The sequence below is a fragment of the Lepisma saccharinum genome, chromosome 23, assembly GCF_977018435.1.
Source record: "Lepisma saccharinum chromosome 23, izLepSacc3.1, whole genome shotgun sequence".
In the NCBI taxonomy this organism is placed as follows: Eukaryota; Metazoa; Arthropoda; class Insecta; order Zygentoma; family Lepismatidae; genus Lepisma; species Lepisma saccharinum.
The window spans coordinates 30,343,263-30,833,389 of NC_139251.1; the positions used below are offsets into that span (position 1 = coordinate 30,343,263).

The 490,127-nt window shown below is 39.1% G+C and overlaps 2 protein-coding genes across 4 annotated transcripts; both read left to right on the top strand.

Moving 5' to 3' along the window:
• The first annotated feature begins 21,840 nt into the window (after nt 1-21,840).
• Nca (neurocalcin homolog) lies at nt 21,841-486,967 on the top strand. 2 transcript variants are annotated; one of them, XM_083109930.1, is made up of 5 exons: nt 21,841-21,988; nt 469,396-469,514; nt 473,052-473,170; nt 474,230-474,418; nt 480,292-486,967. In XM_083109930.1, the coding sequence occupies exons 2-5, from the start codon at nt 469,445-469,447 to the stop codon at nt 480,487-480,489; spliced, it is 576 nt and encodes a 191-aa protein (XP_082966056.1). In that variant the 5' UTR covers nt 21,841-21,988; nt 469,396-469,444; the 3' UTR covers nt 480,490-486,967. The 2 variants fall into 2 exon arrangements, with proteins under 2 accessions (XP_082966056.1, XP_082966055.1); XM_083109929.1 differs by having other exon boundaries at nt 21,873-22,099.
• On the top strand, nt 311,391-469,341 carry LOC145977737 (neuronal calcium sensor 2). 2 transcript variants are annotated; one of them, XM_083109989.1, is made up of 5 exons: nt 311,391-311,482; nt 393,622-393,745; nt 407,693-407,836; nt 459,475-459,603; nt 463,466-469,341. In XM_083109989.1, exons 2-5 carry the CDS (start codon nt 393,635-393,637, stop codon nt 463,640-463,642), a joined length of 561 nt encoding a protein of 186 aa, XP_082966115.1. In that variant the 5' UTR covers nt 311,391-311,482; nt 393,622-393,634; the 3' UTR covers nt 463,643-469,341. The 2 variants fall into 2 exon arrangements, with proteins under 2 accessions (XP_082966115.1, XP_082966114.1); XM_083109988.1 differs by lacking the exon at nt 311,391-311,482 and adding an exon at nt 348,276-348,939.
• Nucleotides 486,968-490,127: the final 3,160 nt, after the last annotated feature.

The following is a 490,127-nucleotide window of genomic DNA, read 5'->3' on the forward strand; positions in this document are numbered from 1 at the left end:
AAGTCTGCTCTATACACCTCCAGCACAAATGTTGTCGTGTGGATATTCTCGATATTTCTCTTTCCGAGCTGATTGCGTACCCCCTTAAAGTCGTTCATGTACCCCTGGGGGTATGCGTATTGAGAACCACTGCTCTATAAGGAATTCTTAGCAGATGCAATTTTTCAGAATTTCGAAATGTCATAGCATTTTTTTCGAAAGAGAGAAAGTTTCGAAAAGACCAGTATAAGAACACCGTACGAGATCCTGCTTGCGTGCACTGATATCGATTCGCATCTTAATTGACGCTGGAAACGCTGAAACAAGTTTCTCAAATTATGCTCGCAACTTAAGCTCCTAAATCAAGATTTACGTTCAAGACGCACACACACGATCCACAGAGGTTCAGACCCAACTTGGAAGCAAATAAGTACAAGCCGAGACCTGAAATTTGAGCCCCTTCCCCTCCCTGCTCCTATGGTTTCTCGTGTAAAGATCTCGCCCTCGAGTTTCTCGGTTTACACGCTTTCTTTTGGGAACTAAGCAAATGCGAATACGGAGCCTCGGGCGACGAATAAATTAGTTAACTTTTCAGCTTCAGAGAGCGACGAGGCAAATGGAATGATCCTTCATCCACGAGACGAGATGGTTGGAGCCGTGCATAAGATATCTTCCTGTTCCCTTACCACAAATTGCACGCGCTTTTCGTGGGAGAATGTAGTGAGGACCGACTGACTCAGAAACAAGCTTTTCGCCTCGAGTTGCTTCCAAATTGAAGCACTTGCCGTAACCTTTAAGCCACGGATGGCTAAACCGCCGATCGTGCACCAATCTACAACATATGCTTTTTGGCAAAGGAACGGAAAATTTTAAAACTACAAGCTACGTTTACTATGTAGGGATGCTAACATTATGTAGTCAAAACCGTGAAATTCCAATTGTTTATGCTAACCTCCGTGGCGGAATGGTTAACACAGCGCGCTACGACGCAAAGTGTCCCGGATTCGAGTCACGGCCTGAGCATAGATGTTCCTTGTGAGTGCCCCTTCATAACTTTCATCGTAACAGCATCACTCCTCAGCTAGAAGTGGCAGAAAAGCGAAGTAAAATAAACCAAATTAATCCATCCAAACGTTTATAAATATTGTATGTGCGTGTACCAAAAAGAAAACTAGAAGTTCAAATTAAAGTCTTAAGTACCTTAATTTTCCTTGACTTACAATTTTTTTGTCTCAACCTTTCTTGAACAATTGTCCCACATTAACTGCCTCAATTATTATTCATTTATTTAATTACTTTTACACATAATTAGCTGTATACTTAGAACACAGATCACTTTCATAACTCCCTCTGCTACCACACGTAAACAAAACCCACTTTTTTGTGAAAAAGATGTGAAGGGTATCACCAAAAATTTTGAGGTTGTTAAGTGGCTAAATCACTGGTACTTACCACCATATGCTCTGACATATAATGTGTGACATAATACGTACAAATGTGCAGTTTCCCCCTGCATTTGAATTAATTATGGCAATTCGCAAGGAAAATAAAGAATTCAATGTTAAGGTTAAGTGGGCACTTTAATGAAAGTAAGTTACACAATGTTTCAAACTTCCCAACAACTTTTCCTGTAAAATGTACCTCATTATCAGAACACCTATCAAATGAAAAGCTATCCTCTGTATATTGCAACATGGCATGGAGTCATATTGGGGATGTGGAGGTAGGGCCATGGGCGTATCCGGCGGGGGGAGTGGTGGAAATGGGATTACACTTGCCTCCTGAGTGGTGAAATATTGCTTTCTGTTCATTGAGCTTTGTACGTGGATAAAATAGTCATTCAAAATATAGCACACTCTGCGATAGTGTTGTGTGCTCAGGGCTTCCCCAATGGCTTAGAGGTAACGTCGTCGACTTGTAATCAAGGGGTCCCGGGTTCGATATCCGGTGGAGGCACATGGCACAGTGGTTCGGATCCCACTTAAAACAACAAATCAATCAATCAAGCGTTGTGTGCTCCACCTGAAAAGAGATTTGTTTGTCCCGGAAAAAGTCTTGGTACGCCCATGGGTAAGACCCCACACGATCTTAGTCATTTGTGGAGGTTATGTGATCAGCACCACGCTCTGGCCGGCCGGAATTATCGCTTTCGGGTACTCCTATTGACTAGACCACCCGTTGCAAAAAAATCATGAATTCAATAGGTAGGCAGAGTTTTATATACTTTTTTCAATTGTGTCTTTACACAGTGCAGAATTATTTTGTTTCTATAATTGGTGAGGAGTAAGGGGTGACCTTTACATAAAGCGTCCAAATGTCAACCTCACTACCATGTAGTAACCAACTACAGTCTTGCAGGCCAACGAGGTTCTGGCGCCATTATAATCCTCTGAGGGACATGTGTCATATCGTCCGTATATGTTTGTGATTGTTCCATCGTCCTTTTCATCTTATCATCCCATCGTCGCGATCAGTCAAAAGTGGCAGAAATGCGAAGTTAAATAAACTAAATCAATCAATCTACAACTGGCTGTGGTGGGGTGGTGGGGGTACAGTTTATCATCTTTTCAGTCCGTGTCCGTGACTCAGCGTATTACGATCGAAGACCTTCATTATGCGAATACCTACATTCACGTCAGTTCCGTTGATGATGATGAACACGCGTTAGGTAAACCCCCTGCTCCCCCACCCTTTCCCTTTGAACCTTTTTCGGCCCTTGCGACCTCGACTCCTATCGGGACCACGCGCGGGTGAAGAGGGGTGGGGTAACATTTTAAACTCTTTTCTTTTCTTGTTTGTGTTTGTCTGAGTGTGACGTGTTGTTCGGGCCAGCACAAGATCAGATCAATACGAAGGGAGGGGGAGGGGGCATTTCTTGCCTGCTTGGTCGGAGGTGGGACGGACGGTTAAGGTTGGCCGACTCCCTTGGCGTTGTATTGGAGGACCCTCCAAAGGAAATAATCCGGATTAAGTCTTCTTGTTGGACATGGAGTCTCGATTACAGCCTCAACAGGTACACTCAGCAGCCCTTCATTCTTGGAAGAGCTCCATTAGAGCGATGTAGCATGAAGACAGACATTCCTGTACCTGCATGCACGTATCTTTATCCTCATTCATGATATATTTAGGATATAACGCATTTCTCTCATGCTACAAGATTTTTCTGCAGGTTAATCGCGACGATGAAGATAAACTGCTGCTGGCAGTGTGCAGCAGGGATGCTCGCACCGCACGGACCGCTCGCAAGTGCTCGAGCCGACCTCCGTGGCGGAGTGGTTAGTGCAAAGCATTATCACGCCAGGGGTTCGAATCTTGGTCTGGGGCATGGGTGTCCTTTGTGAATTTCCTCTTCATCTTCGCGATTAGCAAAAGTGGGAGAAAAGCGAAGTAAAATGAACCAAATCAATCATCAACAAGTGCTCGTGAGTTGCTGGAATATGGTATGCACCTTCCAAACCAGTATTTCCAACTCAGAGCGTTACAGTTTGCCAACTCTGCTACTCAAGAAGAGTCTATAATTGCACCCTTGTATGTAAAATACTAACTAACAAGTAACTAGCCCTGGCACAGTGTGCTGCGATACCAGGAGTCCCGGGTTCGAATCCCAGCCTGGGCATTGTACTTTGTGAGTGTCCCTTCATCAATTTCATCATATCATCACTCGTCCTGATCTTTGCGGCTGACCAAGAGTGGCAGAAAAGCGAAGTAGAATAAACCAAACCGAACAATCAATTTTAATATCCAATCAATAGTTTTGCTAGCTTGTTTCATATCAAACTCAAGCCTTCCGCTCTCAAAACTAATATTGGGGTGAGGTAAAGCCCCCAAAACCCCAATATCCAGTACGTTCCTGAATCAGTGTCAATGTTTGATCCGGTGTAACAGTCCCACTAAATTGACGCTAACAAACCCCCACTAATTTGAAGGCAATTTCGAAATCTATCTAATTTTAGTTCGCCGACCTCCGTTGCGGAGTGGTTAGCACAGCGCCCTACGACGCCAGGAGTCTCGGGTTCGAATCCCAGCCTGACCATGACTGATTTTGTACCTCACTTCACCAATGTCATCATATCACCAGTCATTCTCATCGCCCCTATCAGTCAAAAACGCAGAATAACGAAGATAGATAACAATTTCAAAAAGTAAATTTCGTTCGATAATTCCGTTCAACACAACTTAAATCCAATTCTCGACGTTTCAGTTAAATCTTCGTTGAGCGTTCATATGGAGAAGGTTGTCCAGGCCTTCGACCGCGGAAGTATCCATTTCCTGTGGATTCAGGAAGATCATTTTTTCTGCTGATTTTTCCTACAATCCTTGAAAGGGATCTTGGCTCTCGGAGATGAGTAGCTCTAATCTCCCGAGAGAGAAACGGGCGAGGGGAAGGAAATTGAAGCATTCTGATTGCCTTACTCTTTGTTCCTGCAGACGATACGGTCTGGCGTCTTGAAGAAAGGGAAAATATATCGTTCTTATTCGTGTCTGCAATAGATGTCACCGCTGGTGTGAGATTTGCAAAATAAAAGTATGCAGATGTAATCTTGTCATGAATTAGTTGTACTGTGAAGTATAAATGAAATTGATTGAGTTCTCATAGTAACTCAACCTGAACAGAATTTTATGAAACATTTTGAGAGAGTCGTAATCAGGAAACGGATTTTTATGTAGTAAAAATGTGATAAATATGTAAATATACATTTAGTTATTTTCACCAAAATCATAACAAAATTTTGATGTGTTAGAACATGAATGTCCATCCTTTAGATAGATTTATATTGACTAAAACTGCGTTCAATATCGCAAGAAGTCAAATTTGTCAATTATTCCCACGAAATTAACCCAACTCATTCGGTCACACAGGGACATGTAGGCTAGTTATTGCACGAATATGGAGTATATGTTGAGATATGTTCTGAAATATGGAAATAATATGTAAAAATAACATATATACTATATATAAAATATGAGCCAAAATCTAATATATGTAAAAATATGGAAAATAAGAACTGAATTTTTCGAGTCTACAAGCCATGATGCGCAAAGATAATACAAAATATAACTGATTTCAGCTTCATACATAAATATGTATTTACATATAAATCCCTGATCATAATTTTTAAATGTGGTTTATATACCGTTTGTTATATATTATTGTATAACTATTATTTTTCCAACACTAACCATCTTTAACATACATACTTGCATGCGCGCCGACTACGTGGGTGCTCCGGGGCTCGAGAACCCACATAAATAACCCACAAGATTTTTAGTTTGATAAAAAAATATATATATTTCTCACTTGCCATTATCAAAAAATAATAAGCAATTAAAACATTGAGATGGACGTTAATATTTCTAACCTCTAAAACATAAATGTTTCAAATGTGCAAAGCCAACAGACAAATATTTTTTTTTAAATAATTGATGTGCCTGTGGATTCGCTAAATCGTAGATTTCAAACAAAGGTTTTGGAACTTATTTCACAACTTGAAGCTTTTGCTATAGGTCAAATTGGTGCTGATTTAATTCTGCAGTTTTATGGGACAGACTTTGATAAAGACAAGCTAACATTGCACAGGGACATGTTTCTTGATGTGTGCAGAACGAAGAAAGAAAAAGTGGCCAACTTGTCAGACATTACAAATATTTTAAGTAGAGAAAACAGTGGTTCCATGCGTGAAATGCTCACAGAATTTGTGAAGTTTGTACGGGTGATCTTAACTATACCTGTTACTTCTTGTACCTCTGATGGCCGCGTGCACCAACGCCGATTATTTCGAAGTTCAGTTGAACGAGATCAATTTTAATCCACTCTGAATGAACTTGGTTTAAAGATTTGCATTGCACCAACGAAAAACGACGTTCACGAGATTCCGTTCAACTGATCCGAGATTAATTTGTAAGGCTATACCTGATTGGTTGGCTAAAACCAATGACAATCAAGAACCCCACCGAGTAGTGCGATGTGTTAAAGTATCAACGCGTAGGAGAAGAAAGTAATTCGGGCCGCAAACTTATCTGAATTTGATAAATGTACTGATCAACCTTGTCGACGAGTACAAAGATGTAGTAGGGTGTAAAGAAATAATAATCTTAAAAAAGAACTGACGGCACAAGACAAAAGGATAAGGAGAAAGCATGGAACCTTCTTCTACGGGACTTCAATGCCTTACGAAATGCATTCGCGAGAGAACATCGTACGCTAAACCTCACCCGCTCAATAAGATATTTTATTATTATTATTATTATTACTGTATTGTGGTAAGTATTTGAATTTTTCATTTGTTAATTCTTATATATTTATATTGTCATGTCGTGTAAATAGCCAGTAACATGTATTTTCGTAAATTTATACAATCATATTTCCAACACCATGTAGCAATATCGTAACATGGCTCTAATTTACCTTGCACTTGCACATGTTTTGTGTTCTGGGATAGAAAGTACAGTATTTAGAAACATTTCGACTTTGCACCACAGAACCACAAATTATTATTATTATTATTTTGGCAGTTTTTAGTTTACACATTTCTCGAATTATCAGTATTTTACATCCAACATCTCTAGCGTTTGCACGCCCTCGATATCACTTTCCGCTCTTTTTATATTAAAAAACAACTGCCTGCAGTCGAAGCGTCAGTATCGTAAACCAGGATCAGACACCAAAACGGTGGCGAATGGCCGATCAGAAGATAAACTCATTTTGATGTTCCTAGATCGCTATCAAGTGTTGAACCGTCTTCGTTCAATGGAATTTTCCAGTGATCCTTTCCCGATCCGAGTTTAAAATTTGATCTTCGTTCGTGCACACGGCCATGAGCGGTCATTTTCAGAACTTAGACGATTGAAAACGTTTTTGCGGTCAACAATGACCCAAAAAAGATTGAATTATTTTGCAATTTTGCAAGTTCATAAAGAAATGACTAAAAATATTGACATTACCAAAATTGCAAACAAATTCATAAGTGCAAATGACGTAAGAAGGAATGTGTTTTATATTGAAAGTTAACATGTCATGATGATGATTATTATTATTATTTGGTACATAAAGTTAGTCATTTTGTAGTTTCTGTTCACAACAAAATCCTTGCATAGTTCTTTCTGCAATACAATTAAAATTATTTGCATTTATGAAGATTTTTTTCATTTTAATTTGTATGAATGTGCAATAATCTAAGCAATTATAATAGAATAAAGTGAGAAGTTAACCGCACATTTAGAAGTAAAAAAGAGATTACTTGAAAAGCAAAATTAACGAAATTGAAACAAACAGCAAAAATAAAAATATCAGAGATTTATATAAAGGTGTAAATGCATTTAGAAAGGGGTGGCAACCTAAAGTAAACTTAATAAAAGATAAAGACGGTGATTTTCTAGCTGACCCAAGCGATATTCTAAATAGATGGAAGAACTACTTTAATGATCTTTTAAATGTCCATGTAGGAGATAAATCAGAAGTAAATGAAGTCCACACAGCAGAACCTTTCGTTCCAGAACCTAACTTGACTGAAGTTAAAGATGCTATTAAAAGGCTAAAGAATAACAAAGCACCTGGCATTGATTTAATACCAGCTGAGTTAATTAAATATGGTGGAAATTCATTAATATGTCAAATTCATAAATTAATTTGTTTAATATGGAATAAAGAAGAAATCCCTCAACAGTGGAAAGAATCCATAATTGTCCCTGTGTTTAAAAAAGGTGATAAAATGAACTTCAATAATTACCGTGGAATTTCTCTACTCTCAACAACATACAAAATATTGTCCAACATTCTTTTAACAAGACTAACCCCATATGCTAATGAAATTATAGGTGATTATCAATGTGGATTTAAACGTAACAGATCAACTACAGATCAAATTTTTCACATCAGACAGACACTTGAAAAAAAGTGGGAATATAATCAAAATGTCCATCAGCTATTCATTGTGATCAAAAAAGCATATGATTCGGTCAAAAGAGATAAATTATAATATATATTAGTAAAGTTTGGAATACCTAAGAAGCTTGTTAGTATGATAAAAATATGCACCAGTGAAACAGAAAGTAAAATTCGTGTGGGTAATAATATGTCTGACAAAATTTACAATTCATGATGGGTTAAAACAAGGAGATGCATTATCTCCATTGCTCTTTAATTTTGCTTTAGAATATGCTGTAAGGAAGGTAAAAGAAACTAAAGAAGGACTAAAATTAAATGGTGTGACTCAGTTGTTAGCATATGCAGATGATGTAGACTTACTGGGGGATGATGTGAATACAATTAAGAATAATGCTAAAATATTTTTCAAAACTGCTAAAGAGATAGGTTTGGAAGTTAACAAAGAGAAAACTAAATATATGCTTACAGGCCGAAACCAAGTGTTAGGTAATAATCAAAATCTAATTATTGATAACAACTCGTTTGAACCAGTTTCCAAATTCAAATACCTAGGAGTAATATTAACAAATGAAAATTATATTAAAGAGGAAATAAAAAGTAGGCTTAATTCAGGAAATGCATGTTACTTGTCTCTTCATAAACTTTTGTCTTCTCGTTTAATATCTAAGAAACTAAAAGTTAAAATATACAAAACAGTAATTTTGCCTGTAGTATTATATGGGTGTTAAACTTGGTCCCTTACATTGAAAGAGGAACATAAATTGAGAGTATTTGAAAATAAAATCCTTAGGAAAATCTTTGGACCTAAAAGGGATGAGGAGACAGGTGAGTGGAGAAGGTTACATAATTTAGAACTACATAATTTGTACTCATGTCCAGATATTATTAGAATAATTAAATCAAGAAGACTTAGGTGGGCAGGCCATGTGGCACGAATGGGAGAGGAAAGAGGAGTTTACAGGATTCTTGTTGGGAAACCTGATGGTAAGAGACCTGTAGGAAGACCAAGACGAAGATGGAGGGACAACGTTGAGATGGACCTAAAGGAAATCGGTAGGAATGGAAAGGAGTATATAGATCTTGCTCAAGATAGGGACAGATGGAAGGCCTGTGTTGCTGCAGCCATGAACCTTCGGGTTTAAGAAGGCTAGAGAGTTAGTTAGTTAGTTATGAATGTGGCATTTTCTTTTAGTAACGTGTTGATAATATCATTGCCTCTTGCAATCATTGTGCATGTAAGTTGTTTAAAGAATACAATACTTAATAATTACAGATCTAACCGCCATTGATATGCATGCACCCACAGAAATTTTGGAAAGTCGGCGCCCTTGCATACTTGTACATGTTTATAGAAATCTCAAATTCTACGCACTATTTCTCTCTGAACTGCTTATTTTGTCTAATGGAGTCAGAGAATAAAGAGAAAGAACGGATTTGTCTGACTTAACAAAACGCGTTTGGTTAAGATTTTTGATAATGTTAAAATTTGGTAACCTATACTAACGTTGAGATGGACCTAAAGGAAATCGGTAGGGATGGAAAAGAGTATATAGATCTTGCTCAGGATAGGGACAGATGGTAGGCCTGTGTTGCTGCAGCAATGAACCTTCGGGTTTAAGAAGGCTAGAGAGTTAGTTACTTATACTAAATTTGGTAATTTGACTTATTTGTTTACATTTAAAAAAAAACTCTTAAGCATTTGATTCTGGTGAACGATCATTTCTTAGCCGACTATTTAAAGAAATATTTTTGTTTACGAGAAAATATTTTGGTTATTCCAAATTTTTGTCTCCACATAGAAAGTTCAACAATGAATATCTATTTAAACTTTCATGTCCCGGAAACAAGTAAACCTACAAATATGCAAACTCAGTGGATGGAAACATCTTTAAATTATCACATCAAACGTTAATACGTATTCTTGATTGAATCCTCAGAGTAAACAATCGAGCCTTCCGGATAGTGTAGTGGCTTAAACTCCCGCATTGCAACGAAGGAGTCTCGGATTTCAAACCCAGTGGAGACACATTACACAGTTTACATCCTACTTCAAACTGTAGGGTTAGTCGATCTGAGTCTAAAGTGGAATCAAAACAAATTTTGAAATCAACAATCAACGAATCGATATGTGTGTTGATTGATCAGTAACTATGACAAATACTACAAAGACAATTTTTCTGCACAGACAGAGCTATCATACAGCCGATATCCGTGGCTGAGTAATAAGCACAAGCGCGCTGTGACGCCATGAATGCCGACCTGCGCATATGTGTTATATTGTAACTATCCCTTAATTGTTTGATCTTTTTTAAGTTCACTTTATATAGAGATAAGCTAATCGGAACTGGACCTACAGTTTAAAGTTGGATCCAACCACTATGCAATGTGAATTATTATAGGGTATCAAACCCGGGACCTCTTGATTACAAGGCGACGACGTTACCACTACGCCATCGGAAGAGTGTCTCTTCATCAGTTTATCATCAATAACCACACGTCGCGATTAGCCAAAAGTGACAGATAAGCGACGCTAAATAACAAAAATAAATAAAAATAAAATAAAATCAATGCGAGAACTATCATCTATAATTTAGTAAGTAGTTTTGCTGTTTGGGTAGTTCATTCAAGAACTCCAAGGAATATTGAAATGTCGATTTACCACTTTCTGATTAGTACCGAGGGAGCGTAAACACAGCTCCAACCTCTTTTTTATCCTGTTTCATGTCTGCTCTGTACTGGGTTTTACAGATCTGTTCCCGACCGGCGTTCGTTCTTTTTTTCTCCACATCGCTCGATCTCGCTGCTGGGTAGCGAGATGAAGGGATGATTGATGATGAGTGATGGTGCAGGGCAAGAAGGCTTTGCCAACTTCGTACGAGCCTCCAGTACGTGTCTCTCCGAGAACATTTGACCCAAAGAGGTCAGAGAAAGGTGGTTGTGTTTATAGGACGCTTGAGAGAGCGCCATCCCCCTCCCCAGTTAATTTTTACGCTAGGACCACTGCGTCGTGTCCCAAGGGAGAGAGTCTACATGGAAAGTGCGTTAGTCCTTGGTATAGTAAGAGGACCTGCATTTTGCCACCAGAGATTTCATTACAGTTCAGAACGTTTTCTGCTGACGACAATGTCTGTCCATACTAAACCGCAACCGGGGCCTCCCTGATGGCGTAACGGTAACGTCGTCTCCTTGTAATCAAGTGGTCCCAGGTTCGATCTCAGTGGAGGCACATATTGATTAGGACCCCACTTTATAACAGTAGGTCCAGTCCCGATTAACCAATATGACCACAACATCGACTTAAAGCAAACTTCGAATAGACCGGAACCATTGCATGAAAACCTTGACGAAATCAGAGTTATCATGATTTTTTGTTCTAATTTGTTTTGTTCTTGCTAAGGCTTGTCGTAGTAAGTTAAGCTGAAGATTAGATTTTCTTATATTTTCCAAATCATGTTCTGTTGTATTTTTACTTTACACAGCATTGCTTCTGTTTTAAGCCACTCGCGACGACGAAGAATGATGATTTCATGAAATTTATGAAGGGATATTCTTTTGTGGTGCAATAATATGAAACCAAAGCTCTGACAGCTTCAACTTTCACCTATTTATATTTCGTAGTGTCTGCAATTCATTAGGGAAAGTGCATGTACCAAGGACAAGAGACGGCGTTGCAGAAGACAACGACGTCATTGGTAGCCATAAGTATACATGATCATGTTCCTTAAATGTTACGAAATGGTTGAATAATTATAACAAATGAAGGAAAAGAGCAAAGGTCAACTGCTTTCTGACATTGTAAAATTCCTTATTCTTTAGCAGGACAAAATTCAGTTTAATGTCGGGATGAAACAGTTTAGAAAGTTAATAACTAAAGATACATAATACTTTTAGTCTCTTGTTTTCTTTTCTGGTATGTATCTATTTCTCTCTCTCTCTCTCTCTCTCTCTCTCTCTCTCTGTACATTTATAAACATTAAGAATATCATGGTTTTGACTATATAATCTTAGTAATCCTATTTAGTTAACGCAAAGGTTTAAACATAACCTATGTATTTACAATTTATCTCCTTGCTTGTTACAAATGTTAAGATTTGTTAAAATTTTCTGTTACATTTTTCCGCTTTATAAACATGGTTTTCAAGTACAATGATAATAAGATGGCTGGAAAAACATTTTTTTTACTAGAAAACCTCAAAATGTCAAAGAATTTCATTTCATAATGAAAAAATCGTAGCAACTGTGTAACTGAAAGAAACTCTTAACTAATGAATTCTATTAATAACAGTTTCTCTCAGTTTGATTGTTGTGTGCTTTATTACTACAGACCGGATTTTTATGTAATATCGAAGTACAAAATATGTACATAAATATGTAACAATAATTGATAAAATATGTACCTAAATATGTATTATCAAAAGGATATGTACCTAAATATGTAGTATCATAGAACATAGGCGTGCGCACGAAAGGCAAGGGGGGCCAAATGCCCCCCACCCCCATAATCATTGACGTCCGCAGATTTTATCCACTGAGCATATTACCGATAATAGTGTTGCCCCCTCAAAAAATAAAAACATCTTGAATTCGAAATTATCGCATTTTTGCATCACCATTATTATAATTAATGTAAATTATTATGACTGAAATCAAATTATGCCTGTGGAGATGTACTTTTAGGTTGACATTCGGTTTCTAAGGGGAGATGTGGCCAATCCTTGCCCCCCATCCAGTCGTTCATGCCCCTATATTATTATACGTATTTTGAAATTTAGGGTAGAGGAATCTTATCGCCGTTATTAAACGATATTATATTCTTAAAGAAAATTAAGTATTTTCAAGCCAATGAAAGTTTAAAGCAACTACGGGGGAAGAGGTGCAGTAGCGCAACCACAAAATACAATTTTAGGGGGGGGGGGCAAACATGGAAGTAAAGGAAAACAAGACTAGCAGAATCTAAGAGTAGCATTACAAGAGGATACTCAAGATGGAATTAGTTTCCTAATCACAGGGTCTGCACACGCATATGTCATAGAATATGTAGTATTAATAATAATCAAGTATCCAAGCAATTTCAAGAATTCTGCTAAATATTTATTTTATTTGAACAACTTCATCGAAATTTTAAAGACATAAGTTGTTCAAATGAAAATTCGTATCAAATTTATAAACTCAAAAAAGCACAGCAATGTGCACATATTTAAGAAACCATTTTTATCAACTATTAATTACACTTTTCACATCGTAAATTATTGTAGAATATGTAAATATGTACGAGAGCTCTTCGTAACTTTTGAAACAAATTGTAAAAAATGCATCCACAGAAAGAACAATCGAATGAAAATACATAGCTACTTTTGTACTTTTTTGTACAAGGGAACATATTGGTAACTATTTATGTACAGGAAAGTAGCTTTCTTGTCCACCGACGCCAAGCTTCTAGGTGTTTTGCCTGAAAAGGGGGGGGGGGAGAAACCCCAGCATCTTTCGATAAATCACAGTTTCAGTAATTTTTTTCCTTCAGCCTGTCTTTCGACTTAGCAGTCAATTTTAGGTGACCGTAAACACTATGCATCTCATTGATTACAAAATATGACATCACATGAGATACAAATTTTCTTCATCATGTTTCAGTGATCGAATATATTGGAAAAAGCATCAAGGTAGGATTTGATTTGATTGATTTTGATTGATTTTTTTATTTTACTTCGCGTTTTGTGCCTCTTGGCTAATTTGCGAAGATGGGGATGAGTGATGAAATGATGAAATTGATGAATGGACATTCACAAACAACCATGCCCGAGCGGGATTCGATCCCGGGGCCCCTGCCGTCGCAGCGCGATGTGCTAACCACTCAGCCACAGTCCAGTCCGGCTGGATCAAGGTAGGAAAAAATTTCCGAAATATGTTGTTTTATGTCAAGTAAATTAGCAAATATGTAAAATATGTAAAATCCTGGCAAAAATGTAAAAATATGTAACATAAAACTTATGCAAAATGATGTCAGTTACATAATTCGTTGACATTTTCGTGTTCAAGGTATGTATCTAGAAAGGAATAGAATATGTAATTAGATACAAATCCGAGCTCTATTTATTACAATCTATATTTCAGCTTTTGAAATAAAGACTTATGCCGGCTCGGTGGCCGATCGCGTTAAGTGGTCGATTTTCGATCTCGTCAGTGTACCCGGATTCGAGTCCCGGTCTGAACCTGGGAATTCTTTGTTAATGCCTCATCAATTTCATCTCATCAGAACTGGTCCTCATCGTCGCTGTTTGCCAAGAGGGTGTAGAATAGCGACGTAAAATAACAACAACATTTACAACTACAAATAAACACTTAACGAATATAACTTGAGTCCTGCTGAAACGTACCACCTCAAAAGTTAATCTGCCCGATTGCAAAACCGAATTTATAAAACATAAATCTTAAATAATGCAGGCAAACATACATATATATATAATAGGAACCTCTCTTACATATTTCTCTTACTTTGAATAGATCATCTTTAACGAGTTTTCGCAGGACAGACCTCACACTCTCTAATTACTTGACTCGTAATATATATAAGAGATGTATTTTGGTAAATTTTCCCGGAATTTGAGATTTAACAGGAAGCCTGGACTAGTGCATTTCCCGCGTAATTGTGTGCTATTATATGTACAACGAGTCTGAATAAGTGGAAATGTACTGGTTTGGAACAACTGGCAGAAAACAGAGACGCTGCAAAAGTTCTGCTTTTCGTTCGATCAAGTTATTTCCCTCGCAGTGGGAGAACTGTCAACTACCCCAGTTGCCATTTGTGGACTTCTCTCCCCGAATGGAAAGCAAGTTAATTTCTTATATTTTTTGTAAAGCTTAATTTGTTCGAAATAAAAGATTTAATTTGCAAACAAATGAAATCATTTTAACCTTAGATGGGTAAGGAACAATGGGATTAATGGGAATATTACGCTTTTCTGGATGGCAAATCTTGAAGTGACGTTCAGACTTTATTTCCCACATCCGGATTTAATACAGTATATTTTGGTCTGGTATAGTTAGGCTTCAATTTTCAGTGTTCTCTCATTGCATTTTGTTTATACAACAAATCAGAAAAATGAATTCGAAAATTCATATTTTCAGGCGTGATCTTTAATCGCGCACTCCAAGAAAATGTATTCGATAATAATATGTTTAGAGCTTACTGGAGTGTAACTCTTCAAAATGTCAGTGTGTTTTCTGTCCGTACGAATGCATTTGCCCCTGTTAACGCAAGAACCTCTTGAAAGATACTTTGAATATTAACCACGAGATGGCGTCGGCAGCGCGAACCAGGTTATTGACATGTATAGCCGCGACGACTCTACCTTGTTAACTGCTCATGTTCTGTAATTATAACATCAGATAAGCGAAATTATTGCCAAAGTTTTCTTCCTCCTACAATTGAGATTTTTCTTATTTCAGGCGACAAATACATTTAAATTCATAGTAATTCTTATACTTTGTCATAACTTTATCCCCGTTGAAAGCATCTCGAGCAAGAAAAAGTAATTTGCAATTTGCATGCTTCACGTTTCAAACAAAACATTAATACATTTGGATTTTGGATTTGGAAAACTGGAACGAAACAATATCCTCTTCCGAGTTTTGAGAGAAGGAAATTACTGTATTACATGAGGGAATATGAAAACTACAAGGGCCCAATGGCATGCCCAGGATTTTCGAAAAAGGGGGGGGGGGGTACGTGTACTTTTTTTCTTGGTAGTCAGTCCTCATTTTGCCACCATTTCCCGCCTTTAACGTTCTTTATTATTCTGGGCCAAAATAAGGCGTTATGAACCCCCCTAACCACCCCTTGGGCACGTCACTCCAAGGTCCAATCTGATAAATTTCTACTTATCGGGTTCGTATATCATAATCGGATAATCATAGATTCAAATCCCATTCTGAATGATATTTTCCCAACTATGCCAATTGTCAATTCTCAAAAGTTGAGATGGGATTAGACCAAACCACGTTGTCCCACATATTATGCTCCCGTTCAACTCGAAATAGACCTCCCCGATGGCGCAGTGGTAAAGTCGTCACCTTGTAATGAAGGTGTTCCGGGTTTGATACCTAATGTTATGTAAATAATTAGTCACATAGCACAGTGGTTCGGATCAAACTTTAAACTGTAGGTCCAGTCCTGATTAGACTATATGTGCACAAAGTGGACTTGAAGCAACAATTCAATTCAACTCGAAATAGACATGAAACCATGTGGATTCTGGTGCAATGCAGATTCGCTCCGCGAATTCCAGACTGCAATCAGCCGACCAACAGGTGTACATTCGTTATTGGACTATTGGGATTGATGCATCCGGCCATGTCATTGTTCTACAGGCAAGCCACAAGTGGCAGGTGCGGATGCAGACACTAAATTGATAGAGTTGACGCAACGGTGCAAAATTCAAGGCTTTGTTTGTTCCCTGTTTTCCATCCTACTGTATGTGCACCATATCGTGCTGAAGTACGTACCTAGTGGCAAATTTAGCAAACATTATTATTATATATAATTATAAGGTATGTAATATAAATTTTGAACCACGAAATTTTCTTAGCCCATTCAAATAGCCTGTATGAGAAATGTTAAGAATAATTTATTGCAGTGCAAGAGTTGCACAAAGTATTAAAGAGAGTTAAAGTAAGTGATTGATAGATGTAGGTAAGCAAAGGAGGGAAGAAAATATATAGAAGAGCTAGGGAAGAAATAAAGTAATAGGAAAGAAAGAGAACAAGATAGTAGGAGAATGAGAGAGAGAGAGAGAGAGAGAGAGAGAGAGAGAGAGAGAGAACCAGAAGAAAACAGAAAACTGGAAAAATAGAGAAACATGTTGAATACGTGCGAGTTAGGAACAGGGTGAAAGACAGGGAGAGAGATGCAACAAGGATGATAGAGAGAGAATTAAGAAAAAAGGCAGAAACAGGAAGAAAAGGAGAAGAAAGGAAAGAGAGAGAGAAAGAAACAGGAAGAAAGGGATAAATGAGGAAGAGAAAAGAAATATAGAAACAGGAAGAAAGAGACAAGAAGGGAAAGCAAGCGAGATAGAGGAATACATGAGGAAGAGATAAAGAGAAAAGAGCAAAGAGAGAGAGAGAGAGAGAGAGAGAAAACAGGAATGAAGATAAATAGGAGGAGAGTGTGAGGGAGAAAGTGCCAAGTAGAAGAGAAACAGAAGAGAGAATAAAGAGAAAGGGGGAAGGGAGAGACAAGAAAAGAGAGAGAAAATTAAGAGTAAAGAGAGATAAGCAGGAAGAAACAGATCGATCCAGAGAGAGGGAACGGGGATGACCACACCGAAGTAGAACCTATTTGAAAATATTTCATTCACTTGTGCTCACCGGAACGAAATTCTCTGGTGATGGCACATATACATGTATTACAAGCTTAAAAAATTCAATAAATTAGAACCCACAGTTGTTCGATTTACTGAATGAAAGCTGTTAGTTTTAGTCGTTTCTGGAGAGAGGTAGATGATGATGATGATATTAATAATAACGTTCATTTGTCTCCCCTCTAAAAGGGACTATATTTCCTGTTCATATTTTCCTTTCTCTGTGTGAACTGGAAGTGGAATTCCTAGGTGAGCTGTTTGCCTGAACCTTGAGTGTGTTTGTGTGTGTGTGTGTCTGGTAGGTATGGACGTCACCAGAAAATTCTGTATTGATAAAACTTGAATAGTAGGAGGGAGATAATAACAGTAATTATTATTATTATTATTATGAAATAATAACTATTGTAAACTAATAATAGACCCATTTAATTCTGATTTATTATTATTATTATTATTAGAGTCACTCGGGGGAATATGCCCATCGGGGTTAAATGCCCACCCAATCGTATCTCGCAACGTTAATGTTATGGCAACTCTGCGACTCTTGTTTGAAAGCGCCCTCCTTGGTGACAGGAGGCAGCAGGTTTGGAGCTTGTGAGAAGAATCTGAAGCCATTCAGGGTTAATTTCATGAGGTAAAAAGACAATTCTTGAGGTAATAATTTTTTGGACGTTGCTGTATTAACAGTGTGCAATAATATTCCCAAGAGAGAAAGAAACTGAATTATATTTGGTGTATAGATCAAGAGTGAGGGAAACATCTGCGGAGTGAAACTGCCGTATGGTCCTCAGAGTTTCCAACCCAGTGATTCAATTTTCTGCTTGTAGCTGTGGGGTGGCATGCAAACAGTAGTTAAGTACAATATGCCCATGGGCAATATTATGATAGGACTACAATCTGACTGGATCCAGTGTATTCGTTGTAGTATGTGGATGCATGAAATATGTGCCAAATTCACGTCCATGTGTCCAAAGTGCAATGCAATTCCTCACAAACGTAAACAGTAAAAGAGGCTATGGTAAATTCAAAATAAATGTTGTTAGAAACGCTATGCTTGTCTGTACAAATGATGTTCTGTTTACGAAACAAACGTTTTAATCTTCCAGTTAATGCTGTGTATTATTTTCCTTTAAATATGTCATGTCAAGTATTACAACAATTGTTTCTTGTATTGGGCATTTTATCCCTAATGGGTGAGCATTTTACCCTGAACACGGGGTGATTTGCCCACATTGACGTTCATCTGTTTATTTTTTCTATGGTTCTTTTGCTATAAGACTTACAGCAATAAAAATTGATAGGTAACAATAACAAAACATGTAACTTTCATTTGACATCCTTTTCATTGCGACACTCCTTCATTTAGCGAAGCTATAAACCGCCAAAAATAAAGTTGGGCGTATTCCCCCGAGTGACTCTTTTATTATTATTGTAACATTGTGGAGAAACTTCTACTCGAGCCACCACATGGTGTCCCCTTTTTTCAAGACACATAAATGTCAACCTCAGCATTCACGTAGTACACCCTGAATGCATTTTGCAGATTAACGAGGCTCTGGTCTCTGGACCCATGGCCATTACAATCCTCTATGGGACATGTGTTGTGTGCTGTCCATTTGCGTTCGTGATACCTCATCTATTTCTTCATATCACTATTCATCCTCATCTTCGCAATGAGCCAAAAGTGTCAGAAACGCGAAGTAAAGTAAAGCAATTAATTCATTCATTCGATCCACCACATGACTAATTGTGCAGCACAAATGTTTTCATTATTTTTTTACATTCCAAACAGTTAGTGTACTGAAATGCATATTTATTATATTTTGTTATTAACCTTTACATGCCTTGTCCATGAGAAAGTTTTAAAAGTAAGGGACAAAGTTTAGACATAAAGTTATGTTGTTTGACCTCTTAAACTCTCTTTTTGGAATTTTGAAAACTATGCAAACATCTATTCTTTAGAATAAATAGTAGAATATGAAAAATAACATAGCCTGGTTCCTGCATTTTGCACTATTTTCAGTCCAACTCAGTTCATACTTTCGTTATTTTGTTCGAATTAATTGAGCTGCATTTTTGTTATCAACAATAAAAAAAGTAACAAGCTTTGTTTTGTGAAACTTGTAATGAGCGATGCCAAATACCAGGGTAGGGTATCACTGGGCCGGTTCGACGCCCCCCTCCTCGACGTCCATGAGGGAAGGGGCGTTTCTATATTTAAGGCTCGGCTGCATATTTGGCCGATGTCAGGGCAGCTCCTTTCGGTAAATTGCTATGATATTCCAAAATGTGAAAAATTCCTTAGAATTCCTTCTAAAGCATTAACATGAATCTTCGTTGTTGTCTAGGTATTATCAATAGTCTAATAGACTTACTGTACGTAACCATGAAACTATTGAGAATATCTAGGCTGGAGCTGGAAAATGTTTTGCGTAAATTTTCCTATCTGGGGTTACTACTGTCCGTATCCCCTCTCAAGCGAGCCACTTGTCTGAGTAGACATGAATATGTTGCATAAAAGGCATTGTACTTTTTTTTAATAATAATAATAAAAAGAGGAAGAAGACTGTATTCATATTATTATCCAGCTTTTATCAAATTGCATCCCATGCGACATAATATACATAGGCGTGCGTGGGCACACCTTAATGTGGCCTAATATTATTTCAAATGTAGAAAAAAAAGTAAGGAAGTAATGTGCTCCCCTGTGCTTTTGCACCACGCCGTTAAGGCGTATTGGGGGGGGTGGGTGAAGTTAGGGCCCCACACTTTCTTGATCACGGTCGAAGGTGTAGAAATCACTAATGAAAATAATATCCTTGTTATAGTGGAACCACGAGCAAAACAACCTGCGCAGACCCGCGACTCCTGTGCACCGTACTCCCGCGAGTAGGGGAGGGGGAGGGTGGACCATGCTTCCTTATGGCCCGAGGTGGAGGGAAGAAGGGAAAGCTGCGCGGGGACTTTTCGTGTTTTTTTCCTTGTGGTTGATCTTATAAATAGGCAAGGAATTTTGCTTCATTTGAGATGCCTTTCTGTCCGTTGTGTAAGGAGTGACCTTGAACATAGTACACCAAATTGTCAACCTTACTTCCCACCCTGGACTGCTTTTTGCAGACTAACGGGGCTTTGGCGACTGGCCTTATGGCCAGTATAATTCCTTGTGTTGTCCTGTTTTTTGTCCTTATGTGTGATGGGTACTCCTTTACAGCCTCAGCTTTTAACCTAAGTCAGAATATTTTAAGATTTTAGTTATGCGATATTACAGTTATGTTATTTGTTATGGTAAGAGGCTGGACCCTGTATAACGTAACGGGTGCAAAATAGCTGACGGACCCAAAATGTAAAATTCAAATTCGTTTTCTCTCTCTCTCTGTCTCCGCCCCCTTTCTCTCCAAAACAATGTCATATTGTTTACAACAATAATCTATAATCACGTACAGTGGCGGCAATTAGGGGGGGCCGAGGGGGGCATTTGCCCTCTCCACTTTTCACCACTTTTGCCCTCGCACTATGCTAAACCTTATCTACAAAGGGAAATATACTATCTTTGCCCCCTCCCTTAGTTTTGGCATCTTGTCTCCCGGTTTTGGAGCCCAATCGCCGCCACTGATCACGTAGTAAATTATATATTTTTCACTTTATAAATCGCACAGAACTCGTCCATAAATCAGCCCGCACTTATCTCCCTCCCGAGTACAGCCTCGAATTGTAATGCAACCTTCTTCAACTCAAAAGCCTTATTTGTTTATTTACAGTTATACATAATGGGGAACATTGCAGTAGCAATGGAAACCGCACCCACAAGAAAAAGAAATGCAAACGTCAAATGCTCATTATGAGAAGTACTTTTTTTCGGGCAAGATGGACAAAAAAATGTTTTAACATTTATCTTGCAGTGAACCTAAAGTAAAAACAAACATTACGAGACTATAATGTTAAAATTTCATCGTCATGTTCCTAATCGTATCTGCGAAAAAAAGGAACATGTATTTACGACAATTAGCCTAACATTGTCCAGATAGGCAATTGATACTCCCCTTAAGGTATCCCCAAATAAATTAGTCCCTGCACACCTATAATTATAAACACAACAATATTGTAAGAAAATCAAGGTAAATACATTCTATATTATATGGTAAACTATAAGGAGCGTTTGACGTTTCAAAAGACGTGAGAAGGAATTCACAGCTCGAATTTTAGAAATTTACTAAATGGAGTCAAATAACAAGGACTAGATATGATGTGGCTGATGATATGACGAGATTGCTGTACTGTAATTGCTCATCCTTTTACCCTAAACATTCACGCTCGCAAAAATACCGGAGTGTAATAAAACAGAAGTTTTAAATCTTAGGTTGAGAACAGCGTTCTCTTTTTTCTACTCTTTATTTGGAACGTATGGCGTATTTTACCCAGGAGTAAGGCGCAGAGGGCTTAGTGTTTTGATAAAAACGCGACGCGATATTCTCTTGTTCTCTCGGGAAGCAGGAAAAAAAATACATGATAACCCTCATTCTGTAGCGAGCAGTGGTTGCTTTAACCAATAGGAGCACGTGTTGCTGTTCAACCTGCAAATGACGTATCACGTAACGTAAGATCTGGACTTGCTGCTCGCATTTACCAATGACAATGGGCGTTAGTACCTACTTTGCTACGACACACTATCCAATATGGAACCTGCGGTAGTGGGAGTGTAGTTAGCCGACGACTATGTTTTGAAAGCGTCGACCAATTTGTATCTTGTAACGGGTACTCCGATTAGGTTTGTAGCCTAAAACGTGTCAACAGCGTCTGGAAAAATTAGTTATTTTATTGGTATCAAGTGATATGCAGAAAATTAATATTTGTTGATGGTGTGAGTTGTGTATACATGGTTAGTGTTAACAGGAAAGTGAGGTTTAGAGGTTGTTTGTATGAATCATACATATGTGTTTAATTTTACCGAATTCTTCGTAGGTAGGAGGTGTTTATGGTTCTCAACACGTATGTGCACATGCTATGCTATATTTAATTCCCAGTGGTAGAAAAAGTAGTGTTTTGGTGTTTCTTTCCCAAGTGAAAAAAATATTAATGTGCATGCTAATGATCAACATACGTGTTGATTCGTGCCGTTTTGTCGCCGGGAATTGGTTTCAGAGGGAGAAGTACTGGAATTAGACAGACTGTGAGTATGGAAGAATCTATTTTAAGGCTTGATTCATGTGTTGCGGACAATTTTCACCAGCAAGTTGTGTTTTCTATCTCTTTTTACAAAGAAAAAGAAAGCAGTTGTACCGGAATAACGAGTGCTTATAATGACCGAAAAGAGTTTCCCAGGCATAATTAGATTTTTATTTACCATTTTCAAACGATTCCATCTTGAAAATTAAAAACAAGTTTTTCCTAATTCAGTCTGTTAGAAAAATTCACGCACACACGCCCTCAGATTCATTATGTAAAAGCTGACAGAAAGAACCTGTAATGAACTGTACCTCTTTACCTATTTTAGAATGTATCGCCTAATACAGGCGGAAGTTGCATCCCGGAAACTGCATTGTTGCAGGCTAACGAGGCGTTAACACCTGAGTCACAGCTAGGATAATTCTCTGTGTGATTGTATGTCCTGTCTTGTATTCGTATGAGGTCCCAGTCTTTTATCATAGCCATGGGGATTTTAGTTCATGTACTGTTTTTAGTCATGTTGGGTTCATTGTTCATCCCTACAATAAGTTTTCATAAAGACATTTGAAGGCTTTACCCCATCACATATAAATTGTGTAACTTCTGACACCCTCTTGAAATTGAATTCCCCTTGCACATGATTCTTCATGCAGTGTTAGTTTTCACACTACCATTTTTTTTGGTTTGAAAATATTTGTAATTTTATGAAGGATTGCAAGTATAAGTAGATATTGCCAGAATATCTCATGGTCATTTCCAGGAATGCTGGCAGTTAGGTTTTTCAGTAATACTTATAAATTATTTGGGAGCACAGAGATATATTTTCATTGTATGGTCTGTTTTGTGAGGCACATAATTTATGAAAGATTGATTCCTGCATGAGTCTCATGTAATTTTCTCCCTGTAGCCAAAGCTTCATGATTTCCATAGGTATGCTGGCTGCTCTTTTACATCATATGCATACATTTACACATTTATGATGCTTGCAGAATGCTTATGGTAGTTTTGTGTAAGTTTTCCATCCATATGTAGGCCTAGGTGTTTAATAGCAAATTCCCATTTTGTTATCATTGCTTTGGATACAGTTCTGGTTTGATTTTCGTGGATACATGCTGATCAAAAATTTATGCAGATATTCAAGCGCTTGTTCTTATTGTTTGTCAGAGGAGATGCAATGACATGGTGTAATGACTGAACCTTTTTAATACTTAACATTACAAGATGTTCAAGTTAATTTTTGATTCATTTACTTATACGCAATGTTTCTATTTTCAATTTGAAACTTAAGTGGAATTAATAGACATATTGATAAAAATTTACTATAGTTCAAACACCTATAATTTCTTCGTTTCGTCAATTTTTGACATTCGTGCTTACCTATCTGCTTCGCAGAACATTCCTTAACGTGTATTGACGTTTTTTTGATCAAAGTAATTGCATTGTTTCACAATACGAGTACTTCTTTCTCATAGCATTTTCGCTTGCTTCAGACACAATATGGCACATACACCTTCCTACATAATTGCACGTTGTGGTTGTCTTTTGTCGATTTTCATTCATTATGCAGTGTTTCAACCTTCGGAACCCAAGAAACACCCATGAACAAAGCTCATCTGATGTAATTTTTCTTAAAAAAACTTTTTCGCATTTTTTTACGAAGGAAATTGTAATGTTTTGTGGCGCTATTAGTGAATGGTTTTTGGGGCTATCTGTCCTGGAATCGGTGGGAAATTTAAAGTAAAAAATTATTTTCATTTGAAATTTTTGAGTCCAAATTTCCCACCGATTCCAGGCTCCGCCCCTGGGGTAATTGACCTACCGCGGCCCCACCTCCACTCCGGCTCCCCGGCTTTCTCTATAGAGTCCCTGTTAAAGGCATGTTAGAAATTGGCCAAAGTCACCTGCCCCCAAATGAGCCCCAAACTTTTAAATTAGAAGAAATCCGTTTCCAGGATACGGGAAACTTACCTGAATTTCACCACGCATCCACGACATGTCATATTAGGTATATACCCACAGCCCATTCCTTCTAACGAGTAGCTTACATTCACTGCCACATTTTCGACATTCCTTTCTTCATGATCCCGTATTCAATTAAATTAAAAAATCCACTGGATCTTCCATACCCGGTACGAATTTCACCACGCATCCACGACACGTCATGTTTCTAACTTTGGTTGCAAACACAGACAGTTTGAAACACTGGATACCCAATGAACATGATCAAAACACAATCACAACGCGTGATGATGTACGAAGGTGTACGCGCCAAAGGCTATTCTCCGTCGGAGCATGAATTTCCGCTATGATACATTCCCACATCACACAAAACACCTTCCAGATGTTAGACAATGCTACAGGAACTTATTACGGTAAATAGTTCCTTCTGTAAAATGAAGAAATCTATTTGAACTATAGTAAATTAGTACCGACATTTTGTGTCTATAAAGTAGAACTACCAACTTCCCATTGCTTTTGGTGCACATATAATTTTTTTATTTTTCTTTCCTCACTATGCTACTAATACACTTTTTCTTCATGTCCCAGTCCTAAACTAACATGGCACAGATTACTCATTTTTAGAAAATATGTTAATAGTGGGGCTATGTTATGCTGGTTGTATATGTTCTCAGAAATAGTGGCACCTGTGAATTGTTGAGGGGGAGAGGTATTATTTAGATTGCTCATGTTTGTTTCAAAGTTACTAATCATGTAGTCATATTCATATTATTTCTCTTGCAGTTTACAGTTCTTTCAAGCACATAAACACAATTTTCAATGTAACATTTTTGTGAGAACACATGCTCCCTTCATCAGACATTTATTCTTATACACATACCTGTATTGGCACTACTATTCATTAGCTTTCATCTTTCAGATCACATTTTTTTTAAGTAGCTCTCATTTGAATGTGTTTCCTCTGGAATACTCATCATTGAGAACAGCCCACACATGCTTCTTCTTGTTTTGTCACACTCATATATGGTTTAAATTAAAGATGCTGGATATTCACTTTACATTTCCCTGCAAAGTATGCATTGAAATTAAAAATTGACAAATAAGCTATGCTTATCCATGAATTTGCAGTCAAAACTATGAGTATTACAATCTGTGAAAAACTTCGAAGAAGTTTCATTGAAATGCATCAGAAAATGGATATCTGGAGGGCTATTTCTAATTTTCATGTGTTGGCGAGGAGAAACAAAGCTATTTTTTTCCCGGTAGGCTCAAGTTCTGTATGTTATATGCTCATTAGTTTGAATGATGCATCTGTTCCATATACCCGTTCACTACATATGAAGCTACACATGATACAAAATGAATTCTGATTGTATTTTGTTTGTCACGTGTGTGGTTTTCTAACAAGTGAGCGTTTAACTTGAATGTGGCTTGTTCCCCAGTTCATTAGCATATGCTTGACCAGATTTATTTGCCTTAACATTTTTTTGCATGTTTAGTGGCTTCTGTATATTTAAGTATACATGTTGATTCAAGAAAAACAAAAGGGTATTAGTATGTATCTTGGTTAAACTCAGGCTAGAACATTTGTTTAGTGCCCTTTGCACTTACTCATTGGTGTCCCTTATGTGCTTTTCTATCGTTAACATACATTGCATTGCATTCAGGCCCACTCTTTCCTCTTCTGTGACTTCTGTAACACTCTTCACCTTAATTTGTTGGTGAACAGATATTGCTTATTACAGTGTGTACATAAACTCCGGACTCGCTTTGAAAAAATTATTTGCAACAGCCTATGAAATTTATCACCATAAGGAATACAAAATATTGTAGAAAATACATGACAGTTGTTTTACATGCCAATTTGGTTACAAATGCTCTATGTGGGAACCGTGGGTGACCCGACAAATGTGTACATGGTAATCAAGCTCCTGCCCAACATGTCCTCTGTGGCTTGCTCAAATCTCTCCCTAAGTTCTTCAACATCACGTGCAAGAGGAGGGAAATAAACAAGGTTCTTCACATATCCCCATAAAAAATAGCAGGGGTTGATATCGGGGGACCTAGGGGGTCACTTCATCACTTTCACTCACGCCTGGCCTACCACCTCCTTTCTTCGCACACAAGCACCCAGTGTTAACAAATGTTCGATACCAATTGAGGATCGCCTTTCTGGTAGGAGGTATTTTCCCATACTTGGTACTAAATTTCCGTTGGACACCTGTAGCACTTTTTGATTTCTCAAATTGTAGCACTCAAAAGGCCTCAGGTTGAGAAAATGCCATGATGAATCTGGCACTCTCTAGCGGCAGAAAATGGAACTACTAGAAACACCTGCAATAAAAAAAATCAACTTTATTCTTTTCAAATAATCTACTTTGTTACTCGATAGTGCTAACATTTTGTCTACAATAAATTTTTCAAAGTGAGTCCGGAGTTTATGTACACACTGTATTACTTGGATCCCTAGTGTTCTGTGTTTTATCAGATGTAACTAATTAACTACAATACTGGAGAAATCATTTCTTGCAATTCCATGACATCAGCCTAGATGTCTACGTGTTTACTCAAAGTTAAAATGCGTGACTGATATTTTTTTCTCTTTTGACCATTTTCTATTTCCTCCTGTAATATATGGAACTGACTCTTTCCTTTTTGTTCTTGTCACTTAAAATGTGACCCATGAGGGGTCGTGTGGGGAAAGTTACCTGAGGGATTATGCAAGGTCATTTAGACCTAAAAATATAAGGAATAAGTACAAAATGAGATTTTTATTAAACAATACTGAGCTGCAATCTCATCTTCAAGTCTAAACTGGATGTAAGTGTTTTCATATTTCAAGAAACATGCTTTCACCAAATATTCTTGAACCAGATAAAGATCTGCATCTGTTTGTTTCTGACATTCATTTGCAAGAAAGGAAGGAACATACATGTGTAGATAATGGGTGTACTACATCACTGTGCAGTGAACTCATTTGATTGCTTTTCTTATTTCTGCTTCAAAACCAGTTGTGATGTAGCTTCTGGAATGTCCACACTCAGTGTTTTTTTTTTTTTTTGCACCTTTTGTTCATTATACTTTTTTTTATCCTTACAAATTGTTCATGTAGTCTCAGCCACACTTCTGTTAAAATCTAAGGACACACATATTACTAGGCACAGTTTTTTCTAGTGTCCCACTTATCGTAATTTTATGGGGAATGAAAGACAGCAGAAACTGCATCCAATAACAAACTACTGCAATTCTTGTATCAAAGTAATATTTTCTACAAGTAATTCTAATGTATTAAGTTAATATTGTGGTACATGTTATTTCACAGTTTCTGTTTCATTTATTCACTTTAAAACTTTGTCACTTTAAGAAGACGTAAGTGAGATACTAGAATATTTCCGCGAAACTTACTTGTAAATGTTTGATTAATTTCGGTGGCCTCTGCCACCATCCACTTGGGAACTCGTTGCCTCACTGTTGGGTTCACTTCTGGTTCCTTTTGTTTCCTCGCTTACTGCGGGTGTAGCCTGTTCGTCTGCTGATAGGTTTAAGTTGTTGCAGTAGCGTGAGCCAAGCATGATGTGCCTGACCACTGTCGATATTCAGATCGTGTGGAAAGTCCATAATTGCATGCATCTCTTTAATTTTGGTGGCAATCAGTGTGTGCGCTGTATGACTGAAACTTTTGGATCCTGTTTTTGTTAAACTTGAGGTGCTTTGCTAGTCCGGTAGTGGGTTGGGATTTTTTTTGCATCAGTTAAGTGCTGCTCTATACGTTCGTTGATGGATCTGCCAGTGTAAAGTGAGTTGCACTCACACTGGGCATCGTGTACTCCTGGGTTGTCAAGTGGTGAAAAGAAAGGTCTCTTGTGTTTGCTTAGGGCACTGGCTATTTTTTTCACTGGTTTGTGCAAGTTTGATGTCATACTGTTTCAGTGTCTTTGCCAGGTGGTTGGATGTTGTCTGGTGGTAAGGGAAGGCAATCCATTACGTTTTATTGCTGTTGGTTATGTTGTCGGGACATGCATTTCAGCATTTCTACACCATGTAGAAAGTTGATACACTGTGTACCCATTCTGAAGTCCTATGTCTGTAACCATGGTAACTTCTTCCTTCAGGTCCTTTTCGCTTGTGCACTGAGAGAAAGTTCCTCTGTAGATGTTAAGCCATACAGTGGCTTTATGTTTGGGAGGATGATCGAGAGGGAGTGGATATATTGGTTCCCTTCCCCTGGTTTTCTGTAGACTGTGGTGGTGAATTTGTTGCTACTTTTTTTGATAGTTAAGTGTAGAAAGTTGATGCTGCCTTGGTTTTCCAGTTCTTTTGTGAATTTCAGCCTGGGGTGCATGCATAAGTAGATCTATTTCCTCATCCCTTTTTTAAACAACAATGGTGTCATCTTAAGTACTGGAGTTCTGGTGAGTGAAGGATATCCTTCTAGGCGAAGTGCATCACAATATTGGCTATGGGTACATGTCAACTATATCGATACTAGCGAGTTTGGCATGGTTGGCTTGCACTATGGAGGTTATTAATTCTTTGGCGTCTGTGCTGTTGCGGTAAATGTACGTCAGTTTGTGGTTGTGTTCAGAGATTTTCTTTTTCAACCAGTTTATGAGGTGGACCATTGGTTAGTTGAATCCTGCGAGGATGAGGTGCATCGGAATCCCCTGTTTGTGTGTTTTTGGAATGCCATAGTCTATGGTGGAGGAACTTAATTATACACTTGCATTGTTTGCTTCCAGCCTTGGTTTGAAGTCAGCTGGTACTGACCTGATTTTTCTGTGGGTTGGATGGGATTTGGATGCCTTGTTTATTGCCAACTTCTGCAAAATGCCTGCTGCTGCTGTCAGAGTGTAGCGGGTTGGGTGCAAAACACACTGCTTTTCTGCTGTACATATGAGCTCTAGGGTGGGAGGTTCACTTGTTAGCACATTGAATTTCATACTACGTGCTAACTCCTTATCAGTCGTAGAACAAGGACTCAGAATTATCTCAGGGCTTGCTGTGTGTAAAGAAAGGTTAAAGCAGGTTTATATATATATATATATATATATATATATATATACACGGTGTATATATATATATATATATATATATATATATATTTATAATGTTTATTATAATCTCAACACAACGATGTCCGTTAGCACACTTACACACGTGTCTTTACCTGTAACCCTTACCACGCACCTGTATTTACGTGCGCCACTTTTGATCTCTAAGTGATAAAGGGGGGCAGGGATCATTCAAGTCATTCCTCGCAGTGAGGCGCCATTGGAAGTTTCGGGACCTAATTTTATTTAGGGCCTTTGGTTGCCGCTGACGTCACGGGTTCCCCTTTAAAAGAGAGTAGGTTGCTCGTAGTACCCCCAACCACAGCCGGAAATTGGCTGAAACCAATCGGTATCCCTGAATAGCGGATGCTGGGTAAAAGGATTATAGGATGCCGCAACACCCCCCTGCGTTAGCGGGGAATTGGCGAGCCAACCGGTGTCTCCTATGCAGGGACGGCAGGTTAGAAAGGAAGGTCCGGGTACTCCCAGTCAAGCTGGGCAGGTAGAACTTGAGCACCTATCAGCCGAAGCGATCGGATCAGGTAGGTAGGTTGCTGCTAGGCTCTTCTTCCTCCTTCCTTCTGGAATGGCCTCTAGTCTTCAGGCTGGGAGGCCGATTAACCCTGGAAGTTTGCCCATTGACTTCAGGGAGCAACTGAGCTCCGGGCCTTGCTGCGCTGGCTTTATACTCACGGTGGCGCATGGGTGGTGAAAATTTTAACTACAAGTACGCGTTGCTAACTCATTTTTTTACATATTGCAAACTTCTTACTGAGAATTAACAAGGTTTTGACATTGAGAAATCACTAGATGCACATGTCATAATAAACTAAAACTGTGTGCATTCAGACAATACAAATAATAATGAGCCACTCAGGACTTTGCAATACTAAACAAAGAGTTGAACAGAGTAAATGAGTATAATTGATAACGTTTACAGAATACAGGGACCACGCAGGATCTAATAATAATTGAAGCTAATAACCTTAGAGGTGAATCCGTTAACATTTACAGAATACATTTAAACTAAAAGCGTATGCCTCGCAGGGACATTCCGCTTAACTCTTTTATACGAAATTAAAAAGAATATAGCGACCACGCAAGGTCTAATAATAAGTGAATGGCGACCATGGAGTGTCGTTACAATCTTAGTGATTTGTTCGGTGTACTCCTTTCTGGGCCTGCCAATGTGTTGTTTTTATTTTATTCTGCCTTTGGTCACTGTTTTCATTATTTCTGTATATCTCAGTATATGGCCTACCATCCCACATCTTTAGATGTTCGATTTCCACATGCCTCTATTGCCAACCTCTTTGCTGTGTTCCTCTCATCACTCATCCTCATCGCTACGATTAGCCAAAAGTTGCATTAAAGTGACGTAAAATAATCTAATTCAATCAAACACATGCTTCTACCATAACAATATGATTGTGATATAAGTTTTTTGTTTATACAATGTATCCTATCATATGTGATATTTTCATGATGTATGAAATCAAGCAGCTAGACCAAACTCTGCTGGTGCCACATCTGTGAGAAAGAAATTATCGAAGGTCAAGAATTGGTGGTTTCCACACACTGTGAGGCAATATTTGCCCTGTGACATTGTTCTGTCCAACAAATATTGCAAACAATGTCATACACTGTCCAAAACCTCCAAAGAAATCCAGATGTGAGCACCAGCTCCAACGTGGCTGCAATAGTACAAACTCTGGTAGTGTCGGATTTTTATTTTAGAAGGTAAGCGGTTGAAAATTCAATTACACTTCATGCCAGTCTTAAAAGCCAACTCAAGTTCTGATGTAAAATGATTTTTTTACCAGTTGAAGATCATAAACCTCCTTACAGTGTGAACCCATCATGGGTGTTTTTTTGTGACTGACCTCATCAATTTCATCATATTAGTCATTGTCATTGTTGCTATTAGCCAAAAGTGGCAGGAAAGCGACATGAAGTAACCTAATTAATTCAGTACATCATTAACTAGGTCATTTAAGATTTTTGTATGACTGATAAGTCTCTGATACTTCCAGATTGTAATTTTTTCATTCACAGTCAACATTGCAGCCTATCTGCACTGTCCTCAGGCTTATTCAAGGAAACTACTTATAAGTAAAATTCATGTTCACTCCAAATGGTTGGTGATAGTTACACATAAAATGAAGAAATCTATCATATCAAGAAATTAATGCATATACCTGTCAATTGGGCTCTATAAAGGAGGTTGATAATGTATCAAGCTTATGCTTATCAATGTTAGGAAGTAATTTGCACAATTTATCTTCTCACTGACAAGTTCTATTGGACGGAATATGCAGTTTGTAATTGAAGAGCAGTTTCCAGAACTGTTAGCTGTAAAGTTTGAAATAATTTTTGAGATTATGGCAATTCGACATATAGATGGGTCATGTTTAAATAAGACAAACATAGAACACCAACTTATTTTTAACAATATATGAAGATAATAAATTTTTCATTGTCACATGAAAATGAATTTAAGTTAGCTCACAGGCGAATTGAAGTAAGATAAATCCTGCTCAACATGTGATATTTTTAAATTAATGTGTGTCATTGCTGTGATTTTCATCTTGCTTCTTTGTATCTGCCTTGATTTCTAAAACATAAAGATAACTTCAACAGACAGCACATAATATTAGCTAAATTTTACATCAGTATTCTTCAAGGATTTAACTATTATGCATTTTACATAGGAGAACATAAAAGACGTGCAGGAATTGTAGGACACAATTATATCTGGGCTTTAATAGCATTGTCCAGCAATAACTTACCAGCAGTTAAAAGAATTATGTGTATTATTTTGAGGATACTTCTTACTTTGTACTTGTATCATATCATATATATGTGCCAAAATAAATATTCTCTGCTCACAATTTCTAATCTTACTGCACGTATGCTTTGTTCGTACCCATTGTAGTACTATCATTCACAGGTCATGCACAGGGTGGTCTGAATGTCTTGTTACCCCCCTGCAGAACAATTTACAAAGTTTCTGATCCAGAAAGTCGGTATGACTTCCACAATTTTCTTGACACAAATAATTTGTCTGCATGTCCTCTTTTAGAGTATTGTCTGCCTCGCTTTGGCCTCGTTGTTAAATCTTGCACTTTCCTTATTGTTTTACTGGTCTGTAGACCTTCATGTGCCCATACACATGCTTGTCGTCGCCTTGTAATCAATAATCAAGGGATCCCGGGTTCGATACCCGGTGGAGGCACATGGCACAGTGGTTATGGTCCCACTTTAAACCGTAGGTCCAGTCCCGATTAGCCTTACTGTGCATTAAGTGGACTTAAAACCAGCCATCTGAACCCAGAGAACAAGTTTAATCAGTTCCATTGTGATAACCACCCGGGGGTAACAGGACATTCGGACAACCCTGAACATTGTATGGTGTGCACCAGTGTTTGAAACTTAACCTTGGTACCTGCGTGCAATTTGGCTTCTAATAAATTAAACGTAGTCTGATGTTGTGAACCATTAATGCCACCTCGATTTTCTTTTTGGTTCTATTGTTGAAATAGGTGGTCATTCGTTTAAATAGTGTCCATCATGGAGACATGAATTTTTAAGGGAGAGTTGACATATTTTCATGCAGACAAAAACACATCATGAATTTGGAATTGTAACATTTTCCAGCCCTTACAATTAATAACGCAAGCGTGAAATAAGTAATTTTCGCCTGTCATGCAATTTTCAGGGGGGCGTGGTCCCCTTTTTCCTAATCCCGGATGCCCGTGCATGGGAATATCCACAACCTCGAGTCGCAAGCAAACGAAGGACGAATATTGTATTCTTAATGGCAAACATGATGTAATCATTTTTGCGTTCCAGTTCCATTTCTTTTGTTAGCACATTTAGGCCCGATCGCGTTGCCAGCTGTACGGCAATACGTCATCGGGTGTTGGTCTGTCAACTCTATGACGCACGAAGTTTACCAGCATGCCGAGTAACGGCATTGTGGCGGCCTCCTAATGGATCCACAGGGAGGTAGTAGGTGTGTGTGTGTGTACCGCGAGGTTCGCGTGATTCCATACAGTTTCCCTGGCCATTGTTGCCAGTTTCTCTCTTTTGGAGCCAGGTCTAGTTCTTTTACAGCTATTTACTCCAAATCTAACCCTTTTAGTATTAAATTGTAATTTTTCCAAGCCAAATGATTTTTTCTTCCCATACACAGAAACCGTGTTTACCTCCACAAGAATCCGTCGGCAAGCATGATTGATTGATGTAAAACTACACTTGTTTACCATAGCTTTAATAAGCCGTACCGAGTCAACCAGCATCTCCTTTGGTCAATGTATCGATGGGTGACTGATAATCAATATATCATCTTAAAGATACATCAATGAATCATCTCCATCTAAATGTAGAGTAAGTAGATCGGGTCTACACCTGCGTATATTAGAGATTATCTTCTGTACGTGTTGCTTAATAACCTGCCCACGTATCACAGGGAAAAATTCCCTAATAACACGACCGTTGTGTGAAATGAGGGACTCGTCCAGACGATATATCGCAATATTGAAAAAATATCGTCCAGGCGATATTCAACTAGACGATATATCGTGACGATATTTTAGCGATATATTTCGTGACAGCTATATATCTCGATATCAAATTTCCGATATCGTCCATCCCTAGCTTTAGTACAATTCCAAATATAACACAATGAATGGATTGATTGAAAGTAGCGTCTGCAGTTTGGAGCAGGGTTGTTAAGGTCCAGGTATTTTAAATAAATTCAATTCCGGTCCAGGAGAGAAAATCAGCAAACGTGAATGGGTTCTGGACCGTAAAGAACCTTTTTATCTGTTAAGTATTTCAATTCGGTAAAGGAACCTTTTTACCAGATCAATTTAAATATGGCCCAGGAACCTTTTTTCAGGCTCAATTTAAATTCGATCCAGGTGCCTTTTTTCAATTAAACAAAACGCAACATTGATCTAATTTAGATTGTGCGAGAAAAAAGGTTCTCGTCCTGTTACGGAATCAAATAGAACCCATTAGAATGTATGGATTTATAGACCCTTAACAGTCCCAGAATTGTTAATTTACAGGAATTGTAAATAAATTCAATTCCTGTCCGGAAGAGAAAATCAACAAGTGTAAATGAGTTCTAGGCCGTAAAGAACCTTTTTATGTATAAAGTATTTCAATTCGATCCAGGAACCTTTTTTTCTGGATCAATTTAAATTCGGTTCAGGAACTTTTTTCAATGAAAAATACGCAACTTGGACCGAATTGAAATTGTGCTAGAAAAAAGGTTCCAGTCCTGCGGCGGAACCCAATAGAGCCCATTAGAATTTATGAGTTCCTAGACTTTTAACAACCCTGGTTTGGAGGATAAGCCCGTGTCGCATTGCAATGCAACTCTTCCCCTGCAAGCTTAACTGAAACGTAGTCTTGTCAATTTTAACCCGCAACTTAGCTCTTTTATGCCGATTGGGGTTGGCAACACTGCCCGTGGCGGTTGATCTGCATGCAAAAACGCAGGAGCAGCGCTCGGCACGGAACATCACCTCACATGTCGTGAGGGTCTTTTCTGCAAAGTGTGTCGTCCACGTCCTTGAGAATGAGTAATAAGTCGTAATTAATATGTTGTTAGTCCCTGGTTCAGGATGTTACACTGCGAGATTGATATGTTTTTTTTTAATGGGGGAGGGGGAAGGAAAACCCTGCTATATCATGTTGCGTGTACACGGTAGAATGGGAGATGTTTCGTTATTGAATTCTGTGGGAAAAGATGCTAATAATCGTCTCATCGAATTCGGAGAAATGGCGTTCTTAAGATTGTTGATACATATGTAACATCTAATCTTCTACCCATACTGTAAAAAACAATGTTCACAAATACTATTGTAGATAGATTCTTGCCCTCCACGGGTGATGCCCCCCCCCCCCCCCGGTTTTACCACACACAAATTATCGACATATCCATGGCGTTAGAAGTATTTATTTAATGTCTCTGTTCTTCCACTTTTGGCTAACAGCGACGATGGGTAATGATCAAGATGGAATTGATGATGAGAGACTAAAAAAACAACACCCACACCCAACCGACGTATAAAGTTATAGTGTATTCTTGGGTTTTAGTAGTATCGTGCGTCGTTTTTTCCCCAACATTTTAGGAGTTCATTTTCTCTATTTCAGACTGTACCATTATTTGCAAACAAATTTATGATGCTGGCACCTTAACGGTACGCCCCTGGCGCGGTAGCCCACACCCTCATAAATTTCCTAAGTTTAGCAAAATTTCAACTCATTCCGATTTTCATATGACAACCGTACGGTGACGCCGGTTACGCCGTTTGGAGTTTAACAGTACTTTAACTCGCAATGGAAAGAATAAAAAATATATACCAATAATAATAATTCCAACTTGTACAAACACCGAAATTAAATAGCCTAATTTGATGAAATTCGAAGTTTGGTCACTTGGCTTTTGGAACACCGTGTGCCTAATTTTAGTACACCAGGACAACCACAAACATTTCCTTGGAACCAATGTTTTTGTTCACTGAAAACCTTTTAGAAAAAACTGAGGTTTTAACAACAACAAAAATCCCCCTCCCATTTTTTTGTACTTCACAGTAATGCTGAATGACCCATGTACATGTTCATTGATTTTATCCCATACAGAGAAACATAATTGTTTATGAATCAATTTTCATTGGATATGTTACTAGTTTGAACCCCACAAAACATTCAATGCCCAATCGCAATTCAGTATGCACATGAAGGTCACCCTGCTGAAAAGGAATGTCTTAATTAGCATGCATATATGTTGTTATTACATGGTGGTTCGGATCCCACTTTAAACTGTAGGTCCAGTCCCGATTAGCGTTACTGTGCATAAAGTGGACTTAAATAACCAAATCAATCAGTTAATCATATATGTTGTTATTGACACAAAAGTGTTTATGAGCAAACAGCTGACATTATAACATATAACGTTAATTAAGCTTGCGTTTATTACAAGTAACGAAATGTTTACTCACAAAATTCTGTTCTGTAATCCTGAACTTTAATGATCATTCAAACTGTAGTGTGTAAAAAGAATTAAGAGAAAAATTAACAGTTGTTTAGTATGTAAGATCAGTATTTTCCAATATCCAAATTTTATACCATTCAGTCTGAACTAATTCGACGTTAGGTCCCATTCGCCTATAATATATTTTGATTAATTTCAAAATTAAACTTTTACATAAAATTTATATACGGATTATATTGTTGTTCCCAACAACCACATAAATTACATAAAATCTACAGAAACAACAACAATAATAAGTTGCTTTTCAAAATGATGAAACGACTGAAGCCCCTATCACACGGAACTGGATATCTAGTAGAAATGCCCTAGTTGGCGCTGAACTGACTTTCTAGGTAGAAATCATGACCGCCTGGCTGACTGCTTTACTGGTTTAGAGGAATAGGACATGTTCTAATTGCTACTAGCTTTCCTCGACTGGATTCTGTGGAACAGCCAATCAGAGCAAAGTTTGGCCATGTGAAGATAATCTGTGAGTTTGCAAAGGAGCGTTTTTTGATGTCTATGGTTTTTTGTCTGTGGTTTCAGAGTGCGGGCTGTTTGTTATAGTTTCTACGTTTCTCTCTATATATATAAAAAAGTAGAGAGATGATGTGCAGTGCCATCGTGTTCAGTTCATTAATATTTAGGCATTTATGCAAAGCGATGAGATGTGTACGTGACAAATATGATTAGCTGAAAATGAAAATCCTTATTATTACAATAAAAGTGTATTAATAAAGGTTTGACTTTTTTGTGAATGAATACTGGGAATCTCATGTATGAATAATGCAAACCCGAGTTAAAATGTTTTTTCAAGTCACTTAAGGAAATTTAGTTTCCATACCTTGTGTGGAATCAAACAAATTTCCCGTGAACTACAATATCTCTTGTCTTTCTTCATTCCATTTTCTACGGAAAGTTCTCCTCGATCACAGCACACAGCAATCGACAACTTGAATCTCGAATTGAACATCGGTGCAGGATCGATTCAAATTTCTTAAACACACGAATCAAGGAAACACTTGTTCTATTGTGTTTTCAAACTTAAATTATAAAGAACACTTGAATCTTTATTCCTGGAAATGCTTTTTAAACAAAGGCGTAGCATCAGCAGAACAACTTTCATGCAATGGTCTGCCGAACTATCCAATCACCGCGGACTCGCATCTGGCCGATTGTTTAAATTTAATCACAACCAAAGCAATGTTAATAAAGAAGTTGCAATACGAATACAACAATGATGCGTGTGATCAACAATCACTGTTAACGCATTCTTATGAACGATAATATAAAATATATTTATCAAACAATTTACTTTCATTCTGTTCCGGAAGAAATAAATCATCTAACGCAGTTGTGTTCTGCATGCTGGCACCATCTTTCGTGAATTCTACGAACCACTAAGTGCATTCATTAAATGGACGTTCTGCTCATCGTTATAGTGTTCTTGGGTTTTAGTACTATCGTGCGACTTTTTTTCTCTCAACATTTTAGGGGTCTTTTTCCCCATTTCTGCTGACTGCAGTAATGTTTGCAAACAAACACAGGTGGCACAGGAAAAATAATATTTAAAAAATCGCCCATTTTTTTAGTGAATCGATTTTAATTTAATTATTAGGGAACGGAACTTTATGTGCTAAAAAACACAGAAATATTTATTTTTTATGTGTCATAAATGTTGAAGATATGTGATAAAAACAGGAAAATATGTGACAAAAATAAAAACATTTGGTAACAAAAACAAACTATAACATGCATTTTAAACACCTGAAATTAGTTTCTAAATGATTACCTGTTAGCGAGCAATTTTTTGGAAGAGTTGCAGTGGATCACCATAGTTTTTTCCAAATTCTCCATTGTAAATCTGTGACGATTATCTCTAAAAAGCATCTTATATTGTGAGAAAGATCGCTCCACGTCACAAGAAACAATTCTTGCATATTTGAATCACGAAATGTCACTAACGCTTAAGTTTTCCAAAGCTTCCTCTTCCTCTACTTCACTTTCCAAAACACATGCAATTTGGCACAAAGTTTGAAAACCTTGTTTTTTCCCAAAAAATTCTGTACATTTAGACACTTAGATCCAGTGAGTTCTTGCAGTTTCGATTCTACTATACGGACTTTAACAATGGAAGCTGCCAAAGTGTTCGCGGACATTTCAAGCTTTCATATGGAATTAGAGAGAATGGACAGGTTTGTTGAGATGTATGCCAATTCGACTTTTACGGAGGGCTCCATCAACAGTTCTTGCAGAATTCTTCTTTGTCGAGATCATTTACAACAGATACAATTTTTTCAAAGTTCTGGGCGTAACATCTGCATCCAACCAAGTGCCCCATCGCGTAACTACAGGTGTAGGGGGAAGGGGAACCTTAGGACATTTTTGTTTAAAATTGTCTATTCTTCTAGCCAACTTGATAAAAACTTTCTTGCCATTTGAAACCAGTTTATCGACATTGGGATAAAGAGCTCTTATCTTTTCACATATTCTATGCAACGCATGGACCACACATTTAAGTGCACCATTTTGGGGTAGCTAACGGCAAGGCCTACTGCAGCTATTTTCATGTAAGCTGCAGCATCTGTCACGAGGAGAAGAACATTGTCAAATGTTATGCCTTCCGGCCACAATAGCTGCATTGCTTCATTAAAAAGCCTTGCTATCATTACTTGTAGCCAGCCCCAGCTACTACTTACAGCTATTTTCTCCCAATAGGATCATAGGCGAGGTGCCAGAAGTCTGCCAGCGAGGGTGTTCAAAGACAAAACAAACCTAGCACTCTCGATATGAAAGAGGTGCAGAGTAGCCTATAAACATTTTTCCTTCGAGGATTTCGAGGTGGATGAAGTCAATGAGCGATTTTATGTATTTAAAATGAAAATTCGCAAAATATGTATTTACATACGGAAAACTGGAAAATATGTGTTTTTATGTAAAATAAAATTTGCTGTGTTGACATATAAGGCTATAATCAGAATTTTGGCAAAAATGAGGGTCTGTATCTTATCGCAGAAAAAACATTTAATTACCTAAAGTTCCTTTCCCTATTAATTATCATACTGAAAGGATCAATAATACATTCATAAGAAATGTTTGATGCACTTCGCCTTGCCTTCAAGGTGCAACAACATATGCATTTCTTTAATTAAATAAAAACAAAACTCTATGCTTTGGATCAGAACCTACCACGATTCTTTCTACTGTGACACGAGGATGAGTAATTATCTGAGCCCTGTGGATTTTCCAAGCGGAGCACTATATTCACTGGCGTGTCCAAGTGGGGTTGGTGGGGATCATAACTCCCCCTTAACCCAGTATTCCTAAGAGAAGATCATGAAAGGCAGGGAAAGATAGCAGAATGAAGGTTTGCTATTAAAAAAAGTATACCCCCCTCTTTCGAAAATTCGGCGCACGCCACTGACTATATTGTAATATCTTCAACCTTCGCGTCAGCAAGTAATTCTTCAAAATTGAGACTTTTATCCTGAGACAACGTTACGCAGTATCAGGTCTTGAAATTTAGTGTTTCTTTGCATTTATGTAATCTTTCTTGATTTCATACATACTAACGACAATGGTATTATCAGTGCATCATCTTATTTGTCCTGAAATCGTTCATTACGATGGCAAGTTGTAACAGGGTACTTTCTCAGCAGTATAGATTAGACACTAACAAATCTGCGAATTGACGTCAACAGTGGGGCAATCTCCATTATTTGCCCTTAGTGTTATCATTCTTATCAGTAACTTTTGTCAATGGATGGAGATATTTTTGTCACGGAATTTGAAATTGATGGAACATTAGATGGATTTGAAGTTTAAAATTCCCTTTTTTTGTCCTTGGATATTTCTTACAGCTGAGCCTCGACCATACACGACCCAAGAGAGTGGCAGTGTTGCCAACTCACGATATCCCAAACTGGCCAAACTTGTGCATGGGAGTAGCTAGAAAATCTCGATTTGTTTTGATGGATTTGTTTCACTTACTTCACTTTTCTGTTACTTTTGTCTAATCGCGGCGATGAAGATGATTGGTTATATTGAAATTGATGGGGCTCCCCGATGGAGTAACGGTAGCGTCGTTGCCTTGTAATCAAGGGATCTCAGGTTCGATACCTTGTGGAGGCATATTGCACAGCGGTTCGGATCCCACTTTAAACTATAGGTCCAGGCCCAACTAGCCTTTCTGTACATAAAGTGGACTTAAGAAAACTCAAACTCGGAACGATTCCACTTCTTTTTCATAATGTTTATCGGGTTAATAGACATTCGCCAAATTTAGCGAATTGTCTCTAGAGTTGGCAATTTTGTGGCACGGTCTTTTGCCTGCTGGAATTTAGAAATTAATCATGCTAGTTTGGCACTGTGCCGCAGACACCCCCTTCCACATATAGGTAGAGACTTCTGTGGTAATTTCTTCATATATAACCGGAAACAGCTGTCTCCATCTGGTGACCTGGAATCCAAACGTAGTCTTCCTTATTTCCAAGATAAAAATAAGAATATTTCTTTTTAGGGAGTTGTATATTCTCCACGTGATTTCTGTTATTTTAACTATGATAATATAGAGGGAATGAATTAATTATTGAAATATAAAATTTATAACACTTGTAATTGACCAGCTGGAACTTCGTTGTTAGTACTGGTCATTTCAAAGCAGTGATCAAGAATATGGTTCGATACCCAGCGGAGGCAGACATTGGTTCGGATCCGACTTTAAACTGTAGGTCCAGACCCGATTAGCCCATGTGTGCATATATGTTGTAACTTATGGAATATGTACATAAATACGAGAACGAAATGTAGTTAAATATAGAAATTCCAATAAGATATTACTGCATATTCATTTAAGTTCCTAATGAAAAAGTGTTTTAGAAATACTAGGACGTTTTGATTACAATATTCTATATCTTGATAACGTAACTGCATTGGTAGTAACAAAACTACATATTACCGTTCGTTATTACCAACTGAAGATCACTATATTGAACAGCATTTGTTATGAAATATTTGCCCAACCCCTAATATTGCCCATATTAGAATCCTGGTTAAATAAGGACCTTTTATCCTATTTGTTCTTTCATTTAATCATTTTTAATTCTATTTGTCATTTTCCTGACACTGCACTAGTTCATGTGTAACATATTGCACAATACTTATTATTCTTAGGAGTATCATGCAGAAGCAATTGCAGTTATACATAAACAGAAGAATGAAAATACCGAAATATTTATCTTTCTAAAAATATTTAAAAGATATGAATACAGAAGGTTGTTCGGGATCTCTGGTGACGATTTTGAAAGCCGCTGGCGGCGCTGTTATCAACGTCAGTCCGTCCAAACGGTGCATGCTGAGTCACGTCAGTACCGAAAACGCGTGTGCAGAGTGTTTTGCCATTTACCTATACGATGCCGAAGAAAATTGAACCATACTGGGAGGGCTACATAACAGCCCTTTCCGGTGCTAAATATAGCTATTCGGCAATCAAAGGAATGTGCAAGAAGCGTGGTTTTGTGATATCGAAGAACGGGATCGGTGCGGTATTGAACAAAAAAGGCAAAGGCCGACTGGGCCTAATTCCACAGGGGAAGAAACAGGCAAATCCACGAGCAGCTACGAGTCGTACACCGGACATAGTGAGAAAAGTGAAGGCCCTTGTGTCAGGAGGTAACCCTGTCCCCCAAAGGAGTATCGCACGTAAGTTGGGAATGTCTGTGTCAACAGTGAACACCATAATCAAGAAGGACCTGCAACTAGAAATGCGGCATAAGCGGCGAGTTCACAAGCTGTTGCCTCGTCACATTGCGGAACGTCGCACGAACGCTAGAAAGCTCTATGAGACCTATCTTGCAGGGGAGAGATGGAAAAATGTGGTGACATTAGACGAAGCATATGTCTACCTTAGTGACTGTCACAAATCCCGCGCGATTTACTACCGCCCTCGCGACAAAAACAATTATCAAACATTGTATCGAGAATGCCAGGAAAGTTTTCCCCGGGGTTTCATGATCATCGCTGGATACTGCTATAATGGCAAGCTAGCAATTCGCCGTGTAGCTAATAATGTGAAGGTGAACTCCACGTACTATCAGGATGAGGTTTTAACACCCATGTATGACATAGATATCCCGGCACTGTATGGGGAGGCCAAATACCAGGTCTGGGTGCACCAAGATAAAGCATCCAGCCATACCTCCCGTTCGACTCGTCTGTTCTTACAGCGAATGGAGGTGGAAACTGGCATCCGTGCAATTCCTTACAGCGACATTCCGGTCAAGGCGCCAGATGGGTCACCCATGGACTTCTGTGCATTTGGACTCCTAAAACGGGCCTTAGGAAAGAGACGTCCACGCACTCTCAATGGCCTCTGGAAAGACTGTCAGGAGGAGTGAGAAAAGTTGGACATGATAACTCTTCGGAAAAGTCTGTTGCAATGGAAATTACGTTGTCGGGCTATAGCGCGGAATGCTTGTTTTCCAATTGAGCATGATCGTTGGTGGCGACATGGGTTTTCATGAACTTATCACCCTTCCAACATTGTCCTCAGAGATCCCGAACGACCTTCTGTATATAAAATGAGAAATTAATTAGTCAATATCATGAGTCGAAATTTATGGTTTTAGGATGGAATAAGATGTGGTTTTACACAAAAACCTAGGGTTAAGTTACGATGTTGGGTATATCGTGTGTATGTCTAGCTTTCTAGATGCTCAATTGTTCCTAGTTATTGAATTTGCACAGGAAAGTGTGCTTTCACATGCAGAATTGACCAGAAAGCTATTATAATGAGCTGTTACAGAATTAACGAAATCCACTTACTTTTCAGAATTTGCTCGTTGGGTTTACAGAAATCTGATTTTTACGCTTCAAGCTTCGAGGGGGATTCCATTAGTTTCACGCTGTCGTCCTGCTGTTAAGTTCCATGTTTTATGGCGTTCTATTTTGTTTAAGTTATTTGCACTTCCGTTATGATATATGTGCGAGAGCTGCTAGTTGGCGAATGCAGGCGGGCGGTGGGAGACCGTTACAAAGCACTCATCGCGTGTTAGCATTTGAGAAGCTGATGCATTGTAACATGTGTTTTTAATGGTCACCAACTACGAGGCAATTGCAGAGCAAAACGAGATACGTGTGTCCGGACTATTGAATCGAACAAATGAGCATCCGTTGAGGGATCGGGCGGGAACATGTTTAGTTACAATAGGCTTTTATTTCAATTAGGCGAATTATTATTCAGAAATCGTAATGGCGCATCGCTTACTTTGGATTGCTCCATTAAAATACGATCTCACCTCCAAAGGTTCCAGGTTCGATTCTCGGATTAGGTTTGCTTCACGGTATTTGTGCTTTCTTCCATATCATCATCATCGTTGAGATTACTTTCAACCAAACATACATACATTTATACTGTAACAGTTACTTATTTTATGCCACTGACTACTTGTAGTGGCCGTTTGATTTGATTCATTTCGCTTTTCTGCCACTTTTGGCTGATCGCGAATATGAAGATGATTGATGATAAGATGAAATGGTGAACGTCGAACAATATGAACGATACAACACAACCCCCACATGGGATTTTACTGGCCGAGAGTCCAAATGCCAGAGCCTCGCTTATCTGCAGAATGCAGTCCAGGGTGTACTGCGTGGAAGGAAGGTTGACATTTGGGTGTCCTCAAAAAGGACCACCCCTTACAGTGAGGCTTACACTCCTCAGTTTGATGCAATAGCATGCACATTAATACTTTTTCCCTCCCTGTAGCTGTAGTGTAAGCTTTTTGTGTAGTGCAAGTTAATATCGGCATGCCACTCAATAATAACTCAGTGTGTGAGAGAAATTGAGCAAGCGGATGGTTGTAAAGGGTCGATTTGGCTTCATGTAGTACGGAATTCTAAAAAAAAACTTTTCGTGTTTTATAATCCTTTAATTTCTCACGCACACTTATTATTTATACTAGTTTCTAAGGTAATTACAGTAATTTAAGTATCTCTATCACCTTAACACAAGATAATCATTCCACAGTCTGTGCAGAAATGTCGTACCTGTTCTGCATTCGATGTATGTCGTTTGCAGGACAGGACAATAATGATGTTTCTGCTAAGGCAGTTGTGTGAAAACATGCCTTTTTTTATCCTGGTACTTCTTAGGTTAGATGTACTGGTACTGTACTATTAAGCATGGTTTAAGATATGCCCATATGGTAGTAGTTTTGTTGACCAAGGTACTTCATTTAGGTATATGTGTTATTCCTGTTGAGTGTTTTTTTATTGATATGGAACCGGGACATGTGTGAAGTTGTGTACAGTGCTCGAGACAGAACTGTTTACATCGGCGGACACATCGGAAGACGTGTTTGTTGGAGTTATGTGCTAAAGAACACAGTGAATAAGTGTTCATATGTTTGTGTTGGAAGTTTGACAGTGATACCTCAAAGTGAGAACGCTTACTTGGATGGACGCCCAGGAGACGGAGGAGGCGGACGACGGTGCTGGAAAGGAGCAATTGATCGTTTCGGTAAGTTGCTAAAAGATTCTTAATTCCGCATGTATCACTCTTGAGTGGAAGCACCATTAAGGGCCCCTCGAGTGCTTGTTCAAGTGGCATTCCGTTTGTTGCTTTTCACTCCCTCCTTCCCGACGATTTCTCTGCATCCTCTCTCTATCCTGAGGGTTATATCACATCTGGAGGTCTTTCCTGTAATCATTGAACTGGTGGGATGAAAGGAGAGGAAGATCTTAATTTACACACACTCACACGAATTATTATATTAATGTGTATTAGTATATTCACTTCGTTCTGTAGTAAATAAAAAGACCTTTCTATTCTGTTCTATATTCATAACAACATATTAATGTTATCGTTGTCGTCGTGTAATGAAGTGGTCCCAGTTCGATACCCAGTGGAGGCACATAGTGGTTCGGATCCCAATTTAAACTGTAGGTACAATCCCGATTAGCCTATCACATTAAGTGTCGTAACAAAACTATCCTTCCGGAAATTTTTGGTGGGGAGATTTTTTAGGATAAGATTGTTAGTGGGGGAATCCTCAATCTCGCACAGAGATTGTTCTCCATAGTTTTACATGCTTCAATGTTGAACGTACATTAGTGTCTCGATCGTCTGATGTTCCGTATAATCCGCGTAAAAAAAAATATCTGTTAAGTGCTCAGATAAGTGGGTTTGTGAACGGAAAGATTGCAACTTCATGAGGCAGGCGAAAGTTGACAATTTCTTTTGAATGTCAGTTCGATACTGTTGAACTATTTTTTCCCCTAAATCAACATCATTGTTACTACTCGTCTGAGTGGGCCTCCCCGATGGTAGCGTCGTCACCTTGTAATCAAGGGGTCCCGGGTTCGATACCCGGGACCCCTTGATTACAAGGTGACGATACCCGGTGGAGGCACATAGTGGTTCGGATTCCACTTTAAACTAGGTCCAGTCCTGATTAACCTTACTGTGCATATAATGGACTTAAAAAAAACACCAACCACTACTCGTCTGAGTAATATGAGTACAAAATTCATGCAAATGAACAAACACAATACGCTACCACAGCTTATTTTTTTTCTCCGTGATGTTTCAGCACGTGTATTACAATTATTCCAGCACTATGGACAGCAATATAATTATCGTATTATTTAATTTGCATGTTTTATTCTAAATACATTGTATTGTGTACAGCGGTGTTCGGTAATCCTTAAGTGTTCAATCTTCTTCCACATTCGTGGTGACTGTTATTTTCCAAACCGGAACAATCGTGCATTGGTTGCTTCCCTCACAGACTCTTTCATCCCCGTTCTTCCAGCATTCAAGCAGCGATTCCAGAATCGCCACCCATAGCCGTGTTAGAGCCTTGTTTTTCGGACCAGAACAAGCCAATTGACTCCCCTGGGAAAGTGCCCCTCCCCCAACCCTCTGCAGAAGTAACTTTTTTGCCGCCGGGTGGTCGTGGCTATTTCAGAGATTCGTGCCAAAGACACCTGCAGTGTTTTCACCAACCTGTTGCGCACGTTTAGATAGGCGTAATGGGCGGAAGTATCACGCCTCTATATCAAGACCTATTTCCGGTTGCCGCAAAATGGCCACACTTGCGTGTAGCTGTTCTATATACGTTCACTTCACGAAGGGGACAAACCTCATTAGCATTTTCAAGTGCGGATGAGTAATCCTGCTGCATCTTCTTTCAGAGCTATCCTGTTTTATTCTTTCGTCTCTGCTGAACTACAGCTTTATTAAAGTGTGTGTCAGACTAACAAGGAAACATTACGTGGGTTATTTTAAGTGTTCGGCATATTCTTATCGTGTGTGCCGATTTCATTATCCTCTTAAAACTTTTTCCGTCCCTACTGTTTATCATCCATGTTCGGAGATGATGACAGTGTTTTAACCAATGTTTTTAGAACTTTGAGAACACATTTACACTGTACAGTAACCCCCTGACTTACGTAAATTTGCAGTTAAGTAATAACTGTACGTAGCTGTAACAAGACATTTTTTATATTTGAAAAGTGTGTTTTCATTGTTTTTATATTCTTTTGTATTTTTCATACTTTTATAGTTTATATCCGAGTAAATACTGCTGCATGATGTTTCATTTATTAAATAATACAGTGTAAGGAATACACCCACACATATACATATAATAAATGCCGGCCCCGTGGCGGAGTGGTTATCACATCGCGCTACGACGCCAGGGGTCGCGGGTTCGAATCCCGGCCTTCGCAAATTAGCCAAAAGTGGCACAATAAGCGAAGTAAAATAAATTAAATCAGTCAATCAATCAATCAATAATAATAATAAATATTGCAGTTTGTTACGAATTTACACTTAAGCAATTTACAAATTCGACTACGTAAAATTCAAGTTGCGTAAAGGTTTACGGAACGCATTACTTACGTAACTCGAGGGGGGGGGTGTTACTGTATCTGTAATGTGTTGCGCCTGTACATCTCTCTTTATAGCATTGATATTAACCATTGTCAAGAAGGGCTTTTTACGCTCCCCCTAACTTTTTTATGTGTTTAAGGTAAGGAGTTAGAATAAAAGGATTTTTATGTTCTGAAGGGTGCAAAATGGTCATGTGTGCCGATGACCAAAAATATTTTAACTACAAACCCTCCATTGACGCGACATGGGCATTGTTCTCGCTTGTATTTAAACAAACTACTCAGAGATCGTACAAAAAATACCTTGTATACAATACTTTTCTAACATCTCGAACGGAACACCCTGTATATAGAGTTGACCACAGTTTATTGTGTACATCGAAATAAATAATTAGCTTGATACTTGTGACACTAAGCAATTAACGACCGTAAATTCCCAGACAAGTAGACAACGTGAAGTAATTATTAGTAGTATGACTTTTCAGTTCTTCATGCCCCTATGGAAAAAAGAAAGAAAGAAAAAAAGGGAGTTCGCGTATTTATAGAATCACACACCATATATCACCCACCAACAATTGAACAATTGTGTAACTAGAAAAACAAACTCTCCATTGTGGTTATGACGCAACATATTACCATAGTTTTTTGTGCGAAATAAGGTTATGAGTAGGGCTCGGAAGTTGAGGAAAAATCCTTTTTTTTCCTAGTGTCCGAAGACGAGGCCCAACATCATATATGTTCATTTTGGGTCATTGTAGGCCAGAAAGAGGTGAGTTTTATTTGTCCTTTTTTGCCTTTTCTGGCGTTTTTTGGCTTATTGGTCCTTTTTAAGCAGTTTTTTAAGGTCTTAACGGTTTTTTTTTCTACTTCACCTTCTTTCGACTACGTTTTTACTGCCCATTCTCAATTGGAATCTTCATCAGTTCATCACCTCTTAAACATACTTTCTGTAGTAAAGAAATAATAAAAAAAAGAAAGAAATATATTTGAACCATCCCTAAAACGAGAGAAAAACATTTTTGGACGACTGAAGCAGGTACAGTACAAGGTCGTTTAACAGTAACTTGTCTGGAAGGTCGCTCTGTATGGCAACTTTATCTTGTTTTGAAGCTTTCATCACGTTGTATACGGCCAGACAGCACCCACCTGCAAAGAGCTCAAGTCAGATAAGGAGGTGCCGTGCATATTCATTAAATATGTAATTAAAACTGAAGTTAATAATTAATTTGGATCACATTTATACGTCTTTTTTTTCAGTTTTTAGGTCCTTTTATTGATATTTATAGGTCTTTTTTTTGGCAATTTAGGTCTTCGACTTACGAGCCCTAGTTATGAGGGTCACGTAAAGTGGTCATTTCTCGCAGTGCTTCCAACTTTGTGTACAACTGCATGATAGTGACTGGGTGATGCGTCGCTACAGACGGCCATACCCATCGTTTTGACACGTTCTCTTGCCCAAGAAAGGAGGATGGGAACGTATGCCAATTACACAATTTGTACCCCAAACGTAGCTCCTCCAACTCTATTTTTATTGTGGAAATTTGTTGTTAACGAACCTGAAGAAAGTATTAAGGAAGGGGAAGTTCTTGCCTTCACCGGCATTTTTGATTCGGTACGTAAATCAGAAATAATGACATTTCTCAGTAGGCTGGATATTGTAGGAGCTAAACACAAGCAGGTCACCCACTGGTCTGATAAACCTATAAAGTCAAGGAATCTACCATTACGTTACTACGTTAAAAAGTCACACTAAATTCAGAATATTAAATATGGTTCCTGTAACTGCAGTGAATATGGCTTTTTTCCCCCACACAATTGTAAACTGTAATTTGTTCAACAAGTGTTCGGAATTTCAAATAAATAGTTAAACTTAATGTGTGTGTCTTTACAAATTTTAGCCTCACTTTCATATTTCCACTCAAAAAGTACGCAGCAAAGAGTGAGTGAGTTTATTTGAAAATGCCTCGGAAACCTGGAAAGTCTTGGAATTTGTGTTGCAGTAGTCCTTAGAATGCCAAGACATTAAATTTTAAAAAGTTATTGTTAAAAAAGCACATGGCAGGGAAACATGGCAAAATATAGGTTTGACTTTAAAAAAAAAAAGACATAAGCCTCCTTACGTAGATCCTTGGTACGCCACTGGTATCTTGATCTTTTCTGGAAATATAGTATACTCTCGTTGAAAAACGGATTTGCAAAACTGGAGCACGTATTGATGTTGACTTTTCGAGTAAACTTTTTGTAAAGAAAACAAGTTTCATTTCAAAATCTCCGAATGGATAGTACTGTATAAGCAACATATCTAGCATGTGGCCGAACAAAGTTTCACATCTTATAGAGATCATTAAGGAAAACAGCTTTTCCTAATGAAATTATTTTTATTGATGCCTCATTTCCAGATGAAACCTTGAACAACAGAATTTATGCACATATTCATCACATTCGTCACTAACGCATTAACTTTCCAATTGCGATAAGCAACATTATAAATAGCCAGGTAGGTGTCTTCTTGGTATATCCGAATAACTAGCATAGAAAAGTATATTTTTTGTTAATCAAGTATAAATTATAGTTCACCTAAATCTTTGAAAGAGACAGTCTCCACAGTCTCGATTTTAAAGATCTGTACCGTCTCGACAATTCTCGAAAAATCTGGTCTCGTTCTTGCCTCGATTACGGGTGACCAAAATTTTCGAATTCGGGTTATTGAAAGAAAATGTCCGGATCCGATGAGAACCTGGTATCCGGATCTGGAAAAGAAGATAGCGTACCCGAATCCTGAATCGGAAATGGGGGTAAAAATCTTTTAGTCGCGATTAGCCAAAATTGTACGAAATATGCCGTTAAATAAACTAAATCAATAAATCGAAAATATTTTATCTGTGAATGGAAGTGTCGTTGAATTACGGTTCTTGGCTTATGTTTCGACGCTTCCCAGGCGTGCCGTCGAATTATCTTCGCTTCCACGGCGACTGGAATGGAATTCCCTTCATATTCCAATAATGGTAATCGGCAGTGAGGGTTTGGAAGGACGTTTTGACGTGCGATCATTCCATAGCGGAGTCTATGATGTCCTGCACTTGACATGGCGTAATCATTACCGGCGATGTCATATCTCAGTGACAGCCAGCCACTCGTGATTGGCGAATTTGCTCTGCACGTGACCGTAATAACTCGAATCAACCAAAAACTTGAAGAGTTCCCCGATGGCGTTGTGACAACAATGTCGCCTTGTAATCAAGTGGTACCGGATACGATTCCCGGTGAAGGCTCCTTGCACAGCTTATCGGAATCCATTTTAAGCTGTAGGCCCAGTCTCGATTGATTGATTGATTTGGTGTTTTAAGCCACTTATGCACAGTAAGGCTAATCAGGACTGGACCTACAGTTTAAAGTGAGATCCGAACCACTGTGCCATGTGTCTCCACCTGGTTTCGAACCCAGGACCCCTTGATTACAAGGCGGCGACGCTACCACTGCGCCATCGGGGAGACATTCGATTAATATATCTTAACTTAAGGTGGACTTAAGCAAACAAAGAAACCATAATATAATGACTTATATTGTTTATTACTGTATTATGTAGGTAATGTATCCTGGAAGACGTTAGGAAGATTTCACCCAATGAGCGCAGGCTTGTGTGGCCTGTCATGCATCTACGGTGTGAAACGTTGTTGATTGTCGCTTCGGTCTGAAATCTCCCTTACAATTACAGTGTCTCTCAGTGTACCGCTGACAGGTAAAGGACCTCCCAGATGGCGTAGTGGTAATATCATGGCCTTGTAATCAAGGGTCACGGGTTAGATACTCTGTGGAGACACATTGCACAGTGGTTCGGATCCCACTTTAAACTGTAGGTCCAGTCCCGATTAGCCTATCTGTGCATAAAGTGGACTTAGAAACAACAATTCAAAGTATCAACACAGGTAAAGATAGCTAAATCGAAAAACCAGGATTGGCTCGGTAGCTCAGTTGGTGAAGGAATGGCACGGTATGCCTGCATTTCCCCTTAACTTGCTACATGCTACAGTGCTGCTCAAATTATGTTGTAAGAATACCACACGATCCATAGGTAGGAAGATCGAGAGAGATTTGGGTCCTTGACAGGGTTTGAAAAAATAAGTTGTTTTTAAAAAAAAAAAAAAAAAAACACAAAGAAAAAACCTACCTGGGCCCAGGTTTTTCGGGTTTAATTGGGTTTTGTCGAGCTTTTATAAATAGCATGTGAATACATGTAATATAATTCACATTGGTAATTGCCGCTCAACCTACCCACTGCACTTCTCCGCCCAGCACACCAACTAGCAGACCACAACAAACTTCTAAACCATAGTAATATTTATTTTTTATCCTTTATGCTCTTACAATTTCTTGGTTACATCTGTGCCTCTGTGGATAGCAAGTTTGTATGTTTGTATTGATATTAGCAGATGTATCAATAATGGATACATTACGATATAAGATACATTACGACTTTTGTCAGAAGCATCAAGAGATCAATTGCAGGTGTGTACTATTATCCTCAGTCACAATCATAATAAAACAGCGATAGTATAGCCCTATACATAGTATTCTCCGATATTAGATCGAAAGAAACTGACTTCAGATCTGAGTTGGCTTTTATGTATTAGAATATATTTCATATGGCGACTGAAAGCAACATATTTTAATTTGCGTAGCTTTCTTCATGTAACAATTCACGCTAGCGCCTCAACGATAGTAGTTACAGAGAAACTGACTTCAGATCTGTGTTCAGTGACTTTTATTTACAGCTTGCATCTACAGCTTAATATAGGCCTATGTAATTTCTTAATAAAGATTAAACGTTTGTATTGGTGTACTGTGCTGTGATTTTTCGTTCTACTTCATATCAATATTACAAGTGTTGTGCATTTTAGATAGCAAAATTAATCTCTAGTCATAATGACAATCGTGATCGCATTCTAAGAATTTAAAATGCAAACTTCATTAGTATACACATCTATGACTTTCCTTCATTTCAGAAATCATTGAAATACTAAAGTTAATTAAAAAAAAACACTGGGTTTTAGAATGGGTTTTTCAAGTGGGTCCAACCCGAAGATACCGGGTTGGGCCCACCTTGGCGAATCCTGGTCCTTGCGATATATAAAATCTTGAAAACGGATCGAATTCGAGCAAGTCTGTGAATGATTTTTTCATGTCCGAAGAGTGTAATACATGGCCATGACGTAATAAACGACGGAAAATGCAAGAAAGCTTGGTGTTCAAGGGTTTCACAAGACCAGTACGGTACATTTGGAGCAGAAACAGAAAAAAAAGTGACTCAAATGTAGACCGGGTAAGTTGCCAGCTGCTGTCCTCGTTGTTTTTCCCCCTTGTCTGCCACAGTTGAAATCTTAAAGAAGGAACAAGTCAGATATGCTTCGGATAAGACTATATGCCAAGCTTTGTAGACGCACACTCGTTGTAGCGAAAACAAAGGCTACAGAATGTTTTACTACATGCAACTAAAAATGGGCTGTTTGCAGAAACAGATGGTGGTGAACCGAACTTCTCACAGGCCCAGTACTACGCGTACCCTACATATATTTTTTCTCTATCGTTCGCATGAAAACTGGCAAAATTGGTTTCCATCTATTGTCGTTATGTTTATATATATATATATATATATATATATATATATATATAAATTATATATTATGTCTGTCTTGAAAAATTTTAAAGTGTACTTCAACTTTGGTTGAAAGAAATGGTCTTCTACAAACTAGAAGAATTTGAAATTCATCCCAAAAATTATTTTATATTGTAGAATGTATTGTATTGTTTATTCCCTGTTTTATGTATTATTGTTATTATGTATATTGCCACTGCCATATTTATATTATTTCATCATCACTAATATTATAATTGTACTGTGTCTACATACTCTTATTTTATATACGCATATACTCTCATATTATCTACCTAGGTATATCATATTGTAGTTCCATGTAATCCCTCTCTATATATTTACATATATACAGTAGCAAATAATATGTAACCAATAACTGACATCTATTGCATTGTACAATGTCTAACGATGATTAAATCTATTGTATTCTATAGCGAATCTAGTAACTGTGGAATTGTACATCTTGAAACTCAAGTAAAAACAATTTGTTTTGTGCAGAATATATTGTCACTAGGGCTGGGAAGTTTATGAAAAGTTTTTTTTCTGGGTCTTGAAGACAATGTTAAGCCTGATAGTAGTCTGTTTCCCTTCAATTAGAACCAGGAAACATTGATTTTCGTTTGCATATTCCAGTTTTTCTTGGCTTTTAGCTCATTTTTTAGTATTTTTTCGCCTTTTTCGTTGCAATTTTTATCATTTTTATGCTACTTTTTGCTGCTTCCGTTTTATTCCGTGAATTTTACTTGCATTTGCTAACATAACTTACATATTTAAATTTAATAACATGGTCTTTTTAGAAAATTCGCTATTAATCGAAAATATTGTCAATGCAAAAGCACAATATTATTTTAACGGAAAGCTTTGCCCATTAATTGTGGCAAATTTTTCGCGTTAATCTGTGGTTTTCTTACAACCCCAAGAATTGTAATCTGATGGACGGGAAACACAACTGTATTTTAAGATGCTGACCGTCTAGTGTATCGGCAAGGCCCACTCTGAAAGAAAGTGAATGACACAGAAAAACCTTGCGATGTATTTTATGTAACCTTGAAGTTAAAAAATAAGAGAATTTAAACCACCAAACAACTAGTTTCATCGAAAAATTCAACTATTCTCCAGTACTTTATGAAAAAATCATTCATTTCAAGATCGAATATTTTTTTAAATATTTAGGTCATTTTTAAAATAATTTTAAGGTCCTTCTATAAGTCATTTTAGGTCATCAATTTCCGAACACAAATTATCACGTAAGTCGTCATTGTTTGACGCCTAATGGCTTATTAGCACCTATCGATCAGATCTGACAGCTGTGCTCTATTTTAGGCGAAAGGGGATATCCCGTTTCGCCTAATCCCATTTCGCCTAAACCGGTTGGAAGGAATATCTTGCAAGCGAGGGAAATTTGGGCTGCGATCAACGTAAACACCAAATAATTCGGAACATTTACCGATGCTAATTACGAACAGTCACATGAACCAAATAGACAGGTGTTGCTCCTAAAAAGGAGCATTGTCACACAATCCAGCAGCGTTTGTCTAATTTTCTATAAAGATAAAATAAAATATACACAAACTAACATATTTACAAGACGAGTGGTTAGGGCAGCAGCAATATAACAGTCAATACCCTTAGTTGTATGCTAGGCGATAATAAATTAAGTACACTGAAATAAAACACAGGAACTTACAAATCTACTAAATGAACACCACAGTGTGATGCGTCATGAACATAATCATATATGTATACCTATGACATCATTTCGTAGTCTATATTTTAGTAGGCAGAGACGATGGTTAACACATCTCCACATCAATCTCTTTTCTTTAGCCGGATTGCCAACTACAAGCAGCTTCATTGGCGCTCCATTTTCTGCTTGTTCTTGTTTGATCTAACCCAGTGGTTCCCAAACTTTTTCGGCGTCCAAGTAAGAACGTAGGTCTATCTAACACTTGCAGCGCTCATTGTGGTTAGGTTGCTTGCGTTAAGTTAAAAAATAAACTATACATTCAATTTCAGAAACATTTTGTGTGTAAAAAGTACTAAATAAACACATATTTAGAACAATTATATCTAAAGCCATGTCTAGACTTACAAGTAAGTGTCATTTCAGTGAAAATGTTGGAACATTTCGCGGCGCCCCTGTAAGCGAACCACGGCTCCCCAGGGCGCCGCGGCGCACACTTTGGGAACCACTGATCTAACCTAACAAGGTGTGTGACATCAAGGAGAGCTAAGGATGACTGACTGACTGTACCTTATGAATATTGACAATCTGCACATGAGTGCATAATTGTTTCTAAATGGTTTACACAGTGAAAAATGTAAGAACATTTTGGGAAGAGGGAGCACAATTCAGATATTGTCCTCCTTAAATACGATGCCGCGCGCGCGTGTGTGTGTTGGTGATGTTTTTATTTTTTCTTTCTATCTTTTTCAGCAATTTTTATTTAATCTGATGTAATCTTGCACTTGTGATCTTCGTCATTTAATTTCTCTTTATCTCTCTCTTTCTCTCTCTCTCTCTCTCTGTCTCTCTCTCTCACACACACACACCACCCACTCTACACACATACGTGCTGTTGTATGAAATGGTGGTCTACTGCTGCAAAGCTCTCAAAGAGACTGAATGATGACTCGAGCGTTGTAATCGGAATATTTGATATCCATTGGAGCTGATCGAATGCATAAGAATGGCTAAAGATAATTAACAACCTTGGAAAAAATGTGCACGTAACCACATTGCCTGATCATATTGTGTTCTTGACTTGCTTTCTTCACTTTTTTCTACATCATAAGGTTCACTTGAACTGTTGTGGATTTGAGAGAATTTTGTGTGACACGTGAGTCACCTTCAGAAGTGTTAACGTTTAAGAGGAGGTACAGTTGTACAAGATACAGATTTCTTTCATTATTGTCAAAATGCGCACGGCTGTTGGAGTATTAGAGACCACGAATTTCTAGTCTGGAAGACCTGGAAAAGTCAGCGAAATCAGTATCAATGTCCGGTAATTTCAATAACACACCCTAAAACTTGGAAATGTTTTTTTCTTGGAGTTGCTTCCTCTGAGAGATATACAACCTACATGAAATATATATTTATATTTTCTTTTTGTTTGTTAATTTTTAAATACTACAGAATAAACTTATTAGTGCAGTTTAATGCCTACTGTTTAGTTATAAGGACCACATAATTGTCTGAATGTTGGTTTTAAAATTTCCCTGGGAAAGTGAATTCTTGCCAAAATGAATTGGGACCGTGATATCTTCTAACGTTCCAACCATAATCGAAAATTTGAGTCGATTATTAAGCTTCGAACGATGTTGTAAACACGTCACCCACAAGTATTTTGAGGTTTCCTCCACATCAAACTACACGTTTTGACTAACCAGCATTATTTAGTTTCGAACGGCTCTTTCGTTCATGAACCTGATTTCTTTGGGTAGGTTTTGAAAAAGAGAGAGAGAGCTCTCGTGCGCATTTCTTTATATATAAAAAAACCCTCAGAAACTTGATACAAAACTAATTCAGCATCCATAGCGGAGAAGTCATACTTATAATGTTCAACCTTCATTGTAGCAGTTTCTGTGATTCAAGTTCTAATGCTGAATAAAGCATAGGACATGGAAGTTTCATAAATTCATCGTCGCCGCGATTAACCAATAGAGGGCAGAAAGTTATGTAAAAATAAAGAGTATAAAGCCCACTTTAGACGAAAGCATTTCCTTTAACATTTTTGCTAGTATAAATGCTAAGTAAATACTTCAAAAAATCTTATGGCAGACAGTACTTTACACGGAAGCATTTCATGTGAAATTTCGCTAAGGTTTTGCGATTACAATGTATAACATATACAGCACGAAAGACACGTCGAGTTACACCATCTATGCTGAGTGCACAATGTCTACAATTGAGGCAACTAAAATATTATTCCATACGTGCACAGTAAATGTTGTAAAGTATATATTTGTGGAACGCCATTGTTTTGTGCCTAATATTGTTTTATATGAAACGTTATTCCTCTCGGTTGGTTATCGGCTTTTAAAAATGTAAAGTGATACGTTGTTTACATCTCACGCGGCCGCCATTACACCTGCACTCGTGACCTGGAGGTCGCCTCTGATTGGTTATGCTACGAAAAATGCTACGGAAATAGGATCGATCCTATCCTTGAGAAATGCCATGGTATCTGGAAAGGCATAACATTTCTCACTTTACACGGTAGCATTTTGGTCATGGCGTAAATGTTAAGAAAAATGCTAAGGAAAATGCTTTCGTCTATATCGGGCTTAACGAAGGAAACTAGTAAACTGATACTCCGGGAACGTGTAGATGGGTCTTGATAATATTTACGCATCCCGCTGTACTATTTTCTTGTATGTTATGTTTTTTTTTTTTTTTTAAATAAGTGCTGATGCTGGATTCTAGAGGGTGGCATTTTGTTTTAATTCTTGAACATCGCTATGCGTCAACCGAAAGAAATTACCCAGAAAGGGACATTTTGCCTATTTAATATTTATCCACCGCACTGTACACCTTACTACACGTTCATATTTATGAATTTCTGTGTTTCGTACAACTTAATACGGTCTTAGAAGCAGGTAATCATAGCAAAAACATGCCTCTTTTAATCACAATCCTGCGAAATCCAGGTCGTGTTTGTACCAATAGCCACGTATTAGTCTGTCAATATCGCAGATGCACAAAAGAGCAAAGAACGTTCGTTCCGTGTACCAATAACGCTAGCGTAAACAAGGACAAGTGTAGGACACGTTGCCTCTGTCGCTGGATCAGGCACACGCATAATGTCAAAGGTCGCCCGCCTGCACTATCCACAGAACGCCAGCTGGTCTCTTCGTCAAACGCACAAACATATGGATTCATTGATTACCAGCAATTTTCAGCCGTTTTTCTCCCTGCTAATCTAGAAGTGGTAGTTGATAGCTACGTAACTAGTGCCCTTATCTATTTCTCGACTCGTGGGATCTGTGAGCTTGCTGAAAACATGATTTCTCTAGGGTTTCCACTCTACCAGCGAACGTATCCTACAATTGCTTATCCAACCCCCGTCAAGACCTTTGTTTACCGCCGATCTCACTTATCGCACCAAACTCAAACACCTTTTTGGTCAAGCTCCGTATTTCGTCTTCTGACGTCAGGCTAAATGCTTTCGTTGTTAGACTAAATGTAGTGTATTTATGCTAAGAATTTTTAACTTAACCGCGAAAGCATTCCGCGCTTACGTCAGAAGATGAAAATCGGCGATTGACCAAGGTGGTGTTTGAGTTTGGTGCGATGAGTCATATACCAGTTTACCGCACTGTGAAAAATTGACTGGAGAAATGACGACGACCCAAGACCATCAATTTTCGCTGCCATCCAACTATCGTAAAAAATATGATGACCGTTTTTATTCATGCTGTTCCCGATACAGCCGCCTTTAGGAAGGCCACTCCGGTGAAAGAATTAATTACTTTTAAGCCAATCTTGTATCAATTGATACATTAAATGTTTTCAGATCTGATTTCATAGCTTATCTTAGTTGGTTTCACGGCTTGCTTAACCCGTATTTCAAGAAAAGAAAGAAACTGGCTCCTCAGAATGACGGGCTCTACCCCTATATATACGTGCGCGCGCGTATGGGTTGGACATATACATGTGTGTGTGCTTCAAGTTCTGTATACTAATGTAATGATTAGCTCATTTTGTCAAATGCAATGGCTAGGATTATTCCCATCATCCACACAAAAGTTGTTCAACGTTTCAAATGAATATATTCGGTACTAACGTAAAAAAAAAAAAATCATCAATGGATGTGTGGGGCCCAATTTGTAAGTCCTGCATCATCATTCATCCTCATCAATTCGATTAGCTTAAGGAGACAGAAAAGCAATGTAGACATACAATAGGAAAATAGAAATTCAATTGCGTGTCAATGCATACTTGGGACATGCGGATCAAAATAGCCATTTGAAGAATTTTCCACATTTGTATCGCGTGTAAGTCTGACCTCTAGTCATTGTATAATAATTCTTAAGGTTCTGGTTCTTCAGCACAGTACGCCCCTTTTAAATACACCAGTGCTTACACGTGCGATATGAGGATGCATGTGATGGCTACAGACAATGCAACATGTCCCTGGGAATTCAGTTTACAACGGGGGTCATTAAAACATTTCCAAAGGCGTAAAATGATAATGATGTTTCACCGTTTAAGTCGTAATGTTCGAGTTGCGGAGACTTTCCCGCCTGGTCTCTCGGCGGGATTGTTGTAAATTGCGTTCGCAGCCGAGGAGGAGAAAAATATGAAAATTATGTCTTGCCGTAAAGACCGACCCAGAACTGTTTATGAAATAATTGTTGCGCTGATGTTATGCAAGGCGCCCAAGACCAGAACTCGGCCGTGGTCTTAATAGGCATGGTGGAATCACGAGACGAGCTTTGACGTGGTCTCGTCCTGAGTCTTGGGGTGCAAGGGGGGACCTTCTGGTAGGGCAACCAAAAGTAGATTGGACTTGAGGAAAACCATACTTTCAGCCTCCAGTTCAAGGGGGGAAAAGCGGTGTTGCTACCGACCACAAGGAAAAAACCCTTGGACGAAAAGTCCCCGCGCAGCTTTCCCTTCTTCTCTTCAGCTCGGGCCATAAGGAAGCATGGTCCACTCTACCTCGCTCCTCCTCGCGGGAGTACGGTGCACAGGAGTCGCGGGTCTGCGCAGGTTGTTTTGCTTGTGGTTCCACTACACACCAGTGTTGCCACATGAAGGGAAATTTCCCTTTTACAGGGAAATTCGGACAGAAATTTTAGCCAAAAGGGAAAAGGAAATTTCAATGAAAAATACCACAATTTCAGGGAAATTTTAAGGTCATCTGACTCTACATTACTACAGTTTATGCTAATTTCATATCCTCATTCTTATGTTATTTTATTTATTTATTTTGCTATTCCTACTTGTTTCTGCACCTTTAAGTTCATTGTACGTTGCTTTTATGCATCTTTGGATAAATAGTAACGATGAGGATTAACGATTTTTGAATGGATTCCTGACCAGGATTCAAACCTGGGACATCTGGCCAGGAAGGGAAAATGAAATGTGAATTTTTTTAAAAAAATATTTTCTATTCATCGAACATGGACCAACGGAATACTTAAGTACGTACTACTACTGCTTCCACCACCACCACCACTAATAATGCTGCTGCTACTACTATTACTAATTATTATTATATAATTTGCTTAGGTGAAGGGAAAATTGGTCCAAAAAGGGAAATTTTGCCCCTTGGAAATGGAAATTGTGCCCTCATATTGTGGCAACACTGCTACACACGCCTGATTTTTGTCCAGTCGTACAGGACACCTGCAGGACACCTCTTCCTGTCCACATGCCCCCTTCGCTCGCATTTCAGGGAGAGGCAGGTAATCGGAGACCTCTTCGCTTGCTCCGCTGCTGCAACCATTAGACACCGCTGTGCTTGTCCTTGTTGAGGCTGCCACCTGTTTGAAAACGACTCGAAACGAAAAAATTGGCAACGAGTCACCACGGTTCATGTGACCCTCTTTGACTTTCGACAGAAGGGGGAAAAAATAGAATTTCCAAGTCCATTCTCTAGCCGGTACAACTGTAGTCCCCACACCACCAACTGCAATGTTGGAGCCCAACGAGGCTCTGGCGTCTTGACCTACGGCCAGTATAATCCTCCGTAGGGTTGAGTTGTCCTGTGTACCGAGTGCCCCTTTACAGACTGGGATAGGTAACGATATTTTGCTCCTCAGAGACAGTATAGTTTTAGGTCGTGTTAAGCAATGAATTACTGTAAAACCTCGTTAATCCGGACCCCGATAAGCCGGACTTCCCTTAATCTGTACAGGCAAAAGAAAAAAAAGCAGAATGCAAGGTTTTAAATGTGGCTAGAAGTCAACAAGAGAACTTCCCAAAGAAAAGGCAGTCAACCAATAACGAAATTCTGTTTCCCGCAGACTTTATACTGTACTGTATAGTGTATTTAGGCCTATGCCTTTTAAATACACCATAATAAACGTGTTTTGTTGCTATACACGGAGTTTTAATGCACTTTCTACTGTACGTATTTAAATTAATTCAGACTTTCGTTAAACCGGTCAACTTATCCTCCCCATTAGTCCGGATTAACGAGGTTTTACTGTAGTTTTAAGAATTGAATATGGAAGTTTTTAACAGATGTTTTACCTGTCCTGACGGGCAAATAGCGTATGTCCTGAAGTGCCCTTAATATCAAAATCAATCAATCAATCGTCTTGAGTCTCGCATAAAGTTTCACATACAGTACTGAATTACTATTTTAGACTGAAACTGTAATATCAAAAAACAACAGCAGCTAAGAAAAACGATAAAAGATAGCACAGAAAAAAAAAACTTGAAAAGTTGCATACTTTCTTAACGATTCATTAAATTAGGCACACACAGGAGATGTACTACGTAGAAGTTTCAGCGAAAAATGCAGTCTCGACCATGACTCGAACCCAAGTCTCTGGCAGTTTGTACCATTGCTCTACCTCTGAGCTACCGAGCCGGCCTGGCCTCGCCTGATTTTTCACTGGTGCTGTTCTACCTGTGTGGAATCGTCTCTGCAAGTGCTACCGCAACTGGATCTGTTGCCTTTGAAACACTGTAGACGTCGACGTTGCCTGGTTCCTCCCAGCGTAGAGATGTCAATTCATTAAATTAGGCACACACAGGAGATGTAGCTCAGTGGTAGAGCAATGGTACGGATTGCCAGAGAAGCGGGTTCGAGTCCTGGTTGAGCTTGCATTTTTCGCTGAAAACATTCTTAACGATTGTCTGAAACTGATCTGGCTAGAAAATGTCAATATTTGGAGGAAGGTTATTATATAAGTGGCAAAACCTAGAGAAAAAAGCGTTGGAGAAATTGCCGAGTTTCTTAACTCTAATTGGTTGAATTTCAGTAACAGACGAAGTGGATCATACCTCAACATTGTTGCCCAAGTTCGTGCCAGGTTATTAAAGTTGTTAAAATACGATTTCATTCTGATATACAGTATGTTGAGAAAAAATAAAACTTTACAAAGTATACAAATCTTCATGTAATTTTCTAGGTAAAATAATCTGTTATACACTTACAAGCAAATATAAATGAAATATGTATTTACGAAAAACTAAATATGCTGACCAAGGCAGTAATTTATTTTATTAAAAACATAAACTAAACGTAACGTACAGCCTTGGGCAGCATATTTAGTTTTTCATAATCATGGAAACAAGGCTTAATGGTGTTATGTATTTACATATAAAAATCTGGAAAATATGTATTTTTATGTAAACAAAAATCGGTATTTGGGCTGTAATTACCATGATCAGCATTTAGAGAGAATGTATTTACACGCAGAATAAAATATTTACCTAAAAATCCGAGCCCATATGATTATGGGAGATTTCAGACCGAAGCAACACGTGTCGCTTGGAAACAAACCCTCAGTAATGCAACCTTCCGAACCAAAGCGACACTAAAACATGCACGTATCGCTCGGACGGGACATTTTCTCAATATCGTGCATCGTGTCGTCTCGGTCTGTTGGTAGCGCATGCACGGTGGATACCTGCTCATGGAGTGAAGGGGCTCGTGCCGCTTGTCGCTTCTCTTTCCGATGCGAAACACCCGTGTCGCTTCGGTCTGATATCTCCCTATCATTGTAATGTTTCCAGCAGGAAGGTAACGACACTTGTATCGCAATATGAAAAAAGCCTATGTGATATTTTTGAGAGCGATATCAGGGTTGCCAACTCAAACGGCATTGAAAATTCGTGGCTGATGTTGAAACTGAAAGCCAGCCGAACTGGAAATTGATTTCAGTTTGCTGATTTCATGTTAGGGATCGCATATATTTTCGTTCGTATGATGGATAAGTCTAGATTTCCATGCTGGCCTCCTATTTTTAAGGTTCTTTTCTTTCAGTTCTCTACACCAATCGATATAGCCTATATTTGATACTTAATTCTAATATTGATGGTATAAAAGACCCGGCTTTTGCCCAAGTTGGGTAGCGTGCAATGGAGACATATGGACGTTTAGAAGCAGTTACGTATGGCAGTGACGTCGCCAGATATTTCCGTTGGGCTGGGCCCAAGGGCGGACCGGACGAAACATTTTCATGCGAATTCTCCTTCTACGATCATATCTTAGATTCTGTCTCTCGCTCTTCATTTTCTATTTCTTTCTTTATCTCATTTTCTTTCTTCTGTTTTTCTCTAATTATCGCTTTTATTACTTTATCCCTCCTCGTCTCTTCTTTCACTTTCTATTTTATTTCTTCCTCTCTCTCTCTCTCTCTTTCTCTCGCGCTCTCTTTCTCACCATCTCTCTCTTTTGATCCCTGTATGTGTGATTGATTCTTACTCCACTATAAATATTTCTCTTGTGTATTTGCATAATCTAAACAAGTGTTGCCAACCCTGCATTGCGCGCGTGCCACTAGTGGCACACATAAAGTCGCCACATATAGGTTTAATAATATATTAAACGATGAGTGAAGTATATTGAGACAGAAATTAAATGTAAAAATTGCCATTCAGCCGGCATTCAATTTCCAGAGAGTTGTAGCTCTCCTCTGCTCCTTTCTGAACGACCATGGGCGCTCAAGACTTTCTGGATTGGCTAGAGCCTACCCTTCCCAAATCTGCGACGCCCATGACTCACCATTTTAAATTACTATTGTCTATTTTAACTCAGTTTAAATCGTGTTTGCTCCTCATAAGTGCAAGACTTTTTTCAAAGAATGTGGAACCTCTGTAATCGAACCCATGGCATTCTGTTTAAATCCTGGTGTATGGCGATGCCTTTGCGTTACCGCATATCTTCTCTGTCTATTTCATACAAAGCGGACTCTAATGGTTAGTGTACTCACTAGATGAAAGGATGCAGATTCGAACCCTTTCGGAAGTCATTGTTCTTTTGTACGCCCTATCATGATCGTCGATCATCGTCATCGGCAGGGACATTTTTTTTAATACATGTATGAGATTTAAATTTCAGCAGTGTTCTAATCAGTGTTGCACATGAAGAGAAATGTCATGAAACACACCAGAATTAGAGGAATTTGAAGATGTTCAGATCAGATGTTAGAGTCAAGCTGATTGAATTGTGGAATACATCCCCCCTCAAAACGAATCCAAATAAAAATGTAAAATTCAGCTCGGGAACTGAATTAATACCTTCCAGTTATCCTATTTTAATATTAAAATTATTGAAATAAGTCAATAACTATAAATCTAATTTTTGTGACAATTTTTTACATTTCGTATATTTTTCGCAGGGTAAAATTTGCTGCTGTCCTAATCAAGGTTAAGAGCCACTGGTCTTACGGGTTCCTATCATTTTTCTTAGCCTATGTCTATTTTTCCACTAGATTCAGGCTGTACAACACCCATGGGTAATTTTTTGTCTTTTTGTCATTTGTCTTTGAAGCAAATCAATCCGCCTTACCTGTTGTATTGTGACTGAAATGATGCACCACTAGATTCCAGAGAGAAACTTGAGTTATGGGCTCTTCAGTACGAGAAGTATGCAGGTGTATTGCCGCCTGAAGGATATGAGCAACTTGTTGCCTTGGAGCAAGGTTCCCAATGATCATAGCATCTGCCCGCTCTTTCAGGACCCCTTGACCTCTTATCTGCCGTGAAGGCCAACAGATGTGAAAGCCTGACGAGTTCCCAATGATGAACATGTCAGTAACATTCTTACCGTGTAAAGAAAGCTGGAATTCACGGTACTGATATACCGTAGGGGAGACCAGGGCACATTGTCACAAGGGGCGGGCACGTTGTTACAGTAGCAATTCTGAGAAAAGCCTAAACGTCAGCGAGCTGGTGCTGCTTTCTCTTTTACCTACTAGATATCACTTCCAACTGTACTCGTTTAGAGGTGTGCGGGAAACACGTGGCTGAGTCAGTTGAGCTTTGTCTGTTTTCAGTGCTTCAGTGTAAATTTTTTGAGTCCTGGAATTTTCGTACTGTGTGTTCCTGAAAGCGTGAGCGGGAAGTATTTTCGTGTGTGTTATGTAGGTTAGAAATAGATCTTCATAATGTGGTACTCTGAATGCGCTTAATCTTATTGCTTGGTACAGATATTTTTAAAAAAGAGGAACTACGACGCGTGGGGCAAGTTGTCACAAATAAGACGGGGCATGTTGTCACTGTGAAATGTGCCCCACTGTGTGTTAGTCATGATACAAGTGGTGTATTCCTCTTTTAATAAGTGGTTCAGTTGCTTCGCAGAAGGTGAAAATATACAAGAGAAAGACTTGAGAGGAATGCCCCGCCCATGGGAGAGCTACTGGCTGCAGCAAGAGCCGTGAAAAGAAACGACAACCCCGTATCAATACGTTAAGCTGCCAAAGAATTTCATGTCCACTACAGAACATTGGCGAGATTTTGTGCACGTGTTACAGATAGTGAACTACAGTCCGGGCAATGCTCATTCACATTGGGTTACTCAACATGTAACAGAGTATTTGCGGAACATGAGGAAGACTTACTAGTATCATACCTAAAACAAGCTTCGGACATATATATAGGAATATTTTTGCAATTTATTAACTCTAAAATCACAAGAAAGTTGAATGCCACTGGCAAATTTCGTGTGTTGGATGTGTAGGCCCTATCTTTTGCAAATGTTCTTACTGAAACAGTTTTCTGTAACCTTTAAGTTTGTAGTTTTGATTCATTAGCTACTCTGTAAGCTAGTCTTGTTTTCATGAAAGTTCTGGTTTACCTACAAAGATTGATGTAACAATATATGTATCTTTTGGGATGAAGAAAATATACAGGCCCACCTACTTTATTTCTTGTTTAACTAGCATAATTTACCTTTTAATTTAATTAGCTTTTAAGTATCTTTTACATGCTAAGTATTTAGTGCTAGTAACATTGCCAGTCTTTTTCTAGGAGTTGCATTAATAATATATATCTATTTAATGAAACTGCCACTAGAATAGCATGTGACAACTTGCCCCAGATATTGTGACGACTTACCCCGCATATGGGGTACATTGTCACAACTGTATTGATCATAAAGAAGAGTTAATAAGTCCAGTTCAGGATGAGTTACATTGTACAGAGGAACATATGTTGTGCACAAGATAACTAAGTATTTGCATGTAAAAAATTATAATTTTCGGCCTTACGTGAGAGCCACAAAAAAATAAAATGTGAAAATTGTGACAAAGTGCCCCGGTCTCCCCTACTGTATTATTTTTAAACCCAATCTGCTACTGTTACATTAGCCTCTTTGAATAATTTCATATTTTTTCGTGTTTTGTAATGTTTAGGATGATGTTACTATGTCATTCGATTTTTACGCCTTGTCTGCGTAGACCCAAGACAGTAAAATTATCATCATCATCATCATCAGGGGTAGAAATATACAAGACGCCCCGTCGCCATGGCGCCTGAAAATTTTCACATGGTGATTAAATTTTTAAATCCAGTTCTATTTTTTTTTAATATTTAAGAGTTCAATTACGGAAATTTCCATTATGTTTTTTTTATGTAACAAGTACAGCTTGTGTTTTTTAATGTTTGTGTGTTTTCTGTATCACGTGTATCATTAAATTAGAATTATAAACATACGGTTATAAATTTTTGCACTGTTACTAGTCGAATTTTAAAATCTCCAGCAATATTTTAGAGTCAGCCATATGTTATTAGCCAAAAGTGGCAGAAAAACGTCAGACAAAACCAAATCAATAGCCTTTTGCATGATAAAAGGGTGTTTTTAAAGGAAAAACTACTCGGTAATTAAATTCTAATAGTAAAAGTTGTAGTAACCTTTTCCGTAGTTGATTTCAAGGTGGTTTTTTTTTTTTTTTTTTTTTTTTTTTTAAAGTTTGTCCAGTTCCGTTTTTGAAACTTTTGTGGTTTGGAATAAGGAATTATAAAATTTTGAATTCGCGAACTTGTAGTATTTTCTACTTGCAGGTTTAACGCTCTGTAGTTACTAGTAAGTTTTTCTTGAGAGTAATAACACAGTTGCCAGATTCCGTAATTTTTCTTTTAATATCTACCTTCTGTGTATAATATTTGTAATTTCTTGTTCTTTGTGCCTATGCTGAACACAACACAGCTGAAATGACACTTATCTCTTTTCTATTGCAGGCGTTACATACAAATCGAGGATCTCATCTGATCTGGTGAGTTATTAAACCTATTATCTTACATAATTAGAACCAGTAAAATTGTTTTTGTATTTTTATGTAATTTCTGGCCTTTTTTATGGCTTTTAGGTCATTTTTTTTGCATATTTATAACTTTTTAGATTTGATTTTGCTCCTTCCTCGTTGTTTCGTGAATTTTACATGCATTTGCTAACATAACTTATGTATTTAACTTTCCTAACATGGTATGCCATTAATCGAAAATATTGTCAATGCAAAATCACAATATTATTTTAATTAGGGTGGCTACACACCGAGAATTAGTGGCTCCGGGAATTATGCGTGAATTCTGCTTGAATTTTTCTCCTTAGACTTGAAAAATTGCAACTTTTATTAATCCAAATCCCACTGAATTTATACAGGGTGATTCAGAATTCTTATTACACACTTCTAAGGGTAGAGGGGACTTAGTAGATCAAGTTTTGATAAGGAACCCATGTCCGGAAACGTACCGTTTTTGGTACTACACAGATGACAAGATCACTTAATTTCACATCTCCCGCTTCACGGTAGGCAACCCACATTGACGGAGGCCGACGTCTTCAGTCACCTGATGTCATGTGTGCTGCTTCCAACGTCCTCTGTTTACATAGCACATGTGGTTCTAACATGATGGCGCACCAGCACACTTTTCCCCTGACCTCCGACAACATCTCAATCAAACATACGGGACAGGTGGATAGGCCGCGGTGGACCAACTCCTTGGCCACCACGATCGCTGGATCTAACTCCTCTTGACTTTTCGTATGGGGCCCACATGAAGAGTCTTGTTTATGAGACTCGTGTAGTGTCTGCGGAAGACCTGGTTGTGACTTGCAGCAGACACGATTCAGCACACACCAGGTATTTTTCAGCGTGTGTATGCAAACATCCTTCGGAGGTACACTGTTTGCAATGAACTTCAAGGTCGCCACATCGAGCAGCTCTTGTAGTAACACAGGTAAAGCGGGAGATATGAAATTATTTGATCTTGTCATCTGTGTAGTACCAGAACGGTACGTTTCCGGACATGGGTTCCTTATCAAAACTTGAATCACCCTGTATCTATTTATTAGTACTCAGAGCCAAGTTTATCACAGTTTAGCTTTTATTTTAGCGAGGAAGGAAAAGAAAAGAAAGCTGCGTGGAAAATAAAACAGAATTATCTCAATCCGTTTAATTTGTTAGTGTCCTTTGCAGACATGCGGAAGATTATTACAAGATAAGATACCTTGAAAATGATTAGGTAAATTTGAAATTCTTATACAATTAACATTTTTACGTAGATTGCTACTCATATATCCCGTGACATTTGTGACTTGTGTTTCTAGATGTATTTCTAGTCTGAATGTGAAATTGCAAACGTAAAAATTGTGTGTGTGTGTGTGGGGGGGGGGGGGGGTGAGAGAAGCTTGAAATAAAAAAAGCATCTGCTTGTACCCTTGAATTTTTGGAAAGTTCGTCTTGAAAACCGGGAATTATACTTGAATTTTATCATGATCCTAAAGTGGCCACCCTGTTAAATTGAAAGATTTGGAAATTGTAAATTTATTTTGCCTCCAGCAAACTAATAATACTTTGAGTGAAGCCTGCTTTGAGGATTCCATGCTGGCCACTATTATCGCTTTAATCGGTGGTTTTAAAGTAAAATTAGCTCAACATAAAAAAAGTATAATCTGATGTACGCGAAACACAACAGTATTTTCAGATTCTGACCGACTACTGTACTGTGCAAGGCCCACTCTGAAAGGAGATGAATGACAACTTCAATCAACAACTCTTGTAATTGATTAAAAAAAATCACTTTCAAGATATGAACAATTACCTACTCTGAGATCATTTGTTTGAAATTTTAGGTCATTTTTTTTTAATAATTTTAATGTCATTTTGTGGATCATCTTTGAGATTTTTTAGGTCATCAACTTCCGATTCCTAATAATTTAAAAGCGAACTGAATCTCGAAATGTTTTACTGCAAGAATATCTCTGTCAAATTGATAAATGCCGAATATATAACACGTGTATAGCTGGAATGATACCTGTTTGCGTTACTTTTTACTTTTGATATCTCACTGTTTAAAGTTTATTCTAAATACCACCAGGACTTCCAAACTAAATTTCTAGATACTAATTAGTGTTAATTTTGCACGTACGCTAATTTTTCTCATGATATTACGTTTAAATTTTAGAGAACTGATAATCTTGTCGAGAATGCCTCTGTGGGATTACTATGAGTGGCTAGTCTCTGTATATATATGCACTTGTAGACTTCCAAAATAGAATGCTACCATATTTTTACCTTTGATAGCTTCAAGGAACGCTGGGGTGACTTCAGGTACAGTTTTGTTGTATTTGGCATGTAACCATAACAATCTTACATCTTCAGGATAAGGCACCTTCGTTTTAAGGCAATTTATTATCGATGCCATGGTTCCACTTTTCCCTGGCGATACAAAGTTCAACAGATTTCTGTGAAATGTAGAACATTCATCTTGGCGGGCCACAACAATATGTACACGGAATGTGTGTGTGAAATCACACGTGTGAGCATTTGGACCAATCAGGTCTGGGAGGGAGCGAGCGCGTGTATGCAGAACATCGATCGAGGAGTCTTGTAAATGTTGATATAGATTTATGTCCTTACGTGACCGTAGCTTCGGAATTGGCAGTTCTTGCTGACAGTACCAGTTCCGTGCATACACATATGCGAACCCTTCTTTTTTTTTTTTTTAGAAGACTTTAAGGCTGACAGCAACTCTATTTTCCCCATAACTTCCGTAATGATGTAAAAGATAATTTCCCACCGCGCTGTACGGTTGCTTTTGTTTTATATTCTAGCTGCACTAAATGAAACGTGAAAGTTATGTGTGGTACACACAATTCGAAATGCACCAATTCACACAGTTAAATGTGTAATTTTGTTATCTTTACTTATATTTTGTTCTCTTTGGGAAGATCGTGTCTGATCTTCCCAATAGATGCATTTTAGTGCATCACAGGGAACAGAATCTGATAAAAGTACCCTTTTATGCATTTCTGTGTGTATTTTGACACCAAAAAGTGCATCATTTGCATTTTAAGCACGTTAATGTGTTTTGGGAGCCAACATATATGCGACAATTGACACGTTTCGGATTCTGTGTATAGTCGAAGAGAATTACTATCGCATTAAAAATTATAGATACTCGAGTTTGAACTTTAATTAAAAATTAACCAGTATACCTACGTAAAAACAAGTTACATAAAAAAATAGCTGATTCAGCTCTGCGTTAAGCTATGGTAACCACATTTTTTCGAGCTAGCCTTCGATTTTTTATAGTCGTTCGAACAGAAAGTACCTTTTTGGTGTTTTCAAAAAGACCGCTCTCTTTGAAAGTGTATAAATAAATAAAAACTTGTGGTCGCCGGTTCGAATCCTCCCTTTATCAATTTCATCATATCAGACATCCTCATCTTCGCTCTTAGCCCAAAGTGGAAGAGAAGAGAAGTGAAACAAACCAAATCAATCGAACAGAGTTGTTTCTCATTCACAATCTCACTCGTGCATCTCTTTGGGATACATACATTGTGTATATTAAGACCCCGTATGCAAAGGATTGCCATCCTAAAAGAATAAGTAACGCCCGTTTGGATTGCTCTTTTTCAGCTGCTCAAACGCAAAGCAGTTATTGGAGATGCCCCACGCCTGGAGTTTTCGATTCGCAAGCCCACATACATGGACTTTCCTTGAATGCCCTGTTAACGCCCATAATTGTCACCTGCTTGATGATTTTTTTATTCTTTTTGATCACTGACACATTTTGCAGGCCATTGTTAAATAAGTTTAATTAACCGGCACATCTGCACACGATGAAGGAATTATGCATTTACTAGTCTGAGCGGTGCTTCTCCAAGTCTGTATATAGCTCCATCGTTAGTTTTTGTTGTCAAGTAAATTTGTCCTAAGCAATTCTTACCCTTGACTCAGAAACGCATGAATTCTGCAAGACGTTTCTTGTATTTGCTTATTTTTGCAACATTGAGCCACCTCGGCGCCTGAATATGTACAGGGTGTCCGAAAAGTCCCTCACCATAGGCAAAATCACAGCATTTGATCATTGTGTTCTCCGTTGAGTTCCACATATGTTTGTAGGCGGAATCGCAAATTTTTGAGCACACGGGGTACATAATCTGGCTTCCCACACGCCCTTGATTCTTGTGTGAAGATAAGCCATATCGTGCATCTTCACGCTGTACACCAGAGATTTAACATGCCCTCAGAATGCATAGTCCATCGGATTCAAATCCGGCGAGCGTGGAGCCCATTCGGCGGCTGCTCTGCGACCTATCCAGTGTTCCGGAAATCTGGTATCCAGCCACTCTCGTACAGCTTATGGTGCGGGACTTTTCGGACACCCTGTAGAGTGATCAATCCACGATTTCACCACCGGATGTTGCGGTGACCTGGATATGGGTGTTGCTTTGTTGGAGTCTATCAATATCATCGTAATCACCATTCATCGTTACCGTCACGATCAGCCTAGAGAGACAGGGAAGCTATGTATTCAGAAGGATGCTTATTTGACCTTGATCCGTTTCAATTAGTAAGTTTCCCAGACGTCCCTTTTAAAGTACCGTTGGGCATTACCGGCGATAACGTATCGAAAATGTGTTTTGTCTTGAAAAACCTCGCCAATGTTCAAACTTCCGAAATATTAGATTCAGGGAAACCGCCGTGTAAATCACAATAATTTGTGCTTTCATTTTCTGTTCTAAATAGGTTGGTTTTTTATTTTATATTCAGGGTGAGTCGAAAGTCAGGTTACATAGGTAATTATAGTATATTTTTAATGTGTGCACCTTGAACATTAATGCATTTGTGCACGCGGCGTTTCCAGTTCTCCAGAACCTTTTACAGAACGTCCGGCATAATCACATTTATACAATGCGTTCCTTCAGATGCTGGATGTTCTGAATCATAACTGAGCGCCTTTAAATGACCCCAAAGGAGAAAACATGTTCATTATTTTGACCCTTAATCATAAAGAATACTGAATCGGTGCTTATTATTACGAAAAAGAAACCTTTTAAAACTTCCTTTGTAACCCGACTTTCGACTGAATAATGATCCTTTACATTGCTCTTTAGTTAGTCTCGTATTCGAATTGATTTTCGAGTCTTATTTAGGGTCCTTTTTCTGTCACTTTTGGGTAATCGCAGTGATGAGTGATGATATGATCAAACTTATGAAGAGACACTCACAAAGAACACATGCCCAGGCGGGATTCGAATCCGCGCTCTATGCTAACCGCTCCCTTACGGAGGGGATTGAAAATGACAACTAGCTTGTTTTGATATAAACTTGCCTCCCCTACTCGTAAATGTACGTTCCAGTCAATGGATTAACTACAGATACTTTGTTTATCACGAAGGTAAGAAAACCAAGGGCCCACAAGCTTTCTCAGCAATGTATTTTTCTTCGAAAATGCATGCTAAAATCTGAAAAGTTCGTGTGGAACATTTCATGCACATAAGCTTGATTGTACAGGGTGGCCATAAAAAGTCCCTTTTCAAAGGCAAAACTAGTATAGACAAAGGCATGAAGCAGAGGAAGACCCAAGAAAGCTTGGAGTGAAGGGATAGAGGTGATGGGCAAGGAAGCAATGGTTGAAGGAAATAATAGAACCAACCATTTTGGGAACCACATGAATGTACACTCCTGTTCACATAAAGTGGCACACTTTATAGGGTTGACCAAATGAAGAATGTGCTACTTTATCTGAACAGGAGTGTACATAATGTGAGGGACAGATCCGTGTGGCGGTCCATCGTAGAGTAGGCGGAGGCCCAATAGGGCTGCATAGCACAAGGTTAGGAAAGGTAATGTCAGCGGAAATCTTGGAAGAAACTCATATTTTTGGGTTGGGGTTGTGGTGGATGTTGGAAAAACAAACCCTTAAATAGCGACTTATCTAGAAGAGTGATTGATTGCCGTGCACCGTAAGCCTCATTCTTCTCCTTGCCTTAGAGGGATGTTTTGATTTTAACAATGCTCGTTCTCATCCCATTGTTGTTACAAGCTCCCTGCCTGCTTCCTGAACTTGTACCGGTCCTTTGAGTTGCGACGAAGCCACAAGCTATTTAGCTATCCGAAGAGGCTGAGGGAAAATTATTTGCACGCCGTGCCTCTGGTGATGAGGTTGGAGATATTGATGCGAAGCCTTCATTAAACTTGTCCGCTCCGGTTCTCCTTTTGGGCAATTAGCAGCTCATTAATTAGTATCGCAAAACCTGGTAGCTCGGAATCATAATTGGATATTGTTCGGCGAAAACATCTTTGATATAGTCATTTTTTGTGCGTTCTTCGGAAACTTGCAGTTCTGTTAATTTCTCGGCCTCGTGTTTGCTTTTTCTACTTCCTGAATTTCCTGTTTCCTAGAGGAGGGTTGTTCAAGAAAACAATTCTTATCAAGAGAGTTATTGGAGAGAATGAACTGAAATATACTCTCGTAGAGCATGTACTGAGATGAGTTTTTCAGGGGATGCTTTCGAATTTATTTTGGAGCATTCTACATGAAAGTGTTTTGTTCATTCCTTCAGAACAATGTTGAATAAACCTGATTCTCTTGAATAACTAGTGTGATTTAACAATGCAAATTTGGGTATTTTCATGTTAAAAGACCACAGGCTGGTCTCGCAATTTATTTTAAAATTGTCTGGGGAAGTCCAGGAATGTGTTTTCCTAAAATGGGTGGGAACCCTGAAGCTGCTTACCTGTAAGTTTATCAGTACCCCCCTACTTTTTTGTAGATACCAGCAAGTGAATTGTAATCACCACGTTTTGTTCGCGCATTATTGCAGTTTCACAACCCGAGAAATATTTATCTTAAGCGGCTAAACAAATTATCCTCAACAATAATATTTTATTTAGTCATCCCGATACCTATTGCGTTGTTGCAATTGACACAGTTGTGTAAGGTAGGACCTGTTCTGGTTGCGGCGACGAAGATGATGACGATGGAAACATTTGAGTAGGATAAGAAAATGAGGATGAAGGAAGGGGTGGATTCCAGATTGGGTGGCGGTAATCACGATGATAACTTATGCGCACAATTACTCATAAGGTTCCAAGTTTCAACTGGCAGGCACCAAACCCTAACTTCGCCGAATCTTCCCTCATCGACTATCTCACTAAGCCGACTTAGGCATGAAATCATCCCTCACGCGGCGCCGTCAATGCAATAAAAGAAGAGAAACAAATGTGAAAAAGCGGTAGTGCCAAAGACGTCAACGCGTCAACATTTTTGAAAGGCAACCTTCCTTTTTCAAGTGCCACCAGTAATTATTCATTTCCCCTTTCAGGATGCGCCTCAATTTTCTCTCATTTTCCCATATAATATATTTTCCCTTTTAGGCCCCAAAAGCTAGCCGGTGGTTGAGCAGGTAGAGACTCTTTCTAGGTGGAATCTTCTGCGACATCTCAGGAACGGGCGATTGAAATACCATGTGTTCGGGCACGAACATGTATGCACAAGAGCATATAATTCCAAATTGGTAATGTTGTTTCACGAAAAACCTCAATGTAATAATGTTTGGACGAAAGCCAGATAGCGTCGAAATTGGCAAAATTCATCACTTTCATTACTTTTTGAACACACCTCTTTAAGCTTTAAAGATGCTATTTCTTTAAAAAGGCAAGACACATCAAACAACAATGGGTTGATTAAGGAAATGATAACAATGGTCACATATGTACGTATATTAAAGATAAGTGCATCTGCTTTTATTTCCATCTATCTTTCTTGCTGCGATAACAGTGATGCGTAACAATGCGCTTCCCATCTCATCGGGAGCGTGACAACAATGCAAGTCAAATTCACAGTTATCTGTTCCAAGATTAACATTATTTTCTTTAAAACAGTGCTTTGCATAATCTTTCAAAATAAAAGTCCAAATTACATATTGATCTCTATAAATGTTTGCATTACAAAATGTTCACTTTTCTCCTCGAGCTTTTAAAATTACTAAGGTTATTATTGAAATCAGATTTTAGCGTAGCTGGGGTGATCGTAGGTCGCGAGTTCGAATCTCGGAGTATGTTCTCAATTTTATGGCAAACAAACGGATAACTATACAAGCCCAAAAACAGGCATACACGTCGCCAATAAACAAGTAAAAATCTACTTAAAGAACACAGGTAATAATAAAAAGGAAGCAACGAAACAAAAGGCTATGTCTCCGTCACTGCAACACTAGTGGTAGTGTCTGGGTCGAACCCCGGAATGTAGAGTTGCACGGACCCGAAACTAACAAAACCACCGTTGCACGGAGAGAAAGGTACATAAGAGAATAGGAAAGTCATGAACTACAGACCACCAATTTGAAAGCACATTCACAGCTCTCCAACAGCAACACTATGGTCAAACAGCTCGGGCCCAACTTCGTCTGAAGTTAAAACAAAACCCACAGAGCGACCACGTTGCAGAGAACGATGTTAAGGAAAGGATAAATAATAATAAAAATACAAAGTTAAAAACTTCTAACGGCACATACACAGCTCTCTTCGGCAACACAGTGGCGAACGGGTCGGACCCAACTTCAAGTCGAAGCTAAACTAGGCCCACAGAGCAGCCACGTTGCGGAGAACGATGTGTCTTTACTATGTCATCAAATAATATAAGACAATAAACTAAAAATAAAAAAGAAATTCCAACATCACATACACTGTTTCCCCACGGCAACATCGATAACAACAGCTCGGGCCCAACCTCATCCTGAGGTTAATCGAGACCCACAGAACAGCCACGTTGCGGGGAATGATGTGAACCCTACTACATCTAATGAGCAACTGCCAAGATTGCGCTGCGCGCACGATATTTATAGCAGAGCGTACAGAAGGAATAGTGTGTGCACTCCCTGAGTTGCCGTGGTCCACCGCCTAGATGGCAGTGGTGACGTTTGAGACGGCGCGGAAGATGCTCGCGTTGCTTACATAACTAACTACATAAGAAACAAAAATGCATGTTACTTACGTTTGGAGAAGAGCTCAGCAGCTGGATAGTTTGGAGAATTTCCGAGATGATTTTGCTGTCTTCGAGGCACTTAATTCCTTTCTTATCTCCTTGGCGCGGAAGAAAAAAATCGACATTTCAGATAGTGAAATACGAGTTTAGGTAGCGTACGCAGCACATGATCTTCACAGCATCCTAATTGAGAAGTTTTTACAGCAATTATATTTAAATTGTCGAAACACTCAAAAATTATATCACCCCATAAACTATTAGCACATGATGATTTTTCTGCAACAACTTCTACCACTCGTAACAGCACATCATAAACGCTTGTCGATGCATAGGTAAGGTATTTATAGCCGTCGCCCGAACCAAAGTCTTGGACTTTTCACTTTTGAAATATACCGCACTATGTATACTGCCAAATGATACACCAAGTATTCTTTACCAACACTTTGTTCATTTAAGTTCGGTATGTTGTTTTCCCAGACATGTATTTGAATTTCATCTTCAACAATGGAAATTTTTTTCCCCTTACTTTATTTTCAGCTTGCTTCTTCACCGAAAGATTTTTATTTTCGGTTGCTCTTTCCAGAGTTCCCATTTGATTAACAAAAGACGCCAGAGGAGATTCAGTCCTGTATTCACAGTTTCCGCCCGAAAATAAAGCAAGTTTTGCTGGTACGTAAATTGATTGCAGCATATGTAAGTGCAGAAAATCCACAGTGGAGGGATGATCGTCACAAGTGAACGACCGCAATATACCAAAATGGCGTTCTAGGGGATCTTGATTAAATTTTCCTGTCAAAACGTACTTGTAATTGTTCTTCCACAAATATTCGGACACTTCTAAAGTACTTTCTAAAATCACTCTTAAGGACTCTAGCGTTTTTTTCTGAAGCGAAGGAATTTCGATTATCTCTAAGGGACAGCATTCCATTTTAATAAAGTTGTATGTGCTTCTGATCCTTTATATAGTGCCTGTGCAGGAGTGAATTAATTTAATGCGTCAACCAGGCAGTTCAGGTCCCTTGTGAAATTTTCCGTGTTTCACTGCCTTCTAACCCCTCTACATTAATACCCCGATAAAATTTTATTCCATTAGCCACAGATCTGCTGAACAGCTGCAGTGCGAGTCTTACATTCATTCGTTGGAATGAATTAGGATCCAAATGTGGTGCGTCTGAAAATGCCCAAAGCTTTCTACTAGAGTCAGCTGGATCAGAGCACTTAAGATTGTTTCTGTTTCCGGAAATTGATAAGCATTTTCGGAACTTTTTGTTAGATTGGCTACCGTCAGATGTAAAACCAATAATTCTGACCCCTGCTTTTTCCAAATGTATGATAACCTGGATAAGTATTTTTGTGAGAATGTCACCAGGGGTTGCATTCCTGCTAGCATATACTGCTATGGGTTGAATCCAATTATACAGAAAAGGAACAAACATAAAAACTAGAGCATGATTTGCTAATCGATTCTTGCTTTCGTCTGGAGTAAGATTTCCCAAATCAACAAAGCCGTCTATTTTTAAGGAATTCGAGTTAAACTGGATTACTTCCCTAAGTTTAACTTCATAAAAAATCAGCATTCCGCTACGCTCATTCTCATTCTTTTCACTAAAAAAATGTGTTATAACGTCGATGGCATGGCAAATCGTGATGCAAACAGTGTCTATACCCCAAACTAGTCACAACGGATCAATCACAAATCTAACGACACTAAACTCAATAACGTAACAACGTTGTAATTAATAAAAGTACAAAATGTTATTCTAGCACAACAAAACACAACGCTCTACATAAAGCGCGGCCGCACTGCAAGCAGAAGACGCTCGTCGCAAGCGAAGGTGCTGCCAGTGTTTCGGTGGGGCACCGCTCTGTTCACTTCGCTTACGGGAAGAAACCGAAGTGCGCACACTTTTTTATAGTGTGTGTTCGAGCCAGCTTTGTAGGTCAACCGAACATTTCCGAAGACACACGAAGTTAAAATAATCTCGTAACATGCTGATTGAACACAATTAAAAAATTAATATAATTCTAAATATACCAGAGGCGGACCAGCCGAATGGGACGTCTTACAATTGTATTGTCGAACTTTTCTTTTAATTTACGGTTATTACAGAAAAGTAAACACGTTTTTTGATGTATTGTTCTGGTAGAACACACGCACCCTTCATCTGACATTTATTTGTATTAGAGTTATACCAATAGGATAAACTTAACAAAAGAAGAAACAGTATGCAATGAATTTCGTCAATAATGGTTTGAAATAAATATAAGCTATCATTACATTATTGGAGCTCAACAACAGAATTAACAGTAAAATGATACACATTTTTTATAACTTATAAAAGTTCGAAGTTATCAGTTTAGAATCTTGGTAAACTTTGACGCGTTAATGTAATTGATAATTCCCCTTTATAACTTCTCAGTCAGCCTTGGTACCTGAAATAATGCATTTGCCTACCAAATGAATTCGGACAACAGTCGTGCCTTGTAATTTTTGCCCTTGAAACCCTTGCCCTAGTCGGTAACAACACATTCATTAGACATTTTTAATGGTGGTTTCGGCATTGTCGTTAAAGTATATTTATTTTCGATGGGACGTATTGATTTGTCGCTTTATGTGCTATTTAGCGACCTCTGGTTTTATGTCTAGTTTAAACGTTGTGTCGGGAACAGTAATGCCGTCGGAGACGGAAGGACGAACAGTAAATAACGTTTCCCTTTACGGAACTTGAACCACGCTAGCCAGCACACGTTGTCGTTTTCTATTTCTAATTAATTTTTTATGTCACTTTCACTCCACTCTAGGTTGACGGACAGGGTTAATGATGAAATAGGACATACATATTTTATTGTGTTGAGCATTTCGTGGTGAACTTAACTGTTGAAAGGTTGTGTTGATTTGTGGATTAAAGTTCGATGTCTACAGAATCATGGTTCCCAATGACCAGGCAAAGTCAAGGAAATCCAGAAAGGAAAAATCATGGAAAAGTCTGGGAATTTTTAAATTCATCCAGAATACGAGGTACGAGGGGTGATCGGAAAAAAAGGTTACAAAGCATATAACTTTTGTTTTATTCACTGTAACGTAACGAAAATTTATGTGTAAATTAATAACATGTTTGTCTTGTTGCGAGTTTGAGGACTTCGCATTCTGACCATGTATACCCGAGAAGCGGACATTTCGTCTAGAAAATTGGTTAAGAGTAGAAGTGAGGGCAGTGGTGCGGTTCCTGTGGGCCAAAAACACTACACCTGATGACATTCATAGGCAGATTGTGGAGGTGTATGGGGAGGGGACAATTTCAAGGCAACATGTAGCGAAGTGGTGTCGTGCCTTCAAAGAAGGACGGACCAGTATTGTTAATGACAACCCTGGACACAGCGGTAGGCCCAGTACCTCAACCACTGACGTGAACTGTGCTCTTGTGGATGAGTGTATTCGTGAGGACAGAAGAAGAACATTACGCTCAATATCAGCTGAGCTGGGACTACCATTTGGTTGGCTGGTCAGCATTATCTGACATGTGATGATGTCAAAAGAGCTGCCTCACGGTGGCTACGAGAACTTGACGCGGATTTCTGTGTAACCGGTATAGAAAACCTCATCTACCGTTGTGACAAGTGCTTGAACAAAAAAGGTGATTACATCGAGTACTAGTGTTGAGTGCCCTCCATCATCAGGATCTTCCAGCTATGTCTAACACATACGCCATAATAGGCTTTGTAACCTTTTTTTCGATCATCCCTCGTACATCCATAAAATAAGTTCCCATTAACCATATAATATGGTCTTGCGGTCTTTTAACACTCGATTAACATCTTTTGTTGGCAACTCATGTCCCATATTTTTAGTGTGTGTAAACTTTATTCTCTTGAATGGGAAATACAGTTGAATGTTGGCTATAAGCATGTTAAGCCCCATAGACTGGTGTGGAAATTTACTTTAAAATTGCCTGAATTTTTTTTGTCAAAATGATTGGGAACCTGGAGAGTATAACCCACATTCCTCTGGATTTGATTGATTGTTTTGGTTTATTTTATGATTGTTTTGGTTTATTTTACTTTGCATTTCTGAATTTTTTAGTTAATCGCGAAGATGAGTATGAGTGATGATATGATGAAATTGAAGGGCCACTCACAAAGAACACCCATGCCCAGGCTGGGATTCGAAGCCGGGACTCCTGGCGTCGTAGCGCGCTGTGCTAACCACTCCGCCACGGAGGCAGGCGACGTTATTAGTAAATGGACACAGCAATCTGTACCATAGTAGTCTTTCTCAGAGAAGGCAAGATCTCCGAACGAATTCGGTTTATGAATAATTTATGAATTATATCCGAGAACTTTTGTATTGGATGCTATTGACTGAAGGCACAATCTGAAGCACGGTTATTAGCAAGTCTTTGTAAAGAATTAATGGATCAGTTACTTGAAATAAAGGAACGTTAGGGTCTATGTACGAGCCTATATAGAATGATGTATGAGAGAGGAATGCATTGTTCTCTCCAGCGTGCGCCTGAGTGAGGACAATACCAATCTTGTTCTACAATTCGATTTTAATTTCATTATAAGAATAAGGAAGCTTAGAGTTTAATGATGTGTTCAGCAGTGAACACTGAAAAACCACTTGTATTGAGCGGTACAGCGGATGATATACGTAATAATGGACCAGTTTATCCACCGCTGTTTTAATTCTCTTTTACATTCTGTGCGTTTGTAAATCAACGATTTTTACGGACTCTGGAGCAGACTTAGCCCTGTACTTTATGGTCCTATTATTTCCATTGTGACTGTCAATGAAAAAATGACATCATTTTATTGTAATGACGACAAAAGGTTTGTCATTGACACTGTTATAAAAATGCAGTATTGGGAGATATGGCAAAGATATGGAACTCGTATATTGATACCTGGGTGTTTTATTTATCGAATTTATAGATTTTTAAAAGTTTTGTTGTTAACGTAAAGCCCAGGAGCAAAGCATTGCATACGACGGAGGAAATAAATATTTTGCCCACAGAAAAGACTGCTTCAGTTAACCAAAAACTTTGTTATTTTTTTGATAGCCTTTACTAAAGTCGGAAATTTTCAGTAACTTATGGGAAAGGAAACAAATTTTGCCTAGTAGCCTAATTTCGCCCACCAGAATTTTTCAGCTGGTCTGAGTTGTGAACAACTGCCGTAGGTCTTAACGTTAGAATTAGTGCGAAAGCAGTCAACTGGGAGATATTGAAGAGTGTAGATTGCATTGTGTGTGTTCCTTGGGCTTTTGAAGTTTTTTTCCCCACTGGAAGTTTTTTTTTTTAGAGGTTCCGACGTTTTTTAAAAGCTACAGGAAATGTTCGGTTGTGTACCGTTACCAATAAGTATGGTTAGTTAGTGAGAAATGTGCTGTAATATACAGTTTTCTTGTTGGCGAGTAAGAGTTGTGCTTGGCGATTACAAGTTGTGCTCTGACTTTGGGAGTCTCATTGCACTGTCTCAAGTAGACCTTAGTTTTGCTTACCCGACGGATCCAAATTTCGCCCCTCTGTTCCAAGTGGGTTGGATGTACACGAGCATTGTGTTTGTGACGCAGCAAAATATCAACTTTTCACCTGCAAAAATTGCTTCAACAGCTAGGCAGGAGTCTTAAAAGAACAATTACGTAGACTATTTTCATATTTCATGTTTTCAGCTCACAGTGAAGCCTAGTTTTTGCCTTTCCAGTTTTCTCTTGCAGTTAATTCCAAATGCTTATGGTGTCATGGATATCTAATTATTACATATTGCCTATTATTTGGTTTCATTATTTGTAACTGCAACCTGTATCTATGTAAACTACACTGTGGGCGAAATTTGGAGCATTATTTAAAAATGACTAGTTTCGTATTGTTTTTTCAACCTTCTAGGAAGGTCTTCTTCAGACTCTGTATCAAGTACAAATGTAACAAGATACAAAAACAGGGCATTATATATACACAAACATTACTCCCGCCAGACTATTAGAAAGTTGTTCTGGAACTTTCTAGCAGGTGGCTTTCCCTTGTCAACTGTACTTTCACCTAAAAGGCTAAACATATTTACTTCCGTATAGAATGTGGTTGGACTTTTTGTCTCAAGCTCTATTTCCTTCATTTTCTCCCTTCTCCTCTCCTCTTTCTCTCTTGTCCTTTCAACTCTTTCTAACACCTTCTTTCATTCTTTGTTTAAGTTCAGTCCTCCATTCCAGTTCTTCACCTTTCTTCTCTATTTCCTTGGTTTTCTCACTAGCATTGTCTTCTCCCTTCCTATCTGCTTAGCCTCATCCCACTCTTTCTAATAGTCTGGAGGGAGTAATGTTTGTGTATATATAATGCCCTGTTTTTGTATCTTGTTACATTTGTACTTAATACAGAGTCTGAAGAAGACCTTGCTAGAAGGTTGAAACGTTACGTTTAGTTTTTGTTTTTAATAAAATAAATTACTGCCTTGGTCAGCATATTTAGTTTTTTCATATCATGGAAACAAGGCTTAATGCTGTTATAATTTACTTGTCATGTGTACAGGGTGAGTCAAGAGTCCCTGACCACCCCTTATAATATGAAAGGGAGTGTAGATGGCAGCAATTGGTCATGGTAGTAATATGTTAGGCCTAGGGGGAAACTTTTTGGTGCATGTCATGACAACGTCCGCCATTTTGGTGACCGCCATCTTGGATCCAACTTCATTTCTATAAATGGGAAGGCGGGCATGTAGGGTATGGTTTTGGGCTAGAATTTCACCAGGAATTCAGTGGTGAAGTCAGATTTATGAAAACTTTAATGATAAGGAAGATATGGGCATATGGAAGTTACACAATGAAAGTTACACAAATTGTTCAATATGCTAACCTCCTTGTGCTATGCACATGTTGAGACGGTTCTTTCATGATCTGTGGACACGGAGCAATATCTCACATGTGATTTGTGAACAGACATCCAGTATCCGTTGCGCCAAGTGACCCACATCCCGAGTTTTTTTAGCATACACGATTGACTTCACATGACGCCACAGGTAAAAATCGAATGGGGTCAAATCTGGTGATCGGGGAGGCCATTCCACTGACCCACGTCGACCAGGGAAATGGAGGTCTAGATAGTGACGAACCTGTCGCCCATAATGAGGTGCCCCATACTGCTGAAAATATGAGGGGAAGCTGCCATCCTCCGTCTTGTAACAAATGCAAATAGCCCTCTGCATTTAAATTGTCATGAAGAATGGGCCAATGATACGTGTCCCCCAGATACCGGCCGACACCATAACCTTCGCAGCACCAACCATATTGCTCGGATATCTCCACAACGGGTTCTCGGAGGACCAATATCGCATGTTCTGTTTATTCACTTCCCCATTCACATTTAAATTTGCTTCATCAGAGTGCACAATATGCAGTGCAAAGTGTGGGTCCTAGCGAAGTTGCTTCACAGCCATTCACAAAACTGCATTCTCCTATCCAGGTGGTCCTTAGAGAGATGGTGCTGCAGCTTGTACAGGTGCCACTTAACCATCTTAACACCCTGCAAATGGAACTCTGGCTGACACCACATTGCACAGACATTCGACGTGTGCTGAACTGCGGAGACTTGGCAAGCGATGCTAGCTAGCACTGCCATAGCTGTTCCTTCGTCAGTGGCAGTTCTGGGCCTACCAGATCGTGACCTGTCCTGGACTGTACCGCTCTCTTCGAACGTGGTCAGCAATTGGGACACTGTAACGTGCGACACTGAGTTCCGTTGGGGGTTCCGTTCGTTGAAATCAAGAGCTACAGCACGGGCATTTCAGCCACCCCACCCCCTCCCACAGCTTGATGATCTGGATTCGTTCGGCCTTGGTCAATGGCATGGTTCAGTATCTGCAAATCATACGTAATTATCACTTTCATCTGCCCATAACTTCCTTATTATTAAAGTTTTCATAAATCTGACTTCACCACTGAGTTCCTGGTGAAATTCTAGCCCAAAACCATACCCCACATGCCCTCCATCCAAGATGGCGGTTACCAAGATGACGGACGTTGTCATGACATGCACCAAAAAGTTTCCCCCTAGGCCTAACATATTACTACCATGACCAATTGCTGCATTCTACACTCCCTTCCATTTTATAAGGGGTGGTCAGGTACTTTTGACTCACCCTGTACTGTAGTAGAGTTTCTGTGAAATAAAGAAAAAGTGGGCGAAATTAGGTACTTTCTCTACTTGGTAATTTTAGACAAATGTGGTCGAATTGCATTAGATCAGCCAGCGGTGATACAGTATAAACACGATTCCAAGATGGAAGTGGCTCGTCTGCGCACGACCCAATTAACATGACCATTAGCGAGCAAGGTATTTTTGCAGAAAACCGGACTACCTTAAAAGTAACTTTTATTTAGCTATGCAAATCTCAGTTCCGATAAATCTTTTCCTCGCCTTTTTTTCCCTTTTGTTGACTTTAGGAAAGAGAAGATTCTTTGCGATTAGACAAGCTGGAAAATTGCTCGTTACCAGGAGCAGGAAAAGAAACAAAAGGAGCCCCCGTGCTCGCACTCTAATTGGAAAAGTGAAAATAATTGATGCCGACAGGCCACGGAACGAGGAAGGAGACGTTGTTAGTGTGTGAAGAATCACGTGGGGGGCGTGAAAATGCCTGTGATGGGTCACTTTTGAGTCTCATTTTGTTCAACGTGATGAAAGGGTAGCTCGTCCATGTTATTTGCTTCAATTTCTTGCTCCGTTGAAGTGGAATAAGTGAAGTAGCATGGTACGTGGCATAATAGGATCTATTTTTGTAGGATGCGCGGGTTAATTAATGCACTCTGCATTGAGATTCGACAATGGGAAACGGAGTGCCGGAACGTAGGATAGGTTTTGATGAGTTGTCGCCAGGAAGTGACGTGGAGACCGTGGACCGCCACAGAAGATGTTCTGAAGGAGTCCCAGGCTCCAGCATCGAAGAATTGTCGCTTATTGATGTCTTGCTTACGGATCATCAAAGAGAAACGAAGGAGAGAAAGGAATTAGAGATAAAAAGACTGCGACTGAGAAAAAGGGAGAGTGAGAGAAGAGAATTGAGATATCTGAATGAAATGAGAATAAGAGGAGCGAAGCAGAGAGAGAAACGGGGCTTTAGTAGAATTGAGAGATATGCAGAAACAGAGAAGTAAACAATCGAGAGAGAGAGAGAGAGAGAGAGAGAGAGAGAGAGAGAGAGAGATAGAGAGAGAGAGAGAGAGAAAAGATTTGAGAGAGCTGATGAACATGAAAATCGAAGAAAGGTAAATTGAAAGAACTAAGAGAAGCGAAGCAGAGAGAGGGAGAACGGGACTTTTAGAGAGAGAGAAAAATAGGAGGAGAGAAATGAAACAATCGAGAAAGCGATAGAGAAGGAAAAGAACAGAGAAAGAGAAAAGAGAGGAAAAATCGGGTAAAAAGAGAGAATAGTGAAAATAGATTTTATTTCCCCATTCTATGAGAGAGAGAGAGAAGAAAAGACAAACCGAAACTGAAAGTGGATAGAATGTTTAGGAAAACAAAAAAGGGAGGGGATTAAGAGGAAATCTATTGAGAAAATAAACCGAAAAGCTAAAGATAAAAAGGGGATGGTGGAGTATAGTTCTGAAGTGCGAAATGCTTGAATTCTGTGCGTGTGGAAGGGAGATTTAAATATGATCTCTTTTCATTGAGCAATAGAGCTTTACTCATAGCTACTGTAAACAAAAGTAAATTGTTGGTAGTCATTGTTTCTTTCTTTAATGAATAATGTACTAAAGTGAATCTGATCCCAGTGGGCCGAACTAAGGCGTCTTTATGCGACAGGTAGAATTACTCTCTTTCGTAATGTTAGCACTTACAGAGTAATTGTTTATATTGTCCTTATTTACCCTTGTTTGAAGATGAAAGTGGAAAACTCAAGGTAGGAAGAAGTTACGGCGAAGTACTTACTCATTGTCCAAGCAAGGCGAAATGTAGAAAGTATTCATTAATTGAACCTCAATGATGAGATATAGTCAGCGTAGTCGTGATTTTTTCTCCCCTTCTCTCTTTCCAGTTTTCTATTTTTCTATTTCCATTTATTTACTTTCTACTGCATTCTCTCTATCCCTTCCTCCTTCTCCCAAATAGTTTTATTTCTGTTTCTCTCATTCCTAATTTTCCTCATTTTTCTATTTCTGTTTTACTATTATTTTTCAGTTCTTTCTCTCAATTCTTTTATTTTCCTGTTTCTATGTCCGTCGCTTTTATTTCTCAGTTCTTTCTCAATTATTTTATTTGTTTCTTTCTCTCTTCTCGCCTGTGTCTCACTTTAACGATATCTGTCTTGTCCGACATATATTCTATCACTTCTCTTTCCCCCCTCTCACTTCTTCTCTGTTTCTCTATCGCTCATGCTTTCTCCCTGCTTCACTTTCCTATTCCGAATATCTCTCTGTGTATAACCTTCCGCGTTGCTTTGTAATCAGGGGATCCCGGATTCGTACCGGGCGGTTCGGATCTCACTGTAAACTGTAGGTCCAGTTCCGATTAGCCTATATGTGCATAATGTGAAACTTTTGCTCTGTGCATTTTTATTTCTTTCCCGTATTATAAATATAATTCCTTTTCTCCTTAAAACGTCTCCCTCTTTTCATGGTCCGTAAACAAGACGTCAGTATATAAATCCAGTATTCACATTTCTTGTGAAGTTTTCGTAGACGGAAATGCAGTTCGCCCATGTATTCTCTAACCTAGAATACCCAGCATTTGCTTTGTGGAGCTCATAAATCTCACCCGTCCAGACTTCCGTGACCCGACTGACGTGGCCACGCAAGCGGTGTTCCGCGGATCAGGAAGAATTGCCCAATGCGTTCGAAAAGTCATTGATTTTTATTGTCCCGCCGGCTATCGATAGCTAAGGCCACGTTTACACGTTCGGTGTCTTGAGCATCGCTCGTTGTAGCGTCTCAGGTTAACTATAATCGCTTGAACCACTGCAGCATGTACGGTTGCTTCCACTGTATCGCGAATCGTCTTAGATAACTCGAGCACATGCAGGTGACTTGTCTATATACATTTTCCCATTTTCTGTGGGATAAATGCGAACTTGAGCACAGTTCTATGGTTTTGTTTTTGTGTGTATTAAATTGGTAATGGCGGTATTGAGACGAGCCTTGACACCGTCTCGTTGACTTGGACGCGTCTCGAAATGTATGATGTCATTAAAGCAAACTCCTTTTCCTAATACCTTTCCTTCACACCTCGTTTGGACGCAAGGAGCCCTCGAAAACAGCATTTTATCCCGAATATATATGCGACCACACAGCACAGGTTGTCGACTGCGACTGCTGTAATTAATATAAATAAAAGGGCCTCCCCGATGACGTAGTGGAAACGTCGTCGCCTTGTAATCAATGGGTCCCAGGTTCGATACCCGGTGAAGGCACATAGTGGTTCGGATTCCACTTTAAAGTGTATGTCCATTCCCGATTAGCCTTCTTGTGCATAAAATGAACTTAAAACCATACTCGAACATAAATAAAATGTAAGACTTTATACAGTATAATAAATAATTAACTAGATTTCCACTTGGTAAATATCTGAAGTTGCAAAGTAGAGAGAGAAGATTTTTAATATGCCAATGTCTCGACCTAAAATCTCGGATACTATTTTACTAAGTCTCGGTTTCGTCTGAACTCGAAGTTTGCATACATGCTAACTATCCCTATGTATTAGTAAGAATATATTTATTCTTTCGTTTCTTGTGGACTTAATATTTTAGCTTCGACACACCGACAAGCTTAATTAAGATACCTAAGCGTCAAAGTCCACTTTGCTTAGAATGCTTCTTGGAACTTAGCCCAGGATAAGTAACGTTTATATTATTTACTTCCGCGTTTCTTCTAGGGATCCGAACAATTACAGATAAGTGCTTATCGGCAAAGAATCCAAATATTTACAAAACAATATACAATGATTCTATTTCTTTTTAAATATGCGCAACGTGTAATGTAGAATCAGTTAATGCAATCTTCAGAATCTCCCCCGAACTGGATTTATTCATCTCCCACGATTGTGCACAGTTTCATTTGTGTAATGTTACATTTTTATTTTCAACTATGTTATCACTACACTGTACGCATGTTACTTGCATTGCAATATAACCCTCATGATCCTTAGGCTTATCTAGCTGACGTTATCGCAGAGATACAGAACAGAACTTTAATTAGGAAAACCCCAGTGTAAGTATTTATGTAAAATCACTAGAATATGTAGAATCGATTGAAGTATGCCCTATATTACCAGTCATGATAGTCAAGAAAAGGTAAAGAAATCAATAAAAAGTCAAAAAGTATATTGTGGTCAAGAATTTTTGCTGTCATAATGACTGATTGATTGATTTTAGTATATTTTAATTCACTTTTCTGCCTCTTTCCCTAATCGTGAAGATGGTTGGTAAGATGAATGAAGGGACAATCACACACATATATATAGGGACTACAACACGACCCCCCCCCCCCACATAAGACGCCAGTGCCTTGCTAGTCTGCTAAATGCATTCCAAGATGCATTAATAGGTAAAGCAAGATTTAATTCTCTTGTGAACTACAGCTTCAATTTTTATATTAACTGACCTTTAGGTACGGGTTTTTCATTAAATATTTTTTTTCTTATGCGCTAATTGCTAATTTCCAACTTTACCTAGTAGGGTCGTATAAAATAAATGTTAAGAAAAACGAAAAAAAAAAAGTCAAGAATTTTTGATTTGTTATTTTGGCAGACACCCTGTAGCATGAGTGTGCTGTTGTTTTTATGGGACTAAAATACGAGTATGTAATTGCACAAAAACCCTAATTGTGATACAAGTGAAATAATTCTCTCACAACACGTTTCAAGTATTCCAACAATGTATATGCGTAAATGACTTTTTTTCTTCTGCTGCAAAAGAATGTGGATGGAAGGAATTCATGAATGTAGCGACGAATAAAAGAGACGTGAAAAGTAACTTTGGCATGCGTCCAGCTCAGACATGCATTCACGTATTCAGAGATGCGGGCTACGAAGCATGAGCTAGCTATCCTTTGTAATTTTAACGTTTTTTTTAGACACACTGTTCTTTTTGATTAAGAAGCCTTCAAGACTTTAAATTTCATCTCCGCTGTTTTTTATTCTTCTGTTTTAATACGTATATAATGTACTGTGTAAGGCAGGGGTGCCCACAAGGGGGATTCATGACGCGCCTGCGTCATGGGATTTTTTTTGGGGCACAAAATTTTAGTTAACCTACCAATTCTACATATCTTCACACAAAAATGGGAGGGGATCGTTTCGTTTGATTGACTTGATTGATTGATTTTTGGTTATGGTTATTATGTACAATTTTTCTACCTACCTGTGGATGATCGCTGCGATGGGGTTTAAATGAAAGACCACCTCTTATGCCTTTAGAATCAGTTTGGAAGGGAGGGGGTGTTGCTGTTCGCATTAATACAAGGTTAGTCAAGCAGACAAACTGTAGTTAAGAATAAGGTTCAATATACTAGCAATGACGTGAGCCTGATGAAATTATCAAGTTTGCTGCAACGACTTTGCAACGTCAGTAGTTATTATCATTTATGTAAAGTTTTATTTCAATCAATGTCAAGGTAATATAAAACATACATGTTAATATCTACGTATATTCTAAACAATACCTAAAGTAATATGTCTGTATTATATTGTTCCGCAAATTTGGTCTGACCAAAATAATTTGAGTAAATAATTCAACGTAAAGGGGGGGGGGGTTCTACCTTTTGAGGGGGAGTGCGTCATAGACCTTGGCGGGGATGGGCACCCTTGGTATAAGGGGTGCATTTATTCCCTTGTAGTAAAAAACAAGTTTCTTAGCCCAATAAAACATTTCATAGCGAGATTATCACGAATCAACAGAACAACAAATATAACGTGTGGTGAACTTAAATACTTGCCAAATATTTCCTTAGTACTGTCCATCCGTGTAACTTCCAGCACGCACCAACAATCAATACCAAGTAGGCAAATTCATTTAGAATCTGTTTTGCGAATGCGTGTTTCTAAATGTAATTAATATTCTTTCATGTGTCAACAAATATTTCATAGCAGTTTATTTAATGTTTAGAACATATTAGTTCTGTAAACTCTTAAGGAGATTATACCCTAAAAAATAAATCGGTCTAATAACATAATTCAATAAATCAATCTTTTGTGAAGTGTCATTTCATCATACCATCGCGATTGCCCGAAAAAAGCAAAATTAGCTATGCAAGATAAGATAAGAATTAGTTACAAACCTTGATTTCTTTACGTAGACATTTTCAGCGAAAAATGCAGGCTCGACCAGGACTCGAACCTGCCAGTGATACCGCAACGAGATCTGTTGCCTTTGAAACACTGTAGACGTCGACGTTGCCTGGTTCCTCCCAGCGTAGAGATGTAGTACGTCTCCTATGTTTGCCTAATCTTGATTTCTTTGTATCTTGTGAAATAGAGTGAGTTTTTTCTCAATATATATATATATATATATATATATATATATATATATATATATATAGTGGCCGCGGTGGCTCAGTAGGTAACGCGTCTGACTACCATGCTGAAGGTCCCGGGTTCGATCCCCGGCCGGTTCAAATCCGGGAACTTTTCTAACGGTGGAAGCGGCCCCGGCGCCCACCCAGCGTCGAATAACATGGGTACCTGGGGGAAACCCTGGGGGGTAAAGGCGGTCAGGGGCGTGATGCTGATCACATCACCCCCACTCACGACTGGATCAAGAAAGTGTGGGGCGTTACCCCCACACCCCCTATACGCCTTCATGGCGTGGTGCTATGCACAGGGGAACACTTTACCTTTTTTTTACCTTTATCGTGCAAACTGAAAAAAGAACAAATATCTGTGTATACGTAAGTTTTTTGCGGTAACTGAAAGAAAACATACAAGAAAGGTAAGGTTTTTCTAAAGTGCATATTTATTTGCATATCATGCACATTTTTAGTGCATATTAGCATTCATATTTTAGGTATTTTAAGTGCATAACTATCTGGGCCCTGTTGATGAGGTAACCTTTTCTTTAGCAACGGTTCCGTCTAAAACAGATCTCCGTCAGGAGTCTGTAGGTACTGTTTGTTAATAAACCCACAGCTCGGGACGTACAATTGAACAGAAACAAAGTGTAAGCTGGCAAGCCCACATATGGGAACATCTGGTAGGCACAGATTATACGCTGCCACCCGCATGCCATCGGAAATGAAAAGTATGGTGCCGGGAGCAAAAGTCTGTGCGCTGTCGTTCATTTTCTCCCGTCCTACAAAGTCGACAAGAAGCGTCGTTACAGACTTCATAAAGATGCCTTGGGAGATTATTTTCCTTCGCGCACTCAAACCTTTGCAGTTTAGATCCCGCGTGGAACGACACACACAAAGGAAGTTCCGTTACGACAATAGGAAGGAGAAGAACGGAAGTTGCGTATGGATGATAATGGGTTATGTTCTCTGACGTCATATGCAGTATACGTTCCCTCAAAGTTCGCATCATCTTGCTCTCCTTGTGCAGGGTGGGTAGCGATCGTCACTCCTTGCGACGTCGAGTTGAATTTGCAGTATCGCTGTCGTTCCTAACCAGGGTTGGACAGTTAATGTATTGGATACATATTTTTACGTAAATTACTCGGGTGAACCAATGAAAAAGAGATGCCACTAACGAAGGAAGAACGGATTGACATCATTCTGTTGGCTGGGAGTGGTACCACCCGTCATGTAGCACGTACATTCAATGCAACCCACAAAACGCAGATAACGCATGACACCGTGGACAAACTTATCAAGAAATTCAGAAGGACAGGTTCCGTTGCTGTCTTTGGTCTTCCAGGTCTGCTTTGTCCTTCTGAATTTCTTGATAAGTTTGGCTACGGTCTCATTGGTTATCTGCGTTCTGTGGGTTGAATTGAATGTACGTGCTACATGACGGGTGGTACCACTCCCAGTCAACAGATTGATGTCAATCCGTTCTTCCTTCGTTGGTGGCATCTCTTTTTCATTGGTTCACCTGCCTGAAAAGGAAAAATAAACATTAGTCACTGTTTTCACCATTTGTATGGAGACTTATGACTCACCCTCTCTCTATATATATATACACGTGTGTGTGTGTGTGTAAAAATGTCAAAACATTCGGACGAACTGAAGGTGTAAGGGTGACCCTTTCTGAAAGCACCCAAATATGAACCTTTCTTCCACGTTGTACACAATGGACTCTAGTGTTGCAGTTTAACGAGGTTCTGGCGTTTGAACTCACAGCCTTCATAATCCTCTGTGGGATTTGTGTCGTGTCCTGTATGTTTGTGATTGTCATTTCATCTTAGTTCCTTTCATCCTCATCTTCACGGTTAGCCAAAAGTGGCAGAGAAGCGAAGTCAGATAAATCCAATCAAACACGCGCATAATTCAATGGCTTTCTGACGCCATATACACATACATTTTGTTGTGTGTTAAGTGCAATCGCTCATTGTATTACTTCCTGCTTCAATCAAAGATGTAATTTTTTTGTTCAGTTTGGATAAATCAATTTTCATCGTAGATTATTGTGTGCATTCAAGGTATCACTTCTACACTTAACTTAACCAAGGGATGCCTCATGCATTACAAGTATTACATATTTCATTTTAGTCAAGTGTGGGCTGTCAGTCTCCTAAGCTATTCTTTTGACATACTATAAGGAGGTAGATTCATATACATAGAAATAGGAAAATAAAATTTAACTAGGGATGCAAAGGGGTGACGTTTTGAGAAAGGACCGAGAAGTCAATCTCACTTCCACGTAGTTCATCCCGGTAACTGCAGTCTTGCAGACCAACAAGGTTCTGGCATCTGAATCTACGGCCAATGTAATCCTCTGATGGGTTGTGTGTTGTTTCCACATATGTGCTGAGTGTCCCTTTACAGCATCAGCTTTCAGCCTGGGTAAGGAGATTTAAGTTCTCAGAGAAGTGTTGATTTGATTCATGATAAGGGGGTTCGCACCATATAATGTGACGGGTGCAGATAGCCTGAGTGCTCACGCCCACACATTTTAAATTTCTATCAGTGAATCAAAATTTAACTAATTAGGTTTCAACTGATCGCAAATCCAAGATTCACAATCTGGAGAGCAGTAGGGATTTAAAATTACAGCGAAACATTATTGTGGATGTCTATCATTCACACAAATATCAGCTAAAATTCAAAGCGAACTTTAATGTTTGTGTAAATTTTATCCAAATTGTGCATTTATGAACATCAAAAAACACATATGCGCAATGTAATATTTGAAAAGCGATACAGACACTGAAATTGATTTATATCATTCAAATTGGACTCCATGAAGGTAAAGAAATATGCATTTTTGCAATAATCAATCCCTCAGTCATCAGATGTTCACTAAATATTTGTTCCCTATAAGTTATGAATTCCTACATTCTAATGCATTGGTTTTGTTTTGTTTTATCATGAGCACTTACAAGGTATTGTGGAGTGTACATAGGGCAAATATCACTTATCAGACCAGCTATAAGAAAATTCCTTAACCTAGCCCGAAAGAAATATTCCTAAGTACGCCACTACATCATCATCATCATGGTTGACCTGCTAAAGTGAATTATGATTATCATATGGACATGAATTGGCTACTAGTCCAATTAGTTAACTGAAAAAAGATATGCCTAACCAAGTGACAAGAAGGAGAACATGGTGGCAGAATGCCCAGAGAATTTTAAGCACAGGACTGGTCTACCAAATATAACTTTGCTTCAGGAACGAAAATAGTAATATCTTAATTAATTCGACGTGCTGAGTTTTCAAAAGAAAAAGAAAAAAAAGAAAGAAAATCGGATTACCCTACCCAGCATCTCCACCACGTAACATGCCCTTCGGTATGTGGGATCGAACTGGGTTGATGTAGCTCACTGATCATTCATCCTCGACAAATGGCGCAACTCGCTATTCATGGTAAGCTTGCTGGTAAGGTGCGAGACACACATGAATGGCAAAACACAACACTTGAGTTTTGAACCCCCAAAGACTGGATTGGATCAGCATGGCTAATGGAAAATACCTGTCTCTTGTAGCAGCCGGAGTTCTAAAGTTATGGTCGTGACTGTAAAAAGAGTCTGACTCGCTTCAACTCGTCCTTCCTCCAATCGTACTTCCTTCTCAATGTTCGTTCTAAAACTGGCTACTGACCCCCATCCTCCTAGACATTTATTCCAATCGAATTTACTCAATAATGCCGACTCAGTTACCTGTAGCATCTTCCTTGATTGCGATTGTTTACACCTGTTTGCAACGATGGCGATCAACGAAGCTCGACAATGTCTGACAAGTCATTCCTTAGATGTTTCCTGTCTGGAAAGGTGATGGCTAAATGTCTGGGATTTCGAGTTCTTTGAAACATTTCGGTTCAAATCCGGGAACTTTTCTAACGGTAGAAGCGGCCCCGGCGCCCACCCAGCGTCGAATAACATGGGTACCTGGGGGAAACCCTGGGGGGTAAAGGCGGTCAGGGGCGTGATGCTGATCACATCACCCCCACTCACGACCGGATCAAGAAAGTGTGGGGCGTTACCCCCACACCCCCTATACGCCTTCATGGCGTGGTGCTATGCACAGAGGAACACTTTACTTTTTCTTTTTTACTTTTTTATAGATTGTTACGATATATCTAGGGCACCAACAGTTTAAACGATGTATCACATCGAAGTGGAAGATGTATGTTTAGAAGCAACATATTGCATCGTTACATCGCAGTAGCTCATGTAAAGTGTGGTATATTCTAGTGTGTAACAAAGATATTAACCGTGCAACACTGCCCCCTAGGTTCACCGTCCATAATTCTTACAGGACCCTGTCAGTAAACATGCACCGTGCGCATGCGAACCTTGAACAAACGCCGTCGCTTTCTGTTGTCATAGCGACGTATTGACAACAACGTGAAATCTTCTCAACCGTATCGATTGATTGCTATGATACAGGCAATGCCTATAAATAGAATTACATTATTCCGGGCTGGCAGAAAATAATTAATAAGGTTTGTTCTGCGGAAGGCGCGACAAGTTGGTCAACTGTGAAAGTTTTCGCTGCGCGCTCGTGCATGTCAAAATGTGAAGTTACTTATTATTTTCGCGTTGTAATCTAGTGGTTAACGTTCTTGCCTCTGGTGCAAGCGGTCCAGGGTTCGATTCCGGTGGGAGTCGTATATTTCAGTGTTGATCCAATATCGTGAAGATGCTAGTTGAAAGCAATAGTAACGGACTCCGGTCTAGAAATTCATAGAAGCAGCAGCGATGAAACGTATTGCATTGATCAGTTTCGCCTAATGAGTAGCATTCGAAAGACTCAGTGTTTCTGAACCCCTGCGCCGCGTCCCGGTAACGGGCCCTGGGGTCGATTATACCGGATCGTGAGAGGTTCTCCTGGAAGTTTGCGACTTGGAGCCTTAGCTGACAACCACCTAGAAAGATTGATATTCGTTCAGGCTTCATCAGCGATAAAGAGGAAATTATTTCTCACCAGTGTTGGTGAGAAATCAAAGCCGCTGAGAAGGGACTGTCACCCGTGCAACCGCCAAATTTGAATTGCAAGCGTGGGGCCGTTCTCGAGTTAGGGCCGGAAGGTGAAACGGCTTGCAGTCTGAGCTGGCAACCACGTGGAAGCATAGCCTATCGTTCAGGTGTGCACTGGGATAACAGTGGAAACCCGAAAACAATTTCTTAAAAAAATTGGGAGATATTTACGAGTAATATTGTTGGGATCGGCGCATCGACTTTTCAGAAACTAACTTACGAGGGTCACTATTTATATTTTGAGCCTTGGCAACACTGATTGAAGTTAGGCGCGATTTGACGTTTGCACGGAATCGTCTGGCATTATTGACCGGCGCGATTTGACGTTTGCACGGAATCGTCTGGCATTATTGACCATAACGTACTTCAAATGTTTTGTCAATAGCTTCATTTGTGTTGTTTATGTTGCCTTGGAGATTGCGCGACAACAATAAAATGGAATTAACCCGTGAACATTTTCGTGCGATGATTTTTTACGATTTTCGACGTGGATTATCAAGACAAGAGTGCATCGATCAACTTCCTTCCACATTTGGCGATGAAGCCCCATCCTTTGCCACTGTGAAACGCTGGTATAACGAATTTAATCGTGGCCGCCATTCGCTCACCGACGAGATTCGCGAAGGTCGTCCAAAATCAGTTGTTGTTCAAGAAAACATTGATGCTGTGCAAAACCTAATACTGCAAGATCGTCATGTGACATACTGTGAGATTGAGGCAACCATAGGCATTAGTTCCACCAGCATATATAAAATATTACCTGATCATTTAGCTGTGAGAAAGGTATGTTCTCGTTGGATCCCACACAATTTGACAAAAACTCAAAAAGACGCTCGCGTCAATTGGTGCAAACAAATGCTCAATAAATACAATCGTGGTGCTTCAAAAGACGTATATAAGATTGTAACAGGTGACGAATCATGGATATATGCATATGAGCCGGAACGTAAACAGCAGTCGACTGTATGGGTGTTTCAAGATGAACCCAATCCAACAAAAGTTGTTCGCGCTCGAAGCACATCGAAACAAATGGTCGCCTGTTTTTTCGTGAAAACTGGTCATGTGGCAACTGTGCCTTTAAGAGGAACGTAGAATGGTCACTCTGAATGGTACACAACAATATGTTTGCCAGAGGTCTTCGGTCAAATACGGAAAACAAACAAACGCCGTCGGATCATTCTTCATCAAGACAATGCCAGCTGTCACACATCTCGTCTAACAACCGACTTTATGAACAGTCAAAGAATCGAATTGATGGGTCATCCGCCGTACAGTCCTGATTTGGCAACCAATGACATCTTCTTATTCCCGAATGTCAAGAATAAATTGCGTGGACAACGATTTTCGTCGGCGGAAGACGCCGTTGATGCGTTCAAAAACCATATTATGGAGGTGTCTCAAGAAGATTGGAAAAACTGCTTTGACAAATGGTTCGAACGAATGCAAAAGTGTATTGACCATAAAGGAGAATACTTCGAAAAACAATAAAGCAGTTTTCAATGCCAAATTCCTGTTTTTTCATTGTTAGGCTCAAAATGTAAATAGTGACCCTCGTACCGGCCGCGGGTTCACGAAGGTTGAGGACCAGTGCTCTTGAGAGCTTGACCAATGGACTCGTGAGTGCATCTACCAGCCTCTTGCGTCAGCGCGCACTTTGCCTTGCGAACTCGCTTTCTCCCCTTCTCTTCCGTTCAGAACGCCCTGGCTCCACAGCTGCCAGAGGCAGAGTATAGGAATTTTTTTGTAATTCATTTCAGATAACACCCCAAACTCGAGAACGAGACTCTCCGACACTAAGTCTCGTTCGTCTCTCGATTTTTGCAAGGCCGTCTTCATCTAGATTGTATTCCTACTATGATACTCTTTTTTCCGCCAATCTCCGTGGCGGACTGGTTAGACGTCAGGTGTCCCGGGTTCGAATTCCGACATGGGCGTTCTTTGTGAGTGTCCCTTCATCAATTTCATATCATTACTCATCCTCATCATTAGTCGAAAGTGGCATAAGGGCAACGTAAACCTAACGAATCTATATACACTATCTTTTCTAGTAATAGTGTTAAATTTCGTAGATTAGAAACGCTTGAAAGTTTCGTCATTGCAGATACAGCAGTCTTGGTAATTCAAGTTGGACGGGATCGAGACTACCTTGAATTAAAAGAAACTCTTGACTGTACGGAATAACGTAGGGAAAATCGGAAGAGGCGAAAGAAAACAAGATAAAAGAAATCAGTATGTAAAAAATGGAATACAAAGTATTGTTGTGAATATTGTACTTGCATTGGTCAGTACAGGTAAACAATATTGAACTTAAACTTCAAAGAAATTGTCTTGTGTCTTCTGCTTATGGACGGTGCATCATTTCCGTTGACAATCCCGCTTATATGAGCACTTAGCAGGTTTTTTTTTTGCCTCTGGTTGTACGGAACATGGGATTATCGAGAATACTGCATTTGTTTGCTTGCATGCAGAAATGGAAATTAAACTAAAATTCAAGGCTTGGTGTTATCAAGTGTTTTCGATTTCTACGAAATGTCACACTTATTATGAGAGCGGTACTTATATCATTTTGGTACCATGTGTACAATTGAAACGCGAGAAAGCTTACTCTCATTATTATTTTTTTTAGTTTTAAGTCCACTTTATGCACAGATAATATAATCGGGACTGTACTTACAGTTTAAAGCTAGATCCTCTACCGAGTATCGAATCCAGGACCTCTTGATTACAAGGCGACGACGCTACCCCTGTGCAATCGGGGAAGCCCTTCAATATATATATATACATATACATACACACAGGGTGTCATTTTAATACGCCCACGGACCACAGAAACGTATAGACGACACCAAAACAACCAACTTTTCTCCGTAACGTTTTTCTCGTTTGTGCGTCGTTTCGACGCTACAGTCGTCCAAAAAACCCGATTTGCTGCCTGAATGCTGGAAACCCAACATAACATTTGATCGCATTTGTGATGTCATTTCCTGTCGGCCTCCGGTGGAGACACATAGCGGTTCGGATCCCACTTTAAACTGTAGGTACAGTCCCGATTAGCCTTACTGTGCAGAAAGTGGACTTAAACATGAAATCAATCAATCAAATCATTTCCTGTCTTGAAGCGGTGCGTGCCGGGGACACACATGTTATCTGAAAAGTGATATAACTACACTCAGCCACATTTTGTACCGTAAAACAAAGCGAGAAAACGCGTTCAATAACTCAGCGGGAAGTAAATCATGTTATAAAACATTTTTCCGAAAGAAACCGAACAAATTCAGAAATCAAGAGTGGACAGATGTATCCTGGTTAAACGTTTACGAGTTCCGAATTCTGTACGCCATTCTTTTTACCTTGCTTCGTTTCGACTTTTAACGAAAGCTTAAACTTGAGGGGAACGACAGAGGGTATTCCATGCGTCAGGATTATTTTTCTTTCATTAAAGTTTGTATTCATGTAACTAACTGGAAACTTGAAATGTCGGAAGGATGAAAAGAACCTGTGGTTTCACTTTCATCAATCTTAATCCTTATTAAGATCAAGAATAACTGTTCCTCGCATACTTTGAGACTTTTTACTCTTATGAAAAATCCTGCAGTGTAGCTTTTTGCTAGTGTGCTTTTATCATTATATATAGTATTTGAAAATCTCTCGTGTAAGCTATTCGCAGGCTAAGATTTTTGCCAGTTTTCCAGGGCTCATTTCTTTACCATCGGTGGCCACGCTGTGAATATTTACAAGTTTTACAAGCTATTTTAGTAACAAGTGTATGCTTCAAGATAGGGATGTGACGAAGCTGAAAATTTACCGATGCCGATGTACTCGCCGATAATTTTTGGAACAGATACCGATATCTAACCGATTCCGATACATAAGATTATTAAACAGAAATTTGATGTTATTTTCAGCATGACAAAAATAAATTTGCTATGTACATTTCTATAGCATATCATATGTATATACATATATATTCTCAAGAGATGCGAATGTACATTTGCATCTACAAAAGGTGGTTATTTGAACCTTTAAGAAGAACATGGATTCTCAAGAGATTTTACAATTAGTACACAAGCAGTTCTTTGAAATGCAGAATGAATTCCTGAGATTTGGAAGCAATTCAGGAAGTAAGTAACCTACTTCTTCTCTTATCTCAAATCTGTTCAGCAACACTGAACACTCAATCACTGAATACTGATGCAGCAGGTATGTCTAAGTATTTTCTCAGGACTTGCTTCAGGTTTGAATATTCATTTTTTGAATTTCCAATACAACAGCAGATCCTGGTTCAGCAATGTACTGTTTTATTTCCGATTTATAGTTAGGTTGATCCTCTGAATGAGTTTGCAATAATTTTATTACAAAAACTCTACAATAATGACGAATCATAACCAAATTTTCAATAAATCTTACAAAACTAGAATATAAAACTTATTAGAAGGTAAAAACTCTAGTATAATCTGTACCGGTTTAAATATCGGATTTTTGGCGATTCCGATACCGATGCCGATGTGTCAATTTCAGCCGATTTTCATACATCTGTAATCGGCTTCGGCACATCCCTACTTCAAGATTGTAGTCGCCTGAATGTGTGATGATTGCAAGTGCCAAAAAGAAGTTGGCATATGTGTAAGGAAGTATACGTAACGTATAGAAACCAAAATTTAAATCATGTTTATATAAATAAGAACTGCATGCTTTTCTTTGTAGTTGTGCCCGATCTTTTAACACCCCTTCCCCTACCCACACACATATTAAGAAAATGCTGTGATTTTCTTTCTTGTATAGAAAACCGAGGACCTCTCCAATGGCGTAGCGGTAGCGTCGTTGTCTTGCGGGTTCGATACCCGGTGGAGCCACCTAGTGGTTCGGATCCCACTTTAAACTGTAGGTCCAGTCCCGATAAGTCTTACTGTGCATAAAGTGGACTTAAAACACCAACTCAAATCTACATAGAACACCCGACAGTTGGTTTTGTATTAACGATCTCTTTTTGTGCACCCTTTTAAACATATAGCTACAGCTTCTGTGGTGGAGTGGTGAGCATATCTCTTTGATGAAACTAGGTCAGTTTAGCATTGTTCCCCATCGTCGCGATTAACCTAGAGAGTAGAAAAACGATGTAAAAATAATTAAACAATACCGATATGGACGAAAATAGAAGTGCTAAGGAAGGTGTGAACGAAAAATATTTTGATGAAAATATGGAAACGGGAGGACAAAGAATTCCAAGAAACTATTGCAGGAAAGATTGTGAGAAAATAGAACGAAGAAGAGTGAGCGTGAAGGAAATAAAACATTTAGCGATTCATTCATTCATTGATGTAGGTCACAAAGGTTGGCTAACAGCACGCGAGCCCTGGTAGACGTCTGAAATATGGATGACCAGGATATGATCTCCTCTGTTCCGTGGAGACGAAGAATGACTTCTTTATACGATTGAAGAGGTGAATGAAGATGGATTGTCGAGGTCCTACGAGCGATGGCATCGAGGCGAGCTTCGGACAAGTCTCGGTCTAGTCTCGAATTGTAACCGCTCGTCTCGATTGTAAACACCTGTTCCGTCTCGTCTCGTAAGAATGCAAAACTCGCGAAATAGGGATTTCACATCGGAGCGACACGCGACACATGTCGCTTGGTGGGAGTAAGGGGTGACATTCTGGCAAGGCATAAAAGTCATCCGCACTTCCACGTAGTACACCTCGGTAACTGCTTCTTGCAGACTAACGAGGCTCTGGCGCCTGCGACTTACGTCCAGTATAATTCTCCGTAGGGCTGTGTTCGTCCATTTGTGTGCTGAGTGCCCCTTTACAGCCTTAGCTATCAAATTATACTTTGTCCCGGGAATCTCTGGAGCTAGCGAACGAAAGCAAGTGGTGACTGGATGGGGCTCGACCAATGAACACGGAGAGGGAACGGGATTGTGTGAAGAGGGGAAAGCGACTGCAATTACCAGCCTTTGCAACATCGTGTACTGCTTCACACTGCGTCTTCCCTCTTCTTAACTTTATCCGCTGCCTTGCTCCACCGATTCCCGAGAAGGGTATAGGTCAGGAGATTTTAGCCGTCGGAGAGAGTATAGTTTTATTTAGTTCTTGTTAAGTAATGAATGGGTGAATAACTTTCCAACTCTGAGGAAGAACATTTTTATTGTTGTTGTTGACTTGGTTTATTTCACTTCTGTTTTCTGGCACTTTTGGCCAATCGCGAAGATGAGGATGAGTGATAGTGTGATGCAATTAATGAAGGGACGCTCACAAAGAACATCCATGCCCAGGCCGGGATTCGAAACCTATGCCACGAGGGTCTGCAAGGAAGTTTTTAACAGACATATATTTTTCTTTGTGAGAGGCCTCCTCTCAATTTCCTTAAGGGGCTTATCCCGCATTGCATGATGGACATGTATAGTCTACGTGCTTAGGTGCCCATACAAATAATAATAACTTGGGCTAGGATTTTTATGACTTAAAAGTCACCAAAATATGCAATTATGACCTGAAATTGTACAAAATATGCACTATATTTTGAAAAGTATGCCCTTATAACTGGACTGTTTCAAACATTAATATCTAAATGCTGAGATGTTTTCACATACATACTATTTTTAGTTCATTTTATGGGCCCTGAGTTGCAATCCACAATCAATACTTTCTGTAACTTTTCAAGTGAAATTGAAGATTTTGCTGGAGTGAAAAGAAATAACCTCGAGTGAACCTGGGAGTAAGAATGAATCCACTTCGAAAATAACTGTATATTTCTTGAAATAGCGAAAATATGCTGAATATGACCGAAAATCCATCAAAATATGCTCTATCACGCAGAAATCGCCAAATATGCCAAAATATGCCCTTAAGAAGCACTTTAATTTAATTAGTTTCTTCATAAAATGAATTTCTACATATTTATGGAACACATCACCCTTATCAAAATAAATATGCTAAGTCAGAAAGTCCTAGCCCTAATAATAATACAATTTTTAAAATATCAGTCAGGCAGTTTAGATACATTTTTCAAATACCTTACCAAAGTTTCGTTTGGAATGGTCTGGTCCCATTTTCGCAAAAGTCTTGCCTGAATTGTAAAAAATGATTAGATAATGACCTGAAAACATATCTTTTATAGCTGAACAAACGTTTAGCCCAATTTTGAGCTTCAGAATGTGGTTCTTGTTTTCAAGTTCATTGCGTTCTTTACGAACAGTTTTATGTGCATAGTAGATAAACACATCGTCAACATATGAGCCGCTCCGGGTAAAGTAAAAGGGACTCCATTCGGTGGATGGAACGGTGCCAACTCTATTCCTGCAGTCCCGCCGCTTCAAAGGACCCTTGGCAAATTCCTCGAGGTAGCTTAAAACTGCACGCTTTGTCTCCATTCTCGATCAGCAGGACAGATTACTCCCATTCTCTTCCTAACCTACCTCCTCTGGTTCGAGATAACCGTATCTCTGTTGCTCAAACAACACACTGAACTTGCCCCGTGATTTCTCTCCCGCTCCGGTCCGAGTGCCGGACAGAAGTGGCCGACAGTGTTGCCATCTTTTGGTATCGAAAAGTTACCCATGTCAGCCTCCGTGGCAAGAGTGGTTACCACCCGGATTGTTTTAGGTCCAGGAATTTTAAATAAATTCAATTCCGTTCCAGGAGAGAGAATCAGCAAGCGTTAGTAGGTTCTGGACCGTAAAAAATCTATTTATCTGTAAAGTATTTAAGGTCGGTCAAGTGACCTTTTTTCCGGATCAGTTTAAATACGATCCAGGAACTTTTTTTCCGGATCTATTTAAATCAGGGTTGGCATTTAGCCCGTTTTTTTTTTTCGAAAAAAAAAAACGAACCCGGGTGGGTTTTTCGTTTTTTTTATGTAAAACCCGATAAACCCGGGCAAAACTGGGTTTTATTGGTTTTTTTTCAGGTTATGTTTAAAAATATATATTTTAAAAACGAAATACATTTTTCCCCTAGTAGTAATGTATCGTAACATTCAATTTGTATTGCCTTATACCCTGTCCAAACTATCTCTGGAGCAGGTGAAGGGACACAAGACTCTGCACAATGAACACCGGATAGAGAAATGGATTGCCTGGAGGGGGCAAGCGACTGCAGTTACCAGCCTTCACAGCAGCGTGTACTGCTTCGCTTTGCCCACTCTATATCCTCCCCTTCTCTGACGCTATGCGCTGCCTTGCCCCAGAGATAACCGTGACAGGGAATATTGACTGAATCAAAATCTATTTAACATTTCTGTTCTAAAATATTTGTCCAACAGTTTGATTCTACTCTTCCTGGAGGGTGTAATAGTTCATGCTATTGCTTTGTGATCAGTTTTCAGGGTTGCATTCCCTGAGGAGACACATACTTTGGTGTATCCAAGAATCAGACAACGGGGTTAAGGAAGGAGAGAGTACAAAATATGTTATGTCCAGTGTTTTCTTTTTTTCTGGTATTCAACGATACTCCATACTGGCACCTTATTATAGATGACGAGTAATAACATTTTATTCTAACAAGAGAAATTCCTACGATGCCAGAGGTTTTGGGTTCGAATCCCGGCCTGTGCAGTCTTTTTATCTCCCTTCATCAATTTCATCATAACATCACTCGTTCTCATCTTTGCGATTAGCCAAATGTTGCAGAAAAGAGGAGTAAAATAAAGCAAATCAATCAATCAGCCAGTGAAACAAACAAGAGAAATACCTAAATGCATCTGTGTGTGTGTTTGGTAGCATCAATTTTGAGTACTTGTTATGATGAATGCATTAACAAACAACACGGTAACATATCAACTTGAATAGTGTCGGAACCTTTCTTCCCAGAAAGGAAAAGCAATAACTAACTTTTTACAGACTTAATTTGATCAATCAGGTTTGCTACCTGCTTCCTTTATAATGATACTCAAATTTGGCATGTTAAAGCTTGTTTTTTTCGAGATTAAGCACATTTTTACTTAATACATTAATGAATATTCCATTTTGAACTTCGCCGGCCCCCGTGGCAGCGAGGGTAGCACACCGCGCTACGATGCCAGGGGTCCTGGGTTCGAATCCCGGCTTGGACATGGATGTTTGTGAGTGTCCATTCATCAATTTCATCATATCATCACTCATCCTCATCTTCGCAAATTAGCCAAAAGTGGCACAAATAGCAAAGTAAAGCAAATCAAGTTTATGAAACAAATTATTTTGGGCCTCCCGATGGCGCAGTGGTAGTGTCGTCCTTTGTAATCAAGGGGTCCTGGGTTCGATACCTGGTGGACGGACATAGTGGTTCGGCTTCGGATTCCACTTTAAACTGCAGGTTCAGTCCCGATTAGCCTTACTGTGCATAAAATGGACTTGAAACAACAAATTATTTTGCGAATGCAGTGTTGTGCATATGTTGGAATGAATTATGCTACAACTACAAACACATTTTTAATCTAATTTATTTCATATGCCATAGACCATTAAATAATCCAAAAATATGTAACATAATGTTTTAAGTCTGCTTCAATACAGTTTATCATAGTTCTGTTTTCCCATTATTTTTCTGGATGTTTCAAGCAAAAATACCTTCTCCATGTATTAACCATTCTAAATTATAAGTTTGCCGTATGTATTTAATTGTCTGGCTGATTTCATCCAAATGGAATACCTTATACATCTTCCAAAATATCTGGCTGCTATTAGAATCGCAATTCCCATGGTCAAAACATTGGTGACCTCCAATTTGGTCCCAAAGATCCCCAAACGTGCACTGTTTTTCAAAAGATTTATTGTCAAATTATAGCTTAAGCAAGGGCCTAAAATTCTCTTTTCTTAATCTCCAAAAATGTAGTTTAGGCAGAGATTTGAAAGTGTCATCAGAATTTGGAATCTACCTCAGCATAAGAAAAAATCAATTTTTTATCTACAATCTTTAAATACTTTGAACAAATGCAAATGAAAAACAGAACCGTTCGCGAGGGTATCTAGTTGTGTTTAATTTCATTTAAAAGCCAGTAAATTTGCTGCAGTTATTGTGGTCTCAAAATTGGTGACTTACCCCCAACCTTCCTAAAACACACACTACATTACAGAGTTTTTACTAGAAACTTAAAACTCAAGTGATGCCGTAACATTGCTGAGACTTGTGTTTCTTAATTTACGAAAATATAACCTAGTCAAATATGAGCATAATTTAAAGTTCTCGGAGGACATGTTAAACCAGTCTCTCCTCTATCTATCTTTAAACATGTTGACCAATATTTCTCAAATACAATGTGAGACCAATCCTTCAAGTTATCTTGCAACTATAAATATTACAACTAACAGCTTTGCATTTATGGCGGTTATCAAAAATAGAACGTGTGTGATTTTACCTTTTACCACCATTCCTCTCCTAAGCTATGAAATATTATATTAAAAGTTTTACTGCAAAATTGCGGACCAATTAAATCTCTAATATGAGTCAGTTTAATTCCTCATACTCTGAAAATGTAATCTAGACAGTAAAAACAAATGTAGAGCATAGCATAGAGCTGCAAGATGCGGAAAATAAGTTTTTCATCCACCATCTTGTAACAAATCGTTCAATTATGTTCTCAAGTTTGTTTAGCTGCAGAAATAATTTTACCTAAATGATTCTAAATTTACAGCAGTTATCATGGTTTTGAAATAGATGACTTATCCCCCTCTGCCCATCCAGTCTAACTCATGCTCCTCCTAAATCATGCACCATATTGTGATAATTTTATTGTCAAATTATAGTGCAAGTACATAATGCTCTTGTAAGTTTCGTGCACAAAGCTGACATTATGGCAATTATGAAGATGCACGACTTACATGCGTATAGAGTTCCTAACCAAATATAAATAATATTTTACTGCATAGGCAAGCAACCCATTAGGATGAGAAATGGCAAAAATCATTTAAAGTGTGTTCCAATTTAATTATGTCACAATTAACGACATTTCAATAAAATGTACTCAATTCTCCCTTGTAATGTTTAAACATGCCAAAATGTATTGTATCAATTGATCATCACAGTTGAAACTATGATGTGCCACTATGTTTTCCCCCACATAAGGAAGTGACTGATAACCAAAGTGCTACCACTATAAGCTTTGTTCAAGTATGCTGCATCAATAAATGCAAGTGCTTTATCTAAAAATTTCTGATACTCTTTCTTTTTTGTTTCTTGGATGTATGATCTTTTTACTTGTGTTAAAAGTTCATTTCCAGCGTGATTTGAGGAAAACAGCCTGAAAAAACTCACTATGACTTGCACTACATTCACTATTTTTAGTATTATAAGCGCTGATAAGCCTTTTCTTTTCAAGTTTTCCAAAATTTTTTGACAATCATGGAACCTAACAAGTATTTAAAGCAATAATTTACAATTTCTGAAAAAAACAAACACTTTTTGACTGGGTTTTTTGGTGTTTTTTTCGAGGTGGGTTTTTCTGAAAAAAAAAAAAACCGCATGGGCCAAGCCTGATTTAAATACGGTCCAGGAACATTTTTTTCCGGATCAATTTAAAAACTGTCCATGCACATTTTGTCTAGATCAATTTGAATACGTTTCAAGAACTTTTTTTTTTTTCGGATGAATTTAAATACGGTCCAGGAACATTCTTTTCCGGATCAATTTAAAAACTGTCCATGCACATTTTGTCTAGATCAATTTGAATACGTTTCAAGAACTTTTTTTTTTTTTTCGGATGAATTTAAATACGGTCCAGGAACATTTTTTTCCGGATCAATTTAAAAACTGTCCATGCACATTTTGTCTAGATCAATTTGAATACGTTTCAAGAACTTTTTTTTTTTTTTTTCGGATGAATTTAAATACGGTCCAGGAACATTTTTTTCCGGATCAATTTAAAAACTGTCCATGCACATTTTGTCTAGATCAATTTGAATACGTTTCAAGAACTTTTGTTTTTTTTTTCGGATGAATTTAAATACGGTCCAGGAACATTTTTTTCCGGATCAATTTAAAAACTGTCCATGCACATTTTGTCTAGATCAATTTGAATACGTTTCAAGAACTTTTGTTTTTTTTTTCGGATGAATTTAAATACGGTCCAGGAACATTTTTTTCCGGATCAATTTAAAAACTGTCCATGCACATTTTGTCTAGATCAATTTGAATACGTTTCAAGAACTTTTTGTTTTTTTTTTCGGATGAATTTAAATACGGTCGAGGAACATTTTTTCCATATTAATTTAAATGCGGTCCAGGATTTTTTCCTCGGAGCAGTTTAAATAGGGCGCAAGTTCCGTATTGACATGAAACAATATGCAACTTGGACCGAATTTAAATTGTGGGAGAAAAAAAGATTCCGGTCCTATTGCGGAATGATTAATTCCTGGACCTTTAACAACCCTGGTTACCAAATCGCCAGCATATCTGTGAACGTGTGCGAACTTCAAGTTTTCCCCCTTTCCCCTCCCTTCACTTTAACTCCACTGTTAGTGCAGCAGCCTTTCCACACCAAACAAAATTTCACCAATGTTTGAGAGCTACACGCTACAGAGGCTATTCATTTTTCTTTTTAAGCAAATATAACAGTTGGGCTGAAAAGTTCGTAGGCTGACTCATAGATGGCGTTACTAGAATTAAATCCATCCATGTGATTTTTACTTAGTACTAACCTTCAAAAGATACGTGTATAAATTTCACAGCTGCCGGATAATTAGTTCGTGAGATATAGCATTGTGAGTGAAGCAGCTTTTGTTATTGTGAAAAAATGGATAAAAAATAATTTCGTGTGTTAATAAAGCATTGCTTTTTGGCGAAAAAAAATACTGTTGAAGTCAAGGCTTGGCTTGATAAACATTATTCGGACTCTGCACCAGGAAAATCAACCGTTGAGAAGTGGTTTGCTCAATTTAAACGAGGCGAAATGAGCATCGAAGACGATGCACGCAGTGGACGCCCCAAAGAGGCTGTTACCGACGAAAACATCAAAAAAGTCCACAAAATAATTTTAAATGATCGTAAAGTGAAGTTGATCGAGATAGCCGACACTTTAAAAATGTCAAAGGAACGTGTTGGACATATTGTGCATGAATATTTGAACATGCGAAAGCTGTGTGCAAAATGGGTGCCGCGCGTGCTCACAATCGATCAAAAGCAACAACGTTTTGATGATTCGGAGCAATGTTTAGCGATATTCAACCGTAATAAAATTGCTTCCCCATCCACCATATTCTCCAGATCTGGCCCCCAGTGACTTTTTCCTGTTTGCAGACCTTAAAAGAATGCTCGCTGGAAAGAAATTTAGCACTGATGAAGAGGTAATCGCCGAAACTGAGGCCTATTTTGAGGCTAAAGAGAAATCGTACTATAAAAATGGCATTGAAAAATTGTATGGCCGCTATAATCGTTGTATCGCCCTCGAAGGCATCTATATTGAATAATAAAATCGAATTTTGTCAAAAAAATATTTTTTACTATGTTAGCCTACGAACTTTTCAGCCGAACTGTTATAGTGGCAAAGACGGTAAATCAACTTTTGGTAATCAATGGCTTACCAGTGGATGCACCCCAAACCATATCCTTTCTGCCACAGCAGCTACGACATAGTCGAACTAGCAGGTTTTTTTTGTTTTTTAAAATCGCTGCAAGAATATCTCAATTAGTGGTGGCCAGTCAGAAGTACAACATGTGTTATTTCTTATGTATTGAATTTGACATTCCATCTCAATGTAACTACCCTTTCCACAGTTGTCAGAAATGATATAATATACGTAAAAAACACTCCACACGTTACGTTTCAACCCTATATCATGGTCTTCTTCACTTAGTCCTTAGTCCGAAGAAGACCCTGATATGTGGTTGAAACGTTACGTTGAATGTTTTTTTTACATAAATAAAAGACTGCCGTGGTCAGCATGTTAGGTGTCTTTTTAGACATGGAAACAAGGCTTGATCGTGTTACCATTGATTATTTACACACATGCATCCATAAATACACATATGTCGGGGTGCGAGGGGTGACACTTTCTTAAGACACTCAAATTTCAATCTGTCTTCCACGTAGTACACCATAGACTGTATATTGCAGACTAACTAGACTTTGGCGTATGGACTCTCAGCCGGTACGGTATAATCCTCTTTGTGTCGTGTCTTGTCCATGTGTGTTTGTGATTTTCCCTTCATCTATTTCATGTTATCACTATTCATCCTCATCTTCTCCAAATTGGCAGAAATTCGAAGTAAAATCAATCGTTGTAAGTGTCACATGTAAGTATCAGCGTTCCAGTAGTTGCACGCGTGTTAATGGGTTGGTTACTCCTGGTCGAAAATAACTAAAATTCAATATAAAGTGCTGCACAATATCGAATGAGAGTCGAAGGATATCTGTGATTGGGAACATGAGTAGAATTTAACACGGAAACGTTGGTTGGCGTAGAATTTCAAGCTGATGATATCCCACAAAACCACCGAACGAGCAGCGAATACAGGGTAATTCAAAATGAATGGTGCAAGTTTACACAGTTATTATGACGTCACTATTTATGATAGAAATTCAGACAAGGCATCAATATAAAGAAAAACTCTGGATGTTTTATTCCCAGTTATCGGGCTATTATATGTTTCACCCTTCCGAAAGATTTGCCAAAGTTACAACTGCGAATTGTTGGTGCCTTCGAAACCGTTGACAACGACTTGCTGTCTCGTGCATAGCAAGTACTTGATTATCGTTTGGGCCTTTTTCGCATTACGCGTGGTTCCCATGTTGAATATTTATAATGTGAGTCATGTGAGTAAAACTTCCAGAGTTCTTCTTTATATTGATGCCTTGTTTGATTTTCTATCATAAATAGTAACGTCATAATAACTATAAAGTTGCACCATCCATTTTGAATTACCCTGTATATGCACAAGTGGTTATTCCTACCCATACAACCTCTCAAGATGAAAGTACAATGGCTGTACGGAAGAAGAAGTAATTGTTACTGCTCAGAATGCGAATGCGCCAAGTGCTGTCACAGCGGAGAAGATTAATGTAGGTATTTTAATTTCTCTGGCCGGCACAGAGAAATCCTATCAGCTTCCATATCGGCAGGTTTCATTTGTAGAATTGTTTGTCGGATATTGCGTGTGACGGTCTGAAGTAAAATTGTTACACGTGTAAGTCATTATCTGTAGACTTTTTGCTGCTTTGCTTGCTGTTGCAGGCTTATCACGTCTGAAAGTGCGCAGCTTAGACTTGATGTTCGTGGAAGGAATGTCCTTGCATATGTATCGCAAATGGGTGGTCATTCAAACTTTTAACAAAAATAATGTTTTTCTCACGTTTTTAGTAAAAAATGGTGTATGATTTCTGCCTAGTTGTATTTTTTAAAATCCTTTGTTTATGACGAATGGTTTGGACTTTACACCCCAGTAGGCCTCCTCACCTCTGTAGGGCCTCCCTGATGGCGTAGTGCCAACGTCACTGTCTTGTAATCAACGGGTTCCGGGTTCGATACCCAGTGGTTCGGATCCCACTTCAAACTGTACGTCCAGTCCCGATTAGCCTTTCTGTGCATAAAGTGGACTTTAGAAACATCAAATCAAATTTAAATCCCTGTACTTCGTTTTTACACACACACACACACACACACACACACACCACCCCCAACGTTTCAGAGACACGTTCGGTCTCCGTCCTCGGAGCAGTTTACTTGCTTTTTTTATTCCTTTTTATTGAAATATAGGTTTTCATGTTTAAACCGATCTCCGTGGCAGAGTGGTTATCACTAATCGCTACAATGCCAGGTGTCCCGGGTTCTAATCCCGGCCTGGGCATAGGTGTTCTGTGTGAGTGTCCATTCATTATCACTAGGGCCCGGGACTTTACGTCCTATAAAACTGTAAAATATGTATGTAATTACGTCATATAAATTGGAAAATATGTCATGAAAAATTACAAATATGTCGGAAAAATGCAGAAATATTTCCAGTAAAGTCAAAAATATGTACAACAGTACTCTCGAATTTCTCCCATACCCGATAGAGTAGAGTAGGGGCTGCAGTGTACCGAATGTTATTTTTACTTTTGACTGATTTTTGTGAAAAGCGAAAAAGGCAAAGAAATGAGAACGAAACTTCTTTACTTCCCGTGCCACAACGAGAGAGAACATTTTGCCTCAATAATGTTTGAATTGCTATCAATTGTCGGCGGGATAAAAATGTGGGGTATTATATTGTTCTGCACTAAGAAAAAACGGCACCTTTCTTCTTCCGTAATTTCCATATCCTGCCATCGACAATATGTACTATCCGTTGTGCTAAAGCTATGAAGAAAAAAATATGAAATAACCGATTATGTGCGAGAGAATTACGAAATTATACAGAAATGTCTTATTACAACAAAATTGAAGAAATATGTTCTAAAAACGCGAAATTGGTGAATTATGTCAAAATATGCTTTGTCAAGTTTCTCTATTTCGGCTGATTTTCATCAGATATGTAAAGATCTCACCCCCAATAATAGATCCGAAGCCAATTGAAAAATATGTTATAACGTAAAGTCCCGGGCCCTAACACTCATCCTTATCGTTTCCATTACCCAGATATGAAAAAAAGAAAGTGGTGCTAAATAACAAAAGTCAAACTAATGTAAGTTTTGATGGTGTCAGTTCATGTTGTATGAATGTTAAGCATTTCTACAGAAAAATACCACAGACTAAAAAAAGTTATTGTACAGATGACTAATTTGACACGGCTTTTTATTGTATAGTGTCTATTTACCTCCTATTTTACAAGTCTTTAGTGCGTATAAATCCACAGCCTAAAGCTATGTATATTGTTGCAGTCAATTTACAGTAACTAAGCCGCCTCGGTGGCCAAGCTCGTTAGGTGGCCGTTTCATGTTCTATCGACCGAAATTTGTAGATTCAAATCCCGGCTTGGTCGTGGGAGTTATTATTTTGTGATCCTCTTCGTCGCGTTTAGCCAGAAGTGACAGAAAAGTGAAGCAAAATGTGGAAAATACAATTATGATTGTATGTATGTACATGGGCCCCGCAGGGGTTGGGACTTGCCCCCCGTGAGATTTCTGGAAAGAGTTCATGTAATTGGAATGGTGAAATTGGGGCAATATTCTATAACAAAAAGTATTGTTTTCTGTGACTTACAGGACGTAAGTTATTATTATTATTTGAAGTAGAGTTGCATTTAATTAAGCTCACTGTCTATTTTACACTGATTATCTAACTATAAAAAACAGCTTTGTCCTACATGAATTAATGTGTTTAGTATACAATTATCAAATTGTATATAGATATACAGAATATGGTAATTACTAGGGCTAGGATTTTTATGACCTAAAAATTACCAAAATATGCAAAATAAAATATGCTCTTATGACCTAAAATTGTACAAAATATGCACTATAGTTTGAAAAATATGCCCTTATAATTGGACTGTTTCAAACATCTAAATGCTGATATATTTTCACATTCGTACTATTTTTAGTTCACTTTATGGGCCCTGACTTGCAATCCACAATGAATACTTTCTGTAAATTTTCAAATTAAAATGAAAAAGATTTTGCTGCAGCCCTCCCCAAAAAACAACTTCAGTGAACCTGGGTGTAAGAACGAATCCACTTCGAAAATGACTGTATATTTCTTGAAATATGAACGAAAATCCATCAAAATATGCTCTATCACGCAGAAATGACTAAATATGCCGAAATATGCCCTTAAGAAGCACCCTAATTTAATTAGTTTCTTCATAATATGAATTTCTACATATTTAGGGAACACATCACCCTTACCAATATAAATATGCTGTTATGGAAATCCTTAGAAATGTGTTATTTCTTTTAAAAAAACATAAGTAGTAGTAGTACTAGTAGTAATAGTAATGTAATAATAACAATAATAATATCAATATTAAAACAATAATAGCAGTAATAATAATATTATTATTATTAATAATAATATTAATAATAATAATAACAGTTTGTGACTCTGCGCCCCCCCCCCCAGAACAGAAGATGTTACAGAACGGTAACTGATGTTGGCAGTACCTTTCACTATGAACCGGTAAGAAAAATTAAACACTAATTCCAGATGCAGTGTCAAAGAGAGCACCCTTCCAAAGGCTGTATTTTATCATGGGTTTTAATGTGGGTGAATGAATAAATGGAATTTATGAAGGGGCAGTCACCAAGAAACGCCCATTGTCAGCCAGAATCTTGGGTAATGAGACTTTAATTTGATTTCTTATTTAGCGTCGATCTTCTGTCACTTTTGTCTAATCGCGACGACGAGGATAAGTGATGATATGATGACATGGATGAACGGACGCTCCCAATGAACACCCATGCCTAGGTCGGGATTCGAACCCGGTACCCGTGCCGTCCTAGAAAAAAAATTAGAAACTGACGAGTGATGCAAATATTCTCTCTTGTAGTGCTCCCATGTGGGAAATCATTAGTGCTATAAGCATTTCAAATCGCTTTCCATAAATATGTGCTTGGCACTGTAGATACCAGGAATGTCCAATTTATTCACTACGTCTGCCGGATGTGGTGGTGATAGTGAGGCAGCGGCGTGACACGTGGTATAAGGAAACTGATTCTGCTCACGTCATAGAACTGTGCTGGAACTCAGCATGAGATCTACATGCAGTTTGTTCCGAGATAAATGTTTGCTTTGAACATTGAGTACTGCAGGTTCAAATTGTATTACCGTATGTTAACAGCCGGTCACATCTTGGGTTAGCAAGCGAATTGTTTCATGTTGCACACATATGCAGTAATAATAATAATAACTATTGTTATCGCTGGCCTCTCCGTGCCGGAGTGGTTATCAAAACGCGCTACGACGCCAGAGGTCTCGGGTTCGAATCCCGGCCTGGGCATTAGTGTTTTTTGTGTCCCCCTTCATCAATTTCATCATATCATCAATCATCATCATCTTCTCTATTAGCCAAAAGTGGCAGAAATGCGAAGTAAAAATAAAGCAAAATTATCATTCTCATTTAATATAATGCTTGGAATGCATACAGAGCAGCTCCGTGACGTGGTCCAGCACGATCTGACCACCAAAGGCTCCGGGTTCGATTGGGCATGGGATTCCCTTTGTTAATGTTGCCTTATCAGCGAGTTATTTTCATCGCAGCGATTATGAACAAGTGACAGAAGATTGACGCAAAATATGGAGAATACAAACTAAATGTCAGTGTCTCATGCCTTTTCCACTGCCTATTCTCTTTGAATGCCCGTTTGCTGAACAACGCAATGAACAGGTAACTTAAAAAAGTGTAAGATATGTAATGTATTTAGTTATTTAAATCAAAATATGGAATTAAATATGTACTTGCATTTGCCAAAAATTGCAAATTTCATTAACCAAACTTCGCACGTAATGAATGAAATATATTAGCCTTACACATTAACTGCAATGCATAATCCTAACACAAAGAATGGATTACCAAACTGTCTTTTCGTGCTGAATAGGGAATCTCTTATTGTCCCTGAAGACAGATTTATATTAACTGAAACTGCATTCAATGTCACATGAAGGAATGATAGTATATTTAAACTACGCAATGAATTTCACGCGAAAGTTTGAGATTGCATTATTCGTGTTCCGTGCTGTTGTTGACAAGAATGTTACAATGACAAACAAATTGTCTATTGTCAAGATTTAAAATAAACAGAGTACCAAACGAACAAAATACAGATGAATTGTAAACCTTTTGGTATTTAAACAAGAAAGAAAATGTAGTATTAGCATGAAAATGTTTGAAAATATGGACATTATATGTAAAAATAACTAAAATATGTAAAATATGTGCTAAAATCCAATATATGTGAAAATATGGAAAATAAAAACAGCATTTTTGGAGCTTACATGACACGATTTGCAAAGATAATACACAATAACATTGATTTTTGCATTGTATGAAGATATGTATATACATATAAATCCGTTCCCTCGCAATGAATGTACAGCGTTATTTGGCTACACTGCTCCGTTCGAACTAATAGCTACCGTTTGCGTTCCCACAATTAGATCGGGCTGTCCCTTAAAACTGCTCCTTTTGTTTTCCCTCCCGAACAGACGACTTCGGGGAAAAAACAACGTAGCGGTGAACAGAGCAATTGTTCTTGAATCTACATTTAGCATTAGGAGCCCAGTCTCTGGCTGTGCGCGATTTGAAATTTCGTCGTGCCGTTTTGACACCTGCTTTCTTTGCTTGGTTTTTAGGCTACCATCCCGAGGGATGCACGAACGTCAGCCTATGTGGCTACCAAGTCACGGACCCCCGCTTTTAGTGTACGGACCCACGTTGTACAGTCACGAACACTTCTGGGTTGTAACACTTCCATTAAATTTCAATGGTATAATTACAACCCAGAAGTGTAGGTGACTGTACATCCATGTTTCTATATCTTGTACAGTCGCGGACCCTTCTGGGTTATAATGTTCCCATTAAGAGTCAATGAGGTTGTTACAACCCAGACGTGTCCATGACTGTACCTATTTTAATTGTCAATAATATCAGATTGGAGCTTGTAACCAGGGTTGTTAAAGGTCCACGAACCCACAAATTCCGCTGCAGGACCGGAACCTTTTTTCTCGAAGAATTTAAATTCGGTCCAACTTGCGTATTGTTTCATTGAAAAAAAGGTTCCTGGACCGTATTTAAATTGATCTGAACCGAATTGAAATACTTTACAGATAAAAAGGTTCTTTACGGTCCAGAACCCATTTCCGCCTGCTGATTTTTATTTCCTGGACCGGAATTGAATTTATTTAAAATTCCTGGACCTTTAACAACCCTGCTAGTAAGGGCTGATCTGAGAACGTACCTAAAGTGAATCTCACTTTTACGTACACGTAGTAACTGCAATGTTGCTGGCCAACAAGGCTCTGGCGTCTGGGCCTACGACCAGTTAATTCTCTATAGGGCTGTCTCTTTTCTGTTTTGTCCCTATATGTGCCGAGCGCCCATTTACAGCCTGAACTTTTAACTAACGTAAGGTGATACTTTACTCATCAGACTTGTGTTGATTTTACTGATGGTAAGTGGCTTGGCCCCGTGTAACGTGACGGGGCAAACAGCCTAAGCGCTGAAGCATCCACAATTTTTATTTCAATCAATCAATAATTTTGAATTCGAGTGGAATGTATTAAAATGTCAACCTCTCTTCCAAGTAGTCCATCCTGGAACTGAACTTTGCAGGCTAACGAGTCTCTAGTGTCTGGACGTTCAACTAATACAATCCTGCGAATGCCTTGCTACTGCCCCAGCTTTTGTCATGGGTATGAAGATTTTTGGAACTCGGAAGAAATGTTTTGTTTTGAGTGATGGGCTCAATCAAATAGTTCATGTGGTGACGTCGGTTGGGTCTTAAAGAAGCCAGGTTTTATCATCGCCCCTCCCACTCCTGGAAAGGGGGCTGTCCTCTTGTGCCATCCAGTTTTAGAAAAGAAAAAGAATCGACCATCAATATATAGCAACAGCAAAATTGATTAGATTTTTGTTATTTCGCGTTGTTTTCTTTCAATTTTGGCTAATCGCGACAATGAGAATGAATGGTGATATGAAATTGATGAAGGGACAGTCAGTCACAAAGAACACCCATGCCCAGGCCGGGATTCTAACCCGGGACCTCTGGAACAGCAGCGCGCTGTGCTAACCAATCCTCCACGGCAACATTGTAACGAACCTGAGAGTTTAAGATTTTATATTTATAAGAAGTTAAGATTTTTAAAAAGTTTGTTATTTCAAAAATAATGTTCAAGTTGTCACAGATAATTATACTTAGACTGATACAGTTGTAGTTGCAACTTTTATACATGTTTATAAATACGTCAAAATCTGTTCGTGTTGACGTCACTTTCTAATCTCAGCCGAGGAAGTGAACTAACCTGAATGTTTCTCACCTGACGACAGACTGAGTTTGAAAAACAATTGAAGGTGAAAAATAATAAGAACTTGGAAACGGAGAGAATTGAAGTATAGATTTTGGTTTTTCGAGTTTTCTTCTTGCCGATAAGTTGAAAGTAAACAATTAATTATGTTCTTTGACTTTCGCTTTATGTGAGGGAATATACCAACGTTAGTAGTGAATGTTCTAGTGTTGTACTGGTAAGTGATTATGAAATATACGCGTTTATAAAACTGCGTTTTAACTTTGAAAACAGTGTTGTGTTTCTTTTCTACCCAGCAAGCCCTGATGATTTGCAGATTCTCATGTTCCCGACTAAAGGAGTAGCGGACTAACTTTCTGACGACTGGTGTCCAACTGGAGTACGTTGCATAGTTATTTTGGCACACCAACGCGGGGCTCGAGTGCATAGTTATTTTGGTACAATCGTGGGGGCTTGAGTGCAAAGTTATTTTAGCAATTAAAACGTGATACCCGATTTAGTGCATACTGAAAGTGTTCGGCCATAGAATTCACGAAGGTGATATTGAAAGTCCTTGGAATTCACGAATGTAAAAGTGTGATAGTGAAGTGAAGGTATTAACTGGTAAGAGCCATAGACGGTGCAGTAGAATGGAGAAAGACGCGACAGGAATGAATCTGCGAAGCAGAGGAAGAACGACAATGGATGCAGAAATCAAGTTTGGATGCTGTGATGATCTCACCAATGACAGGGAATTCTTCCAGTGTTGCCAATGTTTGCAGAGATTTCATAGTAGTTGTGATGGGCAGGAAGTAACGTTGGCATCAAATAAAGAGATGCGATGCAAATCATGCTTGTCATCACCAGAAACAGAACCAGAACCGAACGTTCCTACCAAACCCTCATCAGATCACTGGCTACTTGATTGGTTGGTGAAAGATAAAGCAGAGCGAAACCAGAAAGAAAAGGAGGATGAAGACCGTAGACAGAAGGATGAGGAGCGTAGACAGAAGGAAAGGATAGAGGAGGAGAAACTGCGTAAGAAAGAGATGGCTCAGATAGAGAAAGTTCGAAAGAAGGAGATGATGGAGTTTAAGCTCATAGTTGAGTCTATAGAAGAAAAGAGAAGGAAAGAGAAAGAAGAGGAAGAAGAAAAGAGAAGGAAAGAAAAAGAGGAGGAAGATGAAAGGAGAAAGAAGGAAAAAGAAGAGGAAGAAGAAAAGAGAAGGAAAGAGAAAGAGGAAGAAGAGGAAAGGAGAAAGAAGGAAAAAGAAGAGGAAGAAGAAAAGAGAAGGAAAGAGAAAGAGGAGGAAGAGGAAAGGAGAAAGAAGGAAAAAGAAGAGGAAGAAGAAAAGAGAAGGAAAGAGAAAGAGGAGGAAGAGGAAAGGAGAAAGAAGGAAAAAGAAGAGGAAGAAGTTAAGAGAAGGAAAGAGAAAGAGGAGGAAGAGAGAAAGAGAAAAGAAGACTTAGATATTTTCCGTGCATTGATTGAAAACCAGGAAGAAAGGAGGATACAGGAAGATATAAAACTAAGGTCAGAGTTACAGGCTCTATTCTCTCAACATAAACTTGAACAAGTAGAGAGCATCAGAGGAAAGATAGAAAAGCTTAGTATTAAAGTCACTGAAAAGGTGGACGAAAGGGTAAAGGAAATTGTGGAAGAGCAGCTAGAGTTCTTAACAGTTCGGCAAGGACGGATCGAGAAGGAACAAGAGCAATTGAAGAAGAATATGGAAACCTGCCTTGAAATTGTCCAGTCTGGAAGAGAATCTGAATGTGACCCTCCAGAGAGAGTTCAAGAATTAAAGAGTTCTGTAGAGTCATTTAATGTAGCACTAAAAACCTTTGGTGAACGAACAGAACTCATAGAAAATATAGTGCAAGGACAGAAAGTTGAAATAAAGGAAGCTGGAGAAAAGGTTAATTTTCTCCATGAGAAGGCTAAAAAGATGGAAGTATCTCTTCGCCAAGAAATTCAGGAACAGACAGTTACAATTATAAGTAGGGTCAGTGAACTGCAGGAAAAGATCCATAATTTACAGATTCGAAGAGAAACCTCTTCCGATATAGTGCCTGATCCAATCCGAGGACTGAACCCAGAAGCTACTGCCTATGAACCTCCTGTTGTACTTCCAAACCCATTCTTCCCCGGTAATACCACAACTTCTGATAGATGCAAGAGGCCTTGAGAAAAGGATAGTATTGACGGTTTTCCTCCTCGACGCAGAACAGAGTTTAAGATGCCCAGAATGGCTGATATTGCGAACATTCCAAAGTTTAAAGGCGATATCGAAGCTCAATCTGCCGAAAGATATCTGCGAGAATTAAATGTCAGTTTCGACTTAATGCAAGTGCCTGAGCACTATAGATTGGAATTATTACCTCGGGTTTTCACCGGCAAGGCTGAGCATTGGTTAGCTGGTAATATGGACAACTTTGTGAATTATGCTGATTTCTGCGCACGCTTTAAGGATGAATTTGCATCAGAAAAGGCAAAACAAAGACAACTAGCGGCTGTGAGGAACCGAAGGTATTCTCGCCTGGTCCACGACAACTTAGAAAGCTTTGCCTGGAGTGTCTACGCAGCGTACAGAAACCTAGCTGACAATTTTAATGAGAGCGAAGTTCTTAATTTGATCATTGGACAGTTGCCGTATCGCATTCGGAATCTTTGTCTGGCGCACGCTCCACGAAGTGTGGATGAATTGACACACTTCTTAAAGGACTTCGATATTTATGATGACCCTGATTCCTGGAAGAATAAAGACCCTAAGAATAAAGAGGCTGCAGGCAATAAAAGTTTTAAGATCCGGAATATCCAGACGGATTCAGAGAGTCGAGGAGGAAATTTCTCACGACCTCGAAGATTCAACAGAGGATTAGGCAGGAGAGGCTTCAACCGAGATCAGAACGAAAGACAGAGAAACTCCTACAGGCCTCGTCTAGAACAAAGGCAAATTTCTCCAGACAGATGGCGTTACCAAGAACGAAGTAATCCTACTTCGCCAAGAAGGTACTCTCCACCACGTAGAGGTGATAATTGTGGTTCTTTCTCCCCAAGACATGACGTTGCCTCAGAGCAGGAAGAAGCAGTGGAGACTACCAGAGAGTTTCTGCACAACCAGCGATCTCAATCATGTCAAACAAACGTCGACATTTTTTAAGTGCCTCCTCTTCGTTTAGGCAAGTAAACTCGAAGGGACGAAAAATACAAGAATTATATGTAAATTATTTTTGCTGACCGAAAATGTATCTTCAGGCAGTCAAGTGCAAAACGTTCCGAATACAAAACTGGTATAGATTTTCCGGAAGTCTTAAGAAGATAGTCCTAGGTGGTAGACAAGTAGAACATGATATTAGTGGCATGAATTTTAGCGCCAAAGTATTCATTTAAGAAGGTTTTGGTTCTGACTTCCTCTGGCGTATGCTTTTTATAAAAACTGCACCAGGCAGAAATAAGAATTAACAAAAATGCAGTTGATGTGTTGTTTGTTACCACTCCTGATCAAATGAAGGAGGATTTTCCAGATATATATTTAGTGCGGTACATCCGAAAGGTCCGAGATGAGGATAGAATCGGGATGTATAAATCCGTAGACCTCTCAGAGAAGGTCCATATAGTAAATATTTGGATTGATTCCTATAAGCAGGAGTTATTATATTGCTGGTGTGGAATTTAAAGGCATTATTCTAGAAGCACAGAAGCAAGAAGAGTGTTGAGTTTGAAGTGCTATAGGAAAGTACTGATACAGTTCATTGCTTATCGAACCCTATACCGTTTTCTACAAAGTCTTTCTGGAGAAGAAACTTTATGGAAGCCTACTGTTCTATTAAACCATCATGGAATCAATCATTGCCTGCATTCACTGTTTATTCGCTGATTAACTATCCTGGATTGTATTCTGTTTTGGATACCACAAACTACGTTCCTTCTGAGATGTTGTCAAGTGAAGAGAAGCCAAGATTGAGTCATTCAATTATCAAGATAAACTCTATATTTTAATGTTCTTTATGTACTCAAAATTTTTTCAGAACTTGTAAATTACAATTTCTTCAAAAATTTTCCCCAGACGAGGGGCAATTGTAACGAACCTGAGAGTTTAAGATTTTATATTTATAAGAAGTTAAGATTTTTAAAAAGTTTGTTATTTCAAATAATGTTCAAGTTGTCACAGATAATTATACTTAGACTGATACAGTTGTAGTTGCAACTTTTATACATGTTTATAAATACGTCAAAATCTGTTCGTGTTGACGTCACTTTCTAATCTCAGCCGAGGAAGTGAACTAACCTGAATGTTTCTCACCTGACGACAGACTGAGTTTGAAAAACAATTGAAGGTGAAAAATTATAAGAACTTGGAAACGGAGAGAATTGAAGTATAGATTTTGGTTTTTCGAGTTTTTTCTTGCCGATAAGTTGAAAGTAAACAATTAATTATGTTCTTTGACTTTCGCTTTATGTGAGGGAATATACCAACGTTAGTAGTGAATGTTCTAGTGTTGTACTGGTAAGTGATTATGAAATATACGCGTTTATAAAACTGCGTTTTAACTTTGAAAACAGTGTTGTGTTTCTTTTCTACCCAGCAAGCCCTGATGATTTGCAGATTCTCATGTTCCCGACTAAAGGAGTAGCGGACTAACTTTGTGATGACTGGTGTACAACCGGGGGACGTTGCAACATATACAATGTTCTGTATTAACTTTCGAACTTCTGAGAATTCTTGTGTTACTCTGTTCCCTATTTACCCCCCATTCTAAAAGTTACCTTGGTTTCGCTACTGACTGACACGTCTATATCAAAGTCAGTATAAATCATATATTTCGTTGCTGTTGCTATTGAAAGTTGAGGATGCCATGGAAATTGGTTTTCTCATTTCTGGCGATAATTCTGTCGCATTTAACAATAATAGAGGAAGAGGTTTAGGGAGACTCGATAGTAAATTTTATAGTCACCATCCACGTTGTATCAGATAACGCATCAGCTTGTTTGCCAAAGTCAGTACGTTTTGAGGAACTTGGAGAGGAGAGGCGACAAATTCGTTTCCTTTCTTCGAGCTGCGTTGTTCTCCCCCGAATCTAAGGCGACGGAGGAAATGTTTTGAAAGCCCCTTGTTCTCCTGAATTTTCCTTAATTGTTTTGTCATGTTTCAGACCGTAATTTATCAGAAAAACCGGACGTGACGCGTCTTGCTAATTATGCTGAAGCCTGGTGACGTAGTCTGTCTGTTCTATTTAACTTGTGATTTTCTGAAGCTTTCTCTGTTGAATAGATCAATCTCTACCAATCGCATTCAGCTATGAACTATGATTCGTGTTCGGTTCCTAGACTAGTATAAGTATCTTTATTCGAAGGCCTGGTCTGTTTCCGTAGTGATATCTTAAAAACTACAGAATTGCGAACACGTTTACTATCGGAATAAAAATTATGGATACTCGAGTTTAGACTGCAATTAAAAAGTAACCAGTGGACCTATTTAAAAAACGAGTTACATCAAAATTTAGCTTATTCAATTCTGCGTTAATCTATGCTAACAAATTTTTTTTCGAGTATTTTTTAACGTCGTGAGATCAAAAACGTTCCGCGCTCATCTTTACTCCGCTGAATAAAAATCTGTATAAAATCGGTTTCTTAATGTGAATTAACAGTGATAATGGATTTCAAAAAACAGATGTAGAGAGCTTGAAAACAGGACCAATTTTGTATTTGTAGGACTACCCAATACTAAGAAAAAGTTTTTTCGCAAAATTGATGATAAACGGTATTTTGACAAATTTTTAAAATCTGAAAATTAAGGTTTATGTTTATAACCTTTCTGCCTTCACCATACTAAAATTTCATCACAATCGGACAACCCGGTTTTTGTTTATAGAGTGTCAAAAACAGCGATCGTTTGCAAAACTAAAAAAACCGGCCCTTTTTTTGTTCTCACGACGTTGAAAGATATAAGGCATACTCGAAAAATATTTGGTTAGCATAGATTAACGCAGAATTGAATAAGCTAAATTTTGATGTAACTCTTTTTTTTATAGGTCTACTGGTTAATTTCTAATTGGAATCCAAACTCAAGTATCTATAATTGTTAACCCGATAGTAGGTCGATGGACTTTTTGACTCACTTTGCACTCCCGCGTCTTGTTGGTTGCTAAGTGTAACACCGAGTCGTCTACTTCGTTGATTGGTGTCACGTAGTGTATTTGGTGCTTGCACCGTTTGCACTACGTGTTGAAGCGGTGTACAGTGTATGCTACATGCTAACCAATGAAATGAACGCTGATAGCAACAGACAGGGTGCACTTGAACTACACGTGGTATCAAAAAGACGGGACCATTGGGACGTTCTCTTCGGTTAGGGATTACTACGTTACGGTAACTGGCGCAATGTCCTTACGATAGACACCGATAGAAAAAAATAGGTAGGCAAGACCAAACCGAAAATGACAAAATAGGCACTAAATATGAACAGATTTTTCATCATTTTCCCGTGTTAGACACTCAAAAAGAAGTTATCTTCGAAATAGGCACTCAGGAGTGAAATAGGCAACAGCCAACAATAAGTGGTGCATTCCTTTCAGCAATTGCCTGAAACTGATTTTAAAGTGAATAGCCTACATTTTCTGGAAACAGAAAAAGGCATTTTAGGACTCTCTGCACTAAATTCAAAGAAGTTTCATTCTTCGCACCCCTCTCTAATTAATGAGGAGTTAGAGCTTTGCTCTTTCCTTGGGTGAAATAAACCGATGTGATGCAATCTGATTAGTTTTCCCTCAACTATAGTGCACTCTGATTGGATATTACCAACATATGCACAATTTTGGCACCATGTCATTGCACAAATCGATAAAATGTTGCACAAATCGATAAAATTGCCGGAGATGGTCAAAAGAGCCTCGAAATCCAACCAGAATATATTGGTATCAAATTGATTTTTCGTAATTTTCTCATTTTAGACACTCATGAGCATGACTAACATAGGCGAAGACATGCCACTATAAAACACGTGTATCAGTCTCAAAAATTGTCTGAAACTGAACAAAAGTGACATTTAGAGCCTTTCCAGTAGGTAGGTGATGTAAAATCACGTTGAGGACTTAACTTTGAATCCAAAGTATATTGAAACATTATCATATTCAGGTTTACAATAATTAATGTCCATACAATGATATTTTTTATCTCTCCTTATTGCGTCTCGACCTATATCTATCATTCAACTAATGCCACCTGTTGCTTTCTTGGATTACCCGACAACAATTAACCTTTCATATTTCTAACTTCTAGGATCTTTCTAGAAGTCTATCGTAACAACCGGGAAGTTTTTGGAAACCGGTGGAGATGCATTGGGTACAGACAACCCCATTGTCAGCACGACAAAGGCTTTTCACGAAGATGAGTTGTTTGTTCGGATTGTTATCCGAGCTGCCTTTATTGTTGAGCATTGTGCTTTAGTAAATTTTTGCAAAATTCAGAAGTTTTGTTTTTTGACTGGTCGAGTTTGGTGGTCAATCCACCATTGTAAAGGGGAACGTTTTTATTTTTGAATCTAATGTCCGAAAACAGAAGGGAAAATACGTCTGGATATTTTTAATGGAAAGCAATTATGTATTTTTTATGTATCAACAATATATGTAATGGACAAAAATCCGCTTAAAGCTCCAAAATATATGGCTGAATAAATAATAAAACATATGGATAAAATGTTTCTATTGAAATTAACTAAAATTTGTCTCCCAGGAACCAATAGACCGTTTTTGCTGAAACTTGCAACAATATAGAGATATACATTATATTTAATGGATATTCCTCAACCTTACTCTAGTAATGATGAACTCAATGTTAATATCAGCAAATAAATTAAGGCCCATATAACAATGAGAGACAAATATGAACTTTTAAGAGGAGGCGAAATACCAAATTCAACCTTAATGGAACATACGAAAATTTTCTTGACTTGCCTCCCTCTCTCTCTCTCTTCATGCAAACGATGTCAAGTGACACACCGATTTATCGTAATTGAGGTGTGTGTGTGTGAGATATCTCTGAAATAGAGTTGACGATAAGATGGGCTGTCAACTTGGGAAGGCATCAATTCATCATACGACCTGTCTGTATCTCAAGGTCTTTCTTTTAATGAATCATGTAGGAAGGAACAATACCATTTTTCAATATTAATGGTTTATTCAACTCAAGGTAATCCTACTACAACAATGTTCTTGTATTGTCTATCCAGCATCAACTCATGGGAATAGATTGAAAATGCATACAAAATGGCAATGTGCCAAAAGCATTTTTTTTTCATAAATCACGAAAATATATAATATTTGTGTTACATAACTAGAAGAAAAGTATCCGTAATTGTAAAGATGGAGGCAAAGCACTTCTCATATCTCCAATCAAATTGCCAAGCTAATCGTGCCCGGGAACATGTTACACGGATCAGTTTGCAGTGCGGATTTCAGAACAGAAAGATCTGGTCACCCGACGGGTTCTCCTCTTTGCAAGACACTGGAATGGAGCATGCGCAACAATTTGTCGAGAGAAAACTTTTTTTTTTGGGGTAGACGTTGGAATTTCGTAAGGTTTTTTTTTTTTTTTTTTTTTTTTTTTTTTTTTTTTTTTTTTTTTTTTTTTTTTTAGGGAAATTTCTGAAAATCTTTGATCAGACTTGTCAGAAGTGCACCGGCACCTTATGCCTGCGCTGTCTGCATTGACGCACATCACGGTCATGAGTAGGGTCTGGATAATTATGTAATTACATGTACAGAAAAAATATCTATCAGAAAATGTGCATAAAATTGTTCATTTCAATAAGAAGATGAACCTGATTTCTTAGAAGTTGGAAACATTGCCCGCTTTCTTTGAATTCGCGAGACGGCTGGCCCAGCTGGCGGGCAACTCCACGGGGATGACGGGTAAGCTTGACAGGGCTCCGATCAATGTTGCAAACAAATTTTTCCCAGCAAGTGATCTTTCCAGGAATGGGGAATTTTGAAGCCAAATTATCGCGACCAAAGGGGAAAGTGTCATGTGGCAGGGACAAGAACATCATTGAACGCTTGCAGAGGAGTTGAAAAAGAGGTCGTTGACCTTCAAACAACTAGATACAGTGGGGAGTAGAAAATTGTTGGCTGAGCGTGAATGGTTTACCGAAATGACAAGGACCAGTGCTAGTCTAGATCGCGTCGAGTGGTCTTGGTGCGTGGAATTTATGTAGAGGCAGCGTGAATACAGTAGTGAGTGGATTGTATTTTTGTGAATGATATGTGCTGTGTGTTATGTAGTGAACTGAAATGAGGGACATAATTAACAATCTGTCTTTTCGGCTTACGAATTACGATAAGCTCCAAATCGTTGTGGATTTTTCTTGTATGTCCACTTTATGAACAGATAAGCTAATGGGGATCGGACCTACAGTTAAAGTGGTATCTAAACCACCATGCATCGAACCAAGGACCCCTTAGTTTCAAGGCAACGACGTTATTACTACGCCAACAAGGAGTACCCGAACTTAAAATCGTGAAAATAGGTAGGTTGAAATTTTATTTTTATTATTGTATATAGGCCTACATAATATTTCACAATATGGGCCTCTCATTTATGCAAATAAGAATGAAATTCTTTCCTTACTGGCAGTGTGCATTTCCATGTTTTATTTATGAGGTAGATATTTTTAATCACAGAGTCACATCACTTCAACCAGCCACCCCAAATGAGTTAAAAAAACAAAAACACCCCAGCAGCAAATTTTTGTCCATTCGAACTATGATATGGTGCGATAGCCCAGGTTCTTAACCCAATATACGCCACTGATATATATGTATATATATATACATACTTCAGACACTTTCATATTCAATAAAGAACGAACTCGTGTACGGTTCAGAACAGGCAGCCTGAAAATGTTCACCCAACAGTGGCTTCTCTGAATAGTGCAGAAGGATCACTTGAGTATGCAGCGAAGGTTTTGAGAAATGCCTGGGGTACAATACAAACTTAGCTATTAACAGACTGCTAAGTTGAGGCAATAGTTCTGACGCCTTGCTAACTGAGTATACAGCAGAAGATTTATGCAAGTTTAAATATGCACCATCACTTCGTGTGAAGCGGAGAGATCATTCAATCAATACAAAGCCGTATTAAACATTAGGCCTAACAGGGGAACTTTCATACTTGTAACATATTAGTTGTTTCTTACTGTTACGGGATCGTGTATTGGAAAAGCAACAGGAATATGTTAAATATTGTATTTCTGTTGGGTTGTCTGACTTGAGCGATTTGTTTGAAAAACATAGGACACAAATACTGGTAGAGTCAGATTAATTTCGCAACGTCTCTAGCTGACTGCGCGAGTCCAGCTATCGAGCCTACTAACATCCTAGAGCGCGAAGAAGAGGCTTAGCGATGGACGCTGGGTTAAAATGACACCAGTGGCTCTCTCGTTGATTGGTGGCTTGGAGAGTTGAGACTCGCTTCCAAGCTGCTAATGCAAAAGTGTCATTGGATGTTACGGAAGGAATTGCACGCTATACGATGTTATGTTGTTGCATATTTCTCACTTTTTGAGTGGTTTCTGTGCAAAAAAATGATTTTTTAAATATATATGTACAGTCACCGGCAATAAAAATGGGACACCTAGATCCTGAAGTACCCGCTCCCCTCCAAAGCGTTATGTGTGTTGCCTACATCTAGGGCGATAATTTGATTGTAATAGCAAATTTCCAATGGCAACTTGGACTACCGCCGCAGAGTTAGGCAACACACACAAGGCCTAGCAGGGGAGCGAGTATTTCAGGATCTAGGTGTCCCATTTTTATTGACGGTGACTGTACATGTTTTACTGTTTTTAGTACATAACTATCCGGGCCCTAGTCATGAAACCAGAAAGATAGCACCATTAAGCCTTGTTTCCACGATAACCAAAAACTGAATATGCTGAGCAAGGCAGACATTTATTATATTTTAAAAACGCAAACTAAACGTTACGTTTCAATCTTCTAGCAAGATCATCTTCAGACTCTGTACCAAATACAAATGAAATAGGATACAAAACAGGACAAAAATCACCCCTCCAGTTTTTTTTATCTGGAACATTCCTTTCCAGGAGTTCCAGTAAGTGGCCTTTTCCTGTCAACTGTTGTTTCACCTGACAGGCGACTTAGATAAACATTTCCTTTCATCTGGAACGTGGTTGGACTCCTTATCTCACGCTCTTTTTCCTTAACCTTTCGTTCTTCATTCCTCTTCCTTCTTTTCTCCTCCTTCGCTCTTGTCCTTTCCACTCTTTCTAACAACTTCTTCCATTCTTTGTTTATCTTCAGTCCCCCATTCCAGTTCATTGTGTCTTCTTCCTCTTTCTTCTCTATTTCCTTGGTCTCCTTCCATTTCTGCCTTGGCCAGCATATTGAGGTTTTGGTAACCACAAAGAGACTGTGAAAATGCCTGGATTACAACATGCTCTTATTTTTTAAATTTTATAGAGTCAATTGCGAATTGAGTCCCCGAACTAGGGAAAGCGTCATGCAATTACGAAGACACGGCTGGAACCATAGTTGGCACGCTCAATGGAGCGAGGGAAATCGTATTTAGGAATTAAGGGTGGGATTCCAGCTGCAGCCCACCTGTACAGGTCGTTAACGATGTCCGTCCTCTCCGTCGGCTTTGTTTTGCGACCGAAGATAGAGTTCGTTACGTCACGCAACATGCCATGTCTGATTCTACGAAACGTGGAAGTCCTTTTTCGGCTCGAGAAGCGGGAGGGTACCAGTTGCTTCGTTTGACAGCGATCTTCCTGCTTCCTACATCTATCTAAGTGATCGGATCTAAATGAACTTTCTTGTACTGCAGTTAAGTGGGGAATTCGGTTCATTCTCGCGAACGGTTCGTGGCGAACCGACTCCTCAATGCGAACCGTTCAAAGGATCTCTCCGGAGCATAAAATTCTCTGAACTTTCGCATAAAAGTATTATTAACTCGATTTTGCATGCATACGTTAATTAAATCCAGCGATAGCAAAAGCATTGTAAAATGCTTGACTTCACCTCAGGTTTCTACTAGCAACAACTGCGTTTTCCCCCGATGGCGTAGTTTTAGCGTCGTCGCCTTGTAATCAAGGGGTCCCAGGTTCGATACTTGGCGGAGGCACATAGTGGGTGGGATCCCACTTTAAACTGTAGGTCCAGTCCCGATTAGCTGTACTGTGCACAAAGTGGACTTAAAACAATAAATTAATGTGTGTGTGTGTGTGTGTGGACGTATGTGAAATGAATATATGTAGTTTGTGTTTAATATAATAATGTATAATTTTATGTATATATGATTGAGTGGAAGAAAAGGCTTTGTACTGGCTTAACTCCGCCATTTAAAACAAGGGAGAACCGATTTCTTTTTCCACCTGTTTAAGCGCGTTCAACGCCCGCACAGCGTCGTATAAAGTGGGTACCTGGAGGAAACTCTGGGTGGGGTAAAGGGGCCAGGGTCGTGATGCTGATCACATCACCCCCTTCTTCGGCCGTGATGAAGAAAGTGTGGGGCCCTAACTCCTAACTCCCTATACGCCTTTATGAAATGGTGGAAAACACAAGGGAGCACTTTACTTTTTTTTTTATCTGTTCATGTTGATTAAGGATGGCGAACAATTTTGGAATGCGTGTTATCAGGTTCCGGATATACTCGCATCCGGATTCAGTGAGAACCGGGTACCCGGATTCGGGAATCGGGTTTCGGATACCCGGATCCATTATTACTCGGGACCCGGGTATTTCAGGATGCTGATCTGATATTGCTAGTAATAAAATTAATAATGTTGTTTTTACTAGATTTAGTCTTATATACAGGGTAACACAGACAAACAGGAACTTGTGAATACCGTATCTAGCAACCCTGCGTAGTTGGCAGCACTACATAACTGTATCTTGAGCAACAGACAACCTTGCCATTAGTAATCATGGATCAGTGGAACAGTTAACATCGTGCTCTCGCCATAAAAATGTTTTACAAAAACAATGATAGTTTGCAAGTTGCGCAGAGGGAGTTCCGGATTTGTCCGTATGCGATTTTTTCTTGTGGAGCTACCTTAAGAGTCAGGTGTACACGTCTCGGCCAAGAACAAGGGGTGAATTGAAGCAACGATTTAAAGACGAAAATCTTGCCATCCCACCTGACATGTTGCAGCGATCAATGAGGGACCTCAATGGCAGATTGCAAGAATGCAGAGCTAGCAAAGGACTCCATCTCAAGGACGTAATTTTCAAAAAGTGATACTGTGGATTACTGTATCTTAAATGGCAAGTTGTAACAGTTCAATTTCTGTCAATACATGTTTTTTTATCTGATTTCTCTGGTGGGTTTTTCAAAAGTTCCCGTTTTTCTGTGTCACCCTGTACTACCTATTAATTATAAACGTTATTATCATTGTTACATGTGAAACATCTAGCTTGGATCCGTCCAGAAATATGGTTCTAGATACGTGCCTGTCTAGAAAGTTACTTCAATCCGCGTGGAAAAGTCGGAGATTTTTGTTGTGCCAAATGATCGTGCACCCTGCAATATCATCTCGCGAGCTCTTTACAGACTTTGCTTTGCTCAAGCTAAGGGCGAGGGTTGTTAGATTGGGGAGCGTAGAAAATTTCGTGAAAGGAAGGTTATTATGTGATCAGGGACGATTTGAGCGTCCTCTGTTGCCTCTTTTATTAATGGTTCCTCCTAGAATACGAAGATCGCTGAACAGTGAAGGGACCTTTGGACACCCCAGCTTGGAAGAGTTCCAGCGCCTCTGTAGGGCAGACGAGGCTTTCTGGAAGCAACAGCTGAAAGCGTTAAGAGAATTGCGCTATTCGAGCATTTGGCCTTTCTTGTCACGGGCCCAGACTGATGGTCGCGTCTTGGTCTTGAAGGGCAAGTCTTTGTCTTGTTTCGTGTGTGTGTGTGTGTGTGTGTGTGTGAGGGATGGCCCCATATGAAATTTTCTGGCGATACCGATATGGTACAGATCCGATATGAAGTTGCAAATGTTCTTTGAAGAACGTGATTGATTTGGTTAATTTTTACATCGCATTTGTACCACTTTTGGCTAATCGCAAAGATGAGGATTATATAAAAAGACTAAAGTGCTCCCCTGTGCATAGCACCACGCCATTAAGGCGTATAGGGGGTGTGGGGGTAACGACCCACACTTTCTTGATCCGGTCGTGAGTGGGGGTGATGTGATCAGCATCACGCCCCTGACCGCCTTTACCCCCCAGTTTCCCCCAGGTACCCATGTTATTCGACGCTGGGTGAGCGCCGGAGCCGCTTCCATCGTTAGAAAAGTTCCCGGATTTGAACCGGCCGGGGATCGAACCCGGGACCTTTAGTATGGTAGTCAGACGCGTTACCGACTGAGCCACCGCATGTGATCAAATTGATGAAAGGACACTGACATAAACACTCATGCCGGGATTCGAATACGGGACCCCTGGCGTCGTAGCGCGCTGTGCTAACCACTCCGCCAAGGGGCCGGCCTTGGAAGAACTTGGTCTTCAGGTCTTGCACAACCTCTTTAATTAATTAATGTTTGTGCCGATCTTCGTGGCGGGTTATCACAGCGGGCTACTCAGCCAGGGGTGCAGGGTTCGAATCCCAGCCTGGGCATGTGATCGTTCCTTGATCAGTTTCATCATATCATTATTCGTCCTCATCTTCGCGATTAGCCAAAAGTTGCAGAAAAGCCAAGTAAAATAAACCAAGTCAATCAACCAATAATTAATGTTTGTAACCATGTGACTGCAATGTGTTTTGCTGAAAGAGAAATTGTGTATTTAAACAGCTACTTGAGAAAACCAGTGAATGCGTGAATTATGCGCCTATATCCATAAAAATAAAAAAAATAAAAGAAACACAGGATTTTTTTTAGAGAAATAACGATCTAAATCGTGTCATTTCTAATCTCCGCTGCCATCCAACTCTGTAAGAAATCACCATAGTTGTTAAGTATTAACCGCTACTGCGTCTACCTAAAAACAGGGACGAAAAGAGACAGACAGAAGTGAACCTAAGCAAAATGATCCCTCTTTTATAATTTTTGTAACACCCCCCCCCCGCCCCCCTCACTTCAGGTCTTGCACAACCTGTTCTCTCATGTTTCACCCCTTGTTTTCCAGGGAGAGGGGGCAGAGGGCATTTTGATTTCTTCTTTCTTTATCTTGGGCAAGGGAGGGCAGTCTTCACTCAGCCGTCGTCTACTGGTGTACAGAGAGAGAGAGTTGAAAGTGTATGCAAACATATTTACCGTATCCTACCTCAAACTGTAGGCCCAGCCCCGACTAGCCTTCGTTTCGTCTTTCGAAAAACTGCATTTTATCCAATAACTCCACGGTACATAATTCACCGTTGCCACTGATGTGTGTAATTCTGTGTGTAAATAACAATATTTGGAACACGCTACAATGGCGTAGTGGTAACATCGTTGCCTTGTAATCGAAGGCTCCCGGGTCCGAGTCCCGATGGAGGCATAAAGCGGTTGGGATCCCTCTTTAAACTGTAGGCTCAGTCAAACTCAAAAAGGGCTGACCTCTGAGGTGCAAATACCTTTGGACAAATCTTAATAACCCGGTTTTGAATGCAAATTTTTTAAACACTGTAGGAGTATCTGTGATCAGTTGTTTCCGTGTTCTATTCCTGACAGCCATTCCACTTGTTCAGATACCACCCACAACCGCAGCCTATGTTGGATTACCCCATAGAGCATAAATTAGACTAACTTTTCCTAATCGTATCCCCAGCAGGACGATTGTCCTTCAAACCATTCTAGTTCTGACTGCAAATGCGGGCTGACGTCATACCGCGGATTTTTTTCATACTTTTTTTGCCGAGGCCGGATTGTCATTGTGGACTGACTAGCATTACTGTTCATTTTCCCACACATCGTGAGCATCCAAGAGGAAAAATATCGTACGTGCGTGTTAAACGGTGCGTGCTTGGTGCTTGTCTGCTTCACCTCCTTCTGTGCTTGTGCATTCGAGTAGAACCAGGTTCTACGTAAAAGCCAAAGGAGGAACGAAAGCATTTTGCTGCTGTTACTGCAGTGCCACAACAAAAGTGAGAGAATTGAAAAAGGGGGTTTGAGAATTTCCTCCTACACAGGGTGCCGTGGTGCGAGAGGAAAAGTCTAAAATCGTGGACGGAAAGTAAATTATCTGGAAGTTAAATTTCCACCGTGGATCGAGCGGACAGATGTAAATCTCGAATTATGAAGGGCAGTCAAATGAAAGTTGGTGAAGCACCGTTTCCATTACCACAAATTTGCCGCGCAACATGACGCACGTCATGTGCCAAGCATTTGTTGAAATGAAGACTGTCTGCAACATGTCGCGGCGCAAGTGCCGGGGACAAAACTGCCCCAAAAGATTTTGACGCACAACCTGCGCCGCGGACAATGGAAACAGCCTGCAACAAGTTTCTGTTGCACGGGCATGTGCAGTAGAGTAGATACAGACGACGCGACTACAACCACGTGCTCGCTGTTCGGACTGAAGCGGCGTCACGACACAGCGTCCTCTTGTTTGAGTGTAGTTGGTTGTCTAGTTGTACGTGAGTGTTTGTTTTGTGGACAATATGGAGTGGTCGAAAGATAAAGTAGTAAAACTTATAGAGCAATATGAACAGGAGTCATTGTTGTGGAATGTCACCAGTTCTAACCATAAAAACTCAAACTGTAGGGGCGATGCCTTGCAACAAATTGCCGACATCATTGAAGAAACACTGAACTACTCTAAAGCACTCCACAACGCTACACTATGGTCCTGCACTCCAGTGTTCTTGCGGGCGTATTTTGCAGAAGTAGTTTTGAATTGGAAACAGTGCACTGAATGACGCACAACATGAGCCGGCGCACGTTGCGCGTCATGAGTCTGGAACTTGTCAGAATGGAAACGTAGCTTCAGGCACCAAAAAAGTTACATTGAAAATGTAGTACCTCAAGAGTATACAGAATCAAATACTGTTTTCTCACATACTCCTTTGTCATTTCCGTCGCAAAAGATAACCCAACTTGAGAAGTACCTAGAAATAATAACCGAAGATATGTTTGTTTCCTAACATTGGAATTCGGCAACATTTGTAATTCTTGGTGGCTACATACAAAAGAAAATAAGTAAGTACTTACATAAAAATACTAGACATAGTAATAGGAAAAAAATATTAAATATGATTTTGTTCAACCGGAAACAGTGCTCTTGTGTTTCCATTCTAAAAATATACTACACAATGATCATGGCATGTGAAAATACGTGTACAGTCACTGTCAATAAAAATGGTACACCTAGATCCTGAAATACACGCTTCCCTGCAAAGCGTTAAGTGTGTTGCCTAACTACGGCGATAAGTGGATTTTAATAGCATGTGTTCAATGCTAGCTTCTTCCACCACCGCCGTTGAGTTAGACAACACGCACAACGCCTTGCAGGAAAACGAGTCTTTCAGGATCTAGGTTTCCAATTTTTATGGCGGTGACTGTACATACCATATTGTGCGTGTGTGTCTTGCGGAGAGACGCCTGAGGGGATTTTGCAGTCACTTTTATGAGCACTCTCTATGTAGTCAAGAAACAGTTAACGTCAACTCGACCCCTCGACATTTACGGGAACAATAGGAATTCGTTCGATTTGAAATATAGCTATAGAACTGTGGATGTGACTGTGTGGTGACGACACTCACGTACGAGATACAGGCAGATGATTGCCTCTTGTTTTTTTTCGTGTCTAGATGTAAATTACTTACGTAATTATACTAAAACTAAATTGACAGTCAAGATTTTTAGAGTTGTTTTATCTACTGGCGTAGTAAGTTACTGCATACAACACGAAAGGCAATAATTCCATTTTACATGAACTAGCAATAAAAGTACTGGATGAACTCTGTCTCCCTCCCCCCTCCCTCTCTGTGTGTGTTAAAGCGAACAGTACACATTGCGAACGCTTTCTGCCTGAACAGGAATAACCTTAAAAGGCTGTGTCCTAATTGCGAACACATTTTTTTGCCTTTGGACCTGCAACTTCTCGCCCTTCCTGCGTCTTTTTAACAATTTTTTTAAGGGACTCAGTTGCACACTTGAGACTGGTCAGTGCCTTGTGAGTCACAGTCGGACATTATTAAAGTCATCGTGGAAGTGTATATATAATTTAATAATAAAATGTGGCCTGCTTTTATACTACTAAATACTGTACAATTCTTATTAATTATTAATACAATTATTAACTTTTACTTAAATTTCAAATTCAAATTTCAAAACATATGACACTCTTTTAAAGATTTACGAATATCACCAATCTCCTTATACTTCATAGTACGTACTCGCCATCCTTTCGTCCAACAAAACATATTTGTTCTTCCGCATTAGACCTTCCGAGTTCATTTCTATCCTAAGAATTATGTCAGTAGGAGGGAACGGATTTTAAGGTGCAAAATGAAGGGGAAAAATAGGTTCTGAAAATGTATTCAAAAAGGTTCCAAAAAAGGTGCCGATAAAATGCCTTTATTCACGTCTAAACCAGTTACATTAACATTCTTTATTCAACAAAGTAGCAAATAACATAATTAGTAATCAGTTTGCATATTCGGAGCAGATTTTGTTGAAGTTTGTGTTTTCTCTCGCGGGTCCGGGTGCATTATCTTGGGAACTATTGGGGCTGCAATGATTATATTTTTCCATTTTCTAGCTCTCGTTCTGCTCTACAAAATTAGACTATAGGATTTTATGTAGCTGCTCAAGAAGACTGAAAATATTTTTTTTTCTGTTCAATGTTTTAACAAAACGTGAAATGAAAAGAAGGAAAAAGGTGCTGAAGCATCAAAGAGGGATAAATGTGCTAATCTCACGGAAAGATGCAACAAAGTGTGTTCATTTTACTTGACTTCATGTCCTAAAATACATATCTCAAACGATCGGTATGAAAACAGCTATATTTTTGGAAAGATGCTGCACCTTAAAATCCGTTCCCTAGTCATTAGACTTTCTGGGTTTTCCACTCTTGAACGGGACCTACCTAGCTCTCTGTTGATTTTCAGGTTCCATCCCTCCACTGCATTATTTGTCCGGTGTCTCCTGTTGAAGCAGTTCCACATCTCTTATGCACAAAGGTGTTCAAGTCTTTTAATATAAGACACGAATGAAACCAGATTTCACCAGCGTGCATCAGACTGGTGCACCAAAAATGACGTCAAATTCGGTGAATTTCGGAAAGCTTCATACTGAAACAAATGAAAGTTAGATTCGGAATGCGCACGCATATCCGCGTTTATGAAGAAAATATCACCATCAGTGACTAAATCACAGAAGATATTTCATGAATATTATATATTTTCACTTAACGACATCTTATTTTGCATGTGCAGTACGAATTTAAGTGGTGTTATTTTGAAAAGATATCACATTTTGAAAATGGATGTTTTCCTGCATGTTGCAGCAGAAGATGGACGCATGTTTTGATGCATTGGCATACTTTATTTCACTTTGCGTGCAAGTGAAGGAGAAGTAGTATTTAAAATGTCGACAGTGTATGCCTGCATCCAGTTTATTCGCCCTCCGTGCAACAAAATCGGCGTGTCATTGTGTACTATTGCCTACAGAACGCATATCACGAATCGGAAGAAGCTTCAGTGCAGAAGACGCCATTTTGATTTACCAGCCGCACCAGCTCTTGCTACTGGTGTAAATTGATGACGTCATGGTTTAATCTGGTGAAAGCTTTGGTGCGCCCCGGTCAAATACGGAAAGCCGGAGCGTGCATCAGCAGTGCACCAGCCCGTCCACCGGTGAAATCTGGAAAGCGTGGTATGTGAACGTCGATAGATTGAAATTACCTTGGAGGGATTTACAAAGTAGAAGTCGAACATTTTTTTCTTTCTGCATCACTACCCTTTTCTGTTTTTGAAAAAAGTTTTTCAGTTTCATGTGTTGGTAATTAGGATATGGAATTATTTCACACAACCCAAGCCGGTATTCGAACCGGGGAACTCTGGCGTCGTCCACTCCGCCACGGAGGTCTGCTACTGCAATGCCCTAGAAGTAACTCCAAACAGATGTATTTTTTGAGAATTGGGAATAACAGCGGTTTTTTGAAGCGAGAAAAATACGTGACGCCTAATGTTCCGGGTTCGAATCCCTGCCTGGGCGTCCTTTGTGAGTGTCCCTTTATCATATCGTTACTCATCCTCAACTTCACAATCGGGCAATAATGGCGGAAAAACGAAGTAAGCAAAATCAATCGATCAAAATAAGTTTCTTGGCGGAAACAAACTAATTAGAAACTTGCGTAACAGAACAAAAGTTATATGTCCCAAAACAGTTAATATTTTGAAGGATATCTCCCCCCCCAAATCATTAACTCACTGAAAATGATAGCCTCTTAATATTTTTTTTCGCCTGGTCGGTAACACTGTATCCGTTTTTATAGTGTCTGTTGATCCTGTTATTTACGAATAAGCATCTTGTTGGGGAAAAATGAAACGTTTTGCTTTCGTCAACATCAGACCATACTCACCACAAATTGTTTCCTTGTCGAATGAATTCAGGGTGCAATTTAGATTTCACTCCTTTCATTGTGATCATGTACAGAATACACCCAAAAACCTATCAAGACTGAAACTGTGAAATTTTCAATCCGTGAAGTGGTGTATCAAGCTTCAAGCTTGATAATAAGAAACAGCTGTTGCACAGACTAAGCATTTACGCTGTCTGGACGTTAAATATAGGCAGTGCTAAAGTAATAATCACGTCTTGTACAGAAACAAGTTTAAACATTTTTCTAAGAAAAAAATTATACAATCTGGACATCGACATATTGTGTATAAAGTGAATTCCGTGGCGCGACAGCCCTTAAGCGGTCACTACATTACTTATTGTGTATAACCATTCATATTTTCTTGCACCACGAGTAACGTGACAAATGTTGTCAACCGCTGCTTCAATAGCTGGTGTGCATGACTAACACTCTCTGTGGTGACATTATAAATTACTGTCGTCCAAGGCGCCTAATATAAACTAATGATTTCTACGCCAAACGATGTAAACCTATTATACGGTGTCACTTTGTACGTCAAAATGAAGCCCGGATTTTTAAATTCAGTAACAGCCATGGGCTGTTCAGTATGAAGTGGTCTAGCACGAGCTGCTCTGCCAATAAAAAAAGTGAAGTCTGAGGTAATGGGACCTTAGAAAAAACAGAGGATTTAGAATTCGTTATATATATATATTAGAATTAACCCGTTTCTTTGATAATGATGCTTTGAAAGCACTTACTAAACACAATGCGTATTTTGAGACTAAATTTTGTTACTTAAGGAAGAGATGAAGGCTACAGATTTTTTTTATATGATTTGGGCTCCAAGGGCTGTTGATTAAAGTTTTTTGTTGCCTAGGGCTGTAGGTTTTACCGTTCCAGAGGTATTCGCGTAAAGTCTGCAACCAAAATTCAATGCATAGAATGATGGAAAGAGCCGTAGTGGTCAAGTGGGTAGGGCGTTTGACAGTCACGCGGGAGACCCAGGTTCGGTTCCAGGGGTAGGTGATTTCAGATAGGAAAATTCTCAACAATATTTCTGCATGGAGATGCCTTGGGGGTTCACCCAGCTTCTAATATCTAGATACCTGGGGCAACTGCGAGAGGTAAAGACGGTTGGAGCGTGGTGTTGATCACACCACTTTCACAAACACTACGAACTTGGATGTGTAGGGCTCTACTTCTACGTCTTCTCGGCATGTCGCAATGTTGGGGTGAGGGAGGGGTAGTTTCCCCTTTTTTATGATGAAAACATGATCACCGGTTCTAAAAGCCAAACGAGAAAATGAAATATTATGTTTTGAACTGTAGATGTATGGGAGAATGGGGTAATGGTGAACGCGGGGTATTCCCCACACCTGAAAATGTAATTTCTCAGAAACCGTATTCAGAATTGTACTACTTAAATTGGATTGCCCCATGTGCGATTGTTTATGATATAATGTCACATTTTATTTGCTCGCGCTTTATGTGCATTTCCAGGCTTACACTCTCTTTGTATGGCTTGACTGCAATTGTTGGGGGAAATTTGTTATTGGTCGGAAGAATGATTACGTTGCAAGGTTCAGTGTTGCGAATGTATTCACGTGTGGAGTGACTTGTTCGAATTTCCTGGTCGGATGTTTTGTTTGCCTTGTAGATTTTTTTTGTCGCTCATTATGAAATAATAATTTTATTTTTTGTCACGGCGCAGGTTTGCAAATGCTGTAACTAATTTTTTATTACCCCAATGGAATCCGTGAAGTTTTATGCTTTCGCGATGTTGTGATTTATTACCTGGGTTCGAATGAAGGCTGAAGTACAAGTATCATTATTATTTTATCCAGTCCATTATGGCTTGGCTATGGTAAGTATTCTTTCGTCAATTTAATCTAATCCTTATTCATTATCATCGTCGCGATCAGCCCAGATAGTCAGGAAAGCTCCGTAAAATACGAAAATATACAAGCAAATGCCCACCCAACCTATTTTAATAATTAATCGGTAACATACCCAGACCTTGTCATGAAAATCTTCGTCAGCGACTGGGGGTTCGTCGTGCTGACCTCATGTCACTCCGTAATTGGTTGGATGATCGCCCTGGTAGCGAGGCCGGCAGTTAGTAGGTAGGCCCTGGCCCCCCACGCGCTTACGCCCTCGTACCCAGGATTTTTTGGAGGACTGAATCTGGCGACTATTAACATCAGTAAAAAAAGTTTTTACCTTTTTCAATTTCAAATGAATTGGTCCATGTTGGATACTCATGCTGAGACATGCCTTCTCTCCGTCCCCCTCTCTCTGATCAAAGGAAACCCAAATATAGAGCCACGCAGTCAACTCACAAACTTAAGTGTCGACCCCCGTGGCGGAGTGGTTAGCACATCGCGCTACGACGCCACGGGTCCCGGGTTCGAATCCTGGCCTGGGCATGGATGTTTGTGAGTGTCCATTCATCAATTTCATCATATCATCACTCATACTCATCTTCGCGATTAGCCAAAAGTGGCAGAAAAGCTAATTAAAACAAACAAAATGGACAGAATTGCTTTAGGAATGAGCCCTTTCAACACTAAGCGTCTGCAGTGAGAAAACTAAAAAGTCAGTGGACTTTACTCCTTTATCTGTGTCAGTCTAATATGCTTTTTTTTTACTTTATTTTACTTCGCTTTCTTTGTGCCAATTTTGGCTAATTTGCTAAGATGGGGATGAGTGATGACATGATGAAATTGATGAATGGACACTCACAAACATCCATGCCCAGGCCGGGATTCGAACCCGGGATCCCTGGTGTCGCAACGGGATGTGCCAACCCAGGCTAATAAGCATTCATTCTCATTGTTGCTATTAATTTATGGAGGTGAAAAACAAGAGGTAATAACGAGAAATAAAATACGCAACAATTATAGTAATTCCATTGCATGTTAAAGGAAATGCGAGGGAGGTTTCTGGGCGTCGGTCTAAACGTAAATTTAGCACGAAATTTGTCATAAATTATGTATTTGTACAGGATCTCCCCGCAGGCGTACTGACGACGTTGACACCTAATAATAAATGGTTTCCACGTTCTGTTCCTGGTAGGAAACTGTGGGCCCAGTCCCTTGAAGTTAACTTAATACAAACTTCTGATGTCTGTGAGCAAAATTTTAAGGGACTGTTGGAAGGTTGTGGGTATAGCTTGTTGTTTGACTTGATAATTGAGATTTACATACATTTTACCCCAACGTATAATCCTGGTGTGCAATAAATAAACTTACGTCATTAATGAGCTTCTAAATTGGATTGTTTATCGCGTCTGACCAAGTTGGCTCGTTCTCCGCCTCCCTTCCCTTTTCGGCTTTCCCCCCTCCTCTCAATCCCTGGTTGGTTTACGTCTTACCTGCAGGCTCTCTCCCTCCCGGCGAGATCAAGTTAGTTTGTAAAACCGCTCACAGATGTCGCCAGAATTAGAGCACGCTGCGGGACACCACGGGGAGAGACCGTTCCGTGCGCCTTGATTCGGCTTGAGTGATAGTGCCTGCATCAATTAGCATCAAGCTGCGCATTTGCTCGAAGATTTTGGTTTCGTTGGAAGCGTCACACCGTATGAATCTCCAGACTTCGTAAGAAGGTGACAAGCTCGTGACGAATCAGGAAGACCGATAGAGGGAGATTTCAGACCGAAGTGACAGTCCTCTTCAATCTATAGCAAAGCATTCATCGCAAATGCGCAAACACCCGACCGAGGCTGCACGATATTGAGAAAACGGCTCAGTCCGAGCGACAAACGACTCGTGCAGATTTTCGTGTCGCTTGGTTTCGAAAGGTTGCAGTTGTTATTGAGGAAGCCTTCAGACCTAAGCGGCAAGCGACATGGGCGATTCGCACAGAAGGTGACAAGTGACATAATCTTCTTCAGTCTAAAGCAAAATATTCGCCGCACATGCTCTAACAAAAGACCGAGGCTACATGATGCATGCCATTGAGACAACGACCCAGTCTGAGCAGCGACACATGCAGCTTGTTACGTCCCTTCGGTTCGAAAGAAGGATCCATTTATTTACGAAGTGTGGTTTCTAAGGAACGCACATGTCGTCTCGGTCTGAAAGCTCCCTGAGGGTTCGCTTCGGAGTGTTACTTGTCTCCTCTCGCGTGTAGCTTGTCGCTTCGGTCTGAAAGCTCCCAGAGATGGCGATCCATAGCACCATATTATTTTTTAAAAAAAGAAATAGCAATGTTGCGCAACTTTTGTGATTGTGAGAAATTTCGAATACCGTAATTAGAGTATGTAAATTTAATCAGGGCAGTTTTAAAAAAACCGCTACTGTATTCCAAATTCCCCCCCCCCCCAAAATACCTGTTGAAGTGTTTCTTCAAGTCGATTCCATTCAGTTTCAATGTGGTTTACTTTCACTATTGTCTAGAGGTCAGCGATAGTTTCGTGGTACCATAAGCCTATATTCTATCATAGATTTTTAGACACCACCGAAAAGACAAGAAGATTCACTTGGATGCTCTAGAAGGAACTCTAAATACATGCAATTTTTCACAATTTGGAATATCATAACGGTTTATTGAAAACTTCTTTTCTGGTATGGATCAAAAGTCCAGCCCAGCCTTAATCCTCAGATGTTCCAACCTGGATCCGAAGCACTTCAATGCTCTCGAACGGGAATCGAACCCGTTGCGGTAGTTGTCATGGAGACTCGCACCTTGGACTACGCATCGATCTAGAGGTGAAGAACACGAATGAACACTGTGTCAGCCAAAAATCACGATCGGACAATATTTATAGTGCAAGAATGTATTATTTTGGCCTCCATGATGCCGTTGTGGGAACTTCGTCGTATTACAATCAAGGGGTCTCGGGTTCGATGCCAGACGGAGGCACATAGTGGTTCGGATCGCATTCTATACTGTAGATCAAGTCCCGATTTACTTTAGACTCAAACAGACAAGGCCGTATTATTCGCAAGCCAAAGGGAAGCAAAATAGTTGTAGGCTGAGAGAAATTTTTTCCTCCACACACAAGTTGTGTGGTAATAATTCGTCCGTTTCCCGCTAGAGGCCAGTCAATCCCAATACTGTGGTTAAGAGTAAGGTTTTCCGATAGAGGTCCGTCCGAATGCTGCAGTTTAAAACCACATTCTTTCATTCTTGCAGGTATTCTTGTCCTATTTCACTCTTTAATACATCTTGTTCAGTTCAATTCAGTTTCTGCAATGATTACCGCATTTTGGCCCACCCAGGACATGTTATTAATGTCTACATGTCTATGATGGACAGTGTGTCGCCGTACAATGTCGAGAAACTTTAACAGCTCGCAGAGAACATCAAGATGAACAACTTTCTTAGCAACATTTTCTTCGTTGATGTCTCGTTTCTGCGCTACAATCTTAGAAAACCTCTTGCACGTATGCAACCATACGGCACAGAAACACGTCTGCCACTGACATTTATTTTTTCTGCCGGATATACTAAAATCGATTATTTGCTTCAGTTTTTCAGATCAAGGATTTAAAAAAATCATCACTCTTGAACCAGGCAACGATATAAACATTTATATACATTCAAAGTGACAAGCTAAGTGGATGTCAGCAGTGGAATCTAGACGAGCACTGTGAACAGTTCTGTTGAAGAGTTCCCAAAGAAATATCTAAGCTTGGTTAAAGTCCACTTGTGCTCAGGTTATTCCGAACTAAATCTACATTTTAAAGCGGAGGAAATCCACTGCATAATGTTCACCCCACCCACCCACCCACCCATAATCTTCTGATTCTAGGCCACAACCTTAGCTACTAACGTCCCAGGTGGTAACAAATGCCATGGTTTTGAGCTTTTATCTCATAAATTCGTGAATGATGCACCAGCACCATTCCACTACGGCAAATGTGTTGGTATTTCATTTTGCACACTATGACTTTTAGCTAACGGCGTTTGATAGCCCCGCGACAAGTTAAGTTTGCATCAACTTTTCGCTCATGTAGACCCAAACGTGCGCGCAGAATATAGTTCCGCTGCACTACTGCCGATTTTCTCAATGTCTGTGATATGAACAGCTCGGCGGTCGAGGCAAGACTCGCACGGGAGATGCTGAGCGCCGTTCTCGCGCGGTTTAATACATAAAACCTGCTGCAAACTTAACCTGTCGCAGGGTATAGAAATGGAAGAGAACAGCACTCGAAATTATTTCTTTTGCATGATGTAATATAAATACTTTCAACACTGCAATAAATCGTTATTGTTATAGAAAGTGAACAACTTTTATATATATATATATAAGATAATTTAATGATTAGAATGACACCGTTTATGCAAGAAACATAGAGTTGAGTTTTTTGTTTGACCTTTTTTATGTTTTATGTTCACTGTATGCACAGATATACTAATCGGAACTGGACCTATAGTTTAAAGTGGGATTTGTGACCAGTGTGTGCATCCACCGGGTATCGATTACAAGGCGACGACGTTACCACTATCCATCGGGGATGCTCTAGAAAATCGAATAAACGAAATAAAAATATTACGGTTACATCTTACACATAATGTGATTAACAGGGTATAAATAGCAAAATATAAATTAACAAATGTCCTGTCAGTATTTTGGGCATAACGAAACAGAACTGCTCACTTTTTCCACAGTTATCATTTGGAAAATTATTGCATGTATTGTTAGTATTATTCAAATTTTATTGTTATATATCGAATTTTTAGTCTTTGTGTACAGGCAATTTGTTGTGTTGAATATGAAAATGTTGCTTTCTTTTTAAATAAGTTTTGTCACATTAAGTTCCATCATTTGAAAATTCATATATTTTATATATACACAACATTATCTGTTTATCATTGCCCGCTGTACGAAATCTAAATTCGAGAATGCACCACGGGGCCTCAGGGCCCTTGTCCCCGCCACTGACTCGAATGCAATACAGACATAAATGTCATTTCAATCCAAGCTACAGAACAGAGTCGAGTTGTCTCATATAATCTGTAACCGTTAATCTAATCTGCCGAGAATTATTAGTTGCTTGTTTGAGTCTTTACCGAAGTTGCAACGATTAGCTACGCTACTTGATCTTGGAATAAAAACCGTATCTTGTGCAACATTGCACTCGGTTTTGCTGGCCGGTTGCCCAGATTGTAACACGTCAATAGAGCCAAGGTTTCCCAACACTGCTCCAAGTAGTAGAGGCTGCCACCGGTAGATGGTGGGTGCGTCTGCAACTTGATCACGATAGGAACGCCACAGAGGAAACGCTGCCTGATAAAATTCTGGCAAAACAAGCAAATATATTTAATGGTTGTAACATAGACTTCCTTAATATAAATAACTCTCAGTGTACTTCTTTTACAATGTGTTAAAGAAAAGGACTTAACGAAAAAGTAACATATTCTTGTTGGAGATACAGGCTCGAAATAAACACACAGGTACGATTTTCCAGCTGAAATCCATTGTAACTAATATTTAAATACTATTTACATAAACAATACATAACATTACTTCGTGATCTATAGGGATTAACATGCACAGGGTAAAAATAGGGATACTAAGTCCGTATCCAAGACAAGTAAAGGTTGTTTATTATTTAATTCCATCATTATCATATCTTTCCATTGTCGAAAAACCTATCGACATAAAGATACGAAGAAAAATAGGGAAACGAAGAAACAACCATCTTTTCTAGAGAATCATGTATGTCGCCCCTGTTGAACCAGGAAAATGTAAAAGTATATATAAAGCATCAGGGTCGTTATTTATTTATTGATTGATTGATTTGAAATTGTATTATTAGCAGAAGACCTCCATACAGAATTAGGAGCAAATAATAATAATTATTATTATAATTGACATTCGGCATTACAATAGGAAATATCCATAATGCTTACACCAATGAAATAATGGATAGCTTACATATACGAGGTGTGGCTAGGAAAAACCGGACTGTTGCTACAAAATCTTTTATTGGTTATTTTGTGCCATACGACCATTATCCCCTTCATAGTACTCCCCTGAACGATCTATACACCGCTCCATACGAATCTTCCATTGCTGGAAATCATTTTCCGAAACCATTTTCATGACCTCCGTCGCTTTGGTTTTCACAGATTCTACGGTCGTAAATCTGGTTCCTTTCAGTGCTGATTTGACCTTTGGGAAGAAAAAAAGTCTCACGAAACGATATCCGGCGAATAAGATGGATGTTCTAACACTGGGATCCCATGCTTGGGCAAGAAAGCCTTGACTGACAATGCCGTGTGGGCAGGAGCATTGTCCTGATGAAGAATCCATAACTTGCTTTTCAACAAATCAGGTCGTAGTCTTCTTACTCGCTCACGAAGAACGTCAGCACCGTAATGTAATAATGTTGGTTGTTTTGCAATAGCTCGAATACTCAAGCGACGATCTTTTCGAATCAATTCAGCGACATTTGCATTGTTTGATTCCGTTTTTGACGTGCAAGGCCGTCCAGAACGCGAGTCGTCCGCGATCACTTCTCATTCACCTTTAAACCTTTGAAACAGCTCAAACACTTGCGTGCGTGATAAACACTCATCTCTGTATACTTCCTTCAACAAATCTTAAGTTTCTGTGGCGGATTTTCCGAGTTTCATAGGAAACTTCACATTGATACGCTGTTTCACTTTCACACCATTTTTCCGACGGAACACAGATGTACGGTTCACTTTGTCCACAAGCTACAGCGGAACTGAGTGCCGCGCACCCTGGGAAATCACACAGTCGATAGCAGGATATCACATTATACACTCATGCCCCGTTTGCAGTTTGTCGACAGCAACATCAATCCGTTTTTTTCTATCCATATACAGTATTACTGATATACAAATAGAATATAGATTAAGCCCTCCCCTTGGATCGTCGTCTGACTTCACAGGGAACGTCCCTACATTGTGGAATTTAGTTTGCGTATTTGCTAGTTTAGTCGGCAGTAGAATGTTTAGTCCAAATATGGCGCCTTGTAGCTTTCAAGATAGGATCGTACTTGTGAAAGTATCTTACAAAAACAACAGCAACCCTGGAAATAAACCAAAGTGTATTTTGAACCAAATATGGGCTAAAATATGGGACCAGCACGGTATAAGAATCGCCATATCGAAGTTGAACGAATTGGAAGTGTAGCGGATGAACTTCTGTAATGGCTAATTTTGAATATAGACTTGATCAAGTGATTACCTGTGAGGAAGTTCATGGAACACATCATTTCATAAATTTCCACGAGTTCATACGTTTATTTATTTATTTATTTTGCCTTTCTTACTTTGTATCTAATACCCTAGCGAAATCAAATCTCATGAATGCTGTAGAAGAAATTCTGAACAGATGCAGTTCTTCCTAATTTGAAATATCGTAACGATTTTTCGAAAAGATAAATTTTCCTTGCTGGTGCAGGTAAATTGTCCATGGCAGTGGCGAAGATATAGTACAAGCAATGCAAGCAATGCTTGCACTATTAGAATATTGTTTAATGTACTTAATGTTTTAGCCTTATTTAGTTTCCATCGCAATCGATTTCACAAAATTCTACAGCCTCAAACTCTTCAGCACCCCGTTGCAAGCAGCAGACTCTCTGCTTGCTCCGCCGACGGGGGTAATCAATGCATCCAAAGGATCATATGGCGAAGCGTGAAATCGTGTTGGAGAAACGGGCCTCAACCCTCACAGAAAAGCTGAGCTTCTTAGTGCTTCTCGGAAAGCAGAAAGAAACATTGCCAGCAGACCAATAACCAATGTGTGTCTTCATGGGCACATAAAGAAGATCACAAGGAATGGCTCTAAATTCCATGTAGACCACTTAAATTACTTATTATTTTGTACTTCACGAATTTTGAAACGCGTCAAAAATTTGACATTAGGGGTTGAGGCAGTTTGTCGAAAGGGCGAGCGCTTGTGTTTCCGGGAAGAGGAATGTCTGCAGGCTGCACCCTCGTCCAGCTCGAATTACGTCACCAGTGGTTGACAGCTACCGTGTTGGCAACTGTCAAATTATTTACACGGCAATTCAAGTGAACTGTTTAACAAATTTTACAAGTAATTTCTATAAATGAATCGCTTTTGAATAGAACTTGGGGTGGAAAAAAAAGTATCTGCAAAAGGAACTATCTTCTGATATTTGTAAACAGCACAAAGTGAATCGTATACATTGTACACATTGAGAACAAAGGGACGATTTGTATTATTATGGCACTTTATTACTTACACATTGAATGTATACATACCCTTTCGGTTCTGATTCCACAGTGTAATTTCTATCTCCAAACTGATATATCTTCTCTCCCGGGAGCAATACAATTATGGAAATAGATTGGTATCACTTTCTGTTGTTTCAGAGCTTTTCAAACAGATCTTGTTTGGATGCTTTGTAGCTGGGGGAATAATTTGTGTGGAAGTGAGTATTTGTTGCTGTGTTTGTGCTCTGAATTAATCGAAACGGACATGACTTTGGAAACTGTTGTTGATACGGCGAAGTGCGGATGTTTTACTGTTTGAGTTGGGTTATTGAGATCACTTTTTACACAGATAGGTTAATCATGACTGACCTACAGTTTAAAGTGGGATCCGGACTACCGTAGAATGTGCCTCAACCGGGTATTGAACCCTGGATTCCTTGACTGCAAGGCGACGTTACCACCACGCCATCGGGGAGGCCTTAGGGGTGTATGTATTACTTCGCAATTCAAATCTGCTTCGTTTAGCTCGAGAGAGAAAAGTGTGAAAATGAAAATCGTGGAAGGGAGGCGGCCAACATCCAATGTACCTGACTTTAAACAAGTTATCTCATGGAGGGTTCGTGGGACACTTCCAGGAGTTTGGAATTTATTGTGGTGAGCACATCATCTATGCATGTGATTCTGTGCTTGGATGGAGATTTTAATGTTTATGTCCTCTGTGTCAGAGGCGCCAACTTAATATGAATTTGGGGGGGGGGGATTTGAATCAACACTGACTGTGTATATAATCGCTTGCCTCCTTCGTCAGTCCACGCTTCGCTACTGGTCCATGGGTATCTTAAAGCTCTTCCCGGGACTAATCTTGACGATGTGGATGGATAAATTGTTGAAATTGATATAAGGTTAAAACAACCGTGGAAATATTCACTATGCAAGAAAAAAATCTTTATTGATTTAAAACAGTATTTATAGTGCTGTATACATAAAATTCCTAAGTACAGCACTTTTACCCGTACACTCTTAATCAAATATCGCAACGTAAAACAAGAAAATGAACATATGAAATGAATGTAATAATAAAATACAAGGTGTTTGAAAAGGAGAAGAATGATATAAAAATCTGAACGGTAGTGTAAAATGTTGATTTGGTTTGGTGTTTTTAAGTCCACTATGTGCCTTTACCGGGTATAGAACCCAGGACCCCTTGATTACAAGGCGACGACGTTACCTCTGACCCATCGGGGAGGCTCTGTAGTAGTGTAAAATAATATAATGTTAATGTCATATAATAAGGAACAGAAATTCCAAACAATATGTATACATTGTTATTCTTGGTGACATTATATTGAGTTATTAGATTATGTAAGGATGATTTCTTCCCATTATACACTCCTCACAAAAAGTTTGGAATATTGTTATATTAGACAATAGGTGATAGACACGGCCTTGGAATTCAACAACACATGGCATCTGTCTGGTGGACGTTGTCGTCTTTTCACCCACATGTGCCTCCGTACCTATTGCCTAACATAATAACAATCCAAACTTCTTTTGCCTAATATAACAATATTCCAAACGTTTTGTGAGGAGTGTATTTATGTATTACTGATTCTGTTCTATAATTTCGAACATCATATACTGGTATTTTTATACACACTTTCATAAGAATGCTGGGGCATGATATTTAGTTTGACAATGACCTGAGATTCAATATAATATATTTTCATCGTCACAGTAGACGAAATAATTAAATTTGGAAATATATAAACCTGACGATTTCTTTGCACTCTCTAAGAGTCGAGCGTTACGCACTTAGTGCTATTCCAAGTCAAAGTGACGATTGCGAACTCTAATATTGGTATAACTTGGAGTTTAAATAACATTACAATTAGGGATGTGCACTTTATATGGAACTATGAACGTAATATATTCCTCAGAATAGCTCTACATTTCTTAACAGTTTTTTAAACATGCAAATTGCAACAGGTGTTTAATTTTGAAATTATTTATGAAATATTTCTAAAAATATGGTTAAATATTCTAAACATATGAAAGATGAAGGATTAAAATGATCATTGCCAATCAGAATTACGAGGAAATTTGTACCTAGAGGATTACAACCTTTCCACCCCCCAAAAACATAATTGTAAATGCGTGAAACAAGGTCACTGGGACCAAAGTAATAGGCAAGTAGAATGTTAACGTACTTTACTGCTGTCCTGTACTAGACGTGTTTTCTGTTGACTTTGCAGTAATGGTTCCACTTTTATTGATCTTTCAGGTTCCATTGCATGATTGGGACATTTCGCTTGGGGAAGGCAGGTCTTTCGTGAGCAGTCTACCTAAGGTAAGTTTGATTGTAGTAATGTTGTTTGCATTATATTGTTAGGTTATTGTTGTTGCTCCCTGAACCACTAATGATTTGTAGTTTGTTCGGTATTGCGTGTTTCTGCTCTCACGATCGACCCCGAAGAAATCTCATCAACGCCCCAGATCTTCTGGAATATTGCCACATGGTAAAGTAGACTGTCAGTAACAATGCAGGCCAGAGTGCGCTCACAGTGGAGATGGAGCTGGTAGAATGTTATGTACAGGTGGATCAGTTGCATCTGTCATCTATAGAAAGTTCAGGTGGCTTCTTTGTCGTGTACAGATGCAGATGGTGGGATGTTTGTCGTGTACAGATGGAGCGGGTGGAATGTTTGTTGTGCACAGATGCAGATGGTGGGATGTTTGTCGTGTACAGATGGAGCGGGAGGAATGTTTGTCGTGCACAGATGCAGATGGTGGGATGTTTGTCGTGTACAGATGGAGCGGGTGGAATGTTTGTTGTGCACAGATGCAGATGGTGGGATGTTTGTCGTGTACAGATGGAGCGGGAGGAATGTTTGTCGTGCACAGATGCAGATGGTGGGATGTTTGTCGTGTACAGGTGCAGATGGTAGAAGGTTTGTCGTGTACAGATGGAGCGGGTGGAATGTTTGTCGTGTACAGATGCAGATGGTGGAATGTTTGTCGTGTACAGATGGAGATGGATGTTTTTCGTGTACATATGGAGCGGGTGGGGTGGGATGTTTGTCGTGTACAGATGCAGATGGTTGAATGTTTGTCGTGTACAGATGCAGATGGTGGAATGTTTGTCGTGTACAGATGGAGATGGATGTTTTTCGTGTACAGATGGAGATGGATGTTTTTCGTGTACATATGGAGCGGGTGGGGTGGGATGTTTGTCGTGTACAGATGCAGATGGTGGAATGTTTGTCGTGTACAGATGGAGATGGATGTTTTTCGTGTACACATGGAGCGGGTGCGGTGGGATGTTTGTCGTGTACAGATGCAGATGGTTGAATGTTTGTCGTGTACAGATGCAGATGGAGATGGATGTTTTTCGTGTACAGATGGAGATGGATGTTTTTTGTGTACAGATGGAGATGGATGTTTTTCGTGTACATATGGAGCGGGTGGGATGGGATGTTTGTCGTGTTCAGATGCAGATGGTGGAATGTTTGTCGTGTACAGATGGAGATGGATGTTTTTCGTGTACATATGGAGCGGGTGGGGTGGGATGTTTGTCGTGTACAGATGCAGATGGTTGAATGTTTGTCGTGTACAGATGGAGCGGGGGGATGTTCGTCGTGTACAGATGCAGAAGGTGGAATGTTTGTCGTGTACAGATGGAGATGGATGTTTTTCATGTATATATGGAGCGGGTGGATGGGATGTTTGTCGTGTACAGATGGAGCGGGTAGATGGGATGTTTTTCGTGTACAGATGCAGATGGTTGAATGTTTTTCGTGTACAGATGCAGATGGTTGAATGTTTGTCGTGTACAGATGAGCGGGGGGATGTTTGTCGTGTACAGATGCATATGGTGGAATGTTTGTCGTGTACAGATGGAGATGGATGTTTTTCGTGTACATATGGAGCGGGTGAATGGGATGTTTGTCGTGTACAGATGGAGCGGGTGGGATGTTGTCATATACAGGTGGAGCGGATGATCGAAATTTTTTACGGTCCAGATTTCTTGAAATGCGTTGTAGCGTGTTCTCACGAGGCTGACGTCAATCTTTTGTCGTGTGCTTTTCCTTCGCGGGCTCCATTTTATGTTACGTGCCGCTATTGTGTTCTGTGCTGCGTGGACTGTCTGTTTCGGTGATAAATTGGTTCGTGCATTGTTGCCTGTGGGAGGAGGAGGGATCTAATCAGGAAGACTTTTGATGCTCGGGAAGAGCAATGTTGACTGGTCTGCCCCCTGCTGGGATTCTGATAAACTGAGATGAAGGTGGGGACAAAACTAATATACCACGAGGACATTTTCGCCTTTCCTCGCAGTTCTCATTGGATATTGAAATGTAAGAGTTTTGGCAATGTTTAGGTATTGTGTGGTTCTCAGCATTTCTCCAACCAGTTTTCTCAGAATGACAGAAATAATAGAGCATTCCAAAAATCTTATAAAAAAGCAGGGATGGAACATCATATTCACTGTGTTGACAACAATTCGCTTACGATGATAAAATGTCGTGAGTACTGCTTTTGTGCCTTTTTGCACAATGGTAACAGAAATGAAAAACGCTTTCTAAAACTTTTTATTAGAGAAGAACGGAAGTCTTGTCCACATATTAGTTTCATTTCACATTGCGTCACAAAACACATGTAATTTACACTTATCAAAAATTGAAAGTCCGAACAGAAATTTTTACTCTATCAGTTACATTATTAGAGACTTAAATTTGGGTGGACAGAATATTTTCAGGTGCCTCCGCCTTGCTGGTTACGGACATTCTCTTTCTCTCCCTCCCTCTCTCTCCTTCCTCTGGTGTATTTTCTTTTCTTTATTTCTTTGTTTCTTTATATTTTTAATATTTCTTTGTACCTTTGTTTATCTTTATTTCCTCTGCGTTTCTCTTTATTTTCACCCTTTTCTGTTCCCTTCATATTTATTATTCCCTTCATATATTTATTATTTCTTTGTTCCTCTGTTTCTCTGTCCTTCCTTCTTTCTTCCATGGTCTGCTTGTGTGTTTATTTTCACCTATCTTTCTGTTTTCTTTATCTTGTCCTTCCTTCTTTCTTCCATGTTCTGCTTGTGTCTTTATTTTCACCTATCTTTCTGTTTTCTTTATCTTTTGTTCTTGCTTTATTTTCCTCTTCCTTCATTTCTATATTTTCATCTTTCTCTGTTTTTATATTTAATCATTCTTTCTTCCTCTGTTTCTTTATATATTCTTTCTTTCCTCTTCTGTTTTTCTATCTTCCTTTCGTCTTTCCTATTTGTTGCACTAACTACAATTTTTGTTACTAATAATACGCACAAATAATAAGAATCTTCCGAAATATTAACCAACCCCTTTCGCCCTACCCGATAATATTTTCATTAAAGTGTTTTCTAACAGTAGCATTTCGCCATTTCGACACATTGTGAGCTTCAAAATCCTACCAGTACACCGACGACTATCCTGATGTAGCGTGGCGCCACATTCGTCAGTCGAACCCGGCATAACACGGGAAAGTAGAAGTTCGACAAAAACCGGATTAAATGTGACTATAGGATTAAGTTTCACCTAAATATCGAAGTTTAGTTTCAAACTCTGTCCGTTCATTTTAAGTCTACTTTATGCACAGAAAAGGCTAATCGGAACTAAACCTACAGTTTAAAGTAGGATCCGACACTTGGCAATGAATAAAGGTGACGACTTCGTGGCAATGCAGGGGCAGGATTACATTGTAAGCAGCGGATTTCATCGCCCATGTTCCCTCCGCTCACTTATGGTTGAAAATTCGACAACGCTGGAGGGATTTTCTATTGCTGGTTGAGCTGTTCGTTGCATCAAGGCGTGAAATAAAACTATTTTTACCTGATGACAGCTTCTTGCTTAATCTGAAACTTGGCCAGTGAAGAGACAAAATAAATGTACTTCTTTTATCTACAGTGCTCAAAAAATTGTTGCATATTTACAGAATGGAATGCAATTTAGGTCTCGAAGTAATGCCAGGAAATGAGGCAGAAGCAAAAACTTTTATTTGAAAGCAAAGGCAAAGTGTCTTACGTGAAACAAAGGGAGACGTATACAGTTGAATTGTTAAAAGCGAACCAAAACAACGGAGGTGCACAACGAGTGTCAGCAATCCCAACGGTCATCGCTGATGCAGTCGTTCCTCTTCAGGAGTCATTGGTCCTCCCCGAGCACGTATGGGTGTCTCAACTGACGTGCCATTCGCACATCAGTTGAGAGTATTCTGAGGAATAGTCCCATTCCTATCTGGCAGCCTCGCTGAGCTGATGGAGGATGGGACGATTGGCGATAGCTGTCTTCGACGTGCATTTACGGTGCAGTTGACTGGTGAATAAGCTGTCCACGACATGCAATGGATTCTGCAGGACAGGAGCACAGAATCATTGTCAGGAATACGTACCTGTATCGTGTTTTCCAAATATGCAAGAATTTCTGTGAGTACTGTACAATATTATGAAATTGCACACTTTCCTGAAATAATTATTTTCTTTTCATCACAGCCAATTCTGTCACAACCAATGAGAGATCTTCGAAATGTTCTCTGTTCTTACCTACGATTTCAGCTTCCCTGCTGGAACCCTCTTCTTATCAGCTGCTTCTATCAGGTCAGCGCTCAAGTTTACCAATAGGAACGCGACAGAGCAACCACGAGGCAATCAAGAACAGCGAAGGCCCTATTCCCTACAAACAATTCCCCCCTCTATCGAATAACAATAAACCAAGTGTACATTGTTCTGTAAAGAAGTATTGGCCTTTTTCATTGAAGCTAGACACAAGACAAATGAAGAGAGAATTTCTCGGACGGTTTTCTTCGCTCTTCAAAGCGACAGGAAGAAAAATATTACCAATAAAGGTAAGAGAAAAGTATTCTACAGTTGAGGAAATTTCAACGTCACTTCCACCTGCTGTCCATGAGAAAATCGAAGTCTATTCTTGCAACACCTTTTCCCGTTTCCTCCTCCGTCACTTCGACTGTTCGCTCCTTTGAAAATTGCTCGGAGACAAAACGTTCTCTGTAAGATGAATCTTAACAAGAAAGCGAAGGTCTTTTTTTGTGCCCTTTCCGCTCTCTTTCGTCTTACTCTTTCTTCCGTGTGCAATTCCCACCTTCTTCATGAAGGGGAAGACGTGAGATATGACACCAGATAAAATTGAATAGAGTCGTCTCTCCAGCCTCCCTGTTGATTTCCCTGAGCTCGGTTCTCTGTGACGTCTGGGCAATTCCGTCAAGGTTCTCCCTCCACGTGGGCATCTGGCAGAGACGTTTAGGAACTCTTCGACGTGCGGCATCAATCTACCCGTCTGTGTCACATATATATATATCTAGTTTTAGATGAACTAAAGGCGGATCTTGCTTTTACATAGATGAGATCGACTTTTTTCTGACCGAATTCAGCATCCGATATCCAAAGTCTGGATCCAGCATCCGATATCCAAATTCTGGTATCAGCATCCGATATCCAGATTCTGCATATAGCATCCTATATCTAAATTCTGGATCCAGCATCCGGTATCTAGATTTTGGGTTCAGAATTCGATATCCAAATTTTGAATCCATAATTCGATATCCAAATTTTGGATCCATAATTCGATATCCAAATTTTTAATCGAGCATCCGATATACAAATTTTGGATCTATTATCTGAATCCCGGATTTAGGCTCCCAAGAACTGAATCCCGAATACAGGATCACATAACGAATTCCCGAATCCTGGATCGACTAACCTAATCCTGAATCCTGAGTAAAATTACCGAATTCAGTATACTACTCTTGAATGTAGTAATCGAATCTTGAAACCAATGTCAAATAGCCGAATTCTGAGACGAAATTTAGAACCCGAAATTCTGGTTTTAATAACTGATCCTGCATCCAATACCTGAATTCTAAATTGTGGATATCAAAATCGTAGGTCCATAGGAACCATCAGGTTTAAATAGGGGAATCTCTCTCTGTCTCTACCTTTCCCCCTTTCTCTAGAGGTGTCGGAAGAGAAAAAAGAAAGTGGAGAAAGAGAAGAGAGAGAAAAGATAGAATGAGATAGAAGTTAGTTTAGAATCAATCCATCCGTATGGTACACATCCCCAAAACCATTTTAGTTACAATTTTATGTATCTTAGGAGATCCTGCCTTTGAATGATGACTCTCTCATCCAAAACGAATCTACTCATTCTGTGATCTACGGGGAACACTCCAACACTTACTTACTGTTATTACTCATTCATCATCCCCTGTTCTCTGAGCCTCGGAACATTATGGCTAATCGATTTCAATGTTTCTGTAACACCCGCACGTGCGGGCTCGTTTTAATTGCTTTTGCGTGCACGTTGATTCGGATCTTGGCGTCACGTTTTACTGTCTGCTAAAGAGGAAGAAGACGGATAGGTGGATCGTTCCTCCCCCGTCTCTTTCCCTCTTATTATTTAACGATTCGCCGGTTTTTCTCTTGCTAATAAGATTCCCTGTTCTTGGCTTAGAAAGCGGTTTTGCACATTTAATGATACGAAGTATAATCATTCGAGTAAGATGTAGATTCAAGAACCAGAAGTACAGAATTCACCATTGGTGGTTCTTGGTGAAACGTATTAGAAACCTTATTTGAGCCACCTTCTCATCAAAGCTATTCTGGAAACAATCTTCGTAAGCATCTTTTCACTGCTGCGAATACGGAAATAGAAATTGCGAATTATGTCTTATCTGAATCCGCCAAGTATATCTAGTTACTTAAAGTCGAATTCATCCATGTTTTGATTCTAGGAATTCATTATTGTTTATGTTCCAATTCTTTCTTGTATACAATTATAAGATGCGTTGAATACTGAACAGGAATTTTTTTTTACAGAGAAATAATTATACAGGGTTAGCCTAAAAGAAATAGACACTTTCAAAGTTTTACAGAAAAAAAAGTTTTAATAATTGGGTTGAAATACTTACATGGTTTGAAGAGTACGTCCTGAAGTTTACATTGGTATGTTACAAGTGTCTATTTATTTTAGGGTAACCCTGTATTTTCGCTGTTCAATATAGTTCCCTTTTAGTTCAATAGGCAGTGGATATATTTTTCTGACGTAAAATCCAACAGCAACAATTATTTCCACGTTCGATTCCTGTCTGGGTCCCCAAAATTACTGTTGTTGGGTTTTACATTAGCAAGAAACGCAAAATCAATGCATTTTGTGATAAATAAAAGACAGAAATCACTTACGTGTTTTCGTGTATTCCACTATATTCCATAATACTACATTTTTAAACAGTGATAGTGATAATGAAATGTCCTCATCAAATCATCTTATCAAAGATTTTTATTACAACAATTCAATTGTGAATGTTGCAAAGAATGACCGTCACAAGCGCATAACAATCACCCTCACTAGTAATAATGACTTATTGTCGTACCAATAATTAACAGTTTAAGTTCTAATCAATTCAAGGCATTGATCTCTTATTATATCGTAACGTTCTACCCTGTAGAACGGGGGATCGAACCAATGGGGAAGTAGTTCATGTCCTAAATGGTGCCACTCGCTCGCAACGACGGCCCCGAAAGGGCCAGGCAAGAGATAACTGATCTAGCTTAAATAAATAACATTACAGATGTTTTATCCCAACCCTTCTGACTGAGAATGGCAGATAAATGGATAGTGATAACTCACCCTGTTCGATATCGCGCACATCTTGTCTCCCTCTCTTCACCAGGTAGCGATCAACCATCAAAAGACCCCATGCCCCCTCGATCCTGCTGGTTTTGCCTGACCTTCACTCACCTCTCCTCCAGGTAAGCGGTCTCGCAGTTTCCTGTGAAAGAAGCCTTTCTCGGCAAAATCCAGCTACAGGTCTGGACAAGTCTGTGCAAGATTATGCACGATATCGAGCTGGGATGTTAAGATATAATCTGGTTATTGTATTATTGTTATTTTATTGTTGGTATTATTATGTTTCTTCTGTCTTTTTTCATTGATTCATTGTATCTGTGACAAGGGTTGATTGTAAGAACAGCACATCAGGCCGAAACACTAACTAACTAAGGCTCTAGCCTTCTTAAACCTAAAAGGTTCATGGCTGCAGCAACACAGGCCTTCCATCTGTCCCTATCCTGAGCAAGATCTATATACTCTTTTCCATCCCTACCGATTTCCTTTAGGTCCATCTCAACGTTATCCCTCTTCGTCTTGGCCTCTTACCATCAGGTTTCCCAACAAGATTCCTGTAAACTCCTCTTTCCTCTCTCATTCGTGCCACATGGCCTGCGCACCTCAAGTCTTCTTGATTTAATTATTCTAGTAATATGTAGACATGAATACAAATTATGTAGTTCTGAATTATGTAACCTTCTCCACTCACCTGTCTCCTCATCCCTTTTAGGTCCAAATATTTTCCTAAGGATCTTATTTTCAAATACTCTGAATTTATGATCCTCTTTCAATGTAAGGGACCAAGTTTCACACCCATATAATACTACAGGCAAAATTACTGTTTTGTATATTTTAACTTTTAGTTTCTTGGATATTTAAACAGGCCAAAACACACCTGCTTAAATGAAGACCCATTCTATTCTGTTGTGCACATAATAAGCTAGTTGTTTATACTGTGCATAGCATCATCGCAAGAACTCCGCAGCGTACTGTCTGACACCAAGAGGGCCCTTATTGATCCACAGGAATGGAGGACATGTCCTCCTCTCTCTCTCGTTCCGCGTCTGGCAAGAATACCATAATAGAACAGAGCGTGGTTTCTTTTCCACAAGAGATACCAACATGGTCGAAGTGGACGGAAATATTTTAGAATGTTGCCCTTTCCTTAGTACCAGGGGTTTTACCCCTTTCACACCCCCTCCCCACCTCTCAATCTGTCTTGGATGAAAATTTGACTCCCTTTTATCTGGTTTCTTCTCTTCCCCAAAAGGAGCTCAAAGGGAAGGCGAGATTGATGTCACTTTCAAAGGGATTGCTTCGTGGGAGGGGAGAAATGTACACAATGAGGTGTGATTCCAGCAAGACTCTCTGGTTTTCTATCTGGTACCTAAGGAGGAGGGATCAGGAGAGCGAATGGCTCGAGGGAGTCCTGCAGGGCCCGAGATAGATCTCGCCCCACCATAACTGAAAGAAGACGGAGAGGGGATAATATTTGTGCGTCGAGAGGAAAGATTTCGGAGGCTATTTTTCTCCCAAATCCAAACTTCTTATCTTAATATACTTTCACCGTTTGAAACACCGTGTGCAAAGAGACGAAAACGGGATTTTTAACGAGCTCCGACCTGCCGTTACTGGTGAAAGGATGGCATAGTCTTGTCTCGTCTCGTGAATGAGTGGCTGGCACAGCACGCTACGACTCCAGGGGTCCAGTGTTCGAATCCCGGGCTGGGCATGACCGTTCTTTGTGACCGTCTCTGCATCATACCATCACCATCCTCAACTTCGCGATTAGCCAAAAGTGGCAGAAAAGCGAAGTGAGATAAACCAAACCAATCAATGTATTGAATGAAGCAGACACACTCGTCGCTTCAGTGGCCGAGTTCGATGATTGCTCAACTTCAGATCTCACCGTCAACGGTCCCAGGTTCGATTGATTGATTGATTGAGTTGGTGTTTTTAAAGTCCACTTTATGCACAGTAAGGCTAATCTGCAGTGGACCTACAGTTTAAAGTGGGATCCAAATAGTGTTGGGCGATATGTCGTCCAGACGATATATAGCGATATTGAGAAAATATCGTTCAGGCGATATCATACGATATAGGTCACGATATTTTCCCGATATATATCGTGTCGGCGATATATCGTCACAATATTTGGCTATTTATATCGTCTTGGCGATATATCGTTACAATATTTTAGCGATATATATCGTGTCAGCGATATATCGTCACGATATTTGGCGATATATATCGTGGAGACAATATAGCGCCGATATCACGATACGGAAAAATTATAGTTTCGTATCATCTGTGACGATATTTTCTTGACGATATATCGCCATATTAAATTTCCGATATCGTTTATCCCTAGATCCGAACCACTATGTTCCTCCACCGGGTATGGAACTCAAGTTCCAGGTTCGAATCCTGATGTGTACATTGGTGTTCTTTCGCGAACGCTCCTTCTCAACTCATCATCGATGGCGTAGTGGTAACACTGTCGCTTTGTAATCAAGTGGTCCGGTGGGTGGTGTAAGGGCCAGATGTAAGGGTGAGGCTGTTTGAGGGTGAGGGCGAAAGGCGAGTTGTGAGGGTGAGGGAGGTTGAACGAAAATGACCACCTCTGGTAAGGGGTGGCCTTCGAGAATGTACCCAAAAGCCCCCCTCAGTTCCACGTAGTACATCAATGTTGCAAAGCAACGAGTGTCTGGGCCTACAGTCAGTATAATCCTTTGTGGGTTGTGTTTTATCCTTGCATGTGTTGAGCGCCTCTTTACATCCTTCAGTTTTTTAGTAGGTAAGGAGATTTTTCTCCTCAGAGACGCGTGTTGATCTCAGTATATGGTAAGGCTTGGCGTAGTATTATGTGACGGCGACAAGCACCCTAAATTTTCATTTCAATCAATTAGGGACCTAATGGAGGTATGTGGTGGTTCTCATCCCACTTTAGCCCCGATTAGGCTGTCTGTGCATGAAGTGGACTACTTTTATTCTTCATTGAAACTCATCGTCGCGATTTGCCGTAAGAGGCCGAAAAATACGTCGTACCAAAACACGACAAAAGCGTTTCCTTATGTGTGCTGAGTGCCCTTTTACAGCCTCAGGTTTTAAGTGAAGTCAGAATGTTCTAATAGTTTATTTATACGACATTACAGTTAAGTTGCTTTAGTTCTGGTAAGGGGCTGGACTCCGAATAACGTGACGGGTTCAAAATAACCTAAGTGCTGACGCATCCAAAAATTTAAATTCAAATTCAAACTCAGTATCCAACTGAACTGTTCAATACAGAGTGTCTAATAAAACTAAAAGTGAGATACGATCTTTGTCTCTGAGTAGTTACAACCGCCCGCTACGATGCCATAGATCTCGGGTTCGAATCCTGGACTGGGTATGAGTGTTTTTTTTTTTGAGTTCCTTCATCATATCATCACCTCCTTAATCCTCGCGATTAGCCATAAGTGGCAGAGAAGTGACATAACTCAATTCAATTAAGCAATCAAAACCTAAGAGTGAGAGTTAGACGTGTCAATTTCACATTATAATTCAAAACGAGCGCCCTGTTTTAAACCAAAACTGAAGCCTGACACGTAAGGCCAAGACTTGACTAATTTTTTCGTTGGGAAACTTGTGTTCAGGAACACAATCGCTAGTATTGTGCAGATTTGTGGACGGAAACACGCCATTCCCTTCCAAATGCTGGACAAGCACTTAAGGGGGGGGGGGGGGAGCGTTAACCAGCTAAACTGTAACTTGTCTGGTTTTTGTATATTATTCGGGCATTTTTCAAGTCGTTTTTACTGAAAGTCCATCCATAATGCTCCTGCCACCCGACATGTCTCCACAGCATGGTTCGTTCGAACATGTCGCTGACCCTCCTTACCGGTTAATCACCGATAGCTTCAGTGCTTTCTTACGGAACATCCCGGCTGAAATGCGGTAAAAAAATCGCATTAGCTGCTTGAATGGCTTGAGTTCTTCCATCTTCCTTGGTCCACCTCAGGCGGTAGCTATTCTTCATTGGCCATCTACGAGGACCCTACAGCAGAATGTGGTGGAAAGGGTCGTAACACCACTTTTAGCCGAAGGGGAAATAGCTCGATTCAGCCCCATAAGAGTGGATCTTTTCACGAGGATGGCTGTCGATAAATGGCTAGTGAACACCAAGCTTTTCTGATGCGCGAACTTCTTACAGCTTGCGAGTAAATGATTATTTTTTTTAGAGCTTGCGAGTAAATGATTATTTTTCTGTTTGCTTCATAGTCGTCTCTGTGCATTTGTGGAGTACTTTAGTAGTGTAATTCTGCTGCTAATGTTAACGAGCTCGTTTGTTGCATTTTCGTATTCTTCGTGTAGAAAATTTCCGATTTATACAGAGTGGTCCGAATGTCCTATTACCCCCAGCTGATTATCATAGTGGAACTAATTTAATTTGTTTTGTGCCTTCAGATGGCTGACACAAGTAACTACAGGGCGTATCATAAGTAATAGCACAAACTGACACAGTTGAAAGTACACGATAATGGAAGCAAAAAGTCTCAGTAAACATGGGTCTGTAAAAAACGAGCCTCTTCGAGATAATCGCGAATGTGTGATTACAAGCAGCCACTGACTTCATTGTTTGTAAACGTCGTCCTAGTTGGTAACATGCTTATAATACAGTACGAGAAGTCATTGGAGATCTCATTGCTTTTATTGAACATTCTACTTACTTAACAAACGATAGCATGTTACATGTTACAATTACTGTACACTCGTACATGTTAAAGGAGGTGTTCAAAGTGTCGTCCTTGCATCTGGATGCAATAGCAATCAGTGACGGCTTCTAGCCACACATTCGCACACATTATTAGCATTTTATCAACTAGGACGACGTTTACAAACAATGAGGTCAGTGCCGGCTTGTAACCACACATTCGCATTTATCTTGAAAACGGCTCGTTTGCAGACCCATGTTTACGGAGACTTATTTGCTTCTATTGTCGTGTACTTTCAACTGTGTCAGTTTGCGCTATTACTTATGATACACCCTGTATAGTGTGGATGAATAGTGAGTAGCATGTATATGGACACATGAACGTCTACAAACCAGCAACACAATAAGGGAAGTGCAATATGTATCATATTGACTTTCTGGATCAGTAACTTTGTAATTTGTTCTGCAGCGGGGAACAAAACATTAGGACCACCCTGTATGCCGTATTTCTTCTAATCTAAGGCGTATTTTTTCTATTCAGTAACTTGGATACGGTGACATCTTGAATCCGAGTATATGTGAATAACTATACCATGATATTAATGTGATTATATATTATAGGCTTTACCAATTTTAATATAAAAGTTTTTTTATTCGGTTTCTTACCGAAATACCGCCATAAATAGAAATCAACATTAACGAAATTATCTTCCCTTTAAATTTGTTTCGTTACAACAATCAACATTTCACAAGAGCCCAGTCCATGCACAAAGGGGAAACAAAGGAAGGTTTATTCTTGTCCTCTTTGCAGTGAAGAGCTGGTCAGTGAGTCAGCTTTTGTAAAGCTGTCCATTTGTCGTTGGAGTGGTCGAGGACAGCAGTTATTTGCTACGGTATTGTTCTAATAAATTTTCCAACATGTACATCTGTGCGCCTTAAATTGGAAGTATTTTCTTTTCTAAAATACTAAAGCGATAATTACGGTGTGCCTTGCATTCGATGGCGTCATAGATTCGAAGAAATATGGTGTATATCGCTGCCCCGCACCTACACCACGTGTCATACCCTTAGGTATGAGGGATCTTATTGGGATGTAGCTCACCGATCATTCATCCTTGATGGTAGAGCACTCTCTGCTCATGGTGAGCTTGGTGGTAATGAGCAAGAAGTACTAATTAAGCACTTAACTGAATGGCAATACACAACTCTTGAGTTTAAACCCATACGGACTGTCTCTCCCTGTGGAGGCGTTCCTTCGAATGTTGAAACCACGGACTTGTAACAAACGAAATGTCCGTTGCAATGCAAGTTCGACAGCATAGACTCTGTCCTTCTCCAAGACTTAGCAGCTCCTTCTCCTGCACCCTCTTACTGCATGATTAAGACTCACCACTGACCTTCATTCCCCCAGACATTTATTCCACTCGAATTTACTCAATAATGCCGACTCAGTTACCTGAGTCTCTTCCTTGATTGACATAATTTACACCTGTTTGCACTGATGGCGATCAAGGAAGCCTGGCAATGTCTGACAAGACATTCCTTACGTGGTTGTAACAATTTCCTGATAGGAAAAGGTGATGGGTAAATGTCTGGGGTTGTAGAGTTCATTGAATGTTACATTTAACAGATCCTACGGATCGTTACGATATGTAAGTGAATGTCATTTCCTCTGCTCGTGATTAACCTTAAGGATGATAGTGTTTGGCGTAAGATAATTCTCGAATAAAGCAAGATGAAGATAATTAATCAAGCCATTTGTTAGTAATAGGCCATTTGCAGTAAACTCGGTGATACGAAATGAATCAGCTAGCGGTTGCGATGTTGCCACAAGTGGATTCGATGGAAAGTTTAAGACCAGCAGCTCCTCGTTGTAACATACATAATACAAAAACATCAGTATTTGCAAGTAAAATTGGAATCAAAACCGTCCATTCCCTTTTGGAGGAAGGGTTGTAAATTGTGACTTTTGGAGAAGGCACCCAAAGTCAACCTTACTCCCCCACAGTACACCCTGCACTGCATTTTGCAGACTAACGAGACACTGATGTGTGTACTTTATGCACAGAGAGGCATATAGAGACGACCTACAGTCTGAAGTGAGATTGAACTACTATGTGGCTCCACAGGGCTATTAAAAAGAGTTGGATTTAATGTTGACAAGAATTAATTGAAGTTACTGCTGAATAACTTATTATTAAGTATATTGCAAAATCATGTAGCAATTTACTATCGTATTAAAAATTATGGATACTCGAGTTTTGACTGCAATTAAAAATTAACCAGTAGATCTACATAAAAACGAGTCGGATCAAAATTTAACTTATTCAACTCTGCGTTAAGCTGTGGTAGCCAATTTTTTTCGAGTATGCTTTCATTTTTTTATCGCCGTGAGAACAAAAAAAGGGGTCGTTTTTTGTGTTTTCCAAACGCCCGCTCTTTTTGAAATTCTGTAAATAAAAAAACAACTTATGGTACGATCGTGATGAAATTTAAATACAGTTCAGGTAGAAAGGTTTTTAGAATCAGCCAAAGAAGTTCTTATAAATTGTGTAACAACTTTTTCTTAGTATTAGACACAAATACGATGTTGGGTCTAGTTTTGAAGCTCTTTGCAGCTGTTTTTGAAACCCATTATTATTGTCTGCACCCATCGCCGATATAATCCTCCATGGGGCTTGTTTTTTTGTGCCCTCCGTATCTGTTTGGGTTTGTCCCTTCATCTATTTAATCTTCTCACCATTCATCCTCATCTTCTCAATTAACCAATAGTAGCAGAAACGCGAAGTAAAATAAAGCAGTCAATCAATCAAAATATTTTGGAGAAAGAGCCGATCCTCGTCGATCCTTAGTGGTTAGCACAGCGCGTGTCTAAGCCATTCCTTCATCAGTTTCCTCCTTACACTCATCCTTGGCGATTAGCCAAAAGTGGCATAATAGAGAAGTAAGACAAATCAAATCCCTTTGGAGAAAGGATTTTGTGGACTAGCCAATAATGCATGGTGGAAATTACCATGGCCATATCTATTGCGGGAACCAGCGTTTCGTGTCCGCTGGTATGATATTTTCTTCTGTTGTGTCTCAAGAGAAGAAATAGGCCAGATTTGGTTCCAAAGTACCCAAGTTGGCAACAGTGGCCAGGTGGAGCAGATTAGATGAGCGTAACAGTGGAAACGGGCAGTGAGTAATTAAATGAGTGCGTAGAAGTTTCATTAGCTGTCTTCAAGTTCGCCCATAAAGCTAGCGTGAACTCTAGTCCCTGGAACTACTAGACTCCGGGGATTCCAAGACAGGATGTTGGATGCCGGAGCCATCGCTGCAATATTCAGGACGGATGCGTACTTCTTGCATGTTCGTACGAAAGTAGTCAGAAACATTGGATTGAAAAAGTAGGTGCTGCTTCTTGGTACGAGCGTGTAACGCACCGAGCGGTCTTGCTTTGCTGGTCGAGTGGTCCAGAGTTCTCGAGTGGCACCTGATGTGTTCACTATACGTCACCACGAAGTTTAATTTTGCATGCCGGATTTAATTTTGTAATTTGTGCTAGCTTATATATATAGGGTGTTCGGGAAAAAAGCACAAAATATGAAATTTTGCATCAGGCAGTTTTTATCTTCATTAGTTTAATAGGAAACATTACAGGCATGATATACATGTTGAATCATCATTGTTAAAAATCTTTACACATTTTCTTAAATTATTCAATGTGACAAATAAGATCAAGAGAAAAGTTTGTGACTTAAGTACTTTTTCCCGAACACTCTAGATATGAAGAAATACAGAGTGATCGAACTTTGTCAACCTTTTATTTCGTGTCTTGTTTTTCCCCCTCTGAAGAATGATAACATGACTCATTCATGACGAATCCATACGTTGTTCTAACCACTCCGTCTCGTGACTTACGTTTCCTGCTACGTAAGCTTAATAAACTATTGCGAATATCTAGGCAACGACGAAAGCTAACTTTAGGTCAGTTTATCATATATTATGCAAAGTAAATGCATGTATTTGTAGTTTTGTTGCTTGGCGTCGCTTTTCGGCTCCTTTTTGCTAATCTCGATTAGTTGAAATTGATAACACACAATACCATGACAGGACTCCGTGATATCGTGAGTCCAGCACTGAATGTACTCAATCCAGAAGGCTTCTGTTTCTAGTGTGTACATAAACAAACTTTCTTAAATTTACTGTAACTGCGCCCATAACAAATACCCATGGTTTCACAGAGCTTTATGATAAGCTTTGTTATTTTTGTCGCTTTCCTGCCACCTTATGATAAGTGTTAGATAATTTATTAATTCTAATATTTCCCAAGTACTTGTGCATATTTTATAAATTGCAATACCGTTTCATGTAGATATACCGGGTGATCCGTTTGAGATGTCAGAAAAGTAAACTTTTATACACAACAGGTTAATGTACGTAACTCCGAGCAGCTTGTTGTAATATAAGCAGAAAGGATGTAAGTTTCGAATGAGTGGAGGTTTGCAGACTTCAGCCACATGGCGGCGCTAATGTGCATGGTAACAAAGGTGGTGATCACGTTACAACAGCCCACACAGTATGTCGTATGGTAAGCGAAATTTTCGAGTATTACATGCATGCTACTGCCGCCTAGCAGCTGAAGTCAATAAACCTCCACTCATTAGAAACTTACATCCTTTCTGCTTATATATCAACAAGCTGCTCGGAGATACGTACATTAAGACCTTGTGTATAAAGGTTTACTTTTCTGACATCTCAAACGGATCACACGATATGTTTATTGTCCCCCATCCTATTATTATTATTTGCGACTTTAATTAGATAAATACATTATTAATGCAATGGAATTGTTTAGTGTCATGCACTGCAAACCAGAGGTTGCGCAGGCTCGAATCCTGGTCATGGCATGGATGTATCATTATAATCGTATCATCCATATCTTCTGACCATCATTTATCATCATCCTCGCGATTAGAATGTTTACCGAAGGTGTAGAAAAGCAACGTAAAATAACCAAATTAAAAGTAGATAAAACATTGTAACATTCTAAGCTCAATTATTGTGTAATACGTAAAGATCTTACGACTCTTGTGTCGTTACCCTGTTGCCTAGTGCGCACACGGTTGACCTTGAAGTATCGTCGTGATTTACGGCACACCCTGCGACGGAGGCACTGCAGCAGAATGCAGCTGGCACGGTTGCTCCCTGTACCTATTACCAACGGTGCCTATCTTTTTTCTTTCTTTCTGCAGCAATTTGCATTGAAGTAGCTGTGGAAACACGAGTTGAAATTTATTGCAGAGCGAATCCTCATACTTAAGGTTCCGTTCGTGCGGAGAACTACTCTTTAAGGCATTAAGGGACCCTCTTATCGCCACTCTTCCTCTTGCTCCAAGTGATTATCTTGCACGCTTGACCCTTCACTTATTAAGGTGCCATTCTCCGGACGGAGTTCCGTGCAGATTTGAATTTCGATAAGGAGGAATGCAGGTGTGTGTTTTGCGTCGCGGTACAAGTTCCCTGTTGTTTAATATTATTTTTCCTGAAAGAACCAAGGAGCAAATGGCTTTGTGAATGATATTATTAAGCTTTCTTAGCTTGTTCTAAATATGAAAACTCCCGCTCATCTCAATGGTTAGCGGTCCTGCCTTTGGTGCGAATGGTCTCGGTTCGATTCCCAGTGGGAGCTTGAAATTTTCGATGCAGACCTAACATCGTGAGGACAAATCAGGAGCTACTTGGAAAGTGCTGTAATGGATTTCATGTGTTAAAAGCCAGAAAACAGCGGCGATGGGACGCCATGTGCTGAACACACATCACCCAGTGAAAATGCACATTGCAGTCCTTGGCGTCGCTTTTGTTCCACTTTCGGCTTATTGCGACGATGAGGATGAGTGATGATTTGAATAAATTGATGAAGAGATCTCACAAAGAACATCCATGCCAAGGCGAAGATTCAAACTCAGGATTCCTGACGCTGTGCACCCCTCCGCCACGGAGGTCGGTGATACTCAGTGGAGGGACATAGTGGTTCGGATCTTACTTTAAACTGTAGGTCCAGTCCCAATTATCGTATCTATACATAAAGTGGACTTAAATGGAAACTCAAAAACTCTTGCTTCATGTTATGTGGTTGTGCGTTTTAATGTTGATTGAGTGAAGATGCAGTTGTGATCTTTTCCTCAGTTTGTTTCTTTCTTAGAAATAGTGAATATTTTCTTAATTTCCTTGTTTGGTGTAAGGTTACATCAGCCATCTGGTGACCTGAAATGCTTTTCTTCTCTATTCTAAAAATATCCCGCCTATTTGTGTAAGCTTTCAATTATAGCAGAAATATCTTGTTGACTTTTTCTGCTTCTAGCTTGCTTTAATTCCATAAATTGTAAGAAGGAATGGGCAAAAAGGGACGATAGACAGAATTCGGGATATCATCTGCATATTGTTCCCACTCTCACGGTTTAGAAAACACCTGGTTTCTATGCAATTATGGCTCTATTGGAGGTTCAACGTGAAACTGAAAAGATAGGGAAAGCCAAACCTTTGAAATTCTGGTACCGGTTCTCGTAACAAGCCCGAGTCCAGCCAACAGCGAGACCTTAATTAGCTTCTGGGAGGAGATTGAGATCTTCGGTGGAACGCTTATTTGCTTCCAACATTTACCATCTCTCTCTGTCTCTCGGAACTGGATTTATTCCGAGTCAGCAGGAAACGTAGTCCCGATGCTTTTCTTTCGTCCGCACGGCTGCACACTGCTGCGATTCTTTGTTGCTGATTCGTGGTTTTTGTTATAACAATGTTTTTCTTTTTCTCCCCCTTGGGTTATTTTTGGCTCGGTGGAAAGGCACTTGGGGCTGATATTTTCATGTCCCTTGCTAGTGTGCTGTGTATACCTGTTAACGAGTCTCCGGCGACTGAAGCTTCGTCTTTTACCTCCTCTTCAGCTTTTCTACTATTGTCGTGTGCTGAAATCCCGCAAAGTAAAATGAGCAGAATTATTAACGGTCCAAAAAAGAGAAAACATAAATTCTAATTGGTTCTATTGGGTTCCGTAACAGGTCCGGTCCAAGTTACGTATTGCTTCATTTCAATACCGAACTTGGACCGTATTTAAATTGATCTGGAAAATATGGTTCCGGGACCGAATTCAGATACTGTAATGATAAAAAGGTTTTTTACAGTACAGAACCCATTTACGCTTTCTGGTTTTCTCTCCCGGACCGGAATTGAATTTTACAATTCCTAAAATTTTAACAACCCTGAAAATGAGAGCAGGATTATCGATCCTTATGCGGATTATATATGTATGCATGAGTCGTGCTAACCACTCCGCCATGGGGGCCGGTTCGGGTAAAGTTGTGAAGACTCGCTTATATATTCCGTGACCCTTCTTTGGAATCCTTATCTATCCTAACCCGGACTCAATTTATCAATTATAAGTTTAGCCAGAATTCTTGACGTTACAAGGACTTTAGATTGTAGGTACCAAGACCTGAAACAAGTATCAAGACGTGTGGACAGTTTCATGAGTTGGGGATTCGTCTCTTCGTGCCTTAATGGACGCTGCATGTTTAATTCAGTTCAGCTTAGCATCGGCAGGAAGAGGCGTAGGTGGTGAGGTACTAAGGCGAGTTTATCTGTAGAGAATGGGTGGGGGCGGTAATTCCCATCTCTCACTGCCACCATCACCTTCATACTGGGATTTTATTGGGCAATTTTTCAGCCTCAGGAGCAGCGGTGAAATACCATTTGTCCGCTGCGAGGAAGAGGAAAAACGAGCTTCTAGGAAAATGAACGCGGCGATGTAATGATGATGCATTAAATGTTGCGGCTGTTCAGACGCGTTGCTTGTCTTGAGGTCCCTGCTTCGTAGTGGCGCACTAATAATGGGCGTGCCATTCTTTCGGCCCTTAAATGGTAGTTGGCAGGATCTATTTTCTGAAGCGAGCGTGCAGATAGAAAGAGACGAATTGCACTTCATTTGCACGTACTTCACGTGATGTGGTGGATAGTGATGGTAGGTTCTTTTAGCTTGATTGATGTAAGTCAGTATTGGCGCGTCAAAACACTGACGCCATATGTATCCTTCGCCTGCCAGCCGCTTAACAAAAATAAACTAAATTTGATTATTTCCTTAGTTAATTAATGAGGCAGAGTTTTTGGTGTAATATATTCTGTCCCGCGAATCTGTGTGGCAAGGCCGCTCATACCTGTACAAAGGAAGAGAAACCGAGTGGGCAGAGCGAAGCAGAATGCGCTGCTGCTAACCGCTGGTAGCTGGAGCAGCATTTTCTTTTACATAAGCCCTCTCAAGTCACTACTTGCGCAGAGACTTGTTTTCCTTGCTTGCTTGATTCCCGGGGGAGAGTAGACTACTGCTTTCTCGTTCATGGCTTATCCAGGATTCGAACCCGTTGCTCGCAGTATACTTGGCGATAGAAAACGGCATCTTGGTATATACACGAATTGCGTAAAGCCGCGCTGCACTTCTGATCTGAGTCATCAGTAGGGGGCGGATTTTTGCATATTTGCATGTTTTTTTCCTTAAGAGAAATTCATATGCTCTCAACAGATTTATCAATTTCTCTTGATGTGGATTACTCTGGTAAAGTTTTATAGTGCATATTAATGCATATTTGGAACGTTTGTGCATATTTGAGCTTAATGTGCATATAATTTGCATATATTGGGAGTAATTTTCATGTAATTGTTCGTTTCAAGTTTGTCTGCTTCATTTGCCCCGTTCTTTTTTTATCAGCATTAAAAAATAGCCTACTTGAGTCTGGTCGTGGGCACTAGTTGAGTCAAGAACATTCCAAAACTCATCTCATAGTGTTGCAGGTGGCGAAGATAGGGAAAACTCACCCTTTCATCAACCAATGACCTTTCAGATGGAAATTTGCCTAAATGTAAATTTATCGTGCTCAAGCAGAGCTTTCATTTTTGGTAAATGAAAACATTTGTTGCCTGCGAAGGCCTGGACACTGTGATTTTTATAAACTTATGTTAATTTTTGCGAACAATGCTGCTGTATAACCTAGTGAAGGATCATCCTGTTATTTGTGTACAAAATAAGAAGACATTATAAACTAGGGAATGATAGATGATGAACATATGCACTATAAGCGTATTTTATTCTTAAATTAGACATAATGAAAAATACAATAACTTTTTGCGATTATATCTATCATTGGATTGCGGCTAAATATTCAAACAACATACTGGTGAGGATTAAAAATATTTTTGGCCATTTTCTGCAGGAAAGTAGTAGTGATTTGAAGTGCTAATTTTACTATTAAAGTAATTGGAAGGAGAAAGGTGGCAGTCCTGTAGAAACTGAGATAGCGTATGTGCGATTTGTGTACTTATTGATATATTTAATGCTGTTTTTATGGGCGGATAACACGGTCCCTGGTTTTGATTAGGAAAATTGTCACAATAATATCTCGTATATAATCTGCAACACAATTTATGTTAAAAAAATGCTTTTCTTATTCTTTGGTCTATCGTTGTGCATAATTTTCCATTAAATCTCCCATGTTACGGAAGGTGCGAACTACATATTCATAGTGCAGACGGTTTGCTGCCCGAGTTCAATATCTGTCTATAATACATTTATCTCTGTGCGAACTCTGTCGCCACCAACCACACACGTTAAATGTAGCAATCCAGCATTGCTTCCTTTGAATTCGATCTTAAGGAGATGGATTCATATGCGGAGTGTTTGCAGGTTGAATCCGCACACTAGGCCATCCAGACCATTGATGTTATGTCTGTAGTTGTACCATGTACAATTTATGATTGTGTTGTTAATTTTGAATCAAAATGCAGTTAATCTGAATTTTAAATGAAGCATTAAAAATATGGTAAAATTTCGTTAATAGTTTTAAACGGACAAAGATTATTTTTTCTTCCTTTGTCCATACAATCTATTTTCGACATTGTTCAAAAGAAAATAGTACCAGGATAAGTTGAGAAAGCTGAATTTGAGAAGCAGTTAGCAATAGCTTCCTGTAATCCAGGTTTGCAGTTCCTGTGACGGGTGAATTCGGTGTTGCAGAGGGAACCTCTCCAGGATTTGCCTGGGTATTCCACAACTGAAATTTATTTATTTATTTGAAAATTCTGAATACAGAAAAATCTAATTTACATCAGAATATTAACGCAAGAAATGAAACTAACAAATACTGTCCAGTGGCATCTTGTGAAATGCAAAGAAGATTTTCAAAATACAAATTACTTTCTGACAATCTCAATAGTCAACTTCCTGAAAATATCGATAAATGACGTCTAGTGTATTTAAATGTAAAACAATAAGATATTGATTAATGCAACGAAATGTCCACAGTGTTTTCAACAAGATAGGTATATTACTATAATTGCAATATTGCAGATTTTAGAGCGAGCCTCCAGACAAAGAAATGCGTGTAATAATAATCATTTTGTTACATGAAACTAAAAACATTTGTAAATTAGTAATTTTTGGTGATTATAAATAGCGCAATTTATTACACTTCTATTTCTATAATTGAGTTACTGATACATTTACTTCCTGTGTAAAGCGTAGAGAACCTTAAAATAGGGTGTTTTGAAGATTTTTAGTGCATATTTTAAGTGCATATTTCAGCCTTTTTGGTGCATATTTGCATGCATTTTTTTTTTAGTGCCCCCTAGTCATCAGTCTCCATTAATAAACCGCTAGCATATTTCAAACCGAAAAATTACATATCTCTAGAATTCCTTTAAGAGCATTCAAAATGATTTTTTATGTGCTTTGCTTTAGCTCGCGTCTAGATATTTGTGATATTTTCATGCCACCGAAAGCCTATATCTTCCCACACACATCTAGGCAACTGCGAAAGTACTGTGCGGATTTGATATACAAGAGGAATTTATGGAAATGACAACACGTTCGAAATACTGCGACGACGCCTGAAGCATAGATAACCCAACAAGCAAAACTGTGCGGGGGGTTGCATAATTCTCAGGCGAGCTGTTCGGCGGAATTCATCAAGGCTGGATCAATTCCTAATAGAGTTGTCGCACAGATAAACGTACTTTTATACTCTATGTGATCAAAAGTATCCGGACACACCTCGAAACGTGTGTTTATCATAGAGGGCGACACAGTACTGCCATCTACCGTGTGGAACACATAGGCAGCGAACTCAGTAGTCTGCAGACAGTGTGAGACAGCAGTATGGGATGGTGTGAGGAACTCACAGACTTTCAACGTGGTCAGTTGGTTGGGTGTGAAATTTCCACCCTCCTAATCATCCCTCTGTCCACTGTTTCCAATGTTATAGTGAAGGGACGTGTACAACCCAAAAGCGTGCAGGATAACCTCCCATGTTGACCTCCAGAGACCTTCGAGTGTTGAAGAGGGTCGTAGAGCATTGTCGTCAATCATCCATCGCCACCATCACACAGAAATTCTGAACTGCATCAGGATCTACTCCAAGCACCATTACTGTTTGGTGCAAGGTGCGGCAACTTGGTTTCCATGGCCGAGCAGCTGCCCATAAGTCAAACATCACACATACAAATGCAAAACGCCGCCTCGTGTGGTGCAAGGAGCGTCGAAACTGGACCATAGAACAGTGGAAAACCATTGTGTGGAGTGATGAATCACAGTACACAATGTGGCTATCCGATGGTAGGGTGTGTGTGTGGAGAAAGCCTGGTGAACGACATCTACCATCCTGTATAGTGCCGACAGTGAAATTCGGAGGTGACGGGGTTACACTGAGGTCATGTTTCTCCTGGAGGGGGCTTGGCCCCCTTGTTGCTTTACATGGAAATGTTAGAACACAAGCTTACGTTGGCATTTTAACAGCTTGCATGCTGCCTACCATCGAAGACTAGTTCGGGGATGACCATTGTGTCTTTCAACACGACCGAGCACCCATCCATACTGTAGGGCTTGTGGGGGAGTGGTTTGACGACAACAACGTCCCACTACTGGACTGGCCTGCGCAGAGTCCTGATTTGAATCCCATAGAACATCTCTGGGATGTTTTGGAATGCCGACTTCGTGCTAGAACACACCGATCCACATCAATACCTCTTCTCATTTTGGCGCTCTGCGAGGAATGGGCTGCCATTCCTCAGGAAACCTTCCGGCACCTGATTGAAAGTAAGCCTGTGAAAGTGAACGCTGTCATCAAGGCTAAGGATGGGCCAACACTGTATTGACTGCCAGTGTTGCCGATGGAGGGTTGCCCAAACTTGTACTTTATTTTCAGGTGGGTGTCCGGATACTTTTGATCACATAGAGTATGTATACCTTTATCTGTGGTTGTCGCTAGAATGTATAAACATTGTTGAAAATGCATTTTTGATAATTGAAGCCAAAAATGTAGGATGCCATGGAATCTGACATAAATAAGACGAGTGCACCTAATTTGGGATACGAAAAGAAAAGTTGACATCCTTCGCCTGAAACAAATGTATGTCCAGAATATTATGAGGCCTCTGATGTTGCTTGGCCTACAAAGTGATCTTAGGTATTTCTAGTTTATTATAGTTAATGAAAAGAAAACTGCCACGTACTTGCGAAAGTAGTTGAGGAATTCAACATATCAGGAATGTCCCCGAAAATTATTTGAAATTATGTGTCGACTGTCGGAGAGATTTGTCAGTTTGTTTCGCACCCAATTGTAATCTGGTTTCAATTTTTTGTTTTCTTTCAGATCTATTCCGTACGAATATGAGGAAATTTTTAATGTCATCTTCAGCCTTTGAAATACTAGAGCATGGACTATGTTTTTTTCCTTCAGATTATTGGACAGTGAACACTTTTATGTACGTCCTTAATAGATGGAGCTACTTCTCAAGTCTCATCGCTAGTGCTTGAAAAAAAATCTGGAGAGAACAACCACAAACAAATATTAGCTTTGATTCGAATCCATGATCCCTATCATATCATAGCTGCAGCACCAGTCAGTTGTTGCTCCTTAGACTTAAACATTCAAGTGTGATATATCGACGTTTTGTACTAATTAGTAGCACCAAAAGGTTTCACCTTACAAGAAAACTTTCAATGAGAAAACAGTAGACTGGTTAAATAAATTCAGACTGCATTAATTTTATGTCTTGTGCGGTGGTAATCGTAGAAAAAGTTTGTTTTTTTGTACACACTAGGTTTGATTTTTTGACATTTTAAAAATATTTTATCGTACCGAACCTAAGTTGTTGGCTTTAGTGTCTGAATGTTATGCATTGGTCGCCATATTGCGTTTATACATGGTTGCCAAATGGGCCCAAGATATGATGTGCCGACGGAGTGGTTAGCACCTGGCGCTACGGTGTCATGGCTCCCGGCTTCGAATCCCTGCCAGTCGACCTCCGTGACAGAATGGTTGGCCCCCGTGGCGGAGTGGTTAGCACAATAAAGCAAATCAATCAATCAATCAGAATGGTTAGCACAGAGCTCTACGACGACAAGGGTCCCGGGTTCGAATCTACGCCTGGACACGGGTGTTCTTTGTGAATGTTCCTTCATCAATTTCATCATCACTCATTCTAATCTTCGCGGTGGAGGCACATAGTGGTTCGGATCCCACTTTAAACTGTAGGTCTAGTCCCAATTAGCCTTACTGTGCATACAGTGGACTTAAAGCACCAACTCAACTCAACTCATCCTAATCTTCGCAATTAGAAAAAGTGGCAGAAAAGCGAAGTAAAAGATATCAATATTAAGTATCAGTCGCCAAATGCGGTCTACATATGAAACAGTCGTCAATCAAAACTTGAATGTGAGGCATTAATCGCCAATTAGCGCCTAAATGTTATGCATTACCGCTCATTGGTTCGTGTGAGCGGTTACGTGTAAGATATCCAAGCGACGAGCACAACCGTCGTTGATTTTACAGTTCCAATAATTCCCCCGAAACCTTTGTGTAATCCGGCACCCAGATGGATAAACCAACCTAAGCCCGGAGCGAATGATAATTAGGCCCGATGCCTCCCTCCCATTCCACGGCCTCCCCGAATCCATGCATTACAATGGACAGCTCCGATGACTTCAGCTTCCGCCGAACAGTCGACGCAGCTCCGAAAGATGTCAAGTTTCCTGGCTTCCAGTCTCTTCCCGTCGCCCGTTCCTTCCTCCTTCCGGAAAAGGAAACGAATCTGAAACTACGCGACGGAAATTGTGTCACGGAACAAAGGCCTGTCTCCGGAGAACGTTGTTCTTCAACAAAACTCGGCACCGAAGCATTGTTTCGCACTAATCTTTCATTGGAACTCCGTAATGCCAGAGCGGCTATCTGCTTCTTATTCGAATACTGTAGACTTGAGAGATTCAACATGGGCAGATAGAAAATTGTACATATGATGCGAGGGATAAATCTGACAGTGTGGATAATAATACTTCAGTACATTTGCAGATTTTCTACAACTTATTTTCAAATTTCAACAGGACTTTGGACCTGTTCCTGAAATAGTATTTTGAAAAATTTCCTTCCTTTGGAAAAATTACTCTAAATTCATGTATGAAAAGGGGGGGTTGGGCAATTTAGGAAGTTTAGCAAAACATCCTACATGTCGACGTAACATGTCCACAGGAATCTGAACAATTCTTCGGTTGTACCATGTCCAGTCGAAAGAATCGCTCAGATTCTTGTGGAGATGTTACGTCGAGATGCAGGATGTCCCTCGACGACTGCCGGAATGTTTGCGCAGAAATGGTCGTTATCTACTGGACGCCATCATAAAGCCTAAAAACCTACCCATTTTTTTTCAGCGGTATGGAATTATGTAATGGAATCCTCTACACTATTCATTATATGATAAAATCTCTTGCAACTAATCTTCTCGATACCTGTTTCAAAATGTCCCGTCTTTTTGAGAGACCCTTTATTTCAATACGTTGTCGAATGTAAATTTAATATGGAGAGGAATTTGAAGAGACAATAAACAAAGGATTCTTCAATTAATATCGCTTACGCTAAACCAGGACTCGAACCTAAAGCCATCTGTGTTGAGTTGGTGAGACGATCATCAACGTGCCTACCTATGAAGGCAACCATTTGACCCTTGAGAATTGCAAAAGATGATGCTGTTTTTGTGCACAATAGCATACAATATCTCTCCCCTATAAGCCACGCTAACACCGTCAAATTATAAATACGCGTGTATTGCTTAATAGGATATTTCGTTGGAGATCTATTAAGTAACCAATAGCTACTTTCTCAAAGGGTATCGAACAAAAACCAATGCTACAACTAGTGCTCGATGAGAAAATTCCTAGCTGGGCTAATGTTGGGGATAGGTGAGGGGATTCTTGTATGGAAAGAATGCAGTAGGCGGGAAATGCTTTGTGGAAATTTTCTTAACCGGGGATAATATATCCCACATCGCCTCTCACTTGAAGCATTGTCTGCAACAAAATTAATTTCCCTCAACAACGCGCCTCACCGATGATGTGCAAAGTTTTCGTCTCGTAATCATGGAGTCTCGTGGTCGCTCCACGGCTGGGGTACATTTCACGTTAGTAGGATCGATCACACTTTAAACAGTAGGTCCAGTCCCAATAGCCTATCTGAGTATCAAGTGAACTTAATCTTTGACAAACTTCCTTTTCTGACCATTGATTTAAATCTTCCGTGCAACCCCAACATGTAATTTAATCGACGCCCTACGCGAAATCCAATAACCATATTTTCGTCACGTGTTTGCAATATCTCCACCAGCTTCTCACAAACGCAGTGCCTGAACTAATGAAAACTGAGCAAAAAGAAATATAATAAACAACCAGCGTAGGACAGAAACTTTTTATTGCACGGCGACGAAAAAAATATATACGAGATTGGTTCCTTGCTTGGAGCAAGACTTCCGTGGCAAGAACACTCAAAATTTATTGTACCATTAGTAGTTTCCTTCTCTTACTAGGTTAAGGCTGTTAAGATTTCCGACTCCAGACCACAGTCACGTCATTGTCTTATTTGTAGGCGCCAGTAAGGGCCACGAGCACAATAGAGTGGCTCGATTATTATGCTAACGAGAGATAGTATCTCAGGGCCATTCCATCAAGGACATTGTGATTGGTCACTGGTGCACAATGGCACCTGGAAAGCAATTACGTGTTCTAGGGCATAGAAGGGGTCTACTCACTAGAGATTCGAGAACTTTTGCTGGTTATGCCGAATTCTTTGTGGATATTTTTTTGCAAACTTGAAGAATTCAAGCATTTGGTAATCAACTCTCTTGAATATCGACAGTCGCATGATGCTAGCGATGTTCTATACAAAAATTAATTAGGGTTTATACTGGTTGAGGGATGAAACTCTCCACGACCTTTATTGTCAAATTGGTTTTAAGAAATTAATATTTTAAAAAAGTTTCACTTTCGAACGTATGCTTTTTAAGGGTGGCTATTTTTTTCTTTATCACATGAGAATTGGAATTTAACGGGAAATGAAATACAATTTACCAGAGTGGAATAATTTCGAATTTGGAACTCTTCAAATTAAACAAAATTTCGTACGTTGTATTGTAATATTTGTGACTTAAACAATTTGGAAAGCATATGAGCTGAGCATTAGATAACTTAGGTTATCCTACTATGTTAGCTGCATCTATTAGCAAGTGAAACTAATATTAACGGATAATAATTAAACAGTTTATTTTATAGTAAAAAAAAGTATTAAACATGAACGAATTAGACTAGTATGCAAGGTATAAGCTGCGTTTCTGGTGGTTTGTAATCAATTCTACAAATTTATTGTTAAAACCTGGAATTATAATGACTTTTCCGTGTGGTTGCAAGACAAAGGAAACTGGATAGTGTGTGTTAGAAGTAAGGTTAGTCTTATAAAGTTTTTTTTTATTTATAGACACACACATTAAGTAATTAGACACTGGGTCTAAAGTTTAAAGTGGACTCTGAATCTTTTTGAAATGTGCTCCTACAGGAAATCGAGCCCGAGGCTCCTTGGATCCAAGGGAACTTCCGTTAGGAATCCTAACTACTACTCAGTAAAAAATCCGGGAATATTTAATTAAGTAATTTGGCAGTATTCATTCGAATAACAATGGATTTATGGAGTCAAAGAGAGGAAAATGGAATAGTTGTGTCAGACAAAAGGGTACAAATTGCACAAAAATCCCTAGCTAACATCGAACATGCATATTCAGGATAATAGGATTTTATGTTGAGTGTTCAGTCACCACTATCACAAGGTACTTTAACATAAAAATGTTTTTGTTTCAGCGCGCGCACACACCATCACACAAAATGGTTTCATTATTGTAAACATTAGATACTTGCATTGAACATATTATGCTTCAGTTTCTGAGAAGGTAATATGACAGCGTACATACAAAAGTCATTGGAGATAAATAATGTAAAATTAGGTGTAAATGAGTGTTTTAATTCTAGTGTGTTCGGGGGAAAAAGCACTTAAGTCAAAAAAATTATATTTCACAGCAGGCAGTAATTTATGTTAATTATTTTAAGAGGAAACTTTGCAGGCATGATGTACATGTTGTTTCATCACTGTTAAGAATCTTTACACATTCCACATGTAAACATATTCTCATAATATTTTCTTTCATTGAGTGGGACTTAAATACAAGTAACAGAAAATTGCAGTTTATGACTTAAGTGCTTTTTCCCCGAACACCCTAGAATTATTTGAATTACTTTTGTAAATAATGTGTATAAGTATGGAAAATGTGTACTGGTTGAAAGAATATCCAAAAGTGAACCTGAACTTCAGGATATGAATAACCTGACTATGATTTCATTTGCAGAAAATGTCATAAGGTCTAGTAACAAGTTAATAATTCAAGTAATACGTTACTGTAGAATGTATTTTGAACGTGGCGCAGTTTGGCATTGTAAGACACCTGGGCTTTACGAAATCAAGATCAAGCTATGGTATTCATGCCTTTTCATGTCGCAAAGTAATATATTCTTAGAAGGGAGAAATTTTGCTGGCAATCTAAATATAGAAAAGAGATTGTTATCGTTAGAGAGAAAAGCAACGACAAGCATCAGCGTGAATAGTCACGCGATGATTTAATTTGTAATTTCGAGAACAAATCTGGACGATGTAGATCAGAGCGTAGGCCCCGATTTCCATTTCACATAGGAATCACCAGGATACAAAAAAAATGGTTGAATTTGAATAAAATTGTAGATTTTATGTTTATCCGTCATATTATCCGGATATCAGTAAGTGGGTTCTCTGTATATTCAGCATCCGTAAAACTCTCTCATTTTAAGTGTCAGCTTCTCCGATGGCGTAGAGGTAACGTCTCCTTGTAATGGAGGGGTCCTGTGTTTCATACCTTAGATTAGACGATGGTGCATAACTTGAACTTCGTGCCTCTTCCTTGAAAGACCGTAATGTTACTCTCCCCCCCCCCCCCTTTCTCTCTCTCTCAAAAGTCGAGTCCACTTCATTTCCATATAGGCTAATCGAGACTGAATTGGCTAATCTTCTAATTGCAATGGGAAGCACTGTGCAATGTCATCCTCCGTGGTGACGGCTAAGTGGTTAGCATAGGGTGTTACGCCGCCAATGGTCCCATGTTCGAAACCGGCCTGCGCATGGCTGGTTTGTTGGTTGATTTGGTGTTTTAAGTCCACTTCATTCACAGTAATGCTCATCGGGAGTGGACCTACGGTTTAAAGTTAAACTGGGTATTGAACCCGGGACCCCTTGATTACAAGTCAACCGAGCTACAACTGCGCCATTGTGTTTGTGAGTGTTGCTTCATCAGTTTCAGCATATCATCACCCATCCTCATCTTCGCGATAATCCAAAAGTGGAAAAGAGCGAAGTAAAATAAACCAAATCAATCAATCCAGGAACCATTGTGCATATGCTTCCAAAGGGAATCGAACCGGAGCCCTTTGATAACAAGGCCACAATGTTACCACTGCAGCATCGCTTAGGCTTTTCCCTCTCTCTCTCTCTCTCTCGCGTAATTATGACGTAAAGTTCTCGACATGCTGAATAAACGCAGGACGGTACGAAAAGACAAAGAAAATATTAGTCACTTGAGAATCATGCTGCCACACGAGAACAATGCCAGTTGCGAAAAACATTGCAGAGGGAACAGCCAAACTGCAACAAACTTCAGACCTTCTCCTTGCGTGCATAATGCCGGCTTTCGTCTTGAACACGGGCCAATCCTGCCTCCCTTATTGAGCATAAAATATTCAGGGGCGGGACGTCGGGCGTTCCGGCGAGAGCAAGAGAAAGACATATCTTTTCTGTTTCCATCCCAACAAAACATAAATCCGCCTCAAGCCCCTAGGAGCTCTCGTACTTTTGAAGTAGAGGAAGTTGAAATATAATAGCATGGGAACATATGCGCTTTTCTTCGTTGCCGAAACTTGTCTTCTCCTCCTTTGAACATCGTGGTACAGCGTTCCCTGGAGCAATCTTTGCAGATTATATTAAGATCTGCGCAGCGACTGGGTGTCGCAATGAATGGTAGGAGTTCGAGCAATGATGCTGCGTCGGTGACCTATTGTGTTCTTGGTTCGATTCTCTGCTTCGGTAAGGGTAATTCGTTTGTCTCACGCCGACCTCCGTGGCAGAGTGGTTAGCATAGCGCGCTACGACGTCACGGTGCCCGGGTTGTCCCGGGTTCGAATCCCGGCGTGGGCATGCGTGTTTTTTTGTAAGTTTCCCTTCGTCAGTTTCATCATGTCATCACTCATCTTCATATTTCCGATTAGCCAAAATTTTCAGAAAAGTGACGTAACCAAATCAATTGATCAGCCAATCGTTGTGGGTTTGCTGTAAAATCTGTAGTTTACAATGGGTTAGCAGCATGGAGTATGGCGCTAAAATGTTTTTAATGAAAGATGCAATTCGGTTTTCTCTTATTAATTCCTATTGGTCCCGCGTTAGAATCCTGGCCTTGGTGTGGGTGTTCTTTGTCTATGCCCCTTCATCAGAACAAATTAAATCAAAATACTATTTATTCCAGCTTTCATGTGGAATATTTATCGTAGATATCATATTCAAAGTATTACTTGAAGAATCGAAATATTGTTTCATTTTGTTCCGCAAGTTTTCGTCTCGTAGAACGTTTTTCATGTGTGGAAAGTCGTATTGACATAGGAATTCGCGGTATCTTTTTAAGATGAAAACAGGAATTTGGATTCTATCCAGAGATCTTCCGTTTGCTCTTTCCCCGAAGCTTCCTCAGGGGAAGTATCTAATATCCTCCTGGCCACGGCATCCTGATTGTTGCATTCATGCGAGGTTTCCCGTAGGGAATTCGATCGCCTCGTGGCTCGGACTCGCTCGAAATTCGACCTTTTTTACGAAGCCCACACTGCGAGTTGATATGCATAATTTTAAATTGTGTATGCCATATGCAATGCCTTTGTATCTGATATGTAGGCGTTCTTCGCTACCGTTCAGTTTATTTTTGTGGAGGAGGCTATTCATGGAGTTTATAAAAAGAAATAATGCAACGCTCACGCACAACCTAACACAACTCGAACCGAAAGGTTGACCTTTTTGGAAGGCTGAAGTTTCTTCCTCGCAATACACCGTAGAATCGGAATTCATGCAGATTGACGAGGGTGTGGCGCCTGAACCCAGCAAGGATGATCCTCCATATTTTGTCCTTAATCTCAGCTTTTATTATACAGGGGATGATCAAAAATATGGAATCACCTGCGAAGAAAAGCCAGAATGCTGTAGCTAATAAGGTGCAGAACCGCCTTTAGCTTCCAAAACGGCCTGCAGTCTCCAAGGAATGGACAAATACAAGTCCTGGATGGTGGATAATCGGATCTTGCACCATTCTTCATGCAAAACATGGTCACAATCTTCCTCAGTGTCCTTCTGGTTCTGTCACTCAATGTATATTTTCGTTCACGCAGGTGTTTATCTGATGATGTCTTTCCGGACACACTATTATGTCATCATGATCTTGCATAGAGTCCCTCTCGATACGCCAAATAACATGGCTACTTTGGTAACAGAGGCGCCTGCAAGGCGGGCACCAACAATTTGAAACACTGTCAGCTCAGACATGATTCAGTATTATCTACACTGCACTCTATCTACAGTGCAACTGTCGACTCCTACTAGTCCAACAGGGTCCTATCTCATGGCGCAAGACAAAAGAATGTCGCACCGTGTCCGATTTCAAGTGAAAAAATTGCGTCGATATCACCCGTTTCGATGTCGTGGTGTTTCCATATTTTTGTCCATCCCCTGTAGGTAACATTAAGTCTGTGGTGATTTCAGTCTTCGTATATATATTTTCGATGCATGTACTCAGGGTGGCTACTCAGTGGGAATTCCTTGAATTCCGGTAATTATGCGTGGATAATTGGCTCTGGGAATTATGCTTGAATTCTCCGTAGACGCGAAAAATTGCAGCTTTTATTAATCCATATCCCATTGAATTTATACATATTTATTAATGCCCTGAGGTAATTTTTCCGCAGTTTAGCTTTTATTTTTATCGAAGAAGGAAAAGAAAAGAGAGCTGGCTGGAAAGTAAAACAGAATTCTCTCAGTCCGTTTGCTTTGTTAGTGTCCTTTGCAGAACAATCTATGACAGACGGAAGATTATTGCAAGATATCTTGAAGTTGATTAGGTAAATTTTGAGTGTGAACTTCTTGTAAAATTAACATTTTTTTTTGTAGATTACTGTACCCCCCATAACATTTGTGACTTGTGTTTGTAGATGTATTTGGAGTTTGAGTATATGAAATGGCAAATGTAAATTCCGCACCTTAAATTAAATATATATACCGTTTAATTGAATTATAATTGTTGGATAAATTTGAATCACACAGACCCTTTATATTGTTAATTTATGTGTGTGTGTTTATGTGTGTGTGGTGAGAGGCGGTAATGGAGAAAACCTCTTCTTGTACCCTTGAATTTTTGGAAAGTTCGCCTTGAAAACCGGTAATTACATTTAAATTTCATCAAGGTCCTAGAGTAGCCACCCTGTTACTGCTTTTATTGCTGTAAATAGTTTTTTCTTTGCCATATGTATCCTAAGTTTGTTATTAATCAGGTGTTGCAAGTGACATGCAAATAACCTACATAATGACAAGCTCTAAGTTGTGTTTTCGGTCAGTTTGATTTGATTTTTGTTATTTAGTATCGCTTTTCCGCTACTTATATAACATCCATATCCGGGCAAGTAGTTGAACCCATGAACTGCGCTGGCGAGATTGAAAGTCGTCCATGCGCTGTGGCACTGAGCCGGCGATATTTATTGATATTTGTAGTGTTGAATTATTGGTGGCTCGTATTTACAGCACCTTTATACTAATTTGCACACCACGTGAATACGATAGACATTAGTTAAAACAGTACAAAAGTGCAGACTAATATTATCCAGATGGATATGTATAAAATCAAGTAGGATGCCTACAACTACTTTTGTACATGAATTATTTGAGTGGAATATGAAATGCTGTCGTATTCTTCAGTATGTCTCATCATGTGACACTCAGTGTATATAAAGAGAGGAAAAGGATCTTGAAATGGCATCAACAAATGTGTTTAGACTTTGTGTATTTCTTGAGGAGAATGAACTCTTTCTTAACGCTTTCACTAATCAGAACTTGGTTCGGCATTCTATTGGTCCGACATTAATATATTTCAATATTCCTTCTTTCCGTTCATGTGCTTTGTGCAGCTATATTAAACAAGATGTTTCCAAAGTGCGTATAAAAGCCATGCTTTCATAATCACCCATGTAGAATCCTATCTTCCGTCAGACACCAGGCCTTGTTTAGGGTGTTGCACTCGCTCTCGGCCCCTGATTTTCGCTTATGAAAATCAAGCTATTGGTCATAATGTAATAAAATTTGCTACGGACTTACCTTGGTGTGAGACGCATGGTGATGTCATTGCAGATGGCGCCACAGTCTCTCTATTCCTTTCACGGTCATGCGCGTGCGTCTGGGCGATTCTGCCGTTAAATGCCAATCGTACGAACGTTTGCTTTCAGTCTGAGTTCTTGGCCCTCCTGTCGTGACGCACCTGATAGTGGCTCGTGTATGTTCAGGTGCCACACTTCCAACGCCAGCATGCAAGAAATTGTGTCCTTCTTTGAGGATCGTAACATTTTCAAAGTACTTTGGCCACCCAGATCGCCTGACCTCACCCCACCGGTTTTTTTTTCCTATGAGGCATGCTGAAAGGAAAGGACTATTATGGAATTGCAAGACATCATTCGGTGGGAAATTGTCGCTGTGACTTTTCATGTGTTGGTGGCTACCTTCTGTAACATGGAGAGGTGTCGAAAAGTGTTCTCGGATTACCAGCCAGGTGAAGTCGATGTTGGCGTCCAACATTTCGAGCGCATACATTGCTCTCATCATCGGGGAATATATGCGCTCGAAACGTTGGACGCCAACATCGACTTATGCTGGCTGGTAATCCAAGAACACCTATTCGAATCGCGTCGTCAGGAAAGCTACAATCCCTGTGGAGAGGCGTGTACAGGTATGCATTGATGCTAGTGGCGACCACTTCCAACACTAGCTGTGACGTCACCATGCTTTTCATGCACCAAGGTATGTCCGTAAAATCATTGCATTATGATCAATACTTTGATTTTTGTAATGAAAATTCAGGAGCCGAGAGAGAGTGAAACACCCTGTAGATATCCCTCTGGAACGGTTGTGAAGTAAACTAGACCTCCTCAGCTTCACCGTGCGTTACGTGAAGGCTCAAATAGCCAAGTTGTGCGCGTTTCTTCTCATCCAGTATAATATTCTGTGAGACTTGTGTTGGGGTGTCCTGTTCATATACAGGGTGTCCGGGCTAGAGGTGTACAAAAACACACACACATATTTTAGCATCTGTAAAGTTTATTAAATTTCTTGTCCTGGTTATGTACAAAGTAACTCAGACGGTTTTTATGTACGTTGGTACACCTCAATGTTAGCACAATTTGTAGCTCGACACATATCCAAACGAATAGCCAAGCTCGTGCCAAGGGTTGACCAGCATTTGAGGCGTTATTAGCGCAACAATATGCTGTCTCTAATTACCAAAGTCGTGAACTTTCCATTGTGCACAACATCTTTAATGAAGCCCCATGCAAACAATTAAAATGGTGTCAAATCTGGGGATCTCGGTGGCCAGGCAGTTTCTGCGCATGCGTGACTCAACAGCACGATTGATCGTCCAAGTGGACTACTGAAATCTTGGATCTATGGTCAATCGACTGAGCTTCACTGCGAGACAATACAAAGAGCAGTTCTCATTATAAGCAGTTATTTTTGTATACCTCTAGCCCGGACACCTTGTATGTTTGTATAGGCCCTGTAACCCGTTTCATCTCATCTTCGCTATTAGCCAAAAGTGGCTGAAAGAAGAAGCAAAATAAAACAAACCAACCTCAGGCACACCTTTGTCTTTAAATTGCGACGAACCATTCCAGTTCCTTGACGAGCTGGAGGACTTCCCGGCGCAGGTCTTAAAGTCGTCTCCAGTTTATGTTGCGCATGATTTTTAATGAGACTGAAAGGAAGATGAATTGGGCAAATTGAATTTCATCATTGACGCTAATGCTTTGGAGTTTTCCTCCGTCTCCTTTGTGCGTCGCCGGCATCCGTGCAGAGCAATTTGCATTCCATTAAGGCAAGTGATTTCTGCAAATTAGCGCAGGATCAAAGGGAATAGATTTCCTCCGCCGTCCTTGGAGGGCATAGTTAGTATCTTTTGGAAGTGATAGTCCCCACGGGGTAGGCGGATGGCTTAAACAGAGCGTGTCTCCTCTCGACACGAATCTACCAGTTTGCACAGTTAGAGGTAAATGCTCCATGTTCGTTTGCTCAGTGAAGAGCACCACACTGCGAGCGCTGATAAGTCTTGTTCATAACACCGTGCTTCTGGCAAGCCTGAAAATATGCTAATATTCTTAATTACATTTGTTTACCCCGATATTTTAGAACCGCGGGTGGCCCAGTCGGTTGGGCGTCTGACTTCCATGCTGGAGACCCGGGTTAGATTCCCGGGGTAGGCGATCAAAGATGGGAATTTTTTAGAACATATCCCTGGATAAAGTGGCTCTGGGGTTCACCCAACCTTTAAAATGGGTACCCGGAGGCGGCGGAGGCTGGTGCTTATCACGTCACCTCCTCAGTGGCGGAGATCGTTACGATATCCTTTATGTAGCCTCATCGTAGAAATCGCACAGAGGCAAATCCGGCGACTTTATTGGCCAGCCTTGAAAGAAGTATTTACGAACATTGGCGCGGAGACGACTTTTTGTGTATTTAATATGCATAGTCAATTTTAGGTCAGTTTAGTCAGATTATAGGTAATCTTTAAATAATCTTAATTATTTTTGTGAAGATTTAGGTCATTAAAAAGAAATGGAAATTATTTAATTTTTTGTAAGTAACTCCAAATGCTGCGAATGAAGCTATTACGTTTTGAGTGTACAACAAAGACAATTTTAGTTTCTCTTTTACATGACAAATACATGAAATTTATACAATTGTATAGACTTGCTTGTACGGTTCATATCAAATCAACCAATGACCTGGACCTTGATGTCATGAATTTCAAGAATTCTTTAGCAAATATATACCTCACCATGATGTACAAGGGTCGTTCAAGGTTGACCGGGACTTTTATTTCTGCAGAGGAAATAGGTAGCAGAAGAAACACCAAACTATGTCAGGTTTTCAAAGTATTCTCCGTGCGTGCCGAGGCACCGTTGCCATCGTGCTGGCAGCTCCCGAATTCCTTTGGCGTAGAAAGAACTTGGTTGTTGTCGTAGCCACTGGAGGACATCGCTCCGCAGTGCTTTGTCTGTCGTGAATTTCTTCCCTCCCAGATGGTCTTTAAGGGGTGCAAACAAATGATAATCACTGGGGGCTAAATCCGGATTGTAGGGGGGATGGGGCAGAACTTCCCAGCGCATGTCGGCCAGAGTTGTTGTCACATTGGCCGTGTGAGGGCGGGCATTGTCATGGAGAAGAATGACATTTCCAGACAACATCCCAGGTCTTTTCTTGCGAATGGACTTTCGTACAGCACCACTCAACAATGTGGAGTAATACTGGGCATTAATCGTGCTCCCTTTGTCCAGAAAATCCACATGGATAACGCCCTTCATGTCCCAGAAGACACTTGCCATGATCTTTCCAGCGGACGGCTGTGTTTTGCTTTTCTTGGGGGCGGGGAACCTTTATGCCGCCACTCCATGCTGCGTCTTTTGGTCTCTGGGGCTGAATTGTGCAACCATGTTTCATCACACGTGATGATGGATTGCAACAATTCATAACCTTCTGCTCGAAACCGATTCTGAAGCTGTTCACAGACCGTCCTGCGTGTCCACTTCTGATCGAATGTCAGCTGGCGGGGAACCCACCTTGCACAGATTTTGCGGAAGCGTAAGTGGTCGTGAATGATTGTCTCAACACTCCCGACACTGATATTCACCTCGGCAGCAATATCCCGCACTGTTCTTCGCCGGTTCTCAAGAATCATTTGCTCAACACGTGCGATATTCACTGGTGTGACAGCAGTCGGGCGAATGTGTCCATGCGCTTCATTTGTCACCAGCTCCCGTCCTTCGCGAAACTGCTCACACCATTCGTACACTCTTGTCCGTGACATCGTTTGTTCACCATACTGAGCTTGCAATCGTCTGAAAATCTCAGCTGGTTTCACTTTCTCCTTCACGAGAAATTTGATTACACACCGCTGCTCCACAGCCACAGACACACTGCTTGCCGCCATGTTCGCTGCAACTGCTGCGCATGCGCGAAATACGTCATGCCGGGCGCTAGAGTCGTTTTCACGTTCAGAAGACACAACGGCGCTTATGGAGAAACTGCACAGTGTTGCCAATACAGCGCTAGCTCATGTCGCCGGGAAATGATGACCTTCCTTCACAATGAAGGTGTTACATATTTTGTATATATAATGATAATTATATGTAATTATTAATATTAATATTATACTGTGAACGTTACAGTTACCCTTTTTACTATGATCCATTGCGATCACTACACACGCGAGTGTAATGCACGAATATGACACTTCAGAAATCACTTAAAAAAGTAAAAATCACTGAGAGCTCACACAACTGAAAACACTTTTTCGGGAGAGGGAAAAAGTTTAAACAGACCAAAGCAGATCTCTCACTCAAGTAAGGGGAACCTGGCACATGAGTTAGATTAAGTTGCAACCCAAACAAACAAATGAGTTATGGCCCACGTGAACTGATTAGACGTGAATGACTCAAGCAAGGCATGTCATATTTCTATCTTGAAGCCCCATATTTTGTCACGTGTTGGAAATCCTTTCAAAGGTTAATATGGTGTCTATGAATTTGTGTGTACGTTGGAAACTGAAAGGTGATCTTCATTTCAGTATTAATGTCGACAGTAATGTAAACGAAAACAACGTGTATTTGCGACAGCACTAATGTTGCTCACAACAGCAGCATTGGAAATAATTGTCAATTATTAAATTTAAGTAATTTCAATTCTATTATAACAAACTGCATGAAGTTCATATTTTTACTGAATGGAAATAAAATAACTGGAAAACTTGGTGGTGATTAGCCGGAATGCTGCGGTGAGTCAGCTCAAGATGGCCAGACAACGTCTCCTTACTTCGCGCGCGGTTCGGGTTAAAAAGAAACTCCAAATGCATGGAAGTAATATTTCTGGGAACCTTTGAGTGGTTATAAAAAATAATTTCATTATTTTCTCCACAACTTTATCGCTGGAACTTTTTACTTGGAATTACAGAACAAAAATGGCCAGCGACGACATTTTCTACTGCACGAATATAAAAAATCTCCACATACTTTATTTGAATATTTTTTAATGCAAATATGCTTTAAAGTATTGATAAATTCTGAGTACCACCGTCACCTATGACAATTAAAAAACAGTGTCAATTTTTTTAATAATGAATGCTTCAATTTTACGGCATGTTTCAACGTTAGGAATGAAAACAATGTAAAAATTGTGTTTTCACAGAAAATTTGCGTTTTTAATTTATCTAAAATTATGTAAGCAAGTTACCAGTTTTTTGTGTTCACCATCGTATTCTCTACAAAATTTCCTGCAAAACTGCAGGTACCGATTTTACTTACGCTAAATTTGTAAATCCAGAAATTTGACAACAGCGCGCTCGTATTTCCCATAAGAAAAGCATTGCCCATAAGAGCCCATTGTGTCTTCTGAACGTGAAAACGACTCTAGTTACTCGCGAAGGAATACATTACGTCACCCGCACGTTTCATCATGATCCGGCTATTCATCGATTTTTTACGTACGAAAATCCCGGTCAAACTTGAACGACCCTTCTAAATAAAAATAAGTAATTTAATTTTTTATAAGCCATTTTTGAGATATTGCATCTCAACAATGGGAAAAACTGACCATGGTTCACTCGCCAAAGAGTGTTATTTTTAGGCGATATCACTGTGAACGGATATCGATATCCTCACCGATTTCTAACGTTACCGATACTTGAAAATTGTAAAAATTAAAACACCATTAAGCCTTGTTTCCATGATATGAAAAACTCAATATGCTGACCAAAGCAGAAATTTATTTTATTATAAAACATAAACTAAACGTAACGTTTCAACCTTCTAGCAAGGTCTTCTTCAGACTCTGTAGCAAGTACAAATGAAACAAGGTACAAAACAGGAAGATATACTGTATATATATATATATATATATATATATATATACATATACAAAAATCACTCCAAGAAGGCCAAGGAAATGGAGAAGAAAGGAAAAGAAGACACAATGAACTGGAATGGGGGACTGAAGATAATCGCAGAATGGTAGAAGGTGTTAGAAAGAGTGGAAAGGAGAAAAGAGAAAGGGGAGAGAAGAAAGAAGAGGAATGAAGAAAGAAAGGATAAGGAAAGAGAGCGTGAGATAAGGAGTCCAACCACTTTCCAGATGAAAGGAAATGTTTAGCTAAGTCGCCTGTAAGGTGAAATTACAGTTGACAAGGGAAGACCACCTGCTGGAGTGTTCCAGAAAAAACAATTTTCTAATAATCTTGTGTCTGGAGGGGAGTGATTTTTGTGTATACATATCTTCCTGTTTTGTACCTTGTTTCATTTGTACTTGGTACAGAGTCTGAAGAAGACCTTGCTAGAAGGTTGAAATGTTACGTTTAGTTTATGTTTTATAATAAGAAAAATTTCTGCCTTGGGCAGCATATTGAGTTTTTCATGTAATTATTAACTCCACTCGAATTATATGCATCAATTTACCGAGATTTTGGCTTTAAAATTACCCAATAATTTCATCAGAATATTAAATTACATGTTGTCATCACAAAATCCAGTTTTTCACACAAAACTGGTGCAAAATAATAAGAAACTTCGAATTTGGCATAATTTTCGGTATAATTAGACTCCTCGAAAGTGTCGCGCGTCATTTCTGTGAAAGACCAAAATGCCGGAAAAGGAAGAAAAACTCAATTCAAACTGATACTTCCCGATAGAGATACATCGGTGTCGATATTGGCTCAGCCCTATTTATTTTCTTAGCTTCTGTATCAACCAGAGACTTTGGACTGGTGTTATTCCTAACTTTCCTTTATACGAGTGCTAGTAAAAAAGAATGAGAATGATCTTTTTACGTACGAAATACATTAGGCAGGGTTCAGGTTGATGTGGTATTTTTCGAAGTAGTCCCCTTCGAGTTGTATACACTTGGCCCAAGGTGTCTGCCAGTCCTGGAAGACGTCCTGGAACCAGTCTTTTGACATCGTCTCCAGAACCGCCTCCGCCTTCTTCAGAACGACCTTTGATCAGTTGAAACGCTTGCCCCGCAGCTCCGGTTGCAGACGAGGGAACAAGAAAAAGTCACACGGAGCAAGATCCGGGATGTATGGAGGGTGCGGAACACATTCAATATTTTGTCGAGCCAGATATTGGGCAACAACGTTGGAAACGTGAGAGCGTGCATTATCCAGGTGTAGGTGCCAACCAGATGGATGCAGCTCAGGACGTTTTCGACGGATGGTCGAAAGACGGCCCTCCTTAAACTGTTTGAACCACCGAAATGCGGTTGATTGTGGAAGGACATCTTCGCTGTATGTCTTCTGCAACATTTCGTGTGCTTCCGTTTCGGATTTCTGCAGACGGAAGCAAAATTTAAAAGCCGCGTGCTGCTCCTCACGAACCGACTCCATTTTCCGTATGGAACTTCTAACCATTCGTGTTTTGTTTGCGCAGTGTTGACAGATGCATGCGCATACGCGCTTGCAATTTTATCTGCCGATTCCACGAGACACGTTCTTCTCGCGCAAATTTGTTTCACCGCTGCATGTTCGCTAAAAAAAACATTCTTCACTCTTTTTGACTAGCCCTCGTATATGCAACACGATGTAATTCGAAAAGAAAGCGAAGTTTCACATTTTCTCAGTTTTTCTTCCTTCCTCAAAGTTTTTAGTTTGCTGTTTCCAAAAGCCCGCATTTGAAAAAAATTCCCCGCCCCAGAATTTAAGTATTTCTACATGTTTTCTAAGCATAGAGCGCAAATTTCAAAGTGGGATCTCAGTGGGATCATTTCAAATTGCGTATAGTTGCATGGGAAGTTCTCAATAAATAGCCATACATTTTGTCATCATTAAGATAACATTGCTTCGGGATGATAGTTTCAACTCGCTAAAACAATGTTTAGTTTCTTCTATTTCCTTATTAGAAGATTTGTACGAACAACAACGCTGTATAACCGCTCAGGAACAGGATGAAGCTTGCTGAAATTGGGAGGGCATCTGGTATTCTAGGCAGACATCTGTGGCGCAGGAACGGGGAGAGACGGGGAGGGGGTGGGCGGGACCAGATATTCTCAATTCTCATAATTGGATTTATTTAGAATTCTACGTCTTTCACGAGAATTTCTGTTCACTTTTGTATTTGCATAGAGAATAGTCGACGTCATCAAGAAACTATCGACATTTCTAGACACCAGCGAATGTAATACATTCAAAATTCTTCCGCCCCTCTCACAGGAGAAATTCTAATCAGAATTTTGAATATCATCATGATTTTTCAAAGGTGCTACCATCGAAAATAAAGCTTTGAATAAACAAGCGTGCCTTCAGAAGCAATTTCGTGCTCATCCTACAGTGTATGTTTCCCCGCGAAACAGAAGCGTTTGCCGGGTCTCCGGCATTCCAGGATAGCACGTTGCTGTAAAGGATTTGTGAATTGCAGAGGAGCTTTCATCGCTCTCGTTAAGCGAGCGCCTGTCGTTCGCTAAGCGGATTACATCCAAGAGAACTAACGTTATGGCAGCCGATTTCCACCGGTAGGGAGTCCCTGCATAGCAACTGCAACGTGCAAACTAAAACTCCCTTGCTGTCCTTGTGCGAATCAAAATATTCTGTTTTGCACGGTTGCGAAATCGATTTTGCAACTAGTAACTCATATCTGTTTGCATAGGAGCGCTTGTCCGCCTGACCAATACGTACACGTCCAAAGTTTTCCCGTAATCTCCCCATCCCTTCGTCTGTATATGAATGTATTCCATCCGTTTAAACTGTCAATACCCCAGGAGATATAGGGTCATTCAAAAGTCACCAAACACAAGTTCCCACATCTGCTTGAACACTCCAATATAGTGATTGCTAGGATTTATTTAATTGTTGAGGCCAAAGTTATCGATTTTTAAAAAAGCAAATAACTACTTGTATGAAAACACAAAAATTGTGCCTCCCCGATGGCGTAGTTGTAAAGCTAGCGTCTTGTAACCAAGGGATCTCTGGTTGGATACCCAGTGGAGGTACATAGTGGTTCGGATTCCACTTTAAACTGTTCACACAGTCCCAATGAGCCTAGCTGTGCATAAAAGTGAACTTAACGAAACTGAATCATACGCAAGAATTATAGCCATGACATGAATTGAACGTTTCTGAATGCTGCCATCCGGGTCTTTGTTTTCAAAGAGGAAATTAGGTGCAGCTGCATGTAGAGTTGGAAGTGGTCGGTAGAAACCGATTTTTTTGGTCTCTTTTCCCCAGAAGATTTCAAATCAATCAAACTTTTTTTAGTTGTTGCATTTTTCATGTTCCACAATTTTAATTTATCGCTTTAGTGTAAGAAGACACGCATTTCTAAATTTAAGATACAACTTTGAACTGGAATTTATAACTAGACATGAGCAGTATTTGCAAAAAAAAAACTAAATAATCTAAAGAAAGAAACCGTTATTTTGAATGGACTGATTTTTCTGAGTGTTACCTTCATATTTCAGTACGCTTATAAAATATATTTACATAGTATACGCACATTCACATAACTAGAGGGTTTTTTGTAAATAGGATGTAATAGCATGATATTTCCAGCCTTTAAATTTGACGTACAAAGATGCACAAAAAAAGAAATTCTACAACTTAACACTTATGAAATGTACCTTCAATGATACTAGTCTTTCCTGAAATACGTATGTCCAATATTGAAAATCTAGGAATAAATCCCTCTTCATTTATTCAGCAAAAATAAGATACGATATATATGTATTCAGGCCCTGTTAGACTAAGTATAGTTAAAAACTCTGAACAATGTATATTGTCCAGTTTACATATCGTGCTAATGCAGAACAATTGTCACTAGCATTCAGAATTACAGTCCCTATTCGAATTACTTTCCCTATTGGGAAAAGTTGTATTTTTTTTCCGAGTCCACCCAAGTTCTGTGTAGCCGCCTGCAACACCTGCCGCGAAAAGCCGAAAGTAGGGCGTCAGCGTGTCTCTCGCCAGCGTTGCATGTCGGTCGATTTCCCCGGGTTCCATCGAGTCATTTCCATGTTGAGCAACTGGTGAGTGTACCGAATGCTTGAAGGAGTTGTTTTCGTCCCCCACTCGCCGAGAAACGCGAGCCGTTGCTCGGCATTCAACGTCGGAATCGATGAAGAGATTTATATTTTTCTGCCACTTCAGTGGAGAATTTCACAATTTTTAAAATTATTTTCATGATTCATTCCCACTGTGTTGTGCGCTCAGCTTTTGGTCAGCCTGCATGCAGAGTTGCCAACTTGTGCACGGGGTTCCCACTCACCTGATGATCCCTGAAAAGTAAAGAAATTCAACCTATGAGCAAGAAAGTCAAGGATTTTTTAAACAAGTTTTTAACCTAATGAGGACTGGAATTACAGTTTAGAGTGGAATTCGAACCACTATTAGAGAAAATTACAGTTTAGAGTGGAATTCGAACCACTATTTTCTCTACCGCGTGTTGAACCCGGAGACCCTTGGTTACAAGGCGAAGACTTTACCTCTGCGCTATCGGGAGGCACATTCAAGGAATTTTGAAATTACATACAGGAACCTGGTAATGGTCCGGGGAGATCAAGAGTTTCTTCTTCAATTTTTTTTTCTTGACACTCGTCTTTATTTATTCTGTGTAATATTTTTTACATCACTTTTTATTCATTTGTTATGCGATTCAACTTTCATTGTTTTTCCTTAAAATAAGTCGGATGCATAAATAGATAGTAAAATATACCAATGAATACTGGAAAGAGAAGTTACAACCCTTTATAACAGTAAATGTGGGTCAGAAATTGCTCAAGAGTAAAAGAAAACGCGAAATGTAAGAAATTTGGCAGAAATCTCCCCTAAAATCTAAGCTACGGCCACCATTTTGGGAAATTGCGTCAAGTTTTAGATTTGGACTCAAATTTCATTAGCAAATATGTCTGTTGACATGGAAAAATTTATAGGAACAGCAATTCTTTTCGTTTGAAACTTTTCCCGAATCTACAGCAGTAGAAGTATGAGGCACAACCTAAAATTAACTGCCATTTTTTAATATGGCGGCCGTAGCAAAGCAAGACTTTAAACGAAAGTAAAACAATGAATATATTTAAAGTGTAACTTTGTTGCATTGTTACTAAATTTCTAGGCATTTTACTCAATGGGATTATCGGGATGTCGACTAATATACTCTCTTGGTGCGTAAGTTCATCAGTAAGTTACTCTTCAGCCTTTTGACTAAAGTTTTAAAATATTTATGTTATGCACTATTAAATTGCTCATTTAGTGCAGAAACTCAATTTTCTGGGTCTCTCCAAATGAAAAAAATGCAACTACGCAAAAAATTAATCCAGCAATATCACGCACACTCTCACAGTCACTCTTTCGCTACATCGAGTTTTGATAACGACTTTGAATGGCGCCTCAGTCCCAGGCTCTTAGCCTCCATCAGGGGATAATAGGGATATACGGCGTTCCTGCAGCGGCGAGGTCTCAATCATGGTAGCATTAATTGACAGCGTTTTGATCCGCGAATCGATCTATTCGTTCCGCGAACTCAATTCGGCCACTGTGTCCTCCGCCGCTTCCCCACCTCTACTTCCGAAATCCCGGCCTTCGTGTAAAACCATTTCCTTCCCGTCAGAATAGACATTCTGACTGTGCCAGCAGAAAACCTTTCCGAAAACTTTGTAAAACGTTCCGGAAACGAACTTAAGGTAGCCGCGCCTATCGACACAAGCGCGTATGCCCTGACCGGATGAGTTAATCGATTTGATTTTGACATTATGAGCATATCCATAGGCGTAACTTGGCGAGGACACACCCCCCCCCCCCCGTCAAATTTTCGGCTCCTGGAACCTGAGGAGGAAGGTAATAAAGAATAATATTTGTGATTTCGCAAATCCAACAATTATTTAGCAAATAATCCTGGACGCTATTTTTATGGGATGGAAAAAGTTTCGTTTCTGCCCCCCCCCCCCAAAGTTACACCCCTAGTTACGCCCATGGGTATACCAGCACAACACCTAGGCTATATTTACACGCCAGACAATACGCCCCTAACTGGAACAAAATTGAAGATAGGTCCCTAGCGAAACTTCTTCAGTCAATTTTTAAAACTCATTCATTCATTACTTAAGAACTAAAGCTAAACTGTTCACGAGGATAAAATCTCATTTCCAATTAAAAGTTGAAGCTGTAGTGGGGTTATCCGCACAGGGTAGTATCCTCGTATTAACAGAAATTAACATTTTTTTCAACAATGAATGTTTATCTTAGGATTTTTTTGTTAGCTCGATAAATTTGCTTCTAACTGAAGCTATAAATATGAAAAGTTTGCACATAGTATTTTTAATCAGCTATCAGAATTCCGAATTACAATAAAACCAACTCTTTACCAGAATTTTGCCGATCTTTATATCAAGTTTCCTAAAAGGAGAAATTCCACGCAGTGTTGATAAAAGCTCGATATATCCACTACGAATAACGAACCGGAAAATGCTGAAATTCCCTCATTTTTATAACTTGATGAAAAAAATCATCTACAAACAAGCTCATGTATGATTGATTGCATGACATTAAAGTTTCGAAGATCCTTTTTCGAAAACCATTTGCACGCGTCGTGAGTGTCGATGTGATACACATTCCGTTTTTCACATTGTGGAGGCGCATTATGTGCAATTGATTGGACATTGAAATGTTACGCATGCGTGTCTCCCATTCTTATGTTGATACAAAAGGGGAGAATCGTTATTGATTTTCTTTGTTGACCTGTTGGTTGATTTCCATGCTTTATTGTTTGACGAGAAAAGCGTATGTTTAGCAGAATCAATTTTCACAGCGAGTCTGTGTTCTCTGAAAATTCATCGTGGGAAAATTTTAAATTCCATCAAATTGCATGTTTTGTATAAAATCTCAATCACAGTTATTAATATTAGATTTATATATTTAACAGACTTAAAAATAGAACTCTATATTTAGGCGCCATTTGGCTACTAATAAGTAACATTTAACCGACACTTGGCGACTAGTAAATAACATTTAAGCGCCATTCCCTTATTTTTGCAGGTGAAACTATACGTAACACTCACATGGTTCACATATTTATCCTATTTATAATCAAAATTTCGATTTGATACTTTCAGACCTCATATCAAATACTGCAGACGTATTTTTTGCTATTTGCGAACGCTAATTTTGAACAAGTTGTCAAACATTTAGTTCAATGTCCATGAGGACATGGCATTTCTTGAAACTGGAGCCGTTCCTCTGATATTTCTCCTTAAGAGGTGAGATAAATTCTGACAGATCTGGCTGGAAATTGTAAGTGTAATTTGTTTTCACAATATGAGCGAGAACCCTGAGTTTACAATGCATGCTAAGTTAACATTTTTACCTGGGCCAGCAAAAACTTCGATCAAAGATTTCTCTCGTTTAGATATTCCCCATTCTGAATGAAACTGTATCAGTTTAAAACTCCTTCTCGAGAATGCGAGTGAATCTTCGTGTCGTTTGCTTTCATTGTTGTCCCAGATTCGAATCCCGGCCTATCCATGGATATTTTTGAGAGTTTCCTTCCCTTCATCAATTTCATCATATTATCACGCATCGTCACGATTAGCCAAAATTGGCAGAAAAGGGACGCTATATAACAAAATCAAATTATTTGTGATACGATAACACGGAACTATTCCAGACATCTAGAGAACAGTGGATAGAAACAACATAACAATTTAGTTCAATGCGTTATAATGGATTCTAAAGATACACGTATGTAATTTCTCCAAATCTGGAAAAGTGTAGCTGTTTTTCGAATAAAGTCTTCGTGAATCAGATCTAAAGGGTCTAGCCGCACCTAAAGTATTTTGCTTTCTTATCGATTACACCATTTTTTACCTCCCTTTTTACCCTGGACTGCATTTTGCAGACTAACGAGGTTCTGGCGGCCAATATAGTCCTCCGTGGTGCTCGTTTTGTGTGCTGCCCTTGTGTGTTTATGACTGTCCTTTTATCTATTTCATCATATTGCCTCAATTGATCATCATCTTCGCGATTACCCAAAAGTGGCAGAAAAACGAAGTAAAATAAATCAGTATTTTTTTATTTCGATGAATTCTTAGGCTTTCTACCTTTTAAATTAGAAAATAATTTATTGAACCTCATGCTAAAGATGTTTAAGTTCGTTGTACCGCTCAACTTGCGAACCGTATTGACGAAGCGTCTTGAAAATCTTCGATGTCCCCTTCAGGGCTGGAATGAGATGAGCTGCATATTAAATGGTGGCTCCTGTGTTTCAGACAACTCTCTCTCATCCTCGGAAGAGCAATTATTGATGAGGATCCGAGGAGGAGAAGGACGTGGCGTTTCCAGAATGTTGCCGGGGGACTTTAGCAACCTTCGACAACCGAGGAGCCTTTCGGTTTTTCTCTGTGTCCCTGATGCTAAGCGCTCGTTTCCTCAATCTCAGGAGATGCGTGGCGATCAAACATTTACGCAGCCTCTGCCTCGGAAAGGCACGGAAAGAATCGTTTGTGTGTTGCTGTCCATAAACATGCTATATAAAACATGAAACTCTGTAATCTCCCTCTGGCGTGCGATTTTTAGTTACTTTTTTTTTTTTTTTCTTTTCTTGTGTCGGGACCCTTTCTCTAAAAATACCTGCGCACAGAATCATCTGATTTTACATGGTCTGCTTGAGAAATCATACCGTAGCGAGTGAACCTTCCCGGGGATCGAACCCGGGACCGATTAATTTAAATCGAAAGCTGTATCACTACTCCATCGGTGCCAGTATTTGGTTCTTTTTTAAAAATGATTTTCCACTTTTCCACCTCTTTAGATTAGTTCTGGTATTTCTCTCCACTTTATGCACAGAGGATAATCGGGACTGTACCTGCTATTTGAAGTGGGATCCGAATGACTGAAATCCAATCCGGGACCCCTTGATTACAAGAATGCAGCGTTTTTCTGACTGGAAGATGTAGTGTTTTTTTTTCAGCAGAATTCCGTTGAACAAAATTAACTGAAACAAAACACCAGTATTTGTCTGCCTTCTTTCATGCAGTATTTTTTTATATATAGAATTGCTTTCATATCCTACGACAAATGTAGATAACGCAGTTATACACAAATACAATAATACGAAAGTACAAGAGTACATAGCATCTCGGCACGTATGTACTTCAGGTTTATGCGGAAAATATTTCTGGTATGGATGTCTTTGAAACAAGTGCAACTCAATGTCGTCACACAATCTTCGTTTTTTAACCATATTTCAGTTTTCTATTATGCACGAACTACACCACAAACAATTTTTCTTACGTCTAACTTGTATTCTCTTTCTACTTCTTTTTCGTCTTCTTCCTCTTCGGCTAGTGTCTTTGTTTCTTATTGCACCTAGTATAATCTCACCTAATCTCACTGGCGTTTATTATGTTCTCAACGTCTTGGCGAATATATACGCCATCCACTCTTAACGGAAGCTCTATACTATCTGAGAGATCTTGAAGCGTAATCACTACGGTGGCGTTGAATGGTGATAGATACTGAAGATTAAAAATAATACTCGCGCACTTTTCCTGGATTCAAACCCGTGTATTATACTTTGTATATAAAAACGTGAGTTCACTGCTCAACTCGTTCGATTCCCAACTAAGACATTGTTTTTTTGTTAATTCATCTGTATTATATAATGGTTGCGGTTTACTTGAAGGGGTAGAAAATCGGCGTAACAGAAAAAACCGATTTGTTTAATTCAAAGACAGAATTGTTTGATTATAAATTTCATTAAATCATCAACGTCGCGATTAGTTCAATAGCGATGTAAAATCACATAGATTGAGTTTTTGATTAGCAATAAACAACAATACATTGTAGCCTGTACTAATAATTTTGATTAAATTCATAAAGCAACAGGCCCCAGTTTTGTCAGAATTACTGTAAAAAATGTATCTGCTGGTGAACCCAATCATTTGTTTGTTGTCTATTTACACTTGCTTATTTTGTTTTTCAAACTAGCATTTCATTGGTGTGTACTGTACATTCTTGACCTATTCACCCTTCTGCGTTCTTCATACGGCAAGAATGTTAATGCAGGCTTATACAGTGTAGATGCTTCATTATTTCCCCCACCCCACAAAGAGGCAGATTTACTCTTACCCTCGGATTCGTCGTAGATTGGAGTGAACCAAACTGTGAGAAATGTATCACTTTCGTAGATTTCGCTCAGAAAGCATTAAACATCTTTAATCTTCCGAGTTGGAAGATGCTTTGGAGAGCGAGAGCGAATGCACGGAGCCGAAAATGTGATACGAAAGGAAGATAACGGATATTTCTGCTTACGTGACCAACTAGGATCTTCCATTTTCTCGCCTCATTTCCTCCCGTGCTTTGCTTTCTAGCAATATTTCCTTCACTTCTTGACGTGGGAGAAGATTAGAAACGTCTGGGTGATTTATTCTTTGCAGAACTCATCACGTACTTTTGAATTTAATTCTTATCATTCGATTCATGAGAATAGCGAACCCTATTACGGTTTTGTAGGAATTAATATTTTTGTCTGCTTTAACTGTCCTGCAATATGCAATTCTCAACTCGAACAGTGGCTGAGTTTGTGAGTCCACCTAGCCGGCCTCCGTCGCTGAGTGGTTATCACGGCACGCTACGTAACCATAGTCCCGGCCTGGGAATTGGTGTTGTTTGTGATCCTCTCTCCGTCAATTCCATTATATCATTCATCATCCTCATCTTCGCGATTAGCCAAAAGTGGCAGAAAAGTGAAGCAAAATAAACCAATTGAATCAATCAATCGTGAGTCCACCTAGATCGGATAGGCTGTTCGGGAAAGGCCCTACAGTTTGAGGTCTTATTTCGTCCAATGAAAATATAGCTACAACGGGAAACTATGCACCCCAGAAATGCTTGACGATAAGGTGATAAGGTGTGACCACGACTCCAGAGAAAGGCTTGTATCGATGTTGGACCGGCAGCTTGTTTTACTGAAAATTATTACATGTAGTGCGGTTCCAACTGACAGGAAAGTCTGGCAAACATCATGGAAATTAACTTACGAGCGAAAGAGCCATGTAAATATGTAAAAAAATTGAAAACACTTACAAAACCAGTATATTTTTCTACTTACCCGGATTTGTGAATGAAAATATTTTTTCTTGAACCAGATTCTTATGGGACATAATCTACATAAAAAAAATGTTTTCATAATTTTTGTACATTTATTTTCTACAATGTTGAATAAACCTTAATTTCTTTAATATACAAAATGTAGTTTAACACTTAAAATCGTGGTTATTAGCTTCCCAGAATGGCATGGAAACTAATTCAAAATTGCCTGGAAAAACCAAGAGAAATCAGGGAATTTGTTTTACCAAGAATTCTGTATAATGATTCGTTTAGTTGTTTCATCTTGGCTGCTCTTCAGATTGCTACGCTAGACCTATTCTTGCGATTTTTTTTTTTTTTTGCCAAGGAATTGAAATGTGACCCGTAGAGCAAGGTTGCAAAATGTGTGTGCCGTGAAATCACACATTTGATATCTCGTTTTTACAAATCCCAGCTAATAGCGTGTTTGCTTTTATCATTGCAGGAAATCAAATACTTTTATGCCGCGAGGAGATTTATTTTTTAAATATTCCATTCAAAGCACATATTTCATGGATGCTGCATTAAGTCGCTAAATTTTAAGTTGCCATGTATACCGAAAGGCATTTTGCTTTTCTTAATTTAAATAACAGGACTGGCATCATTCATTTTAATTATGTTCCCTTGTCTCTGGAATCTTTAATCCTGCTCTCAGCTTCATATTTCACTCGTTTTTCTTATTATCCAGTATTTATTAATTTGCGAATGTTGAAGTAACCAGAAGGGTATCATTTGTCGATCTACTGAACTCCTTAGATTCCAAGAAGAACAAATAACACCCACAACATACACACTCAAAATTCGCCATCTTGAAATCAACATTAATGAATCCTTTGCACTCCTGAGCCTAGGTTACATCATGGTTGAGACCTCCTTAGATCAAGCTTGTAGCCGTCGTCAATAACCGCGATTCATTCGAAGACAGCTTATTTATCTGGAAATTTATTTAATATACCACAATTTTTACAACCTGTCAGGTTTCCCGCGCTAACGATCGCTCTACAGTTTCGGTGCCAATGAGAAACTGGGAAAAAGTCGTCTGCTGAGCAGCGAGGAGCGAATTTAAGCCAGAAGAGAGGCGCTTACGAAATCACTGTTGCCACGTTGTGGTCTAATTCCCATGTGTTTTGTTGTGTCTGCAAGAAGCTTGCTTTTTAAGCGTGGTGCTGATTAGTGTGGTGTTGAATTTGTGCATTTCCCTAGTACCTTAATCGCAACCTGGCTAGAAATGACAACGATCAGCAAGTGCGGGAAACGTGACAGGATCTACCAAACGCGGTATAGTTCGTTGAAAACATGGAAAAGTCAGCGAATTTGGTTTGGTAAAAATGTCTTGGCGGGCCTCCCCGAATGTATAGCTTTGCAATCAAGGGGTTCCGGGTTCTGTACCCACTGGGGACACATTGCACAGTGGTTCGGATCCCATTTTTTAGTTTTAGGCCCGTCTCGTTTAGCCTATTTGGTTAAAAGTTGGACTTTAAACAGAAATTCGAACTTCCAATTTTTTAAAAAAATGCGTGGGAATCTTCAATGACAACACAGCAGTACTCGCAACATAAGCCCAGTTCCGACTAACCTCCGTGCAGATAGTGCACTTGCAGATAAACTTTTATCATAAATTAGGAACCCATTGCAGTGCATTGAAACTGCATTGACAACAATGTAATACTATCACGGACAAGATAAAGGGCACCTTGTCTAACGTGGAGATTGGAATTCCTTCCAGCTTCTCCGAACGACGAAAGTTCCATGACATTTCTGGAGATACCACGACTCGGAGGAAATTATATTTCGTTATCTAGCCCGTTATAATATTTAGGACTCTTCTTAAGCCGAACTTGTACTCGTAATGGGAAACCTCCTTTTCCATGATACCTCCAAAGGAGCTGCTTTAAGGCGGGGGAGGAGCATGGGGAATGAATTATTGGGTGACTTTGATGGGAAAGTTTGGCGTCAAGGACCCTTTTTCGATGTTCCGCAAATCGACAAAAGGAACTTCAATATTGACACTGGGACGCAGCATTGAAATGAGTGCCTCCCTCTCGCCAGAGTTCCAATCCCCCCCTTTATCGAACTGGAGAGCATTAAGAAGGAAAAGGCCGGATTTCCATTTCAGGAACGGCTCTGTGCAAGGAATACTGATTACTTCGCTAAGAATTCAAGTCGTACCACGTAAAGGAGATTTTGCTCCGAGAAGGACTCCAATTATTTTAGCCGATCCATCGAATCGTCATTAACTCTTCACTGCTGTTTTTACGAGGCGGGTTTTGCCCAGTCTGGCTATTTCTTCTTTAATAACAAAAGAGTAGGTATGACATCGAACGCGTTGAGTCATCTGCTCGCAGTCTGTTCACCAAAAGTTTTGAGTCGTGTTCCAGCCTGGATATCTGTGTTTTGTGCATGTTCAGTCCTCGATTTTATCATTATTGATCCTCATCTGCTGGAATTGGCAGAAAAATTTCGCAAAAATAATGCAATAATAAATATTATAACAATAATCTTCGGTTCACAGACACACATTACCATCATGTAGGTACATATCCGCCGAGGAGACGATGCTTACTCCAAAACTAAGATACCCCATAACGACGCCAAGGGTTCCGGGTTCGGATCCCGGTCTGTTCTTTGTGAATTTCATCATACCATCACTCATCCCCATCGTCGCGATTAGATAAAAGTGGCACGTAAGAGATGCTAAATAACGAAAATCAATCAAATTAGATAACTGATCGAGAAATTCCTTCCGATTCTGTCCATTCAGTTCGGCTGCTTAAATATACAAAATTCCACTGCTTGTCATTCAGGCGGTGTTATCTAGACTAATACGTACCTTTGCTCCGGACGAGGCAAGGAATTCTATTCGAAATGCTTGCATTATAAACCAAAACTACGTGAACGCCATTCTTCTGTAATATGCTCTTCTTGTATCTGCCTCGTATTATTTACTGATCATGGAACAATTGTTATCATTATGCTCGTTGGGAACCAATATATTTTCGGACACAACAGATCAAATTCATAGAAATCGTGGGTGTCGACTAGTTTTTACTAAAGTGTAAATCATAAAATGCCATTTGCCGTTTGAAATTAAGCTTGCTGCTACATTCATTACAATTGTCTTGATGTTCCTAATTAAATCAAAGATTAATAAAATATATATCAACAGTAAACATTTCGAATTTTTCGATTCTGAAAATTCGAACATTGAGTTATAAAATCAGAAATGTCATTTCCGTTTATTAATTCCCCTTCCGATAGATTGTCCTCTGTTCCCTATGTTTGTCATCGCATGATAATCCAATATTAATATTTTATGGAATACCTTCACCCAGCTTTGGAAAGAGTGATATTCATTGTGACGTGAACTCGTAGATGACTGTGACAACCGTCGGCGAGTTGAGCAGGAACGACCTTACCCGAACTACACCGTAATTAACAATGCGTCACGTTAAAAGTAATAACAATGACTAGGGAACGGATTTTAAGGTGCAGCACCTTTCCTAAAATATAGCTGTTTTCGTACCAACACACTTTATGTTGCACCTTTTCTTGAGATTAGCACATTTCATGTTCATGTTTTGTTAAAGAAAAATTGGATAGAAAAATAAATGATTTTCATTCTTCTTGAACAGCTACATAAAATCCTATATCTCATTTTGTAGAGCAGAACGAGAGCTATAGAATATCACAATACAGTTATAATCATTGAAACCCCAATAGCTCCCCAAGATAATGTAGCAAAACCCGCGAGAGAAAAAAACGAACTTGAACATAACCTATTCGGCAGAACCACAGTTCTCTTTGCGGTCCGCGCCCATTATGTACTGAAGGCGCAGAAAAGGAGATCATTGAATAAAGGCATTTTATCAGCACCTTTTTGAAAGCAATTTCATAACTTCCCCCCCCCCCCTTCCCATTAATAATAACTGATTTGGTTTTTTTTTCGTTTGGTGACAACTGCCTGAAAGTTATGCTATCCCGCCAAACGGTAGAGTTGTTTGGGTTGCATACTGATAAGGGGTTATGCGTGTGCCATATCGCTTCCCTCCAATACTGATCCAGTGTAAAGAAATGCACAATATGTTGTATTTGCATTTTGGCAATCCAGTGATTACATCACATTATAACTCTACATATGGTTATCAATAATTTCTTTGTCGTTCTTTAAACAGATGTTTCTTAACCATCACCTATTTAACGCAGGGGTCCTATATTTGAATCCTCTTAAGACATTTAATTTTTATCATGTTCCCCCCCCCCCATCCATCCACTTCTGTGCCTACGATTCATCTATATAGGAGAAGGAATAAAATAACACAAATACGTACGAATACTTTCCTCTTTTACGCTGCAATTCATAGCCACTGTATTACTTAATTTATATTTCACATATCAGGTTTCTCACTTGTATGGAAATCCTTGAAGACCAAGAAGTCGAAGAAATCAACATACACGGGGGAAAAATCCAGGAATTCTCAGTGCCTCCGAAACCTTGTAAAGTTTGAGAAAATCAAGTTTTTTTCTTTAGCCATGGAGGCACGTGAAGGGGGATGTTGAGGTGGACCCCCACATTCTCGATCTGGACAATTTTCGTACGTGATGAGCAGCGTGCTCCGGTTGAGCGCTTTATGGAAGTACAAGACCGGAAAATTCCGACCCACCGGGAATCGAATCGGGGTCTCCCGCGAGGCAGTTGGATTCCTTGCCGACTAGACCACTGTGGCTCCCTATTTATATATTAATGGAACATAATTGTCTTGGAATTTATTTTAAAAATTATCTGGAAAACTTGCAAAAGTAAGAGAATTTGTTGTTCAAATGAATGCAAACCATGCCCAGCTGTGGTTATGTAATTGTTTAACCCTAGAATATCCGATGGGCTGTCAGACCCACCACCTCTACTTTTTTAGATTTTTCGACTGAATTTTTTTTAAAAAAAATTGAAAATAAATTAATTTTTTTCCTATGGAATTCCCAATATTTCTGTATTACATTTGTTTATAAAAACATTAATGTAATGTAAATAGGGGGCAAAATTCACTTGGTGGGGATATCAGGCACCACCCCCATTCGATTCTTATTATTCTAGAAACTCATGCCAGTGACAGTGTTGGTTCGTACTGATGGTAATTTTTGTAATTATTATAATTAATGTACGACTGCACCTACATAAAAAAACATTGATCAAAAATTAGTATGATTTTTGCGAGTTTTAGTGAGTGATAAAATATGTTTATGACGCTCATACAATAATTGATTACACTGGGAAACAAAAAAAGATTTTATTTTGTGGCATAAAGTTTAATAACAGTTTCAGCACACAAAACAGCTGTGATTGCCAATTGTATGATTGGTTCAGTTGAATTGACTCCAGTTATGAAAATAAACACACCATGGAAAATGTAGGAGGTAAAATTACTCCACGCTTTTCTCGGTAATATCAAAATTTGATAATGGGCTGAAATTCCCATTAAGAAACTTATTGATTTATTTGTGAATTGTTGCTAGGCAACTTGTGAAGCATTGCTAGGGAATTGGGGAATCACAGAGCAGAAAACTACCGCGATATAGTTGGAAATATGTTGAAAAATTTTGCGAAATTGGGAGCTAATATAAGTGTGAAGATACATTTTCTACATAGCCACATTGACAGATTCCCTGAGAACCTTGGTGATTTTAGTGAAGAACAGGGAGGAAAGTTCCATCAGAATATAAGGATAATTGGGACGGTGGGATCGCCACATGATGGCCAGTTACTGTTGGAGCTTACAGAGGGATTGTCCTAAAAAACAATACAGCAGGAAATTGTATAGAAAACGTTTCACATAGTTTGTTACTTCATTGTGTACATATTTTCTTAATTATTATGATCATAGGCCTATATAAATTTATTTTTATAATAATGATTGTAATCACAAAAAGAAATATTAAATTGTTATTGGAAGTTCATTTATATGTATGTCTTATGTTTCCGCCATTTTGGTTTAGTTGCATTTATTTCATAAATTAGAGCCAATTCAGAAAATATATTATTATATCGTTATTCAGCAGGTTGAAATCGCCCTAAATTAGCTCTCAAACACTGTGCCGCAATTTCACTGTTCCCCAGTGTTATTTTTATTAATAATGGTAATTTCTGCAATTATTGTAATTAATAAATAAATACACTGAAGCAGTGATTCAATAACAAAATGGTTTCTTGAATTTTAGTGATAAAGAATGTGCTCCTGTGAGCCTCCCCCCCTCTTTCCCCTTCAGGTAAGTAAGTTCCTCGTACCGACCGGGTAAAGCAAGGGTTAATATTGTTCAACAAATACAATAACATTATATAATTGCATGGAATGTACTACTACTACTTTCGAAAATTGTTCGAGACGTACTGCGAGCCCGGCTCTTTGAGCGGTAACGCTCGCTTCTCAGGTATTATCCACCCAAGTCTACATCGGCGGAAATTTGGTGCTCGGCATCAAATGCAGTTCTGGAAACTTTCACCGTGTCCTCGTTAAAACCGTCGCAGCTGCTGATCCTCGGTTGTTGGTTGTCCGTTTCTAGTTCCTGCTAATTTAATTCAGGGAACAACTTTTCCTCTTTAGTTGTGCGCTAGGGGAGCGGGGGGGGGATACTGTTGCAAAGTTTGCACGTTGTGACTATACTTTGTAGCTCATGAGGGGTAAAGGTGATTAGGAGGGCCTTCCATACAGCAACTCGAAGACAGAGTAAGGATGCGTCCTTGGACATTTTGAATTTCCATATGAACTATTCGCCCATCAAACTGTTCAATGTCGAGACTGGGTTTTGTACTAATACTAAGACTTAATTCATTATCTTGGACTTGGTGAAGAGTGAAACGGAATAAGTATTTATAATTTAGCATCAAAACAGTAAATTTTTGTGTGTTTCTTGCCATCTACACTGCTTGAAATGCTATTTTAGGTGTAAACTGTTGTACGAGGGAGTTCAATAATTATTATTATCGGAGCTTTACTTAGTTTTGGGGCTTTTTTTTAAAAAAATAATCTAGGAGCTATTTTACTTGCGTTTTCGAAGAGTTTGGAGGAATACAATTGCTCAATGAGCATGTGGATAAATAAGCTTGGATCGAAAATGTTCACACTTTGGTTTAATTAGTCAAAACGTAATGTGAAGTAGGAGGGTTTTTCTATCTGCACAAAACGATGTTGGAGAAAGTGTTTATCTTAAACGAAATTGCACTTCCTGTTATTCTTCGAGAGCTTTCAGACCTAAGTGACAAGGACAGTTTCATACCGAAGCGACGAACGTTCACTACTCATGCGCGACCAACAAACCGATGAAACCAGCCTGAGTGACTCGCAAGCGAGAAACGACATGTATAAATTGACGTGTCATTTCAGTACGAAAGATCACCAATATAATGCCACGGTGTCATTTAGATTGCCAATGTGTAGGAGTGAACTTCAGGACGTTCAATTTCTTACCATCCATTGGAAAACTATCAAAATATGTCTATGATATATACCTACACATACGAGCTACCTGTGTATTACAGTGTGTGCGTAAATCTGGTGAACATTGCCGAAACAACGCCACGTTTCTCATCAAAAATCGAAAAATGTTGTAAATATGATCCCCAGATTCCAAAGCAGGCTACCATTGTTGTACCTCATGTTTCAGATTTTTACATACCTTCGCAACATTTTCCGTGCTGGGCCATTCGTAACGGCGCGGCGTGGGGTATGGGGGATGGTCGAAGTTCCTCTTTTGCATATATGCAGACAAGCAACAAAGCGGGCGCCCAACAATAAAATTACCGACATCGGAACGAGCAACATGTAGACGCTACGAGTTCCAATATTTTTTTTATGAACAGAATTATTGGACCGTAGTTTTAGTCGACATGTCATTCCCAGAGCCCTGATTGTGCACGTTGATCCAGAAGTCACACAACCATAAATTGCATCGTTAAAGTGGCGCTGCTTCTTAGGCTTGCACCAGGATTTTCTGACAATTCAGCTTCTTCCAAAAAAAACGCTACTATTCTCCAAACTAAATCACACCCGTTTAGAATTTCTTGTAAAAGTATTGAAGTGCATCACCCTGTAGTTTGCTTTCACTGTTGTCTAGATATATATGATAAAATAATAAGTTTACTGTGCTCGGAAGAGTGAAATAGAATACCATGAAGAATCATTGGACTGCCGCAGAAGGAATTCTAAACGAGTGCAATTTTTTTTTTAGAATTTGTAATATCTTATCGAAAGTAGAGACGTCCTCTCCGTGGGCGTGCGGTCTAAAGCACTATGCTTTGGACTCCGACGGCATGGGTTCGAGTCCGCCTGGGTTCAGTCTCTGGCTTTTTGGCCTGTGTATAAGCTTGGTGGCAACCCACCATCGTGAGAAAATTTGGGAGCTGCGAGTGAGTAGCGTCACCCGGTCTGGAAAATCTCCTATAACGGCTGAGGGTTTCTACGTGCTGACCCCACGTCACCCCGTTACCGGTTGAAGATCTCCACAACTCTAGGTAAAATTGTGAGAGGGAAACTGGCAGTCGGGAGATAGGCCAAGGTCCTTCCAGGGCTGTAGATCCATGCGTTATATGTTATCGAAAGTAGAGAAATCTCCGCAAAAGTATTTGCTGATGCACGGCGTTAAGTTCAACCGGTACCTTAAGTAAGTCTCTCACATTGGCATAGGTACGTCTTTGCCTCGCTTGTCAACAACATTCAAAAGCTTCTAGAAAAGTTCAGATTGATCACAAGACATAAATACTCGTAAGATTATTACTGTGACGTAATTCGAAAAAAAATAATTATATAAGTCATCCTTAAATCTGAAGAATTTATCTCAGCTTTATGTAATGTATGCTAGCATTCTATTGCTAACACTATATTGGAAAATCGTATTCCTTCAATTTCTGACTTCTGAAATAATTGGAGTTGTGAAATCGATTTTCCAATACATCTCTCTGAAGGCGAATATTACTATGTTGATAATTTTATTCTTCTAGCATATTTCTAGATGTGTTTTAAATATCGTTGCACCAATCACAAAACCACGAATGTGCAAATTTGGACTTTTTCATCTAGTGCAGTGACTTGTCATTTTTTTTTACATTTAGTGCAGTTTCTGACTGCCAATTCACATGACCTAATAAACAATTATAATTAGGTACACATTTGACTAATATCATTTATCCAAATGCAAAACATGTTTTTTTTCCGGGACATTGAATATTAAAATGCTTTTATGTTAAAAGTAAGATTCGTGGGGATTGGTATTGCTGCAACGATATATAAATTTTCGTGCTAACTTTGTATGCATTGTTTTACATGTAAGAATGTTTAAATACTTCCAATGGAACATTGATGTATTTTTCTTTTGTTGCAGAGATGCTACATATTGTTGACCTCGCTGGTGTTCACCAATTTTTTAAATGGGAACTTGGAAATGTGTGGGTTTCACCCTCAAGAAGGTCGTGCAAACGGTAAGTACCTGTGATTTGATGTATTCGACTTTTGTAGCAAAATGGTAAAAACGTGTGTACTGACGAAAGCAAAGTTACGCACCTCTTTTTGCCTACAGTCGTAAATTGGCTAAAATTAGATTCCTCAAAGGAACTTTCTGGCTTTAGCACTTGAACCACAGCCAAGATAATCTCTAGAGTTTCATTATAAGGTTGTAAAATTTTCGTCTTTTTGCTTTTGGTTCTTCATGAGACATGCTGGAAAGGAGCTTCATCTCGTCTTTCCTGTTTTAACAAATAGTCAAAGTGTTGACGCACCCGCAAGAGTTGTAAGGTCAACTAGTTAATCAAGTAAGAGCAGTTACAGGGGAGTAATGGGAGTAAGGGGCGACCTTCTGGTAAGGTACGAAAAGTCAACTTCACTCGGTAACGGCTTCTTGTACGCCAACGATTTTCTGGCGCCTGGATCCACGGCCAGGATAATTCTGTGGAGTCTTGTTGTCCTGTATTTGTCCGTGTGAGGGATGAGTGCCCCTTACAGCCTCAGCTTTTGGTAGGTAGGGAGATTTTATGCTCGGAAAAATATATAGTTTTAATTCTTGTTAAGTAATGAATGAATGAATGAATTAGTTTTTAAAGTTGAGTGAGGAAGTTATTGACAGACATATTTTATTTTTTTTGTTAGGGACATGTGGTCAGTTTTGTTTTAGTCTAGGGGCTTAAATGTCCGTATTATGAGACGTGAGAAAATAGCCTATGTGCCTGTATGTCCATAATATAAAGTAAAAAAAAAGTAAAGTTTTACCCTGTGCTTTGCGCCACTTCATGAAGGCGTATAGCAAGTGTGGGGTTAGCACCCCACACTTTCTTGATCACGGCCGAAGATGGGGTTGATGTGAATAAGCACCACTCCTCTGGCCACCTTTACCCCCTGAGTTTTATACGACGCTGAGTGGGTGCCGGAACCGCTTGAACATATGGAAAAATCCCTGTCCTCACCCGCTGGGATCGAACCCCGGTCTCTCGCATGGTAGTCAGACGCCCTAAAGCCTGAGCTACCGCGGCACATAAAATAAAAATCAGTCAATCAATAAAGAACAGTTACATTTTCAAGAGCCAGGAAGGCAGTTTTTCTAGAGTCTCTTATCTTCAATCCCAGCTGATTTATCTTCGAAGATTAGTATTGAAGAAGAGAACATCTGTTCATTTGATTCAAAACATCGCATAGTAAACATAAGTCTTTCCACGTATCCGCGCTATTCTGCGGATGTACTTTGTTCGTAAAATATATTTTTTTTGAGAGAGAGATTTCCCTTCTAAATATTTATGGCCGTTGTTGCGTCGTTCTTGCTACCGTAAGCTGTCGGGTCACACATGCCGCTTGCCTACGAAATGAGAGACTCCCGAATAATTTTGGGGGTGGTTTTACCCGTTCGACATGCAGTTGCTGGGGCATCGATCCCTCCCTCCCCCCACCCGTGGTTCTAAAAGCCAAATGCTGTTCGCTTCGAGAAGAGTTTTGTTGCCTTTTCCATTCGCCGGGTGTCAGCGATTTTCCCCTGTTCCGCTTTTTTGCGTGCTGCTCGAATCCGACGGCTCTTTCAGATACCCGCTGATGGATCGGGGTTCTCATCCCATCCCACCAACTAGAATCTATACATATATACATTTTACTGCCAAGCAATCTTTTTTTCCCCCATTGTTCTCCATCTACAAATCATCTCTTATCACGTTCCTTGAGATGTGCCTTTTGTCCCGTCTTCGGGAATGCGATCTAACGTCGTATATTATAAATCGGGCTACAGGGCAGTAATTTCTCGGGGCTCAACCTGAGACATGGCTGAAGGAGATGAATTTTGAGGACGGTAAATTTTTCATACCTATCCCAGTGCTACTCTAATGGATTTATTTATTAATGTAGCAGGTCATAAAATGTTTAACGCATCTTCCTGCGCCCATTAACACATCTGTTGCATTTCTGCATGATTGTCACCCCAATCTCCATCGGTAAATGCTTCTCCTATCATCGACCAGTCTCTTTTTATTAGTCCATCTTTCGTACCAAGAGATTTTTTTTGCAATAGTCTTGTTTTTTATTTGTGATCAGAACAAAATATAATTGTGCCGACCTCTGTGGCGGAGTGGTTAGCACAGCGCGCTACGTCGCCAGCGATCCTGGGTACGAATCCCTGCCTGGACATGTGTGTTGTTTTTGAGTGACCCTTCGTCAATTTCATCATATTGCCATTCATCATCTTTGCGATTAGCCAAAAGTGGCAGAAAAGCCAAGTAAAATAAACCAAATCAATCAATCAATCGATGAATCTCAATGTAATGTAATAATATCATAGGTATTATGATATAGACTATATCGTAGCTCTTTCCCAAAAGAAGTAAACAATACCAGTTTTCGGAACTGAACGTTCGACTCCAATATTTTCAGGTATATCTGCAGCATTTCCGGTTATTTACTGATTCATGTATTTTTCCTCAAATGCCTGTAGATTGTGAGGTTATGGTTTACGAATCGTCCTTTGCCCACTGCAACAAGAAAAAAGAACTCGAGATGATATCCGGTCTGGGAGCAGGCAACCTGTGGGGAAACAACTCACATTCTGAGCGCAGTGAGAAGCCGCTTCATCTAGCCCAAATGATGGACATCGCTGATTCAATATGATTAGATATTCATGATATCACAAACAATGAAGGATCCACAGTAGAGAAAATCTCGCGTACTATGCAAGACGATTTAAAATTATTCTTGGCGGTTTCTGTGGCCTAATTTTCAAATCAAAACCGTCAAAATGTAATTACCAGTAGAGAAACTCAAAGGGTTTTAATTGGCAACCCTCTTCTCGCCACATGTGAATTCATACACGCTCCATTAGGCCATCTTGGTCAGGATTTTTCTTACCTTTGCAGAGCCGACCTCCGTAGCATAGTGGTTAGCACAGCACACTATGACGCCAGAGGCTCCAGGTTCGAATCCCGGCCTGGGCATGGGTATTTTTTGTGTGCCCCTTCATCAATTTCATCACATCATCTCTCATCCTCATCTTCGCAATAGAAAAAAGTGGTAAAAAGATAACCGAAGTAAAATAAACTAAAAATCATCTTCGCGATTAGCCAAAAGTGTCAGAAAAGGAAGTAAAATGAACTAAATAAATCAATTATCTTTGTAGCTCCAATAGATTCTAAAGATGTCAATTTTTATGGTGTTTTCTCAAATAGGACGGACTTTCAAGCTCGCCAGTAGAAATTTAGAACTACGAGACCTTGCCGTTAGTCCAATGACACGATAAACGTGCTCAGTATTGTCCTTGTAAATCCTATCTTACGAGCGATCACGTTCGAGCAGTTGGCAACACTCGCTCGTCCAATGGCATATCTTCGCAGGCATCAGCGGAATCCAATGGAGGGTGTGACATCACGTCTGATGGGTGTGATCCGTACTTGAGCCAGAGATAGGTTCTTTTGCATGCAGCGCCCTTAATCCTCTCGCGGTGAAAGTCCTCCTCGCCTTCGTCCTTAGCGCTTGGCAAGGCCTCGTCTGTCAGGTGGGATTCATGCCGTTCGTTCGGATGCATTGGTGTGCGGTGTGGACGCGTTGCAGATGGCTGCTGTCAAGAACTCTGCTTCCCTTTGCCATTCCTTTGTTGTTCCTCTGCTGTCTTGTCGCGGAATACGCAATCATTACGAATTGGTACAGTCACGGGGTCTACTGGATCGTAACAAACCCATTGGCTTTCAACGGTGAAGTTACAGCCCAGAACTGTCCGCGACTGTACAGTCGACGGCAAAGATAATGGTAGGCAAATTGTTCATCGATTTTTTCATTACTTTTTTTTTCTACATCGTGTGTTGTTTTAATGAATGAAATTATGTTGATTTGAAGCAGGTATTACCCTCTGCTTATTGACGTCTTTATTTAAATTTATCATCACATTGTGTAATACGGACCGAATGAAAATGGTAAAGGAAAATTCGCCCACTGTTTCTTTCGCCGTTGGGTGTACAAGGTGAGGCAGTGTAGCATTTCTGAGAGCCACTTCGTGTTACATGAATTGAAACTCGGGATGGTCAAAAAATGTTGGATCCCAATTACCCGGTTCCGGAACTGAAATTCGGTTACTCGGATCCGGATCCAGAATTCGACCGGTCCCATCGAACTAAAATTCAGATTCGAAACTTAAGATCGGGTACTCGGATTCGGAACCGAAAATCGAAATCCAACAAATAAAATTCGGACACTTGCATCCGCAACGAAAATCGGGAACCTGGAACCAGAATTCGGGTACTCCCATCGAATTGAACATCACGTAACCGGATCTGGAACTAAAAAAAACGTGACTCTGATCCGGAACTGGAAATCACGAACCCGGAACAAGAATTCGGGTGCTCTTATCGAACCGAATACAGGGTAACGATATCCGGAATTTAAAGTCGGATACTCGGTTCCGGAACCGATGTGTGGGTTCCTGGATCCTTCCAGTACCCGCGAACTGTCCCTACGAAACTGGTCTGTAGTACCTGCGATAAAGTATCCGTAATGATATATTTTTATGCAAGTTTTATTACTGTTACTATTAAGAATCAGTCTCCATGACGCAGCGGCTAGTGTAAAGTGCTGTGGAGCCGGAGATATTTTGCAACTTCTTTTTTTGATGAATTTTGTAAACTTCGTAAGTTTTCTAAAATAAACTTCTTGAATTTTCCTTTTTCACAAGTCTAATTCTGCGTACTTGTGCTTCATGAAATGAAAGTAAAATATATTGAAATCGAAAACAATCTTTTAAGCTATACATTTTTAGTGTCTTGGTTTCCAGGCTGCAAGCTATCCGGGTAGGTAAAGGGAGTTCGTTTCTTTGCAAAGTAAGACTAACAGGGTTCAGTCTCCCAGGATCTTGCCAATAGCGTCGGCTCTAATTTAATAACCTCGCCAACGTCAGAAATAGAAAGCGCTGTGATGCGAGAAATAATGGATTCCGGGCTCAGAGGGAATCCCTGATGAGAACAGTGATTGCGAGCAGAAGTGACTTGAACGCTACTTCCAGAAGTTCGGAAACCTTCTTCAAGTTTCATCTACATGCGGATGCACAGACTTCAGCTCCAGGCAAGGATAAAGGCTGGATCATTTCGGGTAGCAGGGTCTTTAGTAAACTTCTCGTGGTATTTTCAGTCAATGTACTGCTTCAGTGTGATACTTGGTGGTCCGCGGAAGAACAGGGTGTCCGCGCTGCATCATTGCCACTGGAAAAGTAAACGGTGAGCCTAATAGAAATAATTAGACGCTTTATAAATCGAAAACTGTTCGTTTTGTAAGGAAATTTTTAGTACTGTTTTATGGAGAAAGTCTTTAAGTTTACGATCTCCACTTTTAGTTTGTTTTGGTGACATCAGCATCACGTGAACGCCCTTGAGTACTATGGCCGCTAGCCATTTAGAAAAGGCTTTCTGTGTGCTTGAATTTGCAAAAACAAATTATTTTACTGTCTTCCAGCGTCATTTTAGAACACGGTATGTCAGACAACCACCCACAAGGCAACACTGGTTGAACGCTCCATCCATCAGCTCGTTGAGAAATTTGAACGAACGGGTTCCGTTGCAGATGAGGCAACAACTGTGCGCCATCGAACCGAATTTTGCATACCGATCTGCAATTAAAGGCGTATAAAGTGCAACAACTCATGCAAGAACTGAAACCATCGGATCATAAAGTGTGTCGGGAGTTCGCGAATTGGGTGCTGGAGCGGTTGGAAGTCGATCCAGAGTTTTGGAGGAACATAATCTTTTCTGATTAAGTGCATTTCTGGCTAAGTTGCTTCTTAAACAAACAGAATTGCAGGATTTGGGCTGATGAAAATCTGCTCATGATTCACGAAGTGCCACTCCATGCGCAAAAAGTTACTGTGCGGTGCGCTCTGTGGGCTCAGGGAGTGATTGGCCCGTATTTTTTTGACGACTGTGCAGGCAATCAGGTTACTGTGAATGGCGAACGCTACAGGAAACTGATAACGGATTATTTGTTGTCCACAACTGGCAAATGTTGACGTGAACTATGTTTTCTTCCAACAGGACGGTGCCACATGTCACACAGCATGCGCGACTATCGCATTGTTGCACGACAAATGTCCTGGAAGGGTTATTTCACGGAATGGTGATGTGAACTGGCCGCCCAGGTATCACGCGATATCACCCCTTTGGACTTCTTCCTGTGGGGTTATGTGAAGTCGCAGGTTTACGAGAATAAGCCACGAACGGTCCGTGACCGTCAACAGAACATCACACACACCATTGCTAATTTACCACGCGATATGTGTGAAAGAGTGGCCAGACAATGGGTCTCAAGAATCCATTCAACAAAACAAAGCAGAGGTGGGCATTTGAATGATGTTATTTTCAAAACATAAATGTCAAATATTGCTTTTTAATATGTAATAAAGAAATAATGATTATCAGGTGTCGTTTTCAATGTGTCGCGTTTTAAAGTTCTGACCGTATTGGTAAACCCTTTACGATTGGAGCAAAAAAATAATGAGGAAACTGTTGACATGTACATGATGAGACGTGTTTGGGGAGAAATGGACTATCGCATTGATATCTGTCGTGTTACAAAAGTGTCACACGTAAACATTTGTAACTAGCCATGTAAACTTCAGGACATACTCTTCTAACCATATAAGTATTTCTCTATGTTAATAAAACTCTTGTTTCTGTAAAACTTTGAAACTGTCTATTTCTTTTAGGCTCACCCTGTATATTTTCTTTTTTTTAAAAAAAAATATGAGATTTTTAGTATTCGCTGGGACGAAAATAGTGAAGAATAAGAAAATTTATACATTGATGGATGTCTTAACAACAGGAAAGAAATCATAGTTGGTAGAACAGTAGAAGTAAATGTAAAAAAAATGAATCCTAAGAATAAAGTCCTTCCTTTGACAAGGATTCTCTGAAAAGTAGTTATTTAACTAATGCAACGCGTGTTTTTACAAGTGAGTTACATAAATTATTATAACATGAATTGTACTACAAAAATGGGCGTATTAGATTAGAATGCTTGTTCAGGGGTCTAGACTTGAATCTTCCACAGATATTAATGATTATGTAAAGGTCTGCAAACGCAAGATTTAAATAATGGTCGAACGACCAGACATGGACTACTCCCTGTGTTTTTTTATAAAATGTGTAAGTCCTGAAGCCAGTACCCGTGTGTCCATGGCACCCAAATTACATTCACATATACCAGATTGCACACCTGCAATATTTCGTGCGTGGACTGTGCCTGGTAGTATGAGCGGATCAAGTAGAAATTGCAAAGGAAGCAGATAGAATTTTATTGTTGATTTTGTTTTCAAGCACACTATATGAACGGCTAATCAGGAGAGGACCAGTAGCTTAAGTGGGGTCCGAACCACTCTGTGCCTCAGCCGGGTATAGAACCGGAGATCCTTTGATTACAAAGCGACGAAGTTAGCACTGTGACATCTGGGAGGTTCTAAATTCAATTTTAGATTTCACTTTATTGAGCCATGTGGCTATCTTATGTTTGACTTTCACATCTCGCAATGGATCGCATTGCGGTTATTATTTCTGTCAACGAGCACCTGTACTATTAGTGCCCATTCGTCTTGCTAATTCCCATTCGCGGCTGATTACCGCGATGTCGCTCATTAAGCGACCCCTTTACTTGCAAATCCCGTCGCTTGGCGAGGCAGCGCTGTAATGACGACGCTTTCAGCGAAGTAATGGGATTCACCTGAGGCGTTCCTTGTCCACTCGCGAGCATTCTAGGTTTACGTGTCCTTCATCGCTTCAGTAAGTTGAGAAATGTGCTTTAGATGCCAACTGAAAGATAATAAGAAAGCCTACATTCGTCATTTGATCTGAACATTTCAGCCATTTGCAATGTAGAGATGCTAACGAGATAAGATGCTAGATCCTTCGAGACTTTGAACCGGCCCCCTTCATCATGTCATCACTCATCTCCATCTTCGCAAATTAGCCAAAAGTGGCACGAAAAGCGAAGTAAAAATAAAGCAAATCAAGTCGAGACTTTGAGACCGAGTAAACTCGAGTCTTGACGAGCCATGTTCTCCGAGAATCTGTCGTGTTCGCGATATTCGTAAATTATAATAGTGTTGGTTTTCAGAGTAATATTTTGAAAAGTAACATTACTTCACATCAAGCGGACCACTGTCAGTGTATTTCCTTTATTGTAATTTGAAATTTAATTTGCTTGTGAACCTGTGCAATGTGGTTGTATACATTCAAGATAAAATGCCGGTTTTCGAGAGCTCGTAGCGTCGAAACGAAACTTCAATGAGAGAAATATTGTTTCCCTCAGCGACCTTTGTACGCTGTGAATATTTGTTGTGTGGCGACACTGTACACATTGCTTATGTTATATATTTCGACAGACTCGTCCACACTTGCATATGGTCTTCCAGTGTAAGTTCAGCGTTGAGCGAGAGCAAGGATACACAGTTGTCTTCTGGATAACTTACCGCTGACCCTTAGGCCTTTGTCAGCAGATACTTTATAGAACATTTCTGACCTATATTTAAAAAATACGCCACACTATTTCTAATTTTGAAGAAATTCTAAAGAATTGAAGTGAATTTTATTTTTGTTTTTTTTCCACCGTTATCTACGTCGCAACGAAACTTACTGATATCTTGCCAACAGCGAAAATCACAAGAAGATTCACTTTAATACTACAGAAGGAATTCTAAACATATGTACTTTTCATAATTTAGAGCATCACATTTCTTTTTGAAAGGTAATAAATAAATTTTCCAATTATGCTGTGAACTTGTTCTCATGTTATTTGTATTTTGTTAGTTAATGTTGCTTTTCAGCCTCTTAGTCTAATAGTGGCGACGAGAATGAAATAATACGTACTACCCTCTAAAAAATCACGATCCCGGGGTGGTCTAGTTAGTAGGGCGTGTGGCTGCCTTGCAGGAGACATGGCTTCGATTTCCGGGGTGGGTGATCGGAATTTTTCCGGCCTTGTTCCCGCATAAAGCTGCTCTGGGGCTCAAATAAATGGGAATCTTGGGGTAAAGGCGGCCGGAGCGTCGTGTTGATCACATCACCTCCAAAATGTCCTAGATCGAGAATGTGTGGGACCCTGGAACTTTACCTTACTTTTTTACACTCTAAAAAAATATGCAACTGATTTGCCAACAAAAGTGATATAACACCATAATTGGTGCAACGAAACGCCTAATCGAGTGTTACTTGGCCTGATTTGACGTCAAGTAGTGTAGCAACACACCAAAAGTGGTGTTGAACAACGCCAATTCCACATTAACCACAAGAGGGGTGTCCGTAGAAACTTACTTGCATATTTTTTAGAGTGTACATAGAATAGCAACCCCTGAAATTTCCATACTTGGACTCAAATATCTTAACACGGAATTCATGTCCGTAAGATCAAGTGTCGTCCACAGAACGCTGTCGAAAATACGATCTGCACCCTCCCAGATATGCAACCCAAACCACGCCATGGTAGAAGGGTTTGCATATAATATCAGGATATACGTTCCAGTAGTGCAGATTCTATGAGGAAAACGACTCGTGAAAAAGTATCTACCCTTGTTGGATTACATCGGCTGAAAAAGCGACTGTTCGTAGAAAATGCACAACACATTAGTTTCAATAATGCCAAACCAGCTTTGATCATAATTTCAAAGCATTTCCAGAAACTTCAGCGAATTGGAAACAGTCCTTACCTCGGCTTGTGGTTACGGTGCTACCTACCTAGATGCAGCTGCCATCAGCGATTTTTTTATTGCATCCATGTAATGCACTCGATGTTGGCTCATTGGATTATTATGAAAGGAACGTAATATTTGCATTTTCATTTTTACATGCTGTGTGTACGTTTCCTTCGCAATGCGCTTGGAATCTGAGCGAAGGGACGGGGTACCGTGGAGAAAAGTAAATGGGATTCCCCCCCTTTTGCATTTCACAAATTCAATTTCGCAGATTCCATTCCACAGGAAAGCCTTTACTGTTATGTAATTCTGTACAGGAATCCATTACCCGGGTACGCGTCCGGATGAAATAGGGAAACGAGTTTCTTTGTAGAGCAATTCCTAAGCGAGCGAACTTTCATTGTATTCGAAATTGAATATTTGTGACATTTTTGTCCAGTTGGATTTGCTCACACACAGTTCTGCCAGAGTTCGTGTCTTAGTGATTCACTATCTCTGCTATGGTCTATTCTATCTCTGGTCAGGGTAGTATTGCCACAACCTAAGGGAACAATTTCCTTTTGAAAGGAGATAAAATCTATTTTCGCCTAACTTTTCCCTTCATCTAAAGAAATCATATGAGCAGCAGTAGTAGCAGTAGAATTTTGGTTGGTCCATGCTTGTACAGTTCGAAGTCCTGATTCGAACACCACTTTACTTCAAAGAAAGTTCCGATAGATCAGTTCCCTCTGTTACAGGAGAAAACAGCCATCCGTCCAGTATATCCTCTCCTCAAACCTTTCCCACCAATAGCGTGTGTTTTGGGAACTGACGGCTCTTGTCAAGCCCACGTGGAGTAAATAAGATGTTGCCAATTCAGTTTCTTAGAGATTTCTTAACGCGAGGTTGCGGTTGCGTCATCTCAGCTCGGTTGTGTTTTTGCGTTGCTATTTTTTGTACAGTGTGGAGACCATAGGAGTGTAACGTCGCACTGATTGCGTGTCATTCTAAAGAATGAGGGGATCTGAACCAGTCCTTGTGCAATTAATTGCTGGGTGATGTAAATTAATCATCATTCATCCTCTGATGAGAGCACTCGTCATTGGCATGACGAGTTAACGCTTGGCAATGCGAAAGGTACAAAATCACACTAAGGAACTAAACTGCAGAAAGGACAATGGTCACTCGTTGGGTTTTGTGAACCGTTGAACCTGAATCATGGCTGGGTGTTAGGATAATTACCTGTCTATCTGAAGAATTAGGCTGAATAGAATATACGAAGTCCTCTGTTGGCTTCTCAGTTTGTCGACCAGAGCGTCGTCTGACCCACTGCTCTCCTGACCACTTCTCCCTTCTCAACTCCAATCCAAAAATCAGTCCCCTCTCAGCTTGTCTCACCTCTATATCACTAGGCCATCGAGCTCTTCCTCTATGCCGAATCGTGTTATTAATTGCCACTATGCAAACCGCTGACTCTATAAACAGAATGAACTACCTGTTTTCCTGAATGCTCAGGAGGTTTGCATAGCGCAACACTGTGCATTGATTACATGCCTCAGAGGCTGAGACTACTGAGAAAAACAAGTGAATGCCCTGGTCAACGTGAAGCATTCAGAGAGACTTTATAAAATAAACATATAATCTTAGGGATTGATACGATTGAATGCATGTCTAAACACTGCAGGTAAACGTCACAACAGCGATTCTCCGAAAAACAGGCGCTGGCTGGAAACCAGATACTCGTCCGGTCGGCTACCTCTCGAGTTGTGTCAAAGATAGCGAACTGGCGTTCCAATATGGACTTAAGCTATATAAGGACTAGATAAAAAGTAGTGGCACCGTGTTATTTGTGAGTCTGTGTGAACCACTGTGTTACAGTACCGATAACAATGTTAGACGAGCAAGAGTTGAGGGATGGGAACTGCTCTGTGTTATTCAGTCAAATATTGCAATGCCGTTAAGTAGACGAGGTGAGTGCAAGCGCCCTAACAATATGTATGTTCACGGAACAGGGAGCAACATCGGGTTATACTGCAACATACTGTACCTCACAGGTAGACTGTGAATTTAGTCTACTTCTGCAGTTTCTAGGAACACCACCTTCGTCCGCACTACTCAGGCGAAAGCGACGGCACCATCTTTCTGCATGACGATGCAAGATGTCACACTTCTAACGCTGTGACGGATCTCCTGCGTAACTGGCGATAGGAGGTACTGGAACATCCGCCGTAGTCACCCGATATGAGCTCGCGAGATAATGATCTCTTCGTAAAAATTAAAGAACCTCTTCGCGGGAAGCATTACTACACAAGTGAAGCTATCACCCGTGCCATAGGACGGTCACTGCGGAGCATCAACAGAGATGGACGCACTGACGGTGTACGACGCCTTCCACAAGTGTGACAGGTGGTCGACATGGGAACGCGATTACATTGAAGCAATGCAACTGGTGTTGCCGCTACCAATAAAGCCTTGTATGAATTACAGCAATGTTTTCACTACTTTTTATCCAGCCCTTGTTAATCACATATGCTGGTAGTGGGCCTTCTCTCTACCAAGCCAGAAGTCACAGGCTCGAACCCTGGTCACTCATGAATGTACACTCGTTTGTTAAGTTCATCATTCCTCCTCATCGTCGCTATTAACCGAAGATGCGAAGAAACTCAACGTAAAATGAACTAAATAGAAATATACGTTCCTACTCAAAGGGGTGGAAATGAGATGTAACAGGAAAGCATTATTGACATGTACCTGGAACCTAATAATCTGCACTTCTTTTCTGATTTTTTTAATATTTTTCATCAAGTTTTTACACCTATACAGCTCGATACAACCTGCCGGAATTCTCTTCTTTCAGGCCTTTGTCACGTGATTTGGTACTGATGAATCACCTCGTGGGTAAAATTGGTAAAAACAATGTGATTGTTGACCGTATTCAAGCTCCATTGTTGCCATTCTCCGCGACGTTTGAATCTCCATGGGTACACAATGTTCACGGAGGAGCAAGGGGGGGGGGGCATGAGGTGTTATTGTGTGCAGAATTGCGAAGGCACGTGACGCGACAGGTTCGGCCAATTGATTCTTTTGGAAAGCCACCTTTCCCACTCTAACCCCCGGCTGCTTACGTCATTCCTTTTTGCGGTCGCCATGGCAACGTGTCCAGTTGTGGATTTCCGCGGGATCAGCCGCTGCAGTCCTCGCCATTTCACATGGGGACAGAAGGCAATTTCTGGCGGGACACAGATTACTTATCCGATTGTCCGAGGCCCGAGAGGTGATCATTTCATTTCACGCCTTCATCCGATAGCTCCGAGGTAACCCTCGTCTTGTTTGGAGCTGCTTTTCTCTGGATTCCAGGTGACATGCTGGCTTTTTTTTTTGAGAGAGAACACAATTTCCCCGTAGGTAATATACACAAACATAACTCAAGCTAACGTAGACCGTAACGTCAGCATAGCGCACTATCACGTTAGGTCCCGGGTTCGAATTCCGGCCCGGGCATTTGTGTTCTTTGTGAGTGTTCCTTCATCACTCATCCTCACCTTGGCGATTAGTCTAAAAGTGGCATAAAAGCGAAGTAAAATAACCAAAACCAATCAATCAAGCTATGGGGCGACGTATTTACAAAACCCAAGCGGAAATCGCAACCGTGTGATTGACGTATTACAACAGCCAATAGTAGTACGTTCCTTAAAGACGCAATAACCCATCGACTACGTCAGCTGCTGCATTGCATCATGAAGAAAGTTGAACCAGGAGACGATTGTGCATCCCGATCTTTGTTCCAAATCATTATATGTACATTATGGGAAAATTACTTTCATAATAAAGCTACACGCATCCAACAAACTGAAAAACTTGCTAAGACCAACAAATTTAACCAAATCTTTAACCCGTCTATCACTTCGAACCTGAAATCCGCTTTCTGGCAAAATTATATCATTTTCATCACACCGTTAATGTTTCTAACAAAGTCATGAAATGTGCCCCTTTAACGTATATTTGGTTCATATTGATATTGTCCACATATCAGATTAAAAGCTTGCTGAAAGAGCTTTAATATGAGCCCAACATAAGTACTCTACAATGATAAGTTAAACCGACTCGACGCATTAAGTGATCGATCTCGCCACCAAAATTCCCATCCATTTCATAAAATCATCCCTCATTCCCGTCCTAGCGTTTTGCCAAAAGTGGTAGAAATGCGACGAAACATACAATGCGGAATTATAGAATTATATGATTTTTGTCGTTAAATGATAATTAAAAGACTCTGCTTGAAAATAGTTTTAAAATGATGTTTTTAATGTATCAGACCATCCTATAGATAATGCAGTTTTTTGTACACGTGAATAAAACAATCATTGCCTTCCTGGAAAACATTATTCAACCATTATAAGTGCTTCCTGCATGTATAGTCACAGACACTTCTGGGTTATAATGATCTTACTGTACAACATTCTCCAATCTTTCAAAACGTTTTCGCACCCACGACTTGAACTCCATGGATTTCGATCCAAACTATCACAACACATTATTTATTTATCATCCATATTTCGAAGATGGACTTAGAGACCATGGAAGAAATGTTAATCTGATTGTGCAATGTCTGGCAAGTAGGGAAGGTGCTGAGATTCTTCAAATCTGAAGTTCTGGAACTTTGCAGAAGCCATTCTTCGCGTATTGTTGCATTGTCCGGGCGGAAAACAACACATTTATCGAGGGGTGGACAATTTTCTCAAGGTTTTGCACATACGCTGAATCCTTTGACACAAGACCTCTGCTGTAATAGTTTGGTTCCGGGCGTACTTGTACAGAGGATGGACAAAATATGGAAGCACCACGACATCGGAACGGGTGATATCGACGCAATTTTTCCACTTTAAATCTGTCCCTGTGCGACATTATTTTGTTTTTCGCCGTGAGATAGGACCCTGTCGGACTGGTAGGAGTCGACAGTTGCACTGTAGAGAGCGTGCAGTGCAGTTGATACTGAATCATGACGGAGCTGACGAGTGTTTCAAATTGTAGGTGCCCGCCTTGCAGGCGCCTCTGTTACCAAAGTAGCCATGTTATTTAGCGAATCGAGAGGGACGCTATCCAAGATCATGATGACATGATAGTGTATCCGGAAAGACATCGTCAGATAAACACCTGCGTGGACGAAAATGTACACTGAGTGACAGAAACAGAAGGACACTGAGGAGGATTGTGACCATGTTTTGCATGAATAATGGTGCAAGATCCCATTATCCACCATCCAGGACTTGTATTTGTCCATTCCTTGGAGACTGCAGGCCGTTTTGGAAGCTAAAGGCGGTCCTGCACCTTATCAGCCACAGCATTCCGGCCTTTCCTCGCAGGTGTTTCCATATTTTTGTCCATCCCCTGTATGCCTCACGAAGCGACTGATGTAGGTAATCCGTCCGTATGGACTTTAACCCCGCGAAGTAACAGAATACTAATCCATTATTCAGACGATCTCTGTGGCGGAGTGGTTAGCACATTGCGGTACGACGCCAGAGATCCCGGGTCCGAATACCAACCTGGGCATCGGTGTTCTTTTGAGTGTCAATTTCATCACATCACTTATCCTTATCGTCGCGATTGGCGAAAAAGTAGCAAAAAAGGGACGCTAAACAGAAATCAAAACTACCATTATTCTATTGATTTTCCTGTTTTGTTCTGTTATTTCCTTCATATATCCACGCAAGCATAAAACTTGCAATTTTGTGACCTAATTATTGCAGTATTCTTAGAATGCCCCGAAATAACATTTCGAGCATGTAGTTATTAGGAAGTCAAGTAAACATCACTGGATCGACCTTTATTCCATTAGAACTTCCACTGTTGAGAGATGGTAGCTCGTATTGTAATTGTCCTTGTAATTTGATATCTCTGACAGCTGTCCTTTTCGTATGTTCCTTAATGGGGCCTCCAGGCTCTTTCGTCTTTTCTTTCATCTTAATCGTTCTTTGTTTCTCTCTCTCTCTCATTTTGCGTTCAAGTCTCTCCCTACCAGGTACAACGAATTGCCAAGGAATTATCAGAGCTCTGAATGAAATAAAAGCTTCCGACTTCCATGAGCGAATGTTTGTTACAAAAGAATAAGGTTTGACATAAATTATTTAAAATAAGAACCCATCAAAACAATGCTTGATTGAATATTGTTTGTCGTGTAATATTTGTTGTAGATAGCATGTACAGGAACGTGAACCGATTAGGGCGTGGATTTTAACTTATTTTCCTTTCTATTAAATTCGTTGGATGTTGTTTCAAAAGTGATAATTCATTTTTATTGTCATTATCTTGAGGTTTAGTGCTTATGTTGCACAATCACTACAAATTGCCTCTTTTTTTCTAATATTTGCGTAATGCCTATTTCTCTTGCTACTTTAGCTTCTCCGCAGAATACTGCAGAAGGATCAATTTCATCTATCATTCATCATCGTCGTCGTGTATCTAAAAGTAACAGAAAGAGACCCAAAAATACGTAAAATGCAATTCAAGTCAATGAATGTGCACCTGACTTAGATTGATTGATTTGCTTTATTTTACTTCGCTTTTTGTGCCATCTTTGGCTAATTTGCGAAGATGGGGATGAGTGATGATATGATGAAATTGATGAATAGACATTCACAATCATCCATGCCCATGCCCAGGCCAGGGTTCGATTCCGGGATCCCTTGCGTCGTAGCGAGATGTGCTAACCACTCCGCCATGGGGGATCGGCATACCTGACCCTGCCTATCCTTGTGCCTTTGCTTATTCTATGAGATTTTAGTGCCTAAAGTCCACATTATGCTTATGGGTTCAATCATATTCGCTTTCAACTATGAATCTGAAGAGAATACACTTGTTTATGTGGAGAGCTCTCGGCATACCGAATAACCGAGTTAGTTATTTCTTTTTGAAGTAACCCGAGTTGATCACAATTATTACCTTTTTGAAAGTTACTGAATTACATTTCTTACTTTTAAGAAGTTACTGAGTTCTATTACTTTTTTTTAAAAAAAAAGTAACCGGTTAGCCTTACTGTGCATAAAGTGGACTTAAAACGCCAACTCAATCAATTAAAGTAAACGAGTTCCAGTTGTTGCTTTAAACGTTTTTTTATTATTATTTTAGATTATCTATTACTCATAGAACGCGTTGCATGTATTAACCACAAGCGGGTTGTATTTTCTTTACTGATGACTACGTAAAAGTTACACTAATTTTCATTAATTTATTATAATTGTAAAAGTCATATATTATTGTATTCCGAAAATTACATTACGCAAAATATTTGGTCGTAACAAATATTTACATATCAAGATTGCAATTTCGTTTTAGCGAAAAGTAACCACAAGTAACTGTTTTTGGTTACTCGTTACCTAAAAAAGTGTCGGATAAGTACTCGTGCTTACAAGTAACTCGTTAAGTACTCGTGCTTACAAGTAACTCGTTATTTCCGCACAGTGCTAAGTACTTACGAAAGTTTGTTTCAGGTCCAGTTTCTGCGCAGACAGGCTGATCGGGTCTGGACCTACAGTGGTGTCGGACTGGTTTTGTTCAAGAGTTATGTACACATTTGCAAAAATTTGCAATAATTAATTTGGCTTAAATTGAATAGTGTAATGTGTATCAGGTGGAAACTTACGTCCTGGATATTACGAGGGAAAGAGGCAGACCTACCGTAGCTGGCCGTCTCCAATACAATATCAGTGCCGTGCCAAGTTTCCCGTCATATCAAACTACGCTAATAGCAGAAACCATGTAATGTTGTTGCCGTCGCGTTAGGTGAGAATAGGGGAGAGCATATGTTTCACTCTCAATCAGCCACGCAGTCGTGCTAAATTGATATAGAAGTCCAATCGCAGGAATGTATCGGCTAGTCACTTCATTGTTCTCGGGGAAACATTGATAATCTTGGTGCAGGATCCAGCGTCAACGTTCATTATTTACATTGTATTCATACCGAGGAAATCAATACAGATTTTTGGAAGTTATTTTGATTTTGACGCTGCGTCAGTGTTGCAATCCTGAATGAGGCAAGGACACTTCTCCGATTTGAATTGCCGAGTCATCGTCATCTCCGCGATCAAACTAATACTGGCGGAACAGCCTTATGAGGGCCAAACTGGCTTTTTGTTGGGCGTGGTCATCGCATCGAGTCCCATCACCTCTGTTTTCCTGTACCAGAGTTAGCCACTGTTGCTTTCCCGACTGTCAATACCGAAATTTTGGAGCCCCCACCAGGATTGAACCACTCGCACCAAACACAAGAGCACCAACCGTTCGGCAAGTTTGACAGGAAAGTGACAAGATAATCAAAATTCAAAAAATATCCTTGCGTTGCATTAGCGCAAATGTAAACTTAAACTATATTTCTTCCGTGACAATTTGCTTAAGTCACTTAAACCTTCCCTTCACAGGAAATTTCTGTGTACAGAAAGGGCAAGTAGGGAAAATGCAGAACAAAAATTTACTTTTTTTTATACTTTTTAACCATTTTCTGTAGAATGAAACTTCAGAACACAACGCACACAGTAACGTCGCTAGCGAGAAATTGAGTGGGTAAACTGAGAGAAAGCGAGAATATTTTATGAGGGGGGGAGGTGGGGTCACCCCGCCTCCTTTGGCGGCGACAATGGATATGTGTATATCATTTCAGGCATATTATTTCATAGTATTTCAAACACATGGGTAAAAGCGTTTGTGTATATACGTATATATATATATATATATATATATATATATATATGCAGTATTTATTTATTTATTTATAGACGATTTTGAAATTTTCAGGGCGATTTTTTTATGAATTAATTCTTGAAGCTTTCCTGGCGGCGAATGATGAGATTTTCTCGGGTTATCAACCATGTGATTTCCGGATAGACTTCCTAGCTTTCGAGAGCTCTCAGGATTGAAAATTTTGATTGAATTTCTTTGTTTTATACGCGAATTGTTCAGGTTCTTGGATATAAGTTACTGAAAGTGTGACATTCTTTGCGAACATCCTGTGTTATGAAGTCCCGCTGTTCAGTTTCCTCCGGGGTTTTCATGAAAATTGGATAAGTTTGTCTGAAAAATGGTTCACATTGTCCTTTTCCCTTCTCGATTCAAGGAACATGAATACATGTTCCTCGACTACAATGCTGGAAGATGGCAGACAAATGGTCTCCCGTCGCAGCTCTTGGAGGAGGTTGTCCATGGCGAGACACTCGCTGGCAGGTCGATACTTTTCAAGTATTCATTCCCGTTTCCATTATGACACCAGAAAGCGGACTCCTTCGAGATCAGACGGACGAGGGAAGCTCAGTCGCTGAAGACAACTGCTTGCGGACCTCCCAAAAGTAAGATTTCAGGGAATTCTGACCAGTCGTCCGGTCATCGTTTCCCGTAACCCACTAACCTTCTGATGTGCACAACTCACAACTTGCCGCATCAAAGGTGCTGTAAAATGTCGTTGAGAAAACAAAAACTCGCACATCTTTGAATTCTTCGCTCGAAGTGTATTATATCATTTTTCTCTCCGTGAAAATAAAAAAGAAAAATCCCGCGTCTGTAATTCAAGTTCTGTGAAATATAAAGACTGATATACATTCTCATGTGTGTGTATATGTGCAGGTATGTGTTTCTTTCTAGAAGTCCCGGGCTCGAATCCTCGCCCGGGTGTTCTATATGAGTGTCCATTCATCAATTTCATAATACGAGGTGAAGTCAAAAAATATCCGCACTTTCACCATAACTTTCTTAACCATTTATTGTAATTGTGTGAAATTCGTATTCCGCTGCATGTGGTCAGCGTGTGGAGATGGTAAATTATTTTGTAATGTGTGTGTGTGTGTGGTTTTTTTTCTTTTAATAATTTAGTAAGGCATTTGCGTCCGTTACATGAAGGGTGCAGGTAGCCAAACCGATGTGGAGAAAGGTAACTAACTTGTTCATTTGTATCCAAAGACACATGCTAGATCGTATTGCGTGCGAGCCTGCGTCGTGCGTACGTGCCCGCGTCTCTGGTTGCGCTAAGCATATCAATTTCAACTTCTTCGGCAACGAACACGTTGTCAGTACGAGACAGTTCATGTTTCAACGGCGCGAGCTGCTTGCTGTCGATATTGGTTAATAATGTATGGAAGTATTGACCTCATTTTATGACATCCATACATAATTCGCAAGGCGTACAGGAAACGTTGCATGATCGAGGATTTCTTCACAGTGCCTCCCACTGTTGGGATACAAGTGGTGCCTTGCTCCCTCATAGAGACTGTCAATTAGAGCTTCTCTGTCATCCACGAGCAGAAATAATCCAAAAGTGAGAACATTTTTATTGACCCCACTAAGAGCATAACATATTTTTTATACTACTATAGATGGAATCAATGGTGGTTAAAAAAAGAAAAAACTTAAAATAATTAAATTAACAGTCTCCTTTTTTTAGGAGCCACCTCTTTTTGAGGGGACAAATACGGTGTAAGAAAGGCATAGAAAAGGATGAAGCTACACATTTTGAAATATGATCTTAAAACATTTAATTTATTAATTAATTCAAGATTGAATTGAAAGTAATTAATTACTTCTTGCACCGGAGGGGCCTTCCTAACGACTGCTCTGCCGGTAACAGCACGAATAACTGTATTACACACACTACTATATCGCCGCAGATTTTAAAATTCTGCTAGCAACACTGTAAAAATGTATGATGGCATGTTTATTATTCTGACTTTATGATACACGTGACACAGAAAACACACCAACATTTAAAAAAAAAAAAAACATACTGTACTCGTTAGGAAGGAAATGGATATTTCCATAAGCGAAACTGAAATATTTAAAATACATATTTTTTTTTAGAACTGAATTTGAAAATTCAGGCGCAAGGTGAATAATGGCGTCTATTTGTATCCCTGGGTGGGATATCAGAATGTGGCCATCGTACAAAAGAAAAAGTGCTCAAAACATGACATCATCAAGATGACCTCCAATCTATCATTCTTCGTTCCATATAAAGGACGTTAACTTATATTAGATTGATTCATTAATTGATTGAAATTAAAATTTTGGTTGCGTCATCACTTATTCCATTTGCATCCCTTGCATTATATGGGTCCAAACCCCTGGCATAAGTATAAGCTGGTGCTGTAAAATGGCAGTCAGCACATACATGGACAAAGCACTGGACAATACACAATCCTAATAAAGATGATTTTACTGGTCATATGTCCAGATGCCAGAGCCTTGTTCGCTGGAAGACTGCAGTTACCGGAATGTACTACGTGTGGAAGGTCACAGTTAAACAAGGAATAATTTTGTATTTAGTTTTCCTCTATATCTAACGGTAACACGTTAAACCATAAGGATCATCAGAAATTTTTACGTGGAATAACTTTTTTAATGAGCTACTTATCCCCGAATAAAAAAATGCTAATTCATGATCTTTCCAGTGATATTGAAGCCATGCTGATGTGATTATATTTGTGGGTGTTAGTCAAATGTGCTGGCCAATATGTTACATGGGATGCATAGACACCGTCAGAAACCATAATAAATACGTCCTACCTAAAGACAGTCAGAAAGTACTAAAGTAACATCGAGAAAAATTGTGCGCTTAGGGCAACTGCGACCAAGGTCACCCCTTATACCCGCGTCGTGATTTGAAGTCACAGGCTTTGGTATTAGGCTTCCCGCGATAACGTACAGTGGCTTACATCATCACCTCGTAATCAAGAGGTCTTAGGTTCTAATCTATGGTGGGGCACGGTTCACTGTGGCTCCAGTCCCGATTAGCCTGTTTGCGCTTAAAGTTGACTCGAACAAACTTTACGGACCTTGACAGCGAGTCCAAAGTCCCTTCATCTCGTATTTCATTATTAATTATCATTACCGTCATTAACCTGGGGAGGTAGAGACGTGACGTAAAATAACTAAGATATGAAAAGACTGCGAACTTGTTCTCAGGGGGACGAATGCAACGTTCCTCGCGGTGGTTCTGCGCAGAAGGGAACAGATATAATTAGAAACTGGATTGCTTAATTAGTAACTTAAGGCTGGTAAGAGTTTTTGATGAGGATGCTTAATGCGTTGATGCCTCTCCCTCCTTCAGCCAACCAGTGTTGCCAATCTCCAGGATACATCTCCACGCGCAGGTTATATTGATGCCATTTCTGTAATGGGGTTCCCTAAATGTCAATATATTCCGAGTTAAATCAAGGGCTATTTTTCTAACAGGCTAAGACCCGCTTTAGACGAAAGCATTTTTCTTAACATTTATGCCATAACCAAAAAGCTACCGTGTAAAGTGTGAAATATTATGGCATTTCAGATGCCATGGCATATTTCATGGCATTTCTCAAGGATAGGCTCGGTCCGTAGCATTTTTCGTAGCGTAACCAATCAGAAGCGACCTCTAGGTCACGAGTGAAGTTGTAATGGCGGCCGCTTGAAATGTATCACTTTACATTTTTAAAAGCCGATAACTATTGAACCGAGAGGAATATAGTTTCGTACAAAACGTTATTAGGTATAGAACGATGGCGCTGCTTAAATACATATTTTACAACGTTTACTGTACACGTATGGAAGAATATTTGAGTTGTTTCAGGTGTAAACACCGTGTACTCATCATAGATGGTGTAACTTGACGTGCCTTTCGTGCTGCATGTACAATATTATACATTGTAATCGCAAAAGCTAGCCGAAAAGTTACATGAAATGCTTCCGTGTAAACGTAAAGTACTATCTGCTATGGGATTTTTTGAAGCATTTATGTACATATCATTTATGCTAGCAAAAATGTTAAAGGAAATTCTATCGTCTAAAGCCGGTGTAACACAGTCCGACAATAAAGGAACGCGACAGTCGTTATCAAATGAAAACAAAACAACATATTTGAGCATTGCCTGTTTATTAGTCAAAGTGCATCCCTTTTGCATAAATAAAGCAAATGACACGGTTGACCAACGATTGAAACGACATCTGCATGTCTTGATGTGGTATGACTTGAAGAATGGATGTTACAGCCTGTTGGATATCCTTGCTTTCGTAAGAAGTTTGTAATTTCAGCAACAGCTTCACTTTCGGGAACAGGAAATAATCATAGAGGGATAAATCTGGGGAGTAGAGAGGATGATTCAACACACTAACTTGTTTTTGAACTAGGAATGCATACTAGTAGACAACAACTGCTCGCTGGCACCGTGCATTATCGTGGAGCAGCAACCAACTGCCCGGTTCAGGATACTGATGTCGGACACGGTCAGTTCTCTTTCATAGTAATCATTCAGAGCACTACGATAGCAACAACCAATTACAGTTTCACTCTCTGGAACAAATATAGCCTATGATGAATAATGCCTTTGCTGTAAAAAGCACAACATTGTCTTCGCCTTTGAGTTTTGGAGCTGCATTTTCTTGCCTCTTGGTAAATTTAGCGACTTCGATTCTGCGATTCGTCTTTTCATAGGAGGACCGTAGCTAAAATGCTCTGTTTCGTTCTCCACAACAGTAGAATTCAAGAAATGTTTATTCCCGCAAGCAGTTTTCAGAATGTCTTTCTCGTGAGACTTGATGTTCACTCTCTGCTCCATGACACCCTTACACCTCCCTCACGGCATGGCGACATAATTTCCAGCATGCACATTACAAGCTCATTAGGTGTTGCGAGGTTGTAGATTATGGACCACACTGCACCCACCATAAACACGTTACTTCACACATGGAATGCACACGTGGGACAGCATAAGAATCAGTTTCATTACTTAATTGTCGGACTGTGTATAAGAGACGGGATTAGTTTTCTTATGATCAACTCTGGATACTTGAAAGCGGCGGATTAAAAGTAGCAATGTGAAGTTTTTAACACACACTCAACCCTGAGACAGCGTGCAACGCAGTGACGTAGATAGTCGAAGAGAAATTCACTTTTTTAATATATTTCTCAATTCCCTTCGCATTCGGACATTACGTGAAATCTGTGACGGAGATGTGTAGGTAGGTCCACACACACGTTCACAATCTGAGACATTTATGGAGGTGATGTGATCAGCATCACGTTCCAACCGCCTTTACCCCCCCCCCCCCGGGCCAACGTTAACCGTTTGTTAGAGGCTGACTTCCTTTAGAACGTTACGGAACGTTGACCATATCTGCGGTAGCACCTGATAGTATAAAAGGCTTACGGCTTGGCATCACTGCATTCTGCAATCGTAGCGCAGAAAGCTAAACCACCTTCTTACGGTGTTCTTTCTATAGAGAGATGAACCTACTCCAATTTATGTACAATGGAAACTGTCCTTTAGTACAGTTTGGTTTCGTTAATTATACGTCATTATACCAGGTGGCCCATAAGTCAGTTGACACTAGCAGTTGTGATTCCGATCGAACAGCCAACTGACTTATGGGCCACCCTGTACTTGCGGGGTGTAAGGGATGACTCTTTGAGAAGCGTCAGCCTCCGTGGCGAAGTGGTTAGCACACCGCGCTGTGACTACAAGAGTCCCGGGTTAGAATCCCGGCCTGGGCATGAGTGTTGTTTATGTCTCTCTTGATCAGTTTCATCATATTATCACTCATCTTCATCTTCGCGATTAGCTAAAAGTGGCAGAAATGCGAAGTAACAGAAATTAAATGAACCAGTCTTTCAGAAGACACCCGAGTTTCAACCTCTCTTCCACTTAGTACACTGTCTAGACCAACGAGGGTCTGTAGGAATTTTGTTGTCATCCATGTTGATTGATTGATTTATTGATTTGGTTTATTTTACTTCGCTTTTCTGCTACTTTTGGCTAGTCGCGAAGATGAGGATGAGCGATGGGCATTCACAAAGAACACCCATTCTGAAACTAGTATTCGAACCCGAAATCCCTGGCTTTGTAGCCCGCTGTGCTAACCACTCTGCCATGGCAGTCGGCCATGTATGTTTGTGATTGCTCCTTCATCCATCCCATCGTCGTGGTCACCCATAAGTGGAAGAAAACGACGTACAATATCCTAATTCGATCAATTAATAAATTATGCTTACTTTCGTAGACATGGCTCAAAATAAGTTTGCAACACTGAAGTAGACATAGACTAAAGCGGAAGGCTGGTCTTCCCTTCGCTTCCGTGCCCAGAGGCCATGACTCTTGACACTCGTTCCGTGTGGTCAGCGTCTATTTTTAGGTGTTCTGGGCGTTACCTCTGGTCTCTCTAATGAATCTAATTAATGTTGCGGAACGTAGCGGCGGGGGGGGGGGGGGATTGCTTGTTCCCATGGCGCTTTGCGTGCATTTGAAGAACGTGCCATGCGTTTTAATTGTTTCCATTCGATCAAATTAGCCTCGTGCATGACAAGTTAATCAATAAGAGAAGCAGGTCTGTGGCGGTTTCTTAGAATTGGCTCTAGTGACAATTGATTCGTTCTTTTGTGTTGAAATGGTACGTTATAGTCTCCGGTGCGTGACCATTCGTTTCCACCGCTGGGGTTACCAAGGATTCGGTTTGACAGCATAATTTGAACGAGTCGCAGTAAAAGCGAGTAGTGGGACAATGACTTCACAGTCCGAAATGTCCCCTTACCCCTACTTGCATGTATCATGTTGCGACTGTGTTGAAATTGGCCGTTCTTATTTAATTTGCAATTTTACATTCGCAGTTGGTAGTTAACTAACTCAGCCTGTTGATTACAAGCCCCAGCACGTTCATTACTTTAGGTGTTTAATACAGGGTGACAATTAATGAACTATATGAAATAAAACCGTCATAATTTCTGAACGGTTCGCGTAATGACGTCCAAACTGCATGGCTGGCCACAGGGCATGATGGGAATTCGCATGCGCACGCAACGTGTTGATGTCGGCCATTTGCAAGTGAAAATGTCAGGGTACAGCCACTTGTGAAGGCCTATTATGCGAGCAATAACAGTCCGATTGCGGCGCAAAGGAAGTTTGCGACCGAGTACAAGTTAAAGACAAGCGGTCCAAGTGTGCTAACAATCAAGAATTTGATTCGCAAGTTTGAGAGAACAGGTAGTGTTTGTGATGACAGTGTTGGCAATGTCGGTAGACAAACAAGTGTGAAAACGCCTGTTCGTCTACGCCACGTCATCGCCAGAGATGGCAGACATATCGAACATGTCATAACCTAAATCCGAATGTCTGTAGTGCCGTTTACATGTGCAATACAGTTTGTGTACTACGTGGTTTGTCACTAATTTCCGTTTTATTTCATATAGTTCATTAATTGTCACCCTGTATGTATAATTAGAAACTTTAAGTATTCAGATTTGGCCTAAAACGCCATAATTGTTTTTGTATTTCTTTGTATTGTTGTTGTCATGGTAACTCCTTGTTGATTTTGTTCGTTTCGCAGTAGTGTTTTAATATATATAATAGATAAATATACATGTCATCGATGTACGTATCAATGGGTAATAAATATGTACTATGTAATGTAATCGAAGGGGTAGGGGGATTTCTCGGACACTATGAACATTGCACTCTTTTAATATATTGTCAATTTGACATACAGTCGACAAATAACAAAATAGATGATAATATTTAACATATATCTTTCTCATCTCTCACTTTATCTTTGATAACTTGAATTCAGTTATGCAACCCATACTCGTACATAGTTTGGTCAATTTTTATGTATGATTCTTCAATGATTTTTTCTCCGGATACAAGGAGTGCGGAAAAGTTCTTGGCCTCCTTCCCAAAATATGTGAAATTTTGCCATTGCCGCTGCAACGGGTGTTATTTCTTAGCGTAATGTGCTAATTTTTCAGTATCATAACACTATTCTTTCATTTGTTTTAACTCATTGAAGGAACCATGGCGGAGAAGAATGTGGAAAGGTATTCCGTTTCTGCCGGTCAATGCTCCCTTACACAAGGCTGGGAAGACCTTGGTTGTTTTGAAGGATTTCAAGTTTCAGTGCATTGACATCCACCCTACTCACCAACTTTTGCCTCGTCTAAATGTTATCTGCTTCCTAACCTTAATATTTGAAGGGACGGGAATTTTTAATTTATTCAGAGATGATAGCAGCAACGAAGCAGTTTTAGCAGACCAGACAAATTTATATTTTTGGAAAGGTTAAATAAATTTAAGAGATGATGTGCCAGAGCTCGCTAGAATGCCGGGGATCTCGGATTCGAATCCCGGCATTGGCATGGTTGTACCCTGTAGTGTTCCTCATCAATTTCATCATCACATCATTCATCCTTTTGGTTGAGAATAGCGAAAAGTGGCAGAAAAGCGACGCTCAATATATATAAAAAAATCAAATCAAACCATCCCTGTTAAGATCTCGTACTGCGAAGCACGGATAAACAATAGATTCATTTTGAGATGAATTTCCTAACCTCAAATTTCTGCTCAGATTTCAAAGGGCAACACTTGAATGACTCTAGCACGCTCATTTTGCCTGAAACAGGCAGAGACGGGCTTTTTAACACGTAAACCGTGCTTCCTAGTTCCGTGTTATACAGTTAATAGTGCTTGACTCTCTCTTCACCCCAGGAGTAACAGTAGGTCGGTGGTAATCTCGTTACGACCGAGTCAAATTGATCGAAATAAGAAAGTGAACCGCGGATGTTATCTGTCGATAACTAAATTGAAGCCGCTTTAGGCATGCTCAACTGTCTACGCTATTTAATTTCGGATAATTCCCTGGCGAATACTTCAGCGTCTGAAGCCTGAGGATCAAGTGCCTGTCGGTATGAAGGACTTTCTGCACGATAGAGCGAGTTCACATTGTCAACTGTTAATACAACCATAATTACTATTTCATGCTGCGTGCAGTAAGGTGAATATAGAAGTTGACTGCGAAATTCGCGTTCGTGAACAACGCGTTTGTGTATTTACACTCAACATTACAGCAACCAATAATAATAATAATAATTCCATTTGAAACACAATGATAGAATAAGCGTTCACCTTCAAAATCGTAACGCCAACTGGCAATGCAATCTACTTGGTATTTTGTTCTTTTTCGATCGCCATTATGAGATAGTATTATGAACTGATGTATATGAGAAAACTACCTCGACTACCCATGTATTATCCGCATTTCAAATATGTGATTCCACTACATTTTTGTTAATGTTGTTGAATTGATGTAACAACTATATGTCAGTGAATCTTAACGATTTTATTTCGGAAGATGAGCCAAGTTCCTATTGAGATGATGATGATGATGCTGCTGCTATTATTATTATTATTATTATTATTATTATTATTATTATTATTATTATTATTATTATTATTCAAGCACCCCATGACTGCGTGACACTTATATGTTAGAATTGACCTTATAGTGCATATACATACTTTTTTAGGTTTGCCCGGAAAATACCGTACTATCGCGTAGATATGTGCTTTGATGGTGATTGTTACCAGTGTAATAGGCAGTGCTTCACTACTTATTTACAAATATTTCAAAAATGCAGATTTAAGAAAAGGATTCTAAATTTTTGTACATATTTTGCCACCTTCAAGTAGATAATTTGAAATTTTCTGCGCATAAGTATCTACAACTTGGTGAGAAGTATAACATCGGATGGCACGAGCCCGAATTCAAGATGCCATCGAATATAGCTTCACCTTTTGGAGGGGAAAGAATACTTCCAATTTGAGGCGCACAGATGTAAGTACCGGTAATATTAAGTACTTTATTAGAACACTACCGTATGGTATTACATTGTTGTTACATTATTGTTACATTTACCGTTGAGAATACTAGCATAAGATATCGTTAAGAGTGATTTTTATCAACACTGGTATTTCGGTAAAACACCGAGGAAAGAACTCGATTTTTGAAATTGGCAAATACTCCATTCTATATTAAACTAATGCCGTGATATATTTACATGTATATACTCAAATTCAAGATGCCATCGCCGACCCCCGTGGCGGGTGGTTAGCACATCGCGCTACGACGCCAAGGATCCCGGGCCTGGATATGAGTGTTTGTGAGTGTCTATTCATCATATCATCACTAATCTCAATCTTCGCAAATTAGCCAAAAGTGGCACAAGAAGCGAAGTAAAATAAAGCAAACCATCAAGATGGCATCGGATCCAAGGCGCTTCTATATTCTCAACATCCTAAACGCGAAAAAAAGGTGCGCTTTATGTTGGAAGATATGCCGTAAATGCTTAATTTCGAACAGAATTCCAGAGATAAGATTGAAGCAGACGTCTGCTGCATCAGAGAAAAAGATAAACCTCTTCTAGTTATCTTTGGTGATTCGAAATCAGTATTGAACATTTTTTTTTTGTGTAAGTATTCATTAATATTGCTCTCTGCCTTGTATCCTGCAGTGCGTTTATTTACAATAAAACTTCATGATACGTCATTCAGATGCCTCTATTGGCATACCGAGCTACGGTCATGAGAGATCCTTTGCTGGTGAATGCTTTCCGTCCTCGTACCTCACGTACCGTCATAAAAAGGAGAGGAGAAAGGACCTTTTTTGCCCTTCTGAGCGCTTTTGGAGCCGTGTTAACAAAAATTGAAATTCAAATTCGGTTCTCTTTTATGGATTAGGTTATTCCCCGCGAGCGGAGCAAACCGAATTAGTCGTTACATCGTGGCGCATAAATGTGTCAAAAGGATCCATCAGATGCAAGTACTTTAGAGCAGCGCGTTTTCATCCCCGACTGGCGACTATTGCCCCCCCCCCCCCCTTCGAACCTATTTACTTTCTGAGTGTCAGCGTAGAATGTAAAGAGGAATTGATAAAGAAAGCAGGGCAGTAACTACCCTGGAATACCGTATAAAACCGGCAAAAGTGACATTTTATCTTTGTATATTAAAATCTTATTTGGCCACCAGCTTAATTTCAGCATTTGCAGGCCTTGTAATCAAGGGGTCCCGAGTTCAATGCCCGGTGGAGGAACATGGTGGTTCGAATGCCACCTTAAACTGTAGGTCTAGTCTCGATTAGCCTCTGTGTGCATAAAGTGGACTTATAAACTAATTCTAACATGTGTGCAGGGTCTTCTCAATGGCGTGTAAGTGGTCCCGGGTTCGATACCCGTTGTAGGCACATGTTGGTTCGGATCCCGCTTTAAAGTGTAAGTTCTTCCCGACCACCCTTTCTATGCATAAAGTGGAGGTTTAGAGCTTGCATCATCGCAAGTCTCCAAATGTAATTTTCAGGCCAAGTTAAGTCAGATGGTTAATATGTTTTCTTATTTCGATTATTTTATTTCCCCCCTTTTTGTACCCGTTTTCAAAAGTTTCTTGGTAGTGAAGACTCTGAAGACGCACTGCTTAAATAGGATGAGGAAAACCCTGTGATGCTGTCGTCGAGTTTTCAACTTTGGAAGTGTGGGCAATGCAATCAGCTGCTTGCCTGCCCCAGCGTTTCCAAATTATGCTGAATTATTCAACACATCGTCGTCATCATATTCGGTGCCAAGTGTTTGTAGCGCTATGAAGGAGGAAACCATACGCAGCGAAATTTGAGACGTATTATTTAACGTTGTTGAAGTTTTTGACAGCGAAGCAATGGAGGAATATTACATACATAACAATACTGAGGCACTCGTTCACGTGAACAGGATACGAGAGAAGAAAACAAATGACTGTCGAGTTTGCTGGTGTGGTTCTTGTCTTCATTGAACTGTAAGCATGGAATAGAGTAAATACCCCGCCCCCCTTTATCAAAGAGTGTGGAAATCCACGCCAATAACAAAACAAAACGTATACAATTACAAATGCCCCGAGGCAAGTTTTTTTACAGTTTTGTTTTTATTTTTATCTAGGAAGGAAAAAGGAAACTGTGTGGAAAATAGAACGGAATTCTCTCAATCCGTTTACTGTGTTTGTGTCCTTTGCAGAATAATCTATCTGAAAGACAAGAGATTATTGCAATATAAGATATCTGGAAGTTGAATTGTTAAGTTTGAATTTGAAATTCTTGTACAATTAACTTTTTTTTAGTAGATTAGTATATCCCGTAATATTTGTGACTTTGTGTTTGTAGATGTATTTTGAGTCTGAGTATGTGAAATGGCCAATGAAAACTCCCCACCTTAAATTAAATATTTTAAATATGTATACCGTATAATTGAATTAGAATTTTTGGATACATTGGAATCACACAGACTCTTTACATTGTTAATATATATGTGTGTGTGTCTATGTGTGGGTGGTGAGAGGCGGTAATACGTAAGGTTGAAATAGAGAAAACATCTGCTTGAATTTTTGGAAAGTTCGCCTTGAAAACCTGGAATTATACTTGAATTTTATCATGGTCCTAGAGTGGCCATCCTGTAAAAGTAAAACCCGCCATTTTGTGACGTCACAGTCCGTATCAAGCTCAATTCATTGCATTTTCTGCATCTTATCAAAGCATGATGGTTGCCTCCTTCAGGAATCATTTCCTCAGCAGATGTCGATCAACTTCGGGCATTTGTTTTTACCATGCAAGGTATCTCCTCTCCGTTCCTCATCTCTGCAAGGAAGCATTCTTGGGAGCCCTGAAGCCCGGCACACGATACCTCCGCCTCGAGAGATCGATAATGTCAACAAATCCTTCCGGTCCTTGCGGAAGTCCTCACTTTCGATAACAACGTCATCCCTCTTCTTCTCTGTACTTTGCTCTTGTTCCCCATGCCTCGCTGCATCCTCCGCGGTCCATTTATCTGGCGGGATGCACTCGGAGAACCTTCTGTGCTTCTGCATACAGCAGGCGCGGTTTTCGAACTTTGTCTGGTGCAAATCATTTTCTAAGGCAAATCAGGTCACACTTGCGGTTCTTTTTTACGACCCGATTTGATCCAGTGTACTTTATATGGTTCACAGGCTGCATGTTGTAAAGATCGGATTGATCTTGACTGGCTTTTTGGTATTGCATTAATTAATAGCTGGCCAGCTACAAGGTGAAGGGTTATTAATGTTTTCATGTGTGATTTTTATAGGTTACTTTCTGATTGCCCGCCTTTGCCCGGGTATTTATTTATCCCAATCTTCTATTAGACAGGAAAATAATGAATTCTAACTATAGTGTGAAATGTAACTAATTGTATTTATAGGTAATTTAAAAGTATAAGTACAGTATACAAATTATAAAGTAAAATATTTTACAAAAATCACTGTAATATTAATTTAACTCAAACTGGATGTGGTTGGTTGGTTGATTTGGTGTTTAAGTCCACTTTATGCACATTAAGGCTAATCGGGACTGGACCTTCAGTTTAGTTTAAAGTTGGATCCGAACCACTATGTGCTTTCACTGGGTATCGAACCCGAACTCAAAACTTGATTATAAACAACATTTTTAGTTTCACCTCCAGAAGCAAGAATAAATGAATTGAACGGCATTGGGAGTGTCAACATTCAGCTTAGCGACCCCAAAAACTATGGATTCCACACTAATATCGGGCGTTTTCGATTATTTTTACATATCCCCCCCTTCCTACCTCCACCCCTTAGGATGCCAGGGGTGTCTTACCCCCACAGAATTTCTTTCCAGATTGTAAGTCATATGTGTATCAAGTCTGGTTGAAATTGCTCCAGGCGTTCGAGAGTTATGCCGGAACAAACATAGGATAAAGGTGGGTAATATTGTGACTATAGTAATATTGTAATAGTTGCTGTGTAAAATTGTCATAGTATTGCTAAGCGAGCTAGAAGTTTTTTCTCTGCTTGCCTGCATTCCTCGAGCCGACCAAAGCCGACTTAAAGATCACGTAAACATGATAATTCATCATCATTGGACAATGTATAAGGCTTCAAAAGAGTTTGGGATTCCGTGGAGTTCCCTCAAGCTCCATGTGAAGCAGTATTCCTCGGACAGTTCTTCAAATGTAGAAATTGACATTCCTAAGCTTGGGCGGCCATGTGAAGCAAGAAGGAAACAAGCCCGTGACCCTAAGGCGAAAATACTTATTCCCATGCCTGAAGAAGAAGAAGAAAAAAACAACAACAACAATAATGTTGAAGACCGTCGAACCTCTGACGACCGAACTAATGGAACTGCACCTTATACAAGTAAGAAAAAAGCAGGTGATATGTTTTGTGGTAAGTGTTCTGGCTCCTATAATAAGGATGTACATCTCAAAAATGGAGCTGAGTGGATTCAATGTGGTTTTTGTTAGGTATGGTACCACGAAACATGCGCCAACATGGAAGAATCTCCACAGTTCATGTGCAAAAAATGTGAGGATTCTGTTGACGATGACATTAAGAACAGAACTTGAATTTTGCCAAAACTTCCATATCAGACACTTAAAATATTACTACATACGTTTCTTGTTTATTATATTGATTAATTATGTGAAATACATACTGGGTGTTTTTTTTTAAGTTTATCACAATATTAGCTATCCTGTATCACAATGTTACTCTATGCTGTGGATATAAATATGTTAATTGAAAAATATTTAATGCAGTATTTGTGCAGTGTGTTTCTTTGATAATGACATTACTTAATGAAAATGTGTACATATCTCGTGTCATTGCCAATTATTTTTATTTAGTTTGGAAATAAATAGTGGTTTTCTTTAAAATATCACAGTATTACCAACCTTTACCCTACATACATATGTACACACACATACATACATTTTTATATATTAGATAAGATTGCATGCATGCATGTATATGTACTTATTTCATAGATTTGCCTTATTTTACTTCGCTTTTTGTGCCACTTTTACGTAATTTGAGAAAATGAAGATGAAATTGATGAATTGACACTCACAAACATCCTATGCACAGACCGAGATTCGAACCCAGGACACCTGGCGTGGTAACGCGATGTGCTAACCACTCCGCCACGGTGGCCGGCATACTTATTTGATTATGCTTTTACTGGACATTAGATTCCCCTATGTTTAGCTTCCCAGTTGGGACGCTATCTTTCAAAAAGGACCGTTGCCCCAATTCTACGGGCTGAACTTCCATGGACTTCCCCCCCCCCCCGACTATAAATAGGCCGGTTTGGCCTAACACGAAAATCAGTTTTTTACCACTTTTACAACGACGAGGAACCTTCATGTTCAAGGGCAACCGCTATCCCTGGGATAGCCCTTTTCTCTCCTTTCTTCGAGAGTTTAGACCACTTATGGTAGCTAGACTGATTGATGGAAATAAAGGTAGCATTTGATAAAGCCAACCCCTGTTTTGGAACCAGCAAGTTACCCATTAGTAAAGATTTGCATGTATAAGATATTTCCGAGGCGCATCATAGCGAGGTGAAGTAAAGATGCTTCGCAAGGAAACACAAGTAAAACGCTCCGTACTAGTTTTGCTAGAAGGTTGCGTTACTGGCCGGAATATCATTAAGTCGAGCGTAGGCCGCAGAAATAGTTAGGCTAACTCTGTGTTACCAATGGTAAGGCCATAGGTACGTTTTGTTGATTTCAGAAATTTTGTGGATTTGATCAATGTACCTGTGGTGGCGCTTTTTAACTACCTAAATAGAAGCATCACATAATAAACCCATGTAATCCTCCAAGGTACGAGGGTCACTATTTATATTTTGAGCCTAACAATGAAAAAAACAGGAATTTGGCATTGAAAACTGCTTTATTGTTTTTCGAAGTATTCTCCTGTATGGTCAATACACTTTTGCATTCGTTCGAACCATTTGTCAAAGCAGTTTTTCCAATCTTCTTGTGACACCTCCATAATATGGTTTTTGAACGCATCAATGGCGTCTTCCGCCGACGAAAATCGTTGTCCACGCAATTTATTCTTGATATTCGGGAACAAGAAGAAGTCATTGGGTGCCAAATCAGGACTGTACGGCGGATGACCCATCAATTCGATTTTTTGACTGTTCATAAAGTCGGTTGTTAGACGAGATGTGTGACAGGTGGCATTGTCTTGATGAAGAATGATCCGACGGCGTTTGTTTGTTTTCTGTATTTGACCGAAGACCTCTGGCAAACAAATTGTTGTGTACCATTCAGAGTTGACCGTTCTGCGTTCCTCTAAAGGCACAGTTGCCACATGACCAGTTTTCCCGAAAAAACAGGCGACCATTTGTTTCGATGTGCTTCGAGCGCGAACAACTTTTGTTGGATTGGGTTCATCTTGAAACACCCATACAGTCGACTGCTGTTTACGTTCCGGCTCATATGCATATATCCATGATTCGTCACCTGTTACAATCTCATATACGTCTTTTGAAGCACCACGATTGTATTTATTGAGCATTTGTTTGCACCAATTGACGCGAGCGTCTTTTTGAGTTTTTGTCAAATTGTGTGAGGTCCAACGAGAACACACCTTTCTCACAGCTAAATGATCATGTAATATTTTATATATGCTGGTGGAACTAATGCCTATGGTTGCCTCAATCTCACAGTATGTCACATGACGATCTTGCAGTATTAGGTTTTGCACAGCATCAATGTTTTCTTGAACAACAACTGATTTTGGACGACCTTCGCGAATCTCGTCGGTGAGCGAATGGCGGCCACGATTAAATTCGTTATACCAGCGTTTCACAGTGGCAAAGGATGGGGCTTCATCGCCAAATGTGGAAGTAAGTTGATCGATGCACTCTTGTCTTGATAATCCACGTCGAAAATCGTAAAAAATCATCGCACGAAAATGTTCACGAGTTAATTCCATTTTATTGTTGTCGCGCAATCTCCAAGGCAACATAAACAACACAAATGAAGCTATTGACAAAACATTTGAAGTACGTTATGGTCAATAGATTCCGTGCAAACGTCAAATCGCGCCTAACTTCAATCAGTGTTGCCAAGGCTCAAAATATAAATAGTGGCCCTCGTATGGTTTCATTTGGTGAATTAACTCCCTGAGCTAACGTTCTGCCAATTACTAGTTGTTTATTCACTTTCTGTACTTGTGTACTGCATTGTGAATGAATCTAGGGACAGATATAAATGTTGTATGACCCCCTTTCCGAAATTCCGGCGTTACTGTTAGAGAGAGAGAGAGAGAGAGGGGGGGGGAAGAGAGATGGGATGAATGAAGGGAAGTAATCCAGTGCCTGGTGAAAGTATGGAATCGAGGGCACAATACAACGTTAAAAGTTCTATATCTGAAACATTGCAATTTGTTATTTCTTACTAAAGGAAAATCGGATTCATATTCCCTGTTTTATTATAAGGGCATATATGACTTGGCAGAGAGATCCAAAGTTATCCTAACAAGATCATAGCCACCAGAAAATTACGCCAGGTAAGGCATCCTTTACGTGGGAGGTTGTTGGTATTAGATCCGTGTGGAATAGTTCGGAGACCACAAGGTTAGAAGGCTCAGAAATATGCATTTAGTTTTAGTTCCATTATCGTCCGTTTCCCCCAAATTGTTAGTGTCTTTGTGCTCTCCTATTTAGGAATTTTTATAGTACCTAGAAATCCGGCCCCTACTAATTAACTTGCTTGTAATTTATTCTAAGAGCCATGTATAAAATTAATCACCATTACTACTGTTAATAATAATTAATATTAATGTACATTAATAATAGGCTGTTATGCTTCGCTAGCCGGTCTAACACATTTATTTACGTGTTAACATTGCAGTTCGGCATGTACATTCCCTCACCTGTTTTTAATCTGATGATTCATCCTCATCTCCGCGATGAGCCTAAAAGGGCAGAAAGGCGAACGCTAAGTAACCAAATAAAATATACAGATACAATTCACTCTCTCCGCGTGTCATTCAGATCGTATATGATCAGAAAATATTTCCTGCTATGTAAGATTACTTTAATAATGATCATTTGAGTCTATTCTGCAGACTATTAAAATTACTTGCGCAAAATTCTTGTGAGTCTATTTTAAATCTGAAAATTATCAAGCAAGGTGTGGCTGCTTGCGGTTTTGAATATTTATGAAAAATGTTAATTGATGGACAGATCCGATGAATACAGACCATTATCATTGATTATTCTTCTTACATTGCTAAGAACAATCTTTTTGATTGGTTCTAAAAAGGAACAGGGATGCTGGGAACTCTCATCGTGCGACTAGCCAATCCAATAATAGGCTTTCATGCTTCGGTGACCAGCCTAACACGCTTTGCTGCTTTCACCAGTTCTCAAGTTTCCCTCCGTCCGAGGTCTTGTAGGTGAGAAAAAGGAAACAAAATCTCGCTTGTCCTCCCCCTTTTTTGCTGCCGTGGCATGTGCTGGCCGATTCTTCTTTCAAAAAATTCTATCTGCCAACTGCGTCGCTACCCGGTGAGCTAGGGTGGGTTCTATCCCGCCGTGAAATAGGAGAATACCCTCTTTTCGCTCAATCCAATAAGAAAAACGTATCTAATTTTTCTGAGTTGTTTCCTTGATTTACCCTTACACCATTTCAGTGAGTAGAACTTCAAAGCTTCTCTGAATTTAACATGAAGCTAGTCGGCAGGCCTAGAATATCCGGTGATGCGCATACGGATGCGCAGTTGATGTTCCGCACCCTTCTGCGCATGTGCCTGTCGACCAAATACCATTGTGTGGGCGGAGCTTACTCTGTGACGTCAGAATTCAGACTCGCTTCGGGCATGTGCATAACATAATGAACAGGAATTTTATTTTATTTTTGTTAATTAGCGTCCCTCTTCTGTAACGTTTGGATAATCACGACGATGAGCAAAAGTGGTGATGATGAAATTGATGAAGGGACACTCGCAAGCCCATGCCCAGGCCGGGATTCGAACCTTGAACCCCTGGAGCGGTAGCGCGCTGTTCTAACCATTCCACCACGGAAGTCGGCATGAAAAGAAATGTTATGAAAAAAAATCTATATATACAGTGTCCTTGTAACGACACCAATGATAGGCAATGGAGTTGTTACAACACAGAACTCTCCGTGACTACTACGGACTGTATTCTTTTGTATTCGACAGGCGAGATCATCGAAAATTGAAAATTGTGCGTGGAATTTTCAGCGACGCAGTGTGACGTTGTCTGAATTGGTAGTCCCTGCACACTGTTTTACCAAGACTGCATACTGTTCGTTCGGTGCCTTGCTTTGGAAGCACTTGGGATGTGTTGATTTAGCAACTCGAGATGAAAATGGCACTTTCAGCCCGTATGCTAAGTGGTACCTAATTTCACACGGTCGAAATCTCGAGGGAAATTCCGTATGTAACTAGCAGCACAGAGCCATCTCGTTATCAAAGCTTAAACTTCACTGTCCAGCTATCTCGGGAACTTGTATACAAGTGGGGGAGATAGCCACAGCTTAATACAGCGACCATCATAAATTCGAATGCCAGAAGACCATCTACTGCATATCTGGTAACAGCAGCTTTCCTTCTAATCTTATGGAGAAGGAATGGCACATGTTGTTGTCATTGATATTTGAACAGGACCAGTTTATTTGTGTTTCATAGCGCAACTATACCCTGTCCCAGCTATCTGTGGAGCAGACGAACGAGAACAAGTCTCCGCGCAAGTAGTGACGCGTGCGGCTCCACCAATGAACAGTGAGAGGAACGGGAGTGCGTAATGGAGGGGGGAGGCGACTGGAGTTAACCGATTTCCCTGCTTCGCATTGGCTTTGCCCACTCAATTTCCCTTCTCCGCCGCTATTCGCGGCCCTGCTCCACAGTTAGCTAGGACAGGGTATAAAAGACGTGTGGCCCAATTTGACATGGGTTATAGGTGACAGATGGAGAAAGGATGTGCGCGCAGGAAGAGCACGGATGCCGAGTTGCAGGAATCTGCGGAGAAGGGGAGAAAACAAATGGGCGGAATGAAGCAGTACACGCTACTGCAAACGACGGTGGATGCAGTCGCTTTTTCCCCTCCATGCGGTCTCTTTCCCTAAGCAGATATACCACAAATTATTGAATCTAATTTTGAAAACGTGGGTGTAACCATGTGTTTAGCGTATCATCCATGACACGGAGAGTTATACTTTTCTTTACCTCTCTCTCTTTCCTACATCTCACGTGTGGTGTTTTCGAATCAGCGCCGACCGGTTTTTACCTGGCGTGTGATCTGGCCATTGCGTCATGCATTAATATTCGCTCCCATTGTCAACTTTTTTTTTCTTTCACGAATGCCAATATGATATGCTGGCCTTCTGCTTGAAAACGAGTTCAAGGATGTTAACTGGAAAGGTGTTGACGACATAATAATGCTGGCACCGACGATAAATAATCGAGCCAATCATAAATGCAGACAGTAGCCTAAAGCAGACCTTCTACATTGCGCAACCTTGGTAAAAATTCTTTACAAGTCCCACGAGTTATATCATAGCAGCTTGCAGGACCTACGCCAAGAGAACATCTTGAAGAAAAGGTTATGAGTTTTCTGTCCACAATCGCTTCCACTTCTGAGATGCTGCTAAGGGTAGATTGATGGTACAGTCATGGGCAGTTTTGGGTTGTAAAGACCCAATTGAAAATCAGATGGTATTATTGCAACCCAGAATTAACCGTGACCGTACATAAAAATGACATTCACTGTTATTTCATTCTGCAACGAACCCTTTACTTCGATGCACTTGCGTTTTATTCATCATAACACCTGCTGAAACACACAGCAGTGGCGATGAAACTAGACTCTCTATGCTTTAAATTCGTTTCTGCAGATTTTGAATATGTATGTCCTACTTCGATGTGAAAACTGACTCAACGTTATCATTAATGGTTCAAGATTACTGTTACCTTACTCTTTGGCACGCACAGGAGATGTACTACTTAGCAATTTCAGACAAATAGCGGGGCCTTTCCAATGACGTAGTGGTAACGTCGTCGCCTTATAATCAAGGGGTCCCGGGTTCGATGCCTGGTGGAGGCACATGGCGCAGTGGTTCCAACTTTAAACTGTAGGTCCAGTCCCGATTAATCTTTCTGTGCATAAAGTGGACTTGAAGCAACAAAGTCTCGAGCCTTCGTCGAGCTTGCATTTTTCGCGGAAATTTCTACGTAGAAAACAGTTTATTTTGTAATTCAACCACTGGACATATTGGGCATATGAGTTGGTGGTCCGTGTCCTGGTGACTGAGCCCATCCTGCATCGTTTTTTGATAATTCTTCCTTTGAGACTTGGCTAAGGTGTCATCCTCTCGCCAGAAAATGGGCAAGAAGATTGGCTAGTCCCGTATCTAATTGCAATGCGCTCATGTTTGGTTTGTCGTGTAAGAGCTTACTCAAGCTGGTCTTCACTGTCCGCACGTACCTTTCTGCAAGACCATTACTGGGGCTATATGGTATTCAGCTGTTGTGATCTTCATTGTTTTTTGAGCTGTAGGATGTTATGTATAATCAAGGTAAGGGGAAGAAGAACATATTTTGCCTCCAGGAAATGCAATTTCCTTTTTCAACAACGATACGCTATGGTGGCAGAGATGAATATATGCTGTGACATGAACCAGATCTTGGAGTGACCATTTCGTTGACGCTTCGATAAACTTCAGCTGTTGTATTCGCATGATTTAGTCGATGGCTCGAAACAGTCAGCGCACGAAAAAAATCGCACATGAGATAACATGATTTCACGATTCGATGGTTTTGTCTACCCCTCTGTTCGTCGTTGCTTGAACCCATTCACGCATTCAGACACACTATTGGTTAGGCGATTGGGCGGTCGCGATTAACAGGGCAATCCTTTCCGCCTTAGCCATCGAAGGTTCCGTGTTGAAGTTCTGGCGTGGGCATGTGCGTGCTTTTTATTTGGTGCACAGTAGTTGTGGGAACACACCCTACTTTTCAGTACACACTATCTTTGTTTGTTTGTTGTTTTATGCCCACTTTATACGCTGATAGGCAAATCGGGACTGAACTTACAGTTTAAAGTGTGATCCGAACCAATACACGTTTTCAGAAAATTCAGAAGTGCTTATAGTTTTTGAGTTCGAGTTTTTGTTTTACGTACAGATAGGCTAAACGGGAGTGGACCTACAGTTTAAAGTGGGATCCGAAGCACTATATACCTCAACCGGGTATGGAACCAGGCTCCCTTGATAAGTGCTCAGAGAACTTAACGCATGACACCTCAAATCAAGATTGTGACTGATAGAGATGTCAGGAATTCTTCATGTACCAGTGGGAAAACCGTTAACGTAGTTCACTTTTTGAAGCAGAGCTGGGCAAGTTGGTGATGAAGAATAGTGATGAATGGTGAAATAAATGATGGAGCATACGCAGTGATGCATTCACGGGGCTGCCTCTGTGGGGAAGAGCTGATAGAGGGTGCTGAGGTTTGAGCTTCATACATTCATGATGCCTGGCATTGTAAAGATAATGTGATCAGCACCACCCTCCTGCCGCATTCACTCGCCCGTGCTCATTTTAATAGAGGCTGAGTGAACCTTAGAGCCGACTTTTGCAGGAGCATGGTCTGTAAAATTCACACCTGAAATCACATGTCCCAGGAATCAAACCCAAGTCTCACCAGCGTGGCTCGTATATCTTTCTGTACGTTTATAGCGTGTGTCTTTTTTGTTTCGTGTATTTTTCATTCTGACATGTAATGTGCTGGGTTAGGTAGGAACGCAATTTTAAGTTGAAACACGTCCACAAATGAATAAGAATTGGCGTTAACGTGCAGTGAAAAAATGTATAACAATCTATAATTCTCAAAGGACAGTACGTTATCAGCAGTTACAATAACCGTGTGCTTGAAACAAAACAACATTTCTGAATTCATTTTCAAGTATCATTTTATTTATTGGACAGGTCTGGTTTTAATAATTTCATTCGGTAATGAATAATCAATCTGTACACACAGCATGGCGTAATTGTGTTATATGATCAGGTACACACAGTTACCATAAAAGCTGCTGGGTTATTATTGGGTTAAAGCTCCTTCCTTCGAATTCGTATTCACCGCTGTAATCTATGTCGGATTCGACTGGAGCCACGCTGAGCTGGTCAGCACGCATGCAGCTGGTCAGCACGCATGCATTAATCTGCACGTTCTGGATTGATAAATTTTCGTTTTTGTCCTTGCAAGAGGATTAGCCTTCAATCGACTTTGCCGTCGTTTCCCGCATTTACAGGAATTTGATAAACAAAGCGTCGGTAAACTGAACGCTGGCGTCCTACTGAATGGGTATCCTGAGCGCTGCATAAAAAGGTAGGGTGATAAGATTGTCAGCAGGCAATCGGGCACTTTAACTTGGAATGAGTTTCAGGTCGCCGTGCCTTCTTGTTCTTTCTGGTATCCTGAAAGAAACTACCCATTATGGAGTCTCCGATTGAAAATGGCGGCCAGTTTCCAAAATGGAAAATGATGTATGTATATACGGTATGGGCCAAATTATAGGACTCATTGTAAAAAAGAAGCACATTTCCTTATTTTGAAGGTGTTCTATCTAAATAAATTTGACGATTGTTATAACTTTTTATGGAATTAAACTGTTAGTCTGCTTCGATACAAACTTGTTTCCCACAACCTTTCTTTTACTGTGTCCCAAGAATAGGTGGCAACACGATTCTTTGCACATTCGCAAAAATTCCTGGAACAATACGTACATTGTTTACCGTGTTATTTATGCTATTTGTTTGGTTATAACAAATGAAATAATATTAATTCTGATTGTTGTAAGAATGTTCTTTATTTGTATCTCTAGAGAAACATGTAATTTCATAAACCACATGGTTTGAAGTTTAGAAATAAGAGATAAAGGAATTGTACAGAAGCTGATTATAATGAGCTTGAAGAGAGCCAAAGGTGAAGACCAAAGATGGCCACACGAAGTACTGACAGTACTTGCAGTGTGTATCACAAAACATTAAATCTGTCAAATTTCTCTACGTAAAGTGAGTTTATCTGTGTTTAATCTAATGAGTCCAATAATTTGGCCAATACTGTATATTTTTTTATTGCCGTTCCAGACATGAACAAAATATAAGATATGTCGGCTCCTACATTATCTAGGGCGATGAATTCGACGAAATCCGTCATAAACTTAAAAATACATGCTTCAAATTAATGCCCCACCCCAACCCCTTCTAAAATGCGGAGAAAAATGTAATAAGTTGATTGGGTGTTTTATGTCCACTTTATGCACAGTAAGGCTAATTGGGAATGGACCTACAGTTTAAAGTGGGATCTGAGCCTCCACCGGGTACCGAACCCGGGACCCCTTGATTACAAGGCGACGACCCTACCACTGCGCCATCGAGGAGGCCCGTAATATGTTGATTAAGATACGTTTGGGATTAGACCTTATCTCTTCGAGGTTGAAAATGACAGAATGACACGTTGCTTTTTTAAAGAATGGCGGACAAATAAGACCGTCAACTTCAAGCGTATATATAGGGTGTTTAGCTGGTATACTTACCGGTTGAACTAGAGGTGTGTCTTTTGCGGCATTCTGACAAGAAAATTCAAGTTTGAGACATTAACAGACCTCCACGTGGACAAGTCTCGTCTAGCCGGCCTCCGTGTGTGGCGGAGTGATTATCATATTTTTCCACGACACCAGTGGCCCCTGGTTCGAGTTGTAACATGGGTGTTCTATGTGAGTGTCCTTTCACAAATTTCATCATATCATCAGCCAGGAGTCCCGGTTTCGAATCCCGGCATGGGCATGGATGTTTGTAAAGTGTCCATTCATCATATCATCACTCATCCCCATCTTCGCAAATTAGCCAAAAGTGGCACAAAAAGCGAAGTAAAATTAAGCAAATCAGCCGATCCGAAAATTTTTCCCCCAACCCGTGTGCCAGTTGACAACATTTGTATCGTTTTGGAGAGCTTATGAAACGAGGAAGTTTTTTCCGTAATTTTTACGCTAAGTGTGTTACCATTTTTTTTTTTTTTTTAGTAATCCTCTTCTATTTAAACGATAATTTTCAAATTTCTTCATGACGTGTGCTCCAATGACTGTTTCTTTCTGTGGGTATGGGAATTTGGGCATGAATTTTTTCCCCAGTAGTCACTCATTCGTCAGCTGTTAGCAACATGTCGATTAAGTGCCCAGGGTGTAGTAGTTTTTTTCACAATTAGTAGTTTTTTGATCGCAAGTCGGAATATGTCACGAAAATCTACAAACTGCAATAACTCGCAACCCATTGATTTCCGATCCCCGGTGCATAGGGTCAGGAATAGGGCGAATTACCAATCACCCTGTATATTGTAGAGATATGGAGATTATTAAAACGAGAAAACCTCGTCATGGTAATATTGACGCTTGTTTATTTCCTGGAATTGTCCGACCAGCGGGCGATCCCAAGAATGCGCTAACTTTGTAACTTCCGTGAAAACAATGACTGAAAGGCAAACGCGTGGATCTAAACAAGATCTAGCGCGTTCGAAAGGTTTAACAACCTTTCGAAGCCTAGGATTATAAAAGGGAGCTCACTCCCGGAGCTCGCTCTCATTTGATTTTGGCTCTCATTGGACACTCTACGACACATTACAACCTACAGACTACGACGACGGAACACGAAGTTACGGCTGCCTGGCATGCTACGAGTCGCGAGGGATCGCTCGGTTTGGTGAGCCAAGGGTCGTAGGATAGAACCTTGGCACCAGTCACAATTCGGTCTGCAAGAAGCATCTGGACAAGAACATCACACTCCTACCAGGTATGAACAAGCGTAAATAACCTTTACATTCAACTTTCCATATCTCTACCCTCTTAATCGGAGCAGGTTCAGCTAACAGGTACAATTAAGCTCTACCTAAATGTATTATTGAAACTTCCCCGTGACCTCAGATCCCAGGTAAGACGGGATTACAACAATATATATATATAATTCCGAATTGGCTGTTTAAAAAAATAGGTGCAGCTTATACACGAGTAAGTACGGTATGCTGCATTAATGTCACCACTCACGTTTCACCTCTGCTTTCAGGATATTATGGTTCATAACGTTCCTTTCTATGCCGAAGCCGTCGACGCTGCGACAGTGCAAGGAACCGAGGCGGCATCTAATCCTGCGCCAGAGTTCCTAAATGGCAGTGGCTGCAGTGCGGCAGCCTTCCGCCGTTAAAAGAAGCAGGAGGCAGCTGATGACGCCCAGGATGATGTTGATAGGATTAAAGTTACGGTTTCGTGGCCCTCCGGCTCGCAGCGCTCCAAAGGAAGTTGCGTAAATAGTTCATGAACGGTGTGGTCCGGTTGCGTTGTGACTTGCATTTTTTATTCCAAAGTTGGAGAATCACGGACGGAAGACCGTGGTACACGTTGAGCGTAAGTGCTAGCCGAGTCCATGCCGATACCGCGCGAGATATGCTCGGAATCTGTTGTACGGGGTGTTCCAAAAACATTTGGGCATTTTTCAAGTTCCGGCGTTAGGAGAAATAAACTACAGTTTTTATCAATTACAACGAATTGCACTAAGGAGTAAAAGTAATATCGAGTTGGCGCTACGACGCCAGGGATCTCGGCGTGTTCGTGGTTGTTTTTGTGAGTGTCCCTTCATCAATTTGATATCATTTTTATCTTAGCGATTTGCCAAAAGTTGAAGAAATGCGAAATAATATAAACCAAATCAAACAATCGATCAATCATAATGGAGTTGTAGCATGATAATCACCAGCTTCTGTCGTCTTTACCTCCAGGTACCCACTGATCAAAGAGGTGGGCTGGTCCTGGAACCACCTATGCAGGGACATAGACAAACATTCCTACACGATATCAAGTATCCCGGGGATCGAACCTGTCTCTTCTACATGGCAACACCCGACATAGGAAAATAAGTAATTTTATTATTAACCTAATAAACATTATCTTTATTGGAAAGTAAAGGATCATCAGTATCATTGTTTAGTTGAGTGTGAGGCTGGATATTATTGCAGTGTATGAAAGGTTTATCATAGCTTCACGAAGTTCGTTTCCAGAGAAATTTAGTCAACCTCCCGTGAGCCACTATATCTCTACGGTCTACCAGTATTATCATGATCTACGATTTGCCCTTTGCCAGTAGTCTTCAATATTTTTCCAATGACAGGCCATTTTTCACATCCTTCATTTTATTGTTACTGATTTGGTTTATTTTACTTCGCTTTCCTGATACTCTTGACTAATCGCGAAGATGAGGATTAGCGACCTTCTAATGAAAGTCATGAAGGGACTCTCACAACAAACACCCATTCTCAGGCCGGGACTCCTGGCTTCGTAACGCGATGAGCTAACCACTCTGCCACAGAGATCGGCATTTTTCACATTCTACGAGTAGAAACAGCACATCGGCATGGTTAACTATTTCAATGAGCACTGTCAAATTCTGAACTGAGACTACTTACTACCACAACTAAACATACAGTATTGTATGTTTGTTTAAGAGAAAAGGCACATTACATAACGGACTTTAGTGCGCTCCTAAATTAAAATCATAAGGCTGCATGTGGCCCGCAATATCGCGGGTTGAAGACCACTATTGTAGGCTATTTCAGCGGAAATTCAGTCACTCCAACACACAGTGAAATCAAAAAGAACTGTAACAGAGCTTTCAAATTTAACTTTATCCTCTGAACCTTTCGCTGAACCACTTGACAAGTGGAATTTTTACGATAGCGAGTGAAAATATAACGCATTCAGAAAATATTGGTTACGTTTGAGTTGTAATGCAATGCCATGTTGATTTCGAAAATCAGGTAAATGGGTGTTTATGGGCACTATACACGAATATAGGCAAAATAAACTATTTTGTGCGAAACCCAAATAACCTGACATGAACTTACATTTAGTCATTTTTATGACATTTGTAACAATAGAGAATAGGCATCTAATCATCACAAACAGTTAATTTCGAAATCGTACATTTTACGTTTCCTTGTTAGACATTTTTCAGGAGCACCACGTAAGCAAAATCCGTAGAAACTTCATCTCTTCCTTCGACCCTTCTTCTTGTGATGCAAAGGCGTTGTCTCTTATGCTGGTACTAAATTGAGCGAACGTCGATCCAGCCAGTTAGAAGTTCCAGCCCCACCATTACTTTCGAAGAGAACTCGTAAAACCCTTCAGAAAACTTCTACGGGTTATTCCTGTATTCATTTTAGCTTGAAAGTAATGTTTGAAACTTCATAAAACTTGATACAACTTCGCCGTAGCTACAATGCATGGAAGAAGTGGTTGAAGGACATAAAGTTTAAATTTATTGTGGAATTATGAACGACAGAGGAGAAGTTTTAGAATGGCGAAGGTATTCCAGCCTGTGTCAAGTCTTATCGCCTATTCTCTCTCCCCCACCCCCCTATCTTTGCCAGAGCAGAATTTATAATCTTTCAGGAAACTGTAACTTAAAGTATTTGGTTTTTTCCTTATTTTCTTTTGACATAAATTGATACAGTCGAAAGCAAAATTGGGTTAACAAACATAGAGAAAAGTGAACTTTTAATTGGAACCAATCACGTGATTCTTACGGACTAGAAACGAACGTATCAAATCAAATGACATTTGTGATTTTTTAAATGTTAATGACGCGGAGATGTCTTTTGTTTTTGTTTCAAATTTCTACAAAGCGAAAAATCTTGCTGTATAGGGAGCCATGAAAATTACCGAAATATAATCGACTTGGAAAATGATGTATAGTGACTTTTGGGATACCCTGTATGCTCAATTAAAAACAAAAATATTTTATTGAAATGTAGGAAACACAAGAAGGTGGAAATATTCGAGAAAAAACACAATCAGCTGTGAAAATTTACACGTGACCAAAAGTGTTCGAAATATCAATTGATTTGGCTTATTTTACTTCGCTTTTCTGCCACTTTTGGCTAGTCGTGACGATGGGGATGAGTGATAATAGCATGAAATTGATAAAGGGATACTCACGAACAACACCAATGCCCTGGCCGGGATTAGGCCCAGGACTCCTAGCATCGCAGTGCACTGTTCAAATCACTCCCACGGAGGTCGACTAGATATTATTATTGACTCTTTATATTCAAAATAAGACTGGTCTTATCTTTCTAGCTCGATTCGTTCCTAAAATATACCTGTTTGAAAATACTGTGTTTTGTACTAGTTTAAAATTAGTAAGGACTTCGTCAAATTTGATATTTTTTCCATAACCCTTTTAGTTTTCATAAATAGGGAACGGATTTTAAGGTGCAGCACCTTTCCAAAAATATAGCTGTTTTCATACCCATCGTTTGAGATATGTATTTTAGGACATGCGATCAAGTAAAATGAACACACTTTGTTGCAACTTTGCGTGTGATTAGCACATTTATCCTCTTTTTACCCACTCTTTGATGCTTGTGCACCTTTTTTCTTTCTTTTATTTCATGTTTTGTTAAAAAAATTGGACAGAAAAATAAATGATCTTCACTCTTCTTGAGCAGCTACATAAAATCCTGTAGTCTCATTTTGTAAAGCAGAACGAGAGCTATAAAATGGTGTAATATAATCTTTGCAGCCCCAATAGTTCCCAGGATAATGTACCAAAACCCGCGAGAAAACACAAATTTACACAAAACCTATAGTTCTCTGTGCGGTCCGCGCTCATTATATACAGAAGGCGCAGAAAAAGAGCATTGGATAAAGGCATTTTATCAGCACCTTTTTTTTTTTGCACCTTTTGGAAAACATTTTCAGATCATCCCCCCCCCCCTTCCCGATCGTAATTTTGCACCTTAAAATCCTTTCCTTACTCATAAAAATAGGATTCACGCCCGCTCACCAAAATGGTCAAGGGTCAACGCTTGCATGATTTGATGTGGAGTCACCAATTTGTATTTCGGTTATTTTACGGCTTTTTTCTACGTCTTGGGTTAATCACGACGATGATGATAAATAATGAACAGTGGCTGGGCGAAAACAGTGATACATTCATGCTTTGTCCAGTATTCGAACGTGAGACATCTGACTTAACATATTTAGAAGTTTCAAAGCCTGTGATCTGGTTTGATTGAAAATGTTTATATCTGAAACAGAAGCAGGAAACGAGAAGGGAATAGTGTATATTGAATTATTCATGCCCGAATAGAGACATAAGGAACGGAACTTATATTATTCTTTCTTATCGTGTGTTTATTTTTGCACACAAGCTCTGGCGCTTGTTTATCTCAGCCACAATATCAAGTGGAACGGTACAGCTAAGCCGAGATAAGGGAGAGTCTTTTAATCCACACGCAAACAGAAAAGAAATAACTGAGTCTTTTAATTTGAAGCTGGAGATTTGGCCAATAGATGAGGAAAGCGTATTTCCGTGCAGAAAGATGATAATCCCGCATTTATTGTTGCTTATTTCCAAAACAGTTTTTGATGAATTGATACATAAGTATTGATCAATGCAATTTGATTTGTATTTGCTGGAAATAGATTGTTCACAAGAAGGGATACACGTTACAGCTTCCATTAGCAATTCATTCTACGTTGTAGGGTATAAGGAGTGACCCTTTCTGAAGACAACCGAATTGTCAACCTCTCTTCCACATAGTACACCCTTGCCGGCATTTTGCAGACTAACGAGGCTCTGGCGCCTGTACTCTCAGCCAGCATACTTCTCTGTGGAGCTTGTGCTGTGCTTGTACGTGTGTGTTTGTGAATGTACTTTCACTAGTTTCATTTAACACCATTCTTCATGCCGACCACGCCAGGAGTCCCAGGTTCGAACATATTTGTTCTTTGTGAGCGTCACTTCATCAATTTCATCCTTACCCTCGCGATTAGTCAAATGTGACTGGAAATGCGGCTCTAAATAACAAAAGTCGAATCAAATCGAGAAGAATTTGCCGTTTAAAACCAGTCATCGTTCATCATGTTCGCACAAAGCATACGTTTGGCAACAGCAGACCACTCAGTGGCGGGAACTGTACCAGGATATATATTCTGGTTTATAGTGTCCCCTAACTTTCCTTACATAATTTAAGAATAACAACAGTTCGTTGGAATGCGAGCGTTTGCAAACTTCAGTTCTTTGCAGAAACTCGTGTTTATCTGCCTCGGTTCTCATATGCAGCTTGTTTTTAATAATTGAAGGGCGTTTAAGTTCAGTAATGATAAAAAGCCTTTTAGGCCAAAAGACACAAAGTTTTTTGCATCTGTCTATTGGAGTAATGTATGCTATACTGGGGAATCCCAACGAAATCAACGCTCTTCAAACGCGATTAAAAATTTAATGTCAGTTTCTGGCGCCGTCTGCCGGATTGACGTGATATCACGTTAATGGAAAGCGAGCGATTAACAGCCTGGGTGAAAACTTCTGCGTAGCGGGCCTCGAGTGCCCTTCTCGTTCATATGCGTATGTCGTTACTCGGCGACTTTCCATGCTGTTTCTGTCAGTTGGCCACAATATTAAATAGATTTAATAAGAGGACCCGTTTTGCTGCTGTTGTTTTGTAATATACCTTGTATTTACGTTACTGTAATGTAATGGGATTAAATATTTCTATGACAGAGTTATACCATGTAATGGGCCAAAGTAAGGAGTCGCGGCGGCTGGGTTCAATTTTCGGAGTGGATAATGTCAAGGTAGCATTTTCGCTGATAGTGTCTGCATAAGGCAACTCTGCTGTTCACCTAGCCTCTAGTCGATGCGGCAATAGTTTGTAGGCGTGATGCTGATCACGTCACCTTCAGAATGGCCGAGATATGTATTTAGAATGTGAATTATCTGCATATGATGTTATTATTTAGTACAAATATGTATTGATCTGTCCCAAAACATGTTCGAAGTTTGTACACCTTTTTTTACGAGAAAATTTCAGTCAGCACAAATGGCCAATTTAAACCGAAAATATCATCAATGCAAAGAGCAAAGTAAATGTACCAAAATATTAAAAAAAGTGAGCACTGGATGGGAGGAATGAGGTGGAAAGTTTGTACAAGAGGGACCTATTTTGAATTTCCAGTCCAGGTTTTTCTGTGTTACATGGGTCCGCTTCTTACACAGTTAGGTTAATAAGTATAGTAGTTTTGTTTTGCCACTTTTAAAGTGGAATTCGAACCCGCAGCTGGAGTCCAGCCCGTGTCTGATTACCTAAAATCTGTGAACACGAGAACCTAGATGTTATACGTGCAGGGTTCCCCACACCAGGAAAAGTCAGAGGAAAACATGATTGAAAAGCCAGGAAATATCAAGTGTTTTTATTTTTATTTTACACGTGACGGGATTCAGGATGATAGTACAACTTTTTTTTTTCGTCTTGAACCATATTATAGATGGGAGATATTTTTTCAAAGTATAGTTTTTATTCATTTAAAAGTAATTGATTCATTAAATGAATGGGATTATTTTACGTCGTTTTTTTCAGTTTGGGCTAATCGTGACGATGAGGAAGAGGGATGACACGATGAAATTTATTAAGGGATTCTCACAGAAAGTATTTTAAATCTCCTGAAAGAACCTGACTTCAGGAAATATGTTTTGCCAAAACGAGTGGGAATCCTCACCCGTACCCTCTCTTACCCAAAATAATAATTGACAGTCTGGTTAATATACTATAAGCAGCTAACTTGGAACTCGCCATTTTTTGAGTCCCAAATATTCTAACCACGCTCTGTCTCACGGACACGCAGGATTATCCGCTTCTGGACGCACTCCAAGGGAAATCAAGAGCAAACGAATCGCAAGACAGAATGCGGCTGTATGGTGCGGGGGATTGCGGCGAAAATGCTCCAACGTGGTCTGCCGCAAAGGCAAGAGCAAACTCCGGGCCCGGTGCGAAAAACTTGCTCGAGGTTGCGTCCGGATTCGAACCAGGTGCGCGCTTCTCGCTCTCTTTGTTGCGTTTTCCAGTCCTGTTTCCTGCCATCGCACCGCACTCGCGAGAGAACGAAACCATAACAAACCGTCTCTTTTGCGGCCAGCGTCCAGGGCCGGGAGCTCCGCGGTGTGGCTTTATCGAACACCGAGAGATGCCCGGGCCGTGCGCTCCGAGGATTTTCCACCCTTTCGGAAATGCCGAAACTCGGATGCTGTACGGGATTGTTCCGTCGCTGAAACGTAAACATTTGCAGCGGAGTGAGGGTACCCTGGGGGGTTGAACCTGCTTTCGGGAAGGGTTATTTGGGGAGGAATGGTACCGGTTCCGTGCTGGTGCACTTTGCGCATCGGGACCGTGCCCATAGTTTAAAAGTGGGAGCTCAACCATTGCGCACAGCTTCAATGGCCGTCTAGTTCGCTGCTCCTTTTTGACACTGGGCATAGTGCAGGTGCATCCCGGTGTCAGGCTGGTGCACGGAAATTACGCTCAACCAGGTAGAGGATTATAGGTGTTCAATTTCAAAAGATTCAACAAATTCCTCTCTGCTGCTTTAAAATGTTCATTTGATTAGTTAGCAAGCACCACGTGACCATACACCACGCATTACACCGCTCCAGAACACAGTGCAGACACAATACACTACTTGACACCAAATCAATGAAATAGACGAGTCGGTGTTGCACCGTGTAACCAACTAGACACGCGAGTGCAGAGGGAGTCGAAAAGTGCAGCGAATTAGAAGGGGCTGTTGAGTGATCGAGGGTGTAAAGGGCAACCCTTTGAGAAGACACCCAAACATCAACCTCCCTTCTACGTAGTACACACTAGACTGCATTTGCAGACTAGCGAGGCTCTGGCGTGTGGACTCACGGCCAGTATTAGCCTCCGTGGGACTCGCATTATGTGCTGTCCTTGCGTAACGTTCTCCTAGGAACGGGGATCGAACTGGGGACTTTCAGGTGTCCTGATAGGGTGATGTAGCTCATTCACCATTTATCCTTGTTAAGGAGTTATTCTCTGCTCGTGGTAAGATTGATGGTAAGGTGCAAGAGTGAAACACACATTCAAGAGATGGCAAAACACAATCACTTAGATTTTACGCTTCCAAGTTTGGATCACACGTGGTTAGATAAGGTAATTACCTGCCTTTCGCTGATAGCTCTGATGTTCAAAGCGGACACTTAGAGCCTGTACAGTCCCAAAACTCTCCTGCTGTTTCCTCGCCATAATCTCGCGGTAAAAGACCTCTCACCACCCGTTGCACTCAATACTTATTCTCTCCCCTTTCTCCATAATGCCCAGTCATTACCCTGTCATACTTCTTGGGTCAGCACCTTATTTACGTGTGTGCAAAACCATTCATTCAGGAAGGTTGGTTAATTTCTGACATGGCATTCCTTAGATACCTATGAGTGCAACGGCAGGTTTATGAACCTCATGCCTGATAAAGTTTCTCAGTTTTATGGGGGATGTTACGCTTGTTTATGATTGTCCATTCATCAATTTCATCGTTCATCCTCATCTTCGCGATTAGCTAAGAGTGGCAAAAAACGAACTAAAATAAATCAAAACAATGAATCAAACATTGGGTGATCGACACATGATCTCACCAGGTCCTGTGGAGAATGACAATGATGATCGATTGTTCGACACCAAAATATATCTTTATAAAGAACTTCGGCAGAAGTACAAAATTAAGTTATATCACAAGTCTGAGATGTTCCAGAATTTGAATGGTGCTGTAGGAGATGTTGAGTTGAATATCAAGGGAAAGGAAGCTTACCTCCAAAATACTGTCTAGCACTCTCCTCCTCGTGGTGCATGAGAACTGTTTGTGTAAATTGCTGAGATGATATGATAAAGTTTGAGAAAATTAGATATGAAAAAGTATCCAGCAGTGTTGTTGGGTATTTTCATAGAGCAGCCAATTCTATTTGTGGAGGAATAATTCTTTAACAAGGTTGCAAATCAGCAGTATCCTAAGCAGAAGAGCCAAGGTTCTGTCTTGGAGCCCTGGCCTGTAAAATCCCTTACTCCTCTAGTCCCCCAAATGTAAATGGGGTGAGAAGGGGTTCATCTTATATTTTTGGCGCAGTTGAAGAAAAATATACATTTGTCTTCGCTTTTCTGCCACTTATCTCTAATCCGGACCATGAGGATGAGTGATGATATGATGAAAGATGAATGGGCTCTCACGAGGAACACCCATGCCCAGGTCGGGATTCGAACCTAGGACGCTGTGATAACCATTCTTCCACGGAGGTTGGCACTATGTGGCCAAGACGAACAGCGAAGGACGATATTGAAATAAAGCTGAAGGAAATTGACAAGAGTGGTCAAAATTGAATTTATATTGCCCAAGATATAGACTAACTAACTAACTAACTCTCTAGCCTTCTTAAACCCGAAGGTTCATGGCTGCAGCAACACAGGCCTTCCATCTGTCCCTATCTTGAGCAAGATCTATATACTCTTTTCCATCCCTACCGATTTCCCTTAGGTCCATCTCGACGTTGTCCCTCCATCTTCGTCTTGGCCTTCCTACTGGTCTCTTACCATCAGGTTTCCCAACAAGAATCCTGAAAACTCCTCTTTCCTCTCCCATTCGTGCCACATGGCCTGCCCACCTAAGTCTTCTTGATTTAATTATTCTAATAATGTCTGGACATGAATACAAATTATGTAGTTCTAAATTATGTAACCTTCTCCACTCACCTGTCTCCTCATCCCTTTTAGGTCCACATATTTTCCTAAGGATCCTATTTTCAAATACTCTCAATTTATGTTCCTCTTTCAATGTAAGGGACCAAGTTTCACACCCATATAATACTACAGGCAAAATTACGGTTTTGTATATTTTAACTTTTAGATTCTTAGATATTAAACGAGAAGACAAAACTTTATGAAGAGAGAAGTAACATGCATTTCCTGAATTAAGCCTACTTTTTATTTCCTCTTTAATATAATTTTCATTTGTTAATATTACTCCTAAGTATTTGAATTTGGAAACTGTTTCAAACGAGTTGTTATCAATAATTAGATTTTGATTATTACCTAACACTTGTTTTCGGCCTGTAAGCATATATTTAGTTTTCTCTTTGTTAACTTCCAAACCTATCTCTTTAGCAGTTTTGAAAAATATTTTAGCATTATTCTTAATTGTATTCACATCATCCCCCAGTAAGTCTACATCATCTGCATATGCTAACAACTGAGTCACACCATTTAATTTTAGTCCTTCTTTAGTTTCGTTTACCTTCCTAACAGCATATTCTAAGGCAAAATTAAAGAGCAATGGAGATAATGCATCTCCTTGTTTTAACCCATCATGAATTGTAAATTTGTCAGACATATTAATACCCACACGAATTTTACTTTCTGTTTCACTGGTGCATATTTTTATCATACTAACAAGCTTCTTAGGTATTCCAAACTCTACTAATATATTATATAATTTATCTCTTTTGACCGAATCATATGCTTTTTTGAAATCAATGAATAGCTGATGGACAATTTGATTATATTCCCACTTTTTTTCAAGTGTCTGTCTGATGTGAAAAATTTGATCTGTAGTTGATCTGTTGCGTTTAAATCCACATTGATAATCACCTATAATTTCATTAGCATATGGGGTTAGTCTTGTTAAAAGAATGTTAGATAATATTTTATATGTTGTTGAGAGTAGAGAAATTCCACGGTAATTATTGCAGTTCATTTTATCACCTTTTTTTAAACACCGGCACAATTATGGATTCTTTCCACTGTTGAGGAATTTCTTCTTTATTCCATATTAAACAAATTAATTTATGAATTTGACAAATTAATGAATTTCCACCATATTTAATTAACTCAGCTGGTATTAAATCAATGCCAGGTGCTTTGTTATTCTTTAGCCTTTTAATAGCATCTTTAACTTCAGTCAAGTTAGGTTCTGGGACTAAAGGTTCTGCTGTGCGTACTTCATTCACTTCTGATTTATCTCCTACATGGACATTTAAAAGGTCATTAAAGTAGTTCTTCCATCTATTTAGAATATCGCTTGGGTCAGCTAGAAAATCACCGTCTTTATCTTTTATCAAGTTTACTTTAGGTTGCCACCCCTTTCTAAACTCATTTACACCTTTATATAAATCTCTGATATTTTTATTTTTGCTGTTTGTTTCAATTTCGTTAATTTTGCTTTTCAAGTAATCTCTTTTTTTACTTCTAAACGTCCGGTTAACTTCTCGCTTTATTCTATTATAATTGTTTAGATTTGTATCATCAGAGTTATTTAACCACCTAAGTCTAGCCTGATTTCTTATTTCTATTAGATTATGACATTCATTATCAAACCATGGCTTACTTTTTCTCGGTTTATGGTATCCTATACTTTCTTTAGCTGCTGATTCTATTGCATTACGTATGTGCTCCCAATTTTTATTTACGTCTGTTTCATTTATATTTTCATCATCATTTAGATCCTGCAAAACATCAAATCTATTTGACAGTTTAATTTGGTAATCTTTCTTAATTCTTTCATCAGTAAACTTTCCTGTATCAAATTTTATAACTTTTAGATTTTGTTGCTTATGATTTATCACTGAGAGTCTCTCTCTTAATTTAGCAATTACTAAATAATGGTCACTGGCACAATCAGCACCTCTATGTGTACGAACGTCAATTATACTAGTATGCCTTCTCTTATCAATGAGAATTTGATCTATCTGATTATGAGTTTTACCATCTGGAGAAGACCAGGTATATTTATGGATATCTTTATGTTTAAAAGTGGTACTTTTCACAATTAAATTCTTTGAGGTTGCAAAAGTAATCAATCTTATACCATTATCATTACTTAATTCATGAAGACTTTCTTTACCAATCGTGGGTTTAAATGTCTCTTCTTTGCCAATCTGTGCATTACAGTCACCTAACAGAATTTTCATATCATACTGAGAAAATTTATCAAAGACCTGTTCTAACTCTGTATAAAAATCATCTTTAGTATTATCATCTTTATCTTCCGTTGGTGCATGTATGTTTATTAAAATAATTTTACACCACCTACCCTGTAAAACTGCATATGATATCCTATCATTAATAAATTCTATTGTTTTAAGAGCCGAGATAATTCTATTATTTATGAAAAAGCCTGTTCCAAAATTATGATTTTCAGTACCACCATAGAAAAAAGTATAATTTTTAGTTTTACAATTCCCTTCTCCTGGCCACCTAACTTCCTGGACAGCTACTACATCTAATTTATACTTGACTATCTCATTAACTGTACACTGAAATGCCCCAGGCCGGTAAAGGCTCAGAACATTCCAGGTGCCTAATTTAATATTTTTCTTATTCCTAACGTAGATCTTATCCTTAGTCCAGGGACCTCCCAAAGTAGTCCCCACCCGGAGATCCGAACGGGGGACTATTTTACCTCCGGAATATTTTACCTTGGGAACATCCATGGCCTTATATTGCTGATTCTTGACATGGCTTTTTACAGTGCAGAGTTGTCAGCTCTACGCCTAACCCCCAATATGAATGGAGGAACTACTACACAAGACAAACACAAACACATTAGACAGCACAACTACTACACAAGACACACACAAACACTTCACAACTATAACACAATATAAACACAAACACACCACAACTACTACACAAGACAAACGCAAACAAATTAGACAGCACAACTACTACGCAAAACAAACCTACTAGACAGCACAACTACAACACAAGACACATACATACACACCACCGATACTACACAAGACAAATACAGGGTGGGAAATAACCCCTTGCCAGGGGTCCACAGTAAAAAGCAACAACAATCAAAAAATCACGGAAACACCAAATGCTCCCCACGACAACTGCGGCCACAAAAACATACAATTCCCGGAGTCAATAATTCATGCACAATTCACAGAATTTAAGGAATTTGGAATTCCCGGTGAGTAGCCCCCCAGCACTAAACCACTACAAGATTTAAAAGATGTGAAATTTGCAGAACGTTTTCCAGTCTACTGCCAGAAAGAGGTCTTATTCAGGTAATGACACACTTGCAATGCAAAGTGTTCCAGAAAGTGTTGCAGAATTGGGCAGTGCTACCACAATGACTGTGTTCATACTGATGTTCAGGACTCTTAAACTGTCAGGTTTGTGTCCATATCAAGCATCCAACCACAACCATCGCAGTGTTGGATATCAAGGGGGTACACTCACTTTGAATAATTCAACATATAACTACAGAAGTGTTATGTCTTCAAGTTTCCATGTTCATTCAATGAATCAAGTTTATTTAACATTGTTGAAGAATGACCAAAATAAACAAACACAGTGGAACCTCGATTTTATGTTTTTCAGGAGTATCATGCCGAAAAGTTCTTAAAATGCAGGAAAATGTAAAATCCAGGAACATAAAATTGGGATTCCAAAATGATCTATTCAGTAAGTAAGAGGGGCTTAATATGCACTTTCCCCACACAAATGTACAAGAAGGAAAGTGCTCCCCTGTGCTTTGTACCAGTAGAGTTAGGGCCCCACACTTCCTTGATCACGGCTGAAGGTGGGGATGATGTGATCAGCATCATGCCCTGACCACCTTTAACCCCCAGTTTCTCCTCCAGGTACCCACTTTATAAGATGCTGGGTGGGCACCAGAACTGCTTGAACAGGTGGAAAAACTCCCAGTTCTCCGACAGGGATCGAACCTGGGTCTCTCGCATGGTAAAGACCTGTAAAGGAAAAAAAATAGGTTAAAAACCTAAAATCCGAGGTTTACTCATAAGTAACTGCACTTGGACCCCAAATACTTATTCTTCTCAATGTACACAGATACCAACTCTAAGTTGAAAAAAATATGTGCATCAGCAATAGGTCTGTGCAAACTTGCGCAACCCTACATACAGAAATCAGTTGATAAGAAACGAAAACAAATTAAGGATTTCATTTAACTCTTCCTTGTATATACGGAAATCCACTTACGCAAAACACATACCAAGGACATACCGAGAGTATTGAAATATTTTCGAAATACTAATACTAATAACTTAACAATAAATGATTACTAGGCGAGAATTTGCCCTAAAATGCATTTTTTGTTCTAAAAACACTTTTCAGGCCATTTCTGAAAGGAATAGCCTACATGACTCTTGTAGTAACAGTTCTTCATGGACGATCTCAGGACGAGCAAACTAGGTACTTCTTCTAGGCAGTGATGTGCGTCCACGCGCAAACAACGATAGTCCACATTCCACACGTAGACCACCTTATACACGTAGATTACGCAATCTATGAAACAACATGGCGAATGGTGATAACTAGAGCCCGGAAGTTCAGGCATTTATTTTCGTTAAAATAGGCAGGCAAAAAGGTATTTATAATGTGGAAAATAGGCACTAAAAATGAAAAAAAAAGGGCAAAATAAACCGAAAAAAAGTCACATTTGGAAGTCGCTTACTTTTATCTATAATTTCTGGCAAAATGTTAAAATCTACATTGGAAAGAGCATTTCAATTTTCACCAAATTCACGCACGTAACCATGTAACTTACAACTTAATGGCACACTAAATTTCGGCATGATGAGAACTACACGATCCTTTCCCTCCAAAGTGCAGAACTAAACTAAAGATAGAGAACTTGATTTTGGAATCCATGCAAAAGCCCTTGGGCATTAGTGCTCTTTCTTGTCAATAACGTCCTGACACGGACGCTGGACGTGATGACGTAATTGTGCAGATGTTCTGCAACAGATTTTCAGCAGTCAATCATGCACAAGGAAATGTTAACCGAATGCAATATCCTAACTCAGCATGAAATACTTTTTTCTCACACTTTTCTCTTTCAAGATATAGACACTTTTTTTATTGAGTTCACTTTATGCACAGCCAGGTCAATCGTTACTGGACGTACAATTTAAACTTGGATCCCAATCACTGTGTACATTAACCGGGACCCCTTGATTACAAGGCGAGGCCGTTAGCACGACTTCATTGGGGAGGGAGATAGGGACAGATAGAGAGCTACTTTATTAAATACTAGTTGATTGCCCGGCGTTGCCCGGGTATTTATTTATCCCAATCTTCTATTAGACGGGAAAATAATGAATTGTAACTATAGTGTAAAATGAACTTTGAGTTGAACGGCATTGGGAGTGTCACTATTCATCTTAGCAACCCGAAAACTATGGATTCCACACTAATATCGATTGTTTTCGATTATTTTTACATTTCACCCCCTTCCCACCCTCACCCCTAGGGGTGTCTTACCCCCACAGTATTTATTTCCAGATTGTAAGTGATATTTGTACCAAGTTTGCTTGAAATTGCTCCAGGATAGCAATATCGCACCTTCTGTGTAGGCGACCAACTTCGCCGTGCTGTGTAGAAGGAAGCATAATTTGCAGGATATGACATAAAAACACCTCGCAACAGAATGCTATTTTATGTCCCCTTCCCACCCCCCACCCCTAGAGGTGCCAGGGGTGTCTTACCCCCACAGTATTTCTTTCCAGATTGCAAGTGATACATGTACAAAGTTTGGTTGAAATTGCTCCAGGCATTCGAGAGTTATGCCGGAACACACATACACTCCCCCCCACACACACACATATCCATTTTATATATATAGAGATAGATAGATTAATACTTTTATAGCAATATTCCCTCCACATAATGTTATAACGAACTTGTTGCAAACTAGTATACAATTTACACAATTCCTTTATGAACAATACAAATTTTACGAGGAATTGTCAACATAGGGTCATTCGAGGTGAGATGCCCCGCATGCTGTAATTCTGGAGTTTCCGTAAGAATGTGCTATTTGTTGTTCCTTGATTTCAAGTTCAGCATGAACGTTATCGTGTGTGAAATCTGAGTCGACACGTCTTTTATTTTTTTAAATAATCGAGGCAAGAGGTATGTTTCATCATGGCTCAAATTTCAGGTCGTATTTAATATACAGAAATTGTAACGCAATCCACTGGAACAAGACTAAATTAAGGTTGGGTCAAAACTATAATAATGTCACTTGTCTAAAAATGTAGGGTTTTCACCCGGTTGTCTCTTCGGTTGGACAACTCGAATTAATCTTTAAGTCATGTATGTAGGAAGAAAAAGTATGCGTGGACTTAAGTAGCCCGGGTAGATCCATGGGCAAGGATTCTGCAGATGACTTCCATCCAATCCTAGTAATCAAAATGAAAATCCATATTTCCATTCCTGAACTCGCCTTGTTGATCATCCGTTTCTTGCTTTCAGCATTTAATTCAGCTCATCTGCCTTTCGCAAACTTTGCAATTCAATTTCGTAACTCCCTTAACCAGAAATCGATTCTGATTCAGTATTTCCGGTGCATTTAATTGCTTTGCCGATGTTTCGAAGCATCCATTAACTTTCCAGCGCCGTGCGTTTCTTCGGTGGGGCGTTAACGACGTCTCATCGATTGGGCGTAGATCTTGCCGGGTAGAATTAAAACATGATTAAAAGTTCCAATAGTTCATTGAGTAACGAGAGTCAAACCTATTGAAATAAGAATGCGGTTTTATTTACGTGGGAGTCGGCCGGCTTCCTTGTTACAAAAGCAATTTATTTCGTAATCTAAAGCAATCTATCCATGGAGGAGCTTAATTTCATTGGCAGAGACTGTTATTGGAGGTGGCTAGGATTTCACTTGTAATTACTCCCGTGACGTGAGGTACCAGGTGATGGCGCCAGGTTGTCTGCAGTGCCTAAAGGCATTATCGTGGTTGAGGCAGCGTTCCTGATGAACATTATGCTCCGGTATAAGTCGCACGTGGCATAGGGTCATGGGGTTCAGTTTCGCGCAAGCTGTGCATTCATTTCAACTGTGTCGTAATGCTCTTTAATATTGAAGAAAATCTATCGTGTGTTTGTTGATAGATTTTTTTATGGGTGGTAGGCAAGCCATTGATAAAACTTGAATAGAGATAATAATAAATAATGGTTATGATTAGGGCCGATGTCGATATATCGGTATCGGCCGATGTCAGTGCTATCGGTATCTGAAAGTATCGGTTGGAGTTCAGCCGATACTTTTCCGGCATATTGGTCTTTCACGGGGTTTTCAAAAATTCCGCGTGACATTTTTGCGGAGTCTAATTATTCTGGAAATTTTGCAAAATTCACTTTCATTTTATTTTGCACGAAAACTTTATTTTTTTTTATTACATAACATATTCTGATGTAATTCTTGATTATTGTAAAGCAAATTTCTTGGTAAATTGATGCATATAATTAGAGAAATATATTTAGACACCAATATTCATCAATATTTTGAACAAATTTTAATTATTTCATATTTCAAAGTATCGGTATTTTTGGGCATCGGTAAGAGTATCGGTATACAGGGCATGGACAAAAATATGGAAACACCACGACATCGAAACCGGTGATATCGACGCAATTTTTCCACTTGAAATCGGATGCGGTGCGGCATTATTTTGTTTTGCGCCGTAAGATAGGACCCTGTCGGACTTGTAGGAGTCGACAGTTGCACTGTAGATAGAGTGCAGTGCAGTTAATACTGAATCATGTCGGAGCTGACAGTGTTTCAACGAGAGCAAATTGTATCCAAGATCATGATGACATAATAGTGTGTTCGGAAAGACATCAACACCTGCGTGGACGAAAATGTACGCTGAGTGACAGAAACAGAAGGACACTGAGGAGGATTGTGACCATGTTTTGCATGAAGAAAGGTGCAAGATCCCATTATCCACCATCCAGGACTTGTATTTGTCCATTCTTCGGAGACTGCAGGACGTTTTGGAAGCTAAAGGCGGTCCAGCACATTATCAGCCACAGCATTCCGGCCTTTCCTCGCAGGTGTTTCCATATTTTTGATCATCCCCTGTATGTTCAAAGTGGTATCGGCTCAGCCTTAGTTATGATTTTTATGAATGTCATGTCTCTTTTCAAGTATTAGGTGTACAGTCACGGACACTGCCGGCTTGTAACGATTCGATTGGAAGTCAATGTATTCATTACAAGCCGGCAGTGTCCGTGACTATACAAATTAATTCTCGGCCTTTTTTAAAGTCGAAAAATATTTGTTCATGAAAAAATTGTCATCAATTTTCATCGACGAAGTCATCTTCATTGGAATTTATACACTTTTGGCATGTTTCGGTCAGCTGGCGAATCATCTTCCTCTGGCGATAGGAGCACTGCGGTTTAGAGACTGTAAACTCAACCGTGCTATGTTGCCCTTTTGAAGGTTTCCGAAGTGAGAATACTCTAGGTGGTGCTACAGGGACCGGAACATGTGGTAATCTGAAAGGACGAGATAAAGGGAATAAGCCACATGAGGCAGAACTTCCCAACCCAATTAATAGAGCGTCTGCTTTGTTCTTTTTGCAGTGTGCGGCCTGGCTTTATCATGCAGCAATATCGTAACAATCCCTAAGATTGTATGTTTATTTTATTAAGTCTCTCTGAACGCTTCATGTTGACCAGGGCATTCACTTGTTTTTCTCAGCTGTCTCAAGCCTCTTAGGCATGTTTACAATGCGTTGTGTTGTGCCATGCAAACCTCCTGAGCTTTCAGGAAACAGGTAACACTTCTGGTTTTGGTGTCAGCGGTTTGCATGGTAGCAATTATAATAAACACGATTCGGCGATTCGGCATCGAGGAAGAGCTCGATGGCCAGGGAATATAGAGGTGAGACAAGCTGGGAAGTGACTGGACTTTGGGAATTGAGTTGAGAGAGAGAGGAGGTCAGCAAGACAGGAGGTCGATAGTGGAAGCACGCTTTGGTCAACACTTAGAGAGAAGCTCACAGAGGACTTCGCTATTTTCGATTCAGCTCAGAGACTTCAGTTAGACAGGTAATTATCCTACACCCAGCCATGATACAGGTTCAACGGTTCACAAAATCCAACGAGTTGCTATTGTCTTTTCAGTAGTTTAATTCCTTTGTGTTATTTGTACCTTTCGCATGCCAAGCGATAACTCGTCATGTCAATGACGAGTGGTCTCATCAAGAGGATGAATGATGAGTAGTTTACATCACCCCATCAATTAACTGGTTAACCTGCTAGATACTTTTAAGATCCCACGAACTTTAAGGTTCGTTACGTGGTGGATTTGCTAGGGCTTCTCATGAATTTTTTCGGAAATGCGATGAGAAAAGAGTTTGTTAACCGGTTTAAAATTCAACCCCACCCCAACTTTCGTTACGTGGTGGAGATTAGCGGGTCTTTTCATTTTTTCAGAAATGAAAAGAAATTTTTAACCAGTTTAAATTCAATCCCATCCCAAAATTTTGCTCATTTATTTAGTTTCGTTAGTATGTCCTTGCCATATTTTATTTTGAAAATACATAGGGCTTAAAGCTTTTGCATTTATGGGGGGAGAAGAATTTATATATGCCATGATAGATGTTTAGTCTAACATGAGGATGAATTTGATTAAATTTATCGACTTCAAGTTTGGGTCGGTAATCAGCGAAATGTAGAATGCGAAGGAAACTGCGCCCTAGCTCCGTCGCGGTTACCCGCGTCGGGCTGGCACTATGGTATCAGGAGCGGCCGGCAGTCCGCGTGGCGGAAGGTTCGATGTCGGGTTTCAGGCAGCCACATTTTGCCAAAAATGCGGTCGGCCAGGGACGTCTGTGGACGATTCCCTATCAATCTGCTCCTGGTAGCTCTGTGGTTCACTCACGAACCCGGTACCATGGTTACGACAAATTCCCACCTGAGGAAATTTTTACCATCCAGAATTTTAAATAAGGAATAAGGGAAAGGCATTTAGATTTGAAGATTTCTTGCATTGACAGTGATTTTAGAATTTTTTTTTACATAATCTTGAATACGAAAATTATTACAACGTTGGTTATGAGGATGCAGTAAGTTACAGTAAACAGTAAACGAATTTTTATCCTTAACATTTTAATTAATTAATAATGTGGATTAAAAGTGGATTTTAAAGTTATTTATGAATGAGGAAAAATAAATTAGTGCCACCGAGTCAGAGTCAATCGGCACTATGGTGCATTTTTAACGAGTTATGGCACAGAGTATGCTTGTTTCAGTCAATATATTGTTATTATTATTATTATTAATTGAAATTCCTTAAAAGTTTAATTTAAATTTGGTTCAAAACTGACCGTAACTTGTAAAGGATTTAGAATGCTTGAACTATGACTGCTAAGACTTTTGCAACGAGGATATTACATTTTATACATATATAGTTTTGGGAACGAATAAGGCCCCGAGGACCACTCATTTATATTCTTAATGACTGAAGTCTCCTAGCACCTCATGAAGGGAGCTTAGATTAAGGAGATAGTCAAGTTTATACGAGATAGTCACTTGCCTTACGTTACCTTAACTTACGCATACATTGCCTAAAAATTTTCAATTCATGTTAATATGTAAAGAAACGAAACGCTAATTATATTCCTCGACACGCTGTACAATTATGTCCGCTATTACGCCAAGCGTATATAGTTAGAGTGGCGTACCGTGATTTAGGGTATAAACCGCCCGATTAATTAAAAGTTCTAGTTGAGAAGTAATAGATGTATAATTAGGCTGCAGTGACGAGAGATGTCCGTTCACAGGTAAGCAGTAGTGACGAGAATGAATCCGTACACAGATATACATATACTTATATGCTTTAAGCAAAGTTAGGCACAGCCAACTTATTTTGAATAACTAGAAGAGAATTATGAGAGCATCACACGGCGTGGACATTTCTCACATATTAACGAGATTTTTTTTGTTAGTATATATTTATATATTTTTTTTTTTCCTGTCCGAAACATTGTTTCGTTTGACAGCTGAATATTTATCCTTAGCACGTTGTAGCTTCGAACGTTAAAAACTTTAAAATGCAGATTGTTTTAAAAGTTTAAATATAAATATTGCAAGTTTGCTCCAAGTTACGGCTTTTATTAAAGTGAAACAGGTCTAATATTTTAAATCCACTCGCGTGATATAATAATAATTTATAATAAAATAGCACTAATAATATTAAAGATTAAAAGCAGACTTATTATTTAATAATGTGCTTTAGGCACAAAAGTTTTTTGCAGTATGTAACAATACTAGCTCAGCGAATACATCACTAGAATTTTATAGTTACTCTTCAGAAGAAGGTATATGATTATATTAGCAAAGTTTATTTTAAGCGCCAGTTATGAGAATATTTATATTATATGAATATGTAGACGTCGACGTCAAGATTTTTTTGCGCTCCAGTTACAAGTATTTTCCTTCGGATATTGGATAGCTACCGATAATCCTGGAAATCCATTCTGCCATCGCAGAATGATTATGATTAAACCACAACGGTTTTAGTTTAAAGCTTTGCCACAATAATATGCTAAGCATATTTTAGAATGAGTAGAGAGAATTAAAGATTCTTCAAGTTTTAGTGATGTTAGTATTTTAATGCATTTAAAGATCGCATAAATAATAATTATTATTTTATTTCAGGTAGTCAGGAGTAAATCAGATTCAATTTTTTCTTACCTTGTACCTTAGTACGGTTTAATTAATTTTAAGTATTTAAACGTAACGTTAACACCTGAAATTTAAAATAAGATAAGTTAACCAGTGCTAATAAATTTAGACAATAAATAAATTATATTAAATAAATAAATTACGCAGATAAATTGAGCCTAGAGTTAGAAATAATTAAAAGTTGAGTTAAAATATCTACTAATTAAACTAGGCAGGCTTAAAGTACGTGTTAGCTTTGAAGAACTGTTTGTTTTGATTGCCTAAGCAACATGAAAATCATTGCGATTTTAGTTATTTTAAACGGATTACTTCCACACGTAAAAGCTTCTAATTTTATTTATCTGTTGAACAAGTCCTTTGACTATCCTTATAATATAATTACAATTTTATTATTAATAACATTTATTATTAGTATTTTTATAATTTTCATAATCTGTTATTTTCAATGTCAACGCAAGAAATCTATTACTTATGACCATGAGTGTACCAACGAATTACAGTTAAGCAAACTTAATAATGATTCACCGCCCATTGACCAGATTTACGACGATGTTGCACCGATTGTTGAAGTGGTACCATTGAAAACACTAAATCCGCCACTGCCGCCTCCACTGCCTCAGTCCATTATTATTCAACCCAGGGTGCAACAAGAAGTTCAAGACGTATCCAGAAATAGTTTAGTCACTAAAGACGACAGTATAGATTTGCCGAAGAATATTTTATCCGTTAAAGATAGAGTTCAGAAATTTGCCGTAAGCAAGGGTCCTAATTTTGATCAAAACAGTTGCAAAATGGAAAGTGAATTGCCTATTTCACACTGTGTTCAGCCAGTTGTAAAAGTTAAAGAGTTATTTGCGAATCAGTCACCAGTAAAAGTCGAGAAAGTTTCAAGTGTTACTTTAAAAGCAGAAAGTAAACCAAATTCTCAGGTTCTCGAACCTGTTGTATCGTTTACAGACCATATTTTTTACGACCTCACGTTCGCCTAGAATTTTTATATTCATTACGATTTAAATTTTAAGTATAATTCATTTTTTACGTTTGATTGTACCTTATGCAAGGTTTATTAGTCATTTAGTTTGCTAACAGCTTCCCAATTGCTGTTATTTTACGAGCGCGGAAGTGTTCAAGAAACACGCTGTCGCAAGCACAACGAAGTTTTCTCTCTTTCCATCCCATTTATTACGTCATTTCAAAAGACCTTGACTTTATTTCGAACTCCCGCAGCGCTTACTAAACCTTGTTCGTAGTAAGTTAAAGTTTTGTAAACTTTAACGCATCATGCTGGTGGTCAGCGAATCATGGCGTTGCATTTTCTTTCTCCGCACCTTTGCTTGTTGCCCAAAGCAACGATTTTTCGTTCGCTATCCCGAACGGAACCCGAACTTCCCCGAAGTCGCCGATCACGCCTGTCGCTGTAGAGAAATCAGTTCAGTCCTTCCAAGCGACTACGAAGAATGCAACTTTGCACAATTTAGAATGTCTGGTATCAGCGAATTCCTTTCTCCGCACTGAAGCTCTCCCGAGTACTTTGAACACGCTGGAAGTCAGAAAACACTTACCATAGGCTTTGCATATTTTTTCGCATTAGTGGCGGTCGTTCATTAAAATTTTATGGGATCAGTTTAGTTACGAATATAGCCATTAGAATTTGATTTTCACGATAGAACTTCATGTAAACTATGTTAGGGATAATTTTTGTTACATAAATAACTTTTGCCATAAAACGTCGCATTTATGCACTTCCGACTAATCACAACCTATAATTTTCAAACGAACAACAAGACGAATTTTTGCGTTTTTCTCGCAAAATTTTCCCGTTTTTCATAGAGATATTTATAGTACGTAAATTTTTTGGGAAATCGACGTCCATTTGGTTTAAATCTGGATAAAGTCAAACGAAATTTCGATAAAATCAGGGAAATTTTACAAAAGGGCAATTTTAGCACTTTATGCACATAGAGTAATCAAGATTATTAGCAACAGGCCCAGGCTAAGCCTCGGTGATTAGCACAGGCATGTGCAGCAAAAGTCGCCATGGCATCGTTAGCCTCTCCAAATTTAAACAGTGTGGTTTACCACAAATGTTATAACTTGAGAATTTATTATTATTATTAATATTTATTATTAGGAAATTTAGCTTATTTACCCAATTTGCACCTTATTCGACAATGCAGCAATAAATTCATTACTTCTTACTGATTAACTTCATGTTAATGTTAGTACAGTAGGTAATAACTATTAATTTGTATTTATATTTTAATATATTGCATAACTATTCTATATTTATTTTGTTTAAACATACCTAAGGAATTGACACACTATTCTTATATGGGTCAAGTATACCTTTCCGCGGCGGGTCTGTTTACACGACCAAGTGATTTGAGGTATACGGCGGACTCAAGAAGTTTTGAGTGGATACATTTCTTTTGTTTAAAGGAAATTTGAAATTGAGAAAGTTTTTCATTATTTTTATTGTGTTTCAAATTTGAATTTCACCTTTTTAATTCCCTAATGCTATATTTTGTTACCACCTGGAGTTTCAACGAAACTCAGAAGTAGCATTTAGAACATGCTTGCAACACTTATTTTTGTTTATTAATTCTACATTTTGTAATTTTGAAGTGAAGTTTATTACTGACAATAAATTATTTCAGTTTATCAGAACATGCAATGGTATTTTAATATCAGGTTCAGGTCAATTTATTGTGATTCAGAATTTGAATAATAATTTGAATACGCACAGATCAGTTCAGCTTACCGAAGGCCAATCTTTATTTTTTAATTATCAGGATGTTTCGCAAATTATTGTGGATCAACAAATTTTACACACAAGAATTTTAGCTTTCGAACAAGTCAAAATGCAAGAAATTGAATTATTACTTAATATTCCCAAGAATTTATCTGATTTCACTATTCCCCAATGGACTCCGCTTCAACTTGCTTTAAAGCAACTTAATCAATCAATTAGTAAGAACATTTCATTTAAAGAATTAGTTTTAAACCCTTTGCCTATGTCGATATTAGTTTTTGTTATTTGGAATGTGTTATTAACCGCAACCCTAGGATATTACTTTTATAAGCATCATCAGCTTGCGAAACAGATTAATTCAGAGCAGCGCAGTAATAATTAATAGGTTAAGGCAACACATTAATCATGGACATTAATATTTTAATTACGGTTGGATATTTTATTTAAATTTTCCTTATTTATTTTCAAAGAGTTATGGCAATTATTTTATCAATTTATTTAATTTATTTTATTTTGATGAGACAATTTAATTTAATTGTAAAGAAAAGGCAGTGGAAATTAGTTGGTTTTGTGTACATGCATACTTGAATTATATATACCCATCCTAGTGTAATTTCCTTTCTTTGTCATAATTTTTCCTTTTAACCTAACCTGTCTATACGGAGCACCATGGACAAGCAATGCCTACACCATCCATGGGCATTTTTCATGACGGACATCCGCAGGCAGTCTACTATTACCAGGCAGAAAGACTTATTACTATTCTACGAGGGAGACATGCAGACATTTTTAAGTACTACTTCAAGGAGAGAATCGTCACCACCAATTTGAGGGAGACATGCAGACATTTTTAAGTATTACTTCAAGGAGAGAATCGTCACCACCAATTTGAGGGAGACATGCAGACATTTCTAATTACTACACGGAGACTACCTTTTACAGGAAGGATGTAGTCAACCATACATTTCCCAGTATAGCGGACTATACATTATCAACAACACCTAGTGATGGAGCTAGATAAAATTTCCCTCCACACTGTTTGCAGTTCAAACAACAACTTTTCCCCATCTCCCAAGTTCTACGGGTAATTTACCACATTTTTTTACATTGCCCAATGCAGTTAAGACGACAAGCAATCCACAGAGAAGAAGAAGAAGTATAGCAAACGTACTTTCTACACACAGCAGTTCTGGTCACAAACAATAATTACAGAATTGTGCTACAGTGTTTCTACACATACACATGCGAGCTCCTATCATGTGTATCTATTTGGTCATTTAACATGCATTATGGGAAACAGTACTTTTCCATAGTCCTTATATACATTTTCAGTTTTGTGTCATGCATAAGAACTAGTTTTATATGCATGCAAGTTTACATCATACTACAAGGAAGCGACAAGCACCAGTGGTGTCAATTGACCAGTGCAATTAGTGCATAATTTTTTTTTTAAGATGAAATTTTGCACTTTGAATAATAAACGGACATGCAAGCAATAAAAAAACATAATTTCAGCACTTTCGAACATTTTAGAAAGCATGCTTTAGTGACAATATTTTATGCATATGTTTGTCGCATGCAGGTATTATTGTTATTTTTTTTCCCTCTTCTCACCAACATGGAATATTGAAAGCGACACATTTGTTCGCAGAACATTTATTTGATATTTAAATTCAAGCACATAGTTTTGTCTCTTGGAAGATTATTAATTTTGTGTGCAGTCATACAAAGGTATTCACCACGCCATAGATGTGTATACAGTGTACAGTTTAATGTAGAAAAGAAAATTGAACGCTATAATTAAGTTTTTACCAGCGACAGTTTTCAGTGTAACTCACTATACGCATTGAATATTGTATAATAATACATTGGAATGTGCAACATAGCCGTGCAAGTTCATATATTCAACGATTTTAGGAGTGCACTGGCTACGTAGTTTGTAAAACATACGCACTTTGATATGATCAGGTTTTCACACGGACAAAACAGTGAGAAGTGACAATGTTTTACATGCTTACTTACGTGTACTTACTTGTGCACCTTTTTAAGGGTTTTCTATTTATTTGAAGAGTCCATATCGAGGGGCAATATAAACAAACATTGTGAATTCCGTTCCATCTTGCAAGACGCTCCAGCCGTTGGCCTCGCGGAACACACAGAGTCGTTACCGCGTGGCGAGGCATCACAGACTCTTGACTAGGAGCAGGTTGATGAGCAATTATACATAATACACATTACGTACACGCACATGTGATACATTAAGAGTTTTCTCGCTTAACGAGATGAACTTTTGTGATTTCTAGTCTTATAATAGTATATATTATTGTTTTTTACATCGTATAAACATACGAATTTGTTAGTATTAAGGGTATTATTCATTATAAAGTTTAGGGAATGAAAAATTTCTTTCCTTCAGGATGCAGTAAATAACAGACAGTTATGGTGTATTTCTTTTGTATATTTGGGTTTTTTAAGAAAATATATGGAATTGGCGAACCTGAGTCATGTCAAGCTTTGCGATTTGACTTTTAAATTTTCAAAGGAGAAAATTTTTCCTAGGAGGCGCGAACGTAACAATCCCTAAGATTGTATGTTTATTTTATTAAGTCTCTCTGAACGCTTCATGTTGACCAGGGCATTCACTTGTTTTTCTCAGCTGTCTCAAGCCTCTTAGGCATGTTTACAATGCGTTGTGTTGTGCCATGCAAACCTCCTGAGCTTTCAGGAAACAGGTAACACTTCTGGTTTTGGTGTCAGCGGTTTGCATGGTAGCAATTATAATAAACACGATTCGGCGATTCGGCATCGAGGAAGAGCTCGATGGCCAGGGAATATAGAGGTGAGACAAGCTGGGAAGTGACTGGACTTTGGGAATTGAGTTGAGAGAGAGAGGAGGTCAGCAAGACAGGAGGTCGATAGTGGAAGCACGCTTTGGTCAACACTTAGAGAGAAGCTCACAGAGGACTTCGCTATTTTCGATTCAGCTCAGAGACTTCAGTTAGACAGGTAATTATCCTACACCCAGCCATGATACAGGTTCAACGGTTCACAAAATCCAACGAGTTGCTATTGTCTTTTCAGTAGTTTAATTCCTTTGTGTTATTTGTACCTTTCGCATGCCAAGCGATAACTCGTCATGTCAATGACGAGTGGTCTCATCAAGAGGATGAATGATGAGTAGTTTACATCACCCCATCAATTAACTGGTTAACCTGCTAGATACTTTTAAGATCCCACGAACTTTAAGGTTCGTTACGATATCACCTGCCTAATCCCACTGCTTCTAAATTATATTTTCCTTCGTTACTCAAACGAATTAGTTGAAGTTGAATTTTGTAGTTTCGTTCAACAATTGCTCCAATTCTTCATCTTTCACTTTCTTTGGATGTCTAGAACGCTCTTAATCTTATATATTTAAATTCCATTTTGCGAAATCACTGAAACCAGTTCTTGCAGGTGCTGGATGACACGGCGTCTTTAGGTTGGTATTGGGGGTGCCTAAACGTTGCGGAGACAGTCCCAATTTGAACAATCGCAACAGTAAAGAATAATATGTTAATTGATGTAGGGGCCGAGAATTAATTTGTACACCTAGTAAATTCCAAAATGAACGATAATGGGACCGTGATTCGAACCTTCGACCTCTTGTTCTCAAGCGCGGTGCACATTAGCGCTAACCAGCGCCAAGCAGACTCCTCTTATCGATTTGCATCTGGACTGTTTGTCTCAGCGTGTGCAATGATGGCATCCCATATATGTGTTTACCGTCCTGTATCAATTAGCTCTGTTGAATTTGGCATACAGGAAATGCCAGAGCAAGGCACTGAGCCGAGCCGTTTCGCTAGTTTCATGATAATGCAATTGATTGAAACTGAAATGTGTCTCTCATCCAGAAATCTCTTCTGTCGCAACTCAAACGAATAGGGGTAATACGTTATGGATGCATGCTTGGACGGACGCTTATGTTTTGTAGTGGATGACACTGTTTGTATATTAATGATTGATTGTTTTGCATTTCATTTGCGTTAACGATTGTTTGCATGTGTATTTGCACTAACAAGTGTTCGTTTTATATTTGTAGCAAGAATAGTTTGTGTCTATATTTGTATGAACGATTCTTCAATGGTTATCTATAAGGCTAGGATACTATGACTTAGCATGTTGTTTTTTTTTTTTTGGCAAGGGTGATGTGTTCCCTCGTATATAGAAATTCATATTGTGAAGAAACTAATTGAATTAAGGTGCTTTTTACGGGAATATTTTGGCATATTTGGCCATTTCTACGTGATAAAGCATATTCTGATGGATTTTCTGTCATATTCAGCATATTTTCGCTTTTTCAAGAAATATAGTGTCATTTTCCAAGTGGTTTCGTTCTTACTCCCATGTTGTTCACTCGAGGTTTTTTTTCTTGGACTGCAGCAAAATATCTCTAATTTTTAGTTGAAAATTTACAGAAAGTATTGACTGTGCATTGCAACTCAACAGGGCCCATAAAGTGAACTAAAAATAGTATGTATATGAAAATATTTCAGCATAAGTTAGATATTGGTGTTTGAAACAATTGTCATCAATACTCAAATTCCACCAGGCAAGAAAACACTATAATTTTTTGTGTATAATGTATAAGAAAGGCAAAGAGTTTAGAGCAAGAAAAATTTGTTTCACTTTCGTTTCTCAAATTTTCCTTTAAACTACAGAGGGGGGAACCTGTTACGACCTTACTTATTTTGTAACTTTGCAATTCCACGTTAAAAGAAAAATTGATATAGTGTTACCTCGAGTTCTTGTTAATGTCTATGATACTACATGTTGCGACGCAAATATGAACGCGCCAATCAAGGCGTTGTTGAACTAATGTATTAACCTTTCTGTAGCAATCTAATGAAGTCAGCTCGATTAAGACAACGGGCATTTATTATGATGTAAATATAGATTTGCCAATCAAAGATTATCAATGTTTGATGAACTAACCTAATTGTAATTAAATAATGCCGGAACATTTAAATTTGTATATTTCCAAAATGTAAGATTTTATCAACGTTAAAGAAATAATTGTTAACTCAAATGAATATGTAAACTTTCTTTGTAAATTATTAATTGCCAAACTATGTAGTTTTCAAATATTCTTCTGTTGTAATTTGGCCGCGGTGGCTCAGTCGGTAACGCGTCTGACTACCATGCTCAAGGTCCCGGGTTCGATCCCCGGCCGGTTCAAATCCGGGAACTTTTCTAACGGTGGAAGCGGCCCCGGCGCCCACCCAGCGTCGAATAACATGGGTACCTGGGGGAAACCCTGGGGGGTAAAGGCGGTCAGGGGCGTGATGCTGATCACATCACCCCCACTCACGACCGGATCAAGAAAGTGTGGGGCGTTACCCCCACACCCCCTATACGCCTTCATGGCGTGGTGCTATGCACAGGGGAACACTTTACCTTTTACCTTTGTAATTTGGAGTATTGTAATAAGAAATTACCTAAAGACTGGTGTTCGAGGCTGGAACTTTGGGTATAAATACGAAGCAGTTTGGTCGTTTAGGAGGTCTGTTCTGGTGTCAGTCTAGGAAGAAGTGAATAGGTGTAAGCCGCTCTTCTGTAAAACCTAGGTTTGAGCCACCCTAGTTTGACCTTTCTAGTAAGTTTTAAATTATCTACGTACTAACAATTGATCTACAAGTTCCAGTTACGAGTTACATAACCACTGGCTGTAAGTACTCAAGCGGCAATAAACATTTGATTAAAACTTGACGACTTTGGTTGGATATGTTCTACACCTACCTGAAGATTGGTTTCAGTGTAGACCTTCAGATCCTCAATGCTCCCGACTATAGGAGTAAAGGGTGAGGAAAGTTACTAGGAACGTAACAATTGATTGATTAAATTGAGTTATTTCATGTCGCTTTTCTGTCAGTTTTTGGCTTATCACGACAATAATAACGTGTTTGAACATGCTTGTAGGTGCAGAAAATAATAATTATTATACATAGAATCAGTGCTATATTGCTAACTAATTAAGAGTTAAAAACACCCATTAATTGAAACTTTCAGGTTGGTACAATATTTTGTCGAGCATCATTAGTATCACTCGTATGATTAAAAAATATAAAAAAATGCACAATTAACAATTGATGTAATCAAGGAGTTCCTGAGTAGATTTCCGTTGTAAGCATAATTCAGAGATCGAATCTGACTTTAAACTATATCTGCAGCACATCGCGCTACGACGCCAGGGGTCCCGGGTTCGAATCCCGGCCTGGGCATGGATGTTTGTGAGTGTCCACTATAGCTGCAGTTGTAGCTGGTCTATTCGAGCATGAAATGGTCAGTAGAGATAGTTCAAAAGTCTAGTCTTTAAGCCACGGAAGCCCCTTCATTCTGTTCCTTGTTAGAACTGCCATCGGAACAGTTATTTCGGCAGGGGTTTTCCGCTTCGGCTGATTTCGAGTGGTTGGATTTGCGATTCGAATCAGTGTGCGACAAAGGACGCCTGATTGGGAAAGGGGTTGGAAAGTGGTGAAGTTAAGAGTGAATTAGGGGAGAGGAAGAGGTAATCGTCGTCCGGAGGGCGGGCAGGTAATTATCATCCGCATCTCATTACCCGGGCCTTCAGTCTTTCCAGGGAATCTAGTTCTTCACTGAGTCTGCACCTCGATCTCTTGGTCACCAGCATATGACCTCTTCATAGATTTCACCAACCCTCTTCCCCGATTTTGTCTTGTAATATGTAAGCATAATTTGAAAAGTTGAACGGAAACTCTTATATTTTCTGTTGAATTAGTGTTGTGTGTGTGAAGTGAACATAGTTTCTCAGGTTGCCCGTTAGCTTGCTGGCAAATTGAAAATTGTGAGGTGCTGGCATTCCTGAAATCTCCACATAGTGCAGTCAAAATAAGAAAAATAAAGGTACTAATTCATAACAAGCTGAAATTGGGCATATAACTTTTTATAGCATTAAAAATAACGTATCAAAAGTCCCATGGAATCACCTGTACGCTAAGTCCGCCATATTAAAAAATGGCGGACAAATTAAAGTTTTCACAAAAAAAGGAACTATAATTCATAACAAGCTGAAATTTAGTACATTGCTTCTTTATAACATTAATAATAACATAACAAAAGTCCCTGACGATTACCCGTCCGCTAAGTACACCACATTGAAAAATGGCGGATAAATTCAAGTTTCCACAAAAGAAAGTAACGAATTGACAATGGCTTTGTGTTTGATATATCTTTCTTATAACTTGAATTTGTCCGCCATTTTTTCAATATGGTGGACTTAGCGTACAGGTGATCCCATGGGACTTTTGATACGTTATTTTTAATGCTATAAAGAAGCTTGCTATAAAATAGTTAATTTATTTCGAAAAATTTCGTCTAAAGTGACTGCTCTAACACTGATAAACGGTGGTGTTAATGGCGAGACAGACACTGGTCCCAGAAACTGCACACCAAATTGCGGCCAACGCTTAACCTCGATGCTGTTGAAATCGTGTTGCTTACCACTGAGGGCATTCATTAGTTTTATTTTTAATGAGTTTACTGGCGAATGTGAAATCGAGGAATGCAAGTAGATATTGTTCGGCAGATTTTATTCAGAAACATAAAACACGTGTGTGAAAGATACAAATTTCAGTATTTTTTCCTTCCATCCTATTTTACGCAGATCCTGCCGCCTATAGCCAAGCATGTAAGCCGCGCGTCAGGCTAAGTTTGCAGCAGGTTTTATGTATCAATCCGCGCGGGAACTGAGCAAGGAATCTTCCGTGCCAGTCTTGCCTCAACCGCCGAGCTGCTTACATCGCAGACACTGAGAAAATCCACAGTATTGCCAACCGCACAACACATCAAAACCCGCATGCATGTCAAGCGGAATATATTTGTGTTTCTTTTTGTCTCCTGAAACATAACATTTTAGAAGTACTTTCGGCGCATAAATTATTTAAAAAAAATGTGTCATTACTTAATATAAATGCGAAATATCTTCGAAACATGAGAGTATTTTTCCCAGGGGGGCAAACAAGTCACATTTCCCCCAAAAGAGTGTAGTTCCCTAATAACTTTGCTTAAATTTGAATTTATTGTGTTAATGCAATAATTAACACATATTATTGTGGCTAAAATGAAATTATATGTGTGAAATACATAATTTTTGGTTGACTTTCATTTTCCAGGGAGGGAACGGCCCCCTTGCCCCCCCCTTCCGGACGCCCATGAGCATGTGTGTATATTTCGAGCACGCAAAAATAAAAATAAACAAAGATATAAGTAAACAACGACAGGCCCTCTTGAATTTAATGACAAATTATTGTTTTTGGTTTATAAAAAAATACGTTTATGAAAACCTTTGTTACTGTAAGACACACGCACTTCAAGTTATACCAGCAAAAAAAAAAGTATGATTTTTTATTGTGGATATATACAATCAGGTGCATTGTCTGCTGCTATTATTCTGGTTACAATTTATGAATCACTTCACTAAACCAGGATTCAAATCTTGGTCTGTCCATTTCTTGCTAATCATCCATCCCTTTCCTTGCACGGAACAGTAAATATATGCGCCTTCAACAAAGACGTCATTGCCGTCAGTGGGTGAAACAATAAGCCTCCCCCTTCCCATCTCCCTTTCTCGTCGGTTTCTTCAGCCCTGGCGGTGGTTTTGCATGGTGATATATATATATATATATAAAATCAATATAACGCCCACGCCCCTCCCAGAGTTAAAGCACGTCTGCTCCAAATAATAAACATGTTTCTTCTCACGGGGATATCTTTTAATACCGGGGACATTCTTTTGTAGTCAAACAACAAACAATCGTTTCCTCAAACCGCAAATCATTCAACACCGGGGATACAGTTCGTGCGCCCATTGACGGCAAATCACCTCACGCCCTGTTTTACTTTGATCTTGTTTCCGTAAGGAGGATTATGCATTTTAAACAACTTGCTTGATTTGAAGAGCTTTTCCCTTCGGATGAAGCCCACAATAACACTCGCTGAACAGGAGACCTTGCTTGATTCAGCCATTCTCGCCGCTGTATAGCACGATTATTAATCACAATAAACATAGGGTTAAAATAGTGGGATGTGTAACACTGGTATCACGGATTCCACGCGCTCTGCAACGTATTCAGTCTTGCTCGACTCGCACTTGGGCTTCAGGGATTCCTCAGCTCAATACAAACTCCAGTTGGCGAATCTGCGGATCCAAGTTCGTCTGCACAGTGATTGCAACCGATCAAGTCCACACCTGCTAATGGATGTATTATTTTGTCTGTATTTTACAAATTAAATAACTGTTTTCTTGCAAGTATGCAGTTGTGTCTGAATAGAACCCGTCTCAGTGGAACTATATTCTTGCGCGCACGTTTGGATCTACATATGCGAAAACCTGCTGCAAGGTTAACCTGACGCTTGGCTTAGAGCAGTCGACTCAAGTGACACGCCACTGAATATTCCAGGTTCGAGTACTGTCCTTTGATTGACCTTTCATCAATTTCATGGCCTGCCAAATGGCTGTCGTGGCCGTTGTAAAAGAGGAGCGCAAACCGGATCCAAAACGAACCAGAGGAATCTTACGACCAAAATCATCCAATTACAAGTGGCAGAAAGGCAAAGTAAAATAAAGCAAATGAATCTACAAAACAGCTTCTTTAGGTTTTGACATAGAATATAGGAAATGTATTTTGATGTTTACCTTGCAGAACTGGGGCACATGAATTTATTTAACCAATAACAAAGTTGCAAAATTTTGCACTATACTACGAGTTATTTGTTACAATAATGGATTCCCAAATCAGTTGTCAATTTTACCAATAAACTGATACACCAACAGACCTATATTGACCAATATAGATAGTTATTGATTGTTACAGCCAATTTTGATTAGACAATTTTTTTTATTCATAAATTTAATTTTACTGCTGGCATTGATATTTTTGATTTATTGATTGATTTTTGCTTTATTTTACTTCGCTTCTTGTGCCTCTTTTAGCTAATCTCCGAATATGGGGATATAGATGAATGAACAGTAGGGTGGATCGAAAAACCTTTTTTTTCGAAATAATTCTGCGGCTAGTGCTTAAAGTTTGTGGTTGGTGGTCCTTATAACCCATAAAAAGTTTAAACTTGATCGGATAATATCTTCAGGCTGCGCTTTTTAGTCAAAATTTTAAATTTTTATGAAAAAAAGTAAAAAATTTGCAATTTTTCCTGATGGTTTCTCGATGATTCTGGAGTGATTTTATGGCAAAAAATTACATATATCGCTTGTATGTTGCTTAATATTAACAATTTAGTGTGTTTGAATCAGGGAAAATGGTTTCTTAGTTCGCCAAAATTCGTCAAAAAACGCCAAATATACAGAAATATTACGGATGTTGGGTAGGCAATAACCCGCTATAATTACTCGACCCCACCGACTTAAATTTATGAAAAACGATAAGGTTATATGAAAGGAAGTAAACTGCAGCTCTTAGTTTATCGACTAATCGACTATCCAACACTTACCATGAAAAGGTAGATGCAAATACATTAATGACGCCAGAACGTGCGTTGCTTATATCGTGCACCTGTAGGACTCTTCTTCGGTCACCCTAGTGCTCCCATCGCCCGTGTGATTTTTTTTTTTCATTTTCAGAAGTGCGGCAAGCGGTCGAAGCTGAAAATGTCGAAGACAAGGAAGACTTACCTGGCGATGATGAAGATGGAGAATTAATTCCGCAAAAGAAAAAGTTTAACTCGGGAACAAGTAGTCATAGCCTGGTGCAAATTCTCAGAAATGTGGCTGTAAAAAGTGTAGGAAGCATTTTTGAGGAAAAGCGGACAAACAACATTTTTTGAATGTAATTGATGTGCTGATTCTGAATATTTTGTTTGCCACTCTCGATTTTGATGTTATGTGCTTCAAATCGCTAAAAAACAAAATGGCGGCCATACGAAATGAGCTTCAAATAATTTTTGAAGGAGCAGAAACAAAATAGTGATCTTGGTGTCAAACATTATCTTTTTGGGTATGCTGAATCCAAATATTATGTTTTCTAATCTGAAATTTTAAGATATGTGCTGCCAATCGCTAAAAAACAAAATGGCGGCAATACGAAATGAGGTCCTAATAACTTTTGAAGGAGCAGAAAGAAGATAGTGATCTTGGTGTCAAACATTAGGTTTTTGGGCATGCTGAATACAAATATTATGTTTTCTAATCTGAAAATTTAAGCTATGTGCTCCAAATCGCTAAAAAAAACAAAATGGCGGCCATACGAAATGAGTTCCAAATAACTTTTGAAGGAGCAGAAAGAAAATAGTGATCTTGGTGTCAAACATTATGTTTTTGGGTATGCTGAATCCAAATATTATGTTTTCTAATCTGACATTTTTGAAAAGTGTTGTAGTTTTTAGCTATTTTTTTTAACAAAAGAACCACAAAAATGACTAAACGTTTTTTTTATTATTAAAAAAAACTTCATTTCATAATGATAGAAACATAGAACCATGGATCCACTTATAAATTTGAAAAGACCTGCACCTGTGAGCCATCATCTTAAGATGTTTCTTATCACTTCCTCCAGAACAAAGGATTTAGCTACTTCATATATACAAGGTAGTAAGTGGCAAGGAAACCATTTTGAAAACTGACAGGAATATTCTCCAGCGCCTCGCAACTACCTATGAGGCAGGTCGTAATGTGGATCTAAAGCGCATTTTGTGTCATGAACTAATGTCAATTCCAATCTCCCTTGCCAACACAAACGGAAGTCTGAGAACAGGAAACAAAGCCATTCTAGCTGATGTGATGACCAAGGATGTAATTTGTCCATCTGATATATCAATTCCGTCTGCGTCATGCCTTAAAATAGATGGTCAAGCATTAGTTGTTGCACTTGGAAAGCCTGCAGGAGTTTTTAAACTTTGGTCAACTGGCAGATGTATTTCTTAACCTTGTTCTTTCTGTGGGAAGAAGCTTTAAGAGGATTGATGTCACCTTTGATCGGTATAACGAAACTTCAATCAAGGCTGGAACAAGGGATAGGTTCTTGAAACATGCTCATTTAGTAAGGAGAGTAATAGAAAATTGATCCGTGCCAATCCCCAACAAATTCAGTGACTTTCTTGCTAACTCGGAGAATAAGAAAGATTTGGCCTGTTTTCTCTCTAATCATTTGATCAACAATGCTCCTGGAGACAAAATATTTGTGGTTTCCGGTGTATTTCACAAGGAGGATGGCGTACGGACAAACAATCGTGATTTGTCTATTGAAGGATTGCAGGTAAACCACGAAGAGGCGGACACGCGCATTGTCCTTCACTGTCTTCATTCTGGTGCTGATAACATTGTTGTCTCAGCACGTGATGCAGATGTATTAGTGGAACTGGTAGCGTTATTTCACAAGATTAGATGTACGAAATTGTGGTTGCGAGCAGGAACATCATAAAAAGAAAAAAAAATACATTCCAGTACATGAAGTCAGGCGGAAGCTTTCATTTACGGATCCTGTCTTCGAAACTCTCATCCCATTCCACCCCATAACGGGATGGGGCACAGTATCCTACATTGCTGGGATCAATAAGAAGACAGCATGAAAAATATTTAACACTAATAATAATGATCTACTAAGTCTTGGTGATGACGAATTGAAACAAGAAACAGCACACAAGGCAGAGAAGTTCGTATGCAAGTTGTATGGTGTACCGGAGGCAAGCAGCTGTGATGAAGCCAGAGTAAAGCTGTTCAGCAAAGGAAAAACACCACAAGCACTGCCCCCCCCCCCCACTACCGATTCTCTACGGTTACATGTACAACGGGCCCACTATCAAGCCATGGTGTGGAGGCAGTCGGTCATACCAAAACCTGTGTTACCACCACCTACTATCTTGGGATGGAAAATGGTTGATGGACAGCTCGTTACAAAACTTCAATCGCTGTCACCAATTCCACAACCCTGCTACGACATTGTCACCTGTTGATGTTTGGGTGGTTGTATATCCGCTACATGTTCCTGCAGGAAAGGCCAGCTTGTATCTACTGCAGCTTGCAAATGTGCAGATACTGGCACTAAGAAGTGCATGAATATCCGTGACTAAAAAATGTTATACTATTCTTGTAGGCAAAATAAGGTTGAATAAGGATAACGTGCGGATTTATCATATACTGATACTGTTAACATTTCAATATGGTCTTATGCTTTGAATAATATTATTATTTTGCATTTTTACTTTAGCAATGTTCTATACTTTTTTCTGTATTAAAAACCTACTGTTGCACTTTTTATTACTAGTTCAAAAGTATGGATACGAAACATAGCATGGATGCACGTAGCCGCCATTTTGTTTTTTAGCGATTTGGAACAACCAGCTTAAAATTTCAGATTAGAAAACATAATATTTGGATTCAGCATACCCAAAAACATAATGTATGACACCAAGATCACTATTTTGTTTCTGCTCCTTCAAAAGTTAATAGGAACTCATTTCACATGGCCGCCATTTTGTTTTTTAGCGATTTGGAGCACATAGCTCAAAATTTCAGATTAGGAAACATAATATTTGGATTCAGCATACCCAAGAACATAATGTTTGACGCCAAGATCACTATTTTGTTTCTGCTCCTTCAGGAGAAGGATCATTTGGAGAGTCAGTAAGAGTGCCAGTAAATGATGTTTTACATATTTATAGACCACTAAGACCTGGGCAAATCAGAGGGGAGCCTTGGCTTTCTAATATACTGTTAAAGCTCTATGAACTTGATCGGGCAAAATGAGATACTTTTCAAGAAGGAACATAAGGAAATTTACGATTACTTTGTGAAAGTATTAGAAGGTCAATCATTTTGCAGTTAAAGCTGCTGTTTTTCCATTCACGCGTTTTTCGGGAATTGACACTTTACTTGGTCCTGAAATGAAATCAACAGGAGAAGTGATGGGAATTGACTTATCTTTCGGATAGGAACTCATTTCGTATGGCCGCCATTTTGTTTTTTAGCGATTTGAAGCATATAACACCAAAATCGAGAGTGGCAAACAAAATATTCGTAATCAGCACATCAAATACATTCAGAAAATGTTGTTTGCCCGCTTTTCCTCAAAAATGCTTCCTACAGTCAGAATGTTCGAAAATTGTCCCAGTCTATCAGACCAGGGTCAATCTGAGCTCGTTTTCGCGTGCATGTGAGAGGCGTGGTGTGTCAGACAGAGTAGCTGCACATTTGGCGTCAAGTCTTTTGAGTGATATAGATAAAACACTACCTCAAAAGGAGAAATTTAACATTGTTATAGACAGAAACAATATCAGGCGACAGCGCTCACGAACGCGACAAACACTACAAGAACAACAATGTCCCCAGAACAAGAAAATTTTGTCGCTGTACTTTGATGGAACGAAAGATTCTACTTTGTTGAAAGAGACATATGAAGAGACTGGAAAAACGTACCAACGGACTTGTCAAGAAGAGCACATTTCTCTCATCGAGGAACCTGGTTCATTCTACCTTATCCATGTTACACCCAAAACAGCCGACGCAGAACGAGCAACTGCCGCTATTTGGAACTTTTTCTGCGAAGAAGGCTTAGATTTGAGGGAATTGTCGTGCATAGGATCCGACGGAGAGAGGAAGAACACGGGGAAGCACACCGGCATCATCTGGCCTTTAGAAGAATATATTCAGCGTCCTCTCCAATGGATTGTGTGTTAATTGCATTCTAATGAACTGCCCCTAAGACACACTTTTGAGAAAATTGACGGCAAGACATCCGGCCTGAAGGGATTTCATGGCGACGTAGGAAAGAGCTTGTCTACCTGCCAAGACCGGCCCATCGTCCAGTTCGAAAAAACGAAGCAGTTCTTCCTGATATTGACGTTGATGTTCTCAGCACAGACCAGGCTTACCTCTACAAAATGTGCCAGGCTGCAAACAGTGGAGTGTGTCCAAATGATCTTGCGATGTGTCTTCCTGGGTCCATTCCCCTTGCTTGATGACTAACTCTTGCAGGGCGCATCTTTCAACGGTATATAGCAACGTCAAATCCATCACCTGTTCTTAAGACATTGACAGAATTTGTCGTTAAAGTTTACGCTCCCATGTGGTTTTACATCAAATGCACTGGAACTATCAAGGACGCGTCAAAATACATGTGGCTAACATTGCAGTAAATGGAGTACTTACCAAACGATTTAAAGACTTTTCTCTATGAACGTCTTCAAAATCATGCTTTCCAGGGGCATCCAGAAAACATACTTGTTGGTATGTTGGCAGACAGTCGTCCAAATGTGTGTCAAAACGCGGCAAAGAAGATCCTGAAATCAAGAAAAAGCCAAAGCCAACCAAACAACACCATTAGAAAATTTGCACCCCCAGTGATTAACTTTAATGCCAAAGATTACACAGATTTAGTGCACTGGGGAAAAGAAGAAATAACATCGCCTCCAGTAGCACACTTACTTACGAATGAAGACTTAGAAGAGATCGCAGCAGGAAGAGACGATTCCCTAGGAAAAGTGCAGACTTTTTTTTTACCTTCCGTGCCATAGCCAGGCAGTGGAACGGTGCGTCAAAGATGTAAGTGCTGCATCAATTGCTGTATGTAGCAACGTCAAATCCATCACCTGCTCTGAAGACATAAGCTGTATGTATGCTGTATGGCTATGACTCCCGAGATGGCTATATTAGAGCTCGATTGGAGGACAGGAAAATATTACCAAAGTTTGATACCAAAGGCCAGTCTACCTGGGTCGGTGGGCGGGCGGCACTCGATTGCAGCCACCTACTCGTGGTGAGTGTTGGATAGTCGATTAGTCGATAAACTAAGAGCTGCAGTTTACTTCCTTTCCTATAACCTTATCGTTTTTCGTAAATTTAAGTCGGTGGGGTCGAGTAATTATAGCGGGTTATTGCCTACCCAACATCCGTAACATTTCTGTATATTTGGCGTTTTTTGACGAATTTTGGCGAACTAAGAAACCATTTTCCATGATTTAAACACACTAAATCGTTAATATTAAGCAACATACAAGCAATATATGTAATTTTTGCCATTAAATCACTCCAGAATCATCGAGAAACCATCAGGTAAAATTGCAAATTTTTGACATTTTTTCATAAAAATTTAAAATTTTGACTAAAAAGCGCAGCCTGAAGATATTATCCGATCAAGTTGGAATTTTTTATGGGTCATAAGGACCACCAACCACAAACTTTAAGCACTAGCCGCAGACCGATTTCGAAAAAAAAAAAAAAAAAAACGGTTTTTCGATCCACCCTAATGAACAGTCACCCGGGACCCCTGGCGTCGTAGTGCAATGTGCTAACCACTCCGCCACGGAGGCCAGCGCATTGATATTTTTGTTCAAAGAAAGAAAAAGAAGGATCATGTCCTGGAGATCGCGGACGCCTCGTGATTATTACGAACTTACGAATGCTGGGATTGTGCCTTAACGAAAGCCACGACCGCTTTCCATCATCTTCCTCGTCCCGGTTTCGATAATGGCACAAATAAACGACTAAAGTAGACCCCACGGACGAACCAATATACAAATGGCAAGGGGTAACGCTACCATTAGGAACATGCATTTGTCTTCATCTGAAAACTGGTTACAGCACGTGCTCATTAAAGGCAAGATACATTGTTCCTAAGTGCTGAAGATTGATATGCTTCTCCTGTACGCTTGAGTCCCCCGTTCTCGCTTGGAGGTTTTACTTTCTCTTTTCTTCAAAGGGGAGTCCCTCAAGACATGTTAATTACGGCGGCTCGGGAAACTTCAGAGTTAACTCGTTGCTGTTGTGCCCTTGTATCCAAGGAGAACTATTTCTTCCATGAAGTTCATCACGACCGGCTAATATCTTTCCGCATTCAGGAGAGAAATTTAAGCATCTCAAACTTTACCGGAGAAACGTGCAAGCCCAGGCACTTGTGTATTTTTACTATATTTTGAAATGTTAAATTGTGGAGAACTGTTTCCATATTTCGCACAAAATATATACAGGGTGTTCCCCTATATCACCTACGAACTTTCAAGGTCAACATCTTTTCTTGGTGACGTTTTGCTCGTTGAGGCCTCGTTTCGACGCTATGAACCCTCGACCGACAATCTTTATCCTGTGTGTATGCAACCATGTGGCACAGATTCATGGTTTGACGGTCATACGAGACAAGTGAAGACTTTAATTTGTTTTTGTTTTCTATCTATTGGACTTTCGCATGTAGTGTTGCACAAGTTTGCTGCATTTATCATAGACCCATTGATGATCTACATACTAATAATCTTTTGAGATGCACGTGCAGTCACTTATGAGCCACTGCGAAGGTCTCTCTATCAATTTGCCTGCGAATTCCCTCCTGCATTGGTAAACTTGTTGGTGTGGTAAGCATTGACATATTGAATTTTCATTTGTCGGAGAATTTCTGTAAGTGTTAGGCTTCCAGGTGGCAAGAAATCACCGTTCTTCACTGGAGCAAGTATGTGGAGGAGGCATCTTTAAAATGAAAAAAAAAAAAAAAAAAAGGTATTTTGAATATCACTTGAGCGGTGTTGTAGCCCTGAGGTCGTTTTGTTAATAAAGAACCAGGTGATACTTCGTGCAAATTTCAGCTGTATAGTCTGTCATGTACTTTTTGTCAGAATTTTAACTTTTTTTATTTCAATCACCCGCGCAGTTTATGCCGGACAACGACAAAGGCTTTAGTGTGCTAGAGCTAAGGACAGATTATGCAACCAATCGGTGCAAGGGCTGCCATCCGAACAAGACTTACGACTTAATGTAAGAGAGAGTTCAGTAGAAGACCCATATATTATAACGGCAAGTATTAACAATCGTATTCTTCATTATAGCCTTAGCAACATTATTAATATGAAATAAACTATAAAAAAAATGACTTCTTGGCCGAAACTTAATCGTATGTCTTGAAAACATAAGATAGAATATAAACATTCTAGAAGCCTTACATCCGAATTATTATGCAATTAAATATATATTGATATAATAAACCCTTTAAAACCAACAAAAAACAACAAATAATTTATAGAAAGAGGATGATTTTTTCCATGCCAAATATATTAACTTACCATAACGAACTCGTGGTAGAGTCGTATGTGGTTGATGATTAATGTATGATTTAAAGGGAAGAGTTTAAACCTTGCGGCTTGGCACATAGGCGATATTCCCCACGTCCCCAGTCTCGGACATATTGGAGGTTGTGTAATTAACACCACTCTCCATCCGCCTTAACTCCTCGCTCCTCGAGAGTCACCCACAGTTACCCATCGACGAGAGAGTGGGTAAGTCTCAGAGCCGCTTAGTCAGGCATATCGACGAGATAGTTCGTAAAATTTTTCACCAAGTTCTGAGCTGTAGCACCTAAAAGATAACTAGCGAATTGCAATGAAATATCGAAGTTCAAGAAGTTTCGTGGCACAATAACTACTATGCATTGTAGTATCCAGTGAAATCTGAGTTGTATAATGTACATACACCTGTTATAAACGTTCGAACTACAATTTGCCCCTTGGCAATCCGTCACCTACCTAACACCTCAGGATTACGCCGAATGTTCTCCTCCTGTGTTTAAATCTGCATCGAAACATTTAATACCAAAAGCAGATTGCCACCACATGCCATGGGAACAACTGAACTAAATATTCAAATGGAAAAGTGTGATACGTCAGTACATGTTATTTCTTTCATGTATACTTGTTCCTCCATTTACGTCTATTTCTAGGCTAACGTGTGTCCCTCTGCGGTTGTCGCACATCCTAACGGTGCCGCTGGTCCAGTTAAACACTCGCTCTTTATGTAGGTCATAATTCATTTCCAGATTGGCTCGTTTCGGTGTCTTGCTTAACATTTGTACCGTTCATGCATGGTGTTCCTGATTTCCCTTTCTCTGTCGTCTGCACAATTATTGGTAATAGTTAACTATATGCAAGTACAGCAGACGTGCCAATTATCCAGGCGCTGATTATCACTATCACCTATATGGGGACGCTCCTGGATGAAAAAGTTTTAACGAGAAGCTAATTGTTTCGACGTTAAGCCTTTAGTAAATTTATTGAACTCAATTAGTCGGCCGAAAGTTTTACCTTTATACATGCGATGGAATAAATGTTATATTTAAGCTACATTATAACTCGTATGTTCATGTGCATATCAATGTGTGTCCGTGTGCGAAACCATGCATCAGACATTGATCTGGCCATTAGATAGGTTGTAGACCAATTTAAAGGAACTTCTTTCATATTGCATTGTAAACTGTTATTCAAATACTCAGTTATCAGAAAATGTAATATGCAGTAATTGATAATAGGAAAGTTATTACTATTTATTGCTTTTGCCAGTATGTTATTTTCAATATTATAGATTAAGTTAAAACTAGGTTAACGTAGATACAAATGGACCTATTATATTCATAGACTTGACCGAAGCTTTTGAATCTGTGCATCGTGGTTTATTCACCTTCTACTGCACCTGCTACTGTTAAGTGCATTTTTTAATGTGGTGGAAAAGAACTCTCTAAATTAATGGGAAAAAACCGTTCTAAGTTTAAATTTATTCATATTGACTCTTTAAAAGCTAACACGGAGAAATTTAATTTACGCGTGCTGTAAATCACGTTGCTCTCGTGCATTCCTATGCATTACAACAAACGAATGAAATTCATTACACGGTAATGTAAAATGGCTAACGCTGTATTTGGAATCTTCTATTAAATAAATAAATAAATTTGTGCACTTACAATATTCTTTGTTGTTATTGTTGAATGTTTGTAATAGTTCATCTTTCTTTTTTTGGAAGTAGGCTAATTATTGACATTAGTCTTGTTTTTATGTGTTCCAAAATTTTATCTACATATTTGTATTAGTACTGGTGGTAGAGTTAGGCTCAGAACACAAATAAGGAAGTGGTTTACAATACTTGTTATGATGACTATCATTATTCTGCATTTAACCGGAATGTTATTAATTCTTCTGCAATTTGGTCCTGTAAGATTCCATCCTCTTCAAATTTCTTAAACTCCCTCTGATTTGGGAATCAGAAGAAGAATGGAATTGGCGGATTTGAAATGGTAGGTCTTCGTAAATTTGTAAGGTGTGCCACAGGGATTGCGATTGCCGATGTAACATTTATTCTTCTGAATGTCTTTTCTGTTGGTTCAAGCAGCGGTGTCTGGCCACGAATCCTAACTGATGACTACGAGATAAGTCATGTCGTTTGACATGTGCAAATATCGTTGAACAAACTCGGTAAGAACCTGCAGTTAAAGAGAATCAATACCATCATTCGTTTTCTTATCTTACGGGAGCAGCTTCGTTCCGTACGACGACAACTATATGTAACACACACACACACATAGAAAGAGAGGGTTTGTGACTGTACAATGCCGACAAGCTTTCAGAGAGTGTAGAGGACAAGATCTCTTAGTGACTTTTTTTCCCACTAAAGACTCGTTTCAATGCTAAGAGACCTGGACGTTTTCTATTCCCCATGTACATAGCTATGCATTGTAGCCTAGACGGCTTGCTTATTCTGGTGCAGCTCCCACTACTGGGTGATCTGTCTACCAGTCCTTGGCTGATGTCACGTGTCTGCTTCGACCCACTAAGAGAGGCGCTGGAAACAGCACGTGCTTCGTTCTCTGCCATCCAGAGTTCGCCGTTCCCTTTGCGAGGGAAATTTGAACGCCTGGTTGTCACATTCACCGCGGAGGGGAGGGGAAAGCAACCAACACAACAGGAAGCCGGTATTTCAGATGGCTAGAGGAAAATAATTTTCCCTCTAAGAACTTGAATAGCTCATTGATATTGTTTGCTTGCCCTTTCGAAAGACTCCTGTAACAGCACGTTCAGTCGCCATATTTGCACCAAACATACGTCTGAAGTAACCTGACTCAGTGGCGGGAATTGTATTAGATTAAACGTTCTGGCCTGTACAGATTCATGGTTGCCACTGTATTTTTTTATCAGTTGTTCTCTGCCTTCTTTGAAGATTTATAATATTACTTTGAGACGATGTCTAGGAAGGTAATCCCATTATTTAGACGACAAAAAAGGGGAGCAGTCGCTATTTATTCCGCCTTAATAAATTAATTATAATTATTACTTGAATGTCGTGAAAGTATCGGTTAATACCAGATTTCAAGAGGAAGGGTTGTCGCTCTTGTAAACTACCGGGTGGTCCAGAAGTCCCGGAACTGTCAAATATCGTGAGAAATACACATCGAATCGGAAAAAGAAAAGTACTTGTTTAATAAGTGAAAGAAAGCTATTCAGTGATATCACACTTGATTCCCGCCACCTGGGGGTGGGGCGGGAGGCAACTGAAATTTCAATTGGAAACCCCCATTTTGTATTGTAGAATCGGATTCTATGTAAGAAATTAACAGAGTTTCTGTACTACATTTCGCGTAACCCAGGAACAACGAATCATGTGGGGAATCAAGTGTGATATCATTGAATAGCCTTCTTTCAGTTATTAAACACGTATTTTTTCGTTTTCCGATTCGATGTGTATTTCTCACGATATTTGACCGTTCCGGGACTTTTGGACCAACCGGTATAAAAGTAGCATTGGTCATTAACACGCATTAGTTGACTATCGTATTAGTTTCAGACCAGCTGAGGAAATTTCTTAATTTTGGATGTCAAGGAAGAGTAAGGCGAAGAATGCATGATTAGATGTCGAAGGACGGGGGAGGGTTATTCTCTCTTGTTCATTGTTAGTTTTCGACGTCACGTGCGGGTCCAATGTGTATAAATTGAAGTTTTTTTGAGCTCATAGTCTAATTATTCAGTTTAAAATGGGATCCGAATCACCAGGTATCGAAACCGGAACGCCTTGAATACAGGACGACGACGTTACCACTATGCCACCTGAAAAATCAAAAAAATACTTAGTAAGCTGTGTAATAAAGTTAATTGAAATTGAAATTAAATGTTATACAGTTCTTATTTCTCGCATGGAAATCTTGAGAAATTCATCCCGGAAGGAATGTTTGATTAATATTAAATGTTATCTGCGTCGTAGACATGGTGCGCGGTATCCAAATAAACTTTATTTGGGGGTATTTTAATGGTAAATTGCATTTCCTTACCAGTACGTTATTCAGTACAGTTCAGCAATATAGACATGCTGTTTTCTCTGAATTAGTGGTGACTGACTATTATGCCAGTCGACTGACTTGCCCAGTTCCTTCACCCACTCCCATTTCATGTGTAGGCGTGTGGGTTGCATTAACGTGATGAAATTTCCCCTTGGCGCATCACGTCAAGTGGCGTTGCGAAACCGGAAATTAAAAACTTTGCCCCGTGTCAGAAGCAATGTGTGTGGATGTCGATGGCAATTCGACGAGAAGCCACATTAGTGTTCTTTTTTCTACCCTTTGGAACCAATCAGGAACAACACAATGTGCACTAGGAAATGGTCCTGTCCGTGGATCATAAATTAGAACGTTATATTTTGTGTGTTGGTGTAAATTTCTTTTCGATAATTTCCTCGACCTCTTTTCTAGTGAAATTATCGAACTTTTTGTACACCCAACGGCAAAAGAAATAGTAAGCGAATTGTCCATCACCGTTTTCATTCAGTCTGTTTTCCACGATGTAGTGGTGATGAATTGAGACAAAAACGTGAATATGCAGAGGACAACAGCTGTTTCGCTTCAACTGAATTGCATTCCTTAAAGCAACACAGGATGTGAAATTAATGAAAGCAATCAAAATGGTGATGGACAATTTGCCTACTATTATCTTTGCCGTTGACTGTACTAGGAACTAACCTGTCCTACCTTGTTAACGGTGGGTATGTCGTAAATTCATCCCCCACTAGACCCTAGCATCCCTGACAATTGCTAAGGGTGCTTTTATCACCTCGTTAGCCTTCGTTAACCCTCTGTATTTGCCAGAGAGCGCTCTCGTATGAACGTGTAGACTGCAGAGCGAACAGTGATACTGTAGCTTTGCAAGAGGGTTGGGAAGGAGGTAGTGAGCTAGGCAGGAGGCTTCGTCGGTCGCGTTTGTGCAGCGGGAAACTCTCGTCTGATTCTGATTCAATGCTGTCACTTAGGGAAATACCACGTGACGGGTTTGTTTGAACTAGGGATACCAAATTCGGATTATCCGAACTGTTTTATCGTTTATCCGGTTTGCGGTCTATCCACATATTCTTTTATTCGTCATTTTTGTATTTCTTTGCACTTATTCTCCACAAATTCTTCATCAAAGCTGTTCTATTCGAATATCCAAATTATCCGTTGCATCCGAAAAGGAAATCGGATAATTGTGGCCATCCCTTGTTTGAACTCAATCTTTCTCAGTTGTCTACTGGTGACGTTGTCGCTAATATGGTACAGTATATTTACAAAACATCGGTAAATCTTTCTAAGAAGAGAAACGATTGAAAATATGGCGTTTCTTGCAACTGGGGTCACTTACCTAACACACACTAACATTATATCGTACATTTTTTTTTTGTCTTGTGTTTAAATTTGCATTGTAATATTAAATGCCAAAATCAGAACTTACTGAATCATTTAGAAATGTACATTGAAAGTACCCGGAAAATGATAAGGAATTCCGTTTTGGCAAGATGAGTGGGAGCATCCATCCTTCTTTATCAAACTTGTATCTAACTGCCTCCTCTTTCTATTAAAATTTATTTACTCTTCCTATTAAAATGTATTTAGTATTTTCTTTATTTGTTATCACGCTGGATACAATTAACAATTTAATACCTATAAAAAAGTTATTTAAAAATTGTTTTCGTAATAAACATTTTATCTTCCCCACCGCAGTAATTACCTTAACGACTAGTACATTAAGTACGTATGCAGTAATGCGCTGCAGTTATGCCTGATACCCAGCTTCCTGAATTTCTGAATCGTTAAGATGACTTCCCTTGCAGTTGTAACATGGAACGCAGATTTCACAGCTGGAAAGTTTCTGCTTGCATTTTCCTCGTTCCTGCTACCTAAAGGCTGAAAGCGCTCATGCAACATCTCGCGATCTGCCATGCTACACTGCTGGACCATGAAACTTAAAAAAATTTCCGCTTGGGCTACAAGTTATTTTAGACACAACAGAATTACAACGTTCAAAGTTTTTTTTCACCAGTGTCTTGGTTAGCTCTTTTCCCCCCTCTGAGGAGCAGCATTGTGCCATTAGGCGGCGAGAAGTTAGAAATTGGCGTTGGGCATTACTTCTATACCTTGTCCCGGGAATCTTTGGAGCGGACGAACGAAAGCAAGTATCTGCGCAAGACTCAAGAGGGCTCGACCAATGAACGCTTGAGATGGATATGGATTGCGTATAGGTTGGGGAAAGCGATTTCAGTCACCAGCCTCTGCAGCAGCATGACCTGCTTCACTCCGCCCACTCGGTTTCTCCTCTTCTCCTCCGATATGCGCGGCCTTGCTCCAGGATTGAGTATATGTATGAGAGAAGCATTAGAAGGTTTTAAGGCTCGACTGGACCAATCCTTGACAAATCTTCAACTATATTGTAATATTTACGTATGCGTTGTTCTATCGTACCTCACAAAACTAGCATAATCATGTACATCAATCTCAACATCCGTGCGTGAATGTCCTGCTCAGAAATGTTTAGTATGTGTGTTTTAGTGTGTGTGTGTGCGCGTGAATGTGTTTTTTTTCTCTTTCTTTTTTTCGTGTTGTCTTGATTTTTTAAAATCTCGTCTTTGTTCTTTCCTTGTAACCATTTATTTTTTTTATTTTGTTTTTTTATTTTATTGTATTTTCTTCTCTTTTTTACGATTTTGTTTATGTACACTAGGTAAATGTCAAACGGGGTTAGGTGGGAGAACAGCCACAGGCTGAACCTCGCCCTTTAATAAAGAAATTTTGAATTTGAAGCGACGCCATGGCAGTTGTTTACAAATGTTTGCTGTCCTTTTCAAAAACCGCTATTATATTCCAAAATTTGAAAAATTACATATGCTTAGAATTTCTTCTAGTACATTTATATATTTATTTTATTTATTTATTTGAGAAATTCTGAATACAGAGAGAATCCATTTTATATCAGGATATCAACAGAGAGAATAATAGAAATTAACAAATGAGAAGCACGCACACATATATATGTAACAAGAATAAAACAATAACTATAGTATAATAAATATTAATTACTCTTCAGCTGCTTAATGCACGCCTTTCTGAAAGCCTGCTTAGATAGATGGAAGCCTGGAGGATCATTTAGTGTATTGTACCTTGTTTGTAACCTATAGAGAAATGACCTTTGTTCTAGGGATAGCCTTGAGGCTTTTGTGTAAAAGAAGTTGTGCATTTGCTGTTGGTACGTGGAATCCGGGTGTGAAGATGTGGCAAGAGTTCGTTAGTGAAAAGTTGTCCATTCATGATTCTGAAAAGAAATGTTAGATCTGAAACTTGACGGCGAAGGGAAAGATCGTGAATTTGAAGAGTGCATAGAATTTCATGTTTGAAAAAGTTTGCAAGGGCTGGACTGGACATCTATGTTTGACTATTCTGATGAAGAAATTTACTACTTTGTTTGTTCTCTTTATATTGCTATCACAGGCAATTGACCAAATACAGGAACTGTATTCAAGAATAGGTACAACGCACGTTGTAAAGTAGGTTTTGAGGGCAGAGACATGTATGATATCTGTATATCTCCCCAAGGGTTGTAGAAGTTATGTAATCTAATGTTGTCTACAAGTGAGTTTGCTGTCAAAAATGACTCCAAAATCTTTGTGCTGGTGTACGAACGGAATAATTTTGTTGCATAATCTATAGGATGGTACTGTAAAATTGGATTTGAGAGTAAACCTCATAACAACAGATTTCCCTGGAATCTGCATGTAGTTTTCTTTCACTGTTGCGTAGATATTCTCAATGGTGTCATGGATACATAAGTATATTACGCTATTGATAATATCTAGACAACAGCGAAAGAAAACCACATGCAGATTCAGGTAAATGTTCTATTAGAAGAAATTCTAAGCACATGTATTTTTTCATATTTTGGAATATAATAACTGTTTTTCGAAAGGATAGCAAAAATGTGTATAAACAACTGTCCTAACGTCGGCTAAGGGTCTAGCCGAGCCTTAAAGGTTACGTTCAAACTTTATATCTTGTTTTGGCAAGTGTACATTGCTATTGGTCAGTGTACATTGTTTTTCTGGGTCTAAGGGATGATCTTTTGAGGAGACACCCAAAAATCAACCTCACTTTCACGTAGTACTCCTCGGTGACTGCAATTTTGTAGTCCCAACGAGGCTCTGGTGCCAGTATATACTCCGCTGTGGGACCTGTGCTCGGCTTTATCCCGTACGTTTGTGATTGTCCCTTCATCAATTTCATCTAATCATTAATTCCTTACGTCCCGATTAGCCAAAAGTGACAGAAATGCAACGTTAAATGCACCAAATGAAACAAGTGTCTCTTTTCTACCTCTTTGAGTTAATCGGAACGATGAGGATGGCACCTAGCCTGTCCATGGTTAAAACTTTGGATTCCTGACTTCGTAGCGCGTTACGTTAACCACTCCACCGCGGAGACCGGTGTTAACCAATTGTTATCACTTACAGTGGCTGATGAATGTTTATCAAAGCCTGTATTAAGTCTATTTGTGCTCACATAGACTAGGACTGGGTATATAGTTTGAATTGAGATCCAAACTAGGACTGTTTCTTGATTTCGGGGAGGTTGTTAAGGGTGCTAACTTCTCTTCATAATATCTCCCTCCCTGTCCGAAATCAATCGTTTTCAAAATTTATTATGGCCTCCCCGATGGTGCAGTGGTAGCGCCGTCGTTTTGTAATCAAGGGGTCCCGGGTTCGATACCCGGTGAAGGCACAGTGGTTCGGATCCCACTTTAAACTGTAGGTCCAGTCCCGATTAACTTTTCTGTGCATAAAGTGGACTTAAAAGACTAATTCAATCAATCAATCAAATCAAAATTTATTATATTTTCAATATTATTCTGCAGACCAAGAAGCAACGGCAGCTCCATAACGCCTAACACACACACCCGCAATAGATATTACTAGTTTAATCTGTTTTCTGTACAGAGGTTTTCCTGTGTCATCGCCAGTTTCATTAGTTCATCATTCCTTACCGTCGCGATTAAGCCAAAAAACAGAAAAACGACATAAAATAATCGGAGAAGAAAGTAAAACATATATATCGCCGGATGAATGCTATTTTACCGTATTTCCTATTTTTGTCTGAGATGAGTTGATGACGTTATCGTGTTGTACCTGTTAATGCGTCACGTTCCCAAACGACGCACCTGGTTATCAGGTGGCGTGAATTATAAACAATAATAAAATGTTGATGCAAATTTTGTAGTGTATTCTAAATCCACATAATTCAAACTTTACGGTTCTGAAGTTATTGCAGATGGACATGGTATTCAGACGGCCATGTCTAGTATCGTTCAGATACATTTTTAAAAGTACACTCATGCTCATAAATTAAGGATAATAGAGGTTTTGGTGCCCCACGATACAGCACTGAAACAAACTAGTTGTGGTAGCACAGACACATGTTGAACACACAAGAAAGACATCCACATACCCTGTTTAACCCTGTTTATTGCAGAAAACGTGAGAAAAACCAAAGAGCGCACATATGATGCAAACCAAGGTAGATTGTAAATTGTTGTTCTACAGTTCTTTGAGCATGTGCACAGGTTTCAGTATGGAATGTGATGCCCATGCACATTGTCACATGCAGTACAATGGCTTGGCATACTCTGGAGGAGGTTGTCGAGTGGCTCTTGGGGTATGGCCTCCCATTCTTGCACCAGTGCCTGTCGGAGCTCCTGAAGAATCCGAGATGGTGGTAGACGTGCAGCGACACATCGGCCTAGAGCATCCCAAGCATGTTCGATTGGGTTGAGGTCGGGGGAATAGGCAGGCCACTCCATTCATATGATGTCTTCTGTTTGAAGGTACTCCTCCACAATAGCAGCTCGGTGTGGCCTGGCATTGTCTTTCATCAGGAGGAACGTAGGACCGACTGGGCCTCTGAAAAGACGAACGTAGTCTCGCAGAATATCATCCCGGTACACCTGACCTGTTACAGTACCTCTGTCGAAGATATGCAAAGGTGTACGTGAACCCACGATAATGCCACCCCACACCATGACACCACCGCTTCCATACTGGTCCCTTTCGACGATGTTAGCGGGTCGGTATCTGGTTCCTGGTTCACTCCAGATGGTTACACGACGAGAATCATTGTTGAGAGTATACCTGGACTCGTCAGTGAAGAGTACCTGAGACCATTCTTCCATTGTCCATGTCCTGTGTTCTCTACACCAGTTGTTACGGGCTACTCTATGACCATGTGACAGTGGAATGCAAATTGTAGGCCTCCGGACGAATAAACCGTGCCTGTTGAGTCGTCTGTGCACAGTGTGTCTGGAAACAACTGTTCCAGTGGCAGCTGCAAGGTCTCGAGCAAGTCCCCCGGCAGTACTCTGTCTGTATCTCCGGGCACTTACAGTGAGATACCTGTCTTCTCGTGGTGTTGTACACTGTGGACGTCCACTGCTGTAGCACCGAGACACGTTTCAAGTCTGTTGGAATTGATGCCATAATCGTGAGATGACACTTTGTGGCACATGGAGCACCTGTAACACGACCTGCTGTCTTTGGCCCGCCTCTAGCCGCCCAAGTATCCTACCCCTCATTACATCATCAATATGTGTTCGTTGAGCCATTTTACACACACACTCACCATTCGCACAACCGAATACAACTGCACACTTCCTATAGGCACTGTACTCTGGTCAGCAGTTTCGGTCCTGTGAGTCATTTGTCTGCTTACAGCGCCACCACACACTAGATCAAGGTCATAGTAAACACAGGTTCTTTGGTACAGTACCCGGACATCATTTCAAGCTGCAACGTGCACATCAAATATTAATTTGTACAAGATTCAGCATTATCCTTAATTTATGAGCATGAGTGTACATATCAAATCTAGTGCAACTTAATAAATGAAGTTTGTAGATCATCTTGTGCAATATATGTGTATTGTGCAGTTCATCACTTTTTTGGATTCGTTCCGATATCGTGCGATCATGATCCCTGATAGCAGACGTTTCATTGTGCGTTTGATGGCATGCCAATTAGCGTATCGACCCGTCGGGAAAGAGCCCTCAGCAGGCATTGTGGTCATTTTCCCCCCTCCCCTCCTCCTGACCCTCTAACCCTTCTGACGAACGATGATTGATTGGGTAGCGTGCCGCTAAAACGAGAACGTGGATCTTAACATCTTGCTTCATGCGGCATGTTGTTATCGATGTCGTCCCAGGAATGAGTTCTGCGTGTTGGACCCGTTCACAAATCACTATGCTGGTCAGAACAGAATCGGATTCGTGATGTATCGTTTCTTGTTCCTGTGTAGCACTTCGGGGCGAGATTAAGTGTTTGGTTGGAGGCCTCCTAATCAATATCAACTGGTAGGGTTTGATGGGGAGTTCATTTCCTCTGACGCAGAAGGTACGCAGGATTAATTTTCGGAGGGGTTAGAATTGTAGAGGTACACTCACCGACAAAAGAAATGGGACACCTAGATCATGAAACACTTGCTTCCCTCCAAGGCTTCATGCGTGTTGCCTAACTATACGGCGGTTGTAGAAGTTGCAATTGGAAATTTGCTATTAAAACCTACTTATAGCCGTAGAGTTACGCAACACGCACAACGTCTGGCAGGAAAGCGAGTGTCTCAGGATCTGGGTGTCCCATTTTTATTGCCGACCACTGTACATAGCAGCCTTCTCGGGGGGGGGGGGGGGGGGCGAAAATATTTCTTAATCTTACTTTTAAAAGTTGTTCAGACATTTTAAGGGTGATTTGCAGTTCCGCGTTTGTTTTCCACGAATCACTTTCATTCGAAAATTTGTTTTTCTCAAACTTTCGGGATGAACTTAGGTCCCATGAGCTCTCACTTAGGTACGCCAGTGCCCTGATGCAACGCGGCGAATGCGTGTTCACGTTAAGTCGCCTGCTTTCTCATGCGGAGTCATGCTATCACATGTGTTTTAAGTGCACTTTATGCTCACGAAGGCTAATGGGGACTGGACCTACCGTTTAAAGTGGGTACCGAACAATCATGCAATGTTTCTTCACCTGGAACCCCTTGGTTACAAAGCGATAGCGTCGGTTAGTCTTGTTCTTGTCTCGATAAGCAGACCTTCTTGGTGGCCAGGCGATTTCAGTGGTCGAATCCTGTCCTGGACAGGAATATTCGTTGTAAATATCCTTTCATGAACGTGATGTAATCATCATTCTTGGCCGCGATTGGCTTTAAGCAGCAAGAAATGAGACTTATAAAGAGATCAGACTTATCCAAACGATATTTTTGTATTTTTATCATGTATAAAGTTTCTGATTTTATTGTACCTACATTTGAAAATGTTGCTTTCTTGAAAATATTGAGGAACATGGCAACATTGCAAATATCGAGCCTCCTACACCTCTAGGTAACGGCAGCAGACGGAACAAAGGGCTTGTAGCTAAGGTTACCGTTCCTTCTTCACCATTACTTGAATTCACTGCTCAGGAAATACGAATGAGTTGCACCTCAAAAATTTAAGTTGAGGGGTGTAAGGAGTGATCCTTTTCAAAGACACCCCAATGTCATCCTGGACTGCATTTTGCAAACTAACGAGGCTCTGGCGTCTGAACCCATGGCCAGTATTAATTTTCTTATGTGCTGTTCACATGTGTTTGTGGTGTCTCTTCATCATTTATCTCTTTCACCTTATCACCATTCGTCATCTTCGCGATTAGCCAGTTGCAAGTGGTGTGTTACGCTCAAGAAAATGATGCTCCGCGTTATTACATAGATGAAGGCATTGGGTGTACCCGTAGTTTTGTGCTGTTAATTAAGAATAAATTATTTTAAAATTAAGTATAGCTTTTAGTTTTCTCGTATATAAGCCGCACCTAACAATTCTGAGCTTAAAAAATGCGTCGTATACACGCTTAAAAAAGGTATTTTTGAATTAGCTTGCATTGAAGCTTTTTCAATTGATATAACAGTGAGAGAGTTGTCATTGTCTGAAAATTCGCTTTCCCTTTCAGGAGGCTGCAGCGATTAAGGGGAGATGAGCCGTGCAGCAATGGAGAGAAGACGAACCCATTTTCTGCTCTGTGTACGTCACCTCAGCGCGCGCGACATCTGCGCCGGATTGGGCATCCCGGTAAGTGAGCTCCACAAATGAAACCGGAGTTTTCCTCCTCTCGTTTGCCTTTGTTCTCTTCTCTTGCCATTTTCTCCATTCTTTCGCTTCATTTTGTTTTACGTGTGTTTTCTCCCTGGACAGTCGCTGTGGAGATTCGTCGTAATGGGTACTCGCAATTATCCTGCAGTTCTAATTATTCTAATAATAGCAGGGGATGAATACATAGTTCATGCAGTTTATCAGGTCATGTTCAGAGATTATGCAATTCCTAATTATTTGAAAGAATACCAGGGAATGAATATATAGATTATACAATTCTTAATTATTCTAACAATATTAAGGGATGAACATGTGGATTATGCCGTTCCTAATTATAATATCCTAATAATATATTTTTATTATTTAATAATATTTTATTATCCTTATAATATCAGGGGATGAATATAGGTTATGCTCTTCCTAATGATTCTAAGCATTGGCGGCGATTAGGCGGGCGAGGGGGTATTCTCCCCCTACTTTTTGCCACTTTTGCACCCGCATTATGTTAAACCTTATCAACCAAGGTAAGGTAACTGTCCTTACCCCCCTAGTTTTGTCACATTGTCCTCCCCCCCAGTTTTGAAACCCAATCGCCGCCACTGATTCTAAGATTATCATGGGATGGATATATAGCTTATGCAGTTCCTGATTGTTCTATTGTTCTAATAGTATCAGAGGTTGTATATAGATTGCAGTAGAGATTTACGTAACTTTCTCCACTCACTTGTCTATCTAGATTTTGATAGACGAGTTGTTTGTGTTGTTTAATATGGACTAACATGTTTAAATATTTTTATTATTTGCGTCTGTTGTTACGAGATAGAGACTTCTCATTCGAGAACTAGACGAGATCGAGGTACATTGGATGACTGTTTTGGTCTCGCATTTAAGCGAAATCGATAGTTTGAAGACTGTGGACTTCGAACCTGCGAAACTGTGAAAAATACGCGTGAAGCTGTTAGCGCCATAGATACGTCGGATGGTAATAATAGAAATGAGATCGTGTTCCAACGGTAGCGAAGTAGAGGCTGAAGACGTGAGTGTTCTATTCTCGTTTGAATAAAGTCTTCCCTCTTATAGGTTCCTAGTATATATGTACACACTGCACGCGTGTGTATGCGTGTGTATGTAATAGAGTGCTGCAATGAGCGTTTTTAGCTCGAGCGGCAAATAATTCGCTATAGATGGCACACAGAATTGATAGTTCTTCCGCTCGAGCGAAAAACGACCGAACGAGCGAAAATACACTTGAACTCGCGAACCGTATTTGTATTTCCGTCATTTGTCTATGATAGTGGGCCCCAAATATGGATCGTGAAGTAAAAAACGAAGTGAAATTGAAAAATAAGTTAACATAGTCATCATCTCCACGTTAAAATGCAGTTTTGTGTATCTTACCGAGATATGTGAAAATGAAATAAATGATTATGTGCTGAAACTACCTAGACTGACATTTTATGTTTCTACGATTATTTTCACATTGAAATGATGTTCGATTGACTGTTATAACTGCATTTTATTATTTCGCAGAATATGATTATCCTTTTCGGTAAGTGAACAATGATGTACACGTACTTCTTGCACGGCAGGTCTCTCAGCATGTGTATCCATTTTACGTTTCGGTCTGTGGATATTGTATACTTTCATATATGCTGTATTTGAGTCTTAAGATAATAATATACTGAATTGTTATTTAGAATTGTAATTGCATAGAGTGGTTTCCTTCTATGTATAGATTTCAGGTTCACAGTGCTGCTTAATTAGGCTCTGAAATACGGGAATGATGGCAATCATTCCACTACGAGTGCACTACGTTCGAGTGTGGGAGATTCGAACGAGTTTGAACGAGCGAATGTGGTCAGATGCAGTACTCTAGTATGTAATAAGCTGTTTGGTTTTCGAGAACGTACCATTTTTAATTAACATCAAAATGTGTGCATGTTATCGCTGTGCTCCAAGATGTTGAGAAATGGCTATGGGCTAGGTTTCATTAAACGGTCTATTTGCTTTTTCTGTCATCAAAGGATAGCGACCGTCTGCTGACCGTCTTATGAATGCGAGTTAAGACTTTCAGAAGTGCTTCCACGCATGAGAACAGAAGGAATTAACTCCGGGTTGATATTTTTCAACTTTCCACCCGTGTGGAGTCAGTATTATCCGGGTCTCTGCTTACAGAATCACAGAGAAGCCGGGCTTCCAAGAAACTCCCGGTCGGAAGCTTATGTTTCTTGCTCACGTCCCTGATGAAGTACGTGCTCTTGCTCGGTTCAGGGGGCAGGAAATTTAAAGTGCTCCCCCGTATTTTGGCCAAAGTTTGTCGCAGAATGCCGCAGTCCGTATCTGACGAATGGCCCAAGTTAACAACATTGCTAAGAAAGCCCTTGTGAAGATTTGCGTGCATTTCTTCCAGGGCTGCTTGCAAATCCCTCCGGGTTTAGATTTTACTCCTGGCCTGTTTACGACTGCAAGAAGTTTCACGGCGGAGCTGCCCTTGCGAATATTTCACCCAGGGAGACCCTTTGTATCCATCTATCAAGCAGGGTGAATCTATTAACCTTTCTCAAGTTCTTAACAGTTGGAAACCTTGTCTCTATAAATATGTCCAGAGTTTAAGAGGTTTATGCGAAACAGTCTTGTTCACTTTTGAAAAGCAAAGGAATTCTTCAAGTTACCATTGATGACCAAAGTCTTTTTGCCACCAAGGTACATTTTCTGTGGAATTCCTGCATATTTCCCCCAACGTCGTGTCACGGTACAACATTTTCTCGCGGAAGTGACAAACGAAGCGCAACATGTCCGCTATCCGAGTCAAGAGTTATTTTAAAACGAACCATAAGAAATTGTTTCATACCGGACCGACGAGGCGCACTGCCCATGTAGCTTGTCACTTAGGTTGCGTTTTCCATAGAATGTTTTATGTCACGTCGGTATTTTGGTCGCGCATGCGCACCGAATTTTTGGAGAAAGTGGCTATGATGGAGTGTCATTTGCAGTTTCACTTTAGTGTGAAGTTTGTGGTGAAGTATCCACTTTTGTGTAAAGATCGTGGTGAAGTTTCTTTACTACTTCGCTGTGAAGTTTATGGTAAAGTATCACCAGTTCGGTACGAACTCCCGTGTCGACTGTCACTTGTACTTTGTCACTTCAGTGTAAAAGTACATTTTAATATTTCGTTTTACTTGAGCCTGTTATACTGCCTCGATGGCCGAGTCCGTTGAGTGATCGATACACCGAGAGTTCCGGTTTGGACGTGTGGATTTCTTTATGAACGACTCTTTATCAGCTTCATATAATCATCATTCATCCCCGTCATTGCGATTAGCCTAGTGGAACAGAAACTGAATATCAGATCAGGATTTATATATGTAGAGGTCTAAGGCTAACTACATCGTGAAGCAGATCTATTGGAGAATATATCATTTATTTTTAACCTGAGGCTGTTATCAAGAGCTTGTGCAATGTGTGTGTAGCGGGATCGAACTCCGGCTGTATCCATTTAGTTAGATTGGCAAACGCCTAGGACACAACAAAAACCCCACAGAGTCATCACGCCAGTGACTCGTCAGTTTAGTCAGTCTGCAGCAATGTAGTCCAGGGTGTACTAGTCGAAAAGAGGTTGATACGAGGGTTGCTTATGGAAAAGTGGTGCCGTGCTGTTAGCGAACGTGCTCTTAGCGAACACAGTTACGGAAGGATTTACAGGTGCGTACTGTTAGCGCACTGGAAAATCTGGAAAAGTTATCCCTTACACCCCTCGGGACCACTTGATTACAATATGTTAGGCTCCTACACTTAAGTTATATCAAATGGGTAGTTTTTTTTTTTGTTACAAATTCAAGTATTGTACATAATTAAGTTTGAATGTGGAAGGTATTTTGCATATTGTTAATTTGTTTTTAACTTTTTAATTTCCTTTTGTTTTGTATTGTGTCCCACCCGTGACACCAGAAAACAATTAATTTAATTGTTAAATTTCCCCTTCAACTCCACTATAACATTAAAGGGTAAAGTATCCTCTCTCTTTTTCTTAAATCATTTATTTTTTCACAATTTGAAAATTTACAGAAACTAAAATATATTTTTTTAAGTAAAGAGGTGGTGTTTTATCTGTCCCACCCGTGACACAAAATTGTTCACATAATCTGGGAAAGTATTTTCACTGTAGTTTCTATGTTTAATGAATAGTGTTTAGTTTCATAATTCATTGCACAGAAACTCTTTAAGAAAAATGTTGCTTAACTATGTGTAGAATAGTTGCTTTAATGTCAAAAATGTTTTCTGGGCGCAGTACCTTCATTTTGTGTATAATTCTCCCCCACCTCATAACATCCCTTAAACCTTTACCTGAAAATATTTGAAAAACGAGATATTGGAGCTGCTAAAATTATTTCAGAATACATTAACAAGTAGGCTCGATCAGTGGCGTACGCAAGGGTGGTTACGGGGTTTAACCCCCACCACCACCCCTTGAGCTTGTGGAAAATTATTAAAAATGCTGTGGAAAAATAATTAAATGGCCAATTTATCAGCCAAAGATCTGGGACAATACTTTTACCACTACTACTACTACTACTACTACTAATAATAATAATAATAATTTGAATTATTATTTCCATGCAGCACGGAGAAAAGCGGAGCATTCCAAACACACGCGTCTTTCAGAGTGAATGCCTTGAAAATTAACACGAATTCTTGAAAATAAAATACGAGGGCAACTATGATTTAAAAGAAAGAAAAGCTGTTTTGTATATCAGTTGCAACAATGTTCAATACACTGGCGTAGGCAGGAATTTTTTTTCTGGATGGGCTGAAATAGTAAGTGTGGATAGCACATGGCTTCGTTTTGGAGGTCAGGATGCATAATAAAATATTTCGTATTTTTGGAGCTTTTCAGTCTATTAAAATTGTATTCAAAGACAAAAATGGTAATCGGGACTCACTTGAAAAGAGGTTTCGCATTTTCACATTTTGATTTTTCAAAGTTCTTAACGGATTTTTATTTGAAAATTGATTTTCTCAAAATTTTGGTAGGGGCTGTAACCCCATCAGCCACCCCTCTACGTACGCCAGTGTTCAATGAACATGTATTGTTTTTATGTGAAGAATGAGAATTAACTAAATAAAGTTATTGGTTCGTTGTAAGAGGCTAGGCGGACAAGAATACAGTCACCAGTCCGCCTTCCCATTGTATTGATTACCGCAGCACGTTTGAATGTCTCTCTTTAAATTGTCTCAACTTGTTGACTAGACAATTATTATTCACACGACAATAAACTTAACTATTGTAAAACGTCTTGTTGGTAAGAACAGCGAGACAATCCAGATGTGAATTATCGGGGACATTTATGCGGAGAAGAAGCCGGAAAAATTCCAACCAATTCCGGGAATCGAACCTGGTTGTCAGACGCTCTACCGACCAGGCCACCGCAGCTCCTCGGATGAGTTCCATACTTTGATTATTTCAATTTATTTTAATATATTTTCTTGTTTTTATGGATTTTCTTCACACTTAAAATGTCTCACTTCGTTGACCAGAGAATTATTTCGTAACAAAGAAACAAAAAAAAATGCTCCGAGAATTTGATAAAAATCGAATGACTAGAAAGATTTCTACTACTTAATATTGGTAGTATTATTAGTAGTAATTCAGCTAATTTATTAATTAATTATAAGTATTATTATTTAATTAAAGTGTGACAGTCAGATTTACCGTCATTATTATTATTATCATTATTATGCATGAATGTAGCGGTAAAAAGACGTGTTGATTCAAAGTGTTGAGTGTTTTAATTTGTAAGATTACATATTTGATTTTTTGCCAAGCCGACGGGAGGAACGAGACATTCGCTTGTGTTAAGGGTGAGCACCTGAAGGGTCACGCTATGCGTCTAAAGCTTAGGAAATTCGACCGTAATGACAAACATTTAAATATCTCGGTTTCCAACGGTCCGATTCATGTGAAACTTATACCAGCGCAGCGGCATGTGTGCAAGGACGGATGTGTGGAGTTTCGTCACGATCAAGCGACAATTACGGACGCCAGATCAAATCGGTTCTAATTGATCAGTTTGTGGACAGGGATTGCTATTGAGCTATGGGCGACAGCCAGGCGGAAGCTTAATCCGCGCAAGTCAACTTCGGACACGGTACGTCCTAGTTTGGAGACAATAGAGCAAAGTGGACTGACCCCTTCGGAAGCGTCACTCCAACGTGCGCATAGCGTCGTTTTTCAAAATCTAAATAAAACGAAGGACATGGTTTTTCGACACACAGTCTTACCGCGATCCTTGTAGGGAGAGCAGCTCCGTGCTACCTCTCCATATACAGTTTTGCCGCGATTCTTGGAACGAGAGCACCTTCGTGCTACCTTTCGTGTACAGTGGACTTTGTTGTGTTGTGCGAACACCAGTGTGTGTGATAGGCAGTAAGTCTACACGAGTGCGCCTACCTCAACCGCTGGGGGAAGTTGAAGCGAAACTGTTTCCGTGATTACCTTACGCCATTTATAATTTTTGAGAAACGAGGAACACCGGAAACTATGGCGGGCTAGAGGGAGAAGAGAGATGAGGGCGTTACGTCGATTCGCCTGATGTCAGAAGAAACTACGCCGATGATGCCTATCCGCCGCCATGGAGAGAGAGAGAACGTCGAACGCCGCCCTATTGATACGCCGGCGACGCCTACCAGCCGCGACGGAGAGATGTTGACGCCCGACGACGCCGACGACGCCTACCATCCGCCACGTTGACGCCTCGACGACGCCCACCAGCCGCGACAGAGAGACGTAGAGAGAGATGTTGACGCCCCGACGACGCCGACGACGCCTACCATCCGCCACGTTGACGCCTCGACGACGCCCACCAGGCGCGACAGAGAGACGTAGAGAGAGATGTTGACGCCCCGACGACGCCGACGACGCCTACAACGACCGCTCAGATGCGACGTCCGAACCGCGCCATACCACGGAGATACACCGATCCCGAGAGGAAGAGGAGCCGGGGAACTAGGTGTTTGAATCCTTTTCGCATCTTCATCGTCGCGACCAAAGGAACCTTTCGCGTGGATACTATGTGTTTTCAATCGCCCATAAAGACGCCTGGATGCACCCCGGAAGCTGAGAGATGGTAAAGTATTCATCTGTGTGAACCTTAACACGTGACGGCCCGATTGATTTAGAGAACGCCCTTGAAATTCGTCGACATTTTGAAAACGCCCACTCAACTCGAAATTTTATATCGAACTCCCGTCGCGCTTGTCATTTGTAATCTATTCGTCTCAGGTCAATTTTTCTTATTCCTTGCGATATTTTTTTATGATCTTAAATTCATTGTTGTTTGTGCTCCTTTGTATTTGTTTAAAGTGCGTACTATTAGAGTAAAGCGCCGCCCGCTTAATTGCATATTCTACTTGAGGTTTGTTCATTTTTATGTGTCAGCGCTGTGTCGCTGTTAGCTATGTCCGGTCGCATATGTGATTATTTGTTAAAGTATTTGCCTGGTAATGTGAATTGCTCGTCGCGGCGAAGTGTTTAAGTCCCGCCTGCTAGAGAGTATATTGTTTGAGCCGCTCAACGGAGGTTATTTGTTATGTTTGGAACCACGTGAGGTCTTGTAAAAGGAAAACGTCCGCCCACGTGAATGTAATTGCCGTTGAGACGCCTTTGTTTATACTGGTCAAGTAATGTATTGTCACCGCGCCGACTAGTTTCTTTTTTAAAAACAAGAGGTGAACTTAAGTAAGGGCTGGCTAGGATTTAAGTAGCACTGGAGCAAAATCACAAATGACCTGATTAGACAAAAAGTAAGATAAAATTAATTGAGAATGCAATAATTAGGGCTTGTCGTCATAAAACCTGTACATGTCATGTATAATTTCTTGTGTCGATAACCCCATGAGGATTGAATCTGAGAGAGAATGTGAGAGTGCAAGTGTGGGGACCTGTATTGATTCCATTTTTTGTTGGTTATGAATAGAATATACTTTTTATTTTCGTGTTAATTTTGGGCTATATCATTTTCGTATGCATGTCGCTACCCGTGATTTTCAGGTATGCAGCTAGCCGCTTCCCGGCTACAGGTAAAGAGGTGGTAATTTGAAAGTACATATGTCTTTGTTTTTATTCGATATGGCGTATCACTATGCACTGTTGGTCACCGGTTCCTACACACGAACTTAACCTGGACCGTAACGCTAATTCGCTTGTCCGAGGGAGATTTTGTCGCCTCTATCTAGGTAGTGGTAGCATTTGTTTTTCCCGGGCAAGGGAGGGCGTAGCAAAAGTATAATAATGGTAATGTGAATTTGGAGAAAGTTTTAGAAATACCCCCCCCCCCCTTGATAACATCCTGCGTACGCGACTGGGCTCGATAGCCCAGCAAATATGAACGCAATATTTCACATCAGCAGCACTAACGGCGTACAGACCAGTAATTAGATTCTTGTGGCGAGAATCGGTGAATTGTTAATTACGTGGCGGCATAAAATATTACTGGACGCCTCTAATGAGAGAGGTGCGGGTTTTTGTGAGCGACCATTCCGGTGCGTTGGTTGAAAATGATAAATATATACAAGTTCCCTCGCTGGGCGAGGGTGCCCAGGCCCGGAGCTACAGGAGCCAGCAGACTGTGATTAAATCTTCTGTGCAAAAACATGCAGATCTCGCCAAATTAAAGCCATTTCATAATCTTTTTATGGTTTAATTTACAAGCACCGTTGTGCGCTCAGAAATTTTGGCTTCCATCATCGCGACGAAAATTGTTCGTATTGTAATACAAGAACAGGCGACAAACATGTTGTGGGTAAAATAAATGAAGAAGTACTCTACAATGTGTAAGGGAGCGAGGGAATCTTCACGCGTGGCCTCACTGTTATAGAGTGCTGCTTCAAGGCCTTTTTGCTCGATCGTCTAATAGTTCGCACGGATGACGCTAGATGGCTTACAGAATTGACAGTTTCTTTGCTCGAGCGAATAACGCTCGAACATGCAAACGGTCGGTATATGCTCGTTCCCGTATAACCGTAACTTGTCTGTGGTAGTGGACCTTCAAATATGGATCGTGAAGTGAAGGACACAGTGAAATTGAAACTGAAGTGAACATTGTCATCATGTACATGTTAAAATGTACTTTAGTCTATCTTACCAATACATAGCAATATATGAAAATGAGTAGATGATTATGGGCTGAAACTAAGAGGACGAATTTTTACACATATTTGTACAGTGGGATCCTAGAGTAATACCGTGCAAATGGTCCATCACCATGCACTTTATTTGACCCAATAAGAGCTTAAAGAATTACAGTAAAACCCAAAACAAGCTGTTGACAATTTCTGCACCAGCATACTTAATAAATCCATCGTTTTAAAAACAGGATGCAAGAAAAAATTAATGAAAATAGTTATGGACAATTTGCCGAGCAATACTAGTGTATCCCACTGTACGATTGTTGTCCCCTTGAAATTATATTTGATATTCTGTATATTCGAGCGTGGGAGATTCTCTCGAGTATTTTCGAGCGATAGTGGTCAAATGCAGTTCTCGACACGGTTAGTTTCAAGTGACAATTACAAACGTATATATTTGATTTGAGGCTTCCCACTGGACGAACGCGACCGATGAAGCCTCGTGCCTCGCTCGCTTCCTCTTTTCCGCTTTCCTTGCAACGCTACAGTACCGCTGCTCGTTCTGCAGTGACTATCTTCACATACTTAACGATTCAATTTTTTGTCTGATTTTGTTTCAGTATATATTTGACGGCCATAGTTCAAAAATGCTACTTTAAAAGGGCATGTCGGAAATGTTTTGAAGTTGTTGTTTTTTTTTTTTTAAAAAAATGTCACTTTTAATGCCTATGGATACTCCCTGTTGCGATAAGTTTATTATTTTATTTTGTTCGATGTCGTTTCAGTGTGAGCCGAACCTCCATAATCGGCACTGAACTTACATTTGTTATGTGCGATCCGGAACACGAAATGTGTGCATCGAACACACAATCATATTTTATTCTGAGCCTTGGAAACAATGCTAAACCTGATATCAGTCCGTTTCCCACAATTTAGAAACAGAAAACATTGATTTCATTTAGTATTTTTCGCTTTTCTTCTATTAGGCCATTTTTTGCAGTGTTTATTGCATTTTACTACCTTTCTTAAGGTTTATTTTTCCTCTCCCCCTCTTGTTGCGTGAATTTTAACTGTATTTGGTAGCGTAACTTATGTATTTAAATTTCATGACATGGTCTTCTTTAGCATGTTCGCCACAAGGTTGATGGAAATTCATAATATCAGGGTAGCTACTCAGCGGGAATTCCTCGAATTCCGGGCATTCTGCGTGATTTATTGGGTGAGGGAATTCTACGTGAACTTTTCTCCGTAGAAGTGAAAAATTGCAACTTTTATTAATCCAATTCCATTGAATTTATATATATTTATAAATGCTCTGAGAAAGGAAAGGAAAGCTGCGGAGAGAATAAAGAGAATAAAACAGAATTAACTCAATCCGTTTACTTTTTTTAGTTTATTTTGCAGAAAGACCTGACAGACGAAAGATTATTCCAAGATAAGATATCCTAAAGTTGAATACACGAGTTTGAGGTTCTTGTACAATTTTTTTTTTTTTGTAGATTAGTATATCCCGTAACATCCGTCACTTGTGTTTGAATATGTATTTCGAGTCTGAATATGTGGAATTGAAAATGTAAACTCCGTACCTTAAATTAAATATTTTAAATATATGTTCCGTTTAATTTAATTGATTTAGAATTTTTGGATACATTTGAATCACACAGACCCTTTATGTTGTTAATATTTTGTGTGTGCATATGTGTTAATGGTAAGATTCGTAATACGTTCATGTAGAGAAAATATCTGCTTGTACCCTTAAATTTTTGGAAAGTTCACCTTGAAAACCGGGAATTATACTTGAATTTTATCATGGTCCTGGAGTGGCCACCCTGAATATTATTTTTAACTGAATGTTTTGCAATGGATTAAATAATTAATTATAGTACATTTATTTTTCCTCCAGCAAACTTAAAATACTTTGATGTTTAATCCCTACTTTGAGGTTCCCTTGCTGGCCATTGTAATCGCTTTAATCTTGGGGTTTTGTCACAATATAAAAAAATTATAATCTGATGCACGCGAGAGACAACATATTTTCTGATGCTGACCGTCTACTGCACTGTTCCGCAACCTTTTTTTACTCACGTCACACCCCAGACGGGCCTAGACTCAACACGGCACACCAAAATGTCTGTCCCCTCAAAATCATATTAATCTCAATATAATTACGAAATATTACGTCGTTATGTAATCAATTATTATTATCATTATCATTGTTATTATTATTATTATAAAATATGAATAGACTTATGCATTTATTAAAAATTTATTAACTTTAATTCACTGTAGAAAATATACATTTCTAATACGAATTTTAAAGTAAACAACTTTACTCATACCTTCAATGTGATACTTGAGCCTGCTTAGCTGCACACAGACGGCTGATTCGTGGCGGAATCGTTGACAAAGCAAGCCTAATTTCTTCATCGATGGATTTGAGTCTCTCTCTCTTTGATGTTTTAATTGCAGTCAACGTCGAGAAGCCCAGTTCATACAAATAAGTAGTTGAAAATGGTAATAACACATTAACTGCCATCTCGGAGATAGCGGGTATTCACTGCTTATTGACAACAAAAATGTATTCAAAGGCACTTCGAAAAATGTTAATTTCAATGTTCTGTCTGCTTTAAAATCTGCCAGTTCCTCTTGTAAGCGTAAATTCTTCGGAAGATATTTCGAATCCTTACTGAATGGATCACGAACCCAGTCAAAATCTTCAACGCTCTCTCCAAAATATTTTTTGAAAGACTGCTGCAACAGTACTAAATGTTCTTTAATTAAGTCCATCAACACCTTGTTATCGTCAGCAAGGGGCCATGCAGTTTGGAACATCTCACACGATCCATTTTCAATTGTCTGTATCCACAAGTTCAACTTATTAATAAATCCTTGAATCTTATCCATACTAGTCAGAATATTTTCGTTTCTACCTTGCATTTTTCTGTTTACTTCATTCAAGTGTACGAAAATATCGGAAAGATATGCCAACTTAGATACCCATTCATCATCTGCAAATAAATCCGCATACTCATGCCCCTCAATAGTAAAAAATGAAAGTACCTCCTCTTTAAGTTCAAACATTCGCGTTAACACTTTACCTCGAGATAACCATCGTACTTCTGTATGTAGCAGAAGTGTAGTGTGCTCTGATCCCATTTCTTGACACAAAACGTTAAAAAGCCGCATATTTAGGGGCCGCGATTTGATGAAGTTCACGACTTTTACTACTTCGTCCATCACAATTTTCAGAGGAGATGGCAAAGACTAGCAACAATGGCTTCGCGGTGAATGATACAATGGTCGGTTCGTAAGTTAGGATTTACTTCGCATACTTTACCCACGAATCCTTTCACTCGGCCTGTCATAGAAGCGGCTCCGTCTGTACAAACACTAACGCAGTCCTCCCATGTCAATTCATTATGGACCACATATTCATTAGTCGTACGAAATATTTCTTCACCGGTTGCTCGCTCGGGTAGTTCTTTGCAAAGAAAGAAATTACTTGCAATTACATCCCCATCAACATACCTTATGTAGGAAAGAAGAAGTTGTGCGTGACCGCCAATATCGGTGGACTCGTCGATCTGAAGTGAGAACTTTCGACTGCTCTTTATTTTCTCCCTCATAATGTCTTCGATGTCACTGGACATGTCACTAGCTCGGCGGCTGATTGTGTCAGCAGAGAGAGGAATTTTTGAAATTTCAGTATCAGCTTCTGAACCCAGGACTATTTTTACCGTTTCTTTACACGCGGGCATTAACAACGTTTCTGCTTTTGTGTGTGGTTTTTTGGCCTTTACGATAAGTTCGGCTACCTTATAGCTGGCTTCCTGTACTTTTTGCGAAACACGTACAGACTTAGTCATGAGCGTCACTCTTTTTTTATTTTGTTCCAACAACCGACGAAAATAATCCACATCTTTACTTAACAAAGAGGAATGTTTTGTTCACAAATGTCGTTTTAATTTACTGGGAACCATAGCAGCATTACTGAGTTTTTCACCACACACAACACACTCAGGGATTGGGCATGTTTTGTCACCACACAAAAAAAAACCGTAAGATAAATAGTTGTCACTATATTGCCGGTGAACTACTTTCAGTTTCTATTTTTCGGGCACGATGGTTTCACTACTTGCACTCGAGGACGGACCACTCCGTACAAGTAACTTATCCATATCGAAAAAAGAAAATAGTAAGACTGGTGTAGCAATCCAATATTCGCACTACTGCAGAGCACAGCTGTGATAGAACTGAACTGAAATACTGTAATTGTTGTCTGACAATGTGTGGGCCCTTCGGCGAAGGAAAAGAGCAATACAGTTTAGGAAGCGCCGACAAATAGGCACAAAACAGCCAGCCGTACACAAAAGATGCAGTGTTACAAACAAAGAATTTGCTTGAATAGCTCTACAGTATGATTGGTGCGGGCCGTTAAAAGGCTTGCTAAAAGTCTTACGTGGCTTTCTTTGCGGTGAACACAAAGCTTGCCGCCTGTAACCCATCAAACCGGCCCAATATTACAGGCGAGAATACATATAGGATGAGCAAACTATAACAATATTGAGTAAATAAATTACATTTAATTTCTATGAAAATATAACAGTTATCAGCAAGAATAAACAAGCACCTTCTTACTTAAAATCGACAATTAATTTCTTACAATATTACAATAGTAGGTAAAAGTTCGCGTCACACCTTTCATCTTGTGACGGCGCACCGGTTGCGGAACACTGGTCTACTTTGAAAGGAAGCGAGTGACTTACACAGAAAAAACCTTGAAGTAAGAATCAAGATAACTACATAGCACTTAAGTTCTTTTTTTCTCTTTCCTTCAGTGGTTTAAAACTCCAAACAACTGGTTTGGTATAAATTATGAAAAATTGAGCTTTCATTAAGAGAAAAAAATATTTTTAGGTCATTTCTTACCATTTTAGGTCATTGTTTAATAATTTTAAGGTCATTCTATAGGTCACTTTTAAAGATTCTTTAGGTCCTCAAGTTCCGAGCCCTAATTATCACCAAATACACAGGGCTAAATGGTCGATATTCGAGAATATCTCAGTGAATTGTTCAGAATGTATTTGAAAGTTGTTGTTTTTTTTATTTATTTATGTGTGTATACCTATGTGCTACATTTGGCTGGAGACTATCTTTGATCAGCCAGCACAGCACAAAATATGTTAGTAAATACAAATACAAGTCAGACCCGAGGTTTATTCAAAACTAATTTAATGGAGTTAATGAACAAATACGCGTATATCCTAATCTTACCTATTAAATACAAATCTGAGCTTACTTGTTTCCAACTTTATTAATTTTGCACCAAACTCGTATTTGTTTTGTCCACGTTGGTAATGTTTAGGAAATATGTAACGATGTAAATTAAACCTACTACCTACATCCTAGCCCTTCTGTGATATTGATTTCTCGATACGTGTAGCACTGCAATAATACAGTATTTACGAGTTCGATGGATTTCCCAATCATTCCGCATGTTGTGCTGCTCTGAAAATGCATGCAAGAAGATCAATAGCTGCGTGGTTTTGAACCTCGGGGCTTTGTGGCGACTGTGAATGTTTATGGAACGGTTGGTTCAAAAGCGATATTAAATATAGATCAAATGCAATAGTAATTAACAATTGCTTCTCCATGTTTATGTGCGTATATGGTAAGTAATTAATGCATGGGATGATGCAAGCATGAACCAATCAAATTCGCTCTATTCTCGAGTCTAATATTTTCTTGTTTTGTTTTTCTATTTGGGCAGATTTCTTTATGGAAATCCGCTGCTTTGGTGACACCATTCGTCAAAATTTGGGCGAGGGGGGACAATTAGGTATCGTTTAACACACGTAGTGTAACCATCTATATATTTTCACTATCAAAGAGAGACGCTTATATACTTCTAAGTTTTGTATGGAAAATAACATCAATGACATAAAAGAAGCAAAAAATTAAACAACTCAAAATATTGAGTTCAACTACTGTTCGCGCACGACTTTACGTTACGTATTTAATACTACCAATAAAAACTATGCATAGAGACAAAAGACTCAATTGACTATTCATAGGATACATAATTCAGCCTGTTAAAAAAATAATTAATTTCGTTAGATTTAGTAAGGACAATTGAATCTCATACATGGAAAAGCACTAACATTTGTAGGGATTTCATTGTGTTTATCAGGATAGGACGTAAATTGCAGGGACTCCGTTGTGTTTTTCATGATAGGATGTAAGTTGTAAGGATTTGATCGTACTATTCATGATAGGATGCAAGTTGTAAGGATTTCATCGTACGTTTCATGATAGGATGCAAGTTGTAAGGATTTCATCGTACTTTTCATGATAGGATGCAAGTTGTAAGGATTTCATCGTACTTTTCATGATAGGATGTAAGTTGTAAGGATTTGATCGTACTATTCATGATAGGATGCAAGTTGTAAGGATTTCATCGTACTTTTCATGATAGGATCCAAGTTGTAAGGATTTCATCGTACTTTTCATGATAGGATGATGCAAGTTGTAAGGATTTCATCGTACTTTTCATGATAGGGTGCAAGTTGTAAGGATTTCATCGTACTTTTCATGATAGGATGCAAGTTGTAAGGATTTCATCGTACTTTTCATGATAGGATGTAAGTTATAAGGATTTCGTCGTGCTTTTCAGGATAGGATGTAAGTTGTAAGGATTTCGTCGTGCTTTTCAGGATAGGTTGTAGGAATTTCGTCGTGCTTTTCATGATAGGATGTAAGTTGTAAGGATTTCGTCGTGCTTTTCAGGATAGGGCGTAAGTGGTAGCGATTTCATCTTGGTGTTCAGGATATTACTTAAGTTGTAAGAATTTCATCGTACTGTTCAGGATGGGACGGACGTACGTTGTGGGGATTACATCGTGCTTTTCATGAGAGGGCCTAAGTTGTAAGGATTTCATCGTACTTTTCATGATAGGATGTAAGTTGTAAGGATTTCGTCGTGTTTTTCAGGATAGGTTGTAGGAATTTCGTCGTGCTTTTCATGATAGGATGTAAGTTGTGGGGATTACATCGTGCTTTTCATGACAGGGCGTAAGTTGTAGGAATTTCGTCGTGTTCTTCAGTAAGTCCTTTTCAAAGACTAATACGGCTCCACTTGTAAGGGTGAAACATTTTCGGAAATATTGCCAAGACTGACCGAAAGTCCAGCCAAACCTAGGGGCGGGGGGGGGGGGGGTTGAAAAAGGAAAACAACCCGGCCGTAAAAGATCTCGCAGGATCGAAGAAAACCCATTAATTTCCATGGATCCATCGCATCTCTTCCCAAGACCAATTCTCTCTTGAGCAATTTACCTTCTTCCTCCTTTAGTCTTATTCTGAGCATCCCAAAATGAAACCGCATTTCAGTTCGGTCAAGTAAAAAAAAAAAAGGAACGGGAACTTTCCGTCCAATTTATTCTTTTCCGTCGGCTTACGAGGCTGCTATAAATCAGAAACTCGATTTGCATAGTGTAGCGCGCCGTTCAACAGGGAGGGCGTACTCCGAACGAGGCAGAGACACGTGTTGCTGCTCTTCAAGGCGAAACGAGTCGGGGGTTAGCATAACGATCTACTCCACCGCAAAAACGACGTCACTTACTCAAAAGGGATGAGTTAAACGACCGTTGTTTTTGCCCATGTACGAATGCAGGCGTAATTATTGTTATATATTTTTCGTACCGTCGCCTTATGTTTTTGGTTTATAGACAGGTGGACAAACACCGTTGTTATAGTGTCTTTAAAACGCACCTTAAAATTCCTAAATTTTATATTTCTTCTTGGAAGACAAAGCTGAGAATGGTAAAAATCTAGAGGCAGTATCTGTTACAAGGTTGCTGTACAGGCATTGTCCTCAGAAGAATGTTTTTGCAACAAGAATGCATGTGCTTTTTATGTAATTTGTCCCTCTTTTTAATATACATAAAAAATAGTCTGCAATGTGAGTACGTTTTGTCTTGGTGACTGCAATTTGCGATTTTTTGTTCTTATTGATTTCGTTATTGCATTTTGGGAGTCCCATGATGAGTTTCCCAGTGGGATGATTTTTTAAAAATTTCAGTTAAAGATAAATTCTATAAATAGAATAATTGTATCCTTTTCCTAACCTAGTAATAGCTATTATTTTGCCGACAATGAAAATATTTTTTGAGTATTGTTTTTTAGTAATTGCTTAGAAATTTAAATATTACAGTTTGAGGGACATATTTTCTACTCAGTTTCCTTTATTCACCATGTTATGTTACCAAGTCACCTTTGCTTACAGTGGATTATGTCCTGTCCAGCTAACTGTAGAGCAGGGCTGCACATATCGGCAGAGGAGGAGGAGGAAAATCGAGTGGTGAAAGCGCAGCGTTGCTAACCGTACGGTCCAGACCTTAGACCGTACGCTAAATGCACGCCTTGTCAAAATTTGCTCTTGCAGTTTTATCCCTAATATTTCCCTAAGAAATTCTTAAATCAATCGTACGGACCTGGAGATAAAAATACGGTCCGTTTGCCATGTGCTTTCCGTATTATCATTTTCAAAAGTCTGCAAAGCTTACAGGAAATCGGGTAACTCCCGTCGCCCATTACACAATCCCGTTTCTCTCACTGTTCATTGGTGGAGCCGTCTCGCGTCACTACTTGCGCAGAGACTTGTTCTCGTTTGTTTGCCTGGTCTACAGTAAGCTGGTACGGAATTTAATTGTGATTTTTTTTTTAGCACAATAAAATGAAAAACAGCGCGCTACGACGCCAGGAGCATCGGGTTCGAATCCCAGCCTGGGCATGGGTGTTTTCTTTGTGACTGTCCCTTCTTCATTGCCATCATATCATCACTCTTCCTCTTCTTCCCGATTAGCCAGAAATGGGAGAAAAGCGAAGTAAAATAAACCCAATCAATCAATAAAATGAAAACATTGTTCTCAGGAATATAAATAAAATAGTCTGCCATGCCTGGTTATGATAGCGCAATGGTAGCATCGTCGCCTTGTAATCTAGGGGTCCCGGGTTCGATACCCGGTGGAGGCACATAGTGGTTCGGATACCACTTTAAACTGTAGGTCCAGTCCCGATTAGCTATACTGTGCATTAAGTGGACTTAAAACAACAACTGATGTGTGATACCGGATACATTTTTTTTTGGAATCGCGGTTTGGCCTTTAAAATGTTAGCTTAACAACAGGCTGGTCAGTTTTTGTGGTATTTTGATCCTTTCATCAGTTTCCACCGCTGAGAATACTGTAATTCATGATAATTTTTTCGTTTCTGGGGAAATTAAAGCAATATTCTCATTACCTCGTCTTTGTTTGGAAAATTCGTTTTTTATCCTGGAGGTATATGCAACGATGAAAGCACGGGAGTCGTTCTGGGTTATCAGTTTCCCCGTCCAAGGGATGCTTTACTAGCGCGAGGCAGACGTGAGCAAATAAGGATCGATAGCTACGCACAGGCCTTTCTCTCCCGCACGCACGCACACGAACACGCACAAAGAGCCCAGCCAGGCAACGAACGGCCTATTCCATGGAACAGTGTACCTGAAAGAATCGTTTCATCCGCCATGGCGGGCGAGGCGAGTGGAATGAAGCTGCCTTCCTGCCGGATTCTACCCTTGTGTGTGGATGACCTCGCCATACCTGTTCCTCCGGTATTGATTTTGAATAAAATCTCCCGCCAAGGCATGCGCCAGATGTTTTGATGAGGCTTAACGGTCTTGTACTGTGCCCGACTGGAATTTTTCTCCTGGGTTCGGCATTAATCTGATTTTTTTATGATTTCCCCATTAATACTTTTCGCAGTATTAACATGGCTTCGGTTTTCTGCGATGAGAGTGTTGCTAGGGAAACTAGCTTAAGTGGCGCCATACTCCAAAGCGAAATGAGAAGCCAGGGATTCTTGCAGATGAACGAGGCTCTGGCGCCTAGACCCCCCCAGTCAATGTGGAAAGTTTCTGTTCACATCGCCGGCTGAATCCATTTTTGTCGTATGTCCATCTGCAGTTATTTTTTAGGCGAGCTGATTGAAGTTCGATTTATGTGGATGTTTAATGCACTACAAGATTGGCGCAAAAATTTTATTTTTGATCATAAATCACACCACTTGACAGCCAGATATGTCGCTTCGGAACGTAATGCATTAACATGTACGGCACACGATAACGTCATCAACTCGTTTCCATTTCGGACGAACAGTGGAGACACGTCAAGGCAATATTTAGCCGGTGACATACATATAATATTGTCCCTTCATCCATGTAATTTGAATACTCATTCACCCATATCGTAGCGATTGGCCAAAAGCGGCAGAAAAGCAATGCAGAATAAACCAAATCAAATATGTAGGGAAGAGGCGGCACGTATTTTTATCTTTACGGCTCTAGTTTGTTTTTATCTTTCCTTACGTCCGTTGTTTTCTTTTGAACAGGGTCGGCGACGAGGGTGTCCTTTCAAATTGACAAATTTCGCAATAAAAATGCAATGGTGAATATGATGAGAAACCTTAGAAGGTTGCAACCCAGGATCTCTGCTTTCGGAGCACGCTCTACCACACCCGAATCAGTGTATCTGGACTTAAAATGTAAGACTTTTGCAGTGCAACAATGAAATTTGTATAGTTGTGTTTACTCCAATATTTAAATTTCCAATTATACTGTTTTGGGTGACATAATCAAAATGTGAATTATCATATACGTTTGCAATTTAAGATGTGGCCCTCTCAGGTATGTCCAGTGACCCACTCACACCAAATCGTCTGGGTCTGCCACTGCTCCTGAGTCGCCTTCAAAACAACGCTCACTCTCTCTCACTCCCCTCTCTCTCTCACACACACACATTGATTTTACGATTTTCAGGAACCAAGGTTAAAAATTTCTAAACAAAAATCCCGAAAATAATTAAATTTTGTCCCGAAAATAATTAAATTTTGCTCCATTGGGATCATGAAGATTGAATGGAGAAAATTTTTAAACCCGGCAACGTAAAATCATGTTCCACTGTAGATACAGTTTTTAAGGGACCAAAACGACTTAAAATCCGGGGAAATTTTACACTTTGCTCCATTGAGGACCATGAAGAATGAATGAATAATTGTAAAATCGGTATTCTGCTGTGTGTGTACACAAAAATTTTCCAGAAATATTGATATAGTATACTTAAGAGTGTAAATAGTGACAGACTGTTTCGTTGAGATTGAAGGAAAACTTTAAAATAAAAAGTAGAGAGGGGGAATTCAATGAGAGAACAGGGACGGTAACGTTGCATGTGCATCCATAATTGACGTGCGTGTTGTGATTAAACGAACACAGATTAAACAAGCTCGGGATACCATAGCGTGAAACGAGATTGGTTTTTGTGCAGATGGAGGAGAGCAAATTCCAGGCGTTGGAGCAGCAAAGGTTCAACATTGACCGTTATTTTGCTCACTTCAACTGAAACTACGTTTCCGGCAAGAATACCCAACTTATACAATCAGGGAGAGAAAGGAAGGATATCATATACGTACATGTGCAGTGAAAGAAATATTCTGTTTATTCCTCGTGATATTCGTAGGTAACGAATACGTAAAGGTACCACAAACGTCCAAGAGTCACTATTTCGTTATTTCTGAGCATAATTTTCAGAACCTTGTTGTTTTATATTGATGAAAATTTTATATTTGTATTTCATTACAGCCCTGTTGCGTTTGTTCCCATCAAGAATGGTTTATCCTACCAAAAGTCTTTTGATGGGGTGACCTTCTGAGAAAGCACCCACAATTCAAACTCACTTCCACGTAGTACACAACGGTAACTGCAGTTTTGCAGGACAAAAAGCTTCTGGAGCCTGGACTCACACCAAGCATAATTCTCTCGGGGGTCGTTTTGAACGTGTGCTTAGTGCCCCTTTGCAGTATAGCGTCAGCTTTTAGTATAGGCAATGTGATTTTATCCTCGAAGAGAATAAAGTTTTTTTGTTATTGTTTGTAAGGAGTTCGGATTTTAAAGTATTAGAATTTAGTGTTTGAATTACATTTTATTTTATTATTAGGGTCCATAGTTATATGAGCTTATCCCCGTCGTGAGTGACGGGCCGAAATACCCCGTTTACTGAGGTGCCCATAATTTCAAAATTAATCCAATCGTTTGGATAGTCGTGGTTATTTATTGAAAATCCTCGCTGTGTGAAATTCTTCATTGAATGTTCAAGCGTGAGTTTTTCAATGTTAATAAAGCGTTCATCTATTGTAATTTACATTGAGAGACAGCTTGATCTGTGTAAAAGTGGTTTGTATAATTGTTACCTTCAATTAGCTTCGTTTAATCGGATCTCTGAGCATGGTTTTAGGCTAGAAACCCTGGAGCATCTCATTGTACCTTATCATTTTTAAGTGCGGGAAATTATAACGCAAGGGCATATTTGAAATTTAAGATCTTACTTGCTTAAGATGGTTTCACAGGCAAACTTGTCTCGGATGAAAAGTTGAAAATTTTTAAACTTTGACGTATCAATTTCTTGTTGGTATGTGCTCGATAATTTATACTTACGGAGTAAGTGTGGAGTGGGCTGCTGTGTGTAGTAAAGGACTTAACGACTACAGTGTGTTTCATTATGGATAATGCACATAACAGCTCGCACTCGGTTATAACACCCAACTAACAGAAACTGTTCTCTGCCTCGTCTCTCTTCGTACGTGCCCATGTTCCCGCCTCCTTCCGCCACCTATATAGTCTTATGTCGAATTGAGTCATATGCTTTTAGTTGTGTTCTCAAACGCAACTAAACTGATCTTCAACCAAATCAGCGTAACCAAATGGACCCTCCCTTGTGAGATAGGAAGTCTTAATGATGCCGAAAATCGCTATGTAAAAGTACAATGCACTTGTTTTCCCCTTAGCTTAATACTTTGTAGTTTAAACTCTTCAAACTATGTGTCGAATACTTTCACAGGTATGCAACTCTTTTTCATTTATATACGAAGTGAAGCGTATTTTAATACCTACAGTATCTTTATCGGGTCATTTCTTAAAAATGTTTAGGTCATCATCTTCCGAGCCATAGTTAACAACATGCTACTATTTTATTTAGCATTTAGATTCAGTCCAAAGCATTTAGTTTCCCTTATTGTGCAAAGGACAATTTCGTTTCGCATTTTATTTGCTCAGATGATCCTCCCAAGTGAACATTAAAGTCATGTCACCGTGGTTTCTCTGGGGAAACCGTGGATTTGCATTCATATTCTTTGGTTCTCTGTGTTCAGTTTCATTTCGATGGCGAAGAGAATCTCTTCCAGGACCAAAAGAACGCCGATGTCTTCCTTGGGAGTTTTATTTCTTCTCCTTCTCGTCTGGAAATAATATTGTCATCTTTCGGCGTCATCTGTCTTTGGTTTCTTTTTTGGTTCTTCCTTGTCTTGACGTCTCTGATGTAGCCCTTCATATAAGGACCACTTCCTCTTTTTTCTGTTTCTTTATTGTTCTCTCTGCCTTACATCATTTTCCCATTTTTTTCCCTTTCCATTTGCCATATACAGAGGTTGTTCCGTCTACGTTTGGCCGATTTCGTTCCTCCCCCCTCCCGGGCAGATTGGACTCACCCGAACTGGCGCGTGGCGTCCTGCAGTGTTGTGCAGTGACTGTCTGGGAACGGAGTTGTTTATCCACGCGGACGAAAATAACGCACAAAACAGGACCATTGTTGTGAGTGTTGTGTAAAATCTTTTTCCAAGTGTGTGGGTTTCCGCTCTGTGACCAACATGCTGCCCAAAGTAAGCTGGTTTTGGGAAGGCTATGTTGCGGCTCTTTATGACGCCCAGTTTAGTGTTTCTGTCAATAGAAAACAGTGCAAGAAGAATGGTTGCAACATCAGTTTAAGTGAAATAAAAAATGTTATTAAAAAGTACAAGAGCAACGAAGCTCCACCATTTGGATCACCAACGAAGTTGCCTGGGAAGCGGGAATGCACCAAGGCCACCCCCTACCATGCAGAGGAAACTGCGCAAAATGACAATGCAAGAAAATCCGCCAACACAAAGGTGTATGGCTAATCGTCTTGACGTGTCTTTGGGGACTGTGAGCCGGACCTTACACCATCAACTCAAGCTGGAAAAAGTCATGGAAGCTTGCTGCCATCTTCTCACGGATGCCCACCAAAAGGAACGAAAGTGTAACGCCCGGAAGCTGTACGAACGGCATCTGGCAAAACAAAGGTGGAAGCACAGCGTAACGCTCGATGACCTTTCCGACTGCGGTAAACCGAGAGCCATCATGTACCGAGAGAAAGGCGCAAAGAACTTCAGAAGGTGGGTCCGTGTATGTAAAGAATCCTTCCCAAAAGGGTTCATGGTCGTTACTGGCTACTGTTACCGAGGTAAACTGAAGATTCGTAGGGTGGCGAAGAACTGCAAAATAAACTCGCAGTATTATCAGGAGCAGATCATGCGGCCGATCTACGAGCATGAGATTCCAACAATGTACGGAAATGATGCCAATCTGGTGCGCATTCACATGGACGAGGCCTCATCGCATACTTCACGATCGTCCCTCGCATTCTACAGGGAGATGGAGGAGGCAAGTGGTATACAGGTGATACCTTTCAATGAGGTACCTGTTAAATCTCCAGACGCAAGTCCCATGGACTATCGTGGATTTGGCTTGCTGAAGCGGACTTTGGGAAAACTGCGTGTGACAACTGTGGAAGGACTTTGGAAAGCTGTGCAAAGTGAATGGGACAAGATTCCCCTCCCAGTTCTTCAGAGAAGCCTATTACAGTGGAAATTACGCTGTCGGGCTATTGTTAGGAACCAAGGGACACACATCGAGCACTTACGGACCTGGCGCCATGGATTCGTCTAAATTTTTGGGTAAGTCAAAATTGGCCAAATGTAGACGGAACAACCTCTGTAGAGTTAGGCTTCCTTTACATTATTTGCTTGATATCTTCTTATCTTAACCTGGGATACTCCATAGTTGTATTCTCCCTGTTTAAAATTCAGTCTGGTGCAGTGATTATTTTTCCATTCATTGCAATTGCTATAATCCTTTCATGTATATTTCCTTTTTTTTATTATTTTGAGGCTGTACTTCGTTGGATTTTCATTATTGTGAAGCTTTCTCTTTTCTGGATATTTGTAATTTCTATATATACCTACTGTATTTCACCGCATAATGATACATTTTAAAAGAAAAAGTGTGTTCCAAACATTACATGTGAAGCTTTTTTAAAACAATTGCCCTCATATTACCGGTACTTTAAAATCACATATTACTAAACCGTCTTTGGTGCAAGATTAAGATCCACTTAATATTTGTGAATGTACGTTAAAAGTGAGTACGGGATTCCAAATCGACGTACATAATTCCTTCATGACAGTAGTTTACCGAACATTTATTTGGTTTATTTTACTTCGCATTTATGGTACTTTTGGCTAAACGCGAAGATGAGGATGAGTGATGAAATTGATGAGGGGACACTCACAAACACCCATGCCCAGGCCGGGTAACTTGCTGTGCTAACCACTTCGCCACGGAGCCCGGCTGGTCTGAAAAGAAAAAGTTCACACATTAGTTGTTAATGATGTGCGCATTATAATCGAAATATTACACTTGAGAAAATTTACAACAGTGTTGCGGAGTATGCACTTAAGAACAGAGTTTATCTTCTGCGTCTGAAGAGTCTGCGCCGGTATCATTGGTTGTGTTATCTGACGCACCGATTACGCGATTTGGACTGAAAAACAGGATGTGACGATTATATGGTGCACACGTACTGTATGTTTGAATTTGGTAGCATAGTTAAGCATTTTGGAATTAGGCATCCTATGCACCGCACAATCTAATTTACTAACCACGAATGAAACGAGATTGTCAGAGAATAAATGTCGGTCTCGTCTCGATTTTACAGACGCCTGTCATTCTCGGTATCATTCTTGTAAGAACCCTAATTGCAGTTCTTAGACCATTAGTATTCTGTGGAATATTCGTTCGTACTGGAACCGACAGAGCACACAACGTATTGATCATATTTCTGGAATGTTTCAGTGCACCATTTGCATTTATATTAGGTATATTACAGCCACGTGTGTGCAGATCCTGCATGACACAATTAATCTGATATTACTTCTGTCCCTTCTCGGAAGCCTAGCTTAATCTGCAACTCACTGCCACGCCTCATCCCAGCACTCACTGATATTATTCAGAATAGTCTACAGAAGGAGAATCAAATTTGTTTGAGTTAATTACGAATGTATGGTTAGCGTTCCTGGTAACTGAAAGCAAACATTCGTGGTGAATTCGAAATTGTTTACTAAGTTATACGATGATTGTAAATGAATGCACCTAATTTGTTCAGAAGTATTTTTAAGTACATTGGTGCTGCTGAACAGTGTCACCATTTTGAAGAAGCGGGTCTTCCCGATAGCATAGTGGTAATGTCTCGCGGGTTCGATACCCGGTGTAGGCACCCACTTATTCGAATCCCACTTAAACTGTAGGTCGAGTCCCGATTAGCCTAGATGTGCGTAAAGTGAACTAGAAACAGGAAAGAAATCTCAAACTGCTTTGTTTCACGGCCGAGCGCGCTGAGACCTGGCCATTGACGGTCCCAGGTTCGAACCCTGGTGTATGTATGGGTGTTAGTTTGTGATTGTGCCTTAATCAATTTTATCTAATCACCATCATTGCTTATCGTCGCGATTAGTCTAAAGAGGCAGAGAAGCGACGTAAAATAAGATTAAAACAGCAACACCTTTCGTGCTCACTGCAAACATTTTTCTCTACGTGAACTGAGCGTTGATAAAGAAGTGAACCTATCAAACGCATGCTGACCTCCGTGGCGAAGTGGTTAGCACTGCGAGCTGCGACGCCAGGGGTCCCGGGTTCGAATCCCGGCCTCCGCATGGATGTTCTTTCTTAGTGTCCCTTCACCAATTTCATTATTAGTTATAAGAATTACAAGGATTACCATAATTAATAGAAATTAATAACCAATTATTGAATGGGCTTCACACATATTTTATCATTTCCTAAAACTCGCAAAAAGCATATTAAATTTTTTATCAATGCTTGTTTGTTTATATTAGTTAATTTTTATATTAACTATAATTATTACAAAAAATCCCATTATTGCCATGTAGTTGTACAGTCACGGACACTTCTGGGTTGTAACAATTCCATTGACTTTCAATGGTATCGTTACAACCCATAAGTGTCCGTGACTGTACAAAGTTACTGGCATGGCTGCCTCATCCAACCTAGCGAATTTTGCCCACAGTGTACGTTACATTTATATTTTTATGAATTAAAGTAATACAGAAATATTGGAAACACCATAGGGAACAATGTAATTTATTTAAATTTCATAGTAAAAATTTTCAGTTGAAAAATGGAAAAAACTGTCGCTTGACAGCCCCCTCTTCGTGTAAGCTAGGGTTAATTACTTGCGAATAAGTGCACTCAGAATTTTTCACAAGGATAATAAGTTTAGGGGGAAAAGAAAGCAGTTTTCTGTTTTAAACAGTCTCCCCAGGAACACCAGCACGGACGAAATGTCTGTATTGACCGGGAGCTAATCCAGCTAATACGGTACCTCAGTCGGACATTCTGTTCACGCTGTCAGTGCGTTACAACAAAGAGACTTCAGAAGTACTTCCAGCCTGACCTTTGCTCTTTGGACTGGAAAATCCAGCAGATGGAAAGCTGGAACCCTCATTGTCCTTGTTATCCCGTGGTTAGTGTGTTCTGAACTCGCAGCTACCCATTGAACTCGTGTCTTTGTGTAGATTAACGTAGCATACCAATATCCGCTGGTACACGATGTGATCTAGGCATGCAAAATCTTGAGATCTAGAATCAGGAAAATATGTCTACAAATATTAAAGATTATGAAAATAAAATACCGCTGCACTATGCTGATAGGCTCAAAACCATAGAAGTTTTACTAACCGGAGAAGATATAGATCCTTCGGTAAAGGACGATAGTGGCGAATCACATTTGATTATGCTAAAAATAGACCTGAGATAAACAAGGCTTTGGTGAGTCTTTTTTGGAAGCAACAGTGTAATAAGTGCAGCTTCTTCTTGTACTAAACTTTTTTCTATATCTTGACCTTGACTTCTTTATTTTTCACTAGCTTCATTAGACTTACCATTATTGCGTATGGTAGAAACAGTCAATACACCCAATCTGATTAGTGAAACTAATGCAATAACTGTAGAATTAGTGAAGTAATGCAATAACTGTAGGCACAGCGAATATCACTACAGGAGCAATTGCTAAAGTAACATAAGGAAAACATCAAATAACTGCAGTATTGCCTTAGAACATGTTTAATCAATCCTTTTTTTGCTGGTGTACAATCACCGGCAAAAAAAATACGACAGATAGATCCGGAAATCCTCTCTTCCCAGCAAGGTGTTGTGTGTGTTGCCTAAATCTACGGCGATATCAGAACTTCCCATTGAAAATTTGCTATTAAAATCCACTCAACACCTTATCAACTCTGCCTAGGCGTAAGTAGTGTTCCTTGTGACTGTCCCATCATCATATCGTCACTAATCTTCATCTTCGCGATTAGTTAAGTGGCAGAAAAGCGAAGTGAAATATAATAAATCTAACTAGGATGCAGGTTTTTTTGTCTATACTCTGTCTCGTGAATCTCTGGAGCAATTAAACGAAAACAAGTCCTCTACGCAAGTGGTGACCCGAGAAGGTTTGACCAATAAACGGGTTGGGGGTGAGTGAGTGCATGGAGGTGAAAGCCCGGCTGCAGCTATCAGCCTTTTGCAGCAGAGCGCACTACTTTGCTCCGCCGACTCGCTGTCTCCCCTTCTGTACCGTTATGCGCGGCTCTGCTACACAGAATCCAGAGACAAAGTGTACAACCTTTTTCATTCATTTGTAGAAAAATAATTAAATTTTTAATATAAGTTTCGTATTCTTTCGAACCTAATATCGTATTTTTTATGTTCCTATAACTGCCATTTTGAGGTTCAGTGTCTATTGAGCACAATCGTGCCTAAAAATGCGTTTTTGGTATTTTTCGCTTAATGTGGCTTTCCTCATCACTGTACACTGCAGAAGACAATCTCTTGTTTTTCAAGAAACTCTTCGTCAGTTTCATCTAACCACCATCATCGTCGCGATTAGCCAAAAGTAACAGAAATATGATGCAAAAATAAAAAAAAATACAATAGAGTAAGAAAATATTAGTAATATTGTAGCGAAGAAAATGAATATGTTTGTCTTCAATGCATATTATTGTGCCTTTTAAGCGCCTCTTCATTAAATGATGCATATTTTTATAATTTTTAGTAGATATAAATGCGCACCATAGTAATTATCATTTATCCCCATTGTCACTATTAAAATAAAACAGGGATCGCTCAAACAATCAACGTTAGGATTTGTAATTTGATAACTAACTAACTCCCTAGCCTTCTTAAACCCGAAGGTTCATGGCTGCAGCAACACAGGCCTTCCATCTTTCCCTATCTTGAGCAAGTTCTATATACTCTTTTCCATCCCTACCGATTTCCCTTAGGTCCATCTCAACGTTGTCCCTCCATCTTCGTCTTGGCCTTCCTACAGGTCTCTTACCATCAGGTTTCCCAACAAGAATCCTGTAAACTGCTCTTTCCTCTCCCATTCGTGCCACATGGCCTGCCCACCTAAGTCTTCTTGATTTAATTATTCTAATAATATCTGGACATGAATACAAATTATGTAGTTCTAAATTATGTAACCTTCTCCACTCACCTGTCTCCTCATCCCTTTTAGGTCCAAAGATTTTCCTAAGGATCTTATTTTCAAATACTCTCAACTTATGTTCCTCTTTCAATGTAAGGGACCACGTTTCACATCCATATAATACTATAGGCAAAATTACTGTTTTGTATATTTTAACTTTTAGTTTCTTAGATATTAAACGAGAAGACAAAAGTTTATGAAGAGAGAAGTAACATGCATTTCCTGAATTAAGCCTACTTTTTATTTCCTCTTTAATATAATTTTCATTTGTTAATATTACTCCTAAGTATTTGAATTTGGAAACTGGTTCAAACGAGTTGTTATCAATAATTAGATTTTGATTATTACCTAACACTTGGTTTCGGCCTGTAAGCATATATTTAGTTTTCTCTTTGTTAACTTCCAAACCTATCTCTTTAGCAGTTTTGAAAAATATTTTAGCATTATTCTTAATTGTATTCACATCATCCCCCAGTAAGTCTACATCATCTGCATATGCTAACAACTGAGTCGCACCATTTAATTTTAGTCCTTCTTTAGTTTCTTTTACCTTCCTAACAGCATATTCTAAGGCAAAATTAAAGAGCAAAGGAGATAATGCATCTCCTTGTTTTAACCCATCATGAATAGTAAATTTGTCAGACATATTAATACCCACACGAATTTTACTTTCTGTTTCACTGGTGCATATTTTTATCATACTAACAAGCTTCTTAGGTATTCCAAACTCTACTAATATATTATATAATTTATCTCTTTTGACCGAATCATATGCTTTTTTGAAATCAATGAATAGCTGATGGACATTTTGATTATATTCCCACTTTTTTTCAAGTGTCTGTCTGATGTGAAAAATTTGATCTGTAGTTGATCTGTTACGTTTAAATCCACATTGATAATCACCTATAATTTCATTAGCATATGGGGTTAGTCTTGTTAAAAGAATGTTAGACAATATTTTGTATGTTGTTGAGAGTAGAGAAATTCCACGGTAATTATTGCAGTTCATTTTATCACCTTTTTTAAACACAGGGACAATTATGGATTCTTTCCACTGTTGAGGGATTTCTTCTTTATTCCATATTAAACAAATTAATTTATGAATTTAACATATTAATGAATTTCCACCATATTTAATTAACTCAGCTGGTATTAAATCAATGCCAGGTGCTTTGTTATTCTTTAGCCTTTTAATAGCATCTTTAACTTCAGTCAAGTTAGGTTCTGGAACTAAAGGTTCTGCTGTGTGGACTTCATTTACTTCTGATTTATCTCCTACATGGACATTTAAAAGGTCATTAAAGTAGTTCTTCCATCTATCTAAAATATCGCTTGGGTCAGCTAGAAAATCACCGTCTTTATCTTTTATCAAGTTTACTTTAGGTTGCCACCCCTTTCTAAACTCATTTACACCTTTATATAAATCTCTGATATTTTTATTTTTGCAGTTTGTTTCAATTTCGTTAATTTTGCTTTTCAAGTAATCTCTTTTTTTACTTCTAAACATGCGGTTAACTTCTCGCTTTATTCTATTATAATTGTTTAGATTTGTATCATCAGAGTTATTTAACCACCTAAGTCTAGCCTGATTTCTTATTTCTATTAGATTATGACATTCATTATCAAACCATGGCTTACTTTTTCTCGGTTTATGGTATCCTATACTTTCTTTAGCTGCTGATTCTATTGCATTACGTATGTGCTCCCAATTCTTATTTACGTCTGTTTCATTTATATTTTCATCATCATTTAGATCCTGCAAAACATCAAATCTATTTGACAGTTTAATTTGGTAATCTTTCTTAATTCTTTCATCAGTAAACTTTCCTGTATCAAATTTTGGAACTTTTAGATTTTGTTGCTTATGATTTATCACTGAGAGTCTTTCTCTTAATTTAGCAATTACTAAATAATGGTCACTGGCACAGTCAGCACCTCTATGTGTACGAACGTCAATTATACTAGTATGCCTTCTCTTATCAATGAGAATATGATCTATCTGATTATGAGTTCTACCATCTGGAGAAGACCAGGTATATTTATGGATATCTTTATGTTTAAAAGTGGTACTTTTCACAATTAAATTCTTTGAGGTTGCAAAAGTAATGAATCTTATACCATTATCATTACTTAATTCATGAAGACTTTCTTTACCAATCGTGGGTTTAAATGTCTCTTGTTTGCCAATCTGTGCATTACAGTCACCTAGCAGAATTTTCATATCATACTGAGAAAATTTATCAAAGACCTGTTCTAACTCTGCATAAAAATCATCTTTAGTATTATCATCTTTATCTTCCGTTGGTGCATGTATTTTTATTAAAATAATTTTACACCACCTACCCTGTAAAACTGCATATGATATCCTATCATTAATAAATTCTACTATTTTAAGAGCCGAGATAATTCTATTATTTATGAAAAAGCCAGTTCCAAAATTATGATTTTCAGTACCACCATAGAAAAAAGTATAATTTTTAGTTTTACAATTCCCTTCTCCTGGCCACCTAACTTCCTGGACAGCTACCACATCTAATTTATACTTAACTATCTCATTAACTGTACACTGAAATGCCCCAGGCCGGTAAAGGCTCAGAACATTCCAGGTGCCTAATTTAATATCCTTATTCCTAACGTAGATCTTATCCTTAGTCCAGGGACCTCCCAAAGTAGTCCCCACCCGGAGATCCGAACGGGGGACTATTTTACCTCCGGAATATTTTACCTTGGGAACATCCATGGCCTTATATTGCTGTTTCTTGACATTTTTTTTTACAGTGCAGAGTTGTCAGCTCTACGCCTAACCCCCAATATGAATGGAGGAACTACTACACAAGACGAACACAAACACATTAGACAGCACAGCTACTACACAAGACACACACAAACACATCACAACTATAACACAATATAAACACACACACACCACAGCTACTACACAATATAAACATAAACAAACTACACACCACAACTACTACAGAAGACAAACACAAACAAATTAGACAGCACAACTACTACACAAACATACTAGACAGCACAACTACAACACAAGACACATATGCTTTGTTATTCACTGAACACAACCACATAGTCTCGAGGGCGAAACATTATTCTTTTAACTTCTCAAAAAAAGTATTTTGTTTATATTGTGAGTTTAAGGAAAACAAATTCACTAAGCCAAAATATGAATTTTGTAGTATAACTAAGCGAAATGCGTTTAATGTGAATACATTGGAAATATGAGTTCCTCAAGTAGTAAGTGTTTCAATAACCCAAACGTTTTTTGCTATATATGTGGAATATATTGTCTACCATCACAGAGAAGAAATATCACGGATGTAGTGAGAGATTTGTATCAGACTTATTTTGCCAAAAATCTGTGACAACAATATATATATGGTCCCACATATAGTTTGCAAAACTTATTTGGAATCACTTCGTTATTGGGGCCAAGGCGGACGTAAGGGACTCAAATTTGGAGTGCCCGTGACATGGAGTGAACCAAAAAATCATGTTAATGATTGCTATTTTTGTGCTGTGAAAATAAATAAGTTTCTTAATGGGAATTTCAGCCCATTATCAAATTTTGATATTACCGACAAAAGCGTGGAGTAATTTTACCTCCTACATTTTCCACGGTGTGTTTATTTTTATAACTGGAGTCAATTCAACTGAATCAATCATACAATTGGCAATCACAGATGTTTTGTGTGCTGGAACTGTTATTAAACTTTATGCCACAAAATAAAATCTTTTTTTTTGTTCCCCAGTGTTATCATTCTAATTAATCATTAACATATATACCATATATGCCAGTTGATTTTTAATTCCACGAAAACGAAAAAAAACAGGCAATTCCACACATGATACGAATATGCAGGAAGTTGGATGATTCGGCAGGTTGAAATAAAGCTTACATTATTTACAAACATTGAGTCTGTTACATTCGGTTAAAAGCGCTCATTGTTTCATTGTTTTTCCCTTTCGCACAACTGTCGTGCAAACTGAGTAATTGACAAGATATATCATTGGCTTGGAATTAAAACTAAAGAAAATATAATTACCTTACATAAAAGTGAACTGTTGCACATCAGCGTCGAGTCGAGTCATTTGATAATTTGTAATTTGATAGTAATGCATTATTGTTGGTGTAAGTAAAATGTTAAATGGCCCACTACCAATCGTTCAATCGCCATCACTGATCGTACATATGGCCCAAGGGTATACAGTTGCTACGTCGAAATACTATAATACGAAAAATTAATATCATTTTAGGCTTCAGCTGTGCAGAATATATACAATTTTTATTCGATCAGACTTTAGTTTAGTTTTTGCTAATGAATTTTGTCACCTCTTGGCGTTCTTTTCCCAGGGTTGTTAAAGGTTCAGGAACACATAAATTCTAATGGGTTATATTGGGTTCCGCCGCAGGATCGGAACCTTGTTTCTCGCATAATTTAAATTCGGTACGTTGCATATTGTTTAATTGCAAATAGGTTCTTGGACCGTATTGAAATTGATCCGTAAAAAAGGTTCCTGGACCTTATTTAAATTGATCCGGAAAAAGTTCCTGAACCGAATTTCGATTCAGCCGGAAAAAGTTCCTGAACCGAATTTGGATTCAGCCGGAAAAAGTTCCTGAACCGAATTTGGATTCAGCCGGAAAAAGTTCCTGAACCGAATTTGGATTCAGCCGGAAAAAGTTCCTGAACCGAATTTGGATTCAGCCGGAAAAAGTTCCTGGACCGAATTTGGATTCAGCCGGAAAAAGGTTCCTGAAACGTATTTGAATGCATCCTGAAGGAAGGTTCGTGGACCGTATTTAAATTCATCCGGAAAAAAATGTCCCTGGACCGAATTGAAATACTAAAACATTAAAAGGTTCTGTACTGTCTAAAGCCCATTTACACTTGTTAATTTTCTCTCCCGGACCGGAATTGAATTTATTTACAATTCCTGAACCTTTAAAAACCCTGGGATTCATGTCTTGAAGATCAAGGAACACATAAATTCTAATGAGCAAAAATGTTCCTGGACCGAATTTAAATTCAGCCGGAAAAGAGGTTCCTGGACTTTATTTAAATTGAACCGGAAAAAAGTCCCCGGACCGAATCGAAATACTTTGCAGATAGAAAGGTTCTTTACTGTCCAGAACCCATTTACGGTTGTTAATTTTCTCTCCCGGACCAGAATTGAATTTATTTAAAGTTCCTGTACCTTTAACAACCCTGTCTTTTCCCGTTTTTATACACAGGTTCATCATGTCCGCACCGATTAGACTCTTTTCGCAAAGTGGGCTCGGATTGGAACTTTGACATTTGTGAAACGACCTCGGATTAAAACGTGACGCGTCGTCACGGGACCGTTTGACGGGGAAAACAGAACGCGGTTGCCCCGGAGAATGGGGAAACACGGAATTTGTGTATTTTATGAGTCCTCTCCGTCGCGACAACGTTGGTAGGCGAGGTGTAACGTCTCCTCGCGTGTCGCCCGGAGACAACACACACGCAACACACCGACGTTGCGAGCCTCAAACGGGGAGCAGTGTTGCCATAACCTGAAAGCACGATTTCCTTTTTCAGTGGCAAAATTCAATTCTTTCCTTCCAATTTCCACTTTAATCTTAGAAACATTCTTTGTTGACGTCCGTGGCGAAGTGGTAAGCACAGCGCGCTAGGTATCCTGGTGCCCAGGGTTAGAATACCGGCCTGGGTATGCGCTGTTTTGTGAGTGTTCCTTCATAAATTTCATATCATCACTTATTCTTACTGTCGCGATTAGCCTAGAGGGGCAGAAGAGCGACAAGGAATTCAAAAATCAAACAACTTAATAATATTTGTAATTAGTGACACAAAGTAGCAACGTCAACCATTGTTATTGTTCATTCAGCATCAATTTACTGGAATATTAGCATGTATTGGATTAGAGAAGAAGAAAAAAGAAATAATGTTGTCTTCTTCACAGGTATCTGACTTCTCCGATGGCATAGCGGTAACACTGTTTCCTTTTAATCAAAGTCTTTCTGGTTCGATACCCTGTGGAAGTACATAGTAGTTCGGATTCCACTTTAAACTGTAGGTCTAGTCCCGATTAACCTTTCTGTGAATTAAATGCGATTAAAAGAAGAAAACTCCAACTGTTATAAGCTTGGAAAAATTAGGAAAATCAGCCTATGAGTGAAAATCACGTAAAATGTCATGGAATTTTGACACTGCCTTTAAAAAAAAAAACCTGCACAGAATGGGCTTGAAATTTGTTTGGTTAAATTGAGTGAGAACTCGGGTTATTGTTATCAGTAGCGAAGCGTGACATTTTTACGTAGTCATCGCAAGGCTTGCCAAACGTCAGGGTCAATCTTTCAAGATTCATATTCTAGTATCTGAGTGATAATATGTCACTATCTCATGGTGCTGTTAGCGCGTGTCCACATTATCTGAAGAAAATTCTGAGTATGTTTACCGTACATTTTCGACCGATGAGAAGTTCCGAATTGGGAGAGTAAATCCTATCGAGAATACGTACCAAATTTCAGCTTGCTAACATTTTTTACTATAATGTTACGAACGTGATTTAAAATCCCAATTACTATGAATTACACTAAAGAAGAGACAGAAGAAGGGCGCCATTCCTACATTGATAATGATAACATGACGTGTGAAGTAGGGATGGTCAATTCCGGATTTTTTATTTTTCTACGGAGTATATGATCGTAATATTAGAAAGACGAAACTTTGTTAATAAATTCTACCTGAAAAATGGAAAAATTGTTAAAACTTCTCGATCCGAAATTCAGATTGCCTCCCAAATCCGGGTAGTAAAATTTCCGAATCGAGATTTTAAATTTTCCGGAATTCTGATATTTTTGGCCAACCCTAGTGTGAAGGTAAGATGTGCTAGGAAAGAGATTCTGTCTGATTTGAACAGCAGGATTCAAAAAATTGAAAGGAGAAATACTATGAAGGAAATACAATGGATCAAGAGTTTTTGTTTTTCCAGTTTTTTCAGCACTAACCGTGTGTTTATTTATGTTTTTGCTTCCTTATAATTGTTTGTATGCACCATTACATTTATGTATTCTATGTAAGTTATGTTCCGATGCTCTTCAATATGTTTCCCCCTTTAAAACAAGAGCATTGTTGAATGCTTTATCGTGCTGGAAATAGCAGATACTATGAGAAGTCTCATCTTGATGACGTCACAGAGACCCTGCCGGGGTTGTAAACATGGGGGCTGAAAAGAAAAGGTCTTCTTCAAGAGCGATGAGGGATGACTTATATTTTACTTCTTCTCTAAAATATTTAAAATGCAATAATTTTATTATTTTGTTTTGTCATCGCCGCATCTCCTGCTGCCTCTGATTGTTATCAAATTTGCATTTTTGGATAAATACGTCATGAAAACATTTTCACCATAAGAGCTAACATTAGGTTCACTTTAGTCGCGCTATTAACAGTAATTTAAAGAACTATATATTGAGAATCGGATGAAAACTGATCAGGATGGGCAATACTGGATTGATCTTACTTTTTTATGGACTTAAGGGCCCTGTGTCGCTTGTCGCTTCGGTCTGAAAGCTACCTTAGGAAGAAATCACACCGAAGCGACATGCTACATATGAGGATTTCACCAATCGAACGCAGGCTTGTGCGGCCGATCATGTCCCTACGGTGTGAGACGTTGCTGATGATTAGCTCGTTCCCAAGCGGCATATGTCGCGTGTCGCTTCGGTCTGAAAGCTCACTTACAGCTTCGATGTAGTCGTGGAGTACACTACACACCTTCCCTGCAAGTCCATTACTTTTCATAAAATGTCCGTGCGTGTGGCAACACTGACGGGGAGGAGTCCGCTCACCAACCTGCAGAACCTCTTCGTGGACTCGCCCGGGTGCGCACAGCCCGAAGCTGCCCGAAGTGTGCCGAAGTGGAGAAGCCGCGGGGACGAGCGAACGGGAGGACAGGCACGGTGCGATAAGCTGTCTGACAGGGAGCAAACGCTTGGCTCGCCCGCTACGGGTTCTTAGCAGACTCACCGATGCCCAAATCGGCGCTCAAAGATGTACGGTGGAGGCAACAGCGACGTTAGTGTCTAGTGCTAGTGCTATATTTCACGGTAGTTAGCGTTCTACTTCATCCGCCCATCCAAGAAGAAGGGGATTGCTGTCTTGAAATATAGACCGGAATGGAACGATTAAATTAACCTCAGTAGTGAATTAGTAGTGGATTATCTAATTTGTATTTCAAGTGGCCAACTCGGACACCAGCCCTCAACAATTTGTGGTGCTCGTGCGGATCTTTTTATACGGGTCATCAAACAAGTGTGTAATTTAGAAAACAAACCGGCGAATCGATTTAAACAGGAAGATCGGCTTGTGTCTTCTTCTCGTGATCCAATTACGTTGGGTGTTTTGTGTCTGTGAGGAGGTGGTTTTGTGAATGCGTTAGTGAGAGTTTTTCGCCTGTTTCAGATATTGTAATATTCGCAAAGTGATTTGTTTTTATATATGTGCTACACTTTGACGGGAACATCCTACGGCATTTTACCTGGTTCCAGAACGTTAGGACGTGAGGATTTCATCTTATAGGTTTTATTAAGTGGTAAGTAATCCCATCACTTGTATAGAAGATTTTGGGTACTCTTATTTTCTCAGTGTGTATGTTGAGGTTAAGGTTGTCGTCTTGTAATAATGATGTTCCTGGTTCGAATCAGACATGGATCTTTAGTATCCATTGTTCAAATCGCATGTAAAATATAAGCAACCAGTGTCTGTACTTGGTATTTTCTGAAACCAGCAGGTTTTACATTTTATTCAATGTATATTTTCTACTTTTATTTTCTTTGAAAAGGTTGAGAGCAACGCTTCGGTGGCCGAATGCCTTTGGTAGGCTTCCCCTCACCCCCCCGCCCCAACGTTTCCGTGCTCGAGTCCCGGCTTGGGCACGACTTTCTTTATGCATGTCTCTTCATCACCATTCATCCTCATTGTTGCAATTATCCGTAAGAGGCAGAAAAAAACCACATAAAGTAAGCAAAATACAAACATGAACAAGTTAAAGAATATCTTACGATGGAAAATTATTTTTCCCAAATGAACTTCCTTCAGTGGTCGTTTGTCATGGCCAAGTTGCGAATACTTGAGGATACATTATCACTTCCACGTGCTTCTTTCCGTTCTTTGCTGCAATCAAAGGATCCCGAGTACGATCTCCTGTAAATTGCATAGTGCTTCGGATCCCACTTTAAACTGTAGGTTCACTCCCCGATCAGCCTGTCTAATCATAAGCTGGACTGAACACGAATGTTTCACTTCCCTATTTGCATTGCCTGCCAGTGTCATTCGTCATTTACATTTCTGTAACATGCTACTTAAACTTTGTATATCTTTGCATTATTTCACGTTCAATACTTTGATGGATTTTCTGTACTGTAAAGAGCCCTGTTGCAATATATATTGTGTAAGATTTCAATTTTCTCAACAGTATAATCGGATCATGAATGTAATTTTTCATCCCATGTTGAAATTCGTTCTTAAATTGTGATATAATGAAGGCGTGTTTCCGTATTAACAAATACTAAGTTGCTGACCCTTCGTCTGAGGAAGACCCCGATAAAGGGTTGAAAAGTTACATGTTAAGTGTTTTTATATCTTAATAAACTACCTTGGTCAGCAACTTAGTGTTTTTTTTTTAAATTTTGGAATATATCATTCTCAAAAATCAATTGGATTAAGAATTGTAGGTGTACTCAATTTCGTATACTTAATAGAACATGTATAGCCAAGTTAATCTCCAGTAGCTGTTGATGTGTTGATAGGAAAATCTTCCCTGCGGGAATTACGTTTATTCAGACTATTCAAATGAAGCAGAAGAATTGTCATCTCTGATTCACTTCCCGGTTTTTTTCTTTGTTTCAACTGCAATATTGTTATTTTTCAATTTTAACTCGTTTTTCCGTACAGACGCACACACACACCCATACGAAATTAACCGCTTTGACATTAATTTTCCACCGAAAACTGAAAATGGTCTTTCTGAAATTTTCGAAAATTAAAATTCTCAAAATGTCGTTTTATCATACCAGGCTTATTATAAGAGCTGTAAAATGAACCGAAGAGAAGCTCTCTGCGAGCAAGTATTCCAGATTTCTGGATCACTGTATGAAAGTTAGGCAAAAATTTACCACTTTTTAAAGTTTCAAACTTTAATAATTCAATATCTCGTTCCAAAAATTAAAATTTTGTTTTTTATGCACTGAACAGACTTTGCTAATTATCAAAAGTGAAGAAAATCGTAAACATTCAGGTTCAAAATTAATTTTTAGTTGGTTGATTTGATATCTAACTCGAATTGCCTGATTGCCGGGCTATACTTAATGTGATTTAGGAAGCAGATATTTTGGACTAGAAGCTTGCGAGGCTGACTCCATTTGGAGTCCAAATTAACGCGTAATAGTTTTACATTACTCTTCCTTTGTCCGCCTAAATGTTTGTATTACATTCTGCTTTCATTTCCATTGACTTTTTATGACTATCTTTATTTCCACTGCCAGTGACTTTTGTGTAATTTTTTTGCTTCAAAACTTTTATGTAATGTGTTGCCCGGAGTAATTGTAATTTAGTCGTGTGAGCACCTGTTCTATATTTAATATGTAATAAAATAAGAACGAAGCTGGAGTTCTAACCATAGATAAGAGCCTGTTTCTCCCCACTATCCAGTTCATCATCTCGATGCGTAGAGAAGCGGTGTGGAATAGCGGAAGAAGGATAGGAACAATAATTTATTTAATGCTTTATACAAAATTAAATGCCGATACCTAGTAATCTATTCAGAAACCAAACATATATGTCTGAAGTAGTAACGGAAACATAATGGTGAATAACGAACGTTTTAGACACATTACAGCCATTACGTCTGTTCAGAACATATGCTTTTGTGTCCAGCATTATCAGTATTCCTGATCCCAGCGTATCTAGGAAACGTGTCATTTGTGTACAGTTTTTCTTGTCGAAAGTTTTTTTGGAAATTTTTCATGTCTATTCTCTATCCTCAAGAAACGTGGAAGAAGAAAAATGCTATACGTTTGTTTAGATAACGCATCACTCTTGTGTCATCCGTATAATAATGACCTTTTTTTAATAAGTGCTCAATCCTCAGGTTGTTTTTGTAACGAAAATTTTCGTTCTCTCCAATTATTTCCATCCTCACATCATACTTTCCTTCTTCTTGGTTTCTTCTTTTCACGTGCCTTCGTATTTGCAGAAGGCGGACGGACAGTAGCACTAGCTTATATAGCGTTCTTCTTCCTATGACGTCACGGCCCTTTGCCTTATCAAAAGTTCCGGTCCATCCCATTCTGTCTCCATCTTCTTATCCTCAATCTTCCGATGTGCCTGTCTGCGTCATTTGTCCATCTTCCTGTATCGGCTTCTTCTTGCGTTACGTCAAGAAAATACTTTTCTCGCTACTGCATCGTCCTTCATTCTAAGATGTCCTACTCAGTTCAATCCGAGCTACAGTATCAGAAGACTTTCGTACATCTTTTGGTTTATGATTGTAGAGTTTTGGACCCCCAGAGTTCGGCAGTGTACTTTCTAAAGTGAACACACTGTATTGCATTTCTCCACCTGGTTTACCTGCGCTCATCCGATAGGCTAATGGTCAAATGTATATCCACATTGCAGCACTGCCAATTATCGTTCACCAACGGGATTATTACTGATTTCTTAATTAAAACTGTCGTTCTGCTAGTTTTGATTTCCATATTATATTCTCATTACAGAGGAACCTCTCAAAATTGCTTGTTTGTTTTATAAGCATAGGGTTTTATTTGAAGAGGAGAGTCTTGTATTATCCTCGAGTACTCCGTTTGACTGTGCAGTGATGTTGTTTATCAGGTGTCTTCAAATTGCGCTTTCCTCGCAGTGAACGTAATTCTAAAAAATATGCAGTGTTAAACAAAGGTCCAAAGTTCTAAGTGGTGCTAATCCGTCAGTACCAAGGAGAACAATGACGTAGTCACGGTTCGAGAAACGTCGACTTCAGTCAGCCTTCGTAGCAACATGAAATTGTTTGAGTTTTTCTTTTAAAGCGGCCATTCTAATTCTGTAAAAGAAAGTAATATCTTCTTTAAATTTTGAAACCAATTTGTCTTGAAGCTTTGGGTTGCGGTAGCGTTAACCGCATGACATTTGCAATTCCCGGAAAAGGTTAAAGGTGCAATCGATTAGTGTGATCTCTATAAATTTGGATTTTTGTGCAAATCCTCTACGGTTTTTTTTTTTAAATCTTTGTTTGTTAATGCTTATTCTATCATATTTATGTTTCGTGTGTTTTATTTGCCTGAATATAATACGGAGATTTATAATGATTTTTTTTTTTTTTTTACATTTTACTAATTTTTCGCCCAAGCTTTGTTGAATAATGAATTGTTAGACCTCGGTGATTATTTTTGTAATTCTATTGTGAGCTTGGAAACAGCGAACATGCATATTTTGTCCTTGCTAAATTAAATCGTAAAATTATGAAATAACATTCGTGTCTGCAAACAACACCTAACAAAAGTGCTATTATACAAATACTTGTCAAATACATATTTTATTTCGGACTTTACATTGCAGTTCTGAAATCACTGTTACAGTTCGAAAATTTTCAAAAAATAAAATATAGAAAAATAAGTAATTTGAAATTGTAAGGGCCACTGAAATAATAAATGATCGGAAACAGTGCCATTTTTAAATATGTGTAGTGTATGGTTAGTCCTATATTTTCTAGTGCATTTATTATTCTCAAAATTGTTCGAACTTTCTTTTTTTTTAACTTCATAGTAAGTAAAAGAGATCGGAAATTCGTACTTTTTAACATAAATGCACAAGTTTAACATGGACGATGTTCCGAATCGCAGCGTGCAATTGGCCGAAAAGATAAAGAGTAGGAAAATAATCCGTCGTTGTTACCTTTCTGTTTTCATCTACATCTTATGCTTTTCATGGAATTGAATTGTGTAGATGTTTATTGACATTCCTGAATTTGACGTTGTGGAGTAAACTAACACTGTGATATACAATTGGCATAGTATTACTTTTGCCGTCGGCTGTACAGATAATTTACATGGAATTCAAAATACGAATCGATAACAGTATCCTTACTGGTAGTCAATTAAAACACACACCCAAAAAAATGGCAGATTGTATAACATGGAAGGATTTTTTTCGTAAACAGTGACACATTTCTTTTGCGTGTTTCTTGAAATATTCATTGCAGAACACGGTAATATCAGAACTAAAAACGACACTATAAGAGAACGTACACAGTAGGAATATATTTGCACGGAACTGTACAGAGAACGCGTTGATGGTGCGTGATTTCTCAATTAAAGTCATTATTATGGTCACTCCTTTCGCTCGAAGAGCAACTGTTTCCGCCAAGAGTCATGTGAAATTTTTATTGATAGCTCAAAAATAGCTGTTGATCCGGTTTGCATGATATACAAAGTACTTAATCATGGTGATTATGGTATTCTATGCTACATTTTGAAAACTGAAAACGGGGATGTGTCCCTTTTGGGCTGGAGATCGTTACAGGCTTTTAGAGGGCAACCCTACGTACGTCAGCCCATTCATTCTTCATGATTGAGTTTGTACCTGCGATGGACGCGGCTTCATGTTGGCTGCTGTCAATAGAGCACTGAGAGCGCTTCGTATAATATCTAACATCTGGTGTACGATTTAATTTTGTATTTTGTCTTACGTTGAGACCAGTGATGAATTATAAAAGTTCGTTTTAAATACGTTGGCCTACACTAAAAGAAATCTGAATTGAAATTGTCGATTTCATTTGCACGAAAATGTTCGTGTGATTTTTTAAGATTCTATCGTGCCGTTACGTCACAGGCAGAGCTGACCTTCGTTAATATGGAGCGGAGAGAAAACGGAAGAATTGCATGGAGCAGTGGAGCAAACAAGCGAAGTTTTCTCCAATGTCAGTGATCCATTTTCCTTATTTCGCGCATCTTTTCTGCCCCTAATGCAAATCGCGACAATAAAAATGAACGGTGATTTTAGGAAAGTGATGGTGCATCCACATTGGCGAAGTCATAAATCTTAGAAGGGAAATTCTTACAAAACGAAACTTTACATTATTTTCTATTTGTGCAGTTATCACCAGGGAGATGCAAAGAAGAAATATTATTGGGATGGTACTCGATGCACTGACATCCAACACCCAGTTAAAATACCCGCTTGGCAGACATTGTGTATCAGTTCAGTTTCAGGCTATTTCTCGTTACTTTAAAATGTATGTCCATTCCCGATTAGCCTTACTGTCCATAAAGTGAACTTAAAACACCAGATCAATCAATTCGAAGAATTGAACATAAAAATTGGCCCGAGTACCATAGTTGTTACGTAGAATGCGAATGTCAATAAGACTTTTCTAGTTCCGCCACTTAACAAGAATTACACACAGACACACAAGGAGAAAAATGCACTCGGGAATGCCGTGATTTTGTTTTCGCGTCAACTTTAAAACGTTACGGCGGAGTGGTTAACGCAGCGTGCTACAACGACAAGCGCCCCTTATGCGAATTCCAGCCTGGGCACGGGCGTTCTTTGTGAGTGTTCATTCATCAATTTCATCATGTCATCACTCATCCTCATAGTCACGATTAGCCAAAATCAGAAGAAAAGCGACGTAACGAACTCGTCATGGATTAAATTAGAATCCGAACCGCCGGGAATCGAGCCAGGGATCCTTTGATTACAAGGCTCTACCACTACTCCATCGGGGAAGCCCACCAAGTTTAATTTAAGGAAATCGTCACATCAAAGATTCTTTGTGAAATTCACTGACTTGCGTTTCATCAGCCATCAGTTGTTTCTCTACTGTAATCCCTGAGAGACGAGGACAGGTGTGACTAAAGTCTCTACCTTCTCCTGCCCCACGAACACCACGCGACAGTGCACGATCTTTCCTTTCAGATATGAGCTGTGGTGTCATTAATATATAAATGACTTTTCGGAAGCAACTGAAATTAGGTAAATTGAACCTGGCCCTCCCTGTAATCACGTGGGTTGGGCGTCGAGTGACACTGGCGCCAACTCACCGCGATTGTTCTCTGCATCACGCAGGAGTACCATAGGACAATAGAACTGATATATTGACTATTTTAGCTATTCAGTGAAGCCATTTAGATGGCGAACCCTTACGTAAGCTGTTGCAATATTTATTCCCACTCCGCCTACAGTTCTCTCTTATTCGCCTCAGTCTTATTAGAATCATGAATTTCTTTACAACCCCTTTGCAACAATAGACCAATACGCAAACGCAGCCACGATGGCTTTGACAATGTTGCTACATTCTGAAAGCTAAAATTTCCTTACGAAACGAAACGTTTTCACTTCTTACTAGTTATTTCATTTATGAGCTAGATGGGAATGGAAAATATGTATGTATTTTCACTACCCAGTGCAGTGTCTCGGTTTATTGGTACACTTACAGAAAAAAATCTCCAGTATTACTATAAATTGGCTCAAATTGAGTGCGAAATTCGGCCATTTTGTTGACGTTCTCACGAATGTAGTCATAATTCACGTGTCTTGTGCCTGTAAAACAAATATCAAATATCTGAACACTCAGTGAAATGTTTGAAAATTTATAGATCGCCACACGCACATCCCTCACAACTCTCATGTATAAAGGTAGGGCATATAGAAGATATTGCATATTGTGGGAGCTAGCTAGGGTCCCACACATACACGAACTCGGTCATTTGTGGAGGCAGTGTGATCAGCACCATGCTTCGGCCGCCTATACCCATTTAGGCTTTGTTTGGACGATAAGTACCTCAAGAAACATGCTTGGAGTGTTAAAACCTCCTTGGCAACATTAATCAGACTATTTTTAATGGAGAAGCGTAGTAAAGTAGGATATGAATTATTCATGTGAGTAGTGATACTTGCGGTGTAAAATTATTGGTAAAATGCCACTGGCAACTGTGGATCTGAGACGCGTGGTTTAGTACAGACCGGATGTCAAATATCGAAGAACCGTTGTATGGAGTCAGTACTTGGACGAGAAGAAAAGTTTGTTTAAAGTCCATTTAATATTTAGATAGGATAATCGGGACTGGGCCTACAGTTAAAAAGAGGATTCGACATAAGATTATACACCACCGCCATGTGAACTTCTCACATCTTTTAAATTTAATGTGTCTTGTCGGATGCGGGGAAGAAAATTTACTGCAATAAATACAACAAACAGCAAATTCCGTCAAGTGAACAGAACGATTTTGGATACCTTTTCCCCTTGCTCTAACTTCCCTCCCATACAGCAGCATTGCCGTTCGGCATCCCTGTATTTCAGCAGCGCTCGATATCCGAGGTGCGTGTCGTTGCCCTCTCCCGCCCGCCCCTGCCCTGCGTGTGCGCAAGGCTCTCCCCAGACCTCGGCTGTGAAATCCAGAACGTGCCGGCGAGACGGGCTCCATGCTTAAAACTTGAGAGCGTTATCCATTTAGCGCAGGTGCAACAAGCGGCTTCCTGAAGGCCTTCCCATTCGCCTCCACGCAAGGGATCCGCGCTTAACCCCTGAAAATGGAGTACGTGTCTTAGGTAAAGTAACGTCCGCGAAATGAAAAAAGAGAGATGAATTTGTGTTGCTCTTGTGGCACCTGATGCGCAATCGCGTTGTCTTTTATCCCTATTTCGTGTAATTCTGAAGGATGTAGGTTCGAGTCCCGGCATAGGTCTTCTCTCTCTCTCTCTCTCTCTCTCTCGCTCGCTCTCTCTTTCTCTCTGTCTCTCTCTCTCTCTCACACACACACACACTCACTCACTCTCTCTCTCTCTCTCTCTCTCTCTCTCTCTCTCTCTCTCTCTCTCACACACACACCCCCCCCCCCACACACACACACACACTCACTCACACACACACACACTCACTCACTCACTCACACACACTCTCTCTCTCTCTCTCTCTCTCTCTCTCTCTCACACACACACACACACACACACACACACACACACACACACACACACACACACACTTTAAGCGACGTGAATTGAGGAAAATAACAGGGTGTCTACCAATCAAGAATGTCAAGAAATAACTAGTAGATTAAGAAAAAGTGAAGAAAGTTTGCTCGTGTTCAAGGATATATATATATCATATATACAGTATATTTTACAGTATAGTGAATTTACATTATTATATACCTATACTGGGATTTAATAATTTGAATGTTTGGAATTCTGAAATTGTATTATTGAGTTGTGGTTAAGATTTTTTTCGCTTTTTTCTTAAGAATTACCTACGTGAAGTTTTGCAAAAATATAAAAGGAATGTGGCTATTCTCCACTCAGGGTAAGTTCTGAAGCATTAGTTTGTACATATATGGATTAATAATTGAAGCCAGTCTAAATATTTTGTTAAAGTACAGCTCCAATTTTCATCTTAACTGGTCGTGTGGTAGAGGTTTTTCATTCAATAAAAATACATATTTTCTTAATTTCCAACTATACCTAAGTAGGGGGCGATTAAATAATTAAGAAAACTGGAAAAAAGGTCTAGAAAAAGTCAAGAATTTTGGATTTGTTATTTTGGTAGAGACCCTGAATAAGAACTACAAATCTTTTCCTGCGTTCCCCATTATTTTTTTCATGAAAGCTGAGAAAAAAGGAATTCTTACTACTAAGAGTATGTGATTAGAACGTATAATAAAATACGTAAATTGTAGTTCGCGAAGATTAGGCGCACGCAGGAGATATACTATGTAGAAATTTCAGCGAAAAATTCAGGCTCGACCAGGACTCGAATTCGGGTCTCTGGAATACAATGCCATTGCTCTTCCACTGATCTACCGAGCCAGCAACGTCGAAATGTAGTGTTTCAAAGGCAACAGATCCCGTTGCGGTAGCACTAGCAGAGACGATTTCACACAGGTAGGCCGGCTCGGTAGTGTTCTAGTGTTCCTCAAATTTCCTGTTTTTGCTGTTAGTGCCTACAAGCATCTAAAGTGTTTAAAACGAGGGACAAAATAATGTATAACCGACCAAACGGAATAGTTAGTACTGCGCGCGACCACGCCAGGGGTCCCAGATTCGAATCCCGGACTGGTCATGGGTGTTCTTTGTGAGTTTCTCATCATCAATTGAATCATGTCACTCACTCTCATCGTCGCGATTATCCAAAATCTCAAGAAAAGCGACTGAAAATAACCAAAATCTAATCAGATCAAATCATGATGCCCACCTCATGAGGTTTTCATACAGGGAAATTAGGGAGGTACGGAAATATGACTGTGACGTACCTTCATGCCACTGGAACGTGTCCGTGATAACGCAGTTAGGAGGAACCATCTCACGGCGTGGAAATTATTGGAAATAATAATTATACCTTAACTTCGTGCACTCACTGGACCGATGAAAAGACCATTCTTATAGGATTCACACCAGAAATTTTAATAGGGTAACTTCGGTGAATAACGCCAGGAGGGAAACAACGCCATTTCAAAGTTTCAACTCTGAAAGCATGGACGCATGTAAAGTTAAGGGGTGAATCACCGTTTTGCGATAAACAATGGTGCCTGGTAGCATTGATGATAAGAACGGTTGCCATTGTCGAGCCTTCATTTAAGAGAAACACTTTGAACAGTGTAGACGTTTGAGTTGCGTTTCGAGGAAAAAGGGTCCACATTTTCATCGCGCCGACAAAGATGAGTGTTTTTCTATTGTAGGATTAGATTTTAAATGTTAACAATGTTGTACGTACACAATACGTTTATTACGTAAGAGAATTATGTGTGTACGGTTTTCATGGTCGGTGTCGTAAGTTTAGAACAGTTGGTTAAACTGCAATCTGTTGTTTCGGGAAATAACGCCATCATCGTGTCGGGGAATAACGCCACTCAATTTAAACTCAAATTTAAGGAAATGTTGATTTCGAAAATAGGTTTATCCTTGCTCAGTTACTTTCGAGGCGTAAAGATATTTATTTTCGGTTAATTTCCACTTTCAGATGGCGAGAAAATGTAGAAATATACAGGCCAAATGGTCAGTAGATGACTTTAGGCAATCTATGCCAGCCGTCAAACAAGGAATGAAGATAGCATGTGCTCCTGCACGTTTGTTCCAAATTCCTCGCAGAACTTTGAGGGACTGGGTATCGCGAAAAGACAAAAGAAATACATGCTTTTTCTAATAACTTACTACAGTAATTATTTTTCATAGTACAGTTTAGTAAAGAAAATGTGAATGTTTTATTTGTAATTAAGATAATGTGAATGTTTTACTTGTAATTAAGAACATGGCGTTATTACCCGACAGATCTGGAAATAACGCCATTTTGCATTAACACAGAATTTCGTATTTTATTGCTTTCATTATAACAGTGCAATCAATATTTTATTATTACACAATAGAGGAAAGTTCATTCTCCTAAACATGTAAGTTTCATGTTCCTAACAATAAAAATGTATGAGTTATAGAACAAAATGACCAATTGGTGGCGTTATTCACCGAAGTTACCCTATATAACACTGTTTTTCTTCATGCGAAAATTATATAATGTTACGAAGTCTCGGTCCATAGCTTTACCAACTTGCGGCCATATCTTCATCGTAACTTTGCTTTCTTTTTCACAGGAAAGTACATTTTGAGGGTAGCAGTTGTTCTCTCAAGTAGCGTGTGCATCATAAATCACCTGAGAGTTGGGAATGAGTTGCTGGTCATCCTGACGCGGCCACAACGCGTTTAAATTTTAGAGTAGATTTGGTTGCCTAACTTGTAGGCGTTATGCCGACTATTATTGTTGTTGATTTGGTTTATTTTGTTTGGCTTTTCTGCCACTTTTGGCTAATCGCGAAGATCAGGATGATCGAGACCTAAACTGCTTTATTACAATCGTTTAGCCACTACACTATTCTTTAGTCCAGTGTGAACTTCCTCACAATATAACCTCATACTAGGAAACTGAAGAAAAGGCGGGGACTTTTTTTTGGATGTTTTATATACAGGGTTTCTATAAATTAGTTATACAAAAGTATCCTTTAGTCCAGTGTGAACTTCCTCACAATATAACCTCATACTAGGAAATTGAAGAAAAGGCGGGGACTTTTTTTTGGATGTTTTATATACAGGGTTTCTATAAATTAGTTATACAAAAGTAACCGTTAATTGTGAAGAAAATGTATGTGTTACAGAAATGGTTTATACATCAATGAATACAGCATATCTTCAAGTTTGTCGCACGTTGTTAGTTTCAGGCGCCGCCACTGGAGGCATGAGCGTTTGTTTATCTTACACAAATACCGACTTGAATTGGTCGTGGTGGAACGATTGCGTGGCCACCTCGTCAACGTTGCTGGGAAAGGGGGGGGGGGACAAACACACGTTCTTTAATGTAACCCCAGATAGAGAAATCAATGGGTCAATCAGGCGTACTTGTATAAGATAAACATACGCTCACGCCTTCAGTGGCGGCGGCTGAAACTAACAACGTGCGACAATAAACTTGAAGGTATGCTGTATTCATTAATGTATAAACCATTTCTGTTACACATACACTTTCTTCACAATTAACGGTTACTTTTGTATAACTAATTTATAGAAACCCTGTATTTTATTTTTCGTTTATATTAAAAATAGTGAATAGATATTACTCCCTCTGTCCCATAATTATTGTCCGGTACACTTTTGTTTGTTGTCCCATAATAATTGTACGATATTCAAACTGTGACATTGGTGTATACAGAAGAAGTAAATGAAACGGGAATGCGTCATACAACGTTATTACTCGGAGATCAGTACAAATTGGCCGATCAAGTATCCAAAAGAACCTCAATAAAAAGATAACATTTTGGCATACCGGACAATAATTATGGGACAGAGGGAGTATTCATTTGAGCATTACATAGCAGTGTGGAAATTCATTTTGAAATACCTTGAAAAGTCCAAATAATAGGAACCCGTCCTTGTTATTATTACATGCTTTTTTGTATTACTATTATATTTATAGGAAATTTCGAGCGCGAAAAGTTAGCTGAATATGTTTTTTTAGACTATTCATAGGAGACCATTCCTTCCGGAAAAATCCTGGGGTATGTTTTCACGAGGGAGATGGATTCAGGGTAAACCGTGACGTATCATGTTGAGACTACTCGTTGTTTGCTGTCAGAGGGATTCCGGCAGCCTTTGCATCTGCCAGTCATCGTTTTCCTCTCCTCTCTCCAAAATCGGATCTTCCATGAGAGGGAGGCGCAGTTTCCAAGTGCGTGTTACCTCCTGGCCTCCAAACGTAAGGTTATTGCTTCCTGCTGATATTATACCGAAGTTGTTGTGACGGGTTGATTTTGAGGAAGCTCAAAAGGTAATGTTTACCTGCTTGATGAATCGGAGAGAAATTGATACGCGTGCATTGTGACCCCTTTTGTTGTCCCACTGCAAATTTCGGTGCAATAAATTTACAGTTTTCCCACTTGCAATTATGGAAGAAGTTAGGATAATCGAATCGACTTCTAGAAGAGTCAGGCCCTCGTATGATTTACCGGTCCTTGATTCGTTTCGAGGTGTTTAACATGTACAATCACAAGTAAATTGCCACTGTAAGGGACTTACTGAAGAAACACACTTAAGTTCCTACAACTATCATACTTCCGTGAAAAACAATCTTGCATAGCTTAAAAATTGCCTCTGATTTTTACAAGAAAGTATAAATTATATTAATTTCAGATTGTCTTAATGAATCCTAATAACGGTGATATTCCAGGGTGGCTACTCACCGGTAATTCCTTGAATTCCGGGACTTATGCGTGAATTATTCGCTCCGGGAAGTATGCGTGAATTCTGCTTGAATTGTTCTCCGTAAACGTGAAAAATTTCAACTTTTTAAAGATCCCAATTTAATTGAATTTATACATACATACTGTTTTTCACAGTTAAGCTTTTATTTTTATCTATGAAGAAAAAGCAAGATAAAATAAAAAGAGAATTCTCTCAATGCGTTTGCTTTTATAGTGTCTTTTGCAGAACAAGAAGCTACAATTGTATCTGACAGACGGAAGATTATTACAAGATAAAATATCTTGTAGTTGATTTCTTTAAGTTGATTAGGTAAATTTGAAATTATTTTACAAATAACAATTTTTCGTAGATTTGTGATTTGTTTTCTTAGATGTATTTCTAGTCTGAGTATGTAAAATGGCAAGTGTAAACTCCGTACCTTAAATTAGATATATATATATATATCGCTCAATTGAATTGAATTAGAATATTTGGATGCATTGGAATCGCACAGAACATTTATATATATTGTTAATATCTCTGTGTGTGTGTGGGTGGTGAGAGACGGTAATACCTAAGTTAGAAATAGAGAAAACACCAGCTTGTACCCTTGATTATTTGGAAAGTTTGCCTTGAAAACCGGGAATTATACTTGAATTTTATCATGGTCCCAGAGTGGCCACCCTGCATTCGCCTATCTGTGCATAAAGTGGACTTAAGAACTCAAATCCGGAGTGTGGTGCTGATCACATCACCTCCATGTGCGAGATTGTGAATGTATGCGGGCCTACCTACACCTACCTCTCTCTCTCTCTCTCTCTTTCTCTCTCTCTCTCTCTCCCCACACATACATACTATCTATAGGGATGGCCAAATCTGGATAAACTTTTGTCCGGATATCCGATGTGAGTATTATCCGGACAGTTTTATCGTTTGTTGTACAGGCTATCCATATATTATTTTATTCATGTTCGTATTTCCCTGTATGGATTTTCTACAAATCCTTCATCAAATCTGTAATATCCAGATTTCTGGATTATCTTTGTATCCGAAACGGCTATCGGATAATTTCAAATCCTGATAACCGTTATCCTCATTTTGTGACCATCCCTAATTCCATACGTCCAGATTTTGCCCATCTTTGGAATTTTCAAAAGTCAATTCAAGTATTTCATTAAAGTTAGGGAGCGAAACTCGCGAATTCCCATACCTAAATTTTGTTATTTATTCTGCAACGAAAAACGTTAGATACGTTAAAGCTACTAGGTATTCATTTTCAAAGGTTTATTCCCCTTGCACATCTATAGAAATCGCGTACTCTGTCAAATTTTCGTTGACTTTTTTGCGTGCATGAAAAACTCGATTAGAGGTAACTTTGCACACATGTATAAAACTTTTTGCAGTACCACGTCGCAAATGATTGAACAAGTATTGTAGAATCAGGGAGGTCGAGTCACAATTAGCTCTAGCTCTTCGCTCTGCTCAGAATCCTTAACGAGTATGCCTCCTTCATCCGACACGAGTTTATCGAGTCTGATGACTCAATTATTTAAACACCTGCTTCGTATTCGGTATTTCGTGACCTGAGAATTGGATTCAGTCCTCAACTTGCCACGTCGTATTGCTCCAATGTCTTAATTTCTTCTCCCCTATTTTCTCTCCCTCAGGCATATATTTTGCCTTTGTCTCTTTCTCTCTCTGTTTTCTTACTATTCTATCGTTCCCTTCTCTTTTCGCTTGCTTGCTGTTTTCTTTTATCTTCACTCTCCCTCTTACTCTATTTCGTATTCTCTTTCCTGCTTCTCTTTTCCTTTCTCCTTCACTTCTATATTTGTCTTTCTGCTCTTTCCTCTCTTCTTTTCAGTCTGGAAACGTGGAAAAGTCAGGGAAATATACGGTGTTTTTTGGAAATATGAACATTTTTGTAGAGTGCACTAAAAGTGGGTATTTGAACAAAGACGACAAATTACAAACATGACATTTCTTGTGGACACACCATACTGAGTATTATTGGTAGTTACATTAGAAAGTGTAGATTAATTACTCTAGGAAAAGGTCATATTTTGAACTATTATCATGTAGAAATTTAGCTACAGTAAGTGACTAATTGATATTGGAATTTTCCAGTTTCTTGTTGCAATTTTTGGGTTGTTTGATAGATGCTAGAATTCGTACAGATTTTATTGCTAAGTTTTACTATAATTATGTATTATTTATGCTATCATAGTATGAATTGCACTACTGGCTTTTGGCTTTAGCCTGGAAAATTTTCGTTCCAAGTGTGGAAAATCTGGAAAAGTCAGGGAATTTTGTTTTTAAGAAATTGTAGACATCCTCCCTTTTTCTTTCTTCACTGGGTCCTCTCCCCCTTTTGGTCTCCTTCCTCTTTTTTGTTGCTACTCTTTCTTCTCTCCCCTTTGTTTACTTCTTCTCTCCTGTCTTGTTGTTCTTTCTTCTCTTTCCATCTTTTCCCCTCCCTCCTTTTCTATATTCTCTTTTCTTTTTTCTTCATTCTCGTTATGTGTTCTCTCCATATTTCTCTCCTTCCTCTTCACTTCTTAACTTTTTCTCTATCCTTCCTTTGTTGCTTATCTTTCCTTTTTATCTTGGTTCTCTTTGTTTTCTCTCTCCTTTTCCTCTTTTTTGTTCCTTCTCTGTATTCTATCTTTGTCTTGCTTTTCTTTCTTTCTTCTCTTCTCTTTTTCTCTTGTATATTTTTCTCTTCCTTCTTTCTTTTCTCTGGCATATTTTTTTCTCTTCCATCTTTACCTCTCTTTTTTGTTTCTTCGTTCTCCTTAGTCGCTATCTTTGCTTTTTTCCTCTCCATTTTTCTTCGCTGCCTTCTTTCTCTCCTATTTTTTTCTTGATTCCCTTTCGTCTCTCCCCACTTTTCCTTCTCTTTTCTCTCATCTTCCTCTCTCTTTCTTTCAACTCTCTCTTCCTCTATTCTTCTTTCTGTTTCCCACGCTTTCTCTCTTGTAAGTTCTTGCCAACTCTTAGTCTGAAGCACACCAATGTAAGAAGGAAAAAGTGCCAAAAGTTTTCAACATGCACCCACATCTCCTACAGACTAACCCTAGGAACTGAGATGTGGTTCGTTGTTTGCGATCTGAGGAATACCTGAAAGAAGTTAGTGCCTTACAAAGGAACACAAAGGGTGAGGAGGAAGGGGTATAAAAGCAGCTCAACTCAACCGGAACTCAACATTCTGAATCAAATAAACGGTGACGAGTTCAAACGGAAGACGAACACGTGACATAAAAATCAAAGGGAAAATGTTTATTCAGATCGGAAGGGCAGCTTTGTGGTTTTTGGGGATTATTATTAATACGAATTTTCCATTGCGTGAGAACATAAAATATTTGCATTTTTATATCAATATAGAAATTGCCAATTAGAGTTAATTTATTACGTACTGAAACATGCCGAGGTTGCGAAGAAAATAACACTATCGTTGCAGTTTTAAGAATATATGACCATCCGTTATGTTTGTGAGTCTCCTCGAAACCATTTACAAAATTCTTCCAAGTAATATAGTGATGTCATTGCATAGTTAATACAAAATGTTTACTAAACCAGTGAAAGAGGCATGGACTCGATAGTCACTTCTCCTATATACGGCCAGCAAAAACTATTGAATATGGAAATTTGCACAAGATTCGTGAACCATGCTCTACAAGCCTTTAAAAAAAATGTAGTGTTTCGTATTCTGTGGATATACCAGTGGAAATGTCACAACATCGTTTTTCCTGTTTTACAGCTAGTGTCGCAGGCCTTATCAACTTCCATGTTAATCATCTGCTTTCCTTTTTAAGAACCCCCTTTTCTATACGCATGTTCCCGCTACCACAATTTAAAGGCAACATGGCAGGATAACCAAACCTGTCTGCTATCTCTAGAAAGTACACCGTCGACAGTTGGCACGAGCACAAGACTACAGCTGAAGGTCGGGTTCTTGTGATAGGTGTAATCAGCACCAGTTCTTCGCGTCGCACTCGGGTTCGCCTTGTTCATCTTATCGCCCCTCGGTGTACCTTTTGACTGAAAGAGGTTTCAGGAGTGTTAGAAGAGTAGGTGCAACATTTTTTCCTCAGCATTTTTATGTGTACTATATGAGTAGTCTAGAATGAGAACCCTCAGTTTTCTCAATGAGGTAAGAATTGTGTCTTATTCTTCCACGTAGGAGGAATTGGCCCGCCACGTCCTTGTTGAAATTAGTGCTGAAAACTTGTTTTCAGTTTCAATATTCACCCACACATTTCAATATTTTCAGAATCAAAAATTGCCATATCCCAGCCCTAAAGTCAGAACGCTATATTAGATCCCCCACCGAGGTGAAAGGGGTGACCCTTCCTAAAGACACTCAAATGTCAACCTGCCTTCCACGTAGTACACCCTGTTGCAGACTAACTGGGCTCTGGCGCCTGGACCTGCAGTCATTTTAATCACATTTTACCCACTTCATCTTATCATCATTCATCTTGATCTTGGCAAATTGTAGCAGAGTCGTGAAGTAAGGTGATTCATTCAATCATTCAGATCCTCAGCCCTTGAGTGTAGGAGGAATGGGTTTGATACTAACGAAATTATCATTACATTTGATACAATGTACTCATTATTAAGTAATACAACTAGTTGTAAGCATGCAAATAAATGAGATGGTTGAGGAAGAACAATCACAAAGAAACGTGTATTTCGTTATCAGGATTCGAACTCGTGACCCGCTGGGTGTGTTAGGGGTGACCCTTTCTAAAGAAACCCAAACCTCACTTCCACGATTACACCCTGGGGTGCATTTTGCAAACAACGAGGCTCGTGACACCTGGGCTCGCAGCCTGTATAATCCTCTGTGGAGATTGTGTTGTCCTGTCCATGTATGTTTGTGATTGTCCCTTTATCCATTTCATCGTATCACCACTCATCTTCATCTTCGCGATGATCCACTGGTTGCAGTAAGTTCGCCCTAGTCAGCACTAGAGGAGGAAAGAGGACCCCCCTGAGGAAAGTTTGAGTTCTTTGTTTCAATCCGCTTTCATACACTGAGAGGCTAATCATGGACTGGACCTGCAGTTTAAAATGGGATCCGAACTCTTAATGTTCCTCCACCGGGGGTTAAACCTGGGACCCCTTGTTTACAATGTGACGACGTTACCACTACGCCATCAGGGAGCCATCCAAAGAAAGAGGTGCACGATTCAATTCAATATAATTGATTTTACAGTAACATTTAATTGGCGTGTGATTTTGAGGTGGAATTTTCATCGTCTCAGAGGGAAGAATACACGGTCAGTTTCCTTCTGAATTATATAACTGTATTAACTTTTTATCTCTACATACTCGGGTTACTAATTCTTAGGGTGGCTTGAGTTAGTGCTGAAGGGACAGATTAACTGTTCGTCTGAAGTCCTTTTCACAGTAATGCTTGAATAACACGAGGCTATATTTCCTGCTGGTTTTTCCAGTTGAACTTGGACTAGTTGTGTAATACTTGTTCACCTGCTAGTTCGCCTCACACGATACTCATTACCGTACTTGTCAGTATACTTTTGTTTCCACAAAAGTAAACAAGCTAGTAAGATGGACTAGCGACTTGAGAAGATCTAATATTGTTATTATTTAAAATTTAAAGAAAAGCATGGACTAGAAATTGGCTCGAAAAAATATGGTAATGAAGGTATAGTCAATAACGTTTAATGAACTCTGATATGTATATTCATACACGAGTTTCGCAGGATTCATTCACGAAAAAATATCTTTTTCTTTTCCAAACTTACTTATCTTCACATGGCCAAACTTTCGCTCCGATTGGTTGTTTTGGAGAATATAACAAAGTAAGCCAGTTGCAGTTAGAACACGGTGTAGTCGTCAAAATCAGTCCAGCAGTCATCATTTGCAGCCAGATAGCCAGTCCAGCGCCAACTAGGGCATTCCTACTGGAAATCCAGTTCCGTGTGATTCCACTTTAAGATGATTTCAGAATGGAGGTAGCAATGCATCGTTAGCTTAATTGCTTACTGCGAAACAGCATTGTGATTTCTAAACGGATAAATTGGTTAAAAGGCTCTCCAGCTTCTAATGTAAATATTTAGTGTCAGCGCCTCTTTTATGACTTTCGCCGAAGATGCATAATTGCTTCTGGGAGCTGCAGAACCAGTTTCGCTTGCTGCATCATTCATGCAGCGTGCGAGAAAGAGGGGAATGGGAGTCTCCGGACTTCCTCTGCCTTTGCCCATTCATCGAAGCGGGTTTCCTGATGAAGACTGCGTGATGGAAACTGTTGATCGGTCGATTCCTAAGGTTCTCCCATGGCGATGGCGTGATCCTGCGATTGACTTGCAAAGGAATTAAAGTTTCCTTCCCCCTCTACCTCTAGTCGCTGCTGAATTATTGATACTCCTATTCCCATTGGCTTATTTCCAGAGTCTTGTTTTATTATGTTCTTGTTCCCAGATCCTGAAATAACTTCGTTGTTGTAATTTTAAGCAGGGACCTGAAACGGAAATCGAGTTGCGAATAGTTTGCATGCGCAGTTTTCTTTTACATAACAAATAACCCTTTCTGTTTTACTAAGAATCGTTGCCTTGGCCTCTAACTGCTCGCTAGGAAGGTCAGATGTATTGCTGTTCTCGAAAACGAATGTGTCACCAGTGGCAAACGCTCCCTTCGAAAGAGAAGCAGCAGGGGCTACAAAACATCCAAATACCCCCTTTTTTATTTCAATTATGTATGCATTACGCGTTATCTTTCTTTTCACACTCACTGTGAACACCCAACACCTCGCGCTATCCCTGGGTATGTTGAGTGTTTGTCCTATATTACGAATTCGTTCTCTTCAATTTGTTGTATCATTCTACTATACAAAGTGTCCCAAAATAGTGTTTACACCCTTCGACCGTTAAAGAAACTATTAAAGATAACTTGACTGAACTTTTTGTGCTTGAAGTTGTAATGTTTATCTTGAGTGCGTGTGAACGCGTGTAGGCATTCTGTGGCTTTTAGTTTCGTCACAGCCCGCCAGGCGGTACGCATGAGCAACGTTAGAAGTGTCGAATATCCATCCACCCATATCTCCCGATTTAACACCGTTAGATTTCTACCTGTGGGAAACTGTGAAGAACGATGTGGAAGCCACAAAGCCACGGCCACTGGATAACATGGAATTGACACTACCTGTGCTTCCATCTTTTCGATCTGTTGATCCGTGCTGCAGACCGTTGCAGATGATGTATTGCTGCCAATGAACATCTATAACTTTAAGGTATGCGACACCAAAAAAAAAAAAAAAGTTCATGCTTGCTGTTATTTGTGTTCCTGCTATTAACGTTCACAGAGTGGAAACATTATTTTGGGACACTTTGTATTTCCAAAATGAGTACACTATTTTCTTAGTTCAGGTCAATGAAGAGAGTCGCAGTAATCTTCAGATGAGACTGGAAAAAGGGGGGGGGGGTTTCTCGTGTTTTGTTTGTGTAAAATGGTTCTGTATAAATGTCTTGTGACTTCCCAGATTCCAAATTCACAGACTGCCTGAATTCCTTCCCGATTCACCGATCATCACCCCCCTCCTCCCGGCGGCCGTGTGACACGTGCAGAACCTCTTCCCAATTCATAGATTAAGTTAGTTTACGTGGAAGTAACGCAGTTTACATATCAATGAAACTTACCTCCATCATTATTTCTTACAGGGTCCATATCGCATAAACCAAACAACTTTCACTTGGATCACAAAATATTCACTTCGCACAACCACGTCAATTCGTGTGTGTTTATTGAATGAATCCGTGAAGGTGCTTGTGGGGGAGTGGTAAGGTACTTCTCCGAGGAGGTGGGCGCATATTGTGGACGGGGGGGGGGGGAGGGGAGAAATCTGTGAATCTGGAAGAGTTTCGATAAGACTGCACGTGTCACACTCCGCCGGGGGTCATGATCGGTGAATAGGGAAGGAATTCAGGCAGTCTGTGAATTGGGCATGAATCAAATGTCTAGTGTTGATGAGGCTGTGTTTTTATTATCATGCTGTGTCAAAGTTCTCGAAAATCGATTCACCCCAATCGCTTTTTTGTAACATCATCTTGTAGTAAAAAAAAAAATGTCCTTAAGTACACGGGAAGAATTTGATTTGACTGAAAACGTGACATGCACCTCGCGATCGATGTAATGCTCATACTTTGCATTGGCTTCTTTTAATCTGATAGTCTAGAAACTCAAGTTTTGCCCTCAGCTCATCTAATGTACGTGTAGAAAATTATTCGCATTTTTTTTTATTTGCTTCAGATGAATTCCGGGAATTATACGTGAATTTTTGTTCCGGGAATTCTGCGTGAATTTTCCTCCGTAGACGTGAAAAATTGCAACTTTTATTAATACAAATCCAATTGAGTTTATACATATTTATAAATTCCCTGATGCAAGTATTTCACAATTTTTATCAAGGAAGGAAAGAGCTGCTTGGAAAATAAAACAATCTATGTGACACACGGAAGTTTATTCGGATATCTTGAAGTTCATTAGGTAAATTTGAGTTTGAGATTCTTGCATTACTAACAATTTTTCGCAGATTAGTATATCCTGTAACATTCTTGACATTTTTGTATATGTATTTCGTGTCTCAGAATGTGAAATGGCAAATGTAAACTTCAAACCTTAAATTAAATACTTAAATTCATATACCGTTTAATGAAATTGAATCAGAATTTTTCGATACATTGGAATCGCAAAGACCCTTTATATTGTTAATATATTGTATTTGTGTGTGGGGGGTGGGCACGGAGTGGTGAGAGGCGGTAATACGAAAGGTGGAAGGAGAGAATACATCTGCTCGTACCCTTGAATTTTTGGAAAGTTCGCCTTGAAAACCGGGAATTATACTTTAACTTTTTAGATTTCTTCACAAGAAGTACCGAAATTCCTCTTCAAACAGCGAGTTAATGGAACTGCATGCTTGGTCATCGGTTGAATCATATGGTAGAATACTAAAGGCTCCTCTTGACTTCGAAGTGTCCGCCAACATTATTTAAAAGTTGGCTAGCGATCCTCTGCTGTGTAGTATACAACTTCGTTTACGGGTCATTCCATGCCAAATCAACCGGGGTCTGAACCTTGACATCCCGGAAATTGATAATTTTTGGTGCAGTGCTAGTACCAGTAAAGTTGACGAAAACTGCCAAATTTCAGATTTTTTCGGCTCTTAGTTTTTGAGTTATTGACTTCCAAAAAGCAAAAAATCCCAGAATTTGACGACATTTTGAAATCTTTAAACAGCTGTAGATCAAAAACTATTTGACCTAGAGAGCTCAAGTTGGTGTCATTCTCTCCTGCTTTTAATGAGCTTTAATCTGAAATGCAACATGACTGTGGTACTTGAATTTTGTAATTTTTTTTTAAAAAAAAACTTCTCAGAAACACCATTTTTAAATTCTTTGAAAGAAAAATATGTGTTTTGAAGACATCAATTGACTATTGGTGAGCAAAATTTCATAATGGGACGGAAATGGGTTTCTATGAAAATTAATTGTTTTGTATTGTAATATGTGCGAAATTTGCTCAATTTGTTGATTTTCATGTTAAAACCATAACTTTAGTTTAATGGTTGATGTTGAAGTCTTCATATTAGTCTATTTTATAATTTTTGGACTATAAATAATATGGAAATTTGTAATATCATATCTGGTAATCGAATTGAAAAATATATACTTGTGTCTCCATTTTAGAATAGGATACAAATTCAAGGTCTTCATATCGAAAAAATTTACATACATAATATTCATAATAAACTAAACACACATTTTTATCAACTACAGATCGCACATTAGTTTAATAACAATTAATTTAAATTAATTTACATTAAAAGCATCACTTGGTGAGTACTTCACCGAGCATTTCACAAAAGACAACCGACTGAAGATTGCAGTAAACAATTGGTGATGTTCACTTAGGTATACAGAGTCTAGCATTGATAGATCAATTGCTCTCACATTTCTAATCGCAGTATTTGTCATCTTGTCGAAGTCACATTTAATAAGCGACATCTTTTTCACGTGCTTCTCACCCTCCTCTACGATAAACTGTCGACTGAAAGGAGTTGCTCAGCAGCCTTTTCAACAACCTGAAGGGATTCTGGTAGAGACAGCCACTAAAAGGGAAAACAGACGATTTCTATTTCTACCTCCCCACCCACGCTGGAAACGTTGAAAGGTTGTAACAAATTGCAACATTCACGTCACAAATTTTATTGAAACAATATATTCCAGCGGTTCTCCAACTTTTTTCTCATTGTACCCTTTAGTAGTAACTAAACGTCTAATGTAGCCCCCCCCCCCTTTCCGCACGTTTTCTCCGAATAGTAATTTTTGGGGCAGCTTGATTGGTGGGGCGTTTTTGATATGTTGGAGGCGTATCTGCAATACAACAAAATCGCAATTGTATGTGGAAAGATGGTAAACATACTAACATTAGAATCCTACGTTTATTATTTTATTGGGCGTTCCTAAGTTTACAATCTTTATGATTAGTTACAAAAATTAAAATGTGAAACATGTATGCTAAGAAATATATAAAAAACTTTAATTTCCATACAATTTTTCCAGAGGTATTGAAAAAATTAAGAACAAAAATAAATTTGTAAACAAACTTTCGTGATGTTTTTACACTTTAACAAATGTTTGTGGGTTTTTGAGTTGAAGGACGAAATGGGTAGAGATTTCGAACGAGTATTTTATTTCAAAACATATGAGACGAAGAGTGTCAGTGACAAAATAAACCTAATCTTCCTGCTGAGCGTTGAAGCTATGAAGTCTGAAACAATGAAGTCTGCTCTACACACCTATAGCAAAAAATGTTGTCTTGTGGGTATTCTCGACATTTCTCTTCCGAGCTGATCGCGTACCCCGTTGAAGTTGTTCCATGTATCCCTGGGGGTGCGCGTACCACAGTTTGAGAACCACTAATATAATCTATTTATTTGTGTGTGTGTGTGTGTGTGCGCGTATGCAGAAAATGAGGGGTGAAATGGACAACGCATTAAAGATTACCCACTATCAGTTCCTACCCAAGTTCCAAGATCACCACATATCACTGTAAACACTCAAGAAATACAGCTAGTTTTTCCTCTTGACTTGTTCCTTTTCTGTAATGACTTGTAAAACTGACTAGAATACTTCACATATCTTATCTCTCATCAATCATTATGTTGTGTTAAGAGTCATGATTTGAATACTTTTTATTCTTCAAATGCCTGTAAGGGCGATCTCAGACCAAAACAACAAGTGACAGGTGACAAACGACCTTGCATACACGTTGATATTGATTGGAGTTCACATCAGTGTATAGTATTAGTAATTCACTAGCTGTATTCTGTACTTAGTGGTGCTTGTGTAATACCATATTTAACTATAGAACCGAGTTTCAATTGTTACATCAGTACACAAATTTTCTTTTTTGCAGGATTCCTCCTTCAGAATGTATAGGATATTTTATTGTTTCATTTTATTATAATAATTATTATGAGGAATAACTATTATAATGAGGAAATGAGAAGAGCAGGAATGAAATTCAGTGCAGAAAAGAGCGAGGTGCTAATAACAACAAGAAACAGAGCCAGAAAAGGGTAGTGGAGAGCTTCGAATATCTAGGAAGCATAATTGAGAGAGGTGGAAGAATAGATGAGGAGGTAAGCAGAAGAGGGCAAAAGGGTGGTGGACTATATCAAAGTGTTCGAAGATTAATATGGAACAGGGATGTACCTATGAAATGCAAGAAGGTAATATATAACACATACTATGTGCCAATAATTACGTACGGAGCAGAGACTTGGACAATGACAGAGAGAGACAAAATAAAGATGCAGGCAGTGGAGATGAAATTTTTAAGGAGTATACAGAAGGAAGGCTAGAAGGAATAGAATAAGGAATGAGGAGATCTGACAGTGAGTGTGGTGAAGCTTCAGGTAAATATAGATCAGGCACAGATGAGATGGTTTCTTACACATGAAGAGGATGGGTGCAGAAAGACTACCAGTAAGAGCTTACAATGCAAAAGGAGTGGGAATATGGCCAAGGGGGAGACCAAGATGTCGGTGGAAAGAGGAGATAGCGGAGTGTGTTAGGAGAAGAGGACAAGATTGGAACACCGTGGAAAGAGAGGAGTGGTGGAAGACCAGGAAAAAATGGAGAGGCTTGACTTCTATTCCGACTCATACAGAAGCAGGAAATGGTGAAGGATGATGAATTATTATCTTAATCCTTCCATGATGTTGAAGCAAGAGTTGCTAGGTTCCTGGGCTTTCCTAAGTTGATATCCAATTCACGCATCCGCTCATAGTCCATTGTACGTAACAATGTGCCGTCGGTTCTGTGACCGAACACGTTAAGTGGTTGACTTCCGATCTCATCACCGGAGTTCGAATCCCAGCAACGTCGCGAACAGCCAAAAATGGAATAGAAGCGACGTTGAGTAACTAATACAAATGTGTGCTCTTGGGTAGACTTTGGTATGATTTTTCTGGGTTCGATACCCAAAATCTCACCATTTACACAGAAGCATTTTATCTGTGAGTGAAGAAAAGTATCCAATAGGAAAGAAAGAGCTTCTGCATTCCAACCTCGGAGTTGAACACTTAAGAAGATGAAGAGTGAAGAATGCCGATAAGAAAGAATGGCTCAGTAAGACGAGTCTCGGGTACAAATACTGCGAAGTCAAATTTTCATTTTTCTGCAATTTTTTTTTTCTATTCGAATTTGTTGCGAAGAAAATTGTGAGATTTATATTTCATTATTTAGCCCTTACAATGAACTTTTCCAGTGTATGAAAGTTGGGTATCGGGATTGCTAATTGTATTGAAGGATATTCACGGAGAGAACTTTGATATTCATTGTCATAGTGGGTAGGGGAATTAACTTTGTCTCATTGTTCCCTTCCTGGAAGTAAGGCGCTTCCTTCCTGCCCGTGAAGGAAATCAGCGTATTGTTCTCGGATTACATATTTATAGTTTCTAAGAGGAAAAGTGACTGAAAGCTTGGTCAATCGATAAGAATTATTTTTTCTTTACTTTTGTTTTCCTGATTCATTAAAATTCCCATAACATTGCCGTACAATAAAAATCCTTTGGCAGTGATTCTATCTCTCTCTCTCTTTCTCTCTATCGCTATCTCTCTCCCCTCCTTTTCATCTCTCTCCCTCTCTGTGCCTGTACCTTCAAGTATTGCACAATGGTTGATGCTGTCGTCTTGCAATATCAAAGTTTCCCAGTTCTATAACTGGCGGAGACACAGGTGATTCAAATCCCAATTTAAACAATAGATCCCGTCTAAATTATCATATCATTGTTATTATTCTCAGGTGCACTTAAGGAAACTTTGACCTCCGCCTTCTCTCACACCCACACACCATGTTCAGGTTGGCCCAGAGAGCTTTCGATAAAATTCCTAATGATGATCATCAGCAAGCAACAAACGAGAAGTCCACAATAATGTCATCAGTTTCGGGTTATGGCAGTGAGAAAGGGTAATCGGCATCAAACAAATATATGGAATGTCTAAAGCAGTGGCGTATCAAAAAAGAAGTAAAAAAGAATCCATGGGAATAGTATCAAAATGAAGGATATAGAGATCGGAACAGAAACTGTGACGCGTACTGAAAATAAAACTAATTTACGAAGAACTTCTGAGCAGTCCCGGTACTTACATTCATTTCATTGTTTTCTCCCCGCCCTCAATTGTTACTTGCCATCCAACCTCCGTGACAGAGTGGTTAGCACATCGCGCTACGACGCCAGGGGTCCCGGGCTGAAATCCAAGTCTAGGCATTGGTGTTCTTTGTGAGTGTCCCTTCATCAATGCCATCGTCCTCGTCTTCGTGATTAGCCAAACGAGGCAGAAAATTGAATCCGAGTAAACCAAGTCAATCATGTTATTTGCCGTAATGACATTAATACGCTGATAATATTGGTGCGGTGTGACGAGACTCGAAACCAATAACGAGACGCACATTTGCAACTTGAAGAGTTGCAGAGCTCAGCTCAATATCATCCAGCCGGCCTCCGTGGCGGTGTGGCTAGCACAGTGCGCTGTGACACCACGTGGCGCGGATTCAAATCCTGGCCTGGGCATGGGTGTTCTTTGTAAGTGCCTCTTCATTAATTTCACCATATAATAATAATAATAATAAAAACACTTATCGGCAGAAAAACGAAACAAAATGAAGCAAATCAATCAATCAAACAATACCATCCCTACTACCAAAGGGTTCCGGCTACGAGCCCCGACCTGAGTCATTGTGAGTATCCCTTCATCAATTTCATCTTTTCATCACCCATACTAATTATTCCACAGGAGCAAAAGCGGCGTAACTTATGAAAAAACAAATCAAGGGTGGTGAGGGTGGAGTAACGATGACAATGTAAGGATTGAGAATGGGAATTGCAAATTCTGGTCGCTCCTTAGCATCGTGTAGTGCATATTTACCGCTGAAGGCTCTAATGAACAAGTTGTAACGTAGAAGGCCCCGCGGTCGGCCGTAACTTGTCTTAAGTTACGAAGACATGGCTGCCAAGGAATTGCCTCGTTTCAACATATTTGGGGCGTGTAGGAGGAGAAATGGCATGTAATGGCCGCTGGGAATGTTTAAACATGCCAAGTTGTAACTGCGGGCACTTCACAACTGCTGGTAATGGTCTGAGGAAAATCGCCTGCTGCCCACAAACAGGTTTCTCGCTCTTGGAATAAAAATTGCACGTCATCTCGTGTGTGGCAGGCGTATTAAATTTACATAAACTTTGCTTTCCAAGTAGATTAATGGATGAAGGAATTGCTAATTTATGATTGTAACTTCATGTAAAGAATAAAGAAGAGGTTAACATCCGATGACGCAGTTTCATGGTTGTTTGGATGTTCTCGGGTAATCTGTACGGTGGTATCAGAACCCGCGTGACGACTTTCGTATATTTATACACTGAGTGTGATACATAAAGGGTGTCTCAATTTGAACGTCAGAACTTTGAAAGAGTGTTGCGACAACACTGACTGGAATGACAAGCTGGAACTGTGACATCTGTGTGCAGTAGTCTGTGGCAAGTTATCATGGAGAGATACACACTGCAACAACGCATAGAAATTATTCGAATTTATTATCAAAATTCGTGTTCAGTTCGACAGACATTTCGTGCATTGAGAGGAATTTCATCACCTTTTCCGATGAGGTACATTTTTTTCTTCATGGCTACGTTAACAAACAAAACTGTAGGATTTTGGCAGATGAAAATCCCCAAGTGAATCTGGACGTACCCCTTCATCCTAAGAAAGTGACTGTGTAGTGTGGTTTTTGGGCCAATGGCGTGATCGGGCCGTATTTTTTGAGGACCAACATGGAAATCACGTGACTGTCAATGGGGAGCGATACAGGAATATGGTGGTGCAGTTTTTGTGGCCTAAAATGGCAAATTTTGACATGAACAATGTGTTTTTCCAACATAGCTCGCCAAACAATGGAATTATTGCAGGAGAAGTTCCCCGGACGAGTTCTGTCCAGAAAGGGTGATGTGAACTGGCCACCAAGATCATGTGACCTAACCCCCCTGGATTATTTTGTATGGGGTTATGTCAAATCTAAGGTCTATGAGACAGCTACGCACAGTTCCTGACCTGAAACGGATCATCGAACTAACCATTGAGGCTATACCGCTAAATATGTGTGCAGACGTGCTGGAAAATTGGACATTCAGAATCCATTCCACCCACCGAAGCAGAGGAGGGCATTTGAACGACATATTGTTCAAAACATAATGCCATTGTTTGCTCTTCAAAATAAAATAAAAATTATGTCATTATAACTTGCGGTTTTCATTCTATCTAATTTTAAAGATCTGACGTTCAAATTGGTAGACCCTATACTTAAAGGTTACATGCAGTGTTGATTCCTCTTCAACTACGCTATCCCGGCTATATCTCTGGAGCAAACGGACGGAAACAAGACTCGAGGCTGTTGTATGGAGGGGAAAACGCGGCTGGAGTGCTCTGCCCACTCCCTGTTTCCCCTTCTCTACCGTTATGCTCCCTAGGTTCCCGAAATAGAGTGCAGTTAGTTCATCTTCTACACTGAAAAAAAAATCGTCATGCACAGTAATATCAAGCGTAGTCTTTCAAATACTCAAGGGACCATCTCGTATGTTTTTTTTTTTTTACCTTGTAATCAAGGCGTCCAGTGTTCGATTCCTGGTAGACACATCAGGTTCGAATCCCATTTTAAACTGTAGCTCCAATCCTACATTTTTTAAGGCAATGGACAAATATTCAAATTTGATGTAACTAAATACTCCTTTTTTTTTTAAGTTAATGCGTACACAGAACCAAGAATGTGTTGACACAGTTCACCTCCACTAACATTAAAATGCATTACTTAGTAATGTACTTTTGCATCAAAATACAGAGAAATTCATCAGAAGCTATTTTTATTAGCTGTTTTTCCGTTGGAACCTCCAAAAATGCATCGTTTGAAAATTTCAGACACAATCATTTCAAATGTACCAAAATTGCACTTTTAACCGAAAGAGCACTAACCTTGACTTGACGCATTTCGAGGTTGTGTGAGAATTGCGTTGTTCATTATCATCCTCGGTGTCTTGTTTTACTACTGGTCGTCAAGCTGCACCAATCTTGCAGATCTTTAGCAGTTAATTAACTGTCGTGTTATAGACGATATGGTGGCTGCTAGGTTGCTTATTATTAATATTTTTGTCTATTTTTATTTCACACTAGCTGATTACCTGGCGTTTCCCGGGTATTTATTTATCCCAATCTTGTATTAGACAGGAAAATAATAAATTCTAAATATAGTGTAAGATGTAACTAATTTTAAACGTGATCGTGAATATCACCAATTAGCTTATCGACTCCGAAAACTATGGATTTGACACTAATGTGGGTCATTTGTGGCATTTTATTTTTCACCCCCTCTCGTCCCCCATGCCGATAGGAGTTGAACCGCATTGGGAGTGTCACGAAAACTATGGATTCCATCCGCAACACAGCCTGAATGTTAGACAACCCGAGAAACACTATCGTTGTGCGGATTGCATAGTCACGGATGTCTGTCTGTGCGGAATTTAATATCGGTCGTTCTCGATTATTTTTACATGTCACACCCATTCCCACCCCACCCCTAGGGGTGCCAGGAGTGTCTTACCCTCACAGTATTTATTTCCAGGTTGCAAGTGATACGTGTACCAAGTTTGATTGAAATTGCTCCAGGCGTTCGAGAGTTATACCGGAACAAACAGATATACACACACACACAGACATCCATTTTTATATATACATACATAGATAGATAGATAGATAGATTCTTCTTTTGGTTACTTTTCCATCTCTCTACGAGGATGAGTAATGAAATAAACCATAGGGCTAACACAAATCACGTACATTACTTAACAGAACTCACAACAGCACTGGATTTTAGACGAGAGTTTGGAACGGAAGAACTTGAATTATATTTCAGTATCTGATGATAGAATTACAGTTTTTGAAATTGCATGTGGATGTGGATTTTCTCATCAGTGTAGTATATAACGATGTTGCTTTGTAATCTAGTGATCCTAGGTTTTGTTCACGGTGGAGTCACATTGTAGGGTAAAAATTACCGTTGTTATGGAATGATTAGAATACGCTCTAAAATTCCTCGAATGTATAAGAGCCTATTCCTTTGTGGCAGACAAGCCATATCATGATGAAGGCTGTTGTTGTAAGGGGAGACCGTTTTAGTAGAACCAAATGTCGAAGTCTCTTTTCACGTAGTACACCCTGAACGGCATTTTGCAGACTAATGTGTGTCTGGCGTCCAGACACAATGTCAGTATAATCTTGTGTGGGGCCTGTGTTGTGTCTTGTTAGTGTGTGTTTGCGATTGTCATCTCATCAATATCATCATTCACCCTAATCTCCGCGACTAGCGAAATCCCAAAAGTGGCAGAATAGCGAAGTAAAATAAATCAAACAACGCCGCAAAGTTGTTTTTTCACAATTGGGCATAAGTTGTAGGACATTTTTTTAAAGTCCGTAACCGCATCTCTAGTCGCTGTCCATAAAAATGAGCTCTAAAACATTTTAAAATAAAAATCAAATTTTCCTGAATTTATCATACGGATTTAATTCGCCGATAGTGTATTTTAGCGAGTACTTTATAATTTTAGCGAGTTCTAGGTTCCACTGCTTGCTCTTTCCCTAAATGCACGGCCAAGAAAATAGGCTGCTGGGCTGAATTGCGCTGGTGCCACATGTGGGAAAAGCAAAGCGAGAGCGGGACAAAAGTCGCTGGTTCGCGCGCTGTGTGACGTCAACCAGGCTGCGTTGCCTAGTTCGAGCGTCAGGACAACCTCTCTCCGGGGAACTTTTGTGTCATCCCTGACCTTTCGAGCAAATAGTGTTAGTTCGTATCATATGGATAACAAAGACCAACTCTACGAGATCTTTCATTCTCTTAAACATCCGAACACACGGGGTTGTGCTCCGACGTGGCAACAGCGCGAACTTCTGCCACCCGCCAAATTTCATGGCCGTGCGTTTAGTGCGTTATATCCTCGCATGTCCTGCACGTTGTTAAAAGGATGCATGTCTCCCTTCCCATTTCTCACCCTATCAGCGACGTGCGACACGTAATAAAAACAGAGTAAAACTTTAAAGATGAACATTTGAAGGTCAACTTGCACATGAAAAGCATCAATTGCTACAGTAATAGGGCCGGCGTTTTATTGTGCATTGGCAAGAGATCATGTAGCCATGACCGGAAGGCTCACTCGACATTGAAACATCGATATTTGGGTGTTACGTGAGCTCGTTTGCCAACGGAGGTGAAAGCGGATTATTGCGTGTTGTAATACTGGGGAAAGGGAGGGGTAGCAATAATTCAACTAATTGGAGGCCTTTGCATCTCAAGATTTCGTACGAGTATACTGATAACGATGATGACTATTGAGCGCGGCAGTTCGTAATAATGACTGAAGAATTAGTTGCTACAGAGAGGCGATGATAAATAACAAAAATCAAGTAATCGGCAATTCTGCCTCGATTTTTTCGTCCTCATCGTTGTGCCAAACTCAAGAGGTATGTCCAAATCCGGATAAAATCTCGGATAATTTCCTATCCGGATAGGTATCGTATATTCTGATATGCGAATTATCCGAATATCCAAATTATCAGGATATACGAATTTATCATGATTATCAGGATATTTGGATATTCAGGTTATCCGAATGTGTGCATTATCCAGACAGTTTTTGTCGTTTATCCGTCTACGGGCTATCCACATATTATCTTGTCATTTTTGTATTTCACTGTACGAATTTTCTACAAAGCCTTCATCAAATCTCTTCTATTTCGATATCCGTGCTATCTGGATGTTCGGATTATCCGTTGCATCTGAAGCGAATATCCGGATTATCCATTTCGTCCGAAACAGATATCGGATAGTTTGAAATCCGTTATCCGAATTTTGTGGCCATCCATAGGACAACGTAAAATAATCGACAAATAAATAGATAGATATATCCCATACCAACGAAATTAAACATGAAGAAGCATCTAAATCTTTGTAAAATAGATTTCAATTCGTTTTGTTTACTGTTTCCTGTCTAATGGATAGGCAGGTATTTTTTGTCATTTCATTCTCCGGCCTGTCTCACTATGTGGAGTTAGGGTGATCAGTGGCCTTTATAGCGTCCAAATGTGATTGCTATAGGCTAATTAAGGACTTAATAAAAACAAATTTGCAATTGAGAAAAAAATGTGTTTGGACAAGATAAGTAATAATCCTGCAGAATAAAACAAATTATGTCTTTATGACTAAACTGGAGAAAAATGTGCGAAATAAATTTGCTTCAATTTATTTACACTTTTGTAACAATGCATTTTGAAATGTGTGTTCTTATACGAAATCCTCAGTCCAGTGATAACATTTAGTTAACATTGCGATCTCTTTACTGAGTCGAGTTTTGATCTCGCCTATGAAAGTTACAGCTTCGAATCCCAGCCCGAGTATGTATGGTATTTTCCTTTGCAGGTGTCTCTCCCTTCATCATTATCATCTAATCATCATTGATCTTCATTGTGAAAATTATCTGAAAGTGGCCAAAAAGTGACACAACTTTTTAGAAATGGAACACACATGCCTGGGACCGTTTTTTTCAAGTTTTCCAATCTTGTACTCCCTGTAGAGGTACTCTAATATATACACAAGGAGAATTTAATTTGTAAGAATATTTAAGGCCGCCTGTTACCTCCTAGTGCAGGCAAATAAATAACTTCTTGAAAATGCAATCCATTAAATTTGTTTATCCAGGCTATTCATCACCTAGCAAGATAATTTTGGATGTTGTAGCTGTTGCTGTTTTGAAGATATGACGGCCGTCAATCTGCAGGACAGAAAATCTATTCAAGTGTGTCAGCTACAATAGTTGGATAAGATGGATTGAAAACTGCGACTGGCCTGTTTTGATCGAAAGACCTAATCGGCTTAAACAGTAACCAGTGCAGAATCGTACTCCACGGGTCTGAAATCGAGTAAGGAATTTGAGAGAGAAGATTCTTTCGTGTAAACATCGTCTGTCAATTCTTAACGAACTTTCAAAGTGCTTCCTTGTGTTTGCAAGCGAAAGAGAGGATGGGGAGGAGTCGATTTTATTGAACGATTGATTGATGGATTGATTTGCTTTATTTTACTTCGCCTTTTGTGCCACTTTTGGCTAATTTACGAAGATGGGGATTAGTGATGACATGATGAAATTGATGAATGGACACTCGCAAACATCCATGTCCATGCCGGGATTCGATCCCAGGACCCATCGTAGCGCGATGTGCTAACCACTCCGCCACGAGGGCCGGCTTAATTGAACGAAAATTTGGGACTGAAGGGAAGCATACTCCCTCCCATAGAAATATAATATCGTTTCATTTTGCGGAAATTAATTGCGGAAACTAGTAATTTAGCGAAAACAAACTAAATATATGATACGGCACTGTCAGAATCTAGAGGACAGCCTCATGATTTGAACGTCGAAAAAATATTTGAAAGTGTAAGAGTTGCAAACACTTGAGAAGCATTGTAAATAGGACACAAACCCAAGGCTTAAGAGCCTGGATCTATAACACTTGAGTAAGATCAGTCATTACTTACAGCACAGAAATTTACACTGGCGGAAAGTTACCAAACATCACTACTTCGAAAATTTAGGAATGAGTTAAGCAGAATGGCATTTTGATTCTACACACACTATAGTGAGGTAGTGAGGAACTAAACAGAACCGTACAGGTAGAATATATAATCAAGTTTGTTGTAAGAGTGGATGAAACTGCCATGCATTATATGATTCTCTGAGCTACTTTGTACGCATTGCAGTGAAAGCATATGGGGGATTTGGAAGTAAGGCCCCACACATTCACAGTCGGGGACATTTGTGATGTGGTGTGATAAGCACCACGCTTTGGTCGCCTTAACCCCTTAGTTGACTCCAGGTAGCCATTTATTAGAGGCTGAAAGGTGATTGTTTGAAATGTTCCCACCCTGGAATCGAATCCGGGCCTCTCGTGGGGTACTCGGACATGGATGTTCTTAGTGAGTGCCCCTTCACCAATTTCGTATAATCGTCACTTATCCTCACCGCTATTGGCTATTGAAGATGAATATGAAGAGAAACGGTTTGCTATTTTGTCTCATCAAACGAGAGCCTTCATCAGGTTGATGTCGAAATTAATGAAATAGTGATTCATACAAGCACGCATGTTACCAGATTTTTAATATGCGCTTGCTATGAAGAAACACTCAAATACAGCCGACTTCATATGACATTGGAAAGCGAGAGAGATTCATTCTCACTATGAATTGGAAACTGACATTTCATTGCCCTGACGAGATTCAAACAGGGATCCCTTAGTGGCAAGATCTCGAGTTCGTCCCTACAAACTCGCATCATATGTAGTTTTCTGTTTCATGGGAGTACACCAGTAATTGAGTAATAAGCTACAATGTTTGTTTCTCAGGAGGCGTGACGAAGACCAGAATACTGTTCCAAGATAATAATAATTGAGAAAGTAAAGATAACATCGTCGTAAGGCGACTCGAACCCACGAACTTTACGACCGTATACCAACGACTTAACGGCCAAGGCTAATCAAGAAATTATGGTCTCGTAGAGTGAGATTGTTTCCCTAACGTCTCTGTCTGTTATGCACCGGGGGAGCGAGTCGCGATTCCCAGCGCCTCCAATCAACGAGTGAGCCGATGAGGCCTCGCTTCTATCCTGTATGTATGCAACCGCGCATCACAGTTCCGTGGCACGGAATTCATTGATGTAGAGACTTTCAAAAGTCTTGCATCTCTAACTTAGATGACTTGCAACATGTAAACTGTCACGATATATTATTATAAATAATGAAACCTCTCCCGTTGACATAGCTTAAAAACATGTTCGATTTCCAGTTTATTCCACGGAGGAAATCCTTGAAATTAATATATGGAACAGGTTATTGATTTCGGGAGAGAGAAATATACAAGTTTTCATGGTCAAAATTCGAAGTTTTGTTACTTGTACCATGTTAATTTGTGTTTTTACCCGTGATTTGTGAATTAGGCTATTTTATGTCGCTTTTCTGCCAATTTTGTCTAATTGCAACAATGGGTATAAGATAAGATGGATTAAGGATCAATAAGAAATGCAAATGGATGGCACAACAAGAGTGCCGCAGAGGATTATCCTGACTATGGATCCAGGCGCCAGATCCTCGTGAGCCTGCAAGAAAATCAGCCAGGACCTACTATGTGGAAGATAGATTGATATTTTGGTGCCCATATAGAAGGTCAGGCCTTTTGACGAGCAAAAATCGTGCTCAGCCCTCAATTGGTTTGGCAAATGTATTTGTATAGAGAACTGATAAGGAAATATACTGACATATAGCGTTAGTTGGCAACATTAGCAGTCCATAACTCACAGAAAAATATACACTCCATAATACAGGGTGATCCGTTTAAGATGGCAGAAAAATAAACCATAACATACAAGAGGTTAATGTACGTATCTCTGAGCAGTTTGTTGTAATACATGCAGAAAGGATGTAAGTTTCGAGTGGGAGGAGGTTTACAGACTTAAGCCATGTGGTGGCGCTAGCATACATGTAACACTCGAAAATTTTACATACCATACGACAAGCTGTGGGTGCTGTTGCAGCATGACCACCATCTTTGTCTACCATGTATGCTAGCACTGCAACACGGCTGAAGTTTGTAAACCTCCACTCACTCGAAACTTAAATCCTTTCTGCTTGTATTACGTACAATAAACTGCTCAGAGATATATAGATATATACATTAACCTATTGTATATAACGGTTTACTTTTCTGACATCTCAAATGGATCACCCTGTATATTAGAGAATTTGATAAACATAATTCTCATCAATACTTGAACCAGCGCGAATTAACAATAAGCCGATTTTACTTTCCTCAGACAGTGTTAATGTACGGTCATCTGCAATAAAAATGTACACCTAGATATTGAAATACTCGCTCCCCTGCAAGGCATCATGTGTGTTGCCTAACTGTACGGCGGTGGTAGCAGTTGTCGTCGAAAATTTGCTATTAAAGTGCACTTATCGCCGTAGAGTTAGTGACCGTACCCATCTGTTTTATAATTCATGTTGGGAGATGATGACGGTGTTTTAACAATTTTTTTTAGCTTTTTGAGAAGAACGAGCCTTTTACATTGTTTCTGGTGATTTTTTTAGTAGTCTTACCTTTTTAATGAGTTGTGTTCTTCCTCTGCAGATCCCTTCACAAACTTGCACTTTAAAAATTTCTCAATGGGATATTTACATCCCTTTCTTTAAACTTTGAGGTAAGGTTTTTTTTTTTAGATAAGAGGATTTTTCCACGTACACTCTGAAGGGTGCAAAATGGCCATATCGTCGGTTGAATGCTGAATTGTCGTATCTCCACTTTTTTTCCGAGACTAGTTGATGACGTTATCGTTTTCCGTACATTTTAATTCGTTACGTTTCGAAGCAACGTGTCTGGATATCAAGTAGCGTGAATTATCAACAATAACAACCAGGGGTGCCTATCCCCCCCCCCCCAAGGCCAATGAAGCACCTCGCCCAAAAAGGTAGAACATTCACCCGCCCCAGTTATACCGAAGTATTTACTCAAATTATTTTGGTCAGACAAAATTTGCCGAATAATATAATACAGACATATTTAAACAATATATGTTTATTTTAGGTATTTTAGCTCACTGCCATTGTTAGTGCACTGAACCTTATTCTTCACATTTTGTCTGCTTGACTAACCTTGTATTAATGCGAACAGCACGTTCCCCTCCTTCCTTCTAAAGGCATAAGAGGTGGTGTTTCATTTCAATCCCATCGCCGCGATCACCCACAGCTAAGAAAAACTGTACACAATAACCATAACTAAAAATCAATAACAAGTCAAAGAAACGACCCCCCCCCCCATTTTTGTGTGAAGATATATAGAACTGGTATAAAATTTTGTCCCCCCCAAAAAAAATTCCATGACGCAGGCGCGTCCTGAACCCCCTCCCTCCCTGTGGGGCACCCCTGATAACAACATGTTTACGCAAATCTTGTAGTGTGTTGTAAATTCACATAAATCAAACTTGAATCAGCTCTCCTGTGAGCAAAAATATTATGAATATTTAATTTAGCCGGCGATATGTGCCGACGCACGCAACAATTTTAATTAATTGATTCATAATTCTTCGTGCAGCTTTCCATATCAGTTGTAATAGGAATGACTCTCGTGCCGCTTTTATCCCGGCGTTTATCGATTTTAGCAAGTAACGGGCCTCAAAATAGCGAGGAAAGTGAAGGTTCGTACTGCTCTTTGTTCTCTGGCATCGAATTCCCCTTAGTTTTTAACGTAACCACAAATCCTCTGTGGCAAGCCTTTTGCTCAATATTCGGAGAGTTGCGAGCTGAAAGCAGCAATCTGAATCATTATGGTACAGTTCACTAGGATAAAAACAATTCACCCATTTTTTTTTTTTTTCAAACTTTCTATTGTGCTGATTATTCGGTATAAACTGAAATGGAACGTGAACGGCGGAACGAAAAATGGGAATGAAATGATACGTAAACGGATTGGAGAATTAAGCTGCATTTTATGGAGCAGGGGGTTCGTGAAACGTTCTTTGCCTCTCGATGCCCTAAAATATGATAGATTTGAACCAGGGTCGTTAAAGTTTTCTTTTTAACCAAAATGGCAATGCAAAATATCACCATTTCTCGCAGTATAGCCTTTATCTTCACGAAGCCACATTTTTTCTTTGATTGATTTGAATATGCTTATAACTTCAGTTGATTGGTTTTCTTTAACCACACGTAGATCCAGTCCCGATTAACATATCTATGCATAAAGCGGACTCAAAACTAAAAAATCAACTCAAGTGTGTAAGAATCGAATGTGATAGTGGCGAAATAAGAAAATTTGCAATGTGGTTTAGATTTTCTCGTCATTACATTAAATTTATTAATTTTAAATGCCTTTGTTAGTCGAGGATAATAAATATATATATATATATATATATATATATATATATATATACTGTTGAGGTGGTTGTTGTTTTATATACGTATATAAGCTACACCTACACATTGCAACTTGCCGTGAAGGCATATCAGGGCATGTGGAGGTAGGAATCATAGTCTCTGCCATTTACGGAGGTGTGATCAGCACCCCGCTTCGGCCGCCTTTACCCATTTATTATACCCTGTCCCACCTCTCTCTGGAGCAAGGCCGCGCATAGCGCCAGAGAAGGGGAGGAAATCGAGTGTGCAGAGCGAAGCAGTACGCGCTGCTGCGAAGACTCGTAACTGCAGTCGCTTTCCGCCCTTCACGCAACCCCTCTCCCTCTCGCGTGTCCATTGGTGGAGCCGTCTCGCGTCACTACTTGCGCAGAGACTTGTTTTCGTTCGTTTGCTCCAGAGATATTTTGGGACAGGGTTATAGAGGCTGAGTGAACCCCGAGAGCCGTTACACGCTTGGGAAAATGTCTACCCCGGGACTCGAGCCTGGGTTCCCCGCGTGGCAGTCAGATGCTCTACCCAGTGTATTACCGCAGCTCTAAATATTGTTGAGTGTGTTGATTATAACTGGGTCATGTCGTGCATTTCACAACGGTCAGGTGTATTGTAGGCGATACGCGCTGGGCGTGTGACGATACTCGCTTCGCTTCTTGAAGAAGGCTAAGTTTTAAAACCAAATGGAAATATTTGCTACAAGTGCCGCTATTATTTATGGAAGGGCTGATAAACTGACCCTTGTCAGGGATGAAAATTTACCTATATTTCCACCGATACGTAGATCTATTATGGTGGAACCCCCCTCCATTACATCCTCGTAATCTTATGGGGGAATCAAGGATGATTTTTTTTACCTTTCATCAGCGGTTCTGAGCAATACCTCACTGAATCCAGAAGCTAAAATTTTCACAGCACGCTACGATAACCGTTAAAAATGACAACTTGCATATCTTGCGTGGGATTCGAACTGTGGAGTTTCTTTGCAGATTGCTTTGGAGATTATCTTATGCCTACTTCGTCCTACTCTGATCGGAGCAGTTCAATTTCTTTAATCGGTGACGTTCGTGTCCGTCCTCCTGGGTTCCATTCTTGCATTCATGTTTTATGCCCTTGACCTGAATTACTTTTGAAACCAGAATAAAAGAGTTAAACGAGTGAGCGTAATAAGGCGGGCGCAGTAAAATCAACAGCTTCAAGAATCGTTTGTTGAGGAGCGTGGGAACTCGCCAGAGAGTGAAAAAGGTGTTCCGTGTTTTCACAAGAGAGATGCTTGTAGTAAATCTTGTTTCCGTTAACCTTTTTTTGCTTCCCGTGAGCTGTAAAGCTTTCGTAATTATTTAAACGTCAAACACCGAGAGTTCAACGCATTACTTAAAATGTAGGCATGGTATCGAGAACGAGACAAAATCAAGACTCTCGGTCTCGTTCGTGACTTTGGTGTGATCTATGTGATTATTAATAGATAATTCATATGTTTGGTTTGTAGTGTTTGCAGAATGAATCCATTACCGAATCTGTGCTGCCTGGTTACCATGGACGGGGTCAGGACACTTTTCCTCTGCCCACCTGATTGCCCATCCAAACAAATTCAAGAAAAACATATATACTTTAAGAAAATACAGTATGATTCAATAACTAATGTACAGGATTCTGGTTCTGAGTTCACAAATATTTTTCTTGTGAATGTTGACGGTACTAGAAATGTTCACGATTTATCATTACGCTTTCAGCTTCGTTGTCCTTCGACACAGAAATAGTTTACCGAGAAAGCTATTTTGATTAATCTACTTCGAAATTCTGCAACTTTTGGCTAATCGCGAAGATGAGGATGAATCTTGACAATGATGAAATTGATGAAGGGAAAGAAAGAACGCCCAGGCCCGGTGCTAGCCACTACTCCACGGATGTCGGCATTATACCATAAAAGGTTAGTTAAATGGTAGGAAACGTCCTAATGTTTAAAATCTTTGAAATGAAAATATTTTTAGCTTTTTCAACTTCCTAAATTTTATTCTTGGAAAGCCGAAACTATTTTCAGTGCATTTACAACACAAGAATTAATACTTAATAAATAAATCAAGGGTCATTCCACGTCAGTTCAACCAGGCCAGGGAACCCACCACCTCAGATTTTTATGAAACTTGGTACATTCAATCCTTTCATGGTTGTAAGAAACCACATAAAATTTTTCGCCTCTAACTCATCTGGTTTCAGAGTTATGGCTTCTCAAACTTTCAGCCAACTCTCGTTTTCCTTCATTTCTGAAGCCCTCATTGAAACCTGCAGTGCTTTACCAAAAAAAAATCTATCTCGCTCACACATGATTCAATCCTTTTGAAATTTCACAAGAATTAATACTTAATAAATAAGGAAAGAGTATGAACAAATGAAAGGTTTGAGGAGAGACGGACGGAATAAAACTGAGACGTAAATGGAAAAGGGGTAGAAGAAAATTGGCAATGAGAAAATACGTTTTTGAAATTCATATGTCTACTATGCCTGTCCACCCTCATTTATCAATATATAGCTCCTGCCCTCCAGGTCAAATTTTTGTGGCGCTGCCCCTGCTGGATTCATATATTCAGGATAAAATTCCGTTACGTTGAACAGGAAACATTTTCAAGAAAAGTTATTTTACCTTGAAAATGCTGTGAAAGTTCATGCTGCGGCCAAATCTATTATTGTACGTTATGAAACCTCAGCCGTTGCGATATATATATAAACCTTTTGATTTCCAGTTCACACCATGCACGAAGTTCTTGAAGTTAATGAAGTGCTGAAGTCCGTGATTTTTGTTGCCCCGTATAACTTTCGAGAGCGGGGAAGAAAAGATATGATGGCGCGCCAGATCTTGTTAGCTTACACGAACACGGTTCTGAGGGTTCCTTGTTTTAAGCGCAGCATGCCATAGGATGACCCTTTATGTTAAACTGTAGCGGACAAATTTCGTGATGAAAATCAAATGAAAATGTGTAGATGTCGTGGAAACCTTTGAAGGTTCGAACTCGGGACCCTCTAGTTTCAGAGCATGCTCTACTAACCCCTGGATCGTGGAGGTCTGTAGGATAATAGTATTTTGAAATATTTTTTTATTAATAACATTTTACTGTCGATTAGATTACAATTAAGGCTGAACCGATAGCAATGCCGATACTCTCACCGATATCGATCCTTGAAAATTGTAAAAATCAAAATATTGATTAATATTAGTGTGTAAATATTCCGCTCGAATTATATGCATCAATTTACCAAGATGTTTGCTTTAAAATATTCGTGTATTACATTTTTTCATACAAAACTGGCGCAAAATAAAAATGAATTTCGAATTTTGTATAGGGGAAAGTCTTGCAGTACCGACCACCTTAAGTATTTTGATTATAACTTTTGTTAAAGTGAAAGAACTGTGAATTTCAAAGCAATTTTCTATTCTTCCAGAATTCCTTTGCTATAAAATATGTTTTATATTTACTTATAAATAGCTACATGTACATATTGAGAAAAATGAAAATGTATTATTTTCGACAGACTGATTATTTTCGACAGACTGAAAAATGTCGTCCAGTACCGACCACCAAATATGAACGACAGTGAAATACAAAAGAATTATTAAAATCAATAAAACAAGAAACCTTTCACATTATTAATGTCTGCTCAATTCTAATAACTATATTTTGTAATACTGTGATATGCAATAACTAAATTGATGAGGTAGCTTTAGATGCTCTGCCAAATCATATGCGAATTTTAGTAATTCTTTCATCTACAGCCGCCTTCGATAACTGCTTCCGCCCAATTTCCTATTTTCCTCTCCTTCGGTGTTGCCATTTTCCTCTTTAATGATAAAAAAGGATCTGACTGGACGATACTGGTCGGTACTGGACGACGATGGGTGGTCGGTACTGGACGTCACACTTGGTGTTACCTTGCAGGTGATGGCACACCATGTAGTGAATATATTACATAACTTTTACCATAAATATTAACCTAACACATGTACCTTTCACAGGCATTGCAAAACACATGATGACCTTACCTTAGAAAGAACCAATGGTGTCCTAAAGATAACTTTTCTAACTCAAAATATCGTGAAATTTATTCAACGCCTCGCAGTTTCCTCACTACTGAACAAAAGACATCGCGGCCGGACTACGTGAGGTATGACTACAAGATCCCTCCACGTGTCACTGTAGTACCCTACAATCTATCAGCGGAAGTGAGAACTGTAAGCCGGTCGGTACTGTAAGACTTTCCCCTAAGTTCCAGGATAATTAGACTCCGCGAAAGAGTAACGCAGTCTAATTTTTGCGGAGCCCGTGAAAGACCAAGATGCCGGAAAAGTGTCGGCCGGTATCTGTAAATAAATTCCAACCTATACTTTCCGATACCACTAGTATGGGCGGTATCGATATCGGCTCAGTCTTAATAATAATTGTTCGTTATTCCTACGCGTAGATCAGGTTGTGAAATGTGCTAGAACCCAAAATTTAACAATGTAACATTTGAATTTTTGTAATTATTATTTTTACTCCAATATTTAAACTTCCTATTTAACTTTTTTCTAAGACAGCAAAAGTTCTTTCTTAACAGGGTTTCACATGTCATCCATGTGTGTGTGCATAGACCAAATTACCAAATCTCTAAATCAATATAATTGCGCACCTATGGCATAACCATTGGCACTTCCTTTACCACAGAGTTAGCATAACTATCTCTGTGGGCCTATCCTCAGCTTAAATGATATTCCGTTCATTACAAATGCGTTTCCTTACGCCTTCACTCCTTCCTTTGGGCATCAATTATTCAATACGGAAATATCCACATATTCAAAGCTTTTTCTAAAAGGGGACTTGGGACAGCAAAGGGCTGGCTTAACCAGATGCTACATTATTATATCCAGTTTAGCCACCATAAGTGGACTAAACTTGAGGAGACGTTTCTCTTTCGTCCATCAATGGGGAAACACTGTTTTTTTGCTAAAGCCCACTGTCCTTTTTTATAGTCGGGGTAAACGTCCGTGGGCGTGGACCCCGTAGCGTTGGAAAATTCCCACTGCCAACGGTCTTTTGAAAGACAGCTAGCTCCCCCAACCGGGGAGGTAAAAAACATGGGAATCTAACATCCAGCAAAGTACACTCATGGAAACATATTACTTAACCCTACACCTTGTAGCTGGCCAGCAATTAATTAACATATTACCAAAACCGGTAATGGTCAATCCGACCGTTAGAACTTTGAATTAACGCCGCCGCTGCAGAAGTGACGCCTGACTTACTGGTGAAAATCTGCAATGAAATCGACTTCGGGTGGGACGTATGCCGCATTACAAATGGTAGCCACATCGACCGAACATGAATGCTGTATGACAAACTTGGTGTATTTTGCTTTGCAATGGCACCTCAACCGACTCTGTAAGTTATCTGAATAAATGTCTATATGCTTTCGAAGTTGTAAAGTCCTTTTTGAACCACCCTGTACATTCAGATTGCAAACTTGTGTGTAGTGAAATGTTTTAAGAAGAGCCTGGATGTTGTCCAGATTAAGGTTTTCCTACGAGTTTCATTTCCACATCAGAGGTATAACATGTATACATATACTTTACATACATGTAAAGTTCCTACATGAAATGTTTGCAGGAATGGGATTCTCAGGGGATCCGGACCAACTCTAGATACGCTCCTGTTCTGTACTCATCAAAGTTTGTATAACAGGATGATGGATTATAGTTTTTCCTCTTCCACATGAAGTTTCACCAAGGCTTTTGCCCTCCCAGTGAGAGAATGTTCACACGCCTGCGATCCCGAGTGTATTATTCAAGTTGCAAACTCTTGACTCTTAGTATGTTATTAATTATTAAGGCCACTATGTATTTGCAGCGTTGTCGCTGACCTTTGATCTGAAATGATGATTAATTTCTCACTTGCTCTCTATTCCAGAGTGTCGGCGACAATGGGCTGCTTCGGGAGCAAGGACAAGCTGTCCAAGGAGGACATGGAGTTCCTCAAAACCCACACGCGGTACGACGAGGCGACAATCAAGGAATGGTACAAAGGCTTCAAGGTGAGTTTCTTTCCATGTTTATTTCCTTCACCCTCTCTGTCTTTTATGCCCAACTTTTCTGCTTTGAGCAACGTGACACCGTCGTGCTATACGATGCATTAATTTTCTTTATCCTTTCATCCTTGTCATCGGCTGCGGGCACTTGCGTGGGTGCTTTGTGCCTAGATTATATTTCAAACAGCTTGAAAGAAACTGGTATAGGGAAGCTTACAGATAAAGCCTCTTCTGACACTCCTTTTGCAAGTTTAACCCTTAAGCAGGATGTTAATTAAGGGTCGTACCCCATTTCCCCTAATCCGGTTTCACCTTATCAGCAGTCAGCACCCGTCAATCACATCTGACAGCTGTCTGCCATTTTAGGCTAAATGGGATATTCTATTTCGTCTAAACCGGTTGGAAGGTAAATATTGCAAGTGAGGGAATTTTTGACGGTGATCAACGTAAACACCAATCATTTCCGAACATGTGCAGATGCTAATTATGAACAGTCACATGAGCCAAATAGTCAGCAATATAACAGATAATAGCCTCAGTCGTTTGCTAAGCGCTAATTAAGGATGAATTAACAATACAGATGACGTATCTCCCTGTTGGTGTGACCGTTAAATTTCCCTCATTTGAAATATTTATTTCCCTTTCAACCAGTTTACGCGAAATGGGGTTTCGTCTAAAATGGCGGCCAGGCCATAAATCATATTGTCTTGTGCTGATAAACAATTAGGCGAAACGAGACTACACGAAATTAACTAAGGGTGCCAGAAGGATATTTCTCAGGGGTGCAGCAGTAACTCCAGTTAAGGAAATTCTAATAAAGCATCCCCCACTAGGATAATTTGAATAGGCAACCCCACCCACCGCATTTTCTCCATATTGATCCACAGAAACAGTTAGAAATTTCCACTTCGACCACTGGGGTAGAGTAAGATTTCATATCTTGCCCTTCAGCCAATAAAAACATATTTTAGCTTTTACTTTTTATACAAATCATAAAATTGAAATAGAATTGAAAATATCAGGTGGTTATAATTAAAGTGGCGGTGTTCAGAGTGGTACAGCACGGGCTGTAATGAGAGTAGCAGTCTGAAACTTCGTAGATATGCTAATGAAGCAATGCCCTCGCGAATTATGCAAAAAAATAAATTAGTTCCAATTCTCGCCACCAGGGTAAAAATGGCGCTGTAAGCAGTCAAAACATGGGATAGTTACAGGAAAAACACTATAAATCGCAGAAAACAATACTCTTTGTAATAAAATATCGCTACAATTTCACTATTCGAATTACATGAACATTACTAAAGGAAAAAGCAACAAGCGTCACCAACAACAACCAGGGAGCTCACACAATGGTTAGGCAATTTCACCGACTTTGACGTCAGAGTTATGGAAAATTCCACGTTTTGACTGCTTACAGCGCCGTTTTTTACCCTGGTGGCGAGAATTGGAACTATTTTTTTTTTTTTTTGGCATAATTCGCGAGCGCATTGCTTCATTAGCATATCTACGAAGTTTCAGACTGCTACTCTCATTACAGCCCGTGCTGTACCACTCTGAACACCGTCACTTTAATTATAACCACCTGGTACTTGGGCGTTGTTGTCAATTCCAGGCTTGAGTCCAATATTTAAATAGAATGGATTGGTCTTGCTTCCTTTTCCTTATATTGTTGATGAACAGTTCCTTTCTCTTTTTGTACTTTTTCACGATGCACAGATCTTAATTTATTATTGTCTTTCATGGCACCCTTCATCCATGTTTTCAGGCTACAATTTCACCACACAAATTATGTGAAGTATTCCACATATCTCAGAGGGGCAAGCGCCCCCTGCCCCCCTACCGGCGCTCTAGATCAAAGCAGACATAACAGCAATGGTGAATTTTCTCCTCCATAACAGTAGAGAGTCGAATCTCGGTTCTTTCATGGGAAAGTCTTACAATATGTTACATTATTGGGATCATGAAGATTGAATTGTATTGTGAGAAAATGTAATATCCGGGAACGTAAAATTGTGGTTCCACTGTAATATACACAAATATTTTCCAGATGTAAACTTGTTAGTACAATCACTAACATTATATCTATCTACCATGAAACTGACAGCACATATGCTGTTATATGAAACACATGTGTTTTTCGCTGTTCGTTGATAAGTTTACGCTCATTTTGCTCCCATATGACGTCATGCGCAGAACTTTTCGGTTCTGCATCTGTGGACGGGTATATTCATCTAGCAGATACAACCGAATCGTTGGTTTGTAGTGTCTGTGCGTTTTTTTGTTTTTTTTTTGCGTGAATGGTCTTAATTGAAATTGATCGCTACGCATGACCGGCTTCGCATGTAGAGAAATGTTAATTCGCGTCCGTTAATTAATTATGAAAATCGCTTTATTTAAAGCTCAAGCAATGTAACATCGGTGACGAGAAATGTCAGCATCATCGCCCGGTTTAATTACTGTAATAAATCAGCGGGCAAGCTGTGAACTCCAGGGGGAGCAGAAGTTATATAGTCCATTGAAACTCCGCGTCTGCAAAGCCTGTTTAGAACTCCATCACAACAGGTTTTCCCCAGAGTTACAGCCGAGCGATTAGAGTAATTAGCATCCAAAAAGTTTGAGGGCAACACCTTGTAATTACATGCAGAGTTACAGTAGAGTAACTAGTGACGTTCCCGTAGGAGGGTCACATGATTAAACTCCACTGTTGACCCAAGTTTTCTAAGTTTTGTAATTTTAAAAAGAATATGAGAAACATCAAAAAATGGCAACCCCCCGTTATGCAATTTTTGTTCACGCCACTGAGGAGTACCAACTTTTTATTTGATTTGGTTTCTGTTATTATTATCGTCGCTTTTCTTCCAGGTTTGGCTAATCGCGAAGATAAGATAAGGAAAGGACACTCGCAACACACTCCATACCCAGGCTTGGATTCTAACGCGAGACCCCTGGCGTCGTGTCGTGTCACGGACCAACTTTTATACAAACAACACATTTATTTATTTATTTAATAGAAGATTCCAAATACAGCGTTAGCCATTTTACATTGGAACGAATTTATAGAACATAAGGACAGAAATAATAACATAACACCAAAAAAATAATAACATAGAAAAATTACATGTGGTTAAGAGACTTACATACTTTTAGTTAACTTTCTAATAAAACGGTCCAAATTTTCAAAAGTGTCTATTTGACTTCCAAGATTATTATTATTCACTGGGCAGTCCATGAAACAGAGAGCGCTGGATGAGGCACAATCTCGGCTTCTGAGAATCAAAAATTTGAGTGCTTCTTTTTGAGCGGGCAGTCACACGAAAGTGAATTTTCTGAAGAAGGCGGTCACTTCTGATGTTGCCATTCACTATTTTATGTAGAAATATATGCTCAGCCAGTCTATGTCTCTCTTGAGGAGTTTGGATATTTAACATTAGCAGGAGGATAGACTTTTGCAAGTGTTTTGTTGGACGGAATTCGGTGTCGAACAATGGCCAGGAAGAAATTTAGGACTGAATTTGAGGGGCATGCCATACACCAGATCGGAGAACAGTATTCAATTTTAGGTGACACAAAAGATTTGTAAAAGGTGCTGAGGGCAGTCAAGTTGTTTGTTTTCGTGAAACGATAGTGAGAAAACCCAGCATACGCATTGAACCCCTTGTGACTGTAGAGATGTGCTCAGAAAAGGAAAGTTTCTCGTCAAATATGACGCCCAGGTCCTTTTGTGCGGCAACTCTTTGAACACAATTATTTTTTATGAAATATTTAGTATTAAATGTGTTTTTCTTTAAGGAGAAGGTCATGATGGTACATTTTTGAGATCATTATGACGCCAGGGGTCCCGGGTTCAAATTCTGGTCTGGGCATGGGTTTTCTTTGGGAGTGTTCTTCATCTATTTCATCATATCATTACTCATCCTATCTTCGCGATTAGCAAAAAAAAGTGGCAGAAAAGCTAAGTAAAATTAATAGGAAGTGGGTCTCCCCAATGTTGTAGTGGTAACGTCATTGCCTTGTAATCAAGGGGTTAAGTTTGATACCAACTAGAGGCACATGGAGGTTAAGATCCCACTTTAAATTGTAGATCCAGTTCCGATTATCCTTGCTGTGCACAAAGTGGACTCAAAACAAATCTAAAAAAAAAAACCTCCAAACGAATTAGAAGTCATATTTGCCGCCTTCCGTAGCGGAGTAGTCAGCGTCACGCTCTGTGAAGCCGGAGGTCCCATGTTCGAACTCCTGTCAAGGCATTGTGTTTGTCACCCATTTCATCATACATCCTTATCGTCGCGATAAACCCAGGAGATAGGAAAGCGACATAAAATAATCGATTGAAGATTGAATTGTTGTTGTAAGTCCACTTCATGCACGGATAGGCTAATTAGGACTAGACCTACAGTTTAAAGTGGGATCCGAACCACTGTACATTGTGCCTCCACCGGGTATCGAACCCGGAATCCCTTATAAAATATTCGAAATAGAAGCCATGTTTATATTAGAATTCATTGAGCTAATGATAAAGAAGTTAAATGATACGAAACTTCTGAATCGTCCAATGTCGTCTTCAATTTATTTTTATGAACATACATTTATACTTTATTTGCATGTATTTCCATAATTTGCATATGCCGGCCTTGGTGGTGACGCTACGACGCCAGAAGTGCCGCTTTCGAATCCCGGCCTGGGCATTCATGTTTGTGAGTGTCCATCAATTTCATCATATCACTCATCAATTAGCCAAAAGTGGCACAAAAGCTAAGTAAAATAAACCAAATCAATCATAATTTGCATATCAACCGTTGTCTCGAATTTCGTAACAATCATGTCCACTAACATGCTTTGCTTAAAAACGATGTTTTAAGTTGACAAAACGTGACATGTAATAAAACGAACGAACCTGGATGATTGGTCACTCTGCTTGGCAGCTTCGAATGCTATTGGGGACATTGGTAAACAAATGTGTGCAGATTTGAGATATTTTTACAACCAGGTTTCTCCTTCGAAGTACTTGGACATCACTAGTGTTGACGTCAATCCAGTTTCTCTTTCCCCATCGGACAGAATGTGAATGATTTGTTGTCCCTCGGTCACAAGGTCTGTCGATATTCTAGTTGATGGGTGTGACAGGTTTTGCAATTTTATCGGTCGAGGGTATCAAGTACGTGTCTTCTTCATTGTTACTTATTCTTGCTGTCGTCCCTATGTGCGTCATCTTTTTGAAAGACATGGACAGGCTTTAAGCACCGTAATATTTCATCCTAAACTTAAAAATTGGCGCTAACTTAACTCCAGGGTTCCCACTGACGGGAAAATTCATGAACAGGAATTGTATCAAGACGCAAATTTTCAAGGTTTCGGTGTTATCTCGATTTTACAGAGGTCTGTCTCGTTTCCCTATTCCGCACAACATGTTTTTCTCATCCTTTTTTCCTTGCGGACTCCCTTCCTACTCCAATCCTTCGTATCGTTCTCTCTCTCTCTCTCTCTATCTCTCTCTCTCTCTCTCTCTCCATCCCCGTATTTTCCTTCATCTCTTCTTTTGCCACTCTACACTTGTATCTTTCTTTCCTTGATGTATGTACAGTACCTTTATATTGTTATTGTGCCTTTCGAATGCGCACCCGACTAGCGGCTGGAAACGCCGCTTGCCGGCGAAATCGGATGTGCATAATCCCTTAATAAGCGCATAGATAATTTTCATTATTTTAATTAAAATATTTCACAATTTCAAGTAATATAATCACGTACTTTTGCCCCAAAAGATGTTGGAAATGTCCTTATACTGTCACACATTTTTCACACCATTTGAAAAAGTTTACTTAAAAATCGTCTCCTCACACTTCTGCACAAGTTTGTTTTCACATAGAAATCGTAAATAATATTTGTTTTGTTCTAAAGTGTATTATGTTGCAGCATTATAACAACACAGTGACACTTAACACTTGTCGGGCTACCACTTATCATCTTAGCAAACTACACACAAGCGAATATTATTCCCTCTTTAATGTGACACATACGCCCTACGCAGACAGAAAGGTGTTATACCCTGTCCCATCTATTTCTGGCGGAATGGGCAGAGCGAAGCAGTACACGCTGCTGTGAAGGCTGGTAACTGCAGTTGCTTCCCCCCTTCACATAATCCCGTTCCTCTCACTTGTTCATTGGTGGAGCCGTCTCGCGTCACTACTTGCGCAGAGACTTATTTTCATTCGCGTGCTCCAGAGATAAATGGGACAGAGTGTACGGTCCGAGGGCATAGATCTGTTGTCAGTAACATGTTACCCAGAGTTAGCCTTAGGTCTGTTGCAGTGTTCCGGAGAAACTCGACGAAACCTCGGCTGGGAAAGCTACCAAACGCACGCACATCCGATTTTACCGGCAAGCGGCGCTGTTCCGACCGCTACACGTCACACGTTCATGCGGAACGATAACCAAACGAAGACACTATATTTTGCCGCCCCTCGCCTCCAACTCTGCTTTTTGTGGTAGTGCGACTCTCTTTAAAGCCACCGCTAACTGAAACTTCACCGGATCCGAACGCCGGCTGTGCCGATTCGCTTCCCATTCGCAAGGCATTACCTCGGACGAGTTTCTTTCTGGCGTAGTTGACAAGTTGACACTTAGTCCCTGCGTAATGGACGCAGGAGCATGCGGTCAGCAAATAGGTCCCGCATGGCTAGCAACCAATCGATCGATAGTCGTCATCCGTGCCTGCTTTGGAATAGGAGGACGAGTAGTATTATTCTCTGTACGTTTCGCATTTTCATAGCAAGCCAGCCGCTGGAACTGGCGAAACGTAATGCATTCCATGAAAATCGATCGTACATTTTGTATTGTCCTTATTCTGGGTACCGAAAGCACTGCCTATGTAAGCCTTAGGCGTGCACGCCGTTATTGGCTGGGGAGCAAATGCATAATGCACCTATGTCATGCTCTTATACAAAAAGAAATATTCGTGTCGAATAACAAAAAATACAGCTGACCAAACTTGAAGCGATCACCAACACTAATCTTATTCTTGCAGACCAATGAGGCTCTGGTGTCTGGTCTCTCAGCCAATGGGATTTGTGTGGTGTCCTGATCATGTGTGTTTGTGAGTCTTTCACCTATTTCATCTTATAATTTTTCATTCCTATCTTCGCTCCGACCTTCGTGACGGAGTGGTTAGCAGAGCGGTCCTGGGTTCGAATCCTGACCTGGGCGTGGAAGTGATTCGCGTGAAGTTGAGTGAGTGTCCCTTCATCAATTTCATCATATCACTCATCCTCATCTTCGCGATTATCCAAAAGTGGCAGGAAAGCGAAGTGGAATAAAGCAAGTTAAATCAAACCAACACTAACTTTTTTAGATTATTTTGGTAAAATGAGCGCCTGTTGTTTGTGACCAAATCATTTCAATCAATCAAGTTACCATGCAGTTTTGTATGATTTTCAATTGATTGATTGATTGATTGATTTATTTGGTGTTTTAAGTCCACTTTATGCACAGTAAGGCTAATCGGGACTGAACCTACAGTTTAAAGTGGGATCCGAACCACTTGTGCCTCCACCTGGTATCAAACCCGGGATCCCTTGATTACAAGGCGGTGACGTTAGCACTGCGCCATCGGGGAGACCCGATTTTCAATTAAGCTCAACCAATAGCGTATTGGCTAATCGGAACAAAAATTTCTGAATTATTGATGGAACACAGTATTCTATGTGAGACTGTGTTCCATCTGCACCTTGCGTGCGCCTGATCGAACCTCGTGCTACGCATCTTTGGAATGATCCAGAAAAGAAAATCAGTGGAGTTAAACACTTGTAAACAAATACTAAATGGCAGCCCGAGGTATTTGGATATCCATGTTTCATTATAGTCTATCTCATGAGGTAATAATTTGTTCTCACCGTCGCGATTAACCTAAATGGTAGAAAAGTGGCATAAAGAACGAAAATATAATACAATACTTTGTGGCAGGGTTTTGTGCGAGATTGGTTCAAGAACGTGGTATTATATTTTTGCACACCTTTCCTGCACAAGGATTTTCAGTTGAAATTTGGACAATACTAGACAATAGAACCGTGCTATCTCCGCTCCCAGAAAATTGTGTTTCGTCCTCGGAATCTGATTTATTTCTTGCATGGTTAGCAACGGAGGAAACACAAGATGCGAGCTTCGTGCGGAACAGAGATAACGATTCTGATTAAAGTTTCAGAATGTATGGTTTCATGGCGTACGAACCATTTCCTCCATAGAATCCGTTGGGGAGTCGTCCGTCTGCCCTGAAACGGAGACTGTAATTGCCAGTGTAATCAGAGGGCGCAGGGTCCAAGATATCTCGAATGGAGGCACGTCTCTGCTCCTCCCAGTGCGTCGGAATATCTTCGATTCATCCCATCATCGAGTTCCGCTGCGACTCTGCAACTGAAAGTTGGTCATATTTACTAGATGGTTTAAAATCACTCGCGTGTGAGTGTGGTGTGTGTATATTATATATGTCCTATATATATTCTATATTTGTTTAGGATACAAAAATCAGTGAGACATGGGATATGTCTAGCAGTTATCAATAAGATATATCGTCTAACTATCAATTGAATGAAGTATGTCGAGTAGCTATCAATTGTGACGAGAGCCGAGTAGCTGTCCATTGAATGCGATATCTGTGAAGCAGCTACCAATTGTGTGTCAGATTATTCGAATAGCTATCAATTAAATGCAAAATATGTTGAGTAGCTATCAATCAAATGTGGGATATGTCAAGTAGCTATCAATTGAATGCGAGATATGTCTAGTATAGCTATCAGTTGAGTGCGACATATATCGAGTAGCTTTGAGTTGAATGCGAGATGTGTCTAGTATAGCTATAAGTTGAAATGCGAGTTATGTCTAGTATAGCTATCAGTTGAGTGCGAGATATATCGAGTAGCTATCAGTTGGATGCGAGTTATGTCTAGTATAGCTATCAGTTGAGTGCGAGATATATCGAGTAGCTATCAGTTGGATGCGAGATATGTCTAGTATAGCTATAAGTTGAAATGCGAGTTATGTCTAGTATAGCTATCAGTTGAGTGCGAGATATATCGAGTAGCTATCAGTTGAAATGCGAGTTATGTCTAGTATAGCTATCAGTTGAGTGCGAGATATATCGAGTAGCTATCAGTTGGATGCGAGATATGTCTAGTATAGCTATAAGTTGAAATGCGAGTTATGTCTAGTATAGCTATCAGTTGAGTGCGAGATATATCGAGTAGCTATCAGTTGAAATGCGAGTTATGTCTAGTATAGCTATCAGTTGAGTGCGAGATATATCGAGTAGCTATCAGTTGGATGCGAGATATGTCTAGTATAGCTATAAGTTGAAATGCGAGTTATGTCTAGTATAGCTATCAGTTGAGTGCGAGATATATCGAGTAGCTATCTGTTGAAATGCGAGTTATGTCTAGTATAGCTATCAGTTGAGTGCGAGATATATCGAGTAGCTATCAGTTGGTTGCGAGATATGTCTAGTATAGCTATAAGTTGAAATGCGAGTTATGTCTAGTATAGCTATCAGTTGAGTGCGAGATATATCGAGTAGCTATCAGTTGAAATGCGAGTTATGTCTAGTATAGCTATCAGTTGAGTGCGAGATATATCGAGTAGCTATCAGTTGGATGCGAGATATGTCTAGTATAGCTATAAGTTGAAATGCGAGTTATGTCTAGTATAGCTATCAGTTGAGTGCGAGATATATCGAGTAGCTATCAGTTGGTTGCGAGATATGTCTAGTATAGCTATAAGTTGAAATGCGAGTTATGTCTAGTATAGCTATCAGTTGAGTGCGAGATATATCGAGTAACTATCAGTTGAAATGCGAGTTATGTCTAGTATAGCTATCAGTTGAGTGCGAGATATATCGAGTAGCTATCAGTTGGATGCGAGATATATCGAGTAGCTATCAGTTGGATGCGAGATATGTCTAGTATAGCTATCAGTTGAAATGCGAGTTATGTCTAGTATAGCTATCAGTTGAGTGCGAGATATATCGAGTAGCTATCAGTTGAAATGAGAGTTATGTCTAGTATAGCTATCAGTTGAATATGAGATATGTCGAGTAGCTATCAGTTGAATGCGAGTTATGTCGAGTAGCTATCAGTTGAATGTGAGTTATGTCGAGTAGCTAGCTATCAGTTGAATTCGAGTTATGTCGATAACCTATCAATTGATGTGAGATGTGTCTAGTATAGCTATCAGTTGAGTGCGAGATATATCGAGTAACTATGAGTTGAATGCGAGATGTGTCTAGTATAGCTATCAGTTGAATGCGAGTTATGTCGAGAACCTATCAATTGAATGCGAGATATGTCTAGTATAGCTATCAGTTGAGTACGAGATATAGCGAGTAGCTATCAGTTGGATGGAAGATATGTGTAGTATAGCTAGTAGCTATCAGTTAAATGCGAGATATATCGAGAACCTATCAGTTGAATGCGAGATATATCGAGAACCTATGAGGTGAATGCGAAATATGTTGAGTAACTGTCAAGTCAGTGTAGTACCTGTCGAGCAGCTATCAGTTACAGATGCTAAATGAAGTGTTCTAGATGAACACAAAACAAATTTGATTATTTTCTTAGTTGGTGAAATTAAGATTCTTGGAATTTTCAAAATGTGCGCACGTTCCTGTGGCATCGCTGAATCAACTTTAGCTCTTGCTACGCATGTACTTCTTGTTTCTGGTAGAGACAACGGACGCTGTTAAATCTAAGAATCTCATTTCCGCCCTCTTAATGTGCACTCTGCCGCTCCGGCGACATTTCCTGTCAAAGAGAGCTCGTCAACTACGCAGTAGAAACTTTTTCCCCTTCCGTTTACTGGACGCACATGGATTTGATTCACAGAGTATGAAATGACGGGCAGAAGAAAAGTCGTTTCAAAGTTGAGGAACAAGTTATGCAAAGCGATTACTAAGTCATTCTCACGGTCGTTTTTAAAGTCGTTCGATACACTCCGTGGAGGTGGAAGTCGGGAGGTTCATGGCCGCTCTGTTTACCCGGAACGTCTTTAGATGTGTTACACCTCCATTTTCTTCTGTGATTGAAATCGATAGCGCTGTTTCATGTGTGTGAGGAAGTGGTGCTTTGAATCGAACTCTTCCTCTCGTTTTCTATAATTTGAATTTGTATTTTCCTATTTCTGTAAATTTTCTTTCAATTTTTCTTCCATCTATTATTTATTTAACTCTTTCAGAGTAACACTGTTAAGCCTTGTTTCCATGTTAATAAAACATTAAAATGCTGACGAAGGCAAAATTTATTGTATCCAAAATATACACTAAAAACGTACCGTTTCCACCCTTTAACAGGGACTTCTTCAGACGAATATTCATAATAAATTCAAACGATTTGTTTGTGAATCACAAACAATTTATTGTTAATATTGGTCTGAAGAGGGTGAAAACGTTACGTTTTTAGTGTATATTTTTATACTATAAATTTTGCCTTCGTCAGCATTTTAATGTTTTATCTTTCAGAGTATATAAAGGGGTGACCCTTATAGCAACATCACTTCCACGTAGTGCACCCTGTAACAGACTAACGAGGTCCTGGCGCCTGTACCTGTATGGTGTTTGTTTATGATTGTCCCTTCATCTATTTCTTCTTATCACCATTCATCCTCATCTTCGCCACTAGAAGAAATGGCAGAAAGCAAAGTAAAATAAACTAAATCAATAAATATGTTTCTCTCTCTCTCTCTCTCTCTCTCGTTTTTATGTCTGTGTGTAAATTAATCAAATATGCGATATACGTAGGTCTAAGAGAGAGAACTTTTTATGCACAGAAAGCTAATCGAGTCTAGACCTGCACTTCGAAATGGAATTCGAACCACTGTGCAGTGTTGCTGCTCTGTAAATCAAATCTGGCACCCCCGTGATTACGAGGTAACACGATCGAAGACGCCATGAATGACAGAGAGAGGGAGAATGTACTGCTTCCATAATATGGAGTTCTCATTTGATGTTTTGATATGATGTCTCTTGTTCGCTGACGATTGCAAAATATATAGTAAAATCTCCAATTTCAGTGACATGACACTTCTGCAAAAGAATTTAGATTCTCTAATAAGGTGGTGTGAATTATGGAACTTAAAACTCAACCCTCAAAAATGTACCATGATGACCTTCTCCTTAAAGAAAAACACATTTAATACTAAATATTTCATTAGAATCTGTAATTGTGTTCAAAGAGTTGCCGCACAAAAGGACCTGGGCGTCATATTCGACGAGAAACTTTCCTTTTCTGAGCACATCTCTACAGTCACATGGGGTTCAATGCGTATGCTGGGTCTTCTCTATCGTTTCACGGAAATAAACAACTTGACTGCCCTCAGCACCTTTTACAAATCTTTTGTGTCACCTAAAATTGAATACTGTTCTCCGATCTGGTCTATGGCATGCCCCTCAAATTCAGATAGTCTAAATTCCGTCCTAAATTTCTTCCTGGCCATTGTTCGACACCGAATTCCGTCCACAAAACACTTGCAAAAGTCCATCCTCCTGCAAATGTTAAACATCCAAACTCCTCAAGAGAGACAGACTGGCTGACCATATATTTCTACATAAAATAGTGAATGGCAACATCAGAAGTGACCGCCTTCTTCAGGAAATTTACTTTCGTGTGCCTGCCCGCTCAACAAGAAGCACTCAACTTTTTGCTTCTCAGAAGCAGAGATTGTGCCTCATCCAGCGCTCTCTGTTCCATAGACTGCTCAGCCAATATAATAATCTAGGAAGCCAAATAGACATATTTGAAAATCTGGACCGTTTTAGAAGAAAGTTAACTAAAAGTATGTAAGTCTCTTAACCACATGAAAATTTACTATGTTATTATTTTTGTTGTGTTATGTTATATTTTTTTTGTCCTTATGTTCTATAAATTCGTTCCAATGTAAAATGGCTAACGTTGTATTTGGAATCTTCTGTTAAATAAATAAATAAATATACAGTGCGTTCGTTTTGCTTCTGGCCCGAGATAGCGCGTGACATGGCACAGATGCCGGCATTTTCGTCCGTTAACGTCTCGCTTATTTACGCGCATATCTTTAGCGTGTAGACAGTTATATTTACATTACATAACGAGTACTCACCTGTGTTGTAAGAGTTGTTCCAAGTTGTTCACGCGCTATCTCGGCCCAGAGCCAAAATGAACGCACTGTACTTCTGATAACTGTTGTTGCCCGTCTATTTTTGTGAACATGAAAACTATTAGAATTTGTGTGTGTTTCATGCAGTCATAGATATTGCCCACACTAAAAGGCCATTGAAAGTGTGTTATTTGTGTAAAACCACCATGTATTTGTATATCAGCTGTATTGCAGTTGATATGTCGCCGACCCTGTGACCGATCGAAGTGTTCGATCTTTACACCGAAGTTCCCGGGTTTGAATCTCGGCGTGTGCATGGTTGCTTCTTTGTGAATGTCCTTTCATTAATTTCATCTAATAATCACTGATTCTTATTGTCGCGATTAGCCAAAAGTGGCAGGAAAGCGACGCTAAATATAAAAAAGCAGACAAAAAGGTATTTGATGTATCTGTTTCATAAGCAATTGACGTATTACTTGGTGAATTAACTAGGCCACCTAAAAGTTTAGGGCCTCCCCGATGGTGTAGTTTCAAAGTCTTGTAATCAAAGTGTTCCGGGTTCGATACCCGGTGAACGCACATATTGATTCGGATCCCAGTTTCAACTGTTGGTTCATTTTCGATTACTCTTCCTGTGCATTAAGCGGACTTGAAATGAAACACCAAACCAAAACCAGCCACCTAAAAGTTCATTATGGAAAGAACAAAAAGCGTGCCATGTGTTCCGTAGGTAAGAAGACTGGTACGATTTCTCTCTTACCTTACTGGTTTTTGTTGCTTACAAGCATTGATGTGAATTTACTGTGTGTATCATATGCACTGACGCTGTTCGTTTTTTTTCCTTTGCAGCAAGATTGTCCGAACGGTAGACTAACACCAGCAAAATTCGTGGACATGTACAAGATGTTCTTCCCCAGCGGTAACGCCGAAGAATTCTGCGACCACGTGTTCAGAACATTTGATATGGACAAAAACGGATACATCGACTTCAAGGTAAGCAAAGAATTTTAATGCTAAATCCATGTTCAGGTCTTGTACCTGATTGTCTCAGCAAAATTTTAATCTCAACCAGAAACGTTTCCGTAACTACCAGGTTACTTCAAGAAGAAAAGTAATGTCGTAATTTATTTCTGGTTATTCTGAAAATTCATGAGGTGCAGCCCGTGGTATTGCTGTACGAACTGATCTACCGAGTCAGCCCTGGTTTCTTTGCAGCTATGCCTGTGTGGAAATTACCTCAGTGGGTTAATAAAGATTGGAATTGCATTCGAACTTACAACATCTTCATCATGATAATGCAGTACCTCACATGGCAGTCTCTCTATATGCTTAACCGCGTTCGTCAGGATATGTTTTAATTCTGAAACCAAATTTATGAAGTAAAAGAATATTCCGAGATTAGCTTTTCAAGGAAATTACTAATAATAATAAATACTAATAACTTCCCCTCCGAACTTGCTTTCTCCTAAGACTAGAAGAAGAGTTCAAGAACATGAGATCTTTCGCAGTACATTTCAGATATAAGGTCTTGTACTTGTATTATGGAGGTCACGGGTTCGTACTACGCAGCCCCACATGCTTCTCTGAGATGTTCCGTGATCACTCCAATACTCGAAGTAAATAATTGGATAAGTGAACAACCCTTACCTTATCCATTTCGTCTTTGATATCCTTGGTAAAAAGTAAAGTTCCCCGTGCATACACCACCGTGCCATGAAGGCACATTTTAGGGAATGTGTTCAGCACCACGCTCCGGCCGCCTTTACCCCAACAAGGTTGCACCCATTGCTTTGAGGCTGGTTGAGCCTCCTTGCTATCCTTGGACGAATTATAAAACTCCATTCTTTGTAGCTGCAAACATAAATTAAACTAATTCTTTGGGATTCCTAAACCCGAAGATTTATTACTGAAGCAACATAAGTTTCCATCTATCTATATCCTGATCTTGGCATCCCTATAGGTCACTTACCGCCAGGTTTCCGAACAAAGGTCCTGTAAACTTTTCTGTTCTCTCCAGCGCGTTCTACATAACCTGCCCAATCTAAAAAAACACCATGCAGCTACATGAATTCTGTAATAACATCGATATCTTTATTATATTTTAACATAGTTTCATCTAGCGCTACGTTCTGGCCAACAGAAAATTGGAAAAATTCTCTCTTTGCGCGCAGTTTGTTCTTTGGAACACCTCGATCGATATAGAGCACAGCCACCCCAAACAGAGCATCAAATTCTTGTTTCAGTCATGCGATAACCCTTTCAGATTTTCAATATTTTTTCAGAAGGGGATAATATTGGAATTCCTCTAGTGTAAAGGCAAGATTTTTAATATGGCTTCGTTTGAGAAGAGAAATATGTAAAAGTGTTTTGCAGTAGGCATCTTCGTTCTGGCAACATTGACCTTACAGGTGCAATAAAAAGTGACATACTTCATTCTCATATTAAATCAAGTTCACAGACGCATTAGAATTTTAAACATCAGTTCCGTTAGAATCTTCAGTTTTATGGCAGAGTTCCTCGGAGAATATGTGCGATATGGTTCCCATTACCATATACGAGGTAACCACCATGAACAACAAACCCAGACATGACGAATGACGAAGTTTGAGTAACTGAGAAGTATATTAATTAGATTGATATAACTGCCAACGTGTTTTTATTGCTATAATCTGTGTTCATTTATTTATTTATAATTCCTCCAGTACAAAAGGAGCAATTTTAAACTGGAAAGGAACGATAATATGTAAAACATATATACTAATAACAAGTAAGAGAATAGCAAGATGACACACATCACAGATTTATAATTACATGAATTACATTCTTATTTATTTATTTATTGGAAGTTTGCTGGGAAAGTCGAGTAGATTAAATTTATGAGAAGAAAACAACAAAGAATGTGTTTTCTCTATTCAAACTGGGAACTCCTAGCTTCAAAGCATTAGTTAACATCAACTGTCAAATATTGAAGTGATGTGTCTTAGTAGATTTTAGAAGAGTTATATTGACGAAAGTGGCCGCGGTGGCTCAGTCGGTAACGCGTCTGACTACCATGCTAAAGGTCCCGGGTTCGATCCCCGGCCGGTTCAAATCCGGGAACTTTTCTAACGATGGAAGCGGCCCCGGCGCCCACCCAGCGTCGAATAACATGGGTACCTGGGGGAAACCCTGGGGGGTAAAGGCGGTCAGGGGCGTGGTGCTGATCACATCACCCCCACTCACGACCGGATCAAGAAAGTGTGGGGCGTTACCCCCACACCCCCTATACGCCTTCATGGCGTGGTGCTAAGCACAGGGGAACACTTTACCTTTTTTTTTTTTTTTTTTTATATTGACGAAAGTGTTAACGTTCCAAAACATGTCGGAACACACAAATAAAATATTATTTTAAATAAGCCTGTACACTCTACAAAATTATGTAAATTTACGGTGATGACACCGTTAAATCTACTGATACTTCATCGTAACTTCGGTCTACAGTACTTTCATTAAATTTTGTTATAAGAATCGTTATTATTATTATTAACCTTGCATTTTTGGTAGGTCTTAGAGTAACCACCCTGTTTTAAGTTATTGAAAGTCAAAATGAACATTTAATATCTTCCATTTCTTTTGAAGGATGGAAACCAAGACAGGTGTTATAAATATTAGTTTTGATAATGCTGAATCATTCATCTTGAATGTCACAATCATTTTTTAGTTGCCAAATGTACCTGAAAGATGGCAATATATTAGGGTGGATCAAGTGAAAACTGAACAGCGGATGTATTGGGTGTATTCTCCACCGCCGAAGAAGTTCAAGATGGTGCAGAGTAGTGGCAAAGTGATGCTGACTTGTTTTTTCGATCATGAAGGATCCCTTCTCCTTGAGTCCGTGGACCATGGTCGAACGATCAACGCTGCTTGTTACTGAAGTACCCTCGGCCGTTTGCGCGCAGCAATCAAGGCCAAACGGCCCGGCCTGTTGTTCTCTGAAGTGGTTTTGCTGCAATACAACGCGCGGCCACGTACGTCAGCTGTTACAAAGAACACGTTGGCGACGTTTTGGTGTACAGTGTTGGAACACGCACCGTATATTCCTGATCTATCGCCATGCGACTTCAATATCTTTGGTCCGTTGAAAAAGGCTTTGAAGGGTCGGCGCTTCCACTCGGACAATGAAGTCATGGACAATGTTCGCAACTGGTTCCGATCTGAGCCAAAGGAATTCTCACCACTTGGTGAAACAGTGGGACAAGTGCTTGTGTATGCAACGTGCTACCACTCGTAACTCCAGGGTATGGATATCCGAATTGGCAACACACCGCTCCTTGCTCCGGCTGGTCAGTTGGAAGCACCGGTTCTCACCCAGGGATCGGGATTAAGACGATCCACCCTTCCTCCAGGAAGGAAACCACCGAATTGCGACACGTGACAATAAAATTCCAAATACTTTATAATTAAAATGTCCAAAATCTTTAATCACGAATTGCGCGCGTACATACTGATTCTAAAATTATATTTTGTTGGCTCATGCACGCTCGTAGGCAGTGATAAGTAACTTATTTAACACGAGAGTCCGCGCACCGCCTTCACAGTTAATAGCAAGACCTCAACTGCCTACCTCAAGCGCGAGGCGCAGCATAACAGATTGTTCTATCTTACAATAATACAAACTCATAACATAAAATAACACAAGAAAAACTGATAATTTATATAACACATCAATATTAATTAGCGATCGTAAGCTAAAGTTCAGGTTGGCAACAAAAATGCCAACGTGGAAGTTTTTACATCGCCAAAAACACGTAGCGTGGTTCCTCCCCCCCTACTCCTAACATAAACAGCCAATAGGAAAACGATATTTTATTGAAAACGAGGAAGAAATACTTTGCTATAATATTACAATATTAAACTATATAGAAATAACTAAACTGATTTTATCAAATAATTCATATTTGCCCTTGCACATAAAAATGATTAAATAAAAAAGATTTAGTTTATAACCAAGACAAATTACTTCAATCTTGTACATTGTTGAACAAAAATCGATATTAAGAAGAAATGTATTACCTTGTGCTTAAACAACAAAATTTGCGTGAAAGATAGAAATAATCCTAGCCATTTTGGATTTGAAAAACAATGAAAACGTTGCATATATTATTTGGGATAATTATTAGCCTATAAATTCTGAATACATGTTGCAAAAATACGCGAATAATATTATAACATAAGATAAAACGTAAATATATACATGAATTATGAAAACAATTAAGTATAAATAATTTAATCCAAGTTCTTAACTTGAAAGTATACGGATAAGATAAATGCCAATATACGACTGAAATCTGCCTAACATGGCGGTCGTTACATGTAACTTTGGAGATTACGTTTGAAATAAACCTTGTTGATTTCATTCTGTGGCCACTGTTCCGTTTTCATTTGATCCTCCCTCATATGTTTATTCTGTCGTCTCTTGCTAGTTTTACAACTTTATTTATAAATACGTATTTTCAGTGGTGTGCCCGTGGGAATGGATGCTTGAACTAGCTTTCCTAAAAATAAAAATAAAATAATGATAATAATAATAATAGTAAAATGTGGAACTGACTACTGAAACAAGAAGACATGAGGGTTCCCCATAACGAAATGCATAGTCACTCCACTGATTGTTATGCATATTCATTTTATAAAAAAAATTGACCAAAATTAAATATTAGTGTTAACCGTTAATCTGCATAACGTGGAGTCCATTAGTGGTGACGTCACAAGCAGACGACGAGCTGGAACAGAGTCTACACAACGAGAAAACGTGTTTTCTTCCTATTCAAATCAATGCTATTTTCCTTCGGAAGGGGTAGCTGTAATTATTGCGACAGCAGTTATGAAACAAAATTATGATGCGTATCTCAATGTAAAGATGAGATTTCGGAGAATACGACTATACGAGATCACACATAGCTTACAGAGGATAAGGTAAAGAATAACCGGAGTAACAACAACATGCATTTTCATAACATTCCAGTTCCGAGCACAGCCGAAGCCGACCCGAAGCTCACCCGATCCCAAGTCGGTCACGCTGCCGCTATGGACGATGGGTAACCAGTAACCTCAGGCGATTGAACCGACGGCGCCCATTGGCTGAGATTTCTTTTGAAGCATTCGCTTTACTCGATTTACTACTCCATTTATTTTTTATATTCTCATCTGTAAGGTATATGTTGTACCGGGTGGTCCAAAAGTCCCGCAACGGTCACATATCGTGAGAAATACACATCGAATCGGAAAACGAAAAAAATACGTGTTGAATAAGTGAAAGAAAGCTATTCAATGATATCACACTTGATTCCCCACCCCCGCCTCCTGGGGGTGGGGCGGGGGCAACTGTGAAATTTTAAATGGAAACCCCATTTTGTATTGTAGAATCGGAAAGAGGACTTCATTCCGAGTCCAACGAGCTATCAACCATCCTCCTAGCTCAATTAAGAACTGAGATATGGCGATTTTAAATTTTCGAGGAAAAAAAAAAGTGAAAATTTTATAAAACCTTCTAAAGGAAAATAGCATTGAATTGGATGGGAAGATAAGCACGTGTTTATTTGTTTAGACTCAGTCCCACCGCGTCGTCTGCTGTAACGTCACACTATTGGACTTCATTGGTGTTCAAGGGCTAACTCCAATGTCTTTTCACGCTGCACTACATTGTTGCAAACTAACGACGGTCTGGCGTCTGAACACACAGCCAGTATATTCCTTTGTGGGATTTGTGTGGTGTGCTGTTGTTGTGTTTGTCCCTTCATCCACTTCATCTTGTCATCATTCATCCTCATCTTGGCGAATTGCCAAAAGTAGCACAAAAGCGAAGTCAAATAAAACAAATCAAAGATTCATACAGGATAGAAAATGCAGTTTTTTGAAGGTTCGTAGCGTCGAAAAGAGACCTCAACAAGGAAAGCGTTATCGGGAAGAAGTTCTTCGCTTTGTCGGGCTTGCACTGCGACACACTGTATACATTACCTTGCGCACACGTGCCTTTCTAATTATCCCCACACCCTGAACAATGGTGTCTCCTTAAAACAGGTCTCGAGAGGCAGAGCAAGTGGAAAGGATGTCAAGGATGTTGCGACGATGACGTAAATGCATTGTCTCTCCCTACAAGCAGGTCTTGTTAATTACACGTGCTCGTGTGACATGACCGCGGAGTTAAATTAACGTCCTGCGCTCGCTTTTCCTCTGTCTTCCTGCCACCGTGCGACGTCAAGTTCAAGATCTTCCGTTCGTTGGTCGCTGCGCAGATTTCAAAATCACAGTCTGCTGGTCGTGAATCAAGTGCGAGTTTTATTCACAGTAGTGGAGTTTGACAATTTTTATGCAATTTGGGAAATGTCATTGAATCTTTAGTTTTTCGATTCTAGCCAGTAGAGTGCTGCAGAAAGAGCCGCCAAATAGTTCGCAAGGGCGACACTAGATAGCGTACGGAATGGAGAGCTTCTTCGGGCGAATAGCGCTCGAACAGGCAAAACGAGCAGTATACGCTCGAAGCCCAGTAGTACACGTACAACCCAGACCCGTAGCTAGAATTGATCTCCAGGGGGGCTCACGAGTTATCGGGGGCCTTTGAAAACCAAGTCCAATTTTCAAAAGTTAAGAGTATTAAATGAAGGTAAATTGAATTGAATTATTTTTATTGCTGGGCGAGTTTCAGCTGTTGCTGGTCGACCACCTAATCCCCAAAAGTACAGATTAAAATTAAAATTAAAATAAAATTCAAGATTTCAAAGAAATTGAACAAGAAAGTACAACAAAATACTAAAGGAATAAAATCCCATACAATAGAACAGATTAAAATAGAAATTAAAATAAAATTCAAGATTACAAAGAAATTATGTGTGTGTGTGGGGTGGGGGACTTAAGTTATAAAAAATGTATAAATATCATACAAATACTACATTTTTTCTATATGTTTTAAAATATCGATTTTTGAAGAGTTGACTGCTATAATCCCTTACTGCACACACTATACTACTTTTGATGAAACAGATATTTATATCACGCAAGGAAAAATGCACAATATTCAATCATAGTGCCTGCAGTACATTCCACCCCCGGCCGAAGCTATGAAACTCCCCTCCGTTCCGAAAACTTGGGAGCTGTTGACCTTTGACGCAGATGCGGAGGGAATTGCATGATTACTTTAAAGTCACAGATTGCAACAGGCACAGCGAAGGTACAGATAAAGAAGCTCCCCTGTGAAAGAACTTTCTAGAGTCTAGAGGAGAGAATCTTGTAAATACTTGCCGCTACTTACACTTCTCCGATCAAATGTATTAGCTGTTGTTCATGTTCTGTGAATTTATCCTTCACCAAAGTTGTGAGCAAAATAATATCTGCTGTCTACATTTTCACTCTTCACTTCAAACAAATTACGCAAAATAGTTTTGCCTAATGTCAAGGGGGCTGACGGCAGTGCCCTGGCTACGGGCCTGGTACAACCGCATTTTGCCTGTGGTATTGGGCCCTCAAATATGTATCATGAGGTGAAATTGAAACTTAAGTAAACATAGTCATTATTTCCATATTAAAATGTAGTTTAGTCTATGTTACCATTACAGTGATATATGAAAGAGAAACTTGATTGTGGGCTGAAACTACCAAAACGGATATTTTACCTAATTGTTTTGTCAGATTAAAATAATATTCCATTGTAAACGCTCGAGCATGGGATACTCGAACGAGTACACCAGGGTGGCTACTCACCGGGAATTCTGCGTGAATTATTCGCTCTGGGAATTATGCGTGAATTCTGCTTGAATTTTTCTGCGTAGACATGAAAAATTGCAACTTATATTAATCACATCGAAAATTATGCATATATATATATATATATATATATATATATTATTTATTTCCATAGGGTTACAATTAAGCCATACAACATTTCATTTTGAACAAAATTAATACAAATAATGACTTGATGCCCTATAAAAGTAAAGTGTTCCCCTGTGCACAGCACCACGCCATGAAGGCGTATAGGGGGTGTGAGGGTAACGCCCCACACTTTCTTGATCCGGTCGTGAGTGGGGGTGATGTGATCAGCATCACGCCCCTGACCGCCTTTAACCCCCAGGGTTTCCCCCAGGTACCCATGTTATTCGACGATTATATATATATATATATATATATATATATATATATATATAAATCACCTGAGGCAATTTTTTACAATTTAGCTTTTACTTTTATCGAAGAAGGAAAAGAAAAGTGTGCGTGGAAAATAGATCAGAATTCCCTCAATCAGTTTACTTAGTTGGTCCCCTTTGCAGAACATTTGCGACTTGTGTTTGTAGATGTATTTCCAGTCTGAGCATGTAAATTCCTCATCTTAAATTAAATATTAAAAATACATATACCGTTTAATTTAAATGAATTATAAATATTTGATACATTGGAATCGCACAGACCCTTTATATATTGTTAATATATATATATATATATATATATATATATATATTTGTATGTGTATGTGTGGGGATGGTGAGAGACGGTAATACGTAAGGCTGAAATAGGGGAAACATCTGCTCGTACCCTTGAATTTTTGCAAAATTCGCCTTGATAAGCGGGAATTATACTTGCATTTTGTCGTGGTCCTAGAGTGGCCATCCTGGTACACTCACCTCACTTAGTACTCTGGTAGTTTGTTTCTTTATACAGCATATTTGCAGATGATACAATTCAACCTACACACCTTATTACTAACTTGGTTGTCCGTACGAGTCCGTGCAGTACTCTACTAGTCAGCAAGAGCTGAAAAGAGTACCCTTAAGGGTATTTTGTATTTCATTGATTTGGCTTATTTAACTTCACTCTTCTGCCACCTTTGATTAATCACAGGAATGAGCATTGTTGATGAAGTTGAAAAAGGCTCACTCACAAAGAACACCCATGCTCAGACCGGAATTCGAACCTGGAACTCTTGGCGTCGCAGCGGGCTGTGCTAACCACTCCGCCACGGCTGCTCGTTAAAAATATACTACCAATAAACCGGCGGATGTGCCAATGTACTGATTAGTATAAGTGGAGCATATCACGCTTAGGTAGTAAAGATCGCTCGTAAATATATTTTTTTATGGAAGTAATCGTAACGAAAGGACTCTGCCTGTAAAAACCCATTACCATTATTACAGTAAAATTCTCGTGACGTAATGAAGACGTCATAGCTGTAACCTAGCCAGTGAAAAGAAAACAATGTTTGTCCCAGTTGTAATTTTTTAGCCATTTAATAAAATCGGTTGGAAAGCAATTTTTCGCCCCGTGCTCATTTTGACATGACGATTTGTCAGACTTATGCGGCGCACCCATTCAAAAGGTCGTGGGAAGAACCCTTATTCAAAAGTATAATCATGTGTTGTAGAATGACGTAACGGGGACTTGACTGACGTCATAGGCCTGTGTGTCAGTATTTCGTATATTCGTCATCGCTTTCGTTCCACCGGTATTCCGTATCCGCAAAAATATTGCTTAGTAATGGCACACATTTCTAGTAATCCTGTGTGGTTCAAAATCGAGCACTAAAAACGCATACAGCATAGAAACATAAGCCATAAATTGCGATTAGTAACAAGTGCGTGTCCTTTAATAAATTTGACACGATTTATATCCTTTTCGGAACATTTGTCGATGATGTGATATTTCCTTATTTGGAATATTTTACATGGGCGTTCAGGAACATTTTCTCAAAAGTGGTTGGTAACACTGAATTGGAAATGTTTAGCCTGGTGTCAGTACACAGATAGGCTCGTCGTGAGTGGACATATAAAATGGGACCAGAATCCTGAAATGTGCCTTCTTTGGGAGTCGAACTTGAAACCATTTTGATGACATCATGGATGTAAATGTGTGGAAACTACATGGAACTTCTCTGCCCCTCAGCCATTAGTAAAAATCAGGGTTGACTCGCAGGTGCATTGAACCGACCTACGTGGCGGAGTGGTTATCACTGCGCGCTAATACCCCAAGGCTCACGGGTTCGAATCCCGGCCTGGGCATGGCTGTTCTTTCTGAGTGTCCCTTCATCAGGTCATCACTCATCCTCATCTTCGTGATTAGCCAAAAGTGGCAGAAATGCGAAGTAATATAAACGAAATTAATATTATAATTATATATATATATATATGTGTGTGTGTGTGTGTGTGTGTGTGTGTGTAAAAATTTAATTGCTCAAAATATCTTCAGTTTAGTTTAAAATGATTGCCTGATTGGTTGGTTTTGAAGAAGTCACATCAACAATCTGTCCCTCTATGACATCTGTACCAATGGGTTCTCTGGTGAGGAATGTATGAAGTAGAACTTGCTTGTTGTCGCTTCATGATTACGCTCAAAACACCAACACAAAAAATATACTCGTGTTTGAAACAGCGAAGTTGTTTTTCGGACACACTGTATTATTCCAGTTGAACGCATTATTCACTCGTAATGGCTGGGTGCACGAAGAACCGTAACACTCCTTTTAGCCAAATGAAAACCATTACACTGGAGAAGCGGCAGGGAACGCTTGCAATGTAATTAATGGCAAAGAACACCAGCTGCGTCTCCGCAGACTGATCAATCTTTTCCAAACGTTTTACTTCGGAAACTTGGAAGAAACTTCCCGAACCGAGGCACAAACTTTGCAATGGAAGATAATTAAAAGTTCCGGATGATGATTGGTGCTAATTGCAGACGGGGCTTACAATTAGCCCTTCCGCTTCTGCTTTGGAGGAACCTGCTGGCGTCGTCTTTTCCCTGGGTTTCTAAGCGAAATGATTTAACGTCCTTCTAATCCTTTGATCTTGCCTGCAATCTGTTACAGAGAGATGGCGTAGTGGTAACGTCGTCGCCTTGTAATCAAGGGGTCCTGGGTTCATTACCCGGTAGAGGCACATAATGGTTCGGATGTGGGTCCAGTCCTGATTAGCCTTTCTGTACATAAAGTGTGCTTAAAAACAAACTCATCATTTTACAGACGTTTCATGGAAGCAGGGGCACCATGTTTCAGCCTGCCACGCGAGAGACCCGGGTTCGATTTCCGGGATGCGTGATGTAAGGTCGGAATTTTCCCTCTTGAGGTTCAGTCAGCCTGTAATAAACGGGTACTTGATGTGAGGGAAAGGCGACCAGAGTGTGGTGCTGATCACTTCATCGAAAAAGAAAACCGCCGAGATCGTAAATATCTTGAACCCTACCTTCACATCTCCCTATGTGCCTTGGTATAAAGTAGAAAGAGTGGAGGGAAGGCAGCGCTTACAAAAAGATGAAGAAGAGGAACTGGAATTAATTCCTGTCCCACAATGCACCGCTAGCGGCGAAAGAAAGGCTTGATCCAGGCGTTCAGAACCATGGGTACACCCAGGGAAAATTTAATTTTCAAATACGGGCCCAACTGACGTCCCGAGACGCGGGACATAGTACTTAAATAAGGGACCTGCTCTTAATATCCGGGATGCCTGGCAATCCTGATCATTAGGATGTGTAGTACTGTCATCGGAGAGAGACTCTAAGGCCTGCTTCAGACTGAAGCATATTTTTTAACATTTTTCCTAAATTAAATGCTTCCAAAAATCTTACAGCATTTTTTATAGCAGACAATGCATTTCACGTAACATTCCGGTTACCGATTTTGATGCGAAGAGTGCAGAGCACGTTATATATTATATACAGCACGAGAGGCATACGAGTTGCGCGGCTTTCATTTAATAACTAATAATGAGATGTAATTTAAAAGAGGATGGCTCAATAAGTGACAAAACAAACTAAAACTCTACACTATTTTTGTAACGTTAAGTAAGAATCAATATCCTCTATGTATTGAGATATTTCTGTCCATGAGCTAGTGCACGGTGTTTACAATTGAAACAACTAATGCCTTGCAAGCATCACTTCCATGGAGCCTGTATCTTGCCCTGGTTAGAAAAGACAAATTCTTGTCCTTTGTGCCGTCGTGAACTTCCAACAGACGATGAAGACTATGAAATGTACAAGAAGGAGAAGTCACGAAGCAGTGTTAGGGAAGCAGAAATCGAGATTTACATAATTCTATGGTATGTTTTCCTAGGATTTCTGTTAGTGTAAAATCGAGTTGAAATCATGTACATGTTTTTGTTGTAATTTGTGAACATATCACAAACACATACATTTTTTTCGAAGCAGAATTATAAGTGAAATGAGAATTTGATTTGTTGAATCTAAGTATAAGTGTTTTTTTTTTTCTTGTACTGTATTTTCTGCTTTTGACACAACAAGTGCAATTACTGTCTTGGTTATATTGATAATTTCTGACTAAGAAAACTGGGTTTATTTTAAAGGTAAGGAGGTTTTTTGGATGTCAAACATGACAATTTATGTATCACTACCAATGAAATAAAAGTGATCATCAAGAAAATGAAAAGTAAATGGTCCTGCAGTGTAGATGAAATACCTTCCACAATTATTAAACAGAGCAACTCTCACATTGCCCAACCACTGTGCCACATAGCAAATCTGTCACTCTCAACAGGATTATTTCCAAATAAAATGAAAGAAGCCAAGATAAAACCCATACATAAGAAAGGTGATAAAAAAGCATTAAAAATTACAGACAGGTTTCATTACTCTCGCCATTTTCAAAAATTCTTGAAACTGTCCTGTATAATCAAATCACATCGTTTCTTAGCAAATACCATATCATCATCACATCTCAACACGGATTTTGTAGAGGAAAATCGACGGTCTCAGCTATATTAGAATACGTGAGGGATCTATTAGACAATAGGGACCAATGTGTAGGCCTGTTAATTGATTTGACAAAAGCTTTTGACTTAGTGTCTCATAGTCGGCTACTAAAGAAGCTAAATCAGTATGGAATAAGAGGCAAAGCAAATGAGTGGTTTCAATCCTATTTATAAAACCGTACCCAAGTTGTAGAGATTAAGCAGGTAGACGAAAAAAGCAGGTGTACAACAACATGTGTCTCAGAACAATGCAAAATAACATGTGGAGTTCCTCAGAGATCTATACTGGGACCAATATTGTTTGTGTTATACATAAATGACTTACCAAAAAACCGAAACTCTGCAAGATCTGTCTTATATGCTGATGATACAAGCGTGGCGATGACTGGCTCAAACAGTGATCTTCTTTCCAACATTAATCACACAATAGAGGATCTCGATAAGTGGTTCTCAACAAACAAACTAAAACTGAATGTCAAAAAACTATAGCAGTTAATTTTCATCACACAAGGAGCCAACCACGAGGTAACCCTTCTATCAAATTAGAAAACAATGTGGTTAACTATGAGAAATCTGTTAAATTTTTAGAGCTGTGGATCAACGAAAATCTTAGCTGGAAACCACAAATCAACTATTTGGCAGACAAACTCAGCAAGATAATTTACGCCATCAAGGTAATAAAAGCTACCACAAATTTGAAGACAATGAAAACAATTTATTTCAGATTATTTCAATCCTTGTTAACGTACGGAATCATATTCTGGTGAAATGCTTACAAGTGCCTACAAGAGTAGGCAAATCTTTATCTTACAAAAGAAAGTTACAAGACCAAAGGAACCATGTAGGAAGCTGTTCAGGGATCTAAGTTTTCTGCCACTCCCATGCTTGTACATTTTCCACCTGCTCTATGTAAAAGCAAACTTCTACGATTTGTTTTGGTGCCACCATGACATACACAATTACAACACAAGAAATAAAACTAACTTACTAATACCTGTACACAATACAGTTCTATATGAAAGAGGACCTAAGTACTCAGGGACTCTCTTGTATAACAACCGTCTAAACCACATAAAAAACATTGGAACCTGCAATGCTTTTAAGAAAGAACTGTACAAATATACTGCTGGACAAAGAAAACCGGACACTTTAATATTTGACATCTGAATTGCAATTACTTATGAATTACGCTCTCAGTTTGGTAATTTTCTGTAACTTTCGTTTTTGTTCTAATTTAACTTATTAATGTATGTAGAACATCCTCAAAGTTTGTTTTCTGTTGAATATATTTCCAATAATTTAGTTAGCCTTCGAATCAGAATGTATGCGTTATCACAAAATATGCAAGTGTCCGGTTTTTTTTTTTTGTCCAGCAGTATACTTACTGGAACACTACTTTTACTCATTTGATGAATATCTAAGCCTGCAATAATATGTGTGTGTATGTATTTTTTCTTCACAACAAAGGTAACATTTTCATTGCAGAGTTTTATTACATTATGTCGTACTCAATGATATTTTTATTATATTCCACATTTACCATGTATTGTAGTGACATGCTACTATATTCTACTGTAACCATAAATTGTATTTCATTGTTTTATTATACTGCATTGTTTATGATAATGTAAACAAACTGACATGTCCGATATCAGTGCCTGCATATTCAAATAAGTGATTAATAATGGACGAAATAAATCTTATCGTATCTTTATTCTTTCATGCATGTACTGTATGCGCTACAAACTTTATATAGGGTTTTCCAATAAGAACGATATGATTTTACAATGAAATAAAATGATACAACCAAACTTTTTATATTATTTTGAACCATAGTTTATTACATTATGTTTTGAATAACACATCGTTGAAGTGTCCACCTCGACTTCCTGCACACGAGTGGATTCGATGAACCCAAGTTTCGATGACTTTGTGCAATAACTCTTGCCTAATGTCACGAATGCAGCGTTCGATGTTCAATCTTAATGCATCAAAGGTTCCAGGTCTGTTTGCATAGACTGTAGATTTCAAATAACCCCACAAAAAGCAATCTAAAGGAGTTAAATCACAAGTTCTTGGAGGCCAACTAACAGTTGTATTTCTTGAAATTATCCTTTCATCAAACTGTTCTTGCAATACGTCTATAGTGGCATTAGCAGTATGACATGTGGCACCGTTTTGTTGGAACCACATGTCCTCCAAATCAATTTCATCTAAATTTGGCCATAAAAAATCTGTTAACATCAATCGGTACCGCTCACCAGTCACTGTAACTGCATCTCCTACCTCGTTTTGGGAAAAAATGGTCCGACGATGCCACCATGCCATAAACCACAACATTGACCTTTTGCGTATGCAAGGGCTTCCCGCGAATCTCTTGTGGTTTGTTTTCACACCAAAAACGACAATTTTTTCAATTCAATTCTTATTAAAGGGCGAGGTTCAGCCTGTGGCTGTTCTCCCACCTAACCCCGTTTGACATTTACCTAGTGTACATAAACAAAATCATAAAAAAGAGAAGAAAATACAATAAAAAATGGTTACAAGGAAAGAACAAAGATGAGATTTAAAAAAAAAATCAAGACAACACGTAAAAAAAAAGAGAGAGAAAAAACACATTCACGCACACACACACACATTAAAACACACATACTAAACATTTCTGAGCAGGACATTCACGCACGGATGATGAGATTGATGTACATGATTATGGAAGTTTTGTGAGATACGATAGAACAACGCATACCTAAATATTACAATATAGTTGTAGATTTGTCAAGGATTGGATTGGATTGGCGAAGCTCGTATGTAATCTAAACTGTATTGTGTAGTGTTACTCGTGGGAGCTTGAACAGAGATATTGTTCATCTAACAGAAAATTCTTTAGGTTATTCTTAAATTTGTTAGGACTGGGGAGGGAGGTAATGGAGGGCGGAAGTTCATTCCATGTTTTTGCCGCTGAAAGTGTAAAAGACGATTTGAAAATTTCCAGTGAGTGTTTGAAGAGTTCAAGTTTCGCTATTCCTCTTGTTTTGTAGTTGTGTATTTCCCTTCTGGTTTTTAGTTTCTCGAATAAATTTTCGGGAATTTTTTTGTGCAAAAGATTCTGTATAAAGCAACAGAAATGAAGTCTGCGACGTCTGTTCATGTTTAGCATTTTGTTCTCGTTCAGGGTTGGAAGAATATGATCGAATTTTTTAATGTTATATACGAAGCGTAAACACGAATTTTGAACTTTTTGAATTTTAACTTTATTTCGAACAGACAAGTTTGCACCGTATACTATATCACAGTAGTCTAGAAGAGGGAGAATCAGTGTTTGCACAAGTTTCATTTTAATATTTGTATTTAAGTATTCATTAAATTTATAGAGGGATCTTAGTGCTGCGTAGGCTTTCTTAGTTTGCTCTTGAACATGAAGATCCCAGTTCAAGTGTTCGTCTAACATAACTCCTAAATTCTTTATACTTTTTGAATGTGGAATTTCGGATATGTCTATTTTAACGCGTGGATTATTCGGGTTTATCATTGCGAGGCTATTCTTGGAACCCATGACGGTGAAAACAGACTTTTGAGGATTTATTTTCAGACCATTTGCATTACACCAGGTATTGATGGCTGCCAAATCTTTGTTAAGTAATGCTATTGCATAATCTGGTGATTTTGGTGGAAATGGGATTTGAATTTGGGTGTCATCTGCATAAAAGTGTACGGTACTATGCTGTATGTTGGTTTCTAAATCTGCTGTGAAGATTGTATATAGGAGAGGAGCTAGAATTGATCCTTGCGGAACGCCAGTTTCTAGCGGAAGCGTGTTCGAGAGAGAGGGCGTGGCAGTTTTTAGGAACACGTTCTGTTGCCTGTTTGTCAAGTACGATCTGAACCATTTGAGTGCGGGGTGTGAAAAATTATAATATTTCAACTTGCTTAAGAGTAGGTCGTGATGAACCTTGTCAAAAGCCTTTGTCAGATCCAGTGAAACCAGAGCAACTGTCATACCCTTGTCCATTGAGCGAAATATATCATCCGTGACTTTTAGCAACGCCGTCGCCGTGCTGTGAGCCCGATTGGCATTTCGGAAGGAGATTGAGGCTGTTCACATGATTTCTGACTTGATTGTAAACAATTTTTTCGGTGATCTTGGAAAGGGTGGGTAGTAGACTTATAGGACGAAGATCGTTTAAGGACGATGTTACTTTTTTCTTAGGTAGAGGGATCACGCGCGCTGTTTTCCAGCTGATTGGATATTGTCCAGTCCGAAAGGAGAAATTTATTATATGTGTCAGGTGACTTAAGATAAACGGAAGTGATAGTTTGAGCATTTTTATTGTTATTCCATCATTGCCAGAGGCATTGGATCGTATATTATTTACTGCTTTAATTGTGTCATATTCACTGATTTCTTTAAGATGAAATTGTTGTGCACTTTCATTAAATATTTTGGAGTTAAAAAAATTACTGGTTTTATTTAAGGCTGATTTCGAGCAGTCGGCCTCACGACAAATGTTTGAAAAATGTTCGTTTATTTTATCTACGTCTCGTATATCAGAGGGTATTTCATTATTAGTAGTTTTACTATACACTCCCCACGCCTTGAGTTTACTCCACAGGTCTTTGTTGTTTTCATTAGATCGTAGGTGATAGTTAAAGAATGCTTTTTTCTCTTGTCGTTGCACCGTAGTTGTAAAGTTTCTTAGTTCCTTGTAATGTTCCCAGTTGTTGTTTGTCTTTTCGCGTTTATATTTTAATAAAGCTCTATTTTGTTTGTTAACATATCCATTTAACCATAAATGAGCTTCATCTGAGAAGATAATTTTCTGCCCAAAATTATGATCCGTTTCAAGTTCAATAGAACGTCTATTTTCATTATTTTTTTTATAATAACCAAACGTTCTTGAAGCTTGTATTTAGCCATGATGAATTGTCACAGTATTCTAAACACAAATGACAACTAGTGACAGTTATAACATTTGAAGCATAGTTGCCAGTTCATTTCAAAATCATATCATTCTTATTGGAAAACTCTTTATTTAACCAGTGCCATTGATATGTACCTAACATCTTTTTATGGGAAACGTCATTCCTCTCTGTTGAATAGTTATTGACTTTTAAAAATCTGAAGTGATCAGATGTAAACAACGTAAGTGATACGTTGTTTACATCTCACTCGGCCGCCATTACATCTGCACACGTGACCTAGAGCTCGCTTCTGATTGCTTACGCAAAATGCTAAGGAAATTAGGACCGATTCTATCTGTGAATATGTCATGGGATATGCTATGGCATCAAAATACTAAAAGATTTCTTCACTTTACACGGTAGCATTCGATCGTAGAAGAAATGCCAAGAAAGATGCTTTCGTCTAAAGCAGGTCCAAGAAATATCTGTCGTTGTTTGTCAGATAATAATACTGTAAAGAAGTGAATAAGGGTTCCCAAAGAAACTTTGATGTTTGTCGCCAGTCTCGCAGACACTTGGATAAGTTTCTCCCGCTTTCGACGCACAAAAGCAACGGACATGTTTTCTCGTCTGCCGACAAAGTTCTTGGAGGTTGGATCAAGGAGGCTTTTTCCCTTTGTGTTATTTTCATGTCGGCCGGGGAAGAAGCGATCACTATGTAGGATCTCTTCGCCGATCGCTTCAGTCAACTTCTAGAAGAAATTCTTCTAGATCACGCCATGAAACTTTACGGGCGTCCCACTGGAGAATTCGAACATCCGCTCCTTTTTTTTCCTTTCTTCTTTCTTCCTTGCAAACTTCCGAAGAGTGTGCATTACGATTCCCTACTTCCCGGAGCCCCCAAGCGGCCAGTGGGGGAACTTATATTTTCTTGCTCCTTCCTCCATTTGAGAAGAATGGCACAACATTAAGGCCGCCTTCTTCTGGATTGCTGTTCCCAGTTTCCGAAGAACATGGTAATTTTTTATCTTCTTCTCGGACTTCATCTCTTGCCTTTCTCTCGCAAGTCGCAAACAACGTAATAGCCAAAATTAGTAATAAGGATCATATCATGGCCAGACTACCATTTAAAAATTTAATGCGGGAAGACATGTAAGGAATCTTTCAGACCAAACATGTTTGATTGATTGATTTATTTTACTTCGCATTTCTGCCACTTTTGGCTAATCGCGAAGATGAGGATGAGTGATGATAGGATGAAAGGACACTCACAAACACACATGCCCAAGCCGGAATTCCGGGACCCCTGGCGTCGTAGCGCGCTGTGCTAACCACTCCGCCGCGAAAGCTGGCAACAACCAACACGTACAACTTGGGAGTCGAGCGTTGAGAAATAAATTCAGCATTTCGGAGTGACGACCTACGTGATTGACACAGCGCGCCCTGGACGCTAGGAAACCTGGGTTCGAATCCTGGCTTGCGCATGGGTGTCCTTTCATGAATTAGCCAAAATTGGCAGAAAAGCGAAGTAAAATTAGTCAATCAATCGTATCGGAGCTACAAGACATATTCATATGCCGTTTATCGCTCGTACTGGCCGATATTCTCTACATCGCGTATTATGTCGCCTTGGTCTGATTGTAGCGCATGCGCATTGAAAGCTCTTATACTGGATAGAGCCCTTGTCGCTTTGGTCTGAAAGGTCCCTAAGCGGCACGTGGTTTCACACCGAAGTGCCAATGCAACAGACGACATGGGACCTTTCAGTCTATAAGAAAGCTTTGACTGCGCATGCGCGACTAACAGACCGAGGCGACACTCAAGATACAAACTGCACAAGCAGCTTGTCGTGTCAATTTAGTACGAAGGGTTGCATTTATTTCCGAAGGTTCTTTTCCAAGTAGTATTACCTGTCGCCTCAGCTGAAAAGTCCCTAATTCTGTCTTGTTTCTAGTTGCGAACGTCCGTCTTATTCTCGGTTCAGTACGAGACAATCTGTCAGTCTCGTTGGAGCATTTTGTAAAATATATATTGTATGATATTTTCAGAACAGAATTACCTTACTATACGACTTAACTAATTATTTATATTTGGATTGGCCAGGATATAAATTCGGAAAGATGGAAGGAGCTCGAACAGTAAAAATAATAACAAAATGGAAGACCAAAAAAGAAAGGGGAACATAAGTTAAGAATAGGAGACGGCAAGCAGAAGAAAGAAAGCTGGCCAAGACCCATAAAAAGTATAAAGTAGAAGTGGTTATTGCAAATTCGATTTATTAGGTTAAAATCGCGTTTTCAACGGCTCGCAGCATCAAAACGAGACGTCAGGGAAATTTTGTTTTAAAAGGTTTGTTGCTTTAACGACGTTTGTGTGTCTCAGAATGTGTGGCTGTATATGTTGTATCACATAACCGATTATACACTACGAGATTGAGACAGTCCTCACTTACGAGATGAATGAGTTTCCAAATTAAAAACTAAAAAATAATATTTATTAAAATGAAAAACTAATGACTATGTTTTTGTACTTCCATCACCACACGTAATATACCTCTCACTAAACGGTCTTCCCCTTTTTATATCTGCATCCGTCGGAATTTTGATCTTGCATTCTAATGTATCTAATTTCTCTAACAGAAAGTAGTCTCGATTTTTAAAAAGCACGGTGTCATCTTTCTTGAACCAAAAATGGTTTCCTTCATCCAAAGAAAGTTTCTCAGGCCTGCATAGAAGCCCAGAGACTTGAGAGTTTGAATTACAATCAATGGACGTGAAGTTAGAGCGCCTGGCGTTTCCTCCTTCGCTTTTTCTTATATTATTCTTTCCTCTTAGAGTCTGGAAGAAAGGCTTTTAATTCCAGGCCGAAACTTGTCCTTCAAGAACCACTAGAGCTGGGGGAAGTTCTCCGAAGGCATCCTCCGAAGTTGCCCGTCAAGGAGCGAAGAATCGATACGGGAGTTAAAGAACTGTTAAAACTCGAATGTAAAACATTCCTCCGACCGAATGGATTTCCTGCCGACAGAGACATTTGCATTTCAGAATAGGTTATGAGAGACAACACCGTCCCCTCGGAACCGAATCGCATTTGACTAACAACGAACTATTTTGGGAAAGGAAGACTTTTCAACGTGTTGTTCGCGCTGTATTCCCTGCACTTCGTGTTTCAACGTCTAAAAACTTAACATTTCTTGTCATCTTCCAAAAAATATTTTTTTGAAATCTCGTTTTCTTTTGTGTTTTTATGGCAGGGAAAGTAGCCCTTACTCCATGTCAAGGTGGACTGATTTAAATCAGGTTGATTTAAATGGCAAATGTAAATAAATAATTTATAGAATAATGTTGATAAGGCTTTTGTGGATGTCATAAATCACTTTTGGTGAATGTACATTAATCTTGTAATCATTTAATGGTGTTTATTAGCAGGGTTGCTACGCGACTGGAAAACCTGGAAAACAGGGAAAAGTCAGGGAATTTGGTTGATCAGAGAAAAGTCAGGGAATTTTGCATATTTTCTGGAATTTACGTGCATTTTGGAGTTGCAGGAGAACCAGTTACAAAATGAACGAACGGTTGATTTCTACTTCCGAATTCGGTTCTTGTGATTCCAGTTCCCCCAAAAGATTCAGTTCAGAAACTTGTTCCTCTCGTCATTATGACTTCTAGTCTGTTACCTACAAAATTATGGTTCCTTTGCATTTCAATTCTATATTTATTCACTCTCGGATCTAGGTTCTTGGATCCATTCTTTTTACGACTCGTTCTTGTGAACCTGTTCAAGACCGGAATTTGGAGAGGCGTGAGAATTTTCCTTAGAGAACAAGCTACTAGAGACGAAACCTACGCACCAGCCATCCTCAGAATTTCTTGCGGAGAAAATGTTGCTTTAGCTTTGTGTGTGGTGATTAAATTCCCTTTCTGCAAGAACACACCCGTTCGGAATCCGTTCTCTTTTGATACGTGAAGCGGAGCAGGTTGGTCTTCGGACAGTTCATTGGTTTTGGATCTGCAATAACTGTATACTCCTTGAACCAAAGACAATGTAATATTTTCTGCCTTGAAGAGCAGAATTTCACGTAAACTGGCTGTGGTCGACGTCACACTGGACGGGTGCGGATGCCTAGTAAAAACAAAAGGACTCACTACTTCGTTCCCCCCGTGAACCCGTTCTGTGAATTTGAGTTCTTCGTTTGTGACTCGTTCAGAAGCAACCTGATCAACTAGTTCATTGCTCGTTGTCGTAGTTTTTACATTGCAGAGATGTGTTACACCCGAGAAATTAGTGATTTTATGCAGTATCAGTGACGTCATTATTCGAATATGCACGTGTTTTGTGCATGTAGAACGAATTTATTTTTTAAAAACTGGTGCGAAATAGAGGAATTAAACGTACGCTGGTCACACATCGTTGTTAGGTTAGGAATCTTGGTTTGATGCCGATAGTAATTGTACGTATTTTTTGCGTGTAGAATGAAATTATGCTGAAAAGTGGTGAAATGGGCCCAAGCTCCTTTTCTTTGATTACGAGTTCATCATGCTACAAATGCAACTTTTACATGGTTCGATTTCGATTTAGTATGTCTGTTAACACATACTTAGGGATTACTTAAGATTTTGTCAATATATGCTTTTGTGTTTAGGTTAGGAAGGTGAGGTTTGGTTGTCTTAGAATTAAAATAAAGACCCTGAATTCACTCTACTAAGGTTCCGATTTATTTCTACATTCATTCCCACTAGTTTACGATACTTACTGTCGCTTGTCAACTTGAGAATTCCTTGTCCGTGGGAAGTCTGTATGATTGCGTAAGGTCATTTGGAAGTTTTCTTTTGAACATAAATACCTTTTTTCGAGTCCAAACAGTGCTCATTATTTTAAGGAAGGTTCAAATTTTGTGTCACAATGATTGCCAAAATTCTATGATAATTAGTCTTCCTGCTAGGAAAATTTGAAAAATCATAAAACATTCAGAACTGTTAACCTTTTAATAGACAGATTTCTATGTTTTCCGTAATATAAAATTGGTTCCAGCATGTGGAGATATTTGGTTCCAAAGTATGGCCCACGTATATATTGTTTTAGGTGTATGGTGGGTCACCATCCCCATTCACGTTCTGAATTTCCGAAATATGTACTATTTTCAATAAATTTAAATATATAATCCTTAAACTTATTGCATATTTTCTAAAGATACATGACCTAATTTTCTGTTGTTTCTCATTTGTATTGATATAATTGAGGTTGTATACAGGTTACATTGTACAGCTTTGATATATGCCACATTTTTTTATTGATTTTTTACACCACTTTAATTGTAATGACTTAGTGAAAATGTGGATGTACAATAGTTTTTATTTTTTCATTGAATAGCATTGTATTAATCACATTAAATTTTCAGCTAATAACTGTATATTCATATTCATAATAATTAACTTGCCTGCATATTTTATTGAAAAACATGAGGTTCAAAAGCAAAAATCATAACAAACATGTATGGAAAAATTTCATTTCTGGTCTGGAAAACCTGGAAAAGTCAGGGAATTTCATAATCAAAAAATCGTAGCTACCCTGATTAGGCTCTAAGAAAGAAAAAGAAAGGAAACAAAATATATGAACTGATGGGTAAGGATATGTAATATGTAAACTGTAAACACACTAACATTTCTCTTGATTGAAAATTCAATAATTTTATAGGTAAAAATAGCAAACATTTTGTGTAGGAAAATATACAAAATACAAATCATGTTAAATCGTAAATAGTGTCATTATCATTAAACTGTAAATAAACATGGCACAGCTGATATTTTGCAAACTTATCATTTAAAAAAAATTGCCAGAATTCGGCTACAAAGACTATAGAAGTATTTTAAGTTACAATATGTTTTTTTCACTGGAAGAAAAGTTACTGAAATTATTATAGTTTCTTTAGCACATTCAACAAACATTTCCATAGCGGGTTCATATATGCAGTATCAGAAACATAAAAATGTACATTTCATATAATTTTGTATTTGCTTTAATCAAACTGTTCTAACATTTTATAGGTCCGATTACTAGAAAAAGCCTTTCTATATATAAAAAATCATTAAAAAATCTACCTATCTAGGTATATGTATGGTGCCAAAAACCATAGAAGCAATTTTAAGCGTGGTTTTAAAAAGGAAAATTAAAATCTATTTTAGATTTAAATTTTAAAAAATATCAAGAATGATTTTTTTAAAATAAAAATCATGATTTTTATCCACCCTGCTCCATGTAAATAACAAAATGAATCAATCCGGAAATTATTATTGTTTTAAATTGCATTAAGGTTGAAATGTTTGTGGTAATTTGCATATTTCACCAACAAGAACTGTATGGTTCACAGACAAGTAAAGTCAAAGAAAGTGTGCTATATTTTTAACGTAACACATTTTCGTTAATACTTTTCATTCATTCTGGCTGTTATCATACTCATTTTTTTTCATTCGATGTCACGGACCGTCTACACGCCAGTAAAGAGTTGGCGTGACAACATACAATATAAATAGTATATTTCCACACCACTGGACGATCCACGACTCTGGTATTGTATCTCTGGAGAAATGATGATGATTGCTGCTCTCGGTATTGTTTCGGGGACTAAAATTCATGCTGTGGAGGTGAACTTCCTCGTCGATGCGCCGTTTTCGAGTATTTGAATACCAAATTGTTGCCAACCCGGTGCTGTGTGATCGATTAATTTAGCAGCGAGCGAAATGATAACGGGGCAGCCCCACGTCAAGTCCAGGCTCCTCGCTGAAACCGCGCTATTTCCGATTACATTGCGTGCACATGCAAATGCACCGCCGGTCAGCGTTGCCAACTGTGCTCTCTTGGGACCAGATCGGACTCATTTTGCGTCGCGTATTGGGTCTCCGAAATCACGAGACCGAGACCGGAGAAGCCTTATAAAACTCGAGACTAGAGCGAGACAGACGTCTGAAATCGAGACTTAGTGTCCCCTTCGATGCTTTAATTATGATTAGGGTGGAGCCGGTATCGGTATCGGAAAGTTTCGGTTGGATTTTATTTACCGATACCCGCCTATACTTGTCCGACATTTTGAACGTTCACGGGGTCCCACATGACGCTTTCGCAGTCTAATTATCCTGGAATTTATGCAAAATTTTAGTTTTCCATTGATTTTATACCAATATTATGTGAAAATAACTGGGCATTTTTATTACCTAACATATTTTTTTTATTAAGATAACCCCCCTAGTATCATCTTTGTATTTTTTAAAACAAAGCTTCAATATGGTAATTATGAAATACTTTATCCCCCCCTCCCCACACCTCCAATCTTTCTACAGAACGCAACCATCTATAACAATATCCACCTTTACCATTCCAGCCTCCTACGAAAAAAAATGTGTACGCTACTGTCTATATTCACTGTTAGACTGTGGCGGGTCAAGTTATTTCATGCACAAACCCGTATTCGTAAAAAAAAATGAACATAAGATACATTGATTAATGAACAGAGAAGCCACAATCCTCTGCTTACAAAATTTTCTGGCGCGCCACTGCTATGAGATGGTTTGGCTCTTTTTTTAATAATCCTATTTGGCAACACTGACTCGGTAAACTCGCCTCACGTGCTATCGCCAGGCAAGCTGGCCTATATATTCACCATTCGTGCGATAACATTTGCAGTCGGATGGCGGGAAGCAGGGAATTTATGGAAGATAATGGCACAAAATTGGTGAGCGTAAGGTTCGCAGCCGAGCAAGAAGAGGAGAGACAAAAACAATCGTGATTACACGCTCCTGGCCGTGCACAGGAAATCGTTAAGTGCAAGAACTCTGCCGTGCAGAAGCGCCGTCTAATGCTGGGTTGCCCTGGTCAGTCGCATAGCCATTTGCAGGAACTTCCAAAGGGAAGTTCATCTTCATTTCTGGTAGGGGGTGGGGTAGCTTTTAGCCCACAGTCATGGGCGTCGCCAAAACAAATTCTAGAGGACTACAATAAAAACTGTTATAAACTAATAAAAATAAACCAATTGTATCCTAAATGTAGGGCAATTTTTTAAAAATGTCTTCTTCATTCAGTTAGTGTATTGAAGTGCAAAGTTATTCCATTTTGTTGTTAACATTTCCATACCTCGTTCAAGAGAAGGTTGTAAAATTTAGAGGGAAATTTTAGTGAAAAATTTAAAAAACCTATTTTTGGAATTTTGAAAATTGTGGAACCGTTTATTCTTTGGGCTAAATGGTAGAATATGAAAACTTAAATTGTTCCTGCATTTTACACTCAATGTTTTCAATCTTTTCTGTGGTTATTCTACTATTAGAATGCTGACTAGCCGAACTTTATTTCATTTTTCTATTTTATTTACAATAAAAATAACAATCTTTCTGCTTTTCTGTAACTTGAAATGAACTATGTCAGTTTCCAAGAGGGCCAATATTAACTGAGTTCGTTTTAAGACCACTTTATTTACAGATAGGCTAATCGAGACTGTGCCTACATTTTAAAGTGAGATCCGAATAACTGTATGTCCCTCCACCTGGTATCGAACCCGGGATATTTTAATTACTTGGCGACTGCACAATCGGGGATTCCCTACGTGGTTGACATTTGAGTGCTTAGGGGAATGGCACCTCTTACACCCCCTTAATTTAATTTTAATTTTATTAATGGGTACGGTAAAATTATTATAGTAAAATTTTTAGTTTTGAAATTTTCGAACTAGTGCATACGACATGTCAATAAAAGCAAGTTTTTGTTTTTAATCCGACTTCCCTCCGATCAATGCAAGCCATGTGGCACGAATGGGAGAGGAAAGAAGAGTTTACAGGATTCTTGTAGGAAAATCTTATGGTAAGAGACCTGTAGCAAGGCCAAGACAAAGATGGAGATATAACGTTCAGCTGGACCTAAAGGATATCGGTAAGGATGGAACAGATTGGATTAATCTTGCCAGGGAAGGAACAGATGGAATGTTTGTGTTGCTGCAGCCATAAACCTTCGGGTTTAAGAAGGCTAGAAAGTTAGTTAGTATGCCTGAAACCACCGACGTTCATTTGCTTTCAGAAAGACAACGCAGGCGAGAGTCTTTTCAACACTGGTGGCCGTTCCATGAAATACGATCGGCAGTGCGTTGAATCTGCTCATAAAAGTGAAGTCGTTGAGCTTTCGTGAGGTTTATTGCCGTTATCGTATATCGGTGTAGTCTGCGTTCATTTTAGGAGGGATTTGTTGAAGCCGAGCTCATCGGTACGTTCGCCGTTGTCCGCGTACGTGGGTGTCACCGCTTTGGTATCATTCAACCAGGAGCCATTGGAAATGTTAATAGCCTGTAAAAAGTGTCACGCGGCGAAGGCTTTTTAACAGCTCTCCAGGTGGTGAAACGTAGTGGCTAGCCGATATTAAATGTCAGCCAAACCTTTTCTGAATCATGTTGGTGGTTTGCACGAAATGTACGCATCAAACCCCCCCCCCCCCCAAAGAGAGTTCTCTTCTCTTTTGGAAGGCTTGCTCGTAAAAAAGGACATCACGATATATATATGGAGTTCATCTTTCAAATTTGGCAATTGCATTTGCTTTAGTTGCTGTGCAGTATATTTTGTTCGAGTTCCTTTGTCATTTTTATTTTCATCATGTGGATGCTAAAACGCTCGCGACCCACGTCCAGGAGTTTCTAAAAGGATATTTTGTCGCCTAATTTATTTTCCGTAACTCAAACATTGAATGCCAATTGAAGTGTATTCGTATGTCCTGTCGTGGCAAGACAATAATGTGGATTTTTCCGTTCATCATAAAGGCTCGCACACCTTGTTTGTTCGGATATGATAAATGAATGCTAATTCAATTTCCTACGTCACTGAAACCTGGACGCTACGTTAGGAAAAGCAACTATACGGCGTACGGCTTTAGAAGGAACATGAGTTCAGCCAACACGCAGGCAGAGCTATTGCGCTGTTGCCAAACTAACTGCTAGCGGAAGGGAAACACAGAGTCCAATAATCAACTTTTTTTTTTTTACTAGGTAAACGCATTAACAATGAGTACAGTAAAATAATAAATGAATATTTCTACACAGGGTTTTAATATCATATCACTGCAGCATACAAACTGACTCAGACTTGTAATGTTTGAGAACGCCCACTACAATGAAGGGTTATTGTTTATATTGAAACGAATTTAACACCCATTGTTTTCCCAAGACACAACTCAGCGTTAACACGGTGCCAACGAAAAAAACAGATTGAAGGAAAATGAAAGGATTATTGTGTGTGTGTGTGTGTGTGTGTGTGTGTGTTGATACGTGTTGTTTCTTCGAGAAACGATAACTTAGGCTGTAGGCCACGGAAATTTATGGGACTTGGACAGTCAGGTTCAAAATGTCTTACACATCTTATGATGAACCTTAAAGTGGCGAGTTTTATGAAATCTTCTTGCGTGCAAGAAAATTAGAGAACATGGCTTTTGACTTGCGCGCCGCAGTTTCCTAACTGTACAACGTTGCACTCCTGCCATTGGCTCATCACCAGGGACAGGCTCTCCGTGGCCTCGCCCGATATCGCCTCTAAAACTGTACGCCGTATAGATCTTGAGAAATCTGACTGTGACAAAGAATGGAGCGTGTGAAATGGGCAGACAAAGTAAAGAGATAGAAATTGAGTTGGTGAAAGAACAACAATGCTGGAAGTGGTCAAGAAAAGAGAAATTGGCTGAGACACTGGCTAAGAAGGCTGCTAAAAGAAAGGACCCAGGGAAGAACCAGAAGATATCAGGTGATAGATTATATTAAATTAAGGGGACACTACGATGGCATGAAGTGGCGCAAGATCGAAAAGCCAAGAGGTTGCAGTGAAAAGCCTGTCTATTAAGGCGGATAACGATGAGTGAATACACTTATTTTACTACAGAGGATCATGGACGTCTGCATGATTTTTTCCAGGGAGGGGCAAGGAAGGTATTTTTTCCAGGGGAGGCAAACAAGGAACATTTTATCCAATAATAGTGTGGTTCCCTCAAAAAACATTGCTTAAATTTGAATGTATCATATTCATGCAATCATTAACACACATTATTGCAGCTGAAATGAAATTATATGTGAAAAATATATAATTTTTGGTTGACTTTCATTTTCCAGGGGGGGCATGTCCCCGCCCCCCCCCCTTCCGGACGCCCATGCAGAGGATATGGCAATATTCAACATGATCATTGTCCATGATGCGACCATTTCAGCGAGTGTCAAAACGCTTTTTCGGCAAATCCTTGGTGCGTGCAAAACTTGACTTTGGTTCTGTCGTGGCTGATATACAACAAATTTAGAAGGAGTTCAGCTAAAAATGTTGTGATACGTGAAATACAAACTTGATGGCGTGTACCCCAGCTACCAGCCGTTTCCAGCTTCGCCCACTGCTTTCCTCCGCCTACTGTCTTCCTCCCCTTCTCTACCTTTGTGCGCGGCCTTGGTACATGGATTTCCGGGTGAGAGAGTACCTGCGGTAAGCAAATCTCATTGGTCGGCTTTTCATTCTCTACAAAGTTTCCACACACGTTGTCTACAGTGTGCTTGATTGCACCATCGAATCGATCAGAGCCTGGGTTTCCATGACAGTGTTGTTTGCAGCGAGGTTGTTTGATTATGTGGTAAAGCCTGGAATGCTCGGCTCCTCCCCCCAGTGGCAGGTGGATGTAGGGGCTTATCGTGACGCGGTCTTCAGCGAGTGATAAATGTTTCTCCTGCTACTCCCCAGGTGGCGATCGAAGCCCATGTCGACTGTTCTTCAGAACCAGGCTTTCTGCTGTTTTCATTCCTTGTATGGGCCGTTACTGTCCATTTGATTGTAGATATTTCTCTATGGTGCTCATAGCAGATTCCGGTTGTTTTTTTCGAACATTTGAAATCAGGCAGGTTTGTTAAAGGTTCAGGAAAACTTAAATTCTAATGGGTCCGTCCGTAACAGGACTGGAACATTTTTTTTCTCGCATAATTTAAATTCAGTCCAAGTTGCGTACTGTTTCATTTCAATACCGAACTTGGACCCTATTTAAAATGATCCGGAAAAAATGTTCCTGGACCGCATTTAAATTACCCGGAAAAAAGGTTCCTGGACCGTATTTAAATTACCCGGAAAAAAGGTTCCTGGACCGTATTTAAATTACCCGGAAAAAAGGTTCCTGGACCGTATTTAAATTTCCAGGAAAAAAGGTTCCTGGACCGTATTTAAATTACCCGGAAAATAGGTTCCTGGACCGTATTTAAATTACCCGGAAAAAGGTTCCTGGACCGTATTTAAATTACCCGGAAAAAAGGTTCCTGGACCGTATTTAAATTTCCAGGAAAAAAGGTTCCTGGACCGTATTTAAATTACCCGGAAAAAGGTTCCTGGACCGTATTTAAATTACCCGGAAAAAAGGTTCCTGGACCGTATTTAAATTACCCGGAAAAAAGGTTCCTGGACCGTATTTAAATTACCCGGAAAAAGGTTCCTGGACCGTATTTAAATTTCCAGGAAAAAAGGTTCCTGGACCGTATTTAAATTACCCGGAAAAAAGGTTCCTGGACCGTATTTAAATTACCCGGAAAAAGGTTCCTGGACCGTATTTAAATTACCCGGAAAAAAGGTTCCTGGACCGTATTTAAATTACCCGGAAAAAAGGTTCCTGGACCGTATTTAAATTACCCGGAAAAAGGTTCCTGGACCGTATTTAAATTTCCAGGAAAAAGGTTCCTGGACCGTATTTAAATTACCCGGAAAAAGGTTCCTGGACCGTATTTAAATTTCCAGGAAAAAAGGTTCCTGGACCGTATTTAAATTACCCGGAAAAAAGGTTCCTGGACCGTATTTAAATTACCCGGAAAAAAGGTTCCTGGACCGTATTTAAATTACCCGGAAAAAGGTTCCTGGACCGTATTTAAATTACCCGGAAAAAGGTTCCTGGACCGTATTTAAATTAGCAGGAAAATAGGTTCCTGGACCGTATTTAAATTACCCGGAAAAAGGTTCCTGGACCGTATTTAAATTAGCAGGAAAATAGGTTCCTGACCCGTATTTAAATTACCAGGAAAATAGGTTCCTGGACCGTATTTAAATTACCCGGAAAAAAGGTTCCTGGACCGTATTTAAATTAGCAGGAAAATAGGTTCCTGGACCGTATTTAAATTACCCGGAAAAAAGGTTCCTGGACCGTATTTAAATTAGCAGGAAAATAGGTTCCTGGCCCGCATTTAAATTGATTCCGAAAATAGGTTCCTGGACCGTATTTAAATTACCAGGAAAATAGGTTCCTGGACCGTATTTAAATTACCCGGAAAAAGGTTCCTGGACCGTATTTAAATTACCAGGAAAATAGGTTCCTGGTCCGCATTTAAATTGATTCCGAAAATAGGTTCCTGGACCGTATTTAAATTAGCAGGAAAATAGGTTCCTGGACCGTATTTAAATTACCCGGAAAAAGGTTCCTGGACCGTATTTAAATTACCAGGAAAATAGGTTCCTGGACCGCATTTAAATTGATTCCGAAAATAGGTTCCTGGACCGTATTTAAATTTCCAGGAAAAAAGGTTCCTGGACTGTATTTAAATTACCCGGAAAATAGGTTCCTGGACCGTATTTAAATTAGCAGGAAAATAGGTTCCTGGACCGTATTTAAATTACCCGGAAAAAGGTTCCTGGACCGTATTTAAATTAGCAGGAAAATAGGTTCCTAGCCCGTATTTAAATTACCAGGAAAATAGGTTCCTGGACCGAATTTAAATTCATTCAGAAAAAAAAATTGGACAGTGTTTAAATTGATCCGAAAAAGAGGTTCCTGGACCGAATTGGAATATTTTAAACATAAAATGTACTTTACGGTCCAGAACCCATTTGCGCTTGCCGATTTTCTCTCCTGAACCTGAATTGAATTTATTTACAATTCCTCGACCTTTAACAACCCTTAAATCAGGATGAGAGCAACTGCCGCTGAACATCCGCCGGAAACCTTGAGTTAACGCGAAAAGCAGAGTGGAGTGTAGAAATTGGACGTTTTCTCATGCTATCGGTATGTCAGCAGAGGCCCGAGCAATCTCAACACCGAAAGTTTAAGGTTCAGATCCCGGCCTGGACATTGGTGTTCCTTTGTGATTAACCAATTTATCATATTCATCAATTTCATTTAATCCTCATTATTCACATCGTCGCGTTTAGCTGAAATGGATGCAAAAATAAGGGGGAAACCGCTGAAAGTAGCAGTAGTGAACATACTTCGTGTAAGTAATAATGTGTAAAAAAACAGTTACATATGTACACTGTTCAAAATGACAGTCAGAAATAACTAAATCAATATATCCACGTGGTATGTACTGAGGCTCGGAAATATGCTTCCAAAAACCAACTGTTGTGGCATTTTCTCAATTTAGTAAATGTCGAAATTTAACAAAAGTTAATTTCCTTACCTGACGTCAGCTAAAATGGACCGGTCCAATTTCCGAAACACGTGGTGGTCCAACTTAGGAAACTATTCCCCGTAACTAAAAATATGACTACACGAACATACGCGTAGTTGCGATTAATCCTCTTATTCTGATTATAATGTGAAAGATATGTTTGTGAAACTTTCATGTACAGGTAAAGGACGTAATAAGTAAGCTTAGCTTGTGCAACCAACGTTGCAATAAATGGGGAGTCTTTTCTTCCGGAGCAGCAATAGGACGATAGTGGTGATGACAGAATAAGGATACATACAATTCTCGTGAAAGAACTCAGTGACTAAATTGTGGCTGTTACTTTTGACAACCTGATTAAATCTAAAGTGATTATTTTTTATTTAGATTTGAAGAAATCGTCTTAATAGTGTAGAGTTGTGAATTGATATCGTAAGAATATCTGACAAAATTCGACAAAGTTTGATTTAAACCCACTTTTTACACAGATAGGTTAATCGGACCTTGCCCACAGTTTCAAATGTAATAATAATAATTATTATTATTTCCAAAAATCTGTGATACATAGGCCTCCCTGATGGCGCCTTGTAATCAAGGGGTCCCGGGTTCGATACCCGGTGGAGGCACGTGGTTCGGATCCCACTTTAAACTGTAGGTCCAATCCCGATTAGCGTTACTGTGCAAAAAGTGGATTTGAAACACCAACTCAACATAGGCATGGAAAATGTCAAGGGTAACTAGTGGAGTATTAAAGTGTCTTGTCTACAAAACCTATTATACACGAAAATAGATGCTACTATATAAAATCTCATATATGAGGCTATATATGTTATAAGCAGTATAAAATAATTTATAAATTAACATTTAAAACAAAAAAATATGAATAAATATGGCATAATTACATATGATAATAACTAGAAGTATTATCAGTTAATGTCTTGTCCTCCTGTATTTTCTATAATCGGAACCACCGTGTTTCTAGTCCAGGACCTATCTTTAACCACTACACTATCAGAGAGGCCCTACAAGATTCTCGAATGGTGTTATTACAACAATGGTTACATAAATAAAGATCAATATTTATTTTAAAAAGGAGCGAACTTCTCAGACACCCTGTATGTACTACGTAGAAATTTTCAGCGAAAAATGCAGGCTCGACCAGGACACGAACCCGGGTCTCTGGCATACCGTGCATTGCTCTAACCACTGAGCTACCGAGCCGGCCTGGCCTCGCCTGATTTTTCGCTGTCGCTGTTTTACCTGCGTGGATTCACAGTTCCTGTGTGTGCCTAATCTTCTGTATGTAGTATATGCACCTAGGAACTGTCGCGCAAATCAACAAATAACTCGAAACTTCGAGCTAAATTTTTAATGAAACTTGAGAGCTGTATCGTGTCAACAGCAGCTGCTGTTTCCTTAGACAATTACTACCGCACGTGTAACTTAAGCCTACTCCGTTCACGTGTTTGCTGTAGCAGGGGATGTAATCACGAAGGCACAAACATTAACACGCGAAGTTCAAGTGCCGTGATCCCGCAGCATGCAAACAAAGGAACGTCTCTTCCCTTAATATAGCAAAGAAGACGATACTCGGCAGCCTCCACTGTGTACCCAAGAACTTCGAAACTCGAGTCTATATTTTGTGGTAGCAATACTGCGAAGAAAATTTTCACTGGCAATAAGAAATGTTGGCAAGTTTGACAACGCAATGGACTGGAAATCATATTTAAGGGGTCTGGCAGGTTTATTTCGCCCCAAATACGAGGGCAGTTGAATGAAAACCCTAAAAATCGGGCAAAATCTATGGAATGGACTGTATATGGCTCAAAGTCACTCGAAGTATCGACTATTATTTACAAAATACCTCTCACCAGGGCTCCCGGGTTCGAATCCAGGCCTGGACATGAGTGTTTTTTGTGATCAATTTGATCCTCAACTTCGCGATTAGCTAAAAGTAGCAGAAAGGTTACGTAAAATAACCTAGTTCAATCAACAAAACTGCTGCAACAAGGCTGCAACACTGACCAAGAGACCATTTTTGTCACTTTAAAGATGGCGCCTCCTCCACGCACTTGCACCAGTAAAGAGCCTTACACCCTTTGGAAGCCTAAAACTTGTAATATTTATCCGGCAAATGCAAATTCAATACCTCTGTGCTTTCTTACCTTAGCGGCAAGTTTACGAGTGCAGGAGGAAATTCGGCAATGGCCTCATTTCGCAGGCAGATGGTTGGGTGTAAAGACCTTCGCAGTGGCTCATGACTACACTGTTCCATAGGCGTGCGCAGACCCTCTGATTAAGGGCGGCAAAAGCCTTGCTGAAAGTTCAGTCGGAGAAAAGAAAACCTTATTCCATTTCACTGTTTTTTTGTATTGATGAGTACTAAACAGCGCCGTATGTAATGGTGTCCGGACTCACCGAAAATCACTCTATTACAAGAATTCCAGCTTCCGTGCCAGAAAAATTCCCCATTTCCCTCCCCCTCTCAGAGGCGAGGTGTCCGGTTATCGGCAGATGCGGCAATGACTTAGCAAAATAATAAAAATCCTGCATTTTAAATATTTTAGAGAAGAATTGAAAAAATAAGTCAGAATATTCTCATATTTGTGCAAAATAAGCCATGCGACACCATGAAACGGATAGAAATACGGAATGGATTCGCAAAGTTTAGAATGAGAGCCCAGTACTATTCTCCGTGGCCAACACTCGCGCTACGTTTCCTATTGAAGGCAATGGTGTTGCTGGCCCAGGTCATCGCAGAAAATGTGCGAATCTCTCTACCTGCTCGGAAGACACCCGACGACCGCTTCAAGGTCTGGTCATAAAAGGCCTTTTTTTTCAGCTCCCATGTTTACGGCAGGGTTTCTCTGACGTCATCAGGATTAAAATTTTTCCGAGTGCTATTTCCATCATTGTAAAGCATGCAATGCAATGATCTAATACACGCAATTAGTGATGTCGTGAGTGATTTTTTTAAAATAAACTGAAAAATCAGACTATTATTTGTTCATATAAAAATTGTCATTGAGTAGAAACTGGAGGATAAATTTATTATTGCTCAAACTTATGACGGGTCGGCAGTTATGTCGGGGCATTTAGCGGATTTGCAAAAGAATGTCCAGGACGAGTACCCGAAGGCGTTAGTTACACATTGCTACGCTCAAGTATAGATTTAGTGCTGTCCCAGGGAATGAATGAAATACCATGTATTTTTATCCACTTTTCCACACAAGAACATTAAAAGAAAACCATCCTTTTCACAACCCAGGTGGTGTTATAAATCACGCTTAGTTAACACAGTTGAACAGTACAGGGAGCTAATAATTCGTGCCGTAGCGTTTCGACCGAATTCCAGGAACAGGCAGCTGACCGAGTAGCGTTTCGTCCGAGGCATACCGTCCTAATAGTGTTTAATGAAGCTTTAAAACATATTGTTCATTGCTTAGGTTTACAGTGCGATAAGGTTCATTGTTAGCGTCAGCCAGGACTGCTATGGCTGTCTCCTGACTACTCCATTGCTTCAGTGGCTCTTAAAATTCTGTTGTCCATCGAGACATATTTCTTTTCCCTTTTCACCTCTTCTAAATTCAGCTCCATTCTTAAATCTTAGTATCTGAATGTTCTGCTTCTTACTTCAAATACTTAATCAGATCTTTCACTCGGGGTGTGGTTTAGCCACGACTGAGTTCAATCGGTGGTTCCACCCTTCAATCGCGTTATTTTTCCTGTGTCTCCTTTGGTGGCAGTTCCACAGGTCAATTGAAACCTGTGAATTTTCCAACCACTGGTCCACAAAGTAGTCGAAAAATTAAGTTAATTTCATTTTCTTCTGCCTGAGTGTGGATATGCACACATCTCTCTTTAATTCACTGTTGTTGGTAATATTTTTTCCACTACATGGTCGCGCAACACAACACCACACAACTTCACCAGCCCGATTCTCCCTCTACTTTGTACCGGTACCCATTATATATCAAACTCGGTTGACCACTTTTGGTTGTTGTAAACTCCATCTTACGAATAGGTGTGTTCTTCTTGAAAGTACTGATCCAAATAAGATCAACAATGTCTTGGGCCTTCCGGTGCCACTGGTTAGTCAAGGTGTGACTCATCATCAGCCAGGCTCGGACGAAACGTAACTCATTACCGTCGCGGACGAAACTGTAGCATTTTTCTACGAATATCGCTTTCGGACGAACTGCAACTCTGACGAAACGCTAGGGAATCCCAATAATTTACTTTTTTTCTAATATTTGATGACAACTGAAATGGACCGGGCAGATGTGCACAACGTATGAATTTGTGCACTTTTTGCAATGCTTTCAAACAATATTTTTACTGGAGACATTTTCTCCTTTGATGAAAAGTTTATCTCGGGTTATCGACCAGGTGAGTTGTAGAAAAGATTCCAAGCTTTCGAGAGCTAATGTCACTCTCATCTTCAGGGTAGAAGTGAGAGTGACGTTAGCTATCGAAAGCTTGGAATATTTTTGGCGTTTACTGAGGAGAAATATTGTGACCCCCTCTCTTCCAGGTTAAGAAGATCGACCCTGACGTTTGACAAATCTAAAAATGTCACGCTTCGCCACTGCCCCCATTATTTTCCTTCTCTGTTCTTCTCTTCAGACTAATTTACTTATAAACATGATTTCGTACAGCAGATTCTAAACAACTGCACATAATTTATTCACTTCCAATGTGTGACCAATTTATTCTCCAACCACACAGGTGTGACACAAATAGGCTAACAAATAATATGCGTGAGTCTTAATAACAAGTAATTTGCTGGAGAACAAAGTGAGAGGGGGTTTGAATTAGTACCACAACACTTTTTCTTCTATCTAACCCAACCCTACCTAACCTAACCTAGCCTCACATTGTCTGTGCTCACATTAATGACGTCATGTCAGCCAATCGGATTGCTTAAAACTGTTGTGGCAGCAATCCCTACCGGAAAAAAACGCCATAGTTTCCTGGAACTTGCGTGGGCCTGCAAATACTTTATTTTTTAAATGTAATAATATTGTTTAATAACGGTAATAGGATTTCTCTGCACTAAATTTCTAAGTGAAAGTTGCCCCTCCTTTCATTTTTCACCCCCTCTCATCCCCCATGCCGATAGGTGATGAACTTCAGAGTTGAACCGCATTGGGAGTGTCACGAAAACTATGAATTCCATTCCCAACACAGCCTGAATGTTAGACAACCCCAGACACACTATCGTTGTGCGGATTGCATAGAGTCACGGATGTCTGTTTGTGCGGAATATAATATCGGTGGTTCTCGATTATTTTTACATGTCACCCCTTCCCACCCCACCCCTAGGGGTGCCAGATGTGTCTTACCCCCACATTGTTTATTTCCAGGTTGCAAGTGATACGTGTACCAAGTTTTTAGTTGAAATTGCTCCAGGCGTTCGAGAGTTATGCCGGAACAAACAAATATACATACACACACACATACATCCATTTTTATATATTTAGAAGATAGATAGATAGATAAACTCAACATAACGCTCTGCATTCCTAAACCCGAAGGCTTGTTGCCGCAGCATCCCATTCCTTCCATCTTTCACTCTTGGGGGTTAGATCTGAAGACCTCGCCTGCTACACTTAGTTCCGGGAATCTCTGGAGCAAGCGATAAGGTATCGCGTACATGAAGGGGGAAAAGCGGCTGCAGCTAGCAGCAGAACGCGCAGCTTTGCTCCGCACACTCGCTTTCTCCCCTTCCCTACCGTTATGCGCGTCCTTGCTCTACAGGTACCCGAGACAGCGTGAAAGAACATGGATTTTCATTCCGAGGAGTGACATGACGGTTCTATGTTCTTTTTATGTGTAGTCCCGTGTTCAGAAACGCCAACGCTGTTTCACTTGTTGAAAGGGACACGCGGGACTTTAATCCCATCTTTTCTGCCGTCCGGAACAGAGTTTCCTCTGGAGTCAGCATATGAAGGGACGCTAGAATTCCTCTTTCTCTCTGACGTGCTATCCCTTTCATCATCTGACTGTATCCGCGAGTTGCCACAAAAGCAGGCACCAGGAACTGCTTTGAAAGGGCGAATGAAATGTGTGGAAAGCCAGAGAGTGCGTCGTGATGGTGTCAGTCGTTCTCAGTATATCAGTATGTGTAAGTGGGCAGCATGTTAATCGCAGGAAATGGGAAGTGACTTCATGATAATGTCAATGGATCAAAGTTCAGAACTATATGTAAAATGAAAGCCAACACCGCGTCAAGTAAGAAAGTGAAACTTACCCCTGCACATTGCAACATATCGTTAGGTGAGAAATGTGGAGGTAGAGCCCAACACATTCACGATCTCGGCCACTTTTGGAGGTGATGTGATCAGCAACACGCTCCCGCCGCCAGAGGGGACCCGGGTTCGAATCTCACCATTGCTGTTCTTGGCGAGTGTCCCTTCATCAATTTCATCATATCATCACTCATCGTCACGATTATCCAGAAGTGGCGGAAGAGCGGCACTAAATGACAGAAGTCAAAAGCAGTGCTTTCAAATTCCTGTAAAATAATTACATAATTAGTACATTGCACTTCAAAAGTCAAGGCCGTATTCCCGAGAGATGATATTCCACTTCAATGTGTGGAAGGTCCATCTTCGCTTAACATTCACGTCGTCCAACGATGTAGCTAATTATGTATTTCAAAATAGGCCCAACGCTAATATAGTAGTATGCATAAGTATTACCAAGCAAACTGTCCACCAGCATATTTTTTCTGTTTTAGCCAATGAGAGATTCAATAATTGGAACAAAACACCAAACCAGCAGGTGAGAACCAGAGGGCGTAAGAGTCCATTGCTTAAAATCACATAGGATGCTAGGGGAAAATTAACAAAAACAATCTTGGACAAATTGCCGAGCAATACTTGGCATCCCACTGTACATGTCGAGTCCAAAGACGTCTTTTACCTGGCTTTCTAGACCGGAACCCGCTACCATTTTAAGTGTTCCCATAATTGACCCAAATGGAGGTCAAACCTGAATGTTTTCTGCCTCTGTAGGTTAATGGCGACGATTAGGACGAATTATGATTAAATTAAATTTGTGAAGGAGCACTCTTCGAAGAAGTGCCATGCCAGGACTCGAACCTCGCACCGTGCAGAATTCCAACTTGCTCAGCCACCAAGGCAACTCCTTACACTTTGAGGAACCAGGCTATATGATAGACTTATACGAGCTAAATTTTGTCATAGTAGCATTTAGTTATAATGATTTTGTACGGAACAATCCTAAATTTGAAAGCAAATCGTGAAGTTCTTCCGTCTCTTTGAGTTTCGTTAACAGATACAGTGTTTGCAAGCATTAATTTATAATGTTATGCTTCTCCTTCAGGTATATAATGTTTATTACAACAGGACCTTTCGTGTTATATACGAGGGGCGATCAGGTTGCTCTGACCCTAACATAGAAAGAGCGGCAATAGGGTTTCAATATTTTTTTTATTTTTCAACATACTCCCCTGCAACTCCAGTGCACTTTTCCCATCGGTGCTCCAACGCCTGGATACCTTGCAAAAAAAATTCTTCCGACTGGTCCTCCAACCATGAGACCACAGCCCTTACCACCTCAGAATCATCAGAAAATGTTTGCCCACGAATGTCATTCGTCAAATGTTTCAACAAATGGAAATCACTGGGGGCCAAATCTGGGGAATAGGGAGGGTGGGCAACAATTCGAACGATGCATCTGTGATAGCAGCCCTCGCAATGCGGGAGGTGTGGACAGGTTCATTGTCCTGGTGAAGGAGCACACCACGGGTCAACATTCCACGCCTCTTTTTCTTGATGGAATCACGTAATTTCTTGATTAGGTCACTGTAGTATGTGCCAGTGATGGTTTGGCCTCTTTGTAGATAGTCCACAAGAAGGACACCCTTGCAGTCCCAGAAAATTGAGGCCATCACCTTCTTGGCTGACGTTTGCACCTTGAACCTCTTCGTTGGTGGAGAATGTGGGTGTTTCCACTCCATGCTTTGTGATTTTGTTTCATGTTCCATGTTTCATCCATAGTTACAAATCGGGCAAGGAAATCGTCTATATCAGCACGAAACTTGTCAAGAAGTTCTTGAGTGATGAGCACTCGGGTGCGCTTCTGATCTGGGGTGAGGTTTCGAGGCACCCATCTTGCAGCATTTTTTTTTTCATTTGCAATTCCTGGGTAATTATGTTTTGCACAGTGCCATATGACAGGCCACACATCTCAGCAACATGACAGATAGTGACTCGACGATCCTTCAGCACGATATCCTGGACTTTGTTAATGTTTTCGGTTGTCATGACTAGGGAACGGAACTTTATGTGCTAAAAAACTCAGAAATATTTATTTTTTATGTGTCATAAATGTTGAAAATATGTGATAAAAACAGGAAAATATGTGACAAAAATAAAAACATTTGGTAACAAAAACAAACTATAACATGCATTTTAAACACCTGAAATCAGTTTCTAAATGATTACCTCTTAGTGAGCTATTTTTTGGAAGAGTTGCAGTGGATCACCATAGTTTGTTTCCAAATTCTCCATTGTAAAACTGGCACGATTATCTCTAAATAGCATCTTATATTGTGAGAAAGATCGCTCCACGTCACAAGAAACAATTCTTGCATATTTGAAGCACGAAATGTCACTAACGCTGAAGTTTTCCAAAGCTTCCTCTTCCTCTACTTCACTTTCCAAAACACGTGCAATTTGGCACAAAGTTTGAAAACCTTGTTTTTTCCCAAAAAATTCTGTACATTTAGACATTTGCACTCGTGCGTTAGATCCAGTGAATTCTTTCAGTTTCGTTTCTACTATACGCGGACGATTCAAGCTTTCGTATGGAATTGGAGAGAAAGGACAGGTTTCTTGAGATGTATGCCAATTCGACTTTTAAGGAGGGCTCCATCAACAGTTCTTGCAGAATTCTTCTTTGTCGAGATCATTTACAACAGATACAATTTTTTCAAAGTTCTGGGCATAACATCTGCATCCAACCAAGTGCCCCATCGCGTAACTACAGGTGTAGGGGGAAGGGGAACTTCAGGACATTTTTGTTTAAAAATGTCTATTCTTCTAGGCGACTTGATAAAAACTTTCTTCCCATTTGAAACCAGTTCATCGACATTGGGATAAAGAGCTCTTATCTTTTCACATATTCTATGCAACGCATGAGCCACACATGTAACGTGCACCATTTTGGGGTAGCTAACAGCAAGGCCTACTGCATGTAAGCTGCAGCATCTGTCAAGAGAAGAACATTGTCAAATTTTATGCCTTCCGGCCACAATAGCTGCATTGCTTCATTAAAAAGCCTTGCTATCGTTACGTGTAGCCAGCCCCAGCTACTTACAGCTATTTTCTCCCAATAAGATCGTAGGCGAGGTGCCAGAAGTCTGCCAGCGAGGGTGCTTAAAGACAAAACAAACCTAACACTCTCGATATGAAAGAGGTGCGGAGAATAAACATTTTTCCTTCGAGGATTTCGAGGTAGATGAAGTCAATGAGCGATTTTATGCATTTAAAATGAAAATTCGCAAAATATGTATTTACATACGGAAAACTGGAAAATATGTGTTTTTATGTAAAATAAAATTTGCTGTGTTGACATATAAGGCTATGATCACAATTTTGGCAAAAATGAGGGTCTCTATCTTATCGCAGAAAAAACATTTATTTACCTGAAGTTCCTTTCCCTAGTCATGACAGTTTTTGGCGTTCCACCTGCATGTTCATCCTCACACGACTCTCTCCCACAATCAAACTCACGACACCATCTCTTCACCATACTGTATGAAGGAGCAGTATCCCCTAGTGTATCCACCAAGTCCTCATGAATTTTGGATACCGTCCACTTCTTCTTCACAAAATATGTAATCACCGCTCTCACCTCAGTTTACTCCATTCTGGCACATTGACACAACTTCACTCAGTTAAACCCCTGTAAAAAGAAAACTGTACGCTACTCAGACTTGCAATTCAGAATGAGAGCATACAAAGGATCACTAAACAATAACAAACTAAAAAATCAATCATAATGTCATTCCTTCTATGTTAGGGTCGGAGCAACCTGATCGCCCCTTGTACGTGTAACCAAGGATGCCCACAAGGGGGTTACGTGCCGTAGCTTAAACTTGGGACTCCCCAATGGTGTAGTGACGTCATCGCCTTGTAAACAAGGGGGCCGGGTTCTTTTCCCCGTGGAGGCGAGTGGTTTCGATCCCTGTTTTAACTGCACCTTCAGTCCCAGTTACCTTATTTGTGCATAAGAAGGACCTAAACAAACTTCGACGCGCCGTCAAAATTTGGGTGGAGGTTCTATGAAAAATACTTTAGAGACTCGAAAAAATGATGTTTATTTTTTCATCAAATAGGAAATGTCAACGTTCTGCTTTGAGGATATGCAGAAGTCTTCAACATAGAAATATTGTATGTGTGTGCGTGTTAGTGAAGGGAGTGACGAGTTCTCTTACCATTCTACATATATATTCAGAATAAAATGCTCTGAAAGAAACACACCTTCTCTCAGTTCTTTCAAGAATAGTTTTAGTATAACTGTACCATTTTGAATTAGTGATAGACGTAGCTTGTGATGCATCCACGGTGGTGTGCCCAGGATTTTCGAAAAGGGTGTTTTACGTACACTTTTTTTTTTTTAGTAGTCAGCCCTCATTTTGCCACCTTTTCTTGCCTTTGACGTTATTTTTTTAGGAATACTAGGACAAAGAGAACGGGATTATGATCCCCCACCCCTTTGGTACGCCACTGTTAGATCCATATACTTTTCAAATTTTCTAGGTCACTGTTGGTAGTTTTGATTTATTGAGGGGCATCACAGTTTCTAAAACATCTATTGTTTAAAGGGTGTTGCTTACAGTAAAATAATATATCAAATCATCCCCCAAAATGTGCTTCGCTGGTAGTGCTACCTCAAATCACAACTGATGTAATTGGAGCGGGGGCTGACTGACACCCCATAAAGTAATTGGCTGCAGGGACTTCCAACAGTTAAAACGTAATAGCATACCTAAATAAATACAAAAAAAGTGTCCTAAAAGCCTGTAGTACAATCATTAACCTAAATTCCTCAAAGTCAGACGAAAATTCATGTCTGATTTTGCGTAGGAGTTACACGTTTTGAAAATGTGTCCATGATTTTCCATGTAGTAATTCATAGTAAGTAAATGCATAGCTTATATTACAAGTAGGCTTATCGATAGTGTTCACTTTCGTTAACAGTCATTTTGTCTTATAGTTATTAAATTATCACACACAAACATAAAAAAGATGCATTAAAACTTCTGTAAGGTTCATTCCTGTCTGTCATGAGCTATAAACAAATATTCTCACCAATTTCTGTGTATTGGGCAACCGTACATGAAATTATTCCGAGAAAGACAAGCTTCATAACATTCATCGAACACAGTGATACACTACCTCATAACCAGAAGATACCAGCCACGGAGGCATTACATCGAAATTAGAGCATATGTCCATTAAAGGGTAACGGAGACCCGCTGTTACTTTAGCCCTACCTTCACGCTTGCTTAGTGTTTTTGTGTTGTTCTTGCAGGAAAGTCTGTTGTGAATAGAGAGTGTGTGCTTTGGGTGTTTTGACCCAGGTTTAACCATGTTGACAAAGGGTGGTTCTTCGATGCATAACTTGATTAGAGTGGGTTACGGGTTCAGAAAGGATCAAGCTTGTTGTTTACACTGGGCCTCTGCTATTGTGGTAGCAGCAACCTCATCAACATGCGCGAAAGAAGATAGTTCTCGTGTTGAGACATAAACGAAATGCACACTCAGGGTGTTATGAAACTTTAAACTCTTTGGCCCTTCGAGACCTGACAAGTGGCATTTAATCCGGTGGTCAGCGTGTCGAGTCCCATCGCCGCTGTTTACTGGCTGTCATCCTGGCAGTGACGTAGGCCTTGACCGATTCACTGCAGTGTGAAAATGAAGGTAGCAATCCGCGCACCTGGAAATCCAGACTCGTAAATCTTCAGTGATAGCACACAAAATCCGTCCAATAGCAGATATGATTGCATTTATATTTTTAACATGGTTGGTTTTGTTGCACGTACAAACTTTTAAAGATTTCTTCACAAGGAAGTATTGAAATTTATCTTCAAACGGCGAGTTAAAGGAACGGCATGTTCGGTCATTGCTTGACTCGCGCGGTAGAACACTACAGACATTAGCACGCAATGTTAATGGGACATTATCCATTGTCTAGTGCTTTAAACTATACTCATTCTAACACTACGTTTCAAGAGAGCACGACGTGGCAACTTCTGAAACCTCGGAAAGTATACGCACGGCCATGAAAATAGGCGGCTGGGCAGAATTACGCTGGTGCCACGTGTGGGAAAAGCAAAGCGAGAGCGGGACAAAAGTAGCTGGTTCCCGCGTACTTTGTGGCAACGTCAAACGGGCTGCGTTGCCTAGTTCGAGGTCAGACCGACGCCTCTCCGGGGCACTTTTGTGTCGTTCCTGACCTTTCAAGCAAATACTACCAGTTTATCACATGGATTACGAAGACCAACTCTACAGCGAGAACTTTCATTCTCTTCAACCTCCAAACACAAGGAGTTGTGCTCCGACGTGGCAACAGCGCGATCTTCTGCCACCCGCCTAATTGCATGCGTTTAGTGACACTGTTTCCATGCCAGGGTTTCAAAAACGGTGGTGGGTCTATACATGGCGCCTTACTACTTTCTCCTTTATATATTAATGTCCGTCTTCTTTGGTCGTGATCGTCGACGCATGCGCCAACTAGACGAATTGAATTGTTATATAAAGTCAGTTTTATAGACAGATAGGCTGATCGGGACTGGACCTACAGTGTAAAGTCACTCTGCGATGTGCTCCCACCGGGTATCCATCCCGGCACTCTTTCATTACAAGGCAACGACGTTACCACTACGCCATCGGGGAGACCTCCTCTAACTGGACGAGTCCAGTGGTAAAATAGGGGTGACGGCTCCCGAAAATCGTAGCTGTTGTAAAAACCGAACGCATTCAAAGGGAAATACTGAATGAAACCCACAATGTCTCGTGCATGATTCTACCTACACCCCCTTTCTCGTGTGGATATGTTTTAGGCCGTCGAACGGCATACAGGATACGGCAATGAATCTGGCAATTTTGCAACACGTGATATAGCTACTTGTTGCGTCAGAGGTAATATGTCATTGCAGCCCCTGCTTTACCATTCAGTTATGGTGGAGTCGTGGAACGGGGCACAGCACGCATTCGCTGTAAAACCGTATTACGTGTAAACGTCAATGACGGGCATTGCACATCCGTGTGCATATTACGTGTAAACGTATTACGTGTCCACGCAGCATGCATTTCGTAAGCATTTTAATATGCCACGTCATGCTTTCTGCCCGTGTCATCAAGATCTGAGAAGAGGTGGCTCAAATTTCTATGACCATGCTTTGCAATGTGATGTCTAACCTACCCAAAAGACTGCGCACACATGTAACTATTGTTTTTGTAATATGCTTTTACAGCGAATGCGAGTTGTGCCTCTTTCCACGACTCCACTATAACTGAATAGTAAAGCAGGGCCTTTGAATATAGCGGTAGTCACGTGTTATCTCGAACGCAACAACTAGCGGTATTCAATGTTGCAAAATCACCCTATACATTACCGCACCCTGTATATAACATGCTAGATTAGTGTTCAGGTTGAGTTGTTCAACCGCCCCAACACTCAATCAAGATTCTTTTGTGTGACTACATGTATCATATGAATTGCCGTTTGTCCCTGTTAACATGTACTCGAATGAATGCTTCGGCCATTATCAAAGCAGGTTAAACGCCCGGCTTATTAGGGGAGTGATGGAACGCCATTAATGAGGCGGTTAGCGCGGCAGTGGATCACAATTGACTGTCAATAGCTTCTGGTGCTGTGGAATTGTCAACACGGCGAGGATGTGCAATGCCAGTCATTAGTGTTTCTAACTTCCAGACATTTGTCACCAAAATGGAAGCAGACGGTTTGCTACAGTGAAGGATCCAGAAATGGAACTTGAAAGAGACCAAATCCAAACGGGTTCCTCACCGAGCTATTTTCATTTGATCCGTTTTTGTGTAAGCAATATGTAGGCTGTGCCCGAAAGGTACGAAGTACAGACTTGAAGTGTGGTTCGACGCCAAGTAGACAAGCAATCGAGACCATAACTCAGAATACGGATCGTTGCAGACTTGGTCACGTGATTTCTGCACTCGTTGTTCATTTGTTTGAAATCACGGAAATAGAAAGCAGCCAGCAACACAGGTTAAATATACGTTATAGGTGAGCAAGCTGTTGGTTAAAGTTCTTCTAATGTGTGGAAATGTCTGTATAAGAACATTTGAAAATGTTGTGATTTCTGTGGTGAAAAAAAGTCCTCGGTTTTATCTGCTGATCGTATTTGGCGCTGCAGTCGAAGTGCAATTCGAAAGACTTTCACTTCCAGTCTACGACTTCAAGACCGCACTGCAAGAACATTCTCGGAGGACGCTCGCTTCAAGTACGGTCTTGCACCTTTCGGACACGGCCTTAGTCGAATGCAATGCATACATACAGCGTGTCCACAAAGTCCTGCTACCGTTACAATGAAACTTAACTCCTAAATTATATGAGATAAAGACATGCGGTTTTTTGCAACGTGTTCTACAGCTCTCAAAGTTTAATTTACAATTACCAGACTCAGCATACCACACACAATGTGCCTTCTCCTGTGCTGTCGTCATTGTCGCTCACAACATAAACTGCAAAAAAACAATAAAAAATTAAAATAATAATAATAAAATACCACTACTTATTAAAACTTTGAGAGCTGTAGAACACGTTGCAAAAAATCGCATGTCTTTATCTCATATAGTTTAGGAGGTATGTTTCATTGCAATGGTAGCAGGACTTTGTGGACACGCTGTATTACCGAGCAAAGCATCCATCACCCTTGTTTATTATCTTTGTTTTACGCAATGAGAGCTTCAATAATTGAAACAAAACGCCAATCAAACTACTGACAACTGGAAAATCCGGTAGGAAATCTAGCCTCGTATAATTCAGGCAAGAGTGTCACACTGTTCCACTCTAGAAATATGGAAGGCAACACTGAGACTCATCCAGAGGACTCGTGTAAGCTATACACAGGAATTTTGAGCAGGCAGACAACATTGTCAGAATTCCACCTAATATGACAACTTACCCTTGCGTGACATGGAGCAGTAGATGGGGCGTTGAATCAAAAGCTGAAGTTCCTAGGTGCTCATGCTATTTAGGACTGATTCTTAACTGTCGCCTCAACCGGATTCATTGTGAAAATGGTAAATGAATTTTGTATGGCTGCTTGTGTTTGGCGGGAACTCGAATAATTAATCAGCTGAGAGTTAGGTGTGAAATTTCCACGATCCTTGATTGTTCCCTCGGCTCTTAATTGATGATGGCGGCTTCAAAGATGGCTTCTGTGTTGCATCTGCTGCCACTTACAAGACCCTCTTTGCAAAGTCGAGTGTAGGAGATTGGTGACACATTCGATTGTTGAGCTACCAGCCAGCTCAATACAGCAACATCTGGCCGGATTCTGCCACATGACAAAATGATTTCTTGCAGGTGTATTACTAATAAATGTGGTATCTACAAGTATTGATTGTTTTTGTGTTAAGAAGGCTTATTTTGTAAGAAAAATGCTTGATATGGAATCTCTTAATCATCCTAGGAAGGGCCTGTGTTTCTAGTTATGAACACTTGACTGACTTCTTAAAATAACTTTTTATGTTACTTGTAAAGGCCGAATCACACGGAACTGGATTTCCAATAGGAATGCCCTAGTTGGCGCCAGTGGCGTAGCATGAGCATTTCGGATGGGAACGCCAAGTTAGAAGGAAGGATAGGCCTTCTTTTTCTTAAGAGTTTACTTATGGAATTAGCCGACATATGTACTGTCTATTTAAAATCTCATTGTGTTTATTACATTAAGTCAGACGGGTTCCGATAAAACATGATCCATGCTTGTTTTATCTAGAAAATAAGATGCCTCAGTGTGCAATAAATGCTTGGAGCACTGGTGTTTTAAACCATTTTTAATTAGATTGCTCAAGTCAGAAACACCGTAAACCATTCGGAGTATTTTGCTCCACACGTAACACATGTGTAGCAAAACAGTATTTTATAATCAAGGAAACCTTTCGGCATGACGCAAGTAATTAAAAAAAACTACCTGAATCACAAGCGCCTCTAGAACAACAGTAGACTTCATTGTTGTGGATGATACAACTATTAATTGATTTGTTTTATTTTACATCACTTTCTACCACTTTTGGCTAATCGCAAATATGAATATGAGTGATGATATTGATGAAGAGACACTCACAAAGAACATGCGTAGGCCGGGATTCGAACCGGAAACCTCTTGCGTCTTAGCGCGCTGTGCAAAACACTCTGACACGAAGGTGGGTGGATGATCCAACAATCGTACAACCTACTGACGTAACAGTGCCTATTAGTAGTAATTCAGAGTTTCAGACCACTGTTTATTGTATCTTGAGAATGCTGATAAACATTTTAAAATAATTTTGTCAAGAGATCATACGATGTTAAGAGTTTTGAAACGAATGCTAAACATTTCCACTGGCACAATATTAGGCAGTTAGATACTAACGAAAAAATATATTTTTTTAAATAAATAGTTTTGTGGGTTAGGTGGTAGAGCAGCCACAGGCTGAACTTCTACCACGAGGACTTTATCAACTTGTTTGACAAAAACTGTTTTGTTCTTTTAGTTTTTAATGCACTTCACTGTTCTTGCGATAAATTACCCAATGCAGTGGTCATTAAAGATACGTCAGTCAATATTGCGTATTGTAGCATCACACAGCAGGAGCAGAGGCTCGAGCACAAAAACCCGGGTAGAAATTCTACTTCTGTCGTCTGCATCGGAAGTACAGCGCCTTGAATCGGAAGGCAGGAAAGGTCACATGGCCCCTAGAACCAATCAGGTGCTCCGCTCCGTACGCCAGCGTATGGCGAGAGCATTTCGCCCATGCTGTAGAGATCCAAGCCACAGGCTTTCCCTCCTTCTCTCTGCCTACAGGCAGGCATGGTCCGGTACGCCAAACCTAGCCGGCGTCCGGCAAGCAAAGGCATTAGAGAAATGCTACAAGGAGAGCTGTTAGTGGAGCGTTGTAGACGGATCGCGAAAAATAGCTTTTATAATGCCATTATGCTCAAACATGTATATAATTAGTCACGTTTTACTTTATATTTACGCATTTTTAAAATTTTAAATCGGGGAACGCCGGGCGTATCGGCGTATTAGGACGCTACGCTACTGGTTGGCGCTGGACTGGCTACCCATCTGCTAGTTTTCGGCTCACACGATACTTGTTTCCGTACTTGTCGGTATACTTTTGTTCCCATAAGACATTGCGCAGAGCAGACAAGATAAAAAGATGGACGAGCGTTTTGAATAACGTTGTAGAGGAATTACTGCTATTACTAAAAATTAAAAAAAGAACAGTATGAAGTAGAAATTGACTCGAAATAAAATATGGTAATCAATGCGTACTGAACAAGCTTTTTAATGAACTCCGGTATTCTTATTCATACATGAGATTCGCAGGATTCATTCATAAAAAAATATTTTATTCAACTAAATATGTCAAAACATTTAATTCACTTGTAATAACAAGGATTTTCTTTACGACTAATCATACAAATCTCATCGCTTTGCATAAATACCTAAATATTAATGACCTGAACACAAATGCACATCATCTCTGTTATTTTTTTCTTTTATCGAGAAACGAACAAAAACAACCAACACTCGGAAACGACAGACAAGAAACTTTCATTTGGCAAACTTGCAGATTATCTTCGCATGGCCAAACTTCGCTCTGGTTGTTTGTTCCACAGAGTCCAGCCGAGAAAGCCAGTTGCAATTAGAACACAGCCTATTCCTCAAAACCAGTCAAGCAGCCAGCCCGGCGGCCATGATTTCCACCCAGGTAGTCAGTTCAGCGCCAACTAGGGCATTCCTACTGGAAATCCAGTTCCGTGTGATTCGCCCTTAACCTGGCATGCATGCATGCTCTTCAAGAAGGTTCAACTAATCCACAGTTGCCAGGCCCCACTCTATATCCCTATAGTAGCTACTCTGTTTTCCAAAGTATCATATTTTCGTGTGAATAACGAATATGTTTCATCCATACAATATTCAATCATAGAAGTGTTTTGAACACTTGTAAAATGAACATAGGCATGTGTTTTGAACAATAATAACATGGTGTTTAAAACATGCCAATCCTCACTATTTTTGGCAAGTCCCTTTCTAGAAATAAATCAAAGTTACTATTACTTTAAGGAACTTAGTTACTTTTACTGTTATTTTATTATTTTTAAGACATGCAATGTGTAGAATATATAAACTGTAAGAGGGCTGCTGTTCTGTTTTACTAATGACAAAATTAACAATAATGTTCACTAAATTATACTTCATGTACTCAAATATGAAAATACAATATTGAAAATTAAAAGTAAATCTTTATAGGTTAACAAAAAAAAACATTGCAGATAACATTTACTGATAACTTATATATATGAGAGGTTCAGAGCATGAGCGGCACAACTCCTGTTTTCATGGAATGTGCAGTTACATATGGTTGTGGAAATGATCAAACTTTCATAACACTAAATAACTCGTAAATTGAGCCTACATTCATCCCACAAAAGACAGTACTTCATTGGTGCACTGATTGCTTCACACTTTCGCTCAGAGCACTTCTGCACCTTTTCCTCAAACCTGTTGGATGGAGATATGCCACTTATGCTCTGAACCTCCATACATAGAGATTTAAATTTTGTTTCCATTTTTGTTGCAACCAGAGCTGGCAACTCCGGCACTTACTCGAGACCACACATTAGATTATATAGCCTGCATTCATGGATTATTTTGACATACTTAAACATATCCAAAATTACTCAAATCATATTCTAAACCAAGTACTTTATAAAGACAAGGTTTCAAATATTTGTATCAAAAACAGTTAATATGTATTGTTTCTTTTACTTATGGAATGAAATCATGATGTGAAAATATTATTTTGTAGGCACATTGTAAATTCACTACAGCATCAGAATTCAATTGAAAGTAAATAAAACAATTATGTTACTAGATGTCATTAAATATTGCTACTTTTATAGTTAAAGTTACAGTTGGATATTGAAGACACCCAGTTTTGTAATTAAATATAATGAATACCACACAGCGGTACAACAGAATTAAAATAAAATAATAATTTTGAAACTTTTCTTAGCCTCACATAATTCTCAGTTTTAATCTTCAACGTGCTCTGCTTATTGCTCTTAGATGATAATATGAAATATATTAAATGTAATAATTTTTATATTATGATTTTTAGGACACGTGAACTTCAGACTAAGGAACAAAAATCTCATAACATTTTGATTATAGGCCCCACAAATATTGTATGCCCCAGTACCTGCATCCACCTAGGGTCGGCCCTGGTTGCAACATACATAATTTCATTACTCATTGCCTGAAAAAGTAAACTAATCACAGTTAGTTTCATTATGATAACTTTCTTCTATTTCAGGAATTTCTACTAGCAATAGATGTGACTTCATCAGGTACCCCAGAAGAAAAACTGAAATGGGCTTTTAGAATGTATGATGTAGATGGTAATGGTGTAATAGATATTCAAGAAATGACCAAAATAGTTCAGGTAAGTTTTGTACATTTTTATTTCAAATACTTATGTTTGCTGTGTATTTACTTACTGGAAACTTTCTACATTTTGTAATGCTGGATTTATTTAATTTGAATAACTGCACATTTTGTATTTTTTAAAAGAAACTTCCATCCTGTCTCATTATTAGACTAGGTACCTAAAATAGGTTTCAATAGTAACAAATTAGGTTCTAAATATAAAATTAGATCCTGAGGAAAACTTTTTAATAAAATTTTACATAATTCTGTAAAAGTTACCAATCTTCAAGGCTTCAAACTGATATTGTAATAAAAATATTTTACTTTTACATTTTGGCAACACTTTTAATCTTGTCGGTTAATTGGACATTCATCTTGGTCGCCTTTTTCTCAAGATATTACATTAATGTAAATTTGGGTGGGGCAAAATGAAAAATGCTTCAACTTCTTACCATGATTACCACCACTAATCCGTAAAATCTCCTAAATATATTTTTCAGTGTGCGCTGCAAATGCAAAATGTAACATTTAAAAAGAAACACACTCGCACACAAGACAAGTATGGATTGATTGAGTTAAAACCTTTGTATGCTTTGCACCCTTTAATATATAGGGAGAAAAGAGGTGGCAGTTCGGGTGGACAGGGGGGAGGGTTTTCCCCAGCACTATGCTAAACCTTATCTACCAAGGAAAAGTAAACTGTCTTTGCTTCCCCCCCCCCCTCCTTTTCAGTTTTGGAACCCAATCACCGCCACTGACGGGGAAATATCTAAAACCCTTACCTTTAATTTGAAAAAAGGGTGTAGAGAGCCTATTGAGAAAGGTTAAGAGTGCAAGCTTTAAAAAAACATGCACAACACATTAAAAAAGGCCTAAACTTCAGAAACAGCTTAAAGGATTTTCCTGCTCTCCTCACAAAGCTAAAAAACATTCCCAAAAACTCTTGTCTGAGAAAATTAAAATCTGCACATTTCAGAAGAATGTATCGAACACTTAATACAACATTACAGACATGGCACAATGGAGGGTCCAACCCTTACAGCAAATGATGATGTGCAGGATGGCTGTGTCCAATTCGAAGTTAAGTTAAGATTACTCAATGGGAGGGATGGTTTGTGGAATCCCATGCACCAGTGGTGGGATTTATAGCAGGGTTGTTAAAGGTCCAGGAACCCATAAATTCTAATGGGTTCTATTGGGTTCCGTTGCAGGATCGGAACCTTTTTTCTCGCTCAATTTAAATTCAGTCCAAGTTGCGTATTGTTACATTGAAAAAAGGTTCCGGGACTATATTTTAATGGTTCCTGAAAAAAGGTTCCTGGACCAAATTTAAATTCATCCAGATAAAAGGTTCCTGGACCGTATTTATTTTGATCCGGCAAAAGATTCCTGGACTGAATTGAAATGATTTAAATATGAAAAGGTTATACACTGTCTAGAACTCATTTATGTCTGCTGATTTTCTCCCCGGTCCGGGATGGAATTTATTTACAATTCCTGGACCAGGATTAACCGATTAAAAGTTGCCTTCTAAAAATGTCCGTGAGTACATTTTACATTGGAATGTCACACTGCGGTTGTAGAAAACGTAGCGCAGGGAATAAATCAAAGCGCTGTTGTTCTCTTGTGGGCCAGGTTCGAAAACTCCCTTGTCGAAGAGTTACTGTACATAACGCAATGGACTATATTAGTGTGGCTGTGGCATCACATTGAATTCAAACAAACCCATCACGTGTTGCTCCGGCATCAGATTCAGGATCCACAGCCAATAGGAGCCATCAATGAGGTAACGTGAGGCTGCTGTGTTCCCAGCATATATTACAACAGGAACGGCAGTGCTGCTAGAACCAAGTGAAGGAACGCGTGTGAGAGAATGAAGCTATATGGAGAGTGGTAACGTGACTGCTGCATTTGTGCTTCACCCATTTCTACCTTGTACCTTAGATTCTCGAGACAGCCAGCACCTGGATTAGTCTTTCATGCTCACAAGTGGATAACTGTTTATCGTCAGGTCCGTATTCAATCCAAGGTTCGTATTGTTTCGTTTTAATACAGAACTTGGACCCTATTCAAACTGATTCGGGAAAAAAGGTTCCTGGACTGTATTTTAATTTTATTCATTCAGAAAAAATTAAATTGATCCGGAAAAAAGGTTCCTGGACCGAATTGAAATACTTTACAGATAAAAAGGTTCTTTACGGTCCAGAACCCATTTACGCTTGCTGATTTTCTCTCCTGGACCGGAATTGAATTTATTTAAAATTCATGGACCTTAAAAAACCTTATTTATAGTGTAAAGTTTGTTCCACTCTTCCTGCCACGTCTCAAGAAGGGAACAAAAAAATATTCTGCAAACCCATAGCTGGCAGAAGGTAGACAAGAACGTTGCTGTGTGCATCAAAATTTCACTTTCAATAAATAAGAACAGTAAATATTTAAAATAGTAAAAATAACGGGGCTTACATTTTTATAACAGATTTTTACACATTTCTAATTTGATTTCCTGAGGAAAGGATTAAGCAAACATGTATAGAGAGTGCTTCACATCACACATTGTAATTTTAGAAGTCTAATTTGGAGTCGTGATAGCTTTTATATCTGGCATGGATGGAAGTTGTCTTTTTGTTAACACGCTTGTAATAAGAATGGAAGAACAGAGAAAGATAATACAAGTACACACTGCCATAAGAAATCTGCTGCCCCTATTTTTAAGCAATCATTCTTCTCAGAACTGAAGAAGAGAGGGTATTTCCTGACACCACCAGCTGAATAATGGAATATTTCATATTAAGAGAAAAAATAATAGAACTACAAGTGGAAAAAATATGTGTAAATCTGCAAATTGAATGCAATGCTGTCTCGTCACTTTCAACTGTGTTGGATAATGATAGCCATGCCATGTAAATCAACCAGTTTATTCTACACTGTGTTACGCACATGGAAGAAAAAAATTCCATTGTAGGTAATATTTGCAAAGTTAGCAGCAGAAATCTTTCAAAATTTTTCTTGTGACTTTGCACTATCCACTTTAAAATTGCACCAGACAACCAGCAGGCAGTTTTGTTGTGTATAATCTTAATTTGCATTGCATACCAAAATGTCAAAGTGTCTACCGAACCTTTCAAACAGGTCATAAATACATCACATGAGGCTTCAGCAGTGTTTAGAAAGAAGAGGGGACACATCATATGTACAAGACTACAAATTGTTCAAATAATGATAAATACATGGTGAACAAGAGACCTTAAAAGTTTGTATAGAATCAATGTAATGAATTTTAACTAAAAACTGTAAATATAGGCACAAATCCACCATTTTAGGGCACTATGAAATCATCTCTTTGTTTTATTTTTGTATGAATCGTGAACATCTAAAACTATTTTTCAGTTTCTCATAAAGGAACAGAAATGGGTATATACCCTAAATTCATAAGTCTATTATATTCCAATGATAAATGTAAAGTTTTATGGAAGTATCATAAACATTAGTCACTGCTTTGATTGTCATTGAAAATTCCTTTAGGGTTTTGTGAAAGGACACTTTTTCATGGTCTCAGTGTATCTGGGAAAAGAATTAACGTGGACTAAAAGAACACAAACTCTAGTGATATATAAGCACAATAATAATAAGATAATTCTGCAGGTTGAATTCAAATACCATATAATTTGCCATCTCTGTCTTAAGACAATTAGTGTACAGGCACGGACACTTCTGGGTTGTTACAACCTCATTGACTTTCAATGTTGTAACAACCTCATTGACTTTCAATGAGATCATTACAACCCAGAAGTGTCCGTGATTGTACATGCCTACGATTTCTGGTTGTTTGTTTGTATGCTATAATAAATCTAAAATATTTCACTTCTCCCCATTTGCAGGCCATATATGACATGCTTGGTACTTGTTCTGCCAATAGACCTGCAGACTCTGCAGAGGAGAGGGCCAAGAGTATTTTTGCCAAAATGGATGAAAATAACGACGGGCAACTAACTCAAGAAGAATTCCTCAAAGGTTGTCTTCAAGATGAAGAATTGTCAAAGATGCTTGCTCCATGAACAATAAGTGTAGTGAAGAGACTCTTATACGTTCATGTCTTCTTTTTAAATAATGGATTGGTACTTCATTTGTTGGTAGAACTGTGAAAAGCAACGAAGTTCATGTAGGCTTTTTATTTAAATAGGAGATCGGAAAGACAAAGTTTGCCCTACATAGATAGAGTACTAATTCTGAACTAAAGGCATTTTTCAGTACTTAGAATGTGCTGTAGCAGAGGAAAATCAAACATATTTATTATTATTTTTCATCCAAGTGTGATGCAAGAATTTCTTGCAATTCCACATAAATGTGCATTTTATCTTAAACATTCCACTTTGTGATAATGTGACGATCATATATGTATAGGAAACTTAGATGTGCTTAATATAAGATGTAGGTCATCTACTTGGAAAGGTAATCTTGAAGAAAATTTACCAACTTGTCATCTATACACTTCCTCCTTACAATGTAGAATATAGAGAATGAAGTGCTGTTTTCTAATACTCAAACAAGATCCAGCCCTAACTATTTGCTCACTAATGTTTCCTTCTTAAAAATGAAATGCATGATACAAGTAAAATAGATCTTGGAAAACTTACTAGTAGTCATCATGTCACACCGTAGTGTGCTACTTTTGAAAATCAGTGTCTGTACACACAACCAAGTGCAGAAATTCATAATGTGCTTTCTTTTTTCTCGTGAAACAGGTTACCTTGTACTTCGTTTCCTAATGATCCCCTGTTGAATTATCTGCACGTTGTCTTCATTGATCAATTGTGCTATTTTGAATTCCCAAACAAGCCTTGTGGTGGATAGTAGAGGGAAGACATGTCTTTATTATTTATTCCTTTTTTCTAAGCTCATTAAATACTATTAATTAGAATTGGGCCAATTCTGTTTTTTTCCCCTTCGAAATTGTAATTTTCTTTTATTATTATTATTGCTTGAGATTGCGATAGTATACGTTCATGATTTCTGTACCGGTTACTTCGTCATTAATTTCTAATCTCCATTAAAATTTATCTTCATTAAGAGACATGTTGTCGTGAGGACCAATACCATTTTATTAGTTATTCCTGCAGCAAATAACCTAAGGAAGTAAGAAAGCTTAAAGTGCAAATCACTGTATCTATGTGTAAATTACACCGACTGAGTTTAAATTTTCTTGGTTGTGAAAGTTTTTCCAAGTGTATGCTGCATCATCAGGTACCAATATGCATGTATATTCGTGACTTGTATTTTCTACAGGCTATGGAAATGTTTGCAAAATCTTTCCTTTATTCTCTTTTCCTTAAAGCACTGCCTTTAAAGAGTGTACTATAAACTGTCCACAAAATGGAGCTACTATCTTTAGCAAATACCCCACATAATGGATGGATTGGAATTCCTGCATGAGAGCTCAAAATTATATGTTACGTATAAATGCCCAAGGTGTTTTGCATTGATAAATGTCTGAGGGCAGGGAATTGATATTTCATATTGTTTGCTATGGTGCAGCATTTGCGTAAAAAGTTACGGAGATGAAAACGAACTCCAAATTCAATATACCACAACTTTCCTTGTGATTCTTGGTGCTATGACTATCACTCTTTGAGCCTGAATGCTACTGAATCAGTTACTCATTCACTGTCTGATGTTTTTAATTGTAATTTTTAAGTATTGTGTTTTGCAGTTCAACCTGTATTACCTTGATAAATACATGGTTAAGGGTTTTAAAATAAAAACAGGGTAGTTTATAGCACTTTTTAGGGAGATTTCATACTGGAGTTAAAAGTGGCACGTGTCATTTGAGAATGAACCATTCAACAGCAACATTTCATGCTGTAGCAGCATAGAAGGCCACACTAGATCTGATTGGCGGAATCTAAAAGCATGTCTGGCTTGACACTTCATTGTGTAATCTTCGATAATCATACTTTTACTAATCATACGCAGTTGTCTAGTTGTCTCTCTGTCTGTAAGATATTAGCAGGTTAGTGGTGATACATAACAGTGTAGAGATTCCATATCAAGCATTGTGTGATAAATCGGTTTTAAAGATTCTTCTACAACTTGAAGTTTTAAATTAAACCATTAATTTAACTTTTGCTCTTTCCTGAGGATATTACACCCGCTTGCAAATTTCCCTTGGGCTTCCTACTTCGTTACTGGTCGAAGTTGGATTTTGTTTCAAGATTACTTTGTTTGTTGGCTTTGTAAAACTTTCTGTGTGTTCGAATAGCATCAGTGTTTCGTTGTGATACAGTGGATCAGAAAAATGTTTAGGTAGGGTAGGGTAATGGAGACAAGTTACATTATATTGTGTCATATAATTTGCAGATGTGTGCCATTTTTGTATTTAAAAAAATAATAAGATATTAGGTTGAGTAGTACACCCTCCTCCACCAATAAGTATTTTTAGTGTCTCAGCTTTGTACATTCCTCGAAACAACTAGATCCCCCCCCCCCTCGTTGCATTTCGGTTACCGATATTTCAGAAGGTTAATCTGTGGGACACAGGGTATTGCCCTTACAGTAGCTGTGGTGAGGCTGAAAGCACAGAGAAGTAATGTGTTTGTTACTTCGGGTTCGTCTTTTATTCCTCACATATCAAATTGTGTTGCACAATTTAATCTGAATAAGGAGGAAACGAGATATGTGATGTGGCTAATATAAATATTTGTGTGTGTATATAACTTACATAGATGTATATGTAATCTTGTAATTATCATACTTCACTTGCACACAAAATTATTTTATATGTGTATGAAATTGAAGTACTTTTAAGCCTCTGTGATACGTTGTGGATGTAATGTAACATTAATACATGATGTGCAGTCATAGATAGTTCTGGGTTGTAACAATTCCATTGACCTCCAATGAGAACATTACAACCCAGAAGTGTCAGTGACTGTACATTAGCAGTTTTTAAATGTTAACTGATTTTTGGATTGTCAACTACCACTATTCAAAATATTATATACATATAATATAAACTTTGTGATTTTAATATCAAATTTTGATATTATGGAACATAATTCTAGGAATAAAATTGCTTTTTAATTATACATTTTAGACATTGAAAGCATATTTCACAAGGCACATTAGGTAAGATTATAGATGATTGGAAAGATCTTAGCTTTATCCTTTAATGGGTTTGAAAGTTTTGCACAACATTTTTATAGTGCAGGAAAGTATAGTAATTTGAAAGTCAAAATATATTGATTTTATATACACAAATATTTTCTTGCATAAATGTGTGTGTTTTAAGTTTCATAACAACATTTTTTTTTTGTTTTTCTCATAATTTATGTAGGCAATGCTCTGAAAGGATCAAAAACGAATTTTCCACTAATCATGACAAAATTTTAAAAGAAGCACACACGTCTGATTTATGTAACAAATAAAAATATCAATATAAATTGAAAGCTTAAGATACGTACAAATGTATGTATTTCTTACACATATCCAAGTACTACTTTTTCACATTTATTGCACATTATACATTTATAAAAATTAGATTTATGTTAAGAACTATTTTCTCAGTATTAATAATAGAATTGGTGCAAATTCAGATATGATTCATGAATCCTTGAGGCTTAATGGTACTCCAAGATTACTTTAAAATTTATGAAAGTAGTCACAAAACATTGTGCATTGGTATTTTCATGTGGTACTTAATTTCACGTGTAAGCAAATTATGCATTATGCAATTATGTTGCACTTTGTGGGGGCAGTATTGTGATTCTTCAAACACCAACAATTTTTTTATTTCTTTCCATGTGCTATTTTTGGACCATGTGTTTTTATTATTTTGTGAAAATGTAAATAATGTGGCGTAAATGTAAGAATGAAAGGCTTACAAAAAAAAAAATTGTAAAGAAAAAGAAGCGTACCCAACTTTAACTGCCCTGCTGTTCATGCACTTTTATATTTTTGTACTTTTCTGCACGTACTGTAATATAACGTTACACAAATGAAGATTTAATTTTGGTATTGTACTTTTAGTTTGTTTTTGTGGTGTCAAGTTGTATGTATTTTTCCTGTATGATGAGAAAATGCAGACATTAATATCACCTTTTGATGTCATGAGTTGTATTTTTTCATCCTATTGATAGAAAAGTACTGTTGTTTGTAATGGTCAACAAAATGAGATTGGGCAGTTCTCGATGTGGAAAAAAAAAAGACTTAAAAATAAAAATAATGTAAATTTGTCATTCTTGAAATGAACTTTAAAAAAAACGAGAAATATTATACACACTTGTAATATAAAACACAGAAAATAATGAATTTACTCGCTAAAAGGTTGTGTATAATTTTTTATAATTACCTTGCAAGTTAATTTTATTTTAAGGCATAAATTTTCTGCATGCATACTTTAATTAGATACAGTACATTACATGTATATTAAAATATGTCTAAATTTAAAATATTAATCTAGTTGTATATCATAAAATGTTGTTGATAGGTGTTCAAACATAAAAAAAAGCTTAATACTTATATGTATGCATCTCTTCATATGTAACAAATAATTTACTGACATTGTTTGCTTTCATAAGTGGAGTAATGTGGTAAGTTTAGTAAGTAACTATATTTGTTTTTGTGTATAACTAAATATCAAGCGGTGCGTTGTTATTGGTATATTTAAGTCTCATTTTTTTCTGATTAGTTGAGTGCAAAAACTTCATCAAAGATGAAACAGATTTGTTTGGAAAAAATATTGGAAGAATTCTAAGCATATTTCGAATATTATTCCATAGATTGTTTAGTGTATGCAGTAGTTTAGGGCTGAATTGAAGTTTTTGCATTCTACCATTGTATGTATCCACTTCTCGATTTGGAAGTATTAAATAATTTTAAAAATTGATATATCTAAACTAATTTCTAACTTAGTTAAATAAAATAGCTAAATTGTGGGAGGTATTTAGTGCATGTTTGAAATTAGATCAGTTTTACTGCTCTTGATGAACTTAAGTATTTTCTTACAACTAAGTTGAGAGTATCATGATTTGTACTTAGCTGTAGCTAAATAAAAGTCTATTATCGTATTGACCCGAATATAAGCTGCACATTTTATCCAAATTTCAATTGTGAAAAATTAGGATGCGTCTTATATTCGCGACCTTAAAAAAATTATGACATTTCGTCAAATCACATGCTGCTAAAAATGTGCTGATTTCTCATTAGAAATAATGATAATGCAACAATAGCATTGTAGAAACTGGCCGCATTGTTGATACTATAATGTTATCCAACAATAGCATTGTTGTTTCTAACTGGCCATTGTAAAAACTGTCGGCATTCTTGATAACGTACTCTTTGATTTTATTAAGATTGTGTTCGTTTTTCTCTAAGCTTATACAGGTATTCATTACTACTGAAGTGGATCTACAGTTTTTTGTCGCCAATATGAATGATCGTGCGGAGAAGAAAGCATCATCAAGCCTGGGAATAAGGCATAGTTATGATGCAAGTTTCAAACTTGAAGTTGTTCGTTACGCTAAAGCCACAAGCAACAGAGAGGCTGGAAGGAAATATGGACTTGATGAATCTAATGTGCGACGTTGGGTTGCTGCTGAGCCAAAACTGAAAAATGCACTTTCAACGAGAAGATCTTTCAAGGGACCAATTTTCTTCCCTCGGCTTATATTCGGGTATCATCTTTTTTTTTTTTTTCGCTCCTTCAAATTTTAGGGTGCAGCTTATATTCGGGGGCGGCTTATATTCAGGCCAATACAGTACATCTTTGTGTTGTATGTTTCTCAATGTTACAATTGTATTATCTGTTTTGCAGGCACAAAGGTGAATTCGCACATAGTAGACTGTAGATTGTAGTTAGGAACATGGGTAAGCAGAACAGCAAATTGAAACCAGAAGTTCTTGAAGACCTTAGGCAAAATACTGAATTTACAGGTAGGTTGGAGATTGTCACATTTGATGTTCTTTTTAGTTTGCATTGCAATGTTTTGTATGTGTTTTTTTAAGATGCAACGAGGGCCATACTGGCTTGTTTGTCCCCTGTGCCCCACATACCTCAATATATTTTGCTCCTTCTTCAACTCGATCCTATTAAAAAAAAGGGGGGGGGTATAAAAAATAATAAGCCGTGGCTCGACAGTCCTTGAAGGGCCTACCTAGGCCAGTTTCCCTCCCACAATGCTACCTAGAGGTGTGGAGATCTGCTACCGGTAATGGGGTGACATGGGGTCAGGACTTCAAACCCCCAGCTGTTATAGGAGATTTCAGAGACCGGGTTATGCAACTCACTCGTAGCTCCCCAATTTCCTCACGATGGTGGGTTGCCACCGGTACCATATACAGGCCGAGAACCCAGGTGAACTCGAACCCATGCCATCCCGCAGTCTGAGTCCAAAGCACAAGCACCTTAGACTGCACGGCCAAGGAAGAAACAAGGGAATGCCAAATGTGCATATTTAAGTATCTTCGTGAAGTTTTTGTAGAATGGACAATGCATACAAAATATTGTCCAGAAATGTTTTAACAAAGTTGTAAACAGGGTGTCTACCAGTCAAGAAAGTCAAGAAATTTATGATTGTGGTCAAGAATTTTTGCTATTTTTTAAACTAGTGAATTTACATTGTTTGTACCTGTAATGAGATTTATAAAAATGAATATTTGGAAATCTAAAATTATATTGAGCTGTGGTTAAGATTTGTTCCCTTTGTTTAAGAATTACATTCTTTTAATGAAGTAATGTGGCAACCCTATCCAGGATGAAGTCTGAAGCATTAATTTTTACATGCATTTAATTATAATTAAAGCAAGCCTAAGTCTCTTGTTAAAGTACAGTTTCAGTTTTCATCTTAAGGAAAAAAAAACCTTGTGGTAAGGGTTTTTCATTGAATAAAATATCTATTTTCTTAATTTCCAACTATACCTAAGTATGTATGTTAAGAAAAATGGAGAAAAGGCCAAGAAGAAGGAAATAAAAGTCAAGAATTTTTTATTTCTAATTTTGGTAGACATCCTGATAAAAAAAAAAAGCTTTCAGTTTGATAATAGTAGATTTTTTATTAATATTATTGAGAAAGAAGGAAATACAAAGGTGTCAATATCTTCCAGAGTTCCCACATGAGTTCTAAAAGTACTTTCCTTGAGATTTTCAGGAGTTGTCCAGAACCTTCAATTTTTTTCAAGTTCTCAATACACAGTACAGCTATTACCCAAGTAACCAAAAGTGGTTGGTCCAACATTGGTTGCAACCATCCTGAAAATGGTTGGACCAACTTAAAAACATACCGTTGGCCAATGGTTACTTTGGCCGTGATTCTAACATTGGCTCAATGTGTGGTTTTTACGTTGGGCATGCGTGGTTTTTACGTTGGGCCAACGTGTTGTTTTACGTTGGACTAACGTATGGTTTTAAATTGCACCAACATACTTAAAACTTAAAAATGGATAGGTTTGTGCTCTGTTATATACATAATTTATTGTGAGGCCAAAAGTAAACAATAGTACAATATTTACAAAAATTTAAAAAATATACAGCACTTTCTCAGTCACATGGTATCATTGTTTTCATCTTCAAGTAGTAGCACAAAAACTTTCTAGAGTTAAAAAAGTTTTCCACCTTTCACGGAATTTAGTCTGCACACAATATTGTTTAACCACCTTCACAATAATACCTGTAAGAATTCTTGTTCTACTACAGCTAAAGAGACAAACAATAAGCAATTCCCAACATATCTTTCACCCATGGCAGCTGACAAAGGACTGGTGAGTGGCTGCAAGTTAAAAATAGCTTATACTTTCATTAAAAATATATTATATTTCCAGTATGTGCTGTGACGACTGAAATATTCGAAAAGAAAGACTGTGACATATCACTTATTTTACACTCTAGAATTTACAGCATGCTCCTGAAAGTTGTCTTAGCATGAGAAGGTTGTTTTTAAACTGATTTTGACTCACTTTTCCATGTTTGGGTAAACGTTAGCAACCACCGTTGGCCCAACGTAAGACCAACATCAATTTACCAACCAACGTAAAGCCAACCTTTCCCACATAAAAACTGCAGTTGGCCCAACGGTTGTGATTACTTGGGTTGGAGGGGAGAGTTGTTCCCCACTTTTTGCCCCTGCATTGTGGCCTGTTAATGCTAAGCCTTGTCTGCATTGCTATTTTACAATGGCCTCCTCCATTTCCCCTCATAGTCATACCATCCTCACCTTTAATGTAATTATTACTATAAGCGATGGGGCAGGTTAATCATTGAAAGACGAACAAAAATTGAGAGTATTGGAAAATAAGATCCTTAGGAAAATATTTGGGCCTAAAAGGGATGAAGAGACAGGTGAGTGGAGGTGGTTACATAATTTAGAACTACATAATTTGTATTCATGTCAGATATTATTAAAATGATTAATTCAAGAAGAGTTTACAGGATTCTTGTTGGGAAACCTGATAAGAGACCAAGATGGAAGATGGAGGGATAATGTTGAGATGGACCTAAAGGAAATTTGGAGGGATGGAATAGAGTATATAGATCTTGCTCAGGATAGGGACAGATGGAAGGCCTTTGTTGCTGCAGCAGTGAACCTTTGGGTTTAAGAAGGCTAGATAGTTAGTTAGCGGTTAATCATTACTCTAGAGGTTTAGACTGATGTAGGCTTTAATTTAGTGCAATTTTATTTATTTACTTACACAACAGGTATCTGGTCGTTCAAGAAAATGCTTAAATATGCAGTTCGTTTTTCAAAGGAAAAATACATTGCAGTCACTTGGTCACATACGTTAACCCCTTAAGTGTAGAATTTGTTGAACAAGTCGCTACTGGAAAATGTAATGTTTTCTCGTCAAATTCAGTATACGCCCTCCGCATTGTGCTGCTGTATTGCGGAAGGCGTATGTATATGCTTTATGTTTGTTTTAACTGTATTCAATTTACTGTGGCGTATATAGTCACACAGACGTTTGGTGAGATAGTTCCCAGCTGTAGTAGAAACAAAAAAATAGTGGCAAGAGAGGAAAAATAAGGAGACGAAACTAATTTTTCCCTTCTTCTTCTTTCTTTTCATCTTCTTTTTTGTCTTTTTCCTCTCTTGCTACTATTTTTTGTAGCCATCCGTATGCGTATATATATGCCATCCACACTTAAGGGGTTAAGGAGGTGAATGAACTATTCAAGTTATTAAAGGAACATTTGCAATTTTATGTTGTTTCGGTAGAATATTGGTTTTCAGCATCAGTAAATTTTATATCTGTAGTTTATTGGTATCAGCAACAATGGCATATCAGTTCACTTTCTGATTCTAGAATCCAAGAATAAAATGGCATTCCTGTGTGCATACATAAAATTAAATATTAAGGTTATAGGTTTTTGTGAAAGTTGAACACATTTCAACCAGTATTACAGTACATAAAACACAATTCCACACAACATATATATAACACAATAAATAAGGATGACAATTGTTATTCTTATTTCAGATGCTGAAATCCAAGAATGGTACAAAGGATTTTTGAAAGACTGTCCAAGCGGCCACTTGAGTGTAGAAGAATTCAAAAAAATTTATGGAAATTTTTTTCCGTACGGTGATGCCTCCAAGGTATGTATGTATACATATATAGCGTGAATATTCATTGCATAAAAAAACAGGAATATTTCACTGTAAAACTTCAATACGCCGGCACTGGAATGTCAAAGTTAGGTTCAGTCATAAATAACATATTGGTGAAAGCTAGTTTGGTGGCTAAGTATGTTGAATGGTTGACTCACATTCCACCATCAGTGAAGAGTTTGAATCTTGGCATGGGTGTCCCTTGCTTGATTTCAGCTAATTATTTTTCATCCTCATTATCTCGATTAGACCAAAGTGGCAGAAAAAATGTTGCAAAATGAATAAAATACATACTGCTGAAATTTGCAGATAGTGTCATCAATAATTCTTGAAGCTTTCCTGGCGGCAAATGATGAAGAGGTTTCCTCAGGATATCAACCAGTTGATTTCCGGATAGGCTTCTGAGAGCTAACTTCACTCTTCATCTTCAGGGATTAAAGTGCACCCTCACCAAGACTCAAGTGCACTTCAATCCCTGAAGATGAGAGTGAAATTGCCTCTTGAAAGCTTGGAAGCCTATCCAGAAATCACCTGGTTGATATCCCAAGAAAACGTCTTCATCAGTATTTCTGGAAATTTGTATATGCTAAATTTTTATGCTTGTGAGTCCTTCCATATCAAGTGACCCAATTTGCATCTTCACTTGTGATAAAATGTTTGCACAGCTACCCATAAGAGCTGCAGTGGCCTAGTCAGTAGGGCATCTTGATTGCCACACGGGAGATTCTCAGGGTGGGTGATCTAAGGTTGGAATTTTTGGGGGCTCTGTCCCAGCATAAAGTGGCTCTGGGGCTCACCCAGCCTCAAATCAATGGGTACGTGAGGGATAAAGGTGTCCAGATCATGGTGTTGATTGTGCGATATGTGTAAAAATATAATGGTTGGAAGAAAGATACCTCTGACTAGTGATAAGTGTCTCAAAACTATTCTAGTGCCCTTCATAACCATATCTTGAAGTTCAATGTCCAAAATTTAATGTTAATGTTGTGCTTTTAACCATGTCATCTCCTTACTATTTAGTTAATTGAATGTATTTTTTTACATCAGTTTGCAGAACATGTATTCAGGACTTTCGATGCTAACGGAGATGGAACAATTGATTTCCGGGAGTTCCTCTGTGCCCTATCTGTTACTTCCAGAGGAAAGCTAGAACAAAAGTTGAAGTGGGCATTCAGCATGTACGATCTAGATGGGAATGGATATATTTCTAGGCAAGAAATGCTAGAAATAGTTACGGTAAGTTGTGTAAATGTTTATTAACATTGATTATTTATTCTCATGATAAAAATCTAATATCTTGAAAGAAGGATCTTGTTGTTTTCCTTTTTTTTATCCTTATTAGAGAAGTAAAGTTCCAAAATGCCCCTTCTCTTCTCAATGGTGAAGTTCATTAATTTTAGTTAGAGCACTACATCATTTCAAACCAGGGTGCGAAATCCAGGTGCGGGGGATTTCCCTGCCCCCAACAATTTTGGCATCAAAAATCCTCCCTACCAAACATTTTCAGGGGGGGCAGAGCTTTTGTTATAACAAACAAAAGATAAGTAATTACCATACTTTGAATTTCAAATATACTTTACTAAGAATAATATCGAAAACACATACAAATTAGTGTGATTGTGAGTGTTGAATGCTTTCTCTCTCAAGAGATGTAGCAAATGTACATCAATATGCACAATAAAAGTAAAACAAGAATGCAAGACAAAAATAACTATGAAATCTAATTGATTTATATTAACATGAGGCAAAAACTAAATAAAAACTTACACATAATAAAACCACTTCAACTATTTTATAATTTATTAACATCTTTAACCAGTTAGTAAAGAAAGTAGTTTGATACTTTATGATATCCGATGTATATTAAAAGTAAAAAGTTAACTTTTTTTCTATGTAATTAATTAAAAATATATTATAATTATTATTATCTAGTAATTTATTTTTACTTTTAATAACATTAATATGTATATCATATAATTTACATATATCGTCGGTCCAATGACATAACGACCTATCTCATTTTTTCCAACTTTTCAGGAGAAGCAAAAAACGTTTTCGCACACACTTTCGTAGATGTTTGTGAGAAAACTATTTACCCCATAACAAATTTTGTTTTGTCATTAAATTGTATTATGTTTCTGCTGTAAAATAGTGTGGTTGAATGTTACATGTGTTGCGTTACGTGCTTGAAATTTCATAATTTCTTGACTACGTCAGTATGTCAGATCAAAATAATTACTCACACAGATTAGGATCGAGTTACAGCTTCATGATTTGAGAAATCTTCTTTTTTAGTCAATATGTGAGCAAAACTATATAATATTTATGATTTTATTGTTCATGACGTTTTTTTTTTCAAAGTGAATGGTTATTTTTATTTTGAAGTTCTTTAGATTTACATGCTTTAAGTACGTGTACAAATTACAAAACTCTTCACTACAAGTACAATTAAAAAGCTATACATGCAAAATTACTACATAACAAGAGTACAATATTAGGAGATAATTTGGCTACATTACATAAACATCATTAAAACATTTTTCTGGAATAGAGTGGAGAACAGATTCAGTGATTCAAATTTGCGTAAAAGTTTTTGCAGTCACTGTCTAGAACAACGGGAAAAGAACCTTCACACATTGACAATAAATCCAATAAATCTGCATATTTCTCTTGTGCTATTTTCACAGATTCTTTGTTCAATGGAGGTGGCATTCTCGCAGCTATATCTTTAGTATTACATCTCTTTACTACGATTTTTGCGGGATTCTCTTGCAGTAAACTTGTTTTTATGTAGATAGTATCTGGCTTGTTGCTCTGCAATCGTAGTTCACGAATATCTTTCCAACTGAACTTAATACCATCATCGGTCTTCTTAAGCTGGAGAAGCCTCAGATCTTCAGCAATTGCCTTAAAATTCAGAAAATCTTCCATCTGCATTGTGTGCACGATGCAAGGATGTTTTCTTCGGGCTAGTTTTATGATGGGTACAAGCTGAGAGGGGACAAATATCTCCAACTTTCCGTAACGATCTGGAGATTGCACTGTGCACAGTCTCCCTCGTTTTGCCCATGATGAGGCTCAAAAAATCTGAGCACAATTTCTTTTATATTCTCTGCTTTTAGCATTACATGCATAAGTGCAGCCACCACAATCCTATTCTTGTTTTGGCCAACACAACTGTCAGCATATAAGTGAACTGTATTCTTCTTTTCTTGGTCCACTTTCATTAGGTACTGGTAAAGACATGTTGCTATTTCACATGATCCACGCTTGCTAATTCCTTCATGCCACAAGAAACAATGACAATTTTTCGTGTTCAGTTCATAGACAGTGAAGTTGTAGTTAGCCAGACGTCTGTTGTAGAACACGGATGAGTGGTTCGACATAGGCAAGTGAACAACTTGTTGCAGAGCAAAAACAGCAGAACAGGTCGCTGTAGTCTTACTTATTGCTTTCAATTCTCTGACTTTACTTTTCTCTGCAACGTGCTGCTTAAATTTATCTTCTAGCTTCATTTTATCTTCATCAGATCCCGCATTGTACGTAATGCATAATCCACACTGATCTTTTTTGGGTTGATGAAATGCAAGATTCATACCCTTGAAAACATTTGTGTACGTTTGCAAAGATGCTTGACATGTTGTGTCAATCTCTTCCTTGTACATCTCATACATCTTCTTTACAGTTAAATCAGAATGTAGATACTCCTTTGTTGAATATTTTCTACAATAGTGAGACTCCATTCGTGGAAAGCGATTTATGTGATCTTCTACTATACTCCGTTTCCTCTCGTCATTTTCTTTCAAATGTTTGTATCTTCCACCTCGTTTTTCAGTTAGTAATATGCCTGTTTCTTGAATGTTGTTCACTGTCGTACATATAAATTGTTCGCCAATTCCAAGAGTATTCAAAAACATCTTCTTGCAAACCTTCAGCCTTGTTCCATCCAGGGAAAGATAGTAAAATTGTGTTTTTGTACGTCTCGATGCTTGTTTTGTGGTTTTTTGTCTCGTATCTTCTACATCAACATGTCGTGCTACGTACTCCCTTTGACGTTGCAAGTTTCCAAGATCGAAAAATCCATTTAAAATAATTATTCGTGATTTCTCATTGTTCTTCAGTACATAACATTTTCTTCCTTTGTGGGTGCAGCCTGTGCAGGGGGGTTTCAGCAATCTTCTTTTCTTAACAACCTTCCCTGTAGTTGAACTGAAGTATTCATAGCCTTCATTACGTAACTTCTTACTCAGATTTTTCTTCCCTCCTTTTCTAGAAGCTGTAGTAGAGCCTTCTTTTGGTGATCCATCGACATCATAACTTTCAGGATTTGTTGCAATGTGGTCTCTAGTGATGGCATTGCTATCACATATTAAAGAAATGTTATCCTGCCCTTTGTTTACCACACATTTTGAATTGTCAATAACGCCCCGTTTCTTGTGTAATGTACAGTCATTATCTTGAACGAAATGATCCCAGCAAAGCAGGATGTGACATCTGGAACACTAGGAGAAGACCTCATCCTTGCATCCTCTTGCTTTTTCCTGGCAAATAATCTGGATCATCCGGGTCACTGACATCTTCAAGAAATTCACATTCGGCAACAAAGTCACTCTCGTCCTGTTCTTGTTTAGGGGATGATACATCGTCCTTCTTCTTCAGCAGACATGACAGAGGTACATCTTCGTCAGATGATACGGCAGATTCTTCATTCAATGTTTCTATGACAGTCCCTTTGTACCACTTCCTTTCTGGAGGCCAGTAAAATTTTACAGATATCCCGGATTTGATGTTATTTTTCCTTTTTCCCATCACGTGTAGGTCTCTTGATGAAACAATATTTCTTGAGCCATCTTCCCAGAACACTAAGATAGTCATCTTATTCCTAAGATTGCTGATCTCAAAATGATTGGGACAAGTTGAAAGCTTTGAGAGTATTTTGACAACGTTGCATATTGCCTAACAGAGCTTACAAACAATGCTGAATATACAGCTTTGATCCTTCTTCGAAAAACCGTGCAGCTAATGTTAAATTGTGCTATTTCCGACATCAACAAAAGGATTATTTTCCTGTAGTTTACGGTTATTACAAGCATAAGAAAACAGTTTTTTCTTTGTGACGTTTCAGGAGAACACACGCTCCTTTCATCAGACATTTATTTTCATTTTGACTAAAGATACAGTTATAACAATGTTTAGTATTTTTTAAACAAAAAGAATCTGTTATATAATGGATGTTGTCAATGTTACATTGTTGTAATATAGCAACTTAACTGTGAAAAAAAGCAGTCTATTTTATTTTTATTTTAGAATTTTTTAAATTATGAATCCCAAATATCATCAGGTAATTCAAATTCATCATTGTTTTCACAAAGTCTCTTGATGTTTTCTGTTACATTAAATTTTAAAGATGGTGGCTTACTCCATTTGTGAAAAAGAAAACTCCACACTGGATCTATGTTACCATTTTCATTATTTAATTTATTCCAGTGTTCTTCTGCAATGAACGAGGCTTCCCAGACATTCAACTCTGTGTTTCCCGTTAATCTTTTTAAAACCCTTCTCTTTTTAATCAAATGCTTCTCTTCGATGATATGAGTTGACAAACCTGTTCTTGGGTTTAGATTTATAATGTCCAAATCATGTTCGTGCCATCTTATTGCCATTTTCCTTGCTGTTTGTCCCACATAATCTTTTGAACATGAACAACTTATATTATATATTCCTGTGGTTTCCACATCTGGTAGCGAGTTTCTCATTTTGAATTCATTAAATGTACATTCCAAACTTCTTGGTGCTTTAAAAACAATTTTGAAATTAAAACTTTTAAAAATTTTTGCAATTTTATGTGAGAATCCCTTGTGGAATGGAATGCACACAAATTTCTTTTCAACAGATTTTTCATCTTTGTCTGTATTTCTCTTTTCCTTTAGTTTTCTTGCAACTTGTTTTTTGATTTGGTTTATTCTGTTAGTGTGAAAGCCATTTTCTTTTGCTATATTAAAGAGCCTTTCTTCTTCATTTTTGATATCCTCATTATTAGAACATAGTCTTTGTGCTCTCAGGAAAAAATTTAAAAATATGTTATCCATTGTTATACGCGAATGTTCTGATTTGGCATGGATGTATTTTTTTTAAATAAATGTCTGATGAAAGGAGCGTGTGTTCTCCTGAAACGTCACAAAGAAAAAACTGTTTTCTTATGCTTGTAATAACCGTAAACTACAGGAAAATAATTCTATCATGCAAGCAATGCGTACATACAAGAAAAACTATCAACAAAAGGTATCTAACAATTCATTTTACTTCTTTCTTTCCTTATCCTTTGTTAGACTGTTTCGCTATTGTTAAGATAGTGACCGCTGATTTGTAAACAGTGAAATATACATTTCTGCATTGCTTTATTTTCCTCTTTGTGAGTGTATTGGCCCTGATTGTTGCATTTTTCTGCTGTAAGCAAAAAGAGATACGCCAACTTGCGAAACAGTTTAGGATTTACTTTATCTGACATAACGACGGAAGTCAAGATACGCCACTATGTCATACCAAATTTTTTAACAAATTGAGATACTCAAAATCAAAAAATATTCATAACTTCCTTATTAATTGGATTTGAGTTACACCAATTTGCCAAGTGATGCAGGGCACCAGTATGATCACAACGATGTTAATAACTCAATTTGGCAAAAAAAATTAGATACGTCGTTATGTCATTGGACCGACGATATGTTTGTGGGGTGAGGGGTGGTTTGTAGATTAAGATCTTGCTCCCCCCACCAGTCTTCAATGATTTCGCACCCTGTTTCAAACAGTCTCGGCATTGGAGCAAATACCGTGGAAACAGCCTGGCATCTTAAGATTTAAGTAATATGGATCAATAAATCTTCAAAACTGTGAGTAAAAAAGTAAGTCAAGAATGTTCACGATCATATTTTTATTGTTCAACAACGTTACAGATTATTTCCTAAAATAATTCATTTTCTGGATTTTAAGGTTTTTCACCTTGGTCCTTGAAAACTGTAAAATAGAATTTTCACTGTAATTGCCTTTTTTAAAATTGTCTTGTCAGTGAAGGAAAGAGTTCAGTTTGAGTAATTTTTGTCATATTATAGGCTATCTATAAGATGGTTGGATCTGTGATGAAGATGCCTGAAGATGAATCAACTCCAGAGAAGAGAACGGACAAAATCTTCCGGCAAATGGACAAAAACATGGATGGAAAGCTGTCCCTGGAAGAGTTCATCGAGGGTGCCAAAAGTGATCCCTCCATCGTCCGGCTTCTCCAGTGTGATCCTCAGGCATCCCAGTGAAACAGGGCATGCACATTAAGCAACAGGACTCAAAACTCAGAGTGGAGATGAAAGGTCAGACGGACTCTTAAGGAATTACTGTTTCTTTTTTGAGATTCTGCAATAAGGTACCTGTTACTGCCCCTGGTTCATTCTGTAGCAGTTACGGTACGGTACGTATCTTAACTATTTTAAGAAGGATAATGGATGATTTTTTTTTCCTCGAGATGCAGGAGAAAAAAATGAAAACTCAGCATTAATGTATTGACAGTATTTCCTGTGTTTCTCTTTTTTTTCCAAAGATATTCAATGATGGTGGGTTTTACATGTCCAGTTGTTAAATGTTTTATGTGAGTGTCATTCTTTCAAGATAGATTATCGGTTTTCTGTCCTCGTTTCTTCCGGTTCTTCATTTTGCCAGGGACCCGACTGTCCCATGACAATTGAAACAAAATCTCTTTTGCGTGTTGGTAAGCTTCTTCATTTTTGAAATACGATCCAAGGTAGCTTCAGTTGATGTATCCAAGGAATTAGCAAAGAAATATGCCTGATATTCACCTGAATTATACCTTCTTTAAAAAAAAAAAAAATAGAGGAAAACATATGGGAGGAGGGTATTGAGAGCATTGCAAAAGTGTCCATATTTTTATAACTGTTATTCATGACAACTAAAATAGTATAAATTGTGTTCTGACAGTATTAAGTATAAAGAAAATAGTAGAGAAATGCATCCATTACAGCTCACAGGTTATGTGATTATTAATAGACGCATACAAAGGTGAATTGTGTGTACTGTACGATTATCGTCTTGCTCATATAATAGAAAAATGACAAAAACATTAATTCATACATATAACATCATCAGTTAGAATAAATAGATGATGATGTTTAAATGTACCATGCTGCAGATTGAGTTGTGAATAGTTGTTTTGAGAATCAGGACTGACTGTGAAAAATAGCAATGATTTTAATGTTTCCGAGCGTTAAAATTCTAGTCTTACGAAAAGTATAATTCATAGATTTGTTACTTTAGATAATGTGTATTTGAGGAAAAAGAAGAATGTTTTTAGTTTGTATATTAGATATAATGAGAATATTAACAGGTATATTAATAATAACAATAAAAGGAAGTATAATATGTAAATCTTGGTACGATTTTTCTTAACGACAAGTTAATACATCAACGAGGCTCAGTACTATGCCTTAGGGCGTGGTAATTTTAAAGTGCGATGTTGTCTGTATGTGATTGTACATACTTCTCAGACATCTCTTCTCAGGAATTGTTAAAAAAAATACTAAAAAAAGAGAGTGTGTAACTTATAATGTTGTAGGATATATCTTTTGAAATAGGCTTTCCTCTTAAAAGTTGTGACATTATGTGTAATAATAATATATATTTAAAAGAGTGTCTCTCAAATCCTATAAGTGCGTAAGAACTGTTATCAAACTACTTGTTGCAATCTATAATGTGATACCTAGTTTGAAGTACTGTGAAAAGAGAAACCTTTGGAAAGAAGATATTTGTCACAAGAACCAGATGCTTCTCAGTGTTGAAATATTGATATTTTTTTTGTAAATGATGTGTCTGTCTAAATATGTTTTCAAGTATTCAAGGCCTGACTGGAGTTTTACCTGGATTGAAGGAAAAGATTAACCATGTTTCCATAGGAGCTCTTGATTGATGTGCAATTGTTTTTCGGGTACCCAAATGTTATCTGTGAAAATAATAATAATAATAATAAAAACATTAACAGAGGAATCCTCTTTCATACTACATCACTGTTATGCACTAGATATCTTTTCCCCACAAGTTATACGACTTACGGTCTGCGCTTCCACTTAATATTAAACTTACTATGTTAAAGTGCTTTAGAATCATGTTGATTGTCATTTTTTTCATTGACAATTTTTCACAAACAGAATTTTTAGTCACTGGAAATTTTCATTGGTATCGAAGTCAGCTGTGTAAAAATTTAAGGCAAATTTAAAACTTCTCTTAATATAATGATGAAATTGAAACTGCCTAGATCATTGTGCATTTTAAATATATTAGAATAAATAAATAAGAATTAGATGCATTAAGGTTTTCAGCTTCATTTAATATAAAATCAGTAAATTGATTATAGTTAATAAGTTTTCAAATGCTAAAAACAGCTGAATGAGAACAAAATAGTTTGAAATGTCTTGTTCTTTTGGCCATATTTATTACATAATTAGTGCTCAAGAACATATGTTCATTAGAAAAAAAAATGAACTCTTTTGTAATGAAACAATGTTTCATATCTTTTGAAGCAGCAGAATGCAGTGCATGAGTGACTACCAAAAATAATTTTAAAAAATTAAAAAAAAATTCTCAAACTTTTCAGATCGTTCATTTATACCTGTCACAAAAATGTACTTAATTTAAAATACGCATTGATCTGGTAAGTAATATTATTATACACATCATGTTTATACTGTTACTCACTTTTTTATGATTTTATGATTAAAAAATATAAATATATGTAACGAATGTAACATTATTATGTACTTAAAATTTTAATGTATTGATGACGTGCATCATTTTTGTGAAATGTTTCCATGTGGAAAGAAAATTGTATAAAACTTGTTCGCATGTCAAATTCACATCCAATAGTCTTTTGTCACATGCACTAAGAGTTGCATTGATGTTTACACTTTGACTTTGAAATTTCTATTCATGAAGATTACAGTATTTTTTTCTTTATCTGGGATCTATGCATAGTGTCATAAGACAGTAATACTGATATTGTAAACAAGTATTTAAATCAATATTAAATGTTGTGCATTGAAATTAAACTATAATAATGTTTCTCTACTACACTATACTAAACTTAGACACAAAATGAAAACTTATAAGAAGGAAAAGGTTTTTAAAATGTTCATGTTGGGTTTTTAGAAGAAAAAAATGGCCTTAATTTTTCATTCCTCACTGTGCAATGTCCACTTTCATATTTGTAAATAATTACTATGTAAGTAGCTCACTTTTTTTAAATCTGTATTTACATAGAGCCTAAGTTTCCCTCTATTCCCATTTTTCTGGTAATAATATAGAATTAGTAATTATTTTCAACTAGTAATTGTTAATAATAAATTGTTTTTCTTAAGATAAAAATACTACAAGAAGTGTATGCTACTTTGAATGTGAATGTAATTGAGGTGACTGCATATAGCATATTGTGTTTTACATACTTACGTGCCAGTCAATTTTTTCCTGTAAAAATTGATGACAATCTCCTCTGTACATAACAATTGAAGATGACATTATGCCAGATTGCAGCATAAATTAATTTGTTGTACACTTTTATATGTACATTTTGGATTTCTTGTGTTCAACGAAGTGTAGCTTGGCACAAATATCATCTTAAAAATTCATTGGATCCTTAAATAGTCTTGGTCCTATTTTGCACTAATTGCCTAAACCTTTTTTTCTCTCTAAAAGCATGTTTAAAATCTTAAAATAATAATAGGGTATGAATAAGTAAGCTTCTTTTCATTTTCAGTCCAGTTATGAAGCATTTTCTAAACTTGAAATGTTTCTGCAGAAAATATTGACATTAATAGCATGTTCTTTTGAATATCCGTTTGCACAATTGTGTACTTGTGTATGTAACTAATTCAGAAGTGTATGGGTGTGAACATATCCATCTAATTGCATACAGCATACAGACAGAAAATAGTTCAAAACTAATTTTAGTCCACGTACAGGATGCCCTGTGCGGACTTTCATTTGAAGCTGTCTGGATTCCTTGAAAATAAAATCTTGTGTCTTGAGAATTTGTACATATGGATGATGTGAAGATGTTACGAAAATTTTACTATATTTGGAACTTTGTAAATTATAAGTCATGCAGATGTGTTCCAGAAAATTTCTAATACTATTGACTAGGGGTGTTTGGGATGGGAAAATTTTGCCATTTCCTGTCCAAGTCAGGAAATATTCAAAATTTCCCAACTCTAAAAATATCGAATTCTACACACTATTTCCCTATCAGGTGATTGTTTTTACACTTACATAATAGGAACTAGTAATTTAAGAAAGTTCAGATACTTACCATGCAGAAAACATGGAGAATTATCCACTTTTCAACATGATCACATTTAGAATTTCCCGACTGTTCAGGATCGGGATGGGAAATTTTTTCTCACTCTCTCGATCCTGCCTTTTCCTTTTCGGGATCCTGCACATTAAAGTACCTCTGAGTATGCTGCAATCGTGGCAAGTGAGAATGGGTGTTGAGAATCTACAAGATAAGCTCCTGTCTTTCCTCTAACTTAAGAAGTGACCGAACTTTGCTCCTGTTCTAATCCACGTCACACGTTCCACAATTGGAAAGACAAAGTTTTCATAGCCAGTAGATTGGCTCAATATAATGAAAGTTAATTGATATATAAGGTATATTCCGATATCCAAGGTCTCTTAATTATTGGCAAAGGGTTATAGGTGTCGGTTAATGCATATGAAAGGTTACAGTGGGGAAAATGAATCTGTTGTTATGGTTTAAAGATTAATGATTTCAGAACAGGACTAAGTAAGCTACAGCTAAATAGAGCAAATTAGCAACTGCTATGTGTGTCTGTAACAATTCAGATTTGTAAATGTGCATAATAGTATATTTTCTGGTTCAGGAACACCTCCAGGACAGTCACAATATGTGTGTAATGTGAATGTGAAAAAGAAAAAAAAATCATTCACTGGGAAGTTATTAAATGCTTTAAACAGTAACTATTACTTTAATTTTCTTGAAAAAATCTGTTAATACAATGGAAGGGAAAATACAAATACAGTATTATCTCTACATGACATTACCTATATCATAATTTACTTGATCCAGAAGTTCATGAATAAAGTGCCAATGCAAAACACACTGTTCCCACAGAAGGTAATCTCAGAGACAGGAATTTTTCCATCACTTATCCTTTTCCCTGTGTACCTTCATGGCACAGTGCAAAACACAGTTAGATACACGATATTTCAATAGTTAAAACACAAGTAGTATTATTTTGAAGGCATTTGAAAACTGTTGGCACCAATTTTTGGTCCTTATTTGATTATTTCATCAAGAGTGAAATAATTGAAGTATCTGTTGTTACACAGTGTTACACTAATCAGGAACTTTATGAGAATTCCTAATTACCAGGTAATTAGTAATAATCAATGTGAGAAGTGCAGAACTATGCAAGAGTAGCAATCCTGAGGTGTTCCTTTTCAATCTAGACTTACATTATTGCAATGTCAGCTTGAACAAAGTAAAGAGCATTCATGCATTAACAAACATTAACATATGGCAATAAAAATTCTCAAAAATACATGCTATACAGCACTGTGCCACATCGCACAATATATGTCCATTACGCAGATCAAATTGTCTTCCCAATTCTGAAAGATTGTAGAATTTGGCATAGTTTTTCATTGTGCTCCCTACATGTTAACATGTACCTCCCCCACGGCAATCAGTAGTAGTGTCAATTACTGTATAAGACTCAAAACTTTGTACTTGTACCATCAGCCTATCAATAGTCATAAAATAAGTACTTTGGTAGTGCATTTTTATTGCTAATAAATTAAAACACTGAACTGTGGTGTAATACTCTTAAACAGTCGTCATTATGAAGACATTCAGTGCAATGTTGAATTTTTGAAAATTCATTTCTGCTATGTTTCTGAAATGTACTCGCTAGTACTTTGTTGTAATATGTTGCCTTTTTTAGCTTGACAGTAGATTTTACTGCAAATTAAGAGACCTAGTTATATTTGAATATGCCTTCCGTTTTTTGCAGTAACATTTGTAGTAACTTTTATAGCCAAGCAAAAATTGTTTAAAATTGTCCATCCTGCAGTACATTGTCTAGATCCCTTTATTCTATCCGTAAATTCTGCATGGATTGCACTCTTAATTACTACTAAATTCCTTCATTCCAATGTTTTGGTCCACTAAATTTTTATACAAGGGTGTTGTCTTTCTTCCAACGCCATGCACCATTCGTTACTAGTGAAATGGAAATAGTTAACGCAGTAGCTTTATGCAAATGGACAGATAAATAGGCCTAATTTTACTAACTCTAGTCTGTCGTTTTTATTTACAATATTCTATTCTCCTTCCTGCTGTGCAAGTATTAATCACAATAACTTTTTTAATGTTAAAAATGCAGCAGAATACACAAAACATGCAAGATTTTTGTGAAACAATTTGAATGAGTAAATAATACGCTTGTAAAGCACAAAGAAATGGAAGTCGCATTTACATATTTTGACTTATCCAGATATCGAATTTTAGGTGTATATGTGTTCTTACTTTTACTTTTTAAAAGAAAGTGGATTTTTCCTCTCCAAGATGTACACTATCCTCTCATTAAAAGTTCCTTATATTACAATTTTATTCTAATTTTTCTCCAAAAACTTTGATCCAATGTAATCCCGTGGCTTAAAAATGATAAATTATTTGTAATATTGCCTTCAATGAATAAAAGATAAAAAGAATTTGGCATTCTGTTATTCAATGATGTTAAAGCTCCTACAGTTTTCCATGACTGCCAAAATTGCGTAAAAATCAATGGGTAAAATCTGCGAGATGAGAGTTTAACTTTCAGTGGAGCCTCTTCCCCATGTAGGCCTCTCCAGATCAGTGATGGCACCAGCCTGAAATAAGTGGAGAGACTACAGATTTTGGAGTTAAATTTCTGGGGCTAACTAATGCCAAGTAAAAGGTATATACTTAATAAGATTACTGCAGTATAATATTACCAGTGACATATTTTACAGTCCAGTCCAAAAATAAATCACTGAAATGTTGTATTTTTCCCATCGTATACAAAAGTACTTTTAGACACGATTTTTTATGTCAAACAAAGTGCAATAATTGTATTATTTACTTTTCCTACGCCATCATTGAGTGGAATAATATCACACACACTATTCACATGAACACAAAATATACAGTAAAACTACATTCATCATCAACTCGCTGGATATACTATAAATACTACACGTAACACTATGTCTATGTAAAGAGTGTGAGTACTTTTTTTTTTGTTGCTAAAATGAGAGAATGGACCATAGCAAGAAATTACGATAAGATACATATGCTTTTATGAGCAGCTACAACCTTGTTTAAAATGCAAATATTTTGCAAGCTCCTTCTCAAAGGACAGAATAGACAGAGCACTCAACCTCTCTTTACCAATTCGATTACGAAGTTTAACACTTGATCTGCCGCAAGCAGCTGCAAAAGATTGTAGCTCCTCGTGCTTCAGAAAAGCATACTTAATAAAGTAGGCAGCAAATAAACAATACCACACTTGAATAGAAAATGTGTTAACGATACCATTTTCTCAGACATGATGAAATATCTTGTGTTTTCTTGTTCAACGACTGAAATTCAGAACTTTGGGCTAAATATGGGGACGATGCGAGAAATACTGTCCACTTGGAAGGTTCCACTCTCAAGGAACAAGAGCATTTTCACTATAAATTTACCTCTACTAGGAGACAAATACATTGACATAGAAGCAAAGTATGTAGCTTATTTGCAACTCTTGAACTGGGCATTTTGGTTAGTGAAAATAAATGCTGAAGATTATAATTTATTTCAGAATAATTATGCATAAATACTGATCAGAATTGGATCAATAGTTTTAGATGTGATTCTCCTGCACAGAATCGTGTTTAGCCACTATGATGCCACTGCAGAAATTATTTTTTTACCTCACAAATTGTAATTAATTAACATGTAGGACTAGGAGTGTAAGAAATAAAATTGCCAAAGCGTACACCATATTGCAATGATTAGTTGATTGGATTTGTATTAAGGTCCACTGTATACACAAAGGCTAATCGGCACAAAAATACACCTTCTACTGGAATCTGAACCACTTAATGTAATATTACCTCAACCGGAGATCGAACCTGTGACTTGTGATGGGTCGTTCAAAAGTAACGACTCTCTCTTGTGAGCGGTGAACGACTCGTTCGCTAGAAATGAACGGCACGTTCAAAGAGTCGTATGTGTGCTATGACTCCTTCCCGCCAAGCAAATATTTCCTTCTTTCTCTTCCACGTATTTTGCGGCATGGACGGTGGTCGCATGTGCCCGAGTCTTTTTGAAAGAAGACAAGACGATGCATCCGTGGTGGTAGGTGGTAGCGGGGTTCCTCTCTGTTTTCTTCCCAAGTTGTAAGCGAGGCGGGCTGAAATGTGCCATGAGAGGGAAGGGAGTCACTGCTGATCACAGCACACTTTCATGGCTCTTTGAACGACTGAGAGAAGAAGGTGCCGTTAAAGTGTGCCACAACTCTTTGAACGAATGAAGGAGTCGCGCTCGCGAGCATGCTCGCTCATGAACAGAGAGTGCACAACCCCAATTAACAAAACGATACGACACATATACAGTGTGTAGAATCTCACATCTTACGCTCATTAGAGAAAGTCTGACATAATAAAGGCGAGACACACCATTAATAGCATGTCACTCGAACCAAGACTATTTCAAGCTGGCCAGAAAAAAATCCTTAAAACAAATAAAGAAAGAACATGCACAATACAATACACATAGTGTTGTCTTTCTGCTTTTGTCAATCCTTCCTGTCTCGGGTTCGATCCCTGGTGGGTGCATCTTGCACATTAAATCACTCTTTGAAATGTAGCTTCAGTCCCGATTAACGTTTCTGAGCATAAAGGGGAATTAAAACAAATTTTTACTGACAAAAGCGCTTTCATGGTGCAGTCACAAACACGCATGGGACGTAATGATAACATTAAATGTTAATGAGGTTGTTACAAGCCAGAACTGTCCGTGAGACTACGTGTTAACGTGTTTTACTAACGAAAGCAACAAAAAAAAGAAATATATATGTATAACGTGACCTGCTTTATAGAAATTCGATCATACATTATACACTATGATATTAGCAGAAACATATATTGAATGACTGTAAAACTAAAAGCACTTACGTGAGATGGACATGGACAATGTTCGCGAGAGATATAAATTTGTTAAACACAGCTGTTAACCATCTTCGGACAGGGAGCAGTGACTGCTGGCAAGATTGCCACCGCTGCACCTTGTTTAAGAGAGATCGCGACTCGTGAATGAACGATGAGGGAGGAGAAGAGTCGCTAAGGCGAGTGAGTCATTAAGGTGCTCCATGACTCTTCGTGCCCTCTCGAGAGTCATGAACGAACAGCGGGAGAAGAGTCGTGGTGCTGTGCTGTGACTCTTCGAGCTGCCAGGAGAGTCGTGAACGTACAATGCTCGTGGAAATACAAGCATGTGCCGCAGCACAGATCTGGAGTATATTTTGTTGACTCGCATTCTCACATTTGTTGTAATATTAAAACCAGAGATTGAATGTAAAAAAAGAAAGAATATGTAGATGCACATTGTTACTAACAAAAGGTTGACATAAATATATAGCATTTCTGTGCATGCTATCGTACTTCATAATTTGTATTATCCGCAGCATGAAATGCAAACTGAAAGAAGATACATATATATAAAATCTTACTCATGAGACAGAGTAATGAAAACAAATATGTGCAATAAATTTTGTTTGCATGTTTGTGTTTACTGTTTACACATATATGTATATCTACACATCCGTATTTGTATTTTTGTTATTTTATGCCGCTTTTCTTCAAATTT

What these genes read in the sequence shown, in the direction of transcription:
- LOC145977737 (XM_083109989.1), top strand. Translation starts at nt 393,635, where the DNA reads ATGGGCTGCTTCGGGAGCAAGGACAAGCTGTCCAAGGAGGACATGGAG. An exon ending in ACGGATACATCGACTTCAAG is followed by an intron (nt 407,837 to 459,474) that starts GTAAGCAAAGAA and finishes CTTCTATTTCAG; the next exon opens with GAATTTCTACTAGCAATAGA. An exon ending in AAATGACCAAAATAGTTCAG is followed by an intron (nt 459,604 to 463,465) that starts GTAAGTTTTGTA and finishes CCCCATTTGCAG; the next exon opens with GCCATATATGACATGCTTGG.
- Nca (XM_083109930.1), top strand. Translation starts at nt 469,445, where the DNA reads ATGGGTAAGCAGAACAGCAAATTGAAACCAGAAGTTCTTGAAGACCTT. An exon ending in GCAAAATACTGAATTTACAG is followed by an intron (nt 469,515 to 473,051) that starts GTAGGTTGGAGA and finishes TTCTTATTTCAG; the next exon opens with ATGCTGAAATCCAAGAATGG. An exon ending in CGTACGGTGATGCCTCCAAG is followed by an intron (nt 473,171 to 474,229) that starts GTATGTATGTAT and finishes TTTTTACATCAG; the next exon opens with TTTGCAGAACATGTATTCAG.